Source organism: Chiloscyllium punctatum, chromosome 7, assembly GCF_047496795.1.
Source record: "Chiloscyllium punctatum isolate Juve2018m chromosome 7, sChiPun1.3, whole genome shotgun sequence".
NCBI classification, from domain to species: Eukaryota; Metazoa; Chordata; class Chondrichthyes; order Orectolobiformes; family Hemiscylliidae; genus Chiloscyllium; species Chiloscyllium punctatum.
Genome location: NC_092745.1, coordinates 44,063,987 through 44,609,818, shown reverse-complemented (window position 1 = coordinate 44,609,818; position 545,832 = coordinate 44,063,987). Strand labels below are relative to the sequence as shown.

The window sequence follows — 545,832 nt, the reverse complement described above, 5'->3', positions numbered from 1 at the left end:
ACAGCATTTCACATTGAGCAGTAAAAAAATCTGGAATTCTGCCCTCGTTGGCCTGTTGCTGCTGAAATAATTGGAGTTTTCAACACTAAGATCAGTCAGTTTTGTTTGGGCGAGGGTGTTGTGAAATTTGGAGTTAAGATTAATAAATGGAGCTGAGCCATCATCTAATTAAAAGGTGAAGAAATGATTTGCATGGCTTATCCTTGTTAATATTCAAGACTTTTAGTGCCTGAGGTGAAAGTGATATTTTGAATTCAGGTACAGATTGAATAATTGCCTGCTAATAAATAACATGAAAAGGGGCCGCTGTATTTGCTTTAGTATTTTATCAAGTTATCAACTCAGAAGTGCTACAAACAAGAAAATGCCTTTTGATTAAAGATTTCCTCCTGTTGGATTTATGTTTGCCTGCAGGTAATTGTATTTGCAATCATTTCTCTACATCACATTGTAATATTAAATTGGCAGACAGGGAGATCAATAACAGTCAGTCAGTTAACAGTGCTTGTGCAATCTTCTTGGGCAAGAGATTAAGACGGACATGACATTATGTTCAAAGCAACGTGGTTATATTATGTTTAGACCTGTAATCCAAAGGACTGGATTAATATTCTGGAGACATGGGCTCAAATCTGACAATAAGTAGTGGAATTTAAATTGTATTAAAATATTTGGATTTTAAAAAACTAGTATCTGTAATGGTTACCCTAGATTATTAAATTGTTGTAAAAATCCATTTGGACTCTTGAGGGAAGAAAATAATCTGGTCTTGCCTATTTGTGATTCCAGTCACACAGTAATCTGGTTGGCTCTGAGTAGTAAAACATTTTAGATTTACCACCACAAAACCACTGAAGAAAAGTGAAATTATACAGAACATTTGGTATCAACTTGGATTACTGGAAAGAACCATTGCACATCCAACACGGTTGACCCTGCAAAGTCCCCCTCACTATCATTGTGCCAAAATTACAAGAGTTGCCCCAGTCTAGTCAAGAAACATGCCAAAATAGCCATGTTCTCTAAACCATACCTACAGTCCCAGACTCCTCCATCACTATTCCTGGATATGCCCTGTTTCACAAGCAGGAGTCATATTTAGATGTTTACAGAGGAAATAGCTTTAACATTAATTCTAGACCCCATGAATTCCCATTACATCAGGTTATACATGAACAAGGAGATGTCTTGCTGGCTACCATATACTGCCCTCCCTCAACTCATGAACCTACACATTGAACACTCTTCCAAGGGAGCACTGAGGGTAGTAAGGAAGCACAATGTATTTGTGATGTGGCGTGAAGTGCAAAAGGTCATAGAGTCATAGAGATGTACAGCATGGAAACAGACCCTTCGGTCCAATCCATCCATGCCGACCAGATATCCCAACCCAATCTAGTCCCACCTGCCAGCACCCGGCCCATATCCCTCCAAAGGAAATACTTGCCACAGTAAACCCATGGCAGGTAGTGAGAGAAACAATACTAGGTAAAGTCCGATTTGTTTTTGCCAATCTCAGATGCATATGGTTATGATAGTATTGGTAGTAGAGAGCTCCGTACAGTTCTTGTGGAGGCAATGTCCTGTCTTTACACCAAGGGCACACTTAGTTATAGGTGGCACAACCACTTCGCTAAGTGGGATAGATTCAGCAGCTCAAAATTGGGCTTCCATAAGGCACAATGGACCTTCACTATATACTATATTCTACCATAATCTTTAATCTCATTACTTGGCAATCTCACACATTGTCAACATCTTTAAAGCAAGGGACTGAAGCTGGTTCAATGAGGAATGTAGAATCGCATGTTAGGACTAGCACCAGGTAAGCTAAAAAATTGTTGTCAACCTAGTGAAACCACACCTCAGGTCCAAATATACACCAAACAGAGGAAACAGTCTACTATAGATTCCGCAAAGGACAAATCATATCAAAGCTCTGAAATCCTGTCATATCCAGTTGAAAATGTTGGTGGATAATTAAACAACTAACAGGAGGAAGACACTCCACAGATATCACCAATGATAGGGGAGTTCAGCACATCAGTGCAAAAAGCAAGACTGAAGGATTAGCAATCATTTTCAATTAGAAGTGTCAAGTTGACAATCCATCTCAATCTCTTCCTGAGGTCCCCAGCATTACAGATGACAGTCTGATTCACTGCAAGTGTTAGTCAAAGGAGCCAAGGGCCCTTACTAATCCCAGCAAGCAATGGTAGAAGACCTGTGCTCCAGAATCAGTCACACACCTAGACAAGCTGGTCCTGTACAGCTTCAATACTGACAATGACTTGACAAAGCTGTAAACAAAAAGCAGGACAAACTCGATCCAGCCAATTATCACCCCACTAGAATACACACGATTATCAGACAAGTGACGAAGGGTGTCATCAACAGTGTTATCAAGTCTCACCTAAAGCCAATAACCTACTGACAAGTACTCAATGTGGGTTTTGTGAGAACCAATCAGTTCCAGATTTCATTATAACCTTGAACCAAACATGGGAAAAGGAGCTGGATTACAAGGTGAACTGAGAGTGAAAACCCTTAACTTCAAGGTAGCATTTTACTGTGTAGCATTAAGGAGCCCAAGTAAAATTGAATTAACTGGAAAAAGAGGGAAAACTCCATTGTGATTGGAGTTGCACAAAAGAAGAAGGTTGTGGTTATTGGAGGCCAATCACCTCAGCCCAAAGATATTGCTTCAGGAGTTCCTCAGGATAGAATCTTAGGCCCAACTTAATTAATTTGCTTAATTAGCGGCCTTCCTTCTAACAAATCTGGGGATGCTTGCTGACGATTATATATAGTTTAATTCTACTTATGACTCTTCAGATCATGAAGCAGTTTATGTCTGCACGTAAAACAACCAGACTTAGGGTGATAAATGACAAGCAGCATTTGTGCCACAGAAGTGCCAGACAATAACCATTTTCAACAAAAGAGAATCTGAACACCTGTCCTTGACATATAACATCATCCTCTTTGCTGGAAATTAGAAAGTTCACTAGACCAGTAACATAAATATTGCGAGTGTAGGTATATAAGTAGATCAGAGGCTGGGAATCTTGCAGTGAGTAACTCATCTCCTTACTCCCCTGTCCACAAGTCACAAGTCACGAATCTATCGCATTGAATTGAATTAGCTTTGTTGTCACATGTATTCCAGAGAGTTCAGTGAAACGTTGGTAAGTCGCCATTTACAGCATCATCTTAAGTATAAAGGTATCTAGGTACAGATTCTTCAGTTACAAGATTAGTTACAGTGTAACAATGTCACCAATACATGGTACCACCTTAGGTACAGAGTACCTAGGTAAAATCCTTTATTATAGAATAGAGAAATGAATAAAAAAAGTTACATTACAGCTATACACTGTATACCCATAGGTCACAAAAAACAAGAAGCAAACTTAAAAAGACAAACATCTCTGAGGGCCCTCCACAGCAGACCAGCGCAGAGGCCTCCGTTATGGTCTGACTGCTGGCTGCCGCCACACTCCGCACTGGACCACTGCCCACACTTCCACTCCCACTCCTGCTCCGGCAACACTGGTCACTGGGTCCCTGCTTCAGGCCATTGGAATATTCCCCACTTGCCTGGGAGAACCCTGATATAGGAAAGATGTTGTGAAACTTGAAAGGATTCAGAAAAGATTTACAAGGATGTTGTCAGGGTTGGAGGGTTTGAGCCATAGGGAGAGGCTGAATAGGCTGGGGCTGTTTTCCCTGGAGCGTCAGAGAGTGAGTGGTGACCTTATAAAGGTTTATAAAATCACAAGGTGCATGGATACGATAAATAGACAAGGTCTTTTCCCAGGGTTGGGGGAGTCCAAAACTAGACATACGTTTCAGGTGAGGGGGGAAAGATTTTAAAGGGCTCTTAGGGGCAACCTTTTCACACAGACAGTGGTGCATGTATCGAAAGAGCTGCAAAGGAAATGGTGGAGACTGGTAATATTACAACATTTAAAAGACATCTGGATGGTATATGAATAGAAAGAGTTTAGATGGATATGGACAAAAGGGAATAGCGTTATTTAGGATATCTGATTGGCATGGACCTAAGGGTCTGTCTCCGTACTGTATATCTCTATGACTCTAATAAGCAACTTGCTTTGTTGGCTCCCCAACTAGCATCTTAAGAAGTCATGTCCTCCATGACTAGCACATGGTTGCAGCAGTGTGTACTGTCAACACATCTAGAAGATGCACAGCAGCAATGTACCCCAAATTTCCTTCAATAGCACCTTCCAAGCACAAAACCTTTAGCACCTAAAAGAATAACTGCATTGGTGCCACAATCTGCAAGTTATTCTCCAAATTTCACAATACCCTCCTCTGGAAATTTCATCAGTCCTTCACCAATATTGAATTAGATTCTTAACACTTCCTTTCTAACAGCACTGTAGATGTACTAGCATCCCTCTGAATTAAGTAGAAAATCAGTAGAGGGTTAAATTCTAAGAGGTAGAGAAGCTGGTTGGAATCTGGCATAGATCAATATGAAGGTGCAGGAGCCTTTTTGTGTCCCATTGCAGAATAGAAGTGTTTAATACTAGATGATGATCAAGTTTCTAGTCAAACGGACTAGTTTCTCAACTTTACTTCTGTAAGGCCCAGATTCTTTACCACAGTGTGGAAGTAAAAATCCAGATGCACACTTATTGTACTCATCATAGTGGGCAGTTCTAGAGTTGTTCCTCTGGAACAATTTGCTCACTCACAGATGTTTTATTTAATTAAGAAGCAGAGGTGAATATTTAAATTCAAAAGAAGACATAAATCAGAAATGATTATTGACTTACAATGTCACTCAAATAGAAAGAGACAACAAAACTGCTGTTGCTCAGAGAAAGAGTGTAGCAGCTGAGATAAATCCACTGCTTTCCAACCTGCTGAGATCCCAGCAACAACTGCTAAAAGCTAAACATAAAATCCTTGGTTCTGTGGGTGGGAGCTTGACTACACCCATTCAGGCTGCTTCTATTTTTTTAACTTCTCAAAATAAAACACCCAACGCTTCGTAAGTTGTTTAACTTCTCACAGACTGCTTGTCACCTAATCTCTTTCTAAAAGAAACCAGGACAAAACGCACGTCATAAAGCCGCAGCATCATCACAGATGCTATGCTAGCTAGCATGTAGTTGCTTTCTACCTCCTTCCCTTTTTGAACAAAGGAGTTACATTAGCTATTTTCCAATCTAAAGGAACTGTCCCTGAATCTAATGAGTCTTGGAAAATTTAAACCAATGCAACAATTATTTCACTAGCTGCTTCTTTTTATGTTGTCGGATGAAATCCACAGGACCTTGGGACTTGTCAACTCAAAATTCCAACAACTTACACCATTGACTAAATGAACCCCAACAGTTTGGTTAAAGGATATATTTCAGAAATATTAACTGTTTCCATCCTGGGTAAATTCTTTACAAGTTCAATTGATTTGATACATACTTTATCCTCGTGTGAATGTCATTGTTTATATCCAATGATATAATGAATGTTATTGTTTATATCCAATGCACTTCATACGTGGGGCTTCTATTTATAATGTTATAGCATTACATGTGAACTCACACAGGCAATAACTGATTTTAAAATGTTTAAAAATGTATAAAAGTTCAATCATTGTATACTTTAACCATAAAGTGCATCAGAAAATCACAATAAATCCATAAAATATTAATGACAATATAAGGACAAATATCCGCATTTACAATCCTATATTCAGGTCGTTCATGGTGCACAGTGCAGCAGTTGAAGCACTGTAATTTACCTCAGCACACCAAGGTTGGGAGTGGAAATATAACCAGGTTCCTATTGCTGGCTGCCATACAATGTGACATGACCATTTTCTTGTCTATTTGGACTGTAACTTTATTTTATTGAGAAGACACATGGGCAATAATACAGAACACAACAAAGGTTGAAAAGACAAAGTAAATCCAGAATCTCAAACCATGTTTGGATATTGGGTAAAGACAAAATCAGATTGGGTTGCCATGCCAACCAAACCTGAATTGATTACAGGCCCTTGCTACCCAAACTGACATATGGACATAGAAGAGTTATTAGTACAATTCAACTAAATAATTGAAACACTTTCTGAAATATGTTTTGGAATGTTACAGTTCTGGTTTTTTTCTCTCTAAATGTAACTTCCATAATTTCAAAGTATGTATCAAAATGCAAGAATTTGTCATTTAAAAACTTTGGACAGTCTCCCAGCTTCCTAACAAAGTGATCATCCTTGGTGAGAGAAGTGTTGCCATGGTTTTTTGTATAAATTTTGGTGACAACAGGAAATGTTTGGATATTGTTACAAGAATCTCCAGTCAGCAGGAAAACAGCAAAAAAAGTTACAATTCAGCACTTCGATTAAGCTGATGCTGGATGGTGCATTACAAAGAAACGACTCCAAGGATGTGGGTTGGAACACTAATTATGATAATAAAACTGAAAGTTTCATTGTAGTTCAGCTTTCAGACTTTAACGCCTGAATATTTGTAAACCCAGCAGTTTTATCAGTTTGAGGACTTGGTGGATACAGGAGGTAATGGCCTTTAAACCTATTTATTGGAGCTAGTCCCCTCCAAATCGGCAATACACGAACATCCTTTTCTTCAGGTGGCCATTCCTACCATGAGGTTTCCAACTGCCTCTTCCATGCACTCATCAATAGGCCCCTGGTCCTACCCCCCCACCCACCACTATGCTACTGGTACCCAACCTCTCTCCTCTGAATCCCAACTACCTCTTACTACCCCCATCACAGGATCACCTGATCAACCTAAACCCTCAGAAAGAAAGAATCCAAAGCCAATAAAGCAAAAAAAATTCTGAAAGTTCCTCCTCAACTCCCTTCAGCAAAAAAAATCAGTCCAGATGATCAAATAGACCAAGTGTGCTCCAGTCAAGAACTGATCCCATGAAACAAAAACACTGTTTAGCACATCTACCAATATTCAACAAACTTTGGGTCAAATCAATGAAAGGATTTTGTCAGCATCAAATAAAATATTTCTTGTTTAAAAGTGACAACAGCGCTGAATTGAATTGATATGGATTGCTGGTTACATGCTCAGTGGTTTGTCCCCTTTATAATGTCCCTCTATTTGTGTGATTATATGTTATGATATGATTTATCTCTCCTGGACTAGTGTTAAGGAGAGCAGGTGGAATGCTGATCTGGGCTAAGAGAGAAAGCAGCTGTTTGCTTCCCAATGGACTATGACGACGGAGATGCAGAACACTGAAAATCATGTTTTGGGAGAGGTTGATAGGATTTAACCAAAGAACAGATTTCTTCATAATCTTAACTGTTACACGTACATAATCTATTACTGGTTCCCCTTTAGCATCCCCTCTTACAGTTACAGTGCTCAAATAAGATTACAGTCAATCTGTGAGCCAACAGTCAGTGCAGAGTTCACTGCCAAATCACATCTTTAGTTGGAAGAGTGAATTGAAGCCATCACTCTCCAAGTATCAGGTGACTGGAACAGAACTTCGTACTGTTACATATTTGAGAATTCTATGCTAAATATTTGTCCCCAGATACAGATTGTTTATAAGCAGCTGTGCAATATAATGAGAGATCCCAAGTGTCTTACTATCTCTAAAATATGGAGAGATTATTGGTAGCATTCAGTTTAATCCAGATAGAATAGTCAACCTGGATTTTGCAATTATTAATTGATATTTTCTTGATCACTCTTTAAATGTGGGCATTTTGGTTGACATGGTTGGCCCGATGCCCATAAGAGGTTTGCAGTAGATCTTATAGAACTGCTGCAATCTATCTGATGGAGATATCTATACATTGCTGTTAGAAAGAGAGTTCTAGAATTTTTACCCAGTGAAATTGAAAGAATAACAATATATTTGCAAGTCATATGGTGTGCACCTGAAAGAGATGGTAGTGTTCTGTACCCACTACCTCTGTTCTATGAGGATGTGGAAGTCACGGTTTTTGATGTACTGCTCTGAAAACCTTGGTGATTTGATGCCATGCATCTTGTAGATGATGCATATTGCAGTCCTGGTACACCAAATGGAAAAATAGAAGGACTTTTCAGCTGCTAAATAAAATAATATTTAACATGTACTTTCTCCAGGATCTTGACACTTGTGCATCCCATCTCTCATTCTCTTACGCTTTAATACTTCACTCCTTAAGATATTGAGGTTCATAATCACATTTTAAATTGCTCTTGTTTGAGCTACCAGAGATGCACCATTCCATCCAGTTTATATTACACATTATTTTGGCAGAAACAGCAACCAAACTACCCACTTTTGCAAATTGCAGCTTTCATTCCCAATCGCTTAGATCTCAGGACATGATATGTTAGAAGATTCAACTGAGGTTATCAAGTGATCAGAGTGGAGCTTTCTCTCAGCATAGGGAAGATACCTACAAATTGCCCATCCAAAGACACAGGCGAGCCATAATTAGCATTGCAGTCTGGTAATTAGAAATATCCGGCAGACCCCAGCAAACAGTGACATATTTTTCTTTAAGATCTGTTGGAATTATTGTGAAGTTAATAACTGATGCTTGGGATGGATGTTGAGGCAGGGATATACTGGGATATGTACAGCTGCCGCTCTAACCTGCATGAACAAAGTCACTGCTAAGTCCAGCACCAGCCAGAAATGATGGCACTGATATCAGGGCAGGCAACCTCAGTGCTGCTGCCCTGTTCGTATTCTATCCAGAGAAGTTTGATAAACCACTTCTTATGATTATTCTGTCCTTCTTCAGGAGCATCCTGCTACACTGTGGTCATAGGAGTCAACCTGAGCTCTCGTATAAAAGCATTTATCTGTGCCAAGCCTCAGTTTTGCCTCAGTTAACAGCCTCCAAATGTATATTCAAGTTCTACTCAAGAGACTTACGCACAAAATTCAGACTGAAAACTATTGCAGTACTGAGAGAGACCTGCAATGTTAGATGTGCGGGTTTTTTGCAACAAAAATACTAAACTGAGGCCTGATTCACCCTCCCAGGTGGATTTAAAGATCACGTGGCATTATTACAGTGAATAATGGGAGAGGTTTCCCTAGTGTCCTGACTGATATTTATCTCTCAACTTATATCTCCAAAAAGTGAATGGGATTAGATAATTATCATTACTTGAATGATAATTCAATGTAGGAGGCCCTTCCTCCTACATTGGAACAATTTTGTAAAATGTTAATTAATTGACAGCTAAATCATTTTAGGATGTTCTGTAGGCATGAATAGTGCAGAATAAAGACAAAAATCTGCCTTTCTGTCAAAATGTTCCCGTCTGCAGCATGTGACCTTTGAGCCTTGTTGTCATCTTTACATCATCAGTGTCACATGTTAGTCATTGGGATTGCTGGGTAACTCTGACATCTTCAATACAAACTCAGCCTAAGGCAGGATCCTCTGGGTTTGCTCAAACACAAACATCTGCCTTCAATCTGACAACAGATTCTCATCTCAGAGCTTCCTGGGTCCAAGCTGCCTAGTACTTGATCACTGAACCAGTTTACATTAAGGAATGCAGGCAGTGAAGGAGGAAGCATGCCTCTGTTATGATTAGTTCTCCTAGAATATAAAGGTTTCTGTCTGTGTCTATCATCACTATTAAATTCAAGTTAAATATGATTGTTTAATATGAGGGGAATGGTTAAAGTCCCAACTCCAACTATCAGCAGTTACTAGCAGGTACCTGTGCCAGCATTGTTCAGTGCCAGCATGGACCTCCATACCTCGTTATTGGAGATATTTCTGTTTTTCTTTTCTCATCATGAGATATTTTTACATGGCTCAGTGTTAAAAGCTCTAGTGAGAACTGCCAGGAGCAATTGCTGAGGGTGCCAATTAAAATGGAACTTAATTAACATCAATGCAGAATCATTGACCCAGAGACATTGTTAATTGTTAAATATGTGTGTTGAATTTGGCCCCTTTGTATACATGATCTCTGTAGGTTTTCCAGTAATTATTTCATTTGTGAACAAAATTTGACAAAAATAGACAGATACTCCAACTATAATTTTTTCCAGCCACTAAACTTCAAATACTCTCTCAAACTTTGTGCTGACTAATGGTGAACTATAAAATTGAACAGTCACAGGATCCCAACAGTGTAGAAAGAGGCTATTCAGCCCTCCACGTCTATACCAGCCCATCAAAGAGCAGCCCACCCATCCACACCACATAGCCCTGCATTTACCATGCCTAATCCATGTAACCTGCATATCCCTGGACATTACTGGACAATTTAGCATGGCCAATCCACCTAACCTGCACATCCTTGGGTCACGGGAGGAAACCAGAGCCCCCAGAGGAAACCCGGCAATGAGCAAACATCACATAGTCACCCAAGGCAGGAATCAAATCAGGGTCCCTGGCTCTGTGAAGCCATTGTGCTAACTCCTGCACCACCTTGCCACCCAAAACCTCAGTTTTAAAAATTCAATCACTGGATTAGGGCATCCTGGCTAGACAAGCATTATTGCCCATCCCTAATTGCTCAGAGGACAATTAGTCAACTGCATTGCTGTGTGTCTGGTGTCACATATAAGCCAGACCAGGTAAAGATGGCAGATTTCTTTCCCCTAAAGACCATTCGGGAACCACATGAGATTTTCTGACAATTGGTAATAGTTTCATGGTCATCATTCAACCCTTAAAGTCATAGAATCATAATGATGAACAGTACAGATACAGACCCTTCAGTCCAACTTGTCCATGCTGACCAGAAATCTTAAATTAATCTCGTCCCATTTGTCAGCACTTAGCCCAGATCCCTCTAAACCCTCCTATTCATATACCCATCCAGATGTTTTTTAAAAGTTGCAATTGTACCAGCCTCCACCTCTGGCAGCTCATTCCATACAATGGAAGTAGTAAGAGCTTGACATACTGCTGCATGATGGGATACTTGACCAAGATAAAAGGTGACCTGGCGAGGAGGTTCAAGATGAGCGGCGACCCAGTAGATCTGAGTCTGCTGAGTTCTGCCCAGGACCCAGAAAAAGTGGGGCATCCACCTCACCTCACTTTCTAAACTATTTAAAATAGCCTTTTCCCAGCAGCTTTGGTCATTCTGCATCAAACTTTAGCAGTTTGATGCATTTTAAAATGACCAAAGGCAAAGGCTCATGAAGTTCACAACAGGGAGGGCTGGGGGTCTTACCTGCAGAGGCAAGTCCGCTCTCAGAGTTTGTTAAGCTCTGAGAGAAGATCAACGCGTCCATTGAAGAGACCCAGTCCAGGTAGAAGTCAATCTCGGTCATGCTTCTGCAGCATGACCGAGAGATCAAAAAACTCGGGCAGCGTTTTGGAGGGGTGGAGCAACGAAAATCGAGGTCGTCGGAAAAGTATTTGTATGCTGCGCCTTCCCAAATGGAAGGAGGAAGGCCAGCTTGTTGATTTTTTTGGAGCAATGGCTCCCTTGGCTGTTGAAATTGGTGTCGGATCTGGGCTGGGTGTGGGTTGAGTGGGCCCACCGGGTTGCCATGCGCAGGCCCAGGCCAGACCAGCACCCCCGCCTGGTCTTGGTTCGGCTTCAGCACTACAGGGAAAAACAAATGCTACTGGAGGCCTCCAGAGTTTTGGGGAAGGATCACCATACCATGGTATACAAGGGTTCCAAAATAATGTTGTTCCAGGACTTTTCTCCGGTTGTGGTTCACAAGAGGAAGGCATTTGATGAGGTAAAGAAATGTCTGAGGGATTTAAATATTCAATATTCCATGTGATACCCGGCAACGCTGCACTTCAGTCATGGAGGATCTATGTATAACTTTGGATCGCCGGAAAAAGTAAAAGAATTCTTGGATGCTCTCAAATAGACTGCGGGACTTGAACTATATGGGTAATGACTTTATTTTACCCCCCTTCTGTTTTTTCTCATCCTCTTTCCCTCTTTCTCTTTTCCATCCTTCCTCCTGTCGGGGGGTGGGGCGGTGTAATTTCATATATTTTATCTTCTGATGCTGTTTTGTTGAGAGTGCCTCGGTAATAGTATGGAGGGGTGGGTTCGTTGCCCACTTTTGACTCCTGTATTATAAGATGTTGGCATTTGTTTATTCTACTTTGTAATGTGTGGGCCGAGGGCATGGCTCCAGCTGGGAGGAGTTATGGTGGGATTACTGGAAGTAGGAGTGCCTCCTGTGGACAAGAAGTAAGGTCTTTTTTTAGGAGTAGTTCTTAGCTGTTTTGATTTAGTTGTTTTAAAGGGTGTTTTTATATATGAATTGTTTACGGTTTCTAGTAAATGACTTTTGAGTGGGGGTTTTCCTCCTGGGGGGTCTCGGAATTGCTTGAACGATCATGGCTATTCACTCGTTTAAATGGTGCACCTGGAATTTCAAGGGGAACCACTCGCCAATTAAAAGGAAAAAAAAATCAAATCTTAAAAAAAGAGAGGGTTGATGTAGCCCCTCTTCAGGAGACACAGCTACTTGATAAGGAGCATTCAAAGCTGCAACAGAGTGGATTTGGCCAGGTGTTCTTTTCATCTTTTAGCTCAAAAAGTAGGGGAATGGCCATTCTTATCCAGAAGAACCTCCCCTTCCAAATACTAAGCCAGATAAAAGATGAGTCTGGATGGTATATAGTACTTAAAGCCCTAATATATGAAGAGGAATACAGGATTTTCAATGTTTACTGTCCACCGGCACATTCTTTTAAATTTGTAACTGCGAGGTTTTCGTTATTTAGGAATTTTTATTACTCTGGTATTTGGTCAGCTATATAAAGCCAATCATGCACACTTATTAGAGAAAATAAGGCAGGACCTTCAACGCTGGGAAGATCTCCCAATATCCTGGCTAGGAAGAACAGCTTTGGTCAAGATGAATATTCTACCTCGCCTATTATACCCTATGAGAATGCTCCCCTTGATGTTGCCGAGACAGGCGCTGCGTAAGCTCTATGGTTGGCTCAGCTCCTTTGTTTGGAGTCATGGATGACCCCTTATTAAATTAGATAAGTTGCAGCTCCCACAAGTAAGGGGAGGGCTGAATTTTCTGGATTTCAGGAGGTACCAATTGAGTTCTGTCATCATATGTAACTGATTGGGTCTCCTGTGACCCACAATCAATCTGGTTGGATATTGAGGCCTCCCAAGCAAAATGTCCTCTCGGAAATGTACTATTCATGGATAAGATGAGAGTTATTACGGATCATTGTAAAAATCCAATTGTATTAAATGCAAGTTTGGAGGATGATGCGACAGGATGAGGGTAATTCACAAAAAAACTCCCCTTATACTCCTACATTGGGAATGTTGGGATTTCAACAAGGGTTGACTGATGCTGGATTTAAAATCTGGAAGTCCAGAGGTATCCCCTGTTTGAGAGAGCTGTTCGATGGAGAGGTCATGTTCTCCTTTGAACGGTTACGTCAGAAGTTCGGGTTGTCTAGCAAGGTCCTTTTTTGATATTTTTAAGTATGAGGCTTCGTACAAAACAAGACCACATTGATGACTAATCCTTATAAATCGGATGTTGAAAGGAGACTGCTTCGGCTGATGGGTGCACCCTCGGTCAGTCCATGCCATAAGGTTCATAGAAATTGGGACAGTGTCAAAGATTTTGGGAATGGAGATTCTTTTGGAGTGTCTCTTCTTTTGGGTTCTCCAAATTTCCCTTCTCTAGATGCATATGGGAAAAAAATTATTCGCTATCCTTTCCTTTTGTGTGAGGAAAAACATCTTAGTAAATTGGGTATCCAAGAGTCCCCCAGGAATTTTGAATTGGCATAGGGTACTTATGGAATACATCCACCTGAATATTCCTTATGAATATGGTGCACCCAAAAACAGAATTATTTTAGAGGACATGACAGCCTTTTTTGAACTACATTGATGCAGATACATCGGCCATATTGTTTAGGGCCTTTGCTTAGCCGTGAGGATGGTGTTGGCTGGTACAGGGGCTCCTGGGAGGAAAACTCCCGCATAAATATGGATTTTGTTATGACTTGATATAACTTTATTTTGAATGCGTATCTAGTTATTTATTTATTTATTTTCTCTTTTTTTGGTTATTGTTAGTAATGTACGATATTTTACTTTGTGTCTTGGTAGTCTGTAGAATAGATTAGCAGTTAGTTTTTTAAATTTTATATTTGTGTTATTATATTGTAAAGTGAAATACACTATTTTGTATTAATTTTGTAATTTTGTGAAAAAAATCGCAGCTGTAGTGGAAAAATACTGCTGGAGATAAAGACTGAGGTTGTATAATTATAATTTGATGAAATATAGTGAGTGTATCTTAAGCTCGTTAGTCTCTCTATCCTTGAGCAACATTGGGAACAAAAGGAATAGCTGCACTATGCTCGGACAATGACAACCTCCCATCTATAGAATCCATCTACAAGGCCCATTGTCAAGGAAAGCTACCAACATTCTCAAAGATCCATCCCACCCTGGCAATATTTTTCTACAACCTCTACCATCGGAGAGAAGGTACAGAAGCCCAAACACACACACCAGTTTGTATCCTACTGTTGTTAGAAAACTGAATGGACTCACAAACTCTTAACATTCGCCTGTACCTGTGCTTTTGTTTTTGCTGCTGTTTACCTATTATTTACTTATCTAAGCTACTTGCCTATGTGAATTGCCCGTATTGCTCGCAAAACAAAGCTTTTCACTGTGCCTCGATACACGTGACAATAAATTCAATTCAATTCAATTCAATTCTCTATCTTGGTTTATTGTATTCAACATTACGTGAGTATTGTTGCATGCAATCTAAGTAAAACAAGCAATTTGTGTTTGCATCATTGTATAAATATAGGTGGACTGTTCGGCTCGAGCGAGAGAGAGATTGCTGTGAGACAGTGAAGATTGTGGCAATCTCTCTGTGAATTCATGAAAAATAAAGCTTCTTGAAATAATCTCAAAGCCTCAGACAAAGTAATTTCCCCGACACATACACTTACCACCCTCTGCGTGAAAAAGTTGCCCCTTAGGTCCCTTTTAAATATTTCTCCTCTCACCCTAAACTTACACCCTCTAGTTCTCTTACACCCTCTAGTTCTCTTACACCCTCTAGTTCTGGACTCCCCAAACCAGGGAAAAGACCTTGTCTATTTATCCTATCCATGCCCCTCATGATTTTATACACCTCTATACGGTCACCCCTCAGCCTCCGACGCTCCAGGGAAAACAGCCCAAGCCTTTTCAGCCTCTCCATGTAGCTCATACCCTCCAACTCTGGCAACATCCTTGTAAATCTTTTCTGAATACTTTTAAGTTTCATAACATCTTTCCTATAGGAGGATGACCAAAACTGCACACAATATTCCAAAAGTGACCTAACCAATGTCCTGTACAGCTGCAAGATGACCTCCCAACTTCTATACTCAATACTCAATATACACCAATAAAGGAAAGCACATCAAACACCTTCTTCACTATCCTATCTATCTGCAACTCTACTTTCAAAGAGCTATGAACCTGCACTCCAAGGTCTCTTTGTTCAGCAACACTCCCCAGGACCTTACCATTAAGTGTCTAAGTCCTGTCCTGATTTGCCTTTCCAAAATGCAGCACCTCACATTTATCTAAATTAAACTCCATCTGCCAGATCTCAGCCCATTGGCCCATCTGGTCAAGATCCTGTTATACTCTGGAGTAACCTTCACTATACCTCCAAATGTGGTGTCATCTGCAAACTTACTAACTACATTTCCCATGCTCATATCCAAATCATTTATATAAGTGACAAAAGCAGTGGACCCAGCACCGATGCTTGTGGCACACCACTGTTCACATTCTGAAAAACAACCCTCCACCTCCACCTCTTTCTTCTACCTTTGAGCCAGTTCTGCATCCAAATGGCTAGTTCTCCCTGTATTCCATGAGATTTAACCTTGCTAATCAGTCTCCCATGGGGAACCTTGTTGAACGCCTTACTGAAGTCCATATAGATCATGTCCACCGCTCTGCCCTCAAAAATCCTCATCATTACTTCTTCAAAAAAACTCAATCAAGTTTGTGAGACATGATTTCCCATGCACAAAACCATATCCTTAATCAGTCCTTGCCTTTACAAATATATGTAAATCCTGTCCCTCAAGATTCCCTCCAACTACTTGCCCACCACCGACGTCAGGCTCACCGGTCTATAGTTCCCTGGCTTGTCCTTACCACCCTTCTTAAACAGTGGCGCCATGTCAGCCAACCTCCAATCTTTCAGCACCTCATCTGTGACTATCAATTATACAAATAACTTAGCAAAGGGCCCAGCAATCACTTCCCTAGCTTCCCACAGAGTTCTAGGGGACACCTGATCAGGTCCTGGGGATTTATCCATCTTTATGCATTTCAAGACATCCAGCACCTCCTCCTCTGTAATATGGACAGTTTTCATTTTTTTTTCCTTTTTTTTCTTTTTTTTTCTTTTTTCACACTACCACCTAACTGCGGTAGTGCTTATTTTTCCCCAGCACCCATGGTGTGTGTGTGTGTGTACAGCTGTGAGACACAGTGAAAGACACAAAGTGCACGAATCTTTATTCAATTTCCACCACCAGGAAGAAAGGAAAACACCCAAGTGGCCAGTGACAAGCACTGCCCTTCAAACCACAGGGTAATGCTATGGACAGTTTTCAAGATGTCACCATCTATTTCCCCACATTCTATATCTTCCATGTCCTTCTGCACAGAAAACACTGATGCAAAATACTTGTTTAGTATCTCCCCTATCTCCTATGGCTCCACACATAGGCTGCCTTGAGAGGTCCTATTCTCTCCTTAGTTACCCTTTTGTCCTTCACGTATTTATAAAATCCCTTTGGATTCTCCTTAATTCTATTTGCCAAAGCTATCTCATGCCCCCTTTTTGCCCTCCTGATTTCCCTCTTAAGTATACTCCTACTGCCTTTATACACTTCTGAGGATTCACTCAACCTCTGCTGTCTATACCTGACCTCTGCTTCCTTCTTTTTCTGAACCAAAACCTCAGTTTCTCAAGTCATCCAGCATGCCCTCCACCTACCAGCCTTGCCTTTAACCCTAACAGGAGCACACTGTATCTGGACTCTCTTTATTCCAGAGTTTTTTTTATTACATTCAAATTCTGCCATGATGGGATTCAGACCCAGGTCCCCAATACATTACCTGGGCTCTGGATTAACAGTCCAGTGATAATACAATTAGGCCATTGCCTTCCCCGATTAAGAGATACTGCTTAGGGGCCAGATGCATTGTAATAATGGAGGAAGAGAAGCTTGGCTGACAAGGAATGCCAGATCACCCCTCAGCTGAAGAAAAGTGTCATTGTGAGGTGATGTTAAACATCCCAAAGACTGGAAGGATGAATTGATTATTGCTCCATCAGCATTTAAACAAATATATACAGATAATAGTTTCTTTTTCTTCCATGCTTATTCCTGTTTCCATAGCTGTATTTTCCCAAAGCCTAATGGCTGCCAGAGGCTATAGGTTGAGGGATATCACATCAGGACATGATGCAACCTACAGCCTGCCCTAGACAAACCAAAAGAATTTAGTTTGATGACCACCTTATTTGGCCATGCTACAAGTGCCACTTTCTGAGTCATCAAGCCTTGAAGGGGGAGCTTCTGAGATCACAGACAGGGACACTACCATTGTAGTGTAAGGCCTTCTAGAGATAACAATACTATAATTAATCGCAGAAAGAATTTGCACTTTCATATCATTCTACAACATTTTTAGGGCTCTCCAAAGGAATTCACAGACATGAAATGCACTCATTGTTATTTGGGTAAATGCAGCAGGAAATTTGAACTCACAAGAGAAAGTGAGGACTGCAGACACTGGAGAGTCAGAGTCGAAACATGTGGCTCTGGAAAAGCACAGCAGGTCAGGCAGCATCTGAGGAGCAGCAGAGTCCATGTTTCAGGCATAAACCCTTCGTCAGGAATGTGGAGGGGGAAGGAGGTTGACAGATAAATAGGGGGGGGTGGGGGGTCAGGCAAGTGGGGAGATAGCTGAGAAAGCGATAGGTGGATACATGTGGGGGGTGATGGTGATGGTGATAGGTTGGAAGATAGGGTGGTGCAAATAGGTGGGAAGGAAGATGGACCATTAGGACAATTCAAGAGGGTGGTGCCAAGTTGGAGGGTTGGATCTGGGATGAAGTGGGTGGAGGGGAGATTTGTAAACTAGTGAAGTTGATGTTGATGCCATCCAGTTGGCAGGTGGCTATCATTTGGCAGTGGGGGTGGCCCAGGACTTGCATATCCTCGGGGGAATAGGAGGGGAATTGAAGTGTTCAGGCACTGGACAGTGGGGTTGTTTGGTGCATGTGTACCAGAAATGTTCCCTGAACTCCTTCATGAGTTGGCATTCTGTCTCCTCAATGTAGAAGGGACCACATCGAGAGTATCGGACCCAGTAGATGAAGTGGCTGGATGTGCAGGAAAATCTCTGCTGGATGTGAAGAGATCCTTTGGGGCCTTGGATGGAGGTGACGGGGAAGGTGTGGATGTAGGTTTCACACCTCGTGCGGTGACAAGGGAAGGCGTGGGTGTGGAAAGTGGGTTGGTTGTGGGCGTGGGCCTAACAAGGGAATCATGGAGGGAATGGTCTCTGCAGAATGCAGATAGGAGTGGGGAGGGAATATATATCTTTGGTGGTGGGTCTGCTTGTAGGTGGCAGAAATGGCAGAGGATAATGCACTGTATCCTGAAACTAATGGGGTCAAAGGTGAGGACTGGGGGGTGAGGGTTCTATCCTTGTTGTGTTTGGAGGGGTAGGGTGCACGGCGGAGGTGCGGGAAGTGGAGTATTCCTCCACTGACATATTCATTCGATTGGTGGAACTAGTCCTCACCCTCAACAATTTCTCCTTCAAATCCTCCCACTTCCTTCAGATCAAATTGGTAGCCCTGGGCACACGCAAGGGCTGCAACTATGCCTGCCTCTTTGTAGGATACATTGGACAGTCCACCTTCCGCAGTTACACCGGCATCATCCACCAACGTTTCCTCCGGTACATTGATGACTGTATTGGCACCACCTCGTCCTCCCACGAGGAGGTTGAACAGTTCAACTTCACTAATACTTTCCACTCTAAATTTAAGTTCACATAGAACATCTTGGACACCTCCCTCCACTTCCTGGACCTCTCCGTGTCTATCTCCGGTGACTGACTCAACACGGACATCTATTTCAAACCCACAGACTCCCACAGCTAATTTGATTACACTTCCTCCCATCCTCCCTTCTACAAAAATGCTATCCCATATTCCCAATTCCTCCACCTCTGCCATATCTGCTCCCAGGAGAAGCAATTCCACTCCAGGGCATCCCAGAGGGTCTCCTACTTCAAGGACTGCAATTTCCCCTCACATGTGATCAACAAGGCCCTCCAGCACATTTGTTCCACTTGCTGCACCTCCACCCTTGAACCCCACCCATAAGACCATAAGACATAGGAGTGGAAGTAAGGCCATTCGGCCCATCGATTCCACTCCGCCATTCCATCATGGCTGATGGGCACTTCAACTCCACTTACCCGCATTCTCCCCGTAGCCCTTAATTCCCCGAGACAACAAGAATCTATGAATCTCTGCCTTGAAGACATTTAGCGTCCCGGCCTCTACTGCATTCTGCCGCAATGAATTCCACAGGCCCACCACTCTCTGGCTGAAGAAATGTCTCCGCATTTCTGTTCTGAATTTACCCCGTCTAATTCTAAGGCTGTGTCCACGGATCCTAGTCTCCTCACCTAACGGAAACAATTTCCTAGCGTCCACCCTTTCCAAGCCATGTATTATCTTGTACGTCTCTATTAGATCTCCCCTTAATCTTCTAAACTCCAATGAATACTATCCCAGGATCCTCAGCCTTTCCTCATATGTTAGACCTACCATTCCAGGGATCATCCGTGTGAATCTCCGCTGGACACGTTGCAGTGCCAGTATGTCCTTCCTGAGGTGTGGGGACCAAAACTGGACACAGTACTCCAAATGGGGCCTAACCAGAGCTTTATAAAGTCTCAGTAGCACAATGGTGCTTTTATATTCCAACCCTCTTGAGATAAGCGACAACATTGCATTCACTTTCTTAATCACAGACTCAACCTGCATGTTGACTTTTAGAGAATCCTCGACTAGCACTCCCAGATCCCTTTGTACTTTGGCTTTACAAATTTTCTCACCGTTTAGAAAGTAGTCTGTGCTTTTATTCTTTTTTCCAAAGTGCAAGACCTCGCATTTGTTCACGTTGAATTCCATCAGCCATTTCCTGGACCACTCTCCCAAACTGTCTAGATCCTTCTGCAGCCTCCCCACTTCCTCAGTACTACCTGCCTGTCCACCTAACTTCGTATCATCTGCAAACTTCGCTAGAATGCCCCCAGTCCCTTCATCCAGATCATTAATATAGAATGCGAACAGCTGTGGCCCCAACACTGAACCCTGCGGGACATCGCTCGTTACCGGCTGCCATTCTGAAAAAGAACCTTTTATCCCAACTCTCTGCCTTCTGTCAGACAGCCAATCCTCAATCCATCCCAGTAGCTCACCTCAAACACCATGGGCCCTCACCTTGCTCAGCAGCCTCCTGTGTGGCATCTTATCAAAGGCCTTTTGGAAGTCTAGATAGACCACATCCACTGGGTTTCCCTGGTCTAACCTACTTGTCACCTCTTTAAAGAATACCAACAGGTTTGTCAGGCATGACCTCCCCTTACTAAATCCATGTTGACTTGTTCTAATCAGACTCTGCTCTTCTAAGAATTTAGAAACCTCATCCTTAATGATGGATTCTAGAATTTTACTAACAACCGAGGTTAGGCTAATTAGCCTATAATTTTCCATCTTTTGTCTTGATCCTTTCTTGAACAATGGGGTTACAACAGCGATCTTCCAATCATCTGGGACTTTCCCTGACTCCAGTGACTCTTGAAAGATCTCAACCAATGCCTCCGCTATTTCCTCAGCTACCTCTCTCAGAACTCTAGGATGTATCCCATCGGGGCCAGGAGATTTATCAATTTTAAGACCTTTTAGCTTTTCTAGCACTATCTCTTTTGTAATGACAACCATACTCAATTCAGCCCCCTGACTCCCTTTAATTGTTGGGATATTACTCATGTCTTCCACTGTGAAAACTGACGCAAAGTACTTGTTAAGTTCTCCTGCTATTTCCTTACCTCCCATCACTAGGCTTCCAGCATCAGTTGGAAGTGGCCCAATGTCTACTTTTGTCTGTCGTTTGTTTCTTATGTATTGAAAGAAACTTTTACCATCATTTCTAATATTACTGGCTAGCCTACCTTCATATTTGATCCTCTCCTTTCTTATTACTCTCTTTGTTATCCTCTGTTTGTTTTTGTAGCCTTCCCAATCTTCTGATTTCTCACTGCTCTTGGCCACTTTATAGGATCTCTCTTTTTCTTTAATACATTTCCTGACTTCCTTTGTCAGCCATGGCTGTCTAATCCCTCCCTGGATAATCTTTCTTTTCTTGGGGATGAACCTCTGTACAGTGTCCTTAATTATACCCACAAACTCCTGCCATTTTTGCTCTACTGTCTTCCCCGCAAGCCTCTGCTTCCAGTCTATTTTTGTCAGTTCCTCTCTCATGCCCTCATAATTACCTTTATTTAACTGTAACACCATTACATCCGATTTTGCCTTCTCTCTTTCAAACTCCAGACTGAACTCTACCATATTATGATCACTGCTTCCTAAGGGTTCCCTTACTTTAAGATCTTTTATAAAGTCTGGTTCATTGCAAAGCACTAGGTCCAGAATAGCCTGCTCCCTTGTGGGCTCCATGACAAGCTGTTCCAAAAAGCCATCCTGTAAGCATTCCATGAATTCCCTTTCTTTAGATCCACTGGCAACATTATTTACCCAGTCCACCTGCATATTGAAGTCTCCCATGATCACTGTGACCTTGCCTTTCTGACATGCCTTCTCTATTTCCCGGTACATGTTGCGTCCCTGGTCCTGACCACTGTTAGGAGGTCTGTACACAACTCCAATTATGGTTTTTTTGCCTTTGTGGTTCCTCAATTCCACCCACACAGACTTCACATCATCTGACGCTATGTCATTCAGTGCCATAGATTTAATATTATTCTTAACTAACAAGGCAACCCCACCCCCTCTGCCAACCTCCCTGTCTTTTCGATAAGTTGAAAATCCTTGGAGGTTTAACTGCCAGTCCTGACCCCCCTGTAACCAAGTCTCTGTGTGCCTACCATATCATAATCATTCACTATGATCTGTGCCATTAGTTCATCTGCTTTGTTATGAATGCTACGAGCATTCAGGTAAAGCGCCTTAAAGCTAACTTTCTTATCATTAGAGATATTGGAAGTCATATGATGTCCTAAGTTATCATTGCTTTTTTCTGCATTCCCAGTCTGCCTCAATTTTAAATCCGCCTGGACACATGCTATCCTGCTGCTTATCTTTCCATTTAACGCCATACTCCCTGTCGCTTTCACTTTCCCTTCCCCCCAACTCAGAAGTTTAAAGTCCTACTGACCACCCTATTTATCCTCTTCGCTAGAACATTGGTACCTGATCGGTTCAGGTGGAGACCGTCCCAACAGTACAGATCCCCCCTGTTCCAAAACTGATGCCAATGCCCCATGAAGTGGAATCCCTCTTTCCCACACCAATCCCTTAGCCACGTGTTTACTTGCCTAATTTTCTTGTCCCTATGCCAATTGGCACGTGGCTCGGGCAGTAATCCGGAGATTATGACCCTTGAGGACCTGTGCTTCAATTTCCTGCCTAGTGCTTCGTAATCCCCAAACAGGTCCTCCTAGTTTTGCCTATGTTGTTAGTACCAACGTGGACCACAACAACTGGATCCTCCCCCTCCCGCTCCAATATCCTTTCAAGCCGGTCGGAGATGTCCCGCACCCTGGCACCGGGCAGGCAACACACCATGTGGGACTCCCGATCCGGCTTGCAAAGGATACTATCTGTCCCCCTAATTATAGAATCCCCTATAACTACTACTTGTCTATTAACTCCCCCCTCTTGAATAGCCTTCTGCACCATGGTGCCTTGGTCAGTTGGCTCATCCTGTCCAGAGCCCATTTCCTCATCCAAACTGCAGCAAGAATACAATCGCCCTTGTCCTCACCTTCACCTGACTGATCTCAGGATACAGCACATTATCCCTCCGCCATTTCCATCACCTACAGTGAGACTCCACCACCAAAGATATATTTCCCTTCCTAGCCTTAGCTGCACTCAACAGAGACCATTCCCTCCGTGACTCCCTTGTTAGGTCCACACCCCCCACTAACCCACTTTCCATACCTGACACCTTTCCTTGCTGCTGCACGAGATGAAAACTTATGCACACATCTTCCCCCTCACCTCCATCCAAGGTCCCAAAGGAACTTTTCACATCCAGCAGAGATTTTTCTGCATATCCAAACACCTCATCTATTGTGTCCAATGCTCTTGGTGTGATCTCCTCTACATCAAGGAGACAGGATGCTAACTCGCAGAACATTTCAGAGAACATCTCTGGGAGACATGCACCAAACAATCCCACCGACCACTTCAACTCCTCCTCCCACTCGCCCAAGAACATGCCACTGCCAAATGAAAGCTCTTCCACACCCACCAACAAGAGAAAGAACGCCTTATTTTTCACTTTGTGACCCTTCAATCATACGGCATCAACTTCAACTTCACTAGTTTCAAAATTTCCTCTCCCTATCTCATCTCAGATTCAACCCTCCAACTCAGCATCACCCTCTTGAACTGTTCTACCTGTCCATCTTCCTTCCCACCTATTCTCATCACTGACCTATCACCATTACCCCCCACCTGCGTCCACCTGTCGCCTTCCCAGCCACCTTTCCTCCAGCCCCACCCACTCCCCTATTTATCCCTAGCCTCCTTCCCCCTCCACATTCCTGATGAAGGGTTTATGCCCAAAATGTCGACTCTCCTGCTCCTGGATACTGCCTGACCTGCTGTGGTTTTCCAGTGTCACACTTTTCAAACTTCAACTCAGCAAATTACATAAATGTCAATATGACTGAATCACTGAATCATCTGGTTTATTGGGCTGTGGGATATGTTTTGGTCAGGACACTGGGAAGAACTTTACTGCTGACCTTCAAAACAGCACTGTGGAATCTTTTATGACCAGCTGAGAGAGCAGGCGGGACTTCAGTTTAATATCTCATCTGAAAGATAGCATACCAAATAATATATCACTGCTTCTGCATTTCATTGGAACGTCAACCTAGATTTTTGTGCTCAGGTCTCTGGAGCAGTACTTGAACATTTACCTCTCTGACTTAAAGTTTAGAGTGTAACAGCTGAATAAAACAAAATGTCATACAGACCAGCCATCATATTTATATGTGACCCTGTTTGACTGTAGTAGGTACATTTCCCAGCAGAGTTGTTTAGTGATGAAGAGCTGATAGCCAGGTGACATAAATGGTACAGCCTACTGTCAAATATGGAACTTAGAGGGCAATGAAAGTTATTGGGGTGAGGAGGAATGAGCAAGGTGAACATAAACTGTGATCAGGGTCAGTTTTCAGTGCTGAACTCAGTTTAATATCTGGAACCTGTCTAGTCAAAACAATAAGTCCAGAAAAAGAAATGACCATTCAACTCAGTGCTCCAATTTTCTGTCACAAAAGCCTTTTTGCATTTTGAAAAATATTACCTCTGCCTCTATGTGACTGAGGCATCAATGAAAGAATATCTTTTTGGATGAAGCTGAGGAATTGCTACACAGATGCTGAAGCTAACAAAACTAATATTGAATTAAAAGAACCTTTTTTGAATGACGATCTTACTCACGTGTTGCTGAAAAAGACTCATTTTGTTCATGCTTTTCGCTTTGCATTCAACAGAACAATTCACAAGAAATATCAAAGGAAAAGGAAAACAAAATTTGTCCTATATGAGAGGGGAATCCACTCACCAATCAATCAGTGATTTCCTCTCATAGACTATAAATGTTGTTTTCCCTTCACTTTGGTATTTCCTGCAAATTGTTCTGATGAATGCAAAATGAAATGCTTCAACAACATGCGTCAGCAGGCTTTCTCAGCAATATTGAAGTTCCCTATTATCAAATAATAATCTTCGTTAAAGAACATTGGAAAATTGTTGGATTCCTTTATTATTTATAGATTGAATTACTCAGCAATTATGATAGTGATATTGCATATAGAGAATCAAGACAATATACCCACTTCAGGCACAGGAGGGAATTAAATGGCAGCATATGTTTGACCAGGTTGAACAGGTGTAATTTAGTACCATTTTAAAGACATATAGTCTTTATTTTTATGTTTCCATTCTAAAATATTTTGTTGACCTTTTACCTGGAGGACCCTGTGTAAACCTTTTGGACTGCATTGACCAAATTATAACAGTAAAGGTTTGCAGAGGCTGCTTCCATTACAAAAGTGGACAAAGAAATTTATAGTTGAAAAAGTTGGCATGAAGTGCAAGTCTTATAAAATGATTGATGTAAACAGATCAAGTGATGATATTGTAATGCTCTATTCCTGCTGTGGCATCTGATGAGGCAAACACACAATCACAGAATTCTTGCTTGGGTGTTACCGCCCCATCTCTGACTTATACAGTTACACCCAAGGAGTGGAAAATGATCATTTTTTAAATTGGCTTGTCTAATACCATCTATTTCAAAATGACAGATATATTTGGAAAATCACCAAGATGAAATAACTCCACAGAGGCTGGTATCCCATCACTAAATCATTCTTTATTTACACATGTATAGTACTTGGCACTGGTCCGGTTTCCTCAGACCCACCTCTCAGAGTGAACAGACCTCTGATGCTCCTGTTTATATCTGTCAGCCAGGCTCCCTTGATTGGACTGGATTAACAGTCCCATATTCTATGAGAACTACCTGGCTGACCTCATTACAATCACAACTTCCCTCCCCTCTAAATTCAGGGATGTAGGCCTGTTCTTTATTTTATAGCATCTGCTCAAGCATTTTTGCACCGGGTCTAGCTCCTCTGACTCGCCTTGGATACAGGTGGCGTGTACTGGACCATAGACCACCTCTTGCGCCAGGACCATGTTGGAAGAAAATTTTCCTCTTCTTCTGGTGGTAAAGGCATAAAAGCTGCAAAATCCGTCATGTCTATCCGAGGTTTCTTCGATGCTAGATGAGGGTGGGAATGCCTATGTGTTCCAACAGCCAACAACTGGCCAAGTATATTTTGCTTCTGCCCCACTAGCGAGTGTACAGCTTTCATGTGGTCCACATGCTTGTTCAGGATTGCCTCACCTATCCAAACTTTGTACTTCATGGGACCTGACCTCACATCAAACATGGCTCTTCCACATGCAAGGCCATTTCTGTGGTTTCAGCATCAAACTTTGTCCCCTGAAGTTAACGCCCTCTCTCTCACTTAGCAGGAGTCTTGTGTCCAGCATTGGTGTGCCTGATACCTTTTCACCCTTCTCACCCCATTCGGGAAGATCAGATTTAACCTGGTGTGGAGTCTTCTCTGCATTAGCAAGTCCACTGGAGCTATCCTTGTGTGAGGGATGATATGAAAATAAAATAGGAATGGGACAGCTTGGTTTTGAGTGACACTGTAGGCTGTTTCTTTACACCTGCCTTCAATGTTTGGACTGTTGTTTCCTCCAGAACGTTAGATAATGGATGCTAATATGCTAAATGCCATTCGATTTTAAGAAATATTCAAATTCCCTGCTGGTAAACGATGGCCCATTGCCTGGGACCAACAATACAGGGAGTCCATGAATTGTAAAAGATGCTCGCAGCTTTTCAATTCCTCTCACTTGTTCCCATGTTTGACAAATGAGCTTTATGCACATCCAACCACTTTGAGTGGGCATCCACAGTTAATAAGAATGATGAGCCCAAAAAGAGGCTGGCATTGTCAATGTGTAACCAAGCCTAGGGTTTAACAAGCCATTCCCACAAATGTGGAGGAATTGCTGGCAGCAATTTTTGTACTTGTTGTCATTCTGGGTGTTGCTCCACCAACACAGATATGTCTGCACCCAATCCTGGCCACCAGACATAACTTCTCACCAACATCTTCATTTTGGAAATGCCTGAATGACCCTGATGGATTTCAGTCATTATCTTGCAGCGAATTTGCTTGGGACAATCACACTTGTATCCCATAATAAAATGCCATCCTGTACAGAGGTCTATGTCCAGAAAGATTTCAATTCTGGCAGTTTTGTTTCCCCCATCACCACCTGCTGTTTTGGTTTTGCCAGAACTGGATATTTTTGCATCCACAGTCTGATATTGTAGGTGGTGACTGGAAGGGTGTCCAGAAAGCCTAAAACCAGAACAGACTCTTCCAGTCGTGGCACTACTGGTGATGCATCTGCTAGTGGGAGATGGCTCAAGATATCTGCATTTGCTATTTGGCCGCATGGACAGTGTTCCTCCTTGTAGTTGTACACACTTAGAATGAGAGCCCACTGCTGAATTTGACCTAAAGCTATGGGTGGCATGGCCTTGTCCTCTATGAGTGGCCTGAGGAGGGGTTTGTGGTCTGTTATTATTACAAATTTTATGTCTGTAAAGGTATTGGTTAAACTTTCTCACACCAAAGGTGACCGCCAAACCTTTCTTCTTTATCTGGGCATATTTGCGTTCAACATCAGCCAAAGTCCAGGAAGCATTTGCTATTGGGCCTCTCCATCGAGCCTTCGGTGAGCCAACACCACGCTAATACCATACAGGGAGGCATCACATATCAGCACCAGATCTCGCTTGGGATCAGACTTTACCAACATCTTAGACAATAACAGCTGCTTCGTCACTTCCCTAAAGGCTACATCTTGGCTATGAAACCATTTCCAAGGCTGACCCTTTTACAATAACAGATGTAAAGGTGTCAAGATGGAGGCCAGGTTACATATGAACTTTCCATAACAATTCACCAATCCAAAAAAAGACTTAAGCTCCAATACAGATGCAGGAACCAAGCATCTTTGATCGCCCTTGCTATCTTCCCATGGGGATAACCCAGTCTTGTTGACTCTGTAGCCCAAGTAGGTCAGTTGAGGTGCCTGGAACAGTCATTTTTCCCTTCTAAGGCATACATCTGTCTTGGAGAAACGTCTAAGGGCTATATCAAGTTCTCTAAGTGTTCTTTTTTGATCTTACCTGTTATTAAGATGTCATTCAGATAAGTGGCAACCTGGGATAGATCTTGTAAAATCTTCTCCATCGTCCACTGAAAAATGGTACAGACTGATGATATGCCAAGTGACAATCTTGTACATTGGTTCAAACCCTTATTGGTATTAATTGTAGCATTTATCTGTGAATCCTCATCTAACTGCAATTGCAAGTATACATGGCTCATGTCCAGCTTCATGAAGTACAGTCCACCCAGCCAGCTTTGCATCTCACTCATTTATGCAAGAGATTGGGTATTTATCCAGCTGCAAGAAGTAGTTTACTGTTTGTTTAAAATCCACAAAGGTGAACCGACCCATCGCGTTTCACAATGGTATAACCAGTCGTGCCCATTTCACAAACTTTACTGGTTTGATGATTCCTACGCTTTCCAGCCTCCTGATTTTTGCCTCTACTTTTGCACGTAAGGCAAGTGGTACTGGGTGGACCTTGCAGAATCGTGCAATTGCTTCCTGGTCAACATGCAAGGTGACCTTGTCTCCTTTGATCGTCCCTAGACCTTTCTGAAAGATTCCCAGGAATTTAATTAGGATTACACTCAGGTCGTCATTTTCTAACCAAAAAATGTTGAGCCAATCAAGGTGTATCTTGCTCAACCAATTTCCCCCCATCAGACTTGGGCCCAAGCCTTTTACTACAATCAGTGGTAACTCAACCAGTTGCTTATCATAAGAGACCAGAACCAAAGTTGTACCCTTAATCGGTAAACGTTCCCTGGTATTTCACGGCTTGGTATGGCAACTGCTCTGCCCAGGACTGTAAGAAAATAGAGGGTTGTGAACATTGCCATTCCATTGTGCATGCTAACTTTCCATCCATTGACTCCATTTACACTTTTTGCTGTCTCAGAAAGGCAGCCAATATGATCAAAGACCCCACCCACCTCCCCGTTATAATTATATCCTGAATACATGAACCAACAGGTTCAAGAGCAGCTTCTTCCCTGCTGTATTAGACTTCTGAATGGACCTCTCAAGTCTCAAATCTAATACTGATCTTGCTTTTTGTGCAACTGCTTTGCAACTGTAACTTTGTATTCCTCACTCTGTTCTATCACCCTATGATCTTTGTATGGTACGACCTGCCTGTAGTGCATGCAAAATCTTTCGCTGTACCTATGTACATGTGACAATAATAAATCAAATCAAATCAAAATCTAGCCAAGGTCTTATGCAAGCATAAGGGTTGGAGTCCACAGCAAATTTTGTTAAAAACTGATTCTGCTATCACTGATATAGCCATGCTGGTAGCAAAATCCCATGAGAACCTGGTACCATTAAACCAGATGTTTATTTTGATTGGTTCTGATTTGGATCTTGCTGAGCAATTTAATTAGTTCAAGCCAGATGTAGGTTGGCTTTCCAGGGTGTGCAGTCTCCTAGATTCTAGCCTATGAGCTCTCTTACTCCAATAACGCATAGTGGGATTCTTTTGCTGTCTCGAATCCACATACCGGCAGCAACTACAATGGCTTGCCGGCCCAGATCCAGAAGAAAGGTTAACCGTTTGGCCAAGGCTTGACTTTGTTTTGGGGATTTGCTGTAGGCTGACCTAGAGTTACTCTGTTCATGATAAATCCTGAGTGAGGCTATGCAATTGCCTTCATTTAAGTGGTGACTTCCAAGCTCAGTTGGCCTCGTGAGCGTTTCCACTTCCATCGGCATAACCTGTAACTCATATACTCCACGTGCTGCATTTTCTAATGACAAAGTCAGTTGTAGTGTCTGTTTGAAGTCCAATTGGACTTCAGTTAGTAGGCACTTTTGCATGGTTACACCATTAATTCCACATACCAAACGATCTCTCAGCATCTCATTAAGGGTTAAACCAAAATCACATGCCTCTGCCAGTCTTAATTTCGTCAAATTCCCGACAGATTAGGCTAGCTCTTCAACCAATAGTGTCTCAAAATTAGAGGAGGCTTGGAGTCATAATATTCTTGAATTAAATCTGTTAACTCTTGAAAGATTTTAATATCTGGTGCCTCAGGAAACGTTAAGTTCCTAATAATCGAAAAAGCCGCAGGTCCACAAATTGTCAGGTGGATTACTCATTGCTTTTCATCTGCCCCAGTGTAAATTGCCCATAATAAATTAATGCATTCTTTCCACATACTGGGCCCAATTTTCGATGGCAGGATCAAACGAATCAGGCTTCCCAAATAATGGCATGATGCCAGAAATGCTTACCTCAACTCAGAGATAACAGCTGCAAGCAAATTTCTTCAGGAGTATATTAGTATATTTTTCTCTCTCTGTGAAATAACTCCACAGAGGCCAATATCCCATCACCAAGTCACCATTTATTTACATGCACAGTGCATGACACTGACCTAGCTAACTCAGAGCTGACTCCTAGAGTGAACAGAACCCCGACACTCCTATTTTCTTTCTTATCCCCCACACTACAGCTCAAGGATATTGGTGGACCTCGCGTGCTCCTTCTCCAGGGACACCCGGATTCAAAGGAGGGGCAGGCAATCGGCCCTAACGACCAGCTCCATGGCCCACCCCCTGGACCTGTTTATGGCCAGTTTGGCCAGGCCGAGGACCAGACCCACGAGGAGGTCTTCTGACCTATCCTCCCCCCTCAGGAGTGTGGGGCTGAAGTGCAACCAAAAACCGAGAAGGTTTTTAAGAAAATCGAAAAGGGAATGCAAGCACCAACACCTAATGTATACCTGGTCCACAGACTCCACAGCACCACAGAACAAGCAGTTGGGCTGGGGGTCCATGAACCACCATAATCTGTGGTTGCACTCTCTACCCCAGATCCTGAGAGAAAGGGGAGGACTCCCATGTGGAGAGTCCTCCACTGGCGATCCCCACCACCCGGTGGCAAATGGGCATGCCAAGGCGTGTCCGGATGGTGGCTGAGGGGAAAGAGGTGGATGGTGTGCAGCAGCACTTGGTACAAGGCCCGCCGTTTTATGTCCCTAAAAGGGGCAAAATTAAAACTCTGGACGTGGCTCAGGTTCTGGGGCACAGGCTCCCGCGGGACCTACAGGAGCTTGGGGGATGCTTCTTTTTTTTCAGAGGCAGCTCTCAGACTGTTAGAATGTCTAACATTCTTCTTTTCTTTTTTTCTTTATTTTTATTTCTTTATTTTTCTTTTTCCCCACACTTCCGTCCAACTGCTGTAGAGCTTATTTTATCCCAGCACCCATGTCATGTGTGTGCAGCTGTCAGACACATAGAACATAGAACATAGAAAAATACAGCGCAGTACAGGCCCTTTGGCCCTCGATGTTGCACCGATCCAAGCCCACCTAACCTACACTAGCCCAATAACCTCCATATGCCTATCCAATGCCCATTTAAATGCCCATAAAGAGGGAGAGTCCACCACTGCTACTGGCAGGGCATTCCATGAACTCACGACTCGCTGAGTAAAGAATCTACCCCTAACATCTGTCCTATATCTACCACCCCTTAATTTAAAGCTATGCCCGTTCGTAATAGCTGACTCCATACGTGGAAAAAGGTTCTCATGGTCAACCTTATCTAAACCCCTAATCATCTTGTACACCTCTATCAAGTCACCCCAAACCTTCTTTTCTCCAATGAAAACAGCCCCAAGTGCCTCAGCCTTTCCTCATACGATCTTCCTACCATACCAGGCAACATCCTGGTAAACCTCTTCTGCACCCGTTCCAGTGCCTCCACAGCCTTCCTATAGTATGGCGACCAAAACTGCACACAATACTCCAGATGCGGCCTCACCAGAGTCTTATACAACTGCAACATGACCTCAGGACTCCGGAACTCAATTCCTCTACCAATAAAAGCCAGTACGCCATATGCCTTCTTCACCGCACTATTTACCTGGGTGGCAACTTTCAGAGATCTGTGTACATGGACACCAAGATCCCTCTGCTCATCCACATTACCAAGTATCCGACCATTAGCCCAGTACCCCATCTTTTTGTTACTCATACCAAAGTGAATCACCTCACACTTACCCACATTGAACTCCATTTGCCACCTTTCTGCCCAACCCTGCAGCTGACTGTGTGGAGTTTGCACGTTCTCCCCGTGTCTGCGTGGGTTTCCTCTGGGTGCTCCGGTTTCCTCCCACAGTCCAAAGATGTGCAGGCCAGGTGAATTGGCCATGCTAAATTGCCCATAGTGTTTGGTAAGGGGTAAATGTAGATGTAGGGGTATGGGTGGGTTACGCTTCGGCGGGGCGGTGTGGACTTGTTGGGCCGAAGGGCCTGTTTCCACACTGTAAGTAATCTAATCTAATCTAATCTAATTTTATCTATATCCCGCTGTAACGTGACACATCCTTCCTCACTGTCAACAACTCCATGACTTTCGTATCAACCACAAACTTGCTCACTCAGCCTTCAAGCCCCTCCTCCAGGTCATTTATAAAAATGACAAACAGCAATGGTCCCAAAACAGATCCTTGCGGAACACCGCTAGTAACTGCATTCCAAGATGAACCTTTACCATCAACTAATACCCTCTGTCTTCTTCCAGCCAGCCAATTCCTAATCCAAACCTCCATTCTATTTTTTACCTTTTTTAATATAAATTTGATAATGCAGCATCCCTGGAGCACATTAAAGATTTGAGATCAAAATTAATTAACTTTACGCCTAAATTTACAGCAGCACTTTAGTTTCTTTCCAGTGAAGTGAATACAGTAAAAGATTTCATACCCAGCGGTCTCCATCAGAATTCCAAGATTGCTTGCTGCTTTGTTGGAGAATAACAAGTGTAGAACAACAAGTATGCACCACCAGAAAGAAAGTAAACACCCAAGTGGCCAGTGACAAGAGTGCCCTTCTCATCAAAGGGCAATGCTGCATAAAGTGGGGGGGGGTTGCAAGGACTAAATCAAATTAGATTTGGAGTGGGAAATAAAACTCTCCACTCCCTGTGGTGCCCACCTTTCGCTGAACAACTCCAGGGTGTTGGTGGACACCACGTGCTCCCTCTCCAGGGACATCCGGGCTCTAACATAACCACGGAAGAGGGGCAGGCATTCGGCCCTAATGACCCCCTCCATGGCTCGCTGCCTGGACCTGTTTGTGGCCAGTTTGGCCAGGCCCAGGAGCAAACCCGAGGAGGTCCTCTGACCTACCATCCCACCTCCGCACCAGGTGTCCAAAGATCAGGAGCGTGGGACTGAAGTGCAACCAGAACCAGAGATGGAGGTTTTTAAGAAAATCAGACAGGGAGTGCAAGTGACCACACGCAATATGTACATGGTCCACGGACTCCACAGCACCACAGAACAAGCAGTTGGGCTGGGAGTTGGTGAACCACAGCAATCTGCGTTTGCAGGGGACTGACGCGTACTGCACCTTCCACCCCAAAACCCCAGGAGAAAGGGGTAGGACTCCTGCGTAGAGAGTCCTCCACTGGGGATCCTCACCGCCCGGGCATGTCCGGATGGTGGATGAGAGAAAAGAGGTGGATGGTGTGCAGCAGCACTCGGTATAGGGCCTGCCATTTTATGTCCCTAAAAGGGGCAAAATTAAACTCTGGAGGAGGCTCAGGTTGTGGGGCACAGGCTCCCGCGGGAAATACAGGACTTTGGGGGACACTCCTATTTATCTTTTCTTTTTTTCTACTGATCCAGCTCCCTCAGAGTGAACAGGATGTTTGACATTTCTTTTTTTTTTGTAGTGTGTGTGCAGGTGTCAGGCACAGTGAAAAACAACAACTGTGCAAATCTTTATTTATGTTCCACTACCAGGAAGACAGGAAACACCCGAGTGTCCAGTGACAAGCAGTGCCCTTCATATCAAAGGGCATTGCTGCGTGATCAAACAGTGAAGGGGAGGGTAGGGATTGAATCAAAATAGAGTTGGAGGGGGAAATAATACACTCCACTCCCTGTGGTGCCCACCTTTCCCTGAAAATTTCGAAGGTGTTGGTGAATACCGCGTGCTCCTTCTGCAGGGACACCCGGGCTCTGACATAATTGCGGAAGAGGAGCAGGCCATTGGACAGCCCTATTTATTTCTTTTTTTTCCTTTTTTTAACAGGAGGTCTGATACTCCTGTTCTTTTTTTTAAATACCCCCAACAGTGGTAGTGCTTATATTTTCCCCAGCACCCACGTTGTGTGTGTGCAGGTGTGAGACACAGTGAAAGACAACAGGTATATAAATCTTTATTTATAATTCACCACTAGGAAGAAAGGAAACACCCAAGTTGCCAGTGATAAGCAGTGCCCTTCTCATCAAAGGGCGATCAAACAATGAATGGGAGGGCAGGGATTAAATCAAAATATAGAGTTGGAGGAAGAATTAATACACTCCATTTCCTGTGGTGCCCATCTTTCCCTGATCAGCTCAAGGATGTTGGTGGACAACGCGTGCTCCTACTCCAGAGACACCTGGGCTCGAACGTAACCTCGGAAGGGAGGCAGGCAATTGGCCCTAACGACCCCCTTCACGGCCCGCTGCCTAGACCTGTTTATGGCCAGTTTGGCCAGGCCCAGGAGCAGACCCACAAGGAGGCCCTCTGACCTGCCGTTCCCCCTTCCACACCAGGTGCCCAAAGACCAGGAGTGTGGGACTAAAGTGCAACCAAAAACAGAGAAGAAGGTTTTTAAGAAAATCAAAAAGGGAGTGCAAGTGCCCACACCCAATATACACATGGTCCACGGACTCCACAGCACCACAGAACAAGCAGTTGAGCTGGGAGTCGGTGAACCACGGCAATCTGCAGTTGCAGGGGACCGCCGCATGCAGCACCCTCCACCCCAGAACCCCGAGAGAAAGGTGGAAGACTGCTGCGTAGAGAGCCCTCCATTGGTGATCACCATCACCTGGTGGCAAACGGGTACGCCAAGGCCTGTCTGCGTGGTGGTTGAGGGAAAAGAAGTGGACGGTGTACAGCAGCACTCGGTATAGGGCCCAACGTTTTATGTCCCTAAAAGGGGCAAAATTTAAATTCTGGAGGAGGCCCAGGTTGTGGGGCACAGGCTCCCACGGGAAGTAGGGGAGCTTGGGGGACACTCCTATTTATTTTTTTCTCTCTACTGATCCAGCTCCCTCAGAGTGAATAGGATGTTTGACATTTCTATTTTTTTTTGTAGTGTGTGTGCAGGTGTCAGACACAGCGAAAAACAACAAGTGTGTAAATCTTTATCTTTATTTCGAGGGCCAAAGGGCTTGTACTGCGCTGTAATGTTCTATACTGATGCAGAGGCAGCTGTCAGAGAGAACAGGATGTCTGTTCATGTCCACAATGACTCCTACCGATTTTTATAGATGCACCATAGAAAGCATCCTATCCAGATGCATCATAGCTTGGTATGGCAACGGTTCTGCCTAAGACCACAGGAAATTACAGAGAGTTGTGAACGCAGCCTAGTTCATCAGGAAAACTAGCCTTCCTTCCATTGACTCCATCTACATTTTCTACTGACTCGGGAAAGCACCCAACATAATCAAAAACCCCTCCCACCTCAGTTATACTCTCTTTCACCCTCTTCCATCGGGCAGAGGATAGAAAAGTTTGAAACATGTTTAAGAACAACTTCTTCCCCGCTGTTATCAGCCTTATGAAGGCACCTCTCATATTTTAGGGTTGATCTTTCTCTGCACCTTCTCTGTAGCTATAACACTTGCATTTTGCATTCTGTTCTATTACCCTAATGTACTTATGTAAGCTATGGTTTGTATGGTTAGCACACAATACAATACTATTCACTGTATCTTGGTACATGTGACAATAATAAATAAATCAAATCAGATTTGCTTTAAGGACTTAAGTTTGTTTGGAACCCATGTGAGCCCAACAATAGTGCATTGATGTGTGCAACTCTCTTGTAAAGCTTTGTAGAAGGTTTGCAGAAAAGAGAGATGAGGCAATGGAAGAGATTGATAACAGGTGTGAGAATTTTAAAATTGAAATAAAGAAGAAAACATTTTAAGAACACATGGGCTCAACCAAATTGACTGAGCTCAGGCTATCTAGCACATGGGGACCTTCTAACTGAGCTTGACCTCTCAGAGTTATACAGTACAATTAGTCAGGGTTTTACTTCTACTTACTCATCAGTAATCTCAGATGATCCATATACAATGCACCTTGATCTAATACATCTGCTGTGAGGCTGCAAACAGTCACCTTTAAAAATATTGTGTCTTGGAAAATCTTATCAGTGAATAATCTCAACTACAGGATATGGCAGCCAATCACACGGCAGCCAGAGCAAGCTCTCTCCATTTATTTCCATGTAAAATATACAAATATTTCTTGACCTTATTTTAAATCTGATATCTGTATACCTTTCCTTTCTGCATCCTATGATTTCCTTGAGTCATATTTTCATATCAACATTTTGCCACTAAAATTCCAATGTCCACAGTTATAAGGGGCTTTGTGCTCTGTTTGTGCAAATCACTCTGTGCTTGTACATTCCTGGCACTTACGTTCAAATAAAGTGTTTCGGGATCTTATTATACACTTCTGGAGGAGGTGAGAAACTGAAACCTGGGTCTCCTGCTTCAGTGTGGACACTATCACTGCAACACAAGAGCCTACCCATTAGGTATTTATAATGCTACTGTTTGTTGTTCTTCAGGCAGGAGTAGAGTAGTGCTGGAAAAGCACAGATGTTCAGGCAGCATCCGAGGAGCAGGAAAATCCGACGTTTCGGGCAAAAGCCCTTCTTCAGGCATCATTGGAAAGGATTTTTAATTAAAATTTTAAATCATTTTACGTGTGATGACTTTATTCTCTTAAAATATTTTATTCCTTTGTCTCAATTGTTTTGATGCAATACAATTACCTTTCAGTATGGAATCTGGAGTATGCTCTATTTCTGATGGATTCAATGCTTGCTGACAATTCTGACTCAAATTTGCAATCAAACTACTATACAATTTTTGGTGTGTTTGGAATAAAGCAAGACGTTAGGAAGCAGGGTTTGTCCTTAATCGTCAGGATCTTCAGACTTTCCTAAACTTTATGCACTGCTGGTCAGTTATCGTTATTTCTAAGATGTGGAAAAAGCAAAGCTGCGTCAGCTGTCACCATGCTGCAGCTCTTGAGTATCAACATCAATCAAACAATCAAATGAATGTATGGGACAAAAGAACAACCAAAGTTTTTAAAGACACTGACAAACTTTTGAAGGGCTCAGTTTTAATTCTATGCAAATGAATGAATTTTCAGTGAATTGATATCTCACCTTGATCTTTATTCTTCAAGTACCATTCTTATTTCATGAACTATACCTCATAGTTTGCTGGATAGCAAATCTGGATAACTGTAACCCTTTTCATCCATGTGTCTTAAGGTTTGCCTGTTAAATTTTCAACCTGCGATCAGGCAGCTCATAATCTGGGAAGATGACTATTCATAAAGTTAACAATTAACTGGCTACATCCACAAACAAATTGTGAAGGGATGTTATAGTTGATGCTAAAGTTATAGTTGATGCTAAAGTTATAGTTGATGGCACTGGAAACTTAGTCACTGACCCCAGAAAGTTTTTATTTATACGTTCACATGATTCGGTATTAATGGCTAGTCTAGCATTATTGCGCATCCCTAATTGCCCAGAGGGCAGTTAAGAATCAATCACATTATCGTGGGTCTAGAGTCACATGTAGGCCGGAACTGGTAAGGACGGCAGTTTCCTTCCCTAAAAGATATTAGTGAACCAAAATAATTTTTCCAGATGGCAACTGTTGGTCATCATTAAACTTTGAAATCCAAATATTTTTATTGATCTCAAAATCCATAATCTGCCATGGCAGAATTTGAATCCAAATGGAAATGGCCAGCAGACAGGGTGGTGTGATATTTCTTTGGTTTGCTAGGTTACACATTCATGCCGCTGACCCTCCTATGTGGAGCTTTAGCAATAATAGCCTCACTGCTTTTAGATTTCAGAGGTACCAAATAGTCTGAAGGAAATTATTACTCTGAAAGTGGGTTACCCGAATCAGCAACCTTCCACTTCAATCAACAGTGATCCAAGAGTCAGAAAATAATCTTTCGGAGGAAGTGAGGACTGCAGATGCTGGAGGTCAGAGTCAAGAGTATGGTGCTGGAAAAGCACAACAGGTCAGGAAGCATTCGAGGAGCAGGAGAATTGACACTTCGGGCAAAAGCCTTTCATCAGGAATCTTCTGGTGAAGAAAATAATCTTCTGACAAGCACTCTTTATGCAATGAATTAACCAGTCTGTTTTCTCTCTATTGATGGAGTTTTTTTTGTATATGTTTTCTGAATTTACCATATGTTTTCAGATTTCCTGCATCTGTCATTTCTTTTAAGTATTGTTCATATAACAGCACCACCTTGTGTTCCTTACAGTTATTTTCAGTTGTGATGCGTATTTATTGATGTTATAAATGCAGTTGGGGGTCCATCTTAGGTCCAAAGGTACCTAGTTACAGTGCAACAATATCACTAACATCTTAGGTACAGAGTGTCTAGATATCGTCCTTAGTTACAGAATAGAGAAATGAAGAAAACCCAGAGTTACATTACAGTTACACACAGGAAAAACAAGAAGCAAACTTAATAAGACAAACATCACAGTATCTCTCCAAGGGCTGTCTGTAGCAGACCAGTGCAGGGGGCCTCGACATCATGGTCTGACTGCTAGCGGCCATCACACTCCACACTGGGCTGCTGCCCTTCTCTGCACTGGGCCACTGGTCACTGGCGTCTGTACTCCAGACTGTTGGTCTCTGGCATCTTCGCTTTGGCCACTGGAAGGAGGAGATCAAATGTCGCCTGGACTTTAAAAACTGTGCAGGATTGAGGAGATAGCATAGTGTACTTGCTGGGAGTCAGAACAAAACATCGAGGGAAGTGGTCGTGAGGGAACTTGGGCTGCAGTTGATGCCAGGGAAGAAGCATACTCATGGGGAGTGGGCTAAGAGCAGCAGTTGATAAGGGACTCAGGCTGCTGCCAACAGGTGAAAAAGGGAATATTCATCCAGGAGCTCACCGAAAACATCGTGGAGAGTATTCCCTGAGGGGACATGGATTGCAAACAGCTATCGACTACGTAAACTCAAGTGGTGGGAAAACAAAATGGCAGACCAACGTGGAGGCATGGGACTGTTTAACAAAGAAACAACGGGGAGTTTACACATTCTCCCCGTGTCTGCGTGGGTTTTCTCCGGGTGCTCCGGTTTCCTCCTACAGTCCAAAGATGTGCACGTCAGGTGAATTGGCCATGCTAAATTGCCCGTAGTGTTAGGTAAAGGGGTAAATGTACGGGAATGGGTGGGTTACGGGTCGGTGTGGACTTGTTGGGCCGAAGGGCCTGTTTCCTCACTGTAAGTAATCTAATCTAAAAAGTTGGGATCTGTACACTGACCATTTTGATTCATACTTGCAGGCAAACAGAATAGCTGAAGACTTAATAGTGAAGGTTTTCTTGAGCACCACTGAGAGCAAAACCTTAGCAATTCTAAAGTTAGTACAACCAGGGAAACCAGCAGAGAAGACCAATAAAGAACTGTGTGAAGTGTTGAAAAGTCATTTTGCACCAAAGCCACTGATGATTGTGAAACATTTCTGTTTTCATAAATAGGTACAATATGAAGGAGAATCCATTGCCCATTTCGTGGTTACCTCAAAGAGATTGAGAAACTCCAAACAAGTTGTGAGTGACAAAGGCCCACAGTTTGCGGTGCAAGAGTTTGAGGGGTACCAGGAAACCCAAGGAGCGGAAAATAATGAGATTGCATTACCCTACGACAAATGACCAGGCAGAAAAATCCATACAACCCCTGAATCAGGCCTTAGAGGCCTCAGAGGGAGAGGGTTTGCTTGGATAATGACTCAACAGGTTCCTCAGTGTGTCCAGGAACATGAACTACACACAACAACCAGATGCTTACCGGTGCCTTTAATGTTCAGCTGCCAGCTGAGAAACGTGTAAACATGAGAGAAATGGTAAAGCAAAATCAGGAAGGAATCGTGGTTGGAAGGTGAGAACCTCTAGGTCGAGAGTATTACAAAGAAAAGAGATTGTGTTTGTCCGGAATTATACGTTTGGGGAAAAATGGATCCCAACAGTGATGGTGGTGACTCAAAACAGGACCGTTGTCATATACAGTGCAGACTCGGGATGAACTGGTCTAGAGAAAGACACGTGGATCAGCTGATCGCTGCACGTCACCAATTGGGGGATTTCCCTCAGAGTGCTCAACCAGTCTAGATGCGACCAGGGTGTCAACCGAATCCTAAGATATTTTATAAATACATTAAAGGGAAGAGGCTAGCCAGGGGAAGAGCAGGACTCATTAAGGACCAAGAGGGCAGCCTGTGCTTGAAGCCACAGGGTATTGGAAGGGTGTCGAATGAATACTTCTCTTCAGACTTCACTTTGGAAAAGGAGAACATGTGCATAAATTCAGGAAAAGGGACTGTGAAGAACTTGCACAGTTTGACAGAGGAAATGGGGAGTACTGGAGACTCTATTAAGCTTAGAAACGGACAATTTCCCAGGCTCAGATGAATTGTACCCTAGGCTGTTTTTCTAAATGGGGAGAAAATTCAGAAGTCTGAAGTGCAAAGAACTCGATTACTAGGAGTTCAAGATGAGAGGGGAAAAGTTTAAGGGAGATACGCGTGGAAGGTTCTTCACGCAGAGGGTGGTGGGTGTCTGGAATGCATTGTCAGTGGAGGTGGAAGAGGCAAGCACGATAGCATCATTTAAGATGTATCTAGACAGATCCATGAATAGGCAGGGAGCAGAGGGGTACAGATCCTTAGCAAATAGGCAACAGGTTTAAATAGAGGACCTGGATTGGTGCAGGTTTGGAGGGCCGAAGTGCCTGTTCCTGTGCTGTAACTTGCTTTGTACTTTGTTCTTTTATGATATGAGATGAATACATCAGTTGGAGAGAATTGATGGTCAGAGTGATTGATGATAAAGAAAGTTAAAATTCAGGGTGATGGAGCAAGAGTTCAGGGTACCTGATGTGGGGCAGAATGTGGGGAAGATCAGGTGCCAGATCAAGAGACATCAAGAAGATACAGCTTCAGTAGAACCTCAAAATTCATGACAGAATAAATACTGTTTGGGAACTGAGACATAGGCACAGAAATGCTCGGCAGAACTTTCTTTATTAGAGATTAAGTCTGGAAGTGGGTACAAAATTGATGGGATCTTTGCTTAGATATCTGACATAAGACTCCTCATTCATGGCATGCAAGGGGAACGTGCCTATTGAAATAACTTCACAAAGGCTGGTATCCCATCACCAAGGCACCTTTTATTTCCACATGCATAGTACACGACACTGACCCAGCTAACTCAGGGCTGGCTCCTAGATTGAGCAGAACTCCTAACACTCCTGTTTATATCTGTGAGCCAGGGCTCCCTGAATGGACCAGATTAACAGCCCAATCATATTCTATGAGGTCTGCCTGGCTGACCTTGTTGAAGAGTGCGGTGCTGGCAAAGCACAGTCGGTCAGGCAGCATCCGAGGAGCAAGAGAATCAATGTTTTGAGATTAAGCCCTTCATCAGGAAGGAAATTCCTAATGAAAGACATATGCTGGAAATGTCCATTCTCCTGGTTGTTGGATGTTGTTTTACCACCAAAGCTTTTCCAGCACCACACTCTTCAACTCTGATCTCTAGCATCTGCAGTCTTCACTTTCTCTTGGTTTACCTGGTCCCAATCACTGCACCTGTGCTGAAGGAGAGTTGGATATCGATAACCAATGAATGAGAAAGTCTCCAAACAACTTGTCCAGCTGCATACCAAACAACCACCTTCTCAATAAAACCTTGGACAAGGGAGGCAGTTTGCCACACGAATAAACCTTTATGTTTTCATCTCCAGATCCCACTCCCAAGCCAGGGCAAAGAGATTATGAAGAGCACCAATTCCCAGATCCATCTCCAACAGCCTCTCACAGCTGACACCCTTAGAGGAAACACTGACAAGGCCTTCCCCCTCACCATCGATTTGCACAGAGACATTCATGTTGGTGGATACTGTATCTAGAATCAGTTTAGAGTTACATTCTGGTGAGCCCAACACTGATACACATCCAAATCTAGAGGAGGAAGAAATGGCTGAGGACTCTGACACTTGGAGGACTGCTGCAGAACAGGACCTTGCTGAACTCACTTCAGTTGAGCCTTTGGATTTAGCCATTAATGAGCTGATGGAGATGCAGCAGCAAACTGCGGAACATCTGGCAGAATTGCCAGAGATCATTCAGAGACTGAAACAAAGGGCAGAGAGGTCTGCCCAAGTTCTGTCTGATATTGTGGTCTGATGTGCAAATACATCACTGCCTCCATGGACTAGTTAGTTGAGAGAGCCATGTCCTGTAGAATATTAAATATCTGCCATATGTGCACTTGGACCTTCACCCCATCTCTTGAATCAAGGATACCTTCATTTACTGGCTTGATGAGGGCGGCAGAGGGATCTTGGCCTCCTTCTAGGTGCCCTATGCCCTCAAGGATTGAGGAAGGTGCCATTGTGTGCTCACATGGGGGACAGGAACAGACTAGCATTCAGGAATTGTCATCTTAGGACACTCCAGAAGTGCTCGGTTGCACCATCTCCCCGCTGCCGGCAACAATATAAAGAATTTGAATGAGAATATAGGAGGTATGGTTAGTAAGTTTGTGGATGACACAAAAGTTGGTGGTACAGTGGACGGTGAAGAAAGTTATCAATGAGTACGATGGGATCTTGACCAATATGGCCAATGGGCGAGGAATGGCAGATGGAGTTGCATTTTGATAAGGCAAACCAGGGCAGGACTTGAACAGTCAATGGTAGGGTCCTGGCGGGGTGTTGTCAAACAGAGAGACCTAGGTGTGCAGCTACACAGTTCCTTCAAACTGGTGTCACAGGTAGATAAAGTGGTGAAGAAGACGTTCGGCATGCTTGTCTTCATTGGATGGAGCATTGAACACAGGAGTTAGGATATCATGTTAGTGTTGTACAAGACATCGTTAAGGCCACTTTTGGAGTACTGCATACAATTCTGGTTGCTCCGTTATCGGAAGGATGTTATTAAACTGGAAGGGTATAAAAAGGATTTATAAGGATATTACTGAGACTGGAAAGTTGAGTTATAAGGAGAGACTGAACAAGCTAGGGTCTTTTCCCCTGAGTGTCAGAGGGGAGATGAAACAGAGGTTTATAAAATCATGAGGGACACAATGTCTTTTCCCTAGGGTGGGAATGTCCAAAACTAGATGCATAGGTTTAAAGTGAGAGGGGAACTTTTTAAGAGGGGCCCCAAGGCGCAACTTTTCCACAGAAAAGGTGGTGCAAATATGAAACAAGCTGCCAGAGGAAATGGTAGACTCAGGTACAATTACAACAGTTAAAAGACATTTGGACAGGCACATGCATAATAAAGGTTCAGAGGGATATGGGCCCAATGTGGGCAAATGGGACTCGTTCAGTTCAGGAAATCTAGTCGGCGTGAACGAGTTGGGCTGAAGGCTCTGCGTCCGTGCTATATAACTCCACGACCCAAAGGCCTCCATCAGGTCAGGCCAACAAGGTTGCACCTATAGCTGCGCAGGAAGTCTCTGAAGTCTCTGAAGCAGGAAGGCTGAAGTCCTTTAGGTCCAGGTCAGTAGAGTCATTTGAAGCAAGGCAGCAAAGCAGTTAGCAGGCTTTCTCAAACTCAATGTGTAGCTGTAAGAAGAGAAAGATTCAACAACAATGAAATCATTTGGGTGCAGAGATGTCAACCTCCTGTACAACTTTACACTTGAAGCAAGCACAATCTGTGAAGACTCCTGGACTGTTCACATTTTCTTTGAGAAGCAATGATCACCTTCCGTGTTCACATTGCAAAAAATTCAGTGAAAAAAGTGCTGGGGGTCTCATTCAGTGTTGTGGCAAGTGGATAAACTGTATCATTTTCTTTGCTGAATTCCCAAGTGCACTTGTGGGTGCCATTTGGGAGGCGGCACTCATGCCCAGTTCAGGTTTGGAAGAGGCTGATAGTGAGGAGGTTTATCACGACTGGCACAGCACTTCCTCCAAAGCTGAGCAGCCACAGAACTGCCTGTTGGATGTGGCAGGTGTAGATGGCAGCTTCCCTTGTCTTGAGAATATGCCTCCAGCATTGACTTCCACTCATCTATAGACAGGTTGAATGCCTTCTGTACACCCTTCTCGGCACTGATGAATGTGGTTCTCCTCTTTATGCACTGCTTGTTCATCCATTGTTGCAGCCTCCTGACCATTGAGTCTCTGATCCTGTTGTTCTTCCTCTTCCCTTCTTCTCTTCCTCCTTCTCCTCAGTCTTAGCAAATCTAAAAAAGATGCTGGATTAAGTTGATCAAATATGCGGCATGAAAGAACTGATCTGTGAAGAAATATCAGGAATGAGATTTATGAGTTCAATCTGAGATATTGACACAGTCAATGTAACCTTTGGGCTCTTACCAGGCTGCTCATGTTTGAATTAAAACCTGCCTTAAATCACCTCTATATGGTGAGGGGCATCCTTCATGACTCATGACTGGTGTTCCCCTTTCTGATGCAGCCATGTGCAAAACATTTGAGTTGTGCAATTAATGATGGCCGCCTTCTTTCAATTGGCAATCCCTCTTTCCTTCAATCTCCCATTGTGACAATTAGCCCTATTACTATTTTCTGGGATTTTCCTGCTTTTCTCCCACTCTCATTTGGATTCCCCTGCCCAGCCTCATCCTTAAATGCTACTCCTTTTTTCAGCCCCACTGCTTTTTCATCCTCCACAGGATGTCTAATTACCCCATTGTTATCCCTACTTTTAATTTGCAACTCCCACTCTTCCTACTCCCTGTTGCCCCTATCATTGTTACTCTGCTGTCTGCATCCCAGTTTGTTTTCCCTATTTCCCAGGATCGTTCCAATGCCCCAACAATCTCATCCTTTAGATTACAGTCCCAGTTCTTTCCAACTCACCAACTTTTACAACTGCCTTTGCTGTTAAATCCGCCATTTAAATTAATGGTCCGTTTTTAGTTGAGCTCCAGTTTCCTTCTCTGATCTTTCTAATAATGGAAGCATAACAACAATAATAATAACAAGAAGGCAGACTACATATGGCTGAGACTTCTAGTAAGCTGTTGAAAATGGAAAGACTTCACCCCTTACACTATAGGTGTTTAGCTACAAGAAGGCACACTGCTTGTATGACTGAAACTTCTCTTGAGCTGGTTGATCATATAAGGGGTGAACCTCTTACACTGTAAACCTTCGTACAAAGAAACACTTTGTTTATGAAGGAGTTCTTCCAAAGATGTTTGCACTCACCGGAACTTGGTCTGCCAGAGTTGGGTTTGTGAATGCATCATTTCCCATTTGTGGCTAAGAAGATGGTGCCCATGAATATTACTCCAGCAGGCTGGGATTTTGATGAGTATTTAAAACATGCTAAAATGAAGACAGCTCTTGACCATGAAGATCGGAAAAGCCTGCCTGCCTGCCTGAAAGATTCCAAAAAGCTTAATAACAAAACTTTGGTTGCCATCAGGAAACTGAATTGTTGCCTCCCATTTAAGCAAGATCCCTCCTTGGCCTTCTAAAAGGCACGGAACATTCTTCCAGCTGCAGCAATACAATAAAGAAAACATGAAAATCAGGTGAGAAGGGGACTCACTGTGAGTCATAACATAGGAGGTAATATAACTTATTGAAGACAATTTTATTGCTGGATGTATCATGTGCAAATATTTTCTAAAATCCCTTTTAGGAAGAAAGAAAAATAATGAATCACAAACAGATGAAAAGGGAACACAGATAAAGATAATCCGGTTTATTGAGCTTGTCCAATTCATTCAACAAAGTGACACAACATCTCAGTGCTTCTTACTTACCAGCAGCCAAATGCTCTCCCGGGAGAGATAATGAAAACAGATTTGAAATATCCTCAGGGACAAAAGAGTTCTGGAAAAATCCTCTCCAACCACCTCAGCTCAAAGATGTTCTGGGAGATATTAAAAATGATAAATGCATCAATGAACTTCCTTTCACTCAGAGTGTCTTAAACATCCTTTAGGTATAGAGCTGGCTTGAGCATGTAGGTAAGCTGTGTGGTTGCCTAGGATTAGAATTAGGCTATTAATTCGCCATTTTGATTACTAACCTAAATAAAGGGAATATTTCATTCTAGACTTTTAATTTTTTGCTATTTGAATGTGAGGAAAGAGGAGTAAATGGAGATAAAGTCACTGTTTGCCTAGAGCACCAAAAATCCTTGGGCCTGCCCTATCTAGGAACTCTCCTTTTGAATGTTTGTGGAAGGTTTAGACCACTACATGGATCAGTAATCTATTTTGAAGTCACTGACCACCCCAGAGAAGGAACCGCCATCCCCCCACTCCCCACCCTCCCAATAACACACACACACCCTACTCCCCTGACACTGCCCAATTCTTTGTCTATATAACTTTGTATTCTTGTACTCCAGGGCTTACCTAAATTCAAACGATCTCTCCACAGGGACACATCCTAATCTCTTCATTATTATAACTACTACCATCAAGTCTCCTAAAAGTCTATGTGCTCAAGCCTAGTGAAATAATCAAGGGATTTTAAACTAAATTTAACCTTCCTGGAACCTTTTCTAGGTCTTTAGAACTCTTACATGTGAGGGGGCAGAAATGGACACACTGTTTTTACTGGGGCCTAATTGAAGTCATGTGCAAGGGCATTGTGATGCTCTTTGCTCTACTTTGAATCATCCTCCCAATATGTTCTAATATTCTTTTTGCTTCTTTCGTTGCCTCTCAGGTCTGGTGTGGACCTTCAGAGCTACGTACCACTAGAAAACATCCTGAGGACTATAAAACTATAAGGTGGAGGAACAGAAGTAGGCCAAATGACCTATTGAGTTGGCTCTGCCAATTAATGAGATCATGGCTAATCTGATTATCCTAAACTACACTTTCCTGGAAAGGAAAGACTTCACCCCTTACACTATAGGTGTTTAGCTACAAGAAGGCACACTGCTTGTATGACTGAAACTTCTCTTGAGCTGGTTGATCATATAAGGGGTGAACCTCTTACACTGTAAACCTTCGTACAAAGAAACACTTTGTTTATGAAGGAGTTCTTCCAAAGATGTTTGCACTCACCGGAACTTGGTCTGCCAGAGTTGGGTTTGTGAATGCATCATTTCCCATTTGTGGCTAAGAAGATGATGCCCATGAATATTACTCCAGCAGGCTGGGATTTTGATGAGTATTTAAAACATGCTAAAATGAAGACAGCTCTTGACCATGAAGATCAGAAAAGCCTGCCTGCCTACCTGAAAGATTCCAAAAAGCTGAATAACAAAACTTTGGTTGCCATCAGGAAACTGAATTGTTGCCTCCCATTTAAGCAAGATCCCTCCTTTTTCATGTTTTCTTTATTGTATTGCTGCAGCTGGAAGAATGTTCTGTGCCTTTTAGAAGACTTTTCCCCATAATCCTTGATTCCCTTATGATCAAGGTCTATCGCAACCTTGAGTATACTTAACAATCCAACATCTACAGCCTCAGTTGTAAAGAATTCTACAGTCTCAGCACACTCTGAGAGGAAAGATTATACGCCACATCTCTGCCTAACAGGGTGATCCCTTACTGTGAGATTATACCCTCTGGCCCTCGACTCTCCCACAAGGGGTAACAACCTCCATATCTACTCTATCAAACCTTCTAAGAATTTTATATGTTTCAATGAGGTTGCCTCTCATTCTTCTAAATTCCAATGAGCACAGGTTCAAACTATTCAACCTCTCTTCAAAAGACAGTCTCTCCATACCCAGAATCAACCTAGTGAATCTTTTCTGGAATATCTCCAATGACAGTATATCCTTCCTTAGATAAGGGGACGGAGTCACAGTATTCCAGGTGCGGTCTGACTAGTGTCTTGCATAGTCTTAGCAAGACCTCCCTATTTTTGAATTCCTTTCCCTTTGAAATAAAGGCCAACATCCAGTTTGCCTTCCCTATTACTTGCTGAACTTGGATGCTACGGGTTTGGTGATTTTTGCACAAGAACTCCCAAATCCCCTTGTGATACAGCTTTCTGCAATCTGTCTCCATTTAAGTGATATTCAGCTTCTCTATTCTTCCTGCCAAAATACATAACTTGAGATGAAACAAGGGTCATAGTGATTGTCAAATGATCTTCCTTTAACATCAAAATTTATAACAGCCAAACGCCTACTTGCACTGCCCTCCACCAGGAGGTGCAGTGAACAGTGACTTGGTATGGGATAGTGACTTGGTATGACAGCCTTGGCACATGGCACATCCATCATGATTGAAACATAATGAATTTAAAGTAATGAATGATTTTTGACTTTTGTTTTGGAACAATACATGAGCAGTGCAACTAATGTATGATTAAACTAACAGGATGAAAATCGGGCTCTGTCAACTGTGTAAAATCCTCACATTATGATATCTATCACTGTGGGTGATGGATTATACTTTCTAGCTTGTGTTAGACAATGACTAGAATTCATTGAGTTATCACACTATTCAATATGGGTGGGGAAATTAAACGTGGGATTTTCTAAGGGTGAGGTTCCGAGGTTGTTTTTGCACTGTCTACATGCAGACTTTATGGTAAATGGGTTTATCAGGAAAAATGGATTAAGGTGGGATCAATTATTCAGAAGGAGATGAAAAATATAGTAAATAAAAACTGAAAGAACTGCAAATGCTGTAAATCAGAAACAGAACTAGAAATTGTTGGATAAGATCAGCAGGTCTAGGAGCATCTGTGGAGAGAAATCAGAGTTAACGTTTCAGGAGTTCTGAGGAAGGGTCACTTGACCTGAAAAGCGAACTCTGATTTCTCTCCACAGATGCTGCCAACCGACTGAGCTTTTCCAGCAATTTCTGTTTTGGTTTATGAAAAATATAGTGTTGCCCATTGTATGCTACAGTTGCACCTCCACACAGTGGTGCTGTAGTACCAACAAGGAGATGCTTGTATCAAGGAACTGCAGATGCTGGAGAGCTGAAATAAAGATAGAAAATCAGAAAATTGTCCTTGGCTTAGGATAACCTCTAACATTGTGAGAAGATATAATGTATGTAAAGAGCTTGTAGTAAATAAAGAACGCTGGCTTTAAAAGATCATGAACTGAAGCCTCAAACTTTTGAGATAGAAAATTCCCAAACTCAAGCACGCAACAAAACATGCTCTACCATTCCTCAACATCCCAGTCTTTAAGGTTAGATTACATGAAAAATATCTGAATGTAAACCAAGACACAATTGGTGCATTTTTTGTTAATTAGATAAATCAGCACATTTGAAGGAAAAAAAAGCAAAATTGGAATACTACAAATATATACCAGAAAGTCACCAACCACTATTGGTGGAGAGATTAAGCACTTAAAAGTATCAAGCAAAGAGTGTTCTTCCAAAGATTATTTTCCTCCAAATCAGTGTTGATTTGTCAACAAGCCAAAACAAGGTCAGCGTGACTGATCTGTGGATTAACATTATTTTCAAACCAAAATATTTTGCTCATCAAGATACTCAAAGAGTGAGCTGATATTGCTGCATTAAAGGGAAACAGAGCACCTGCAACCTGAATGAATAGGACAAGCAACTTTATAGTTCCTTAACAAATCAGATTAGAAGATTATGAAATTAACTGTATAAAGACTGAGAAGAAGGTGTAAATTAAAATTGTTTAATTCAATTTTAAATCCGGTATGTAAAATTAAAGAGAAGCAATGAACTATTGGAATAAGAGAAAGGAGATTTTAAAAATAAATTTTTAAAACACCAACCATGAAATTACAATCTGAAAGAATAAGATTTCACACTTTTAATCATCAACTTTCAGTGATGCTGTTGGGCAGTAAATAATAGATCAATTGTTAATGAGGTATGTAAACTTAAATTGACAATACCTATGTACCTATGAACACATATTACAACTTCATGCCATTTAATACATTTAAGTGATGATTCAGACAATAAAAATTTATTTTCACAAGGCTAAGGATGGAGTTGTACAAATCAGGCAGCAACTTTTGGATTCTTGACTTTAATGATGTATCTCTCTGTCACCTGAATTTGCTGAATTTACACATACTTATTTCTCAGCAGCTTCAGCCTTTGCCAGCAATCCTGGCTGAGTTTGAAACATCCTCCAGTGCTGAATCCACAAAAAGCAATGAGTGGGAGCATCAAAAACCGATTCCAGTCTTTTGCAGTCTTTCCAGTATATGTAACTAGATTGGTAATAACGAGTATGGAAAAAAATGTTTGTACCGTTTCAGCCTTCTTTCTTAGAAGATGTGGGCAGACCTTGGAAGATCTAATCATGAGGCAGGTGTTGAAGATGCAAAGTGTGTCACACATTGAACAGAATCAGAAGAACAGTCTGAACTGGAAATCTGGAATAAAAACATAAATCTTTGCAAGTATTCACTGGTTGGAGAGCATTTGTTGCAGAGAGAATAAATAGAGTTAGTGACTCTGGTCAATGACCTTTTGTTGGAACTGAAATTCAGCAAAGGCAAATGTTTTATAAAATATCAATGATGCAGCCCTCCTTACCTAGCACACATCACACTTATCAGATTGGATCTAATGGTTATGACATATGGCTATCTGGGGGCTCTTGGGAAATCTAGTAATAGCTAGAGCTTACAGTGACTTTTCAGTCAAGTCCTGTATCACTATTTTATTTTTGTTTTTCTTGACCAATTAATGCCTGTTTATGTGGTGATGACAATTTTAACTCCAGGATTTAAAGGGATGCTCCAAACATGCAATTTGATGGATTTTGGGCAGGGAGCAGCAACAGAAGGAAAGGGCAGAGTGAAATTCAGATATCCAAAAGCTGTCCCTCATTTTGGTGATGCCTTCTTTGATCAGATGTCAGGAGCTGTCAGAGCCCACAGGAAGGCATATTTCCCTAATGACAAGAGGAAGCAGCCTACTCCGAAACAAAGAAAGTGAGGACGAAGGTTGCCCATGTGGCCATCAGCATGAGTGTGGTGTCACTCTCACTGTTTCATGCCAGAAGAATGGATCAAATACATCAGGGAGGGTGCGAATAATGGCATAGTCACCTAAGTCCTGATGCAAGTATTACCCCAACTCCCTCATACCTGCCATCTAATGTCTATTTGAGCACATACTCAGAGGGAAACAAAACTGTAAAAACAACAGTAGTACTGGGCTTCTATTTTGAAATAGACAAGATGTGTCAGACTAAAATGTGTCATTTCTAAGTTTTGCTCATTCTTCCTTCTGTCACTTCTCACTCTAAAAGCTCCCTGATTTCCTAACATTCCCAACTGTTTAACTGGGGTGGAGAATTAGATGTGGTCCTTTAGCTGACCTGCAACTGAAAGCTGCAGAGATGGAGATAATGAAAATTAGTGGATTGTCAATGTGCTTGGGTGTCAGTAATGAGGCTTACCAGATAGTCGACAGCTTGGTCTATCAGGCAGCTGCACGGCAAACAATCTTAACTAACCTTGATTTGATGTCCATATAAGGACAAATATAATCATATCTGTAATGATTCACTGTTCATATTCATAGGATAGATACTCAAAGTCTTTTCCCTGGGGTCGGGGGGTCCAGAACTAAAGGGCATAGGTTTAGCGTGAGAGAGGAAAAATATAAAAGAGACCTATGGGGCAACTTTTTCACGCAGAGGGTGGTATGTGTATGGAATGAGCTGCCAGAGGAAGTGGTGGAGGCTGGTACAATTGCAACATTTAAGAGGCATTTGGATGGGCATATGAATAGGAAGGGTTTGGAGGGATATGGGCCGGGTCCTGGTAAGTGGGACTAGATTGGGTTGGGATATCTGGTCGGCATGGACGGGTTGGACCGAAGGGTCTGTTTCCATGCTGTACATCTCTATGACTCTATGTCTTTAATGTCATCCAGGATCATCATGCATCCGACAGGAGGATGATATCAGTTTCTCAGATAAGGTCACACACTGAATGCACCACCAAGTGCAGATACTCACACTCAAAGGTACATAGTACAGCAAGTTCAGCTTTCATCTGGGGACCCAAACATTGCAAATGAACATGAGCAGATGGTGAAGATAGGTACAGCAAAGAGTCTTTGTTGGAGATTTTAGGATCCTCCAAGCTCTCCCCTGGTATTTGGAGAATGTGCAATGTACTGGAGATGTTGTAGCTGTACTGAACTTATTTGCAGTCGGATTGTCTCAAGTATGAGTGGCATCATGCAATGAAGTTTTGTAATTATGTCTTCTGTTAATGGAAAGAGTGGACACCTACAATGTACATCAAATGTGGCAATATTTATGACCAGACTTGCATGTGCAATTTGCAGTTGACACAAAACTTAGAAGTTCTGTGAAGAGGTTAGTGATAGACCTCGAAGGGATTTAGGTAGGCTGGAGAATGGCAAACATATTGCAAATGGAATTCAATGCAAGAAGTGTGAAAGGATATATTTTTGAGGGAGAATGAAGAGAGGGTACATCAAATAAAGGCTGGCAACATAAAATAAATGATACAGCTTTATTGTGGGACTCAATAGGTAAATGCGTATAAATCTTTGAAGGTGGCAGTGCTGGTTAATAAAGCAAACAGGATCCTGGACTTTATCAATAAAGGTATGTACAGTACAAAAGAGAGGGTATCATGGTGAATATTTACAAAATTCTGGATAACTGTGTCTGATTTTGGGCACCACACTTTCAGAAGGATACAGATATATTGGAGAAGGTGCAAAAAGGTTTAAAGAATAGTTCTGAGAATAGGCAGCCTTCACTATGTGAGTAGATTTGTGAAGTTAGGGCTGTTTTCCTTAGAGGAGAGAAGGTTGAGAGGAGATTTGATGTTTGTTCAAAATCATTGACAGAGTTGATAAGAGGAAACTGGAGGATGGGTCAAAAACATTTAAGGTGGTTGGCAAACTACCAGAGGTGGCATAAGGAAATACTTTTTATACAGTGAGTGGTTAGGATCTGTATAACACTGAGAACGTAATAGAGACAGATTCAAAATTACACTTTTAAAAGGGGAATTAGATGATAATCTGAAATGCATTGCAAGATTTTTGATAAAAGATAGGGAAGACGGACAAGTTGAGTTGCACAAGCAGAGATCTAGTGAGGACATCACAGGCTGAATGACATCCTTAGTGCTGTAGAGCTGAAAATGTGTTGCTGGAAAAGCGCAGCAGGTCAGGCAGCATCCAAGGAACTGGAGAATCGACGTTTTGGGCATAAGCCCTTCTTCAGGAATCCTGAAGAAGGGCTTATGCCCGAAACGTTGATTCTCCTGTTCCTTGGATGCTGCCTGACCTGCTATGCTTTTCCAGCAACACATTTTCAGCTCTGATCTCCAGCATCTGCAGTCCTCACTTTCTCCTTAGTGCTGTAGCCATTCAATGATTCTGTGAAACAAATGCATGAAAATGTTCACTAATGTCTTGTACTCTATGACTGTCACTATAAGCAAGATGCATGATATCCCAGTATTGTTCGTTAATCACACCATGAATCTGCAGCAAAATGTTCTTCAGGTCAATGCTAGCTCAGAAGTGTGGGTGAGCCACAAGAGGGACAATTGTGAAAGGGAAGTGGAATTGAGGACTTTGTTCAAGATGCTTCCAGTTTTCATCTGTTGACCACTTTCTATCTTCCTCACACTTTCAGTCATTACCTATCTAGAGTGCCTCATGGCACAGTGGTGGAATCTGTCCCTGATCACTTGCAGGTAGAGTCTATCTTTGCCAAGAGTCTTTACAAGCTCCAAAAGCCAAAGACATCAGCTAAAAGCATCTCAGATTTTGGAGGAGGGATTTGAGCAGCCTGTCTCCACTCTATTGAAATCATAACAGTTCTACCACAGAAAAGTATGAGGAGGAAGAGTAAAGATTTGTAGTTACTCAATGGTGTGCACATGAATGTGTTACATATTGTTAAGCTAGTAGATTTGTTTTATTTTTGACACTTATTTTGATGATGATCTTGTGTTGTCCATTTTTGGATGCTGACTGGCATGTAGCCTTTTCACTTGCAATGAATAGTAAGTGCTAAGTTCGTACCAAGCATTGAGGACCTGTTAAAGGGATGGTTAGTTGTTTGCATCAGGGTTTTATGCTTGTGACAGGAATCAGGATCAGTGAATCAGGAGAAAAGTGGCTATTACATGTGACTGTCCAATGGATGGCCTGGTAGAAATTCAGTGAACTTCCCAATAATAAGGATATCTCAGAGAGCCAGAGAGTAATAAACCTCACTGCTGGTGCGTTAATTACACCATGTTTGCCTCTTCCTCCTCCTTGGGATTGTTTACAAAGTTTCTGTGCCCTGTAACTTATTTTACCTCTAGGTCTAAATTTGTAGTTGCAAAACTTTGCGTGCAACACTGCACATCACAGACATTCTGGAGACCTTGGCTCCTCCAGATCGATGCTAGCACCTGAAGACATCATCAGATTGCCAATGAGTTGTTAAATTACACACCTGAGGGGGATTCAAGATGGCAGTGTTGTGGGGAAAATCACCAGCCTCAGAGTCAGAGTAAGGGTTCAACGATAGAGTTTATTGTACAAGGAAATACCAGAGCTCCAGGGAGAGTAGGGCGGCACGGTGGTTAGCACTGTTGCCTCACAGCGCCAGAGACCCAGGTTCAATTCCCACCTCAAGTGACTCTCTGTGTGGAGTTTGCACATTCTCCCCGTGTCTGCGTGAGTTTCCTCTGGGTGCTCTCACAATTAAAAAAAAATGTGCAGGTTAGGTGAATTGGCCACGCTAAATTGTCCGTAGTGTTAGGTGAAGGGGTAAATATAGGGGAATGGGTCTGGGTGGGTTGCGCTTCGGAGGGTCGGTGTGGACTTGTTGGACCAAAGGGCCTGTTTCCACGCTGTAAGCAATCTAAACAGAAAGACACCAACAGCACAGTGGTCAGTTGCAAGTCTTCTCTCAACCGGAGCACATGTCAAGATAGCTTTATACATTTTGTAATATAATAGGTCAGTGATGAGGTTATTGTCTCTGTAACATGGTTTGTTTATTGTAAACATTACAGAATCATTAATAGTTTCGGTGCAGTCATTGTCAGTTCTGGCAGAGCTTTTGTTAATTTCAGTGTGGTTGTTGTCAGTTTCAATGTCTGCACAGAAGTTCATTGCTATAGTAATAGGAGCTAATCGCTTTTCCTGAGAAGGATGATTACTGCAGCCCTGGCTATTATCACTCTGTATTCAGTCCTTATCAGACTGCTAGCATTTCTATCAAAAGTGTTGGCTGGACCCAGACACTTCGGCTGGCAGTATATGCTACCTATGTGTATTCTCTCCCCCACCCACCTAAAATTAATCATTTAGGCTGTGAGTGCATTGTGCAGATCTGATGGCTTTGATTCACAAGGGCTCTGGGATTATGTTCTTTCAGGACTTCTTAGTGGCGGTGTTTTGGAAAAGGAAGTCGTTTGATGATATCAAGAGAAGAAGGGAATTCAGAATTCATATTCTTTAAAGTACCCAGCAGTGCTCCATATTGCTTTCAGTGTCTGTGTTTGCTCTGCTGTCTTTTACCATATTGTGGTCCGGCAACCATCTTGTGTGTCAAGTGGCCAACTTATAGCTCCGCAGCCATCTTGTGTGTCCGTGTGGCTAGTGTCACCCTGCCCTGTGCCATCTCCCACTTCAGCGGTGATCTGAAAGGTCTGCTTTGCTGGGCTCAGCATCACAGCGCAAGCAAAGTCGTGCTCTAACCCATCCCACCTAAGCCATTTACTTAAAATTCAACACTAAAGTAATTATCGAATCTTTACTAATCCCATCTTGTTGAGTGGACATGACAAAGCATGGGCAAAGATTGAGTAAATCCCAAGGGATACCTGCCAGAAGCATCGAGCCTGCCCGTGGCCGTGGCTGTGACCCCATGTACTAGTTTGTTGGACCCAATCACTCACCAAACCCTGGTAGCAGAATTGACAAAGTTGTGTGAAATGATTGAAGCCACGATTGAAGAAAAGTTCAACCATGATTGGGCCCACTCTCAGCTGTGTTCCAAAAACACGAGCAGCAAATTGAAAGTCTTCGGAAGAGAACAGATTATATCGAGCACCGAACCACAATGGCAGAGACCATGATTGATTTTTCTAAGGAGCAGATCCAAGCCCTTGAAAGACAGGTCCGTACCTTAAATGAACAAATTGACGACGTCAAGAATAGGGGCAGGAGGAAGATTATTTGTATAGTCTCTGTGAGTGAGTTGTTTTGAGAACTGGCTCCCGCGGTTCCTTTGCTTAGAGGCTGAGGCGAGGCAGGTGAAGATTGAGCAAGCTCAGTGGATTATAGCACGCAGGTCAGATTCGAACCAGTGCCCTCACCCTGTCCTTGTGCAATTTCAAAGCTACGGGAACAAGCAAAGAGTTATGGAAGCCTCCAGAACCCATGTGAAAGATCAAAGATGGCTTTGATTCACAAGGGCTCTAGGATTATGTCCTTTCAGGACTTCTCAGTGGCGGTGTTTTGGAAAAGGAAGTCATTTGATGATATCAAGAGAAGATGAAGGAAACTCAGAATTCATATTCTTTAAGGTACCCAGCAGTGCTCTGTATTGCTTTCAATGGATCCACACACTCATTTGCCCCTCCAAAGAAAGCAAAAGCAAAAAACTTTATGGATATATTAAAGTAGGCTGGATAGTTGATGGATATAGATATCATAATTTTTTTTCTTAAAGAAAATTTGTTGGATTTTTCTGGTATGAGCCAGTGTTAAATTACAGTTGGGGATGGGTAGAGTATTCACTTTTAACGTCTTCACTAACATTACTATTTTCTCTCTTGTTTGCTTGTATCTGGGGTGAGGGTCAAGCTGGAGGGCGTTATGAAAGTGGTTGTGATGGCTAAATGCCTATCTAAGGGAAGTTCAAGTCCGGTTTTTGTGTTTAATTGCCCTGGTTGCCATATTGATAGCGGGGCAGAAGATAAGATTTTGGGATATGTAAGTGCCCCAGTGGGCGGGGGGTGGGGGGGTAAACACCCCTATTGAGTGCCATCTGTGCTTTGTATTTTGTTTCATTTTTTGGTTCTTTATGTACATAGTTTTCGAAATTTTTAAGTGTTTGTTAGTTGCAACAGTTTTTGTTTGTGTAGTTTTTAGACTCTATGAGTCTTTTTTCATTGATGCTCAGTGATTTGTAATTCGAGTTCTTTCTCTCTTGAGTTCAAATTTTGTTACAGAGTGCTATGGCTAATGCTATGCTTAAATAGTATACCTGGAACATTCAGGAGAGCCATTTGCCAGTCAAGAGGAAAAAAGTTCTTTCTAGTCTTAAAAAGGAGAGGGTGGATATTGCCCTATTGCAGGAGACTCACCTTGACGACATGGATCATTTGAAATTATAGCAGGGTGGGTTTGATCGGATTTATTTCTTGTCTTTTAATACTAGGAGTAGGGAAGTGGCCATACTTATTAAGAAGAATCTCCCATTTAAATTACTTGATTGTAGTAAAGACATTCACGGAAGGCTCATAATCCTCAAAATCTTGATATATGGGGAAGAACATGGTATTTTGAATGTTTATTGCCCCCTTAACACCCCCTTAAATTCCTGGTAGATGCATTTTCCAAATTGAGTAATCTTGCAGCGTGGCACATTATCACAGGAGAAGATTTCAACTGTCTAATGGATCGCATGGTAGACAGAGTGCCCAAAGGACCCCCAATACCTTCTTTGCAATTTAAGCAACTAGTGGATTTGTGTGCAGAACTAGGGTTGCTGGATGTCTAGAGGCGACTCCACCCCACAGATAGGATTTACTTTCTTCTCTAACGCTCACAAATGACACACTAGGATTGATCTCTTCCTTACCCTTGCAGCACTCTTAGATTTGGTGGCATCCTGCACAACTGGGAATATTACCATCTCTGATCATGCAGCAGTATACTTATTGGTTAAGATTAAGGGCAATATAACAAGTTCGAGACACTGGCGAATGAATCCTTTTATTCTTAAGGATAGTAAATTCATTGAGTATTTCTTTAATGAATTCACATCTTTCTTAGCCATTAATTCAGATTCAGCCAGTAACGTACCCATTCTTTGAGAAACTGCTAAGACTTATGCAAGGGAGATAATTATTTCTTACTCTGCCAGTAGGAGGTGGCAGAAGGGAGAGCAGCAATGCTTGCTCGAGACATGGCTGCAGGCAGTTGAGAGAGCACCCTTTGAGAGACCCTCGGTGGCTAAGCTACAGAGGATCACAGCACTTCGGTCTACATTGAATTCCATGCTCACGCAGACAGCCAAGAAGGAACTTGCTTTTGCAAAATAAAGTTTCTTTGAGCATGGCGTTAGGCCGAGTAAGTATTTAGAATATCTTGCCAGGAAAAAGAGCGCCCCCTAAGCCATTACCTCAATTGAGGAAGGGACTGGGAACCTTACCTGCAATTCTAAAAAGACTAATGCAACATTTCAGAGATTTTATTCCGAAATATATCAGGCTGAGCATTGTGAAGATAGATGGGTTAAAATTGAGTCATTTTTTCAAGAACTTGGATCTTCTGGTAACCCCTGAACAAGCATCTTGCCTTAAACGCACCTTTGTCAGTGCAGGAAGCGCAAGAGGCTGTGGAGCAGCTTCAGAGTGGAAAGGTGCCCTTCCTAGTGAATTTTATAAAGAATTTACAAACACATTGTCGGGGCCAATGATCAATCACTCGTACAGTCACAATCACCTCCCACCATCCTTAAGAGAGGCTAATATTTCTCTTATTCTTCAGAAAGGGAATACCCCGGAGGATTGTACTGCTTATCAGCCCTTGTCACTTTTAAATATTGATTTCAAACTCCTGTCTAAGATCCTTGCATTAAGGTTGGAAATTGTGCTGCCTTCCATTGTCAAAGAGGACCAGATGGGCTTTATAAAGGGCAGCAGATCTTCCAACAATGTAAGATTACACAATATGATTCAAGTGTCTCAATAACAATCTGTATAGGGATTAGTGATCTCTCTAGATTCTGAGCAGGCATTTGATTGGGTTGAGTGGCCATATCTCTACTATACTTTAGAACGGTTTGGTCTAGGTGAAGTTTATATTAAGTGGGTGAGGGCCCTTTATAGCAACCCTCGGGCCATGGTTCTCACCAATGGTGTGCAATCCAGGAATTTTAATAGTTTTCAGGGCAGCCGACATGGTTACCTCCTTTCGCCGTTGCTGTTTACATTGATGATTGAACCACTGGCGGAGGCCATCCATGGGGACCCCAAAATATCTGCTCCAGAAGTGGGAACAAAGTCACATAAGATTACATTTGTATGAAGATTATGTTCTCATCTTTTTGTCAAACTCAGCAGTTTTGGGTACCTCATGTGATACAATGTATCAAATCATTTGGAACTTTTTTTTGGGCTATAAGATTAATTTTACAATATTAGGGAGGTCTTAGGGAAATACCTGACGCTGAGGGCAAATCCCGATTTCCTTTTAAATAGTCACAGCGGGGTTTTCTTTATTTAGGTATATTCATTACTCCTGTCTTTGATCAGTTATTAAGGTGCACTTTGTCCACTTGTTTGACAAAATTAAACAAGACCTTCGAAGCTCGGAGGCACTTCCAATATCCTGGCTAGGCCAGATAGCTCTTATTAAAATGAATAATAAGCTTGCTATACCCCATGCAAATGCTTCCTTTGATCTTTCCTAGACAGACATTCAGGAGACTTAATGACTGGTTCAGATCTTTTATTTGGCACCATAAGCAGCCCCCTATCAAACTAACCAAATTACAACTGCCCCACAGATGGGGGTTTAGATCTCCCAGATATTAAAAACTACCAATTAAGCTTTCTTTTATCTTACGTGAGTGACTGGGCCTGCGGGGACTCAGCGTGAATATGGTTAGATATTGAAGCTTCTCAGGCAAGGTGCCCCCTTATTAGTCTGCTGTCTTAGACAAAATGAGGGCAGTTACTGAGTATTGTCATCACCCAAGAATTATCAATACTGTTAAAACATGACGGGCATTGTGACACAATGAGGGCAATATAACCAAAACCTCATTTCTCACTCCTGTAATTAGTATACTGGGTTTCCAACCGTGGATAATGGACAGCTAGGGGTATGTCTTGCTTGGGTGACTTATTTGAGGGAGAAACAATGATCAAATAACTTGCAAGTATGGACTATCTAGTGGAGACCTTTTCCGCTTTTTTCAGATTAGGGAATTTATTCAAAAAGAACTGCACTTTTAGATTAGATTACCTACAGTATGGAAACAGGCCATTTGGCCCAACAAGTCCATACCAACCCTCTGAAGAGAAACCCACCCAGACCCATTTCCCTACCCTATGTTTACCCCTTACTAATGCACCTAACACTTCGGGCAATTTAGCATGACCAATTCACCTGACCTGCACATCTTTGGATTGTGGGAAGAAATCGGAGCACCCAAAGGAAACCCATAGACACAGGGAGAATGCGCAAACTCCACACAGACAGTTGCCCAAGTTGGGAATTTAACTCAGGTCGCTGGCGCGGTGAGACAGCAGTGTTAACCACTGGGCCACTGTGCCACCCTAACTTTAAATCAACTTTTACAGATCTGACACAGAGAAGAAGGAGCATACTCTCTGTCAGCACTCTTTATCATCTGTTGGAAAGTGGCCCCTTGGACAAGACTGAGCAGCTTTGTGAGGTGTGGGAGAGAGAGTTGGGGTTGAGATCTCCTCTGAGACATGGGAGGATATTTGGGGAAATGCAAGAACGATTTTGATCTGTGATAGACCTATGCCATGCAGTTGAAGATTATTCATTGGGTCCACCTGCCCCCAGGTCACCTCTCAAAATTTAAAGTGGAAATATCCTCATGTCCCAAAGGAGAATGGCTTCGGGCACTCTTACTCATTGCTTGTGGTCCTGCCACAGGCTTCGTACATACTGGAGTGCTGTGGTAGGAGTGATAGAGAGGACTTTTGGTATCAAATTGGAGGTGGACTCAGTCTGTCTTCCTCTGGGCCTGCCCAGGGTACCTTACTAAGATGTGCATAGGAAAAAAAACTTTTCAATATCCATACCTTTTGTGCATGGAAATGTATTCTGTTATGTTGGGTGTCTGAAAACACCCTGGGTCAGTCGTGTTGGTGCAAGCTGGTCATGGAGCATAGCTCTTTGGACTTTCTCACAAGTATGATGCACTAAAATACTAAGGATTTCTATAAGACATGGCAGCCCTTTTTGGATTACCTAGATACAGACCTATCTGCCACTCTAATAAGGGTGTTTATATAGCCATGACAATCTTGTCAAATGAATCTAATATCCTGAAAGGAAGAACTATGAACGTATGAATGTGTATTAGTTAATGCTCTCGAAGATCAAGAGTTATTGTTTTGTTGTGGTAAGCAATATTTATTTTTCTTTTTCTTCTATCCGTTTACTTATCTTGTTGTTTTGTATGTATATGGACATGACTGTAGTTTTGCTTAGTTTGTATTGTTTTTGAGTTTTGTTGTTGGTTTATTGTAATTTTTTAAAAAATCTCTTTTTCAATAAAACATTTTTTAAGAAGAAAACACACCTAGTTAGCATAGCATTCATTGTGTAATTCTAGGTCTCGTTGCTTATGTTGTTTATGCATACTCTAATTGGGATTTTGTGGTCTCCAAATAGCCAGCCAGTCGGTCTGCTTTGATGTTAGAATAAATTAAGGAAAGTGGATTGTCAAACATTGTGGCAGATGCCTGAACATTTTTTATATTCCCATATAAAGTTCTTGTTGCAATTATGCACTGTTGAAGTGGAAGTCTTGCAATTGATAAATATCCTTGGGTGATTTATGGGTTGAAAATTGTGATGCTGGAAAAACACAGCAGGCCAGGCAGCATCCGAGGAGCAGGAGAATCGACGTTTCGGGCATAAGCCCTTTTTCAGGAATGATTTATGGGTGTCTTAATTATAACATTATTGCATTCAATGATATCTGCAGGGAGGTTCGCTAATGCTACTCAGGAGGATTTAAACTAGAGTGGCAAGGGACTGGGAACCAGAACAGCAGGTCAGCAAGTTGAGAGATTGAGGGGAAGGTAGATACAGGGTTAAGACCAGTAAGCCAGAAAGGAAAGATAAACAGAAACAGGTTATGAACATGATGATACTAATGGGCTTAAGTGTGTTTATTTCGAAGCAAGGAGTATTATGGGTTAGGCAGTAGAGCTTAGAGCCTGGATCAATACAAGGCTCTATGATGTTGTCGCCATTACAGAGACTTGGTTGAGAGAGGGACAGGACTGGCTGCTCAACTTTCCAGGGTTTTGTTGTTCTAGCTGAGATAGAGAGGAAGGTAAAAGAAGTGGAGGAGTTGCATTACTAATCAGGGACAGTGTCACATCTGCACTCACAGAGGACATACTGTAGTGCGCAACCAGTGAGGCAACATGGGTAGAGCTCAAACATAATATGCATGCAGTCACACTGATAGGATTACACTATAGCGCTCCCCCCCACCCCTGACAGCCTCCAAGATGTTGAGGAACAAACATGTAGGCAAATATTATGGAAAGGTGCAATAACAACAGGGTTGTCATAGTGGGTGACTTTAACTTACCCAGTATTGACTGGGACTCCCTTAGAGCAAGAGGCTTAGTTGGACAGAATTTGTTAAGTGCATCCAAGAGAATTTCTTGAAGCAGTATATGAATAGTCCATCTAAAGGAGGGGCCATACTGGGCCTTCTTTTGGCTAATTGAACTTTAGGTGGGAGACCACTTTGGAAACAGTGATCACAACTCCTTAAAGTTTTAAGATAACTATGCATAAGGATAAGTCAGGACCTTGCGGGAAGGTGCTAAATTGGTTAAGGGCACATTGCGTCAGTATTAGACAAGAGATAGGGAGTGTTAATTGGCAGGAGTTGTTATTAGGCAAGTCCACATTCGATATGTGGGAGTTATTTAATGAACTACTGATCAGAGTTCAGGACCGACATGTTCAGGTAAAGTAGAAAGGACAAGGGTTGCAAGGTAAGGGACCTTTGGATAACAAGTCAAAAGGGACAAAGAAGCATATATAAGATTTAGAAAGGTAATATTGGACAGGGTAAGGAATGTAAAGAAAGCAGGAAAGAATTCATGCAGGGAATTAGGAGAGCAAGAAGGGGTCATGAAATGACCTTGGCAAATAGTGTTAAAGAGAATGTCAAGGCATTCTATACATATATTAAAAACAAGAGGATTACCAAGGAGAAGGTAGGATTACTCAAGTATAAAAGAGGGAAATTGTGCTTGGAGGCAGAGGACGTGGGGGAGATCCTAAGTGTGTACTTCGTATCAGTATTCACCTCGGTGAAGGATACAGAGGATACTGTGATTAGTATAGAGCATCCTAATATGCTAGTGCATTTTGAAATCAAGAAAGATGTGGTGTTGGGTCTCTTGAAGAGCATTAAGATGGATAAATTACCAGGGCTCAATACTATTTACACTAGGTTATTGAGAGAGGCAAGAGAGGAGATTGCTGGAGCTTTGACCAATATCCTTGTATCTGGATTAGTGGTGCTGGAAGAGCACAGCAGTTCAGGCAGCATCCGAGGAACAGTGCTCCTTGGATGCTGCCTGAACTGCTATGCTCTTCCAGCACCACTAATCCAGAATCTGGTTTCCAGCGTCTGCAGTCATTGTTTTTACCAACATCCTTGTATCCTCGCTTGCCACTGGAGAGGTCCCAGCGAACTAGCAAGTAGCTAACATTGTTCCTCTGTTGAAGAAGGGAAATGAGGATGATCCAGGAAACTATAGTCTCATATTAGTGGTTGGAAAGTTATTGGAGGGAATTCTTAGATTAGGATTTACACACATTTGGAAAAGCATGCCCTAATTAGGGACAGTTAGCATGGCTTTGTGCAGGGCAGGTCATGTCTTACTAACTTGATTAAATTTTTTGAGGTGGTGATGAAGGTGGTCGATGATGGTAGAGCAGTGGATCTGGTTTACATGGATTTTAGTAAGGCTGTTGACAAGGTCCCGCATGGTAGGGTCATCCAGAAGATTAAGATGCATGGGATCCATGGTGACTTAGCCACATAGATTCAGAATTGGCTTTCCCATAGAAGACAGAGGGTAGTACAGTAGGGGGTGGCACAGTGGCTTAGTGGTTAGCACTGCTGCCTCACAGCACCAGGGACCTGAGTTCGATTCCAGCCTCTGTTTGTGTGGAGTTTGCACATTCTCCCTGTGTCTGTGTGGGTTTCCTCTGGGTGCTCCTGTTTCCTCCCACAGTTCAAAGATGTGCAGGTTAGGTGAACTGGCTATGCTAAATTGCCCATAGTGTTCAGCGATGTATTAGTTAGAGGTAAAATGTACAGTAATAGGGTAGGGTAATGGGTTTAGGTGGGATACTCTTCAGAAGGTCGGTGTGGACTTGTTGGGCTGAAGGGCCTGTTTCCACACTGTAGGGATTCTATAGCATGGTAGGGTGTTTTTCTGGCTGGAGGACCATGACCAGTATGTTCTGCAGGGATCCACATGGGGACCTCTGTTGTTTGTGATATACATAAATGACTTGGATGTAAATGTAGATGGGCGGGTTAGTAAGTTTGCAGATGACACAAGGATTTGTGGAGTTGTGGATAGTGTAGAAGGTTATCAAAGGATATAACAGGATATAGATCAGTTACAGATAAGGATGGAAAAATGGCAGATGGAGTTTAATCCAGGTTAGGGGGAGCTACTGCACTTTGGGAGATCAAATGCCAGGACCCTGAACAGCATTAGTGTCCCGAGAGATCTTGGGATTCAAGTCCATAGCTCCCATAAAGTCAGTACACAAGTAGATAGGATGGTAAAAAAAGGCATAATAAAGGCTTTGGTTGGGAAATTGAGTATGAGAGTCAGATGTCATGTTGCAGCTTTTGGTTAAGCCACTCTTAAAGCACTGCATTCAAGAGATTGGGGAGACATTTATCAGGATTAGATGGTATGAGTTATCAGGAGAGGCTAGAAAAACTCGGGCTGTTTTCTTTGGAGCGACAGAGGCTGAAGGGAGACTTGATAGAAGTCTATAAAATTATGAGATGCATAGATACAGTTGATGGTCAGAAACTTTTTCCCAGAGTTGTAATGTCTAATATTAGGCATCATGCATTTAAGGTGAGAGGGGGAAAGTTCAAAGGAGATGTGAGGGGCAAGTTCTTTTATACATAGAATGTTAGAAGTCTGGAATGTACTGCCAGGGGTGGTGGTGGAGGCAGATACCATGGGGCGTTTAAGGCACTTTTAGATAAGCACATGAATATGCAAGAAATGGAGGGATATGAAGCAAAGATACTCAGAAGGGATTTGTTTAATTTGGTGTCATGTTTGGCACAACATCGTGGGCCATTTCCTGTGTTATACTGTTCGATGTTCTTTGCACCTGTCGGAAGCCAGCATATCCACAAACATGCAAACCCATTCGTTTTGACTAGCATAATCACATCAAACATTAGTTTTCATGGCCAACAATTACAAAGAACAAAAAAACAAAGAAAATTTACAATCCAGGAACAGGTCCTTTGGCCCTCCAAGCCTGTGCCAATCCAAATCCACTGTCTACACCTATCGCCCAATTCCTAAGGATCTGTATCCCTCTGCTCCCCACATACTCATGCATCTGTCCAGATGCATCTTAAATGAATCAACCGTGCCTGCCTCTACTACCTCTGCTGGCAATACATTCTAGGCACCTAGCTCCCTCTGTGTAAAGTACTTTCCGCATGTATCCCCCTTAAACTTTTCTCCTCTCACTTTGAATGCGTGACCTCTCGTTATTGAATCCCTGACCCTGAGAAAAAGCTTATCTCTATCCACCTTGTCTATACCCTTCATGATTTTGTAGACCTCAAACAGATCCCCCCTCAACCTCCTTTTTTGTAATGAAAACAATCCTAATCGACTTTTTTCATAGCTAGCACCTTCCATACCAGGCAACATCCTCGTAAAATTTTCAATCATCTGTCCTTTTGTGAGCTGCTGGCTAGAAGATCCTTGGAAGGATCAAAATGGAAAGATGATGAGGACAATAGTGACTTTGACAATCACAAGTATAAATGATCACCAAATCTATTTAGCAGCAAGTCCTGCTCCAGCAGACTACATATGTCTGTCAGCATTTTCAATCCCAAATACAATTATAATAAAACAATCTTTTATGTTTATCTGATACAATAGCATCTGGAAAACAGCTCAGTTTACTGTCCCATTCAACAGATGTGAAGGTGCTGGTGTTGGACTGGGGCGGACAAAGTCAAAAATCACACTGGCTTATAGTCCAATAGGTTTATTTGAAGCCGCAAGTCTTTGAAGCCTCGTTCCTTCTTCAGGCAGCTAGTGACAGAGAATACATTGGACACAGAATTTATAAGTAGAAGACCAAACCATATAGGATGAGAATGTATTGAACAACCTAGATGGCTGTTAATTCTTTCATCAGATAGAATGGAGATGCAGGATTTCATTGATTAATATGTAAATCCAGAAATTTATTTCAAGTCACTGCTCCGAGATAATTTAAGGTTTGATCAGTGTAAAAGAGGTGACATCTCAGGTCAAACAATGCATTTTAGGTGTGAGGCCTTGATTAGAGTTTGTCTGTATCTTAACCCGGAGTCAGACTGGTTCTATTTCCAAGCTTGTGGTTTCAAATAAACCCATTCAAAAGACAACATCTCCAACACTGCAGCACTTCCTCGTGCCAGCTAAGATTTCACATTCAGTCGCTAGCATGAGGTTTTGACAAAGTGGACAGGAAAGAAGCTATTCCCATTGGAGGAAGGGTCAAAAACAATTTAAGATGCTTGGCAAACAACCAAAGGTGGCATAAAGAAATTCTTTTTATGCAGTTAGTCATCATGATCTGGAATGCACTACCTGAGAGTCTAGTAGGGGCAGATTCAATTATGCTGACATGAGGCTTAAATTCACAATTGTTTTGTCTTCTTAGAAGGTCCAACATGGTTAAGGATGATTTGCATACTAAAAATGAGTTCTCAGGTGACTGATAAGTCTCATGCACAACCTATTGTAATGTAAACTGTGGGATTTATACCTCTAATTTTTAATGTTAATTGCCACAAATGTGAATTTCTAGGGCTGAGCTAGTAACTGGTGAGTTTTTTTTCTTTCTGAAGTTAATAATTAACTTGCAGGTATTTCTAAAATCTTTTAAAAACAGTTTTTGAAGCCTGGTTATAGAGTGAATAGTATTTTGGTGCACTAATGGACTTTTGTTTGCAACACGTTATGGTAAATAATGGGGCCTCAAAGGTTTGTTAGAGTGTTCTGGAATCTATATTTCTTTAATCCGGGGGAGATGACTTGAATGAGAGAGAGAGAAAAACTGTAAGTTTCACTTTCAACTTTGGATAGTTTTTTAGTCCTGTGAAGATCTTGGAACAGAATTGCTGTATATAGACGTATGTATGCAGTGAGAAAGATATGGTGAGTTAGGTCCTTAAAGTGGAGAGTTAGTGTTGGTTCTAGACCAGGTAATTTAAGTTAGGTGCGGTGAAATTTAAGTCTATGACAGCTCTAGAAAGTAGCTGTCATAGTTCCAGTTAAAAGTTGAATTCCCGTGACTTAAACCTACCAAGGTGTTAGGTACAGGGATATTGTTGTATTATATGAGTGATGTTTCAAACAATATACCACAGGTGTTTTGGGAACCATACAAATTCTGTTTGGTTTCTTTTCAATTTATAAAGGAGTGGTTTAAGATTAATATGATTATATTTTTGTTACCATATTTTTAAAATTTTTGCATTTGTATCATATTTAGATTGTTTGGAATATTCTACTTTATTTACATTCTTATTGCAAAATAAAACTTTTGTTTTGTTGTAAAAACAACACCTGCAGTATCGCATGCTTATTTTTCAATGAGTGACCACTTTATTAAAACCAAAACAAAATATTATCTATCACACTAATTACTGGGGTCTGACTTGTCTGGTAATACTACCTGCTGGGATTATAACACTACAGTCTCTCTCTCTCTCACACACACACATACAGTGGAGGTTACTGTCTCGGGTTGCTGTCGACAATGAGATTCAAGGCATTTGGATTTGCCTGGATGCTTTCCTCCACTTCAGGAGGTCCCAGGTCTCCATTGGGTTGTTGCATCTTTTCAAGGAAGCTTCAAGGTTGTCCTTGAAGTGTTTACCTCCTGGGGCATGTTTGTCTTGTTGAAGTTCCAAGTGGAGCACTTGTTTACAGATTCTCATGCCAGGCTTTTGGACAATGTAGTCCACCTGGCAGAGCCAATTGAGGGGTGATTAAGACTTCAATGTTGGGAATGTTAGCCTAAGCAAGAACACTGACATTAGAGTGTCTATCCTACCAATGAATTTGCAAGATTTTGCAGGGGTTGTACTGGTGTTATTTCACCAGGGCTTTGAGATATCTGCTGTGCACAGTCCACATCTAAACCATTTGGAAGGTTTGACTTGGATATGACAGTACAACCCACTGAGCCACAGCTAACACCTCAATAGCGGCAGCAATTAACAAATAACTTTTCTGAAAATGGTAAAGGCAGTTATTTCTTTCTATAAATAAAAATAACCTGCTGAGTTAAATAATAAGGTCAGTTAGTCTTCTCTAAAGAATTATGCAATGTGACGTAAATTGAGGATGAAGGCACTTAGCATTTCTGGATATCAAAACAGATGTCAACATTGGAATAGCAATAATAAATAAATTAATCCCAGATATGCTGTACAAATCTTAACAGATGCTTTAAATGTGGCTCTAAATATCAACATGGGATGAATTGTGTGGAAAGTGGGTTTATAAAGCAACACATGAGTCAAAATCCAGAAGTAATATTGGTAAAACTGAGGAAATTTGTACTACCAAATGCCTTAGTCTGGTAGTAGATATAATAATTGTAGATTAGCGAGTTTTGAGAAGATTTGTAGTTCAGGTTGAGGTTCTGGATTTAGGTTTGCTCGCTGAGCTGGAAGGTTTGTTTTCAGACATTTCAGCACCATACAAGGTAACATCTTCAGTGAGCCTCTGGCTTCATCTGGAGGCTCACTGAAGATGTTACCTAGTATGGTGATGAAATGTCTGAAAACTAACCTCCCAGCTCAGTGAGCAAACTTACATCCATAATTTTAGATTAATTTATTTGTAATGTGTTAGGCAGTGGTTGCACCTTGATAGTGTGTGCAACAAATTGGTTAAAATATTATTTAAATTCACTTAGTAGTAAGAATTGCAGTATTATCTGAGCGTATGAAGAGTCCACTTGCTCAATATTAAGGATGACAAAATATTGAAATCCCTAAAAGGAGGATGATTCCATGCAAAGTAACAGAAGTAAACAATTTTATTAATATTGATGTAGTCTGTCACAAGATAGCCTTGCTGATGAACATACTTTCCATGAAAAAGACTCAAATGACACGTGAGGCATGGAACATGATGAAACAATTGTTTTTGCAAAATGAATGGATCTGCAGTATACCCAATTGGGGAATTATTGCACCTCTTAACAAAACCTGAAATTTCTAATCATGGAATGTTAAAGTAGTTTTGGTGGCATTATTTCATAGAAAAGAATTCATAGAATCCATACAATGTGAAAACAGGCCATTTGGCACAATAAGTCCATACCAATGCTCCAAAGAGTATCCCACCCAGAGTATCATTGCTCTCTTACTCCACATTTCCCCTGACTAATGCACCGAGCCTATACATCCCTGAACACTACGGGCAATTTAGAATGTCCAATTCACCTAACATGCACATCTTCGGATTGTGGGAGGAAACCGGAGCACCTTGATAAGAATCTGAGGAATAATAAAGAAATTGTACTAAAGTTAAATGAACATTTACCTCATCCTTCTTGACGCAGATTAAAATTCTCACTGAAGGGTGTCGCTGTGGTTGATGATGAGTACATGAGGTTCATTGAAGAAATTAGTGCAAAATGTGATGATATATGTAACAAGTATCAGATAACATTGTCACATCCCATTGCAAGTCTCCAATGGCTTCAGACTTTAAAGGAGTAGAGACCATGGATTTAAACATATTCATTTTCATTTTATAACCTACAGACACACCACTAAGATTCAGTCTTTCCAAAGTACTACATGGCAAGGACAAATGATTATAGATAAAGTCATTTAAAAATGTATAGGACTGACTAAACTTCTGACTGACAATAGGCAAAAATTTATCAATAATGCATTTAGAGACATATGTGAACATTGTGGTCATGGACACTGCAGCTAAAAAATCACAGCTAGAGAAATTACATGATAACTGATTAGATGCTCCATAAGTCTTAGCTGGTCAATCAAATTGCAGGTTAATAAGTGCCGCGACATGAGCAATCTGTGCAAAGAATTCACTTTACACGTTTGTGGCTGTAATACTTATTGATTCGTCTGTGTGAGCAATCACAAATCAAGTTCTATGCCGTGCAATAGTTCCCTGCCCTAAATGGTACTACAATCAAGTAATTTTGTTTCTGTCCACTTGAGTGCTTTGGTGAGAGCAGCATTTATCAAGTTTGAAATCTCAGAAACAAAATTGAAGACCTCAAAGGTATCACAGTCTTCGATAAATACTAATTTTGTGAATTTAGTACACTATGAAAGAGAGTTATGAAGATATGTTAAGATGATGATTTTCAAACATGGTAGTGAAACTATTGAGGTTCTTCACCGTTAATTGGGAATAGATGACAAACTAAGTTTATGAAGAAAGGCTGAAAAAACATGAATTGTCAGCGTGATAGTTGGTCTGATAAAGGTATAAAATACATAGAAACTTATAAATTAAAAGCATAAATGGGCCATGCAGCCTGCTCTGCCATTCAATAAGATCATGGCTGATCAATTTATGTTTATGTTTGTTTTGAATTCCATGTTGTATGTGCTCCTGATAACCTTTAATTCCTTTGCCTAAAAAGAATCTATCTACCATCACCATAAAAATATTCAATGACTCTACCTCCAAAGTCTTTTGAGGTAGATTTTTAACATTGCAAAATCTTCTAGGGTTAAAAAAGAACTTACACCAGTACTTAAAGGGTGATTGCAAATTTTTAAATAATGTCCCCCCCCATGAAAACTACGAGTCAAAACATCCTTTCCATGTCAAGACTATTCAAGATCTTATATACGCCATCAAGTCACTCCTTACCCCTTGTAGACTCTATTGGAAACAAACCCAGTCTGTCCAATCTTTCCTCTTAAGACAATTCATTCATTAAAGGTATGCATTTAGTGAAACTTTGAATGGTCTCCAGTGCATTTGCATCCTTCTTTAAATAAGGATATTGAAACCAAACACAGTACTTTAAATATGACCTCGTCAAAGCCCTCTATAACTGAAGCATAACATCCTTACTTTCATGTCCACTGCCACTAAAGGGTAGTGTTCTATTAGCTAATAACTAATACCTTGCTGTACTTGCATACTGACCTTTTGACAGTCATACGCTAGAACACTTACATCCCTCCAGACCTCAGAATTCTGTTGTTGTTCTCCATTTAAGTATAACTCCTTATCTTTAACGGTAATCTGCTCTTGTGAAAAAAACCCTTCAAATATTCCAATTTTTTCAGTGTATCATATCACATTACAGTAATTGAGGTTTGCTGAGTTCAAATTAGCTGTTATTTCCCAGATACAATGTTGACATTTTTCCAAAAGTACTTATTTGGCTATAAAGTGCTTTGAGATGCCTAGTAGTCATAAACATTCTGATATAAATGCAAGTATTTTTCTTTTCATTATGTACTTTTATGGAAAAAGAAGTTGATCTACCTGTTGTACTGTTCTTCCCAGCTTGGCATAACACTCTTTTATGGCGGCTTGCCGGTGTGTCGTGGAGAATTCCCCGACCCGAGGTGGTGGTCTTTTGGTGGTACGTGGCAGTCTCTCGGCCTGGCATAGCCTCATGTGGTCTCCAAGTCTCAAGGTGGTACCATAGTGATCGCCCAGCCTCATGAACCGCAAGATGAAGTCCAGCGCAGTCTGGAGCAAAGGCCCGGTGTGGACTGGAGGCTAGGTGCCAGTGTGGTCTGCCTTGGAAGACGGTTGTTCCAAACATTTTATTTCTGCAATGTTGCACTTTTAACTTCGTGATTTTCTAAAATCTTGTAACTGAAGAAGCTGTACCTGATGAAGGGCTTTTGTCTGAAATGTCAATTTTTCTGCTCCTTGGATGCTGCCTGACCTGCAGTGTTTTTCCAGCACCACACTCTCGATTCTGTACCGAGATACTTTTGTACCTAAAATGGCACTGTAATTGGTGACATATAAACTTTTCACTATACTAATTTGAAGACATGTAACAATAAAGCTAATTCAAATCAATTCATCTTACTTCGAATTATATGGCTCTGAAAACACAACATCTTCCAACATTCACTTTCCAGTTTTTCTTTTCTTATTTTAGATCTAAAAAACCAATACCTACAAATCTGAAAATTAAACTATTTTGGATCAAAACTCAATTATGTTTCACTGTAGATGCAAAAGTAATGCATTGTGAAATTACTTGATAATTTGTGCTAAAGAATGTTTACTTAAGTTATGCCATATAGTAACTTATAAAAACACCCTAACCTGCTTACTGTGGTATACACTATGCTGTGCAGCTGCTGTGGGTGACTGTGCACATTCCCATTTCCTATTGTAAAGTCAACAAAGATTAAACCATTACCTTCCACGATTTATTTGATAAGTTTTAACTACTTATCATCGCTTAAAAAAAATCACATTGATAAGATTCCTTGTAACTCTAATACTTGTCAAGTGAGTCAATCCTCTAAGCTTATTTACTTATTAACTCATAAATCTTTTGATAAATAATGCCTCCTGCATTCATCTATGACTCCAAGGTTTGAAAGCTGGCCAACATTTTCTGATCCCACAATTCCACTTAACAGCCACATGCCCTCTAGGGATTCTAGGCTGCAAGGTTATCATTGTTCCACTTAATTAAGATATTAGCATAGAAAAGAAAATCACATTTCCGCATCAGCAAGGGATTCTGGAGTCTTTGTATACAATTATAGTGCAGCTATTCAGACTGGCAGCTGTAGACTGATGTGGTGAACAACAAAAGGTAATATCACATGCATATCTGGAAACAGATGTGGAACTATATCCTTCCATACCCAGGAATCAACCTCATGAACTTTCTCTGGACTGCCTCCAATGCCCGAATATTTTTCTTTGGAAAAACTGTTCAAAGTATTCTGAACTGGTCTAACCCTGTATAGCTTTAGCAAGACTTCCTTATTTTTATATTCAATTCCCAACTGTCCAATTGTTTTCCCTATAATGTGTTTTGTTTGCTAGTATTTTGTGATTTATATATGAGGACACCCAACGCCTTCTATCCAGCAGCTTTCTGTGATATTTCGCTATTGAAATAATATTCAGCTTCTCTATTCTCCCTGCCAAAGTGCATAACCTCACATTTTCCCACATCATAAATGCTGGCCAACCAGAGATTCCCATGTTTTACATGAGAATAAAAACAAATTCCATTTTCCAAGCTTTTGCCCTCTCACTTGATTTGTCTATATTCCTGCTGTGTAATCCTCACCATTTGCCTTCCCACCTATTTTTGTGTCATCTGCAAACTTAGCAATAGTACATTCCCTTCTCTCATCCATGTCAATAATATATGTTGTAAATAATTGTAGCCCAAACACTGATCATGGTGGCACTCCATTAGTTACAAGAACACAATTACAAAAACACAAGTTAAAAAAATCAAGGAAAAAAGAAATTTGAGAGAAACAGATAGGACTGATTAAGGATAGTCAACATGGCATTGTTCGTGGGAAATCATGTCTCACAAACTTGATTTAAAGAAATAACAAAGAGGATTAATGAGGGCAGAGCAGTAGTTGAAATCTATATGGACTTCAGTAAAGGTTTGACAAGGCTTCCCATGGGACACTGGTTAGCAAGGTTAGATCTCATAGAATACATGGAGAACTAGCCAGTTGGATACACAACTGCCTCAAAGTTAAAAGATGGTAGCAGGGAGTTGTTTTTCAGACTGGAGACCTGTGACCAATGGGGTGTCACAAGGATCGGTGCTGGGTCCACTACTTTTCGTCATTTATATAAATGATTTGGATGTGAGCATAAGAAGTATAGTTAGTAAGTTTGCAGATGACACCAACATTGGAGGTGTAGTGGACAGCGAAGAAGATTACCTCAGATTACAACAGGATCTTGATCAGATGGGCCAGTGGACTGAGGAGTGGTAGGTGGAGTTTAATTTAGATAAATGCAAGGTACTGTATTTTGGAAAGGCAAATCAGGGCAGGACTTATACACTGAATGGTAAGGTCCCAGGGAGTGTTGCTGAACAGAGATCTTGGACTGCAGGTTCACAGCTCCTTGAAAGTAGAGTCGCAAGTGGATATAATAGTGAAGAAGGCTTTTGGTATGCTTTTCTTTATTGGTCAGAGTATTGAGTACAGGAGTTGGGAAGTCATGTTGAGGGTGTACAGGACAATGGTTCGGCCACTTTTGGAGTATTGTGTGGCAATTTTGGTCTCCTTTCTATTGGAAGGAGGTCGTGAAACTTGAAAGGGTTCTGAAAAGATTTACAAGGATGTTGCCAGGTTGGATGATTTGATCTATAGGGAGAGGTTGAATAGGTTGGGGGTGTTTTCCCAGGAGCATCGGTGGCTGAGGAGTGACCTTACGGAGGTTTATAAAATCAGGAGGGGCATGGATAGGGTAAATAGACAAAGTATTTTCCTGGGGTAGGGGAGTTCAGAATTAGAGGGCATAGGTTTAGGGTGAGAGGGGAAAGATATAAAAGAAATCTAAGGGACAACTTTTTCACACAGAGGATGGCGAGTATGCGGAATGGGCTGCCAGAGGAAGTGGTGGAGGGTGGTACAATTGTAATATTTAAAAGGCATCTGGATGGGTTTATGAATAGGAAGGGTTTGGAGGGGTTAGGCCAGGTGCTGGCAGGTGGGACTAGATTGGTTGGGATATCTGATTGGCATGGATGAGTTGGACTGAAGGGTCTGTTTCCGTGCTGTACATCTCTACAACTGTATGACTAAATAAAAGAGTATTAGGTGGGATCAAAGTACAAGGGAATGTAATATGATTAGGTTAACCATACTCTGCATATAAATGAATACAAAGAGTATTGTAAATAAGGTCCTGAGCTGCAGGCACAGATATCCAGGTAGAAATATGAAGTTGTGGCAATAACCAAACTTCCTTGTAACCATCCTTGTGGCAATGACCGCAAATAAAGAAAAAAAAATAAGATTCCAGGTTTTATACTTTTTTACTTAACACAGCCAGAATTAACATAAATTTCACATGAATTAACAAGCAAATTATACTTAAAATAAAATCAAGAATTGTTGATACAACAAGTTCACCGCACAAATGTGAGTCTGGAACTACACTGTTCCGCAATATGCTTTATTCACACAGGGCAGATCAAGGGTTCTATCTGACAACAGCTTTTACTCTCGAGTTTCATGGGTATGATCATCACTCTGGGCACATTTCTGTTAACCCACTCTGGAAAGGTGCTTTCCAGAGTGGGTTAACAGAAATGTGCCCAGAGTTTCCTTTCAACTCATAATACCCTGGTTTTCAGTTTGGTCACTTCTGGGAAAAATCCCAGCTCATTAGCATCTCTGAGTTATTATTGACTAAAGGGAGCTTTGTAATACTGGAGAGGGGGTGGTGGGTGGAGCTGGATATTCTGATAACCACAGAGTTATTGGAGCAGCACTTTGGACCCTTGTGGAATTCTAGATGCAGCAAACTCAATGGAAATTGCCCAGGAAATTGAAGATTCCAATGACTAATCCCCCTGCATTTGGAACCTCTGAAAGAACCTATTAACATTGATTCAGAGTATTAAGTTTCAGTTGTTATTCATGAAAAATTTCTATTTAAATTCCTAAATAACAATTAGGATGAAGCCCACAACCACCCCTCACCTCCCCTCCCCCCACCAAATTACACCATCCCAACCGCTTACACACTCACAGACCCCGACAATCATCCCTCTGACTAGAACTCCAATCTAACATGATCCCATTTTCCTCAAAACCCTACACCTCCTGCTGCTGGCCCGGACCTTGAACTTCCCATCTCAACCATTCCTGACAAACCTTTCTGATCAGATCAGACACCTCCTCTTGTAATGAGTGACATAGAGCGTAGATAATGCCAATTATGGTTCCATGATGAGATATTACAAAACAGAATGGCAGCACAGTGGCACGGTGGTTAGCACTGCTGCCTTATAGCGCCAGAGACCTGGGTTCAATTCCTGCCTCGGGCAACTGTCTGTGTGGAGTTTGCACATTCTCCCTGTGTCTGCGTGGGTTTCCTCCGGTTTCCTCCCACAGTCCAAAAACGTGCAGGTTAGGTAAATTGGCCATGGCAAATTGCCCGTAGTGTCAGGTGAAGGGATAAATGTAGGGGAATGGATCTGGGTGGGTTGTTCTTCTGAGGGTTGGTGTGGACTTGTTGGGCTGAAGGGCCTGTTTCCACACTGTAGGGAATCTAAATCAAAACAGAATGTAGGAGCAAATTACTGTTAATGCTGAAATCTGTACTGAAAACAAAAACTGTTGGAAATCACATCAGATCAAGTAGCATCCGTGGAGAGACAGCAAGCTAACGTTTCGAGTCTAGACGACTCTCCTTAAGACCTGACATGGTGTGTAGTGTGGAGGTGGAATGCTGAAGAGAAACGGTGTTGTTAGTACAGATTAAGCGATCGAAATGTGAGAATGGCAGAACAATAGTGATTCTAACTGCTAAACTGGAAAGAACAGATGGTGCAACTGGAGTTGAGGGAAGGGGGGGAAAGACACGTGATGACTGAGAATGTGACAAATTAAGCTAAAAGAAAGGGAAGAAATGGGAGTGAACTCACAAGTTTAAAGTATTGAACTCAATATTAAATCCAGAAGAATGTAAAGTGCTTAGTCTGACAATAAGATGCTATTCCTCCAGTTTGTGCTGTGATTCGCTGGAGCATTGCAGTGTGCTAAGGACAGACGAGTGGGTTTGAGAGCAGGAAGCTGTGTTAAAATTACCGGCTACGGGAAGGTCAAGGCCATGCCTGCACATGAACCTGGAAGTGTTCTGCAAGGCAGCCACCTAGTCTGTGTTTGATTTCTCCAATGTACAGCAGGCCATACTGGCTGCAGCGAATGCAATAGACCAAATTGGAGAAGGTACAGGTGAAAGCTTTTGGAATACCGCATGCAGTTCTGGTCTCTCTGTTATAGGAAGGATGTTGTGTAACTTGAAAAGGTTCAGAAAAGATTTACAAGAATGTTGTCAGGGTAGGAGGGTATGAGCTAGGAGAGGCTGAATGGGCTGAGGCTATTTTCCCTGGAGCATTGGATGCTGACATTATATAGAGGTTTATAAAATAATGAGGGGCATGGATAGAGTGAATATCCAAGGTTTTTTCCCTAGGATGGGGGAGTCAATAACTAGAGCACATAGGTTGAAGGTGAGAGGGGAAAGATTTAAAAGGGACCTAAGGGGCAACTTTTTCACACAAAGGGTGGTACATGTATGGAATGTGGTGCCAGAGGAAGCAGTGGAGGCTGTACAGTTATAACATTTAAAAGGCATCAGTATTGGAAAATGAATAGGAAGTGTTTCGACGGATATGGGCCAAATTTTGGCAAATAGGACTAGATTAATTTAGGATATCTGGTCAGCATGGATGAGTTGAACTGAAGGGTCTGTTTCCATTCTGTACAGCTCTATGACTTTTCCTCCGGGTACTCCAGTTTCCTCCCACAGTCCAAAGATGTGACGTTAGGTGAACTGGCTATGCTAAATTGCCCGTAGTGTTAGGTGAAGGGGTAAAGGTAGGGGAATGGGTCTGGGTGGGTTGCTCTTCGGAGGGTCAGTGTGGACTTGTTGGGCCGAAGGGCCTGTTTCCACACTACAAGTAATCTAAATCTAATCTAAATGCTGCTTCACCTGTAAAGACTATTTAGGCCCTTGAATGGTGAGCAGACAAGAGTTGAAGGGGCAGTTCTTGCACTTTCTGCAGTTACATGGCAAGATGCTGTGGGAAGGAGGGGTAGTGTTGGTAGTCATTGACGAATGGACTAGAGTCTCCCGGAGGGAACAAGGTGCAAGCATTATCCTGACCTTGGTCGTTTTAACACAGCATCATGCTCTCATACCCACTTGTCTGTCCTCGGTATGCTGTAATGCTCAAGCATGTCACAGTGTAAAGTAGAGGTACAACATCTCATCTTCACACTAGGCACTTTACAATCTTAGTACAGAGGAACCTTGAATATCCAAAGATACAGGCAGGGAGTATTGTGTACGGTTAATCAAATTCACATAATTGAATGCCTGATAATGTGGTTTAGCCAAGCATCGGGACTCTGTGATCTTGCTGGATAATCCAATAATCAAATGCTGGATAATTGAGGTTCCTCTGTATTGAATTCAACAACTTCAGATTGTGAACTCATTCCCATTTCTTCCCTTTCCTTTAGTTTTACTGGTTGCATTTTCTGTCACCGTGTCCTCTCTCCCCTTCCCCAACTCCAGTTGCACCATCTGTTCTTTTCCAGTTTGGCAGTTGGACACACCATTGTTCTGCCTTTCTCACATTCTGATCACTTAATCTGAACTATCAATACCCTTTCTCCAACAGCACTCCAGCTCAACACTTATTGCATGAATACTGCCAACTCCACACTTCACGGCAGCTCTGAAAATGTCATCTATACTCAAAATGTTAACCTCCTCTCTGTCCGCGGATGCTGCCTGACCCGCTGGGATTTCCAGCGCTTTTTGGGACAGTACCAACATGGAAATGAAATTGACTGATTAACAGAAAAACAGAGACAAGTGGTGAAAGAATAATGTAAAAGCAAAACCTAGCCCCAGCAACTGTAATGTATGCAATGCAAGCACCTTCCAGAGGCTCAGTTCTGGGGAGTCCAAAACCCTAGAAATGTGTGTGGGGAAGGGAGATAAAGCCCAGAGAGAGGACTGAAGTGTATGTGAAGATGCTCCTGGGGGAAGATACGTCCACAGCGAACAGAAATTGTTGGGAGTAGGGAACACCTAATGTTGAAAGGAGGTGTTCCATTATCTGGATTAGTGGTGCTGGAAAAGCACAGCAGTTCAGGCAGCATCGAGGAGCAGTAAAATCGACGTTTCGGGCAAAAGCCATTCATCAGGAACTCAAGACCTCAGCAGGGACACTTAAGATCAACTTTTACTACCAAACAATCCTTAAAGTTGTCATTAATTATCCTCAACAGGGCAAAGTTGAAAAGTGTGGTGCTGGAAAAGCACAACAGGTCAGACAGCATCCGACAAGCATGAGAGTCAACGTTTTAAGCATAAGCCCTTCACCAGGAATGGACGGAGAATGGGGGCTTATGCCCTAAACAAGTCTCCTGCTCCTCGGATGCTGCCTGAGCTGCTAGCTTTTCCAATGCCACACTTTCAACTCTCATCTCCAGCATCTGCAGTCCTCATTTGCTCTCAACTGACCAAACTGAGGCCCGGTCCTAAGGATGTGTAGGTTAGGCGCATGAGGGGAATGGGTCTGGGTGGGTTACTCTTCGGAGGGTCGGTGTGGACTTGGGCCAAATGGCCTGTTTCCACCGTAGGGATTCTACGAAAACTCCACGTGGCGGCCTAATGGATCGCATCTTTCATACTTTCATTTTTTTGTCGTCACCTGTGGCTCGGGGGTAGAAGATTGCGGATTCCAGTCCCTGGCATTTCGCGGTCTTTCCTGAACACAGCATATCGGCTGGAGGTAGTATTGGGCAGACCCTGCAATGAGACTGCAGTTGGGAGTGTGGAAATTGCCCATCAGTCCGTCCTGCGAGGTTGCCGCGGAATCACGGATGGAACTGGGTAAAGTTACGTGCACAGTTTCACACCGACCGACTGCAGTTTGCAGCGGGAGGGGACGACCGGGATCCCTCAGTCCCCGACCCCACAGTCCCACTCCCTCTGCGCTGCACTTGAAACTCAAGAAAGAGGGCAAGAGATTTGCCTTCCGCATCGTGTTGCGGCTGCGGGAAAAAAAAACCGCCGCGGTGACCGTTGCTTTTTTTTTCCCGCTGGAACAAAGGAAAGGTCAATGACTCCCGCCCCCCGGGGACCAATATCCCGAAATTGTGCGTGTGTCAATGACTGCGACAAAAGGGACGGCCGAAGGAAGGAGGGAGGGAAAATGGAGGGGGAGGGGCACGGCTGCGGGACGAGAGGCTGCGCGCGAGAGTTTTGTAACGTACCCCAGGGCGGCGCGCGAGTTACTGGCGGTGGTTGGGCGCACGCAGGCGCTCGTGCACGCTCGAGCCGCCTCTGAGCGCGGTTTGTACATGTGTGAGCGAGCGAGCGCGAGCGTGATCGTGTTTTCTCATCGGCCGCCCCTCCTCTCAGCGGGGAGCTCGCGACCCCCGCCAACAACAACAACAACAACAACGACGACGACAACGACAGACTTCGGGAATGAGACCTTGGGATGTACGCGACGGTCAGTGTCAGCAGCGACTGGTTTCTCGGCGCAGCATCAGTGTGGACGCGGCATAGGTCAGTCAGCCTCTGTTCCAGTCACATCTCTCTCTCTCTGTCTTTCTGTCCCTCTCACTCGCGCAACACACACACACCGGCGTCACGCAGCCGCCCCGCGGGCCCCAGGCTTTCCGCGGTGTTTCGTCAAGCTGCCGGTTTAAAAACCTGTCTGTCGGGGTGGGGGGAGGGGTTAGCCAGGACTTCAGAAGATGCATGCGGGAGGAGCTATGGAAGGAGGTAACAACAGCTCTCACTCCCATGTTTTGGTGACTGTCGAGCCGGTTTGTGACGGCTGTCCGGACTTTGATACCACCAGTCGGTCAAATGTTGTCTTTATAATCAAGGGCCGCCGCTCCGTCCTCACCTCCGGCTTTGCCACTCGGTGATTGTTAGGACCTTTGTGTCAATTCCCTATCATTTAAATCCTGCTTCAACAAATCCCCCGGTCTGGGCTGAGGATCAAAATGATTTATTGCATAGTTGAAAAAAAATCAGTTTTGTGCAAACTTGCATACCAACACAGCCACACCATAGATACATTTCAAAATGCGAAGATTTGTGCCATTGACATTATAGCTGTCGGCGTACCCAACGATCGACTCACATCCATTCAGTTCTGCACACCTAAATTATTGTGTTTTTTTTGTCGAGATATGAAGTTCATGAAGTCTCGTGGCAGTAAATTGTCACCTTCGTTATAAGTTCAGTTTCTGGCTTCAGTTTTGAAATCTGAACAACATTTTCACGTATAACAAATTAAGCTAGATATTTTCTAATCAACCTGTTCAGAGATGTTGTGACACACTTCTGGATCAGATGGCACTTGAACCTAGATCCCCTGGCTCAGAAGTCTGAACACCAGCATTGACCTGCAAGTGTCTTTCCCCATTAAATAAATTTACAGGATGTGGGTGAAGTTGGCTAGGCCAACATTTATTGCACATCCCTAACTGCCCAGAGGACAGTTAAGAGTCAATTACATTGCTGAGTGTCTGGAGTCATATGTGGGCCGGACCACTCGATCTAAAGGATATTAGTGTACCTCTGATCCATTCCACTTGAACTAACTAGTTGACCTTTTTTGATAGATAAAATACATTAGATTTTGGTTGCAGTCAATCCTTAAAATGTTAATGATAGGGATATGCTTGACTTATACCTGAAGTAAGAGAAATCACAACAGAAGTTGATTATAAATATTATTGATTCTTACGACTGAAAGTTGATGTGTGATAAAGTTGATGTTTGGTATATTTGCATTATTGAAAAGTGCTGACTTCAGTAATTACTGTAATCTATGATTTGGAGATGCTGGTGTTGGACTGAATCACACAACACCAGGAAGCTAGTGTGCTTCCAATTAAACCTGTTGGGCTATAACCTGGTGTTGTGTGATTTTCAATACTGTAATCTATGGTAACAACTCTGTAATGCTATACAGCTGCTCCTTTGAAGCACCATTGTTTTTCTTGTCCATTTGTCTGTGTTGTTGGTAGTTGGGTCCCAGGTGGGGATGGAGTTAAAAGCTGGTTGACCAGTTCGACTGGAAGCAGTAAAAATTGTTTTTGTCAGAAAGGAAGTTTTTTCCATTGATAGATTAAGGATATTGATTGAAGGCCAAGACTGCACTATGGTTTTCTCAAAACGTTACGAAAATTGAAAAATTTATAAAAAGTGAAATAACCTAAGAAAGGTATAGTTGCATTTTGGATATTTCTAACATCTCTTGTCCCTGAGTGCAAGATACCCAGAGGTTTTATGTGTATTAGATTAGATTAGATTACATTACAGTGTGGAAACAGGCCCTTCAGCCCAACAAGTCCAAACCAACCTGCCAAAGCGCAACCCACCCATACCCCTAACCTAACACTACGGGCAATTTAGCATGGCCAATTCACCTGACCTGCACATCTTTGGACTGTGGGAGGAAACTAGAGCACCTGGAGGAAACCCACGCAGACACGGGGAGAACGTGCAAACTCCACACAGTCGCCTGAGGCGGGAATTGAACCTGGGTCTCTGGCACTGTGAGGCAGAAGTGCTAACCACTGTGCCACCATGACATATTGTTGATGGGTTGCCTATTCTAAACTTAAAACTTGAAGAAAGACAGAATCGAACGAATTATGGATGTTGGAAATCAGAAATAAAAACAGAAATTACTGAGAAAAACCCAGCAAGCCTGGCAGTATCTATGGAGAGAAATCAAGCCTGATGTTTTGGGTCCAGTGACCCTTCCTCAGAACTGTTCTCAGACCTGTTTTACAGAAATTTTTGTTTTGTTTCTTAAAACTTGACTGTTTTCTATGAATAAATAAACTTTATAGTCATCTCAAAACATTTAACATTCTTAAATGCCTTGCTGTTTTGAAGAAGGTAATAAGAAAACATTCCTTCTGACTCCTTTTTTTGTTGATAAAGCACTTTAGATCATGTCATTACTTGGATATAAATTTAATTGATGGACAATCAAATGTTTCTTGCTTTTGAATTTTTCACTTTGAAGCACCAATTTAATGTGTGGATGATACTTGCATTGAAGTCAGAAGGTGTCTGTTCAAAATACACATGAACACATAGTTATATTACCAATCTAATATATAGTAGTTGCTGAATTGCCAGAAGTGCTTTCTTTCATAATCTGAGATCCCATATACATAATCAGATCAAGAAGTCATCTAGTTGAACTTGCCACTTCCATCCCTCAACTAATGTGTCATTGGATGAATTGGTCACTAATTTAACAATTTTTGAGACCTTGCTGAATACAAATTGGCTTCAGCGTTTCTTCCAAGATAGGATGGAATGTTGCATGGAGGGGGAACTTACACTTGGTGGTGTTTCCACCCCCAATCGACTGCCCGTGTCCTTCCAGATGTTAAAGGTTGCAGGTTTGGAAGATGTGGTTGATGGAGCCATATTTAGGTGCTGTAGTGTATCTTGTTGATGGCACAAGTGCGCTGCTGCTACTATGCCTCATTGGTAGAGGAAGAGAATTTTTGAAGTGGGAGATAGGTAGCCACTTAAATAGGTTGCTTTGTCCCGGATGATGTAAAGCTTTTTGCGAATTGTATTCTCCTGCACTGATGTTTTGAGCCTTGTAAGTGGACATGCTTTGGGGAATTGGGAAGTGAGTTATGTGCTGTAGAATTCCCTGATTTGTTCTTGTATTTTTATGGCTTGAACAGTTCGGTTTGTGGTCGATGATAATCATCAGATGTTGATCAAGGATTCTGTAATGGTAATGCCATTGAATGTCAAGGGCTGATTCTCTCTTGTTAGTAATGGTCCTGTGTGGAATGAATATTACTTGCTGCTTATCAGCCCTGGATGAATGTTGAATGCAATCATTCGTGATCAATTAAGAGTCATTCATGAATTAGCATACTAGGAGCAGCACCAGAGTGTCAACCTGGTGAAGGTACCAAATAGGACTAATTGAGCTCTAAAAGCATAAGCATGGAGCTGTTTTTTTGTTTTTGTTTATTCATTCACAGGATGATTCACAGGTGTCACTGCCCATCCCTAATTGTCCAAAGGACAATTAAGAGTCACTTGCATTGCTGTGGTTCTGGAGTTACATGTAGACCAGACTGGGAAGAATGATAGTCAAAAAGTGTGGTGCTGGAAAAGCACAGCAGGTCAGGCAACATCCATGGATCATGAGAATTGACATTTTGGCATAAGCCCTTCATCAGGAATGATAGTTTCCTTCCCTGGATGACATTAGTGAACCAGGTGGGTTTTTTCCTGACAATCAACAATGGTTTCACACTCATCCTTCGACTCTTAATTTCAGACATTTTGTTGAATTCAAATTCCACCATGCCATGGCAGATTTGAACCCACGTCCACAGAACAATACCCGGGTCTCTGGATTAATAGTCTTGTGATAATACCATCACCTCTTTTGATCTAAGCCCTGGAGGTCTGCCATGTACATTTGTGAATAATGATTGACAAAAACAACTTGCTTGAGGATGTTCCACAAATATCCCATTCTGTCTCCCTCCTGTCATGACAGCCCTGCAGGTGCAGCTTTCCAAGGTTCCCATCATGTAAGTGCAAATGGTAAGGCTGTAGTATTTGCAGCAATGTTCAGTGAGAAGTGCCGAGTGGATGATCTATCTTGGCCTTCTTCAGTGGTTCTCAGCATCACAAATACAAGGTCTTCAACCAGTTCAGTTGACTTCATGTTTGAACAAGAAATGCCAGGAGGCACTGTAAACTGAAAAGTTTATGGGGCCTGACAACTTTCCAGCAATAGTCTTAAAGAATTGTACTCTGGAACTTGCAGCACCCCTAGCCATGCTGTTCAAGTACAACTACAATATTGACATTTAACCGACAATGTGGAAAATTGCCCAGGTATCTTCTGTACACAAAAACCAGGACAAATATAAACCAGCCAATTATTGTCTCATTTGTCTGTTCTTGAACATTAGTAATATGATGGCAGGTGTTGTCAACAGCACTTGCTTAGCTCACTGACACTCGATTTGGGTTCTGACAGGACCACTCAGCATCTCACCTCATTACAGCCTTAGTCCAAACATGGACAGGAGAGTTGAATTCCAGAAGTGAAGTGAGAGTGACTACCTTTGACATCGAGGCTGCATTTGAGTGAGTGTGGCATCAAGGGACCCTAGCAAAATTAGAGTCAACAGGATTGGGGAAAACTGTACGCTGGTTAAAGTCATACCTGATACATATAGAGATGATTGTGGTAGTTGGAGGTTAGTCATCTTGCTTCCAGCACATCACAGCAGGAGTTCCTTGGAGTGTGTTCTAAGTACAATGCTGGATAGATGGCCTTGGTAATGATCTTCCCTCTGTCATAAAGTCAGAAAAGGGGATTTTGCTGATTTTTGCACATTGATCAGTACCATTCATGACTCCTCAATTACTGAAACAATCCATGTCTAAATGCAGCAAGGCCTGGACAACATCCAGTTTTGGCCTGACAAGTGACATTTGTGCAATGCAAGAGCTAGATAATGACTATATTCTACAAGAGAGAATCTAATGATTGCACCTTGAAATTGTATAACATTGCCATCACTCGATCCCCCACTGTCACATCCGGAGTTACCACTGACCAGAAACTGAACTGGATTAGCCATATAAATACTGTCATTATAAGAGCAGGTCATAGCACACTGGCCTGAGGAACATCTGCAGATATGTCCCGAAACGAAGGTGATTGACATCCTAAAACATTGATCACCATCCTTTGTGCTCACCATGACTCCAAGCAGTGGAGTTTCCCCCAATTCCCATTGACTTCTGTTTTGCTGGATTTCTTGTTGCCACACTTGGTCAGATGCTGCCTTGACATTAAGGGCAGTCCCTGTCATCTTCTTCCATGTGGAATTCAGCTGTTTTATCAGGGTGTCATGAGGTCAAGTTTTAAGTAGCCCTGGTAGGACCTGAAGTGAACATCAGTGTCACACACTTGTTATGTAACTGTCCTTTGATTGCATTGTTGGCTATCCTTTTTGTGACTGTTGTCAGTTGAGAGTAGTTTAGTCAGTATTTGGTTGGTTGAATTTGTTCCTTTTTTTAGTGGACAGGACGGATGTTGGTAAATTTCCACATTGCTCACTGGATACCAGTGTTATGTTATTTATACTGGAGCAGCTTGGCCAAAGGGCAGCTATTTTTGGAGTAGAAGTCTTTAGCTCACCTTTCTAAGATGTTGACAGTGCTCATAGCCTTTGCAGTATTCAGTGCCTTCCTAATATGTGGAGTGTGTTGAATTTGCTGTAGGTTAGTTTCTTTGATCTGGCAATCTTGTGAGGAGCCTGAGATGGATCATAATATTTGACACTTCCATCTGATAATTGCAAATGATTCAGCCTTGTCTTTTGCACATTATTTGAGAATGGGGATGTTTGGAGTTGCTGGTACCAGTCAATTATTTAATTGTCCACCACCATTCAAGACTGGATGTGGCAGGTTTGCAGCATTTGGATTTGATCTGTTTGTTGTAAAATTGCTTAATTCAGCCTATTGCATTCTAATTCTACTGTCTGGCATGCAGGTAGACCTGTATGGTAGTCTCATAAGGTTGACATCTTATTTCTAGGTCATCTTGAGGCTGCTGTGGGCACGGCCAGCTGCAGTCTTCATTAAACCAGGTTTGATCTCAGATGGCTCAGTGGTAATATCGTGACACTAGCAATCCAGAGACCGGGCTGATGCTGTTGAGACACAGATGTGGCTCCCATCACAGCAGCTGGGGGCATTTAAATTCTATTATAGTAAAATTTAGAATATAAAGTTAGTCACTATAAAGGTGATCGTGAAACAATCATTGTTGTAAACACCTGTTTAAAGTCAATTGTCATCGTGATTCAGTAATGCCCTTTCGCGATGGAAATATAATATCCTTCTGGCCTATATGTGACTCCAGACCTGCAACAGTGTGGATGACTCTGAAATGTGTTGCCACCTCTGGTGGGTCTGTCCCCCTGCTGGGATAGGACATACTGGAATGGTACAGGCTATATTGGATGTGATGGTCATATTTGGGACATTATAAAGTATGAGTCAGTGAGTATTACTATATCAGGATATTGCTTAACAAATCTGTGGAACACCTTTCCCAATTTTGGTACAAGCCCCCAGATATTTATAAGCAGGATATTGTGGGATTTACAGTGCTTGCTTTGTGTTGTTTCAGCGCTGTGAGGTCGATCTGGTTTCATTTTCTTTTAAGCTGCAGAATGATTTGGTGCAACATAGCGCCTTTCTCGCCACCACAGTAGGCATTTAAGTGGTAATCACATTGCTGTAAGTGTGGTATAACTCTACGCAAGAGCAGTTAAGTGTGGCAGATTTCTTTTCCTGAAGGATGTTAGTGAGCTAGATGGGATTTTATGACAATCGAAGGTAGTTTAATGAGACTGGCTTTTAATTCCAGATTTAGGAAATGAATTTAAAGTCTGTCAGCTAGAAGTTAATTCACTAAGAGAATGTTTTTAATTCAGTGAGGTGGAGAATTGTTGAGTTAATCTTGTGCATAGGAATAGATTATATGCCACATATAAACCATTTTCAATACCAATTTTAGTTTTAGGTTGCAGAGCCAAGCAGGTGCAAAAAGAATTCACGCATAAACTAAATTCATATATTGTAAACAGTGCAGAAAATTGTACAAGGTGTATTTGATATTGTTTCAATTTTAGATTGTTGCAGAATCTTAGTGTTATCATGTTTCCCCCTTTAGTCGAAGCAAAACTGAGAGAGACAGTATAAGTTTTGCCTCCGTCATCTTTATTCCGGGCCCTGGAGAGAGAGAACATGATCGCTCATGTGCACAGGGACATGAGTTCATTGTCCTCTGTGGTTATTTTACAGGAAGGAGCATCCAGATAAGGCAGCATACATATTAATTGGGTGACCATTACAATCAACAACTATCAATAACAGAGACCAAGCCCTCTGGTGTTATACAATGAATGTTCTTAACTTTAACTGGCTTCACATAATGAATACTTCTCACCTTGTTAAACAGACCTTATATACTGAATGTTTCCAATATTGTTAAATGGCTCTACATAATGAATGCTTTTCCACCTTGTTAACCCATTACCCTTGTCTCCAGCACTCCATTGTTAACTGTAAGTTCTTATCTGATCCGAGTTATGCTCAGTTGAACCTCTTGTTTCACAAAACTCAAAACTTAACTCCTTCCCTCCTTGCTTATACCATATACACATTCACTATTAGTGGTTTCTTCACTTAAACATTTTACACAAGTTTTGAAGCTTACTTAGTCAACTCAAATGTGTCCATATTTTGCCTGCTATTAAACATGGAATTTCACAGTTGCTTCTCATGGAGAATCAAACTCAAACACAAGAGTCAGTTTTAAATTGTTTGTACTTCTGGAACCCATTGATTCACCCTCCATCAAACATTGTCAAGCCTTCTGAATCAGACATAACAGAAGTAACCACCTCGAAACTGGTGCTATTGAAAAATGTGTGTGAAAATTTACTGAAGTGTTCCAGGCAGAAAAGGCAAGCTCCTGTTCGTTGCACATCATGTGTTTTGGATGCGGATTTGGAACCTGACCTGGTGCAAAGTTTCCAGGAGACTTTCAAAATCTGAGGACTTGGGGATGTAGTGATTGTAACAAAGTCAGCCAGCTGGACCTCATTGAATATCAGTTCCCTGATTTGGGTTATTAATCTTCAATCAGGAAAATCTGGCTAACATAAAATATTGAATGTCAGGGATACTGGCACTCTGGTGACTGACTGAGTGAGAGTCAGTACGGTCATCAACAACTGGGCAACTTTAAATAAAGGGTACTGATCTCTGAAGAATTATTTCAGCTCCAAAGTCTCAAAAAAGAAATTAAATTGGATGGACCACCTGGTCACAGAACAGGGACTGTGGCAGTTAAAGAGGACAGCTCAGTACTACCTTCTCAAGGGTGACTAGGAATAGCCAATAGATGTTGGCCAGCAAGTGATGCCATTTCTCACGAGTAACTTAAAAAGCACACAACTCTTACCTGTGGTCAAACACAAATCTATGTTAAAAAGTGTGGTACTGGAAAAGCACAGCAGGTCAGGAAGAATCCGAGGAACAGAGTCGCTACTTTGGGCGTAAGCCTGGACATTCCTGATGAAGGGCTTATGCCCAAAATGCTGACTCTCCTACTCCTCGGATGCTGTCTGACTTCTGTGCTTTTCCAGCGCCACACTTTTTGACTGATTCTCCAGCATCTGTAGTCCTCACTTTCTCTCAAACACAAGTCTATTGCAATCACTTTACTCTATATCCTTGTATATAATGCCTATGGTTATCTTGAACTTATTTGAACATATTCACTTCTAGTTATTATATCCCTGTGTCTTTCTTTCTCCATAGATTTTCGTAGTCTTGTTTTATCTAGATTGTCGTAAAATGCAACACTTGACATGTCTCCAGGTTAGCTTGCAATATTTTTGGTAGTCCTTGCTTTCTTTAATCCACTTTTTTTTGTTCTTATGCATTTATATAAAAGTCCAAAAGTGACATTGTGCTTTGGGTTAAAGCATTTACAACCTTTCTTTACACCCATGAGTCATATTTACCTGTTAGTCATAGCCGTACCCTTCTGCCCTTTTCCCTGTTAATCAACCAGCTGGCATATACACTTTAAGCATACACCTAAATTTTTATAATGACACTTCGTTGAATATAATTTGAACATGCTATACCTACATTCTCATTATTTAATTATTCACTTAAAGGTATAAAATGTGTTGATCCCAAGACACCTTTGAAACATCAGTGTTTTGTTCTCTAGCTTATCTTTTATGTATATAAGTACCTGCAAACGTAGTTTTAGGGGTGGGAGGGAAGGAGACAGCCAAAAGAAGATAGAAAAACAATCAAGTGTGTCAAGTTCCAAAAGTTAAAACACGAGAACTATGATACTGCAGTTTGCTATTTGGAGGAGTGAGTGGCCCTGAAATCTTGGACTGAGCTGGAGGTCAGTTTAGTCCTGTAGTCTTTGCCTCTGAAAGAAATCAGCTGCCATTACATAGATAGAAAATGAACTTAGAAACCTATGGTTTACTTATGGTACTCAACTATCAGAAAACCTACTTGTTGATTATTAGAGTTGAATGTGAGACAAATCATCACCCATTGCTCCACCAGTGCATCATTCATTTGAATGTGATGATTGAGGTGGAGTCGATGGTATTGCCGCAGTGCTTTTAATCGAGAGGTCCAGGTAATATTTTTGGGATCTGGATTCAAAACATACCATAGCAAATGATGGAGTATGAATTCAATAATTATATGGAATTAAAAGTCAAATGATGACCATGAGATCATTATCCTAAAAATCCATGTGGCTTACGACTGGAGTTTGGGGAAGGAACCTGCTGTCCTTTCTTGGTCTGGCCAATGTGTGACTGCATACTCATGACCAAGTGTTTTACTGTTAAATGGCCTAGCAAGCCACTCAGTTATAACAACTACTAGAAAGTCTCAAAGAAGGAATGAACCTTGATGGACCACCTAGCATCAACGAAAGCACTGGCAAACATAGGCCTACAAAGTCCTTCTTATTTCTGCCTGGGGGTTAGTGAAAAAGTTGGGAGAGCAGATGCGCAGATTACTGGATTAGTGGTGCTGGAAGAGCACAGCAGTTCAGGCAGCATCCAACGAGCAGTGAAATCAACGTTTCGGGCAAAAGCCCTTCTTCAGGAATAAAGGCAGTGAGCCTGAAGCATGGAGAGATAAGCTAGAGGAGGGTGGGGGTGGGGAGAGAGTAGCATAGAGTACAATGGGTGAGTGGGGGAGGGGATGAAGGTGATAGGTCAAGGAGGAGAGGGTGGAGTGGATAGGTGAAAAAGAAGATAGGCAGGTCGGACAAGTCAAGGAGGCAGTAACTGAGCTGGAAGTTTGAAACTAGGATGAGGTGGGGGAAGGGGAAATGAGGAAGCTGTTGAAGTCCACATTGATGCCCTGGGGTTGAAGTGTTCCGAGGCGGAAGATGAGGCGTTCTTCCTCCAGGCGTCTGGTGGTGAGGGAGCGGCGGTGAAGTAGGCCCAGGACCTCCATGTCCTCGGCAGAGTGGGAGGGGGAGTTGAAATGTTGGGCCACGGGGCGGTTTGGTTGATTGGTGCGGGTGTCTTGGAGATGTTCCCTAAAGCGCTCTGCTAGGAGGCGCCCAGTCTCCCCAATGTAGAGGAGACCGCATCGGGCCCTAAAGCGCTCTGCTAGGAGGCGCCCAGTCTCCCCCAGGGCATCAATGTGGACTTCAACAGCTTCCTCATTTCCCCTTCCCCCACCTCATCCTAGTTTCAAACTTCCAGCTCAGTTACTGCCTCCTTGACTTGTCCGACCTACCTATCTTCTTTTCCACCTATCCACTCCACCCTCTCCTCCTTGACCTATCACCTTCATCTCCTCCCCCACTCACCCATTGTACTCTATGATACTCTCTCTTCACCCCCACCCTCCTCTAGCTTATCTCTCCATGCTTCAGGCTCACTGCCTTTATTCCTGATGAAGGGCTTTTGCCCGAAACGTTGATTTCACTGCTCGTTGGATGCTGCCTGAACTGCTGTGCTCTTCCAGCACCACTAATCCAGTATTTGATTTTCAGCATCTGCAGTCATTGTTTTTACCTAGATGCGCAGATTAGTCAAGCAACAGCCTTGCAGTCATGTCTTCACATTGAGAGTACTCAACATAATGTTGCATGACGCTATCACCATGCAAACTGGGATAAACATTGAACAGCTCTAGCAACTCAGATTGGATGTCCATGAAGTGCTATGAACCATCAGCAGAAGCAGAATTGTACCTCCATTGCTTAGTGTATCTCCCACTCTACCATTGTGAATGGTTGTGGGCAATTAAGCAGCTCATTGAAGGAGGTGTCTCCACATGTATTACCATTCTCAATTCGGGGAGCCCAGCACACCAGTGTAAAAGTTGAGGCCAAAATATTTGTAACAATCTTTAACCTGAAGTGCTAACTGGATGATTCATCTTGGTCTTCCATTGACCAGAAACAGACAATAAATGCTGGCGCAGCAAGTGAATCCTGCATCCTATGAATGAACAAAAAACATTTGGTTATCAAAACAGCCAGTTGCTTCTCTAGTATTATTCAAAATAAAAGTAGTCACTAGGCTTATTAAATAAGTTCAAAATAATTAATTTACTATAACTTTATTCTTAAAGCAGGTAGCAATTAATATTTAACATTTAAACTGTGATCTGGAAGTAAAAGTTCATTCATTTAATCTCACTGAGGCACGCACAAGACAAAGAAAGACCAGCCTCTGCAGCTGTGAATTAAAAAATCAAAAGGAAAAATACACACTCTGTATGAGCCAAAGATTTGGAAACAAAGGATGGGGTGTGATGATTTCTTAAAGCAAAATTGCTGACAAATGTCAATTGGGCAGATATCCAGTTCTGATTCCAACCATCTTGGATGGTCACAATCCAGCCTTTTAGGTTTTACCAGTAAAACAGAAATACTGGTAGTTGGCGACCCTGTAAGTTTGCAGAAACTTCTAAGAAAAAGAGAGCCACTTGCTGCTTCTGGGGCTTGTAGAACAGAAGTGAGGTTCAGAGAGGACTGCTTAACAGCTTATTAATATAGGGGCTTCTAGTCCTCTCAAAGCTAGCAGTAAAAACTGAGTGCTACAGAATCTCACCCAGTCTGGCAGCATCTGGGGAGAGAGGAACAGAATTGCTGCGTTCAGTCCAATCACTTCTCTTCAAATCTCTCAAAGCAAGATTTTCCCTAAATTTAGTAAATAAACTGTATCTAATCTCTATGATAGCTTTGATTAGCTGCTCCTTGAAAGTGAGCAGATTTCCAGTGAAAACAGGTACTTACAGCACATGTTAAATTGATTACTTACAAGAAATCACATGGTCAAAAAATTTTTTATTTCAAAGAATATCTAAATGTCCCAAAATCTTCCTTTTTTTCTCTCCCCAGGTAATTCTTCAATATTTGCAAGTATTCCAAAATATGTTTGTTCTTGCACTCAAAAGTCGAAGATGGTTGACCTGTAAAGAAAAATTTCTTCTCTTTTCCAAGATGTTTTTCACCATAGGTTGTGGCATAAATCTTTGTCTTTGAACACAGATCAAACATCACTTGAGCAATAAAAACAGTAAAACGAACATGTAATGATTGTAATGAGGTCAGCCAGGTGGACCTCATTAAATATGAGTTCCGATTGGGTTGTTAACCTGGTCCAGTGAGTGAGATATAAACAGGAGTGTCACAGATTCTGTTCGCTCTGGGTGCTGACTCTGACGAAGCCAGAGTAGTGTTGAGTACTATACATGTGTAGACAATGGGTGACTTGGAGTCAGGATATCGGCCTCTGTGGAATTATTTCATAGCATATCCACCAAATTTTATCCATATGCTGTGTGGCCTCGTGGATGGCGATGACTCCATACAATAGGACAGTTGGATCGTAGATTACCCAAATCTATGAAATATGTTCTAAAGAAGGGTCTCAAAAAGTTAATTCTGCTTTCTCTCCATGGATTCTGCCAGATCTGCTGAGTCTCGCCAGTCATAGGTTATGTTGACTGAAAGACAAACATTGTGTCACCTACATTTTGCAAGATTTGCAAGTAGATTTTTCTTGGGCAGGAACACAAAAAATTGGAATCCAGTGAGGCCTATTTGAGAAAAGGCAAGACTTTTATTTTAAGGACAAGTATCTTGGGAGCAAGTTGGTTGGGCATATTTTTGAAATCATTCAAAGGATGTGGAATTTCACTGGCTAGGCAAGCATTTGTAGTTGCCTTTGAGAAGGTGTTATGGTGACCTTCCTTCTTGAAGCACTGCAGGCCATTTGGTGCAAGTACAGCCACATTGATGTTAGGGAGAGGGGTCAGAACTTTGACCTAGTGACAGTGAAGGAATGGCTATTTATTTCTAAATCAACATGGTGAATGACTTGAAGAGGAACTTACAGTTGGGGTACTCATGCAATGTTTTGCTGTCCTTGTACTTTTAGATAGTGGAAATCATGGGTTTGTAAGATACTATCTAAGGAACATCTGTGAATTTCTACAGTGCATTTTGCAAATGTACACACACCTGCCTCTGTGCATCTTTGATGGAGGAAATAAATGTTTGAGATCATGGTGCATGCAAACTGGCTGCTTTGCCCTGAATAATGTCAAGTTTCTTGAATGTTTTTGGAACTACACTCATCGAGGCAAGAACAGAGTATTCTATCACATTCTTAACTTACATCTTGCCAATGGTGTACAGGTTTTTGAAAATCAGGAGGTGAGTTATGATTTTGTGATGGAGGGAAGGGTGTTGATGAAGTAGCTGAAGAGAGTTGTATTTGGGACACAACCCTGAGCAAATCCTGCTGTGATGTTCTGGAGCAATGATGATTGATGTCTGACAATCAAACTATCTTTCTTAATGTGATTTCTAGCAGCAGAAAGTTTTCTCATCAATTCCCATTGAATTCCAGTTTTGCTGGGCTCCTTGATGTCACATTTGATCTTAAGCACAGTCACTCTCACCTTACCTTTGGAATGCAACTATTTTGTCCATGTTTGAACTAAGATTATAATGCATTCAGGAGCTGAGTGGCTCATGTGGAATACAAACTGTGCATTCATGAGCTGGTGATTGCTATTTAAGTACAGCTTGATTGCACTATCAATAGTCCTGTGCATCACATTACTGATGATCGAGAGTTGACTGATTGGATTTGGTAAAAACAATGACTGCAGATGCTGAAAATCAAATACTGGATTAGTGGTGCTGGAAGGGCACAGCAGTTCAGGCAGCATCCAACGAGCAGCGAAATCAACGTTTCGGGCAAAAGCCCTTCATCAGAAATAAAGGCAGTGAGCCTGAAGCATGGAGAGATAAGCTAGAGGAGGGTGGGGGTGGGGAGAGAGGAGCATAGAGTACAATGGGTGAGTGGGGGAGGAGATGAAGGTGATAGGTCAAGGAGGAGAGGGTGGAGTGGATAGGTGGAAAAGAAGGTAGGCAGGTCGGACAAGTCAAGGAGACAGTAACTGAGCTGGAAGTTTGAAACTAGGATGAGGTGGGGGAAGGGGAAATGAGGAAGCTGTTGAAGTCCACATTGATGCCCTGGGGTTGAAGTGTTCCGAGGCGGAAGATGAGGCGTTCTTCCTCCAGGCGTCTGGTGGTGAGGGAGCGGCGGTGAAGTAGGCCCAGGACCTCCATGTCCTCGGCAGAGTGGGAGGGGGAGTTGAAATGTTGGGCCACGGGGCGGTTTGGTTGATTGGTGCGGGTGTCTTGGAGATGTTCCCTAAAGCGCTCTGCTAGGAGGCGCCCAGTCTCCCCAATGTAGAGGAGACCACATCGGGAGCAACGGATACAATAAATGATATTGGTGGATGTGCAGGTGAAACTTTGGATGTGGAAGGCTCCTTTAGGGCCTTGGATAGAGGTGAGGGAGGAGGTGTGGGCACAGGTTTTACAGTTCCTGCGGTGGCAGGGGAAAGTGCCAGAATGGGAGGGTGGGTCGTAGGGGGGTGTGGACCTGACCAGGTAGTCACGGAGGGAACGGTCTTTGCGGAAGTCGGAAAGGGGTGGAGAGGGAAATATATCCCTGGTGGTGGGGTCTTTTTGGAGGTGGCGGAAATGTCGGTGGATGATTTGGTTGATGCGAAGGTTTGTAGGGTGGAAGGTGAGCACCAGGGGCGTTCTGTCCTTGTTACGGTTGGAGAGGTGGGGTCTGAGGGCGGAGGTGCGGGATGTGGACGAGATGCGTTGGAGGGCATCTTTAACCACGTGGGAAGGGAAATTGCGGTCTCTAAAGAAGGAGGCCATCTGGTGTGTCCTATGGTGGAACTGGTCCTCCTGGAAGCAGATACGGCGGAGGCGGAGAAATTGGGAATACGGGATGGCATTTTTGCAAGAGATAGGGTGGGAAGAGGTGTAATCCAGGTAGCTATGGGAGTCAGTGGGTTTGTAAAAAATGTCAGTGTCAAGTCGGTCGTCACTAATGGAGATGGAGAGGTCCAGGAAGGGGAGCGAGGTGTCAGAGATAGTCCAGGTAAATTTAAGGTCAGGGTGGAATGTGTTGGTGAAGTTGATGAATTGCTCAACCTCCTCGCGGGAGCACGAGGTGGCGCCGATGTAGCGGAGGAAGAGGTGGGGAGTGGTGCCGGTGTAATTACGGAAGATCAACTGTTCTACATAGCCAACAAAGTGACAGGCATAGCTGGGGCCCATACGTGTGCCCATGGCTACGCCTTTGGTCTGGAGGAAGTGGGAGGATTCAAAGGAGAAATTGTTAAGGGTGAGGACCAGTTTGGCCAAACGAATGAGTGTGTCAGTGGAAGGGTACTGTTGGGGACGTCTGGAGAGGAAAAAACGGAGGGCTTGGAGGCCCTGGTCATGGCGAATGGAGGTGTAGAGGGATTGGATATCCATGGTGAAGATAAGGCGCTGGGGGCCAGGGAAACGGAAGTCTTGGAGGAGGTGGAGGGCGTGGGTGGTGTCTCCAACGTATGTGGGGAGTTCCTGGACTAGGGGGAATAGGACAGTGTCAAGGTAGGTAGAGATGAGTTCAGTGGGGCAGGAGCATGCTGAGACAATGGGTCGGCCAGGGTGGTCAGGCTTGTGGAACTTGGGAAGGAGGTAGAACTGGGCACTGCGGGGTTCCCGGACTATGAGGTTGGAAGCTGTGGGTGGGAGAACTCCTGAGGTGATGAGGTTATGTATGGTCTGGGAGATGATGGTTTGGTGATGGGGGGTGGGGTCATGGTCGAGGGAGCAGTAGGAAGAGGTGTCCTCGAGTTGGTGTTTGGCTTCAGTGGTGTAGAGGTCCGTGCGCCAGACTACCACTGCGCCCCCTTTATCCGCTGGCTTGATGGTGAGGTTGGGATTGCAGCAGAGGGATTGGAGGGCTGCGCGTTGAGAGTGAGAGGTTGGAGTGAGGGAGGGGGGACGACAGGTTGAGGCGGTTAATGTCCCGGCGGCAGTTGGAAATGAAGAGGTCGAGGGCAGGTAATAGGCCAGCGCGGGGTGTCCAGGTGGATGCAGTGTGTTGGAGGTGGGCGAAGGGATTTGGTCAGGTTGGATTGATCCTGCTGTTTATGTACAGGACAAACCTGGGCATGTTGCTAGGTCAATGCCAATGTTGTAGCTGTATAGAACCGCTTAGCTAGGTGTGAGAGAAGTTTTGGAGCATATGTCTTCAGTACTCTTGGTACAATTGCAACATTTAAAAGGCATTTGGATGGGTATATGAATAGGAAGGGTTTGGAGGGATATGGGCCGGGTGCTGGCAGGTGGGACTAGATTGGGTTCGGATATCTGGTCGGCATGGACGGGTTGGACCGAAGGGTCTGTTTCCATACTGTACATCTCTATGACTCTATGACTAAGTGTTGGCAGGGTCCAAGCCTTTGCAGTACTGAATGCCTCCACATGTTTCTTGATAGGCTATGGAGTGAATTAAATGGGTTGGAAACTGGCATCTGTGATGCTGGGGACTGAGGTGGATCTTCTGGCTAAAAATTGCTACAAATGCTTCAGCCTTTTATTTGGTACTGATATGTGTGGCTTTCCCCATCAATCAGAAAAGGAAAACTTATGAAGCCTTCTCCAGTGAGTTGTTTAATTGTACATCACCATTCACATCTGGATGTTGCAGGACTTGATCTTGGATTTTATTTGTGGAATGCTTTGCCCTGTCTATCACTTGCTGTTTAGCTATTTGGCATGCCAAATAACATGTATTGTATCCTTACCAAATTGGTACCTCAATGTTTTCCAAACCATTATATTTTCCTCAAATTACATTAATTGTTGATCATATTTGAAATTTTATGATTTTGTCAGTTTTCTTTGCATGTATGCGTGACGTTTTACTGATGTCAACAATCTGGGCAGTTGGTCCAATATTGAAGTATGTTAAAATTGGATCCTTTGCCATAACGTGCAAGCAACAGTGTGATCTTGTCAATTACCAGAAGTCAGTTTTATAGTTACCTACTTACGCATGCAGCAAACAAAGACAATTTTTTATGCTGTAATAACCATCACTTTTTTTGGAACTTCCACATAGCAATGTATATCCGAAAAGTTGAAATTTACGTAATTATATATGACTTATGAAAAGCATATCTGAAGAAAATTAAAATTGCATTTTGTTCAAATTTGACATGTGACTGACTGGAAAACAATTTTAAAACTGTTTTCCTCTGGTGTATTAATTTTCAGACCTATGCTTCTAAGCTGTAATATGGTTCTTTGTTTTGAGAAAGTTGGTAGCCTTACATTTGACACATCTACTACACACATTAGAACTAAACAGGATATGTAGGAAAGCACTTGACCACGGTGGGAGGTATTGTTCAGAAGAATTAAGGATATCTGTTCTTAGTGTCAGTAGATGGGCGTAAATAAGATAACATCTGTTCACTTGTGGAATGTGTGGCAGTACTTCCTTTTGAACCCGACAGCTGGAACCTGCGCATATTTTACAGTTGGATGTTTGATAACTAAATTTCTGGTTTATATTAAAGACTCTTAACAAAACTCATACTCAATAGGAAAACAACTTGTAATTTTGTAAGCTGAGTGGAATATGCAAATAATAGAACAATCCTGATACATTATCATGTGTATCATACTGAGCAGATTTGAATTTGTGAAGCTCAGCTCCCTAATCTTGACTATTCCGGAATGTGAAAGTTTCATGACTCTTACAAGCTAGGAAAACACACAGGCTAAAACTGAGATAGTAAGAAAGTTGGAAGATGTTCATATGTGTGTGAGAGAGAGAGAAAACACATTCTTCTGTAAATTACATTCAATGACATTAGGGTTCAAGGGACACCCCTAGCTGAGAGAGAGGTGGGTGGGTGGGGAGGAGGGAGACAGGACAGAAGCTGGTGGAAAGGTTAACCCTTTGTGGTCTGATTTGAGTGTGTACTTGCTTGTCATGGATTGAATGTTTGTGTGTTGAGATCCAGGAATGTTATGAATTCAGTTTGCATTTTGGGAATCTAAGATGACTTTTAAAAAAGCCATTTAGTCTCTAAACTATGATGTACTGTTAAAAGGGAGCTTATCTAGCTAAGGCATTTGACCTGGCTTGATCAGGGCTTCCCATTTGATGTGCATGTATCTTAATTAGTCAAGTGTACTGGGACCTTTCAATTAGTTTTTCTTCCTGTACAAACTTTTACCATTTTATTGCTGCTTATCTGATTAAGGACATGTGGGTTTTTTTTGTAATCTCAGTACCAATTTCTGTATAAAGACAGCTTGGTTGCAACAACAAGAGGAGTAGCCTGAAGAGAGTTCTTAGAGGTAACAGCTGGCGCCACACCTCTGCTAATGGTTTTAAAACCTGAGCTCAAGCCTGGCTTATAGTTATCTATGTTATATTGTAACATTGATGCCATTGGTAAATAAAGGTCATAATTTAAACTAAATTGTCTGTAAGAGTTTTATATTCCAGACTGCCGCATGATCTCCGGGATGAACCAAGGGAGGCTTACAGGTCAAGTCTAATTAGGGATTTCTGAGCTGTCTCAAATAGGTACTTTAACAATTTAGCAGCTGCACTTTGATTTGCTATGTTTGAGGATCAATAGGATCCGTGTGTGTAACTATATTTTGCTGAGTTCTTTTTTTGATGTTTCAAGAGGGCAATCAAATCGAAAATTTAATTTATGCAGGTAAATTGTTTGATCAGCATAACATGTTAATCTTTTGATAGCCATAAAGATGCATTTGTGACTTGTCTACATTGTCCCAGAGAAAGTTACTAAATGCATGCAAAATAGATACAAAATAAATGTAATATATGTTGCTTAGTGAAATCCTGTTGTTACGCTGCTGAGGAGTGAAGAGATTGAAAATGTCGAAGGCCTTTTCCATTGAAACTTTTTTGTGCTGGCACATGTACTACACTCTCGAGATACGAAGTCAGTTATCAAGCTCCTAGCTCATAGATACGGGTGTCATTTGTGCTATGTCATAAGGTTTCTTATTTACATAATGTAAATGTATCTTATGGCTAGATTGATGGGCAGTTCTGCCCCGGATAGATGGTAAGAATTAGATAATTCCCTATACCTGTACTTTGATTTTTTAGTTCACACTAATCTTGATCCTTTTTTTAGAAGAAAGCCAAGCGCTTTGATGGAGAGATAATGAAAAATAAAATGGTTTTGCTCATCAATGATGATAGTTGCATTTAGTTTGAAAGTAGTGTTGACAGGCTTGGGAGTAGGGAATTCTTAGGAAGGATTCTGGATTAGTGGTGCTGGAAGAGCACAGCAGTTCAGGCAACATCCAAGGAGCTTTCCCTCGTCAATTCTGAGGAAGGGTCACCTTCACTGATATTCCCATACCTGCGGAGCTTTTCCAGCAACTTTGTTTCTGTTGGGAAGTAGGTTGCTTGCCTGCTCTTTTGACTGCAAGTGTTGTATGGTTCTTAAAGAACCAAAGGAGTACAGAAAGTGGACAAGCCATTGTGGAATGTTGATGAAATGAAAGCTTTGCCTCTGAGCTTGCTGAAAGTTACCCAGAAAGATTTAGTGATCTCTGTCATGTGGATTTCATTTTTCGGGATGTTAATTTTGGGGGAAGGTGTTGATATCGTGGTAATGTTTTTGGACTAGTAATGCAGAACCTTGGGCTAATGTTCTGGGGTCATGGATTTGAACTCCCACCATGGCAGATGGTGAAATTTGAATTCATTCAAAGCCAATATAATGTTGACCATGTAATTATTATTGTAAGAACCCATTTGGTTCACTGAGATCTGGCCTGTATGCAACTCCAGACCCACAGCAGTACTCTACAGCAATGTGATTGACACTTGACTGCCCTCTGAAATGACCAAGAGAAGCAATCAATTTAAGGATAATTAGAGATAGGAACAAATGTCAGCCTTGTTAGTGGCAGCCACATCCTGTACAAGAACAGTATTTTGTTAATTTAGGCGCTAAGGGGGATCTCCTGGCATCTTGCAACATTTTATCATCAAGCACCCAACCTCATTGAAGAATTCTCATTTAGTAAACATTGATGAACCTTCATTGCTGTAATTTCACTTCAGAAGTGGAATTACCAGAAACCAGCTTCAAATGAAATTATTCAGAGCGTGGATATTTTTCATAAAGCAAAATTTTGACTTTACTGAAATATAAAATTCATTGAGATTTGGACCTCATGCAAAGAAGAGATTAACTTATTAAATAGCTGTGGGTGTAATGGAGAGTGAAAGGATCATTGGGCAGAAGAGATACCAAATTTTAAATGCTGTAAAGAGTGAGCAAGTAAATTTATAGGATACAATTATGAATAGAATGCCTCTGGGTAGGGTGTGTTTTAAGACTTTTAAATAATATCATGGAGGGAAGATTTAAAAGAATAAGGAGGAAGAGAACATCAAATCTGGATGGCTTGAAAATCAAAGGTCGTTACTTCCAAAAGAAAAACTGTAACAAGATAGTGACATGGATTATTATGAGCTAAGGACCTACCTTTTAGGCAGAGTAAAGATGATGGAACTTTATTTGCTCAGGTCAAAAGTTTTTTGGCAGTAGTTATGATCCAGTTATACTTCCTGAACAAAGCGTGGAGTTTTATTCGACAAGGTTCTTCATGTTTGACTTTTAGCAGGATTTAATTTTTCCCACTAGTTTTGTCCTGTGTTCTAGTGAAGCCAGTACATAGGCAGAAAATGAATGTGTATTTGATGTTCAGTTTCTCAGACTTTGAGCCAGACTTTGAATGTTTCAGTCTTGACCTCTTTGCATAAATAGATCTGGTTACCCTATGATATTTTATTTCTTCCTTGCAAACTTATTAGAAACCATTCTCTTGTATGTTGGCCTTGAATTGTCATGTGATGTAGTATACGTAATCGCTACAAAAATGGATTGAAAAGTGCTTCATATAGATGTTGACTTGAAGCCAATGAACTGATTTATTTTACATGCACACATTAATGAAAAAATACAGTTTTAACTGTGGCACAATCAATATCCAAATTGTTCTGTTTGTGCAAACTGATGAAAATATTATATTAGTTGTAGGTTTACTTTGAGTACAAACCTTTCAGCTGGAGTACCATGACTAGATGTGGAAATTGAATGGGGATAACAGCCAAAAATGCTCAGGAAATGAACAGTTATGATAGATTTTATTGCTAATGAATACTCATCTTCATTCTAATAATTTTGTCTAAACAATGTTGGATGACATAGAATATCAAAGGGGAGGCAACGGTGTTGTGGTATTGTCATTGGACAATAATCCAGAGACCCAGGTAATGCTCTAGGGACCTGCGTTTGAATCCCCCTCCCCATTGGCAGATGGTGGAATTTAACTTAGGAGTCTAATATTGACTCCTAAACCATCTGGTGCACTAATGCTCTTTTTGGGAAGGAAACTGCTGTCCTTACCTGGTCTGGCTTACATGTAACTCCAGACCCACAGCAATATGGTTGATTCTCAACTGCCCATTGGCAATAAGTGGTGGCCTAGATAGTGACACTCTTGTCCAGTGAATGAATAAAAAAGATGCAAAAAATCAAACATAACATTCTTTTACTCCCTCTTGGCTTGAAGTGAGAGATGCATTTGGTTGCCTCCCTTTTTATCCATCGTGGGATGTTGGCATTGCTGGCTAGGCCAGCATTTGTCACCTAATCCCAGTTGGCCATGAGAAAGTGTTGGTGAGCTTCCTACTTAAAATGCAGCAGTCCTTGATATGTAGGGAGATCCACAGTACTGTTAGGAAGGGTGTTCCAGAAATCTTGACCTAGCCACAGGGAACGAAATATAATATGTTTCTATGTCAGGATGCTCAGTGACTTGGAGGGGAACTTGCAAATAGTGGTATTTCCATGTATCTTTTTGCCTTCTCCTTTGAGATGGTGGAAGTTCTGGCTTAGGAAATTGCTTTAAAATCAGCCTTGTTGAGTGACTGCAGATGGTACACAATGCAGCCACAATGCACCATTGGAGGAGGGAGTGATTTGTGAATGTGGTACCAATCAAGCTGGTGAAGGAAATGAATATTTATTGTGATGGATTGGGTGCCAGTCAAGTAGGCTGATTTGTCCTGGATGATGGCATGCTTCTTGAGTGCTGTTGGAACTCATCTCTTCCTGGCAGGTGGCATGTACTCCATCATACACACGAAAAGTGCCCTGTGGACAAGCATTGAGGAGATGGAAGGTAAAGTCCTCCAGTTCCCAACCATTCTGGCATGAAACAATTTCTCCTTATTTACCTAATCAATATCCTCTATGATTGTGAATATCTCTATTAAATCTACCTCGAACATTCTCTGTTCAAAACAGGAAAAATCCAGGTTTTCTCTGGTACAGACTGTATGAGTCTAATGGCCTTCTTACGTATTGTAAAATTCTAAGCTCCTATGATTCTTGTATTCATACTTAACTGAAGTTCAGCATCCATGATACTGCATGATTATGGGAATTTGTAATGTGTAAATATGCTGTCAACCTTTTGGCTATATATCCTATTCAAGTGGGTGAAATAAAAACCAGATGTGCTTGAAATACCCAGTAGTTCCAGCAGCTTCTGTTGAAAGGAACACAGTTAATATTTTAGGTCAGTGAGCTTACATCTGGTGATATCAAGCTGAAAATGCAAAAGAATGGCAATGGATATAGCAAAGAAACAGCATTTGTGCTGAGATGAGGCATATATCGATTATAGCCATCTGATTGCAACATGTGAATATAAAATGAAACACCAAAAACACAGAACAAGATATATCTGAAGTTATTGAACTATGTATTGAATCCAGAACGCTGTAGGCTACTAAGATCAAAGATGCAGTGCTGTTCCTTGAGCCTACATGGAGCTTTATTGGAAAACTTCAGGCCATGGCTAGAAGGTCAGTTAAAGAATTAAGATAACAATGATAGGGGCTCAAGGTCATGCCTGTGCACTGAACAGAAGTGTTCTGCAAATTGGTCCTAGAGCATGGAAATAGACCTTTTGGTCCAACTCTGACCAATTCACGCTGACCAGACATCCCAATCTGACCTAGTCCCATTTGCCAGGATTTGGCCATATCCCTCTAAACCCTGCCTATCTGTTTATTTGTCCAGATGCCTTTAAAATGTTGTAGTTGTACCAGACTCAACCATTTATTCTGGCAGCTTGTTCCATACAAACATCACCCTCTGTGTGAAAGGTTGCCCCTTGGGTACTTTCTAACTCCCTCCCTCTCATCTTAAACCTATGCTGTCCACATTTGGCCTCCCCCACCCTAGGCAAAAGACCTTGGCCATTTACCCTTGCCATACCCCTCATGATTTTAGAAGCCTCTATAAGGTCACCCCTCAGACTCTGCTGCAGGGAGAAAAGCCCCATCCTATTCAGCCTCTCCCTAAAACTCAAGCCCTGCAGTCCCAGCAAATTCTATGTAAATCATGCCAAGCTTGTTCTTGATCTCCTGATATAAAAGGGTTGTTCAAATTGTGAACATGAACTAACTTGAATGAAAGACGAGATAATCGCTTTTTTTACTTGGAAGGAATGTTTACAGGTTTTGGATGGTCACAAGGAAAGTGAAAAACTAGTTATACCTCTTGCTTTTGCACAGAAAGTTGCCATGGAGTATTGAGTCGTGTTTAGTCTGACTGAAGAATGGCAAGGGCATCAGAAGGAAGAGTCTCTTCAGAATACTGGAATAGGAGAGGAAGACATCTATGCTGGTGACATCACTCTGCAACTGGTGTAATTGGTGGAGGATGATCTCTTGAATTCAAAAGCTGATAGGTTCACTACATTGTCACATTTTACTCTGAGAGTTCTGTCAGGAAGGGGAAGGGATGAGAGCAGCTGTGCATGAAATGATTTGAAAACTTCAGGGTGCTGTCAATCTCACTAGTTGTGAATCCTTGATTTAGGAGGAAAAGTGAGAGATCCTGCTGGCTTGGAAGCTTGCATCATCAGAACATGTAAGATGGAGCATTGTGGAGAATGGAGTGGAGTTCCTACATGGAGCAAGGTGTGAGAAAATGTAGTCAGGGTTGTGTTAGGAGTCTGGATTTGTCTTGTATATTCGTTGTTTGTCTATCTCCAGAAATGGAGACAGAGAAAGGAAGAGTCAGAGATGGTCCTTGTGTACTTTTCCTGCTGAAGGCAGGGGCTGGATTAAAGCTTGCTTGGGTTGTAATTTGCCCAGGTCTTGATTACTTGTCTAACTGGAAGCCAGGGAAACTTGCAAGTTACTGAAGTAATCCATTCCTTTTGAATGAGGTTGCATTGCTTCAAGAGCTACTGTATGGCACATAATATGATTTGGAGGAGCTGGTGTTGGGACTGGGACGGACAAAGTTAAAAATCATACAACACCAGGTTATAATTTAACAGGTTTATTAGAAGTCACTAGCTTTGGAAGCGCTGCTTTTTCATCAGGTGGTTGTGAAGCAGGATCATAAGACACAGAATTTATAGCAAAGATTACAGTGTCATGCAACTAAAATGGTATATTTAACAAACCTAGATTAAGTCTTTCATCTTTTAAAATGGGTTTGCTATTTTCAGTTCTTTACTATGTAAATCCCAGAACTTCTTTTAAGTCACATTCTCAAGATAACCTCCGGGTTTATAAAAAAAAGGTGCTACCTTTGCTCAGGCAATGCTTTAAAGGTGTTAAAGTCTGTCTTTATCCCAATCTTGAGTCAGACTGGTTCTATGTCTGAAGTGGAATTTACAAGATATTACATGGGTTGACTGCCTGTAGATTATAGAGGTGCTGGAAAGCACAGCAAGTCAGGCAGCATCAGGGTTGCAGGAGAATTGACGTTTCGGGCATTAGCCCTTCATCAGGTCAACAGTGTCTGCAGTCCTCGCTTTCTCCTGCCTGTAGGTTATGCATTTTTTAAAGTAAAATAGAATTTATATGCAAATATAATTCTGCAAATATAAATTCACCCCATAAAATTATATGTGTCTGTGCATGCGGGAGAGAGAGAGAGACAGTGTGTGTGCTTGCGTGTCTACAAACTTGGTAAAGTATGTGCATCAGTGTGATGGGGTATAAGCCTGTGAGATGGTGCATGTGTTGGTGTGACTGTGGGGGGGGTGTACGTGTGTGCGTATGAGAGAAGGTCTCTGAGTGTGAGAGTATGAAAGAGTGGGTCCAACATTTTCATGCACAGGTTCGAATAAGACTTCTTTTCTGCATAGGCATAGACAGAGAACACAGGAAGCCAGCACCTTCAACATATTGTCTAGCTAAAACCATTGTTAACAGCTAACCTGAGAATGCAACTTTTTAAAAAAAAAAGTTTTGTGATTTACACATGAAAGAAGTGAAACTATCACTGTATTCGAACAGATGAAAAGCTTAACAATCAGTTTTTCAATGTATAATTTCAGTTACATCACACTGTATATTTTTGCTATAAATTCTGTGTTAGGATTGAGCCCTCCACTATCACCTGATGAAGGAGCATCACTCCGAAAGCTAGTGTGCTTACAGTTAAACCTGTTGGACTATGTGATTTTTAACTTTGTACACCCCTGTCCAACACCGTCATCTCCAAATCATAAACATATTGAAACAGTCATGCCCTACGCATACACAGGATCTGTGCAGATGAGGAGGAATGTGACAGATGCCTGAAGGTGCTCAAGGATGCCCTCATAAGAACAGGGTATGATGCTCAACTCATGGATTGCCAGTTCTGAAATGCAACAGCGAGAAACCGTAATGACGTCTTCAGGAGACAGACACTGATTGCAACTGATAGGATACCCATCGTTGTCCAGTACTTCCCAGGAGCTGAAAAACTGTACCATGTTCTTCGCAGCCTGCAACACATTATTGGTGAGGATGAATACCTTGCTAAGACCTTCCCAACGCCTCCACTTCTCGCCTATGAACAACCATCAAACCTTAAACAGATCATTGTTCGCAGAAAACTGCCAAGCCTTCAGGACATCATCAACCACAACACTGTACAATCCTCTCACGGCAACCGCTGCAAGACTTGTCAGAATGTTAACACCAACACCACCATTACACGTGGGGACAATATCCACCATGTATGTGGGAGAGGGGGGGCTACGCATGTGACTTGGCCAACATTGTATATCTCGTATGCTGCAGGCAAGGATGCATAGTACATTGGCGCGACCAAGCAGACGCTGCGACAACGGATGAATGAACACCACCCAACAATCACCAGGCAGGCGTGTTCCCTTCCAGTTGGGGAACACTTCAGCGGTCAGGGACATTCGGCCTCGGACCTTTGGGTGGCCATCCTCTAAGGCGGACTTCAAGACAGGCAATAATGCAAAGTGGCCGAGCTGATAACCAAGTTTGATATCCATTAGGATGGTCTCAACTGGACCTTGGGTTCATGTCACACTACAGGTGGCCCAACTACACTATACAGTCTCTCACACGCATACACAATCACACAAACCCTCTCTCATACACAAGTGCTCTCTCATACGCACACACATACACCACCCCCCCCCCCCCCACCCCCCCCCCCCCCCCCGCCACATTCACAACCATTGCACGCAACCTCTCACAAGCTTATATCACATCACAACACACATACGCACACACACACATACTTTACTAAGCTGGCACACATGCAAGTACACACACTCTCACATGCACTCCACCCTCATGCACACACTTACATGCACACAGTCTGTCTCTGTCTGCTTTATAGTCAATTAAATAGTTTGCAGGTATAGTCACTGTTGTAATGAAGTAAATGATTAGCTAATTTAGGGGAATGTAGGACTAGGGAGCAAAATACAAAGCTTAGAACAAATCATTTAGGATTTTTCTGACTCACTGGGGTAACTTGCAAGAAATCAAGTCTCCTGTTCCCAATGGTAGTCCTAAAAGTTGAACCTTTGCAAAAGAAACACAAAGTCCCCAATTTACCTGTCTAGTAGTCTTGGAGTCAGGTTTACTGAAACTGTGGGCCAGGCTCTGTGTTTACCAAAAACCACAAGCTATTGTGAATAAATCAATTCTAACCACATTTAAACAACTATGATCTATCAACATATAACTCTACCAGTTAAAAATTGAAACCTCCTTCTAAATCCCCTACATTCACGTACAGGCAAGGACAGACAAAAAGGTGTTCTGGATGGAGGAAAAAAACACCAGGGTAACCGTTGAAGGGCATCATTCCTTAGGATTTGATGGAGAGGTTCCTTTGGTTTCTTCAGCCCTTTAGTCCTCTGAGCTTTTTCTTTGGGATATTTCACTTCATCCCAGCAGGATCGGTGATTTGGCTCACAAGTTATAAAGTCTTTGTTGCTTTTAACTAAAAAATCAGTTTATTGCAACTGGTGGGAGCAAATAGTTAGCCTTCTTTCGCTTCAGGTATTTTCACCTGAGAGAGGGAGAAGACATATCACCTACCCTTTCAGAGGTCTGAAGGCTCCTCAGTATTGTTCGCATGCATAAGCTGTTCAGTTACCCAGGAACAAATCAGATGGTTTTTGTCAGGCTAATAATTTGGCCTCCATAACTGGTTACAATTTGATGAACTGTTCAGCCTGTTGCCAGCTGAATCTCACTTTGTATATAACCCTGGTGCAGTGCTGTCTCCTCTTGTCCCTTTCTCCATGGCTTGCAAAGCAATTGTATAGAAGCTGAACTGTAATGAATTTCATTAACTTGCTGGTTTAAAAGTACAGCAATTCATCCTTTGCAACTTTGTTGTAAAATAGCCCTTTTCCCAATTCACTCTGTTGTCAAAAATATAAACTTAAATGATATTATTTATGTTTAATGCTGCAATTTTCAGATCTGAGCTGAGAACTATCTCAACAATCATATTAACCTTCAACTTTTTAATACTTCTGTTTTCATATTCTTCAGTCTGAAATTTGACAACTTACTGAAAATGAAATTAGTAATAGCTTTTAATTTTAATTTTTTTTTGAACTTGCCCTTCCTAAATAAAATTAATCAGTATTTGTTGACTTTGAAGGGTTTGGAATTGTTCAGTTTGACGTTTACTTGGTAATTGTTTTGAAGAGATTGCTACTTTTTTTATGTATAATGGAACAATAAGTGGACTTCAAATAATATTGAAACTTATTTCATAACACCCAGCATTGAAAATTATTCACAAATATGTATTTTTGAATAGAGATGAAATTTTTTTAATTGACCTTCTCATGATCAGTGGGTTGGAGTCCTAGCAAAGGTGCAGTTATGTCTTTGTGTTGTCCCCTATCTGTAGTGAATGAGTTGACCTCAATCAGAAATGTTTTAGATGTACTGAAATTAAAATCCACAGCCCAGAGATCGAGAAGGACAATGTCTACTTTGCTGTGGCTGTTGAACCAATAATGTTTAATGCTTTATAGTAAGGCTAGATTTGGATTTGACTTGTGCACACTGGAGCTAAGCAAATTGTTAATCCTCAGTCTAGTCTCAATAGAACTACTGGTATCCATATAATCTGTCTCATTGAGTCCTTTTTTATCTCCAGATCAAGTTATGATCAAAAGAGAAAATCATTCTACTGATTTTGTTCTTCTGATGAAAGGAACACTAAAGCAAATGATTTTGTCTCCAAAATGTAATTCAGGCTTTGTTTTTAAACTAATTAACGTAGATTACTGAAAAGCAAATTATTATGGGTGGTCAGCTGGTATTGCTGAAAACTTGTGTTCCAGAATTTATTTCCTGAGCAAAGATTTTGCAGTGCAGCTATAATCCTAGTATCTGCCTGGCAATGCGGAAAGTTGCCAAGGTATGTCCTCTACACATATACAGGATGTTGGTCCTTATTTTTATTTCCCAGTGACAAACTCAATATACCTCTCTGAGAAATAAAAACAAAATATTCTGGAAACATTCCAAGTCAGGCAGCTGCTGCACAGAGGACAAATAAGGTCATGCCTTGGGTGGGGATTCTTTGGCTCCACAGCCATTTTCAATGATATCTTCGATTTCCAGCATCTGCACAATTTTATATTGGAAGCTAATTTTTATCATCAAGAAAAGAAATGTGGAAAGAGACTATTCAGCCTATTGAATTTGCACCAACCTTCTGAAGAGCATCCATGCAGACCCAATCCTCCAACCTATTTGTGACCCTGGTTTATCTAATCCACTTAGCCTGCAAATCCCTAGATGCTAGGGGATAATTTAGCATTGCCAGTCCACCCTCCCTGCACATCTTTGGATTGTGAAAGGAAACCAGAGCACCCGGAGGAATCCCACACAGATGCAGGGAGAACGGGTAAACTGCACGCACACAAACAATCACCCAAGGCCGAAATTGAACCTCAGCCCATGCGCTTTGAGGCAGCAGTGCTAACCTCTGAGCCACCATCCGCCCTTATACCACTGGACTGACTATCTAAGTTTGAATGTAATTTGGTAGTTAATAGTTGGATGCAAAGCCAGGTAATTAGATTCTGTTGCGAAGAATCCACAAGATTTAATTATTAAGAAACAGTCATTTTCTCTAAAAAGAAAAGGAATCTCTTTGATGACTTAAAAGAACTAATATTCCATTCCCAAACATCATATTTCATATTTGGCAGCATTTCCTGATTGTCAACTGTATATATAGAAATGGTGCTCAATCCTGTAAACTTGTCAGTGACATACGAAAGTTTGCATAATCTGATATGCTTGTGTAATGCCATTAACAGAAAGTTGAATGGGAAAATATCTTGCACCTAAAGACAGTAGGGTGGGGTAGTGGACAGTCAGTGTGTGCATATTTTCTTTGAAACGAAACTGACTCAACACAGTTATTTGAGTTCTGTACAAACATGTTTTCCCTTTTTAACTGAAAGCCTATATCTGAGCACTGTTTAATGAAGGAAATTTGTGGTTTGGGCCTGATTACTGTTTAAGTTTTTGTTAGATTTGTTATCATTATTTTGATGTTATTACACAATGATATAGATCAAAATCATGCTCAAAGCTATCACTGGATTTTAAGTGCTGTTCTGGACAATGTGTAAAATAGGACCCATTGATCACTGCAACCCAATATACTTCACTGACTGTAACCTTTTATTAACATGGTGCCAATGCTAAACATTTTCGCCTTGAGCTGTAGTCATTCTTACAAGTCTCAGAATTCCTCCTTAAAATTACTAGGTGCTAAAACAACAAGACTTATTATCAAGGAAGTGTTTTAAACAATTGGAATTTGAAGAAGAAATCTAATTTAAATTAATTTTCCATTTATTCCTGTATCCAGTTACTATCGTTGGGACATGCACTATGTACAGTTCAAAATTCCTTTTAGTCTCTGTCTAAGTGGTTACTCTTGGTTGCTCTCATTCTTCTATTCTGTCTTCCCTCCTCTCACTGATGTACTTGTGCATTTCCCAACCCCACCCTCATCTATTTGTTGATCCCTTATTGGCTACTTTTCTTGGCTTGCTTTATAATTGAAAGGGCTGAGAAAAATTGTCATACATCTCTTGTCATCCAGGTTGTGAATAACTAGCTCAGTAAAGGCTAGCAGCTTGCAGAAATGCAGTTTTTCAAGGATAGAAAGATCTAAAGGCCCTTTACACAAAATAAATTGGAAGAAGGATACAGAGTTAAGGAGGAAAAAAAAAATTGGAGGTCATAAAGTCATCGGGTCCTTGCCAACCAAAATGCCCATCCACACTAACCCCAATTCCCTACACTTGGAGCATCTCTTTCTAAACCTTTCTTATCCATGTATTTATCCAAACGCCTTTTAAATGTTGCTTATGTACCTGTCTTAATAATTTCTGCTGGTACACAATTTAAAAAAAGGTTGCCCATCAGGTTCCATTTATTTTTTCCCGTTTTACCTAACACTGATACCCACTAGTCCTCGATTCCCCAACCATGGGAAAAAGACATGAGTGCATTCACCATATCCATACCTCTCATGATCTTATACACTTCTATAAGATTCCCCCCTCAGTCTCCTGTGCTCTAAAGAAAAAAGTCCTAGCTTGTCCAACCTGTGCCTGTAACTCAGACTGTTGATTCCTGACAACATCCCTGTAAATTTCTTCTGCATTCTTTCCAGTTTAATAACATCCTTCCTATAGCAAGGTGACTAAAACTGAACACAACACTCCAAGTGTGGCCTCACCAAGGTCCTGTATAAGTGCAACATAACTTCCCAACTTTTATACTCAATGCCCTGACTGATGATGGCCAGTTTGGCAAAAGCTGTCTTCACTGCCCTGTCTACTTGTGATTCCAGATTCAGAGAACCATGCACCTGAATTCCAAGGTCCCTCTCTTCCACCATTTAACATGAAACTCCTACCTTGTCTTGTATTTTGGCAAGTCAAATCCTCACACTTATCCATATTAAACTCCATTTGCCATTTTTTTCAGCTCATTTCCCCAGCTGATCAAGATCAGCAATTTCTGATAACCTTCTCACTGTCCACGATACTGCCTATTTTAGGTGTGGCAGCATAATGCTGCATTGGGTGCAGTTATTATGTATGGTTGTTTTAACCAGTGAGTCATCTTATCTACTGTGAAGAAGTGTTCTTAATGCTTAAACTACAATAATTTCATATTGGCACAAGTCAGGGGAAAGAGACAAAGCAAATTTTGTTCATGTGCAATAACATTCTGATTTGGTAGCTAATAATTATTAGTTAGCATTCAAAATACTTATTTTAGAAAATCACGAATTTATATTTATTGTTGCCTTTCTCTTGTGGTTTTTGAAAATGAGTTTCCACAATAAAATAATTAACAATTTTGTCAGCTGAGTTGAATGGTATGTGGCAGAATGAGTACAAGTTTAATTTATAATTTTATGTGCAACACTAATTTTTCACACTGCATATTCTGCTCATGTTTAGATGTTGAGAGAATCACAGGTCTTACAGAACATAATATTGATATATAGCCAATCATGTCAGCACCGGCTCTTCAAATGAGCATCATTACCTAGCGCCAATCTCCTGCCTTTTTCTGATACCTTTCCAGGTTATTTTTATCCAAATTATCATCCATAGCTCTGTTGAATGCCTCAATTGAACCTACCACACTTCCAGGCATTGCTTTCCAAGCTGTACCTACTTGAAAAGATTTTATTTCATTTCACCCTAGCTTGTTTTGCAAATCACTGAAGTAGAGCCCCCTTGTTCTTGGAACTTTTAAGAGTGGGAACACCTTTTCCCTATCTCTTCTATCTAGTCAGCTCATGATTTTCCCACCTTTGCTTGTAAACCTGGACTCATTCTGAAAAGTGCATGCCGAGGAGCAGTATCATGTTGTCCCTGTTTAAAATTAAGTGCTACAGAGCCTCAAATTTGAGTTTTAGGTCACTTGGAGAAGATTGGGACTGATACAAAATCTGAAATGTTAGTGTTTGCAAATTCACACCTCTTCTCTTGGCTAGGACTAATTGAACTGCCAAGTGCAAGGGAATTAGTAATTGATAAAAGTATGTTTTAAACCTATTCAGACATGTTATTCCACACCTCTGGAGTAGATGAGCCTTGAACCCGGAAGTCTGTACTTAGAAATAGGGATGCTACTGTGGCAATACCTAAAAATCGAACCAATCAACACATCACTTTCTGAGGCTGGATGTTTGGTGGGACGAGAAACATATTCCCAGGACACCAACTAGTCTCCCAGTAATACGACTAGTAATTGCCTCCTAGTTAGTAAATGTTTGGACAAAAGTAAACAGCTGTAACTTGGTGCAGAAAGAGAAGCAGATGACAGCACTAAATTATTCTATACAGTATTGTCTGCTTTGTCGGCCAACCCTTCACTTTCAGAAGTTACCTAACTAAATATGAATGGCCAAAAGGCCAAGCCAAACATGATGAGAAGAAACAACGATGTAACTTGGGCCCTGATCAGCTGAGACTGGTAGATGTTGGAACCAGTTTTTTTAATTCAGTTTGAGAGTTGAGGCGTAAATAGCAGGATTATAGCAAATTTGTAGGGAGATGTTAAAATTATATCAGGCTGGGCTGAAGGCTCAAACCAGCAAGTGTATGTATAGAGATTGAAACTGGGAAACAAGTTCTATACCAACATTTTTGGGGAGACTAAAACTGCATCGTGACAGTTAAATATGGTGCAGTAATTTAAGGGAAGATGATCACAAAGTAAAGGCTTGCATTTTTATAGAGCCTTTCATGACCTACAGCATTCCAGTTGTGTTTTATAGCCAGTGTGATACTTTTGAATTTTTGTCATCATGGTTACCTAAAATATGTGGCAGCTAAATTGCACAAACTCTCTCAAAAAGCAGTAAAATAAATGATCACGTCACATTTTTGATGTTGGTTATAAAATAAATCTTGACTATGATACTGCTTTTCCTGGAATACTGCTATGGGGTCTTTTCTGCAACTGCTGTGAGCAGATATAACTGCTTAAGTCTCATTCAAAATTAGACAGCATCCATGACAATGCTGTTAATCATCTAGTTATTGTACTGCCATCTCTGTAATGAAATATGGATCCTCAAACTTGGGATTTGGAAATAAAAGTTGTGCCATGACTGATATGGTACAGTCTCGTATAATGAAAGATACATGGAAGGTAGATTTCATAGAATTTCATAGAATCCCTACTGCGTGGAAACAGGCCTTTGGCCTTTCAAGTTTACACCGACCCTCCGAAGAGTATTCCACCCAAACCCATTCCCCATTACTCTATTTACCCCTAACCTACACATTCCTGAACACTATGGACAATTTAGCTTGGCAATCCACCTAACCTGCTCGTCTTTGGATTGTGGGAGGAAACCTGAGCACCTGGAGGAAACCCCCACAGATGCAGGGAGAATGTGCAAACTGCACAGGTGGAAATGATCAGACATGAGATTATTCTTGACCCTTGGGGATTTTAATTGTGAACTTTTTATTTAGTCCTCTTCAAGCTTATTATATGATCACCACAATAGTTCAACATTTGCTCAATTAATTCATCCTTGGTCTAGCATATTAATAATATATAATTATTGCACTGAATTTACTTGGAGAGGCAGATAGCTGTGGAGAATTAGTAAGGTTCCTTGTGCATGAGGGATTCATGACATCAGTTAGCATTAGGATTTAAAATCTTTACTTAATGCACAAAGTTTATTCTTAATTATTCCACATAGCTATTGTATAGCGTTTCTTGTCTTCTTGCTGTACCTCAAATGTTTGAAATATTTATAGCAGGTTTTGTTGACATCAGTTAGCATTAGGATTTAAAATCTTTACTTAATGCACAAAGTTTATTCTTAATTATTCCACATAGCTATTGTATAGCGTTTCTTGTCTTCTTGCTGTACCTCAAATGTTTGAAATATTTATAGCAGGTTTTGTTGACATCAGTTAGCATTAGGATTTAAAATCTTTACTTAATGCACAAAGTTTATTCTTAATTATTCCACATAGCTATTGTATAGTGTTTCTTGTCTTCTTGCTGTACCTCAAATGTTTGAAATATTTATAACAGGTTTTGTTGACATTTGTGGCTTGCAGACAAGAAAATGCATATTGAGGCACTAGGACAATTATTTTGAAATGTCTGAAATAAATTAATTTTCATCAGTTAGATATGTGAAAGAATATACGTTTGCAAAGTTGTATCAGTTAGCTTCATCAGTTTTGGGGTGTGTTATAAAATATCATTAGTAAAGATTAGATTACTTACAGTGTGGAAACAGGCCCTTCGGCCCAACAAGTCCACACCGCCCCGCCGAAGCGCAACCCACCCAGACCCCTACATCTACACCTTACCTAACACTACGGGCAATTTAGCATGGCCAATTCACCTGATCTGCACATCTTTGGACTGTGGGAGGAAACCGGAGCACCCGGAGGAAACCCACGCAGACACGGGGAGAATGTGCAAACTCCACACAGAGAGTTGCCTGAGGTGGGAATTGAACCTGGGTCTCTGGCGCTGTGAGGCAGCAGTGCTAACCACTGTGCCACCGTGCCGCCCAAAAATATCATGCGCAAATAAAAAGAAACATTACAAGTAAAATGGTAGAAATAAATTAATTTGTCTTTTAATTCAAATAAATTTTACAGAAGCACACTACATTTAAAATGAAACTTGATTGGGTTATTATTAATGCAAATAGATCTTCAGAGCTTGGCAGCACAATTATGTGCTAATCAAAGTTATGTTGTTTATCATGATTTTCAATCAGAGGATACATATAAGCTGTGCACATCAGTTAGACTCATTGTACTAGTTTTGTGCTTACTGACTTCCTTAATGGAACCTTATTCCAATTTAATTGAAAAATTAACTTTGTCTTAGAATACTTTTGACTAGTTTTTCTGAAAAATATAGCTTTGCAATTTATGTTTCTTGACTACAGTTCAAGGTTATTGACTTCAGGTTTTCTGCCAAATGTGCATCGTCAGTTATCCTATTTAATACTGAATGAGCCATTCAGGAAATTGTTACGTGGGATCAAATTTCTGTATATATTCATGACATGGCAGATGCCATCTATACTATGGCTTGTAAATAAGACAGACCTGATGGAAGGACGATATCTTGCCAGATGTTCAGTGAATGATGTCAAACACACAAGCCGAACAATTTTGTTTTAAATATTTAGCCACCTTTTACTGTCTGCAAAATTTTGAAGTTGCTGCCTCTGCATTTTTGTGTGTAACTTCACTGCATTGGCAACACACACCTTTGGTTGAGATGCTGTGGGTTTTATTCTCTTGGCAGAAGCATATGCTAATATCCCCTGGAATTTCATTGTGTTACTGAGGGGAAGACAATTCTGGAAGAATTTTATATAATAATATTGATAATTAAGAAAAGTAATGTAAAAAGCAGGAAATATCTAATTAGAAAGATAAACAGACATATGCACAACTAATAGGAACAATGAAATTGAGTGATTTGATGGCATGACAAACACTTTTGGATTGAGATGTTACAAATGTTCTTTCTTGTACGTATTGTTAACAGTAGGCTGAGATGGTATTGTACGAACGCCTGAACACTCGATCTCTTTGAAACAGTCCCTCCATTGATTCTGTCAATTTATTTTGTCTTGCTCTGTTTGTCTTGTGCACAATTCCTAGCAGATTATTACTGGGATGTTTTGTTTCCAGGTGTTTTGTTTGGCAAATGTGTATACTTTTGCTTTTGTATATGTTTCATAATTGAAAAGAAAATTTGTATTTATATAAAGTCTTCATGACCACCAGACAACTGAAAGTGTTTTGCAGTCAATTAAATTACTTTGAAATGTAATCAATGTAATGTAGGAAATGTGGCAATCAACTTTCACAAACAGCAATGTGATAATGACCAGATAATCCTTTTTTGTCGATTTGGGGATACGTATTGTTCAGATCAGTTGAGAAACCTCTTGCCTTTCTTGGAAGTAATGCAGTGGGTTCCTCTTTATATCTACTTGAAAGGGCAGATGGGGCCTCAGTTTAAATCACATCTGAAAATTGCTGCTGCTGTGTCCTTTTGGATTTGGTCAGCAGATGATCCAGTAAACAGAGAATTATGACCCGTGTTTATATAATTGTATTGGAATGGATTACATACTTAATTTTGCATTCTCGGGCACTCTCTTATCTGCTCACCAATTCATTTGCACCATCTTCCCAACTTGCCCCTTAATTGCTATAATAGATATTAGCATAATTGTTGCTTCTAAACTTGACATTTAACATTTTTCAGTAGTTTTATTCGTATAGCATGTACAATGAATGTCTTCTTCAGGAACTCTGTTCAGTTATGTGTTGATACTATTTGCAATCTTGATAGGTCTGTTAGCAAAAACCATTTAATAGTGTTAAATTCATTTACTTAACTGTTGAATTTCTGTATTTATTTTCTGTAAGCCTATTTATTATTGCTTGAAAATATTTCACAACGTCTTAATAATAAAACCTCCAAAGTTTGGTGTAAAGCAACTGCTACAATGTTTTGGTAGATTCGTAAGCAATGCTGGCTTCCAGTACAAACTGCATGCAATAAAACACGTAAAGACCACATCATTTTACTCTCTTCAATTTTGCACTGTGTGCCTTGGTTTTAAACCAAGGAGACAGTGCAAAGCGATGGTGACAGTTTTAAAAATCATGTTTGTTGTATCACATTGAGTTTTCCTGGAACAGTGAGAGCAGAAGTAGACACCAAGGAGCTGATGGATTTTGAACTAAGAGAAAACTGCTTGACAACCGTGTTCTAATTTGCTCCTGACAAAGTGTTCACCACTTCTATAAAACCAGTGTGGCAGAGAGCCTTCTCACCTGCAAAATGAGAGACCTGCGAGATCAGCTGAATTGACGACTTTGGTAGTTTGACTAAATCTTTTTTCCATTTGAGGACCCTAGGAACAGTGAGGGGCTGATTTCAAGCAGACTATCCTAGTTCATCAACTCATTCCTTTGGAAGAATGCAAGTTTACAATGGTGAAGGTTTCTTTACAATAGTTTTGAAAATACCAGACTTTCTTATTGTAAAGTTTTAATAAAGTACATTATCATCCAGAACTAAGTATATGGAATTGTTGGGTAATAAAGTCTACATTTTATTTTGTACTAATTTTGGCATTAAACTGGAATATATAGATTAAATTCTGCAGTTGCAACCTAATGCAGGGATTTCTCATGGGTTCCAGTGGGGGGGAAAGAAACCTATGCAGGCGTATTAGAACACATTTCTTATATAAGTGGGACTTGAATGAGCCCTTCTGGCTCAGACACACAAATTATCATTGTGCCTCAAGAAGCTTAAGGGTTCCATTGAACAAATGGCTTAATTAAGAACGAGCGACAACTGGATCCTGAAGTGAATCAGATATGTCTTTTATGCTAAACTAGCCAGTTTGCTGTGACCTTGCAATTGGAGTGCGACTTACAATAGAGTTCTAAAATTAAGTGTTAGACTAAATGAAGCTGAGGCAAGGAAACTTTTTTTTTGTTGCTTTTGATTTGTCTAATTTCTTTTCAGCTTACAAAATTGGTTCCTGCTCTGCTGCAGGAGAAAAGGTTGGTTAATCTTGAGTTAATCTGGTATGTGATTTGCGTTTATTCTATCCCTAAGGTTGAAAATCATTTGGTAGCTGTTGGCAAGGATAATAGAATAAATCAAACATGACTAAACATACAGTTGAATGCAATAATTATGTAGTTCCTTAGAACACAGTGAGAATGGCAAAACAGGTGATGTGTCACAATTACAGGATGTGGGAGTTCCTGGATCCCTATGTGATTCAGAGTAAATATATCTGAGGTAAGTGTTTGAAATTTGAGCAGCTACCAAATACGTCTGTGGCAAGTGTTGAAGTACAAGCAGCTTCAGCTCAACATTATGAGTTGGAGGTTGAACTGCAGACACTGCAACACATCAGGGAGGGCAAAGGTTTCCTGGATTTTTAGGTACCAGCTGGAAGGCATATCTCTTAAGGGTTGGATTGTCTGATTTAGGTCAAGATGTGATTCATGGGAGTGGGTATTCTGGCCCCCTAACGCTGAGACATAGCAGGATGGGGCATAAAGGAAGAAACAAATGAGAGCTTGCCAAAAAAGCATGGCAGAAAATCTGGGAAATATTAGTTTATGTACAGGTCATTCTGCTTTTACACAACAGTTGCATTCCTCTGCAACCTCACGCTATAGAAAATCACGTTATGGAAAATTGCTATCGAAAATTGTGCTGTAGAAAGTCACTATACTGTTCAGCAGTAAGTTCAAGTTTTCCAAAGTGTGTCCACAATTCGTCAGTTGCATTCTAGCTAATTCATGTTGACAAAATGTGCGTTATACCAGAATGACCTGTACTAAATGGAAAAATTATCTGGGAAAAAGTCACCTGGCTGAGTAGATGGAATATTTTCAGGATCGTTTCTGAGAATAGCACTTCTGGAGCTGACCATAGGGCAACCTATACTAGACCTTATATTGTTCAAACAAGTAGGATTAATTTATGATTTCATAATGAAGGCATGCTGAGTTGCAGTCAACTTAATATGACTGATACTTTGGTTTTCAGTTTGAGGGAGGGAGGACTAGATTTGAGATTATTTTCTGTAATTTAAATTAATGCATTTATGAGGGATGGGATGGCACAGTGGCTCAGTGGTTAGCATTGCTGCCTCACAGCACCAGGGACCCCCGGGTTTGATTCAAGCCTAGGGCAATTGTGTGGCATTTGCATGTTCTCCCCATGTCTGGATGGGTTTCTGCTGGGTGATCAGTAGGGCCTTGGGTAGTGTTGTAGAACAGAGGGACCAAAGGGATTCTGGGTAATCCAAGATGGAGGACAGGAAAATTTCTGGCTATAAGAGCTGCTCCTTTTTTTGAGGTTCTTTAGGTGTTAGAAGTGATTTCCTCGAATTCCAGGAGTAGCAATTACTGTTTTATATGCTGTTGCATTGTTTTGGAACTTTGGGGAAAAAAAATTAAAACAACATCAGTTTAAAAGGGAGAAGGGCAGACAAAGGAAGCACATGGTGAGGACAGTGTAGGAGAGAAAGAGAAAGAACCTGCACAGTTACTGCCTTTGCTGTTTGAATTCGTGTATCGCTGGACATCGGAGTGCATCTGGGAAAATTAACAAACAGTGAAATTCACAACTAATCTTGGAGGAACTATTGGACGAAGTTCGCAGCACAGAATCAGATAAGTTAATTGTTGTTTTAAGTCTGTCTAAGAGAGAGGCTGTAGTAGTGCGTATAGTGGGTTCTTTCTTGATTATATGTTTTTGGAGATAAGTCTATTATTTAACCTGGGGCAGTATTTGTAGAGGAATAAGACAGTGTTATTTTCTGGGTCTGTAGATTGTGAAAGAGCAAAAATGGCCTTTGCAGTGATATGTACTACTTGTCAGTTGTAGGAGTTTAAAGAGAGTTTAAGGGTTACTGTGGGTTATATCTGCCATAAATGCTGTTGGATGCGAATCTTATCAGATCGAGTGGATTGGTTGGAGAGACAGATAGAAGCGATGAGGAATTTGCAACAGCAACAGTATGTGATGGATGGCAGTTATAGGAAGGGGGGAAAAGTCACATAGATGGGTTAACTCCAGGAAGGGTGAGAGAGGTCGGCACCTAAGGCATGAGTCTTTTGTGGATATACCCATTTCAAACAGGTATGCTGTTTTGGAAAATGTAGGGGGTGATGGATTCTCAGGGGAACGTAGCACGAGCAGCCAAGTTTCTGGTATTGAGACAGGCTCTAATGCAACGAGGGGTACGTTGGCTTCTAATAGATCAGTTGTGTTAGGGGATTCTATAGTCTGAGGTACAGACAGACCTTTCTGTGGCCAGCAGAGAAAAAGCAGAATGGTGTGTTGTTTCCTGGTGCCAGGATCAAGGATGTCTCAGAGAGGGTGCAGAATGTTCTCACAGGGGAGGGGGGCCAGCAGGAGGTCATTGTCCACATTGGAACCAACGACATAGGAAGGGAAAAGGTTGAGATTCTGAAGGTAGATTACAAAGAGTTAGGCTGAAATTTAAAAAGGAGGTCCTCAAGGGTAGAAATATCTGGATTACTCCCAGTGCTATGAGCTAGTGAGGGCAGGAATAGGAGGATAGAGCAGATAAATGTATGGCTGAGGAGCTGGTGTATTTTTAAAATTAGATTAGATTAGATTACTTACAGTGTGGAAACAGGCCCTTCGTCCCAACAAGTCCACACTGACCCACCGACGCACAACTCGCCCAGACCCATTCTCCTACATTTTACCCCTTCACCTAACACTACGGGCAATTTAGCATGGCCAATTCACCTAACCTGCACATTTTGTTTTGGATTGTGGGAGGAAACTGGAGTACCCAGTGGAAACCTACGCAGACACGGGGAGAATGTGCAAACTCCACACAGAAAGTTGCCTGAGGCGGGAGTTGAACCTGAGTCTCTGGTGCTGAGTCAGCATTGCTAACCACTGTGCCACCGTGCCGCCCACAGTGTATGGGAGAAGGATTCATATTTTTGGATCATTCGAATCTCTTTTGGGGTAGAAGTGACCTGTACAAGAAGGACAGATTGCACCTAAGTTGGAAGGGGACTAATATACTGGCAGGGAAATTTGCTAGGACTGCTTGGGAGGATTAAAACTAGTAAGGTAGTGGGGTGGGACCCAGGGTGATAGTGAGGAAAGAGATTGATCTGAGACGGGTACAGCTGAGAACGGAAGTGAGTTAAATAGTCTGGGCAGGCAGGGACAAGGTAGGACTAATAAATTAAACTGCATTTATTTTAATGCAAGGGGCCTAACAGGAAGACAGATGAACTCCGGGCATGGTTAGGAACATGGGACTGGGATATCATAGCAATTACAGAAACATGGCTCAGGGATGGGCAGGACTGGCAGCTTAATGTTCCGGGATACAAATGCTACAGGAAGGATAGAAAGGGAGGCAAGAGAGGAGGGGGAGTGGCAGTTTTGATAAGGGATAGCATTACAGCTGTGCGGAGGGAGGATATTCGCGGAAATGCAACCAGGGAAGTTATTTGGGTGGAACTGAGAAATAAGAAAGGGATGATCACCTTATTGGGATTGTATTATAGACCTCCAAATAGTCAGAGGGAAATTGAAAAACAAACTTGTAAGGAGATCTCATCTATCTGTAAGAATAATAGGGTAGTTATGGTAGGGGATTTTAACTTTCCAAACATCGACTGGGACTGCCATAGTGTTCAAGGTTTAGATGGAGAGGAATTTCTTAAGTGTGTACAAGACAATTTTCTGATTCAGTATGTGGATGTACCTACTAGAGAAGATGCAAAACTTTACCTACTCTTGGGAAATAAGGCAGGGCGGGTGACTGAGGTGTCATTGGGGGAGCACTTTGGGGCCAGCGACCATAATTCTATTTGTTTTAAAGTAGTGATGGAAAAGGATAGACCAGATCTAAAAGTTGAATTTCTAAATTGGAGAAAGGCCAATTTTGACGGTATTAGGCGAGAACTTTCGAAAGCTGATTGGAGGCAGATGTTCGCAGCTAAAGGGACGGCTGGAAAATGGGAAGCCTTCAGAAATGAGATAACAAGAATCCAGAGAAAGTATATTCCTGTCAGGGTGAAAGGGAATGCTGGATGACTAAAGAACTTGAGGGTTTGGTTAAGAAAAAGAAGGAAGCATATGTAAGGTATAGACAGGATAGATCGAGTGAATCCTTAGAGTATAAAGAAAGTAGGAGTATACTTAAGAGGGAAATCGGGAGGCCAAAATGTGGACATGAGATAGCTTTGGCAAATAGAATTAAGGAGAATCCAAAGGGGTTTTACACATATATTAAGGACAAAAGGGTAACTAGGGAGAGAATAGGGCCCCTCAGCAAGGTGGCCTTTGTGTGGAGCCCCAGAAAATGGGGGAGATACTAAATGAATATTTTGCATCAGTATTTACTGTGGAAAAGGATATGGAAGATATAGACTGTAGGGAAATTAGATTAGATTAGATTAGATTAGATTACTTAGTGTGGAAACAGGCCCTTCGGCCCAACAAGTCCACACCGCCCCGCCGAAGCGTAACCCACCCATACCCCTACATCTACATCTACATCTACCCCTTACCTAACACTATGGGCAATTTAGCATGGCCAATTCACCTGACCTGCACATTTTTGGACTGTGGGAGGAAACCGGAGCACCCGGAGGAAACCCACGCAGACACGGGGAGAACGTGCAAACTCCACACAGTCAGTCGCCTGAGGCGGGAATTGAACCCGGGTCTCCGGCGCTGTGAGGCAGCAGTGCTAACCACTGTGCCACCGTGCCGCCCATAGATGGTGACATCTTGCAAAATGTCCAGATTACAGAGGAGGAAGTGCTGGATGTCTTGAAACGGTTAAAAGTGGATAAATCCCCAGGACCTGATCAGGTGTACTCGAGAACACTGTGGGAAGTTAGAGAAGTGATTGCTGGGCCTCTTGCTGAGATATTTTTATCATCATTAGTCACGGGTGAGGCGTCGGAAAATTGGATGTTGGCAAACATGGTGCCACTATTTAAGAACGGCGGTAAAGACAAGCCAGGGAACTATAGACCAGTGAGCCTGACCTCGGTTGTTTAAGGAAATCCTGAGGGAGAGGATGTACATGTATTTGGAAAGGCAAGGACTGACTTGGGATAGTCAACATGGCTTTGTCCATGGGAAATCATGTCTCAGAAATTTGATTAAGTTTTTTGAAGAAGTAACAAAGAAGATTGATGAGGGAAGATCAGTAGATGTGATCTGTATGGACTTCAGTAAGGCGTTCAACAAGGTTCCCCATGGGACATTGATTAGCAAGGTTAGATCTCACAGAATACAGGGAGAACAAGCCATTTGGATACAGAACTGGCTCAAAGGTAGAAGACAGAGGATGGCGGTGGAGGGTTGTTTTTCAGATTGGAGGCCTGTGACCAGTGGAGTGCCACAAGGATTGGTGCTGGTGCCCTCTACTTTTTGTCATTTACAAAAATGATTTGCATGCAAGCATAAGAGGTGCAGTTAGTAAGTTTGCAGATGACACCAAAATTGGAGGTGTAGTGGACAGCGAAGAGGGTTACCTCAGATTACAACAGGATGTGGACCAGATGGGCCAATGGGCTGGGAAGTGGCAGATGGAATTTAATTCAGATAAATGCGAGGTGTTGCACTTTGGGAAAGCAAATCTTAACAGGACTTATACACTTAATGGCAAGGTCCTAGGGAGTGTTGCTGAACAAAGAGACCTTGGAGTGCAGATTCATAGCTCCTTGAAAGTGGAGTCGCAGGTAGATAAGGATAGTGAAGGCGGCGTTTGGTATGCTTTCCTTTATTGGTCAGAGTATTGATTAGAGGAGTTTGGAGGTCATGTTGCGGCTGTACAGTACATGGGTTAGGCCACTGTTGGAATATTGCGTGCAGTTCTGGTCTCCTTCCTATCGGAAAGATGTTGTGAAACTTGAAAGGGTTCAGAATAGATTTACAAGGATGTTGCCAGGGTTGGAGGATCTGAGCTACATGGAGAGGCTGAACAGGGTGGGGCTGTTTTCCCTGGAGCATCGGAGGCTGAGGGGTGCCCTCATAGAGGTTTACAAAATTATGAGGGGCATGGATAGGATAAATAGACCAAGTCTTTTCCCTGGGGTTGGGGAGTCCAGAACTAGAGGGCATAGGTTTAGGGTGAGAGGGGAAAGATATGAGAGACCTAAGGGGCACCTTTTTCACGCAGAGCGTGGTACGTGTATGGAATGAGCTGCCAGAGGAAGTGGTGGAAGCTGGTACAATTGCAACATTTAAGAGGCATTTGGATGGGTATATGAATAGGAAGGGTTTGGAGGAATATGGGCCGGGTGCTGGCAGGTGGGACTGGATTTGGGTTGGGATATCTGGTCGGCATGGACGGGTTGGACTGAAGGGTCTGTTTCCATGCTGTACATCTCTATGACTCTATGACTCTTTGGTTCAGGTATGTAATTCTTTGAAGTTTGCGTTATGTATAGACAAAAAGGCTTTCAGAACATTTGCCTTCATTGCTCAGTCCTTTTGAGTGTCGGAGTTGGGAAGTCATGTTGACTTTGTACAGGACTTTGGTGAGTCCTCTTCTGCAATATTGTGTGCCCTGTTATAGGAAGGACATTGTTAAGCTGGAGAGCGTTCAGAAGAGATTTACCAGAATGCTGGGTATAGAAGGTTTGAGTTATAAAGAAAGGCTGGATAGGCTGGGATTCTGTCACTGAGGATAGGAGTTGAGAGGTGACCGTATAAAGATTTAAAATCATGAGGGCATGAATAGGGTCAGTTGTAGGTGCCTTTTTCCGAGGATGGGGATTTCAAGACTCGAGGGCATATTTTAAGGTGAGAGGAGAGAGATTTAAAAAAGACCTGAGGGCCTAAGTTTTTCCACAGATGGCAGTTTGCCTGTGAAATGAACTTCCTGAGGAAGTGGTGGATGCGGGTACAGTTACAACGATTAAAGACACTTAGATAAGTACATGGATAAGCAAAGTATGGAAGGATATGTGTCAGAAGCAGGCAAGTAGGAATAGTTTAGTGTGGGATTATGTTTGGTTTGGACTGAAGGGTCTGTGTCCATGCTGTATGACTCTATGACTCGATATTTAGGTTAGTTGGATTGGCCTTGCTAAATTGCCCAAAGATGTTGTGAAACTTGAAAGGGTTCAGAAAAGATTTATAAGGTTGTTGCTAAGGTTGGAGGATTTGAGCTATAGGGAGAGGCTGAACAGGCTGGGGCTGTTTTCCCTGGAGAATCGGAGGCTGAGGGGTGACCTTTATGGAGGTTTACAAAATTATGAGGGGCATGGATATGGTAAATAGACAAAGTCTTTTCCCTGGGGTCGGGGAGTCCAGAACTAGAGGGCATATGTTTAGGGTGAGAGGGGAAAGATATAAAAGGGACCTAAGGCGCAACTTTTCATGCAGAGGGTGGTACGGGTATGGAATGAGCTGCCAGAGGAAGTGGTGGAGGCTGGTACAATTGCAACATTTATGAGGTGTTTGGAAGGGTATATGAATAGGAAAGGTTTGGAGGGATATGGGCCAGGTGCTGGCAGGTGAGACTAGATTGGGTTGGGATATCTGGTCGGCATGGACGAGTTGGTCCGAAGGGTCTGTTTCCATGCTGTACATCCATGTCTCTATGACTCTATGTACAGGATAAGTAGTTTAGCCATGATAAATATGGGGTTACTGAGATGGGGTGAGAGCTGGGTCTGCGTGGGATGATTTTCAAAGAATCAGTACAGACTTCATGGGCTGAATGGCCTCTTTCTGCACTGTCGGGATTCTCTGATTAAGTGTTTTTAAACTGAACTGGCAAATCAAGCTAAAGGACGTTAGGGAATAGATGCAGAATAGGTGCATTGCAAGAAGTAGTGAAATTTCCAAGGATGGACCCATCAACTGTGGTTTATGTGAAAATGGCAGATGAATAGGCATTTTTCAACATTGTAGAGAATACAAATAACATCCCAGAAGCAGCTGTAAATTAGGAAATGGAAAGGAGGGAGGAATCTAGGGGAAATGATACCTGCCAGAGAAATGGTACCGAGTACATTATTGGAGCTGTAGGCTGAACAGTGGCCAGGTCCTGATGAACTTAATCCTAGGTCTTGATAGAAGTGGCTAATGCAGTAGTTGATGCATTGGTTTTTATTTTCCAAAACTTTCTTGATTCAAAAGTGGTCCCAATAATTATTATTTATTCACCTGTGGGATGTAAATGTTCTTGGCCCTCATTTATTGCTGTTCCTAGTTGCCCTTGGGAAGGTGGTGGTGAGCTGCTTTCTTGAACTGCTGCAGTCCATGTCCTGTAGGTTGACCCACAAGGCCGTTGAGGGGTGGAATTCAGGATTTTGACACAGTGACAATGGAGCAGTGGTGATGTATTTTCAAGTTAATTACGAGGGTGAAGAGCAACTTGGAGGGGAACTTGTAGGTGGTGGTATTCGCTTGTATCTGCTGTCCTTATCCTTCTAAATAGAAGTGGTCGTCGGTTTGGAAGATGCTGTCCAAGAACTTTTGTGTATTTTTGTGGTGCATCTTTTAGTGCACACAGCTGCCATTGAATGTTGATTATGGTGGATGCCCGTGGATGTGGTAATCAAGCACGCCACTTCGTTGAATGGTGTTCAGCTTCTTGAATGTTGTTAGAGCTGCATCCATCCAGGCAAGTATGGAGTATTCCATCACACTCCTGACTTGTGTCTTGTAGATGATGGACAGGCTTTGGGGAGTCAGGAGGTGAGTTACTTGCTGCAGTGTTCCTAATCTGTTACCACGTCTTGTAACCACCTCTTGTAACCACTATGCTAATGAGGGATGAGTCCAGTTGTATAATTTTGGTCAATGGTATCTCCAAGGATGTTGATTGTTGGGGATTTAGTAATGGTAACAGCAATGACTATCAAAGGACTGTAGTCAGATTTTCTCTTATTGGATAGGGGTATACATTTAATGGTAAGGTCCTGGGGTGTGTTGCTGAACAAAGAAATCTTGGAGTGCAAGTTCACTGTTCCTTGAAAGTGGAGTCACATTCACAGTTGCAAATTTGGTAACCATACCTTACATCTCTTTGTCCAAGTCATTTATATCAATTGTGACAGGATGAAGGCAGCATGTAGTACACTTCTCTTTAGCGGCAGTGCAGAGTATAGAAGTTGGGAGGTCATGTGGCTGTACGAGACATTGGTTAGGCCGCTTTTGGAATACTGCATTCAATTCTAGTCTCCTTCCTATCAAAAGGATGTTGTGAAACATGAAACGGTTCAGAAAAGATTTACAAGGATTTGTCAAGTTTGGAGGGTTTGAACTATGAGGGGAGGCTGAATAAGCTAGGGCTATTTTCCCTGGTGTGTCAGATGCTGGCAGGTGACCTTATAAAAGTTTATAAAATCTTAAGGAGCATGAACTGGGTGAATAGTCATGGTCTTTTTCCCAGGGTAGGGGAGTCCAAAACTAGAGGGCATAGGTTTAAGATCAGAGAGGAAAGATTTAAAAGCGACAGAGGTGGAACTTTTCATGCCTGTATGGAATGAACTGCCAGAGGAAGTGGTTGAGGCTGGTCCGATTGCAACATTTAAATTGCATCTGCGTGGGTATATAAATAGGAACCTGTTTAGAGGGATATGAGCCAAATGTTGGCAAATGGGAATAGATTAATTTAGGATACCAGCTTGGAATAGATGAGTTGGACCGAAAGGTCTGTTTCTGTGCTGTGCATCTGTATAAGACAACCTATTCATTCCAGATAATGGGCCAGTAAACCTTCTCAGAATTACCTCCAAAGCATTTACATTTTTTCTTAAATATGGGAATCAGTACTGTAAACAGTACATCAGATGCGAGCTCACCAGTATTCAGTATGACTGAAGTGTAACCGCCCTTCTTTTGTATTCAATTCCTTCACATGCAATAAATGATAACATTGTATTAGTTTTCCTTATTACCTGCTGTACCTATTTATCAGCCTTTTGCAAATTCATGCATGAAGGTACCCATTCCTTCTGCATCTCAGAGCTTTGCAATCTCTGGTCATCTAAATAATATGTTTAGTTACTTTCATGCCAAAAATAATTTCACATTTACAAATATTATATTCCATTTGCCACACATTTGCTCCACTCACTTAATTAACATCATTTTTAAACTTTTGTCTGAACAACTTACCTTCTTACCTATCTTTGTGTCATTATCAACTTTGGTAACCATTCCTTTAATCCCTTTGTCCAAGTCATTTATATCAATTGTGAACAGTTAAGATCCAACTCAAATTTCTGTGGCACATCACTCATTACAGCTTGCCAGCTTGAAAAAGTTCAGTTTACAACTGACCTTTGCTTCTCTTGGTAGGCCAATCTTCTATTTATGCCAATATGTTATCCCTTCCCAGTGAGCTGTTCTTAAAATTACAATAACCGTTGGTCTGGCACCTCCTGGAAATCTAAGTGGAGTACATCCACCAGGTACCCTTTATCCACAGATTGTGCCACCTCAAGGAATTCCAAAATGGAGCACCTCACATTTATCTAGATTAAACTCCAGCTTAATTGTATAAATATGAGTTGACAGCAACAAAACCCACCTCTGCATGTGTCCTTGTTGCTTGAGAAGGGATCCCTGTGTGAGGTCAGTGGTCTCTTAGTATGGTAAATTCCCAGCCATACAGATATTGATGGAATCGTCTAATGACAAAAATGTTTTCTAGAGCCTCTGTCTCTATCTGTGCACAGTTTGTTTCTGTTTTGTGTAATGAGCTTGATTCAAAAGCTATTGAATTCTGTTCATCATTGGGTAACATGAGAAATGACTGCTCCTGTGCAATATAGTAATGTAGCACATGCTAGTTGCAATGGGAACTTTAGGTCAAATGGGTCTGGACTTCTGACTTTAATAAAACCTCTTTGGCTTGTTGTAAATGATCTTTCTAACTTTGCAATATTTACATGATTCTCATCCTTGATTTTGAATTTGACAGAAATCATTTCCAGGCTTCTCCGATTCCCATTGAAACCAAGGGCATGTTTCTTTTGATCAGTCACTCTCAGAATCTGACTAGCAATTTACTTCAGCCCGTTTGAGTATGATTTTCTCCAAGCACGTTCTTCTCAATAAAGCTGGAAGATTTCCTTTGCTAATATGTAAGGACAAGTCTTCAGACTGATCGTATAACGGAACATTCCCATTAATACAAGCTTGAAAGGCCCTACTACTTTGTGCAATCTTTGGGTATTGCAGTGCAGTGTGACTCAGCTGCTTCTAATACAGGTAGGTGGTCCTTTATCCGAAATCGATGGGACCAGCTGTTTTTCGGAATTTGGAATTTTTTGAATTTCAGAATAAGTAACAGTTTGATGGTGAAATTTTAAAAAAATCTTACTGGAGGAGCAGACTTACGAAGTAAAACAGGCCTTGAGAGAGAAAAGAGGCCAGCCGATGCTGGGCCACGCCCGTCCATCAACACATGCTCAGGGTGGGTATTGGCTTGGGTTAACTGTTTGCACACCAAACAACCTTGTTAATGAGAAAAAAAACTTCACAAAAAAAACCTTGGGACTTCAGAGATTTCGGATGAAGGATTATCTACCTGTACACACTTACAGGTATCAATGAAACCACCCTCACAGGGTGTCCATCTCCATTCTTATCGGTGGGTCATTGAGCTGTACAGCATGGAAACAGACCCTTCCGTTCACCTCATCTATGTCTAAATTTAGTCTAGTCTTATTTTCCAGCATTTGGCCTATATTAGTCTAAATCCTTTCTGTTCGTATACACATCCAGAGGCTTTTTAAATGTTGTAATTGTGCCAGCCTCCACCACTTCCTCTGGCAGCTCATTCCATACGCACACTACCCTCTGCATGAAAACATTGCCCTTTAGGTCCTTTTAAATATTTCTCCTCTCACTTTAAACCTAGTTCTCTAGTTTTGGACTGTGCTATCCAGGGACGGGGGGTGGGACACAAAAATCAGAAGTCACATGACACCAGATTATAGTGCAACAAGTTTATTTGAAATCACAAGCTTTCGAAGCATAACCCCTTCGTCAGGTCCAGTGAGAGAAGCACACAGAACTTAAGGGCAGAGAGATCAAAAGATCATACAAATGGTGTGAGCGGAGTGTCAAATAATAAACGTCTGCAGGTGATCAAGTGTTAGACAGTGTAAATAAAGTGTCAACAGCTGAATAACAAATAAAGGGATGAACTATAATCCGATTAAATGAGGCAGAAAGATAATTACAAAAAGTTAAAAGTAAGGTGGTGCAGGAGACAAACCAAATGACTAGAATAACGTGATAGGTATAAGAGTCTCATGCAGAGAGACTAACCAAAGTAATAAATAATCCAAATTGTACAAACTGATTAAGGTAGAGAAGTCATAACAATTTATCAAGGTGATGGTGTCAAAACAGGACAGTAAGGAAGATTTTACAGATGCAGAACAGTGTGGTCGGGTCACATGGAGCATGACATGAACCCAAGATTGCATTTGAGGCCACCTGCATTTGTACAGAACTTGGCTATCAGTTTCTGCTTGGGGGAGAAAGTGAGGACTGCAGATGCTGGAGATCAGAGCTGAAAATGCATTGCTGGAAAAGCGCAGCAGGTCAGGCAGCATCCAAGGAGCAGGAGAATCGACATTTCTGGCATGAGCCCTTCTTCAGGAATGAGGAAAGTGTGCCAAGCAGGCTAAGATAAAAGGTAGGGAGGAGGGACTTGGGGGAGGGGCATTGGAAATGCGATAGGTGGAAGGAGGTTAAGGTGAGGGTGATAGGCCGGAGTGGGGGTGGGCGCGGAGAGGTCAGGAAGAAGATTGCAGGTTAGGAAGGTGGTGCTGAGTTTGAGGGTTGGGACTGAGACAAGGTGTTGGGAGGGGAAATGAGGAAACTGGAGAAATCGGAGTTCATCCCTCGTGGTTGGAGGGTTCATGGGAACGATTCAGAGAACATCTCTGGGACACCCGGACCAACCAACCCAACCACCCCGTGGCTCAATACTTCAACTCCCCCTCCCACTCCACCAAGGACACGCAGGTCCTTGGACTCCTCCATCGCCAGACCATAGCAACACGATGGCTGGAGGAAGAGCGCCTCATCATCCGCCTAGGAACCCTCCAACCATAAGAGATGAACTCCGATTTCTCCAGTTTCCTCATTCCCCCCCCCCCCCCCACCTTGTCTCAGTCCCAACCCTCGAACTCAGCACCACCTTCCTAACCTGCAATCTTCTTCCTAACCTCTCCGTGCCCACCCCCACTCCGGCCTATCACTTTCACCTTATCACCCTCACCTTAACCTCCTTCCACCTATCGCATTTCCAACGCCCCTCCCCCAAGTCCCTCTTCCCTACCTTTTATCTTAGCCTGCTTGGCACATTTTCCTCATTCCTGAAGAAGGGCTCATGCCCGAAACGTTGATTCTCCTGCTCCTTGGATGCTGCCTGACCTGCGCTTTTCCAGCAACACCTTTACAGCAGTATCAGTTTGTGCTTGGCAATTCTGCGTTGTATGTCTGGAAGACTGCCTTGGAGGGCCCATTGGAGGCTGAATGTCCTTGACTGCTGAAGAGTTCCCCAGATGGCGAATACAAGAATGCAGAATCACCAAGCAGAAACGCCCTGAAAGCTTGTGATTTCAAATAACCCTGCTGGACTATAACCTGTGTCATGTGATTTCTGACTTTGTCCATCCCAGTCAAACACTGGCACCTCCACATCATGGTACTGGGTAAAAGACCTCAGGAAGACCTCAGTTGGACTGGATAGCCTTATACCTACTGGAGTTTAGAAGAATAAGGGATGGCATGATTGAATCGTTTAAAATCCTGAGCATAGATGTGGCAAGGATGTTTTCTTTTTCTTGAAGAATCTTGAACTAGTGGTCGCTGGTAGAGTAGTTGCCAAATTGAAATGTAGGAGAGTATTCGGAACTCGGTTTCTGCCAACTTTAGAGGAACAGTCTTTGAACAGTTTGAAAGCAGAGATGGATATGTTCTTCTTGAGCAAGGAAGTTGAATGGTTATTGGGGTAGGCGGGATCATTTGTGTGAGGTTCAAATTCAATCAGCCATGATTTTAGTGAATGGCAGAGGAGGCTCTATGGGCTTTTGCCTACTCCAGTTCCTAACTTTCATGTTTGTAGTACAGACTCTACAGTTAATTGTTTCATTTTTGCATTTGCATATATTGTATAAACAAAACTATGAAAGCTCAACTTGAACAAAAAGAATATTTGTCTTAAACAGGTTAATGCATCGATGTTTAAACTAATTTGCTTCTTACTCTCCTTACTTTAATTCTGCAAGTGTTTAAGTTACTTTCAGAAGTGTGATAATGCAAGTTCAGAGGTATTATGTACTTGTTAGAGTGAAGGGTAAGGCTGATAAGTGTAGGAAACAATGGATGAATAAAGATATTGAGATTTTAGTCAAGAATAAGAAAGAATCATATATTAGGTATAGACAACTGGGATTAAGTGATTCTCAAAGTATAAAGAATGTAGGGGTGTTCTTAAGTGAGAAATCAGGAGGGTAAAGAGGGGATATGTGATAACCTTATCTGCCAAGGCTAAGGATAATCCGAAAAGATTCTGCAAGTACATTAAGAGCAAGAGATCAAATAGAGAGAAAATAGAGCCCTTAAAAATCAGCAAAGTCTTCTGTGTGTTGAACCTCAGGAGATGGGAGAGATACTAAATGAATATTTGGCGTCAGTTATTACTGTGGAGAAAGAAGAGGAGGCTAAAGAACTTGGGGAAATAAATATTGATGTTTTGAAAACAGTTTACATTTCAGGAGAGGAGGTGTTGGGGGCCTTAAAATGTGAAGGTGGATAAATGTCCAGACCTGATCAAGTGTATCCCAGGACTTTATTGGAAGTTAGGGAAGAAATTATGGGGCCCCTAACAGAAATATTTGTATCATCTATAACCACAGTTAAGGTGCGGAGGATTGGAGGTAGCCTAATGTTGTGCCTTTATTTAAGAAAGACAATGCCTGTGAGCTATACATATGTGAGCCTGACATTGGTGCTGGGTAAGTTGTTGGTGATTCTGAAACAGAGGATTTACGTGCATTTGGAGAGGCAAGGATTGATTAGGGATAGTTGACATGGTTTTGTGCGAGGGAAATAGTGTCTTTTAAACTTTGTTGAATTTTTTTGAGGTAGTAACCAAAATGATTGAGGGCAGAGTGGTACACTTTGTTTACATGGACTTTGGTAAAGCCTTTGACAAGGTTCCACATGGTAGACTAATTAGTAAAGTTAGATCACCTGGGATTCAGGGTGAACTTGCCAATTAGATATAAAATTGGCTTGATGGTATGAGACAGAGGGTGGTGGTGAGATGTTTTTGGGACTGGAGGCCTGTGACCAATCGTGTCGGGGATCGGTACTGGGTCTACTTTTATCATGGGTTTGGATGAGAATATAGGAGGCGTGTTTTGTTAATTTGCGGATGACACCAAAATTGATGGTACAGTGGTCTGTGACTAAGGTTATCTAAGATTACAAAGAGATCTTGATCAGTTGGATCAATGGGCTAAAGAGTGTCAGATGGACTTTAATTTGGATAAATTTGAGGTATTGCATTTTAGTAAAACAAACCAGGGTAGGTCTTATACAGTTAATGTAGGGCCCTGGGTAGTGTTGTAGAATAAGAGACCTAAGGGTTCAGGTACATAATTGTTCGAAATTAGCATCATAGGTAGACAGGGTGGTTAAGGTGGCAGTAAGCACATTTGTCCTTATCGCTCAGACCTTTCAGTATAGAAAATAAAAGTCAAAAGAACTGTAACTATGGATGTTGTAAATCAGAAACAAAAGCAGAAGTTTCTGGAAAAGCTTAGCAGATCTGGCAGTATCTGTGGAGAGAAATCAGAATTAAAGTTTCAGGTCGAGCGACCCTTCCTCAGTTCTGAGATGCAGCCAGACCTGCGGAACTTTTCCAGCAACTGTAGTTTTTGTCGTTGAGTATAGAAGTTGGGACATAATGTTTAGGTTGTACTGGTTGTTGGTGAGGCCTCTTCTGGAGTACTGTGCGCAGTTCTGATCACCCTGCTTAAGGAAGGATATTATTAAATTAGTGAGGTTTCAGAAAAGATTTACCAGGATGTTGCCAGGAATAGAGGGTTTGAGTTATAAGGAGAGGCTGAATAGGCTGGGACATTTTTCACTGGAATGTAGGACATTGAGGTGTGATGTTACAGAGCTTGAGGTGAGAGGAGAAAGTTTTAAAAAGGACATGAGCCAACTTTTTTTACACAGAGTAGTTTGAATGTAGAAGGAATTTCCTGAGAAAGTGATAGACAGTTACAAAATTTAAAAGACACTTCTATAAGTACGTGAATGGGAATGGTTGGAGGATGTGGGCCAAACCCAGGCAAATGGGACTGTTGTAGTTTGGGAATATGGTCAGTGTGAACAGATTGGATCGATAACTCCTTGGGGTTGAGAGTGTGGTGCTGGAAAAGCACAGCAGGTCAAGCAGCATCCGAGGAGCAGGAAAATAGCTGTTGAAGGCCTGATGAAGGGCTTTTGCCCGAAATGTCGACTTTCCTGCTCCTCGGATGTTGCTTAACCTACTGTGCTTTTCCAGCACCACACGTTCGACTCTAATCTCCAGCATCTGCAGGCCTCACTTTCGCCTAGTTGATTTTAACTTCACTGCGAATCCTCTTCCAAGATGCCTACCTTGAAGAAGTTCTCCTCTCTCTACAGTCCTGATGAAGGGCTTTTACCCGAAACGTTGATTTTCCTGCTTCTCGGGTGTTGCCTGATCTGCTGTGGTTTTCCATCACCACAGTTTCATCTCTAATCTCCAGCATCTGCAGATCTTACTTTCACCTCGATAACTCCTTTGACCAGGTGTTGTTCTTTATGCCAGGTGGAGGTATAATTCCATCTTTAAATCCATTTTCTGAACTTAACCGGGTAATGTCTAATTTTGAGATAACAGGGTCAAAGTAACTTGTTTTCTATGATAACAAATGGTCTCTTGCTGGTCAAAGTTGAGAATTTATTGAGATACTTTATTTATCTTGTCTGGTTTCATCTCTGTATATGTTGAGATTTTTGCTTTTTACTATTCCCATTCCAAACATGTCTTATTTAGTTCTTTCTGAGTAATGCCCATTGCTGCTTCACTCTGGACTTCAATTTTTTATTTCCAGCACTTTTAGTCTCAAACATAATTCACAATTCACACCTTCCAATCCTTTTGGGGTGTGAAGCTGTCTTTTGGAAATTTGACTTTCTTGAATTCCTGCTGTTGTATCTTGTGTTTCAAAGTAGAAAGCATTTCTGGTTTCGTGTCAAGTGTCATTGACCCTCAAGTTCACTTTGTGGCCTAAGTCCTTTCCATTCAAAGTCTTTATTTGGCGATTCTGCAGGCCCCTTTTTTGGCCTTTGTACTGTGGATTACTGACATGGATGCATCAGTACTTCTGCCTGGAACCAGTTCTTTGCTCAACTGGATCACAAATAGGTATGGCATTTATACTGAAGAAACAACTTACAAATTGGGATACAACTTCCTAGATGGTAGTATAAACATTATTTATTCATATAAAATCTATACTTTTAATAGCTAATTCAGGAACAATTATAACCACACGTGACTCCTTTACCAGAGCACAATTTAAATTTACTTAATGCAGTGGGTAAAATACACACTCTCCCTCAACATTGACTCAAAGTGTATTGATACAATGAATTTTCTGAAGAAAGGTCTGAATCCTTATTACAGGCCCTGAATCAAATGAGTGTCTCTCAGGATAACAATCTTTTTATACTCTTTCTTGAACAGAAATGGAATGATTTCACCTAATACATAAAACCCCCATCATTCTTGGCATTTCAATTTATTCCCATTGTAAACACATTAGCTGTAAAGTGTTACTTTTGAGCTTCACTTTCTGATGCAACTTGCCTTGCGGAAATTCCTGTCACATGCACCAGTGCCACTGGTTTAACATCCATTTCATTTACTGCTGCTGTCTTTTGAAAAGACTCTGAAAGTGTTCTTAATATGGCCACTGTTTTTACTGTTCCACATGAAACAATTTACTTTTACATGCTCTGCATTATGGCAATGAAGTCTTACTGTTTTTCTGAGATCATTTTTATTCTTCATACTAGCCTGTGTTGAATAGACCAATTTCCCTTAAACAACTAAGCATTTATTCTGTAACTTCATGTTGTCTGATTTTTTTTACTCTTTTTTTGAAGTTCTTCCCTTCCTTATGTCTTTCCTTCTTTGCTAACCTCTCTCCCTGGAGTTCAAGTTCAAACATTTGCATTTTCTATTCAAGTTCAACTTTCCTCCCTTATTCTCCCTTGTTCTGTCTAAAACTTCTTCATCTGTAACTGAATTCTGCCAAATTCAAGCGTGTTTCTCTCTAAGTTAGATTCTTTTCTTTCAATCTAAGATGCTGTGTAGTTCTCATAACTTAAAATTAATAGCGAGGGCTACAAAATCAAACTTGGCAACTTTTTTGTTCACTCTCTAAACATGCATAGCCATGGTTAATTTCTCCAAATTACTTGGGGTTGTAATCTTCCCTTTCCAGAAAAGCATTGATGACTGCCATACTGTATTATGTCAGCTTTATATCAGTTTCAGAATTACCAGTTCACAGACACCAGCCATCTCCTTTTCACCGTGAGCATGCAATCTTTTAAATTTTCATCCCTCAGCAGGAAGTGGAAGCATTATGGGAAGCAATGGCCTAGTGATATTATTGCTAGACTAATAATCCAGAAATTTAACTAACCTTCTGGGGAGTCAAGTTCAAATCCTGCTATGGCAGATGGTGGAATTTGAATTCAATAAACTATCTGGAATTAAGGCTCTAATGATGACCGTGAAACCATTGTTGATTGTCGGGATCAACTTATCTGGTCCGTAAATGCCCTTTTACAGAAGGAAATCTGCCATCCTTCTCTGGTCTAGCCTTCATATGACTCCAGAATCACAGCAGTTGTTGATTCTTAACTGCCCTCTGGGTAATTAGGGATAAGCATTAAATGCTGGCCTAGCCAGAGACACCTACATCCTGTGAGTGAACCAAAAAAGGAGGAAGGTCTTAGGTCTGTTCAATTCCTGGAAAGAAGACCTGAACTGTTCCATTCATTAACAATCTCCTCTGCTTGGCTGAGCCCCCCGTCATATTGAAAACTTCTCTTTTAATTCCTCTCCCTTTCTTCAGATCAAAGATGGGTACCTGAATGCGTCTCAATTATGCCTGTCTCTTTGTGAGATATGTGGAATATTGCTTGTTCCAATCCTGCTCTGGCTTCTAGCCCCAAAATGTTTGTCCAGTATATCAATGACCTGTTTCACTCTCTTGTTTGGAATTGAGAAAATTTAACAATCTTGTTTCCAATTTCCACCCTGTCCTCTCCTTTATCTGGTCCATCTCTGACTCTTCCCTTCGCTTCCTGACATTTATTTCCATTTTTGAGATAGGATGGCTACTACAGGGAAACCTTGATTATCTGAATGAGATGGGCGGGCACTATTTCGTTCGGATAATTGATTATTCAGTTAATCGATTCAATGCCTTTTCTCTGGGGCTCAGGGTTTTGTATTAAGTCTGCTCCCTGTTCAGACTAGGCAGCAGCACTGTGTGCGTGAGGCCCCACCCCCTCAAACCCTATCCAACACCGCCACGCCCACACCCCAAACCCCATTCCAACACCACCTTCCCACCCCGATCCCGTCCAACACTGCCCTCTGACCCCCAACACTGCCCCCGCCTGCCCCCACTCCCATTCCCACCCTCACACCCCGTCCGCTGCCACCCGCATGTGCCTCCACCCCCGTGTCCTCTCTGGGGCAGCCGGACTGGACACCAACTAACACTAATACAAATAACACTAACTAATATACACACACACACACACACACACACACACACACACACACACCTTTTTACTGCAACGTTTTGACAGGTTCCACCTCTGCCCTGTAAAGGACAGTGCTGGAGAGATTATCTGGAGAAGGGGGGGTTTAGGGTACATGCCTGTGTAGAACCCCAGGGAAAGTGAAGGGTGGGAGAGAGAGTGGTGGAAGGTGAGTCATTTAGAGACGGTGCCTGTACTCCCATCAGTCCAGGACTGTTCTCAGCAGCACTTTTAATCACTAAATAAAAGATGCAGTCAGTGTTGGACACACGTCTTTGATGTCATGTTTGTGTCGGGACCTCGAGATCTCCTTCGGATAATCCGATTTTCGGATAATTAGTATACGGCTAATCGAGGTTCCCTTGTACTACAAAACCACCAACTCCTGCAGTTACCTGGGCTATTCAACCTCACTGCTCGCTTCCTGCAAAGACTCTTCCATTCTCCCAGTTTCCCTGTCTGTGTTGCATCTGTTCCCATGTTGCCACTTTCTGCAGGGGAGCCTTAGAATTATCCACCTTTTTCCTCAACCGAGGATTCCCCACCACCACAGTTGATTGGCCTTCAGCTGTGTCTGACCCACTCCCCGCACTTCTGCCCTCACCCCCTCTCTTATCTTCCACAACACCGTTTGGATCTCTGTGGTCCTCACTTTGCACCCCACCAGCATTAAAGGGTTGTTAGTACCATTTCTGCCACCACCAGACACACATTCCCCTTTCCTCCCCTCCCTTGTCAGCATTTCGTAAGGGCCATTCCCTCCAGGACACCCTGGTCCATTCCTCATTCATTTCCAACACCTCCCTGCTCCACCATGGCAACTTCTCTGGCACTTGCAAAAAGTGTAACACTTGCTTATTTACTTCCTCCCTCCCTCCCTCCCTCCCTCACAATCCAAAGTTCCAGATATGTCTTCCAGGTAAAGTAAAGTAGTGATTTACCTGCACTTCGCTCAATCCAGTTGACTGTACTTAGAGTCATGGAGATGATCAGCATGGAAACAGACCCTTCGGTCCAACCCGTCCATGCCGACCAGATATCCCAGCCCAATCTAGTCCCACCTGCAAGCACCCGGCCCATATCCCTCCAAACCTTTCCTATTCGTATACCCACCCAAATGCCTCTTAAATGTTGCAATTGTACCAGCCTCCACCACTTCCGTTGGCAGCTCATTCCATACCTGTACCACCCTCTGTGCGAAAATGTTGCCCCTTAGGTCTCTTTTATATCTTTCCCTTCTCACCCTAAACCTCTGCCTTCTAGTTCTGGACTCCTCAACCCCAGGGAAAAGACTTTGTCTATTTACCCTATCCATGCCCCTCATAATTTTGTAAACCTCTATAAGGTCACCCCTCAGCCTCCGACGCTCCAGGGAAAAGGACCCTAGCCTATTCAACCTCTCCTTATAGCTCAAGTTGTCCAACCCTGGCAACATCCTTGTAAATCGTTTCTGAACCCTTTCAAGTTTCACAACATCTTTCCGATAGGAAGGAGACCAGAATTGCACGCAATATTCCGACAGTTGCCTAACCAATGTCCTGTACAGCCACAACACGACCTCCCAACTCCTCTAATCAATACTCTGACCAATAAGGAAAAGCATACCAAACGCCTTCTTCACTATCTTACCTACCTGCGACTCCACTTTCAAGGAGCTATGAACTTGAACTCCAAGGTCTTTGTTCAGCAACACTCCCTAGGACCTTAATAGTAAGTGTATAAGTCCTGCTAAGACTTGCTTTCCCAAAATGCAGCACCTCGCATTTATTTGAATTAAACTCCCATCTGCCACTTCTCTGCCCATTGGCCCATCTGGTCAAGAGCCTGTTGTAATCTGGGGTAATCCTCTTCACTGTCCACTACACCTCCAATTTTGGTATCATCTGCATTGTTCTCTCCTCTCTCTCTGGACTTATCAGCTTACTCATTTTTGCTCGCCTATCCCTACCTCCTGTCTTCAGCATAATACCTGTATGCCACTTCTTCCAAGTTATTATCACTTCTGGGTTTTTCTTTGAATTTTAATTTTGTTCAGTTAAATGGCATAAGTATTGCTTGTGAACTTTTTGCTATCCCCTTGTAGAACTGCACTGAAACTGTAATGCTCACAGCCTTTGCCAGAACTCTTTACTGTTTTCGTCCAACACAGCCAGTGACTTTCCCAATTATTTTTCCCACCAGGAGTAACTTCTGAGACCTGACTCCAATATTTAGCTGCCCTCTAATTCCTAGATCATCTTACTGAGCTCTCAGTGCAGAGCCATCAGCTGCTCTTAACCCTTCACAGAATTTGTGTAGGACAGTTGCCCTCCCAGCTGTGCAGCTATCTGTAGCACGCCTAATGTGGAGTCTGTTTTGCTCTTTCACACCCTCACTCACTGACAGTCTCAAATGCCTGTGCTTTTTAACTCATTCAGTGACCTTGAAATGTCATGAGTGATCTACTGAAAACCTTGCAATAAACCTTCTTCTTATTGCTGAATTCCATGCAATACTTTGGAACTGTCAAATGTAGCTTCCTTGGAACAAAGCTTGCCAGAATGTTAAATGTGATTTTCTGATTATCAGACTGTTGTTCCAGAGTATATAGGGTTTAAGCCTGGGGACCTTGCAGAATCCCCATCAAACCAACTCAAAAGAAATGGCCAGCAGAATTGAAGATTCTGCTGGGCAATTCTCATAAGCCTGGAATTCTCCATTTAAATTGGAGACTTCAGAGTGGTATGATGAAATTAACTAACTACTTGGTTTAATTCCTGAGTATCTATTTAATGGACCCCATACATAGCTCTCACACCCTCAACTTAATCCACATCTTGATCCAGAATCCCCTGCCCCCACTCCGCACCTGACCGTCATCCTACCCTAGATACGGCATCACCTACATCTTTTTTGCTACCTTGCACTGTGGCTCCCTTGCCACCTAAAATGGTACTGTACTCCTTGCCCTTTTGGCATCCTGCGCATCTGGAAGCCTATCCAGCTGACATCCAATCCTCGTTCATCGGGTGTCATGCATTCTGGCACCCTATTTACCCTACTCCATACACTCATATCAACCTATCCCAAACCCACCCTACTTACCCGGCAGTCTACTCACCTCGTACTATTACATTACACTTATATTTAGCCACATTGACAGCTGTCTGTGATTCTGGACCTTTAAATTTCAGAATATGGCAACTGACTGCTGTGAGAAGGGGGCATTGTTTTTCTTCCTTTGATAGTTCTGTACTATGAAAAAGCTATTAGAATGAGAGTACGTCTTCATTTTTCTAAAGAGGTCCTGATGAGAGTCTCCGCAGAAATATGGAGTCCACTCATTTCGTAAAAAAAAAGGGGCATGAGATTGCTGCTACTTGAAAAATTCAGTCCAATCAACAACAGATTCCATCACAAATTATATTGAATTTCTTCTGTGTTGTTTTATAATTGAGGTGCAATTTTCAGAAAAATAGACATAATTCAATATTTCATGAAAGATACATTTGAAAGTAGTTGCTGATTTGTTTCCAATATACATTCTTCATGCATTCTTATTGCTGCTTTGCGTTTAGAAATCAGTGCTGATTTTATATATGAGTGTAATCTCTAGGACTAGAAAGCACAAGTGTAAAATGCATATGAAAAGCGATAAATCATTAAATGTCTTCAGTGTATTTATACAGCAACAACTGATGATATAAAAGGAAGAAGCAAAGACTTTGATTTTATATTATGCTTTTCACAACCTCAATGTTTCAAAATTGTTCAGAATAAATTATAGGCAGTCCCCAGGTTGCAAGCGCATACTGTTTTTGAGTCTATTTGCAAGTCAATTTGTGCACAAATTGGAATACAATGCAAGACAATAAAAATGAATTAAATAATGTGTTTATTATCATATGTATTTAACAATAAGAGCAGTAAAATACAGTGAAAAGCTTTTCCAATGTCGTCATGATCCAGCGCCATTTTGAATAGTTTTCAGATAAGAAAAAAAAGTAAGAAAACATAACTTTGGGACTCCCATCAGTCCTGAGCCAGCTCATCATCATCAATGCCTGCACCGCCATCCCTCCTCCATTGCCTTGCCACCATCTACACCTGATCCAACCAATGTTGAAATGGCTACTCTTTAGGTGCCATCTTTCGCTACTGGGCGGATTTTTCTTTGCCCCCTATGTCAGACACACCAAGGTCAGAGTAATATCTCTCGCCGCCAGTCTCTCATCCTCAATGTTACTGTGATGCCCCCCTGCCACCACTTTGCTACCACAGCTTTGCCGTTACGAGTGCTGGGCCCAACCAAGTTGCTGATCCTCAGGTGCCATCTTTAGCCACTGGGTCTACCTTGCTTTCGTTGCTTCTGCTGATTTAGCAGCATCGATTCCAATGCCAGGTCCAGTGCTCACCTGGGATTATTAAGTACTCACTGTTGCCACAAGCTTCACGTTGGGGCCCACTCGAATCTGTGTTAAAATAATTGCTTGTAGGCAAAGAAAATGTTTGTATATCCGATTATACCCTGTGTGGGATTGCAGTCGCAAGTGCGAGTGTCCATAAATGGATGTTTGTAAGTCAGGGACCCCTTGTAATTTTTTTGAAATATTGTTGCAATATAGGGAATATGACAGCAAGTACAGAAATATATACATGGCAAACTCTGACGGCAATAATGAAGTAACTAATTGATTGTAGGTCATTGATTTAGTCATCTGATTAAGGATAATTTTTAGCCAGGATACTGGAAAAATTTATTTTGAATAGTGCTCTGGTATATTTTATAACCTTCTGAGAATGTATGCAGGACCTCTGTTTAATGTCTCATCTGAAAGACTGCACCTCCAATAATGCAGCTGTCATTAGAACTACAGATTTGTGACTCAAATGAGAGTGCTGTTGAGACAAATTATTCTTCATTAACCCTGAAAAGTGGTGGAGGGAAAGGCAACCTGCCATTAATATTATTTCTTGATGTATAATTAGATCATTCTGAACTGTGCTTTGAAAAACCACTTCCTTCTCTGATGCCAGTGAATAAAATTATCACTGAAAACTCTGTGTATCTCAAATTTTATGTAAAAACCATCTTTGACTTTGTTTTCTACTGCTGATCTACCATCTTTAAATCATTAAACTCCAGGATAATCCTAACTACAGTCACTTGTTTTGTGGAATGTCCTCTACTATGCAAGTGAGTGGATTGCAAAGCTCCAAAAATCAAGATAAATAGAGGCTTCTGTGCTTAAGTGGTTATTTGAACAATGTTTGGTGATGTGTTCTGTTGATGGACTTAAGGCTCAAGAAGGACTGCTCGGTTGATAGGTTTTAGCAAATAATATTAATAAAAAACTATTTTTTCTCTTACACCCATCATCTTCTGGTGTGGCTTTTCAAAACTTGATGTTATGACTGCCACTTTAGTTGCCCTGCCATAGGCCATTTGAGGCAGTTTGAATTCCACTAGTTTCCATTGAATTCCACTAGTTCTTTATGTCTTACGCAGAAATTACAGAACTTGCAGAGGAATCTGTGTTCTGGTACATGAATCACGTAGTTACTTTGCAGGTGCAAAAACTAATTCAGAAGGCAAATGGAATATTAACATTTGTATTTCAAGGGAAATGAAATATAGAAGCTTCATTGCAGCTGCACAGGGCCTGGGTGGGATCATATTTGGAGTACTATATACATCTTTGATCCTCCTTATTTGATAAATACCTTAGAAGCAGTTTGGAGAGGGTTCATTTAACTTGTTCCTGAAAGGGTCTATCTTATTAAGAAACATTGAACAGTAAGCACATACCCATTGGAGTTTAGAAGAATAAGAGATGATCTTAATGAAATTTGTATGATCATGAGGGGACTTGATTGGTAAGATAGTGGAAGACCAGAGGTAAGGAGCCACAGTTTAAAACTGAGGTATCCTCATCTCAATCTTGGGAAAATGTTTTCTTCTTTCGAGAGACATTTGTCTAAGGAATTCTCTTTCCCAGAAAGTGGTGGAGGCTGGGTCATTAAATTTATTCATTTGTTCATGGGATGTTGGTGTTCCTGACTATACCCATGTTTATTATCTATCTCCAATTGTCTGGGAATTGATCCACAGGAGATGGGGGAAATACTAAACAAGTATTTTGCATCAGTATTTACTGTGGAAAAGGACATGGAAGGTATAGAATGTAGGGAAATAGATGGTGATCTCTTGAAAAATGTCCATAGTGCAGAGGAGGAAGTGCTGGATGTCTAGAAATGCATAAAAATGGATAAATCCCCAGGACCTGATCAGGTGTACTTTTGAAGCTAGGGAAGTGATTGCTGGGCCTCTTACTGAGTTATTTGTATCATCAATAGTCATAGGTGAGGTGCCTGAAGACTGGAGGTTGGCTAACGGTGGCACAGTGGTTAGCACTGCTGCCTCACAGCGCCGGAGACCCGGGTTCAATTCCCGCCTCAGGCGACTGACTGTGTGGAGTTTGCATGTTCTCCCCGTGTCTGCGTGGGTTTCCTCCGGGTGCTCCGGTTTCCTCCCACAGTCCAAAGATGTGCAGGTCAGGTGAATTGGCTATGCTAAATTGCCCGTAGTGTCAGGTAAGGGGTAGATGTAGGGGTATGGGTGGGTACGCTTCGGCGGGGCGGTGTGGACTTGTTGGGCTGAAGGGCCTGTTTCCACACTGTAAGTAATCTAATCTAAAAAAAAAGAATAGTGATAAGGACAAGCCAGGGAACTATAGACCAGTGAGCCTGACGTCGATGGTGGGCAAGTTGTTGGAGGGAATCCTGAGGGACAGGATGTACATGTATTTGGAAAGGCAAGGACTGATTAGGTATAGTCAACATGGCTTTATGCGTGGGAAATCATGTCTCACAAACTTGATTGAGTTTTTTGAAGAAGTAACAAAGAGGATTGATGAGGGCAGAGCGGTGGATGTGATCTATATGGACTTCAATAAGGCATTCGACAAGGTTCCCCAGGGGAGACTGGTTAGTAAGGTTAGATCTCATGGAATACAGGGAGAACTAGTCATTTGAATACAGAACTGGCTCAATGGAAGAAGACAGGGTGATGGTGGAGGGTTTTTTTCAGACTGGAGGCCTCTGACCAGTGGAGTGTCACAAGACAATGGACAATAGCTGCAGGAGTAGGCCATTCTGCCCTTCGAGCCTGCACTACCAACAAGGATCGGTGCTGGGTCTACTACTTTTCATAATTTATATAAATGATTTGGATGTGAGCATAAGTGTTATAGTTAGTAAGTTTGCAGATGATACCAAAATTGGAAGTGTAGTGGATGGCAGAGAAGGTTACCTCAGATTGCAACAGGATCTTGATCAGATGGGCCAATGGGCTGAAAAGTGGCAGATGGGGTTTAATTTAGATAAATGCGAGGTGCTGCGTTTTGGGAAAGCAAATCTTAGCAGGACTTATACACTTAATGGTAAGGTCCTAGGGAATGTAGCTGAACAAAGAGACCTTGGAGTGCAGGTTCATAGTCGCTTGAAAGTGGAATCGCAGGTAGATAGGATAGTGTAGAAAGAGTTTGGCATGCTTTCCTTTATTGGTCAGAGTATTGAGTACAGGAGTTGGGAGGTCATGCTGTAGCTGTACAGGACATTGGTTAGGCCACTGTTGGAATATTGCATGCATTTCTGGTCTCCCTCCTATTGGAAAGATGTGAAACTTGAAAGCATTCAGAAAGGATTTACAAGGATGTTGCCAGGTTTGGAGGATTTGAGCTATAGGGAGAGGTTGAGCAGTGAGTTTTGTGAAGATTTGTATCTTAGGTTGAGGTTTTGCATGTAGGTTTGCTTGCTGAGCTGCAAGGTTCATTTCCAGACATTACGTTACCCTACTAGATAACACCTTCAGTGGGCCTCAGGCGAAGCAATGTTGAAAGTTCCTGCTTTCTATTTATGTGTTTGGGTTTCTTTGGGTTGGTGATGTTATTTCCTGTGGTGAAGTCATTTCCTGTTCCTTTTCTCAGTGGGTGGCAAATGGGGTGTAACTCAATGTGTTTGTTGATAGAGTTCCGTTTGGAATGCCATGCTTCTAGGAATTCTCATGCGTGCCTTTGTTTGGCTTGTTCTAGGATGGATGTGATTCCCAGTCGAAGTAGTGTCCTTCCTCATCTGTATGTGAGGATACTAGTGAGAGAGGATCATGTCTTTTTGTGGATAGACATGACCCTCTGTCACTAGTATCCTCACATATAGATGAGGAAGGCAACCACTTCGATTGGAATAACCCATCCATCCTAGGACAAGCCAAACAAAGACACGCACAAGAATTCCTAGAAGCATGGCATTCCAACCGGAACTCTATCCACAAACACATCGAGTTACACCCCATCTACCACCCACTGAGAAAAGGAACAGGAAGTAACTTCACCACAGGAAATGACATCACCAACCCAAAGAAACCCAAACACAAATAGAAAGCAGGATCTTTCAGCATTGCTTTGCCTGAGGCCCACTGAAGGCATTACCTAGTAGGGTAATGTAACGTCAGGAAATGAACCTTGCAGCTTAGCGAGCATACCTACATCCAAAAGAGGTTGAATAGGCTAGGAGGCTGAGGGGTGACCTTTTTAGAGGTTATAAAATCATGAGGGGCATGGATAGGATAAATAGACAAGGGCTTTTCCCTGTGGTGGGGGAGTCCAGAACTAGAGGGCATAGGTTTAGGGTGAGCGGGGAAAGATATAAAAATAAACCCAAGGGGCAGCTTTTTCATGCAGAGGGTGGTACCTGTATGGAATGAGCTGCCAGAGGAAGTGGTGGTGGCTGGTACAATTGCAACATCTGGATGGGTATATGAATAGGAAGGGTTTGGAGGGATGTGGGCCCAGGTGCTGGCAAATGGGACTAGATTGGTTTGGGATATCTGGTCAGCATGGACGAGTTGGACTGAAGGGTCTGTTTCCATGCTGTACATCTCTATGACTCTCTGACACTATGATTGGCTTGAAAGGCTATTTCAGAGAGCAGTTACGAAACACCATATTGGTGTGGGCTCTGCAGTCATGTGGAGGCCAAACCAGGTAAGGATGGCAGATTTTGTTCCCTGGAGGACATCAATGAACTAGATGGGCTTTTACAACACTTGACAGTTGCTACACATCACCACTAGGATAGCTTTTTAAAATTGCAGATTTTACTATATTCAAATTTCATCTGCTAGACAAGCAAACTAGGAAAATGAAATTGAGACCATAACTAGATCAGTGAATATCAGGGCACTCCAGAAGGGCTGAATAGCCTGTTGCTGTACTTTTATCCTCTGCTTGGTGTTCCTCACATTTGTGTAGTATACTGGACTAGCTGTATACAGTTGGACTCCTGCTATATCATTTGAGTTTCACACTGACTGTTTAATTCTTCTGTCCAGACTCTAGAATTGGTTCTAGTGTTTTGCTTCTGCTCATCATGTTTGCGCTGACCACGATGCCATTCTAAACTAATTTCATCTTCCTAAATGTGGTTTGTATCCCTCTATTCCTGACTGTTCATGTTTCTGTCTTTGAAACATTGCATATATACCTACCTACTTAGCTGGCAGCATGCTTCATGCAGCTATTGCCCTCTATGCAAAAACATGTCTCATACATCTCCTTTTAAACTTTCCCCCTCTCACCATAAACTATACTCCCTGGTAACCCTGGAAACAAGACTCCAGCTATCTATCCTATCCATCTCTCTCATCGTTATGTATTCTTCTATCAGGTGGCTTCTGGGTCTCTGATTCTATAGTGAAAATATGTGGAGATCTCAGTGTTGGACTGGAGTGGGCAAAGTCAGAAGCCACACAACACTAGGATAAAGTCCAACAGGTTTATTTGAAGTCTCAAAGCTTTTGGAGTGCTGCTCCTTCCGTCAGATGAAATAGAAGAAAGTACACAGGCGCAGACTTTATATGCAGAGAGATAATGGTAAGATAATTAGGTAATTAGGAGTATCAAAAAATAAATACACATAGTATGAGTGGAGTGTCAACAGGCTGAGTATCAAATCTTTGCAGGTGATCAAAAATGTCAATAGCTGAACAGCAAGTGAAGGGACCTATGATCCGATTAATTACAAAAAAAAAATCAAAAATAGGAAGGTGCTAGAGGCAAGCCAAATGGCTGGAATAACATGACAGATGTAACAGTCGTGTGACGAGGGTTTAACCAAAGTAACAGATAATCCAGAACTGTACTAACTAATGAAGGTAGAGAGGTAATATCAAGTTATCGAGGTGGTGGTGTCAAAACAAAACGGTAAGGAGATTTTACATACAACGGTATGGTGTGGTTATATGTAGAGTGACTTGAACCTAAGATCACAGTTGAGGCTGCCCTCATAGGTACGGAACTTGACTGTCATTTTCTGCTCAGCGATTCTGCGTTGTTGTGTATCTTGAAGGCTTCCTTGTTGGACACTTACCTGAAGGTCAAAGACTGAATGTTCTTAGTGTTCCCCAACTGCCTATCAGTTGTTCGACGATGTTCGGTCGTCTGTTGTTGTAACATCTGCACAATCTCGCTGATGTTCCATGCCTCCGAGCATCCTTTCCTGCAGCATATGAGGTAAACAATGTGGGCTGAGTCATATGAGCACATACCATTCATGTGGTGGATGGTGTTCCCACATGTGATGGTAGTATCCGTGTTGATGATCTGATGTCTTGCGGAGGTTGCTGTGGCAGGATCGTGTGGTGTTGTGGTCGCTGTTCTCCTTAAATATTTTTCGTCTCACCTTAAAAATATACCCCCTAATTTTGAAATTCCCCATATAGGGAAAAGACATCTGCCATTCACCTTATCTATACCAGTCATGATTTTATAAACCTCTAAGGTCACTTCTCAACCTACTATGCTCCAGTGGAAAGACTTCCAGCCTATCCAGCCTCTCCTTATAACTCAAAACTCTCCATTCCCAGCAACATCCTGGTAAATGTCTTCTGAACCCTCATGTTTATCAACATCTATCCGATGACAGGGTGACCAGAACTGGACACAGTACTCCAGAAGATTGGCTAGCTAACAGGAAACACAGTTGGTATTGAATTTTTTTTCCCCCAGTTGTCAAGATGTCATGAGTTGTTTGTCACAGGGATCAATGTTAGAATGACATATTTTTGTAATTTATATAAATGTCAGATGAAGGAATGGAAGGTATCATTATTAAATTTGCTGATGACTCTAACTAGAAAAGTAAATTGTAAGAGCTAAGAAGTTACAAAAGGATAGAAAATGGTTAAGTGAGTGGACTAAGATCTTACAAATGGAGTATGATATGGGGAAAGTGTAAAACTATACTTTTGGCAAGAGGAATATAGAAGTATATTATCCAAAGAGTGAGTGATTGCAGAGCTCTCAGTTGCAGAGGGACATTGATGTTCTTGTGCACGAATTGTAAAAGGCTGCAGGTACAGCAAAGAATTAAGATCAATAGAATGTTCTTGTTTATTGTGAGGGAAATGGAGTACAAAAATATGGAGGTTATGCTTCATTATGTAATGTACTGGTGAGACCACATTTAGAGTATTGTTTACAGTTTTGCTGTCCTTTTTAGAAATGTAAAAACAGTTCAGAGAATGTTTTTGACTAGAATGGGTGGGTTGTCTTATAACAAAAGAATCTAGGGTAATTTTGGCTAGAATTTACAAGACTGAAGGGTGACCAGCTTGAATTGTCTTTTGGGGTCTTGACAGGGTGAGAATGGAAAAGACGCTTCCTCTTGCAGGAGAATCTAGAACAAGGGGGCACCGTGAGAAAGTAACCCATTTAACAGAGGAGGTTAATTTTTTTTCCCAGAGTTGAGTCTTTGGAATTCTGTTCTTCATAATGTGATTGAAGCAGATTCCTTGAATATTTTTACACAGGAACAGATGTAATCTTGGTAAGCAAGGGGTAGGTGGAAATGTGGAGTTATCAGAGCAGTCTTAATTATTGAATCGCAGGGCAAGCTCAAGGGGCAATTAACTTACAAACTAAGAAACAAATTAGGTTAAGTTTGATATCTGAATTTGAGGGTCTCTGTTTCATGGCTCTTCTATTGACAATTATCATACATCTTTTCTGTGATTAATGGGTATAGCCATTGTGTTGTAGTATTGGAATATTGACTGCATAATCTGTTCTTAAGTTTGACATTTTGGTGCCACCCAGACCTGACTCCACCTCTATGGATGTTTCTGAAATTGGTTTGGATTCTCACAGCAGAAAATTAATTGTTTGTTTGAATTTTACTGCCTTGAGATCATCAACCTCTTTTATCAACTAAGGGATTGGCCGACACCTGCCAAGCAATACCAAGCCATGTAATTGAAAGTCAAAAGATATTCAAGACTTATGCCTGTCTGCAAAGTGTATGGATGGGACACTCTGAATTTGGCTGTAAGTTATTTATCAGTAACCTGTGGACACAAGGAACAACAGTCTGAGAAATTCTCACATTCAAAGAAATGCACCTTTCTGTCATATCTGATTTGATTGATTTATTTTCATGTGTATCTTGTGACAAAATACAGCGATAAGTCACTCTCTGGCGCCATCTTGAACCACAGACAAATAAACCAAAACATTGAGTATAAGGGCAGAGAAATTAAGAAATAAACAAAGTGTTCAATTTTCCAGTTCTTTCTGTGAAGTGCTCCATCATGAGCCATGGGCCTGGTGGCTAGGCAGGAGTCCCCTTTGCTGCACCACCACTGGGGAATGAAAATCATCACTCTTTGTCATCATCTCACCTCCAGTGATGTAACCAGTGCCATCTGGGTTATGTGATCAGAAAACCAGAATTAAAAAAAAACAGAAGTAAAGGAAACAAAGCCAAAATCATTGAGAGAAACGTCCAGGTATTGAAGTCTTATTTGAGTCATATTTCCATGCAGATACCTGGGCCAAGCCACAGCCTGGAATCTTGGGAGGAGTTGAATGCTTGCTGTTGCTGACGCTACTGCCTTTAATCTTCTGCTGCCACCAATAACAGCTATTCACCCTTCTATCCAGATCGTGAAGCACTCCTTTGTCTTTCTAACCATCTTCTTTCTCTCTTTGGACTCTCTCCCCACCTTTCATTTACTTCTTACCCCCTTCCTCCATCCAATCTTTTGCATATAAACTGACTAGCTCCCATCAGTTCTGAGGAAGGGTCACCAGATTTCTCTTCTCTTCTACCAGCTACCAGACCTGCTGATCTTTCCCAGCAACTTCTGCTTTTGTTTCTGTTTTACAGCATCCGCAGTTCTTTCGGTTTTTATTTAGGTGTGTCAAAAGTCTTTGTGGCCTTATCGACCTGCTAGTATTGATGTTTGTCCTTAACATGAAATGAATAGCAAATAATGTGGTTTATTTTTCTCATCTGAAATGATTTATTGATAAAGGATTGGTTCATTGTTTTTTCCTGGAAATGACTGATACCATGTCATGAATTAAAGACTTGGGTTTCAGGAAGTGAAATATTATCACCAAATTTACAGATGACAATAAAATAGATGGGAAAGTAAGTTGCAATGAAGAAATAAAAAAATTACAAATGGATATGAAATATATGGGTCAAAATTTGGTAGATGAAGTTAATGTGGTAGATGTGAGATTATCCATTTTGATCAGAGGAATAGAAAGGCAATTTATTATCTAAATGCAGAGAAACTTGAGTGCTTTGGTGCAGAGGGGTCTGGATGTCCTCATAGATGAATTGTAGGTGACTAGTACACATACTACAGATAGTAAGAAAGGCAAATAGACATTTGACATTTATTGCAAAAGAAATAGAGTATAAAAGCAGGCAAGTGTTGCTGCAACTATACAAGGCATTTGTTAGACTGCACTTGGAGGATTATGTAATCTTTGGTTCCCTTACTTGAGAAGTGATATAGTTGTTTTGGAAGCAGTTCAGAGCAGGTTCACTAGATTGATCCCAAAGATGAATGGTTTATCTTATGAGGAGAAATTGAGCACTTTAGCCCTATATTGTCTGAAGTTTAGAAGAATGAAAGGAGATCTAATGGTTATATAAGACAGTCAAGGGGTTTAACAAAGTAGATGTAGAAACAATGTTTCCTAACGTGGGGCAAACAAAAGTGGGAGGTCAGCTTTTGGAGAAGGAATTGCAGATTTAAAACAGAGACGAGGCTAAATACTTAAAGGGTCTTGAACTTTGGAATTCACTATCCCAAAGTATGGTGAATGCTGAGACACTGAATAAATTTAAGGAGGTAGATGGTCAGATTTTTAATTAGAAATGGTTGAAGTTGAGTTGAGGCTGAGATGAGATCAATTGTGATCGTACAAAATGGTCGAGCAGGCTTGAGAGTAAATTGCCTACTCCTGCTCCTAGTTCTTATGAAACATTGTGAAAATGCTGTATAAGGGTGTGAAAAATTGAAAAAAGGAAAGTTAGGATGGGAATGTGACCATGAAAGACTGATGATTGACAGTCATAATGAAATCTGTCAAGCAAGACTTGTCATTAGATTACTCTGTATATCATTACCTGAGCAACATAACACCTTGCATCAAAAAGTTCCTTTCCATTTCCTTTGTAGTTCTCGATGTCTATTTCTTGAATTCATAGGCCACTTATTCAAAGTGGTTTGATGTGCTGCCGAGCACTTCACTCATGTGCTTATTGCAGTTAGCATAGCAAGTTTAAATGGAGATAATACATCTGAGTTCAGCATTTGCTATGTTTAACCAGCAGGTGGAGTGTTTAAACGTTTCAACATTTGTACAATAAGTAGAGTCATAGCGATGTACAGCATGGAAACAGACCCTCGGTCCAACGAGTCCATGTCAACCAGTTATCCCAACCCAACCTAGTCCCACCTGCCAGCACCCGGCCCATATCCCTCCAAACCCTTCCTATTCATATACCCATTCAAATGCCTTTTAAATGTTGCAATTGTTCCAACCTCCACCACTTCCTCTGGCAGCTCATTCCACACATGTACCACCCTCTGCATGGAAAAGTTACCCCTTAGGTCCCTTTTGTATCCTTCCCCCTCACCTTAACCTCTGCCGTCTAGTTCTGGACTCTCCCAACCCAGGGAAAAGCCTTTGTCTATTTATCCTATCCATGCCCCTCATAATTTTGTAAACCTCTAAAAGGTCATCCCTTAGCCTCCGACGCTCCAGGGAAAACAGCCCCAGCCTGTTTAGCCTCTTCCCTATAGCTCAAATCCTCCAACCGTGGCAACATCCTTGTAAATCTTTTCTGAATCCTTTCAAGTTTCACAATATCCTTCCGATAGGAAGGAGACCAGAATTGCATGCAATATTCCGACAGTGGCATACCAATGTCCTGTACAGCAGCAACATGACCTCCCAACTCCTGTACTCAATACTCTGACTGATAAAGGAAAACATACCAAACTCCTCCACTATCCTATCTACCTGCGACTCCACTTTCAAGGAGCTATGAACCAGCACTCCAAGGTCTCTTTGTTCAGCAACACTCACTAGGACCTTACCATTAAGTGTATAAGTCCTGCTAAGATTTGCTTCCCCAAAATGCAGCATCTCCCATTTATCTGAATTAAATTCCATCTGCCACCTCTCAGCCCATTGGTTCATCTGGTCCAGATCCTGTTGTAATCTGAGGTAGCCTTCTTTGCTGTCCACTAAACTTCCAATTTTGGTGTCATCTGCAAACTTACTAACTGTACCTCTTATGCTCGCATCCAAATCATTTATGTAAATGACAAAAAGTAGAGGACCCAGCACCGATCCTTGTGGCACTCCACCTTTAAACTCAGTTTGTATCTTGAGTTCTATGTTCTATGGGTCTTGTGTAAAAAAAAATGACAGCAGAGCTTATGTATGACTAAAATGAAAGTAATTTGCCTTTTCCTAATGCACTGATGTTATTCTGAAGGTAGATGCCTAACATCTAAATTTTGACATATAAATTTTAGAGGATTACTTGAATTGGTTTGTACTTTCTAGATGCATTCCATTGTCATTTGTTCCATTAGTAGATTCACATTAAGCAGACAGCATTATGAAAGGTTAATAATTTGAATCAAGACTTTTTCTTAATCCATCTTTGCTAAAAAGAACACTAAATTATTGAAACATTTGTGGTTTCCTGTTCTATTGTACCCAACTTCTCACTTATTTTAGGTGAATTCATGTTTATGTTAAAACCCATCAATGTTTTCTCATTATAGACTATTTAATTATTTCAGATTGTTATGAATGCTGTTCTTTTTGGAACTGATCACATGAATGGATCTTGATGTCATCTGCCATTTTTTTGTAAGTATCTTTCTACCTGTTAGTGTAGACAGCGATATTCCAAAAGAGAATGCAGCGCAAGTCAATTGACTTCCTCCCTATTGTGAATTTTAATGATCATTTTCATGTAACAAGTATCAAGTGGGTTTAATCATGTCAGCTAATTTGGCATGTATGGTATACATCAAACATCTTGTTAAGGTTTTCTTGTGTACCTTTGTCAAATGCCTTCAGAAAACCCAAACTAATTACAATCAGTGCCTTTGTAATTTAATTACTTTTAAAAAAGATTCAAGAGGATTTGTTGAATGAAATGTGTTAAAAATTCCATATTGACTATCATGATTAGAGGACTAGAGTAATATTTTGACAGGGACTTTTGACTAATCTTCCAACTTCTGATAGTTTGACTTGTAATTTCTAAATTCATGAATGTTTTTTGATTTTTGAGATTATTGCTGCGAATATTTGGAGTTGTGTGAAAGTCCTAAACCCAATTCACCAAGTGTAGCTGAGAATAACAGCAATTGTTGGCTGATTTAGCCTGTAATTCAGGAGGTTCATATGCCAGATTGGTTGCACTGTACAGTGACCATTCCAAGTGACAGGCTCAGAAACAAAAATTGCTGGAAAAACTCAGCACGTCTGGTAACATCTGTTGAGGGAAATCAGTTAACATTTTGGGATGAGTGACCCTTCCTCAGACTAGTTGGCCAATGAACCCCGGGTCCCGAGGGATGGGTTTCTGCTGATTGGCACTGGCTACACCCCCTGTTTCAATATCCTACAAATAACTATTTCCTACTTATGTATGTACTCTTACAGCAAATGTAAACCGGCTCAGTTACAAGCTGAACTGGTTTCAGTAAATTAGCTGTTGATATAGCTATTGGCACGCATATGATTGTACAGCAAGTGCTACCCCATTGCAGAATCGCATCAAGCAGTGGACCTTTGTTTTAGATTTCAAAGTGTGGACTGATTGAATGTTGTCTGTACTCGTGCCTTTGGTTATTCATAATAGGCAATGATGTTGCCAATTGCTGAGATATATGGTCCTCCATACCTGGCATTGTTTTGGCACTGAAATTCATGTATAACATTGCTTGTTGTGTGTTGGGTGAAATGTTGTTTGGACTGGTTTCATTATTTTTATTAGTGAAAATTACCACTTGTATAGCCATTGGGCAGTAGCAATGCAAAATGACTTCCTTAATTTTTTGTTTCTTGATTCTTGAAACACTGTCCTTCCGGGATAAGATTTGTTTGGATGACTGGTTGACAAGTTGACTTTGATTGGCTGCAATGTTGTCTATTGAATAACTTGTTGTGATTGTTTGAAAATTGGCATTCAGTGTTTGTCTTTTGAGTGCAGGACAAAAGGCTCTGACAACGGACTTCAACAGTATTTAAGTTGTTTACTATCAAGTGACAGTTAAATGATTTTGACATTTCCTGATTCTTTAATACTTTTACATGATCTAACTAAGCTTTAGTTAAGCTATTTCTGTGTTGATGTTTAAGATCGGTGAAAGCTCTAATGATAGTCATCGATCTACTGTAACTTGTTTCACTTAGATAAGATTACTTGCAGTGTGGAAACAGGCCCTTCGGCCCAACAAGTCCACACCGACCCACCGAAGCACAACCCACCAATACCCCTACCTAACCTAACACCTTTACCTAACACTATGGGCAATTTAGCATGACCAATTCACCTGACCTGACATCTTTGGACTGTGGGAGGAAACCAGAGCACCCGGAGGAGACCCACGCAGACACTGGGAGAATGTGCAAACTCCACACAGTCAGTTGCCTGAGTCGGGAATTGAACCCAGGTCTCTGGCACTGTGAGGCAGCAGTGCTAACCACTGTGCCACCGTGCCGCCCACTATCTCTGTATAGATGCTCTCTGACGAGCATTTTCAGTTTTCAGTTCACATTTCCAGAATCTGAGGGTTTTGCTTTGATAGTTAATTTTGAATATTGTATCTGCTATACATGCAGTTTTTTTTGAGAAAAGCAGGTTAGACTGTCTTGCTACAACATTTGATTCTCACTACGTTGCATTGACAAAACTCTGCTTGCACATATTTTTTAACATTGATCATTGTTTCTCATATTTATTGGGATACACTTCTATATCATCTAGAAAACTCTTAAAAATACTGTATTGTTAGAATTCTTTGTTCTGAATTTTATTTTCGTGGAAACTTTTCTGTGATCTATAAAGATGGACTCAACATTTCTTTGTTATTTTTGACTTTGCCTGAATTACAGTATGAAAATGATCATCATGGTTATCACCAAAACCCTGTTGAGTTTTGAAATATTTTCTAAGCAATCTGCTCAGTGATGTTATAAACCCCCACCCCCCCCCCCCCCCCCCCCAAAACCCCCAGAATAGGTGGGACTTGACCCTAGGTATCTGGCTCCTAGAGGTATGGACACTGCCACTGTACCACAAAATTCCTGTTGTTAATCTCCTCTAGAATACAAGGACTAAATGATTAGTGAAGCTACCTGATTCAGTAATGCAACTTTCCCAACCCACTTGTTTGATTTTTGGTACATAGAAAACAGGAGCAGGAGTAGGCCATTTTATCCTTAAATCTGTTCCACTATGCATTGTTGCAGCGATAATCCATTTGGCCCTTCAAGTCTGCTCCACTATTCATTATGAACATGGCTGATCATACAACTCAATAGTTTACCTGCTTCACCCCCATTTACTTTGATCCCTTTGGCCCCAAATACTATATCCCATTCCTCCTTGAAATAATGCAATATTTTTGCTCTGACTGCTGTCTATGGTAGCAAATTCAAAAGGCTCACCACTCTCTAGGTGAAGAAATTTCTTCTCACCTCAGTCTTAAATGGTATACCTCTTATCCTTCGACTATGACCTTTGGTTCTAGGCTCCTCCGCCAATGGGAACACACGCACACGCACATGCGCGCGCACGAACACCTTCCTCAGACATGGAGACAAATCCAGATATGGTCTCACCAAGGCAGCAAGACATCCCTGTGTCTTTATTTGGATCCTCTTGTTTTGAAGACTATTATATCATTTGCCGTCTTTGGCTACTGAAGTTATGTCATGTTTGTATAATTTTACTTTGAAACTGGCAAAGTAGCACCAACAACAGAATGTATTGCAGATTTTAATTGCTAAATTAGTTTACTAAATAATTCACACACCTAATTAATACTAATCTACTTGCTATCTTCAATTTGATGTGTGTGGGGGCTGGGTCTTTCCTTGAAACCCCTATATTATTATACCTTTTCTATTTTTAGGTGACTGAAAAATTTTCCTTGCTTAATGTGGTCATGCTTCTTTGAACTTGCTTGCAAAATATTTATAATACCCACTATTTTATATTTTATAATCTGTACGCATTATCCTCTACAGTCTTGACCCATTGTCAGTTAGTAGTAATATTGCAGCCCATCAGAATGGTACAATTGCTTGTTGATTCAGAGTCCTAGAGTCATAGAGATGTACAGCATGGAAACAGACCCTTCGGTCCAACCCGTCCATGCCGACCAGATATCCCAACCCAATCTAGTCCCACCTGCCAGCACCTGGCCCATATCCCTCCAAACCCTTCCTATTCATATATCCATCCAAATGCCTCTTAAATGTTGCAATTGTATCAGCCTCCACCACATCCTCTGGCAGCTCGTTCCATACACGTACCACCCTCTGTTTGAAAAAGGTGCCCCTCAGGTCTCTTTTATATTTTTCCCCTCTCAACCTAAACCTATGCCGTCTAGTTCTGGACACCCTGACCCCAGGGAAAAGACTTTGCTATTTATCCTATCAATGCCCCTCATAATTTTGTAAACCTCTACAAGGTCTCCCCTCAGCCTCCGACACTCCAGGGAAAACAGCCCCAGCATGTTCAGCCTCTCCGTGTAGCTCAGATCCTCCAACCCTTGCAACATCCTTGTAAATCTTTTCTGAACCCTTTCAAGTTTCACAACATCTTTCCGATAGGAAGGAGACCAGAATTGCACGCAATATTCCAGCAGTGGCCTAACCAATGTCCTGTACAACCACAACATGACCCTCCAACTCCTCTAATCAATACTCTGACCAATAAAGGAAAGCATACCAAACGCCGCCTTCACTACCCTATCTACCTGCGACTCCACTTTCAAGGAGCTATGAACCTGCACTCCAAGGTCTCTTTGTTCAGCAACACTCCCTAGGACCATACTATTAAGTGTATAAGTCCTGCTAAGATTTGCTTTCCCAAAGTGCAACACCTCGCATTTATCTGAATTAAATTCCATCTGCCACTTCTTAGCCTATTGGTTCATCTGGTCCAGATCCTGTTGTAATCTGAGGTAACCCTCTTCACTGTCCACTACACCTCCAACTTTGGTGTCATCTGCAAACTTACTAACTGTACCTCTTATGCTCGCATCCAAATCATTTATGTAAATGACAAAAAGTAGAGAGCCCAGCACCGATCCTTGTGGCACTCCACTGGTCACAGGCCTCCAGTCTGAAAAACAACTCTCCACCACCACCCTCCGTCTTCTACCTTTGAGCCAGTTCTGTATCCAAATGGCTAGTTCTCCCTCTATTGCGTGAGATCTAACCTTGCTAATCAGTCTCCCATGGGGAACTTTGTCGAACGCCTTACTGAAGTCCATATAGATCACATCTACTGCTCTGCCCTCATCAATCTTCTTTGTTACTTCTTCAAAAACTCAAATCACGTTTGTGAGACATGATTTCCCACGCACAAAGCCATGTTGACTATCCCGAATCAGTCCTCGCCTTTCCAAATACACGTACATCCTGTCCCTCAGGATTCCCTCCAACAACTTGCCCACCACCGAGGTCAGGCTCACTGGTCTGTAGTTCCCCGGCTTGTCTTTACCTGCCTTCTTAAACAGTGGCACCATACTTGCCAACTTGCAATCTTCCGACACCTCACCCGTGACTATCGATGACACAAATATCTCAGCAAGAGGCCCAGCAATCACTTCTCCAGCTTCCCACAGTGTTCTCGGGTACACCTGACCAGGTCCTGGGGATTTATCCACCTTTAACCATTTCAAGACGTCCAGCATTTCCTCCTCTGTAATCTGGACATTTTGCAAGGTGTCACCATCTATTTCCCTACAGTCTACATCTTCCATATCCTTTTCCACAGTAAATACTGATGCAAAATATTCATTTAGTATCTCCCCCATTTTCTGTGGCTCCACACAAAGACCGTCTTGCTGATCTTTGAGGGGCCCTATTCTCTCCCTAGTTACCCTTTTGTCCTTAATATATTTGTAAAAACCCTTTGGATTCTCCTTAATTCTATTTGCCAAGGCTATCTCATATCCCCGTTTTGGCTTCCTGATTTCTCTTTTAAGTATACTCCTACTTTCTTTATTCTCTTCTAAGGATTCACTCGATCTATTCTGTCTATAGTTGACATATGCTTCCTTCTTTTTCTTAACCAAACCCTCAAGTTCTTTAGTCATCCAGCATTCCTACCAGCCTTCCCTTTCACCCTGACAGGAATATACTTTCTCTGGATTCTTATCTCATTTCTGAAGGCTTCCCATTTTCCAGCCATCCCTTTACCTGTGAATGTCTGCCTCCAATCAGCTTTTGAAAGTTCTTGCCTAATTGGCCTTTCTCCAATTTAGAACTTCAACTTTTAGATCTGGTCTATCCTTTTCCATCACTATTTTAAAACAAATAGAATTATGGTCGCTGGCCCCAAAGTGCTCCCCCAATGACACCTCAGTCACCCGCCCTGCCTTATTTCCCAAGAGTAGGTCAAGTTTTGCACCTTCTCTAGTAGGTACATCCACATACTGAATCAGAAAATTGTCTTGTACACACTTAAGAAATTCCTCTTCATCTAAACCTTTAACACTATGGCAGTCCCAGTCGATGTTTGGAAAGTTAAAATCCCCTACCATAACTACCCTATTATTCTTAGAGATAGATGAGATCTCCTTACAAGTTTGTTTTTCAATTTCCCTCTGACTATTGGGGGGTCTATAATACAATCCCAATAAGGTGATCATCCCTTTCTTATTTCTCAGTTCCACCCAAATAACTTCCCTGGTTGCATTTCCGCGAATATCCTCCCTCCGCACAGCTGTAATGCTATCCCTTATCAAAACTGCCACTCCCCCTCCTCTCTTGCCTCCCTTTCTATCCTTCCTGTAGCATTTGTATCCTGGATCGTTAAGCTGCTAGTTCTGCCCATCCCTGAGCCATGTTTCTGTAATTGCTATGATATCCCAGTCCCATGTTCCTAACCATGCCCTGAGTTCATCTGCCTTCCCTGTTAGGCCCTTTGCATTGAAATAAATGCAGTTTATTTGTCCTACCTTGTCCGTGCCTGCCCTGTCTGTTTAACTCACTTCTGTTCTCAGCTGTATCCGTCTCTTTCCTCACTATCTCCCTGGCCCCCCACCTTACTAGTCTAAATCCTCCCAAGCAGTTCTAGCAAGTTTCTCTGCCAGTATATTAGTCCCCTTCCAATTTAGGTGCAATCTGTCCTTCTTGTACAGGTCACTTCTATCCCAAAAGAGATTCCCATGATCCAAAAATGTGAGTTCTTCTCCCATACACCAACTCCTCAGCTATGCATCCATCTGCTCTATCCTCCTATTCCTGCCCTCACTAGCTTGTGGCACTGAGAGTAATCCAGATATTACTACCCTTGAGGATCTCCTTTTTAAATTTCTGCCTAACTCTTTGTAGTCTCCCTTCAGATTCTCAACCTTTTCCCTTCCAATGTTGTTGGTTCCAATGTGGACAATGACCTCCTGCTGGCCCCTCTCCCCCGTGAGAACATTCTGCACCCTCTCTGACTCATCCTTGATTCTGGCACCAGGGAAACAACACACCATTCTGCTTTTTCTCTGCTGGCCACAGAAACGTCTGTTGTGCCTCTGACTACAGAATCCCCTAACACAATTGATGTCTTGGAAGCCGATGTACCTCTCGTTGCATTAGAGGACATGGTGAGGACAGTGCAGGAGAGAGAGAGAGAGGACCTCTGCACAGTTACTGCCTTTGCTGTTTGAATTTATGTATTGCTGGTCATTGGAGTGCATCTGGGAAAATTAACAAACAGTGAAATTCACAACTAATCTCGAGGAACTGTTGGACGAAGTTCGCAGCACAGAATCAGATAAGTTAATTGTTGTTTTAAGTCTGTCCAAGAGAAAGGCTGCAGTAGTGAGTATAGTAGCATAGTGGATTCTTTCTTGATTGTGTTTTTGGAGATAAGTCTCTTGATTAAACTTAAAATATAAGTCATAGCTATTAATTTAACCTGGGGCAGTGTTTGTAGAGGAATAAGACGGTGTTATTTTCTGGGTCTGTAGATTGTGAAGGAGCAACAATGGCCTTTGCAGTGATATGTACTTCTTGTCAGATGTGGGAGTTTAAAAAGAGTAAGGGTTACTGTGGATTATATCTGCCATAAATGCTGTTGGATGCGAATCTTATCAGTTCGAGTCGATCGGAAAATGCTGTTTTGGAAAATGTAGGGGGTGATGGATTCTCAGGGGAATGTAGCACGAAAAGCGAAGTTTCTGAGGAGTTTTTGTTCAGATTGAAATGGGAAGATAAAATCTCCTGTATTTAATTCATTTCTATGACAGTTTATTTTCAACTAGTTGTCAACACCATTTTTAATTTGCTTCTTTCCTCATTGCTCCACTTATGTTAATACCTGTGATTTTGACCACTGTTGTATACTCATTCCTTAACTGTAATAATGATTCTGCAGCTAATTTAACAAGGATAGATTTACAAAACAAAACTGTTTGCTCATTTGTTGCGCAAATAGAAGCAAAGGAATTGGCATTGTGTCCAATAGAATTTTGAGATTTTCTAGTCAACCTGATCAGAATCTTGGAACAGTTTCACAGGGCTGAACTTAGATTGAGGGACCGGAGCAAAGGTAAGCCATAGTGCATTGCATTGTCATATCACCTCTGTCAGAATATTTTTATTGTAAAACTAATCTCTGTGCAGTATCCAGTTGTATAGCAGTAACTAAATTATTTCAACATATTTAAGTTAGTTGCATACATCAATAAAGTTAGGCACTTTTTAAAAATATTCTTGTAGGATTCTATTATTACTTTTGTACAGCCATACCATGTCAGAATCTATAATCACCTGTTCAAGTGAATTGGCTGACATCTGAGCGTAATGTTCAATTGATTAAAATCTCTCATGAAGAGTATCAACTTATCACATGTGCAAAACAAAATGAAGAACTTTTGGATGCTGGATATCTGAAACAAAAACAGAAATTGTTGGAGAAACTCAGGAGGTCTGGCAGCATCTCTGGAGAGAAAGCAGAGTTAACACTTTAGGTCTAATGACCCTTATTCAGAACAGTTTCTCCAGTAATTTTTTGTTTTTATTTGAAATTAGTACATGTTTTTAATCAATTGACCATGTACTAATACGCAAGTCAGATAACGCTGTCTTAGGAAACATAGGAACAGAGCAGATTATTTAGCCACTTTCCTGTGCTTCACATTTTTTAGTTAACAACTATTACCACTTATAAATTAAAATAATAGCTGACTTGGCTTTAAATGTGGAACAGATTTTCATTTTTGAGTGAGTTTGTTGGCAAATTAGGTTACTTATAAAAGGAAATGGAACAGGAAATATATCATGGTCAATAGAAAATCTTGTGATTAGAGATTTCTTTATTCAATGTGTGTCAACACAGGGTCGAGCAAAAGCACTGTTGTAGGCTGGATGGAGTTCTTTAAGGCAGCTGTCAGGTTCCTTGAAAGTGGAGTCGCAGATAGATAGGATAGTGAAGAAAGCGTTTGGTATGCTTTCCTTTATAAGTAAGAGCATTGAGTGTAGATGTTGAGAAGTCATGTTGCGGCTGTACAGGCCATTAGTTAGGCCACTTCTGGAATATTGTGTGCAATTCTGGTTTCCTCCCTATCGGAAGGATGTTGTGAAACTTGAAAGGGTTCATAAAATATTGACAAGAATGTTGCCAGAATTGGAGGATTTGAGCTATAGGGAGAGGCTAAAAAGGTTGGGCTGTTTTCCCCAGAGTTCAAGGGCTGAGGGGTGACCTGACAGAGGTTTATAAAATCATGACGGGCGTGGCTAGGATAAATAGACAAAGTCTTTTCATTGGGGTGGGGGAGTGCAGAATTGGAGGGCACAGGCTTAGGGTGAGAGGGACAAGATATAAAAGGGACCTAAGGGGCAACTTTTTCACGCAGAGGGTGGTTCCAGCATGGAATGAGCTGCCAGAGGAAGTGGAGGCTGGAATAATTGCAACATTTAAAAGGCATCTGGATAGGTATATGACTCTGAAGGGTTTAGAGGGATATGGGCCAGGTGGCAAATGGGACTAGATTAGGTTAGGATGTCTAGTTGGCATGGACGAGTTGGACCAAAGGGTCTGTTTCCATGCTGTACATCTCTGACTCTAACAATCCTCAAAAATGTGAGTCATTGTTTGGACTGCACCATGGCTGTGACCTAGACAGTGTTTGGCGGCTGTACAGAGACCTTGACCACACTGATATAGTTTAAAGGGTGCATTATCACCATGTGAGATCAAAGCTATTGGATGGGAATTGGGGTCTAAAATGAGGGCATGATTTCAATTGGATGTTTTCTCTTACTGATTCTTCTGCCATTGGTCCTCAGCTGTTATTCCTCAGTGGATGATTTAACAAAATGGGATGGCATGACAGAATGCCTCGTGCTAGTGGGATAAGGTAGTTTCTGCAAAATGACAGATTTGGATTGGATAGACCTTGTCTAGCAGTTTGCCTTTTGAGATTGCACTCAAGTTGTTTGGTGGGTGGTGCAATGTTGCTCAGGATAGAGAGACATTTAGTCATAGTGGACTTAGGATGAAACATATTACTGAACAGTACAGTTCGGGAACAAACAATTGATGTGGCGTGTGCCACTTGAAACAGTGGCTTGGTAATAATTCTGATCAGTTAGTGTGCTGGCCTCTGTGAATTTCTCAAAACATCATATGTAGTTTATTAAAATATTGTACCGTGATCAGAGGCATGGAAGATTTTGTTTGTTTTTTTTAAGCAATGGTTTCTAGTAGCCAAGAAAACAAAAAGCCGAGTGACAATTTGCAATTTTCTAAATTCGCTGTGAACAATGGTTCATCCCATAAATGACTGAGCAGAGTTAGATCATTTGGTCTTCCCACCTGCTGTACAACATGGTTGATCTGACTAAGTGAGGAGCTGTACTGTCCTCCTTTATAACCTTGGACTCCTTTGTCCAATTCAACGACACAGCCTTCACTACCTGTTGGGAAGCAGAATTCCAAATATTAATGACTGTGTCTGAGAGAAGAAATTGCTTCTAATCTCTGTCATAAATTGGTGATCTATTATTTCAAAATAGTGTCTTCCAACTTGTAGGTTCTTCCACAAGAGGGAAAACCTTTCAGCATCTACTATGTCAAGCCCACTCAGAATCTTTTATATTTCAGCAAGATAATCTTTCACTCTAAACTGCAAAGAGTGATGGCCAAGCCTGCTCAATGAGACTAGGCCTTTATTGCAAGAATCAATTCACTGCTTCCATTGCAATTATGATCTTCCTTCAGATTCTTATTAAAAATACCATTTGGCTATTTGAAGTTTATACCACAGTTGCTGGATTTTAAGCAAGAAACATTTAAACTACTTTTGTAGCTCATGATACTTTGTTTTATTATGACAGCAACTGTTTCTGAAAGTTCAAATAAGGTGCATAAGAATAACTGCACTTTAAGGTGTAAAAAGGTGAAGACAGTGAAATCCAAGAATTGGATGACACTTGAATTCCTTGTCTAGATTAAAATAGTGCTCACGTCTTACTGATTCAAAGATCAAATGATTAAGTAGTTCAGCTGACATTTAGAAGATATTGTGGTTAAACAAAAGCTACTAAGTTGTGTTCTTGGGCTAATAATAGTCAAAGCCTGTCAAGTTGAGCAAATAAACGTCCACAATTCATTGTGGGCTGAAGGACCCGTTCCTGTACTGTTCTCTTCATAAGTATTGAGAAGATAGTTGTTGGTGATGTCAATGATATTTTGTTTTGATTACATCGGCAATCACTCACTAATGAGTGTGATTGTCCATCCACGAAATTCCGTGTCACTGTTCATAGGTTTTACAGGTCCTTGTTTGGCTGATGAGCCCAATCCTAGATCTATGTTTCTAATCAGACGTTAGGCATGTGTTTCCAGGAGGTGGAATTGGTCTTTGGCTTCTAGGTTGCTGGCATTCCTTTCTCATGTACCATTTCTGTACTTTGTGATGGGGTCCTTGAAGGAGTATCCCTTCATACAGGTGGCCCCTCCAATCGATTACTTCTAAGCAAGGATCTCCCAAGCATTGACATCTGTATTGTATTTCATCGGCTCACCACAAAGAAATTTCTCCTCATTTCAGTTCCTTATTGCCTGACTTGTATCCATAGAATGTCCCCCTTGGTTCTAGACTCCCTCGTCATCAGGGACATCTTTTCTGCATTCACCCTATCTAGTCCTAAGAGTTACTCCTTCATTCTTATCAACTACACAGCTGATTCAGCCTCCCTTCATAAATCTGTCCTGCCAACCCAGTGATCGGGTGAGTTTTCTCCATTGTCAGAACGTCCTTCCCTCAGGTAAGGAGACAAAAAGTGTACACAGTCCTCCAGGTATGGTCTCACCACGGCTCTGCACAATTGCAGGAAGACATTCCTGCTCTTATACTTGAATCTTCTTGCTTTGAAGGCCAATATACTATTTGTGATCACTGTTTGCTGAACATGCAAGCTTACTTTCAACAACTACTGTTCAAAGACACCCAGGACACATTTAACCTCCCACTTTCTAAACCCTATGACTATTCAAATAATTTGCTTTTCTGTTTTTTGCCACCAAAGTGGATAACCTCACATTGACCTACATTATACTTCATCTACTATGTATTTGCCCACTTCTTCAATTTGCTGAAATCATACTGAAGCATCTTTGCATCCTCCTCACAGTTCATCCTCCCAATTAGCTTTGTGTCACCTGCAAGCTTAGAGATATTACTTTTCGTTACCTCATCTGAAGCATTACTATAAATTGTTAAAAGCTGGGATCCGTGCTTTGATCCCTGTGGTACCCCACTTGTCACTGCCTGCCGCTTGGACAAAGACCTGTTACTTTCTGCTCTTTGTTTCCTATGTGCCAACTAGTTCTTTATCCATGTCAGTTTAACTGCCCCCAGTCTCATGTACTTCAGTTTTAAATGCTAATCTTTTTTGTGGGGTCTTATTGAAGTCTTCTGAAAATCCAAGTAAAAGTGGCTCCCCCTCATCAACACTCTGAATTACAAACTCAAAATTCCAGTAATTTGTCCAGACATGATTTCCCCTTCTTAAATCCACACTGACTGTCTTATTATGTTGCTGTATTCCGAACGGTCTGTTGTTAAATCTTTTATAATGGATTCCAGAATTTCCCCCCATCAATGTCCAGTTAGTGGTATATAATTGTTTTCTTTCCACCTTTTTTAACTTGTGATGACGTGAGCTACCTTCTAGGAACTGTCCCAGAATCTCAATACCTTAAAGGTCTCCCCGTAAAGTATTTTTGAAGTGTAATCATTATTGTAATGCATTAATCAGCGTTTTAGCACTTTCAATTTGTGTGTCCGTAGTTTTCTGGCTGCACAGCAGCATCCCGTAATCAGCTTTTGCTTCCTAAATTCCCTAAATTTGTCTGTCCAACCATAAACTCGCAGTTAATAGCTAAGATTTAGCAAATTATCATCGGAATTAATGTTCAAAATTGTCCCTGAATTAATCCTCTTTGGCTTGCCCTGCCATTTTCTTCTTGGTAGAAGCAAATTACTGCAGGTCCTGAGTCTTGGTTAGTTTGGAGCATGTACTGCTACTTGTCTCCTTGCATGTATGGTTGCGAGAAATTGACTGACAGTCTTTTTAATTTCCCTATTTTTATGCAGCAAGTGCTTTTGAGAAGTACTTCTGAACTATGATTTGGAATTTCTTAATTTGATAATGTTCTGTGTAAAGTGTTTTTTCCTAATTTTGCTGTCAATTAAAACTCATGATCTGGAAAGATTACATCTCCACATTTTCAGAGATGTTAGGGAAGAGATATCATATTGACCAGTTTAGAGGTATAAAAAATTCATTTGAAAAGGGAATAGTACTACTCAAGAGGTGATAGACTAATTCAAGTGAACCATATACCTGTATATCAACTAATAAATGTTCTGGTATCTCATCTGCTTATCTATGACCTGACTATCACCATACTTTTTTTCACCACTCTGCCATACTGTCTACTTTGCTTCCAGCTTGTGTTAGCATTTCAATTTAGCTTCATACATTTGTTGAATATTAACTCTAGATTTATGATTTCGAGTTCTGACAAATTTATGATTGTCAGATATCACTTCTGTAATTTAAGCTTAATGTAAAGAACCTCATTATCTGTGAATGTTTTAAATGGAACAGAAGAAACAAAAATATGCAGGTATTATTCTCCCTTTGCCTTTATGCATGAAACATGAATGTGATTGCAAACCAAGATTGATCTGATTCATCAGCAAATAAGTAGAGAATCTCATAATCATGTTATTTTGTTTGGAAATTTGGTCATTTCCTTTTTGGTTGAGTTAAATCCATTGGATGCCTGTTTCTTCAGAGGGTCCAAACTTGACTGTAAATTGACTAAGAATTTTTGGTCTGGAGCAGAAGACATTTGCAGTGCTTTATGCTTATAGTTATCCACATATTTTGCAAATATGTGTAAGCAGCATTTAATATTATTCAAAGTTTGATGGAGCAATCTCAGTTCTATCTGGGGCATACTTGTTCGGCACGTTGTAAATATTCTCTCCCTCCATACTCCAGTGACAATGAGTAGTATCTGCAGATGCATTGCTTGATTCCTCACTTCAATTTGCCGATTGTTTCATAAGCAATGTCTACACTTGAAAAATCCAGTGTAATTAGTATATGATGTTTCCTTTATCTATTTTCTCATCACATCAAATAATTCTTTGACTTGCTCTTTAGACATCTATGCTGTCTGGACCTGGTTAACTTCTGTTCCTCTGAGTGCTCCATAAATTCCCTCCAAATTACAAAGTTAAAAATCCTATAACACCAGGTTATAGTCCAACAGGTTTAATTGGAAGCACACTTTGGGAGTATCGCACCTTCATTAGGTGGTTGTGGAGAGCACAATTATCAGACACAGAATTTACAGCAAAAGTTTACAGTGTGATGTAACTGAAATTATACATTGAATAACACCTTAATTGTTTTGTTGAGGCTTTCATCTGTTAGAATACTATGATAGTTTCACTTCTTTCATGTGTAAATCACAATTTTAAAAAAAATTGCATTCTCCGGTTAACTGTAACAATGGGTGTTAGCTAGACAATATATTGAAGGTGTTAGCCCCCTGTGTTCTCTGTCTGAACATAGGAGGCTAACACCTTCAACATATTGTTTAGCTAACACTCATTGTTACAGTTAACCGGAGAATGCAAATTAAAAAAAAAGGTTTTGTGATTTACACATGAAATAAGTGAAACTATCATAGTATTCTAACAGATGAACGCCTTAACAAACAATTAAGGTATTATTCAATGTATAATTTCAGTTGCATCACACTGTAAACTTTTGCTTTAAATTTTGTGTCTGACAATTGTGTCCTCAACAACCACCTGATGAAGGAGCGGCGCTCCGAAAGCTAGTGTGCTTCCAATTAAATCTGTTGGACTATAACCTGGTGTTGTGCGATTTTTAACTTTGTGCACCCCAGTCCAACACCAGCATCTCCAAATCATGACTTCAAATTACTTAATGAAACAAACTGAACTATAATTTAATAGTTTATCACTTGGGAGGGATGTAGGAGGTATTTGTTTATCCATGGTTTTGTTATTAATGCGACAAACTAAGTAGTATCTCAGGGGATGACCGATATTGTCTGACAAGATTGCCTTCCTCACACATTAGTTGTTGTACAGCTACTTCAGTTATTTCCTTAGTGTTAGCATGTCTGTAGAGTATGTCAAAGGAATGCTGCTATATACTAATGTCAGGTACAGTATATGGTATTGGCTTTGCAAATTATCCAAATCAAGTGTTCAGCATTATTAGTCACTCTAGTAGTCAGACTTTATTTCCCTCCATGTTTGGGTATGTACCTTCATCTGCTAATATCATCTAGACCGGAGATTGAATCAAAATTACTTCAGTTCTGTATGTGCTTTTATTGGAATACACCTGGTGCCACCAGGTTTTGCTTCAGTATGTAGTGTTGCAGCCTCATTGGGAGGAGTGCACTGATAATCAAGCCCCAGTACCCAAAAGGTGCCACAAGTATGTAATGCCCAAATGGAACCATCAAAATAATAAATTTTTCAGACTGCTTTTCAGGCTGACAGCCATTCATACCAGGATTTGCTATTCAATGTAAAATAACACCAGAAATCACTTCCTTTTTCCACCACAATGCAACTTAAACCCCTTCCTCTCTATCTGTCCCTCTCCCTCCCTCTTTGCCCCTGCAATTTTCTCTCTTGCTCTCTCTTTGCTCCTCCATTTCTCTTTCTCTCCCTCTCTCTTTGCCCCCATCTCTCTTTTTCTCCCACTCTCTTTCTCTCCCTCTCTTTGTCACATTTCCTAACTGGTCTCTGTTTTCTTTTATTTGTGACCCTCCAGTAATCTATTGCTAATTTACTTTCACGAATGCATTCAGTGTGAGTGTCTAAACCTTCTCATTCTTCTTTAGCTTCCCTCGATATTCTTCTACATAAACAGTTAGGTTGGGATTATTTGTTTATTTCAGATTGTATAAACCCAATTGAAAGTTATTCAATCTCAAATTTAATCTTTGGAAACAGGCTAGCGTACTTAGTGTGTGAATTATTTCACTGCAGGCCTGAGTTTTTCACTTTTTTGGCCTATTTTGATTAGAGAAGGCTCTTATTATCACTTGCTTTTTACAAGCTTGCTTTCCTACTCCCTCCTACATTTTTTTAAAAGCTTTCCATTCTTTGTTTGACTTGTCTTTTTCATTATCTTCTGTATGGAAACTGTTTCCTTTGGATTGATCTAATTTCTTAATTTACTGTTGGTTTATTACTATTTTATGATCCATCAAACACCATTTTTACACACTTAGATTCGGCGACTGCAGTGTATGTCAATAATAATGTAACCTTCTGTTACCAGTCCAGTCTATGTAGTTTCAGACTTTCAAAATAGATATTTGAGTGACAGATAATACTAACATTAACAAAACAAATGTCCTTTGCAAAATACTTCGCAAGAACTGTGACAAACAGGCAGAAAACTAGCCACTAGGATACATGAACATCCCACTAGTCACCAAAAGACTTGACGCACTCTCACTAGTATCCTAACATGCAGATGAGTAAGGACACCACTGTCTGGGACAACACATCCGTCCTAGGTCAAGCCAAACATAGAGAGAGACAAGAATTCCTAGAAGCATGGCATTTCAACTGGAACTCTATCAACAAACACATTGATTTGGATCCCGCCTACCACCCTCTAAGAAAAAGAACAGGAAATGACATCACAACAAGAAATGACATTGCCAACCCAAGGAAACCCTAACATTCAAATAGAAAGTTGTCACTAACACCAGTGCTTCACCGGAGGCTCACTGATTATATTACCTAGAATGGTGACGAAACGTCTGAAAATGAACCTTCCAGCTCAGTGAGCAAATGTACATTTAGAAACGCAACCTGAGCTACAAGTCTTCTCAAAACTTGCTAAAACCTAACATTACTTAGCTACAGGTCCCAAACCTTTAACTTCTCTTGAAAATGTAAAATTATTAAAATTACTTTATTTTGTTGTGGTGATAGTTGTATGAGAATATAACCCAGCATGTTCAGGATTATGCAGGTTTCTCTTCCAAAGTATTCAATTCACAGGATGCTGTGGGCATCTGTTATATGTGTAAAACACTGTCCTGGGATTTAGTCTTCTGGGGAGAAATTGGCAGATTTACAACTTTAACATTGTCAGTATATTTCTACTTTGACACTAACTCCAGTTGTCCTTGGTTTCCTGGATTGTCACCTATACTTGAAATTACCAGTATTTGTTAGAACTATTGATAGCTCACCATGATGCTTATCATTGCTTTGGCTGCAATAACTCAGGATCTTGAGGAGCTCTGGTACTTAGGCAGGATGTTTAAACTTGGATTGCTAGTTTTATTTTGCCCATATTGCTCCCTGATTGGCCAGAAATGTAGCTGCCAGTACATGCATGTGCTCTAAACTGTGAACTCACTAACAATCTTAAACTGGTTGTCCACATATTTCTTTGCCCACTGTCTTTATTTAGCAATTGTTCAGTCACAGAACCGCATCAAGTGTTGAACATTATTGCGAAGTTTGCAAATGAGCGTTGGTTGGGTTTGTTGCAGACAGCTGAAGGAACATGATTGAGAATGTGGTGCTGGAATAGCACAGCCACTCAGGCAGCATCAGAGGAGCAGGGGAATTGACGTTTCACGTGTGAACCTCATTCCTGATGAAGGAACCATGCTGTTTGACATATGAAATGCACCTGCAGTTTACATACGCAGCATTATATTGGCACTGAAATTCGTACACCACAATACTCACTTGTGTTAGAGGCAGTATGTCTTTTTTAGCTTGAAGGCAGGATCTTTTTATTTGAAAACATTACTAATGTTGCTACCACTTAGTTGAAGAGTGAAACTGCTTAAGATACAGTACACTAGCCTCAGGTCAAGTGGATATTTTTCGCGATTGAAAGTGGTGGCTTTGGACCTAATCATGGGATTGTGCAATATATAGCAAAAATTGATCTGGATCAGTGGACTCATTATTTTGCAGGATGGTCTTGATGTGCCCTATTTCAGCGACAAGCTTATACAAAACTGGTTGTGGCTAATAGCTCAACCATTGTACTAATTAATGTTTTGTGGAACTGGTTAAAGTTAAGGTTGTGTATAAAGGCATGCTTTTGTACGTATTCAGGCTCCATGAGCCATGAGATCAACCCCTATAATTTATATCATCCAGCAGTTTGTTGTTTTTACATATGTCCAATCAGAATTTTTAACTGATTTCAAGTAAGAGGATGGGAATTTCGTCATAAATAACATGCGTTTTGCTAAGACACCTTTTAGTTTGACTATTTACATCCCTTTGGTGGTTTTACACGTATGTTTCGGTTCGCTCTGACCTCTTGCATTCAGATGTTTGCAGTGTTTGTGAAAGTTAAATAGGTTGTTTGGAATCCTCCCAATATATATGCTAGATTGGCTAGCCATGTTTTCAAAATTCAGTATCTCTGCTGGATTCTGGCTTGTGGCAGGATAGCTGGGAGTATAGTGTTTGGGACTCAGTAGTTGCCACCTACCACTGGATGTGGGATGCAAACAAATAAAATCATGCACAAAAATAAACTCCTCACCTTTGGAGAGTTCATTTTCAGAGAAAATGATTGTGTTCAGTGGTGTCATTGATTATGTTGCTAAACTGTTTCCACTTAAATGAGTTTATGGAGCGGGTGAGTTAGAGATGAGTGCTGTGCATGATGCTGTCATCTATTAAAACAATAAAGCCGCAAAAGTGGCTCAAATTGAAAAGTGAAATAAATATCTCAAAAAAGGAATTGAACTAGATGGACCGCCTGGCATCGACCTGGGCACAGTACAGGAACTGCAGCAGTTTTAGAAGACAGGTCACTAATACTTTGTCAAGGACAACTAGGCATAGACAATAAATGCTGGCCAGCCAGTGCTCATGTCTGCGAGTGAATAAAAGAAATCTCTGCATGCCAGACTAAGCACAAAGTATGTAGGGTATATGTCCCAAAGATTGGCAGATTGTATCAAACAGTTTGTCCCTGTATCTGTTTAAAACAGATAAGGTGTTGATCGTACACAATGGCGTGTTTGCACACAACCCATGACTCTGACTTGTATTTTTTTTAAAGAACGAATTGTGTATTCAGTTTGCTGTTTGGCTCAGGAGGTCTCAGTTTTGACATTTGGAATAGAGTCATACAGCATGGAAACAGACTGTTCGGTCAAACCAGTCCATGCTGACCATAATCCCAAAGTAAACTAGTCCTATCTGCTTGCACTTGGCCCATACCACTCCAAACGTTTCTTATTTATGTACTTGTGTAAATGCCTTTTAAACATTGTGACTATGCCCACATCCACCACTTACTTTGGAAGTTCATTTCACTCGCTTTGTGTAAAATCACTCTTTGTATTAAAAAAATTTCCCTTCATCTTTTTAAAATCTTTCCCCTCTCCCCTTAAAATATGTCTCTTTGTCTTGAAATCCCCTACTAGGTAAAAGACACCTGCCATTCACCTTATCTACACCCCTCATGATTTTGTAAACCTCAATAAGGTCACCCCTCAACCTCCTACGATCCACTGAAAGATCCCAGCTTATCCAACTTTTACTTATAACTCAAACCCTCCAATCCTAGCAACGTCCTGGTAAATCTCTTCTGAAACCTCTCCAGCTTAATAGTATCCTTCCTAAAACAAGGTGACCAGAACTGGGCGCAGTTGGGGGAAGCCTCACCAACTACTTGTATGATCTCAACATAATGTTCCAACTCCTACACTGAAAGCTCAGAGCAATGAAGGCAAGTCTGCTAAACACCTTCTTAACTACCCTATCAATATGTGATGCAAACTTCAAAGAATGATGTACCTGAACCACTAAGTAACTCTGTTCTACAATACTACCAAGACTGTACCTTTAGTTGTATAAATCCTGCCCTTGTGTGTTTTAACAAAATGCAATACTTTGAATTTATCTAAATTAAGCTCCGTCTGCCACTCTTCAACCCATTGACCTAATTGATCAAGATTTCTTTGTAATCTAGTTAAAAATCATACAGCACCAGGTTATAGTCCAACAGGTTTAATTGGAAGCACACTAGCTTTTGGAGCCTGATGAGGGAGCATCGCTCTGAAAGCTAGTGTGCTTCCAATTAAACCTGTTGGACTATAACCTGGGTTGTGTGATTTCTAACTTTGTACACCCCAGTCCAACACCGGCATCTCCAAATCATTTGTAATCTTAGGTAGAATTCTTCACTGTCCACCATACCAACAATCTTAGTGTCATTCACAAACTTACTAACCATTCCCCCTATATTCTTATCCAAATCATTTATGTAAGTGACATTTCTGGATCAGGCCTCTAGTCTGAAAAATAACTCAATCACTTTGTCTCCTGTCATTAAGCCAATTTTGTATCCAATTAGCAAGCACACCCTGAATCCGGTGTGATCTAACTTTACTAATTAGTTTATCATGTGAAACCTTGTCAAAGGTTTTACTAAGTCCATGTAAACTATGTCCCTATCGCTCTACCCTCGTCAATCTTCTTGGTTACTTCCTCAAAACACACAATCAAATTTGAGTCACAACTTGCCTTTCATAAAACTGTGCTGACCATATGTAATCATTCCTTGCCTCTCCAAATGCATATAACTCTTACCTTTCAGAATCATTTCCAACAACTTACCCACCATTGAAGTCAGACTCACAGGTTTATAGTTCCCAGGCTTCTCCTTACGTCCCTTCTTAAACAAAGGCAGAAGATTAGCCACTCCCCAGTCATCTGACACCTCACCTGTGGTTACAGATGATACAAATATTTCTGCAAGAGGACCCGTGATTTCTTTCCTAACTTCCCACAAAATCCTTGGAAACAGTTGATCAGGTCCTGGAAATTTATTTATCTTTATATTTTCGTGGCCTCTGGCACTTTCTCTTCTGTAATGTGAACTGTTTTCAAACCATCAGCATTCATTTCTGAGTTCTCTAGCTTCCATTTCTTTCTCCACAGTAAAAACGGACACACAATAATCATTTAATTTCACTCCCACCTCCTTCGGTTCAACACAAAGATGGTCTCATTTATCTTTAAGGGGTTTTGATCTCTCTGTAGTTGTTCTCTTGCTCTTAATGTACTTGTAAAATCTCTTTGAAATATCCTTAACCTTATTTACCAAGGTTATCTTATATCCTCTCTTTGCCTTCTTGATCTCCCTCTTAAGAATGACCCAACACAGTTTACACTGTTCAAGAAATTAATTTGAACCCAGTTGTCTATACCTTTTATTCTTGACTAGAACCTCATTATCTTTTTTTGTCTATTATTCTCTAATCCTACTGGCCTTACCTTTCACTCTAACAGAACTTAATGACTCTGAATTTGTGTTATCGCACTTTTGGAAGCCTTCCACTTAACAGGCATCCCTTTATTTGCGAACAGCCTACTCAAATCAATTTTTGAAAATTCTTGTCTCATTCTTGCCTCACAGTACCAGGGTACCAGGTTCGATTCCAGCCTCTGGTGACTGTCTGTGTGGGTTTCCTCCGGGTGCACCAGTTTCCTCCCACAGTCCAAAGATGTGCAGGTCAGATGAATTGGCCATGCTAAATTGCCCCATTTAGAATATAGGAGGAATGGTTAGGTCAATTAGACAGAGGGAAATGGGTCTGGGTGGGTTACTCTTCGAAGGGTCGGTGTGGACTGGTTGGGCCGAAGGGCCTGTTTCCACACTGTAGGGAATCTAATCATACCATTGAAATTTGCCTTACACCAATTTAAAATTAAATGAAATTTTTTGAAGGCTTCTCCTTTTCCAAAACTATTTTAAAACAAATAGAAATATGATCAACAGACCCACATGTTCCCCGACTATCACTTCAGTCAGTTGCCCTAACTTATTACCCAAGCAGAGATCAAGTTTTGCTCTTTCTGTAGTAGGTGCATTTGCATATTGATAAAGAGAATTTTCTTGAATACATTTAAAAAATTCTTCATCGAAACCGTTAACACTGTGGTAGTCCCATTCAATGTTGGGAAATTAAAATCACCTACTATTACAACCTTATTATTCTTGCATATGTTTGTGATCTCTTTACATATGTTTTCCTTAATTTTCCTGTTCTAATTGGGGTGTCTCTAACGCAATCCTGTCAAACTGTTAATTCCTTTTTTATTTCTAATTTCAACCCATATATTTTCACTGGGTGATTTTTCAGAAACATCTTTTAATTACAGTACTAATATTTTCCTTAATCAAAAACACCACTCCCCTTTCTTTTGCATCTTTCTATCCTCCTTCTTGCATCTGAAACTTGGAACATTGAGCTGCCAGTGCATGTTTCCAAACATGCATTGTTATAGTCCTACCTAAAAGACCCCTTGCATTGAAATTGAATTGAATTAAGTTGAATTTATTGTCATGTGTACTAAGGCACAGTGAAAAGCTTTAGGCAAAAGTGAGGACTTCAGGTGCTGGAAATCAGAGTCTAGATTAGAGTGGTGCTGGAAAAGCACAGCAGGTCAGGCAGCATCTGAGGAGCAGGAAAATTGACTTTTCAGGCCATAGCCCTTCATCAAGCTTTGTCTTGCGAGCAATACAGGCAGATCACATAGTTAACTAGCATAGATAAGTAAATCCAATTTAATTCTTCAGAGTTACTTAATTCTCTGACTTGCTCTTGTTTGTCTTTTCTAACTAACTTGTTCTTTGCAAATTCAAAACGATCCTCACCTATCTTTCTAATTACTGTGCTACTTAGTATCTACATGTGCTCATTCATGTGCGCATGCACACACGCACAAACACCCCTCTTATATTCACTCTGTAAAGCCTTTGTCTTTTCCTTAACTATGTCATTCCTACCAACGTGTACAGTAACTTAGTTTTTCACACTCCCCTTTAACAATATGCTTTAAATGTTTTGAGATGTCCTTAATCGTGGCACCAGGAAAGTAACATACAATCCTGCTGCAGAATCTCCTGTCCAAGCCCTTTACAGGATCAAGTTGAAAATCGCACAGGACCAGGTTATAGTCCAGCAGGTTTGTTTGGAATACTCGTTTAGCATCTCCCCCATTTTCTATGGCACCACACAAAGGCAGCCTTGCTAATCTTTGAGGGGCCCTATTCCCACCCTATTTACCCTTTTGTCCTTAATGTATCTGTAAAAACCCTTTGGATTCTCCTTTAATTCTGTTTGCTAAAGCTATCTCATGTCCCCTTTTTGCCCTCCTGATTTCCCTTATAAGTATACTTCCACTGCCTTTATACACTTCTAAGGATTCACTCGATCTATACTGTCTATACCTTACATATCCTTCCTTCTTTTTCTTAACCAAACATTCAATTTCTTTAGTCATCAGGCATTCCCTATGCGTACCAGCCTTTCCTTTCACCCTAACAGGAATATGCTTACTCCTTACTCTGGATTCTCATTTGAAGGCTTCCCATTTTCCAGCCGTCCCTTTACCTGTGAACATCTGCCTCCAATCAGCTTTTGAAAGTTCTTGCCTAATACCGTCAAAATTGGCCTTCCTTCAATTTAGAACTTCAACGTTTAGATCTGGTCTATCCTTTTCCATCACTATTTTAAATCTAATAGAATTATGGTTGCTGGCCCCAAAGTGCTCCCCCACTGACACCTCAGTCACCTGCCGTTCCTTATCCCCCAAGAGTAAGTCAAGTTTTGCACCTTCTCGAGTAGGTACATCCACACACTGGAGCCTTAACACTATGGCAGTCCCAGTCTATGTTTGGAAAGTTAAAATCGCCTATCATAACCACCCTATTATTCTTACAGATAGATGAGATCTCCTTACAAGTTTGTTTCTCAATTTCCCTCTGACTATTTGGAGGTCTATAATACAATCCCAATAAGGTGATCATCCCTTTCTCAGTTCCACCCAAATAACTTTCCTGGTTGCATTTCCGCGAATATCCTCCCTCAGCACAGCTGTAATGCTATCCCTTATCAAAACTGCCACTCCCCCTCCTCTCTTGCCTCCCTTTCTATCCTTCCTGTAGCATTTGTATCCTGGATCGTTAAGCTGCCAGTTCTGCCCATCCCTGAGCCATGTTTCTGTAATTGCTATGATATCCCAGTCCCATGTTCCTAACCATGCCCTGAGTTCATCTGCCTTCCCTGTTAGGCCCCTTGCATTGAAATAAATGCAGTTTAATTTATTAGTCCTACCTTGTCCCTGTCTACCCTGACAGTTTGACTCGTTCCTGTTCTCGACTGTACCAGTCTCAGATTGACCTCTTTCCTCACTATCTTCCTGGGCCCACCCCCCAACTTATTAGTTTAAATCCTCCAGGGCAGCTCTAGCAAATTTCCCTGCCAGTATATTAGTCCCCTTCCATATTTAGGTGCAATCCATCCTCCTTGTACACGTCACTTCAACCCCAAAAGAGATTCTAATGATCCAAAAATGTGAATCCTTGCCCCATACATCAACTCCTCAGCCATGCATTCATCTGCTCTAACTTCCTATTCCTGCCCTCACTAGCTCATAGCACCGGGAGCAATCCAGATATTACCACTCTTGGGAACCTCCTTTTCAAATTCCTGCCTAACTCTTTGTAATCTACTTTCAGAATCTCAACCATTTCCCTTCCTATGTCGTTGGTTCCAATGTGGACAATGACCTCTTGCTGGCCTCTCTCCCCCATGAGAACATCCTGTGCCCTCTCTGAGACAGCCCTGATTCCGGCACCAGGGAAGCAACACACCATTCTGATTTTTCGTTGCTGGCCACAGAAACGTCTGTCCGTACCTCGGACTAGAGAATCCCTGAACACAATTGATCTCTTGGAAGCCTATGTACCCCTCGTTGCATTAGAGCCAGTCTCAATACCAGAAACTTGGCTGTTCGTGCTACATTCCCCTGAGAATCCACCACCCCCTACATTTTCCAAAACAGTATACTTGTTTGAAATCGGTATAGCTGCAAAAGACTCCTGCACTCACTGTCTATCTCTCTTACCTTCCTGGAGTTAACCCATCTATGTGACTGTATCTGAGACTTTCCCCCCTTCCTACAACTGCCATCCATCACATACAAATTCCTCATTGCTTCTAAAAGTCTCTCCATCCAATCCATTCGATCTGATTAGATTCACAGCCAGCAGCATTTATGGCAGATTTAATCCACAGTAACCCTTAAACTCTCTTTAAACTCCCACATCTGACAAGAAGCACATATCACAAAGGCAAAGGTAATTTTTGCTCCTTCACAATCTACAGACTCAGAAAATAACACTGTCTTATTCCCCTACAGAACACTGCACCAGGTTAAATTAATAGTTGTGGCTTATATTTTAAGTTTAATCAAGAGACATATCTCCAAAAACATACAATCAAGAAAGAACCCACACTCAGCCATTACAAAAAAGAATGTAATTGCCCCGGCCAATACAGAGGTTTGTAAAGATGATGTAGTGACTGGAAAATTGCAGCTATGAGGAAAGATTGGATAGATTGACATCACTCTCCTGTAAACAAAGAATGCTAAAAGGAGATCTGATTTGGGGTGTACAAAATTATGAGGGTTCTGCGCAGAGACAATGAGAAGCACTAAAAACTCTTAGCAGGATGCCAGTGAGCTAGAGCATAGAGTTGAAATGGAAAGTAGAAAGATTTGCGGGGAGATAAACGTTTTTTTCCCCACTCAGGGTGGTTGGAGGTCTGGAACACTGCATAAAAAGGTAGTAGAGATAGAGATTAAAATCATTGAATCAGAATAAATCCCTCACGTATCGTAACCTTTATGGCAATGGACAAAATGCTGGAAAATAGAATTTGACTGAGCATATGTTTTCTTTGCCTGACACTATGGGTAAAATGCCATTAGCTTTCTATGACTTTGGCTGGTTTAAACAATCTGAATGGGCTACCATCTCCTCTTTTCTGCTAAAACTGTTCACAATTCCATGATTAGTCTGGAATGTAAGGATAATTCCCTTCTGTAAGGGATAGTCGAGAGAGCTTGCCTGCAATCTGAGGCAGGAGAGGAGTTTCTTAATGAATACTTTGCTTCAGTATTCACTAGTGAGAGGGACCTTGTTGTTTGTGAGGACAGCGTGAAACAGGCTGATATGCTCGAACAGGTTGATGTTAAGAAGCAGGATATGCTGTAAACTTTAAAAAACAAAAGGATAAATAAGTCCTCTGGGCCAGAGGGGATATATCCAAGGTTACTATAGGAAGCGAGGGAAGAGATGTGCGCCTTAGCAATGATCTTTGCTTCTTCACTGTCCACTGGAGTAATGCCAGATGATTGGAGGGTGGCAAATGTTATTCCCTTGTTTAAGAAAAGGAATAGGGATAACCCTGTGAATTACAGATTTATGTTGCTGCTGGGCAAATTATTGGAGAGGATTCTGAGAGACAGGATTAGAGATAGTCTACATGCCTCACAAGCCTTATTGAATTCTTTGAGGATCTCACAAAACACATTGAAGGTAGAGTAGTGGATGTGGTGTACGTGGATTTTAGCAAGGCATTTGATAAGGTTCCCCATGGTAGGCTCATTCAGAAAGTAAGGAGGCATGGGATATTGGGAAAGTTGGCTGTCTGGATACAGAATTGGCTGACCCATAGAAGACAGAGAGTGGTCCTAGATAGAAAGTATTCAGCCTGGAGCTCAATGACCAGTGGTGTTCTGCTGGGATTTGTTCTGGGACCTCTACACTTTGTGATTTTTATAAATGACTTGGATGAGGAAGTGGTAGGGTGGGTTGTTAAGTTTGTTGAAGACCTAAAGGTTGGTGGAGTTGTGGATAGTGTGGAGGGCTGTTGTAGGTTGCAGTGGGACATTTGACAGGATGCAGAACTGGGCTGATATGTGGCAGATAGAGCTCAACCTGGAAAAGTGTGAAGTGATTCATTTTGAATTTGAATGCACAATACAGGGTTAAAGGCATGACTCTTGGCAATGTGGAGGAACAGAGGGATCCTGGGGTCCATGTCCATAGATCCCTCAAAGTTGCCAAACAAGTTGATAGGATTGTTAACAAGGCAATATGGTGTGTTGGCTTTCATTAGCAAGGGGTTTGAGTTTAAGAGCTACGAGGTTATGCTGCAGCTCTATACAGCCCTGTTTAGACCACTCTTGGAATATTGTGTTCAGTTCTGTTTGCCTCATTGTAGAAAGGATGTGGAAGCTCTAGACAGGGTGCAGAGACTTACCAAGATGTTGCCTAGGCTGGAGGGCATACATTATGAAGAAAGGTTGAGGGAGCTAAGGCTTTTCTCATTGGAACGAAGAAGGATAGGCGTGACTTGATAGAGTCGTACAAGATGATGAGAGGCATACATAGAGTGAATAGCCAGACACTTTTTCCCAGGGCAGAAATGGCTATCACAAGGGGGCATAATTTGAAGGTGATTGGAGGAAGGTTTAGGGGAGATGCTTTACCCTGAGTGGTGGGTGGAATGCACTGCCAGCAGAGGTAGTAGAGTCAATTACATTAGGGACATTTAAGCAACTCTTGGATAAGCACATGGATGATAGTAAAATTTACGTTAGTTTAATCTTCAGAGTAGGATAAAAGGTTGCACAACATCAAGGGCTGAAGGGCCTGTGCTATACTGTTCTATGTTCTAAACACCTCTCCCGCGTCCACTCCACTTTGAAGTCTTCATATATTATCACTCCTAATTTCCACCCATTGTGCCCAAAAGTCCATATTTATATCCCTTTAATTGGATTTCTATTCCTGTTGCATCATCTAGACCATTCTAATCCAATTTGGAAATGATATTTCATGTGATTGTGACAAAGATTTACGTCCTCACCCTGCCATTCTTTTCAAACAGTGTATAACGTCTTGCACAGTGAATGACATAATGCTCCCCTAACAACTGTTTGTTGTTGTCCAGCTCGGAAAGACTGCTGTTAGGTAGTTCCATTTTTCACTTTTATCACCGTCAGAGAACTACTTTCAGTGGTGGTTCTTCCTGCTTCTGCACTTTTCCCTCTGGTGTTCCCAAGGATCTATCCTTGAATTCTCCTCATAATTCTCATCTACGTTCTGTTCCTTTCCAATAACCAAAAATATCGCATTCATTTTCATTGGGATGCTGACCGCTACTAGTTCTACCTCCCCACCTCCTCTCTTGATTTCCGTGCTCTTGCTCTATTACAGATTGTGTATCCAATGTTCAGAGATGGATAAACTCAAATTTTCTTCAAGGAAATACTGGGAGGACTGTAGCTGTTATTTTAGGTCTCAATTGTTGGTTCTATTCTACTTCCTGGCAAGAGCTCGAGATCAATCCAACCTATTTGCAATCTTGGTGTCACATTTGATCCTGAGATGAACTTTATAACTAATGTTAGTGCCATCATCATGGCACATATTCCCTCTTCCATCAAATCATCTATTTGAACATATTTGCTGTTGTAATCCTTGGCCATTTCTTTGTTACCTCTGGACCTGACAACCCCAGTGCACTGGCTGCTCCCCAAAATTCTAAACTCTGTGAATGTACACTCCATTCAAAACTTTGCTGACTGTGTCTTAAGTTGCACCCAATTCTGTTTCTCTGTCACCCTTTGTCCTCACTGATCTACATTGGCTCTTGGTCAAACAATGCCCTGAATATTATCCTCTTTTCCCAAATCTCTCCTTGGCCTCGCTGCTTCTTATCCTTGTAATCTTCTGCAGTCCTGCAATCCTCCAAGATACCTGTGCTTCTCCATTTGTGATTTCTTGTACATCGTTAATTTTAAGTGTTCCGAAGGTGGCTCCTTCAGTTACCTTGGCCCTAAATGCTTGAGTCATCCCTGTACGCCTTTCTGCTCCTCTACCATGCTTTCCTCCTTTAAGACAATTATGAAAATCTACTTCTTTCACAAAGATTTCAGTAAGCTTGTCTAATATTTCTTCATGTGTATTAAATTTTGTTTTATAATGCACTGTGAAGACGCTTGGGATCTTCCATTGTGCTAAAGGTACTATGTAAATGTAAGTTGTTGTGCAGGAGAAGAAAGGGTCCTGATGAAAGGATATGACCTGAAACATTGACTTCCCTGCTCCTCTGCTCTGCTTTTTCCTGCTCCATCCTATATCGGCTCAGACTTTGCACCATCTGCAGTCCTCACTATCTCCAAAGTGTGGGAGAAGAATGCTTGGAAAGATGGAAAACTCGCTGCTCCTCTTCAAGTGGTGCTGTGGGATCTTTAGAGTCCATGGGTGGTCATAGATGGTACAGGGAGCTTTAGTTTAAAATCCTGTCCAAAACACATTAAAATATGTATTGTGTTTCTGGAGAAGGACTGGTGAGTTTCATTAACTGAAACCTAGCCAACTTTGAAGGTAATCATGATTAATCTGGATTGTTACCATCGGAGCACCTCTTGGATGGTTCTATATGAACTAGCTCAGTGACAAGGGAGGAAAGACAACTCTGTTGGGGTGGAATGAAAGCCTAGAATTTAGTGAGCATGGAGAGATGCTTTGAGATGTGTGTTTTTAGCAACATAATTAGTTTATCATTTGGACACAAATCGCCCAGTTTTGATAAATTCAGACAAAGGAGTTCATTTTGAGAATAAGAGCATCTTATGTTACAATTTTATTTTAATTCTTACTGAATCTTGGTTGGATCACACTTGGGCCAGAACTACAAATAATATTACATATTATGGCAAGAGTAGAGAAGCCTTGGAAAATGTTGCAGAAAATGTTCACAATGTTGATACCTATTGAGAAGATGTGCTTTGTAGGAAGGGCTCCTCAGGCTCAATTTCCTTGAGGTGATTTGTGAAAGAACTATAGGATAATTAAAGGTTTAGATTAGATTACTTGCAGTGTGGAAACAGGCCCTTCGGCCCAACAAGTCCACACCCACCCACCGAAGCGCAACCCACCCATTCCCCTACATTTACCCCTTTACCTAACACTACGGGCAATTTAGCATGGCCAATTCACCTGACCTGCACATCTTTGAACTGTGGGAGGAAACCAGAGCACCCGGAGGAAACCCACGTTTAATAGAGTAGATGGAGAGGAAATGTTTCTGCTTGTGGAAGAAATCAAAACTTAAGGTCATAAACATAAGATAGTAAATAATAAATCCAATAGGGAATTCAACTGAAACATTTTCACCCGCTGTGCATTAAAATGATGAAATTCATCACCACATGTAACTGTTGGGATAAATAATGCAGGTTTACATAACTAGATATGCATCTGGAGGAAAAAGGAATGAAAAGGTTTAGGTGAATTAGGTTGGAGGAGGCATGCTTGGAGTATAAACTGGCTGACATCACTTGGGCCAAAAGGCCTGATACTGTACTGTAAACTGAAAAACAAAAGAAATCAAGAACCAGTGGTGAGCCAAGAAAGCTATAGAGCAGCAACTCTGCTGAAAAGCACAACACCCAGGACTTCTTCTCCAAGACAGTATATCCATCCAGTAGACTTGGCCTCAAGCCAGTGCAAAGTAAGGATGGCAGCCTTTTGAGAGACAGAGAAAACAACCTCTTATGGAGGGAACACTTTAAAGAACTCTTAAATCATGATCGAACAGTCGATGAGGATGTGTTTGAGGAAATTCTCCAGCTCCCCATCAAAGGTGGTCTTGGATCCCCATTGAGTGTGGCAGAGGTTGAAACCTTCATTAGACACATGAAGTGTGGAAAACTGCAGGAATAGAAAGGATTTCAGAGGAGATTTTCAAACTTGGAGCAGCAGAGCTTAGCCTCATCTTCTTCAACTGGACCTGAACTGGCAACAAACCAGAAATCTCTGTCGATCTCAGAATGCTGCCATCACCACTGTCCTCAAGAAAGGGGACAAAGTGGACTGTGGGACCTACTGAGGAAACTCCCTTTTCTCTATTGCTGGAAAGATCATCGCCTGACTCCCTGTTAGACACCACTTCCCAGTCTCTAAAGAAGTCCTTCCTGAAAGTTGGGGTGGAACTACACACATGATTTTCACTGTTTGGTAGCTGCACTAAAATTACCAGAAATAACACCAATCACATAACATGGATTTCATTGACCAGACCAAGGCTTTTGACTCATCAGTCATAAAGTGCTTTGGAGCACCCTGTCAGAGGCTGGCTATCCATGAAATTCATGAACATCCTCCATCTCATCTATGATAAAATGTTGTTGATGGTCCTCACCAACGGTGATATGACAGAATCCCTTGAGGTCAAAGTAGGAGTCAAGGAGGGATGTGTCCCATAACCCTTTCTCCATCTTCACTGCACCATTATTCACCTTGTCAAGAACAAGCTACCTAGCAAGTGGGCATTTTCTACAGATGGAACAATGTCGTATCTGCTGTCTTGAAAGTGTATCTTAAACCTTAATGTCTTCACAGAAGCATACTGAAGCAGTGGTCTCAGCCCTAATCTCAATATGATTCAAATTCTTTACCAACTGGTCCCAGGTCAAATTCTGGCCCATCCCTTCATTAAGATCAACAGAGAAATCCTCCCATCGTGGCACATTTTCTCTGACCTGGGAAGCTACGTTTTACCTAAAGTTGATATCGATGCAGGGATTCAGCATTGCATCCAATCTGTGAGTGTCACCCGTGGCCACCTAAGGAGTAAAATCTTTGAAGACTGTAACATTGTGCTGATACCAAGATTCTCATGCTTCAGGCAGTCGTCCTTCTATGGCTCTGAAACTTGGAATCTGTGGATCAGCTGGGAGGACAGTGTACTCCTATCAGTGTTCTTGAAGCAGCTAACAGCATCAGCATTGAGGCCATGATCATCTAAAACCAACGGGGCTGGCCACATGCTTAAGGTACCTCTGTCCTGATTAGCAAAACAAATCATCTTTGCCCAGCTTAAGGAAGGCACTTGAAATGAGAGGAGGACAAAGAAGCATTCTAAAACTCTCTTTAGGCTTCCTTTGCATGCAGTGTAGTTGTCAATGCATAGGAGACGAAAATGTGTTGCTGGAAAAGTGCAGCAGGTCAGGCAGCATCCAAGGAACAGGAGAATCGACGTTTCGGGCATGAGCCCTTCTTCAGGAATCCAGCATCTGCAGTCCTCACTTTCTCCAATGCATAGGAGACCTCCATTTAGGAAGAACCACTTGGAGGAACCTCCTGTATGAAAGGCTACAGTTCCTTGAGAATACCTGATAGCAAGCAGAATCGGAAAAAGAAATGACAGCAGTTTCAATGTCAAGGACCAATTCCATCTCCTGCAGACAACTGCCAATCTGTGGCTGGAGATGCAGCTGTAGAATTGGGTTCACTAGTTTTGCAAGGACTCGCGCAACCCATGGCCAGTGACACGTAATTTCCGAGGTGAACAATTGTACACATTAGAGTGTGATTGCCAGCAAGGACTCAAAATAAATAAAAGGCCCATGCAGAGAAGTTATTAAAATAGTTATTAATGGGCATTTTTTGGTGTTTGCATGTTCTGAGCAATCTGCAAGAAATTTCTATTGTTTTGCAAGCTATATGATGAGTAGAACTGCTGAATTGAAAGGAGTAGATAACTTAAAAAAAAATAAAGCTATTCTTTTCAGGTAGAAAACCCATCGTGAAAAGTGACAGCTATGGCTAGCGAGGGAAGCTGAAGATAGGATTTGATCAAAGGAGGAAATTGATTAACTTGCCCAAAATATGTTGTAAGTCTGAGATTGGGAGGTTTGTAGAATTTAGTAAAGGAGGACCAACAAATTGATAAAGAAAGATAAAATAGAATATGAATATAAAACAACAAAAAGATATAAATGATTATGAAAGCATCTTCAGGTATGTAAGAAGCAAAAAAATTAGTGAAGGCTAATATATAGCTCTTTTACAAGCAGAGACAGGACAGTTTTATAATAGGAAGTAGAACAGTGGCAAAATAAATAAGTACTATATGACTGTCTCTATAGAGAGGAAATAATTCAAATTGAAGTGTCTGGTGAGTGTGTGGAACTGAAATAAATTAGTATTAGTAAAAAAGTAGTTTTGGAAAAATTAATGTTACTGACAAATCCCTGGGACTTGATGTCTTCACCTTGGAATGTTGAAAGGCTACAGACATAGATGCATTGTTGGTATCTTTCAAAACTTCATCTGCAGATTGGAAGTTTGCAAATGTAACCCACAATTTGTTTAAGAAAGATGGACAGAGAAAATGGAGAACTACAAACTCCTTTATAATCTATTATAATGGATTGGTTACTGGGTATTTAGAAACTAATTGCCTGACCAGGCAAAGCCAAATTTATGAAGGGGGAAATCATGTTTGACCTGATGGAAATTTTTGAGGATGTAATGAACAGAGTTGATAAGTGGGAAATAGTGGATGTGATGCTTTTGGATTTTTAGAAAACTTTGGATAAAGTCCCACATACAAGGTTAGTAAACAAAAATTGAAGCTCATAGAATTGGGGGAATGGTGTCTAGGCAGAAAACAGAGAATAGGAGTAAATGGGTCAGTCTAAGGTCGGCAGGCTTGACCAGTGGTGTTGCACAAGATCCGGGGCTCAGAGCCCCAGTTGTCCACACGTTTGTCAATGATTCGAATGTGAGGGCCAATATTTCCAAGTTTGCAGATGATACAAAACTTAATAGAAGTGTGCAAAGGATGTTAAGAGGCTACAAGGGGATTTGGACAGGCTGAATGAGTGGCAAAAGCTTGGCAGATGGAATTCAAACTCAATCAGTGTGAATTCATCACTTGGATAGGTGGAATGAAAGTGCAGTGTATTTCTGAAGTGGTGAGAGATCGGAAAGTGTTGATGTCCAAAGTTGTCCTTGTTTTTAAGTCACTGAAAGCTAGCATGCATGTGCAGTAAAGAATTCAGAAGGCACATGGTGTGTTTGCCTTTACTGAAAGAGAATTTGAATGCAGAAGGTAAGAATTCTTGTTTCAGTTGTACAGAACACTAGTGAGACTGCACCTGGAGTGCTGTGTGCAGTTCTGGTACTCTTACCTAAGGAAGGGTAAAGTTGACACAGGGGGAGGTTCACCATGCCGATTCCTGGGGTGGTGGTGTCCAATGAGGAGAGATTGAGGACTCTGAGATTTCATTCTGTAGAATTTAGAAGAAGAGGTAATCTCGTTGAAACTTACAAATGTTTAAAAGGCTAGACTTTAGTGCAGAAAAGATGTGCCTTTTGTGGTGTTTAGAACCAGGAGATTGGCTCGCCTTTTACTGAGACTATGACAACTGAGATGAGGAGGAACTTCACTAAGATGGTGGTGAATCATGGGGTGTATTATCTACTCCCAAGGTCTGTGAAGTTCACTCATTCAGTGAGTTCAAGACTGAGATTAATAGATTTCCACTTACAAATGATGCCAAGGGTTATGGAGATGGAATTGAGGTAGATAGTCAGCTATGATTTAGGATGGCAGAACAGGTACAACAGGGCTGAGTGGTCTACTCTTTCTCCTATTTGCTTGGATACTGCCTCATTGAAATTTTATGCATTTGTGCATTTTAGTTTTATTGGTCTAAAGCCTAAAGACAGAGTTCTCAAATTCATATTGAGACAAGAATGTACCTAAAACTCCATGTAAAGAAAGCATTGGGCTTTTTTAGGTGCTAATATCTGATCCTCTGAAGTCCAACCTTATGGTACATATTGTTGATATTTACACCGCAAATAATGATATTTCATCTGAAGTTGCGGAAAGAAACCAAAGAAGATATGGACTTCTATGTGTGCACCATTCATTTTTCAATACCAAGTAAAACTAAGTTACCATTTGCTGAGATGTAACATCAAACATGATTTGCCGTTCCTGTATTAATTTGGAGAAACTTGAAAAGCCATAATTGTATTGCATCTGAACACAAAAGGTGATGAATTGTTATGAAAATACTTAATTATTATGGCAACAGCCATTAAAATGTAGGTTAATTTTATTCACTGGAAGGCAGCATCATTGTTTTGATGGAAATCTGACATAAGTTGAGTATTGTGAATGCCTAACAATATAAAATTTAATTGATCAACATAGTTACTGCAATTTTACTGTCATACATCATCTATTATTCACTGGGTACTAACATAAATACCTTGATACTGCCCAGGTTTGTCATAATTATAATTTAATGTACTAAGTAATGTATATTACTTGTGAAAGGTAACAAGACTGTTACTAATTTAAAGCACAAAAATTAATGCTAGAAGTGACTTGCAGTTGCCATTCGGTCCCATGTGATCAATATAGTTTGTGTGATGTTTTCTGTAGCATGAGATAAGCAAACATTTTTAAACAATCATCTCATAGTTTGTGAGCCAGTATAATGCTTTTTTTGCATTTTGTAAAGTGTCTGTAGCATGTAACCTTACCATTGTGTACTTGTGTTCCTTTAAAGTAGCAATTGCTCGTTAGCGGGGACAGCATTTGTGTTGAACCTGATTATATTTCTGATTTATTTCAAAGTGCTTCACAGACAATGAAATACTGTTAGCTGTTAACATGCTCTGGGGTGTATCTTTGCTGACCTGTTTTTGCAGCAGTAATCTTCATAAAATGCATAACCAGCTGGGTACTTGAGGTACTAAAGTAGGACAACAGAATGTAGGTTGTGCTTGCTGCAGTTAGCATTGAGTGGATTGAAGCTGCTTAAAATGAATTTCGGAGCAACTTTCTTTGAATGAATGCTGCAGGGAAGAAAATATATGAAGCATGAGTTTGCAGTAACTTGGACTAAAACACATTAAATAAGATGGAAGCATTTTAAAATGACATGGTGATTTGCTAATTGTACTTCAAAATGTATTTTATGTAATTTTGTAATTCAATAAATGGTTAAACTTGATGGTCAAGTAAATCTAAACTGAACTGATCCCCAGGGTTAAAATCAGCTTGTGATGGCAACTTGACTTCTACAATGTATGAGAAACCTTCTAATATTATGTCATTGAATATGATAATCTGATGTAACTGTGCTAGTACGTCTTTGAATTTAATGAAACTGCTTCAAGAGTTTGCAGTACTAATACGATTAATTACTGATTGTACATTGTAAGAAGTTTTGTCGTGTTCAACTATGAATATCTCCATTGATATCGAGTAGTGAAAGACTGAATCATGTGTACCTTCATATGTTAATGATCATAATACACAATTCATGTGATCAGTGCGTTTTGTATTATGTTGTCTTCAAACAGGACTGAATACAATTTTTGAAAGGTGCTAAATGAATGGAGTTTTAAAAGATTATGATGAAACTACACATGCATAGGTTATTGCCAAATGCTTAATCAAAAATGTTGATTCAAAACTTTTCTGCTAGACCTTGTACTTGGGAATGAGATTTGCCAAGTGAATCAAGTGTCAGTGAGAACACTTAGGGAACAGTGGTATTGTACATAAGGTTTAAGTTGGCCATGAACAAGGACAAAGAACAATCCAAAATAAGAATAATTAACTGGATGAAAGCCAACTTAACTGGGTGTAAGAATGGATATGGGCCAGATAAATTGGAATCAAAGGTAAAATAGTAACTGAAGAACGGGCTGCCTTTAAAGAGGAGATCATAGGAATATAGCTTGACTGTGTCCATGCTAAGAGGAAAGGTACAGCAAACAATGCCAGAAATCCATAAGTGATAACAAAGTTGAGATTAAGATGAAGTAGAAAAAGTGTGCTTATGGGAAATTTACGTGTTATATCCACGCTGAATATGGAAAGTTTAGAGTGGGAGTGAAAAAAACAAATAAGAAAAGCAAAGAGAATGTGAAAAGACAACAGCAATCAAAATAAAAGGGATATTAAAAGTGTCCCATAGATGTAAAAATAGTAAAAGATTGGTACAAGGAGGAATGGGGTCGATTAGGCATTTTAAAATTAAAGGAATCTACTGACAGAGAGAGACTAATGTTAAATAAATACTTTGTATCTATTGTCCAGCACAGGATGACATCATTTGGCCTATCTACTTTGTGATGACTTTTCTGATCAATTGAGTCAGTACCACGCCATCAATCTTTCAACATATCCCTACAATTAGATATCTTTCAAATACTTATCCCCTTTTCATTTTTAAAGTTATGATAGGATGATACTGATTCAATCAGATGGTGTATTCTGCAGCCTGCTTATTGCTTAAAAGGGTTTTGCTCATGCTGTTTCTAGTTCTTAATTACCTTAATCTGTGTCAGTTGGTTATCAAAGCTTCAGCTATTATAAGTTTTTATGATTATAAACATCTCCATCAAAGCTTTTATTGCCCGAAAAAGATCCCTAACTTCTCCAGCCTAGCAATGCAACTGAAGTTATTGGGGGGGGGAAGATCTCGAGAGGAGATTTAAGACAAATGCTGTGGCATGGTCAAATATTAGATTAGATTACATTCCCTGCAGTGTGGAAACAGGCCATTTGGATCAACAAGTGTACACGGACCCTCCATTTTACCCCCGACTAACGCATCTAACACTATGGGCAATTTAGCATGGCCACTTCACCTGACCTGCATATCTTTGGACTGTGGGAGGAAACTGGAGCACCCGGAGGAAACCCATACAGACACTGGGAGAATGTGCAAACTCCACACAGACAATCGCCCAAGGCAAGAATCAAACCTGAGTCTCTGGTGCTACGAGGCAGCAGTGCTAACCACTGAACCATCGTGCTGCGGAGAAGATTGTTCAAACATTTACAGGTTTAAACTTTGATGAGGACATGTTGGATAATTAGTCTCTACTGAAAGCCGATTAGACACGAGAACCTGGATGATGTTTTCAAGAATACTGAGTGAAAAGTGTGCAGGCCCAAAACATGATTTTCCAGTCTTCCATGGACTCAGGTGGTGCCAGAGGACTGGACAATTGCATTTACGAATGTATGAATACTCGCGTTAGAAGCAGGAGGCTATTTGGTCCTTGAAGACTGTGGTACTATTCAGTAAGATCTTGGCTGATCAACTCCACCTTATTTTCTGCTGCTATACCCCTAGATTTTCTTGTCTTGTTAAAAATATATCGAATTCAACCTTGAATAAATTCAGTGACCCAACCTGCATTGTTTTTTTGAGCAAGAGGTTTCCATAGGTGAAAGCTTTGAAAGAGAGAATTTCTCCTCCTGTATTTCATAATGCATAATTTCTCATCCCTAACAAATACTTGGACTCAATGCACAACATGCATTGTACTTAGTATTAGGAGACCAGTAGGTCATTTGGGCCAGTGACTTCTTTCCCCTGTTATTCCTCATTTTCACCCAAATCAATTCTACACCCTTTTCTGCTGAATGAAGATCATCTCCAACAATTGCACCAATGCCATCCTTGATTACCAGTGTTACCCCTCCACCTTTACCTAGCTTCCTATTCTTCTTGTCTGTCACATCCCCCTCAATATCCAGAACCCAATTCTTATTTTAATGTAGCTATGTAATGGGTGTCAGATTATATCTATTTACTTCAATGTAGGCAATCAATTTGTTTGCTTTTAAGACTGTTTCATGAATTCAGATACTGAGCATTTAATGTCTTTTTTATCTTTATTACATTTTAACTTGACTGCTGATATGTTCTTAAGTTTATTCTCCCTGTCCCTTCCTGCCATTCTCATTCATTTCACATGTTACTGTTTTGCTCTGTTGCCTTGACTCTCTCCTTGACTTGCTGCAACCACCCAAGGCTAATCTCTAACTCAGTGTTGAGCCAAGAGAAACTTGGGGTAGCCTGTAGACTGAACACAAGCGTTCTGCAAAGCATTCACCCAGCTTACATTTGAAGTCCCAATGAAGAGGAGACTACATCGCAATTAGTGAATAAAGTATACTAAATTGAAAGAAGTACAAACAAATCACTGTGTAACTTGGACAGAGCGTTTAGGGCTATGGGCCGAAGAAACATGGAGATAAAGGGCAAGTGTTTGAAAGATGCTGGTGTTGACTGAGTTTATCAGGATGCTACAAAGAGAGCGTCTTTTTCCACAACTGATTAACCTGCTGACTATTTTGAGCAATTTTTGTTCTATTTCATGTGTACTGCTGTGTGAAACTTTCAACTTACGCTGCATAGATATAAACTGGGAGGTGAGGATTACAGATGCTGGAAAGTCAGAGTCGATAAAATGTAGAGCTGACAGCAGGTCAGGCAGCATTACAGGAGAAGGAGAATCGATGTTTTGGGCAGAACCCTTTATTAGGACATAATGTTATACTCGCACAGCCGAAGGTCCTGAGGTTAAGAACCTAAATCCAAAGGCACGCTTTTCTTTCAGGTTCCAAGCATTTGTATCTTTCCATCGAAGTTTTGTATTACTGACTCCCTTGAGCAGAGGCTTCTTAAATCCATCATTAAGGATGAGGTTTCTAAATTCTTAGAAGAGCAGAGTCAGATTAGAACAAGTCAACATGGATTTAGTAAGGGGAGGTCATGCCTGACAAACATGTTGGTATTCTTTGAAGAGGTGACAGGTAGGTTAGACCAGGGAAACCCAGTGGATATGGTCTATCTAGACTTCCAAAAGGCCTTTGATAAGGTGCCACACGGGAGGCTGCTGAGCAAGGTGAGGGCCCATGGTGTTTGAGGTGAGCTACTGGTATGGATTGAGGATTGGCTGTCTGACAGAAGGCAGAGAGTTGGGATAAAAGGTTCTTTTTCAGAATGGCAGCCGGTAACGAGAGGTGTCCCACAGGGTTCAATGTTGGAGCCATAGCTGTTCGCATTATATATTAATGATCTGGATGAAGGGACTGGGGAAATTCTAGCAAAGTTTGCAGATGATACAAAATTAGGTGGACAGTCAAGTAGTACTGAGGAAGTGGGGATGCTGCAGAAGGATCTAGACAGTTTGGGAGAGTGGTCCAGGAAATGGCTGATGGAATTCAATGTGAACAAATGCGAGGTCTTGCACTTTGGCAAAAAGAATAAAAGCACAGACTACTTTCTAAACGGTGAGAAAATTCGTAAAGCCAAAGTACAAAGGGATCTGGGAGTGCTAATCGAAGATTCTCTAAAGGTCAACATGCAGGTTGAGTCGGTGATTAAGAAAGCGAATGCAATGTTGTCTCTTATCTCAAGAGGGTTGGAATATAAAAGCACCATTGTGCTACTGAGACTTTATAAAGCTCTGGTTAGGCCCCATTTGGAGTACTGTGTCCAGTTTTGGTCCCCACACCTCAGGAAGGACATACTGACACTGGAACGTGTCCAGCGGAGATTCACATGGATGATCCCTGGAATGGTAGGTCTAACATATGAGGAAAGGCTGAGGATCCTGGGATTGTATTCATTGGAGTTTAGAAGATTAAGGGGAGACTTAATAGAGACGTACAAGACATGGCTTGGAAAGGGTGGATGCTAGGAAATTGTTTCCGTTAGGTGAGGAGACTAGGACCCGTGGACACAGCCTTAGAATTAGAGGGGGTAAATTCAGAACAGAAATGCAAAGACATTTCTTCAGCCAGAGAGTGGTGGGCCCAAGGAGATAGTGAGGTAGGAGATCAATCTGAGACTGGTACAGCTGAGAACAGGAACAAGTCAAACAGTCAGGGTAGACAGGGACAAGGTAGGACTAATAAATTAAACTGCATTTATTTCAATGCAAGGGGCCTAACAGGGAAGGCAGATGAACTCAGGGCATGGTTAGGAACATGGGACTGGGATATCATAGCAATTACAGAAACATGGCTCAGGGATGGGCAGAACTGGCAGCTTAACGATCCAGGATACAAATGTTACAGGAAGGATAGAAAGGGAGGCAAGAGAGGAGGGGGAGTGGCAGTTTTGATAAGGGATAGCATTACAGCTGTGCTGAGGGAGGATATTCCCGGAAATGCATCCAGGGAAGTTATTTGGGTGGAACTGAGAAATAAGAAAGGGATGATCACCTTATTGGGATTGTATTATAGACCCCCCAATAGTCAGAGGGAAATTGAGAAACAAACTTGTAAGGAGATCTCATCTATCTGTAAGAATAATAGGGTAGTTATGGTAGGGGATTTTAACTTTTCAAACATCGACTGGGACTGCCATAGTGTTCAAGGTTTAGATGGAGAGGAATTTCGTAAGTGTGTACAAGACCATTTTCTGATTCAGTATGTGGATGTTACCTACTAGAGAAGGTGCAAAACTTGACCTACTCTTGGGAAATAAGTCAGGGCGGGTGACTGAGGTGTCAGTGGGGGAGCACTTTGGGGCCAGCGACCATAATTCTATTTGTTTTAAAGTAGTGATGGAAAAGGATAGACCAGATCTAAAAGTTGAATTTCTAAATTGGAGAAAGGCCAATTTTGACGGTATTAGGCGAGAACTTTCGAAAGCTGATTGGAGGCAGATGTTCACAGGTAAAGGGATGGCTGGAAAATGGGAAGCCTTCAGAAATGAGATAACAAGAATCCAGAGAAAGTATATTCCTGTCAGGGTGAAAGGGAAGGCTGGTAGGAATAGGGAATGCTGGATGACTAAAGAAATTGAGCATTTGGTTAAGAAAAAGAAGGAAGCATATGTTCGGTATAGACAGGATAGATCGAGTGAATCCTTAGAAGAGTATAAAGAAAGTAGGAGTATACTTATGAGGGAAATCAGGAGGGCAAAAAGGGACATGAGATAACTTTGGCAAATAGAATTAAGGAGAATCCAAAGGGTTTTTACAAATATATTAAGGACAGATGGATAACGAGGGAGAGAATAGGGCCCCTCAAAGATCAGCAAGGCGGCCTTTGTGTGGAGCCACAGAAAATGGGGGAGATACTAAATGAATATTTTGCATCAGTATTTACTGTGGAAAAAGATCTGGAAGATCTAGACTGTAGGGAAATAGATTGTGACATCTTGCAAAATGTCCAGATTACAGAGGAGGAAGTGCTGGATGTCTTGAAATGCATAAAGGTGGATAAGTCCCCAGGGACCTGATCAGGTGTACCCGAGAACATTGTGGGAAGCTAGAGAGGTGATTGCTGGGCCTCTTGCTGAGATATTTGTATCATCGATAGTCACGGGTACGGTGTCGGAAGATTGGAGGTTGCAAGCGTGGTGCCACTGTTTAAGAAGGGCGGTAAAGACAAGCCAGGGAACTATAGACCGGTGAGCCTGACCTCAGTGGTGGGCAAGTTGTTGAAGGGAATCCTGAGGGACAGGATGTACATGTATTTAGAAAGGCAAGGACCGATTAGGGATAGTCAACATGGCTTTGTGCGTGGGAAATCATGTCTCAGAAACGTGATTGAGTTTTTTGAAAAAGTAACAAAAAGGATTGATGAGGGCAGAGCAGTAGATGTGATCTGTATGGACTTCAGTAAGGCGTTCGACAAGGTTCCCCATGGGAGACTGATTAGCAAGGTTAGATCTCATGGAATACAGGGAGAACTAGCCATTTGGACACAGAACTGGCTCAAAGGTAGAAGACAGAGGGTGGTGGTGGAGGGTTGTTTGTGGAGGCCTCTGACCAGTGGAGTGCCACAAGGATTGGTGCTGGGTCCTCTACTTTTTGTCATTTATACAAATGATTTGGATGCGAGCATAAGAGGTACAGTTAGTAGGTTTGCAGATGACACAAAAATTGGAGGTTTAGTCGACAGCAAAGAGAGTTACCTCAGATTACAACAAGATCTGGACCAGATGGGCCAATGGGCTGAGAAGTGGCATATGGAGTTTAATTCAGATAAATGCGAGGTGCTGCATTTTGGGAAAGCAAATCTTAGCAGGACTTATACACTTAATGGTAAGGTCCTCAGGAATGTTGCTGAACAAAGAGACCTTGGAGTGCAGGTTCATAGCTCCTTGAAATTGGAGTTGCAGGTAGATAGGATAGTGAAGAAGGAGTTTGGTATGCTTTCCTTTATTGGTCAGAGTATTGAGTACAGGAGTTGGGAGGTCATGTTGTGGCTGTACAGGACATTGGTTAGGCCACTGTTGGAATATTGCGTACAATTCTGATCTCCTTCCTATTGGAAAGATGTTGTGAAACTTGAAAGGGTTCAGAAAAGATTTCCAAGGATGTTGCCAGAGTTGGATGATTTGAGCCATAGGGAGAGGCTGAACAGGCTGAGGCTGTTTTCCCTGGAGCGTCGGAGGCTGAGGTGTGCCCTTATGGAGGTTTACAAAATTGAAGGGCATGGATAGGATAACTAGACAAAGTCTTTTCCCTGGGGTGAGGGAGTCCAGAACTAGAGGGCATAGGTTTAGGGTGAGGGGAAAGATGTAAAAGAGTCCTAAGGGGCAACTTTTTCACGCAGAGGGTGGTACGTGTATGGAATGAGCTACCAGAGGATGTATTGGAGACTGGTACAATTGCAACATTTAAGAGGCATTTGGATGGGTATATGAATAGGAAAGGTTTGGAGGGATATGAGCCGGGTGCTGGCAGGTGGGACTAGATTGGGTTGGGATATCTGGTTGGCATGGACAGGTTGGATTGAAGTGTCTGTTTCCATGCTGTATATCTCTATGACTCTAACTCCAGGAACTCTAATGCTTCACCTTCATCAAGATTCAACTCAGAGAGATTCTTCTTTGTTTCAATACTTTAATGGGCTTGCTTAAAATATCAACCCATCTGCTGAAACTGTACTACTAGAATTGTGGATAACTCTTTTTGTATCATGCTCCTGATTAGGTATAGTTTCAGTGCTGAAATATCTCTGCTGCAGTTTAATTTCACCAGTTGTATGTTCACACTTTGGGACTAATAATGTTTATAATTTTGTTAGCTTAAATTCCTTAGCTGAGCAGTATTCCTATCAAAAGGTTTCTCATCACTTTCGAACTTACATTGCTCCTTCTCCAACAAGTTAGGTGAATTGGCTATGCTAAACTGCCCGTAGTGTTCACGGAAGTGTAGGTTAGGTGCATTAGTGAGGGGAAATGTGGAGTAATAGGGTCAGGAAATGAATCTGGGTTGGTCACTCTTCGGACGGCCGGTGTGGACTTGTTGGGTCAAATGGCTTGTTTCCACACTGCATGGATTGAGTCTATGGGCTCCCAGCACAAAATGAATTAATAAATCTGGAAAGTTCTCTCCCTAAGTTCCCTGGGTAGTTGTCTAAGAATTCTGGGTAACTTCCTTTTGCTGTGAATTATGGGTCTTGAAGTTTTCCCTTCAAAGTCAATTGTCAACAGTAAACTTGGGCATGCTCACACACCCAGTCCAGAATTCCAAGAACTCAAGCACACAGCGCACACCTCCAGAATTTGTATGCATGTAAATCTTAGTGTTATCATGCACATTAAGTCTGTTATCCTTTAAGATATATTGGCTGAGAATTTTGCCATCTGTGAGCAATTCTGTGGTGATTTCTCTTTTTTTCTTTTTCTAGCACTAATATTGAAAGAGAACAGCTTGTATTTATTGTCAACCATTATACAGAGAGAAATATCAATTGTGTTTTGTAGAATAGTAACGTCTAGTGGCAACTGAAGTATTTTTGCCTGACTGCCAAAGATGCATCAGGCTGGTGGGAAATCATCATCTGTGTCAGTTCTAATTCATTGACATTTTAAAATCCATTTATGTGTAATAATTCTGATTTGGCCCAGTTTAATTTATTTCTACTTCAGGTATACTGGTCATTTATGTGGATTTACTTGGAGGATTTGATCAGACAAAATATTTGGTGTTACACAATTTGATGTCTGCCACACAGATACTATTTCCCCTTTCTAATCTTTATCTCCTTGATGTTGTTTGTTACCTTGTTTGCCGTTACTGCTGAAGGTTAGAAGAGTATTTTGGGTTCAAGTGAAGGCAAACCTTAGTTGCACTACCAACCAAGACTGAAATTACTTCCAGTTACTTGCCTAATGGTTTATTCTTATCTTAAATCATCTTCCTTTAGAATCAAACTGATTTTTTTGATAGCAGGAATCTGTTGTACTGCTGTTAGAAGTCACTGAAGACATTTTGTATAGATTAAGACCTTTTTTATTTCTATTTTCGTAATTTTTGGTTTGAAACTGTGAACTCTGAGCTGAGAATTAAAGGTGACCTTTGGACTGTCAGCAACAGTTGCTTTTTAAAAAAAGAAGCAACAGGTATTTGTTTGAGGCCAAGCGTGGAAGTTCACTGCAGGTTGATTCTTGTTGAAAGTGTTCTATAGACCCTCTGGCTCTAGAGAGATATTATCCCCAATAGATGACAGATGTTTGAATGATAACAGGTACCTCATAGGAAGTCAGCAAATCTAACAAAGAAAAAACAGAGTTTGAACTAATTTTTGAACTGTTGATGTTGGAAGAATTTTGGTGACCGCAGCTATTGTGGTCCCTGGTTGTCCCCTCTATCAACTTCTTGAAAGTTCAGAGAATAGTACTTCAGTTACAAGAATCCTTGGGCTGCTGGAAGCTATCTGCATGCATTGGTATCCATAGAAACTAGGCAAGATACAATCCCATATGCCTGTGATGTTATGGATCATGGAGTCTATTGAAATAAACTGGCCAGTTATATCTCTTTTTTTTTAAACACCTTTTGACTAATCCCTTAACTGGGTCTGTCTGTTTTGTGAAAGTGGACTGCACCTTTGAGGTATCTTTTAATTGTCAGCATCAAAAACCAAGGGAAAATCTGAACAAGGTAATGTGAGTGTATTAAAAAGTATTAAGTTCTGGGAAATTTAATCAGACAGTAACTAAGCAAGGGATGATCAAAAGATGCTTTAAAATAGCAAACACTTGACAATTAGCTATATGTATTACTTTTACAGCAACCCAAATCAGTCGGGACGCAATTTTTTGCTAGAGACATCTCACTTTTCTATTTAGTTGTTAACATTGTCCATAAGACCATAAGACATAGGAGTGGAAGTAAGGCCATTCGGCCCATCGAGTCCACTCCGCCATTCAATCATGGCTGATGCGCATTTCAGCTCCACTTACCAGCGTTCTCCCCGTAGCCCTTAATTCCTCTAGACAACAAGAATCTATCAGTCTCGGCCTTGAAGACATTTAGCATCCCGGCTTCCACTGCACTCCGTGGCAATGAATTCCACAGGCCCACCACTCTCTGGCTGAAGAAATGTCTCCGCATTTCTGTTCTGAAATGACCCCCTCTAATTCTAAGGCTGTGTCCACGGGTCCTAGTCTCCTCGTCTAATGGAAACAATTTCCTAGTATTCACCTTTTCCAAGCCATGTATTATTTTGTACGTCTCTATTAAGTCTCCCCTTAATCTTCTAAACTCCAACGAATACAATCCCAGTATCCTCAGCCGTTCCTCATATGCTAGACCTGTCATTCCAGGGATCATCCATGTGAATCTCCGCTGGACACGTTCCAGTGCCAGTATGTCCTTCCTGAGGTGTGGGGACCAAAACTGGACACAGTACTCCTCCAAATGGGGCCTAACCAGAGCTTTATAAAGTCTTAGTAGTACATCTCTGCTTTTATATTCCAACCCTCTTGAGATAAGAGACAACATTGCATTCGCTTTCTTAATCACAGACTCAACCTGCATGTTGACCTTTAGAGAATCCTCGACTAGCACTCCCAGATCCCTTTGTGCTTTGGCTTTATTAATTTTCTCACCATTTAGAAAGTAGTCCATGCTTTTATTCTTTTTGCCAAAGTGCAAGACCTCGCACTTGCTCACGTTAAATTCCATCAGCCATTTCCTGGACCACTCTCCCAACCTGTCTAGATCCTTCTGTAGCCTCCCCACTTCCTCAGTACTACCTGACTGTCCACCTAATTTTGTATCATCGGCAAACTTCGCTAGAATGCCCCCGGTTCCCTCATCCAAATCATTAATATATAATGCGAACAGCTGTGGCCCCAGCACCGAACCCTGCGAGACACCGCTCGTCACCGGCTGCCATTCTGAAAAAGAACCTTTTATCCCAACTCTCTGCCTTCTGTTAGACAGCCAATCCTCAATCCATCCCAGCAGCTCACCTCGAACACCATGGGCCCTCACCTTGCTCAGCAGCCTCCCGTGTCAAAATTAACACTGACCTACTTTTTCCCCAATGTATTGTTCAGTTAATTTCACATAGCAGAAACCCTGTTCTGCACAGTGGTTAGCACTGCTGCCTCACAGCTGCAGAGACCCGGGTTCAGTTCCCGCCTCAGGCGACTCTGTGGAGTTTGCATATTCTCCCCGTGTCTGGGTGCTCCGGTTTCCTCCCACAATCCAAAAATGTGTAGGTTAGGTGAATTGGCCATGCTAAATTGCCCGTAGTGTTAGGTGAAGGGGTAAGTGTAGGGGAATGGGTCTGGGTGGGTTGCGCTTCGGCGGGTCGGTGTGGACTTGTTGGGCCGAAGGGCTTGTTTCTACACTGTAAATAATCTAAAAACAATGAAATACATTCATGTCCCGGGTTATGAATGGATTCCATTCTTGAGTGTGTTTGTGAGTTGATTTATATGCAAGTTGGACCACAGTACATTTTGATATAAAATAATCATTCATAAGTATGAGCAAATGTTAACAAGTCGGATCTTTAAAATGAATATTAATACACCCCTGTATGGGACCTTGTTCATAAGTACAAGCAATTACAAGGCGTACATTCCTAAATCGGGGGCCACTTATAGAAACCTCCTTTAATTGAATTTTCAGGAAGTCCCCAACTTCATCTGAGCAAGAATTTGTTTATGAAATATATAATTGCTATCACAGTGTAGAAAAACTGAAACCTGAGATATTTCAGCTTCCTGTTTCTGTACTTTTAAAAAAAGTTTCACTCCCAATGATTCAGTAGACCAATACATAGTCTCGTGTGTTTACCATAAAGATTGGAGATTATGAAGATAATACTTGCTGCTGGATAACTGAATGAAAATTGAAAGTGATTGAAATAAAAACTGAAGAAAATGTGGGTTATCATGCTTTAGATATTTAATCAATTTGTCTTATAAAACAGGTTCTACTTGTATTTCAAATCAATAAAAGAAAAATTAAATTTAGTGAGTTCCAAAAGGAATGGAGAGGCCTAAACAGCTTGAAGGATCTGGCCCAAAAAAAATGTTGGACTGAATTATAGAGGAGTCCCATTGAAAGGAAGAATATTCAACTTGTAATCCAGGCCAGTGCAGCATGGTTTGCTTTTATTTGTTGTTTGGGATGGAGTAATTGAAGTTGGGTTGGGCTAAGCACTAATTTGTTCCACCAAATATATATTCACTTACTGTATAAGCAAAAACGATTTAACCTGCTCATGTCATCTCCAAATAAACTACTTTGCTCTCTGATGGGTTAGCAACTTATAAAAGCAAGTTTTGAGGCAATATCTAGTTCATAAACATCTTTGATCCACTGCTGGCTGTGTAATGTTGTTGTCTTTACTATTAGAAAGTTTGGGCAAACTCTGAACACAAACTCTGGATTCTTCTAATTGCTAAGTCCAATGCCCCTGAATCTGGAAGAATATCTAAGGCAGGGCCAGGAGTTGTAACTAGGTTTTCCATTGTCATTTCTCATTGTATTGAAGTATTTGCTTCTTTCAAGTACCCTTTCTCAGGCAAGCACATATATGCAAACTGTGAAATTCTTCAGTTGCATCTGTCATCCTCACAATTTGTAAGATTTTAAAGCTAGTTGGTGTCATCTAATCAGTAATTTTCTTCTCTTTCAAATTCTCATTTATCCTTGCTGATTTTCTGATCCGACAATTGTTTCTTTTTAGATTAGATTACTTTTAGATTAGATTACTTAGTGTGGAAACAGGCCCTTCGGCCTAACAAGTCCACACCGACCCTCTGAAGAGCAACCCACCCAGACCCATTCCCCTACATTTATCCCTTCACCCAACACTACGGGCAAGTTAGCATGGCCAATTCATCTAACATGCATATTTTTGGGAAACCGGAGCACCTGGAGGAAACCCATGCAGACACTGGGAGAATGTACAAACTCCAAGTTGCCTAAGGTGGGAATTGAACCCAGGTCTCTGGTGCTGTGAGGCAGCAGTGCTAACTGCTGTGCCACCATGCCTCTTGATAAACATTCAAGAGTTTTTCTTGAGATAGTCCAGATTGAATGAAAATTGGGTAGTTACTGAGATGATTGACATATTTTACTTACTTTTGATATGATGGCCTAATTGCTTTACAAACTGTTATTGTGAAAATTGGAACATTATTCAGTGCACATCTCAAAGATGAATTGATTTGTTTGTCTGCACGCAGTGTTATTTCAGTCTTTGGAAGCTGAAGATGAGGGCTGGCACTTTAAGAACAAGTAAATAGGGTGTTTTGGTATTCCGTCACTTAAAGGTATGACTGCTGTCTTGAAAAATTGCATCTTGAAGTAAAACATTACTTCCCATAGAAAGTAAAGTTAAAATTGTTGGTTGAGTTCTGTAGGACCTACCTTATCAGCAAAAGACAAATATTTACATATTTTACCCTCTTAAGTTGAAATATTTTGCATTGCTAAGTTCTTGTATTGGTAAGTGAAAAAACATATAATAAAAATGTAACTTGCCTACTGTACGCGTACCTTCTTACCAGTGATCCTGCTTCCCAAACACCATGCTCCTCGATCTTACCAATCACTGTCAGTCCTCCGATTTGTGACCCCAACTTACTCTCTTGCCACTTCCTTCTCCAGGGCCAGAACTCGAGGGCATAAGTTTAGGGTGAAAGGGGGAAAAATTTAAAATGGACAAAAGGGGCAACTTTTTCACGCAGATGGAGGTGCATATATGGAATGAGCTGCCAGAGGAAGTGGTGGCGGCTGGTACAATTACAACATTTTAAAAGGCATCTGGATGGGTATATGAATAGGAAGGGTTTAAGAGGGATATGGGCCAAGTACTGACAAATGGGACTAGATTAATGTAGGATATCTGGTTGGCATGGATGAGTTGGACCGAAGGGTCTGTTTCCATGTACGTTTCTATGACTGTATGACTTGTATTCTGTTTATGCATCAAAACTGCCTCCCTTTCAGCATTGCAGCTGAACTACAGCCTACCACCATCTTCTCAAGGGCTATCAGGGATTAGCAATTTAGTTTGGCCGAGCTGGTGACTCCCCTCAAGAAAGAATACATTTTTAAAAAATGCTGCCTTCTGTAAAATGGTCTAGTTTCTAATCTTGTTGTTTGTGGGCATAAAGCAAGTACAATGATATGCAACTGTTGCCATCTAGTGGACTTATACAATATTCATTATACATGTTTGATGCTTATTTGTTTTCAGACATGGGAAAATTGAAAGCAAATATTAAAATTGTTTGATGACATGAAAATTAATTGACACCTTAAGCTCTAAAAAGAATCAATAGCTTCTAGTAGTTAATGATTCAAACGTTTACGGTTAGGATTAACTCAAGCTTTTGCACCTCAGAACTATAAGAGAGTGAGACTGCAGATGCTGGAGATCAGAGTCGAAAAGAGTGGCACTGGAAAAGCACAGCAGATTAGGCAGCATCCGAGGAGCAGGAGAATCGACGTTTTGGGCATAAGCCCTTCATCAGGAATGTAGGGGGTTGGTAGTGGGGAGAAAGGGGCTGGGAGATAAATAAGAGGGTGGGGATGAGGTAGCTGGGAAGGCAATAGGTAGATACAGGTGGGGTATGATGGTGATAGGTGTAGAGTGGGGAGGGTGGAGCAGATAGATGGAAATGAAAATGGACAATAGGACAGTTCAAGAAGGTGGTGCTGAGTTAGAGGGCTAGATTTGGGATGAGGTGGGGAGAGTGGAAATGAGGAAACTGGTGAAATTGATGTCGATGCCGTGTGGTTGGAGGGTCCCAAGGTGGAAGATGAGGCATTCTTCCTCCAGGCATCTGGTTGCTTGGATTTGCTGGTGCAGGCAGCCCAGAACTTGCATGTCTTCGGGGAAGTTGAAATTGTTGGCCACAGGGCAGTGCAGTTGTTTGGTGCGTGTGTCCCAGAGATGTTCCCTGAAATATTCTGTGAGTTGGCATCCTGCCTCCCCAATGTAGAGGAGACCACATAGATGGGAATGAAGATGGACAGGTCATACAATTATGAGGGTGGTATCGAGTTGGAGGGTTGTGTCCCAGAGATGCTTTGTGAGTTGGTGTCCTGTCCCTCCCCAATGTAGAGGAGACCACATCAAGAGCAACAGTCACAGTAGGTGAGGTTTCTGGATGTGCAAGAAAATCTCTGCCAGATATGGAAGGATCCTTTGGGGACTTGGATGGAAATGGGGGAAGAGGTTTGGTGCAGGATTTGCCACCGCAAGAGCCAACCTACCATCTACTCCTGGCACTTTCCCTTGCTGCCACAAGAGGTGTAAAACCTGCACCGACAACTCCCTCCTCACCTCCATCCAAGGCCCCAAAGGATCCTTCCACATCTGGCAGAGATTTTCCTGCACATGCAAACACCTCATCTACTCTGTCCATTGCTCTCGATGTGGTCTCCTCTACATTGGGGAGACAGGACACCAACTCTCAAAGCATCTCTGGGGCACAACCCTCCAACTCTGCACTGCCCTCTTGAACTGTATGACCTGTCCATCTTCATTCCCATCTATTTGCTCCACCCTCCTCTCTGACCTATCACCACCACCCCCCATCTACATCTACCTATTGCCTTTCCTGCTACCTTACCCACACCCTCCTTTTTATCTCTCAGCCTCCTTCTGACCCCCGACCTTCTGCTTTCCTGATGAAGGGCTTATGTCCGAAACGTTGGCTCTCCTGCTCCTTGGTTGCTGCCTGACTTACTGTGCTTTTCCAGCGCCATGCCGCAGCCATATGAGCACTACACCTTACTTCTAGAAGTGTTATTTTTATTTTTCAGTTTTTCAGACCGCTGGTTTCTGTTATAACTACTTTGATTAATTTATCAATTTATACCACACACAGGCTCAGACGCACATGCGCATGCATACGCACCTACCCAAAATGGGCCTTGCAAGAGAGTTTTTTTTCTAAAAGGTTCCAAAAAGCCCTGAAAGATTTAGGCTATCTGCAATTTTGAATTAAATGAATTAGAAATCATGGAAAGAGACTGCATAACAACTGAATAAGTCTTAAGATATGTTTGTCTGGCAGTTTTGTTTGTGAGACCATGTTAACTGTCTGAAGCTGAGCATGTATGCTGTATTTAAGGTGATTGAGGTTTTAGCAATTGACAAGTATGCATGTTACTGAAGTATGGAAACCAGAGTGTTGCTATGTTTGTATTTCTTCTAGCCATCATACAGATTAAATCACTTGAACCTATTATCCTTTTACAAAGGTAGTAGTTCTACCAGTAAAAAAGAACATACACTTGCCAAAAGAATGTATACCAACCTATGACTTAGTGGCACATGCTCACCTTCTATACTGGCAGTCAGAATGCCACTTTTGACCCAGGTGACACGACATGGAAAAATGTCCACTTTGTCAGTCAAATAGAAGGAGTACAGAAATGAGTAGATAACTGAAAATGTGGTTCAAGCAACAGATTTTAAGGACACATTTCAAGTTGTTGGTGGATGTTGAAACATAGAATATTTGGTGTGGAGTTCCATTAATCAAGAAAAATTCAAGAAAGAGCACTTTCAAGCAAATAATATTCTTCTTGGATCCAGTTCATTAAATATCCAATGAACATTATGTCTGGATGGCCTCAAATTGTCTCCATTGCTGGGTCCTGTTTAATCAACTCTTAAATGAATAACTTTCAAGGACAATACCAAAAAATTGTTTTTGAGAAAGTCTGAAGATCTTGTTGAAACCTGGCAGCGTTGACATTGATGACTGTGTAAAACTTGCTGCTAATGTTGCAAAATGTCAACAACTTGTCTATCAGCATTGTGACGATCAGGCATAGCAGCAGCAGAAAGGTAAGTAAAGTAAGCCTATCTTTCACACGGCATGCATCGTGCCGTGGGGTGTCCCGCCATATGTGCCCAAAGATCACATGATGACCCATGGTTAAAATCGTGAATAGATGTCACTGTTAAGACGAGGGACTACCAACAATGCAAGAAAGTATAAGCTGGCTGATGCCTGAGCCACAGTTGTGGTGTAGCCAGGGAGATAACACTGCTGACTAGAAATTACAAAAGTGAGGCTGTGGGAGGACTCAAAAAATTGAGACATAAAGGGCTGGTGCTGGACTCAATGGGCTGTATTGAGATCTCCAATTTCAAATAACCTCTTTTCCCATCCCCCAACTCTTTTCCAGCAGCGTCCCCCCCCGCCCACCCCTCACTGCTAATTCTCTGATTGACCCATCCTTCCAGCTACCAACCTGATTCATTCCTCCCATCGAACGTTCTGTCTGTGGCAGTACCCTCTATCTGCGTTCACCTATCACTACCTCACAATTCAGCCCTTCTCACCACCTAGGACCCTCCCTCATTCCCTCTTTTATCTGCAACTCCCATTGCACCTACCCGCCCCCCCCCCCCCCCCGTCTCCGCTGCCGCCGCCGAGTCCTGAAGAAGGGTCATGCCCAAAACGTTGACTTCTCCACCTCATGCTGGCTGGGGGTTTGCTGTATTCTTCCAGCCTTCTGCTTGTTTACCTTGAGTTTAACTGTCAAACTAAAATGATTTGGCTGTTCTTGTTTTGTTATAGTTATATAAATTTGTGTTGCTGAAATTGTATTGCTATTAATATGTTTAGTGACACTTTGCGGTCCATTATTTTTCCAGTGGATCTTCAATGTTTTGTTTTAAAAGATTCATTCTTGAAATGAAGTCTGTCATTCATTACCCATTCCTAATTGTCTTTGAGAAGTTGGTGGTGAGCCATTGCCTTTGATCACTGTAGAATTTGTGTAGGTACACACACTATTAGAAGATTAGAATCCCTACAGCATGGAAACAGACCATTTGGCCCAACAAGTCTACCTGATCCTCCGAAGAGTATCCCACCCAGACCCATTCCCCTACACCTATTAGTCTACATTTCCCCTAACTAATGCACCTAGCCTTCATATCCCTGAGCACTATGGGCAATTTAGCATGGCCAGTTCGCCAACTCTGCACATCTTTGGATTGTGGGAGGAAACTGGAGCACCTGGAGGAAACCCACGCAGACATGGGGATAATGTGCAAACTCCACATAGACAGTTGCCCAAGGCTGGAATTGAACCCAAGTCCCTGGCACTGTGAGGCAGCAGTGCTAATCACTGAGCCACCGTGGCCCCCCCCATTGTAAGGGAATTCATAAATTTTTGAGCAAGAGTAAAGGAGCAGTGATCTAGTTCCAAGTGAAGGTGCCATGAATAGAAGGTGCAAGTTATGGTATTCTCATTTATCAGTAACACATGTCCTTTTACATGGCACAGTAACCAGTTTGGACGATACTGTCAAATGATCATGTGCGATTGCTGGAGTCACCATATCAATGATATACACTCCTACCACTGAGTATCAATAGTGTAGGGAGTGAACTTTTAAGATGGAAGATGGTGTACTATTCAGATAGGCTATTTTATCTTGGATGGAGTCAAGCCCTTTCACTCATGCAGGAAATATGAGTATATTCCATTGCACTCCTGACTTGCGCCTTGTGTGCGGTGGACAGGCAGGTAGATAGATATGGGGAGGCAGGAGGTGAATTACTTGATGCAGAATTCCTAGTGCATGCCCTGCTCTTGTAGCCTGATCCTGTGCATATTCTTGGTTAGTCAGAAAATTTGTTGATCAATTTGAACGTCAAGATACTGTCACTGCTCATCCTGCCTATGAAGCTTTTCAGACTGTCAGCCTGTCTCTGTTAGGAAATATGAGAGAGAGTGAAAAAAGAGGAACTTTCAAATATTGTCACTGAGATAAATAAGACTTGCAAATGAATTTAATCACATTTTTCTTGAACACTAACTAATACTAACACTAACTTTTTTTCATTTCATTTACTGTTGTCATGTGTACAAAAATATAGTGTAATGTATTGTTTTGTGTGTGACCAGGCAAACCATACCTTATGTAAGTACATCAGGGTAATAGAACAGAATGCAGAATATAGTGTTATAGCTGTAGAGAAGATGCAGAAAAAAGTCAACTCTACAGGGAGAGGCTGAACAGGCTGGGGTTGTTTTCCCTGGAGCATTGGAGGCTGAGGGGTGACCTTCTAGAGGATTACAAAATTGTGAGGGGCATGGATAGGATAAATAGACAAAGTCTTTTCCCTGGGGTCGGGGAGTCCAGAACTAGAGGTCATAGGTTTAGGGTGAGAGGGTAAAGATATAAAAGAGACCTGAGGGGCAACTTTTTCACGCAGAGGGTGGTACGTGTATGGAATGAACTGCCAGAGGAAGTGGTGGAGGCTGGTACAATTGCAACATTTAAGAGGCATTTGGATGGGTATATGAATAGGAAGGGTTTGGAGGGATATGGACCAGGTGCTGGCAGGTGGGACTAGATTGGGTTGGGATATCTGGTCGGCGTGGACAGGTTGGATTGATGCGTCTGTTTCCATGCTGTACATCTCTATGACTCTGTATGAGATCTGTTCATAATCCTGTTAATAGCGAGAAAGAAGCTGTTTTTGAATGTGTTAGTGCGTGTTTTCAAACTTTTGTATCTTCTGCCCAACAGAAGAGGGTGGAAGAGTACAACTGCAGTGGGAGGGGTCTTTGATTATGTTGGCTAGCTTTCCTGAGGCAGCAGGAAGTATAGATGAAGTCAATGGAAGGATGGCTGGTTTTCGTGATGGGCTGGGCTGTGTTCACAACTCTCTGCAATTTCTTGCGGTCGTGGGCAGAGCAGATGCCATACCAAGCTGTGGTGTATCTGGAGAGGTTGCTTTCTATGGTGCATCTATAATCATTGGTAATAGTCATTGTGGACATTCTGAATTTCCTTAGCCTTCTGAGGAAGTAGACATGTTGGTGTGCTTTCTTGACTGCAACATCGACAAGGATGGATAGACAGATTGTTGGTGATATTTACTCCTAGGAATTTGAAGCTGTTGACCACCTCTACCTCGACACCATTAATGCAGACAAGGGCATGTCCTCCATGCTACTTACTGAAGCTCCTTCATTTTGCTGATGTTGAGGGAGTGATTGCGGTTTTTATGCCATGCCACTAAGCTTTCCATCTCCTTCCTGTACTCTGTCTTGTCCTTGAGATCCAACCCACTACAGTGGTGTCATCTGCAAATGGAGGTAGAGCTGAATTTGCCCACATAGTCATGAGTGTATAAGGAGTATAGTAAGGGGCTGAGTACAGAGCTTTGCAGGACATTGGTATTGAAGGTTATTGTGGAGGAGGTGCTGCCACTATCCTTATTGATTGCAGTCTGTAGGTAAGGGGATGAAGTATCTAGTCAGAGAGGGGGAATGCAGAGTTCAAGGCCTCAGCGTATAGAAATGAGTTTTATTGGATTTATGGTGTTGAAGGTGGAGCTAAAGTTAATAAATAGGAGTCTGACATAGGATCCTTGTCATCCAGATGGACCTAGGATGAATGTAGTGCTAGGGAGATTGTGTCTGCCATAGACCTATTACAGCGGTAAGAGAAAGTGATTGAAAGTGGTAGGTAAATTGTGGTGGATCGAGAAAATTTGTGTGCCATTACTAACCTCTCAAAGCACTTCATGATGATGAATGTCAGAGCCACTGGGGCGTAGTCATTAAGGCATGTTGCCTGATTTTTCTTTGGCATGATAGTGCTCCTCTTGAAGCAGCTGGGAACCTTAACCTCCCCTTATTCCACAGTTAAAGACGTCTGCAAATACTCCTACCAGCTGGTCCATACAGGATCTGAATGCAAAGTTGGGGACTCCATCTGGGTCAGTTGCTTTCTGTGGGTTCGCTCTTGAGAAAGCAGATCAGATGTCTACAGTGGTTACCGTGGGTTCAAGTGCACCCAAGGCTGTCATTTTACTGACCTTCTATTCAAAATGAGCCAAAAATGCATGAGCTCATTGGGGGATGGATGCATTGCTGCCAGAGATTCTACTCCGTTTCACTTTGTGGCCTGTTACATTGTGTAAGCCTTTCCAAAGTTGATGTGTGGTTAGTATGGTGCTCGAGTTTAGTATGGTGCTCGAGTTTAAACTGATATTGTCTCTTGGCGTCCCTAAAGGCTTTGCAAAGATATTACCCAGATTTCCATACAGGTCAGGGTTTTCCAGCTTGAACACCTCAGACCAGGTTCAGCCACGGATTATTATTGGGAAATTCACAGATTAACTTCTTTTGATGCGCATTCCTCTGTACACTTGTGGTGATAATTACATAGTCATTTAGGTTGGCTTCTGAGTTTTTCCAAGTAAGACTTCATAAGGAACTTTGCAGAAATTAATATTAAACAAAGCTTGACACTGGGCAACATGAGTTATTATAACAGGGGACGTTAATTTAAGAATTACCTTACTCGAGAACTTTGGAAAGAAGTCCAGTCCTTAAAGCCTAGATAACTGAAGGCATCTTGGTGGAGTGAAAAAATTAAGGATTTGCAAATAGACCAAATTTAAAGTCTGCTGAGATTTCATGTAGTTGTTGGAGGAGATTTCAGAGTTAGGAAGGTACAGGGTCTTGAAGGGATTTGAAAATGAAGACAAAAATTTTAAAATGGGGAGTTTCTGAATTTGTCGCACATGTCAATCAATTAGCACAGGAGTGGTGAGTGGATAGGGTTCTGGTTGAGCAGCAGAATTTTGGATGAGCTCATGTTGTTTATAAAGGGTGAAAGGCCATATGGCCAATGAAGTAGTTGAGTCTGGAATTGATAGCTTGGTTGGATGATTTTAGGGTGGATGAGCTAAAGCAAGCATAGAGATGAATGATGGTATGCAGGCTGAAATAGGCTGTCATGATTATCATCTTCGAGGAGAAAGTGAGGACTGCAGATGCTGGAGATCAGAGCTGAAAATGTGTTGCTGGAAAAGCGCAGCTGGTCAGGCAGGATCCAAGGAACAGATTCCTGAAGAAGGGCTGATGCCCGAAACGTCGATTCTCCTGTTCCTTGGATGCTGCCTGACCTGCTGCACTTTTCCAGCAACACATTTTCGGTTCTGTCATGGTTATCAGGTGTAATGGTGACTCAGTGATTAGTACTGCTGCTTCACAGTGCCAGGGACCCAGGCTTGATTCCAGTCTCAGGGAAGCTGCCAGTGTAGAGTTTGCACATTCTCCCCATTTTAGCGTGGGTTTCCTCCGGATGCTCCGGTTTCCTCCCACAGTCCAAAGATATGCAGGTTAAATGAATTGGCCACACTAAATGTCCCATAGTGTCCAGGGATGCAGGATATGTGGAGTGGCCATGGGAAATGCAGGAATAAGGGGGTGGGGTCTGAGTGGCGTGCTCTTCTGATGGCCAGTGTGGACTTGATGGGCGAAATGGCATGCTCCCACACTGCAGGGCTTCTATGAAAAGGATATTGGTCGAAAGGTCATCTTATAATAGGATACAAATTGCATACAGTGATGAGGTGGAGGGAAGGAATTCATGTTGGTAATCATGTGGGCAGCACGGTGGCCCAGTGGTTAGCACTGCTGCCTCACAGCGCCAGAGACCCGGGTTCAATTCCCACCTCAGGCGACTGACTGTGTGGAGTTTGCACGTTCTCCCCGTGTCTGCGTGGGTTTCCTCTGGGTGCTCCGGTTTCCTCCCATAGTCCAATGATGTGCAGGTCAGGTGAATTGGCCATGCTAAATTGCCCGTAGTGTTAGGTGAAGGGGTAAATGTAGGGGTATGGGTGGGTTGTGCTTCGGCAGGTCGGTGTGGACTTGTTGGGCCGAAGGGACTGTTTCTACACTGTAAGTAATCTAATCTAAAAATTGGTCAACTTAATAATGAGCAAATCTTTTTCACCACCTAATGTTTCAGAGAAGCTGTGAGACAATCAGACAATTTTGTTTGAAAGATGAAAGACTAAATATAAATAAGTAACTTGGAAATGTTATCATAGCCCTGTATGGTGAACCGTGTGCCTTTTGGGAATTCAAACCAATTTTTTTTGTGTTGGTCCTTTCAAGAAGTACGTTTCTCTGAGAAAAGATTTCTGGTGAAGCACCTAGCACCCGTAACCAATTTGCCTGGGAAAGTAGCAACAGATAGCAAAATGATCAACAAGATATTAGTTGGTAGATTATGAGCATGGTTCTGATTGATGCTCCTTGTTATGTTTCAGAACAATCTGATTGATGGACAAAGACCATCGCTTTCCAGCAGAGTTCATTTAACATACAGGATGAAAAAGTTTAAAGCTCTTGATTAGCTGAAAGATTTTGAACAGAGAGTTAGATTTCTGTGATAGCCGAGATTAGTATGGAGAGGTGAAAAGGTTTTAAACAGAAGACTACAGAGCTAAAGAATACGAACAACCGGAGAGTTCTGATCTGAGGTGGAAAAGCCCAAATGCCTTGGTTAAGACCATAAAATGTCAGGGCATAAGTTCATCACTCTGCATATTGAGTCTGCTCCACCGTTCAAAGAGCTCGTGACTGATCTGATAAATGTCAACTCCACTTTCATGTCTTTAACCCATAACCCATGATTCCCTTGCTGATTACACATTTGTCTATCTCAGCCTTGAATACACTTAACATCGCAGTCTTGACCTCTCTGGTAGAAAATTTCACAGATTTACTACCCTCTAGGAGAATGAAAATTGCTGCTCATCTCTGTATTAACTGGGCAAACCATCACTGAGATTATACCCTCTGGTCCTAGAGATGAGAGACATCTTTTCTGCATTACCCTGTAAAGTCCTGTAAGAATTTTATATGTTTCAATAAGGTTACCTTTCATTCTTCTAAATCCCCAATAAGTGCAAGCCCAATTTACTCAACCTCTCTTCATTAGAAAATCCCTCTAGTGTTGGAAACAGGCTACTGAACCTCTTCTGGATTACCTCTAATGCCAGTGTATCATTCCTTAGCTCAGGGGACCAAAAATTTCACATTATTCTAGATGTGGTCTGACGATTGCTTTGTATAGTTTCAGCAAGGTTTCCCTATTTTTATACTCCATTCCCTTTTGAAATAAAGGGCAACAGAGCATTTGCCTTCCCTGTTGAATTTATATGCCTTCTTCATTATCCTATCTACCTGCGACTCCACTTTCAAGGAACTATGCACCTGCATTCCATGGTCTCTTTGTTCCACAACACTCCGTAGGACCTTACCATTAAGTGTATGTTGATAGTATATTCACTTATATCCTGATTTGGAGATGCCGGTGTTGGACGGGGGTGTACAAAGTTAAAAATCACACCACCACCAAGTTATAGGTCATCACCTGATGAAGGAGCATCGCTCCAAAAGCTAGTGTGCTTCCAATTAAACCTGTTGGACTATAACCTGGTGTTGTGTGATTTTTTAAAACTTATATTCCCCAAGTCATTTATAAATTTGGACCTAGCGCTCATGCCTATGGCACTGTATTAGTTGCAGATTGCCATCCTGAAAATCCTCCCTTGATCCCAAATCTCTATCTTCTCTTAGTTAACCAATCCTCTACCCATGCTAACATACAGTCCTCAACATTATGGGCTCTTATTAAGTAGTTGAACTGGTTGTTGAATTAGCCGTCCACACCTCCAGGTTGGTTGGAGCAGAATTGAAGGGAAAGCTTGACCAGAAGTAAGCACAAGGCCCAAGAAACCCCAAAATATAGAAAAAAATGTCTTCATAGTGGTAGTCCGACCAAGTAGTTAATCTTCCAAATTTTGAAAGTATTTGACTTGACTTTTGAGCTGTAAGTCACATTGGTGTTCAAAAGAAACTTGAATCGAGAGGTTTTGTCTAGAGGTTTTGATGTGTAAAGTATTAGTACTGAAGGAAATCAGTGTGGAGAAACTTGATGGGTTTAAAGGCTAACAAATCCCTGACACCCATTACTCTACATCCCAGAGTACTTGAGGAAGTAGTTCTAGAAATAATGGATGGATCAGCAGTTATATTTAAAGACTCTATTAATTCTGGAACAGTTCCTATATATTTCGAGGGTAACTTATGTTCACCCAATATTTTAAAAAGGGAGTAGAAAGAAAATAGGCAATTATAGATGGGTTACACTGATATCTGTAATGGGGCAAATGTTGGGATCCATTATAAAAGACTTAATAGCAGAGCATTTGAAAAACAGTAATAGAACTGGAAAGAGTCACCATGGATTTGTGAAAAGAAAATCAGGAAAAAGGAAATAAATCTGCTGGAATGTTTGGATGTAAACAGTAGAGTTGGTCATGGGAAGCCAGTGAGAGATTAGTATAGGATTATGGGTAGTGTGCAGACATGCATAGAGAACTCCACAGATGCTGTCAGACCTGCTGGGTTTTTTCAGCAAATTTTTTTTTAGATTAGATTAGATTACTTACAGTGTGGAAACAGGCCCTTTGGCCCAACAAGTCCACACCACCCCGCCGAAGCGCAACCCACCCATACCCCTACATTTACCCCTTACCTAACACTACGGGCAATTTAGCATGGCCAATTCACCTGACCTGCACATCTTTGGACTGTGGGAGGAAACCGGAGCACCCAGAGGAAACCCTTGCAGACACGGGGAGGACGTGCAAACTCCACACAGTTAGTCGCCTGAGGCGGGAATTGAACCCGGGTCTCTGGTGCTGTGAGGCAGCAGTGCTGACCACTGTGCCACCGTGCCACCCAAACCACTGTGCCACCATGCTGAAACAGAATTTCTGTTTCTGTTTCAGATTTTCAACATCTGCATGTTTGATTATTATGGATAGGGTCCAGGTTGGCAGACGGAAACAAAGAAGGGAAGAACGGGTCTTTGTTCAAGTGGTAGGCAGTGGCTAGTGGGGTACAGCATGAAGCAGTGCTTTGGCTCCAGCAATTTACAGTATGTATTAATGATTTGGATAAGTGTAATATCTCCCAAGTTTGCAGTCATATCAAGGCTGTATGAGAGGAGGATGCAGTGATGTTTCAATATGATTTGGGCAAATGCATGGCAGATAGAATATCATGTGAATAGATGTGAGGTTATCCAATTTGGTAGTGAAAATAGGAAGGCATGTGATAGGTTGGGAAGGGGAGGTACGATAAGACCTTTGATGTCCTTGTACCCCAGTTGCTGAAAGTAAGCATGCTTTTGTGATGAAAACAAATGGATTGGTCTTCAAAGTGAAGGGATACGAGTACAGGGGCAGAGATGTCATGTTGCAATTGTCTAGGGCCTTGGTGAGACCACTTCTGGAATATTGTGTGCCGTTTTAGTCTCATTATCTGAGGGACTATATTCTGGCTATGGAGGCAGTGCAACAATGGTTTGCCAGATTGATTCCCGAGATGGCAGGACTGATGTATGAAGAGAGACTGGATTGGTTAGATCTATATTCAGTGGAGTTTAGAGGAATAAGGGGGATCGCATAGGAGCTGAAAAAAATTCTAACAGGACTTTTCAGGGTAAATGCAGGAAGAGTATTTCCCAATGACTGGGGAATCCAGAGCCAGAGTTCTCAGTTTAATAATATGGGGTAGGCCATTCAAGACTAAGATGAGGGGAAGTTTCTCAATCCAGAATGTTAAAAAATACACAACACCTGATTATAGTCCAACAGGTTTATTTGGAATCACTAGCTTTTGAAGCGCCGCTGCTTCATCAGGTGATAGTGGAGCAGAATCCTAAGATACAGACTTCGTGGCAAAAGGATTGCAGTGTCTTGGAATAATAAGTGTCTTATCAGCTCAGTTAATGCATTGAAGGTGTGAAGTTCAAGTCTGTTTATGACCCAGTGTTAGGTCAGATTGATTCTATTTCTAAAATGGGAGTAACAGAATCTTGCATGGATTTATGCAGTTTTTGAGCAAAATAAAACCTATTGTTAAAAGCTATCTTAAGAATATAACTTAAAAAAAGTTCTGGGATTTACATATGAAGGAACCAAAACTAACAAGATCATTCTAAAAGATGAAAGACTTAAGCTAAATTTGTTTAATATTGCATTCCATGATATTGCAATCCTATTGGTATAAAGTCTGTGTCTTATGATTATGCTCCACAACCACCTGATGAAGAAGCAGTACTTTGAAAGCTAGTGATTCCAAATAAACCTGTTGGACCATAACCCGGTGTTGTGATTTTTAGCTTTGTCCACCCCAATCCAACACCGGCACCTCCAAATCATTACCCAGAATGGTGAGCCTGTTGAATTTTCTGTCACACGTTGGTTGAGGTAAAAAAAATGGAATGTTTTCAAGAAAGTATTACGTGTGGTTCATATAGCTAAAGGGATCAAAAGGTTATGGCAAGAATGTGGGAATGGGGTGCTGAGTTAAATGATCAACCATGATCCTATTTAATGGCAGCAGACCTTAAGGGCTGAATGGCTCCAGTTTTTAAAAATATTTCTGTTATGCTTTTAATTGTTAATGTAACTGACCATTTAAGATAGACCATTACAGTCAGTCTGACCATTGTGGCATAGATAGCCCGACAGGGAGTTACTACCTTCAGTACCTTATCTAGGCCGACATGACACCAATTGTTAAAGGGCACTTGAGAATGTAACTTTTTAAAAAAAGTTTTATGAGTTACATATGAAAGAACTGAAACCGACATGGTCATTCTAAAAGATGAGAGACATAACAAACAATCTGGGTCTTTTTCAATATATAATTTCAGTTACATCACACTGTAAACTTTTGCTATAAATTCTGTGTCTGACAATCTTATTCTCCACAATCACCTGATGAAGGAACAGTGCTCTGAAAGCCAGTGCTCCAAATAAAACTGTTGGACTATAACCTGGTGTTGTGATTTTTAACATTTAAGATAGTGTAGGTCTTAATATTCATGTGCTTTGGTTTTTGTGTAGCAAAATTCGTTTTATTTAAACCATAATCCATGAGCCTGTGGCTTCATTTCTTTCATAAGTATTGGAATTTTTAGATTTTTAACAAACAAAATACATGTAGTGATTTTATCTGGGATCATAACACCTGAGATACAGTGCAGACTTGTGAAACCTACATAGCATAATGTAGAGGTAAATGATGGACTTTAAAACTTGCTGCTTTAAAGTAGAGTTTTGTGATTAGCTCCATGGCAAAATAGGATGTAATGGTGTTACATTTAAATAAAGGTAATTATGAGGGCATGAGAGAGGAACTGACGAAGAAAATAGACTGGAAGCAGAGCCTAGTGGGGAAGACAGTAGAACAAAAATGGCAGGAGTTTGTGGGTATAATTGAGGACACTGTACAGAGGTTCATCCCCAAGAAAAGAAAGATTATCCAGGGAGGGGTTAGACAGCCACGGCTGACAAAGGAAGTCAGGAAATGTATTAAAGAAAAAGAGAGATCCTATAAAGTGGCCAAGAGCACTGGGAAATCAGAAGATTGGGAAGGCTACAAAAACAAACAGAGGATAACAAAGAGAGAAATAAGGAAGGAGAGGATCAAATATGAAGGTAAGCTAGCCAGTAATATTAGAAATGATAGGAAAAGTTTATTTCAATACATAAGAAACAAACGACAGGCAAAAGTAGACATTGGGCCCCTTCAAACTGATGCTGGAAGCCTAGTGATGGGAGATAAGGAAGTAGCTGGAGAACTTAATAAGTACTTTGCGTCAGTCGTCACAGTGGAAGACATGAGTAATATCCCAACAATTAAAGGGAGTCGGGGGCTGAGTTGTGTATGGTTGCCATTACAAAAGAGCATGTCCTAGAAAAGCTAAAAGGGCTTAAAATTGATAAATCTCCTGGCCCCGATGGGCTACATCCCAGAGTTCTAAGGGAGGTGGCTGAGGAAATAGCGGAGGTATTGGTTGAGATCTTTCAAGAGTCACTGGAGTCAGGGAAAGTCCCGGATGATTGGAAGATTGCTATTGTAACCCCCTTGTTCAAGAAAGGATCAAGACAGAAGATGGAAAATTATAGGCCAATTAGCCTAACCTCGATTGTTGGTAAAATTCTAGAATCCATCATTAAGGATGAGGTTTCTAAATTCTTGGAAGAGCAGGGTTGGATTAGAACAAGTCAACATGGATTTAGTAAGGGGAGATCGAGCCTGACAAACCTGTTGGAATTCTTTGAAGAGGTGACAAGTAGGTTAGACCAGGGAAACCCAGTGGATGTGGTTTATCTAGACTTCCAAAAGGCCTTTAATAAGGTGCCACATGGGAGGCTGCTGAGTAAGGTGAGGGCCCATGGTGTTTGAGGTGAGCTACTGGTATGGATTGAGGATTGGCTGTCTGACAGAAGGCAAAGAGTTGGGATAAAAGGTGTCTTTTCGGAATGGCAGCTGGTGACAAGCGGTGTCCTGCAGGGTTCAGTTTTGGGGCCGCAGCTGTTCACGTTATTTATTAATGATCTGGATGAAGGGACTGGGGGCATTCTGGCGAAGTTTGCCGATGATACAAAGTTAGGGGGACAGGCAGGTAGTACTGAGGAAGTGGGGATGCTGCAGAAGGATCTAGACAGTTTGGGAGAGTGGTCCAGGAAATGGCTGATGGAATTCAATGTGAGCAAATGTTAGGTCTTGCACTTTGGTAAAAAGAATACAAGCATGGACTACTTTCTAAGCGGTGACAAAATTCATAAAGCCAAAGTACAAAGGGATCTGGGAGTGCTAATCGAAGATTCTCTAAAGGTCAACATGCAGGTTGAGTCAGTGATTAAGAAAGCGAATGCAATGTTGTCATTTATCTCGAGGGTTGGAATATAAAAGCACCGTTGTGCTGCTGAGACTTTATAAAGCTCTGGTTAGGCCCCATTTGGAGTACTGTGTCCAGTTTTGGTCCCCACACCTCAGGAAGGACATACTGGCACTGAAGCGTGTCCAGCAGAGATTCACACGGATGATCCCTGGAATGGTAGGTCTAACATACGAGGAACGGCTGAGGATCCTGGGATTGTATTCATTGGAGTTCAGAAGATTAAGGGGAGATCTAATAGAAGCTTACAAGATAATACATGGCTTGGAAAGGGTCGACGCTAGGAAATTGTTTCCGTTAGGTGAGGAGACTAGGACCCGTGGACACAGCCTTAGAATTAGAGGGGGTAAATTCAGAACAGAAATGCAAAGACATTTCTTCAGCCAGAGAGTGGTGGGCCTGTGGAATTCATTGCCGCGGAATGCAGTGGAGGCCGGGGCGCTAAATGTCTTCAAGGCAGAGATTGATAAATTCTTGATGTCACAAGGAATTAAGGGTTACGGGGAGAATGTGGGTAAGTGGAGTTGAAATGCCCATCAGCCATGATTGAATGGCAGAGTGGACTCGATGGGCCGAATGGCCTTACTTCCACTCCGATGTCTTATGGTTTGTTACATGGCTTTATAAGTACTGACATTGTGATATTAAAGTGTTAACTTGCTCGCAGACCTGCAGGAAATTAGATGTCCCGAGACTAGGGTGGGATGCCTCTGATTTACAGATAAATTGTAAGAAATTATCTTATCCAGAGAAAATTTAAAAATAAACTTACCATAGATTAATAGTGCCACTAGGGCATACATTTAATATGAATTTATTGTGACAAAGATGTAGGCTGGACAGCATATACAGACTCTTTGCAGCTTCTAATCCTATTATCCAGAGCCATTTACATGGCCATTTCGTTGCCATTCAAAAGCCTATTTACATTTTCATCCCCTATTCTGAAATCAATAAGAACATTATAGTTGGAATTCTGACTACTCTCTGTAGTTTAAAAAAAATACAATTCACACCAGATCTGGCCCTTAAGGGATGATTTGCATTACATTGTTTCTGGAGGTGTGGTGGTCACTGCATTGTGGGCAAAAGTGAGGATTGCAGATGTTGGAAACCAGAATTTAGATCAGAGTGGTGCTGGAAAAGCACAGCAGATCAGGCAGCATCTGAGGAGCAGGAAAATCAACATTTCGGGCAAAAGCCCTTCACCTGGAATTGCAGGATCAGTAGGTTACGGAAGCAGGCACTGAGAAAGCAATTGTGGCTGCGGTAGCTAGTCTGTTTCAGTACATGTTTGAAGAGCTTCAGGGCAGAGGAGATGACTTGCGGGTTGCAGTGATAGATTCTTGTGGAGAGAGGAGGAGAACCTCTTCAAGTAGGCATCCTTGCAAGAGGATTTGCAGTAATCCATTGTGCTAACCTCCCAAGCAGAAGAGGTAGTAAGTTTGCAGATGACACCAAAATTGGTGTAGTCGACAGCGAAAAGGTTAGCCCAAAGGGATCATGCTGTAAGGTTGAGTGAAATAGGAGTTGATGGGAAGGGTGAGGGCAGTAACAAATTAAAAATACTATACATGAATGCACGAAGCATTAGAAATAAGATGGATGAGCTTGAGGCTCTTTTGGAAATTGTGGGGATAACTGAGATGTGGCTTCAAGTGGACAGAGCCTGGGAAATGAATATTCAAGGCTACACGTGCTATCGTAAGGACAGACTGAGGGGCAGAGGGGGTGGGGTGGCCATGTTGGTAAGGGATGATATTCAGTCCCTTGCGCGGGGGAACCTAGAATTAGGGGATGTAGAGTCAGTGTAGATAGAGCTGAGAAGTACTAAGGGTAAAAAGACCCTCTTGAGAGTTATCAACAGGCCCCCAGACAGTAGTCTGGATGTCGGATGTAAGCTAAATCAGGAGTTGAAATCCCCCATAACAACTGTAGTAACATGTTTGCAACAGGCCAATTTCAACATGCAGGTAGACTGGGAGAATCAGGATGGTATTGGACCTCAAGAAAGAGACTTTGTGGAGTGCCTCAGAGATGGATTCTTAGAACAGCTGGTGCTGTAGCCGACCAGGGAGAAGGCAATTCTGGATCTGGTATTGTGCAACGAGCCAGAATTGGTCAGGGACCTCGAAGTGAAGGAGCCATTAGGAAGTAGTGACCATAATACAATAAGCTTCAATCTGCAATTTGAGAGGGAGAGGGTACAATCGGAAGTGACAATATTTCTGTTGAATAAAGGGAACTATGGAGCTATGAGGGAGGAGCTGGCCAAAGTTCAATGGTGCAATACCTTAGCAGGGATGACAGTGGAGGAACAATGGCAGATATTTCTGTGTATAATGCAGAAGTTGCAGAATTGGTTCATTCCAAAAAGAAAGAAAGATCCTTGGAGGAGGCATGGGTGACCGTGGCTGACGAGGGAAGTTAAGAAACATATAAAGTTAAAAGAGAAAAAATATAACATAACAAAGATAAGTGGGAAAACGGAGGATTACTAAGAAGGAAATACGCAGAGAAAAAATGAGGTACGAAGGTAAACTGGCCAATAATATAAAGGAGGATAGTAAAAGTTTTTTTAGGTATGTGAAAGGCAAAAAAATGGTTAAGACTAAAATTGGGTCCTTGAAGACAGAAACAGGGGAAGATATTACAAGGAACAAAGAAATGGCAGAAGAATTGAATTGGTACTTCAGATCAGTGTTCACTGGGGAAGACACAAGCAATCTCCCTGAGGTAACAGTGGCTGAAGGACCTGAACTTAAGCGAATTTATATTTGCCAGGAATTGGTGTTGGAGAGACTGTTAGGTCTGAAGGTCGATAAGTCTCCATGGCCTGATGGTCTACATCCCAGCGTACTGAAGGAAGTGGCTCGAGAAATCGTGGATGCATTGGTGATTATTTTCCAGGGTTCGATAGATTCGGGATCAGTTCCTGCGGTTTGGAGGGTGGCTAATGCTGTACGACTTTTTTAAAAAAGTGGGAGAGAGAAAACAGGAAATTATAGACCAGTTAGTCTGACCTCAGTGGTGGGAAAGATGCTGGAGTCTATTATAAAGGATGAAATTATGACACATCTGGATAGTAGTAACAGGATAGGTCAGAGTCAGCATGGATTTATGAAGGGGAAATCATGCTTGACTAATCTTCTGGAATTTTTTGAGGATGTAACTCTGAAGGTGGACGAGGGAGATCCAGTAGATATAGTGTACCTGGACTTTCAGAAAGCTTTTGATAAAGTCCCACATAGGAGGTTAGTGAGCAAAATTAGGGCGCATGGTATTGGGGGCAAAGTACTAACTTGGATTGAAAATTGGTTGGCCGACAGGAAACAAAGAGTAGTGATAAACGGCTCCATTTCGGAATGGCAGGCAGTGACCAGTGGGGTACCGCAGGGATCAGTGCTGGGACCGCAGCTTTTTACAATATAGGTTAATGATATAGAAGATGGTATTAGCAATAACATTAGCAAATTTGCTGATGATACTAAGCTGGGTGGCAGGGTGAAATATGATGATGTTAGGAGATTACAGGGTGACCTGGACAAGTCAGGTGAGTGGTCAGATGCATTGCAGATGTAGTTTAATGTGGATAAATGTATGGTTATCCACTTTGGTGGCAAGAACAGGAATGCAGATTACTACCTAAATGGAATCAATTTAGGCAAAGGGGCAGTACAGAGAGATCTGGGTGTTCTTGTACACCAGTCAATGAAGGTAAGCATGCAGGTACAGCAGGTAGTGAAGAAGGCTAATAGCATGCTGGCCTTCATGACAAGAGGGATTGGGTATAAAAGCAAAGAGGTTCTTCTGCAGCTGTACAGGGCCCTGGAGAGACCACACCTGGAGTACTGTGTGCAGTTCTGGTCTCCAAATTTGAGGAAAGACATTCTGGCTATTGAGGGAGTGCAGCATAGGTTCATGAGGTCAATTCCTGGAATGGCGGGATTACTTTACACTGAAAGACTGGAGCGACTGGGCTTGTATACCCTTGAGTTTAGAAGACTGAGAGGGGATCTGATTGAGACATATAAGATTATTAAAGGATTGAACACTCTGGAGGCAGGAAACCTGTTTCCACTGATGGGTGAGTGCCGAACCAGAAGACACAGCTTAAAAATACGGGGTAGACCATTTAGGACAGAGATGAGGAGAAACTTCTTCACCCAGAGAGTGGTGGCTGTGTGGAATGCTCTGCCCCAGAGGGCAGTGGAGGCCCAGTCTCTGGATTTATTTAAGAAAGAGTTGGATAGAGCTCTCAAGGATTGTGGAATCAAGGGTTATGGAGATAAGGCAGGAACAGGATACTGATTAAGGATGATCAGCCATGACATATTGAATGGTGGTGCAGGCTCAAAGGGCAGAATGGTCTACTCCTGCACCTATTGTCTATTGTAAGGTTAAAATCAACTAGCAAAAGTGAGGACTGCAGATGCTGGAAACCAGAGTTTAGATCAGAGTGGTGCTGGAAAAGCACAGCAGGTCAGGCAACAGGAATGATGAAGGGCTTTTGCCCGAGACATCGATTTTCCTGCTCCTCGGTCAGTGCATTGTGCCTTGAGTGGCATGTAACTGCGAGAGAGTGGCTGGGTGTTGTCTTGAATAGCATCTGACTGTGGGGCAATGGCTGGAGATTGTCTTGTGGGCATTACCAAGTATGATATAAAGATTATGCGTAAAGGAAGGACTGTTTCCTTTGTTCGGGGAGAGCTTTTGCCACGACCTCGTAAGCCCTGCCAGGTGTGTTAAAGGTTCCTCCAGAAAGTTGCACTGTGCTTAATAAAATTTTGATTTTTTACAGAAGTTGGTGTGTTGCAGTTGCATCAAGTGAGTAAAGATTTCAGGATAAAAACTTTACAACATTAAATATTATTTGACCTTCAAGAATTCTGCATATTCAGTATGGTTGATTGAAATTTTAAAAATAAACTTACCATCGATTCAAAGCTCCATGAGGGCATACATATGGGCGGCTCTGTGGCACAGTGGTTAGCACTGCTGCCTCACAGCGCCAGAGACCTGGATTCAATTCCCACCTCAGGCGACTCTCTCTGTGGAGTTTGCACATTCTCCCCATGTCTGCGTGGGTTTCCTCCCACAGACCAAATATATGCAGGTTAGGTGAATTGGCCATGCTAAATTGCCCATAGTGTTAGGTGAAGGGGTAAATGTAGAGGAATGGATCTGGGTGGGTTGTGCTTTGGTGGGTCGGTGTGGATTTGTTGGGCCGAAGGGCCTGTTTCCACATTGTAAGTAATCTAATCTAACATTTAATATGAATTTATTGTGACAAAGATATAGGCTGGGCCGTATATACAGGTTCTTTGCAGTTTCTAAACATCACAAGACTTTATACATGCTTTAAAATATTGCTATGCATAAAGTTACAATGAATTTTAAAAAAATAAACAAAATAGCACACCATCAGGCAAGTATGTGCTTTTATATTTAAGTTGTTCTTTGATTCTTTTCATTAGCAGGTACAAATTTTCTTTCATGTTTGATATACCTTTCCACTTTGTTATTGCTAATATAGTGAATTCATGCACCTGTTTCCACAAGGTGGCAGTGATTTCTTAATTATGGATGGGTTAATCTCTTGATGCCTTATGATAAAGGAGTGCCATTAAACATGCAGATAGAATATAAAAAAATCATGTTGGTTTAGTCTGTAAACTATGACAGCAGAAATCTCCTTGTTATGTATGGTGGGATCAAGAGCACATATGATTCTATCATTGTCAAAGTTGGTGAATCTTCCCAACAGAAGTAAGCAGATGTCCTGATGAGTTGAGCATTATTGTGAATCATGCTTATTCGATACTGACATTTCTCCATTGGTGTTAATGATTTCTTGCAACTTCCTGACATGGTTCAGCTGGACTTAGCACCCAGTAGTTAAATTTATAAATAGCATTCAATGCTGAGCAAACAGAAGTATAGAAGGCCAACCTGTTGAGACTATCATTATTATTTTTCTTTCATTTCTCTCAGTTTGGATTGAACTGTAACTTGCATTGAGAATTGAACTTTGAACAGTAGTTTTTTTTTGAAAAGTGAGAACACAAAAGTCTGATGTTTGCTGTTGGGAACTAGCCTGGGAGGGTAATGCTTGTTAAATACTGTTTCCAGAACACCACAGACAAACTGACACTGAGATGTCATTTTGCTCAGGGATTGGCAGCTAGTCAGATGTTGAATCAGTCAAACAAAGGAGGATGGATTCTGGCCAGCCAACTATGGAGAATGTTGAGAAAGAAAGAGAAACCAACTGGGTTTTTGGGTAGGAGGCAGTGTTGCTATGGAAGATGGAGTTTTTTTTTGGTTTTGCTTGATATAGTTATCCTTTTACTTATTGAATTGCTGGAAGTTCTGAGAAAAGAACCCCAGGCTATAGGAAATACTGAAAAGTCTCCAGAGGTCTGCAGAAGCTACTTGCATTAGCAGGTGATTTTGGAATTGCAGTGAGATGCAATCCTATGTGCCTGTAATTCAACCCATCGCGTAGATTTAATATTCATTATTGAAGCAGTTTTTGAACCGGCAACATATGATTTAAAAAAAATAAATTTATCCCATAGCTCTCTGTTGGAATGTAAATAGGATTGGTGTTCAAATGGGCTTAGGTCATAAATATTAATTAGATTGCCATGTAGTTCATCTGCATTCTGTTAAAATTATGTTATAAATTGTTAATTTCTGTTTAAATTATAAACTTGGTGTCCAAGATTGATTATTTGTAAGGTATAGTTAGAAATAATTGAGCAATTTTGAGGGCCATCAAGTGATTTAAAGTCACTGTATTTCAAACCCATTGTTTGAGAGTCTGATTTGGTGCAGCTTGCTATCTTGATGTAACAAAAAGCCAAAATGCTGATGCTTGGCAAGTTCAATCTAAGACAACAACTTTGTGATTATTTTCCCCATCTCTGCTGGCAGACAGCTCTGTTTCACAAGATGTGTGTGATTCAAAATGATTGCATTATACAAAAACAAATATGAAACAGGAGATTGCAGTAACTCCAGCAGTGTCTCACTCTTTATTATGACTGGGAACGCCTTTGGGAGATGTCATGCTCAAACTTCTCCAGACCCAGTGTACCCAGAAACATATAGTGGTTTCTATGCTCCTGGAATAAAGTAGACATGATTTTCTAAATACACCATGACAAGAGAAGTTTAAAGAACAGGATGTATTTCTTCACTTTCCATTTGTCGATCTCCATAAAGTATTCAAGACCATTAACAGGGCAGGATTTTACAAGATTTTAGGGGAATTGGCTATTGACCAAAGTTCCTCAGTTTGATGCTCTTAGATCATAGAATCCCAATATTGTGGAAACAGGCCCTTCGGCCCAACAAATCCACACTGACCCTCCGAAGAGTATCCCACCCAGACCCATTCCCCAACCCTATTACTCTACAATTACCCCTGACTAATGCACCTCACCTACACATCCCTAAACACTAATGGCAATTTAGCATGGCTAATTCACCTAACCTGCAAACTGAAGCACCTGGAGGCAAACTCCACACAAACGGTTGGCTAAGGCTGGAATCAAACCTGGGTCCCTGGTGCTGTGAGGCAGCAGTGCTGACCACTAAACCACTGTACTCTTCTTCCATAACAGCATGCGCTGTACTGTCCATTTGATTGCACCACTTCTAACAGTTTCAGGGTAAGATTAAAGTGAAACAGGGTTGTGTCCTAGCTAAAAGAAAAAATGCTGGAAAATCTCAGCAGGTCTGGCAGCATCTGTAAGAAGAGAAAAGAGCTGACGTTTCGAGTATAACTGACCCTTTGTCAAAGCTTCCACTTCGTTATTTTGTTCCTCGTGCTCCTGACTGTTGTCTTCCCTGTGGAAATTTAAGGTGTTTACTTGCAAACTAAGTCAGATAGTAACCCAGACAGAAAACAAAGATAAAAATACAGCCTGCTTGTGCTACCAGTGCCATGCTAGTTGTTCTTATGAAAACTCTGCTACAATGAGTAATGAGAATTGTCTCTCCCACAACTATAGGTTCTTCCTGACTTTAATGTCAAGAGAGCCGTGGTAATGGAAAAAGGTGTCACATTTCCATTCTTAATAATGCACTGCTAGAAATGACTGTAAATTCTTGTACATTGGGTCCATGGCAATAGACAGTCATTAGTTGATGCAGAAATCATATATGCAGAGGGAAAGCAGTTTAACTAAATTATGTTGATGCTTAGCACTAAGATGCAAGGTGGAGGCCTGTATTCTTAGCATCGTTTTGTATGATTGTGGAAAAACAGGATAATTTACAGGAAAGAGTTCAAAAACAATCATCTCCATTGTTTCTGGCGTATTTTTGGCATTTCCTAGAAGGACAGAGTCATGATTGCAGCAATCTTCGTAAACATAAAGCTTTATCAAAAGGTGACTACACTGGTTCAGGTATACTTCTAAGATAGAAGACAGTTGAATCCTAAGGATATTCTATATGTCAAGATGACCAGATGTCCAAAGGACCATTTCAAGGAGATCTGCAAGTATGATGTGAAGGTCCTTAGCACCAATTCTCATATCTGAGGGACAGTAGCTGATGATGCAGGAAAATGGCAACATAACCTGAAGATCAATCTGTTCACTGTGGTGTTCAATGGATGCAGCAGCTGCCAACACTGAACAGCCACAATTGCACTTAATAACTGTTTCTTATTTGTCGTAGAACCTACTTCATGGATTAGACTTTTCAGCAATTAGCAAAAGTACACTGAATGAAGTTATCTCATCTCTACCAGATTTCATTTGCTGCATGTTTATGCAGGTGGAACGATGCTGACAATTCTAGCTATTTAAATTTCCTGACCACTTAAGGTCAACCAGTGCTATAAAAATACCATTAGACTAGTGGATGGCATATGAACATTCATGTTGTTTTGCCTTGTGTTCTTAGCATTTCAAGTTGTAGTTTCATAACGTCTAGCTCATAAGATTTTCGTTGAATGTTATTGTTTACTGCAAAGTATCTTTCTGGGTAGCTAGTAGTGATGACGGATGTACATGGCAATGCTACACAGATTAAGCATATCTATGTAAATTTTGGCACATTTTGGGTCTCACCACTTTTTGTGAAAATTGTGACAATGTAAATCATGTATCTTTAAACTCAGTTGTGCCATCAATTTTGCATCTGGTCATTTTCAGCATGACATGTACTGAAAACATCCAAATTCTGAGACACAGTTGCACTACATATTCTGTTCATTGAATTTAAGACTGTACAATATCTGAATTAAAACAGAATATTCTGCAGAAACTCCACACTCCAGAATTGGCACATACTTGGTGGAAAAAGGAAACCACTGAAGGAATTACACCAGGATGAGAAGCTATTCAGTCATAAATTCTTCTTGTTGTCCATTAAGTTTTATGTTTTATCTCATTACTCAGCTTACCTACACCCACAAACACACAAATAGACATATACATTCACACTCTCACTCTCTTTGTATACATTCATTCTCCCTTTATTGCCTCTTGGTTTGACTACTTCAGTACTCTCCTGGCTAACCTAGCATTCTCCTTGATCTTCAGCTCATCCAAAATTATGCTGATCCATCCTATCCCATAGCAAGTCCAACTCATTCTTCCTCATTCATTCTGTATTGACTTCTGGTTCTTCAGTTCCTAAAATTTAAATTTTTCATACTCCTACTCAAACACCCTCATAACATTATCCTGTCTTATCTCTGAAATCTCCGTCAGTCCAAAAAGTGGTCTGCTCAGATCTTTCTATCCTTCTGTCTGTGGCCTGTTGTGCTTCCCACTTCTTTCACCCCAGCGTAGCCTGCTCAACTTTCAGAAATATCAATAATTTTGAAATGCCCAACCTAAACTCTGCAGTTCTTGACTCCCTCTCTTTCTTGGTGATCTTACTTAAATTTCCGCTTTACCTAAGCTTTCATTCAGCCCTCCTAATATTTTCTTTGTTGGTTTAAATTACTTTTATGACTTTATGGAGCAACTGAGCACGTTCTTCTGTGTTGAAAGCTCTAACTAAATGCATATTGTTTGAATTGTGTTAAGTGCTGAAAAAGTTGCTTTGCATTATAGGTTCAGTAGTTTTTGAGTTTCTCCAGCATTGTCTGCTTTTATTTTAGATTTCCAGCATGTGCAGCATTTTGCTTTTATTAGTTTTGTTTTTCAAATTTATTAATGGAACATGGATGCCTCTGGCCAGTATTTATTATCCATCCTTAATTACCCAGAGGACAGTTAAGAGTTAACCACATTGCTGTGGGTCTGGAGTCACATGTAGGCTAGACCAGGATAAGGATGGCAGTCTCCTTCCTTGAAAGCCATCAGTGAGCCAGATGGGTTTTTCCCAACAATTCCTGGTCATCATTAGACTCTTATTCCTATTTTCAAAAATTGAATTTTACCTCCTATGGCAGGATTTGAGCCTGGGTTCCCAGAGTATTACCTGGACGAACAGTCCAGCGATAATACCACTATGCCATCACCTCCCTACTACTTCTCCTGACTTTTGCTCCACTGGAAAATCTGAAGAAGTGGCTTTGGACTTGAAGCATTAACCCTTTCTCTCTCTGTAAATGCTGCCAGATCTGTTGAGTTTCTCAGATTTTTGTTTCTATTTTAGATAATGTATAAATTGAACTCTGTGATCAGAATTTGCATTGCAACTGTATGTTTCAGCTTTGGGATAGTTTCAGTGCACAATATGCTGAGAGTGATCAGATGAAAAATTGTTGATTTTTTTTGCAGCTCGCATCTTGGGGTTAAAGATGCATTCTTGGACTTGCACAATTCAAATTTTCCCTTGTGAACTTAGAAATCAAGATAAGTTTGGCAGATGATGTAGTTCAACAAAAATAAAGTTCAGTAAGACACGAGTTCACTGATTGTTTACCTACAACTATGAAGTTGTGTTAAATGAGACTAGAAATTTAGAAGATTTAGCATTTCATTCCAAGCTTGTGTTGGATTAACTGATACTATTCAGTGCAGTGTTTAGGTTAGTGTGATCGGCCTTCTTACCATCTCCAAAAAAGGGCAAGAAACCATTGTGTAGACATCAAGGGTGAACACAATTATGCCTGGCTGTAGAATAAACTTGTAAAAATGTGAATGAGATATGATGCAGAGCTGGGCTGAGGAGTGGCAGATGGAGTTCAACCCTGTCAAGTGTGAGATTGTCCATTTTGGAAGGACAAATAAGAATTCGGAATACAGACTTAACGGTAGGGTTCTTAGTAAGATGGAGGAGCAGAGGGATCTTGGCGTCTATGTTCATAGCTCTTTGAAAGTTGCCACTCAGGTGGATAGAGCTTGTAAGAAGGCCTATGGTGTATTAGCGTTCATTAGCAGAGGGATTGAATTCATGAGTCGTGAGGTGATGTTGCAGCTGTACAGGACCTTGGTAAGGCCACATTTGAAGTACTGTGTGCAGTTCTGGTCGCCTCACTTTAGCAAAGATGTGGAAGCTTTGGAGAGGGTGCAGAGGAGATTTACCAGGATGTTGCCTGGAATGGAGAATAGGTCGTACGAGGATAGGTTGAGTGTGCTAGGCCTTTTCTCATTGGAACGGCGAAGGATGAGGGGTGACTTGATAGAGGTTTATAAGATGATTAGGGAAATACATAGAGTAGACAGTCAGAGACATTTTCCCCGGGTACAACAGAGTGTTACAAGGGGGCATAAATTTAAGGTGAAGGGTGGAAGGTATAGGGGGGGATGTCAGGGATAGGTTCTTTACCCAGAGAGTGGTGGGAGCATGGAATGCGCTGCCTGTGGGAGTGGCAGGGTCAGAATCATTGGTGACCTTTAAGCGGCAATTGGATAGGTACATGGATAGATGTTTAAGCTAGGACAAATGTTCGGCACAACATCGTGGGCCGAAGGGCCTGTTCTGTGCTGTATTGTTCTATGTACTAGATCAAATGTAGTTTGCCGTCTGAGGAGCGTATCCCAGCTGTATGAAGGAAAATAAGGAAAATATTAATGTAAAAAACAGTAAATTAAATTTCATTTGTTAAAGTAGTTGTGATGAAAATACTCTGAATAACCTGACATCAGGACATACACTAAAACTGGAATGATACAGAGAGAATTAGCATGACCAATTTGTAAGGGTGACACATAAATTCATGAAGCATTCCATACTTAGTGGATCCTCTTGTGGCGCTGTAGTAGCTTCCCTACCCTTGCATCAGTAGGCCAGTGTTCACGTCCCACCTGCTCCAGAGGTATGTAATAACATCTCTGAATAGATTGATGAGAAAAACAGGTTAAGTAATTGTTAGATTGGATTTAGTAAGCAGGGTGGAAGTGAGGACTGCAGATGCTGGAGATTAGAGTCAAGATTAGAGTGATGCTGGAAAAGCACAGCAAGTCAGGCAGCATCCAAGGAGCAGGAAGATAATGTTGGGAATTAAATTGCATAGATATTGTGCTGTGTCATTTTACAACTTAAATGTAAAACTCTTTGTTGTTGAAGTACATGCAATAATTGGTTTGCTGCTTTTCAGAAATGTGTTCCTATTGGGAATCTTTGTGTACAGTATTTGGGAGTCAACTTTTGTGTCATTTTAATGATTGCTTTGTCAGCTGCTTCGTCAGTTTATGGCAGTTGTTTTGAAGGCATTAATTTGAGGTGCTAATTAGCTTTTTAGTATATCAGCGTGTCACAGAAGAGAAAATTAAACATTTTGAAATAGCCTGACAACTTTTATGTGCCTCTTGTGCTTTACAAATAGAAACTGAAATTCTTTTGTCAAAGTCTTGCAACTGACTGGTGCTGTGTCTTTGTATAGGAATGATGAAGCTTGCACCATGACTATGAGCTTTCCATAATGCTATTGTGGTGGGTGGCATAGTAAGTATGGACCTGACTAACGGGCAGTCGAGTGCGATATATTTTACAGCCACAGCTTCTGAGGTAAGGCTTCTGCATTCATCTTTTTGTTTCTCCTATTTGTTAATTCTTTTGTGCTTGGAGGCAAGGAATTCACTTTACCTAATTAGTACTTATCGAGATGGGGAGAGATTTGGGCAGATTTAATGAAAGAAGTAGATTTAAAAAATATAAATTTTAAAATCCGTTCAAATGAAATTGTTCGGCTCAGGTTCAAAGTGGCAGTTAAATGGTGCTTGTAAATGGACACGGGCAATTTTAGTTTAGGAGGCCTGCTTACATAGCAATTATTAGAGTCCATGTATCCTTGTAAATGGGAAGAGAGGAGATAATAGGTGCTAATTCAGAGGTAAAATCAGAGGTGCCACTATGCAACAAGATTCCAAGTTTGAAGTCATTTTCTGTCATAAACAAAACAAAATCAATGTTGAATAAACATTACTTAGTAGATAGCTAATGCTGTCGTGTACAGAAGAAGTCTTCCTTCTAAGATTCTTAAAATAACCCTTGCCCCAGTTACATTACACCATGCTGTTCTCTCAGCAGAATTGTAGTCTTGTTTGGAAGATCACAAATCCCTCTGGTATTTCAACACACTTTTTGCTCCTTGCTTCACCAGGGCAGAACTGCTAGATTCCATTTAAAAGCTACTTATCATTGTTTAAATCTAGCGCTAGAATTTTAAGACGACTGATGCTGGGCCCCTGTTCCCCATGGCAATGATATCACATTGACTTATTGCTGGGTAGAACTTGTGGAAGCTAAAGTGCTCTATTTACACCTCAAAGCACCTGTTTTAATTTAAAACACAGGCCTTTTTAAAAATTTACAGACGTCACTGGCTAGGCCAGGATTGTTTGACCATACCCAATTGTCCAGAGGGCAGCAAAGAGTCAGGCACATTGTTATGGGTCTCTGGTCACATGTAGGCCAAACCAGGAAGGATAGCAGAAGCAAATTACTGCACATGCTGGAATCTGTATTGAGATTGGGCAGAATGTATTAGGGCATCCAAGGAGATTTATTGATACGAATATGTTACTCTCAACTTGATGAGTTTCTATTTTCCATAATAACCTATTCCACACCTTATCAAATGCCTTCTGGAAGTCTAAGCACAACATATCCACTGGTTCCCCTTTGCCTGCAGTACAAGTTACGTCTTCAAACAAGTCCTCTAAATTAGTTCAATGTGATAGTTTTGTAAAAATGACAATGTTGGCTCTGCCTGATTGTCTGGAACTTCTCCTAGTGCCCTGGTAAAAAGCTTCTAGCATTTTTCCAATAGGTAGAGTCGGATGTCAAGCTAAGTGGCCTGTAGTTTCTGAATTTCTGCCCCCTCTTCCCCATTTGTTTTGAATAAAGGAGTTTCATGAGCTGTTTTCCAATGTGAAGGAATCTTTGCAGAATTTAATGACTTTTTGAAAATTGAAACCAATGCCAACTAACTATCTCACCGACTAATTTTAAGACACTAGGATGAAATCCATCAGGACCTGGGGATGTGGAAACACGCAGATCCAACAATTTACTCAGGATTGTTTGTAATTTCTCCTTCTGTATGAATTTCTGAATTACAGCTATGTCCAGAACGCAGCTATCATGCTGTCCCTTGTGATACAAAATATCTGTTCAATTCATCTGCCATCTTTTTGTCTTCCATTTCTAATTCCCTACACTCTCTGTAGGATCAGCACTTAGTTTAAGTCTTTTCTTTATTAAAATCAGATTAAAAAAAAAACATTCCTACCTGTCTTTATACTTTTGACTAACTTTCTCTAATACTCTAATTTTTTCCTCATCCTTTTACAATTTTTTTGTTTTATATTCTGTCCAATCTTCTGACTAGATACCTATTGTTTCACAATTAAAATCTTTTCTTTGAGTTCGATACTGTCTTTGACATTTTTAGTTAACCATGGATAGTGGTTCTGTCCCTTAGAATTTTTCATACATACTGGAATTCTATGCACTTTCTCAAATATCCCCTTAAATGTTTGCCACAGCATCTCTCTTGACTTATCCTGAAACAAAATTGTTGTTCCACCTTCGCAAGTTCTTCTTTCGTGCCCTAACTGCCCTTGTTTAAATTCAAAATGGTCTGGACCCACAATTCTGCCCCTTAAACAGGACGTCAGATTCAATCATATTATGATTTGGAGATGCCGGTGTTGGATGGTGTACAAAGTTAAAAATCACACAACACCAGGTTATAGTCCAACAGGTTTAATTGGAAGCACTAGCTTTTGGAGTGTTGCTCCTTCATCAGGTGGTTGTGGACCTAGTTTCTGGAACTTAGGTCATCCCTCTCTGTTATACTAATATCATGTTTAATTAACAAAGTCAATCCTCCATTCTTTCCCTCGCTTCCTGTCCTTCTGAAATGTCATGTATCCTTCAATATTCAGGTCCCAATCTAAGAACATAAGACATTGGAACAGAAATTAGGCCATTTAGCCCATTGAGTCTGCTCTGCTATTCAGTCATAGCTGATAAGTTTCTCAACCCCATTCTCCAGCTTTCTCCCAGTAACCCTTGATCCCCAAAAACCTATCTACCTCAGTATTAAATATACTCAATGACCTGGCCTCCACAGCCTTCTGTGGCAGTGAATGTGTAGATTCATACACACTCTAGCTGAAGAAGTTTCTTCTGATCTCCGTTTTAAAAGGTCTTCTCTTTGCTCTAAGGCTATGCCCTCTGGTCCAGGCCTCTTCTACGAATGGAAGCATCTTCCCAACATCTACTCTGTCCAGACCATTCAGTATTCTGTATGTTTCAATTAGTGACCCCTGCCCCATCCTTCTAAATTCCATGTAGTACAAATACAGAGTTCTCAAACATCCCTCCTATGTTAAGCTTTCATTCCTGGGACTATTCTTGTGAACTCCTCTGAACGCACTCTAGGGCCAGTACATCTTTCCTGAGCTACGGGGCCCAAAACCCCACACAATACTCCAAATGTGGTCTGACTAGTGCCTTATAGAACCTCAGAAGTACATCCCTGCTTTTACATTCAAGTCCTTTCAAATAATTGCATTTGCCTTCCTAACTACTGACTCAACCTGCAAGTTTACCTTGAGAGGATCCTGCGCTAGAACTCCCAAGTCTCTTTTCATTTCAGATTTCTGAATTTTCTCCCCATTTAGAAAATAGTTCATACTACTTCTTCCTACCATAGTGCATGACCTCACACTTTCCCATGTTGTACTCCATCTGCCACTTCTTTGCCCAATCTCCTAACCTGTCCAAGTCCTTCTGCTGCCTCTCTTCTCCCTCAGTACTACCTGCCCCTTTGACTATCTTTGTACCGTCTGCAAACCTAGCCAGAATGCCCTTAGTTCCTTCATCTCGATCATTAATGTTTAAAGTGAAAAGTTGTCTCAGTCATCCTACAGCCATGTCTCAATTATATCCACAAGATTGTACTTACTTATCTGAATGTGACTACTAGTTCGTATGCTTTATTTCAAATCCTACTGTCCATTCAAATACAGCATCTTAAATATTGTCCTTTTGTTATTTTCTTAATCTCTAAATTTATGTGCTGATTTCCTCTTAGATCTGTATTCTCTGTCCTTTTCCTGTTATTGTCTATTTATTATTTCCCATATTAATTCTCGCCTGTGTTGAATTTCCCCCAGTCTATGATTCATCACTATTTCCCAAATTTGGGTCCTTTCCCCTGCTACTTCCTTAGTTATACGTTCGCAACAATACTGTCCAGTGTAGTTCAGGTGTGGACCATACCAACATTACCGATCCCACTTACCCCAGTATTGGTGGCAGTGTCCCATGACGTAGAACTAGTTGCTCCCACACCAGTCTTTCAGCCACTCTGACCTTGTTTACAGGATGCTAATTTGCAGAGATTATTACCATAGAAGTTCTGTTTCTTAATTCGGTGGCCATCTCTTCATACTGGCTCAACACCAATTTCCTAATTCTTTCTATGTCATTGGTGCCGACATGGATCACGACAACTGTTCCTTCCCCCTCCAACTTTCTCATCCTGCCCACAGCAGATACCCTGAATCATGTGGCTGGGCAGACAGTAAAACTGCCTGGACTTGTGCACTTTGCTTCAGAGAACAGTGTCATCCCCTGACTATGCTATCCCATATTACCACTATTTTCCTTTTGCTTCACCTTGCTTGAAATGGCTTCCTGTACCACAGTGCTGTGGTCATTTAGCTCATCCATGCCACAACTCCAGCTGTCATCCATACAAGTTGAGAGAAACTCAAACCTTTTGGATAATTGCAGAGGTTGACACTGCTGGCACTCTTGTCCTCTGGATTCCCTTGTCTGCCTCACTTGCAGTCACATTATCTTGTCCCTGACCACTGACCATATCAGAGCATCCTATCCTAAGAGGTGTGACTGCTTCCTGGTACAAAGAATCCACGTAACTTTACATTGCCCTAATGCCTCGCAGTGTCTGTAGTTCAGCCTCCTATTTGTAAACTCAGAGCAAAGCTGCTCAAACTTTAAATGCTTAGTGCAGCTATGTTTGCCTAGGTATAACATTTGATATATCTTGTTATTTCTACACTCGCTGGCGTGTGGCATTGGTAGTAATCCTGAGAGTAATCCTGTTATCCTAAAAGTCCTTCTTTCTTAATTTGCATCATAACTCCATATACTCAGCTTGTAGTATGCTATCATTCTTTTACTTCTATCAATACCAACGATATGTAACACGGTCAGTAGCTGTTCACCTCCCTTTCAGAGCAGCCTGTAGGGTCTTTGAGATATTGTTGTCCCTGGCACTGTGAAGATAACAAACTATCCAGGAGTCCCTTTTGTGACTGCAGAAACACCTGCCAATTCCCCTTATTCATGAATCCCTCATCACCATAGCTGTCCATTTTTCTTTCTCCATTCTTGAGCAGGAGAACCACCGTCCTTTTATGGATCTGGCTCTCCACTGCTGTTCACTGAGTATTTGTCTCTTCCAACAGTATCCAAATACTCAGCGAACGACAGTTACAGAAATCTCCTGCCTCTATTGCTACCTTTACTCTGCCCGGTGATCACCCATTACCCTTCTGCCTGTTCAGTCTTTGCTTGCGTTGTGGCTGCCTCTCTGAGTGTGCTGTCCACGATAATTCAGCGTCACCAGTGCCCCACAGCAAGAGCACCCACAGCTCCAGCTCTGAAATCCATATAGTCAGTTGATGCAGCTTGGCATACTTTCCAAACACCAGGATACATGAGACATTTGCATCGGCCATCAAATGCCGAAAGTAGAGCATGTCACCGGTGCAAGATCTGTGCCATGACTTCCCGTTAGGCTATGCTGGTTAGTTACTCCCTTTAAAAGAATGCTAGTTACACTGGGAACCTTTCTCCAACCCCAACACTCTCACTACATTACAAAGTTCCACTCTATTTCAACTCCCTACTAGCACTATTGCTTCCCTTATGTACTGATTAATGCCAGTTCCTCTCAATCAACTTTGCAGCGATGCTCACTCTCTGCACATTCCACTTATTCTACTTTTATATCAATACTAACTGCTGCATGCACCTCCCAAACAACAGGCCTAAGCAGTTCTTTGTTTATCAGCCTGGCAGACTGTTATGGAAGCTTTCTTCAGAAAAGAACGAACTAGTTCTGTAATATTTAATACATTTCCTAAATTTTTATGGAGTTATTAGAGAATGAAACCAGTATAAACTTGCAACACCATTGAGGGAGCTCAATCTACAGTCTTTCTCAATGTAGGTTTTGTTTGATTTGATTTGCTATTATTATGTGTATCGAGGTACAATGACAAATGTTGTCTTACATGATTTACAGGCGGATTGTACATTATAAGTGCATATGGGTAACAGAGCAGAGTGCAGGGTACAATGTTATACAGCTGCTCAGAAAGTGCAGAGAGAGAGATCAACATTAACATTAACATTTCAGAGGTTCATTTAAAGGTGTGATAACAGCAGGGAAGAAGCTGTTTTTGAATACTTGTACGTGCATGCAAACATTTATATCTTCTGCCCGAAAGAAGTGGGTGGAAGAGAGTACAACCTTGATTATGTTGTTTGCTTTCCCAATGCAGTGGGAAGTATAGGTAGAGTCAGTGGATGGAAGGCTGGTTTACGTGATTGGCTAGGCTATGTTCACAACTGTGTGTAGTTTCTTTTGATCTAGGGAAAAGTTATTGTGTCACACTGATGCATCTAGATAAGATGCTTTCTATCGTGCATCTATGAAAATTTATCAGAGTCTTTATGGAATTGCTGCATTTCCTTAGCCTCCTGAGGAAGCAGAGGCAGTGCTGTGCTTTTTTGATTGTAATGCCAAAGTGTGTGGACGAGGACAGATTGTTGGTGACCATCCCTCACAGGAGCTTGATGCTCTCAACTATTTCCACCTCAGCACCATTGATGCAGATGGGGTATGCCCTCCACTCAGCTCCCTGATGTTAGTGACCAGCTCCTTCAATTTGCTGACATTGCTGGAGAGATTGTTGCCTCTACACCATGCCATTAAGTATTCTGTCTCTTTCATGTACTTTATCTCATCGTTGTTTGTGATCTGACCAACAGTAGTGGTGTTGTCAGCAAACTTGCAAATTGAGTTGGTGTGGAATTTGACCACATGGTCATGTGTGTGCAAGAGGTGCAGTAGGGGGCTGAGTACGCAGCTTGGTGGGGCACCTGTTGTTCAAGATTATCATGGAGGAGATGTCACCTATGCTTAATGACTGTGATGTGTTGGTCAGGAAGTTGAGACTCTAGTCACAGAGAGGGGAGCAGGGACGCAGGTCCTGGAGTTTGGAGATGAGTTTCTTTGGAATTATGGTGTTGAAGGTGAAGCTGTAGTCAATAACGTACAGACATTTCCCTCAGTACCCAAGACATCCAACACCAGTACTTTGTGGAGGGATTATGAGTTATATAAAGAGCATTGCAGCAAATGACCAAATTCTATTTGGTGGCACTTTCCTGCCCCATGCCTTATACCATCAAGAAAAAACAGCAGGGTAATGAGAATATTGTTACCTGTAAGTTACTCTCTGCGGTAGCAAATGATTTGGGTTTGAGGATAAATATTTGGTTACAACTTGAAATTTTTGACCTATCATTCTTCTCTGAGCATCAACACCAGAAGGATCACCGTTGTTTAATTGAAATCTTAGAATGAAGACAATCAGAAAGAGCTATGCTAGTGTTGGCCACGTCCTGAGAAACGCATACAGAATCATATATTTCAATATTTATTCTAGGGAGGAAGAGAAAAATTGCCAGAATAGCCATACTTCTGCTGGTCTCATAACCTCTGCCATCTATAAACTCTAAACTTACAAACCTTTCTTATCTGAATCTATTCAGCAGTAAATCCTGCTGACACTTAACCTCCCCAACAATATCTTTGGTTCGTTATATTGTAATCTGCTTCTCATTACTTTGTATTTCAAATTCTCACTCTGTCTACAGATTCCTTTGATTTTACTTTAAGTCCAACTTTTGGAATCATTTCCAAACTTAATATTTCCTGTCTGTAGCCTCTTTTCTGGTTTTGCTTGTTAGGCTTTTCTCTAAATGAGTCCTGACTATGTTATTAGATGAAGGTCTGATGTTCTCAACTCATGAATATGTCTCATTCCTGCAGCGGAGTAGCAGCTCTGAGTCTCTGAGTGAGAAAGCTTCTAATGACCCTAAGAAAAGTTTTGATGCAGTGGTCTTTGATGTCCTGAAGGTGACGCCAGAAGAGTTTGCTGTGAGTACAGTTGGTGATTAAAGTCTTTGCAGTATGTCTGTGGATTATGCATGAAATAGTGAATTGAACAAGAGAAATGCAACAAATGTAATATCATTGATCATTGTCAATGTTATTTTGGAGTTTGGTTATGCACATTAGGGTAATTGTTACATACTAGGAAGGAAAATGCATGAGAAGCTTTTCATGATTTTACTTTAAAATATATTCTGTTTTTCTGAAAATTAAATTCTTGATATCATCCTGTTTTGAGTATTCTTCTTGGTGATGTCATTAAATTAAAAGAGGTGCCTACATCCTCTGTTAATTTTGACAACTTAATTTATTTTTATATGATGTGGAGGTGCTGGTGTTTGACTGGGGTGGACAAAGTTAAAAATCACAGAATGCTTGGTATAGTCCAGCAGGTTTATATGGAAGTACAAGCTTTCAGAGCACTGTTCCCTCATCAGGAAGCTGGTGGGGGGAGGATCATAGGACACAGAACTCTATGATCTTTTGCTATAAATTCTGTGTCCTATGATCCTGCCCTGATTGTCTTAACACTCTAACTTGTAACCCTTCAGACTGAACAGAGCACCTTCAAGCATTATACAGATTGCAGATACATATTACAATTCCCACACTTCAGTATCAATGTGTCCCGCGTTATTTTTATTTTCCCTCAGCCTTTACCTAAGGCCTGATTGTTTGGCTTCTATGTTACTAATCTTGACAATTTGAATGTCTAGGTTGCTATTTATTTCTGTGTACATCTACAGTTCCCCCATCTTTTGATAGCTTTGCTTATTACTGGCTCTATGTCTGAAGCTTTAATCCTTAAATAATTCAACTTCTTCAGTGACAAAATTGGAATACTCTGGAAGCAAAGACAACCTAAGTGGCAGTCTTTTTATTAAAATAAATTGGAATATTTTTGAGTCTTGAGGCATACTTTATGCGCATGAATCCATGTGCACTAGAGAAACATTGATTTTCTGTTGTATTCACAGCACAGGTATTCTATTCTCAATTCCTGTCTTTCTTGTTCAAGAGAGAACATGCAATGTATCCTTGTTTGTTTTGAACAATAATTGTTTTCAAACATAGAATTACAGTAGTTGATTAGAGAAATAATGAACTATAGTTAAACAGAACTTTTCTGTTACTGAGTCATAGAGATGTACAGCACGGAAACAGACCCTTCAGTCCATCTCGTTCATACCGACCAGATATCCAAATTAATCTAGTCCCATTTGTCAGCATTTGACCTATATCCCTCTAAACCCTTCCTATTCATATACCTATGCAGATGCATTTTAAATGTAGTTGTACTGGTCTTCTCCACTTCCTCTGACAGTTCATTCCATGCATGCATCATCTTTTGTGTGAAAATGTTGCCTCTTCAATCCCTTTTAAATCTTGTTCCTCTCACCTTAAACGTATGCCCTCTAGCTTTGGACTCCCCTACCCTGGGAAAAGACCTTGACTATTCACCTTATACATGCCCCTCATGATTTTATGAACTTGTATAAGATCACCCCTCAGCTTACTTCCTGATTGCATTTAATGAGGCATATTGAACAACATGAGATCATTGTCTTCAATTTTGTATTTGTTTTTAAACAGGAAGATAATTTCATCTTAATTTAACATTTATTAACAAAATGTATTTTTGATTTTTGTGATACTGTCATTCAAGATCCTTAGTGAGCAACTTGCAACTGAAATTCTTCTACAAGCATAAGAGGCATTTCAGTGACACTATTACAAGAGACATTTCTTTGTTTTCTCATTATTTTAGAATCTCTGTAGATCTAAATTGTGGTGTCTTTTTTTCATTCTTTCATGAAATGTACCTAGCATTTATTACCCGTTCCTTGAGAAATTGATTGAGAAGGACTGAGGTCCGATGTAGTGTTATGTTCTCTTTGGAGGTGAAACTTTCGTAATTTACTCATGCAAAAGTTGGTTTCCTGCCTTTCCAGTGTTTTTTCCATCATCTCATTTAAGTCTTGAAGAAAGCCTGATCATTGGCATTTTTTCATTCTAGAGTGCAAACTAAGATTGCTTTGGTTTTGTACAGGATAATGGCCTCCATGGAGTTATTTCAGTGGCCATGAGGGAAAATAGTATGCTTCTGAGGAAATTTTGCTCAATGCAGTTGATTTTGAGTTGGGGTAAGCATTTCTGGCATCGTGCCTTTATTTGGGAAGCTTGACTCATTTGATTCTGCAGTCAAAGACTGAACTCGGTATGTGGAAAGAAGGTTTTTTTTTCCTGAGCAAAAGACATTAGGGCGGATGAAAAGCTATGAGTAATTCTTTCACTGTTTGCAGATCTGCAGCATTTTTGGTTATTCAGAACCTAACACTCCTTGAGGTACTACATACAAAAACCTTTCAAGAGTTGTTGGATTTAGTTAAGGAATATTACGACCCCAAGCCTCCTCTAATTCTGAGACGCTATCTATTTGGCAATTCAAGAGGGGAACCTCCAGGAGAATCTGAATCGGGATTTTGGACTAGGTTAAGATAACTGGCAGAGGCATGTGATTTTGGGTTTACCCTGAATGAAATGCTGAGAGACCATTTGGGATCCTGACGTAACCATGCAAAAGCACCTATTAGCTGAAGCCCAACTAGATTTCAAACTGGCGCTGTGACTGGCTGTCATGCCTGTTCATTAGAGAATGCGGAAATGGAGCACGTGAGCTACAGGGTGTCCTGATGGAATTGGACACCCTCACCTCTCCGACTGAGCTTGAAGTACACCACTTGGGTGAATGCAATTGCGTAGCCTTACGCAGGACATATCCTGAGCAGAGGGGCACCATGTCAGCCCATGGAAAAACCCCAAAGCCAAGCCTTGGCTAAGTGATTAAAATGTTCTTCAGGATCTGGGCCAGCAAGCCATTGTAATTCCTGCTGGCATGCAGACTTGAAACAGCAAAACAATCCTATCAGGCCTGATTCGAGTAAGAGAACTCAGGCCAGTATCCAGGACAGTGCTCATTCTGGGAAGTTCACCAACATGTAGTTTGGAACAGCTAATTTATTTAGTAATATCCAAATCAGAACTAATCAAAATAAATGTCTGGTTGAATGGTCATCAGATTGTATTGGATACCAGGCTTTAACAAGGTTCATTCTGGACGAATTTAAGTTTGCGTAAGACCTTGACTAAACTGAGAAACTATGCTGAGGAAACCATTACAGATTAATAGTATGACTTCGGTTTCAGTCTCCTATGAAAAGCAGTTGCTGCAATTACCACTGGTTGTAGTAAAAGACTCGGGCCCGAGCTTGATGCAATGGAATTGATTGAGAAAGATTCATCTTGATTGGCTCATAGTCTTTTGATTAGAAAATTGCTGCCTGTGTGAAGTTGTGACAAAATACCCAGAAGCTTTTCAGGAAGATCGAGAGATTATCAAAAGAGGCAAGATCACCTTACATGTTGACGAGGAAGCAATTCAGCGGTTCTGCAAGGCCTGCCATTTGCCTTGCATGGAAAAAGTAGAGGCAGAAATCAGGTGGCTGGAAAGCGAAGGAATCATCAAACTGGTATAGTTTGTGGAATGGGCAGCACCGATCATATTGATGGTGAAACCTGATGGGTTGGTTTGCCTTTGTGAGGATTTCAAGCAAATGGTAAACTGCTTCTCCTATCTGGATAAATATGCAATCCCTCATGTTGAGGACTTGACATGAACCATGTGTACCTGCTGGATATGAGCCATGTGTACCTGCAATTGCAACTAGATGAGAAGTCACAGAAATATGCCATATTTAATACCTATAAGTGTTTGTACCAATATACAAGAAGGGAAAAATATGTGTTCAAGGCACCCAAGTAACCTACTTGGGCTACAGAGTCGACAAGATCAGGTTACACCCATTGGAAAACAAAGTGAGGGTGATCAAAGGTGCTCTGGCTCCTAGGTCTACACCAGAGCTTAGATCTTTCCCTGAGTTGGTGATATGTAACCTGGCCTCCATCTTGGCACTCTTACACCTGCTGTTGATAAAGGGTCAGCCTTGGAAATGGTCGCATAGCCAAGAAATAACCTTTTAGGGAAATGAAGAAGCAGCTGTCATCATCTGTGATCTTGGCCCATTACAATCTGAAGTGAGAGGTGGTGCTGACATGTGATGCCTCCCTGTATGGTATAAGGGTAGTTTTGACAGAATGGAGAGGAACGCACGATAGTGTATGCTTCCTGGACTTTGGCATATGCCAAATGCAAATAGGCCCAGAAAGAAAAGGAAGGTTTGACAATCATTTTTGGTGTGAGAAAATTCCACTAATACCTTTATGGATCTAATTTTGTAATAGTGGCTGACCATAAACCCTTCTGAGGGCTATTTGAAAAAGGCAAGGCTGTTCTGCCCATAGCCTCTGGTTGAATTCAGAGGTGGGCCCTTATTCTTAGTGTGTACAGTTACAAGTTGGAGCACCTTCTGGGAGGCCAAGTGGCAAATGCCTTGAGCTGCCTCACACTGGCAGATACATCACCGGCGGTATCCCCCTCTGGAAGAATCCAATTTGGTTTTAAACTTTCTGGACACCCTTCTGGTCACTGCTAACAATATCCAACTGTGGACGTAAAAAGATCCTGTCATGGCAAAACTAAAACAGCTGGTGGTGATGGAGGAAATAAAAGGGCCATCACAGCCAGAAGTGAAACCTTTCTGGACCCGGTGAGACTAGATCACCATAGAGGATGACATATTAATATGGGGAGCAAGAATGATCGTCCCAAGTAAAGGTTGCCACCAGATACTGACTGAACTCTACCAGTGTCATGCATGAGTTTCCAAAATGAAGATGTTGGCAAGAAGTTATGCCTGGTGGAGAGGATTGAATGTTAACATAGCTGGGTTGGTGGAGGCAGTGCCCAGAGTGCAAACAAGAACAAAGTTTGCTGCCAGCGGCTCCCCCACATTTATGGGAAATGCAGGGTAAACCCTGGACTGACTCGCGCGTTGACTATGTAGGTCCTTTCATTGGCTCAGTGTTCTTGGTCTTTGTAAGTGCCCATTCAAAGTGATTAGATGTGCATAGAGGTCATTTGTCAAACTTGGGTTGGATGATTGTAAAGCTGCATGTATTGTTTGCACTACACTAATTCATCAAGTCATAAAGGTTGACATGAGGTTGGTGAAGTGGTCCTCAACAAAAGCGTGGATCACTTGAAAGCTGCTATCTTGCAAGCAGGACCAGAGCAAAACATACCTAGCCCTGCCTGAGGAAGAGGAGTAATTTCTTCTGAGAAGCTTTGGGTGCATGAGGTTGGCTATGGTCTGGTACATGCTGCCTGTGTCCAAGTGGAGTCAGAGGAAGGAGACCTGGTGCGAAAATGTCCCAGGTGAAGCTAGAAGAAAAAGAATGGGAGGTTTGGGGTGGGGGGGAAGAGGAATGTATTGTTTGTAATGAAGGCAGTGTGGATCTTGTTGAATATGATATGCCTGAGTGGGACTCTGAACCAGGGCCAATCGGGGAGCTTTGGCTGACAGATATAAACAGGAGTGACAAGACTCACTCTGACCAGCTAGCTCAGAATTAGTTTACTGTGCATGTGTAAATAAATGGTGACTTGATGATGGGATACTGGCCTCTGTGGAGTTACGTACCCTTAATTATTAAAGGACAATTTAAAAATACGTTAATTTGGATTGAGTCAGTCCCTCTCATGTATGTTGGCATACAGAGAGCCTACAGTTAGCATTTGATTCAGCCCCATGTTTCTACTCACACAGTATGTGATCAAAATAAGCCCAAATATCTTTCCTAAGCTATAATTTCTGAGAAAACATGTAATTTGGGGAATACCTTCAGTCAAAAGGTACCAATGTGTTGTTGAGTTGGTTAAATTTTTTTCTGCTTTTGTGAATCTGATGCAATATACAGCATTAGTTGTTCAATTTGGTATCCTGATGGAATTTCTCTTAAACCTTTACTTTAAAAAATGTCTCAGTGGAAAACAATATGAGTTTTACATTGTAGGTTGAAATGCAACACAGACTGTTTTCCTGATTTAAGCTGCAGTTATCTTGTGCATAAAAAATTCTAATGCAGTTATATTCGTTATGCCTTTTATGCCCTTTATGTACATTTTATGTAACTCAGCCAATGCTAATAATGTTTTCTAATTACTTTCCCTGCTTCCATTCTGTGTATATATTATGAAAACATTCTGTGGGCGGCATGGTGGCACAGTGGTTAGCACTGCTGCCTCACAGCACTAGAGACCCAGGTTCAATTCCCACCTCAGGCGACTCTCTGTGTGGAGTTTGCACATTCTCCCCGTGTCTGCTTGGGTTTCCTCCGGGTGCTCCGGTTTCCTCCCACAATCCAAAAAATGTGCAGGTTAGGTGAATTGACCATGCTAAATTGCCCGTAGTGTTAGGTAAGGGGTAAATATAAGAGATTGGGTCTGGGTGGGTTACGCTTCGGTGGGTCGGTGTGGACTTGTTGGGCCGAAGGGCCTGTTTCCACACTGTAAGTAATCTAATCTAATCTAATTCTATTTTGGCTACTTTGGCTATTCCTCCAGCAGCTGTTTTCTTTAGAGACCATACCTATTAGATCACAAAAATATTTTCCACTTCAGTCACCTCATGCATTAACTTTTGCTCAAAACCTTCTTTATAATGTGTTTGCCTGTGTATGTGGTTTTAAGTTTGTGCATCAAATATACTGATGCTTCAGTTGACAATCTAGAAGTAATTATTTTCAATTTATCTCTAGTTGAATTGTATAACTACTGTATTCTTTAGAAATTGTCTCTTTATCAAATTGATGGGGTTTTCTAAAGCTCATCCGGTTGAGGACAGAAAAATTATTTAGTAATTTAGGGTGATTAATGAATTTTGTTTGTGAAAATTTAGTCCTTAAGGAGCATCTCAGGAAGTGATAGCCAATGATATTAAATACTTGAACTTCTATTGTCTAACATCTTCAAGTTTGAGTTTAGATATTAATTAGCTAGCACGTTTTTAAACTGCAGTAGTTCCATTGATTCTGAAAATATGTCTAGACAATTATTCAGCCTTTCTTTAAGGCTTCATATTTTCGCAGAATAGCACACAATTAGGACATTTATTTTCAGTTTTAAATATTCATAAAATGTGAAGGTTGGCTAATTGAAAATTCTGATCTGTTTGGTTTCTTTCAGAGTCAGATAACACTAATGGATGCACCTGTTTTTAAAGCTATTCAGCCTGAAGTAAGTTCCTTCAGATTGCTATTGCTACAAACGATGAAGCAGTGTGATAATTTTGGACATAATATTTTTACTGATGATATGTTTTAGCTGCTTATACGGATTATGATTGATTACTTACCTCTAGCACAACTCTTTCATTCTCTTCTTCTCTATCTTAGTTCCATTCTAAGTTGTCTTTACATATGCATGCCACAGATGCTTAATGTTATGTTTGAGCCATGACTCTGAAGCTGGTGAGGCAGAGAGATTTTTAAAATTAAGCATAGGTCAGATGAAAAATCTTTTGACTCCTACCCGAAACCCGATGTCTCAGGTAACTGATTCCATTGCTTTCGTGAGTTCATCATTAAGATAAACCGGATAGTACACAAAATTTCTCGAGTCTTATTTGAGCTTCAAGTTTAGGATTCCTATGCTTATCTGTTTTCATTTATATAAATGTCATTGTTAATCCCAGTCTTAATTTTAGGCACTTTACATAGGCTCATATAAATTTTGGATGCTAAAAAAATCAAGGTCGAGGTGTTTCACTTTCTACCATCCTAATAGTCAAGTGATACAAAAATAATGGAGTTGTTTACTAATGTGATCATTGCTATCATAAGTTTGACAACAGGCCAAAATATGAGGCTAAGCAAATGCACAGTAAAGGAAATCTTTGAAAATCATTATTTCACTATCACTTTCTTCTCTTCAAACATGGTATATTTTGCATCATTTTCTCTTCTTGTCTGAGTATGTCTTTGTGAAGATATTTTCTTTCTAAAATGCACGATATAAAGCTATTCATTACCATATGGCTTGAGTTTTTCTAAATAAATGCAGAATAATAAAATCTGTTACGTCCATTGCCATCACCCACATAGTGTCCCTTCTTCTGTTGCTTCTCTAATAGTCTAATGTGTTGTACGCATCTACAACTTCACTGTGCTATCAGTGACACATTCTTCAGTCAACAAATATCTCAAAATTCTTCAATCTCTGCTAAAAGCGTTCTTTGGTAATTTTTACCAGTTTGTATCTTTGATTATTAATTCTCCCAACTTTCCAGTTCATCTGAATCATGACACTGTCAGGGCATGTTGGTCAATTTTTGTTTTTGTTTTACATTGTCTTCCTTAAACCATGCGTGCTGAAATTCATCACCAGTCTAAATTGCAGGTTTTGAATAATTAATGCTATATGTCAGTGGGATTAAATGCCTTACTATTTAAAATTTAATATATGGTGCAGCTTATCCAAGATATATATTTAAGTGCTCTGTACAACATAAATGTTTTTAATTTATTAGAGAAATTAGCAACTTTAAAATTTCAAACAAAATGAATGTATTTTAAGGAGTCCGTTGGCCAGTAATTTTTAGCCAATTATTTCCTAATGGCTAATTTTTCAGTTGTGCAAGACATGCATTTTTAATTTTGCTAGAGGAGATAAAGTATTAGTATTATATTGGTAGTAGTGAGCCTTTAAAAGCAAGATTTAGTGGCCCATATCAAATCAAAAGGATGTTGAGTGAGGTGAATTATTTGATAAGAGCATCAGTTAGAAGGAAAACTCTATCATATGAATATGCTTAAGCAGCACATTGATAGGGAAGGAAAGCAAAAGGAAAATGTGGTACTTGCTGGAACTTGAAATGAACACAATCCAAATATATTTGAACTTGATATTCCTGAAATTAAATTGGATAATGAGGAAGTTCTCAAAATTGGGATAAATTATTGAGTTACCATCCAGAGGAACATTGAAGTGACCTGAAATAATTATTATAATCGTGTGGAGAGATGTGTGTCATATGCTGGCAAATACTGAGATGATTGCACATGACGTAGATATTTGAAATGCTGTTCCAATTAAGCAACTTCCTTATAGACTTAACTGTCTAATGTTGGCACATGTTCAAAAAGAGATTGAAAGCATGTTCAAAGCTGATTTGATCAAAGCGAGTTGCAGCAAATGGCGATGGTGCCAAAATCCAAGTTACCCAATGAGTGTTGATTACTGCAAAGTTAAAGCAATTGTGAACTCTGATTCGTATCCTATTCCACAGCTGGAAGGCTGTATTGAGAAGGTGGGACAAGCAATTTATATCTTGAAGATAGACTTACTCAAAGAATACTTGTGGGTACCTTTATCTGAGAGCGTGAAGGAAATTTTGGCTTTTGTGACAATGAATGGACTTTACCAATTTAAAATGATGTCATTTGGTATGAAAGATGCACCTACATTTCAAAGACTAATCAATAAAGTCATTTCAGAATTATCCAATTGTGTGGTGTACACAAATGATCTGGTGACTTTAAGTCACACATGGAAGAAGCATTTGGAGCATCCATCAGAATTGTTTGATCAACTTCAGAAGGCGGGCTTGGTGATAAACCTGGTTAAGAGTGAGTTTTGCAAAAGTCCAAGTCATGTTCCTGGGCCACATCATTTGATATTTGACACAGATGACCCCATGGATGGGAAAACAAAGGTTATTGGGGAATTTTCAATACCATTGATGAAGAGGGAAGTGCTACAATTCCTGGGACTGAGTGGTTTTTATTGAAAGCTTGTACCAAATTTTAGCAACATTACTAGTAATGCATCTGCGGCAATTGATCATAACCCCTTAACATTTTTGGAGATGAAATTTAAAGATAAAAATACCGGACTGTTTTTAGATGGAGTTTATTGTTGCAGCCATTTACAGAGGAACCTCGATTATCTGAAGGACATGAGTGGGGACTATTTCGTTTGGTTAATCGAATGCCGAATAAAGTGGTTAGCCACGCATTAGGATCTTGTGATCTTGTGCGGATAATCCAAAATTCGGTTAATTGAATGCCGGATAATTGAGGTTTCTCTGTAATTGGAAAGTTGTACATCTGGCAGGATGAGAGAATCTAATTGCCACCACATTGTCTTCCTTCATTAAAGTCATGACAAAGGTGTTCGGTGGCAGAAGAAACAGACTGAAATGAACTGAGTATTAAATGATTGCATGCTTATCGTCAGTGTAATGATATGTATTGTAGTGTACTGATTGTGTAAGACTAAACTTTTTAAAAATGAAGCCATCTTTGTATGTTTGATGGTTCATGTTTTTTTAAGGGGAAGATGTGATGTTACAGGCTTTGAGCTGTATTTTGTCCTGTTCTTTTGAAGAGAAGTTTTGAGCCAAAAGTGGCAAGCTACCTCTTCCAAGTCAATAAAATAGACAGCTTATGAAGCTTTGGGATTTTTTTTTTGTTTTTAAGTTGGAACAATAGAAGCACCATGAATAGGTGGAGTCAGGCGCTCTCAGAATCAGGGTTTTAGTTTAGCTTTCACTAGTTATTGGGGATAGTGAAGCTTGGGTTCTCTGTCTCACATGCGATCTGGCAGCAAACAATCAGTTTTACTGACTTTGCCTTTGTCAAGGATGTATTGATGGGATGTTACTATGTTGGAACAGTTGCTCTTTAGTGGTTAAATAATTCTGTTAAGTTTTGCAATAGTTATAACTTTTTTTTTGTTTTGTATTTTAATTGTAGGGTAAGAATGAAATGTGTTTTCCTTTGTAACGTTTGGTGGCTAGTGCAATATTGGGAGGGCCATATCACACACAAGTCAAGCAATCGCCTGACAATGTCAGTAAGGTACAGTTCCATGAGTATGACTATGTCCCAGATAGTACCAGCACCCTCCTATCAACCAATACTGACTGAACTGGTCAAGACCCAAAGGACATAGGGTTTGTGACAGGTGGTGAGGCAACTGACAAGAGGAAAAATCATTATTGCCCCATCCCCACCTGTCTGTTTCCCTTAGATGCTTCTGTCAATGAAAGTATTAGTAGGAATGACCATTGCACAGTCCTTGTGGAAATAAAGTCCCAAGTTGCCATTGAGCAAATCCTCCACCATATTTGTGGTACTACAGCTATGCTAAATTGGATAGATTGGTAACACATCTGGCAACTTAAGACTAGTTATACCAAACATAAGTGATAAGTTAAAGACTAAAGGCTAAGCAGTTCCATAGCCTTGAGAAGATTTGTAGCTCAGGTTGAGGTTTCAGGCTGAGCTGGAAGTACGTTTTCAGATGTTTCGTCAACATACTAGGTAACATCATCAGTGAGCCTCCAGTGAAGCACTGACGGTATGACCCACTTTTTATTTGTGTTTAGGTTTCCTTGGGTTGGTGGTATTTCCTGCGGTGATGTCATTTCCTGTACCTTTTCTCAGTGGGTAGTAATTGGGATCCAAGGCAATGTGTTTGTTGATAGAATTCTGTTTGGAGTGCCATGCTTCTAGGAATTCTCGTGCGTGTCTCATTTTGGCCTTTCCTGGGATGGAAGTTCCAGTGAAGTGGTGTCCTTCCACATCTGTATGTAAAGATACTAGTGAGTATCCAATACTGAACTACAGGCACAGTTGTCCCAACACTCTCAAACGGAAATGCATTAGAACATTATTTCAACAAGCCACCGTACACTGCAGCATAGAGGAACTATGAAGAGCAGAGGAAAATCACCTGTACAGTATGTTAAAAAAGAATGGGGACCCAATGAATACAGTTCACCGATTTCTCAGCAACAAACCCAAACAAGCAGACAAAAAGCATTCAGAAACCCTAGCCACTCTCCCCTACATCAAATACATCTCTGAAAGGGCTGCCAGACTACTTAGATCCCTTGGCATCATAGCCCATAAACCCACCAACACACTAAAACTACACCTAATGAACTTGAAAGACCCTATACAGACAACAAGCAAAACTAATGTCATTTACAAAATACCTTGCAAGAACTGTTACAAACACTACATTGGACAAACGAGCAGAAAACTAGCCACCAGGATGCATGGACATCAACTAGTCACAAAAAGACATGACCCACTCTCATTAGTATCCTTACATACAGATGAGGAAGGGCACCACTTCGACTGGGACAATACATCCATCCTAGGACAAGCCAAACAGACACGAGCACAAGAATTCCTAGAAGCATGGCACTCCAGCCGGAACTCTTTATCAACAAACACGTTGACTTGGATCCCATTTACCACCCTCTGAGAAAAAGAACAGGAAATTATATCACCACTGAAAAATGACATCACCACCCCAAGGAAATCTAAATACATAAATAAAAAGCAGGCCATACCACCAATGCTTTACCGGATGTTAATTCCGGTGACGAAACATCTGCGAGCCAACTTACATCCAGGTCCACAGGCAGCTGATCAGATCTAAGCTCAGCAGTCCTGCCTCGTCCAGTTGTGGATGGACAATTAAACTATTCACTGGAAGAGGAAGCTCCAGAAATATTCCAATCCTCTACATCAGTGCAAAAGATAAGGCTGCAATATTTGTGACAATCTCATTTCAGAAGTGGAGAGCAGAGGATCTTTTCGGCCTCCTTTGGAGATCATCAGCATGAAAGATGCCCATTTCAGCTCATTTGATTACCTCCATTTCATATCAAGAAATATCTGAAGGTGTTGGATATTGTAAATGCTGTGGGCTCTGACAACATTTTGGCAATTGTGTTGAAAACATTTGCACCAGAACTTGTAATAACAATGACCACGCTGTACCATATATTTAAAATACTGGCATTTGCCTGATGATGTGGAATTATGCCCTGTCCACAAAACCCAGACAGATATCCCATCTGTCTACTTTCAATCATCAGTAAAGGTTTGGAAAGTGTCATGAATAGGAATATTTAGCAGAACTTGTTAGCAATAATCTTCACACAGATGTTCAGTTTGGGGTCCACCAAGGCTGTTCAGCTCCTGATATCATTACTGCCTTGGTTTGAACATGGACAAAAGAGATGAATTTCAAAGGTGAGAGCCATTGCCCTTGGACATCAAAGCTGGTTCGACTGAGTGTAGCATCAAGGCACCCTCGGAAAACTAGGGTCATCATGGGGAAAGTTCTCTAATGGAATAGAAAGGAAGACAGTTGTGTCATTGGAGAGCAGCCATTAGACATCATTGCAGACATTTCTTAAGGTTGTGTCCTAGGCTCAACCATCTCTAGAAGGTTTATCAGTGACCTTTTAATAATTGTAAGGTCAGATTGAGTATGATCGCTGATGAATATATAATGTTCAGCATTATTCATGACCCCTCAGGTACTGAAGAAGTCATGCACAAGAACAGTTCAGAGACTATGAATCTTGCAGCATGTAACTCACCTTCTGACTCTCCAAAGTCTGTGCACAATCCATGACAGACAACTCAGGAGTGTGATGAAATATTCCCTGCTTGCCCGATGAGTGCAGCTCTATCAACACTGAAGAAGCTTGACACCATCCAAGACAAAACAGCCTGCTTCATAGGCACCACATTCACCAACATTGACTCCATCCACCATTGATACACAGTGGTAGTGTGGAGAATTGTACTGGTGAAATTCCCTAACTCTTCTTAGAAAGGGGAAACAGATACATGGGATAAGGCAAAAGTGAGGACTGCAGATGTTTGAAGTCAAAGTTTAGATTAGAGTGGTGCTGGAAAAGCACAGCCGGTCAGGCAGCATCCGAGGAGCAGGAAAATCGACGTTTTGGGCAAAAGCCCTTCATCAGGACATGGGATACCCCATTTGCAAATTCGCACCCAAGCCACTCACTTTGTTAACTTGGAGGTCTAGTCAAAATCCTCGAACTCTGTCCTAAATAACATTGTGACTATATCTACAGCAAATGGACTGTGGCAGTTCATGAATAAAATTCACCACCACATGCTCCAGGGCAAATAGGGATGTGTAATAAATGCTGGCCCAGTCAATGAAGTTCACATCCCATGAATTAACTTTTTCAAAAAACAAGCCATTGGATCTATGAACCTTCCTTTAAATGTACAAGTTAATTTTTTTTCAGTCCAGTTAAGGTTATTGGTCTACAGTGCTAAATTATTGACACACAGTTTTGGAATTTGGCATGGCACATTTGGATGTTTAATTTCATCTTTTACATTTCTGAGCATTTGTTTCAATTTAAGACTGAAACCTAAGAAGGTCCATTAAAATTTCATTGCTGATGATTGTTTTCTTTTGTGAAACATATATTTCAAGGAAATAAAAATCCTGTTAACTATGAAATTTTGAGGATTAGCACTTGCAGCTTTTTGTTCACTTAACAAATGTATGGTCTTACATTGATTTGGAAAATTAATCTTTCGGATTGCAAGTATTTTTGTGCTTCACTGATTAGGCTGAATTTCTAATATCCTGAACAATATATGTATATATCTTGAGTTTTATTGTCAAATTTAATTAGAGCTCTTGACAACGCACTTAATGTCTAATATTAGCATGATTAACTCAAAAGTTTGTATTTGTATTTTTTCAATTGAAATACAAAAGATGAAGTTGGTTTTGTCTTAGAATGGGACAACTTTTTTGAAGCAAACTCCTAAGCAATAACTTCCAAAGGTTTTGCAAATTCTCTGGAAAGTTTGTTGACTGAAAGAGTTGGTAAGTAATAAATTTCAAATTTATATAGACACTTCTTTTAGTTAGCTGATAACAGCTAAATTCTTCTCAGAATATATTTCATTTGATGAAAGATACATGTAATCTATAGGCTTAAAAGTATAACCTTTTCAATTGGATAATACAGTTAGGCTATGTCAAATATCTTCTATCAATTAATTTTTCCTAAATGTATTTAATAAATTTTCACAAAAAACAGGTGCTGTTAGTTTTCTTGAAGGCATTGGTAGGGAACTTGGAAAATGTTTGCTCTTGCTAGATGTGTTTTGAAGTCTTCATACCTCTAATTATATAAAATAGTCTAGTTTTTAAAAAAAATGGCCCAGGCATAATTCCAATTTATATATGTTTTTCCGCCCTGGTCCCCTCTAATTTTGCAAATCATTTTTTCGGCTTTAGGCAACAGATTAAAAGAAATATAGAAAGGAGTTCTTCAAAGTTTCTGTAGTGAGAAAACAGATTGTGAAGAAACTCACATCTGATCTTATTTTCTTATTTGTGTGTTCATTGACATTTTAAACTTAGTGTACGATACAGTCATTTTACTTTGGGGCCAGGCATTCTGGATTTGTGTTAAGAACTTGTAAACACTGAAGATTAGGGTTATTGGTCACAATGAAACTAATGACTGTGTACCATTCTGAGCCAATTTAATGATCACTAATTGGCATGTTCATGATGCTAATTTTGCTATTCCAGTGTTAAATCCAACTGTATGTAACTTTTGCATAAAATAAAATATTTGCTGTGCTATCATTCACCATCTTTCAAATTTAACCAAAAGCTGACTGTTCTTAACATTCCTTTAATTGGGAAGATATAAAGCAATAAAATCAAAATTGTCGATGGAACTCTATTTTGAACGTGAGCATTAGATTTACAGAGTAGGATATGTGCTTGTGTCTCAGCTTTCTGAACAGGCTGTATGATCGAAAGGAAAATCTGCAAGTAAATGATTGTGTGTGGAATAGACTCTGAAATGTTGACTTGGAAAGACATTTGGTTGCTTCTTTAGTGTTTTGACTGATATGGAGTCGCTGCTTGTTTCCAAACAGATCAATTGTGAGTATGCTACTGCTAGGTGTCTGTGATGGATGGAATGATTATTTGTCATTATGGTACCAATCAAGTAGGCTTTCCTTTTGGTCTTAGCTGAACATATGTTGTTATGATAATAGACTTATCATATTGAACATTTTTTGCAAAGTACTTGTTCATTTAGAAACTGAAATGTACTTTTATACTTTAGTGTTGATGATATCTGATCCCAAATTATTTTCTTGCCCTCATCGAAGTTGATTAGTTGAGGATAGATTTCCCAGTTATTCCGTCTACTTCAATTCAGTTGTCTTCATCTCCTATTTGTGTACTTCTTCAAACTCATTTGAACCTAAGGAAAACTTTTAATGACCTGCCCTGCAACTTCTGGAATTGTATAGTGTGTCCCAGCACAGTTGCAGAATTCATCCGAAACTCTGCTGATGTGAAAAAAAAAATCTTTCAAAACCATATGACTACTTTCAGTACTCAAGTTTTTGATTAGATTAGATTCTCTACAGTATGGCAACGGACCCTTCAACCCAACAAGTCCACAACGATCCTCTGAAGAGTAACCCACCCAGACCCATTCCCCTACCCTATGTTTACCCCTGACTAATGCACCTAATGCTATGGGCAATTTAGCTTGGCCAGTTCACCTAACCTGCACATCTTTGGATTATGGGTGGAAACCGGAACACCTGGAGGAAACCCATGTAGACACGGGGAAGATGTGCAACTCTACACATACAGTCGCCTGAGGCAGGAATTGAACCCAGGTTCTGCTGCTGTGAGGCTGCAGTGCTAACCACTGAGCCACCATGCCACCCCTTTTTTCTTAGTTTGTTGCTTAGTAGAGAGTAGCATAAGGAATGCATGGGCAAAACGCATTCAGGAGGAAAGAAAAGCAAACCCATTTAGCTTTTCAAAACACGGATGTGGCTCCAAATAAACTTCTGAAGTACCCACTGAGATGTGCCATAACGACTTGCCAAATATTTAAGCACTGGTCCAATTCTAGACTATTTAAAGAAAGAAGGTTGAGAAAAAGATATTTGAGATTTACATTTGAGTTAACACAATCTTTTTCAGCTTCAAAGTCATGATTATTAATCTCGTGCTTCTAAGCACGGTTGGATGAACAGCGGTTTCGCAGGTACTGGTTTGTGAATTGTGCTTAAACATGACAACCAGTTGTGATTTGATTATTGCAATGTACTTTAGAATTTTCTAGTGACTGTACTAGCATAGTAGCTACTGATGATGGTATTTACAGTTGATATGTAGCAGGATATCTTCATTTCTGAAGATGGTATTTGTTGGTTATTGGATGTATTAGATTGATTCTAGTCAGTAACTTTGTTTAGTTCCAATCCAGCAATGCTGGGGTAAGTTGTTGACTTTTAAATGCAATTTGCTGATTTCTGCAGAATTTCTGATCTTATTGTTGATTTGAATTGCTTAATTCTGATTGAAAGTACTATTTTATTTTCTCTTGATTCTAGGAAAGTAACTCTGGTCAGTGACTCAGCTATGAATTAAAACAAAACACCTTTTATTTGTTACGGCTGGAACTGTTTTGGTTCATTTCTGAGATTTATATCAGAAGTCTTAGTTTGATTTGCTGGATTTTCTCTTTTACATGGTGCAATTTGTACATTGTTGCCATGAAATCAAAAAATTGAATACCAATTTTCCAATTTTGAATTGAAATGTGCAAAGGTATATTCTGCCATTTAATCACAAGATGTACTTCAAAAAGATTCATATTATGCCACCGTTTATTTTGATCTAACCATCTTGGTCAGGGACTGTTTGTTAGCTTTTGGTAACTTTCACATTTTGTCTCAAGCACACATTATATCTCAGACCCAGTGTGATAACTACGCCTGTTGGCCTGTTGTTTCACCAATTGTCTGACGTTTCATTGTTAAGTTTAATGCTACTTGCCATGTTGCAATATTTTTAAGGAGATCCTCCCCACATTAGAACATAGACCAGGTTGGACACATACTGCACATTTGGCTGAAAGTCTAGATTCATAAAAACATTCTCTCAACCAGTTATCTGTTTTGATAACTGGGTTGGACTGTTGCCTTTGCTTGACTGACATCTTTTAAATGATTACAGTTCTGTCTATGATCTCATAACTATCTTAATGTTTATTTATATAATATAAAGAGGTGAGAAGCATTTGAAATCTATTATTGATATTTTTAATGATATGCCTGACATTTTTACAAGGTTGGATGAACAGCGGTTTCACAGGTACTGGTTTGTGAATTATTTTTTTCTCTGAGTAGTTCCATGCATGCCATTGTTAAAATGCGGCTTATTGTATCTTTATGTAGTATATGAAATGAAGGGCAGGGAAAGGTCATGAATTGACATTGAGAATATGATGGTGATGGGCTGGATTGAGGGCATGTTTGGGCAGGAGAATGTGTGGAGCACAGTGAAGACAGTGGGGATTAGAGGATTTAACCACCTTAAATATATCTCTCAAAGTCCTAAAGAATTGAGATGGGACTTCTTTACCACCTTCCCTGCTGCTTATGCTGTGCTTCTGGTATTGGTGGGTTTCACTCTGTCACACCCCCTTGGAACATTATATCAGTTTGGGTTCTTTCTTCTAAGGCGGGTCAGTGACTGCAGAAATTTCGCAACTTAAGCTACTTGCCTCACCAGCAAATATTCAGCGTCCTGCGTTCAAGTTCTACAATAGCACTTGAATAAAATATTCCCTGATTTAAAGATGAGCATCCTACTCTGAGCCCATTTGATGCTATTAGGAACCTGACCAGCAACCAAATTCTGAAGAGAACCACTGATGGGATGCTACCTACTGTGAAAATAAATAGCTGTTAGTGAGTATCAGTTTTCTATTATTGTTACGTCAGGCTGGCTAAGTTGTCAGTACAGTAGTGGAGGGTTGGCTAGCTCAGTTAGCTGGTCGACTGATTTGTGATGCAGTGATGCCAGTAGCATCGGTTCAATTCCCACAGCAGCTGAGGTGACCATGAAAGACTCTTTTTCTTCTCAAATTCTCTCCTTACCAGCGGCGTGCTGGTCCTAAGGTTAAAACACCACCAGTCATGTCTTTCGCAATGAGAAAGGAGCCCTATGGTCAGGAAAGACTATGGCAACTTTTCCCTTTACCAGTACAGGCCAGTTATGCAATTTTTATGAGAAACAGATGCCTGCAGTTGCTGAACTTCCGAAATAAAAATAGATCAACCTGAAATGTTAATTCTATTTGTCTTTCCATGTATAGAGTCATTGAGGTATACAGCACAGAAACAGACCCTTTGGTCCAACTTGTTCATGCGGACCAGATATCCTAAACTGATTTAGTCCCATTTGCCAACAGTTGACCCATTTCTTTGTAAATCCTTCCTATTCATGTATCAATCCAGATGAATTAAATTGTTGTAATTGTACCAGCCTCACCAATTCCTGTTGCAGCTCATTCCATACATGCACCACCCTCTGCATGAAAACATTGCTCCTCACCACCACCGCTTCAGCCATTCAGAACCCTACTATAAACCGTACAAGTCCGCCCCGATTTGCCTTACCAAAATGCAGAACCTACATTTATCGAAATTAAACTTCATCTGCCACTCCTCGGCATATTGGCCTATCTGATCAAGCTCTTGTTGTACTCTGAGGTAACTTTCTTCATTGTCCATTACACTACTAACTTTGGTGTCATTTGCAAACTTAGTAACCATGCCTCCTTTATCACATCCAAATCATTTATATAAATGATGAAAAGCAGTGGACCCAGCTAATCCTTGTAGCACTTCACTGGTCACAGGCCTCTAGTTTAAAAATAACCCTCCACCATCACCCTCTGTCTTCTACCTTCAAGCCAATTTTGTATCTATTTGGCTAGCACACCCTGAATTTTATATGATTTAACCTTGCTAACCAGTCTACATTGTGGAAACTTGTTGAATGCCTCACTGAAGTCCATACCGATAATGTCTACTGCTCTGCCTTCATCAACCTTCTTTGTCACTTCTTCAAAAAACTCAATCAAGTTAGTGAGACACGATTTCCCATGCACAAAGCCACATTCACTCTTCATAATCAGTCCTTGCCTTTCCAAATCTTATCTCTTGGAATTTCCTCCAACAACTGACCTCCGTCTCACTGGTCTATAATTCCCTGGCTTTTCCTTACAACTTTCTTAAATAATAGCACCACATTATCTAACCTCCAGTCTTCCAGCACCTTACCTGTGGCTGTCACTGATACAAATATCTCAACAAGTGGCCCAGCAATCTCTTCTCTTGCTTCCCACAAAATTCTGGGGGACACTGATCAGGTCCCAGGAATTTATCCACTTTTATACATTTTAAGACCAGCACCACCTCTACTTAATATGGACATTTCTCAAGATAGCACTATTTATTTCCCCACGTTGTCTAGCTTGTATATCCTTTTCTGCAGTAAATACTAACACAAAATACTTGTTTAGTGTCTCACCCATTTCCTGTGGTTCCACATAGAGACAGTGAGATGATGGAGTGAGAGTGAGGCAAAATAGGAAAACAAAAAATAGGAAAGAGTGGCATGGTGGCTCAGTGGTTAGCACTGCAACCTCATATCGCCAGGGACCTGGATTCGATTCCAACCTCTGGCGACTGCCAGTGTGGAGTTTGCATGTTCTCCCCGTGTCTGTGTGGATTTGTGCCTGGTGCTCCGGTTTCTTCCCATAGCCCAAAGATGTGCAAGTTAGGTGGATTGGCCTCGCTAAAATGTCCGTAGTGTTCAGGGATGTATAGGTTAGGTGTATTAATGATAGGAAATGCAGTGTTACAGAGATAGGGTAGAGAAGTGAGATGCTCTTTGGCAGGTCGGTGTGGACTTGGGCCGAATGGATTGTTTCCACAGTGTGGGGATACTATGGTACGATGACTGATATGTCTCATCATGTGTCAAAGTGTCTGAAGCTTTATCACTATTATACATTTTGTTAATTGCCAAACAAATGGTAAAAATGCAGCTAAATACAAGCAGGTATTCATGTTGAAAATTGAGAAATTTAATCTTATTTGCTACTGAACATTGAGGAATTTTAATTTTTAAATAACTAATTTATATAACTATCATAGTTCAATTACCCAAAACTTCATAGAGTAAATACACCTGAGAGCACTGTTATGACCGAGACTGGAGGAGTACAGTATTTGCTTTTCTAGTCCCACTCTTCCAATGGTCATAATAATTATTGAATTTAACAAAGATAGTCATACAGTAGAAGACATATAATTGGCTATATCAGGTTTAATATTGAGATCAGGTTAGCTTGGTTTCGTTAGTAAATACATAAACGTTAAGTAGAGGATGATTGATAGTTTATTACAAAATTGTTTGGTCAGGGCATTGCCCTTAAAAATGAAAATAATGGCTATTATTCATTTTTTGAATTGAAACTGGCGCAGCGTGTGTACATGTTATTTCTGGCTACAAAGGCCTGTGTTTTAGTGTAGCCTCCAGTACACACAAGTGTGGCACACTGCAGCTAAATTGGTTGTACAGGCAATTCTTTATGCATTCAGGGTTATCCAGCAATTAAAAATTAGGTCTAATGTTGGCAGTGTGATGTGAATTTTGCAAGCATGGGTTAATTGGGTACGGTCAATACCTTGCTTGTTTGGAATAAATAATGGGATATGCTTATGATAAAATCTGTCGGTCTTTGGGATGATTGGCATATATACCGGACACTGCACCAGTACTGGAAATTACACACCTCTAACTAAATTATAATCACTATCATATAAAGTGCCCTTAAATTTGTATCCATTTCACCTATCCTGCTTAATTTGGTAAAAGTAAATCTAGTCACACATTTGCCTCAATATGTGAAATGAAATAGAGATTAATGGGTATGGTCTGTTCACATTTAAAGAGACATGGTTACAAGGCAATCAAAGCTATGAGCTAAGTATTCAGGATTACATACATCTCTATGACTCTAAGTCCTGCCCTGGTTTGTCTTACTAAAAAGCAACACACTGTACTTATCTAAATGAAACTCTGGCTGCCATTTCTCAGTCCACTGGCCCAGTTGATGAAGATCACGGTGCACTCTTAAATGACCACCTTCACTGTCCATTATACCACCAATTCTGGTATTATTCACGAACTTACTAACTATGCCACCTCATCCAAATCATTTATATAAATGATGACCAACAGTGGACCCAGTACCGATCCTTGTGACAAACCATTTGCCACAGGCCTCCAGACAAATGTCTATCACCATCCTCTGTCTCCTATTGTCAAGACAATTTTTTATCCACTTGGCTAGCTCTCCCTGAATCCATACGTGAAGTTTATACATTAGTTGCTTACCAATTGCTTTACATGTTGACAATTCTTCATTTGGTCCTTGCTTAGCATGAGGATTGCAAATGGATGTAGTCAGTTAGATCCTGAATTTATTCAACTGCCGAATATTATTATTAAACCAAAAAATGATCTGAAGTACCTATATGATAAATTTCTGTTCATAAAGCAAATTTTTAGTAAGATTTTAAGGTACAGGGGCAGAAGGAGGAAGTGCTGGATATCTTGAAACGCATAAAGGTGGATAAATCCCCACAATCTGATCAGGTGTACCCTAGAACTCTGTGAGAAGCGAGGGAAGTGATTGCTGGGCCTTTTGCTGAGATATTTGTACCATCAATAGTCACAGGTCAGGTGCCAGAAGACTGGAGGTTGGCTAACGTGGTGCCACTGTTTAAGAAGGGTGGTAAGGACGAGCCAGGAAACTATAGACCAGTGAGCCTGACGTCAGTGGTGGGCAAGCTGTTGGAGAGATGTACATGTATTTGGAAAGGCAATGACTGATTAGGGATAGTCAACATGGCTTTGTGCATGGGAAATCATGCCTCACAAACTTGAGTTTTTTGAAGAAGTAACAAAGAGGATTGATGAGGGCAGAGCAGTAGATGTGATCTATATGGACTTCAGTAAGGCGTTCGACAAGGTTTCCCATGGGAGACTGATTAGCAAGGTTAGGTCTCATGGAATACAGGGAGAACTAGCCACTTGGATACAGAACTGGCTCAAAGGTAGAAGACAGAAGGTGGTGGTGGAGGGTGTTTTTCAGACTGGAGGCCTGTGACCAGTGGAGTGCCACAAGGATCGGCGCTGGGTCCGCTACTTTTTGTCATTTACATAAATGATTTGGATGCGAGCATAAGAGGTACAATTAGTAAGTTTGCAGATGACACCAAAATCGGAGGTGTAGTGGACAGTGAAGAAGGCTACCTCAGATTGCAACAGGATCTTGATCAGATGGGCCAATGGGCTGAGAAGTGGCAGATGGAGTTTAATTCAGATAAGTGTGAGGTGCTGCATTTTGAGAAAGTAAATCTTAGCAGGACTTATACACTTAATGGTAAGGTCCTCAGGAATGTTGCTGAACAAAGAGACCTTGGAGTGCAGGTTCATAGCTCCTTGAAAGTAGAGTCGCAGGTAGATGGTATGCTCTCCATTATCGGTCAGAGCATTGATTCCAGGAGTTGGGCATCATGTTGCGGCTATACAGGACATTGGTTAGGCCACTGTTGAAAAATTGCGTGCAATTCTGATCTCCTTCCTGTCGGAAAGATATTGTGAAACTTGAAAGAGTTCAGAAAAGATTTACAAGGATTTTGCCAGGGTTGGAGGATTTGAGCTATTTGGAGCAGCTGAACAGGCTGGGGCTGTTTTCCCTGGAGCGTCAGAGGCTGAGGTGTGACTAATAGACTTTTACAAAATTGAAGGGCATGGACAAAGTCTTTTCCCTGGGGTGAGGGAGTCCAGAACTAGAGGGCATAGGTTTAGGGTGAGAGGGTAAAAATATAAAAGGGACTTCTAAGAGGCAACTTTTTCACACAGAGGATGGTATGTGTATGGAATGAGCTGCCAGAGGAAGTGGTGCTTATACAATTGCAACGTTTAAAAGGCATTTGGATGGGTATATGAATAGGAAGGTTTTGGAGGGATATGGGCCAGGTGCTGGCAGGTGGAACTAGATTAGGTTGGGAAATCAGGTCGGCATGGATGGGTTGGATCATGTGACTTTTGATATGGTAAACGGGAAAGGTAGGGTGGTGGATGTATCTTTGTTGATATGGAATAGAAAGAGTGCAACAGCAAGAAATAGTCTTGAACAGAAAAAAGTAGGGCCCTTATGAATAGAGTTAAGAAATAACAATGGAGAGGAGACTGGTGGGGGTAGTTTGCCAACCTCGAACAAGTAGCTATATTGTGAGACAGATTAAATCAGGAGATAATGAGGGCTAGTGAAAAAACAGTAGTTTAATCATGGGTGACTTTAATCTTTTTGTAGATTGGGAAAATTGAATTGGTAGAGAAAGCCACGAGGAAGACTTCACAAGATCATATTCGGGACAGTTTCCTAGAACAATATATTGTGGATCCAAACAGGGCTTATGGGATTTTGGACCTGGTAATTTCAATGAGGCAGGTTTAATAGATGATCTCAGAGTAAATTGTTCAAAAAAGAATGGAAGGATGATCCTGGCAGTTACAGAACAGTCTGTTTAACTTCAGTGGTGGGCAAGCTTCTGGAAACAATTATTTGGGATAGAACCAGTAGCCACTTTGAAAGATGTAGGTTGATTAAGAAGAGTCAGCACAGATTTCTAAAGTTAATAATTTTTAATTAACTTGCTGGAATTATTTAAATAAATAACAGGCTCAGTGAGAGCGAAGTTGTTGTTGTATAAGATGGATTTCATGAATGCATTTCATACAGTGCTACACAACATACTTGGAAGGAATATTACACATTGTATAAAAGGGACTGCAGCAATGTGGATATAAAGTTGACTAAGTGATAGAAGACAGAGTGATGATAAATGGCTATTTTTTTTGGACTGGCATAAATTTTGTAATGCAGTTCCTTAGCAGTCCTTATTGGGACCCAGGCCTTTCCTGATAATATGTTAGTGATCTGGATTATGGTGTACAACTTCATAGTTTGTTGATGACACAAAACTTGGAAGAATTGTAAATTGTGAGGAGGACAGTGGAATCTATAAAGAAGTGGACTGATGGGTGGCAGATGAGGTTCAATGTAAAGAAGTGTAAAGTGATGCACTTTGGTAAGAAGACTGTTGAAAGACAATCCAAAGTAGGGTCTACAGTTCTAAAGAGGGTTCAGGAGCAGAGGGACCTGGGAGTATATGTGTACAGACCATATGTGTACAGATCATTGAAGGTGGCAGGACGGTTCAAAAGAGCAGTTAATAAAAAGCATCAACTGTTCTTGGCTTTATTAATAGGGACAGACAGTACAAGAGCATGGAGGCAATGTTGAACTTCTTCAGACACCTGTCAAACCTCAATTTGAGTATCCTGAGCAGTTGTGGGCACCATTGGTCTTGTTGGAGAGTAAAAGGTGAGGGGAAATTTGCTAAAGGTTTTTTAAAATTGTGAACTGGCTGAAGGGCACCTAGGGACGGGCAATAAATGCTGGCCAGCCAGGGATGCCTACATCCGGCAAAATGAATAAATAAAAAAAAGAAAAGCTTGGGAAAAGCTATTCCTGCTCATACAAGCAGCAAGAATGAGAAGGCAGAACTATATACAAGAAGCGAAGGTAATATGAGTAATAATGTTTTCTCACAGCAAGTAGCTATGAAATGCATTGCCTAGAAATGGAGGCAGGTTGACTTGAGACTTTCAAGAAGGCACTGGATGATTATATGGTTAGAAATAACATGGAAAGATGTGGGGAGAAAACAGGAGATTGGCACTTGGTAATGATAGCTGAAAATGTGTTGCTGGAAAAGCGCAGCAGGTCAGGCAGCATCCAAGGAGCAGGAGAATCGACATTTCGGGCATGAGCCCTTCTTCAGAATTCCTGAAGAAGAGCTCATGCCCGAAACGTCGATTCCCCTGCTCCTTGGATGCTGCCTGACCTGCTGCTCTTTTCCAGCTCTGATCTCCAGCATCTGCAGTCCTCACTTTCTCCTCACTTGGTAATGATACTTCTTTGAAGAATCGGTGCAGACATAATGACCAAATGGTTTCCCACTGTGATTAAATTATCTCTTCGGAATCCATGACCACAACATGGTAGAACTTAGCATTCACTTTGAGAATGAAGTGTCTGGGTCACAAACAACTGTGTTGAACTGTGCTGTGTAAGAAGGGTAATTATAAAGGAATGAGACTCAGTTGGTTGGAACGGACAGGGAAGCACCAATTGAAGAAAAGATAGTTGATGAACAACCGCAGATGTTTAAGAAAATAGTTCATGACTCACAGTAAAAATGTATCCCAGTGAGGAAGAAGGGAGTAAATAGCTATAGTTAACCAAGGAAGTTAAGAGTTCCTTTTAACTTGAAAGAAAAAATGTAGAATGGTGAAAAGGTTAATGGTAAGTCAGAGAATTGGAAACATTTTAAAGGACAACAGAAGATGACTTTAAAAAAGTGAGGTGGGAGGAAACAAACTGTGGTTAAGCCAACAAACTGTACAAAAGCAAGTATAAGAGTTCCTTCAAATATATAAAAAGGAAGAGAGAGGCTAAAGTCAACATCGATCCCTTAGCTGATGAGGCGAGGGAAATAATAGTGGGGAGCCAGGAAATGGCAGAGTTAAACAAGTACTTTCTATCAGTTTTCATGATAGAAGACATAATCTAAAGGGCAAAGACGGAATATACCAAGTACAATAACTATCATTTGAGCAATAATTTGGCTAAAGGCTCTTGGACTCCATTATACTTTGCACAACTTCCGAGGATTATCTTGTACTTTATTTATCCTGCATCTCTCTCTTTCTCTCTCACTTTGTCTCTTTGTTCTAACTCCCCCTACTGACTGTGCCTTATATAAATTATATTTCTCCTATTCAAACCTTCATTTACATCACCTTTTATATCTCTACTTCTCTTTAACACTGTCTTTGTCTTCTGCTGCAGATAACCTCAAAACCTGTTCCAGTTTCTTCTCCTCCCCTTCAGTCAACTGCATAAAAAAATACAAGTTTTGCATTCCTTTCGGTTCTGAAGTAGTCATATCTGACTTGAAATGTTGCCTCTGTTTCTCTCTCCACTGATGCCGCCAGACTTGTGGAGTTTCTCCAGCACTCCCTCGTTTTATTATATATTTTCAGTGTCTGCAGTATTTTGCTTTCTTGTAATAGCAAAGCATTTAGAAATGCATAATATTACCAATGGAGTCATCATGGCTTCAGGCAGAGGAAATCATACCTGAGAGATTTATTAGAATTCTTAGAGCTGGTAATAAGCAAGATAGATAAAGAAAGACCAGTAAATATAGCATTAGTGGATTTCCAAAAGACATTTGATAAGCTGCCACATATAAAGTTATTTAACATGATAATAGCCCGTAGCATTGAGGGCAATATATTAGCATGGATAGAGAATCAACCAATTATCCCAACCGTCCATGTTTTATGAAAGGGGACATTTTCATATCAGCAGTCTCTAACTAATGGAGCACCACAGTAATCAGAGCTGCAGCCACAATTATTTGCAGTGTAAATGACTGGCTTAGAGGAGGGAAATGAATGAAATATTGCCAAGTTTGTGGATGATGCAAAAAGGAATGGGAGAGGAAGTGATTTGGATGACAAGTCTGCAGGTACAGTTTGTGGAAAGATTTGTGAATTGGAGTAGAATGTGAGGGAAAATGTGAAGTTATGCACTTTGGCAGCAAGAAGAGATGAGCTGAATATTATTTGAATAGGAAAAGCTACAGAGGGATTTGAAACCACTCGTACATAAATCATGGCCTACATCTTCCAGTATGGGAGCGGTGAATTTCTCAGGCTAAGTCACTGATGCATGTTGGGATATGGTGAAGGTTCCAACAAGCGCACGTGATAAGGCAGTTTTAATTTCTGACTGCGGGTTTGATCCTGCCTGTATTGCTGTTGAATATACCATAGTGGTATCAGATGGCCAGAACCAGAGAGATTTGGGCTATTTGGCTTTTACTATTTTTTGCACAGAGCTTTTCGTAAATGGGGCAAAAGTTGCTGTTTTCAGATATGTACGAAGTCTGATGAGTAATATAAATTATCAAGTAAATGAGCTGGAGTATCAAAGCATAGCATTGACTAGACAAAGTTAACACTGCCTTGATGTCTGAAGCATGCACATGGCACATTGCCAATGTTCTCTACAACCTGGCAAATTTTATCTCACATTCCTGCACCAGCGTGGTTGAGGGTGAGAAGAGTGGGAGGGGTCATGAGAGAGGGAGATTGAGAGTAGGAGTTTGAGCATTTCAGGGCAGATAGAGGGGGGGTAGGGTGTGTTTTGGGCAGAAAGAGGGGGGAAGCTAGTGTTTTTGGGGAAGAGGGTGTTTGCATGTTTTGAAGGGAGAAGGGGTGGGGGAAATGTGAATATTTTGTTGGAGAGAGTATGTGCTGCCACTGAGGGAAGCCACCCATTGTCTGAGAGTGACAACTTCATGTCAAACAATGCAAGGTAATGAACCGAAGTCACATCTTAAACGGCATGTCTTCAGTTCAAACCTCCTGTTTGTTACTGCAACCCTGTTGGAGCCAACACTGGACATTGCAAGAACTTCCAGTATAAAATGGTAAGTGGTAGATTCAAGTGCGATCAGTGGTGAGCACATTCTCTTTGTCATTGACTGGAAGATGAGGCCATTGTCTTTTTTTAAATTTGCACTGCATGTTAATTGGGTGCAGTCTATTGCTCACACCTGCCCTGCATTTTTTCTTGTCAGCATGAGGTAGTCTTGTGCTAATAATGATCAGTTTTTCCCAAGGCTAAAATTGGCTCCTTACTGTTTCACAGGATCGTTAAATGGTGCATCATACAATGATGCCATTTTGTTCACATCTTCTGCCCTGGTGCTTTCTCAGGGCAATTTCACTGTTCTTCTTTCCCCTTATCCCTGTAATATATTTTTATTTAAATCTTTAACAAATTCCCTATTAATGAATCTGGGTGTAAATTTGCCCATTGAGCTGGAAGTTTCATTTTCAGATGTTTCATCACCATACTGAGTAACATAATCAGTGAGCCTCCAGTGAAGCACGTGGTCATGATCCGCTTTCTATTTGCATTTAGATTTTCTTGGGTTGGTGATGCCATTTCCTGTTTTTTTTTCTCAGAGGGTGGTAAATGGGGTCCAAGTCGATGTGTTTGTTGGAATGTTGTTGAGGAGTTCCTGTTGAAATGCCATGCTTCATGGAATTCTTGTGCGTGTCTGTGCTTGGCTCGTCCTAGGATGGATGTGTTGACTCAGTCGACTACACATCCATCCCAGGGGAAGCCAAACAAACCCATCGACTTGGATTCCATTTAACACCCTCTGAGAAAAAGAACAGGAAATGGCATCACCACAGGAACTGACATTGCCACAGGAAATGATATCACCAACCCAAGGAAACCTAAGCACATAAATAGAAAGCGGGTCACTAACACCATTGCTTCATTGGAGGCTCACTGATGATATTATCTAGGATGGTGACGAAACATCTGAAAATGAACCTTCCAGCTCAGTGAACAAACTTACACCCAGAACCTCAACCTGAGCTGCAAAACTTCCAAAAACGCACTAACTCCGATGGGTGCAATACGATAAAACTGGCCTTAAAATGGGAAACCAACGCTATCCAACAGAGCACCATCCATGATCAGCTATATTTTCTGCACGAATGCCGAGAGAAACAGGTACCATCAAATGTCTGAAATACAAACCTCCCCATAACATCCCACTAGCCAAAAGAATAGCAGAGCAAAATGGCTGCACAATACTTAGCGAATTAGTTAATGATGCCCACAACAGACTATAAATACAACCGGGAAGTGTCTTGCCAAAAAAACCTTACTCAGTAACGCAACAGACCATGAATGACAGACATAGTACAATGCACCTTAGGCGTTAGACAGTGAAGAACACAGAAGATGCAAAAACTAAACAACCCACAAAATAATAACACAGACAACACAGAAGCATGAATAAAAAACTTATCTGACTGACCTTTAACAGGCACTGAAGAAGCTGTCTTAGTAAGAGGATTAAATTATAACTTCCAGGATGTGAACAGGAAATATTCCTTAGCATTAAAAACAACACTGAAAGACAATGAACTCACAGAAGAAAACCAAACAGACAGTCATACCAACATTAAGCAGAGAAAAGAAAGGAAACATACTCAGTACACAAGAAAGAAAAGGACTAGAAGGGCTCCAAAAGATAAAAACATCGTTATCCTACCTGCAGACAAAGGATGCTTGACAGTCATTGTAAACCGAAGAGACAATATTGAGAAAGTGAATGCACTACTTACAGATACTGATACTTACCAGCAGGTGGCGATAGACACGACCCCACAACTAGAGAACTGAATCACACCTGACTCAAAACTTCAGAAACCTGGACATGAAATAAGACAGACTTCCCAAAAATGAAATCAAACAGATCTAACACACCATGCTTCTAAAGATTACCCAAAATTCACAAGCCAGGCGCCCCCTCAGACCCATTGTCTCGCTACCTGGAACACCTACATACAGATTAGCCAAGGAGCTACACCAAAGACTAAAACACTTAGTAGAAGACTCACACCCCTCCATCCACTCCACCAAAGAATTCCTGAACACCATCAAAGACACCAAGATAGAAGAGGATGAAGCAATGGTCTCCTTTGATGTAACAGCCCTGTTCATGTCCACCAACATCAACCTGGCCAAGGAAACACTGACTACACTATTAGAAGAACCAAAGACACATGCACCAAACACTACCAACTTCATCAGCAAGGATAACATCGTTAAGGTAGTGGACCTTTGCCTTACCAACCACTCACTTTCAATAACAAAACCTACAGACAAATCAACGGAACACCCATTGGATCTCCAATATCAGGATTCTTAGCAGAGATGGTAATGCAGAGACTTGAACAAACAACTCTATCAACTATCCAACCCAAACTTTGAGTCCACTACATGGATGAAATATTTGAGGAAATTAGAGGAAACTTTCAAGACCATCAATAACATCCTTATTGGCATAAAATTCACAAAAGAGGAGGAAGACAACAATAAACTGCCATTCTTAGATGTGACAGTAGAGTGAACAGCCAATGGAGAACTTCAAACCAGCATCTACAGGCAAACAACACATACAGACCAAATACTGAACTACAGAAGCAATCATCCTAACACCCACAAAGCTGCAATAGAACATTATTTCAATGAGCCACCACACAAGATGTAGCACAGAGAAACTACGCAGAGCACAGGATAATCACCTATGCAGTGTATTCAAAAAGAATGGGTACCCAATGAACACAGTTTGCTGATATCTGAGCAACAAACTTAAACAAGCAGACAAAACGTGCCCAGAAACCTTAGCCACTTTCCCCTATATCAAAGACGTCTCAAAAATGACTGCCAGACTACTCAGACCTCTTGGCATCATGGTAGCCCACAAACCCACCAACACACTAAAACAGCAGCTAATGAATGTGAAAGACCCCAAACGGACAACAAGCAAAACTAACTTAATTTATAAAATACTTTGCAAGAACTGTAACAAACACTACATTGGACAAACAGGCAGAAAGCTAGCCACCAGGTTACATGAACATCAACTAGCCACAAAAAGACATGACCTACTCTCATTAGTATCCTTACATACAGATGAGAAAGGACATCACTTTGACTGGGACGACACATCTATCTTAGGACAAGCCAATCAGAGACATGCACAAGAATTCATAGAAGCCTGGCATTCCAACTGGGACTCAACCAACAAACACATTGACTTGGAGGAGAAAGTGAGGACTGCAGATGCTGGAGATCAGAGTTGAAAATGTGTTGCTGGAAAATCGCAGCAGGTCAGGCAGCATCCAAGGAACAGGAGAATCGACGTTTCGGGCATCAGCCCTTCTTCAGCCCTCATTCTGAAGAAGGGCTGATGCCCGAAACGTCGATTTTCCTGTTCCTTGGATGCTGCCTGACCTGCTGTGCTTTTCCAGCAACACATTTTCAACATTGACTTGGACCCCATTTAACACCCTCCGAGGAAAAGAACAGGAAATGACATCACCAACCTAAGGAAATCTAAACACACAAATAGAAAGCGGGTCACAAACACCGGTGCTTTACTGGAGGCTCACTGACTATATTGCCTAGTATGGTGACGAAATATCTGAAAACGAACCTTCCAGCTCAGCGAGCAAACTTACATCCAGAACCTCAACCTTAGCTACAAAACATCTCAAATCTCACTCCGTATTAATGGTTCTATTTCATGGTATCTAGTACCTTATTAGACAGTGCTTTTCCAAATCTTTACTAATTGTTGCACAAAAACAATTTTCATCAGTATGCCTCTAATTTGCCAATCATAAATATGTCCCCCTTCTTAACCACCCTTCAGCCTGTTCCCCTTCAGTTATTTTTAATCAACTTGTTCAGATATATGATGCGCATCCAGATTAGGTAGAACTTGAAGCGAGGCCTCCTGGCCCAGAAGCAAGGACACTAGCACTCTGCCACGAGCCCTTCAATTTTCCTTTTATTTTATATCCAGAAGTACTCTTACACATAATTGAACTTTTGTTTTCCATCCCAAATCACCTGATGTATTTTTTTCATCTATTAACCATGAACAGTAGCAGTTTTTGTCTCGTGTAAATTTTTAAAAATTTAACCTATTTTTCTATTCTATTCAGAGATTGATTTACACATCTCTGTAGCAAGTGGAATTTGAATATGAGACTTTCAATCCAGGGATAGGGACATATCACATATATATGTTTACCCTAACTGTTTCTTTCAATTGACTGTTGAGAATTCTCAATTCAATGTTGAGAATTAACCTCTTCCTTGATCTAATCACATAACTGCCCTTAGACTTTCTCAGCTTCAAATAACCCCATTAAGGTCTAACCAAATACTTGTGGTCTGGATCTTTCAACCTAAAATCCTTACACTGAGGTACCCCTATTTCATAACACTTCTAAGCTATTGTCTGCCTTCAGGAGAAATTGTTTTACATATCTAGCTTCCGCTGGACCTCTGAATTGAAAACAAATGCTTTCCAAGCTATTAGTTTTTCCCCAAAAGAAAATTCCAGATCCTGCATTAAAGTAAGTTATTGCTCCTTAATGTTTATTGTGGATGGTGTCGAGCTTTGTGCTTAGTTGTGGCATCACATATCTCCAACATTTGAGAACTGTTCCGTGACACTCCGGATTTATGCTTTGTAGACAACGGAAAGGTTTTGGGGAGTTGGGCTAAGTAACAACACCAATATGTATTTATAAAATGCCTTTAAAGTAAAAAACATGTCCTCACTGGAGTGTTAGGAAGCAAGATTTAACACCAAGCTACATCATGAAGCAAGCCAAATGTTTGCTTCAAGAGCCTACTTTTGATGAATGTCTTGAGAATGAGACTGTTTAGGCCTGAGACAACTAAGGGCAGTCAACAATGGTGATGCAATTGAAAGTTGTGATGCTCAAAATACAGTATTATGTGACTGCATATTCTTCTGAGGGATTGTGGGACAAGAGGAGGTTATAGACATAGAATAGAGCAAGGCAAAGGAGGGACTTGAAAACAGATTTTTGTTGAAGCCTCAGGTATTGCTTGATTTAATGTTGACATAGGTCAGCAATGCAAATAGTGATGTGTAAACTGGGCTTGATGCTTAGATCAACATGAGTTACAGACTTTTGAATGAAGTCAGATTTATGAAACATAGAATTTTGGAGGCCTCTCTACGAAAGCAGTCATGAGTGTATGAATGTGGAAAGAAACAACCATATTTGGCATTGGAAAGCCTGGTTTACACTGATTAATCTTGTAATAAGTTCAACAATTTGTTTTCTAGGAGCTGTCAAGTTGTGGCTGGAATAAAAAGGAAAAGCACAGTTCATCACCAAATGTCGTAGCCTTCACTAGGAGGTTTAATCACGTGAGTATTAGTTGAGACTTGAGTCATGGAATTGAAAGATAAAGTGTTTATAAAATAGATTGCATTTGATAATCTCATAAAAACAAATTAATTTGAGGCTTAAAAATTTGCATGGGGTCTCGTGATTGATTAAAAATTTATGGCCCATGTTGGCAGTTCTCTGAGACTTCCCCAATATGCTAGTCAATGGATGTACCTTTGCTTGCTGAGCTGGAAGGTTTGTTTTCAGACGTTTCATTACCATACTAGGTAACATCATCATTGAGCCTCCGGTGAAGCACTGGTATTAGAGACTCACTTTCTATTTATGTGTTTAAGTTTCCTTGGGTTGGTGATGTAATTTTATGTTATTTTTCTCAGACGGTGGTAAATGGGGTCCAAGTCGATGTGTTTGTTGATAGAGTTCTGGTTGGAATGCCATTCTTCCAGGAATTGTTGTACATGTCTCTGTTTGGCTTGCCCTAGGATGGATGTATTGTCCCAGTTGAAGTAGTGTCCTTACTCATCTGTATGTAAGGATACTGCTGAGAAAAAGAACAGGAAATGACATCACCACAGGACATGACATCACCAACCCAAGGAAACCTAAACACATAAATAGAATGCGGGTCACTAACACGTGTGCTTCACCAGAGGCTTACTGATGATGTTACCTAGTATGATAACAAGATGTCTGAAAATGAACCTTCCAGCTCAGCAAGCAAGCATACATCCAGCATCTCAACCTGAGCTGCAAATCCTCTCAAAACTCACTAATGCTAGTCAGTTACACATTTTGCTAAGTATAACGATGCTGTGTCTGTGAAGTATACTTCACTGATTCTTTGACAGATTATTATAAATCATTAGACCATATCAGCTATTTGTTCAGAAAAGTCAAAAAGAAAAATAGCGTGCAAATATGTCGAAGAATGATATTAAAATGTTCTTTTAAATTTTTCTGATGTGTCCTTGATTAAAAAAAAATTTATCGCAGCAGAAGTTTCTCATAAATTTTAACCCGTTGCATGTGATAGCTGTTCAGGTTTCACAATTAATTTCCAATTATGTGATATTCATAATTGGACCACATTTTGGAATGCACAACACAATTCATCCATTATGAAAATGAAATATTCAGCCAACTTATATGTGCTAAACCTAACGGATCACTTTTATTTGGAAATTAAATATTGCATTGAATTAGAAAGATCCTGAATGTTTCAATTCTTGGAGGGGAGAAGAAAACCCGAGACAAAAGAATAAGTACACTTGTTACTCTATTTTTTTTTTAAAAAATTGTTTCTTAGACAATGTGTGAGCAATTGGGCTTTTATATCAAACTATTCAGCTAGCATTTTGGCTAATGTGCTAACAAAACAAGGACACTTGTATTGCTCAGAATACAAACATTGGACTAGTCCCTCACCTTTTAAAAGAAATCTGCTTTTTCATTCTGTTTTCAGAATGATTTCACGTCTCACCACAATATAGTACGTAATAGTCATGGGGAGCTGGTGGCTTGGTGGTATTAGCATGAGATGACTAGTCCTAAAACCTAGGTAATATTCTAGGTATCCAGGTTTGAATGCTGCTATATGGTAGGTGGTGGAATTTGAATACAGTACCAAATAATCTGGAATTAAGAGTCCAATGATTACCCGAACACCATTGGCAATTGTTTGAAAAAAAAATCCGGTTTGCTAATGTCCTTTAAGGAAAGAAATGTGCCAGCCTTACCTGGCAAGGCCTACATGTGACTTCAGACCCACAGCAATGTGGTTGACTCTTAGCTCTCCTCTGGGCATTTAGGATGGGCAATAAATGCTGGCCTAGGCAGCAACAGCCACATTCTGTAATTAAGAAAAAAAGTCACTTTCTTGCCCAATCACTGAATCATCTATATATCTTTGTGGACTCTTCACATTCTCCTTACAGCTTACTTTCCCACAAAGTTTGTATCATTGTACTTAGATATTGTTGTGTACTTGTATTGCTTAAATTTGTCAGGCTGTCACAATCGTGGCCCTTACTGCAGATTTCTGAGGTACTTTGAAAAAGAAGAGGAGAATAGCACTGTTAGCATAGATTTAAAACAAAATTCACCTCAGGGAAGTGGTGAATACTGTACAAGAAGCTTGTTACCTGTTCACCCTCTAGGAATACTCACAGTAACATGGAAGGCTATGTTTTGACTTGGGTTGTAGACTTTTTCAGGGGGTGAAGGTAGGTGGGGTGAAGGCAGCTTCAGGGTTATCTTGCTTTAAAGGGGGATAAAAGCAAGGTATTGCTAAAATTTTTTGTACATTGTGCTACATAGGCCCTTTCCCAATTTAAAAAAACAAGTATAAAATGGCAGGAAATTTTGGTGCTGTAAGGCTCTGTGTGAAAGTACAGAGAACTGTATTAATTTAATTCAGTTTATCAGAGACAGATTGATCTGTGATTTAAGATGTGAAGCAATCCAGAAAAGAGTATCCAGATAGAGAGTAACCTAGACTCAAATCACTGGATGTAAGTGACCAAGGAAGCTCAACAGTTAAACTCGAGCATGAGCGTTCACAAAATGGTGGTTGAGAGATGAGCATCAATGCAGACTCAAAAACTGCCATCGGTGTGGAAAATCAGATCACTCAGCCAGTATAAACAATCTGTAATTAGGAAGTGGCACAAAAGGGCACATTTACTGAGACCGACAGTATAGATTGGTGAGCACAGGGTTGATATCTTAATAAGGTTTACTTTGATTTAAAACATAGATGACAGATTTAAGCTGGCTTCAGGATTTTGGAGGGTAGAATGTGGGAGATCAGCCAGGAGTGCACTGGAATAGTAAAATCTACAGAGATCAAGAGCTTAGTTGAGTTTTAGTAACGATGAATTGAGATGAGGTGGCTATAGAGGAGGAAATAAACGATCTCAATAATCATGTATATTTGAAGTTGAAACTCACCTATGAGATAAGTATGAAATGAAATTTGTGAGTAGATGAGTTTGATCTCAGACTATTGTTCGGGAACAGAATTTAGGTGGTGACCAAAATAAAGAACTTAAGTCTTCCCAATATTTAATTGGAGGAATTTTCTGCTCATTCAGTTCTTCATGTCAGGTAAGCAATCTAATAAATCTGGTAATTTTGCAACAGTGGAAGAAACAAAGGAGATTGTCGTGAGGTAGAGCTGGGTGGATCAGAATCCAGATGAAGAATAACACTGCTTTTGGTGTGGTCAACTATAGACAGGTCAAGAAGGTCATTTCCTTTTGATTCAGTAATGTCAGATGAAAGTTTTGACTTTGAACTGTTGCCAAACACTGTTGTGATTTCCAACGTACTATGTTACCACATCCTTAAAAGTAGATTGTAGTGTTATACTCTGAAATAACTGCACATAGCCCCCCCTCCCCCCCACCAAAATATCAGATTTAACCTGGTGTGGAATCTTCTCCCCATCAACCACTCTACTGGAGCTATCCCTGTAGTTGTGTGAGCAGTGGTCCTATAATCGAACAGGAGCTGGGACAATTTGGTTGCAAGCAAGGCTGTAGGCTGTTTTTTTAAGTTTGCCTTCTATGTTTGGACTATTCTTTTTGCCACACTATTGGATGATGGATGGTATGGAGCTGTCTGAATATGTTGAAAGCCATTTGACTTTAGGAAATACCCAAATTTACTGTTGGTAAATGACATTCATTGTCCATAACCAATACTTCCGGGAGTGTATGTATTGCAAATGATGCTTGCAGCTTTTCAATCACCAACCCCAAGTTTCACGAATGGACTCTATGCACGTCCAACTGCTTTGAATGGGCATCCATGATGACCAGGAACATTGAGCCAAGAAAAGACTGGCATAGTTAACATGTAGGAGAAAGCGAGGACTGCAGATGCTGGAGACCAGAGTTAAAAAATATGGTGCTGGAAAAACACAGCAGGCCAGGCAGCATCCGAGGAGCAGGAGAATCGACGTTTCGGGCATAAGCCCTTCTTCAGGAGGGCCTATACTCTGGGAAATCACTTTTGCTCCCCACAATAATATGCCATCCTTTATGATGATCAGATCTCGCCAGGCCCAGAAAGATTTCAACCCTGGTTGTGATGTCCCTTCTGTTGCCCCCATTACCACCAGCTGTTTTAGTTCTACCAAGATGGGATCTTTTAGTGCTCACTATCAGATATTGTCAGCAATGACCGGAAGGGTGTCCAGAATGTTTAAAACCAGAATGGACTCTTCCAGGTGAGGCACCACCGGTTGAATATCTGCCTTTGGCAGGTAGCTCATCCACATTAGCCATGATTTCCTGGACAGTGTTCCAACTTGTACTTTATTCTCACTAAGAATAAGGGCCTACCATTGCATTCGACCAGAGCCTATGGGTGGCATCACGTTGTCGTCTTTAAGTGGCCGTGGTAGGGATTTGTGGTCTAATACTATGACAAATTCATGTCTGTAAAGGTATTTGTGAAACTTTCTCATACCAAAGATGACAGCAAAATCTTCCTTCTCTACCTGGGTGTATTTATGTTTGATATCAACCAATGTCTGGGAAGCACACACTGTCTGATGTTCCTCTCCTTTGGGCCACCGGTGAGCCAATACTACCCCTATACTGTACGGCGAGGCATTGCATGTCAGTATTGCCTCATCAACAGAGACAACATCTTCAAGCTAGTGGACCTGTGCCTCACCATCCACTTCACATTCAGTAACAAAACCTACAAATAGGTCAATGGAACACCTATGAGATCACCAATATCAGGTCTCATAGCAGAAGCAGTAATGCAGAGACTTGAACAAGTTGCCCTCCCATCTATCCAACCCAAACTTTGGGTTGGCGACGGGGATGATACTTTTGACATCACAAAACGGAACAAATGAGAGGAATCCTACAACACCATCAACAATATCCTGACAGGCATAAAATTCACAAAAGAGGAGGAGAACGACAACAGACTCTCATTCCTAGATGTGACAGTTGAATGTACAGTTAATGGAGAGCTTCAAACCAGCGTCTACAGAAAAACAACAAACATAGACCAAATACTTAACTTCAGAAGCAATCATCCCAACACCCACAAACCGAGCTGCATCAAGAAATTATTTCAACAAGCTACATCTCGCTGCAGCACCCAAGAACTGCAAACAGCAGAAAAAAAATGTTGTATAAATGTTTTCAAGAAAAATGGGTACCCAATAAACACAATCCACCGATTCCTCAGAAACCAGCACAAACACACCGGCACATTGCAACCAAAAACCATAGCCATATTACCTTACATCAAAGAGATATCAGAAATGATTTCCAGACTACTCAGATTTCTTGGCAACATGATAGCCCACAAACCTATCAACACACTTAAATAGTGATTGATGAACCTAAAGGATCTGTTAGATACTACTAGCAAAACTAACATCATTTACAAAATACCATGCAAGAACTGTTTAAAAAAAACACTACATTGGACAAACAAGCAGAAAACTTGCCACCAGGATACATGAACACTAACTCGCCACCAAAAGACACGACCCACTATTACTAGTTTCCATACATACAGACAAAGAACGATACCACTTTGATTGGGGCAACACACACATCCTAGGACAAAGACACGCATGAGAATTCTTAGAGGCATGGTATTCTAACCAGAACTCCATCAAGATATCGACTTAGATCCCATCTACCTACCCTTGAAAAAAGGAACCGGAAATGACATCACCCACCTTATGAAGCCAAGACCTATAAGTAGAGAGGCGGGACATACCACCAGTTCTTCATTGGAGACTCTCACTAATGATGTTCCCTCATCATGAAACATCTGAAAACAAACTTTCCAGCTCAGCGAGCTAACTTACATACTTATCATCAACCTGAGCTACAAATCTTCTCAAAGATTGCTACCACCACCTTGTTTTGGATTGTAATGGGCCAACATCATAGATAACGATAGCTGCTTTTTCATTTCCCCAAAAGCTACTTCTTGGCTTTGTGACCATTTCCAAGGCTGGCTCTTTTTCAATAGCAGGTGTAAGAGTGCTAAGACGGAGGGCAGGTTACATATGAATTGCTGTAATAATTCACCAACCCAAGAAAAGATCTAAACTCTGATACAGACGTCGGAGCCAGGGCACCTTTGATCACCCTCACTTTAGTTTACAATGGGTATAACCTGGTTTTGTCGACTCTCGCACTTAGGATACATGGCACACACATTTTTCCTTTCTAAGGCATATGACTGCCTGGGAGAAACATTTAAGCATTATGTCCAAGTTCTTTAAGTTCTCTTTGTTGGTCTTCCCTATTAGTTTAACCTCCAGACAAATGGCGAGCTGGAGTAGGCTTTTAATGTGTTGTCCATGGTCTGCTTGAAAAGGGCGCAGGCTGATGATATTTCATATGGCAGTCTTATATATTGGTACAAACCCTTATGGATATTAATTGTGGCATACTTCTGGGACTCTTTATCTAGTTGCAATTGCAAGAAAACATGGCTCATGTCTAGCTTTGTGAAGGATGACCACCCCTCCCTCCACCCCCCCAGTCTTGCATACAAGCCCTCTCTGCAAGGGATTAGTATTTATCCAGCTGCAAGGAACTATGTACCATTTTCTTAAATTCCCCACAGAGGTGAACCGAGCTATCAGGCTTCACCACTGGTATGACCGGTGCTGCCCATTTAGCAAACTGTACTGGTTTGATGATTCTTCTGTTTTCCAGCCTCCTGATTTATGCCTCCACTTTTTCCCCTAAGGCAACTTGGAAGTAGGTGGGCCTTGCAAAATTGCAGAGTTGCTTCCTGGTCAATGTATAAAGTGACCTTGGCTTCTTTGATAGTCTCCAGCCCTTCCTGAAAGACTTGGTGAAATCCTAATGAAATTCCTAGAGGCAGCCATTTTCTAATAAAAAAAAATTGAACCAATCAAGGTGAATCTTTTTCAACAAATTCTGTCACGTCAGTCTTGGCCCTGAACCTTTTACTCCAATTAGTGAGAACTGCATCATTAGCTTCTCATCGGAAATCCTTCATCTGTGATGATTGTGCAATGTATATTCTCAGTCAGGCTAAGGTCTTGCGCAAACTTAAGAGTTGGAGACCTGAGTGAATATTTTTAAAAACAGGTGCTGCAACCACTGATGGAGCTGCGCCAGTATCGACCTCCATGAGAACCAGGTGACCATTTAAACAGACATTAATTTTTCATTCGTCCTGATTTGGATGCAGCTAACCAGTTTAACTGTTGTACCCTGCATGTAGGTGGACTTTTCAAGTTGTGCACTGTCCTGGAGTCCTGCCTATGAATTCTCTTACTCAAGTCAGGCCTTGTAGGACTCCTTTGCTATCTTGAGTCCGCACAATGGCAGCAACTACAATGGCTTGCCAGCCCAGATCCTGAAGAACGTTTTAGCCATTTGCCCGAGGCTTAGCTTTGCTGTGGGATTTTGCTATAGTCTGGCCTAGGGTTCCCCTGCTCAGGATATGTCCTGCGTGAGACTCTATAACATGCTTCCCCTCATGTAGTGTTCCCCAAGCTCAGTCGGACAGGTGAGGGTTTCCACTTCCATTGGATGTCCTCTAGCTCCCATGCTCCACGAGCTACATTTTCTAATGACAATGCTAACTGTAATGCCTGTTTGAAATCCAGTTGTGCTTCAGCCAGTAGGTGCTTTTGCGTGGTAACGTTATTAATCCCACTCTCGTTGTCACTGAAATAACTGCAGAGAGGCCGGTAGCCTATCACCACGTCATCATTTATTTACAAGTGCATAGTATACTGGCTCTAACCAGCTAGTTCAGAAACAGTCCATGAAGTCAGGAGATTCTCTGAATCCCCCCCCATTTAAAAAATTTTTTCTCTTTTTTTTTACACTAATCCAGCTCCCTCAGAGCCAGTTCTCAGAGTGACAGGGTTTCTGACACTCCTGTTTTTTTTTAACTCACACTGATCCAGCTCCCTCAGAGGCAGCTCTGGAGGGTGAACAGGATCACTAACTGCGATAGTGCGTATATTTTCCCCAGCACCCATGTGCGTATGCAGGTGTGGGACACCATGAAAGACACAAGGTGTACAGATGTTTATTCAGTTTCTACCACCGGGAAGAAAAGAAAACACCTCAGTTGGCCAGCAACAAGCAGTGCCCTTCTTCGAGAGTAAATCCCCTTTTTATTTTTTATTTTTAAAAATGTTTTTCTTTTTTTTTTCCCCCTAGCACCCATGTTGTATGTGCAGGTGTGAGAGACAGTGAAAGACACAAGGTGTACAGATGTTTATTCAGTTTCCACCACCAGGAAGAAAGGAAACACCCAAGTGGCCAGTGACAAGCAGTGCCCTGCTTTGAGGGTAAATCCCCTTTTTATATCTGTCAACCAGGGCTCCCTGATTAGCCCAGATTAACAACCCCAATTAAGGATATCATAGTCAATAATATCCACCTGATACCAATTGCTACACCTTTTAGCGATATAAAAGTAAAATACTGTTGATGTTGGATATGTGAAATAAAAACAAAATGCTAGAGACATTCATCAAATCTGGCAGCATCTGTGGAGGCAAAAGCAAAGTTAACCTTTCAGGAACATGACTTTTCATCAGAACTTCTTAGAGTTTCTTTCAAAATTTCTTTCACATTTCCTTTCAAATACTATTTTTTCCCTTCTTACTAATTTCTCAATCATCCATTGCTGGTTGATAAAGCTCTCCCAGTCTGAAGACTTGCTGATTTTTTTGGATGACGATGACAAATAACCATAAAATATTTGGAATAACATTCTCGCCCTAAAGTCTTTTTAATCAGAGTGCCTAAAAGTCCATGTTCTGATTAATAACTCCATCACATCAACCCTTTACCTGCTAGAATGAACAAGGTCACATGCTCCCTTTTTACTCCCTTTTACCTTTATAACATAAATATCTTTTAGAACCTTTCGAGTCAAATTCAGTGAATACAGAAATAACTGATTTTTATTCAAGTTGTTTGGGCTGCACCCTACCTCCAGTCCATAAATTGTGATTTATTTAGAGAGCTTTTTAAAAAAAATTATACCTTTGTTGTCGCAAGTATGTTAAACATGAAGTTCTACAAAAAAACTCAATGCTTTTTGTAGTTTACAGTGTAATGACATAGGAGCAGAAGGACGTCATTAAACCCTTTGAACCTATTAACCATTCTAGTTGATGCCTCATAGTTCAATGCCAGTTCCCTATGTTATTTACATACTTTGCGATTTTGGAGAAGATTTCTAGCTCAGGTTGTGGATCAGCTTGTAAGTTGCTCGCTGAGCTGGTAGATTTGTTCTCAGATGTTTCGTCACCATGCCAGGTATCATCATTAGTGAGCCTCCAATGAAGCATTGCTATTTGTGTGTCTCGGTCTGTTGTGGTGGGTGATATCGCTTTTCGTTCTGTTTCTGAGAGGTTTGTAAATGGGGTCCAGATCGATATGTTTGAATGCCAGGCCACCAGGAATTCCCGTGCATGTCTTTTTTTTTAGCCTGTCCTATGATGGATGTATTGTCCCAGTCGAACTGGCGTTCCTCTCGAGTCCCTCTGAAGATAAATGTTCCTTAGAGGAAAGCCTTTTGGAAATCTAGATACACCACATCTAGGTCCCTGTTATCCACCTTGCTTGTGATGTCTTCATGGAGTTTCAGTGGATTCGTTAAGCATGCCCAATGGGACAGTTTCTATCCACATGCCTTGCTATTTCTTCCTTGATAATAGTCTCGAGCATTTTTCCCACTACAGAAGTTAAGCTAACCGGTCTATAATTCCCCATCTTTTGTCTACCTCCTTTTTTAAGCAGTGGTGTCACATTTGTTATGTGGTTATGGTGGGCAGAAGGTCCTGGCTACACTGTTTTTCCAAATGAACACTTCCCTTAGTGCCATTCGCTGCTGTTACCCCATAAAATGAAAGCGAGAAGGTGCCCAAACAGTTGTATGAGGGTAAAGTGGTTGATGTGGTGTATATGGATTTCAGTAAGGTGTTTGATAAGGTTCCCCACAGTAGGCTATTGCACAAAATATGGGGGCATAGGATTGAGGATGATTTAACGGTTTGGAACAGTAATTGGCTAGCAGAAAGAAGACAGAGGATGGTGATGGGAAATGTTCATTCTGAGTTTAGTTACTAATGGTGTACCACAAGGATCTGTTTTGGGGCCACTGCTGTTTGTCATTTTTATAAACGACTTAGATGAGGGCATAGAAGGATGGGTTAGTAAAGTTGCGGATGACACTAAGATTGGTAGAGTTGTGGATAGTGCTGAAAGATGTTGCAGGTTACAGAGTGACATAGATAAGCTGCAGAGCTGGGCTGAGAAGTGGCAAATAGAGTTTAATGCGTTAGCGTGTGAGGTGATTCACTTTGGAAGGGGCAACAGGAATAAAGAGTACTGGGCTAATGGTAAGATTCTTGGTAGTATAGATAAGCAGAGAGATCTCGGTGTCCATGTACATAGATCCCTGAAAGTTGCCACCCAGGTTGATAGTATTGTTAAGAAGGCATACCATGTGTTAGATTTTATTAGTAGTGAGATTGACTTTCAGAATCATGAGGTCTTGCTGCAGCTGAACAAAACTCTGGTGCGGCCACTCTTAGAGTATTGTGTACAGTTCTGGTCATTACATTATAGGAAGATTATGGAAGCTTTGGAAAGGATTCAGAGGATATTTACTAGGATGTTACTTGGTATGGAGGGAAGGTCTTATGAGGAAAGGCTGATGGACTTGAGGCTGTTGTCGTTAGAAAGAAGGAGGTTGAGAGATATAAGATAATCAGAGGGTTAGATCGGGTGGACAGTGAGAGCCTTTTCCTTTGGATGGTGGTGGCTAGCATGAGGGAGCATAGCTTTAAATTGAAAGATATTAGACACATGTCAAAGGTAGTTTCTTTACTCAGAGTAGTAAGGGCGTGTAACACACTGCCTGCAACAGTAGTAGACTGGCCAACTTTAAGGGCATTTAAATGGTCATCGGATAGTCATATGGATGAAAATGCAAGTGTGTAGGTTAGATGGGCTTCAGATTGGTTTCACAGGTCGGTGCAACATCGAGGGCCATAGGGCCTGTACTGTGCTGTAATGTTCTATGTTCTATAATGCTGAACATGTTTCCTTTTCAGAGAACTGTCTGAGTCCCTTCTAGGTGTTCAGATGAACCTATCTCCACCAAACTTTCAGGCAGTGCATTCCAAGCATTAATCACTCATTTGCACAGACAGATTTTATCTTGTATCACTTGTGCTTCTTTTGTTAATTACCTAAAACCTGTGCCTTGCTTTTGACACCGTTACACCTGGGAATAACATCTGTACATATCCTCCTGATTTTGAATACCTCTGTCAAATCTTTCTTTAAGGAAAATACCCCAAACGTTTTATCTTCATAATTGATGCATCTCACCCCTGAAACTATTTTTGTGAATTACTTCTTATTCTAACCTCTCGAGAATATAGGTTCTTTCTTTTCAGAAGACAGCTGTACTATCTGAGGAAATAATCTGGTGAACCTGCATGCTTCATGGATCATATACCCTTCCTCAGAAAGGGGACCAAAACTACACAAAGTTCTTCTGTGTAATTCAGTACACCAAACCAAGACATCCTTATTTAAGTACTTTAATCCCCTTACAATAAAGGCCAAAATACTATTTACTTTCCTAATCACTTGCTGAACCTTGTTCAGTGATTTATGAACAAGGATGCCCATGTTCCTTTGGGCATCACCATTTCCCAATTTCTCACTAGCTTAGAACTACTCTGCACCTCCTGCTGCAAAGTTGACAACCTCACAATTATCCTCAATATATTGCCCCAGCATGTTGTGACAATGTGCTAGAATTTGAGCCTGCTATTCCTGGCGTTGTTGCAAAAATGAAAGATTTTTAAAAATACATAGTTCCTCAAATTACATGATTTTTCAGACCAGGTTGGTAAGAAGCAGGGCAAGGTTTCAGTGCTGAACAAGAATTATTATTTATTGCAAGTACGGCAAACCTTTTATTAACCGCATCTGTGGGACTAGGAGTGTGTCAGTTGATCAAATATTCCAGATAGCCAAGAGGTATGCATAGCCACATTAAACCCTGATCAATTGAAACTTCAAGACATCAACATCCCTCAAAAAATCTATGTAAAAGCATCAAACACATCTTCTAAAATCAATGTAAAAATACAAAGTAAGTAATGGAAACGCAATGTGGGGGTATACACATCACTATTATACCTTATTTACAGCATAATTACTTGGACATTGTGCTAGATCACAGTATTTGAGGTGTATAATTTTTGCTGGTTTGTCAAGAGTACCAGTTGATGAGTTGCCGGTTAAAGCAAAGTTTTCTGTAAATCATTTCTAGCTACAGGAAAGCCGACCTTAACCATGAGCATACAACACTAATTAAAACTCTAATTTCCTTTTAATCTATTCCTCACACACAGATAAACAGACAGGATAAAATAGGTTACAGGCAGAGGTGAAGAAATATGGAAAGATGGTTCAGTGTTTGTTCCCAGGTTTGTTGTTGAGATGGTCCTTATAAATCTTCTGTCAGCCAGCGCAATGTTTCACTGTATTTCTCTGGATGCTTGCACTGGTTGGTAAGAGACCTAAGGTGGTCGGTTTACTTCTTAAAAAGTCTTCTGATTTATCAGGTAAAATTCACAGTTTACAACAACTATTGCAGGAAAGATAAATTTGTTTTCTTCAGGTTTAAAGCTGGTTTTTGCGCAGAGGACAGAGAGACCTTTCATGAGTTGAGGAAAAACTGAGCACTTTTCTCTCTCTGTCTCCCTAACTTGTTTCCAGCTCCAAACTGTTAAGTTACCTGAGAACTAGTCACACAATTGTAGGCAACAGGGTCATTGATAACTGGTCACTAATCCAGAAACCAGAAACTTCTTATTACCAGCAAAAGCTGCATTTGTACACCCTCTCAGTTCCAAATTGCCTGTAACTCAAACTTCAATTACTGCTTGTTCAAACAGTTGTTCACATGTCTGCAGTGCGTGTCAAGTTAATTGTTTTCAAAACATATAGCCATCCTTTCCAATTCTTTTTTTGAAAACAGTTCTTTGTCATTTCAGTCCAAATTAAAAAAAAACTCCTCATTCCGTTCAAATCTCCTTGAAGCTTCTTTGCATCATCCTTACAATGTGCATTTTCACCTCATTTTGTGTCATCTGTAAATTCGGACATATTCCATTTGGTCCCATGTCCACATCATTGGTATAGATTGTTTACATCTGGACGTTTGCATTGATTCTTTTGGAAATCGGTGAGTTACAATCTGCCATCCTGAAAATGATTCATTTATTCCTATTTTGTTTTATGTCTGTTAAACAGTTGTCAGTCCATGTCAGTACATTATCCCTCCTTACCCCATGTGCTGTAATTTTGTTTCGTATCTTCTTATGTGGGATGGTATGAATATACAAATCCATTAAAACCAATGGTTCTGCTTATCTACCCTGCAAGTAACAACTGCAAAAAAAATCAATAGGGTTTTCGAAAATGATTTCCCTTGAATAAATCCATGTTGACTTTGTATAATCCTACCATTTCTTTTTAAGTAGCCTGTTATCACATCCTTGCGTTTTGGTTCCAGTATTTCGCTTGACTGATGTTAAACTGACATGTTTCCAATTCCCCATTTAGTTAGTCCCTTCTTTCTGAAATAGTGGGGGTACCCATTTGCAAACTTTCAATGTGTATGACTAAATTACTTACTGACAGTTCCTGGCAAAGATCATGCAGATTAAGGAATCTTGATGAAGGTGATGAAGAGATTTTCCCAGTAGAACAGATTTCTGATATTTTAAAATAAAATGAATAACACCAGATCATTTCCTGTTCTCTTGGTTGAAGAACACTGTAGGTAGGGAATCTTAAAAAACAGTTAAAATTAAAGAAAAAGAAGATTGCAAACTCTCAATCAGGTGTTTACAAGCTTTAGTTTAACATATCTCACATGCGTCGTGTTAGACCTGGAAAAGTTATAAAATGGCTTGACAAAGGTAAATGACAGAATATGGAGACCATATTGATTAGATTCCCGACAGTATGAAAAGAGGCCCTTTGGCCCAACCGGTCCACACCAACCCTCTGAAGAGCAACCCACCCCGACCCATTCCCTTACCCTATATTTACCCCTGACTAATGCACCTGACACTATGGGCAATTGAGCATGGTCAATTCACCTGACCTGCACATCTTTGGATTGTGGGAGGAAACCCATGCAGACACGGGGAGAATATGCAAAATCCATACAGACAGTCGCCCGAGGTGGGAATCGAACCCTGGTGTTGTGAGGCAGCAGTGCTAACCACTGAGCCACCGGACTACCCTGTGTTGGAACATTATCTGGAACATTAAGATCTTTGTTATATCTTGCAGGTTCTGCCGACTGTGACGTAACCATTATATGTAAATCATATGTACTTCTGGGGCAGTTTACTCCAAAATCCCAATTAAGCACCAAGTTTCCTTTGGTGTTAAGAGAGCAGAAATGTTTTCTGCTGCTTAACGTGTACGAATAATCTATAACACTACAGTGTTTAATATCAAGGAAGTTGTCTGGGTAATCCAAGTTCATATTGATGATCTGAGTTGCTGTCCCTTGAATTCAGGTTTCTGACTTCAGTTTCTCTTGAAGGAAAGATTTTGGAAATTTTATCCATTGAACATGACTTTGAGAAGTTTACTTGAGGTCGGTAATATAATGCTATCATGTAATTGGCAATCTTCCTATTTTAAACACAAGAGTACAGCATGAAATCCAGAGCAAGGAAGAGGAAATGAAAAATTTAAAGTTCAAATTATAGTAGAAGTTAATTAAGTTTGTGAACAATTTTCTCTTTGAGATTCGAAGAAGATAACTTCAGTTTTGTCATTAATTGGTACAGAGTTAGTTTGTCTGTACTTTAATATCAAATATGCAATTGGAAATAGTCACAGTACTGTGAAAGTAGCGTAGAAGTATGAAGCACAGAAGGAGGCTATTCAACCGGACGTCTTTGCGCCAGCTGTTTAGTAGTTATCCATTTGGTTGAGCAGATGGTGAGTGAGAATGCTAACAGTGCAAGAAGTTGCCATTTAGCCTGCTGTCTCTGCCAGAGCATTTTATTTCGTGCCATTCCCCTGCTTTTTCTCTGTAGCCTTGCAAAATTATCCTTGTCACTGAACAAGTCTCTCCAAGTCTCTCTTGAAAGCAATGATTGAATCTCTCCTCTACATTTTCAGCTGTTGCATTTCCAATCCTAATGTCTCACTGCATCCTCTTTTTGATCCTTCCAGCCATGGCATCAGTTTCTCCTGTCTTCTACATACAGAACCATCGTAATTCTGAATATCTCTATCACATTTCCTTTTAGCCTTTTCCTCAGAGTGTCTGTCTATGTAACTGAGGTTCCCTATCCTTGGAACCATTCATGCACACCTTTTCTGAACTGTTTCTCATAACTTTCACCTTTTTCTTAAAGAGTAGTGCCCAGCACTGGACATAGTAGAGTCATAGAGTCATACAGCACAGAAACAGACCCTTCGGTCCAACCAGTCCATGCTGACCAGAATCCCCAACTAAACTAGTCCCATCTGTCTGCGCTTGGCACATATCCTTCCAAAGATTTCTTATTCATGTACTTATCCATTATAAATGTATTTTAAACACTGTAACTGTACCTGCATCCACCACTTCCTCTGCAACCATACACAAACCACTCTGTTTTTAAAAAAAAATGCCCCCACGTGTTCTTTAAATCTTTCTCCTTTTACCTTAAAAATATGCCCCTGGTCTTGAAGTCCTGCAGCCTAAGGAAAAGATACCTGCTATTATCTATACCCCTCATGATTTTGTAAACCTCTAAGGTCATTCCTCAACTCCAGTGAAAAAGTCCCAACCTCTCCTTATAACTCAAATCCTCATTTCCGACAAATCTCTTCTGAACCTTCTCTAACTTATTAATATCAGGCTGACTAGAACTGGATACAGTGTTCCAAAGGAGACCTCACCAATGACCTGTACAATTCAACATGACGCCCCAACTCCTATACTCAGAGGTCTGAGCAATAAAGGCAAGCATGCTAACCACTCTACCTATGTGTTGCAAACTTCAAAGTATTATGTATTTGAGCCCCTAGGTGTCTCTGTTCTACAACACAGCCCAAAACCCTACTTCTAATTTTATAAGACCTGCTCTTGTGGTTTTTACCAAAATGCAATACCACTGATTTATGTAAACTAAACCCCATCTGCCACTCTTCAGCCCATTGACTCAATTGATCAAGATCTCCATGTAATCTTAGATAACTTCCCTCACTGTCCACTATACCACCAATTTTCTTGTCATCTGCAAACTTGCTAAACATGCCTTTTATATTCTCATCTAATCATTTATACAAATGTCAAATAAAAGTGGACCCAGCACTGTGGAACACCATTGGTCACAGGAGTCCAGTCCGAGAAACAACCCTCCATCATCCCTCTGTCTCTTGCAGTTAAGCCAATTTTGTGTCCAGTTGGCAAGCTCACCCTGAAACCCATATGACCTATCTTTACTAATTAGTGTACCATGCGGAACCTTGTCAAAGGCTTTACTGAAGTCCAAGTAAACAATGTCTACCGCTCTGCCCTGAACAATCCTCTTGGTTACTTCCTCAAAAAACTCAATCAAATTTGTGAGAAACAATTTCCCTTGCACAAATCCATGCTGACTATCCCTAATCATTTCTTGCCTCTCCAAATGCATGTAAATCTTCTGTTTCAGAATCATCTCCAACAATGTACCCACCATCAAAGCCAGACTCTCAGGTCCGTAGTTCCCAGGTTCCTCCTTGCATTCCTTCTTAAACAAAGTGAAATGATTTGAATAAGCTTCAGGTGGATCTCATTTCCAATGAGGTCCTTGACTGGGGTTGTTAACCTGGGCCTTAATCAGGAAGTCATGGCTAATACAAACAGGAGATTCTAGGGACTAGCTCTGAGTTGGCTGGTCTGAGCCCATGTATTCTGCACATGTGAATAAAGGGTGACTCGGTGAGGGGAAACCAGCTTTTGTGCAGTTATTTCAAAAAGGCATAACATTAGCCACTCTCTAGTCATCCAACATCTCACCTGTAGTTATAGATAAAATAAATATTTTTTCAAGGGGGCCCCTGCAATTTCCTCCCTAACTTTCCACAATGTTCTGGGATACACTAGATCAGGTCCTGGAGATTTTTCCACCTTTATGTTCTTTTAAGACCTTGAGCACTTCCACTTCTGCAATGTGAGTTCTTTTCAAAATATTAATATTATTTTGCTGAGTTCTCTAGTCTTCATTTCTTTCTCCACAGTAAAAACAGGTACAAAATATTCATTTAATATCTTTCCCATTTCCTGAGGCTCAATACATAGATGACCTCTTTGATCTTTATGGGGTCCTACTCTCTCTGTAGTTACTCTCTTGCTCTTAATGTACTTGCAGAATCTCTTTGCATTATCCTTAACCTTATTTGCCAAGGCTCACTGACAGCCTCCGTTTCCTTCCCGAATTCCCATTTAAGAATGCCCCTACACTGTTTATACTGTTCAAGAGATTCATTTGAACTCAATTGTCCATATCTAATATACAATTCATTTTTATTCTTGACTAAACCTCATTATCTTTATTCACCTATTGTTTTCTAATCCTACTAGCCTTACCTTTCACTCTAACAGGAACACAATGACTCTGAACTCATGTTATCACACTTTTGAAAGCCACCCACTTTTCAGATGTCCCTTTACCTGCAAACCTTCTACTTCAATCAACTTTTGAAAATTCTTGTCTGAGTTCAGAGAGGCATCTCATACAGGTGTAGCATAATTTAGTTTTATACACTATCTGATTTATAAAAGCCAGGTTTGCTTGTGCTTTTTGAATTACTCTCCTTGTCCTGCTGCCTTCAATGACTTACGGACATGATACTCTTGTGTCATGTTAGTTCGTTATTAATGCACACAGAAAAAATACTATAAAGTTGCACTCTCAACCTTGAAGACAAGTGAAACAATGTTACCAACTACTGGAGATTGAAAGGAGTGAGAAAAAGAAGCACCAAATGATCATGTGAGTGGAAATACCATTTTACGCTCAGTCTGTGTCAAACTTGGGTATTAATACAGTTTGCAAATCTGTCCTGCTTCTATAGAAAATTCATAATTCACTCCAAAGTTCCAGTGCTGCCTGAACTTTGTGCTAGAAATAATTAACACCTAATCAAGGCAAGCTGCTCACAGTTCACAATCCCTCCAAGTTTTATCTAATGTGCAAATTTTGTAATTGTGCTGTACACATCAAAAAGAATTGCGGTTGATACACCAAGATTGTTGGAAACCAGCTACAAGCCTTTTAATCCAAAAGGCAATAGTTCACTACTACTGACTCAGCTCATTTCATATCTATATTGCCATAGTCCCTTTTATTCTGTGAGTCTTAACTTTACTAATGATGCTGTTGTGAAGCACTTTATCAAATGTCTTTTGAAAATCCTTTACATCATATAAACCATATTTATTCTGCTACCCTCTGAATTACCTCATCACTTAACTGAGGAAGTTAAATATGATCTTAGTAAATCCTTAAGAGACAAAAGTTGGCTTTTTTTATCTAAGATACATTTGGTCATGAGTATTCATTTTGTCCTGAATTATTGTTTCATGAAATGTTTCCACACGTTGAGGTTAAATTAATTGGCCCATAGTTGCTGAGCTTCTCATTTTCTTGCAAAATGAGGTTATGCACAATTCTGAGTTATCTGGCAGTGTCCCGAATGTGTTCAGAATTGTGAAATCATGCTGAGTGCCTCTCCAGTTTCTACTCATTTCCTTCAGTATACTTGGGTGTCTCTCTCCTGGTTTTGGTGGCTTATGAATTTTAAGTAGAGAAAGTCTATCTCATATCTTCTAAACCCATGAACTGTTGCAACTATCTCCTTTTCCACAATGACTTGAACAGCATCATCTTCCCTGGTAAAGACAAAAGCAAAGTACTCATTTTGAACATCAGCCATGTCTTCACCTGCATTGGTAAATTTTGTTTTACATCAACATCGGCAGAAAAGGACTGATTTATTCATTCTGTTTGCCTAAGTATCATGACTAAACATATTTCTGTCAACACCCCCAACAACCATGTGACCAATACTGTACATGGTACTTTCCAAATGGATCCTTTATAACCGAAACATAGTCTCTGTAAATTTGTATTCAATCTGTCTTATAATAAATGATCAGCTCAGTCATAGACTGAGATCCACAGCATAGAAAAAGTCTTCAGTTTGTTGAATGCTCACTGGTCAGAAACAAACACCTTAGTATTCTCATGCCAATTTCCGACACTTGACCCATAGCCTTGAGCGCCTTGGCATCACAAGTACACATCTAAATACTGCTTTTAATGTCAAGAGGGTTTCTGCCTCTAACACCCTTATAGGCAGTAATTTCCAGATTCCCACAACCCTCTGGGTGAAAAGGTTTTTCCTCAAATAGTCAATGTCCCTTTGATCCTGTGTACTTCCCAGGGTCTTAACATTCATCATGTATTCCCTTGGCTTTTTTCTCCCGCCCAAGTGCATCACCTCACATTTATCCAGATTGTATTTAATTTTTCACCATTAGTTCATTTGACCAGTCTGTCTATGTCCTCCTGTATCCTCAGATTCCTCTCCTCACTATTTACTGCCCCAACTTTGTTTGTATCATCTGTGAACTGATTTGATCGACCCTCGTACATTTGAGTCTAAATAATTTATATAAACCAGAAACTGCAAGAGACCCTAACACTGACCCCTGTTTTTCCAGTCAGAAAAACACCTTTCATCCATTACCCTCTACTTCCTGCCATTCAACCAATTGCGAATCCAATTTGCCAAATTTCCTTGCATCCCAGGGTCTCTTAACTTTGCTTTCAGTCTCCCATGCTGGATTTTAGCAAAAACATTGCTGAAGTCTAAGTAGACTTCACTTGTCTACACACTTGGTCATGTCTTTGAAAGATTCAGTAAAATCTGTTGATCTCCCCTTAGCAAAACTGTGCTGACTGTTCTTGATTAATCCCTGCCTCTCTTAATACAGATTGATTCTGTCCCTTAGAATTGCTCTCAATAGTTTTCCCACCATTGAGATTAGACTAACTGGCCTATAGACCTTTTGTTTCTTCCTTGTCTTCTTCCTGAATAAAGGTACTACACTGGCTATCCTTCAGTCATCTGGCACCTTTCCTGTGACCAGAGAAGAATTGAAGGTTTCTGCAAGTGCCACTGTTATTTCTTCCCTTGCTTCACTCAATAGCCTGTGAAGTATTTCATCTGACCCTAGCAATTTTCCCACATTGACCAGACCAGGCCCTCCAAAGTAAATTATGGAGATAGTCTAGACCCAAACTTTTATATTTATTTAGAAAACAAATATAACAGTGCTGTGAACCAGATATAATTTGATTGATCCACCACTAAGCTTTAAGCAAAACACATTTTAGTCTTATAACATAGCTAAAATACAACAACAAGAATTGGCATAACTTACTCTCTTGAAATACTTCACAAGATAATGTATTATTTAACCATTAATTATCAATTGATACAGTGGCTATGGTAATTCAGCAACACAATTACTATTCTCACATGCTGTCTGTCTCCAGTCCAGAAGAAAGAGTGCTGTATATTCCTCAATAACCAGTGTTCTGAAGATTTGATGGTCCCTCCTTGTTCTTTTTTGGAACATGTTAGTCCTATATTCTCTATATATCCTCCTTCAGTGTATCCCATTATTTTGAGACAGATTTACCTGTATTCTCTCACCATCCAGATAATATACTTCTATTTTGTTCTTCTTTCTAAAATGGGCAGTTGTACATTTTGAATGTGATACTCCATTTGCCAGATTTCAGTCCACAGTTTCAGTCCTGATCCTGTGGCTCACCATTCCTTGCATCTTGCCAACCTGAAAGGAAATTATTTATGCCTGATCAAAGCTCCCTATTATTTGGCTAATCTTCTTTCTTTGTCTCTGTGTCCTATCATCTACACCAAAAGCTTCATTTGTCATTAATATCCTTTGTTGTGGTGCTTTATCAAACATCTTTTGGATATCTAAAGTATGATACAGCTACCATTTCCTCTTTATGCATGGCACATCTTACTTCCTGAAAGATTTCCAGCTGAGACTGGGAGTAATGTGATCAAGTGAGCCTCACTGTGAGGTATACAGGGAGGACATCTCTTTTGGGCTGGAGTGGAATGTAGTTTGAGAGAGAAAGGATCTAGTTGTTGTAGGTACCGTCAACATTGGTAGAACTAGGAAAATGTTCTGCAGAGGAATTACTAGCAGCTCAGGCTTAAATTAAAGACTGTAAAGATGTGATCATCTCAGGCTTGCTACCTGAACCATGTGCAAATGATAGTCTAAATAAAATTAGAAAGCTAAACCCGTAATTCAAAGATTTCTGCAGGAGAAATGGTTTGTGATTTGTGGGACAGTAGCACCAGCATTAGGGAAAGACAACTGTTCTCTTATGGCAGGTTTCATTTAAACCAAAAAACCCTGAAGAACTGCAGATGCTGGAAATCAGAATCAAAAACAGAAATTTTTGAAGAAACTCAGTAGGTCTGGCAGCATCTGTGGAGAGAAAGCAGAGTTAATGCTTCAGGTCCAGTGACCCTTCTTCAGAATGCTGGACCCCAAATGTTAATTCTGCTATCTCTGAATAGATGCTGCCAGACCTGCTAGTATTTCTAGCAATTTCTATTTTTGGTTCATTTGAACTATGCTGGAACTAGTTTCCTGGCAAATTCTAAAACTAACATTTTAAATCGTACTGTAAACTAATTAGTTTGTGGGAGAGTGGAGATTCAATTTAAGAGAAATTTTAAAAATCAAAAATAAATGAGTAGAGTGCAGAGTAGTGAAGAGGTAAATGGTAAATGAAGTGTAAAGGAAAAGACAGAAAACTTAAGCAGAAGACTGCAACAGAAATTAAAATCAGAATGTATAACATTGTAAAAATTCAAAGTGTGAGGCTCATTTTCATGAATGCATGAAACCCGTGGAACAAAATAGTTGAATTGGCTTATGATATGTTTAAAGTATTGAGGAAAATGCATTAACATGGTTTGAGGATAGGTTAACACACAGAAATTGGAGAGCTGGGATTATTAGATCTTTCTTCAGACTGCAACGACTTAACTAGTGGAGACCGCAAGGATCAGTTCTCAGGCTCAATTATTTACAAACTAATCTGCAAAAGACATGGAGTAAGTGGGTACAAACTTGGCAGATGGACCTTTAATGTTGGAATGTGGAATGTCATGCACTTTGGTTGGGAGATTCAAAAGGAAGATTATTGTTTAAGTAGAGAAAGATTCCAAAAAAGTGCAGCTATATGGATCTGGGTATTCTAGTGTATGAAGTGCACAGGTTAGCAGTTAGGTATAGCAAGTAATTAAGATGCCAAATAGAATTTGGTCTTCATTGATAGGGTATTAAAGTTTAAAAATATCGATGTTGTTACACCTTTATAAGGTGTTAGGTCACACTTTGAGAACTGTGCACAGTTTGTTATAGTTTTTGTTCAGAAAGGGTATATTGGCACTGGGGGCAGTTCAAAGGAGATTCACCGTTCTAATATTTCTATTCATTGGCAGTCCCTCGCAAACCAGGATGACACTCTTCCACACTAAGGGTGAGTCCGTAAGTGACTGTGCAGATTGATGCGGTAGCTTGGTCATGGGAAAGAATGGATGGGGCATTGGTTTGGCAGCATGCACCTTTCGCTGTTTTCTCCTAGCTTCTGCTTTTTCCTGACAGCAAATCTCGTGGTACTTGACATCTTCCTGGATGTTCATCCTCCAGTTTGGATGGTCTTGGGCCAGTGATTCCCAGTGTCGGTATGATTGCTGCACTTTTGCCAGTGAGGCCTTGAAGGTATTCCTGAAATATTTCCTTTGTCCACCTGGGGCTTGCCTGCTGTTTCGGAGCTGAAAGTAGCTGTTTGAGGAGTTTTATCCCGGTCATGTGGAGAATGTGCTTAGCCCATCCTAACTAATCAAGGGTGGTCAGTGCCTCAACCTGGTCGAAGCCTGGAATATTGGCCTGGTTGAGAACGCTGGTTTTGGTGCATCTTTCCTCCCAGCAGATTCACAGAATCTTGTGCAGGTAGCATTGGTGGTACTGCTGCAGTGCCTTGAGGTGTCTATTGTAGACGATTCACATCTCAGACCCATATAGGAGAGTGGGAACCATCACAGTTTGGTAAACCATGATCTTGGTGTTGGATCTGATGTTGTTGTGCTCAAACACCCTTTTCCTCAGATGATGAAAAGCTGTGCTAGCACGTAGGAAGTGATGTTGTATATCTTCCTCAAAGCTGCTGAGGCCAACAGTACACTCCCAGGGTATTGGAAGTGGTCAGTGTTCTCTAAGGCCTCCCTGTGGATCTTAATGATCAGGTGCCAGGCCAAGTTTGTGGAGGACTTTCATCTGGTGGATGTTCAGGGTGATACCCATGCGCTCATATGCCTCCATAAAGGTGCTGATGATGATCTGGAGTACATCCTCTGAGATTGCATATGCACATGCATCATCTGTATACCGCACCTCGAAAACACTAATACTAATGGTCTAATACTAAAACTGAAGAAGTTAACTTACTAAGAACAACTTACAGGTTAGGTCTTTATTCTTTGGAGTATACAATAATCAGGAATGATTGCAGTTATAATATAAGGGGACAATCATTTAAAACTGAGATGCAAAAGGGTTTTTTCCTTTGAGTAGTAAATGTCTGGAATTCTCTTCCCCAAAGAGATGTGGAGGTTAGATTACTGAAAGTATTTAAAGAGCATCTACATAGATTTTTGAAGTATCGAGGAGGTGAGAGTAATGAGTGGCTAGGAAAAATGAGGTTGAAGTCTGGGACAGATCAATCATGATTTTTGAATAGCATGGCAGGCTTGAGGGCCTGAATGCTCTACTTCTAGTCCTATTTATGTTCTTATGATTGGTTAAACATGATTATGTCTGCTCAAGTTTAAAAAAAACATTTGTTCTGCCTGATTGTTTTGTAAATATTGAAGTACCCTGGTATAACTCCTTTAATAATAAGCCTCTCTAATGTTTTTCCTGTGAAAGATGTTAAGCTAACATGTAGTCTCCCATTTTCTGCCACCCTCCCTTCTTAAAAAGAGAGGTTAAATTTGTTACTTGCTGATGGAACCTTTCTGAATTGAGGGAATTTTTAATAATTGACACCAATGCATCTCCTAGTTCATTAGACACAGGATGAAGTTATCTGGACTCAGAGACTTCATACAGCACTGTCAGTTTGTTTTCTACCACTTCTATGAAATTTTCCCTCTCCCTTTCACTACCTGAGTTTACAGCTATTACTGGAATGATTGTTTTTCCTCTGTAGTGAAGACAAGTAAAATATTTTTTCATTTCCTTTACCATTTCTTTATTATCTACTTTACACTTCCCATTCCGACTTTCTAGAAGGCCAACACTCATTTTATTATTTTTTTACTTAGATCATTCTCTAATCCTGTCGTGCATCACACAAAGTCTAATATAATTTTCTCTCTGGTCAGTTCTAGAATGTGCTCCTGAGCCAGACTATGCAGTATTTACACAAATCTCGGTGTGAGTTATAGTCTTACTTGACATAAGGCTGCTTCTACCACTTAGTTGTCTGAAGCTCAGCTGCCTATGTTTAACTTGCATCAAATCCTGGTGCCCCATCACTCCTACGCTTGTTGACTACCAGCAAACAATGTCTTGATGTCAAATTTTTGTTTTCATTTTCAAATCTCACCATGACTTTGTCTGTCTCTACCTCTGTAATCTCCAGCCATTCGTCTTTCTTGAGATATCTGTGCTGTTCTGATTTTGGAATTGAGTGAAACTCCAATTGTTATCATTTTACTGTTGGTGGTTCCACCTTCAGTTGCCTCGGCACCAAGCTTTGTACACCGCTTCACCTCAGATTTTCCTTATTAACATTTCTTTAAACCTTTAATAAAAGCAGAGGTTCTGGATTAACTCAGCAAGTCTGACAGCACCTTTGGATTCTTTTCAGGGATGCCGCCAGACCTGCTGAGTACCTACAGTACTTTTCCTTTAGTTCAGATTTCAAGCATCTGCTTTTATTTGAGTATAATTCTTAATAATTTCCTCCTTTTTCCTAAGCTTGTGGTCACCACCTTACATGGTTAGTTTTAATTTTTAAATTTTTTTTTATTCTTGGTATGTTTTAATTCATTAAAAATGCTATATAAATGTGCGTAAGTCTTGTTGTAACTGGATATTCTACTAGTCTTGCATGTGTTTTTGTTCATGAAGGAAATGCTGAATCACAATTGTAGGTAATTTAAAGCAAAAACTAGACCTGTTTATATTGCTGAACCGTTTAACAGCTCTTTCTGTTACTTGCACTTGGAGAAGTTTGAAGTGGTTGATGTCTTTGCAATGCTCCTTCACCAATCTTTGATTCTAGGGCAAGGAGTTCCTATTTGTCAGTGCAGATGATGTATCTAGGGAGGTTTACAAGATGTCTTTGTAGCATTTTCTCTGCCTTCCTCCTGATTGCTTACCATGGTGGAGCTTGGAGTAAAACACTTGTTTCGGGAGACTTCTGTTAAGCATACGGCCAATTTGTCTGCTGATTTTGATTGCTTGTGCCTTTACACTAGGGAAATTGGCTTGGGAGAGGATGCATACATTTGTATGTCTATCCGGCCATGGATTTGAAGGATTTTGCAACACAGCGCTGGTGATAACTTACCAGGGATTCGAGGTGTCTGCTGTACGTGGTCTATGTTTCTGATAAAAACAGGTGGATGAGGTCCACGGCTGCTGTGTAAACCATGAGCTTGGTCCTGGGTTTGAGGTCTTGAACTTCAAGTGTTGTGTTCCTCAGGCGTCTGAAGGCTGAACGGCTCATTCGAGTTGATGTTGGGGTTCATCGTTAAAATTCTGCTCACACAGAGAAGGTATGGGGAAATGAACACATTGTCAAGGGGCTTGCCATGAATTTTGATGTTTGGGGGTGCAGTGTTGTATGGCAGGAATGGGCTGGTAGAGAAACTTTGTTTTCCACATATATGGTCTGAGGCCCATTCTTTTATTTGCATCAATGAATGCATTGACAATGTTTTGTAGCTCGGCCTCTGAGTGCTCACATGTGCAGGAATCATCTGTGTACTGCTGTCTGATGACAAAAAGTAGGGTGGTCTTGCTTCTGACCTGGAGATGTTGCAAGTTGAACAGTTTCCTGCTCATCCTGTAGGTTAGTTTCACTCTATTAGGTGAAGGTTTAACTCTATAGCATCATCAGGAGTAGTATATATTTCAAATGAAGCAAACAATATGAGCAATTTTCTGTTGGCAGACCTATAAATGTAAGACTATTGCTATCAACTTGAAGTCTTTGCAGTCAAGTTCACTGAAATTGAGCACAAGATCTATCAAGGATTGAGAAAAGACCCTATATTTTGTAATCTGTGGCAGAGTTACATGTGCCGTTAGATATCCCCTTGAGGCTTTGTTACTAAGAATATCTTTTTAATGTATTAGAATGTCTTGCTTTCTCTTGCAATATGAGCCCTTTTAAATACTTTTCAGTAAGGCAGCTGAATATCATGTAATGACATTATAGTGTACTGTGTATTATTCTACTCATATATCTTTATTTCCCAAATGGCTAGTTAATTTGAGAGTTACCGAATTAAGGGAAATTAACTTGTTGAAGCCAGAAGATACATTTTAAAAATAATTTTGATTAGTCAGTGCCTTTATATCAGTTAGCATATAAAAGCTAAACTTTGGGAGCAGGTTGTACATTTCTTGATCTCCTAAGGTTGTTAACAATGTATAGGGAAACATTAATACTCAAATCCATGCCATGTTTTCCCAACATACTCTCATTCACTTAAAATCTGAGAAAGTTCTGATATTATACATGTTTATGAAAGGTTAAGACCAACTGCAGGAAATACTTGAGAAGAGGAGAGAAAACAACCATTTTTGTTTATTTATTTTAATTAATCTATGTCAAGACCACGTTAGGAGTGTTGGGCTGGTTCTTTTGCTTGTCTGACTTCTCCACTGGCTGTAACATAATTTGGATTTAAAGGAAGATGATGTTGCTAATTCTATGTATGAGGCTATATATTACTCAGTATCTGAAACAAGTCAGCCAGAACTCTTAAGTTAATAAATAAAGTATTGGTTTTATTACAAAAATTGTATTCTAGCAAAGATGCAAAAATTAATATTTATGAAATGTGCAAATGTATCACCTTTCTTGAAAAATATCACTAGCACGCAAACACAAAACACTCTCAGAATCAGAATAATATATTAAAATATGCAGTGTTATCTTAAAAGGACTTCAGCAAAGTGACTGCTAAAGTTAGAAAATGCAACTATTCATGGATTGTTCCAAAGCTGATCAGCAGCCCAAGTCACTTTCCATGCAATGCATTGGTATGGGGGTTTCTCCCTGAATCCATTTTGCCTGGTTGAGTTCTCTCTTTTTGGATTCTGTGATGTGCTTTCAGACGATTTCTTCAGGAACTCTTCATGAGTGGCAAAGAGATCTTTCATTGATTTCATGATAGGGGTTTCAGGGAAAGAGCCTTGCTTCTCTTTGGCAATTTTTCTCTGACTGTATGTGTTCAAAACAAATATATTTTACATCTGCAACTTGGATCATGTGACCTCTCAAAGCTTTACAGTTTGATTGCATTCAAGCAACTTGTGTTCTTTGCAGATAAACATTGTCACTGCTTTAACCAATGTTCTTTGCTAAAAATGTTCTTTTCAAAATATTGAAGCTATATATTATATGTACAACTGATATAAGTTAATGTTTTTGTCACGTTGACAACTGTAAAGCGTGATAAAACTGTACAATACTTGTACTAAATGATTCTGGGAACTTATGCAAACATTTCAGTTGTCTGTTAATTAATTCTCCACATTGACTCAACATTGAAAGCGTTAAGCTTACCTTAATTACCGGTCTCTTAATCTATTTGCAATTGAATTCCACTCACTATGCATATATTTGAAAAATATGCAAATATTATTGCTCTTTGGTTGTATAATTGGTACTAATTCGTTCTCTAACCTTGCTGCATGTTAAGGTTACACAGCTGTCTCCATTTTAATAAAGCCAGAAAATATGCACATTTTTATTTATTTTCAGTCTCTCAGGCCAATAATGCAGAATTAAATTGGGGCAAAGAACTGAATCCTGGGGAGCTCCAGTCAACACCACCTAAATCTGATGTTAAATTTTTGAAGTTCGGCTGTCACAGAATTAGAATCACAGAACTTTCACAGCATAGATGAAGGCCATTTGATTTGTTCTATTTTGTTTTCCAAATGAGCAGTATGCCCAATGTCATTCTTCAGTCTTTTCTCTACTCTTGCACATGTTTTCCTTTTTGCATGTGACATCAAATTCACAAGCAGCTTCATTGAAAGAAAAATAAATTTGAAGAAGCAACTGTGGAAAGTAGTGATTTGATAGAATGACCCCAACCTTCCAGTTGCTTATGATGCCAAATACACCATCTTGCTGTCATGCTCAGATTTCTGACCATAGGCAGCTGAAGTGTTCAGTGAAGCTCAACACAATCTGGAGCAATAGCACCTCATTTTCCATTTCTGCACTTCATAGCTGTAGTGATTGTAACAAGGTCAACCGGCTGGACCTCATAGAATATGAATTCCCTGATTGGGACTGCTAATCTAGTCTAATTAGGGAGACCTGGCTGACATAAAAGGGTGAATGCCAAAAATATTGAGGGCTGAATGCCTGACGCAGTGAGAGGCAGTGATATTGTTGGAGATTATAGATTTGTAAATAAAGAGTGTTTAGTGATGGTACGCTGGCCTCTGAAGAGTTATTTCAGTGCCAATGAGAATAAAGCATAATGCTGAGGAAACTTGCTTGCTGCAGTCATTTTGAAGTTGGGAGTTAGCAATTTCTAACATCATGGGATCTCCGCTATCAGGATTCATAGCAGAAGCAGTCATGCAAAGGCTAGAACAAACAGCCCTACCAATCATCAAACCAAAAATCTGGGTTCGCTACGTAGATGACACCTTTGTCATCACAAAATGAAACAAGATAGAAGAGACATTTAACATCATCAACAACACCCTCACAGGCATAATGTTCACCAAGGAGGAAGAAACTGACCACAAACTCGCATTTTTGGACGTCACAGTAGAAAGAAAGGACAAGGGAGAATTACAAACATGCATATACAGAAAGCCGACAAACACAGACCAAATACTCAACTACACCAGCAACCATCCCAACACACACACAAACAAAGCTGTATCAGAACACTATTCCAACAAGCCACCACACACTGCAGCACAGACGAACTTCGAAAAACAGAGGAGAACCACCTATACGACGTATTCAAGAAGAACGGATACTCAAAAAACACAGTGCGCAGAACAAACCACAACAAGCAGACAAAACACAGCCAGAAACCTTAACCACCTTACCATATATCAAAGAAGTTTCAGAAATGACAGCCAGACTACTGAGACCCCTTGGAATCCTAGTAGCACACAAACCCACCAACGCTCTCAAACAAAAACTAACAAACTTAAAAGACCCAGTGCAACACATGGACAAAACCAACGTCATCTATAAAATTCCATGCAAGGACTGCCACAAACACTACGTAGGACAAACAGGAAGAAAATTAGCCACCAGGATACATGAACACCAGCTAGCCACAAAAAGACACGACCCCCTCTCCCTCATAGCCCTACACACAGATTAAAAAAACACCATTTCGACTGGGACAACACATCTATCCTGAGACAGGCTAAGCAAAGACATGCCAGAGAATTCCTAGAGGCCTGGCACTCTAACCACAACGCCATAAGCAAACACATAGATCTAGATGCCATCTATCAACCCCTCAGAAAATGAACAGGAAATGACATCACCACAAATCCCAGGAACCCCATCCAGGAGAAAGATATAAATAGAAAGCAGAAGACAACAGCTTCACTTCACTCTGAGGTCGCCACTGATGATGTTACCTAGCCAGGTAATGAAACGTCTGAATATCAAACCTACTGCTCAGCGAGCAAACCGACACCCTAAATCATGCCTTTGTGTGGGAAGCTTGACTCCTTCTACCCTGTTGCGAGGATTGGGCCGAATATGTTGGAAAAAATGCATTCTTTTTTTCTGGGCAAACAATATTGTGGCAGATGAGAAACAGGAGTAATTCTCCTGACACTTGTAGTACTGTCATTAGGAGCCTAAATTTCCTTGATACAGCAGATACTAAAACCTTTCAAGACTTGACCGACATACTCAAATAACATTACGACCCTAGCCTCCTTCAATTCTGAGACATTATCGCTTTTACTCAGTAATTCAGGAACCAGGAAAATCCATATTGGTATTTTTGACTAGGTTAAGATGACTGGCAAAAGCCTGTGAATTTGGTTTAACCCTTAATGTGATGCTTAGAGATTGTCTCCTATAGGAGTTAATGATGTGACTATATAAAAAAACACCTACTGACTGAAGCTCATCTAGACCTCAATCATGCAGTGCAATTGGCTTTATCATTGGAAAATGTGGCATGTGCAGCGTGTAACTTGCGAGGTATACTGATATAAGTGGACATCCTCGCCAGTCCAACTGAGCTTGAGGAACACCACTTTAGTGCAAGCAACTGTATAGCCTCTCTCAAGAAATATACTATAGAGTAACTCTAGGTTGGTCTCAGTAAAATCCCAAAACAAAGCCAAGTCTTGGCCAAGCAGTTACAGTTTTCTTCAAGATCCTGCCCATTAAGAGACTGATATAGTTCTTGGGACTGCAACAGAATCTTACAAGAATTAAATGGAGTAAGATAACTCAGGCCAGTATCAAGGAGGATGTCCAGGAGTGTTCAAAGCCTGAATTCTCCACCTACACCTGGTTTGAAACAATTAAATTGCTTAGTAACATCCAAATCCGAACCAATCAAGATAAGCATCTGATTAAATGACCATCCAGTTCAAATGAAGGTCGATACCGGCACAGCCATATCAGTCATCACAGAACCAGCTTTTTAATAAAGTTTGCTCTGCATCCAGCCCTTAAATTTTTGCAAGACTTCAGCTTGGCTGAGTACCAAAACTGTTCACAGTGCTCTCCCTGTAGCCCGGCTTACATCCTGTACAGTTGCAATGAGACATCTCTATTTTATAATCCCTCGTAGTAGAGGACAAAGTTCCATCTGGCACCTTAATTGCTTGCTCTGCCTTAATCACTCCTTAATCACTCATCCTGTAAAATATATGTTCCCTGATCTGAATGCATCTATAATGGTAATCCCCATTTTGGGATTATCCCTCCTGTTATTATTCAGGCAACACTTAGGGCTGAACGTCATTGTACGGAATAAACTTCCACCACCCAGTAAATTGGTTGATAAGGACCAAATAATATGTCTTTCCACAACTCAATCAAAGTGGTTCTGTGAAATCTATTTGTAAGTGCTCCCATGGCCCCTCTGGTTGCGGCTGGTGTGACAATGGGAATCTCGTCTGGTCTTTCAGGTTATTGTGGGCACATACCAGGCATCCCTGACTGTTTTGCTATGTCTCTTACCATTCCTTGTTACCACCAACGTCTGTCCTTTCTCCCCAGCCTGGCTTCCATTTCATATTGTTTTCTTCTGTGGTGTGTTTTCATGAGGTTTTGCTAAGTGCATAGTGGAGCTGCCATCCTCTCCTCTTTTCACCAGATGCCATCAGCACCTTTTACCACTACTTGTTATTTCCAATGCCCTTTCTTCCTCCTCCAGATTCTTGTATAACTGTACCATGTTTACTTCCTCCACCCAAATGCTGCTGTGATCTGATGTCCAGAACATTCTCTAACTGAAATTGTACCTGATTCTCAGTTATGGCATTTCAGCATAACTTGTTTAACTACCAAATCAAATGTACTTAAAACAATCCCAACGTTTTCTTTTCCTTGAGCATTATTTCTATTGTAGTTTCTAAACTTTCAATTTCCAGTCCAAACTTTATCCTGTGTATACTAGTCTCATCTGCACTTTCTTTCAATGTTATTCTGGATTTAAATAAATAACAGGTTCCCTTTAATTCTAACTTACCTTTTTTTTTGTAATCAAGCATGTTTCAAGGGAAATTGCTTGAGTGTGTCATTGAGTACAACATCCCTTGTTCCTCCATTGGCTACCTTTTTGAGGAATTGACTAATCTAACGTCGACATTCTTGTTCATATTCTGCATGCCTAATTAATAATTCAGAAATCTAATTGATTAAGGCAAAACAGTGGTTTCCCAGATGTGGATGCAGCCACATATTTTTAGATTTCTAATCACTTTGTGTTCCAGTGAAGAAAGCTATCAACATCTCTCTGGGTCAATTATTGTACCTAGAATTCACTTCCTGCTTCCTCTGAAATTCCATTGCTGTGCCTGTTTGTGATCTATCTGCTGTTTTTCAAGTTGTTTTCAGTTCTGCTGTGATTGGCACTTTGGAAGTGACAGTATTGCAGCAACTATTGCTACATCTGTTTAAAAGCAAGCTTATGCTAGTGAGCAGAGTGCTTACTGAATGTAACACCAACTAATACAATAACAATGATCAATTGGTAGAATGTTCTGCAGTTGCCTCATTGACACTGGAGTTAGTTCTGTCAAGTCAGTCTCTATGCTCCTTATATCCATTGGTTCTGGAACACTCAATATTGTGCATTCCCTTGAATGAGTTAGCACACAATTCAAATCTGAATTTTGAATATTTGTGCTATCTGATTTATAGGCTGCAATTTCTTAGGTTTTCCTCTTGTTCGTTCTACTTATTAGGTCTGTATTAAGAACTATTTTAAAAAATAAACTTCTACCATATTCAGTAACTCTGGGTTTTTTAAAATTCAGTTGTGAGATGTGGGCATCACTGGCTGGCCAGCATTTATTGCCTATCCCTTGTGCTCTTGAGAAGGTAGTGGTGAGCTGCCTTTTTGAACTTTTGCAGTCCACCTGCTGTGGGTTGACCCACAATGCCATTCAGGAGGGAATTCTAGGATTTTGACTCAGTGACAGTGAAGGATCGGCAATATATTTCCAAGTCAGAATAGTGAGTGTTCCAAGTAAGGCTGCCCTTGTCCTTCTAGATGGAAGTGTTCGTGGGTTTGGAAGGTGCTGTTTGAAGATCTTTGGTGAATTTCTGCAGTGCATCTTGTAGTTAGTACACACTGCTGCTACTGAGCATTGGTGGTCGAGGGAGTGAATGCTTGAGTATTTACGCCAATCAAGGGGGCTGCATTGTCGTGGATTATGTCAAGCTTCTTGATTATTGTTGGAGCTGCACTCATCTAGGCAAGTGGGGAGTAGTCCATCACACTGCTGACTTGTGCCTTATAGATGGTGGACAGGCTTTGAGGAGTCAGGAGGTGATTACTCGCTGTTGAATTCCTAGCTTCTGACCTGCTCTTATCGCTAGTGTTTATGTGGTGAGTTCAGTTGGGTTTCTGATTAATGACAACCAAGATGTTGATAGTGGTGGATTCAGTGATGGTAACACTTTGGTGCCTTTGGTGGTGGTGGTGATGGTGGTGGGGATTTGGGCGGTGGGGGAGGAGTGTTGGTTAGTTAGATTGATGCCCAGTTTGGGCTCATTCAGATCCTTACCTTATTTCAGACTTGGTTCAAACATGGACAAAAGAGTTGAATTCTGTGGCTGAGGTGGCAGAGACTGTCTTTGATATCAAGACCGTACTTGACTGGTGAGCCTTGCGTTAGTATTGGGTAAGTTGGAGGGGTTTCTGAGTGACAGGGTTTACATGCATTTGAAAAGGCAAAGACTGATGAGGGATAGTCAACATGGCTTTGTGCTTGATTGAGTGTTTTGAAGAGGTGACAACGAAGGTAGATGAAGGCAGAATGATAGACGTTGTCTATATGGACTTCAGCAAAGCGTTTGGCAAGGTTCTGCATGGTCGACTGACTAGGAAGGTTAGATCACATGGCATCATTGGGAACTACCAATTGGGGAAAAGTTGGCTTGAAGATAAGAGACAGAGGGTGATCGTAGAGGGTTGATTTTTGGATTGGAGGCCTGTGACCAGTGGTGTACCGCAAGGATCAGTGCTGGGTCCACTGCTTTTTGTCATTTATATAAATGATTTTGATGTATAGGTGGGAGCTATGGTTAGTAAGTTTATAAATTACTCCAAAATAGGTGGTGTAGTGGATAGTGAAGAATATTGTCTGAGTACAACAGGACCTTGATGAGATGGGCCACTGGGCTAAAGAATGGCAGATGGAGTTTAATTTAGATAAATGTGAGGTGTCCATTTTGGTAAGACAGATCAGGGCAGGGTTTGCAAAGGTAATAATAGGGCCTTGGGGAGTGTTGTTGAGCAAAGAGACCTTGGGGTGCAGGTGCATAATTCCTTAGATAACTTCTTCACGCAGAGGGTGGTACATGTATGGGACGAGCTGCCAGATGAAAAGGTGGAAGAAGGTATAATTACAACTTTTACAAGGCATCTGGCTGGGTATATGAATAGGCAGGGTTCAGAGAGATGTGGGCCAAGTGATGGTAAATTGCATTCGGTCAAATTGGAATGTCTGGTTGACACTGATGCATTGGACCGAAGGGTCTGTTTCTGTATTGCAAGACTATGACTTAATTGTTTCTAATTGGGCATTTTCAGTTCTCATTTGGTGGTATGAGTTTATTTTTAAGTTTATATGTCATTAACTTTAGTCTTTAAGATGTAATATTTGTTTTCACTTCCTGATTTGTAGTCTGTTTCTGAACATGGCCGCCCTACTCCCTCCTTGCCCAGTTTCCGCTGCATTCTTAGTCCAGTTGGTGACTATTGAAGTTTTGCATTTTATGTGAAAAGTTTGTTGTGACCTATAACTTTCAGGCATAAGGGTAGGACAAAGGCAGGCTCTCATGCCAAATTTCAGTTGATTTAAAACTGCATTGAGAGTGAAAGAACAAGTGGCCTGGTGCAGGGCTGATTCTTGAGATTTTGCATAAATATTCAGTCAAGTATAAATCTGTATAACTCCATGTACAGAACAATTCAAATTATTGATAAAGCAACAAATCAATATCATGTAGGAATATGCAAAATACAGGGTTCAATATTCAAAACATGGGACTCAACAAATTTCTCTCCAAAGCGTGCGAAAGATGAGATCACACTACTTCAGAAAAAGACTGTGTCAAACTGCCATGAGAATGTAATCAGTGTAAATAAATTCACAGCATCCTTATTCATGTCTGGTGATGCTGTGTAATTTTGTTAAATGTTCATGAAAGTCACAGAATCTCAAAATTATTATGGTGCAGGAGGAAGCCATTTGGCCCACTGTTCCTACAACCTGCCTCTTTCACATTTCCAGATAGTGCATACCATACCTTAACAACTCTGTGTGAAAACAAATTCTCATATCCCTTGCTTCACTTGCACACCAATTTAAATCTAGTTAATTTTGTACCAGCATTGCTTCCGTCTCTTTTATATCATGTCCTAGAAAATTCTCAAGTCTGTTGTTTGGCACTGTATCAAACAGCTTCTTGAAATCCATCTATACTGCATAAACTGCAGTGATTCTTTCATTGATTCTTTCTCTTGTCTTTTCAAAACTCAAGAAAGTTAGTTGATCATGGTTTCCCGTTTAGAAAGCGGTGCTGACTCTTTCTAATCAACCCAGCTTTTTCCATGTGATAACCAATTCTATTCCAAATAATTATTCCACTGCCGAAATCAAACTAACTGATCTGTAATTATTGAGATTATCCCTATACCCTTTCTTGAATAAGGTCACAATGCTTGTAATTCTCCAGTCTTGTAGCACCTCCCCTGAGTTCAGTGCCCCTGAAATTTCTCCCCTCACTTCCTTGATTTGTATCTCATCTGGTCCTTGTGCCTTGTCAATTTTAAGTGCCAACCATAATTCAGGACTACTTTTGTATTAATTTTGAGTCCATCTTGTGTCAGCTTCCTCCCCTGTCACTATTGTCTGTGCAGCATCCTCCTTATTTGTAAGACAAATACAAAGTATTCTTTAACACTTCAGCTATGCCTCTGTCTTCAAATGTAAATTCCCTTTTTGCTCTGATACTGATCCTACACCCTCTAACCACTTTCTTACTGTTTACAGGGGATCCTCGATTATCCGAACGTGACGGGTGGGCACTATTTCGTTCAGATAGTCGAATATTGGGTTAATCGATTAGATGCCTTTCCACTGGGGCTCGGAGTTTTTAAAGTCTGCTCCCTGTTCAGGAGACTGCAGCGGCAGCACAGCATGCAAGACCCCGCCCCCCCCAAGACACCACCCCCTGCCCCCAACCCCGTGCTACACTGCCCACCCAACACCGTGCAACACCAACCCCCGCCCCCAACATCGTGTAACACCGTACCCCTGCCCCCAACACTGTGCATCACCGCACCCCCCCCCCCCCCCCCGCCAAGCTACCAACACCACCCCCTCTCCAGGGCAGCCAGACTGTACACCAACAACAAGACTGCTGCTGCTGATGCCTTTGGAGGGTGAGTCTCCAAATAGTGCACATGCACAGACAACTTTTTACTGCAACTTTTTGACAGATTCCACGTTTGCCCTGTACAGGACAATGTTGGAGAGATTATCTGGGGAAGGGGGGTCGAGGGTACACGCCTGTGTAGAACTCCAGGGAACGTGTGGGGAGAGAGTGGGTGAGCATTTGGCGACGGTGCCTGTTTGATCACTGTTCGAAACACGTCTTTGATATAATGTTTCCATCGGGACCTCGAGATCTCCTTCGGATAATCTGATGTTCGGATAATCGAGGTTCCTCTGTATATGTCTGTAGAAGACTTTGGACTTCACTTTATGTTGGACGCTAGTCTTTTCACATAGTTCCTCTTTGCTTCTCTTATTTGTTTTTCACCTCCTCCCTAAACCTTCAGTGTACCTGTTGATTTTAAGTTGTATTTTCTGCCTTACATCTGTCATAAATACACTTTTTCTTCTTTAACTTAACTTCTGCCATCCAGGGAACTCTTGATTTGTTTGTCCCTACTTTTACTATTATAGAGAATGTACCTCAAACTGTACCTAAACTATCTGCTCTTTGAAGATGGCCCATTGTTCAGTTACTGTTTTTCCCATCAATGTCTTATTCTCATCAGTCCTGCTTGGTTCTGTTCTTGTCCCATTTAATTCAGCTCTCCACCAATTGATATTTTTTACTCTGGATTATTGTTTGCCATTCTCCAACATCGACCTGAACTTATGATACAATAATCACTATCTCCTATATGTTTCCCCCTCATCAACAGACATTCGATCCACTTGACCAATTTCATTTCCAAGGACCAATTTCATTTCCAAGGACCAAGTCCAAGAATGCATTTGTACTTGATGGGGCATAATCCAGCAACACGTATTTGGGTTATTGAAGGCCCAATCTAGCTAATCTATAATGTTGGCCCCTCTCTGTAATTTCTTTACAGATTATGTTTCCCTCTACATCCTTTCTGCAAGTTGATGGCCTACAGAGAGCAATGTAATTGCACCTTGTTTTTTTTACAGCAGTTCTAGCCAAATTGACTTTGTCCTTGAACCTTTTGAGTTATTGTGATTTTTTTTTTGTCTCATTATGTAAACTGTTCAGTGAAGAACTTTTTTATAGTTGGGAAAGCTAGAGAACATAGTAACGAACAGACCTTTCATCACTGACTTGTATTAATGCTTCTTATATTTTTTTCTTCTGAAAGACATGAGAAGGTGGTTAATGTGTTAACATAAATGAGCTAAATGCACTTTTTCTGTTTATAGCAAAGACCAGATAGACTTTGCATTTTAGTAGTTAAACCTGGGTCTTTACTTCGCTATCAAAGGATCTTGTGTTTTGTTTTTTCTCAAAACTGTCTCCCATATCTAGTCCTGGCACTTGGTCCTATATTATCTGTTTCATTCCCAACTGCGTCTCTGGGTACCTATGTATGCAATTTTTGTCACTTCTCGGAAAAGTTTAGACTTGGTTTTCCTTGGAGCTCTTCTTGTTCTGCCCTTATTCCATTACTGATAAAGGACTACTTCATAAGCCCCCTTTGTTTCAATAGACTTCAACATATCCAATCTACCTGACACAGATCCATTTGTCCAATAAAGTATTCGTAGGGATAAGTACCGTACAATTTTTGTAGAGTCAAAGACCCATCTACTCTCTCAGGATGTATTCCAGCATGTTTTGCAGCACCATCAACATGATAAATGGGCTACATTCAGAACTGATCTAAAATTAACTGAATTTCATTGAGATGCTGTTGATTGTTATCAGCAGCAGAATTGTATTCAACTGCATTGCCTAGTGTATCCCGCACCAATAGGAAAGCATGCCAAGAGCACCACCAGGCATGTCTATAAATGATGTACAAACCTGGTGAAGCTACAACATACGACTGTATGGATGCTCAATGGAAAAAGCAGCAAATGATATAACTAAACTATCTTAAAACTAATGGATCAGATCAAAGCTTTTCAGTCTTCCATATGTAATGGTTAATCAGTGAAGGAAGGTCCAAAAACATCCCCATTCGTAATGATGGGGAGCATCCAAATTATCAATGCTCAAGACAAAGCCTGAACCATTTGAAGCAGTTTTCAGCTAGAAGCTTTTGATGCATGATCTATTGCATCTATTTCTGAGATTCTCATCATCATAGGCTCCAGATCTCTGGCAATTCAATTCATTCTTAATGATATTAAGAAAAATCTGAAGGCAATGAATAGAACAAAACCTATCACCCTGAAAACATTCCAGTTCCACTACTTTAGATTTGTACTTTAGATCTAAGAAGGTCTTGAATCTAGCTACAGTTCAGGCATCAACTCTGAACTGTAGAAAATTGCTCAGCCATGAGCACAAAAAGCTCCTACCACAAAAAGCAGGATAAATCCACACTGGCCTTATACTCTAGAGCGATTTGGCTTGGGCAAAGCCTTTATAAGACGGGTAAATGTTCTCTACAGTGACCCTCTCACTGCGGTCATCACCAATGGGGTACGATCAAGCAATTTTAGCATTTTAGATTTTTAGGGGCAGCCAACAGGGCACTCCTCTTTTGCCATTGCTTTTTGCATTGATGATTGAACTGTTGGCGGAGGCCATTCGTATGGATCCAGTATATCAGCTCCAGAAGTGGGGTCAAAATTACATAAGTTTTCGTTGTATGTGGAAAATATCCTCATTTTCTTTGTCAAATCCTGCAGTTTTGGTGCCTCACCTGATACAATGCATCAGCTCGTTTGGCACCTTTTTGGTGTACAAGATTAATTTTGCAACATCAGAGGCTATGCCTATGGGTGGTTTTATGAAGGTGCTAAGTCTTGAGGGCGAATTTCAATTCCCATGTAAATGGTCACAGGGAGGTTTTATGTATTTGGGCATATATATCACTCCAATTCTTGATTGGTTGTTTAACGCTAATTTTGTTCAATTATTTGAGAAAATAAAACAAGACCTTCAAAGATGGGAGGCGCTTCCGGTCTCATGTTTAGGTCGGATAGCTCTTATTAAGATGAATATTCTCCCCTTTTTGTTGTACCCTATACGGATGCTTCCCCTGATTTTCGATAAGCAAATGTTCAGGAGACTGAACGGCTGGTTCAGCTCTTTTATTTGGCATCGTAAGCAGCCCCTTGTTAAGTTAGCTAAACTGCAGTTGCCTCACAGATTGGGGGGGAGTGAACATTAAAAACTATCAACTAAGCTCTCTGTTATCTTACGTGAGTGGGTTTGTGGGGACCCTTTTTCAATATGGTTAGATATCAGAACCTCTCAGGCAAAGTACCCCCTTAGTAGTTTGCTATTTTTGGACAAGTTGATGACAGGAATATTGCCATAACCCAATAGTTATCAATACTGTTAAAGTATGGAGGGCAATTCGGCAGAGGGAAATTAATACTGGCAAAACATTTTTTCTAACACCTATCGTGGGTATGCCGTGTTTTCAACAGGGGGTGATGATTCTGGATTCAAACATTGGGTGGCTAGGAGTATGTCTTGTACGGGAGATTTATTTGAGGGAGATACAATGATGTATTTGAATCAGTTAGCGCCGAAATGCGAGCTATGTAGCAGGGACCTCTTTCGTTTTTTTCCAAGTTAGGGATTTTATTCAAATAAATACTATACTTGACTGATCCATAAAAATCCAACATCGAGGAGTCCTAAGTACTAACAGTACACTTTTGTCAGCACTTTATATCATCAATTGGGAGGGGGGGGGGCAGCCCCTCAGATGAGTTTGATCGACTTTGTAGGGTGTGGGAGAGAGCTAGGTATTGAGGTCTCCTCTGAGGCATGGGATGATATTTGGGAAAAGGCAAAAGATATCAATTTGCAATAGGACCCATGCTTTACAGTTGAAGATTCTCCACAAGGTCCAGTTGGCTCCGAATTGTTTGTCAAAATTTAAACTCGGGGTCTCGTCAACATGCCCCAAGTGTAATGTTAGTATGGGCACTCTTACCCATTGTCTCTGGTCCTGTGGTAGGCTTCAAACATATTGGCAGGTGTAGTGGAGGAGATTTTGGGTGTAACAGTGGAGAAGGACCCGATCTCTCCTCTTCTTGGCCTGCCCGTTGTATTCCTTGTAGATGCACAGAAGAAAAATCTTTTCAACATCCTTACTTTCTGTGCGAGAAAGAATATGTTGTTAGGTTGGGTGTCGAAATCCCGCGGGCCTGTCAAGTTCACCTAAAATTGTTATGGAGCATATCCCCTTACAGGTATGGTACACAACAAAACTGAGAATTTCTGTAAGACATGGCGGTCCTTTTTGGACTACCTGTACACAGATTTGTCTGCTACACTAATGAGGGTTTTTATAAAGCTGTAACGATTGTGCTTTTCGAGTCCAGTTTCCAGAGAGGGGGATCTGCGAATGTATGAATATGTGAAAAGTAATGCTCTCGATATTTGAGTTAATGTTTTGGTTTGCTGAGCTGTATTATTGTTTATTAGTTTGTTGTTAGTTATTATTTATTTAGTTAAGTAGTTAGTTGGCGTTTTTAAAATATATTTTAATATATTTATACATTTTTACATAGTTTAGGTTAAAAATTTTTTTTGTTCTTTCTTTGTATTGTTTTGAATTGTATTGTTTTGTATTTGTTGTAATATTAAATAATCTATTTTTCAATAAAAATATAGTTCTAAAAAAATCCACACTGACTAATTACTGTCCACCGGCTTAGTGTCAATTGTCAGCAAAGTGATGAAGATGTTTTCAGCAGTGCTGTCAACCGGCACTTGCTCATGAGCGATCAGTTTGGGTTCCACCATGACCACATTACAATCTTAGTCCAAATATCGATCATATAACTGAACTTCAGACATGAGTTCAGTGATTACCCTTGTCAGCAAGGTAGCAGTTGATAAAGTGCGACAACACGGATTAATGGGAGTTGGGGTGAGTGGGAGGAAGCTGTGTATGTGTTGGAGTCATACCTAGCGCAAGGGAGCGTTGTTCTAGTTGTTGGAAGCCAACCATTTCAGGACTAACACTCAATGACAGGAGTTCTTCCATGTAGTTTCAGGGATGACTTGCTTGCCGGTTGTAATCATACTGAACATAGAGTAGAATGGCTGTGGTTATTGGCCATCAATCTCAGCAATTAACAATCAATCTGTTTAGATATGTTATTACACACCGCTGGAGCAGGTGGGACTTGAGCCTTGGTCTCCTGGCTTTGAGCTAGGTGCAATATTATTGCACTAAAAGAACTGTTTGTCAGGCAGTATCCTGGTCTAAAGCATCTTCAGCAGTGTCAGCAATTATCTTCCCTCTACTATAAAGTCAGAAGTGGGCTGTTGCCTGCACAAGTTTAGCGTCATTCACAATGGCTCTCATATTGGTGGAGTCCATGTCCACATACTCTCCGGACAATATTCAGATTTGGCTGGCAAGTGACAATTAATGCTTACACTTAAGTATCAATAAGCATCTCCAACAAGAGTGGATCTAACCAACACCCCCTGCATTCACTTAAGTTACCGTAGCTGGACTTCTTATCACCAACATCTTGGGATGGGCCATCAGTATTGACCAGAAACTCAGCTACACCCTCTAGGAAACTGCTGTGGCTACAAGACCAGCCCAAAAGTTGCAAATTCTGCGATGAATAACTTACTATATTACTCCCCAAAGTTTGTTGACCACACAAGGCAAAGATCAGGAGTGTCCACTTGCCTGGTTGAATACAGCTCAACGAATTTTCAAATTGTCAACATTATTCCAAGAAAAGGCAACCCATTTGATCACAATTCAATTCTCCTATTAAATATTTACTCCATCACAGTTGAATAGTGGCAGCACTATGTATCATATCCAAGATGCTCCTTCAGCAGCACGTTATGGATCTGTGACCTCTGCTACCATGGAGAACACAGCCATCTGCAAGCTCTCCTTAAATCATGAACTACATTGACTTGAACTCTTTGCCTGACAGAATTGTGGGTGTGATGATGACATACAAATTGCAGTTGTTCATGAAGGTGCTCTCCAATACCTTTTCTAAGGCTATTAGAGATGAATGATAAATGCTAGCAGAGTTCAGATTTCAAAAATTAGTGAAAAGCAAAACAATCTTCAAGACTGGGGTGAATTGTGGTTCTTCCCAGGTTTTCAAAACTATTTCTCCTAACTTCCACAGTAGTAGAATCCAGATGACCATTTAAGTTATAAAAGAAATAATCTCATGAGTTTTAGGAAGACTGAAATGTTGTTTTGCTGATTGGATTCTGCCATGATCCCAATGGATAGTATTGCTGGATAAATGCAATCTGAGAGTGAAATATGGTTAGATGGATTTTTTTTTAGTTTCACTGACATGGTCTGTCACTGAGATGTAAGCAGTAAATGCTGCAGATTTGGGTTTTACAATAAAAAGGAGGATTATGGTGCATAAAAAATGAAGAAGAAAACAGATTAAACCAAACTTATTTACATATAACTCAAATTTAAAAACTTCAAAACAGGTGGAAAAAATATAATCTCATTAATCCCAAAAGCACCCCCTTTATAGTACTAACGCCAGAGAGAGTTCCGTCCTGTTCAGCTTTATTTAACTCTAGCTTTGACTCCTAAATCTTAAGGATCTGATAACCTCTTGAGCTTAAAACTGAGCTTATAACTCAGCTTAAACTTTCTCAGTTTTGGGTTTTATTCAAACACTTATGGTCTGGAACTTATTGTAAATTGCTTCTTAAAAATTCAAAACTATCTACTCCATTTCTCAGGAGTGCTGCTTTACACAGTCAGCTTCAGCTAAGAATCCTGCCGAAACTGAAATGTTTCCCCAAATCAAAAGAAAAAAAAATCAAACTCTCACCTTTTAAATTGGAGCCGAATGCACGATTGTTTACCATGTTCACTCGTAAAATTCTCCCAGTGCAAGCAAAGAACACATTACTCTCCAGGAAGTCTTTCTCTTGCAATGTTTAAAAGACATCACCACAGCTACCAAAATACTTACAAGTCAATCATTAAACTTCTTCAGATACACACAGTTTATTTTTAATTGTTCAATTTAAAAGCATCCAAATTCAATAATAAATTATCGTAAAATTTATATAAATTGCACCTTACAGTGCAGCACTGCAAACTAGGTCTAAGGAAGCAACTGATACCCAAGAAAGGCAATGAATTCATGTCCTGAAAAGGGCGGGAGAAAAAGATTGGGAGACTACAACTTAGCAGATAGAAAGTTAGAGTTGATAAGGATTTATAGTTGTGAAGGGTGGAAATCGGACTTTCATTTTCACAAATGTGAATTCAATTGATTCATGTGGGGAACTGGGTGAAAATTATGTAGCATTGTTTTACCTGAGAATCTTAATTTACCAGCCTGTACAGGATTCAAGTGTGTTTCATGGTTTAAGATGCTCCCCTTAAGTATATTTTACATTACAGCAACTTGCCGATACAGAGGTCAAATCAAATCTTGCCACTGTCTTTTCAGGATTTCTTTTAGTTGGGAAAATGTTTATTTTGAATATATAATAATGAGACATGCACTGAGTACTACTTATATTTTTTTTCTTGATTGCAGGTTAGCTTTTGGGTTGTCCGAGAGATTCTTACTGCACAAACACTAAAAATAAGGGCTGAAGTGTTGAGCCACTATGTTAAAACTGCAAAGGTAAGTAATTGGTTGGTTGGGTCATTCTACATTTGATATTTCAATTGAATCAGTGTGAATTTTTATTTATAACTACTATACTTAATTGCAGAAATTGTATGAGTTGAATAACCTACATGCCCTAATGGCTGTTGTGTCGGGGTTGCAGAGTGCACCTATCTTCAGGCTTACCAAAACATGGGCGGTAAGTGATTTGGTTCTTATTTATGACAAGCAGAGGCTATATTTAATTTTTTTTAACAAATGGGTACCTTTTATTTTGCAATTTACTTCAATAAACTAACCATTTCCTTTTAGTTATAAATGAAAAATCATGTTTTAGATGACTTTTTAAAATCATAATTCTGCTCAAACATTTTTGCGCCAGTTTCCTAATATGAACGCAAGTAGAACATTTAGTCTCTCGTCTGCTCTGCTATTCAATAAGGTCGTGGTTGATTTGATGGTGTTGTAAATTCCACATTCCCATCCAACCCAATAATTTGGGGTTCTTGTAAGACAAGGGAATCAAACTACTGTTGCATTTAATTTTAATGACTCCACCTCCACCGCTTTCTGAGTCAGAGAGTTCCAAAGTTATACATCCTGCTAAGAGAAAAAAAATTCTTTTCATCCCTGCTCTAAAAGGGTGACCTCTCATTTCAAAACAGTGCCCCCTAGTTCTGCACTGACCCACAAGAAGTAACTTTGTTTCCACATTCATCTTATCAAGATCATTCAGAATCTTGTACACTTCAATCAAATCATTTCTGAACTCCAGTAGAAACAAGATCAGCCTGTCCAGCCTGCCCTCATAAGACATTACTTCCAGGTATTAGTCTAGTAAACCACCTGCGAACCATCCCTAATGCATTTAGAGCGTAAAACATAGAACAGTACAGACCCTTTGGCTCTTGATGTTGTGCTGATCTTTTATCCAACCCCAAGATCAAACTAACCTACATACCCTTCATTTTACTATCATCCATGTGCCTATCCAAGTGTCGGTTAAATGCCTAATGACAAGGCTCTAACGGGTGACAAGGTAGCCATGAAGGAACTGAAGAATTTACCTAGGAGAACTAGAAGGCGGCATGAAAAGGTTTTCATGAGTAGGTTTCAGGAAAACCCTAAGGCATACTACACTTGCATGAGGAACAAGAGATTGGCTAGAGTGAGGGTAGGGCCGATCAGGGGTAGTGGAGGGAACTTGCACCTGGAGTTGGAGGAGGTGTGGGGGAGGTCCTTAATAAATACTTTCCTTCAGTATTCACTACTGACAGTGATCTTCTTGCTTGTGAGGACAACGTGAAACAGGTTGATATGAAGAAGGAGAATGTGCTAAACATTTTGAAAAACTTAAGGATAGAAAAGTCCGCTGGGATATACCCAAGGTTACTACAGGAAGTTAGGGAAGAGATTGCTGTGCCTTTGGTGATGATTTTTGTGAACTCACTGTCCACTGGAGTAATATCAGATGACTGGAGAGTGGCAAATGTTCCTAACATATCTGACTCTGCTACCACCACTGGCAGAGCATTCCTCACACCCATCACCCTGTCATTAGGGACATTTAACCGACACTTGGATAGACACATGGATGATAGTAACATGAAGGGTACCCAAAGTTGGAGGAGGTATTGACAGTGATCTTGTTGTTTGTGAGGACAACGTGAAACAGGTGGAAGGGTGGGTGAATAAGTTAGCCGATGACACAAAGCTTGGTGGAGTTATGGTTAGTGTAGAGGGCTGTTGTAAATTGCAGCAGGACATTGACAGGATGCAGAACTGGACTGATAAGTGGCAGATGGAGTTCAACCTGGAAAAGTGTGAAGTGATTCATTTTGAATTTGAATGCAGAATACAGAGTTAAAGGCATGACTCTTGGCAATGTGGAGGAACAGAGGGATCCTGGGGTCCAGGTCCATAGATCCCTCAAAGTTGCCAAACAAGTTGATTGGATTGTTAAGAAGGCATATGGTGTGTTGGCTTTCATTAGCAGGGAGATTGAGTTTAAGAGCCGTGAGGTTATGCTGCAGCTCTAAAGAGCCATGATTAGACCTTACTTGGAATATTGTGTTCAGTTCTGTTTGCCTCATTATAGAAAGGATGTGGAAGCTTTAGAGAAGGTGCAGAGGAGATTTGCCAGGATGTTGCCTGGACTGGAGGGCATAGGCAGAAGTGGGTACTGCAGTTGCTGGAGATTCGAGTCAAGATTAGAGTGGTGCTGGAAAAGCACAGCAGGTCAGGCAGCATCCGAGGTTGGACTGGAGGGCATGTCTTATGAAGAAAGGTTGAGGGAGCTAAGGCTTTTCTCATTGAAGCGAAGAAGAATGAGGGGTGACTTGTTAGAGGTGAACAAGATGATGAGAGGCATAGATAGATTTGGTAGCCAGAGAGTTTTTCCCAGGTCAGAAATGGTTACCAAATGGGAGCATAATTTGAAGGCGATTGGAGGAAGGTTTTAGGGAGATGTCAGAGGTACATTCTTTGCACAGAGTGGTGGGTGTGAGGAATGCTCTGCCAGTGGTGGTAGTAGAGTCAGATACATTAGGGACATTTAAGCGACTCTTGAATAGGCGCATGGATGATAGTAAAATGAAGGGTATGTAGGTTAGTTTAATCTTAAGAGTAGGATAAAAAGACAGCACAACATCAAGGGCTGAAGGGCCTGTACTGTGCTGTATTGTTCTATGTTCTATATATCTGGCTCTACTACCACTTCTGGCAGTGCATTCCACGCACCCACTACCCTCTTGTAAAGAGCCCACCTCTGACATTTCCCCTAAACCTTCCCCCACTTACCTTAAAATGATGTCCCCTTGTGATAGCCATTTCTGCCCTGGGAAAAATTCTCTGGCTATCCACTCTATCTATGCCTCTCATCATCTTGTACACCTATATCAAGTCACGTCTCTTTCTTCTTGGCTCCAGTAAGAAAAGCACTTAGTTTTCTCGTTTGCATAAAAATTGCACACAGTACTCAAAGTAAGGTCTCACCAATGCCTTGCATAATTATATAACATCTCTACTTTTATGTTCAATTCTTCTTTTAATGGACGATAGCAACTCATTAGCTTCCCAATTTATGTGCTGTATTTGCATACTAATGTTTTGTGACTCTTGTACTAAAATACCTAAAGTCCTCTGAATGCTGGAATTCTGCAGTCATTCCCCATTTAAGTAATACTCTGCTTTTCATTCTTTTGCCAAAATAACTTAATAAGTTAGCTAGTTTCAGCAGATTCTCTGTTTTAGTGAAACTGGCACATTGTTTTTTTTTAAAGAGCACAAATGCAAAGGTGGTAGGACAGTTGATATGTTACAGCTGTAGCATGTGGGAACTCTTGGATGGCACACGACAAATGTGTAAGTGTTTGCAGTTGAGTTTCAGGTCAGATGTTTTGATTTAGTAGTGAGGCTGTTGTGACACAGTGGTAACGTCTCTAACTCTAAGCCAGAAGGCAGGGATTCAAGTCCCATCTACCCCTGGAGAGGTTGATTCAAATATTTGAGTTGGTTGTTTCACTGCGGTCATTGTGAAGCATCATAGAGGTGGAAAGTAACTTTTTTTATCGGACACATAATGTTCCATCTGCCATTTCTTTGTTGACTCATTTAACCTGCCTATATCTCTCTACAGACTTTGTGTCATCCCACTTGCCTTCTGATCTATTTTGTGTCATCAGCAAATATGACCACAGTATTTCACTTTCTTCATCATAGACTGTAATATACATTGTAAGTAATTTGGACTCCATGACTGATCCCTGTGGCACACTGTTAGTTAAAAGTTGCTATCCTGAAAATAAGTGTTGATCTCAACTCTCTGGCTTCTATCAGTTAGCCAATCTTCTATCCATGTTAATATACGACTTGCAACACCATGAGCTCTTCACAAAATAATGGGCTGTTATCTTATTATATGGACAGATGTGTGGTATCTTACCAAATGCCTTCTGAAAATCCGAATATATTAATCCACTGCTCCCCCTTTACCTAGCCTGCTTGCTACCTTCTCAAATTTGTCAGTATAATTTCTCCTTCATGAAGCCATGCTGACTGTGCTTATTCATATTATGTATTTCTAAATACTCTGCTATTGCATTTTTTATAACAGTATAACTGTTTACATCTTCCCAATAACAAACACAAAACTAACTGGCCAACAATAATCTGTTTTTTGTCTCCTTTCCTTTTTTAAACAAAGGTGTTGTATTGCCAGTTTTCCAGTCTTGTACTTTTTCAGAATGTAAGGAATCTTGGAAGGTTGCTTCCCAAATCCAGTATCTCTATGGCTACTTGCTTTAATATACCAGGATGCATTCCATCAGGTCCAGAAGACACATTGGCCTTTACCCATTAGCTATCACAGTACTTTTTTTCTAGTGTTAGTTATTGTGTTTATCTTGTCTCATCCTTTTTCCCCTCTTGGTTACTTATTATTTTAGAATGCTAAAAATGTTTTTGTACTGTGAAATTTGATGCAAAGTATTTTTTCAACTCTACTGCCACTTCATCATTCCCCATTATTATTTCCCAGCCTCCATCTCGAAGGTGTACATGTTCTCTTTGGCATTTCCCTTTCATTTTATGTACTAAAAGACTCTCTTGCTGTCTGCCTTGATATGACATGCAAGTTTCCCCACAAAGTATATTTTGTCCATGATGTGAAGATGCCAGAGTTGGACTGGGGTGGACAAAGTCAAAAATCAAATGACACCAGGTTCTCGTCCAACAGGGTTTATTTGAAATTGCAAGCTTTCGGAGCTCAGCTCCTTCCTCAGGCATGGGAGAATAGAGAGGTATAAGACATAGTACATATAAGCAAAAGAATTAACAACAACAAAACTAGCTGCCATTGATGAAACCTTGAATCGATTAGGAAGTAGGCTGCTGATTAAAATGCAAAATCCAAGTTCTTTCATCAATGTACAAGAGGTGACAGGTTAGACAAATCACTCTAGGTTTGAGGTCCTGCTTTGGGTCTGTCTGTGGTTTAAGGTAAGATCAGGTTGATCAGAAAGGAATCTTGAATGAACTAGTCCCCCCCACGTTTGTGCATCAGCGAGAGATTATGTGTGGGTGTGAGAGAGTGAGTCTGTACAAGTGTGTGAGTCTGTGTGTGTGACAGTTTGTGTGATGGGGGTTACCTGTAGTTACCCAAGATCACAGTTGTGGCTGTCCTAATGTATATGGAACTTAGTTATCAGCCTCTCACAGCGATTTTGCATTGTTGCATGTCTTGAAGTCTCCCTTGGAGGATGCTCAACTGAAGATTGCAGTCTGAAGATCCTGCATTGCCGAAGTATTCCCCGACTGGGAGGGAACCTTCCTGTATGTTGATTGTTGTGCAGTGTCCATTCATCCATTGTTATCGTATCTGCATGGTCTCCCCAATGTACCATGCCTGCGGGTATCCTTGCCTGCATCATATAAGATCGACGATATTGGCTGAGTCACATGAGTACCTGCCGTGTATGTGGTGGATGGTGTTCCCAAGTGTGATGGTAGTATCCATGTTGATGATCTGACATGTTCTGCAGAGGCTGCCATGGTCAGGTTGTGTGATATTGTGGTTGATTTTGTTCTGATTGTAACGAGGTATTCATCAAGGTATTCATCGTCATTGATCATGTGTTGAAGGCTACGCTGAACATGGTGTATTGTGTTTTCTCCGTCTATTATTTTAGTCACAATGTCATAGAGGATGAATTTCTAGTATATAGGATGGTTTTCTGGACCAATATGTTGAGGAGCCAGCTGGAGAACAGGCTATCTTAGAGTGGGTATCACCCAATAGAAAAAGTTGAGAGACACCCCTTGGGGATGAGTGACCATAATATGATAAAATTTTTCATCAAGCTGGGTACTAAGGTAGGTGATTCTGAGACTGGGGTCCTGAATCTTAATAAGAGATACTATAATGGTATGAGGTGTGAATTGTCTGTGACAGATTGGGAAATGTTACTGAAAGGAATGATAGTAGTTAGGCAATGGCAAATATTCAAAGAGTGAGTGCAAAGATAACTGTGGCCAAATTAGAGTATCTGTGTGAAATGAGATAGTTTTAGATGCAAAAAAAAGCGTACAAATTGGCTAGAAAAAACAACAAGCCTGAGGATTAGACACTGTCTAGAAGTCAGCAAAGGTGGACCAAGGGATCAATTAAATAGGAGAAAGATAGATTGTGAGAATAAGCTTGAAGGGAACACAAAAACTGACACTTAAGGTTTCTATAAGAATGTAAAGAGAGGCAGATTGGTGAAAACTAATGTAGGTCCCTTACAGCCAGCAACGGGGGAAATTTATAATGGGGAAGAAAAAAATGGCTGACGATTTGAATTTATATCTTGCTTTTGTCTTCACGAAGGAGGACACAAATAACATACCAGGAATGATGGGGAAAACAGGATTTAGTGAGAGGGAGAAATTGAAGAAAATCTGTATTATTTGAGAAATAATGTTAGAGAAATTGATGAGACTGAAGGCTGATAAATCCCCAGGCCCTGATAATCTATATGGGCGGCATGGTGGCACAGTAGTTAGCACTGCTGCGTCACAGCGCCATTGACCCGGGTTCAATTCCTGCCTCAGACGATTGACTGTGTGGTGTTTGCACACTCTCCCTGTGTCTGCGTGGGTTTCCTCCGGGTGTTCCGGTTTCCTCCCACAATCCAATGATGTGCAGGTCAGGTGAATTGGCCATGCTAAATTGCCCGTAGTGTTAGGTGTAGGGGAATGGGTCTGGGTGGGTGCGCTTTGGCGGGTCGGTGTGGACTTGTTGAGCTGAAGGGCCTGTTTCCACACTGTAAGTAATCTAATCTAATCCTAGAGGATTTAAGGAAGTGGCTGTAGAAATTGTGGCTGCTTTGGTGGGCAATCTTCCAAGAATTTGAAACAGTTCCTATAGATTGGAGGGTAGCTAATAAAGCTTCACTGTTTTAAAAAGGGAGGTAGAGAGAAGTCAAAGAATTATAGACCAGAGAGCCTAATGTTAGGGAAGATGCCATACTAAGTTATCAAGGATTTTTTAGTAGACCACTTAGAAAACAGTGGCATAGTCAGACACAGCAAGCATGGATTTTCAAAAGCAATTTGCAAATTTACTGGAATTCTTTGAGCGAGTAGAGTTGATTTTGGGAGCGAGTGGATATGGTTTATTGAACTTTCAGAATGCTTTCAGCAAAGTCCCCATAAGAGATTAATGTGTAAAATTAAAGCAAATGGTATTGGGAGTAGTGAATTGAGATGGATAGAGAGTTGGTTAGTAGATGGTGTTGTGGTCTAGGCCAGGCCCCTCAAAATATGTTAAGAAGGTAGCCTAGACCCTAACTTTTTTTTATTTTAAAGGCAGATGTGTAGTGGCTATTCTATGTGTGATACAACTGGTCAAACCACTCTGCTTTAAGCAAAACAGAATGTATTTAAATAATACAGTTAAAGCATAAACAAAATAAAGTGTAATTTAGAATAATTTAACTATTGGAAAATGTAACTGACCCGATGCAGTAACTATTACTAATTAACTGTTCCAATAAAGTAACATCCCTCAAACACACCCCTTGGCAAAAAAGTAAACTCAAACACAGATCCTTACAGGCAGGAGGGAGCAACATCCAAAGAGATTTCAGAAGAAGTCAGAGGAGTTCTTTACTGAAACTTGCATCTCTCCTGGACACTCATATCTTGTGACTGCTACAACTAAAACAAACTCAAAACAACCTGAATTAGGAGAACTGGCCACTCTGCTTCCATTCTTAAACTAGACCCTTCGGTACCTCTGCCTTTACAACCTTTTCTTCAAAAAAAACCAAGGACAAATAACCTTTTTAAAGTGACAACATCATCATAACAGTAAACAAAGAGTAGGAATAAATGAGTCTTTTTCTGAATGGCAAGCAATGATTAGTGGGGTACTGCAGGGATCAGTAGGATCACACAGCAACTCACAATATATGTTGATGATTTAGATGAGGGAACTAAATGTAATATCTCAAAATTTGTCAGATGACACAAAGCTGGGTGGAAGGTTGAGCTGTCAGGATGATGCAGAGATGTTGTACTGTGATTTGAGCAGGCTGAGTGAATCGGCAAATGCAATATCATATAATATGTATAAATGTGAGGTTGTGCGCTTGGTAGCAAAAAAGGAAGGGAGAATATTATTTGAATGGCTGTAAATTGAAATAGTTGAATGTTGAAGAAGACCTGGGTTTCCTTGTGTACCTGTCATGCAAAGTAAGTGTGGAGATGCAGCAAGCAGTAAAGAAGGCAAAGTGTATTTTGGCCCTCAGAGTGAGATAGATTGGCCTTCATAATGAGTGGATTCAAATACAGCAACAAGAATGTCTTGCTACAATTATACAGGACATTGGTGAGGCCATATCTGGAATATTGTATGCAGTTTAGGTCTCCTTTTATGAAGATGGATGTTCTTGCTTTAGAAGGAATGAAGTGAAAGTTTACTGAACTGATTCCTGGGATGGCAATACTGATGTCTTGAGGAGGGATTGAGTCAGTTAGGATTATATTCAGTGGAGTTTATAAGAATGAGGGGGAATCTCGTACAAACATATAAAATTCGAACAGGACTATACAGGTTAGATGTATGGGGAGGCAGTGGCCTAGTGGTATTATCACTAGACTATTAATCCAGAAACTCACCCATGTTCTGGGAACCTGGATTTGAATCTAAGTGGAATTTGAATTGAACTTTTAAAAATCTGGAGCTAAGAACCTACTGATGACCATGAAATCGTTGTCAATTGTCAGAAAAGTCCATCTGGTTTGCTAATGTCCTTCAGGGAAGGAAATCCACCATCCTCACCTGGTCTGGGTTTACTCTCAATTGCCATCCGAAATGGGCTAGCAAGCCATTCAGTTGTGCAATTGCTACAGAGTCTCAAAGAAATGGAACTGGACGGATCACCTGACATTGACCTCAACACCAACAAGAACAATGGCAGAAACAGCCCTGTCAACCCTGCAAAGTCCTCCTTACTAACATCTGGTGGATAGTGCCAAAATTGGGGTAGCTGTCTTACAGACTAGTGGAGCAACAGCCCAATATGTTCATACTCAGGGAATCATACCTTACAGACAATGTCCCAGACACCTTCCATAGATGTGTCATGTCCCACTGGCAGGACAGACCCAGCAGAGTGGTATATAGTTGTGAGGGCATTGCCCTGAGAGTCCTCAACATTGACTCTGGACCCCATGAAGTCTCGTGCTTTCAAGTTAAACAAGGACAAAGAAGCCTCCTGCTGATAACCACGTACTGTCCTCCCTTCACTGATGAACCGGTACTCCTTCATGTTGAATAACACTTAGAGGGAGCACTGAGGATGACAAGGGCTCAAAGTGTACTCTGTGTGGGGGATTTCAACGCCCACCACCAAGAGTAGCTTGGCAGCAGTACTACTGGTCCAGCTGGTTGAGTCCTAAAGGACACTGCTTCTAGACTGGGTTTGCAGTATTTGGTGAAGGAATTAACAAGAGGGAAAACATACTTGACCGTATCTTTATCAATCTGCCAGCTGCAGATGCATCTGTCCATGATGGTGTCAGTAAGAGCGACCACTGTACAGTCCTTCTCAAGCTAAAATCCTGCCTTCACATTGAGAATAACCTCAATGTGTGGTACTATCACCATGCTAAATGGGATGGACTTCAAACAGATCTAACAACTCCAGACTGGGCGTCCATGTGGTGCTATGGGCCATTATCATCAGCAGAATTATACTCTAGCACAATCTGCATACCTCACTCGATCATTACCATCAAGCTAATGTATCAACTGTGGTTCAGTGGGGAGTGCAGGAGGGCATGCCAGGAGCTTCACCAGACATACCTGAAAATAAGGTGTCAACTTGGTGAAGCAACCAAACAGGACTAATGTTCTAACATGTCAAACAGCTTAATTAACAAGTTTAATGCATCATCTGCACTATTGCATCAATTCAGGACTGCACTAACGCGATGCTTAGAACATATGTTGAAGCCCTGAGATTAACCAGAAATTAAGGTTCCATACTCTGTATAAACATGTTTCCTTTAGGCATCAAATTTTAATTGAGGAACAGGCAATTCAATATGATAACAAATTGTTATGTCTGCTAGAGGCATTTCCATTGTGTGCATTCACCAAAAGTCCTTGAAGATCTATTCCTAATATTTCCACTATTTATGTTATTATATACTATTTATCATTGAATGTTATTATACGGTGTCTTATTTTTCCTAATTTTGTTTTCACAGCTTTTGAGCAGGAAAGATAAAACAACATTTGAAAAATTAGAATATCTGGTGTCGAAAGAGGACAATTACAAGAGGCTCAGGGATTATGTTAATAGTTTGAAGATGACTCCATGTATTCCATATTTAGGTAAGGATTGCAGTTTTGAATTTTTAAAGAAGCAGTGGTGCATCCAAGTACTTGTTAGAGGCTTGAACTAGATGATGAGTAGCTAAAGTAGAAGGTAACTGCTAATGATTGACTGTTTAAATGTGTTTACATTTTGAGAACTGTTCTGAAAATATATGTGGAGATTTTGCCAGTGGTAAATGCAGGTATGGTCATTGATCAATTAATTACTTGAGTGAATTGTCAGTCATTGAGTTAAATAATGGTACACAAGCAATCATATGACGATTTCTTATCGATATTTATTTCCAACATTTACTAATATGATTTTTGAATGTAAAAAATGAGAGAGGAACTATTTGTGTGATTTTATCTATTTAAAGGGAATATAAAGTTGCTATTTTCAATACTTGCCAACTTTAGTGGAATGATCCCAACACACATACTTTGTGTAGTGATAGAGCTAGAAAATAAGAGGACCCATCTACTCACTTGAGAGTTATGATACACAGATTGCTGGTTATACAAACCTATTCATCTTATTATGCAAATCTGTGATGAGATTCTCAAAGTTTGTGAGAAGATTTGTAGCTCGGGTGCTCGTTGTTGTGGTTGTGTTCGCCGAGCTGGGAATTTGTGTTGCAGACGTCTCATCCCATGTCTAGGTGACATCCTCAGTGCTTGGGAGCCTCCTGTGAAGCGCTTCTGTGATCTTTCCTCAGGCATTTGTAGTGGTTTGAATCTGCTGCTTCTGGTTGTCAGTTCCAGCTGTCCGCTGCAGTGGTTGGTATATTGGGTCTAGATCTATGTGCTTATTGATTGAATCTGTGGATGAGTGCCATGCCTCTAGGAATTCCCTGGCTGTTCTCTATTTGGCTTGTCCCATAATAGTAGTGTTGTCCCAGTCGAATTCATGTTGCTTGTCATCTGCGTGTGTGGCTACTAAGGATAGCTGGTCGTGTCGTTTCTTGGCTGGTTGGTGTGCCATGAACTAGCCACGAAACGACGTGACCAGCTATCCTTAGTAGCCATACACGCAGATGACAGGCAATATGAATTCGACTGGGACAACACTACTATTATAGGACAAGCCAAACAGAGAACAGCCAGGGAATTCCTAGAGGCATGGCACTCATCCACAGATTCAATCAATAAGCACATCGACCTGGACCCAATATACCGATCACTGCAGCGGACAGCTGGAACTGACAACCGGAAGCGGCAGATTCAAACCACTACAAATGCCAGAGGAACAATCACAGAAGCGCTTCATAGGAGGCTCCCAAGCACTGAGGATGTCACCTAGACAGAGGACGAAATGTCTGCAACACAAATTCCCAGCTCGGCGAACACAACCACAACAATGAGATTGTCAGCATAACCTTGCTAATAATTGAGGTGTGGATTTACAAAAAGTGTATGGGTAGAAGTGACATTTTAAATGGCATTTCAAATTTGGATAGGCCTCTCTATCAACTAGCAAACTGAAATATCTGTTTCTCACTGCTCAGTCACTGAAAGCCACTAAATAAATATACACAATGATGCATAGTATGTTGGGTGTTAATATGTCAGAACTCAGAACTGACTATATTTCACATATAATGTAGAAATGTATAGCAGAGTACAGGCCCTTTGGTCCATTATCTTGTGCCGAGGAGTAATCCTAACCTAAAATAAAATAACCTAACGCTCCCCTCAATTCGCTGCTGTCCATGTGCATGTCCAGCAGTGGCTTAAATGTTCCTAATGACTCTGCTTCCACCACTATCGATGACAATGCATTCCATGTGCTCACAACTCTCTGGGTAAAGAACCTATTTCTATACCTTCCTCCTAACACCTTAAAACTATGTCCTGGGGATAAGTCTCTGGCTATTGACTCTATTCATGCCTCTTACTACCTTGTACACCTCAATCAAATCACCTCTTTTCCTCCTCCTCTCCAGAAAGAAAAGTCTGAGCTCAGTCACCCTCTCCTCGTAAGACAAGCTCTCCAGTCCAGGCAGCATCCTGGTAAACCTTTTTGGCCCCCTCTCCAAAGATTTTCCCATAATAGGGCGACCAGAATTGGACACAATATTCCAAGTGTGATCTCACCAGGGTTTTGTAGAGCTACAGTAAAATCTTGTGGCTCTTAAACCCGATGCCCCTGTTAATGAAAGCCAAAACACCGTATGCTTTCTTAACAACCCTATCCATTTGGGTGGCAACTTTGAGGGGTCTATGCACTTGAACACACTGTTCCTTCACACTGCCAAGAATCCTGTCTTTAATCCTATATTCAGCATTCAAGTTTGACCTTTAACAATGCATCACTTTGCATTTATCCAGGTTGAACTCCATGTACCATTTCTCAGCCCAGCTCTGCATACTGTCTCTGCATACAGCTCTGCATGTCGCACTGCAGCTGACAATAGCCCTTGATACTATCAATGGTACCTCCAACCCTTGTGTCATCTGCAAATTTACTAACCCACCCCTCAATTTCCTCATCCAAGTCATTGATAAAAACTACAAAGAGCAGAGACCCAAGAACAGAGCCCTGCGGGACACCACTCACCACTGACCTCCAGGCTGAATATTTTCCATCTACCTTCTGTCTGCCAACCAATTCTGAATCCAAGCTAAATTTCTCTGTATTCCATACCTCCTGACTTTATGAATGAGTCTACTGTGGGGAACCTTATCAAATGCCTTGCTGAAGTCCACGTACACCACATGCACTGCTCGACCTTTGTTGACCTGTCTCGTCACCTCCTCAAAGAACTCAATAAGATTTGTGAGGCATGATCTTCCCCTCACAAAGCCATGCTGACTGCCTTTGATCACGCTATGCTTTTCCAAATAGCCATAAATCCTATCCCTCAGAACTGTTTCCAAAACCTTGCTGACCACAGATGTCAAACTGACTGGCCTGTAATTGCCAGGGATTTCCCTATTCTCCTATTCCCCTTTTCCCCTTGTTGAAAAAAGGAACAACATTTGCCTCTCTCCAATCCACCAGTACAACTCCCATGGAGAGTGAGGAAGTAAAGATCTTTGCCAGCAGCTTAGCATCCTCCTTTTTCGCTTCCCAGAGCAATCTCAGATAAATTTGGTCTGGCCCTGGGGACTAACCAACTTTAATGTTTGCCAAAATTTCCTGCACATCAACTTCCTCAATCTCAAGCCTGTTTCCCTGCTCCTCAAAGTTCTCGTTCCCAACAAGGTCCCTTCCCTTAGTGAAAACCAAAGCAAAAAACTGATTTAGGGTGCCCCTATCTGCTCAGACTCCACGCACAAGTCCCCTACACTATCCCTGATTGGCCCTACCTTCTCCCTGATCATTCTCTTATTTCTCACATATGAGTAAAATGCTTTTGGGTTCTCCCTAATCCTTCCTGCTAAGCCTTTTTTGTGTCCCCTCCTGGCGCTCCTCTTGAGCTTCTTCCTAGCAAGTCTGTAATCCTCTAAAGCTGTGCTAGACCTTTGCTTTCTCCACCTTACGTAAACTGTCTGCTTCCTTTTGACAAGAAGCGCCTCTGTTCTCGTCATCCAATCTTACCCCTTCTTGCCTGTCTTAGAGGAACAAATTTATGCATCACTCGCAACAACTGTTCCTTAAACAGTCTCTACATGTCTGTTCTGCCCTTTCTGTAGAACAATTGCTTCCAATCTATACTTCCCAACTCCTGTCTGATAGTGTCATACTTTCCTTTTCCCCAATTAAATATTTTCCAATGGAACTGCTCCTTTCCCTCTCCATGGCTATGGTAAATGTGAGGCATTTTAACATAAAATATTAAAAGATATATTTGGTATTATTTAATGCTGTAGCTACGAGCTTGTAATGGGTATCAATTTTTTTTCAGACCTTGAAAACATAAGGCATCTGCTTTGAGTGAAAGAGGACTAACTTCCTAATTTTTTGGGAGAATTTCTTTCTGGCCCTTATTAAGATAGCTTCAGTTACGCACTGAAACTGTATGCTGTTAGTCATTCTCTTAACTGTCTTTGTTTTATTATAATTTGGGAAAATGAAGGAGTAGTTGCTTAGCTTGCATGCAAAGTGACATTTCTAAGGTAAATGAGTTTTCTCTCTCTCTTTACGTACATTAATGTGTCAGCATTGATGTCAAGATTCTCTGGGAATAATTAATGTCCATTATTTCCCTGTCAGTGTCCTTTTTCAGTTTCCCCACCAGACATCCGTTTGGATTAAGTCTAAAAGTGTCAAATATGGTTTGAGAATTTCCTATTAGGCGACTTGAAGTTGTTGACCCTACTATTGTAAACTGTTTTCAGCAATATTTAAATTTGAAGGGTGAAGCAATTCACAGCACAAGTTAATAAAATAGATTATTCAATTATCTCCTTGGAGTTCTCCTCCATGATTGGAAACCTGTAGAAATTCACGAGTTTTGTTTTCGTATGTAAAAGTGTTTTGGCAAGTAGTAAAAGCATTTCATGTGTTGTAAAGAACTTGTGCTGTATAAAACTTTCAAAAGGTTTTAAAATTTTCAAGGGAACACATTACATTGCTTGCAATAAACAAGTGAAATCTGTGGAAGTTGCATTTGCTTCTATTTAATCTTGCTTAATGAGTATCATAGTTTGTAGCTTTATTTGTTAAATGTATTTGAGTGCGACTTCATTATCAATTGAGTTTGAGTGTTTCTATTGCATACCATTTGTGGTCTATACTTCAGCAAAATTGATGATTGCATGCGTTGCAGCATGCTATGTCGAATTATCATGTGTAAGAATATTCTTTGCCATCTCCACTCTCTTTAGGGAGTAATGATTGCATTAATTCAATTTCGACAGGTGAAACTAGGGCTTACTTATAACACTTTCTGTCCATTCACATTGCCTAAACATCTCAACTCTAAAGACAAATATTTATAAAATTCATGTTTTTTTTACACTGGTGTTTTCTCTTACTTATTGCTGTTGTATGTGAAACCTTGAGGATGCTGGATTGCATAGAATTATTTAGAATTTGTACTACAAAGAAAGCCATTTGACCTAATGCTGGTACTTATGTTTCACACATTTCCCCCTACCCTACCTCATCTCATCTATCATCATTTGTTTCGACTGATCATCATTTGTTTCTATTGCTTCTTCCCTCGTGCACTTATCTAACTTCTACCTGAATTAGATTGGGAACATCTCAATAGTTCGCTAAATAAAGAAATATGGATTTTCATTCCCATGATCCAACTTTTCTTTAAATTGTATAGGAGTGCAGTGGCCCAGATGTTCCCCAGAGAAAGTGCTCAGTTAGGCCCCCTTAATTCACTGCTTGTATATGGCTTTGCAAAACAATTCAAAGATCCCATATGGTTAAGCAGATTAACAAATTTACCATGTAAGAGCATACATTTCCTCAGAGATAGTCATGTGTATCTCCTCTGTCAACGGGTTGAAGGCAATGCATAGTGTATAAACATAATCTGCCATTTTCATGTAAATTTCCTGTATATGGAAACTGGACACATACATTGTAGCATGAAGGAAAGTTTGAGTTGAATATTTTTATTCTACTGCCCATTTCTCAATGACTAGTGTAAACATTTAGCCAGTTATCAAATAAACTTAAAAGTATATGTTTCGGACTTTGGACTGTTAGGCGTTTATTCAAATTCTGCTGTCCACAGGGTGACCAACATAACATACAAGTTGAGATTGAAAAATTGCTGCTTTTATTAGCGTAAGTTCATTGAAAAATTCTTACCAAGATTGAATTCAACGGCAAGAATGAGTGTCTATAAAAAGTCACTTGTCTTTCCACTTATGCTATTGTCAGATATAAATATAGTCCATATTCAGACTGAGGGCCTGACCAAGACAGCAGGGCAAAGAGGATTGAAGCTCTCCCAAGGAAACTTGCGCACTGTGCTTGGATTTGCAATCACTTGATCTTTGACACATGCTTAGACTTGTGAATGCAGGATGTGACCACACATTGGCTGTTGAATGCACAGTACACAGATGACTTACCTTTGTTCAATTCCTATGTTTTGTGCATAATAAGTCTATAATACAAAAAGTGTTGTGCTGATCTGATTTAGATGTTTTACAGGTGGATCTGCAAATAAAATTGCTTGCCTGTTTGTTTATTAATCTAAACATATTCTATTTCAGCCAGATTACTTATCTACTGCCTGAAATTTGAAACATTTGTTCGTTTACTGTTAATATTACCGAAAAATGCACATGCTGGAATTTAAACAAAGCACAACATACTAGAAGTATTCTGCTGATGAAGCAACATCTGTAGAATGAGAAACATTAAGGTTAGCCTAACCCTGACTTTACAGGTTGATGTTGCATCAAAAAGATTGAACTCTGATTGACCTCAATTTAGAACAAAGTTCAAAAGCAAAAAAAAAATGGTCCGGCAGTTTTCCAAGACAGGCAAAAGCTGCAAAGAAAATTTGTTTCAAATGTTTTTCTCTTTTTGTGCATTTGAGGTTTTTCTCCCCCTTGTATTCTTGGAAAAATGTACAAACACATGCTGACTTGGAAATTATGTTTCAACAGCTTTCTCAGGATTTTGAATTAAATTTCACTGTTGTCTCACTTTCTGGACATTTCAGTTTCCCGCAGATGGCTGATTATTATACCATGCAAAGGCAACTGAATAATGACTTCATGAAGAAGTAATTAGGGCTACTTGTATTCCAGGCTGTACCACCAATATTCAGACAAACACACAATCCCACTAGAGTATCAATAAAGAAAGCTATTAATCATCAGTTAGACTGAAAGCCTGGAGGTCTATATAAACTTGGATACTGGCCAAACTTATACACAGGCCAGCTCAGAGAAAAAGAAGCAGCCAGTGGTAAGAATGATAAGGAGATCCAAGAACTGATAAGCAAGAAAGAATGGCATTTCTGAGTGTAAAACCGCAAATGTGCTTAAAAAAGGCGGGTCTACAGGCAACTGAAGGCCCGCGGTCCAACAATGAGCCCGTGGTATAAAGAACAGGTGGTGGGTGGGAAAGGGTCTAGAGGAGGGCAACCATAATGTTCAGGGTTTCTTCTGTGCTATCAAGACCACTTACTGATCAAATACCCAAGGTGCCACCCCATTGCTGGCCAAGGACAGAGTGACTCTTATTAAAGACAAAGAAGCCATCAAACAACACTGGGGGGAGCACTTAAGAAGCCATCTCAACCAGGGCTCTGTTCTCGATTTGAGCGTCCTTAACCGCATCCCACAGTACATTATCTGCTATGAGCTCAACAACATCCCAGCCATGCATGAAGTAGAGAAGGTAGTCCACCAGCTTAAGAACAATAGAGCTGCTGGAGCAGATGACATTGAGACATTGAAGTCTGGGGGCACAGAGCTCTTGCTGCAGATACATGCCCTTATCTGCCTTATCTAGAAGAGGAGAGCAATCTGGTAGAGCTCAGAGATGCCGCATAAGGAAACGTATGGTAAATATTGAAGGCTGAAAACAGAGAGTGCCCGAGAAGGGTAAAGAAGTGGCATGGGGTTAGGAGAGGAAGAGGGTTCATGAAAAAACATTGATTGGTAACATGAAGGAATATCCAAAAGTGTTTCGTAAGTTTATTAGGAGCAAGAACCAGGTAAAGAATAAGACCTGTTTGGCACCAAATTGGCAATCTGCAGAACCACAAGACAAGGTTAACTGAGTACTTTGTCTTTCTCTCGTGAATACAGATGCAATGTACATATAGTAATTGGGGAGGAAGATTGTGATATACTTGACTGAATTAGTATTGTGACAGAGAAGGTAATATCAGTTTCAGCAGGCTTGAAAGTGGACAAATCCACAGGCCCACTTCATAAAATCATTAGAATCATGAAAGTGTGGAAACAGGTCATTTGGCCCAACAAGTCCATACCAACCTCTGAGTATCCCACCCAGACCCATTCCCCTACCCTATTACTTTACACTTTCCCCTGACTAATGCATCTGACCTACACATCCCTGAACACTATGGGCAATTTAGCATGGCTAATTCACCTAATCTGCGCATCTTTGGACTGAGAGGAGAAAACCGGAGCACCTGTCGGAAAATCGCGCAGACACAGGCAGAATGCGCGAACTCCACACAGAAAATCGCCCCGAGGCTGGAATCTAATCCAGATCTCTGGTGCTATGAGGCAGCAGTGCTAACCACTGAGTCACTGTGCTGCACTTGAGATGTATCTTCAGGCTGCTGTAGGAGGCAAGGGTGGAGAATGCAGAGGCTCTGACATTAATTTTCAAATCCTTTTTGGCCACAAGAGATGTGCCAGAGGACTAGAAGACAGCTAATGTGGTACCATTATTCAAGAAGGGTGGTTAGGATAAACCAGGAAATTTTAAGCTATTGAGTCTGACATCCATGGTAGGGAAACGTAGAAAATGTTCTGATGGATATAATTAATCTCTACTTGGAGAGAGAATGATTTTGAAGGTTAGTAAGCAAGTCTTTGAAAATGGGGGATCACGTCTGATTAATTTGATTGAGCTTTTTTTGAGGAAGTGACTAGGTGTATAGTTGAGGGTAGTGCAGTCAATGTAGTTTGCATGGACTTCAGTAAGGCGCCTGACTATTATAGAAGACTGTTAACAGCATTGGGTTCCAGGTAAAAATTGAGTGCAGAATTTACTTAATGATAGGAAATAGAAAGCAATGGCCAAAGATTGTTTTTCTGACTGGAAGCCTGTGTCTAGTGGCATACCTCCGGGTTCGGTGTTTAGTCCCTTGTTGCCTATGTATTTTTAAAAATTCTTTCTTTGTTCACTCATGGGACATGTGCTTCACTGGCTGGAACTGCATTTATTGCTCATCCCTAATTGCACTTGAGAAGGTGGCATCAAGTTACTAATTTGAACCACTGCAACCCATGTGATGTATGTAGACTCACAATACTATTAAGGGAAGGAATTCCAGGACTTTTACTCAGTAACACTGAAGAAACTGATATATTTCCAAGTCAGGATAGTGAGTGGCTTGGAGGAGAACTTGCAGGCAGTGGTGTTCCCATGTATTTGCTGCCGTTGATCTTTTGTATGGTAGTGGTCATGGATTTGGAAAGTGTTGTCTGAAGTGCTAAATGTCTCCATTGCATTTTGTAAATGGTGCACACTGCAGCAGAAGAGGATGAAGTAGATGTTAATGGAGGATTTAGTGTTAATTAAGTGGGCTGCTTTGTCCTGATGGTTTCAAGCTGCACTCATCCAAGCAAGTGGGGAATGTTCCATCACATTCCTGACTTGTGCCTTGTTGATAGTGGAAAGGCTTTGGAGAGTCTGGACATTAGTTACTCACTGCAAGATTCTTAGCCTCTAATTTGCTCTGTAGTCGAAGTACTTATATAACTCGGAGAAAGTGAGGACTGCAGTTGCTGGAGATAAGAGTGAAAAGTATGGCATTGGAAAAGCACAGCAGGTCAGGCAGCATCCGAGGAGTTAGAAGAGTTGATGTTTCGAGCATAAGTCCTTCTTCAGGAATGTCAGTGATTCGTGATGAAGGCTTATGCCCAAAATGTCAACTCTCCTACTCCTCGGATGCTGCCTGACCTGCTGTGCTTTTCCAATGCCACCTTTTTGTTGTCACTGGAGCTGTGAACAATTGATCCAGTCACAGCAGGGGCTATGAGGAGGAACAAATTTAAGAGGAACAAATTGATCAGCAAACCCATAGCCAGCTGTAATGACTGTCAAACAGTGTCTACAATAATAGATAGCTGAAGGTCCCCTCGGCTTAGGGAGGAGGTATAGGAGGCCGAGAGTCTAACAACCTCAATGCAGTTTCCTCAAGATGAGTGAAGCCTATTGCCACTGAAGTGGTTGTCTTAAGATGCTATCACAGATCTGTCATCTTTCTGACCAGACTTGATACCTGAAGGAATGGGTGGCCATCTTATCTTGGTGGCTGTCAAAGTGATAGCTGTGGTAAAATTGTATGTAACTGGCTGCTTCTGAGAATCCTGGAGAGCTGTGTGAAATCTGTCAATCCTCAGATCACAAATATATAAAGGTGTTAGCAATGCAGTTTGTGACAGATCACACTGTATTCTCTTGTTTCCTGTGATGAGGCCAGCACTGCAGCCCAGGCTTTAGGCTTTCTACACCTAGTTGGTTTCCCTTCAGTGCTATAAACCATAATGATGAGAATGACATAAATGCGGCAAACTTTGTCAATAGAAAAGAATTCTGTTTCATCAATTTACAAATAATCTGTGATCATTTGTTACATGCCGTAGGAGACTGGGTCATGTATTCTGGAAGCTGGTATGATGCCTACGTCATTGAGAACTTTCATGTTCCTGCTTTGTTTTAAGGGCCTGATGTTTACCATTGCTGATGAGTCACTCATGCAACCTTCTGACTGAAGTTGAACCGAGGTACAATTCAACATCCGCCAAGACCATCATTGAGCAGACGATGTTCCTTAATATCAGCTTCTTGGCTGGTGACGGGGTCTTGCTATACAGTCCAGGCAAACTTTTCCTGTCTAGTTAAAAGTAAAGTTTTCAACTGTTTGAAGGCTTTCCAACATGTCACTCTCTTGCATTGAATAATAGCAAGATGTTAGGCTGCGTGGAAGTTCGGAAAAAGAATAGTATCCCTTAGACAGGGTTCGAACAGCCTGTGTAGCTTCATTCTTGTAGTTGCATTTAGATTGACAGTTGTTCAGACTGGTGATCATGTAATACAAACAATACATTTATGAATCTGAGTTTTATTTGAATGCCCTCAGAAGGTATTCTACTCTATTTCCTTCTCACTGTGTGTTCTGAATGGCATTGATTGACCTTGTACATGGCTGGACTTTGGCTAAGGTGTGGTTACAGAAATCCTGAAAGATCGTGGCAGTGTTATATCCTTCAGTTGCTTGTACTACGGTGCCTAGAGATACGTGCTTAAGTTCTCTAAGGAGACCAGCAGGGAATTATGTGAAAGATCTTGCCTGAGCTGACAGACGGAAATCCTCCGTAAAGCTCTTCAAAATTGAGAGCCAGTTTTTGTAAACTTCAGCTCATTGTGTTTGGCTTCAAAGTGAAAAGACTGTATGGTACCTGTGCATATAAGAACAGTCATCAGCAGAAAGCGAGGGAATTGCTTTTGATGCTATCCCCTGAGACAAACATGGCCCATTATAACACATGACCTTCTCCCATTCTGATCTGTCAGCCTGTCTGAAGGAATCCTACAGGTTTTTTTCCTTTTACTTATTACAGTATACCTGGTTCAGTTGTCTTCCACACCACAGCATGTACACTTAAGTATTAGTGATACCTATATCTTAAGAATGAATGTTTTTAAATATTTTGAATTATTACAGGCAATTTATACTTGGGATTTTGGATGACGATCATGGAAAGCAAGAGCAGAAAAGAACTATTTTGTCGAAATGGTCAGAATAAGTCTAAAGAATATTCTAGTATTTCTCAATTCATTCTCGGGACTTCGGTATTGTTAGCATTTATTGCCCATCATAATTGTTCCTGATTTGGTTCACTGCAGTTTCTGTGAAGTTGTACTGTTTGATTAGAAGTGCAAGAATTTTGAAACAACAATGGTGTAGGAAATGCTACATATTTCCAAGTTAAGATGATGTGTATCATGAAAGGGACTTGGAGATGTTGTACCCACAAGTGCTTGCTTCACAGTGGTAGAAACAAGAAGCTCAGGCAAGGTGCTGCTGTGCTTCTTATAGACAGTGCATGAATTTGCAGAAAATTACCTCCAGTTATATGAGACGTACTGCATGGCATGATTTGGAGATTGTGCAGAAGTAAAAAGACAGTGCAAGAATTTTAGAGTAGCAAGCAAAACCCATGGGGTGCCTAAGGATCAGCGCTTGAGCCTCAACTGTTAACCGCGAATGTCATGGAGGCACTGAAAGTAGAGTATCTAAGTGAGGTGATGATAAAAATCTGGATGGGAAATTACATTGCAAGATGTAGATAGAAAAGCTAGAGAGGGATTTTGATTGAATAGTTACATGTTATTTAATAATGTGGCAGAGTTTACTGTGGGTATTTAATGGACTGATCACCTTTTGTTGAATTAGACAACAAAAGACTTTAAGAGATTTTAAATATTTTTGTTGTAAATCTACAGTTTAGCGCAAATGACAATTTTCACCTTTACCTTCTAGACCTTTACCAGCACTCATTGAGGAAGAACATAGCTCTTGTTTCACATCAGCCTATTTGGATGTGTTATGACACATATCCATAACAGATGATACTTGAACCTTATGGCACAGAAGTAGGGACTACTAATTACCTAATTAACAATGAGCAGCCAACAAACATTACCCATAGCAGCTGTGCAGAACTCATCTTTATTTTAATCAATCTGTTCTGATGTATTATCAATTGCCTCTGGGGAGGTGGGGCTTGACCCAAGGTGTTCTGGCCCAAGAACTCCGTTCTATTGTAGCTTTTCTATTAACCTATGACACAGCTCTGGACAAGGTGGCTCTTGAGCATGGTCCGAGTAGCTCCAAGGTAAGGACATTCCTACTGTGATGATTATGACGAGGTCAGCCAGCTGGACGTCATAGGATTTGAGTTCCCTGATTGGGGATTAATCTAGTCCCATCAGGGTGCCTAGGCTGACAAAAAAAAAGGGACTGTCAGAGATACTGTTACTGAGATCTGACTCTGAATGGGCAGTACTAAAGCCAAGGACAGTTCATGTGTGAATAAAGAGTGACTTGTATTAACTCATTGGTGGCCCAATGGAGAGGAACACCCAATAGCATATGCATTCAGGACTTTGGCTAATGCAGAGCATAAATATGCTCCAATAGAGAAAGAAGGATTGGCAGTCATATTTGGAGTCAGGAAGTTCCACCAATCCCCTTTTGGATGAAAATTTGTGATAATCATGGACCACAAACTCCCACTTGGCCTACTTAAAGGGGACAAGGCAGTGCTTCCCATAGCTTTTGGCCTAATTCATTGGTGGGCTATTACTAAGTGCTTATGATTACAAGTTAGAACACCTTCCAATGGACTGAGTAGTGGAAGCAGATGCATAGAGCCACCTTCCATTCACAGTTTATAGCGATTTTGTTTCCCCTAATTGAAGAGTTTTAAATTTTCTGGACATGGTCCCAAACACAGCTGACAATATCAGACTTTGGCTGCAGAGAGATCCATTAATTTCTCTGTTGAAACAACTGGTTGTGATGAAAGCCAAAGGTCCATCACAAGTAGAATTGTAACCTTTTTGGATCTGGTGAGATAGATCAGTAGTGGACAGCATAGTAAACAATAGCACATTATCTGTGACCAACACTTCCAGACTCCATGTGTTGCAAAAGATGCATGCAGTTTTTCTATCATCGTCCTAGTGTTCGATGAATGGACCCTATGCACATCCAGCCACTTTGAGTGTGTGTCTACAATTGGGGTTGTTAATCTGGTCCAATCAGGGAGCCCTGGCTGACATAAAAAGAGGAGTGTCAGAAATGCTGACTCTGAATGAGACAGTACTAAAGTCAAAGACTATTCATGTGTAAATAAAGGGTGACATGGTGACGGGATACAGGCCTCTTTGGAATTATTTCAGCCACTGCACAAGAGCCATGAGCTCAACTCTTGAATGCAAAGTGCAATGGTCTGTTTTGGTTAGTCCTTAAGAGGGACCTGCATTTCTAACACTGTCATGGGGAAGTATTGAATTATCCACTTTGATAGGAATAGAAAAGTAGATTTTCATTCCAAGTAGGGGACCTAGTAAGTCTTGACATTGGGAGTGTATGAGTATCCTATGCACAAATCACAGAAATCTAAAGTGCACATGCCTGCATAAATGCAGCTGCAACAGCACTTTATGAAACTTAAATATTTACTACCTCCACCTGCACTGTTGCAGCAGTGTGTACCCTTTGCAGGATCCACTACAGCAATTAACCAAAGCTGTTTCAGCAGTAACTTCGAAACTGAGATGTCAGTCACATGGAAGAAAGAGGACAGTAGGCACAATGGAAATACTACCTCATGCAAGTTTCCCGTCACCAGCTCCTGCAAATTTCTCTCCAAGTTGTACAAAATGCTGACCTCGAAATATATTAAAGTTCTTGCACTGTAAGTAGGCCAAGATCCTGCTTCTCATTCCCAACCAGCACTATGGATGTACTGACAAGTTGAAGAAGGGAGCTCACCACCACCTTAAGTAATGAAGGTTGAGTAACAATGCTGACTGTGAATAATGATGCCACTCCCATGAAAGAATTAGGAAGGCAAGAGTACTTTGGCATTTATCACTAGGAATTTGCAGTATAAAAGTAAGAACATTATGCTGGAATTGTACAAATAGCATACTAGAGAGAAGAAACTTGCCTTATGCAGGTGCAACAAAGCTTTACTAGATGAATCCCTGGAATGAGGATTGCTTTGTGAGGAGTGATTGAGTTGAATGACTGAATATTCCATGGAGTTTCTGAACGTTTGACAGAGCAAATATTGGAAGGCAAATATTGAAATCCCTTCATTTAGAAGGCTGTGAACCTTTGGATTCCCTAGACAACTGTAGATGCATGGCCTATGAGTATATTCAGGTCTCAGCACCATGGATCTTTGGTCTAAAGAAATCGAATGTTATGGATTTGCGTGTGGGAAGTTGGTCTTGAAGTTGAACCATTGAATAGTGACGCAAACTAAAGGAACCACAATGACCTTCTCTTGTCTATTACTTTGCTCCTGTTTTTGTTTATTTACACTGAAATCATGTTGCACAGCTGGAAGGAATGAATGGTGGTTGATAAAGCAGGCTTCTTTGACTTGAATAGTCAAAGTTGTTAGAGCTGCACTGAACCTTGAAAATAAAGCATGTTCCATTATATACCTCACATGTAATAGGTGGGAAGTCAAGAGTTGAATTACTCACCACAGAATCCTCAGCCACTCCTCTGAGCCACAATCTCTGTTAAAAACCTCACTCAGACCTGTTGACCATGAAAGGTCCAGAATCTAGCACAATCCCACATATGGAATGGTGATGGCAGGTAGTTGGCAACTTGTATCTTTAGCAAGTATTGAGAAAACATTTGCACTCATTCAAACTCTTCGCCATCAGGGAAGCTGGCAATAATATTACCTGATGGCAGTGTAATCAGCCATCCATTTTACTACTTCAGATTTTTCTCTGCATTATAGCATGGATTTGGCTTGTAATGTGCATATTTCTTTTATTGTCTGCCATGAATTGGAGGTGACAATAATTTATTGAGGATAAAAATGCCTTTTACCAAGTGAAGATTAATAAAAAATACAATTATCACAAAGTGCATTTTGTTTTAAAAGCATTTGGTATATGAAGCCTGTTTAGAATATAATGTGCATGAATATATTGTTAGCTATTGGAAACCAAATTATTGTTAGGGAAAAGCATCGGAGGTGAGAGCAAAACAGGCCAATTTTCCCCCTCAATTTTGCACAGCTGTTCATCTAGAAAATGACTGATTTTCTACCTCAGTGTCACAAAGTATATTTTGTTTTCAATAGTTTTACAAAGTAAAGGAGTTATTTGAACACTGAATATAAAGGGAGTGTGATGATGTAATCTTCCATTTTAGCAGGAGTTAAGGCCCTTGTGCAAATTGAATCACTGACAAATCATAATTAGAAATAAATGTTTGTCAATTTAAAAAAAAATTCTGTTCTATGAACAACACTTTGTTAGAATTAAATAAGAGAAAATTCTAGACCTATTTCCATGTTTCAGCATAAAACCTGTTTGCTTGGCTTTGATTTTGAGTGCAGCACCTAAGCACTAAATTTTAAGTCTGTTGCTGTTGAAATTCTGTTGTCAAGTTCAAAATGTAATCCTGTTTCTGCCCTTACATGTACAGTTTATGTCTCTATTACATGAAGGTGAGACCACTTCCATTGTAATGCTTGAAAAAGACTAAACTTGTTTGGCTTCAAATGGTAACCAATAATATTATATAGAATTTACAACACAAAAGAGGCTATTCAGTACATACATACCTTTGTTTTGCACAAACCTCCTTCTGCTTAATATTATTAGCATATCCTTTTATTAACTCATTTGCATCCATAAACGTGTGATGTTCACTTCAACTCCTTCCAGTATCTAGTTCCACATGTCACCTAGTCTGTAGGTGAAGAGCCTTCTCCTGAGTTCCTAATGGATTTATCAATAATTATCTTACAGTTATGACACCTAGTTTTGGATTCCACTACAAGTATAAATATTACCTTTTCACTTTTGGACAATTTAGTCAGTTGCAGTCAGATAATCAGATATGGCTACACGTGCGTTAAATGGTCACTTAACATTGAATTGTATGCATCAACACAGATGGGTGTGACAAGGAGCTAATATGTAAGAAGGTTATTTTACTGAACTAATGTTATCAGAGCGCAAGTAAATCCTACAAACAATAACACGTTACTATTAGTCTATAGTTACTATAGTTGAAAATTAATGAGACATTAATTTAGACATCAATAATATATCGGGTATGTTCAACAGGTTATTTTGTATTTCATCTTCCTGTAAATGGAACAGGCAAATATCTGTGGCCTGCAATAATACATTGCTTTTGTAATGTTTAGAACATATTTACTCTAAGCTGATATGTGTACTGATATAGACAACAGTTGTTCGTTCATTGAATCGAATATGTGCTCTCCTTATGACTTCTCTTCAAATCAATAATTCTGACATCCTAGTTCAGTTGTATAGATAAAAACAGAAGCCCAATATCACCACTCACTCATTTGACAGTACTATTTTCGAATCTGCCGTCAGGTACATATAACCAGGCTATAAATACCATTTGAAAAGAGCATGCTAATCAAAAGACATACACAGAAAATATTCCCCCCTTAGTGGTATGCAATGATTACATTCACTGAACTCCTGTGTTGCAATATATGCATAACAAAATGATCATTTTAGAAAACAATTATTCATTTCTTAATTTCCTGCTACTTTCTACAGTGAAGTATATCATTAACCACATTTGATTAACTAATTTTCCTCCAAGATAATTATAAAGAGCACACTGTGCGTAAAATTCATGGTTAATTGAGACTGTGTTGAGAAAATTTGAACCAGATTTATTTTCAGACATTTTATTTGTATTATGAAACATTTAATAATGGGGAAGATTTTCCTCTGGCCAGACAGTTGTGAGTATAAACCCGAGTTGCGCATATGGACCCCACAGAAGCCCTCATTATAGCACATTCTGAAGGAATTCTGAAGCATATTCTGCTGGACGATCCTACTACACCTGAAACTGTCTGAAATTCTCCATAAAAATCAGAGACTTTGGATGGTTCCAATAAAATTAAACTAAATATTTACTTGGTAAAAGTTAGACTATAAAATACTTGTTTAACTCCTGAGTAACTATTAAAGAAACCCCATGCCTACCTCATCAACAGTCCCAGATCCTCCTCCAATCTGACCCTTTCGAAGGAGCCGACCCCCCCCCCCCCCTTGCCCATGCTGGACCTGGAGCTCACCACCCCACCACCCATTTTCTCTCTCTCTTTCTGAAAGAACTATCAGAATAGTTCTTGTCACATTTGTAGACTTATGAGGGATAGCTGAGTAATTCACACAAAAGACTACCATAAGCACCACATTTTCTCGATCTCTCTTGGACTTGTGTGGATGGAACAGCTTAGGATCTGTAAGAAGTGAGACCAAACAACTGGTCGTTTTGAAACAATATGTCATTTCAATATAAATTCTACCTATTTGATAACATGCAATAAACTATATCTTGTTAACTACAAGCGACTAGGAAGTAAGTTTCCTCTACCACATTAGGATCAGAAAGCCTCAGTTTCCTACACACAATGCAGATGCTGGTAGCAACCTCCATCATGAGCAGCGGTTCATATAATATCGTGAGCCAGCATAGCCTAGGAACAACAATAACTTGCATTCATGTAGCATTCTTCACATTGAAGCAAACATCCTAGATTGTTCAGATTCAGATATCAAAATTATCTAACCTTTTGTAAATATCAATTTTCATGGTGCGAAAAACAAGCATTCCTGCAATCGAACTTAGTTGAACAGTGTGGTGCTGGAAAAGCACAGCAGGTCAGGCAGCATCCAAGGAGCAGGAGAGTCGATGTTATGCCCGAAACATCGACCATCCTGTTCCTCAGATGCTGCCTGACTTGCTGTGCTTTTCCAACACCACACTTTGTGAGTCTTGACTCTCCAGTATCTCTCATTATGAAAAAGTAAACTTTATCAGCTGTACATAATTGGTCATTCTTTTCTGCATTAAAAACTCTGATGTAAAGAGATTTTAAATTTACAAAAGATTGTTTTCTACTCTATACTGATAAGAATTTAATTACTTTATGTTGAATAATTTAAATTATTTTGTGTAGTGTTGTGGGATGTAGAAATAGCTTATTTTCACAGTACACTTGATTTATGCTATGCATTTTGTACTGGTGCCAAGGCTGTCTTGATTAGCATCTCAAAATGAAAGCAATTCATCAGTCAATTAGTATAGCATTTCTAGACCTTTGGGGCGGGTGGGAGAAGGAATGTATTTGCTAATGAGCAAGCAAATCAATGAATCATGGCCCAACTAGATGTGCTTTCATTTAAAAAAAACTGAAGTAAGTCCACAGAGGCTGGTATCCCCTCACTAAGTCACTCTTTATTTTCATGTGCATAGTACTTGACACTTGTCCTGCTTCCTCAAAGTCAGCTCTGAGTGAACAGAACCTCTGATGTGACAGAACCTCTGATGTGACAGAACCTCTGTCAGTCAGGGCTCCCTGATTGGACCAGGTTAACAGCCCCAATCAGTGAATTCATATTCTGAGGTCCACCTGGCTGAACTTGTTATAATAACTACGTAAATGAACAAAAGATTTAGGTTATAGATATTAATTCCTTTAAGCTGTTGAAACTAAGCGATGAAATTGTACCAAAGTTCAATAAAAAGCTCAAGATTTATTCTGTTCAGTAGGTACTCCTTTTCTGACTAATTCTTTTGAGTACATGCCAACAATAATGAATATCCTTGAATATTACATGTTAGAGAGGTTCACTGCAATTAAATAAATTAGTTAATTTATACAAAACATCTTGATTACCTTTTCTTTCTGAAAGTATTAGAAGATGCATTCTTTCTAAATGAGCCTGGTGACATTTTTTAAAGCATCAAATATTACGACTGAAAGAATACAACTATTTATTATTTTCCTCTTAAAGGGGTCCAGAGGATGTTTGAACACATGGTTAGGTTGCAGAATATTTTCATGTTGGACTTAAAACTATAAGAAATAGAAGCAGGAGTAGATCATTCAACTCTTTAAATTTGCTCTGTCATAAATTATAATCATAATTGAATTTCTGCTTCAGCTATACTGTCCTGCACTATTACCATATCCCCTGATTCCCCTAGTATCTAAAGATCTGTCAATCTTCAACTTGAATTATTCAACAATGGAGGATCCATAGCTCTCTTGGGTAGAGGATTCTAAAATCCTTTTGAGTGAAGAAATTTCCCTGATTAGATCTAAAAAATACTGACTTAATTCTGTCTGTAACCATAGTTTGAAATTCTCTGGCAGGGAGAAACATCCTCCCAGGATTTACCATGTGAATTTTGTTTTTCAGAAAGACAACCTCTCAGTCTTATAATCAGAAAGGATTGCAGATCATGTAGGCCTTGTCCAAGCAGGCTGTCCTCTTATGATGATCTCCACATGCCATGAGTTAGTCTAATAGAACCTCATTGGCATCCCAACTGAGGAGATTGTTTCCTTTTCTCAGGAGACCAAAACTCTGTACAGTATTTCAACAAGGCTTCTTGTAGTGAGACTATGTTATTCTGGCACACTAAATCCTTTATAGTAAAGACTAACATGCCACTTGCTTATTTTACCTTCATTATCTTTCTTTTATTGTGTACAGGAAGTCTCAAATCACTTTGTATACCACTAGTCCCCAGTTTCTCTCTCAAAAAAAAATTCTGCTCACTAAATCTGTTTATGTCTTTCACAGCCACTTTACATCCTTCTGACAGTTATTTTCCCACCAAACCAAGAACAAAATATTACAAATGCTGGAGAAAAAAAAGTCAATGGAAGACTTGAAATGTTGAACCTTTTTTTTGCAAAAATAAATACACTACATTAAATGCTTTTCACTTTATTTCTACACTGTTAGTAATCATTTCATTTGAAGAGATCAAAGGTATCTAGTATTCCATATTGAGTGCATACAAATCTTTGGCTTGTGGCAAATGACATGTATCGCATTCAAATTAAAGGCCTAAAATCAAAACAGGAAATGGTGAAGAAACTCAGCAGGTCTGACATCATCTGTAGAGGGAGAAACAGATAATGTAGATAATGTTTTGAGTCAGATGTGACTTCTCTTCAGATTTAATGGTTTAGTTGATGACGTGATTCCTCGTATCAGGTTACAGAAAGCCACTTGGGTAAAGTGGTATAACTCAGAATATGATGCGATGTAATGGAAACCATGTGATGCAGTAAGATTTTAAGAGCAATCCAGCTTTCCCATACACCATTTTCTTTTTATCTCTGCACTTTCTATTTCAAGTGTTTGTCCAAATCATTTTTGTGTTTTCTCTATTAAAACCATGTACTGTCAGGCAGTGCATCCCAAATCTAGTTGCATAGATTTTTCTTTTCTTCACATCACCTTCAAACTATGCTCCCATTATTCGTTCTTTAATCATTGGAAAAGCATCTTGTTGCTGAATGCAGCTAAAGACTTGGGAATTTGGTAAGTGAACGAATTCAGTGTAGTGATGGAAGAGGTATTGTTCCACATAAGGAGTGGACTAAGAGAAGAAGACTGAGATCAATAGTGGGATGTGAGACCTGAAACATTTGGTGTCCTGATAGTTAAGAGTCTTTGTCTCTAAATAGGGCATTTGTCCAAACTTATAACTTCAATCATTAAATCATGAGAAATAAGTAGAGGTAACTGTTGAGTAATATTTCTAAACTAACTTAGTTAAATAAAACACAATAAGGATGCAAGCTGGGTGGTGTTTTTCAACTGTACACGCGGGAGCTGCTGAACACCAGTATGATCCAAGGCAGCCACATATGCTGTAAGCATCTGCAGTTTGAAGATTTTGGACTCAGAGTTGTTGAGCTGGAGTCTGAACTTTGGACAGTGATGAATTAGGAAGGATAAAGTTTGTTCTAAAAGGCAGTTTCATCCTTTTGACTAGGTACCTCTCATTTGGTTGTAGTTAGCAGCAGGAGTGTGCAGAATCAGGCTAGTATAGGGATCCTTGTGTTAGTACTGGAGGATTCTCAGCCTTTACAGTGATAAAACAGGTTTGAGGTTCTTGTATCCTGTCTGAAGAGAGGTTGAGCAGACTGACCTTCCCACTGTGGTGGAAGACACTACTGAAATGGTAAATTCAAATTCTGCAGTTGACAGCAAGTCCCAGAGACTGGATTGTCTGTCCTGTGCCAGGGTTAAGGAAATCTTTTTCAGCCTGAGAAATACAGTGGATGAAAGGGGACAGACCCCAGTATTTGTACTCCAAATACACACTAATAACATCGGTAGGATGCCAAAAGAGGTTTGAGTAGCAAGGGACTAAATTTAAAACACAGAACTGCAAGGCTAAGAATATGTTAATATTAGTACCTAAACTATGAGCAAATTGGCATAGGGTGAATAAGATCAAAGAGTTGAAAGTCTGGTAATAACGCTGGTAAAAGAAATTGGTTTCAATTCACAGACCCATAGGGTCACATAGCATGGAAATATACCCTTTGGTCAAACTCATCTATGCTAACCAGCTTTCCTAAACTGAATTAATCCCATCTGCCTTCGATTGGCCCAAATCCCTCTCAACCTTTCCTATTCATGTATTTGCTAAAATGTCTTTTAAAAGTTGCAATTTTCTGCTCACACTGTAGCCTCCTAAGCACCAGGGAAAAAAATCCCAGCCTATCCTTATAACTCAAACTTTCTATCTCTGTAACATCCTTGTAAATCTTTTTTTGCATTCATTCCAGTTTAGTAATATCTTTCCTATAGCAGGGTGACCAGAATTGTACTCAGTACTCCAAAATGTGATTTTATCAATGTCTCATGCAGCTGTAACATGACACCCCAACTCCTGTAGTCAGCTTCTGAGCGTTGGAGGCAAGCATGCCAATTGCCTTCAGCACTCTGTCTATCTGTGATGCCACTTTCAAGGGACAATGTACCTGCACCCCAAGGTCTCTCTGTTCAACAACACTCCTTGGTGTGCTACCATGAACTATGACCTACCTTCGTTTGTCTAACCAAAATGCAACATGGTTCATGGGACCCTGACACCAGGATTGAGAAAAGAGGTAGCTGCACCATTGTGGTTGCCTTCACCTGAACCAGGATGGGACCAGTGTCTTGGGAAATCCCATTACTAGGACTGGAGAGATGGCTTTCAAGTAAAAAGTGAGTGAGAGGGTCCACATAACAGGAGATTTGGAAAGATAAAAGATGAGACCATAGTGTAGGATGATGATAAAGATAATGATAACCAGAGTGTGGCAAGAAGGAGCAGAGTGTATAAACATAAGTGTACACCAGTGAATAAGGTCTTGGTAAGCTTAAAGAAAAAAAACAATAAGATGGAATTAAAGGCTATTTATCTGAATAATTGAAGCATTAATAAAAACCACATTGATGAATCGATAGCACAAATAGAAGTGAATCAGTGCAATATAGTAGTCATTATTGACATATGGTTTGTGAGACTGCCTGCATTATTGTGAAATTTGCTGATGCTGTGAATATATATAGGTAAACTAGTTGAGATGAACTATGTGTGAAGATATTGATAGTTTAAGTGAGCTGGAAAAACTTAACCAATGGATCATAATGTGGGACGTTATGAGGTTGTCCATTTTGGCAGGAAGAACAGAGAAGCAGGGTACTATTTAAATAGACACAAAGACTGCAAAATGTTGTGGTACAGAGTGACCCAGCTATCCTTGTACATGAATCACAAGATCACTATGCAAGATGATCAAATAATTAAGGCGGCAAATGATTTGTTGACCTTCATTAGAAGGGGAATGGAGTATAAAAGTAAGAAGGTCTTGCTGTAATTGTACAGGACTTTGGTGAAATTAAACTAAGCGTTTGGCTACATTATTCAAGGATGAATGTGTTTGCATATTGGAGACAGTTCAGCGTAGTTGCACTGAATGGATTTCTGTGACAAAGGGTTTGTCATGTAAGGAAAGCTTAAGCAGATTTGAAATCTTTGGACTTGAGGAAAATGAGAAATGATCTTGTTGAAACACAAGATTCTGAGCGAGATTAACAGGATGTATGCTGAGGCAATGTTTTCCTTCTTGGGGAATGTTGAAATAGGAGTCACAGTTTAAAACAAGATTGGATTTGATGAATGTTTGACAAGGGTCAAATATTTACATGGTCTGGCAGAAAAGGGGCAATAAGCGCACATCAAACCAGCCATCAACTATTGACTGGTACAATAGGCTTTAGGAGGTTGAGTGGGCATTTTCAGCTTCTATTTCTTAGTCCTACAGAACTGTGTACAGTTGATTCTACATCCCACACATACAATGTCTAAGTGGTTTAGCGTATAGGATGTGTAATACTAAATGTTCAATTCCTGTGATTTCTCACATTGTAAATTTTCGTCAAGCAGCATTCAGATAATTACCTCGCAGTGATTAAGTGACTTCCCTCATTGTTGACTTGTTCCTCGTACATTAATTAACTGCAATTTGAGCAGTAAATGGAGGGGATTGTTGATCACTTCTTTGGGTAGAGATATTGCTAATAATTCAAAGGACTTAAACACAGGGTCAGTAACAGTGATATGTATGTTTTATTTACTTAAAACTAAGTGCATGCTGTAAATCTGTTTCAAAGCAAATTTGTTTGTTTTTTTTCCCCCCATGATGATCTCAGATTAATTTTGGTAAACACTAGCAGAGAAATTGCTATTTTTTTGTAACAATCAACCAGCAGCTAAAGGATGGTACTTGTCAACTGGAAATAAGTATTTTTGGTGGATTTTAATGGTATTAAAATATTTTTAATATTTTGTTTGAATTATTTTATTTCACCCTTTAGTTTAGTAAATGAGATCTTCTTGATTGGTAAAACAGGCTTGAGTACCACCAGTATCAGCCTGCATCTTCTCAGACAATATATCCTTGCATTTTAATATTTGAATTTAGTGTAGTGTTGATTGCAGTTTCTAATCCCAAAAATTGTATAAAAATTAAATACTACGATGCATGTTGATCTAAATTTAATTTGCATGAATTTATATATATTTTTTAGGAATAATCAACACAAGATTAGCTCAGAAACAAAACAGATATTCCTGGAAAAGCTCATCAGGTCTGACAGCATCTGTGGAGTGAAATCAGAGTTAACGTTTCGGGTCAATTGACCCTTCCTCAGAATTGATAGTGCTAGGAAAATTTCAGTTTATATGCAGAAGATAGGGTAGGGGGGAGGGGGCAAGGTGGGGATAGAGTCCAAAGAGAGGCAAGAACAGTTGGACAGACAAAAGAGCGGATAATGATCTGGCTAGGAGGGTGAATAGCTATTAATGGAGACTGTTAGTGGCTAACAATGGGTTATGTGTAATAGCAGACTATATGATAACAAGGTTTAGTGTGTGGCAATTGGGGTAAGGACATGGGAGAGCTCAAGCCCTAAAGTTGTTGATATTGAGTCCGAAAGACTGAAGGGTTCCCAAGCGGAAAATGAGGTGCTCCGGCTTGTGCACACCTCATTCACTGGAGCACTGTAGCGAACCTGAGACAGAGATGTTGGCTATGTGTTGAAGTGACATGCAACTGGAAGCTCAGGGTCTTTTTTGCGAACAGAACATAGATGTTATGCGAAGCGGTCAACCAGTCTAAGCTTTTTTCCTTGTTGTAGAGTACTAGCTACCTGATGAAGGAGCAGCGCTCCAAAAGCTTGTGCTTCCAAATAAACCTGTTGGACTATATCCTGGTGTTGTGATTTTAACAATGTAGAGGTGACCACGTTGTGAGTAGTGAATGTAGTAGGCTAGATTGTGTGAAGTGTAGGTAAAGCACTGCTTCACATGGAATGTGTGTTGGGCTCTTGGATACTTAGGAATGAGAAATTAAACAAACAGATATTAAACCTTTTGTTGTTGCAAGGGAAGGTTTTGTGGGTGTGTTGGGAATGAAGGAAGAGTGGACCAGTGTGTCCTGGAGAGACCGGTCCCTGTGGATTAATTCAGTCTGTTTTTTGTAATGTCTCACACTGTGGTAGTATAGTGGAAGGGTGGTGTCAAAGGTGGTGATCTGTGAACAAATTTGTCATTAATAACTGGGAAAAAAAATCCCTCTTTTGAAGCTCTTAAATTACTTAATGCTTATCAGTTGTGTTTGTAATGATAATATACTTTTTTAATGCAGAATGGTTATGGCAATTGAAATCAATTCTAGCTTTAAGTTTGAAAGTATCAAAAAGTTCTGAATATATAACCATGGAAAATGCAGTGATGTGAAGTGGTGCTGAGTGGCAAGAATGTAAACTTGAACAATGGACTGAACTAAGATTAAAGAACTTTATGTAGGAATAGGTAATCTAATTGTGTTTTTGGCTCTTCTGTGTATGTGAAAATATGAGAAGAGCTCCATCAATGGGTGCTGTCAGGTTTGTCAGAATATTCTCTATATATTTGTTTAACAATCATAGTATTACCACCATTCTACCTCCAATGTCTATAATGCAGTTATGAAAAGCAACAGAAGAAAGGCATTTTTTTTTAACAAAAGGTGATAGTTCGCCAGATGTCTGTTATTCAGCAAGTAGGATAACGAGGACAAGAACAGACAATTTTGCTCTATTTCATCATTCATTAAGGTCATGGCTAATCTTGCCCCATTTTTTGCCCCATTTCCCTTTAAAAAAAATTTGGTTGACAAAAATCTCTACATCACAGTTCTATACTTAAGAATTGACATAGCATCAATTATCATTTTGGAAGAGTGTACTGAACTTCTCAAGTCATCTTCTGAAGTTCTTACATCATGCTCAAATATGAGGAATTGCCGAAGAGGAATAACCAATTCTGAATAGAAGGGCTGTAAATTTTAGACTCACTAGTGTGAAGCTTCCAAGCCTGCAAAATGAGTTGTGAATATACCCTTTGTAATAACTTGAAAATTTGAATGAAGAGGCCTTCTACATTCCAGGTAATACAGTCCAACGTTTATATATTCCCTTCTCCAAATGTAACACTTGGAAGTCCTGGTATCATCCCGTTAAATGTATGCTGCACTTCCTCCAATGCTAATATACCTTTTTCAAAGTAAATGCCCAGAACCATTTACAGTTCTTCAGGTATTGCTTAACTTGGGCTTAGTTTTTCTATACTTTTGTGCTTCAGTTCTTTTAGCTATAAAGTCTGACATTCCATTTGTCTTTTTGATTACTTTTCTGAGCCATTCTAAATATCAGCGTCTCTAATTCTCTTTTGATAGCTACAGATTTAGTTTGGAAAGTATGCTGTTAGATCCTTTTATTTCTTTGTCATTCTATACCTCCATCTATATTGCTTGCAAATGCCACTTGGTTTTGTTTCATCAGGAAATTAGTAAACGTTATTTCCTATCCCATCACCTAAGTGAGTAATAGGTATAGTAAACACTTAAGGCCCCAACACACATCCCTCCAGCACAACAACACTTACATCCTATAAAAGCAAATTACAGTGGATACTGGAATCTGAAACCAAAAGAGAAAATGCTGGAAAATCAAAGCAGGTCTGGCAGCATCTGTAAGGAGAGAAAAGAGCTGACGTTTCGAGACTAACTGACACTTACATCCTGCTAATTTGATTACTTGCTCATATGGGTTTTCTCTTCTGCTCAATCTATTTCCTAATCAGCTCAATTATTTGTCGTCCATTCCAAGAAATTCAATACAATACATTTTCTTGAAGCTTTCTGTCTGATATTCTTCTATAATGTCTTGATGAATACAAATGTAATTGGAAAACAATAGTTACAATGTATGAGAGGAGAGCGCTGATTAGTTGACAAGTAGCCTTAGAGAATACACCAATAACAGGAAGAGTGCCTGCTAATTACCAAACTTTTTTAAAATTCTAAACTCAGCAGGTTCACTCTGGTCAAGGTATTTCCCTGAGAAATGAACCAGAGAATATCTGTTGCCTATTTTGTTGAGTTGAAGCTATAAACCACAAATTCAGCTTCACTTTCTTATTATGGACTTTATTGGGTGCTTTGTGGGAATGCACACTACTTATATACTCATAAACATCACTGGGTCAATTATCCCTTTTAAAAAAAAATTAGCTCAGATTCACCAGGCATGACCTGCACTCACAAATCCTTGCCTGCTTTCTGTTTAAACTTCAAGATGCTCCATCACCTTACCTTTAATTATAGACTCCAGTGACTTCTTAACAATAAAAGTTAGGCTGGCAGGTCTATCATGTTCTGTTTTCAATGTCATTTCTTAAGTAACAGAATGACATGCACAGCTTTTGGGCAGGTTTCCTGAATTGAGAGAACTTTGGAAGGTTATAGTTAGGGCATCTTCAGTGTTCTCACTCACTTGTTTCAAATTCCTCACCGAGAAATTATCTGGTCCTAGTTATTTCAAGCTGGTTAATGTAATTATTTGCTTCTTTAATATTATTTTATTGATATTAATTATGGAGAATCGCTGTCCTAGATTCTGCATTCATCTCCTTGTGATATCTGGCAAGCTGACTTGTGCAAAATATTCAGCATTGTCCAGCGTTATACCATACTTTTCTTGGCATTATTACCATTACTAATTTTCAGTTGGCCCAGATTGCTTCTGATCACCTTTTTGCTAATGCCAGTGTGGAAAATAATGATGTATCTTGCAAGTTACTTTTTATATTGACATTTTGTAACTTTTTGCCTACATTCAGTTTACTTTGCATCTTTTTCACTGGCCAGGATCTATATTGTTCTTTTATTTTGCATTTTATATAGTTTCTCTGTTTGTAAGGGAATTTTGTATGAGTTATTTTATTTATACTGAGAATACCAATGTAATTTTTTAAGGAGGACATCTACTATCCCTGCAGTGATTTATTATGTGATTAATTGTACACATGGAGAAGCACTATCGCTATGGAGCAGTGACCAGATACCTTGTAAAGCTTGCTATGATTAATTGAAATTTTCACCTTAAATGGATAATTCTTCTGAATAACTGGCTAAGGAAGAATACAGTCACAAAAATACAGTAAAATACACTAATTTAGGTATTTTTAATATTCCCAGTAATTTCAATCTCATTACACCGAGCCACACTAAAGTCTTGAGTCAACCACCAATATGATAGCAACACTGCAGTTGTGTTGTCCCCTGACTTTATATTTCACTCTCTCCTTCCTTCAAATCTAGTTGCAGTTCTAACAGTTAATGGCTACACCTAACCATTCGCTCCATACTTAGAAAATTATTCATATATGTGGTACTTGCCTGAATTTTATTTGAAACTTAGGATTTAACTTCCCTTTAAGCTATAGACGAGTGATTTTCCACTGCACCCTTAATGAAGACTGCTGTCACCTCACATAGAGGGAGTTCAGCAGTTGAATCTTCAGACATTAATGCATCTTTAAACAAAGGATATTGTCAAAGCTTTTTTTTGGATATTTTTATCGGGGAAAAAAAATTCAAGAATGACATGTTAGCGTGTCCAGTTCCAGCTAGAAAATAAAGGTAAGAGCAGAATCATGGGAAAAGGATGAAGCCATTCAGCTCATTGGGCCTGCTCTACCATTCAGTTACAGTCATGGCTGATCAGCTATTTCAATGTAAATAGAGTCATACATAATTGAAACAGACCCTTCGGTCCAACCCATCCATGCCAACCAAGTTTCCCACTTGGCTGTGTTTGGCCCTTATCCCTCTAAATCTTTCCTATTCATGTACATTCCAAATGTCTTTTAAATGTAACTGTACCAGCACCTACTACTTCCTCTGGCACCACCCTCTGTGTGGAAAAAGTTGCCTGTTGGGTTCCCTTTAAATCTTTCTCCTCTCACTTTAAAAATATGCCCCCTAGTTTTGAACTCCCCCCATCCTAGGAAAAAGACCATTGCTATTCACCTTATCTATGTCCTTATGATATTATAACCTCTGTAAGGTCATCCCTCAACCTCCTGTGCTCCAGTGAAAAAAGTCTGTACATATAACTTAAATTCTCCAGTCCTGGCAACATCCTAGTAAATCTTTTCAGAACTCTCTTCAAATGCTATTTCCATATCCCTTTGTCATTCATATTCAGAAATTTATCTGTCTCTAGGATAAAGAATTTGAAAGTTTCAGCAACCTTTGTGTAAAGGAATGCCTCTGCATTCCAGTCTTAAATCTGTTATGAAGTTGAAGGCGTGTACTAAGAGAGAGTTAATTCTGTTCTGAACTGAGAGATTACAAGCACGTGTAGGTGACTAGATGCCAGTCCCAGAATGTACTGGAAAATTGAAAATATGTACATTTGGCTGTGAAATGGATACTTGAGTTTTGGTTGCTGTTTTGATGACAATTTGAATTTAACCAATCAGTTTAAACTATGCCCCAGGATACTAAAACCCAATCTAGTTTGAATTTATTGTTTTGCTAACATCGAACCAATGAGACAATCCAATGTTGAGGGGTGTATAAAATGCAGACATTTTGAAATCTGGTCACAGAGGAAATGTCATAGAGAGAGAAACTCATGGAGAGCTAATATCTTGCTCTCAAAGAATTGAGAAAACACTCTCTGTCAAAGGTGTTCTCTGTCAAAGAATATTTCATATGAAATATTCTCAAAGTAAAAGCAAAGAAGATGACCCAGGGAATTCAGCAGCTGGAAGAATGAAGACACAAGAAGGCAGCAGTTGTGTGGTTTTGAAATTAAGTTGATGTAATTTTAATGTGTCATATTAGAACAGCATATTGTTATAGCGTTGGAGGCAGATAGTAAGCAGTTAAGAGAAAGGGGAATTAGAGTTTTGAGTAGTTGTTGTTTAATGTTCATTTTTAGAGTTAAAAAATAAATTGATGTTATTTTCTTTAAATAGTGAAGTTTGGGAGTTTTCTGTCACTCATTTTAACAGATTGAGGTGAGGTGAGCTTTTCTGGGTGTTTGGTTTAATTAACAAAGGGGTTCACCTCCGTGTTGTAACAGATGGCCTACAACTCATTATGAGACTATGTCCCATGGTTCTAGATTGCATAATTTTGTATGTTTCAAAGAGTCAGTAACCTCCACCTCTCATAAGACAAATCCAATCACCCCAAAAATTAGTCTGGTCAATCTCTTTTGCAATTTCTCTATTCCAAGTATTTCCTTCTATGGACAAGGGGATCAAAACAGTGCACAGTAGACGGTGGCTCTGTAAATTGCAAAAAGACATATTTACTCTTGAACTCTAATTTCCTTGCAATGAAAGTTGACATAACATGTCAACATAACAATTTGTATGTACATTTTCACTCTCCATAAAGTGGATTGGAGCTTTGCAGTTCACAAATCAAATCAAAGTTTAGGTACATCTTCAATTCTAGGCATTCTGTTTGGAAAAAAAAGATGTGTAAGCAGTAGAAAGGGCATTATAAAAAAAGCCAAAATACTAGCTACAGTTTGATAGGGGATGAACTGTGAGTGATGGTGAGAACAGTTCAAAACTGACATGTATATGTGGCAGCAGACTGAAGATAAAACCAGAATGCAACTTTTAACTTTATACTCTTGAGCCGAGCTTCATTAAGCAATAGAAAATCAGTTTAACACATACAATGAGAAGAGAAACATCTCTCGAAAACAGTGGTACAATTTGTATTCATTTGCCACATTCATAAAATAAAAGGCATTAAGGTCATTCAAGACATTGAATGGTGCAGTGGGAGATTAAGTAAAGAGGAGATGAGTTTTGGTGGGTCAAATACTCAACTTTCATTCTTGATTTTCTTTTTATATTCTTATATTCATAAAGAAACCCACTGCTGTAGTCATCTTTTCAATGCATATGAAAGCTATATTTCTTTGAAACTTCTATGGTTTGCATAAATCAACATTACTTTATGCATGCATAATTCGGTAACCCTTTTAAGGAAAGGAGACTTAAGGATGATTTTTCTTAAATTGAAAGTTTTTTTGATCAGGATTTAAAGCATATGACAAGAATGTATTCGGAGTCATGTTTATTCCAGATTTACTCTTCATGAGAGTTACATCAGCATGTTTCTACCAGATGTTTCTGACCTGCATAGATGTGCTTTCATAGCAGAGGCACATATTCTTGGAACAGGTGGTTTTTGTAGTGTTTAACTATTTTAAATCAACACTTTTGTTGCTATCAGGTATTAACTTAAGTTAGTGCAGATTTGTTTCTGTTTTAAAGGCAATGTGGTTTTCATTGTAAAAACAGCTTCATGTTTTGGTGTCAGGAAGAAGTGTTCAAATAGAACAGTTAGAAGGTGGCTTCTGGTGAGGATTTTATATTTAAACTTGGGTCTTGCTTTATAACTTTAGTCTTAGGGAGAATATGAAGGTTCTCTTGATCCTGTGATTTATATCTTTCCGTCTAATTTGAGAACTTCTGGATTATTTTTCTGTTAAAGTTTAACTGTGATTCATGAAAGACTTAATTTAAATACTTATTTCAACTTATCCCCTTAATTTCAGTGTTAACATGAAGTATTGTGGATTCTCCAAATATCTTTAATAAAGCTGATGTGTCCGACAGCAGATTATTAAACAAAAAGTTGTCTGTTATAATAAAATACAACATTCGTATACATCCAAATATTAGTCATAACTGATTTTGTTGGGTTATAGTGTAATCTGGTAAAAATAGGATACACCTCATGCCTTCCTATATGAGAAAGGCAGTGTTTCCTTTCGGGTGCTTAGTTGTTCAACTTAGAGCCAGTGAGCATTGAGTACAAATGCACATAATAATGTCATGTGGATCCTTGCTTTCTCCTCTAGCATTTTAATAGGTAATGAAACCATATATGTAGGAGCAATATTAAGTGATTTTTCAATGTTTTTAAACAAATTGCTTGTTTGACAAAGCACATGTTCTGCTTTTGAAAGAACCCTACATTTTGAGTCTGTGTTTTCATAGCTGTATCAGTTCGGAACATGTCATTTCTTCTTGACTGTTATTCAGGCTTGATCATCATTACCGTACTTTTCAGAGAATAGGAGCCCCCTCGAAATTCAGCCCAGTAGACTCCATCTTGGTACTTGCTGCGATAATGACCTCCACGGTACCAAACTCCATTCAGATTAGAATGTGCACAAGCATTGTACCACCAGCCACCTTTGTGGAAGTGAGCACAGTTACCTAAGGAAGAAAAAAAAAGTTAATGTACATTATGTTCCTGCTTAACTTCAGTCCTAGCTATTTAATCTTTTGAAATTATTTTTAAGGATGCAGGGATTACACTCTTTCTGACACTAAGCCATTTATCTTGTGCAACAACACAGTTATTCTCTGACAAAAATGAAGCAATTCCATTTTATAAAATCCCACTGATTTTTCCAATGTAAATTTATAATAAATTTTAAAAGTCTTAAGTCTGCTCACTGTTATTGTTAACCTTCATCATTTTAAAGCCTGTGCACTCATAATGTTTGAAGTGTAATCACCGTTGGGGTAAATGCAGCCAATTTTCCTGCAGGATGGTCCCATCAATGTCAATATGAAAATAAACAGATAACCTGTTTGAGTGTCGATTGATGCAATAAGCAGAGCACCATAGAGGTCTCTTTGAATTCCATAAGAATTTATACAACCTTAACAGGGATAATATTCCTTGGTTTAAATTAACTTTTGGAATATACATTTCCATAATATATAAATAAAGAAATTCTGCATTATACAGAACTAAGAACTGAGTGTATAACTTAAAAACAGGAACCTGTCTGAGTGTATTGGTTCAATTGTCCATTATCCTCTAAGCCTCCTGCAACAATAATTAATCCAGACTCTCCATGTGAAATGAAATGGAAGCCCTATTAGGTCCAACTTTAACAAGGAATTGTGATTTGTTTTCAAAATCATAGAGGTTAAAGGTTCGAGACTTCTTCCTTCAAACATATACATGTTACATTGTTTATTTACAATATGATGGCCAGTTACTTCTGAATTTATGTAATAGTTGTTAAAATCCCACAAACCCTTGAGTTATTTTGTATTTGAATATGATCATTAAATAGAATAAGCAAAGCAGAATTGTACTGAATGAAATTCAGTCAAAAGCTAATTGGAATAGAACTGCAAAGTATGGTAGAGTACCTGGTTGCAGAAGTCAGAAGAATTGCAAAAGAACTTAGAGGTGTAAACAGATTTTAATTTTAATGAGACATGGATATTATTCACAGAAAGATAGTTATGTTCATTAGATTGGGTGTATTACAAAAGCTTAAGCCAGTATTCAGGCCAAAATGGACAAACTCAAAAGACATAAGAGATAGGATTCAGCATTAAACGAGAGCTAAAATTTTGAAAGCTTTATTTTTTAAAAATCTCATTAAAGTTACAGGATAGATAATTTGCTGAAGGATCCAAAATTTTCAGGAAAAGTTATTCTGAAAAATCAGCCATTGCAACTTTTCAACTCAGTGATGGAAAGTGTGCAAATATACCATAATCTCTCTGATACTAATCCTGAGCCAAACTTGTGGCCACAAATACACTGATTTTGGGATGCGCAGCATGCTGCATCAAAATATTGGCTATTCTGTTCTTTTAGTTAAAATTCATGATGTTGCTTTGAGAGATTAATTTTTCATTTACTTTTGATCTTGCTATTACTTAGGCTGTCATCATATTCCAGCTGAAAATGTGTTGCTAGAAAAGCGCAGCAGGTCAGGCAGCATCCAAGGAGCAGGATTTCGGGCATAGGCCCTTCTTCAGGAAGGGCTCATGTTCCAGGCCTTCAATCTCAATAAAAAAACACAGCTTGATGATCTGGGCTAATTTCCACATGTGCAAATATGAATATTGTCCTATTCAGCAATAAGAAATGCATCATAATTGTAACTTAGGTTAGCAAAGCAGATCTAACCAGTTTTCATAATCTATTTTCATGATTCACTCCAAATACACGCAAACATTTTAGAAAATTGTGAATGCTTATACAATGTCATAAGCACTTAAATAAAAATGCTTTTGATTTCATTTCCAGACTGATTTCTTCACAAAACATACTGAAGCCATAAATTCTCCTGATGGAACATGCTGTTTTTCCATATTCACTGAGCTCTAAATTGCACATTTGGCTTTCAAATGCATGTGTGTTGTCATAGACACTAGTGGTTTATCTGTTAACCCTTTTAGCAAAACATACTTGAGAGTATTAGCTGTGCTTGGTAGAAATTTGTTTGTTTCAGAACAATAGAACCAAAGGAATGATACAGCTCAGAAGGGGGCAATTTGGCCCATTTTGCCCATGTGGACCTAAAGATATACAGATGCCCTTTCTAATTCCAACTTCCTACACATGGCCCATAGCCCTGTACTTATGGTGTAGATTCAGGTAGTTTTTGAAAGAGTTTAGAGACTCTGCCATCACCACCACTAACTCAGGCAGCAACTTCCAAACACCTACCACTTCAGCATCTCAGTATGTTTCCTCATGTCCCCGTAATCCTTCTGCCATTTTGCTTGAATATGTGACCACTGGTTTTTGAACTGTTTGCCAAGGGAAGCAGATTCCTCATGTCTAATTTATGTCCACCCCTCACAATTTTGTATACCTCAATCATGTCACGCCCCAGCCATCTCTGTTCCAAGGAAAACTCTCCAGTCTGTTCTCATAGCTACAATTCTCCAGCCCTGGCAAGATTCTAGTAAACTTCTCTGCACTGTCTCCAGAGCAAGTGCGTCCTTCCTGCAATGTGGTGACCAGAACTGTACACAGTACTTTTGTTGTGGCCTCACCAGAGTCTTATGCAGTTTCATCATTCTATCCCTACTTTTGTATTCTATACCAATGAAGGACAGCATTCCATATGCCTTCTTTACAACTTTATCTACCTGACTGCTGCCTTTGGTACCTGTGCACCCGCACATCAAGACCTCTCACTTTGTCAATCCCTCTCAATATATTCTCATTTATTGTGTCTTCCCTTTTACAGTTTGACCTCCATATTCTCTTTTACAGTTTGACCTCCATAAATGTATTATCTTACTCTTATCAGAGTTGAACACCAACGCATTTATATCATTTTGGTGCTTAGAACTATCCTCTACATTGTCTACCACAAGGCCAATTTTTATGTTGTCTGTAAGTTTCCCAATAATGATCCCACATTCAAGTCCAAATTTTTAATGTTAAAAGCAAACAGCAGAGGTTCAGAATATTATTTGAAACAGCTATCCATTTGCAAGGGCGGTAATCAACAATTAACCTTTGTGAGGTCATAGATTCATTCGCTAAGCTGGTATGGTTTTCTGCAGACGTTTCATCGCCTCACTAGGTAACATCGTGAGTATATCTTCAGTATGGTGTTAGTGATCTGACCTGCCTGGTATTTGTCTCTGTTTTTTGGTACTTCCGGTTCTGTGTCTGAGTGGTATATATATAGGATCCAGTTCGAAGTGTTTATTAACTGAGTTCCGGTTGGAGAGCCAGGCTTCAAGGAATTTATTTTGCCTGTGTCTCTATTTTGCCTGTGGTTACATTGTCCCACTGAATTTGTGTCCTTTATGGTCTGTGTGGTTGAAAATGAGAGAGAATATTGGTTGTGTCTGCAGTGGCAAGTTGATCGTATATTTGTATGGACAGTTTCCTTCCTATTTGTCCTATGTAGTGTTTATCACAGTTCTTGCAGGGTGTCTTGTAAATAGTGTTTGTCCTGTTGGATGTGGGTGTCAAGTCTGTAACCTTTGTGAGGAGTTGGCGAAAGGTGTTTACTGGTTTGTGGGCCACTAAGATTCCCAGGGGTCTGAGTGGTCATGTAGTCAATTCTGATGTTTCATTGATGTACATTATGGTCACTGTTGTGTCTGGTTGTGTAGTGTTTTCTTCCTTGGGTTTGTTGCATAAGTATCAGAGGATAGTGCTTTTGAAATACCCATTTTATTTAAATCCCTTGAATAGATGTTCCTGTTCTGCCTTCTGGAGTTCTGGATTGCTGCAGTGTGTCCTCCATCGTCAAAATAGTGTTCTAATGCAGTTTTGTTTGTGGGTGCTGGGGGTGGTTGCTGTAATAGTTCAGCATCTGGGTTCCTATACACACTGTCTGGAGTTCACTGGGAAGTGTATGCTCCAATAATATCATGTGAAGGTACCGATGTTGGCCTGGGGTGGACAAAGTTAAAAATCACACAGCACCTGGTTATAGTCCAATAGATTGATTTGGAAATACAAGCTTTCGGAGGACTGCTCCTTCGTCAGGTAGCTAGTGGGGCAGGATGATAGGATACAGAATTTATAGTAACAGATCAAAGTGACATACAACTGATATGATGTCTTGAACAAACTAGATTGCTGTTAAGTCTTAGGGGGTTGCAGGTTTCGATTCTTAATATGTAAGTCCCATTCTAAGTGATTAAAGTCTTAATAGCAATACATTGCATCAGTTGTATGACAATTTGATCTTTTATTATAAACTCTGTGTCCTATGATCCCACCCCACTAGCTCCCTGAAAAAGGAGCAGCACTCCAAAAGCTTAAACTTCCAAATAAACCTTTTGGACGATAAGCTGGTGTGTGATTTTTAACTTTTTCCACTAATATGCCCAGGAATTGGAGTCTGCTATTGTTTTCCTCTTCTTTAGTGAACTTTATTCTAGTGATGCCTTTCACCAGCTCCTCACAAAGGTTAAAGACTTGACATCCACATCCAACTGGATGAACCTTACTTACAAGATAGCCTGCAAGAACTTTGAAAAACACTGCATAGGACAAATAGGAAGGAAACTGACCACAGAAGTGCACAAACATCAACTCGCCACTGCCAGACATGACCAGTACTCTCTCATTTCCAACCACACAGACCACAAAGGGGACAAATTCAACTGGGACAATGTAGCCATCCTAGCACAAGCAAATCAGAGACACGTAAGGGAATTCCTTGAAGCCTGGCACTCCACCCAGAACTTAGTCAATAAACACTTTAAACTGGATTTCATATACAAACCACTCAAACACAGAACTGAAAGTACAGAAAAACAGAGACACAAGCACCAAGTGGGATAGACCACCAACATTGTATCAAAGACGCACTGACGATGTCACCTAGAGAGGCAATGAAACATCTGCAGAAAACCACATCAGTTCGGCGAACGAATCAACAACCTCATCCACAACCCGAGGTACAAATCTTTTCAAAAATTCTAAATTAATCTTTGTTTCCTGTTACTAAGCCAAGTTTGGATCTAATTTTTTTTATGCAATGACTATATAATCCTGTTCATATAAATCATAGCTGATTGTATGTGTTTTGTAAAATTTTTAAGTGCAATTTTTATTTTATATGCATTTTTTTAAAGGCTGGTTCAATTATTCTTCAAACATAGGTACATCAATTGTTCGCTTCAGTCAGAAGTTTCACCATTGAAAGTTCTGGATTGACACAATTTGACAATTGAACTGCATTTGGGTCCAGAGCTTGCAATTGTTTTGTAATAATTATGTACTTTTTTGACCAGTAATTTTGTGCATAGACTTATTTCACATTATAATGTCTTCACTGTGTTAACCTTGACTCAGGGACCAGCAACGGAATTTAAACAAGGCAGTATGACTGCTGCTAAAGGAGCCAATAACCACCTCTAGGCAGTTTTTCAGCGTTGCCTTAATGTTAGCAGTCTACCCACTCTTTCCCTTTTATTTGCCAAAGCTTTGATATCAGTCTCCAATATAAATGTACCACATCCCACAGTACTTTATATACTGTGAAACCTGTTTCAAGTAAGGGAGGACTTGGGAGTCATGAAATTACTAATTTAGCTCTTTTGCATCGTGCCACAAGTAACTTTACCATCAATTTATACTTTGTATTTACATAGGTAAATGTGCACACCATATACAATTCTTCAAATAGTACCTGAGTATGAATCTCTGTCTCTGTCAAGTGTTGTAAACTGCTTGCCATTGTGCCATATTAAAGAGTCCCCTGCATTCCCTTGATAGCTGCCAACTCGTAGTCTGTAGTTATCATCCTCATCCTCTGTTCTAAAGGCATTATACTCAGCATAGACTTTCTTATCATTCCAGTCTTCCAATTTAATATATAGCTTGTAGTTTCCCTGTGCAGTTAGTCTGTAAATGTTCTCCAGTCCAAGCCAGTGTTCTCCATCAATATTGCCAAACCCTCTCTGAAATCAGACAGAAGTTTATTAGATTATAATCACAGTTATACACTGTATTCTCAAACAGGACTTTTCTTAGTGTTAATTTTTTCAGGATTGTTTTTGGCCCATTGTAAATCTAATGGCAGTAAATATATTGGGTGTTTTTGAGACAATAATAACATGATAAAAGTGGCCTATTGTCCTCTGTAAAATGGCTTTACAAAGCAAACGTGAACTGATTCCCTGTGAAATAATAGATATACAGGTACTTTCACTTCTTAGTCACTAGTTGCACAAACAGCAATATTTTCCTGCCTTAAAATAATGGTATAATAAGTGAGGAATTTAGTGTTTGTCTTTTTTTATTTTTTCCATACATCTTAACAGCGATTTGAAAATTACTGTTATAATAAATGTTTGCAATATTTGCCATTTAAGTATTTAAAAATATAAAGTTAAAAACATGCACGCAAATCTACGCAGCATATAATCAAAATGCATTGACTTGCAAGTATGATGATTTGAGAAGGTGAGATGCAATCAGCGATAAAACAAAATCATACGAATCACTGAATAATTTCTGGAACTCATGAAATGCTTGTTAAGAACTCAGTTATTCTTGCAGATTAATCATTGTCCTGGCACATTTGGGACCCACTGAAGTGTTACAAACCCACAGCCGGTATTACCTCTGGCTTCATAGGATTCAGCCGGACTTGCATTTTCTTTTCGTTCCTTTGTGCAAAACCGAGATAACTAAGGTTGAGGAATTATGACTAATTACCTACATAGCAGTACACAGCACGTAATTTTGCAGCTCTGTATGTCTACAATTGAGAAGAATCTCAATCACAACAGGTGGAACATTTGAAACCTGAGCAGCCTTTTAAACTGCAGCTTACATGTTTGCAGTTGCACTCTCAACTTTGCTGTGTGCCTTGAATCATAACTATCCCGTTAAGGGAAGGTAACAAACAAAGGTGTAACCCTGCTTTGAAGAAAATGTTGCAGGAGTAGTTGCCCAGGCTGCTGTTTTTGATACTTGGCAAAAATTGATAATGAAAGTACAGCGATAGAACAAAGAAGTGGGTCAGGACAGCGACCAGACGAGAGATGAGACAAAAGTGAATTAGTCAAAAAAATTGTCTTGTTACTGTTCAGCATTGCCTTTACTTCAGACTGTCTTCCTGCTTCTCTCTTCCATTTCTTAGCCATCTTACTCAATCATATACACTGGTATCTAAAACAAGGTGAACCAATAGACAATATTCAAACTCTTGATTCTGTTGGAATTTTGAAACTGTTGGAAGTTGTGACATTTTATCTTAGTCTCAGAATGAGAAAATACAATATTAGAGGTTTATACAATAGTTTTCACAAATGTTGAAGAATAACAAATGAAAACTGTGGTGGTCTTTCAAGGAATTTGAAGCAATTTGATTTAATCTCAAAGTTCGGCATTTAAAACAAATTATGTTTCTTTTTAAGCAAATTTAGCATTTCAGATGTACTGGTGTGGAATTATAAGAGGAGTGTTTGAAAAGGTCACTTTCAGTTCCTCTTGATTATCAATTTGATCACTAGCTCTGTCCAGCTGTGAGGCAAGCAAGGAAACACCTTCCTATCAGCAGATTGTATAAGGAATATGGGATGTAGATTTAAGATTTGGGGCAAAAATAAAGGGGAAAAATAAGGAAGAACTTTTTTTACACAGCAAATGGTATGGACTTGCAACAAGCTGCATACATGGGTGATAGAAGTAGAAACATTCAATGATTTCAAAAGGAAATTGGATAAGTGATGCCAAATGCCAAGGCCAGCTGTTTCAAATCACTGCCTCAGTATTCTGGGATTTCATCCTCATTATAATAAAATTATTCAGCCCCTCTAATCCTCACTCTTCGTGCACATAACTCTACAACAATTCATCCCAGCTCATAACCTTCTACCCAGTCCTGAGCTAAATGGGACACATTTCAAACAGATTTAGCAACAGCAGCAGACTTGTACTCCAGCACAATCTGGTACCTCATGGCTCGGCATATCCCCCCACACAACCATTACAATCAACCCAGAGGATTGACCCTGCTTCAGGCGAGTGTAGGAGGTCATCCAGATGCAGCACCAAGCATACCTAAAAATGAGGTGTAAGACCTCGTGAAGGTACCAAACAGGACTACTTGCATGCCAAACAGCATAAGCAGCAAGTGATGGACAGAGCTGAGCAATCCCACAACCAATGTATCAGTTCTAAGCTTTGAAGTACTTTCATATCCAATCATGAATGATGGTGAACAATTAAACAACTCACTGGAGGAGAAGACTCCATAAATATCCCCATCCTAACTGAAAGAAGAACCAGCCAGAAGTGCCAAATGGATAATCCATCTCTGCTTCCTCCAGTGGTCCCCAGCTTCACAGATACCAGTTTTCAGCCAAGTTGATTCAGGCTGTGTCTCAAGAAATGGTTGGAGGCATTGGTTATTGCAAAGGCTATGGGTTCTGACAATATTCCAGCAATAGTACTGAAGACTTGTGCCAAATTGTTCGAGTACAGCTATAACACTGGCACCTATCGAACAATATGGAAAATTGCCCAGATATGTCCTATACACAGAAATTATGACAAATCCAAACCAGTTATTTACTGCCCCCTTAGTCTACTCTCAATCATCAATAAAGTGATGGAGGGTTTCATCAACAGTGCTATCAAGCAGCACCTACTTACTAATGACCTGCTCACTGATGCCCAATTTGGGTTCTGCCAGGACCATTCAACTTCTGATCTCATTACAGCCTTGATCCAAACATGGACAAATGGGCTGAGTTCCAGAGATAAAAATGACAATGACAGACATTGACATCATTTGACTGTATGGCACTCAGGACCCCTTGTGAAATTGGAATCAGTGGATATCTGGGGCAAATTCTCTACTGGTTGGAATCATATCTGACACTTAGAAAGATGGTTGTGGTTGTTGGAGGTCAGTTATCTCAACTTCAGGGCATCATTTTAAGAGTTCCTCAAGGTAACCACCTTCAACTGATTCTCTCCATCATAAGGTCAGGAGTGGGACTGATCATGCAATGTTCAGCATAATTCACAACTCCTCAGATATTGAAACGGTCTATTTTCAAATGCTACAAGATCTGTAAAATATCCAGGATGGGGCTGACAAGTAGAAAGTGAGGAGACATTCTTGGCTGACAAGTGGAAAGAAACATTTGTGCCATACAAATGCCAGGCAATGACTATCTCCAGGAAGAGATGATCTAATATCTTGACATTCATTGGCATTGCAATCACTGAATTCCCCAAGATCAACATCCCAGTGATTATCATTGAACAGAAATTCAACTGGACTCACCATATAAATACAATGACTACAAAAGCAGGCCAGAAGCTTGAGAATATTGCAGCAAGTAATTCACCTACTGACTCTCCGAAACCTGTGCACCATCTGCAAGGCATAAGTCAGGAGTATGATGAAAAATTCACCAATTGCTTGGATAAGTGTAGTTCCAACAACACTCGAGGCTTGCCACTGGGAAAAAAGCAGCTTGCTTAATGGGAACCACATCCACAAACATCTACTCTCTCCACCACCAATGCTCAGTAGCATTAGTGTGTACTACCTACAAAATACACTGCAGAAATCATCCCAATATTCTTGGACTGCACTTTCCAAGCCACTGACTATTTCTATCTGTGAAGACAAAGTTATTAGAAACATAGGAACACCACTCCCTGAAAGTTCCCCTTCAAGCCACTCACTATCCTGACTTAGAAATATATCGCCATTTCTTCAGTGATGCTGGGTCAAAATCCTGGTATTCCAGCTCCTAAAGGCTTTATCTACAGTACATGGACATCAGCAGTTCAACAAGGTAACTCACTACCAACTTCACAAGGGCAACTGGGGCAGTCAATGAATGCTGGCCAACCAGCAATGCCCATGTACCACATGAGAACGAAAATAAATTTGGAAATATCCTTGCTTACAGGCTAAACATGCACTGAGTTTTACAATCTCTGCAGAGACCGATCTCTCTTAAAAAGAGATGCAAGCATCCAGCCTCTAGGTGAAATAATAGTGTAAGATTTCATGCATAATGGATATTCCAAAAGCAGGGGTATCCAGAACCAGGGATCACAGTCTAAGGATAAGAGGTAAGTCATTTTTGGACTGGGATGAGAAAGTTCTTCATCCAGAGAATGGTGAGCCTGTGGAATTTACTACCATAGAAAGAGTTGTATGATTTCAAAAAGGAGTTGGATATAGCACTCACAGCTAAAGGAATCAAAGAATCCGGGAGAAAAACGGGAATAGGCTATTGAGTTGGCTGATCATCCATGATCATAACGGTAGACCAGGCTCATAGTGCCAAATGGCCTAATCCTCCTCTTTTCTGTGTTTCTATATTTTAAAACTTTTTGTAACAGATTATAAATTTCTCCTCTCTCAACAGTGCTTTACTTAAAGAGCAACTTATACATTAAATTGTAGAAGGCTACGTTTCCCTTGCGTCATTATGACACATGATATTTGCATGACATTTTGCATTAGTCATTCAGTTTTCAGAGTTTCTCAAATCTACCACCAAGCAGTGAAGCTGGTTCCAGTAGTTCTTTCCTCTGTCCATGTCCTGACATCAGTGGTGGGTAGTTGAGTGTGTGTTGCTGGAAAAGCACAGCAGGTCAGGCAGCAGTTGAGCAGGAAAATTGACGTTTTGGGCTGGAGGCCTTCATCAGGAATATGAAGAGCTCCGGCCTGAAATGTCGATTTTCCTGTTCCTTGGATGCAGCCTGACCTGTTGTGCTTTTTCAGCAACACATTCTCACCTCTGATCTCCAGCATTTGCAGACCTCACTGTTTCCATCAGTGGTGGGTAAGTTGTTGGAGGGGATGCTGAAGGACTGGATTTACATGGTTTTGGAAAGGCAAGTACTGACCAGGTTGTGTGTGTGGAAAATCATGTCTCAGTAACTTGAGTTTTTTGAGAAGGTGAAAAAATTAATGAAGGAAGTATGGTAGACATTGTCTATATAGATTTCAGCAAGGCATTCATCCAGGTTCCACCTGATAGACTGGTTAGCAAGATTAGATAACATGGAATTTGGGAAGCTAGCCAACTGGATACAAAATTGGCTTGAAAGTAGGGGACAGAGGGTGTTGGTAGAGGGTTGTTTTTCAGACTGGAGGCCTATGACCAGTGGTGTGCCATGAGAATCTGTGCTGTGTCCACTGCCTTTTATCATTTATATAAATGATTTGAAATGATTGTAGGAGGTACGAACTATCTCCTGTGTTCACATCCAAATCACTTATATAAATGATAAAAATCAGTGGACCCTGCACCAATCCTTGAGACGTATCATGATGTCATCAAACATTTTGGGTGAGAATTAGTTTAACCTTGTCTGTAGAGTAAATAGCTTCATAAAAAAAACCTGTTGCTGTTTAATGCTTTGATCTCCTGGTACTACTTGGAACTTAACATGAGAGGAAGACCGACGAAGAGGAATAAAATGGCTTTGATTTGTTGAACAAGAAAAGGAATCATGGTCCTCGCTGCAGAAAAAAGTCAAAAGATGCCATCGCTGCACCAAAGCAGGGACAGTCTGCAAGAAAGAAAAATTCGCAGTAGGAAGTGGTGAACCATGCTGAAGAACTCACCATGTTCTCCACGCTGAAGGAACACTGAGTAACGAGTTTCCCACATGAAATAAAATGTTTTCAGCTAGAGTGTAGACTGAGAAAGAAATAGTCAGCCTCAGGAATACCTTACCTTAAGTGAGAATTAGTGATGGAGTGGTAAAACATTCATGTTACATTTTGCTAAGCAGGCTCTTTACATAAAAATGCCAGGAAATGTTGGCGTCGTTGTATTATGTGATGAAAATACAAAGAGCTGGAACTCCTATGCATACAAAAACTGAAAAGCAGGGTGTGAAAAGGACATGAAAAACACCCAGACTGTCAATCCAAAGAGGAGCTGTTATTAAACCTGCTGGCCACTAATGATGATAACAACAGATACTGGGCCATTCCCCAACTGAATGGAAACCGGTAAAAATGGAGATGGACACCGGAGCAACATTTGCATTGATACTTGAAAGTGTGCATCAGAAACAGCTGAGACACGTTGCACTGCAACCCTGAAAAATTGTACTAAGAATGTATACAGCTGATTTGGTGCTTTTAAGGGGCTGTATCAAAGTGAATGTTCAGTTATGCAGTCATTCTGAAGATTTCTCATTGCATTTGTCAAAGGAAATTTGTCAGCTTTATTGGGATGAACATGACTGGAGAAAATCAAACTTAATAGGACTGAAGTAAATTACTTGTCAGAATCTGAGATTGATCTAACATGAATTTTAAAGAAAAAAAACTGATGTTTTCAGTGGGGATCTGGGAAGCATGGAAAGGATCTCTGTCAAATTGAAAATCAAGGATGAGAAGCAAGCAAAATGTAGCAAGGCTAGATTATTGCCTTTTAAAATCAGACCAAAGGTCAAAACAGAATTGATCTGGTCAAGATGGGAATTCCTTAAACTTCTAAATGTGTGAGACTGGGCCACGCCAATCATATCAGTTATGAACTAAGGTGGATCACTACTTATTCGCAGTGATTTTCAGGTCCGTATTAATCCGGTACTGAATATTGAGCAGTATACTTTGCCTTTAGTCGATACCTATTTGTTGGACGATCTAGAGGTCAGCGTTTAAGTAAAATTGATCTTAGTCAAGCCTATCTCCAGAAGACACCTGTTTCACAAAAATATTTGATGATTGAAATACGCAGAGGACTATACAACTGCAAGAAATTCCGTTTGGAATCACATCTGCACCTACATTATTCTAACATGTCATGGATCAGATTTTAAATGGATTGGAAGGAGTCCAGTATTGTCTAGATAACATTTTAGTTATAGGAAGAAATGAAAAAGAGCATATTCATGATTTAAATGCAACTCTGCAGAGACTTGAAGATTAGGGTCTATGAGTGTGGAAAGGCAAATATGAATTTTTAAAAATCTTTCATTGAATATTTAGGCCAAGTCATTGATGCTAAGCAATAAAACAACTCACTTTCAGAAATAAAAACCAAAACTGAGGCACCAATAGCTACAATCATTTTTGGGGTTTCTAAATTACAATGGTAGTTTGTCCCAGATCTTGAAATCATTCTCCAGCCATTGCAACATATTATGTCAAAACAAGAATTAGAAATGGGAAGATAAATGTGAAAGAGCTTTTACACAAGCCAAAATATAGAGAACCTATAGGAATCCTTTGTAGCATTCGATTCTACCAATACTTGTATGTCTGGGAATTTATCTTACTGACAAACCACAGACCATTGACCACAATATTTAAGCCTCACACAGGGACACTTTCTGTGGCAGTGAGTCATATGCATAAAGTGGACATTGTTGCTATCAGCTCACACTTTTGCAAATAAATATTGGCAATCTAACTTGCATGGGAATGCTGATGAGCATTCTAGAATACTTTGCCAAATGAGTTGACTACAGACAGTCCTTATATAGACATTTTCTACATTGACCAAGTAAAGAACAGGTAACAGCAGGACAGGTTAAGAAGTACACTAGAAATGGTCCATTACTATCAAATTGATAGACATTATACTTCATGGCAAGATCACAGGAATAATCCCAGAAGTAAAGCCATATTCACACAAAAGTTGGAAGTATCAATACAAACAGAATGCCTGCTATAGGAAGCGAGAGTTATAATTCCACCACAACTGAGGAAATGTGTGTTAAATCAACTACACAAAGGTCACTGGCATTGTCGGAATGAAGGAGGTCGCCATGGATCAACTCTGAAGTTGAGGAGAAGGTGAGAATATGTGCTTGTGCAAGATTTCAAAACCTGCCTCCATTTATGCCATTACAACCATGGCAATGAGCAGAAAGGATCCATATTGATTACACCAGACTTTTTGAATAGTGCGTGTTTTTCACAACAGATGATGCACATATTAAATGGCTTGAAATTGCCACCATGAAGTTGACATCTTCAGAGGAAATAATTGAAAGACTAGGAATGATCTTTGTGAGGTTTGGTTATCCAGAATGGCTTATATGTGATTATTGTCTAAAGTTTATCTCAAGAATTTATGGACCGTCTAAAACAGAACTGAATTCAGCCTATCTGATCAGCTCCTTATCACCCAGCCACAAATGAATTCAGATGATGAATCTTCCTTAACGCTAACCCAAGAGCACAGATGATGTCCAAAGATCTGGGCCAATACCAGAGCATAACCCACCTGATGACTCAAAGTTCTCCGGCATTGCTCGTGATAAAGTGTCATTTGTACACGACATTTGCTTTGCTGAAACTACCCTTGACAAAAGAGATTGTTGACGGAAAACAACAGACTCATATTTTCCAAAAAAGAACAAGGCCAAATGCTGAGTTTACCAAAAATGTCAAGAAATTTTGTTGAGGAATTACACTATGGGTGAGAAATGGGTACCCACCACCATTGTAGTACAGACTGGAGCAGTCTCCTACCTTATACAGACAAGAGACAATGCAGTATAGAGAAGATATGCAGACCAACTTTTGACAACCAGAATGAATGTGCCAAAGACATTAATTGAAGATCTATAAATCACTGTGCCAAATAGAGATCTGGATATACTTGAAGACAGAACCACAACTGGAGTAACTGAGGGCAACAGTACCTTATTGGAGAGTACTTTGACATTGTACGAACCTCCAAACATTCAGTCATCTCAGGAATAAACAATGACAGATTTTCTTAGTATACTTAAAACCAATAAGGAAAATGAACAAACACCTACAATGCGCTGACATCCACACAGGAATCAATGTCTTCCAGAATATATTACCACCTAACTATATTATATATATGTTTGTAAATATTAAGAATGTTTTCATTTTAGGAACCTCTGATCTAAAGGTGGTGGAATTTTGTATATCCCAAGTAAAATGTGGACTGTCACTTCAAGAGTCCAATCACGTGACAATGGTAACACCATCAGCCATTTGGGCAGAAAACAGTTTAGTCTAACTTGTTGCCTGTAGTGTAAGTATCTCCACAATAAAGTTTCAGCATTTCAGCCTCCTGGCCCTTCTTAGAACTTAACATTATACAAAGCCAGGTGGAAATTCTAGTAGTAAGCAGAACACAAAGAGGCTGGAAGGAGATGTAGTCAGATTAAGTGAATGGGCTGCAAGGTTCATATGGAGCATAATGTTGGGAATTGAGAGATTATTTACTTTGGTTGTGAGAATAAAAAAGCAGAATATCCCTTAAAAGCATGAAACTCAGTTGATATTCTAAAAGACATGGGCGTATTTGAACAAGGAACACAAAATTAGCTTAAAAGTGTAAGAAGCAATTGGTATGAATGTATTTCCCCGTTCACAGTTCATATGCTGCTGTAATCTATTTTGATATTGAAGACACTGTAGTACTGCAGGGCAAGACCAGAACTAGCAGTGTTTTTTATGTCACAAATGATTCCTTTTGCAATAAGTATAATTTACTGTCTTGTACTGCATTATCAATTTCCAAGAATTTGGCATTCTTTGGAAAGTCTATGTTCGGTCATTTGACTTGAACTGCAATTTGGATTTGCTGTTTTATTTCCTCATCACCTGCACCGCCACCATCTCCTCAGTCAGTGTTTTATTAAAATTTTCATGAAATTCTCTTGCAGCTGTATGGTGATTAAGTGAACATCTGTAACAGGCACACAATACAGAATTTCACTGAACTGGCACAAAGTGGGAGAGTTTGTTCGAAAAGAAAAGTGTATGCAGCAGTGGTACTTAAACTGAAATCAGTAAATTGTTCCCAAGGGGCCCATGAGACTTCTCACAAAATCTGGATTTCTGTCTATGCATCTGTAATTAGGATAGATTAGCATTCAAGAACAACATTTCTCTTGCCAATATTAATAAAAGACTTAATCTGTGGCAATGGAGCCCTCTCTACCATTTGGTTCCTATAGGTGTCCTTTGGAAGTTTTAAGACCAGGCTTCAGTTGGAATGTTGCCAGTATTTGCAGGATGTGCACCACACGTGATTATTTGAAATCCGCTGCCTCCGAGATTTCTGAAGTTGTCTGTGACTAGCATTTTTTCAATGCGATAGGAGGGAGTTGTACATACTGTATTAATACAAGAATGTGTTGTCGCGCCTTCAGAATGCAGTGCTCGCTAAAGAAAATTAGTGAAGTTCTTGACAAGTTTACCTTGTAGTTCTCCCAGTTCCTGAAGAAGTTGACTGCCCCATCAACCCTACGCTGGATTACAGTCCAGCCTCCCTCATTGTGGCTGTGGTCGCACCAAACTTGCATTAGCTTATCGGTGCCTTCTGGTTTGATTAAATACATGCCACTGTTTGAATATCCAGCCTGCCGGACATGATAGCAATCCTTCCATGGACCTGTGTAAAGGGACAATGATCATCAACCCTACATATTTGAGCAAAAACATACTGTTTTAAAGCCAGTTATTTGTTATAAACAGTAAAAATGTCATCCTGTTCATTCTTAACTTTTGAACAAAACGATTATGCTAAAATGTTTTAAAATGTCAAGTCAGATTGTCAATATTTTAAAAAATAGTTGAATTGTAAGGTTCTTGGAAACATAATTTTTAGCTGCATCTACTGTATGTCAAAATCTCTCAGCTCATTTTATTGGAAAAATACACTATTTATTTTTGTTTGTTTTTAAAAGTTACTGAGTACATAGAGTTGGAGAGCATACACTCCAAGAATAATAACAGCAAAACATTAGAATCATACATTCATAACAGCAGTGTAACCAGTGTTAACAGTCAGAGCTTAGTTCATGTAGTATTAAATCTATATCAACCAGTGGTAGATTATGACGGGAAACATGGGGAAATACCAGAACCACCTACGGAATGAGGACGGAGTGTTCCCTCTGTGCTGGGAGCTAATTCAAAGGTATATCCAGGATTTTGGAGAGACTTGGACTATATTTTAGCAATTTAACTACTTGCTGACAGACAGCATGGACTCTGATGTATCCATAAGTGAGAACCTCCTCATAGGTTGGCCAAGCTTCTTCTTTCCTACATTCAGTATTGCATATTCTATTTATTTTGGTATTTAAGTAGATTATAACTGCATTTTAGCATCTTGAAGGTTCAATGGTAATTAAATTTATGCTAGGAAGCATTTGTAACTTCGAAACAGCTATACCCTTTGGAAAAGATTAATTCACAAGGTCGCGCAAACATGTTGCAACTGTATGCCTTTTGCAACAAAGTGTAAGAATACAAACTTGAAATTGCGAGCACACGTCACGTGTGTTTCCATTTCCCATAAAGCAAAACATGGATTATGTGACTTTTGCAGTTTCCTACGTAAGTTTGAAAGGGAGTAAGATAAAGAGTAAATAACACTTTTGTTTCCATTCTCAACTTGATTAAGGCCATTAGAATTAAGAAGAGGAGGCCATTCGGCCCCTCCAGTCTGCTCTGCTATTCAGTAGGATCATAGCTGATTTGATGCTCCTCACTTCCACTTTCCTCATAACTCTTGATTTCTCATGCTGATCAAGTATCTGTCTCAGGCTTTAATATACAGAAGGACTCTGCTCCCACAGTTCTCTGTGGCAAGGACACTCGCTTCTCTGAGAGAAGGAAATCCCCATCTAAGTATAGGAGAAAGTGAGGACTGCAGACTCTGGAGCTCAGAGTAGAAAAAGTGTGGTGCTGGAAAAGCACAGCCAGTCAGGCAGCATCCAAGGAACAGAAGAGTCGACATTTCGGGATTCCTGATGAAGGCCATCTTCCCAGAACGCCAACTCTCCTGCTCCTCGGATGCTGCCTGACCAGCTGTGCTTTTCCAGCACCACACTCTTCAATTATCATCTCAGTATAAATTAGCACCCTTTATTCTGAATCTATGCTGTCTGATCATATGCCCTCCCAGAGGGGAAGCATTCTTTTACTTTGTCAAACTCCTTAAGAATCCTATATGTCTCAATGTCATTCTTCTAAATTCCAATGAATGGAATCCCAACCTGTTTACTATTTGCTCAAAGATGATAACTCCATATCCAGGGATCATCTTGGCAAATCTTCCCTGAACTGCTTCCAATGAAATATTATATTTTCTTAAATAAGAGGACCAAAACTGCACATAGTACACAGGTGTGGTCTCACCAATACCTTGTACAATTGCAGTAAGATTTTTCTTCTCTTGTACGCCAACCCCTATGAAACGGGAGCTAACATTGCGTTAACTTTCCTGGTTACTTGCATCTGTGAGCTACATTCCTGTGTTTCGTGGATAAGTGTGTCCAAGTTCCTTTTGTGTTGCAGCTTTCTGCAGTTTTCTCCATTTAAATAATACTGTTCTCCCTTCCAAAATGAACAACTTCACATTTTCCTAAATTAAACTCCATTTACCAACTTTTTGCCCACTTACTTAACTTATTGTTATCTTTCTGTAAACTGTTTGTATCCCTCTCAGAACCTGCCTTTCCACACATAGTTGTGTTATCTGCAAATTTGGCTACATTGCATTAATGTATATTATAAACAATTACAGTCCCAGCACTGATATCTCTGGAGCTCCCACAAGTCACAGGTCACCAATCCCCACTTGCTGTTTCCTGTCCATTAACCAGTTCTGTGTCCATGCCAGTATACTGCCTCCAACTCCTTGGGCTCTTTTGATTAACTGTTTTGAGATAATTTCTCAAATACTTTCTGGAAGTCTAAGTATAACATCATCTGGTTCCCTTCTAGCCACGCTGAGGACTTCCTCAGAAAACTCTAATAAATTAGTCAGACACTATTTCCCTTTCATGAAGACTCTGTTTGATTAGATTGATTTTTCCAAATGTCTTGCTGTTATTTCTTTAATAATTGATTCCAGTACTTTTCGAACAATAGATATTTAGCTAATCGGACTATAGTTTACCTACTTTCTGCCCCTCCCTTTTTGAAAAGGAATGTCATACTAGCACTTTTCCAATCCTCTGGCACTTCTCTAGAATCCAACGATATTTGGAAAATTCATAGCATCTCTACATTGTGGAAGCAGGCCATTTTGCCCACCCAGTCACAACCATCTACCATTTCCCTGTAACCCTGCATTTCCCATGGCTAATCCACCTAGCATGCACATCCCTGGACACTACAGACAATTTAGCATGGAGAGTCAACCTAACCTGTACATCTTTGAACTGTGGGATGAAACCTGAACACAGAGACAAGGATAATGTGCAAACTGCACACACACAGTTGCCCAAGGCTAGAATCAAATCTGGGTCCCTGGAGCTATGAGACAACAGCGCTAACCAGTGAGCCACTCTGCTGCCCAAATTGCAACCAACGTATCCACTGTTCCTGTAGCTTCCTCTTTTAAGATGCTAGAATGCATGCAAGCTATTTTGGCATTCTGATATTTATTATCTGCCTTTATTCCCATTAGTCTGTCTAATACTACTCTCATGATGATCACGGTACTTAATTCCTCCCTGTGTTCTTTAGTATTAATGGAATGTTTGATGTACCTTCCACTGTAAAGACTGATACAAAATATCTGTTGAACTCCCCTGCCATTTCCTTGTTCCCCATAACATCTTCCCAGATACATTCTCTCAGGGGCCAATGTTCACTTTAATCTGTCTCTTCATTTATACATAATTAAAGAAGCCCTTACATCACTCTTATATTCCTCGCTTGTTCACCCTTGTATTTTTTTCTCTATTATCTTTTTAGTCCTCTTTCTGTGTTTTATTCGGTGCTATCACTAACTTTTGTCTCCTTGTGCTTATTCTTTCAACTCAATACTCTACTGAACTTCCTTGGTCAGCCCTGATATATCCCTCTCTTAGAACCTTCCCTTCTTACCTTGATATATTTTTGTTACAACTGGTGAATTACCTCTTTAAGTGTCTGCCACTGCTTGCTTAGTACCAACAGGGCCAGGGGACTTATCTAACTTTAGCCTCATTAGTTTGTCTAATACTACTCATCTAGTAATAGTGATGCTACTTAATTCAACCCAGTATTCTTTAATATTGATGAAACGTTTGAAGTATCTTTGGCTGTAAAGTCTGATGCAAGCTATCTGTTTGGCTCCTCTGCCATTTCCTTGTTCCCCATAACCGCCTTCCCAGCTTCATTTTCAAAAGGGCCTATGTTCACTTTGGCCTCTCTCTTCCTTTTTTATACATTTAAAGAAGCTCTTATTGTCAGTTTTTACATTCCTCTCTAATTCCATTTAGATTCCACATAGGTTACTTCTGCTTTCTTTATTATGTTTTCAGTCGGCTTTGCTGGATTCTGAATTTATCCCAGTCTTCGGAGCTATCACTGACTTTTGCCATCTTGCACGCTTTTTCTTTCAACTTAATACGCTCCTTAACTTCCTTGGTTAGTTATGGTTGGTTTATCCCTCTCTTAGAATCTCTCCTCCTCACTGCACTGTATTTTTGTTCATGAGTCATGAATTGTCTCTTTTAATGTCTGCCACTGCTTGCTTTGTGTCATTCCTGTTAATCTATCTGTCTAGTTCACTTTAGCAAGTTCTATCCTTATTTCATTGTAATTCCCTTCATTTAAGTTAAACAAAGTTGTTCCTGACCCACGTTTCTCATTCTTGGACTGAATATTAAATTCTGTCATGTCATGAGCACTACTTCCTAGAGGATCTTTTACAATGAAGTCATTTATCAGGCCTGCCTCATTTCCTGTTACCAAATCCAAGATAGCCTGCTCCCTCCTTGGCTCCACAATATATTGCTGTAGGAAACTATCCCAAATGACTTCATTGTCATAGCTATCCTGTCCAATTTGATTACCTCAATCATCATGAAGATTAAAATCACCCATAAATTATTGCTCAATTCTTTTTACAAGCTCCTATAATTTGTGGATTTATAGCCTTTACTGCAGAATAGCTACTGTTTGGGGATCTGTCAACTGCTCTTACAAATGTCTTCTTTCTCTTACTGTTTTTTTCATCTCTGCCCAAATGAACTCTGTCATTTGCGCCTGGATTGTCTCTCCAAACTGTCCTTATTTCATCTCTTACTGACAGTGCTTCTCCACCACTTTTCCCATTTCTCAGATCTTTCTGAAAGGTCAAATATCCCTAAATGGTAGGTTCCCAGTTTTGATCTCTGTGTAACCACGTTTCCATAATGGCCTTTAGATTACCTCAAATTGCCCCATCAGTTTGTCTACCTTATTCTGAATTATTTGTACGTTAAGATACAAAGCCTTTAAACTTGTTCTATTATCAAATTTCCCTACAGTCTTATGCTTCCTTGGTGCAATGTGATATTGACACATCTGACTCTTCTATTTTCTACTAACCTGCAATCCTACCTTTTCCCATACCTTTGATTTTCTAATTTTCCCTGCAGTGTTTAGTTTAAAACCCTATGCAAATCTTAGTCTGTTTGATCGCCTAAATAACTGGAAGTAGACCGTTCTAAGCCAAAGCTGACCCTGTATTCCATTTTTTGGGTTGTGGTATCATTACAGTGAAACAACAATTTATTCTGTAGCAGAGAGCTTCCCACTTCCATTTGAACCAAGACAACGTATTATCTATTGTTTTCTTTTTGGATTTCAAGAGTCAAAAGTATCATTTCATAGTTAGTGCAAGTCATTCTAAGTTATTTTATTTAATTTGCCAATGATTTGAAAGTAACATTAGGGTTTAGGTAATCATGAAATTAATTCATGGTATATTGTGCATTGAAGGTGCAGCTGTGGAGAAAAACGATATGTATGGTGAATAAATTCCATAGGTAAAACAGACTTGTTAATTCCATGTAGGAGCAAATTATTGCGGATGCTGGAATCTGAACTGAAAACAAAATAGGCTGGAGATCATAGTGGGTCAGGCAGCATCCATGGAGAGAGAGCGAGCTGATGTTTCGAGTCTAGCTGACTCTTCATCAGAGCTGAAATGAAGTATGGAGGGGGCAGCATTTATGCAGTCGTGGGGTGGGGGGAGAGGAAGGTGTGCTGGGGGAGAAAGGATGTTGACAGTTCAGATTAAGTGATTGGCATGTGAGAAAGGCAAAACAATGGTCTGTCTAAATGTCAGACTGGAAAGACCAGACATCCTGGTAAGGTGAGTGGCAGGGAGAGAGGGTGACAAAGAATGTAACAAACAAAGCTAAAAGAAAGGGAAGGAATGGGCTCACAATTTGAGGGTTTTGAACTCAATATTGAGCCCAGAAGATTGTAAGCTGCCTAGTTCGAACATAAGATGTTGCTCCTCCAATTTGCGCTGTAATTCGCTGGAGCATTGCAGCATGCAGAGGATAAACAAGTGTGCATGTGAGCAAGATGCTGTGTTCAAATGACAGGCTATGGGAAGTTCGGGGTCATGCTTGTGCTCAGACCGGAGATGTTCTGCAAAGTGGTCACCCAGCCTGCGTTTGGTTTCTCCATTGTAGAGTAGGCAACATTGGGTGCAATGAATACAGTACACAGGATTAGAGGAGGTACAGGTGAAATGCTGGAAAGACTAGTTAGGCCTTTGAATTCTTGCTGGTGTACATTGTGGGTTGGATTTACCTTTCAGGAATCTGAATCTAAATTTTATTTTTATTCATAATCAAATTGACACTGATTTCAGTTAGTGTGCAAAACATGATCTCCAGAATCTTGCTTTGAGACTTGTGCATTCTCTTTAGTGCTGATAGGTCAGCTTTACTTCTTCCTAAATTGACAGATTACCAGGTTGGTATTTTTGTTTTGTATGAGGAAAAGCCATAAAATAACCAAAACAATAAAATACAGGCAAGTATAATTTACTATTCTCTAATATTTACTTTTTGGAATATAGTGTAAAGTAGAAAAATTTGAACTCCACATGTTTGAGGATGTGGTCAGTATGTTTAGTCTGGGATGACAGAGTGTTCTCATTGACTGGAATTGGAGAGTTGTTTGATATTCCACACAGAGATTTAGAACGACATTATAATACAATAATGTAAATAAAATGTGTAATTAGGATGTAGGTTGGTACTGATATCAGCTTTAGTTATCAACCTGTGGATTGTTGTAAGATGCTTTGTACATCAATTCAATATCTCTTAATTCTCTGAATTTGCTAATTGATTTCTGTATGAATAATTATGTGCTTCATTAGCATTATTTTTCCCAAGTAAGATTTGGTGCAGTGTGTTTATCTGGAAAATTTCATTAGAAAGATTCCCTGAAGCGTCTTAGATAAGAAGATCAAATTGCAGTTGTTGAAAGGGAGGAGATTATATCTGTTTGTCTTTTGTCTATTTTCTTCCTGCCATATAATTGCTATTATCTTAAAGCTGTAACAATGTGACCCTAACATCCAAGTTCAATAAAGATGAATGAGTAAAGTATTTGTTTCCAACCATTAAACATGACCTGGAAATTCATGAAAAATGTAGATGTTAATTCTGCAATGAAGACTGTAGCCATTGCTATACAATCTATATACAAAGTAATTAAAATTTAATTAGACGAATTAGGAGCAGGAGTAGGCCATTCAGCCCTTGTAGACTACTTTTCCAGTCATTAATATCATTACTGACATGGGTGTAATCTCAAATCTACATTCCCACCTGACTCTTGATAACGTTCCACCACTTTCCTCCCTCCACACCCCAATTTGCTTATCAAGAATCTAGCTACCCCTGTCTTTAAAATATTGAAACCATTCTATTTCAGCCACCTTTTCAGGAAAAGTTCCAAACCTCTGAAAGAAACAAGTTGCTAACCTCTACTTTAACTGGGTAACTGCTAATTGTCCATTCTCCCATGCAATGAAGCATCCTGTTCTTCCATATGGTGCAAATCTAGCCTGTCAAGATGCCTCACACTCCAAGTCACTTCTTACTCTTCTAAACTTGAGCGTGTAGCAGCCTAGCCTGTCCAGCCTTTTATTCATAGGGTAGCCCTCTTATTCCAGATATTGGTCCAGTAAACTTTCTCCAAGTTTCATCCGCTGCACTGAGTCCTTCCTTAAATAAGGTTACCAACACTGTGAACACTGTGCACAGTATGCAGATGCTGTCTTACCAGTGCCCTGTATAACTAAAACATTTATATTCAGCTTCCTTTTGTGATAATGTATAAGCTGTATTTGCATAGTATTTTTTCATGATTCTTGCACCAGGGCATCCAGATGATCTGCATGTAATAGCTCCATAATCTCTCATCATTTAGATTTTTTTAGTATGCATGTTGCCAAAATGCACAATTCCACATTATACCTTATTTGTTATGTTTTTGTCCATTTATTTAACCTAGCTATATCTTTCTTGAAGCATTCTTTTGTCCTCTTCCCAACTTACTTTCCTACCTATCTTTGTATCATCAACAAATTTGACAGCTATACCTCTTCTGTCTTTGTCTATGTCATTTATAGAAATGGCAAATTTTTAATATCCCATCATTGATGTGCCACAATATTGACTGCATCTTGTCAAAAAGATATTTATGCCTGTTCTCTGTTCCTGTTAACTAGCAATCTTCTATCCATGCCAGTATACTGCCCATGACACCATGAGGTTTGATTTTCTGCAGTAACTTTTGATATGGTGCCTTATCAAATGCTTTCTGGAAATCAAAATACAGTACATCCACCAGCTACCCTTTATCTACACCTGATCAAAAAGCTCCCAATAAATTGATTAAACATGATTTCCCTTTCACAAAACTGTGTGGACGATTCCTAATTATCTTGAATGCTTTTAAGTCCCCTGCTATAAAAATAGCTTCTAATATTTTCCCCATTACAGATGATAAGCTAACTGACCTGTAGTTTTCTCCTCCTGTCTCTCTTTTTCAATAAAAATATTATATTTGCTATCTTTTAATCAAATGAAACCATCAGAGGAACTTTGGAAAATTAAAACGAATGCATTAACAACCTCACTAACCACTTCTTTTGCGACCTTAGAATGAAGACCATCAGAACCCAGGCACCTGTCAGCCCATTGCTCCAACAGTTCACTCAGTGTTACTTCTGTGTTAGTTATGATATTCTGAATTTCTCCCTTCCTTCCTTTTCCTGATTTATCACTGCTTATGAGAGGTTATGTCCATTCACTAACATGAAAACTGATGCAAAATATCTATACAATTCACAGGTATTTCATTATTTTCCATTATTAATTCTCCAGTCTAATTTTCTGAAATGGCAATTGTGTTACCTCTTCTATTAAATTCTTACTATCTGCTTTTATGTTTCAGGTTAGTTTTCCTTTGTTCTCTAATTTTCCCTCTTTATTGATTGATGATGAAGTGTGAATGATCATGTGACTTTGCTAAACTTAAAATCTCAAAAATTTCACAATTAACATTTGGTTTCAGGTCATAAAATAGTGTAAGAATTATAACATTTAGACCTGTTGCGAGGTTAGACTCTTAATACAGTTATTTACTTAGCTTCATCTATATCTAAGTGGTATTAGTCCCAAAGCAGCACAGATGTGTTTACAATGCTGGTCTGCTTCAGAAGGCATTTATAAACCAACTGCGGATTTTGGATTGTAGAAACTACTTGTTTATATTTCAGGATGATTTCGTTTGCATCAGATCAGCAAATTTGAGCACATTTTTTGTGTTAATTTTTGAGAATATTCTCATTTCTCAGTGGCTGGGTAAGGAATTCCACAGACCAAAATAATACAAAATAATAATAGTAATAATACAGAATAAAGCAACACTTTATTGGGCTTTTAGAGAGAGCATGAACAGTAACAGCACAGCAAGTACCAGCTCCAATGAATGTTATGCCAGCTTAACTACTTTTTCTGGTTTACAATGAAGTAAAGGGCAGGAAATATTATTTAAAATGATCAGAAGAAAAGGGATATATAATTGTTACAAATTGAAGAAATAAAGCAAACTGCTAATCTGTCCACTTTGGCAACAATGATACAATGCAAATTAAAGGCAATATAGTTCAGGCTAACGTTGCAAATCTGATTTATTACCATATGTTCTGGATTAGGTTTGAATGCCAGGTTCTTGAGTATATAAAATGACACTTTGCCATCAAATTGATTACTAACCTAAGTGATGGTTGAGGATAGCACAATACAAACTGGCTCAAAAGTAGAAGACAGAGGGTGGTGGTGGAGGATGGTTGTTTTTCAGACTGGAGGCCTGTGACCAGCAGTGTGCTACAAGGATTGACGCTGGGTCCACTATTTTTTTGTTATTTATATTAATGATCTGGATGTGCACATAGGTTTGCAGATGACACCAAAATTGGAAGTGTACTGGACAGTGAAGAAGGTTACCTCAGAGTATAACGGGATCTTGATCAGATGGGCAGATAGGCCAAGAAGTGACAGATGGAGTTTAATTTAGAGGTGCTGTACTTTGGAAAGTCAAATCAGGGCAGGCCTTATACTCTTAATGGTAAGGTCCTGTGAAGTGTTGCTGAACAAAAAGACTTTGGAGTGCAGGTTCATAGTTCCTTAAAAGTGGAGCCACAAGTAGATAGGATAGTGAAGAAGGTGTTTGGTATGCTTCCCTTTATTGTTCAGAGCATTGAGTATAGGAGTTGGGAGGTTATGTTGTGGCTGTACAGGACATTGGTTGGGCCACTATTCAAGTACTGCGTGCAATTCTGGTTTCCCTGCCATAGGAAGGATGTTGTGAAACTTGAAAGGGTTCAGAAAAGATTTACAAGGATGTTGCCAGGGTTGGAGGATTTGAGCTATAAGAAGAGGCTGAATAGGCTGGGGCTGTTTTCCCTTGAACGTTGAAGGCTGAGGGATGACCTCATAGAGGTTTATAAAATCATGAGGGAGCATGGATAGGGTAAATAGTCAAAGTCTTTTCCCTGGAGTGGGGGGAGTCCAGAACTAGAGAGCATAGGTTCAGGATGAGAGGGGAAAGATATTAAAGGGACCTAAGGAGCAATTTTTTCATGCAGAGGGTGGTGCGTGTATGGAATGAGCTGCCAGAGGGTGGAGGCTATTACAATTGCAACATTTAAAAGGCATCTGGATGGGAATATGGATAGGAAGGGTTTGGAGGGATATGGGCGAAGTGCTGGCAAATGGAACTAGATTGGGTTGGGCTATTTGGTCAGCATCGACAAGTTGGACCAAAGGGTCTGTTTCCATGCTGTACCTCTCTATGACTATAATTGCGTTATAATTGCATGTCAGTTAGGATGAGATGCATTAAGTACTCATGCTGATCTAGTGAAACTACAGACTGTTTGATGCCTTAACATGAGGAAATATAGATGTAAGCTACGAGCTGAAGTTGCTTTATGTATGTAAATCTTGTGTACTTCCACATTAAGTCAAGTACGTGACTGAAATAAAGAATAACTGTGTTGTTCTATTTAAGATATCATTATTTCCTTCCCCAGCTTGCTGTGTTCTAATGAGCTGAAAAATGTGTTGCTGGAAAAGCACAGCAGGTCAGGCAGCATCCAAGGAGCAGGAGAATCGACGTTTCAGGAATAAGCCCTTCTTCAGGAATCCTGAAGATCCCTGAAGAAGGGCTTATGCACGAAACGTTGATTCTCCTGCTCCTTGGATGCTGCCTGACCTGCTGCATTTTTCCAGCAACACATTTTTCAACTCTGATCTCCAGCATCTGCAGTCCTCACTTTCTCTCTGTGTTCTAATGATACAGTGAAGTTTGTTTTCCATTGAGCAACAACCAAAATTATTGGTTATCCCATTCCCTGGTGGAATTTATAAATGTACAGAAAGTGAATGCAAAGAAAAATAAACTACTGTATGTGTGGTAGAATGCGGAATAAGTTTGGTGTTTTGAAATCTGGGATCAAAATGTTATGGAGAAGTACAGTTTAAGTGGATTTTACTTTACACAGGAAGTAACTGTTGTAAATATACACCTGAATATTTTATTTCTATAAAAGGTTTCATGATATTCAAGCATTGGGCTAAACATGTCCTTTGGATACAGTGACAGCTTTGATTAAAATTAAACCTGACAATCTGATCCTTTGGTTGAATTAATATCCTTTTGTCAAAATATATGTTAAGTGGATAGTCTAATTCAAATGATGTATATATCTCACTGCTAGCTTGTTGTAGTGCCAAGACTATAAATTCTGCTTTTTCTTATAAATACGTCAGCTGAAAGTACATTTTACAAACCATTAATAAACCTATCAAGTAATTGAGTCCTAATACCAATCCATGTTGAATACCAATAATCATAACATACCAATTAAACTAGGTGCTATTTATCCATAATGTATGTCTTCTACTTTGCAGCCAATCTCAATGGGCTCAATAATTTACCTCCATTTTTTGAATAACTTCAGCAAGCAGTCTCTTATATGGGCACTCAAAGACCTTATAAGCAGCATTCATGAACATTCCCTTGACCAAAGTGTACATTCCTTCAGGGGTGACATACTCTTTACAAATAAAGGCTTGGTTTCTCTCATTAGTTGAGCATTTTCAAAAGTTCAGTCGCTCCATCATTCTGACAGTCAAAATTTCCTGCTAACAGATGTTTAATTAACTGGTTTATAATGCCCTGGTTTACTGTTTACCTTTCTGGACAAGTGGAGTGACCTGCTATTTTCCCAACTAAAGCTGAATGTTCCTGAATGAAGAGAACTTTTGAAGACATCTGTAATATTCAAATTTAACTCAATCGTAAAAACCTGGGATGAAAATAACTTGATCTGAGGATTTGTTCTGTTTTATGCCATTACTACTACTTTTCACTTTTAATTTGCAAAGATAATGAGAAACTTTTTTTAGCCAGAGTGTGGTGAATCTGAGAAGACCATGGAAGCCAGGTTATTGAGTAAATTTAAAACTGAGGTTGATAAGTTCTTGATTGCCAAGCGGATCAAAGGCTTATAAGGAGAAAGCAGGAAAATGGGGTTGAAAAACCTATCTGCCGTGATTGAATGGCAGAGCAGACTCGATGGGCTTAATGGCCTAATTTCTGCTCCTGTGTCTTATAGTGTGTGGTCTAACATGAATTATGCTAAGGCTCCATCCCTTATTCAGTATTAATTTCTTTGAGATGTCCTGCATGCTGTCCTCTTTCACTTCTATAACTACTCATGTGAAGTAAATGTTTAACATGTCCATCCTATCCTTATTTTCATTCTATCACTGCTGTCGGTACTATATATCTCTGAACTATCTTCTTTTCTAGAAGTTGATTGTAGTAATCTTTGCCAATGATGAGTCTAATGTTAAGGCATGCTAAAATGCTTTCAAGAATTTTTTGTGCAGAGATAACTAAATAACCTGACTGAGAACATGGCTATATGTTGATTAATACATTAAGAATGAAAAATGTTCAACAATACTTATCATTTTGAAGAACTATATGTGCTGACTTGGATGTGTAATCTATTTCAAATTCTGCTGAATTATGATAGGGTCCTGTTAGAGATGATGATCAGAATGTGACAGAAAGAGACAGAATGTATAAACAAGAGAATGTACCAGCCTATAAAGTCAGACAGGGAAAACCAGCAAACAGATAAACAAAAGCACAAAGCATTCATAATTTAATAGATGAATTAACGTAGAAATAAATAAATTAATGTGACATGATGGCTGAAATAACGCTACAGAGTCTAGTATCTCATCACCAAGTCACCTTTTAGCTACAGGTGGAAAGTCCTTTATTGACCTAGCTCCCTCAGAGCCAGCTCTCAGCGTGATCAGGATGTCTGATATTCCTGTTTTTATCTGTCAGCAACGGCTCCCTGATTGGACCAGATTAACTCATTTTGTGCTTAACCTCATTGCAAGCACTACAGTGGCCATTACAGGGGCATGTTATTTAGTAACTTTCATTCCATAATTTCATAAGTGTCGAGAATAATTTATTCTGTTGAGAAAGAAAGACTGTACAAGATGCATGTACCATCCAGGGCCAACCACAGATGGAAATGCATGGAAAGAAAAGACACATAAGTTCTGTGAATTTGTGGTAGCCTGGAGGATTCAAAAATTTTAGAAATGATCTCATTGAATAATGGAACAGGCTTCATGATCTGAATGGCCTATTTAGATTTTTGTTTCTTATGATATGGCACATTGTGTCGTCAATAATGAAACTGAGAGAAGATGGTCCTTTTGTTTAAGTTTTATTTTAAACTATATAACTGGACAGCCAAATTACTGCTGAATTTACTGTACCATGAAAATACCTCAATTAAGATGGGAGGAAAGAAGGAAAATATTTACCTATTTGGGATAATGCACAGGGAGAGAGTTAAATTTGGAGAAAAGGCAATCTTTGCCTATCCCAGTCATTTGTTTAAGTATATTTGACATTTGTTTCTGTGTTTGCCTGAGTAGTTTTTTAAAATTTCTTGGCTATATTCACAATTCAGAGATGAACAGTTTTTGGGCTGGAATTTTCCCAAAAATTGACTGTCAGTTTAAGGAATTTCATGGAAGGTTCCCCTTCATAAGCCCCAGCAACCTTTTTCATGTGCTTTTATATTGCTCACCTGTTTAAGTTCATTTCATGTTGCTCCTCTCTCCCCTCTCCCAATCTTGTGCAGGGTAGCAGTATAAATGATTGCTGGTGCTGTGCCCTTAGAGTGTTCATGCTGTGTGTGCAACATGTTTAAACTCCATCTGCACACCATTTCAAATGCTTCCAGTTTGTTTTGAAGTAGTAAAGTTAACAATCTTCTGCATTCTGCCAGAGTAACTGTCACCAACTTCTCTTTGCTGCCTCATAATAATTCTGACTCTATCTTTGCACACACCTCCCACCAGGGTTCATGGCCCACCATGCTCAAAATTGCACGCAGCATCTTCCCTCTGTGTCTAACCCTCCCTATTTTCCACAAAGTTTTAACCTTTCCTCCCCTCTGCTTCTGACTCACTCACTTGGGACAGCTCACCAACTTTCCTGACTGAGCATAGACCAGCCCCCTTATTCACCAGTAGTCTCACTGAACTAAGTACTGTTACTTTTAGTCTTTCACACAAGGTTATTTGGTTGAAGCACATGCAGTGTGTTTGCTGTGTAAGTTGCTGTCATATGCTGTAACTGTGACATTGATATAGCATCTTGCCCTACACCAATTTGTCCATTGTCTTGAAAATTCATTGCTGGCAAACATGCAAACCTGGCTTTATGTTTCCGGTAAAAGACAAGGTGAGGCAGAGATGTCATGAGCATCTAAGTAAGTGCAAACTGGGTGAGCACTAAGATTGCAAGCTAAGTCTTAAAGTGCACCCTGTTCCAGTGCATGAGCTGGGTGTATTTGTCCCCGTGTACAAAGTGTCCTGGCAGCAGTATTGCAAGGGGTTATGGGCTCCAAATTGCAGTGAAGATGCATTGGTCTGTATTACATATAAATCAGTCTGAAGTATGCCATAGTGATGTGGTGAAGCTGGTGCTTGTACTATGACGACATAAAGGATGTCAGCGAGCTGCAGCTGCCAGATCATCACTCTAACTTTAAAATCAGGTATTAATGGTGTCTGCTTTACAACATAGAACAGCACAGCACAGCACAGTACAAGCCTTTTGGCCCATGATGTAGTGCTGAGCATTTATCTTAATTTAAGATCAACCTAACCTACACATCCCTCAATTTACTGCAATCAGTGTGCTTGTCCAGCAGTCACTTAAATGTCCCTAATGTCTTTGACACTACTACCACCGCTGGCAGTGCATTCCACGCATCCACCACTCTCTGCGTAAAGAACCTACTTCTGACATCTCCCCTATAACTGCCTCCAATCATCTTAAAATTATGACCCCTCGTAACGGCCATTTATGCTCTGGGCTAAAGTCTCTGGCTATCTATCTATGTCTCTCGTTACCCTGTACATCTATATCAAGTCACCTTTCTTCCTTCAGTCCAGTGTGAAAAACCCGAGCTCACTCAACTTCTCTTCAGAAGACAAGCCCTTCAAGCCAGGCTGGATCCTGGTAAATCTCCTCTGCACCCCCTCTAAAGCATCTACATCCTTCCTATAATGAAGCGACCAGAACAGGACACAATATTCCAAGTGTGGTCTAACCAGGGTTTTATAGAGTTACAGCAAAATCTCCTGGCTCTTAAACTCAATCCTCCTGTTAATGAAAGCCAAAACACCATACGCTTTCTTAACAACCCTATCAATTTGGGCGGCAATTTTGAGGGATCTATGTATGTGGACCTCCAAGATCATGCTGTTCCTCCAAACTGCCAAGAATTCTGTCTTTAACCCTATATGCAGCACTCAAATTCGACCTTCCAAAATGAATCACTCACATTTATCCAGATTGAACTCCATCTGCCACTTGTCAGACCAGCTCTGCATCCTGTCACTGTCTTGTTGTAGCCTGCAACAGCCCTGAACATTATCTCCAACACCACTAACCTTTGTGTCATTGGTAAACTTACTAACCCATCCTTTCACTTCTTCAACCAAGTCTTTTATAAAAAAGCTACAAAGAGCAGAGGCCCAAGAACACTTCCCTGCGGGACACCACTGCTCACTGATTTCCAGGTGGAATACTTTCAATCTGCTACCAGTCGCTGTCTTTTTTTCAGTCAGCCAATTCTGTATCCAGGCAGCCAAATTTTCTGTATCCCATGCTTCCTAACTTTCTGAATGAGGCTAATCTTGGGGAACCTTATCAAATGCCTTACTGAAATCCATATATATCACATCCACTGCTCAACCTTCATCTACATGTCTTGTCAAATCCTTAAAGAACTCAATAAGGCTTGTGAGGCATGACCTGCCCCTCACAAAGCCATGCTCCCTATCCTGAATCAAACTGTGTTTTTCCAGATAGTCATAAATCCTATCTCTCAGAATCCTTTCTGATACCTTGCTTACCACAGACTGGTCTGTAATTCCCAGGGATTTCCCAATTCCCTTTCTTGAATCAAGGAGCAACATTTGCCTCCTTCCAATCAACCAGTACTACTCCCGAGGAGAGTGAGGATGTAAAGGTCATCACCAGAGGCATAGCCATCTCATTCCCCTCTTCCCATAGTACCTTGGATATATCTGGTCCAGCCCTGGCTTCTCTTCAGTATCAGAAAATTGCAGTTTATATTATAATTTAGTGAGATGAAGTAACAATGAGATGTTAATGTGTGGGCACCTCACTGTTAACCAGCAAAATGCTCATCTAATGTTTGAACCTTCCATAGAAAAGCAAACTTTTTGCTCTTGATGTCAATGTTCTTATTTTTTTGTTTTCCCCTGTTTTACCACTGACTTGCCATTGTTCATGTCATTTAGAGACTGGGAATATTCAGCCCCTCATACTACAATTTAATATTGTAATGAGAAGTATCATTCTGATTAAAACAGCTCATCTATGTCATTTATTATAAATGATTCCACCAAAAGGATTCTTGAAGTAAACTTAGAGATGTGTTCAAGTTTTTCTTGTGCTAAATTCTTTCTTGAAATGTTATGATTTCATAATTACTGGATTATCTTTCAGCTTTTAGGTGGTCTAAATGAGCATTCTATATCATTTTATGATATGCAAAAACATTTTCATTTTTGCTTATTCAAAAAGAGTTGAACATGCAAAATTATAAATCTTGATATCACTTAAAGGCTTTGAGATGTGAGGTTTTATCCATTGGAGAATGAAATATTCCTTAACATGCATTGCATGCTGTTTCTTCATAGGACTGTTTGAATCATCTTGTTTTGGGAATTGGGTATCTGAGAGGATGAAAGTATGCATGATTACTGTAAGGATTTAAAATGAGATGAATTTAGTCAGTCTTGATGTAATTTATTATGAAAGCATAAATTTGTAGAATTTGTCTCAAGTTAAATGAAGACCATCTTGTTCATTCATTGTGTAAAGTACAATACTTATTATGGTATTGGATCAGGTGAAGTAAGGTTGGAGGGAAGGTACATTGGCCATTTATTAGAAATTCCTTAACGTCATACCTGATAGAATGATTGAAGCTGGAATCGGGTGTTAATAAACGGAAAGATAATGCATTTTGCATTGTTAGTACATTTTACCTTTCTAAACAGGACATTTCAGGAAAAGAAAGAGGAAAATAATAAGTGAACAGAATGCTTAAAGAAGTTAAAATACAGACTGTAGATTTCAGGTCTGCTTTAGATATTCTTAGTTGCCATTACCATTAGAAGTCTGGATACTTATACCTGGAGTGATGTCTCTTCCTGAACATTGTAAGTTGATATTTATAGCATTGTGTCTTATTTTGTGCAGATAGTGGGCATGAACTGAAGAATGCCTACAAATTGACAGAATCAAACTGTGGTTGTGAAATTAAGAGGTCTGTGCTTGTAACACTTAACTTTGAGAATAAATAAAGATTTATTCCAGTTCTTCCCATCAGCAACTATATTTCTAGAGGCATAACTGATGTGTTTAACAATTATACTTCCTTGCATTCTGAAGGGGATATCATGTCTTTCACATGTGCTTTTCACATGTTCAGGAAGTTCTCTAAAGAATAGTGCTATAAGATGACTTTGAAATGTATATGTAGGAAGTTTTATTGCACAGGTAGGAATTAATTTTAACAATCAAGCCTCACGTATTGCACTCTGTTCCACGAGTCCTTTAAAAAAGTTAAGAAAAAATAAAGCACAAATTCTGTCCTTTTTAGTGGGCTGACTGATCGTTGGTCTTGCCTTTCTTCTTGAGAACTGCTAACTACAAAGAATTTCCACTTGTGCCTTCATTCTTGACTCTAGGCACAGCCGTCTGGTCAAAACCTGAATGAATGCCATCACCTTTTCCTTTTTTATTGTTAGGAAAGTATGGTTGCTTAAATTCCTTCCACATTCAGGCATTCACCAATAGTCTTGTGAACAAAATTGACTACCGTATGACCCAAGCATATATTGTCAGCAGGAATGCCATGCTGATCTCATATGAGTGAAAATATTTCATCATTATTGATATAATCCTGTTGTTAAGAATGATAGGAGAAAACTGTAATTATTTTCAGTGATAATGTTGACCAAATTAACATACTTTACAAATGAACAAAAAAGATTAAACTTCTTTACCGAAATCACAATGAAAATGTGAAACTCTGCTGTGGTTGAACCAAAACAATGATTGTTTAAGGAGAGGCTAGGCAACCATATGAGAAAGAAGCTAATGGAGATTTACACTGGATTTTCATGAGGATAGACAGGACGAGATCTGAATGAAGCATTTAAATACATGCATAAGACTTTTGTTGTGCGGTGGTAATGTACTTCCCTCTGAGCTAGGAGTTTGAGGTTCAAGTCCTACCTTCTGCAAAGGTCTGTAATAATATCTCTGAACCCCTTTGCATTCAATGGTGTTCCCATTACTAAATCTCCCAGTATCAACATCCTGTGGATTACCATTGACTAGAAGCTTGACATCATCCAGGACAAAGCAGCCTGCTTGATTGGCACTACATTCACAAGCACCCACTCTCTCCACCAGCAATGTTCAATATTGGTAATCTACACTGTCCACACAATGCACTGCAGAAATTCACTAAAGATGCTTAAACAGCACTTTCCAAATTCGTGACTACTTCCATTTAAAAGGACAAAGGGAGCAGATACATGAGAGCACCACCATCTGCAAATTACACTCCAACCCACTCATCATCCTGACTTGGAAACACAGAGGGACCTCGATTATCTGAATGAGATGGGTGGACACTATTTCGTTCAGATAATTGATTATTCGGTTAATTGATTTCCTCTGGGGCTCAGAGTTTTCTGTGAAGTCTGCTCCCCGTTCAGGAGACTAGGCAGCAGCACACTGTGCGCGAGACCCCACCTCCACCTGTCCGCTACCCACCCTGATCCCCCACCTGCCCCTAACTGCATCCATTACCACCCACCCACCGTCCAACCCCCATCTGCGCCCCCGCCCCCTTCCGGTCAGCTGGACTATACAAGAGTAAGACTGCTGCTGCCTTTGTGGGGTAAGTCTCCAAATAGCGCGTGCACACGCGCACACACACACACACACACACACAACTTTGTGACAGGTTCCACCTCTGCACTATACAGGACAATGTTGGAGAAATTATCTAGGGAAGGGGGAGGGTTGGGTTTCACTCCTGTGTAGAACTCCAGGGAAAGTGTGGGGGTGAAAAACAGGGTGGGAGGTCAGTCATTTAGAGACGGTGCCTGGACTGTCCAAGACTGTTCTCGGCAGCATTTCAGTGAGCCGAGTTCATTTTTAATCATTGTACCTGTAAACAAAAGATGTAATCAGGATTGAAACAGCTCTTTGACGTAATGTTTCTATCAGGACCTTTAGATCCTGATAATCCTGACTTCGGATAATCCAATATTCGGATAATTGATATACAAGTTCCTCTGTATTTTGCTGTTTCTTCACTGTCGTTGGGTCGAAATCTTGGAATTCTCTTCCTAAGGGCAATGTGGAACAATCTACTGCATGTAATCTGCAGTGTTCAAGAGAGTAGCTTACCACCACTTTCTCAAGGGTATGGAAGGATGGGCAGTGAATGCAGGCCGGCCAGTGATGGACATCTCCCATAAGTGAATATCAAAAAGAAAACAAGTTAATTAGAAACTATCTGTGAGAGCGAAGCTAATGGAGAATTAGACTAGATTATCCTGAAGTAAGATAGGACAAGACTTGAGTGAAGCGTTTTAACATAGGTATAGGGCGCTTATAATGTAAGAGTGCTCTAGGCCAGAAGGTCTGGGTTCAAGTCTCAGCTGCTCCAGGCATGTGTTGTCATATATCTGAACACGTGGGATGGCGCAGTACTTAACACTGTTGCCTCACAGCATCAGGGACCCGGGTTCAGTTCCAACCTTGGGCGACTGTCTGTGTGGAGTTTGGATTAGAGTGGTGCTGGAAAAGCACAGCAGTTCAGGCAGCATCCGAGGAGCAGGGAAATCGATGTTTTGGGCAAAAGCCCTTCATTGTGCAAACTCCACACAGGGTAAAAACATTCTCCCCGTGACTGCGTGGGTTTCCTCTGAGTGCTCTGATTTCCTCCCACAATCCAAAGATGTGCAGGTTAGGTGAATTGGCCAAGCTAAATTGCCCATAATATTCAGAGATGTGTAGGTTAGGTGCATTAGTCAGGGATAAAATAGGATAACAGGGCAGGGGAATGGGTCTGGGTGGGTGCTCTTTGGAAAGTCAGTGTGGACTTGTTGGGCCGAAGGGCCTGCTTTCATACTGTAGGGATTCTAAGTTCTAAGTTGTTTAAAATACCTCTAAATGTAGTCATGGCCTGATTGGGTGAAGTGATTTGTGTATGTGCCCTGTATCTTGTGTAAATAAGATTAAAGTGTTTTTCTTACTCTGAGTCTCAATGCCTGCAAGCTTGTTATTTTTTAAACCAGTCGAAGCTTCTTAAAATGCAACAGTCAAACACAACTGGTTCACAATTAGTTCCTTGCAGGAATAATCTGATGAAAATCCAAAAATGTGACTCAGCTTCCTAAAGAGAGAGTTTATCCATTTAAGAAATCCTTTCAAACAAAATTTGAAGCTATCCCTAATTTTCTTGCCTTTGCAAATATTAACGGTTTAGCCTTCTCTCTTGGTAAGGTAATTTAAGTAAGATCATTAAGAATGTTGATGGGAATTTCTGGGATATATCCATGACCCAAAATACTAGTGACAGTGGAATATTGTTTTGTACTTGCTTGCTGGTTCCAATTTTGTTATCCTTTAGAATGAAAAAGAATATCTAATTCATACTTTTTTTCCCTGGAGAATTTTTTTTTCTTACATGTGGGAGTCATGGACCAGGCCACATTTATAACACATCCCTAATTGCCCTTGAGAAAGTGTAAGTGCTCTATCTCCTTGCTAAGTTTAAGTGATGATATTTACATTGAAGATAGTACAATGGTACGGACAGAAAATTGGCTTATGGGCAGGAAACAGCAAGTGGGGATAAGGGGTTCTTTTCAGGTTGGTGACTTATAAGTAGTGAGGTTCCACAGGCATCGGTGCAAGATTGCAACTGTTTACAATATATATTCATGACTTGGAAAAGGGAAGAGAATGTACTGTAGCCAACTTTGTAGAAGACTCAAAAATATGTGGAAAGACATATGATCTGTATGCTTATAGTTTACACAGATATATTAATAGGTTAAGAAAGTGGGTTTGACATGTTGGTAAATGGAATGGAATGTGCTAAAATATGGAGATGTTCATTTTGAAAGGGATATTAAAGGAACTGTTTTATTTAAATGGAGAAAAACTGCAGAAAGCTGCAAGATAAAGGGGCATGTGAATACATGTGCACAAAGCATAGGAAACTAGCACACAGGTGCAGCAGGTAACCAAGGCTAAGGAATGTTATCTCTTATTTCAAGGGGTGCCGAGTCTGTGTAGGAAAGTCTTACTGCAACTGTACAAGGTGCTGACAAGACCACATTTGGAGTACAGTCTGCAGTTTTGGTCCCCTTATTTAAGAAAAAAAATATTTCATTTGGAGGCAGTTCAGAAAAGGCTCAATAGCATGATCTCTGGTATGGAGGAATTGATTTCCGAGTAAAGATTAAGTAGGTTGTGACTGAACTTATTGGAGTTTAGAAGAATGACAGATAATCTCTTTGAAACACATATGATTCTTAGATTCAAACTTTTCTCACAGAGGGTGGTACGTATATGGAATGAGCTGCTGGAGGAAGCGGTGGAGGCTGGTATGATTAGAACATTTGAAAGGCATCTGGATGGATATATTAAAAGGAAGGGTTTAGAGGGATATGGTGCAAGTGCTGGCAAATAGGACTAGGTTTATTTAGGATGTCTGGTCGACATGGACGAGTTAGATGAAAGGGTCTGTTTCTGTACTGTGTATATCTATGACTCTATAACTCTATGGCTTGACAGAGTAAATGCTGAAAGGATGTTTCTCCTCATGGGAGAGTCTGAGGGCCAGAGGGCATAGTTTTGAATGAAGGGGTACAATTTTCAGACTGAGAGGACAAGGGATTTCTCTGAGGGTTGAGAGTCTTCGGAGGGGCAGAGTCCTTGTCTATATCGAAGGCTGAGATAAATTTTTGATCAGCAGAGGAATCAGTAGTGGAGGAATGTGGATGTGAGGAGTGTTGGATCAGCAATAATCGTATTAAATGGTAGAGCAAGCTTGAGGGGCTGAAAGGCCTGCTCCTGTTTCTATTTTGTATGATGTTATTGTCTTATCTGCTTACCTTGTCCTTCTGGGTGGCAGAGGTCATGGTTTAGAAGGTGCTATCGAAGGCGAATGTGTTCCAACAGTGCACATTATAGCTCATACACATTGGTGTGCCACTGCATCAGTGATGGAGTGGGTGACTTTTGAAGATGTGGATAGGGTGCCAATAAAGCAGGTTGTTTTGTCCAGGATGATGTCAAAGCTTTTTGAGTGTTGTAGGAACTGCACTCATCCAGGCAAATAATTAGTATTCTACCAACCTCCTACATATGTCTTATAGATAATGGACAGGCTTTGGGGACTTAAGAGTGTGAGTTACTTGTCACAAACTTTACAACTTCTGACATGTTCTTGTCGCCATAGTATTTATGTGGTTGTTCTAGTCAGTTTCTAGTTAATCTTAAACTGTCAGGATGTTGATAGTGGAAGATTTTGTGATGGTAATGTAATTGTTTATTAAGCAATAACAGTTAGTATCTATTATTGGAAATAGACATTGATACAGTTATTGCCAGGCATTTGTGTGGCTGAAATATACATCAGTGACCTCCATTGAAATCATTGTAAGGACCTGAAGATACCATACTAATAAGAAAGGCAGAAAACGTTAAGCTGGCACAATCATTTATAATCCCATTTTTAATGGTATGATGAATAATAATTACTGGCAAAAGACCTCACAAATAGTGCATATTGAATTTTTCAAATGTTGAGTTTAATTTCCTTCTGAAATATTTTTTGAAATGTAATTTTTTTTAAAACTCATTTTGTCTCTTTTTATCTGTTTCTTAATCACAGCTTTGAATCATTTTCTCTGTTTTGATTCTGTACACCATTTAAATTGATTTGTATTTCCTGTAGTCCTTGGTCTGCATGTCTCATGTCTGGTTGAAGAGCCTCAATGTTCCTTTAACTGTTCATTCACCAAAAGTTCTCTGTAGAGATCACTGCATTGGATCAAATGTCCTATGACAGCGAGCCTGCACTCAAAAACTCAGCAAAGTCTCTATGGGTGGCCATGAGTGAAATGAACAGCAGGCATTATTCCTTCATTGCTGACTGAAAAGCCGGTTAAATACGTTATTCGTGACAGTATCAATGATTTCTTGCTGCTTCCACGATAAAATCGCATGCAAGATAACCAGAAGTGACAATAAGGAAACTTGTTTACTTTTTAGTTCTTCAAAAAATTCTCTTCAACATATTATTTAATAGCAAAAAGCACATAGCTAGCAGTGAATTATGTAAACATTAATGCTCAAACTTTGTACTTAAGTCCATTTCTGTATGATAACACATAGTTAAAGCCTGATGGTGAACTGTTGATATCTTTGTGCTTATAATTTGTCTGTCATACAGCACATAAATTATTATTCTTTGTTTGAAAGTTTGACTGAAAGCATTCTGATTTGTAATCGCGTTATTATCAGGGATAACATCTGTTTTTTCTGTTCTTCAAAATTTCGTTTGTTTAAATTCTACTATTTGTGCCCATCAAAAATAAAATTGAATGCAATTTTTAAGTTCACCAATGATCAAAGCTATAATGGCAAACATTTCAGCTTCAACAAAATTGTCCTATCTCACAGTTGATCACCATTGAAAAATATGATTAATTTGTGTCAAGAGGAATGAAAGTTAGTATGATTTGAATTAACTGAAATGCTATTTCGAAAGATATTTAGGAAATCAACTATGACCTCTAAGTTGAATAAGTAGTGTGACAAAAGAACTTGTGGCAGCAGTTTTGAAAGCTGGAAATATTGCATCACTTGACAATCTTGCATTAATAACATCACATTATTTTAATTTTGCAAACATACCATCTAGCTCCTCAGTAACTGGTGATTCTGTAATGGTAGCAGTTGTAGGAGAAGGTTCATGTGAAGGAGCTCTTGAGCGAAGCCCTCGTTCCCGTGCAATTGCGGGATTTTGATCCCTCTGTATTTCATTACTGCCAAATAAATTGGTCTGGTATTGCCTGCTGCGAGGAATGGATTGTGGTACAACTTGCACAAGAGGTGGTGGTTCGTAGTCCTTGGGAGTAAGACTACGTATGCACTCTTGTTCTAATTTAGTTATGATCACAGATTGATTATTAACAAGAGCAGACAATACTGCATACTTCTGTTCCAGTTGTCTGTATCTGGTAGCCATTCGCAGAATCTCAGCTGTAGAATTCAAAATTTTGTTTTCTAGCTGAGAGAATTCCAGCGAATTGTCCCTTTTGCGAATAATTTCATGCAAGAGCTGCATGTAAAGCTGTGTTACACGTGAGTTCATATTCCGACTTTCCTTCCGTAGCAGTTTCACCTCATTCACTATTCCTCCGTCCACTTCCACTAACAGCTGAAGGTTTTCAATTTGCCTCTTCTGTTTGGACATAATCTCCTTCAGCTCTTCCATATCCATTTTACTTAGCCCATTGTTGTCTGTATCTGGATTCTTTGAACTTACACAGATAGGACCTGTTATCCTTTGATGTGGGACCAAGAAAGTGTAAGAACATTTGCTGATATCAGGTGAACGCCTGTATCGATTATGAGCAACAGTATGCATTTCAGTGTTGCTTTCGACATGGAGTTGTTGTCTCTTTCCTCCTGCAGGCATGCGACTAATTAGTAGCAGGCACAAAGTCCAGATGAGTGAGTTCATGTTGGCTTGGAGAAAGCCGAGAGGAAATCTCTGGTCTCCAAGAAAGTTATTCTGTAAAACAAGAGTTGGTATTAGGTGCATAGTGCATGGCGCCATGCAAATAAAAGAGAGCCGTTGAATTACTTGAATTAATCATAATCAACTATTTTCCAAACTCGTTGGTATATAATTGCGTGCAATCTCACAACATTTTGAAATGTTCTTTTAAATTTGCTTTAAATAGTATCTCTTGATATTATTAATGTGGTAACTTTGCAAAGTTTGGTTAATACAACTGAAAATAGGTGTTAATAAGCATTTTAAATCATCTTCCGTCTGCACACTTCTGCCTGACCTAATGTTAAATGACTGAAAATTACTTTTAAATGTAAACAGTATTTTGAGTGATATTAGAATCTTTTACAATGTACTTTATTTGTGGCTTTGTTTATAAAAGATGTAGCTTTATTTTTAGAGTCTTTTTATAAGCCTAGAAAGGAATGCTTAATTTGGATAAATGAATGTTAATGATTTTTAATAATAAATTCCTGGGAAAGGTATAGTCTGAACGTTTCAGTTGCCGCCTGTGTGCTACGACAAATGTTCTTTCAAATACCAGTTCAGAAAGCAACTCATAATGTTCAGTATGTGTATTTGTTCTTTCCAGTAAATAGGAGTTGCTTGTGGCTGATTTATAGTTTGCTAATAACAGTCCAAATAAATGTTTTTGTTACAGGCCTCATATTTAATCAATGGGCTTAAACATGCCCAGTTCAGAGACACTTATTGTGAACTGCAGACATGATTAGTTCTTTTCCATGCTTCAACTTTGTTTCAAATTTGAGGGATTCATTTTTAAAATAGGATTTATTTCCCTCATTTAGCGTTATGATTGGATACTACAGTCATTAACCTGTGCAATCACTTGTTATTATTTTGAAAATATTTTCTAAATAAGGTTTTACTGTAATACCATTTGTAAGAAATGCAAAAGCTTAAATTGGGGGAAACATGTATGATTTGTGTTTAAAACTGCAATACTTTGGTTTTGTATAACACTATCAGGACATTCACATAGGATGACCAATAGGATGAAGCTGACCAAATCTTTAAGAGTTATAGGTAACCTTGTAGAGCTTACTTTCTTATTATGTTGGAAAGATTATATAATTTGAGGTGAATAGCCTTTAAACCCTAAGTTGTCGTTTTGTTTAGGTAGATAACAGCTGAGATTTTCTGATTGCCATTATTTTAAAATAAATGGATCGACGGGCAGCACAGTGGCTCAGTGGTTAGCACTGATGGCTCACAGTAGTTCCAGCATTGGGCAACTGTTTGTGTGGAGTTTGCACATTCTCGCCGTGTCTGCATGGGTTTCCTCCCACTGTCCAAAGATGTGCAGGTTAGGTGAATTGTCCATGCTAAATTGCCCACAGTTTTCAGGGATGTGTAGGTTAGGTGCATTAAGTCAGGGATGAATATAGGGTAGGGGAAATGGGTCTGAGTGGATTACTCTTCAGAGGGTCGGTGTGGACTTGTTGGGCTAAAGGGCCTGTTTCCACACTGTAGGGATTCTGTGATTCTATGAATGCTGACATTAAGTTGATATCAAAAGATAAATCCGTGAATATTATTCTATTAGAAATAAAGATAGTCAGTGGATGTAATCAGGAATACAAGTAATAGTGATCAGTACTTGTTTATTTGCTTCAATAGAAGATTGAATATCGAAGGATGGACCTGCATCATGTAATGATTTTGAAATGATCAGACAAAGCAATTGTAGCAGATAGGATAAAAATGAGTTGGACTGTTGGTCAGAACTGCATTGGAATTATGTAGGTCTGTGAGTTTGATAATTGCATGAAAATCCAGGACACTTTGTGTTAATCTGCATTTAGGATTAGGATATTCTTAACCTGTCTTGAGTAACAGTTCATATTCCTAATTTCAGTTGATTATATACAATTAGATGGTATATAGTTGGATAAATTCAGTTTCATATCCAGTAATTTTCATTTGGTAAAGTATCAGCAGTAGAGGAGGATTGAATTTTCCCAAATATTTGCTGGCTGCTGTGAAGGATAAACATTTCCTTTTTTGTAAAATCATAATGTTTACATATTTCTTCCTTTAAACTATTGAGGCCAAATTTATTCCTGTAAGTACCATCAGTAACAGAAAAGTAGTAGCACTCAACTGAATGCAATGTGACAAATCAAGCCAGAACCCCAAATTCCTCATAGCTTGAACAAATAAGTTTACTTAAATCTCAAAAATGACTGGCTGGCATTATCTACTGGCAATCAGTTCAGTGCGCCACATTAGTCTTCTAATCTTGTTTTTGGCAAAATGACAGCAGCATGATGCCATGATGTGCATCATGCTCTGTTTCTTTCATTTCAGCGTTGAGCATAAGGTGAAGGCATAATTAATACTATTCATTTAAAAAGGAAGTGTAAAAGGAATTAAAATCAAGATAGTTTCAAAAGTCCTTCCAAAGAGTAATCTTCTTGCAGAATAAATGCCTTTTCCTCCAACATACAATCACTGATAAAGTTTTAAAAATGATTTAAATGCATCAGTTGACTCTTGCAATCATTTATGAATTGGTATTTAAAACAGTTAATTTCAAACTGAATGCATTTCTAAATGTTCTGTTGTGATGGTGAGTAATGGATTTCCTATAGTAGTGGCTTTATTCTTTGCATCTTTTCCAATGTACTCAAAATATCTGTAGGGTAAATTAATTTGTTCTTAAGCTTTCTATTTTCAATATAGGATCAGGTTTTGCTTAAAAACTAAAATATGGATAAAACATGCCATTATTAAAATGCTGATTGACCAAATAAAAGTTATAAGTTGAATTGTCAGGTTCTAACATCATCATTGTGAAAATGATCTCAAATATTGACCTTCTGTCAAATTTTCATGTTGCTTCATTTGCATATTTATTTCCCTTTAATTACTGTATTTAGTGTTAAGTAATTAAATTGCATTAATATTCTTTGAACCATGGGATTCATGACACCCGATCAGTCTGTCTGGCTCAGAATGTAAACGAGTATGTTCAGAATCTAACTTCAGATCGAGAGTTCTTTTAGGAGATTCTAAAAAAAGTAATGCAGGTAGTTCTGGGATACCATAGGTTTCGGCAGCGCAATTTGGCTATAACATCACTGAAGAATTAAGGAACGGTATTTTCGACAATGCTTGTCTGCTTTGGCAGTAGCACAATTCAAGTGTGGATTGGTTCACGTGCTGCATTCTGTGTATGCGCTGATTTCCAAGCTGTTGTGTGCATGCAGTGTCCGCGCCCTTCTGTGCACGTGTCAGTGTTTGCACATTCCTTCCATATGCAATGTCAGTGCTTGTCTTTCTACTGTTCTACAACTGCGCTGATAGCTGCACCAAAGTCTCCACCCATTTCTGCATATGCATGGTGTCAGCCCTAGTCTTGGTGCCATACCCCGCATGTGCCAACGTCAGCTGCTGACAGAGCAACTTTCTGTCAGAAATACTATACAGAGAGCAGCTTTCTTACATTTTTTAAATACACAGTTTAAATTTAGTTTTGTTTCGTTAATAAATATGATTTCAACCTTCATTCAGGCTATGCTATACTTTGCATTAAGCTTTTGGGTGATTTTTGAGTAATCATGAGTGACCATTTTTGCTGGTCTATCCCCTAACCTCACTTCTCCCATTTGGCTTTTTGGCTTGTTACCTCCATACAATGACAGAGTTAGGATCAGGAGTTCTAAGTAACCTACAACATGAGAATCTTTCATTCCCCAAGACTGTTCCCTTCTGGCTAGTTATTTCTATTAAGCAATTTTCTATTAACCAAGGTTTCGCTGGAATGCAAACATGGCGTTATAGGAGAACTACCTGTATTTCTGTATTTTCATTATTCCTTTCTCTCTGAATGTAACATTACTTTCTCTTTGCCTCTCATCTCTTATTGAATTGGACTGAGAGTTTTGATCTCTCTAATTCACTCTTCTCACTCACTCCTCCTTCTAGTTTATTGGGGCAGCACAGTGGCTCAGTGGTTAGCACTGCTGCCTCACAGCACCAGGGACCCGGGTTCGATTCCGGCTTTGGGTGACTGTCTGTGTGGAGTTTGCACATTCTCCCCGTGTCTGCGTGGGTTTTCTCCAGGTGCTCCAGTTTCCTCCCACAATCACAAAGGTGTGCAGGTTAGCACATTATGTGCTAAATTGCCCATTGTGTTCAGGGATGTGTAGGCTAGGTGCATTGGTCGGGGGTAAATATAAAGTAGGGGAATAGGTCAGGGTGAGTTACTCTTCGGAGGATTGGTGTGGACTTGTTGGGTCGAAGGGCCTGTTTCCACGCTGTTGGGATTCTAATTCTTTAGGAATTCTAATTCTAATTTCTCAATCCTGAAATCTCATAGGTAAGGGCAGTGCACTATTTCTGTTAATCACCAAGATCCTATATCACCTGTTGGCTTTGTTGCATTGTTATTAATCCACACTTGCAGCAACTTAGAAAAGAGAGAAAAAACTTTTGAGTGCACAGAGAAATCGAATTAACATAGAACACCAAGAGAAGCAATACCTGACCCATAATGTATTTTGAATGGCTACTGATAACTTGCCATGAGCAACTACTTGACTTTAAATTATCCTGATGGCTTCAAAATATCTTTTATTTGTTAACCTAAAAGTATTCAAAATTGCTGCATTAGAGAATGATTACAACTGTTTCACAAAAATAGAAACTAGCCAGAAGGGAACAGTCTTAGGGAATGAAAGATTCTCATGTTGTAGGAATTGCATCTTATTTAGAACTCCTGATCCTAACTCTGTCAATGTATGGAAGTAACAAGCCAAAATTGGCTGTTTCCATTCAAGGAGAGAAGGACAATCAGAGGAAAAGGGTGAGAAGTCCTGCTTTATGTGACTTCTTGCAAGGAGTTGCAATGAAGCATGGGTGGGAGTTAAGAACAGAGTTGCAAGACATGTTTTCAGTGTTGGCACAAAAAAACCTCTTGAAAGGAAAGAAGGGAAAGAGAAGGAGAATTGGATTATGAAAAAATGTGTTTTGTGGGTTTGTTTTATAACATTCTATGTGTCCCTTGGCTCATTATATATTTTTAATAGAAAATATTTTAAAATGAAATCCCAGTATTTTAATAAACTTGGATAATATGTGCTCAGTATTATTTTAAGATCAGGAGATCTTTTCTCTAGTAAAAAGAGTGCATCTCTAAATTACGTTGAGTATGTCCCTTTACACTGAACTAGGAAATGCCTGCAACTATTAGTAGTTTATTTATGCTTAAAGTAACTACACTTGTAAATCATGCAGTGTTCAGGGATTTGTAACTATCTTATTTTAACATAGTATGTTAGATTCTTTCAAAGACAACCTCTGTGTATTCAGTAAATTAAAGACTAACGCTACGGTCACAACAGTAAACGGATCGCTTTGGAGACTACCTGCTGTACAATGGTGGAATGAACCTTCTTAAAGAACACAACATAGACAGTATTTCCTTTTGTGGTGATGTTTGCCACAACCATTCCAATGTTCATTGATTAGCGTAGAGGGAAAATAAACTGGATAACAGTATGTGTTGTTCAGATCTATTACAAATTTGCACCAGAATGTGCTTGCATTTATATTGGGTCTTTGACCACATCGGACATCCCAAAGTGCTTTACAGCCATTGAACCTTTGAATTATAGTCACCATTTAGAAACCATGGAAGCCATTTTACATGCAGCAGGACTGCACAAACTGCAGTGTGATAGGCAGCCAGTTAATGTGCTTTTTTAGTGATGTTGTTTGAAGGAAAAATATTGAACTGTATGTTGGAGACGATGGGGAGCTTCATTTATCTTCCTTGAATACTGCCATGAAATGTTTTACATCCAACCAAGTGGACAGATTGGCTCCTGTAGCAGTGCAGTGCTGCTTTTCCCCTTGGAATGCTCTACAACCATTCAGTGACATTCTTGACCAGGGAGGCAACACACCACCCTGGAGTCACATCTGCAGCCACAGAAATGCCTGTGGGTAATTTTCATGCTGTACATGACAACAGGAGCCATTTCTAATTCAGTGAATTCTGAGCAGTTCAAACCAACACTTGCTCTATAACTCCAAGAAGAAACTGAAATGAGTTTTCTGGCATTGTTATAAACATTTTGAACAAGGCACCAATATGAGCCACGGAGCTTAGAACTGCAGAGTAAGAAGATTCATCTTGAATTGAGTTAGACGTCACATCCTGGAGATGGGTCTGAGTGCTCAAGGATATTTAGGGAGCAGAAGGAGCTTTCATGCTCTAAGTCAACCTTACAAAGGTCTTATGGTTATGTGATGATGCTGCTCCTTTGACAAGGTTATTCTGTCCTTGGTTTTCTTTTTGAGACGGGTCATTAATGCAGAAGCTCCGGTGTGCCTAGTTTGGAAGGGTTTTAGGGCTAGTTTGATAGCTTACAGATACTGCCTAAGGCAAAAGACTTTCAAGTTTTAAAAAAAACTTGTACAATTTAAGGGAAGTGGCCAGTTCTCCCAGCTCAACATTTCTCTGATTTAGTTTGGTTTTAGCAAGCAAGTTCAATTTTTTGAGGCTGCTGGTCAAAGAAACCGTTCCATGCTGATCCTCTCTCTCTCTCTGACATCTCACCTGTAAAGACCTGTGTTTGATTTTATCTTTTTTGCCAAGAGGGTGTTTTTGGGGATGTTGCAAGTATTTGGAACGGATTCTTTAAATCTGGGTGGAGCAGATAGATGGGAACGAAGATTGACAGGTCATGAGGATGGTGCTGAACTGGAAGTTTGGAACTGTGGTAAGGTGGGGGAAGGGAAATGAAGGAACTGGTGAAGTCCACATTGATGCCTTGGCGTTGAAGGGTTCCGAGGCGGAAGATGAGGCGTTCTTCCTCCAGGCATTAGGTGGTGAGGCAGTGGCAGTGGAGGAGGCTCAGGACCTGCATTGCCTCGGCAGAGTGGGAGGGGGAGTTGAAATGTTCGGCCATGGGGCTGTGGGGTTGATTGGTGCGGGTGTCACGGAGATGTTCCCTGAAGCTCTCTGCGAGAAGGCGTCCAGTTGCCCCCATGTAAAGGAGACTGCATCTGGTGCAACAGATGCAATAAATGACATTTGTGGAATTTCAGGTGAAACTTTGGATGTGGAGGGCTCCTTTGGGGCCTTGGATGGAGGTGCGGGGGGAGGTGTGAGTGCAGGTTTCGCAATTCCTGCGGTGGCAGAAGAAGGTGGGTTGTTGGGGAGCATGGACCTGACCAGGTAGTGACGGAGGGAACGGTCTTTGCGGAAAGCGGATAGGGATGGGGAGGGAAAGATATCCCTAGTGGTGGGGTTCGTTTGTAGGTGGCGGAAATGTCAGCAGATGATGATACGGTTTATGCGGAGGTTGGTGGAGTGGAAGGTGAGGACTGGGGGGTTTGGTCCTTGTTGCGGTTGGAGGTTGGGGTTTGAGGGCAGAGGTGCGGGACGTGGATGAGATGTGTTGGAGGGCATCTTCAACCACGTGGGAGGGGAACTTATATGGCCTTTAAAGAAGGAGGCCATCTGGTGTGTTCTGTGGTGGAACTGGTCCCCCTTGCAGCAGATATGGCAGAGGCGGAGGAATTAGGAATACGGGATAGCATTTTTGCATGAGGTAGGTTGGGAAGAGGTGTAATCCAGGTAGCTGTGGGAGTCGGTGGGTTTGTAAAAAACGTTGGTGTTGAGTCGGTCATCGTTGTTGGAGATGGAGAGGTCCAGGAAGGGGAGGAAGGTGTCAGAGATGGTCCAGGTGAATTTAAGGTTGGGGTGGAATGTGTGCGTGAAATTGATGAACTGCTCAACCGCCTCGTGGGAGCACTAAATGGCGCCGATGCAGTGGAGGAGAAGGTGGGGAGTGGTGCCGGTGTAAGTACAGAAGATGGACTGTTCTACGTAGCTGACTAAGAGACAGGCATAGCTGGGGCCCATGCGAGTGCCCGTGCCTACCCCTTTCATCTGGAGGAAGTGGGAGTTTTCGAAAGAGAAATTGTTGAGGGGGAGGACCAGTTCAACCAAACGAATGACAGTGTCAGTGGAAGGGTACTGGTGGGGACATCGGGAGAGGAAGAAACCGAAGGCTTGGAGGCCCTGGTCATGGTGGAGGGAGGTGTAGAGGGTGGATGTCCATGATCGCGATAATACGTTGGGGGCTGGGGAAATGGAAGTCTTGGAGGAGGTGGAGGGCGTGGGTGGTGTCCTGAGTATATGTGGGAAATTCTTGGATTGGGGAGGATAGGACAGTATTGAGGTAGGTGAAGATGAGTTCGGCAAGGCAGGAGCAGGCTAAGACAGTGGGTTGGCCAGGGTAGTTAGGCTTGTGGATCTTGGGAAGGAGGTAGATCGGGCAGTGCAGGGTTCCCAAACTAAGAGATTTGGAAGCTGTGGATGGGAAATCGCCTGAGGTGATGGAGTTATGTATGGTTAGGGAGATGATGGTTTGGTGAAGGGGGGTGAGGTCATTATTGAGGGGGTGGTAGAAGGAGGTGTCTTCGAGTTGGCGCCTGGCTTCAGCAGTGTAGAGGTCGGTGTGCCAAACTACACTGCACCCACTTTGTTCATTGGTTTGATGGTGAGGTTGGGATTGGAGCAGAGGGAGTGGAGGGCTGCGCATTGTGAGGGTAAGAGGTTGGAGTGGGGGACGGGGAATAGATGGGTTGAGGCAGTTAATGTCCCAGTGGCAATTGGAAATGAAGAGATCGAGGGCAGTTAATAGACCGGCATGGGGTGTCCAGATGGATGGAGTGTGTTGGAGGCGGGTAATGGGGTCCTTGGAGGGTGGGCAAGAGTTTTGATTGAAAAAGTAAGCTCAGAGGCGGAGGCGGTGGAAGAAGTGTTTGACGTCACAACACGTATTGAATTTGTTGATGCGTGGACGGAGGGGGATGAACATGTAAGGCCTTTGCTGAGGATTAATCATTTGTCCTCAGTAAGGGGGAGGTTTGTGGGGATAGTGAAAACATGGCAGGGCTGGGAGCTAGAACCTGGTATAGGTGTGGAGCTGGGAGTCGGGCAGAGACTGTGACTGGAGTGGGCGTAGTGGTAGGGGGAATGGGGAGTGGAATCATTTGCAGAGGTGATGCCCCCCTCAGGGTTCTGGGGGGGAGCGGGATTGTGACAGTGGGATCGTGGCGGGGGGGGAGAGAGAGAGAAGAGGGCATGTTGGCAGTGTGCAGGTAAGTGGCGTTGGTGGAGGCGGATGTCGCGGAACACGTGACTTCAGTGATGACGTAGGGGATGGAAGTGATGAAAGGCGTGGTGGAGGTGAAGTCCTTACGGGCGGAAGTGGCTGCAAAAGCAGCCGTGATGGGGATGGAAGTTGCGTGGCATCGGGGGTGATGTGGGGCTGGAAGTGATGTCAGAGGGAGCGGAAGTGGCTGCGGCGAAGTCAATGGGGGTGGGGTGCGCAGAAGTATATTCTCAGTCGGGCCTTATGTTGGTCCCGGCAGTGGCAGGTCTTGTGGCGGCGATTGGTAGTCCGGCAGTTTTGGCGACTGTTGTCTGGCTGGTGGTCGCGAAGGTGGCATGAGTGGCCGTGGCTGCAAGCTGCTGGTCAGTGAGAGCGGAAGTGATGTCATTGATCACCGCGGTGATGGTGCTGTCCCGCCTTGTGACTGATGGCAGCAGAGCAGTTCCGGAGGTCAGGGGAAGCTTCTGGAATGTTCGAGGAGTGTTGGTTATTGTAATGGGTATAGCACTGGAGTTTAGCACAGTGAGGTGTGATTTCATTGAAGTGTAGAAGATCCTGAACGCTCTTGACAAGGTGGACATGGAAAGGATGCTTCATGTTGTAAGTTCGTCTAGAACATTGTTTTAAGATTAAAGGTCACCCTTTTAGGAAGAAATGTGGGAAAATTCTTTTTCTTAGGGTTGTGTGATTTCTGTACTCTGCCTCAGAAGGATCATAGACTCATACGTGTTTACAATATACACGGAGTCCATTCAGTTCATTGTGCCTCTGCCAGTCAACAAAGATCTGCTTATACTAATATCATTTAGCTCTTGGCCCTTAGACCTAAAGGTGATGTCAATACAAGTTAATGTCATAAACACTGCTTAACTGCTATAATAATTTTTGGGGAGAAAGTGAGCACTGCAGATGCTGGAGATCAGAGCTGAAAATGTGTTGCTGGAAAAGCGCAGCAGGTCAGGCAGCATCCAAGGAACAGGAGAATCGACGTTTCGGGCTTAAGCCCTTCTTCAGGAATGAGGAAAGTGTGTCCAGCAGGCTAAGATACGAGGAAACTGGAGAAATCTGAGTTCATTCCTTGTGGTTGGAGGATTCCTAGGCGGAAGATGAGGCGTTCTTCCTCCAACTGTCGTGTTGCTATGGTCTGGCGATGGAGGAGTCCAAGGACCTGCATGTCCTTGGGGGGGGGGGGAGTTGAAGTGTTGAGCTACGGGATGGTTGGGTTGGTTGGTCCGGGTGTCCCAGAGGTGTTCTCTGAAACGTTCCGCAATTAGGCGGCCTGTCTCCCCAATATAGAAGCGGCCACATTGGGTGCAGCGGATGCAGTAGATGATGTGTGTGGAGGTGCAGGTGAATTTGTGGCGGATATGGAAGTATCCCTTGGGGCTTGGAGGGAAGTAAGGGGGGAGGTGTGGGCGCAAGTTTTGCATTTCTTGCGGTTGCAGGGGAAGGTACCGGGAGTGGAGGTTGGGTTGGTGGGGGGGGTGTGGACCTGACAAGGGAGTCACGGAGGGAGTGGTCTTTTCGGAACGCTGATAGGGGAGGGAAGGGAAATATATCCCTGGTGGTGGGGTCCATTTGGAGGTGGCGGAAATGACGGCGGATGATATGCTGTACATGGAGGTTGGTAGGGTGGTAGGTGAGGACCAGTGGGGTTCTGCCCTGGTGGCGGTTGGAGGGGCGAGGCTCAAGGGCGGAGGAGCGGGGAGTGGAAGAGATGCGGTGGAGGGCATCGTCGACCAAGTCTGGGGGGAAATTGCGGTCCTTGAAGAAGGAGGCCATCTGGGTTGTACGGTTTTGGAACTGGTCCTCCTGGGAACAGATGCGGTGGAGACGAGGGAATTGGGAATATTTTTGGCTCAACTACCTTTTCAGGAAGTAAGTTCCAATCTCCCACCACATCTGAGGGAAAGAAAAGCTCTCTCCTCAACTCTCCTTTTAGCCTTCCATCTCTTAGCTTATTATTGCCTCTTGTTATTGACCCCTCTACTAATGAAAATAATGGCTTCCAATGCACTCTATCTATGCCTCTCATTAACATAGAAATATAGAAATAAGCAAGAGTAAGCCATTCGACCCCTTGAACCCTTGAAACCAGCTCCACCATTCATTATGATCAGAACTCAATAGCCTAATCCTGCTCTCTCCTTATATCTTTTGATTCTTTTAGCCACAGGAGTTGTATCTACCTCCTCCTTGAAAACACACAATGTTTTCCTTCAGTCACTTTCTGTGGCAGTAAATTCAACAAACTCACCACTCTCTGGTGAAGAAATGTATTTTCATCTCAGTCCTAAAAGGTTTACACCTTGTCCTTAAACTACGTATAGGAGTTGAGACATTATGTTCAGGTTGTACAGGACATTGGTGAGACCTCTTCTGGAGTACTGTGTCCAGTTCTGGTCTCCCTGCTATAGGAAGGATATTATTAAGCCGGGGACGGTCAGAAGAGATTTACCAGCATCTTGCCAGGAATGGAGAGTTTGACTTATAAGGAGAGTTTGGAGGCTCAGACTTTTTTCACTGTCGCATAGGAGATGGATCGGGACGGTCAGGTCAGGTTAGGAGTGAATATGGGTTTAGTGGAGAAGTTGAGTTGAGAGAGTGTGAAGTGAGAGACGTGACCTTATAGAGGTTTAAGAAATATAGATAAGGTGATGTCAGATGTCTTTTTCCTAGGGTCTAGGATTTCAAGACTCGGGGACATATTTTTAAGGTGAGAGAAGAAAGATTTAAAAAAGATGAGGGGCAACCTTTTTTTTAAACATAGTGCTTTGTGTGTCGAATGAACTTTCAGAAGCAATGGTGGGTGTGGGTACAGTTACAATGTTTAAAATTCATTTAAGATAAGTATATGAAAAAGAAATGGTTGGAGGGGTATGGGTCAAGTGCAAGCAGGTGGGACTTGTTTAGTTTGGGATTATGGTCAACATGTCAAAATGTGGCACTAGAAAAAGTACAGCAGGTCAGACGGCATCCGAGGTGCAAGAAAGTCAATGTTTTGGGCACAAGCCCTGATAAAGGATGCTACCTGACCTGCTGCGCTTTATCCAGGGCCACACTTTTCGATTTTGACTTTCCAGCATCTGCAATCCTCACTTTCTCCTATTATGGTCAATGTGGACTTGTTAGACCGAAGGGTCTGCTTCCATGCTGTATGACTCAAGCAATCTTGACTTGAAAGATGCTACCAAACCTCTGCTACTCACTTAACAATTACAAAATGATACCATCAGACCAGCATACATTCAATGTCCAGCAAGCTGGAAGCATTAACAGTTTCTGAAATAATTATTTTAAAATTATTACTTTTCCATCCCACACCTTTGCTTGGCCAAAGGGATGGATTGGAAAAGTGAATAGTTTTTGCTTGGCCAATGTTAATACCTGGGGTGACACTGAAATTATGATCCCTTATTTTAATCCCTGTCCACGTCAAATTTCAAATGTTACTCGCTATATATTATGTATTTAAAAATATTCAAGTTCTACAGTTTTAAATTTTAGTTTAAGCCTGAACTGCTTAAGGCAATGAAAAGGATCTCCTAAAGAAACAGGATCAGATTGCATACAATGGAACTGCTTTTCTAATTTGCTGTTACATTGTTCTTTTGAGGCCTGTATTGTACTTTTGGTGCTGTAAATGTTGCTATTCTGTTCATTGTCAATACTGCAAGTTAATGTCCTTTTGTTTTGCAACTTGGACGGTCTTCAATTATAACATTTCTGATTTTGCATGGGTATTGCAGAGACAAACACAAGGTGAGAAGCAGTACAACTTTACTTACCTAAGTGTCTGCTATGGATGTTGCAAAAAGTAAATTGATCATGATGCATGAGTCCACACCAACCCTCCGAAGAGCAACCCACCCAGACCCATACCCCTTCACCTAATACTACGGGCAATTTAGCATGGCCAATTCACCTAACCTGCACATCTTTGGATTGTGAGAGGAAACCGGAGCACCCGGAGGAAACCCACGCAGACATGGGGAGAATGTGCAAACTCCACACAGACAGTTGCCCGAGGCAGCAATTGAACCCGGGTCTCTGGTGCTGTGAGGCAGCAGTACTAACCATTGTGCCACCGTGCCGCCGCTTATCTCTGACTTTAGCAAAGGAATATGCACTTGCCTTCCTGCAATTTTTCTGTGAGAGCTTCTGATGTCAGATCTTTTATAACTGATTGAATGGAGCAGAGCTCGAAGGAAGCGGCATTCAGAATACAAGCAGAAGCCGCACCCTCTTTTTCATAGAAATGTTGCAGTGCAAAAGGAGGTCATTCAGCCCATCATGTCTGTAAAGGCTTTTTAGAATTGAAATTTTCCAAAGCTGTTTTGAAAAGAAAGAAAAGATAAGTGTGTAATATAAATGTAGAAAGTAGTTGGGTGAGTTAAGCAGCAGGGTGGATGGATAAGGTGGCTGATTGATTAGATGGGAAAGTAGGACGAAGGCAGGGGATAAAGTAGCTCATTGAGATGGGTAGGGTAGCAGATGGATGAAGTGGTTTGGTACATGAGAGGGGTAAAGTGACAGCTGGGTGAGGTGGATTGGGACAGTCAGGTCAGGTCAGGAGTGAGTAAGGGTTTAGTGGAGAAGTTGAGTTGAGGAGGTGTCAAATGAGAGACCAGTCAGTTGAGTAAGGGAGGGGTAGGGGGAAATCAAGGAGTAAGGTCAGTGTGAGTGATTGCAGGAGTGGTGTATTCAGACCTGTAATTACCCAGGAGTTAGACTCTGATTTTTCTGTCTATCCAAGTAATTATATAAGAACAGTCCAAAGCCTCTGTAACTTAGATTTGAAAAACAATTCTCCGGCTTCCTAGGATCCTTTAAAAAAAACAGAGTGTTCAAAATTCCAAGGAATTCTTAGGGTTTTTTTGCATTGAGATTTAAAAAGATTCCAAAGCACATTTTGGGAGTGTTACATCAGCACCTGACTGTCTGGAAGCACAGAAGATCTGGATTAATCCACCTATATATTCTGTGCGTGTGCGCTTCCCTCCACTTCACCTGACAAAGGAGCAGCGTTAGCAGCTGCCAGTTTCCCGATCAACAGCAGTTAACCTTTAACTACTATCATGGAATTGACCTTAAAAGGGTCAGAACTAATTAAGTACAGGTGTACTTTTACAAATAAACTGCCATGCTGAAGGCTATATATTGTCTATGAACAGTGCTGTGGGAGATCAGCCAGTATTGCAAAGTTTTTTTTTACACTTAATGCAATTTCTGTTAAATAATTTTAAGTTCACTAAACACTCGGGCAATGTCACGTCAAAAGGATGAAATACTGTGTTGCTTTGAGAATATAAACCACAGGCTCTTAAAGAAAATCTGTCACAGTGACAGAATAACTTTTGTATGCCTGAGATTTGAGCATGCTATGTTGCAAGCAGTCAGTGTTACTTGGTTATTTGTGAATTGCTAAACTCCAATATTTGTTAACTAGAATAGATTTTTTTAATGTCATTTATATTTTTCCATTGCTTTGGTTGCCTTTATCACGAGAACAATTTATGGAATTGTAATTTGTAAATCCACATGTTTATGGGTTTGCACCAGTAAAATGAGCATGAAAAGTCATAAAGATTTACAGCAGATAAAAAGACCCTTCAACCCCTCTCATCCACTCTGTTCAGAAACAACCACCTAACTACTTAAGTCCCATTTTCCAGCACTTGGCCTTATATGCCTTGGCATCGCAAGTGCACATATAAATACTTCTAAAATGTTATGAGGGTTTCTGCCTCTACCACCCTTACAAACAGTGAGTTCCAGATTCCCACCACACTCTAGGTGAAAAAAGATTTTCCTTAAGTCTCTTCTAAATCTTGTCCCCCATGCCTTAAATCTATGCCCCGGCCATTAATCACTCCTTCAATGGACAATGTTCCTTCCTGTCTGCCCTATCTCTACCCCCTCATAATTTGATGCACCTCAATCTCAACTCTCAAATTCCTTCTCTCTAAGGAAGACAATTCCAGTCTATCTGATTTATTTTCATAATTGAAACTCTCCAGCCCTGGTAACATCCTGGCAAATCTCCTCTGTACCCTCTCCAGTACTATCACATCCTCCTATAATGTGAATTCCAGAACAGATGTGTCCTAACCAATGTTTAATACAGTTCCAGCATAACCTCCCTGCTCTTAAATTTTATGCCTCAACTAATAAAGACAACTATACCATATGCCGCCTGAATCACTTTATCCACCTGTTCTGATACTTTGAGGGATTGGCTTACGTGCACACCAAGCTTCCTCTGATCCTCAGTACTTCCCAGGTTCCTACTGTTCATCATGCAATCCCTTGCCAGATTGGCACAATTCCACAATGGATGCATTAACGTTCTTGAGATGAAAGAACCTCCAATCTCTGCTTTAGTTAATCTAGGTTAAAAATCATGCAACAGGTTATAGCCCAACATGTTTATTTGGAAGTACAAGCTTTCAGAGTGCTACTCCTTCATCAGGTGGCTAGTGGGGCAGGATAATAGGATACAAAATTTAAAGTAAAAGATCTGCAAACCCATTCTAAGTAATTAAAAACTTAACGGCAGTCTAGGTTTGTTCAGTACACCGCATTAGTTGTATGACATTTTGATCTTTTACTATAAATTCTCTGTCCTATGATCCTGCCCCACTAGCTACCTGATAAAGGAGCAGCGCTCCGAAAGCTTGTACTTCCAAATGAACCTGTTGGACTATAACCTGGTGTTGTGTGATTTTTAACTTTGTCCACCCTAGTCCAACACCGGCACCTCCATGTCTCAGTTGATCTATATAGGTATCCATTCTCAGTATATGATTGATCTTTGATGTCTATGCAATATGAGAAGTTCTAAGTCTATTCCTTATGTACAGAACTTAAGAAAAAAAGTGTTGATACATTGCATTCTTTGTGAAGAGACACCTAAAATACTCTAGCTAAGTTGAGAGAAACTTGGTGAGACTTGATCATCTTTCTAAAAAGAAAATATATATGCCTACTGCTGTTTTTCTGTACATGTAAACTTTATTTGAATTTGATTACTGGTGGTGCCACAGCCCAAGCTTCTTCCACACACCATAAATCCTTCATACCATACGTGTGAAATAGGTTGCTTTGGTTATTCACTTGCAGTGGGAGAGGGAGTCTGCCCCTTACTATATTTCATGGTTTCATTTTTGTCAAGTGTTCAGTCTAGGATTTTGTTGACTTGGCAGTTCAGACTTATTAACTAGAGAATGTAATTTGAAGATGCAGCAGTTCTGTCAGTATGATGTCACCGCACAAATTAGTAAAACATTTACTAGGAAGTTGTGTCATTTTGATCTGTCCACATTGTTGTTTAGCAGGCAGAAAATTGATATTGCTAAATAATTCAATTTCTGCAATAAGTTGTGCATAGCCTAAAAATATGCTATCCCCTTCTTATTAGTTCCCTCTTGTTCATTATCTACAGGCTGCTCCTTGGAAACAGCATTTAAAAGTAATAGAGTCAGACTCCCAAGTATACAGGAGTATGAAAGCAGAAAGTGACTTAACATTTCATACAGTGTTCATTACGATAACAACTACAAGTGGCAACTGTATTTATGCAACCTTAAGCCAGTCTGGCAGCATTGTGCAGGAAAGATGTTTCGAATCTAAAATGACACTTTTTCAGAACCCTTCCATCAAGTTGTCAGACTATTTGTCTGACATCCAGTCCTGGATGAATATTAGTGTCTACAGGCAAACAATGGAAAGATAGAAGCAATTGTCTTTAGCCCCACCATAAGCTGTTACTTGGCTACAGTCTCATTCCCCTTGTCATTTACTGACTCACATTAAACCAAGACTCTTCATCATCTCAACTCCTGGTTGACTATGTATTAAGTTCACTTCTCCAAATATTTTCCTTCATAAACACTAGCTACATTCACATCCATTAGTTTGCCTGCATCTGTTTTGCTTAAGTGTATCTTAAGCTGAAACATTATTCATCTCCCACCTTGACTATTCCACTGCTCTTATGTCTAGCTTCCATTCTCCATCATCAAGAAACTTCAGCATACCCAAAACTCTCTTGTATACATCCTATCCCTTTTTCAAGGGCCATTTACCAATTGCTTTTTGTTGGCTGTTTCAGTTTTAGTTCAAATTAATTGGTGGTGCCTCAGCCAAAGCTTCTCACATCTTACATGTGAAATTGATTGTTTTGGTCTTTTGGTTGTCATAGGAGAGGGAACCTTTGTTATAATTTATGTATATTTAATCATATCTCCAGGGTCTAGGATTTGCTGAATAGGCAATTCAAATGGCTGAACATGGTTGAATTCAGACCACCAGCCTGAGGTACTCGTGCACTGATGTCCTCAGGCTGGGACGATTGACCTCCAACAACCACAATTCGGTTTGACTCATCCCCGATTCACATTGATTCCAGTTTTGCAAGGGCACCTTGATGCTATATTTGGTAATACAGTATACTGCCTTAAGTTCAGGTCTTCTGTCCATGTTTGGACCAAGGCTGTAATGAGAAAACCCTTGTGTCGCTCCAACTTTTGCCTCTAGTTATTATCCACTTCCTTTACCCCACCATTGACATCTGTACTTTCAGCCATTTGAGCTGTTACACTCTAGAATTTCCTCCTTGAACCACATCATTTCCTTTCTTCTTACAACAGCCTTGTTAAACCACATTTCTTTGACCGGACTTTGTCACTTTTCCTCAAATTTTCTTTGGGCTGGTGATAATTTTTTGTTTGAATGTACCTCTGTGAAATGTCATCAGACCAGTAATTAAAACATCCATTTTCTGTCAAGGGTGGCTACTTGTTTCAGGGGCTTCTCATTCAGTATTCTTCTTTATTCTCACTGGCTCATTTATTAGATGGTGCATTTTAATAATAACAATACTACTGCATGTAAGTTTACATTACTTATGGTCGGAGCCAGGTTTGAAAGAGTTCAGTAATATCTTCAAGAACTATCAAAATTACATTGACTTTAAAGATACAACACAAAATGAAAGTGCAAATTTCCTATAATCCATGGTATTTAATTGGCACAATACAACAGTTATAAATTAAGCATTTTTTTGTCCAAAATAACTACACACAAGCTATCACCCTAAGCACATCACCTATTGGTAAGGTCACAGCTAATGTATTTCCATCACAAATGCAAAAAGAAGATAAACAAAATTTAATCAGGCTTTTTATAATGTCAAGGATCTCAATCTCAGATTTGAACTTAACATTTCATACAGTGCTCATCACAGTAACAACTACTAGTAGTTCCTGTATTTGTGCAACTTTTTAAGCCAGCAATTCTACTTTCATTTCAAAGGAATTTAATAAATGTTAAAATTAAAATAATATGTGAAAGCCATCCACTCCCCTCTCCTGTTGCTACCTCCACATTAAAACTTCTTGTCCCAGAATCTTCCTTCCTGTATCCTTCTTCATCAGCCCCCTTTGCAGCCTCCTCTTCCACCCCTCTGCAGTCTCCTCCCACCCCACGCACCCGACAACTTCCTTCCCCATTCTCCCTTTTAGACCCTTTCTCTTCCTTGGAGCCTCCCTCTCTTCCCCCTTCTCACAGCTTCCCTTTTCCTTTCCTTACAACCTCATTTTACCACGCCTTTGCAGCCTCCAACTCTCTCCACCATATAGCTTCTGTCTCCCACCAACCTCTCCTTGCAACCTCCTTCCTCTTCCACCACCCCATCCTCCACTGATCCAAGAGCTGGATTTCTCTGCTCATTTGACCCCGACAAAAGGCACCCTGGCAACAGTCTCTTTACTACTGCTTATACTGAACTGTTGTTTTTTCTTCAATCATGGTGTGTTTTTATTCTGTGTTTTCAGCTACTAGGCTCACTAGTGAACCTTTCAGCAGCAAGTGCAGAAGAGAAGCAGTCTCTTATGGCAGAAGCAGCTCTTCCCTAAACTTGTCAGTGCTTCTTGTGAGGGTGTTATTGTTTTAATTGATTGACCCCATGACTTAATCTTCAAAGGTATCTTGCTAGTTTTCAGGAATGAAATAACCCATTGCCTCCATGCATTTTGAGTGACACACGGGTTGCCTTATCACATTAAAATTACAAATACATGTTGATGAATCTATAATTTCCACAATTTGGTAAAAAATCTTGGACAACTCAGCAAATGGTCGTATAACACTGACTTTGAGGCCTGTTATTGGTTACTAATGAGGTCAGTCTATTTAAGTAAGGTATTTGGTATAAGAAGTAACATGAGGCAACATTTGGGATGGTATGGTTGTGAATTCTAGTTCATAACTGATATTCATTGCAAGCTGTTAGTTCATGCAATAAAGTTTAGCTGTAGATTAATGGGGACATCTAATTGAGAAACTGATACTCCAATCTGAAGTGTATAGAGTTCAGACAAATTTGGAGCTGATTACAGTTAAAAACTTACCTGGTTATCATACAAGGTCAGAGGAGGGTTGTTACTTAGACATGAAAGACCCACCTCTGGGCTTGTCATGGAGCCAGAAGGTCTACACTTGCTTTTATAAAAGCTTTATGTTACATCTGTGGTTTACAAATCAAATTAAGAAAAATCTAGGTTATGAACAAGATGGTTCCTTATCAGAACCAGCAGTTCTGGGAGACAGGAGTTCTTAAACTCTTATTAAGAATAAAGGTTGATCATATAATTACAAAAGCAAGGAGGTGTGTTGAAGGTAAGCTGTTTTATTTCCTCACCATGTTGTCATGGAGACAGAATTTTGGGGTATAAAGTTCCTTTGTTTAGCTTTTCTGTATGGGTTTGCTAACAGATGCAAGCAGATCAGTTTGGGAGTGGACAGAAGCATTACAGCTTTGGTCTTATGTAGACCGCAACTAACTGAGCGAGCGATAAGAAACTTAACATTAGTCAGACCTGCACTCGAGCAGGATAAATACCAACTTTATCATCCATCTCAAAGAATGCAGCTGGACGATTGTAAGCTTTATTAAGTTTGAAGCTTGAGGAAGAAATCTATAGTGATTCTCACAGAGCCTTATGGCAGAAAGTAACTGGTCAACTTGGAATAAGCAGGAGAAAGCATCTAACAAAATGCTGTAAGATCAGCAGCTATACAGAGGTTGTGGGAGTTTAGCGAGTTATTAGCAAATGGGGATGTTCCTGATGCTAATGAAATAGGACGATAGAGCTCTTCAATATATGGTTGTAGAGATTGTGCAGGAAGAAGGACTTCAGATATTTTAGCCATTAGCGCCACTTCTGGGGATGTTGAAACATGTGCAAGTCAGATTGGATACACTTGAATAGTGCTGGAACAGATATCTTCCCAAAGGATTTTGCTGGTGCTGTTGGAGAAGGGTTAAACTAACTTCACAGGCAAATTGAAACTAGAGTGCAGATTCAGAAAGGGGAGAAAAATGAAAAGTAAGATAGACAATTTGTTAGCATGCTTAGAAGGCAGTGGAAATAAAGTCAGATAAAGCCAGAAATGGCTGCTCAATATTCCAGTTTACTTGATCTTTTGATGAGATAGGGAATACAAGGGAAGGGAGTCACTGTATTGACAGCTGTGTGAAGGAATGACATAGAAGAATAATCGTCAAATGCTTAGATGGATTGAACTGAAGAATCAAAAATAACTGTTACTATTGGAAATATACTTTAGACCTTCAAGAGAAAGAAAGAGTTAATATGTAAGTGAATCTTTGATAAGAGCAAAAGCCACAGAGCAGTAATAATGAGGGATTTCAACAACCCTAATGTTAACTGGGATCAAATAGTGTGAAAGATTCAATAAGAACACATATCTTAAAATACTTTATGGAAAATGTTTTTATCCAAAATATGGCAAGTCTAACAAAAGGGATGTTCTGGATTTAGTGTTAATGACAGGTGAAAGGGATATCTGTTAAGCATTTTGTGGAAATAGACAAAATTCAGTTAAGTTTAGGGGAGTTAAGAAAAAGAGAAAAGATAAACTGGAAATCAAGGTTCTCAACTGGAGAAATATAAAATTACATAAGATTTTCAGGGGTCTAGATGGCCTGGATAGGAAGATATTAGTTCACTTGGTTGGGGGATCCATAACTAGGCAGCGCACATTTAGTTAAAGAGGGAGAAGATTTAAAGGGTATTTGAGGAGAAGGCTTTTCGGATTATTCTTTATAGTCCATGCAGCTGTAAGCTCCTTCCATTCTGTAAATTCCGAGAATTCTTTCCATGTAATTCTTGGAAATAAAACCATGACTAGTGTAACTTAATCACTTTTGTCTTTTTAAAGTAATAAATTCAACTTTGGAATACATTTTTGCCATTTACTTTATTCTAGGTTGAGCATGCAATGTATTTTCACAGACAAAGTTGTGAAATGAAATATTAATGATTCTGGAAATGATCAATACATTCACTGCTAGTATGACTAGTCGTTGCTTGCAAAGATGACTGTTACTCCTGCCATGTTAACACAGATGAATTACTCATATCGTATGATTTAGTGTTTTTAAGCTGATGTTCCAAACCTCAATCCAGTTTAATTGTAACTTGGGTGACAATTGTACATTCTTCCTATTCCCACCTGCCCTCTTAGCATACTTTTTTTTATAGTTCTTCCTTTACCTGCTCCAAAAAAACACTCTGGAAGATTAGAACCACTTTTAAAGAGTGTACTTCCGATAAACAAATCTGGCAAGGACATTACTTGCAGTATTGAGAACTAATGCCAGCAGGGCAAGTCATTATGACTCCGTTTGACCTGTTTTGAAATGCAACCCATTGTCAAAATACTGTTACACAGGTATCTCAACTGAATGTGTATAGTTGTCAACTTATTATTCATATATGCTGAAATTGATCTTACTCAAAATATATGTAACAAAACCTACAAGATTGTTTTGGACTCTTTACATGAAACTGCCTATGTTCTGTAATTTGACATGAAATGAAAATTGAACTATCAGCAGGAATATATGCCATATTCCACAAACATAATTTGGATAAAAAGAGTCAATTGAACTCATGCTCTGACCTTTAATGTTGCTGAAATGAATTTTCAGTGCCCTTTATATTCTCTTAGTATTCTACAATGATATGCAAAACTGGCTGCAAATTGAAGTGTAATTTGGTTTAACATTCAAAACCTTGGCTTCAAACCATTAAGCCGATCATGATGTGAGCTCAGGAAACACATTTTACTGTTCAAGCAGGGGGAAGGTTTATTATTCTGTTAACTAAGTCTGTTCTGTCTGTCAATTTTTATCTGTCTAAGAAATATGATATGTAAAATTTGCAACAGCATACAATATGGAGTTCCTTTTTTTGACACAAGTATGTTGGACATTAGAAGAATGAAAGATGTCTGAAGACTTAACACATACATTAACAGATTAAGTATTATTAAACAAAAATGTAACATTGTTATAAGAGCATTGACTTGGACAATTTTTAAAAGGCATATACTTTTTAGAAACAACTACTACTATTAAGTACTACCAATGATTCTTGTAGATTATTTAGAAGTGGAAAGCAATAGCCTTCTGTCTAATTTAAACCAATTAAATTTAAAAACACATTTCAGAAGGTGTAATGATATAATCCCTTTATTGTCACTTTTATTAAAATCTGAAAGTTTTCCTAAATATTTTCTTTATAACCCAGATTAATTAGGATTGCTAACTGAGTGGTAAGATTGTTGTTATACTTTACTTCCAATGCAGTGAAAAAAAACTCGAACTGAAGGAACAAAATAAGACCTATTTTAGTTCACAAAGAAAGCTGACTTAATTTTCATGCATAATACAAACCTGATTCCTTTCCTGTGTATGCGTTGCAGTAAAGCTCCAAAGTCAGATGAAAAGTTTCCAAATGTTTGCTGTTCTGGTTGTGGTGGTGTCACATGGATTTCTGAAGCAATAAGTAGACTCATGAATGTCCCACAATATTAAAGATCCATAAGCATTGTTTCCGGATAAAAGTTTGACTACATATGGTAATCTGCACGAATAAATTTGAAGGAAATGTAGCAGAATTGTTCTGTGCTAGAGTCAAATCCAGGTTCTGTTTTCAGTTAATAGAGAGATCGTGCGACTTTTAACTGTTGCTGATGCCACTGTCTGTGTTGTTTTTATTGCTTCAAGGCCAGGCTCTGTTAGATGGTGGGTGTGTAGTTGGTATACACAGAATCTCAACATAAGGCAGACTAACAGGCTCCTTAAAAACACAAGCATGAAGTTTGTAGGATCAGCCCACCTATGATGTCATGGCAGTTAGAACTAATCGAGCAAGAGGTTTTCCTTATTCCTCCTAGGATATACTTCTAGATTCCTGGCATAGGCAGATGAAATACGGATTAAATTCTTTGTTGTTTAGACATCTGCAATAGATGTGAACCAAAGGGACATGTCACTGTTCAAAAGACATATTTTCTCCCACAAGGTATCTATTCACTTCATCCTGTTAAAAATAAATCTGAAATGCAGGAAATCAAAAGACCCTGTTCACTTTAACTCAGAGGATATTTAATGCCCTGTAATTCTGGCTCAGCATATGAATTACTCACATGAACCAATCATAGTATGTGTAAAGAAGCCACATGGTCAAGGTTCTTGTGTATGATTTACGTTAACTTTGGTAGTTCCTGGTAATGTGTTTTGGACTTTGTTAAGAAAGTTGCAAGTATTTGTGTTAGGTTCCTTTTAAGTATCATTAGGTGTTAACTGTTAACAGTGTTGGGATTATTGATCTCTGCAGTTATTCAGAAATCTGTTTTGTGTGTACAAAAGTATCTAATCCTCTCAGTGTCATATTTATTCCTGACAATTAAATGTTTTCTCTTATAATCTTCACTATACACGCACACCAACAAATATTTTAGGGCTAAATTTCTCTCTTCTGATAGGAGTCAAGACCTAGAATTGCCTTTCCAAATCTGTTCCAAACAATATCCCTCAATCAGAAATTAGTAACAGTGAAGAGCAATTTTTTTACCAAAGTTCCTGATGTCAGGAGGCGTTCCATTTCTGTAAACACAAGAATGTTAATAGTTCAGCAAAACTGCCACTGCACCAGAAGAGACAGGACCGCCATTTTATGTGGCTGAAGGACCCTAACGCTTGAACTGGGCCTCTCGCTGAAGGCCTTGTTTGAGATCAGTGTTAATGAATCAGACGGAGCTGGTTCATGATGCTGTTTCCTAGTGTATGCATCAGTTGGTCATCACAGGAAGCAGTGGAAAGTGGGGCGGTTAAAACCTCCTGGGAATAGTACCCAGGTCTTGCCCTCTGCCTGGCCACAACTTGCATTGGTTGGGGTGGATAAGGAAGGAACAGCCCAAGAATTGAATCACCTGCTGATCTTACCACCAGGATTATTCTTCATTTCCCCTTGTATTCTATTCAACTTTGATCATGGTTGTGAAAGAGAATGTAGCTCTTAATATTGCATAAATTCAGGAAAAAGATTAATATTGTGGATATTCAGTAGAACTGTGCAGCAAGTTTACTATAATGATTCTGTTGCAAGTTTGCCTCCAGTTTCTCATGGGGTAAAGAATTATTAGTATGAAAATTTACCAGTAAGATGTGCCGACTATAAACCATAAATTCTGTTATGTTATTGTAGCCAGTGTCTTTTGTTTAAACTGCACGGTATCAATGCCATTCCTGTTCTATTCCAATGTTTTGATTGTGCAAACATGATGTGAAAGTGACATGCCTCTCTAATGTCTATGTAAAGGATAATGAATTCACTATTTTCTGCATTTGGTTTTGAAAGCAGTTAATGTTTTTGACTTTGCAGTACATTTTATCTGCATCTATTCCTGAACAAGAACATGACCTCATGCATTTGTTAAAATTAAGTTTTCAGATTTTACAGCAATTTTTTTCAATTTCATACCTGTATCAAACAGTGGGCTCCTTTCAAAAATGCTCTCAGGAAATGGCGACACTTCACTAGGTTTTAACCAAACTTCCTCTCATCATATTCTGGATTTCTTTGCAAATCAATGTGTGAGAAATTGCCTGTGTATTCAATCTCTAAGGTACAATTGCAAACTGATGTCAACCAACATATGGAATGCATTTTTTAAAATGTAGTTATGCTATTAGCAACTTGTTACACAGCTCAGCAAATGCACTGTAACAGTGTTATCCTCAGACAAATGTTATGAGCAACTTCTTGCAACCTAGAGAGTAAGCTGTCGAATGAAGTGCCTGGCTGTAATAGCTGAGAGAAATGTGGGCAAAATATGTTTTTATTCAGCATAACGTACTCTAACTTGTGTTAACTTCTTTTTATATGGTTCGTCTGCCTTTCTTCCAGTTTATTCTCAATATGTGTTGTGGACTCTGAAGGTATCATTGGTGCATTTATTTTTGTAGTAGCAGGTTTGCAATTTCTTCGGCTACTCATCATTGGATTCCGCCATAAGAAATTTCAATGACCTGTACTGGGACACGTTTTTGAAAATAAACACAAAGTAGTAAACACAAATTGTGCTGCTAATCACAGTACTGAAGAGAAGAGTTTTCAAAATTACATTAGAATTGTTGCTGCTCTTCTTCCACCACCGTCATCCAAACGCACCCCCCACCCCAGTATACAGGAGACCCAAATGTTGTGTTTTGGAAGACTTAACAATGACTCATTTCTTTAAATAGCGAAGAAGTCTTACTGGTCTCACACTTCACTCTTTCTTCAAACAAGATAATTATACTATTTGATATCCTCCTCCTTTGCCTCAGATATTCAGACCTTTTTATTAATGTTTGTTAGTCCATTATATAGAATACAAATCAAACTGTTTATACATTTTAAAATAATAATTCTGTGAAGATTGTGAAAAGGAAATAACTATTTCAGTTGTATTGATCATGAAACAAAGACTATCTTACAGCATTCTTGAATAGGATCGTGGATTACTTCAAATTGGCTTGTTACACGTGCTTCGTAGTTTGGAAATGTAGTGTCAAATTATGCCAGTAGTAAAATGTGGTTTCAGAACTGTCAAGTGATGCCTGTGGCTGTGTTAATATGTGGTCTGTTTGGTTAGCTTTCCACAGCATGACTCAAGCACCTCTACTTTAATTGGTTACACGTAAGAATTGCAGTACATCAGTAATAAGGTTAACCTTTCATATTATTATAGGAGTGAAGTTTAAGAATATGTTTATTGTCTTCTGTTGCCTTGAATTTTTTTTTGACAACTGAAAGAATTGATCTGGCACTGAGTATTCAGTTCACTCCATAAATTTGGCTTGCAATGAATTTCTCATTAACATTTTTGCTATAAATTTTGCTGCATTTGGTGTGAAGGCTGACTTTTGACTCGAGCTTGCATTAAATTGAGTCAAGTCATAAACTTGGTACCAGGTATTTCCTTTAATCATTATTAATGGTGATTCCTTGCATCCTACCATTGGTGATTAATAAGTGCTGATTAATGGTTGCAATTTCCCCTCATTTCTGACTTTTTTTTTTCCAAATAAGATGTGGAATTCAGTTTCTTCAAAAGCCAAAATTCCTTAAGGCTCAATCAGTTTTGTAGCATTTCCAATTTGATGTTTTTGAATTCCTTGCAATTCCTTCCTTGTATTTTTCTCCCAAGCAATCAAATTGATTTTATTTTTCTAATTTGTAGCATGGTATAAAATAGCTTCAACTTTACATCCTTGTAAAGTGGAACTTTGTTTCTGGCTATTCATGTGACGCATTTGGAGAGTTCTATTTATTTGATATAGGCAGTAATTTGGAGTTAAACTGAGCTCACTTTATATTCTGGCAGACAGGGAAGCCATTTTGGAGAAATTTTAAAAAGGAAGAGGTAGAGCTTCTCAACTGTATATCTGTGATATTCATAACACTTCAGAAACCAACAGAACTGGCAATTTTCCCAGTGCCTGGAATGATTTGCCTGAAGAGACCACTGCATATATGCTTATTGTTAAAAGTGACGGTTAACTCGACCTTTAATAATACCGCATGTTCAGTACTAAGGAGATGAAAATGTTGGAACCATAGACATTTTTGATTTTGTATGTGTTGACTTTATTAATTTCACTGTAATTTATTTCATTTTATGTTTTCCCTTTTGTACTGTACAACACATGCTCTAAATTTTTGGCTTTTTTAAAAACAGAAGGAAATCTTGAATTCACTAGTGTCACTGATTCATTGATCATCAGCATGTATTCACAAGGATTTGCGGGCATAGAAACTATCCACTCTCCATCTCGTCTTCCAGCTTAGTTATTTTGTAAAGAACAGTGGTTAGTTTTAGTATTGCATTGCTGTGCTTTGTGTAAAGCATGCTGCTTTATGTTTTGTTGAAATTGAATATTTGTGGATGTTATATAGATACCTTTGCTGCCCATATGATGATAGTCTGTTATGATCAATCTGAGCTACAAATCTTCTCAAAAATTGCTGTCAGAATCTGTTGGCTTGAAAAATTTGAGAAGCTTGGGGAAGCTCTCTTATCCTATTTAAGAGGCAAATTGTAACTTTAAAGCATTATCACATTATTTGGTGCTATTTATTATTGATATTGCATTATATACCCATCACTTATAACACTGGCACAAAAACATTTATGGAACTAGGGAATACTGGATGAACAGCAAAATTGTGGCTCTGGTCAAGAAAAAGGAGTCATAGAAGGTATAGACAGCTGGGATCAAGTGAATCCCTCAAGTATAAGGGCAGTCGGAGTATTTAGATTTAGATTAGATTTGATTCCCTACAGTGGAAACAGGCCCTTTAGCCCAACAAGTCCACACGGACTCTCCGAAGAGTGACCCACTTACCCCTGACTAATGCACCTAACACTATGGGCAATTTAGCATGGCCAATTCACCTAATGTGCACAGCTTTGGACTGTGGGAGGAAACAGGAGCAACCCGGAGGAAACCCACATAGACAACCACCCGAGCTGGAATCGAACCCGGGTTCCAGGCGCTGTGAGGCAGCAGTGCTAACCAAAGAGCCACCATGCTGATCTTGAGACAAATCAAGAGGGCAACAGGGAACATGAAATAGCTTTGGCAAATAAGGTTGAGGAGGATCCAAACGACATTCTATAAATACTTCAAGGGTACAGAAGTAACTAAGGAGAGATTAGGGCCCTTTAAAGATCAACAAGGCTACCTATATATGAAACCACAAAAGATGGGTGAGATAATAAACAGGTATTTTGCAAAATCTTTTACTGTGGAGAAGGATATGGAAGCTAGAGAACTTTGAGAAATAAATAGAGACTTCTTGAAAAGTGTCTATATTATAGTAAAGAAGACACTGTACATCTCAAAATGCTTACAAGTGGATAAATCCTCAGCATTTGATCAGGTGTTTCCTAGAACTTTATGGGAAGTTAGGAAAGCGATTGCTGGGCTCCTTGCTGAGATATCTGTATCATTGGTAGTCACGGGTGAGCTGCTGGAAGACTAAAGGATGGCTAAAATGTATTCATTATTGAAGAAAGGCGGTAAGGAAAAGTCAGGGAATTATAGACTGGTGAGCCTGAGGTAAGTGGTGGGTTGATGGGGATTTTGAGAGACAGAATTTACATTTATTTGGAAAGGCAAGGACTGATTAAGGATACTGAACACTGCTTTGTGCATGAAAAATTATGTCCCACTAATTTGATTGAGCTTTTTGAAGAAATGACAAAGAAGATTGATGAAGGCAGTGCAGTGGACGTTGTCTAAACGAACTTCAATAAGGCATTCAACAATATTCTGCATGGAAACCGGTTAGCAAGGTTAAATTACATGGAATCCAGGGAGAGCCAGCCATTTGGATACAAAATTGGCTTGAAGTAGGAGTCCGAAGGTGGTGGTGGAGGGTTGTTTTCTTGGGCTGGAGACCTGTGACCAGTGGTGTGTTACAAGGATGCTGGGTCCACTGCTTTTGGGCATTTATATTAGATTAGATTACTTACAGTGTGGAAACAGGCCCTTCGGCCCAACAAGTCCACACCGCCCCGCCGAAGCGCAACCCACCCATACCCCTACATCTAACCCTTACCTACACTACAGGCAAATTTAGGATGGTCAATTCACCTGACCTGCACATCTTTGGACTGTAGGAGGAAACCGGAGCACCCGGAGGAAACCCACGCAGACACGGGGAGAACGTGCAAACTCCACACAGTCAGTTGCCTGAGGCGGGAACTGAACCCGGGTCTCTGGCGCTGTGAGGCAGCAGTGCTAACCACTGTGCCACCGTTCTTTTCCCAAGGTTTTGCATACGAGATGCAATTCGCGCACACCAACTTCTGCAAACAGTTAAAGTTTATTAAAGCTTGTACAACGTAGGTGACCCCTTTTGACCCTCTTTGCAGGCATGCAAAGTTAAATCTAAGTGAGGCACTGAACAAAGAAAACACAGCCCCTTTATAGAGGTCAATTGGTCATGCTCCTAGGTACTCCCCCACAGTCACATGCCACTCAGGACAACCCCCAATTACTCCCTCACAGTCACATGTTACCCCAGGTACAATGGTAGGATGACATCATCCTAGAGATAATGCAACAGCTAATGCCCTAATCCTGGGGAATCATTATGCAGACGATTTCTTGACTCAGTGATTTCACCAAGACAATGCAGGTGTGACATACCTAGTTTCAGGAAATGGCTTATAGTTTAATTGAATGATAGCTTAATTTTATAATAGTAAGGGAGTAGTAGCAAATGACTGTCTAAATAAAGTGTGCATTACAATGGATAATCATCCACATTCCTATATACTGTCTGTGAGACACAATATCGCCTCCACCCACTTCCAGAATGTTCAGCTTTGCAGTTTAACTCTTTAATATTACATTAATGTCCAGAGAGATATTCCCATTTAATCTTTTAACATTACATTCCTCTCTTTTATCATTTCATGATAACTACTTAGATGACACTATCAGCTTTCATAAGACTTGTAAGTTATTGATACACAACATGCAAGGATAATAACAAAAATTACTAGTCCATACAGTAAGTGGAATTTGCAGAATCCTCCCATGTGGAAAAAAAGTTCACTAGTAAAGTTCTTAAATCCACAGTCCTTAGTGACCCTCCACCCCGTCCAAGTTGAGTGGAAATGAGCCAGTCATCCAAAATCTCCTTCAATAAATCCCAACCTGAAAACAACATCCAATCTGTCCTTCTACATCACTCCAGAGAAATCTGAATTCTTGGATAAGAGCAGTTAAATGTTTAACAAAACTGCCGAGACTTCCATTCTTGTGGAGATGCTTCAGAAGGAGGATGCCAGCACATCTGAGCGTGCAGTGCCGCAGCTGGAGCAGCAGCAGCAGGGTATGTGAACGCAGCATTCTTTGCTGTTTCTGCTCCCTCTCTGCTGTTAAATGTAACAAAGCCAACTGACTATTGTGATGTTAGCTTGATCAGTGAACCATCATATCCCTTAAATGATGAAAAGTCATGGTAACGCTCACGTGGTTTAATGTCTGTAGGAAGGCCACTGACATAAAGCATACTGACCTTCTCTTCACTGTTGTTAACTTCTTCACATTCCGTGTTCATGACTGGGGAATTGATTGAATCCATTAGAAAAAGCTGTGGAGGGGTGAGCGATGGTCTGAAGGAGTGCTTTACCTGTGAATGGGGAAACTCTAGAGACAAATGTTAGCTGATGAAAGTACCTCTGCATTTCCTCTCTCATTCCTTCCTTGCCAAGGTAGGTATCAGTATGAAGGTAGTCACACATTTCATTGCAGTAAATTGTGTCTGTCTATTTCAACATTCTCAGTAGTCTTGAAGTCTATTACTCTGTTCACTATTTATGACATTATCAGGTTTTATACAATCCATAAACTTCTAAATTGTATTGCCTAAACAGTTCAGTCAAGTATAAACAACAATCAGTGGTCTTAAAATCAAACCCTAAGGTACCCCATTCAGATTATTCAAAAATTATTTTCCTTTGACAAAATTATTTGCTTGGCTCATGTGAAAGCTGTCAGGAAAAGTATTTCAAAAATCTAGAACAACAAGAAAACAATGCTTCCTGTGCTTTAGCCATTGAAGAGGCAGTTTTAGTTCAGATTTAAATCTCCAATATTCATTGGAAACAAATGCAAAATATTTTAAAATATGTTCTTCACATGAAACTTCTCAATAAAACAATCAGAACTTTGGTAAAGATCAACATTCTTTGAATTTGCAATATAAAGGGGGCCAATGAAGTCTTAACAATAATTGGCAGAACTTAAACAGCTCAGCCTCAAATTCTAATATTCTCGAAAATCATAACAAAACAAACTTAACATGTACTCTTCTTTTTGTGAACACTCTGCATTAAAAACACAGCAAAGATATTTTAATATAATATTCTCATCTGGCTAAAGCATGACCACTGACACAATAAATTTGTTTTAAATAGATATTGTAGAATTTCAAACAAATCAGGGACTCAGGCCCTCAATCAATTTGTTTTAAGGTTACAAATTTGATTATTTTAAAAAAGACCTGATGTTGTCCAACATTAATGTAAAAACAAAATCTTCCCTATTACAAAGCCCACAAAACACATTGACTTGAGATCCTAATTCAAATCAGGCAAAACAGATACTTAACAGGATTTTCTGATCCAGAATTTTAAGCAAATCAAAATAATTAAATGTCAAGCATTGACAACGTGGCACAATTTACATTGAAACTTCTCCCCTCAACCAAAGTATTAGTACAACCTTAATTTCCATGTTTCTCTTTTATTCGCATCCTCTCAATGAAATCACTCTTATAAAAAGAGAAAGCCCTCATAGCAGATCACATGGTGCTGCAGTCCATGCCACTCCCTCCCCCAGAACAAAGACTCAACAAGTTGAGTCCACAGTCCACAAACTGAGATTCCCATAACAAAAACCTGGACAAAGCTTCCCTGGCAGTCAATGCACTTTAGTGTTGGGATTCAAGCGGACCAACTCCATTTTCACCTCCTTTTCCCAGTGACACCATACCAACCTAAAAGTACTTCTATGCGGAGGTGTGGGGGATAAAGGCAATAATTCCAAGAAGTACCAAATTCTTTTTGTTCCCACAGAACCTCAAACCTCTTGTCTATAGAGGACTTTAAACTCCTTTTTCCCCAGAGGTCTTTAGCCCCTTTGCTTCTCACATCCCTTTTATTTTACTCTATATGTCTGGGAACTCTCACCCCGATTCAACACTGCTGCGCTGAGCAACTCATGGTGTGCAAGTGTGCGAGATACCGCAAAGATTCTGTCACCAGTGAGTCCCCGAGATGAGGGATCAACTGAGTGGTAGATTTAGAGAGAGATCAAGGTGAAGCTTACCTTGTAGGTAAACTTGCTTTTATTAGTCAGTGCATTGAATATAGCAGTTGGGAAGTCACTTGCAGCTGTACAGGACATTGGTTAGGTGAGTTATGGAATCCAGCGTTCATTTATGGTCTCTGTGCTATAGGAAAGAAGTTGTGAAACTTGAAAGAATTCAGAAAAGATTTACAAGGATGTTGCTGGCATTGGAACGTTTGAGATATATAGAGGGGCTGAAAAGGCTGGGGCTATTTTCCCTGGAGTGTCGGAGGCTGAGATTTATAAAATCCTGACTGACTGAGATAGGGTGAATAGCCAAGCTCTTTTCCTGAATATAAAGGGAGTCCAAAACTGGAGGGCATAGGTTTAGTGTGAAAGGAGAAAGATTTAAAAGGTACCTATGGGCAACTTTTTCATGCAGAGGATGAGACGTGTCTAGAATGAGGTGCCAGGGGAAGTGGTGGAGGCTGGTGCAATTACAACAATAAAAAGGTATCTGTTTGAGTTAGAACAGAGAAAAGTACAGCACAGAACAGACCCTTTGGTCCACGATGTTGTGCCAAGGATTATTCTTAATCTAAAATAAAATAACCTAACCTATGCACCCCTCAGTCCACTGTTCTCCATGTGCATGTCCAACAGTCGCTTAAAAGTCCCTAATGACTCTACTTCTACCACCACTAAGGCAACACATTCCATGCATTCACAACTCTCTGCGTAAAGAACCTACCTCTGACGTCTCCTCTATACCTTCCTCCTAATGCCTTAAAACTATGCCCCCTCGTGGCAGGCAATCCTGCCCTGAGGAAAACTCTCTGGCTATCGACTCTATCCATGCCTCTCATTACCTTGTATATCTCGATCAGGTCACCTCTCTTCCTCCTGTCCAGAGAGAAAAGTCTGAGCTTAGTTAACCTCTCTTCATAAGACAAGCCTTTCAGTTCAGGCAACATCCTGGTAAACCTTTGCACCCTCTCCAAAGCCTTCATATCTTTCCTGTAACAGGGTAACCAGAACTGGGCACAATATTCCAAGTGTGGTCTCACCAGGGTTTTGTAGAGCTGCAGCAAACCTTGCGGCTCTTAAACTCGATCCCCCTGTTAATTAAAGTCAAAACACCATATGCTTTCTTAACAACCCTATCCACTTGGTTCCTCCACACTGCCAAGAATCCTGTCTTTAATCCTATATTCAGCATTTCAGTTCAATCAATGCATCACTTTGCATTTATCCAGGTTGAACTCCATCTGCCATTTCTCAGCCCAATTCTGTATCCTTTCTATATCATGCTGCACCCTGCGGTAGCCCTCGATACTGTCAACGGTACCTCCAACCTTTATATCATCAGCAAATTTATTAACCCACCCCTCAATTTCCTCATCCAAGTCATTTATAAAAACTACAAAGAGCACAGGCTCGAGAACAGAGCCCTGCGGGACACCAGTCACCACTGACCTCCAGGCTGAATACTTTCCATCTACAACCACTCTCTGCCTTCTGTCAACCAACTAATTTTGAATCCAGTCAGCCAAATCTCCCTGTATCTCATACCTCCTGACTTTATGCACGAGCCTACCATTGGGAACCTTATCAAATGCCTTGCTGAAATCTATAGACACCACAAACACTGCTCGACCTTCGTCAACCTGTCTCATTACCTCCTGAAAGAACTCAATAAGATTTGTGAGGCATGACCTGCCCCTCACAAAGCCATGCTGACTACCTTTAATCACGCTATGCTTTTCCAAATAGTCATAAATCCTATCCCTCGGAAAACTTTCCAAAACCTTGCTGACACAGGCGTAAGACTGTCTGTAATTGCCAGGGATTTCCCTATTCCCCTTGTTGAAAAGAAGAACAACATTCACCTCCCTCCAATTCTCCGGTACAACTCCCGTGGAGAATGAGGAATCAAAAGTCTTCGCACGTGGCTTAGCAACCTCCTTTCTCACTTCCCGGAGCAACCTAGGATTAATCTGGTCTGGCCCTGGGGACTTGCCAATCTTGATGTTTGCCAACATTTCCAGCACATCAACTTCATCAATCATAATCTATTTAAGCCTATTTCCCAGCTCCTCAAAGTTCTCGTTCATAACAAGGTCCCTTTCCTTAGTGAAAACCACAGCAAAAAACTCATTTGCAGCTTCCCCTATCTGTTCAGACTCCTCGCACAAATTCCCTACGCTATCCCTGACCCCTCTGCGTTTGTCTGACAACTCCCAAGGTGTCTTAAGACCTCAGCCAAAAAATTACCTTTTCTCTGGCATAGCTTAGAAGAGAAGGGAGTTATGTTGGAATTATACAAAACTGTGGTTATGCCACAGTTGCAGTACTGTCTGCAGCTCTAGTCACCACAATATAGTTAGGATGTGATTGCACTGGAGGGAGTCCAGAAGTGATTCAATACGATATTGCCTGAGATGGAGCATTTTAGTTATAAAGAGCAGCTGGGTAAGCTTCTGTTGTTTTCTTGTATAAGTTCGAGCAAGACATCTTGCTGCACAGGCTCTCCAGCCTATGCTATACACCAGATATGTTGACATTTTCTTCCTTTGAACTCATGGCGAGAAATTGCTGAAATGACTACACAACAGTATCAACAAGTTTCAGCCCACCATCAGACTCAGTTTTTGCTTTCAAACAACTGCTAAACCTTAAACAGAATCATTTGCAACAAATTACCCAGCTTTCAGGACAACATTGACCACAACACCATACAACCCTGTCACGGCAACCTCCTCAAGACATGCCAGATCATCAACTTGGATACAATTGTCACATGTGGAAACACCACTCACCAGTTCAGTTGAAGGCTCAATAATAAGGAAGCATAATTTTAAAATGAAAGGCAGGGGTTTAGAGGGAACTTGAAGAAAATACATGTTCACCCAGACAATGGTAGGAATCTGGAATGCACTGTCTGGGAGTATAGTTGAGGCAGTCAACCCTGCAATCTTTAAAAAAGTACTTGATGAATACTTTTAATGTCATAATATTCAAGGCTGTGGACCAGTGCTGGAAAATGGGAGTAGTGTAGATTTAGAGTAGTTTATTTTGTTTGTGTAAACTCAAAAGGACCTTTCCTGTGCTGTATAAAACTATGAACACTTACTATAAGTAATTAATTAATCTTCCATCTGAATTCCATTACTGCCTATGTTTTGAGTGATTTGTTTACCTGACAGCTTCTAATAAAGAATTCCACCTATGGCTGTAGCACGGTTGGTGGGAGCCTGTAGATTTTCAGTGGCGATGATCATAAATGGCTTTCAAAAATCCACTTTGAGAATTGCTGGCTTTCAGACTGTACCATTTCAGCACAGGCAGCAGCAATAGGCGCTGTCTAGCTGACTGCTGGGCCTGATCAAAATGACCTCCCATGGTCCAAAGATGTGCAGGTTAGATGGATAGACCATGCTGAATTCCCCTAAAGGTTTTAGGGATGTGTAGATTAGGTGGATTTGGTGGATATGGTTGGTTTGGGTTGGATGCTCTTTGGAGGGTCAGTGAAGATTAGATGGGCCAAATGGCATCTGTCTGCACTGTAGGGATTCTATTATTATATTGTGAGCATTTGTATGTTTCAAAATAGATAGTAAAGAATTCTTGCAATTCTTAAATAGTGCAGTTTCTCAATAGTGACCTTCATAAGTCTGCTTTGAAATGTAACATTTTAACTGGTGTGTGAATCAATTCTTTGATTTTTCAATATTTAACTTCTTCAGGCTTTCAGAATTTTTAGTCCATCACACTTTTCTTTTACCTTTTATGTTTTTAGGCATTTACCTGTCTGACTTGACGTACATTGATTCAGCGTACCCATCCACACACAGTATCATTGAGAGTGAGCAAAGATCAAACCTAATGAACAATATTTTGAGAATCATTTCAGATCTTCAGCAGAGCTGTGATTATGGTAAGTTACTTGGGCATATTTTTTGATTTTAATTCCCTGAACTAGATACAGCTTGATTATTCCCTTCATGGTACACCATGACCCTGGTGGAAATCATATGGTGGAAAATAAGCCACACTCTTCCACAAGTTGTCACAAGTGTGAAATAGGAGTAATTTTAATCTCTAGGATGGCTAATGTCTTACTTTGACCCCAATTTAAGATAAAGGAATTTATTAAACTTATTTATTAAAATGAATTTATCCTCTAGCATGTGGCAAAATCAAATTATTAATTACTAATATTCAAATTTGAACTATACTCCACTTAAATGTAAACATATATTCACATAAAGAACAGACAGACATGAAACAAATAGGCTTTTTAGAGATGGAAAATATAGACAGAAAGGCACAAAATCTATGGATCCTGTTTCCAACCAAAAGTGGAAATGAAGTGACTTTCTCACAATTTATTTTTTGTTTTGGTGATGACATCACATTATTGTCAATTGCAGCAATCTTAAATGTGGTATTCAGTCAGCTGGACTTCAGTTTTGGCATGAATTCAAAGTTTTTATTCTTTTTGCGAAGTCTTTTGAGTTGTATCCCTTTTCCAATTAATGTGGGAGAGAGAGAAGGATCTGGCTTGCATATAGGTCCTTTTTGAAATCTGTGTCTCAACTATTCTCTCTCCTCTGTCGGTGACAACCAATCTCAACTCTGTTAGGTAATATTTTGTTTCCAAAGACACCTGGTGCTGGAATGTCTCACAAAAAAAATCGAAATCCTGATATTAAGAAATCTGTCTTTGTATAACCAATAAATTACTATACTGTTCCACTTTTTTCAAGCTGTAACAAATAAAGTTTCATTCTATGCAACAAAACAGTTCAAATTTGCATTTATTTCCAGTTTATACTTCCAAGTAAAAATATACGCAGTCTTACAGGTGCATTTATTTTCTTTAGATATTCCTCTGCTGCCTCATGTTCAGAAGTATTTGAACTCGGTGAGATACATTGAAGAACTTCAGAAATTTGTTGAAGATGACAATTACAAGTAGGTTTCTTTGCATCTGAGCTTTTTCTATAAATTTGTAATACAATTCCATGGTGCTTTTTGTGTTAAATATGATTAAATAGTTATTTTAAAACAAAGTTCTTCCATTTAAAATAAACCTTCCTGAGCCCACTCTAAAATTTCATAATGATCTTGAATATTCAAATTCCTGTTAAGCTCAAAACTGAACAATGAAGTGTTAAATCCAACTAAAGAAGCCAGCATTATCTAGTATACATATATCCTGTTAATGTACGTAAGTCCATTTATCCTGTCCCCGTTGTCAAGCTTCACAGCTTTCTAAAGCACATTAATTTTCCGAATTAGTAAATATGTCCATCCTGCAGAGAAAAGACACCTAGACTACAGTAGCTTTGAAAACTGTGTTTTTGTGTTTGCTTAACACAAATTTAGTAATCTCACACAGTACTGATAAACAAATCATAGGTTCTGTTTATTTGAAGATATATGACAGAAGATGGATCCATTATAAAGATTCAGCATACAGAATTGCAGGAAAACACAGCTGCAACTCCTCTGCAATATAAGCTGCCAACTAGACTTTGCAATGGCTCATGGTCGCATGTTCGACATCCTGGTTACTTAATCATTAGCATGTTTGACGTTAAAATTATATTAGAAGATTTCTGCTAGATAATATTGCATGAGTAAAAATGCATGTACACAGAGGATTTACACAAACTGTTTTTACCAAAAGTAGAACTCTGTTTAAGAGCTTAGGAAATACAGAGTCTAAATATCTATATGATAGAATGACCTTTCTAAGATTCTGACTTTTCACTTGGACTTTCTTGACTTGTAAGTGTTTTTGGTATCTTATGCATTTTTTTTTAGTCAACTGCAGCATTGCTGATTTTGCATGATTACCTCCTCCAATTTTATTCTCCAAGGTCACCTTTGAATGTAATATATTTCAGGCAAATTTGGAGTGCTGTGTGTTATATAGCTGTACAGTTCCCTTCATTGTCTTTTATTTTCTCTCCTTTACGGAGTTCCATTGTGTGTTGTGTCCTCATATTGCACATTATGGATGCTTTTGTGGTTGGCAAGGTTTCTAGGTAGAATGTATAGTCTGAATCTTTCGTCCTACACTGAAATTAGGTTGTTACTATCAATCTGGATCCAAGTCAATCAATGATAGAGAAACCAAGCTACCTTTCCTTATGGAAAAGATTTATCAATTACTCATGCCAGGCATGTAATGACACATCTCTAGAGCAGGTGGGACTTGAGGTGGGTCTCATCTTTCAGAGGTAGGGGTACTGTCACTGCACCAATAGATTTTATTTGTGAATTGAATTTGAACTTCACCATTTGCCATGGTGGGATTTGAACCCATGTCCCCAGAGCTTTAATTTGTTTTTTTAGGATTACTAGTCTAGTGACATTGCCACTGCACAACAAGAATTCCCTACTCAGTCATAGAGCGTATTATTGTAATTAAACGGAATCACTTGCTTTACCACTAGCTATATTAATAGATTCTTCTCTTTTCATTTCCACTAAAAGTTTTATTTAATCAATCTTGCAACAAAACAAATGAATGCTTATAAAATATCTTTCCACATCTTACCTTTATGATGCAACCAGTCAGTAACAACATTAGTTTTTCATTTTGAATATAATAAAAATCAATATTCCATATTTCCCCGTTTAACAAAATAAATTGCAGCTGGTTTAATCATAAAGCTTCCTAAGTGATGTGTTGATTATATATTAATTTTTCATTCCTTTGTAACTCCTCATACTAGTAGTTTCCTTCTTTGAGGGTCTCCCATAACATTTTGGAGCAAACAACTGTTTTGTGAAATATCTGACAACTGGCGCACCTTGTTTCGACCCACTTTGTTTGGAAGTCCCTTTTCTTTCCAACATTGTCTGTATGCTAGCAAGGTCAATCCTTAGTCTTTGCTGAGCAGCACTCTTGTTGCTCAGTGTACAATGTCTCAAAGAGAACAATTATCCACACAACATTCTCCTTACAAACTTTTCTCAGACTGCCTTTATTGTCAGACTTCCTTCAGAATATTGGAGGAATACGCCGCTGAATCTATAGCTTTTAGTAGCGCCAATACCTCAGCAGCTAAGGTACTTTTAACTACTCTTTTTATTTTCCTGGCCTCCCTGGCAAGTGGACTACAATTATTCTTTCACACTAAGAATGTGATAAACTCTGACATTCTCAAAAAGCTATTCAGAATATTGGTATGTGAAGCATTGCTAAAAAGACAACCTTTATGTTTTGTGCATCACCAAAGGCTTGATATTTGAGTGTGCATTTTCCTGATTGTAATTTATTCAATGTTTTATTTTTACCCAAGACTTCCTGACCTGGAAGATATTTAATCATAGTAGCCCACTCCAGTGCATCATAGCAAACAGGGTGCCGGCTCGAAGGGCAGAATGGCCTACTCCTGCACCTATTGTCTATATAGTCTGTATAGTCTGAGTGCACAATCAGATTAACTATCCAATTAAATTGCTTCCCTGGTCTGTTTCTTCCCTGGATGCAAAATCATCTTTCTGTGAGAATCAGGCTGATAAATGTTGTTACCAGTGTACAAATAAAGCTATTTATCCAAAATCACATCATACTTATTCTTAGTATCTAATTCTACATATAGAAAGGCCCTAGAAACCTGACTTCCATTGTAAATTCAGTTTCATTTTATCTATCTCACACAATTCAAATGCCATGGAATCTTCCCGCAAAATTATCATGCATAGTAACATAGAAAATAGGACTAGCCATATGAAATCTGAAACAAAAAGCCATATAAATGCAGTGGCTGCAAGAGCAGGTCAGGGGCTAGGCATACTACAACAAATGAATCACTCCTGACTCCCTAAAGTCTATCCACCATCTACACAAATCAGGAGTGTGATGGAATAATCCCCACATGCCTTGATGAGTGGATCAAGTATTACTCAAGATGCTCGACACCATCCAGTCAAAGCAGATTGCTTGATTCGCATCACATCCATCCTCTCTGCTACTGATGGTCAGTGACAACAATGTGTACCATCAACAAGTTGAACTGCAGAAATTCAGCAAAGATTCTAAGGCAACACTTTCCAAACCCACAACTGCCACCATCCAGAAGAACAAGGAAGCAGATGAGGGGAGCAAAGGCATGGTGTTAAGTTTACATGATAGCTAAATTTAGATGAGAACATATAGGAAAGTATACTATGAAGAGGAAGTGCGGTAGTTACTGTCCAATGTCGGTAGGTTGTGCGAGTGGGCAGAAATCTTGCAGATGAAGTTTTCTGTAGGAAATTGTGAATTGTTCACTTTGACCATAAAAATACCAAAGCAGCATATTACTTACCTAAGTGGAGAATGACTGTAAAATTCAAGGTGCAGAGATCTAGTTGTTCTGTTGCATGAGTCATACAAAGTTAATATGCAGGCACAGCAAGTAATTCAGAGGGAAAACAGAATATTATCCTTTATTATGAGACGATGTTATGCCTCAAATATAGTGGTGAGATCACATTTCAAATAGTGTGTGCAGTTTTGATCTCATTTGAGGGAGGATGTAAATGCATTAGAGGTAGTCCTGAGGAGGTTTACTACATTGATACCAGGAATGAGCATTTTGTCTTATGAGGAGGGAGTTTAAAAGTGAATTGTAACTTAATTTATGTATATGAGATCCTCAGCAGTTTTGACGTGGACGTGGGCGTGGAAAGGGTATTCACTCTTGAGCACAGATCCAGAGCTAGGAGACTGTGTTTAAAAATTATATCAGAGATGAGAATTTGTTTTTCTCTGACAGTTGCAAACTTTGGATCTTCCCAGCTCAACATAGTGGAGGTAGGGCAGAGGTAGATAGATTCTAGTTAGGCAAAAAAATCAAAGGTTATTGGAAGTTAGATAGAAATGTGGAATTCAAAACACAAGAAGATCAAACATTTTTATTGAATGCTAGAGCAGCTTGGGCGGGCTGTGTAATGTATTTTTGCTGTTAATTCCAATGTTTAGATTTTCCTCAGTGTTCAGTTATTGAGCCTCTAGCTCTAAGAATAGCTTGCACTTGATTACTCTTGCTTCTAGTTGGAAGCTTAGTGAAGAGGCATACCTTGCTTCTTGGTTAAAAAAAAGCCTGTGCCCACAAGTGAAAAACAGAAAATGCTGGACAAACTTGGTAGCATCTGTGGAGAGAGAAACAAAGTTAACATTCTGAATTTGATATGACTCTTCTTGGGAACTGAAATCTAAAAAAGTAAATTTCATGTTCCAATGACCGTAAGATTGAACTTCAGAAAATATTGATGGTAAGTCATGCCCCGATATTTCATACTTGATGTCAGCCATAATTCTCCTTGCTAACTTCAATTTCCATCTTCTGTCTGAGCAATGAAATGTCTCAGTGATATGATAATTGAGGCTTCCGTTAATCACAGCTTTGTATTGTGCTAATCCAAATGCACACTATACACCAATATGATCGCATTACAACCACAGTAAGTTGAAATTCCATTCATTTTATATTTATAATGCTTCACACTTAATGATATTTTAAAGAGTAAACTGTTGACAAGTACTGAGGAATGATTGACTGACTTCCAGGTAGTGGCAGTATTGCATGTAGTTGTGAAGTCAGTGGGAGCCTTCTGTTCCCTAACTGGAATGGTCAGCTCTCTTGTATCACTGAAAGATTGCAGGTTATTCATTTGTCAAAACTTGTGGCTGTGCCTGCATCCATTCATTGTCTGAAAACCTGCTATGAGTGGAGAGTTTTTTTTTATTTCAAAAATATACTTTATTCATAAAATACTTTGATGATCTGTACAATTGGACATGCCATACATATGTAAACATTCCATTTCTTTGCATCCCGAAACAGAGTAATCATTCCTATTTACAGGTGTACGATTACATTTTTAGCTGAGGCATCAGCAGAGCCCAAATGACTGCGTGGGTCTTCTGTTCTTTTTTAGGCAGGCAGGCGCGGTCTTTCCCCATTGTGCCTTGGCGGCAGCTTCCCCAAGCTTCAGTGTGTCCCTCAACACGTAGTCCTGGACCTTGGAATGTGCCAGTCTGCAACACTCAGTCAGGGTCAACTCCTTCATCTGGAAGATCAACAGGTTTTGGACCGCCCAGAGAGCATCCTTCACCGAGTTGATGATCCTCCAGGCACAGTTGATGTTCGTCTCAGTGTGCATCCCGGCGAACAGGCCGTAGAGCATGGAGTCCCGCTTCACGGTGCTGCTCGGGATGAATCTCGACAAACACCACTGCATTCCTCTCCAGACTTCTTCAGCGTAGGCACATTTCCAAAGGAGGTGTGTGACACTCTCGTTCCCCCTGCAGCCACTTCGAGGGCAGCGTGCAGTGCAGCTGAGAGTCCGAGCGTGCATAAAGGATCTCACAGGCAGAGCCCTTCTCACCACCAGCCAAGCCAAGTCTTGGTGCTTGTTAGAAAGTTCTGGCGATGAGGCATTCTGCCAAATGGCTTTGACAGTCTGCTCAGGCAACCGCTCAATAGGATCCGCCCTCTCCTTTTCCCAAAGGGTCTCAAGGACACTATGTGCTGACCACTTCCTGATGGACTTGTGGTCAAAGGTGTTATTCTTCATAAACTTCTCCACGAAGGACAGGTGATACGGAACGATCCAACTACTCGGAGCGTTCCGCGGCAGCGAGGCCAGGCCATCCTTCACAACACCGGGAACAGGTAGAACCTCAGTACGTAGTGACACTTGGTGTTTGCATACCGGGGATCCATGCACAGCTTGATGCAGTCACACACAAAGGTGGCCATCAGGGTGAGGGTGGCATTTGGTGTATTTTTTCCCCTGTTGCCCAGATCTTTGTACAGTGAGTCCCTTTGGACCTGGTCCATCTTTGACCTCCATATAAATTGGAAGATGGCCTGGGTGACTGGTACAGGTTCTGGGAACAGGCTAGACCCGTGCCACGTATAACAGCAATGACAGTGCCTCACACCTGATGACCAGGTTTTTTCCCGCGATGGAGAGCGACTGTAGCTTCCATCTGCCCAGTTTCTGCCTCACTTTGCTGATACGCCCCCCCCCAAGACTTGGCGCACGCCCCAGCCCCGTGCCCCCCCCCCCCCCCCCCCCCCCAACCAAATACCCAGCACCTTCAGGTGGTCGGTCCTGACAGTGAAGGGGATCGAGGATTGGTCGGCCCAGTTCCCAAAGAGCATGGCCTCGCTCTTGCCTCGGTTTACCTTGGCCCCCGAGGCCCATTCGAACTGGTCACATATGCACACGAGTCTGCGATCGGACAGCGAATCTGAGCAGAAAACGGCAACGTCATCCATGTACAGGGAGGCCTTAACCTGCAGGCCCCCGCTGCCAGGAATAGTCACCCCTCTCAGGCTCGCATCCTTCCTGATGGATTCGGCGAATGGCTCTATGCATACACACAAACAAGGCAGAAGAGAGAGGGCAGCCCTGCCTTACTCCAGATCTGACTGGGAAGCTATCTGATTCCCACCCATTGATTGAGACTGCACTGACAATGTTGATGTAGAGCAGTCTGATCCAAAAGCCCATTTTGGAGAGAACATCTCTCATATACCTGTATGATATCCTGTCAAAGGCTTTCTCCTGGTCCAGGCTGATCAGGCAGGTGTCCAACCCTCTGTCCTGCACGTGGGCGATCATATCCCTGAGGAGTGCGAGCCTCTCGGTGATTTTCCTGCCTGGTACAGCACAGGTTTGGTCAGGGTGAATCACCGACCCCAGAGCAGACCTGATACAGTTGGCGATAACCTTTGACAGAATTTTGTAATCCGCATTCAACAGTGAGATTGGTCTCCAATTTTTGAGTTCCTCCCTCTCCCCCTTCCGTGTGTAGATGAGGGTAATGATGCCTTTCCTCATGGATTCACTCATGGTACCTGCCCGAAGCATACTGACATACACCTCCAGCAGGTCCTGGCCAATCAAGTCCCACAGAGCGAAATTGAGCTCGACCGGTAAGCTATCGCTTCCGGGCGTTTTTTTTCTTTTCGAAGGACTCGAGGGCCTTAGTCAGCCTGTCCAGAGATAGCGGCTGGTCCAGCCTCTCTCGTGTTCTGTCATCTAAGACCTCCGTGATAGGACAGGAACAACTGGGAGGCCGTGCTGTTGGTTGGCTTCGCATCATACAGGCTGGCATAGAAAGATTTACTGATCCTCATGACATCAGCCTGAGATGACGTTATTGAGCCATCTTCTTCCTTCAGGCTGCTGAGCACGCAGCTCTCTTTGTGCACTTCCTGGAAGAAGAAACATGAGCATGTCTTGTCCTGCTCCACCGAGCGGACCCTGGACCGGAAGATTATCTTGGAGGCCTCCGAGGCAAAGACCGAGGCTTGCTGGCCCTTCACCTCCTTGAGGTCCTCCGTGACATCCACCCCCATCGTCTGCAGCTGGAGCTGGGACAGTTTTCCCCCCTCTCTCTCGCCTCCTGAACACCTTTGAGGATAAAGAACCTCTTGATGTTCCCTTTTACTGTTTCCCACCAGTCCGCTGGGGACTCAAAGAGGGGCTTCACTGTTCGCCAACCTGCGTAGTCCCTCTTGAGCTCCTCAATGTTTTCCAGAGTCAACAGCTTTGTGTTCAGCTTCCACGTTCTCTTACCAGCCCGCTGCTCGTCCTGTAGGTGACAGTCGGCCAGCAGGAGGCAGTGGTCAGAGAAGAACACCGGCTTGACGTCGGTGGATCTGACCGAGAGCGCTCGGGACGCAAACAGGTAATCTATCCTTGAGCGGATAGACCCGTCTGCCCGTGACCAGGTGTATCTACGCTGCGCTCCATCTGCAGGGGTGCTGAAGACATTTTGTAGCTTGGCATCTTTTACCGTGTCCATCAGGGCTCTGGACGTAGCGTCCAGTTTACTGTCCCTCCCACCGGATCGTCCATCTGCATCAATGATACAGTTGAGTCTCCGGCCAGAATGACCGGCCTGGACGTAGCCAGCAACAGTGGAAGCTGCTGCAGGACGGCCAACCGTTCACTCTTACCAACTGGGGCGTACACATTAATCAGTCTCGGGGAGCATTCCTGTACATGACGTCGGTGACGAGGAGGCGCCCGCCCGCCACCTCCTTAGCCTCGGAGATGGTGAAGTTGCCTCCTCGCAACAGGATACCCAGGCCAGAGGCGCGGCTATCGTTGCCCCCCGACCAAACTGACAGTCCATGGGCCCACAAGCTCGACCATCTCCTGTAGCTGCTGAGGTGCGGTATCCCACACTCCTGCAGAAACAGGACGTCAGCTTTAACATTGGCCAGGAAGGCCATGGTAGAAACACATCGCGTAGCCGATTTGATGCTACGCACATTGATGCTGGCAATTCTTATCCCCCTTTTTAACAGTTTACGAAGTTACCAGTGTCCATTTGCTGCTGGTCTTGCCTCTCTGGGGTAGCTGTGTGCATCCCCGTGGTGATGGCAAACTGCTGGACCCTCCCAGGGCTGAGATAGCTGTCCGGCTCCACGCTGGGGCAATTTCCCCGCTCTGGTGTCTTCGGGTCGGGCTCAGGGTCCGCACAGTCCAGTCCTCCATCTGACGGCGGGGTTGTCACAGGACCGCTGCTCCCAGTTACCTGGAGCTGTGGGCCGGTGGGTACGTCTTGGTTCTCACCAGGTGGGGGGAGGCCTTTACCCATCCCCTCAGAGGGATCGTCTTTTCCTGCTTGGGCGGTGCTGCCCTCTTTTTTTTCCTCGCGGCGCTGTGTCTCTTCCTCTGGTGATGACCCTCCTTGCGCCCGTCTTCCCCATATGAAGAGCTGCCTGTATTCTCATCATGTAGGTGTCGCTTCTCTCTGCAAGGTAGCTTTGGGGGCCTGGTGAGGTTTCCTCTTCCTGCTTTTGACAGTAATCCAATCCTCTGCCTCCTTTGTTCCCTCCTCTTCCATTTCCTCCATCTGTCTTGAAGGAGCTTGGATCGGCTGCTGCATCTCCCCGCTGTTTGTAGTCTGCTCCGCCACAGCCTGCCCTTCCTTCTGGGTGCCTCCAGACACCGTTCCCGTGCTGTTTTGTGGTACCTTGCTGGTCTTAAGTGGTCCATGACTCGTGTTACCACCTCCGGCCATCTGTGCGTAGGTGGCAGCCCCTCGTCTTGGGCAGGCCTTGTACATGTGGCCTGCCTCTCCGCACAGATTACATTTCTTGGCCTCCTTACATTCCTTGGTCGGGTGGCCTTCCTACTTGCAGTTTCAGCAGACGGCCACCTTACAATCCGCCGCCATATGGCCTGACCTCCCACAGGTTCGGCACACTTTCGGCTGCCCTGCGTACATCAGGTAACCTCTGCTTCCTCCGATGGCAAAGCTGGAGGGTGGGTGGAGGATGTTCCCATTGGCATCGACCCTCAGGGTTATCCTGACTTGTCGTTTGCTGGTCCAGATCCCGAAAGGATCGACCACATCGGTACTCTCTCCCTCGACCCAGACGTGTCTTGTCAGGAAGGTCACGACATCTACTGGAAATCCTGCAGGCAGTACACGTCCGCTTTTTTTTAAATTTCAAAAATATACTTTATTCGTAAAATGATTTGATCGTCTGTGCATTTGATCATGCCATACATATGTCCATATTTACAAACACAGATTCGAATTTATCCTTGTCCTTTACAATCCTGTGCATTTTTCAATCTTGTACATATACATCTATTTGGCTGAGGCATCAGCAGAGCCCAAAAAAACGTCCGCATGGGCCCCCTGTTCTTCTTTTAGGCAGGCCGATCTTACACGGTGGTCTTTCCCCACCGCGCCTTGGCGGCAGCTGCCCCAAGCTTCAGCGCGTCCCTCAGCACGTAGTCTTGGACCTTGGAATGTGCCAGTCTGCAACACTCGGTCGGGGTCAACTCCTTCAGCTGGAAGATCAACAGGTTTCGGACCGCCCAGAGAGCGTCCTTCACCGAGTTGATGATCCTCCAGGCGCAGTTAATGTTCGTCTCGGTGTGAGTCCCGGGGAACAGGCCGTAGAGCACGGAGTCCCGCGTCACGGCGCTGCTCGGGACGAACCTCGACAAGCACCACTGCATTCCTCTCCAGACTTCCTCTGCATAGGCACATTCCAGAAGGAGGTGTGTGACAGTCTCGTCCCCCCCGCAGCCACTTCGAGGGCAGCGTGCGGTGCGGCAGAGAGTTCGGGCGTGCATAAAGGATCTCACGGGCAGAGCGCTTCTCACCACCAGCCAAGCCACGTCTTGGTGCTTGTTGGAAAGTTCTGGCGATGAGGCATTCTGCCAAATGGCTTTGACAGTCTGCTCAGGGAACCGCTCGACAGGATCCGCCCTCTCCTTTTCCCGAAGGGTCTCAAGGACGCTACGTGCTGACCACTTCCTGATGGACTTGTGGTCAAAGGTGTTTTTCCTCATAAATTTCTCCACGAAGGACAGGTGATACGGAACGGTCCAACTACTCGGAGCGTTCCGCGGCAGCGAGGCCAGGCCCATCCTTCGCAACACCGGGGACAGGTAGAACCTCAGTACATAGTGACACTTGGTGTTTGCGTACCGGGGATCCACGCACAGCTTGATGCAGCCACACACAAAGGTGGCCATCAGGGTGAGGGTGGCATTGGGCGTGTTTTTTCCCCCATTGCACCGGTCTTTGTACATAGAGTCTCTTCGGACCCGGTCCATCTTTGATCTCCAAATGAATTGGAAGATGGCCCGGGTGACTGCGGCGGCACAGGTCCTGGGGATAGGCCAGACCTGTGCCACATATAGCAATACTGAGAGTACCTCACACCTGATGACCAGGCTTTTTCCCGCGATGGAGAGCGACCGTTGCCCCCATCTGCCTAGTTTCTGTCTCATCTTCCTGATCCGCTCCTCCCAGGTCTTGGCGCACGCCCCAGCCCCCCCGAACCAAATACCCAGCACCTTCAGGTGGTCAGTCCTGACGGTGACGGGGATAGAGGATTGGTCGGCCCAGTTCCCGAAGAGCATGGCCTCGCTCTTGCCTCGGTTTACCTTGGCCCCCGAGGCCCGTTCGAACTGGTCGCAGATGCACACGAGTCTGTGCACGGACAGCGGATCCGAGCAGAAAACAGCGACGTCATCCATGTACAGGGAGGCCTTAACCTGCAGGCCCCCGCTGCCAGGAATAGTCACCCCTCTCAGGCTCGCATCCTTCCTGATGGATTCGGCGAATGGCTCTATGCAACACACAAACAAGGCGGGTGAGAGGGGGCATCCCTGCCTGACTCCAGATCTTACAGGGAAGCTATCTGATTCCCACCCATTGATTGAGACTGCACTGACAATGTTGGTATAGAGCAGTCTGATCCAATTTCCGATTCCCTCCCCAAAGCCCATTTTGGAGAGGACATCCCTCATATATGTATGCGATATCCTGTCAAAGGCTTTCTCCTGGTCCAGGCTGATGAGGCAGGTGTCCACCCCCCTGTCCTGCACGTAGGCGATCGTATCCCTGAGGAGTGCGACACTCTCAGAGATCTTCCTGCCCGGTACAGCACAGGTTTGGTCCGGGTGGATCACCGATCCCAGAGCAGACCTGACCCGGTTGGCGATGACCTTTGACAAGATTTTGTAGTCTGCATTTAACAGTGAGATCGGTCTCCAATTTCTAATTTCCTCCCTCTCCCCCTTCCGCTTGTAGACGAGGGTGATGATGCCTTTCCTCATGGATTCACTCATGGTACCTGCCCGAAGCATACTGACATACACCTCCAGTAGGTCCTGGCCGATCAAGTCCCAAAGAGCGGAATAAACCTCGACCGGTAAGCTGTCGCTTCCGGGAGTTTTATTCTTTTCGAAGGACTCGAGGGCCTTGGTCAGTTCATCCAGAGATAGCGGCTGGTCCAGTCTCTCTCGTGTACCGTCATCTAGGACCTCCGTGATAGAGGACAGGAACAACTGGGAGGCCGCGCTGTCGGTTGGCATCGAGTCATACAGGCTGGCGTAGAAGGATTTGCTGATCCTCATGACGTCAGCCTGAGATGACATTACCGAGCCATCTTCTTTCTTCAGGCTGCTGAGCACGGAGCTCTCTTTGTGCACCTTCTGGAAGAAGAAACGTGAGCATGTCTCATCCTGCTCCACCGAGCGGACCCTGGACCGGAAGATTATCCTGGAGGCCTCCGAGGCAAAGAACGAGGCTTGCTGGCCCTTCACCTCCTTGAGGTCCTCCGTGACATCGACCCCCATCGTCTGCAGCAGGAGCAGGTTCTGCATACTTTCCTGGAGCTGGGACAGTTTTCCCCGCCTCTCTCTCGCCTCCTGGACACCTTTGAGGATAAAGAACCTCTTGATGTTCCCTTTTACCGTTTCCCACCAGTCCGCTGGAGACTCAAAGAGGGGCTTCACGGTTCTCCAACCTGCGTAATCCCTCTTGAGCTCTTCGATGTTTCCCGGGGTCAACAGCTTAGTGTTCAGTTTCCACGTTCCCTTGCCCGCCCGCTGTTCGTCCTGTAGGTGACAGTCGGCCAGCAGGAGGCAGTGGTCAGAGAAGAACACCGGCTTGACGTCGGTGGATCTGACCGAGAGCGTTCGGGACACAAACAGGTAATCTATCCTTGAGCGGATAGACCCGTCTGCCCGTGACCAGGTGTATCTACGCTGCGCTCCATCTGCAGGGGCGCTGAAGACGTCGTGCAGCTTGGCGTCTTTGACCGTTTCCATCAGGGCCCTGGACGTAGCGTCCGGTTTACTGTCCCCCCCGCCGGATCGTCCATCTGCATCAATGATGCAGTTGAAGTCTCCGGCCAGAATGACCGGCCTGGACGTAGCCAGCAGCAGTGGAAGCTGTTGCAGGACGGCCAACCGTTCACTCTTACCCACTGGGGCGTACACGTTGATTAGTCTCACGGGAGCGTTTCTGTATTTGACGTCCACGACGAGGAGGCGCCCGCCCACCACCTCCTTAACCTCGGAGATGGTGAAGTTGCCTCCCCTCAACAGGATACCCAGGCCGGAGGCGCGGCTATCGTTGCCCCCCGACCACACTGACGGCCCGTGGGCCCACAAGCTCGACCATCTCCTGTAACTGCTGAGGTGCGGTATCCCACACTCCTGCAGAAACAGGATATCGGCTTTGACGTTGGCCAGGAAGGCCAGCGTTGAAACACATCGCGTAGCTGCTTTAATGCTACGCACATTTATGCTGGCAATTTTAAACCCCATTTTAACAGTTTACGGGGTTACCAGTGTTCATTTTCTTCTGGTCTTGCTCCAGTGGGGTAGCTGCGTGCATCCCCGTGGTGACAGCAAACTGCTGGACCTTCCCAGGGCTGAGGTAGTTGTCCGGCTCCACGCTGGAGTCATTTCCCCGCTCTGGTGTCATCGTGTCAGACCCAGGGTCCTCATCGCCCCGTTCTCCATCTGACAGCAGGGCTGTCACTGGGACGCTGCTCCCAGTTACCTGGAGCTGTGGGCCGGTGGGTACCCCTTGGTTCTCACCGGGTAGGGGGAGGCCTTCACCCACCCCCTCAGAGGGATCGTCTTTTCCTTCTTGGGCGGTGTTGCCCTCCTTTCTCCCCACGGCGCTCTGCCTCTTCCTCCGGAGGTGACTCTTCTTGCGCCGGTCCTCACCCTCGGAGGAGCTGCCTGTATCCTCCTCTTGGAGGTGTCTCTTCCCCCTTCGCTTGGTGGCTTTGGGGCCCTCGAGAGGTTTCCTTTTTCTGTTTTTAACGATAATCCACTGCTCTGCCTCCTTTGATCCCTCCTCTTCCATTTCCTCCGTCTGTCTTGCAGGAGCTTGGGTCGGCTGCTGCATCTCCCCGCTGTCTGCCGCCTGCTCCTCTACACCTTTCCCTTCCTTCTGGGTGCCTCCAGGCACCGTTCCTTTGCTGATTCGCGGTACCTCGCTGGACTTTGTCGGTCCGCGGCTCGTGTTGCCACCTCCGGCCATCTGTGCGTAGGTGGCGGCTCCTCGTCTTGGGCAGGCCTTGTACATGTGGCCCGCCTCCCCGCACAGGTTGCAGCTCTTTTCCTCCCGACAGTCCTTACTCAAGTGACCCTCCTGTTTGCAGTTCCTGCAGATGGTCACTTTGCAATCCACCGCCACGTGTCCCGACTTCCCGCAGGTTCGGCACACTTTCGGCTGCCCTGCATATGTCAGGTAGCCTCTGCTCCCTCCGATTGCAAAGCTCGAGGGTGGGTGGAGGATGTTCCCACTGTCATCGGCCCTCAGAGTTACCTTGACCTGCCTCTTACTGGTCCAGATCCCAAAGGGGTCGATCACATCAGTGGCTTCTCCCTCAACTTGGACGTACCTTCCCAGGAAGGTCAGGACATCAGCCGCTGGAACGTAGGGGTTGTACATATGGATTGTAACAACCCGATTCCTCTGTGCAGGAAGCACACACAATGGGGTCGCCGACAAGATGGAAAACAGCGGCTCCCCTTCCTTCTCCTTGAAGACCTTCAGGAGCTGTTCGCACTGCTTCACGCTTCTGAAGGTCACATCGAAGTAGCCTACCCCAGGGAAATCCTGCAGGCAGTACACGTCTGCGGCTGCAAAGCCGCAACACTCCAGCAGAACTTTCTTCACAAACACTGTCCGATCCACCGGTGTGTGCTCCTCCACCTTCTTCACAGTCACCCTGACTGTGTTCCGAATGCCCTGGCCCGGGCGGCGAGTGGCTGCTGAGGCCATAGCTCAGAGGTTGGCTGGTCCCTGAATTGGCGTTAGGCCGAAGCCAGCATGAAGATCCACCAAGAGCAGGTCAGCACAACCAAACGATCCTCCAACGTCCAATCACGATCCAGCGATGGTCTCCAGCAGCTCTGACGACTCACAACACGACCCCCGCAGTACTTCCCCCGCCAGCACGCTTCTGCTGCGTTGAACCTCCAACACTCGAGCAGAATCTCTTCCTCTGGTCCTCAGGAACGACACATATTCCGAGCCAAAAGGCCAGTACACGTCCGCTGCTTCAAACCCGCAGCACTCCAGCAAAATCTTCTTCACGAACACCGTCTGATCGACTGGTGTGTGCTCCTCTACCTTCTTCACAGTCACCCTGACTGTGTTGCGAATGCCCTGGCCTGGGCTGCGAGCGGCTGCTGAGGCCATAGCTCTGAGGTTGGCTGGTACCTGAATTGGCGTTAGGCGGAAGCCAGCATAAAGATACACCAAGAGCAGGTCAGCACAACCAAACGATCCTCCAACGTCCAATCACGATTCAGCGATGGTCTCTAGCAGCTCCGACAATTCGCAACACGATCCCCGTGGTTTCTCCCCCGCCAGCACACACCCGCAGCGTTGAACCTGCAGCACTCGAGCAAAAAAAACTCTTCCTTTGGAACTACACACCTGGGAGCGGCACTGCAATGATGATGTTTTCTCCCCTGCCAGGTGTGAGTGGAGAGGTAAGGAAGCAGTGAGGACTTAATCTCATTTCTTTCATTTGTCCTCTCCAGCTGAGGAATATTTGAGGTAAACAGTATCCTGAACCATTTCTACATGATGTTAACCAATAACTTGAACTTGGAAACTTGAAGAACTGTGTTTTCTGAAGGTAAGCATTTGAAGGGTTTTGATTAATAGTGATGGGATAGGCTGGTGGGAGGGCAGAGGTACTGACATGCATTAACAGTTGATGAACAAGGGATAGAATGTAAATGAGAAATAAGGGGCTGAAAATCATCAGGTTACGGCGCAGAAAGAAGTCAGTTGGCCCATCATGCCTGCATCAGCCCGGTAAATGGACATCATTATCTAGTGCCAGTTTTCTGCTTTTTCTATATACTGCTGCACAGTATTTTTGTCCAACCAATCATCCAATGCCCTCTTGAATGCCTCAAAATTCTAGAGAAACTCGAGTCTGACAGCATCTATTGAAAAAGAAACAATTCATGTTTCAATTCCAATATGACTCTTCTCATAGTTTGTACTGGGAGCCTTTTTGAATTTTAATGAGTGAATTTCATTCATGCTCCCATCCACTTGAAGATCTCTGAAAATTCAGCTGCGGTAATCTGTATCGAGGTGCTCTAAACTGTTAGGCAGGATAACACCCTACAACTGGAAAATATGTGATCTGCATCAGACAGGGAATGCTTCGAAGGGATGAATACTCATATAGCTTGTCTCAGACTCTTAGGCTTTGATTTTACATGCATAATAAAAAAAACTAAAGAACTGTGGATGCTGGCAATCAGGAACACAAACAGAAATTGCTGGAAATCAAGAACACAAATCAAAATTGCTGGAAAATGTCAGCAGGTCTGGCAGCATCCTTGGAGAAAAATCAGAGTTAATGTTTTGGGTCCAGTGACGCTTCAGAACTGATGGTAGCTAGGAAAATGTTTTTTAATGCAGAAGGTAGGGTAGGTAGAGGGTGCAAGGAGGAAGAGCAGGTAGAACTCAGAGAGAGAAGAACAATTGCACAGACAAATTGCACGGTCAGCCTAGGAAAATGGAGATGATTTTTGGCTAACAATGGTAGTGTATAATAGCAGATCATGTGATTACAAGACCTGGAGTGTGGGGCTTGGCGTAAGGACATGGGATAAGGTACCTCACACCCTAAAATAGTTGAACTCGATATTGAAGGCTGTAGAGCTTCCAAGTGGAAAATTAGTTGCTGTTCTTCCAGCTTGTGCTGTGTTTTGCTGGAGAACTACAGCAGCCTGAGACAGAGATGTTGTCCATGGAACCAGGTGGTGTGTTGAAGTGGCAAGTAAGTGACAGATGCTTTAAGCATGTCAAGCTAATGCCAAAAAAAGCATTAATTTAGAATTTACATTGTATGATCTGTTTGCTAATCTGATTTTGGGATTTATTTAAATTGACATGGGAAAGTCCAGTCATAAATGTAAGTAAAGTTCAGTCAGTAAAATGGCCTTCATCTCCTCAATCCTATTTAAGTTTTTTGACGATGTTATAAAGGGGAACAAGTGGATTTTGAGCATTTGGATTTTCAACAGGCTTTTGATAATGCACCACACAGAAGAGTTCTAAACTGATTATAGGGCTTGGAATTGAAGGTAATGTCTGACATAGATTCAGTATCGTAGAAAACAGAGACGATGGAAAGGATAATTCTCAGGATGGCAGATTGTGACTAGTGAGTTACTGCAAGGATTAGTGCTTGAGCCACAATTATTTGTAATCTGTATAAATCTTTTCGATGTGGAGACCTAATGTAACTTTTACAAGTCTGCTAATAACACAAAATTGGCTGCAATATACATTGTGAGGAGCTTGAAAGGAATTTGGACAAGCTAAGTGAAGACCTAAACTGGAGACCTGGGTTCGAATCTCGCCATGACGAGATTGTGGAATTTGAATTCAATATAAGAACTTACTTATGACCATGAATCCATTATTGATTGTCGGAAAAACCATCTCGTTCACTAATGTCCTGTCAGGTAGGAAACTGCCATCCTTACCTGGTCTGGTCTGTGTGTGACTCCAGACCCACAGCAATGTGATTCACTCTTAACTGTCCTTTGGGCAATTAGAGTTAGGCAACAAATGCTAGCCTAGCCAGTGATGCCCTCATCCCATTAATGATTAAGGAAAAAATTAGAGACACGCATGAAGTTGCAGCAAGCAATTAGATAGGCAGTGGTATGTTAGAATGGTTTGTTGGCCTTCATTGCAAAGGATTTTGAGTACAGGGGTAAAATGTCTTGCTGCAGTTATATAGAGACTTAGTTTTACTGAACCTGGAATGTTGTGCATATTTCTGGTCTCCCTATCTAAGGATTAATAAATTTGCCATAGAGAGAGTCAGTAAAGATTCACCAGGCTTATCTTGTGATCACAGCTTTGTTATGTGAGGAGAAATTAGTCAATTTGGCCTTATTCACAGATGTTTAGAAGAATCAGAGGGGATTTTATTTAAACATATAAAACTCTGACAAAGCTGGATAGACTGGATGAAGGATTATGTTCCCTCTGTCTTGGGATCTAGAACAAGGGGTTGCAGTCTCAATACAGGTTAGACCATTTGTCTCTGAGATGAGGAGAAATTTCTGATCTGTGAACCTGTGGAATTTTTTACCACAGAAGGCGGTGGAGGCCAAATCACTGTATATATTTGAAAAACATTATTGATTTCTAGACATTAAAGGTACTAAAGTATGACATGTGAGTATGTGCCGTAATAAAGGTTATCCAATTCGTGATACAGGATAGCTGATTCTTGTTGTCTGTGATTCTGAGAGACATTGCAGGAAAGTGGTATTGTGGAAGCTAATCAGCCATAATCTCAATGGGCTAAATAGCCTATTCCTACTTCTATGTATCCTCCCTTTTCGATGAAGAATATTTATAAAATATTTTTGTAAAAGCTTTCAAATGACAAGCCAAGGACACTTCCTCACATTGTAACCATTCTTTATTGGTGGATGCTTTGGAATTTTGACATCGTCAGATTTTTTGAATGACTGACCCTTTGCATTTTTTTTGACTTGACCAAGTCTGAGCATACTATTCCAAAGTTTATGAGAAGTAAAATGCCAGTTGGCAATGTAAAAGTATTTCTGTTGAGAACTTGATTAAAGCCAGAAGAGCGATGAGCTGCAAGTCTTCCTTTCATCTCTGCTATAAAAGAAGTGGGCTTGGCAAGACTCGTGTTGGAATCTGTTCATTACAGTAGTATGTTCAAATCTTGTTTTGCCTTTCTTGGTTATAATCACTTTCTTTGCTCTTAGCTAAATTTATTGCATGCTAAAGTTTTGTAGTGTAACAGAAATAAGTGTCTTTAAGTAATGTGAATCATTTGACACGCTTGACAATAAAAAAAAGTTCAAAATCAATATATCGATTTTCATCTGTATGTTTATGCTATTGTTCATTGTAATTGCAAAGATATAATACAAGTACCACAAATCTGTTGAATTATGAGTTTGTCCACTGGCAACCAAGAGTACAGCATCAGATCCTAGTTGGTAAAAGGTAGAAGCTGCACCTGTGAAACCTTGCCTCCATTTTCTTTCTCAAATAACTTAGCCATCATTTTTCTTACAGACTGTCACTAAGAATTGAGCCTGGCACCAGCACACCACAGTCCACTGCCTCAAGGGAAGATCTCGCAGGTAAAAGAGCACCAAATAATTTATGCTTGTATCTAGTCTGAAAAGGACTGTAAGAGTAGATAGTTAATATCAGTGTTCAAGGCTGCTTACAGCATTGTACCTGCATAAGACCAAATGTCATCTGCTTTATAAAATGTGTAAATACAGTATAATTATTACTGAAAACACCCTATGTGGTGTAAGGCCCCAATTTGGATTTGCAATTATCTTAAGTTTTTCTAAGGTAGTTTCATGAAATGTTAACATTTGTGATTCCCAACATTTTGAGTCAGTATCTAAACCTGGGAAGCAAACCTAAGTTACCAGCCCCTGAGAAACAGGAAGCTTCTTGGTGCCGGAATTTAACTTTGACTTTTCCCTTGGGTCATTAGGCACATAGGTGCAGGCACAATGGACAAAATATCCACTTTCTGCATCATAACAGTACAGAGATTCTAGAATGTATTTTACATTTAAAGACTTGAGAGGGAAATTTTGCAGGCCTAATACTGAGTGAGTTCTTCAATGTCTCTTAGTTATAAGAAAAAGATTTCCAAGGTAAGAATCTTTGATACTGTGAATCAACAAATTTTGCAATAATGGCCATTAATGGTAATTTGCTTAAAGTAGGTATTTCTTCAAGCCATTTCTAAATTGCTTTAGCAATAGATGCTAACTTTTTTCTTGTTTGTTTTGTCATTCATTCGATTGTACTTATGACAGGATGATCATACCATGCATACTGACTAATCTTCATATCTTTTCTGTCGTGTTTCATTCTAGAATCATAATGTTGACTTATTGTATTTGAAAAGCATTTGAGAGTTGTAGTAATTCAGTCAGGGAGCTGCACAGATTACAAGGATCTATTCATTCGCTTGGGTTTGAGCCATGATCAGTCCTAGAGGTCTGTCCACTGAAAGTCAAGGGGCTATCAAGGGCTAGTTGTGTGGTAGGGAAGGTGGGAACTCACTTGCAGGAATTCTAAGGTGATCACTGGATTTTTTTTGACATTAAAGAACAACATATGGATTCGGCAGGAAAGTGAAGTTCAGATAGAAGAAAAACCATGAGAACAGGAGATTGAGCTTGAAAGGTTGTCTTGTGAGCTGCTTTTTTTCTATTTATATGCTGCTATTTCCTGTGGCAAGTTTAGTTAACATCGATCTGGAAATTAAGTAATTCATCCCATTCAGTGTATTTCAGTGGTGATGTGAATGGCATGAGTCTCACCCTTTGCTTTGGCATCAGATTCTGGTGAATTGATGTTTATTGAACCTAAATATTTTACTTAGGTTAAATCAAGTGGGATTGTAATGTAGTTAACTGGTGATTGTGTAATAACATAGTAAAAGGGAAGCCATGAAGAAAAAACCTGGCGCAAATAATTGCATAAAATATTTTAGTAAATTATTAAATTGGATCAAGAACCATCAGGAACTAGTTTCCATACCAGAGATGTAGCACTGTCCTCACCAAGGGGTAAATGGATTCCCTAGCACAATTTGAAAGGTAATCGCATGGATTACTTCTGTTTCTCATAATGAAATAAAAATCATGATTGAATATCCAAAATATGTTCCTTGTTGCTGTAGACTCCTATTTTAATGATGGCCATATTGTAGTAAAACAGAAAAAGACAGTATTTCTTTTATGCTAATGATATCAGTATAACAAAAATATAGGTATGGCTGTCTATATGATTGATATTCTGCATTCTTCGGTGTTTTGACTTCTGAATTATTGTACTACTGAAAATGACAAGTAATATTTCCATATCAAATGCTCTCAAAGCAGATTTGTCTTTCATCTCGTGGTTTTAATCACTGAATGACACATCCAAAGTTGACACAAAGTTAACAGTTTCCTCTTCCACACCAGTACCTCAGTAATGCAGAAATTACAGCATGGAGAAAATCATTTGCCCACTATGCTTGTGCTGGTTCCTAAAACAAGCATGGTTGGTTTTAATCCTATTTTCAGTCTTTTCCCATACCTTATTTGTACTTCCACTTTAAAATGTCTTGTAGTGTCTGCCTTAATTGCCACTTATGGTAAAACACTCGGATATTTACATGCACTTAAGTTTGCCCTTCATTCCTCTGTATCTGAATCTATTCCCTCTTGCTACTATTCATATGAGTCTTTCTTAATCTTGGTTTTCCCCCTTTAACCTTAGAACAAGTACTTTTTCTTATATGTGTTCCTATAAATTTTCATTTTTGTGAATCTTCACCATACTCCTTACATTGCCTTAATATCCCTCCCATAATTGAGTGCGCAGAATTAGACATAGTACAGTGTGCCAGCCAATGTTGTAAAATAGTTTTACAGTCATTAACTCTTTTTAATTCCAGATTTATTAATTTAATTCAAATTTCATCAGCTGCCATAGTGGGAATTAAACCCCTGTCCCCACAGCGTTAGCACGCCATTTATTATACTAATTTAATGACATGACCACTAAGCCATAATCTTCCCTTCGAGTTTAATATTATTTCTTGCATCCATTGTGAAAACTTGCACCAAGCCATGTTTATCCTGGTTCTAAAATGTTAAATTATATCTTTGTTTTATTTACACCATTATTTGTAGATCACTTCATTTTTGGTATCAATTCCTTCTTGAACAATTATATCTGTTAATGTTCTTTGTGAGGAATATCTGTTGGTTATTGTTTTCAGCTCTAATTATTAAAAATGAAGGTCACTTAATGCCATTGCATGATTTATATGTGTTTTTAAAACCTCAGGATCTGATGCAGCACCATCCCCACAGAGTAGCCGACGATACATGGCAGCAGAGGCAGCCCTAACAAATGTACCACCAACTCCACCTTCTTCCAGGCATCTACTAACTCATGGACATAGGAAGTCCCACAGTCTAGGATACAAGTCAGTAATCTATTTCTCTGTTATTACTTCATTGTCACATGTTAAATTAAATGACATCAGTTCTGCAGAACATATAACATTCTGGTAACTACGTATAATTTACTGGGAGAGGACATATCTTTGTCTAGGTTATTTCTTCTTACTTATTTCACTTGGCTTCTGGTTTTATTTTCCAAGATCTGAGATATCTTTGTTTTTTTTAAGGCACAGTTTTTAAAAACACAGTTTTCAAAATCAAACCATATTTAGTCCTTTAGAATTAGATGTTAATTATTCGGCTTCCTTGTCTTGAGAGAAATTGTGCATTGGGTTTACGGCAATGCCCTGAAGCTTTCTTTTTATTAGTTTGCTGAATGTTCCAGAATGCCAATGAGAACATATGCAAGACTGATTACTGAGTCAGATCAAGTTTACCTAGCATCTTTGATATTAAATTTGTGTCACTGGCTCACAGTCAGCCAGTCAACTTTGCATTAGCGTGGCAATCTGCTTTACGAGCATGCACATCAGGAACCAGTAACCTGAAACTTTGTTAGATAGTTAGGAATGCAAATGTAATATTGTCATTCATCTCGAGAGGGCTAGAATATAAAAGCAAGGAAGTACTTTTCAGGCTTTTTTAGGCTCTGGTCAGACCACATTTAGAGCAATGTGAGCAATTTTGGGCCCCATATTGCAGGAAGGATATATTGACTTTGGAGCTGGTCGAGAACAGAGTTGAGAGTGTGGTGCTGGAAAAGCACAGCCGGTCAGGCAGCATTCTAGGAGCAGGAGAATCAACATTTCAGGCATAAGCCCTTCATCAGGAATGAGGCTTGTTGGTCGAGGCTGAGAGATAAATGGGAGGGGATGGGGTTTGGGGAAAGGTAGCTCATAGGTGGATGAAGGTGACAGGTCGGGGGGGAGTGATGGACAGGTTTGGAGGTTAGTGCCAGGTTGGAAGCTTGAGACTGGGATAATGTGGGAGGAGGGGAAATGAGGAAGCTGTTGAAATCCACATTTATCCTGTGTGGTTGCAGGGTCCCAAGGCAGAATGTGAGGTGCTCCTCCTCCAGGTGTCGGGTGGTAACACTTTGGCAGTGGAAGAGGCCCAGGACCGCATGTCCTTGACTGAGTGGGAGTGGGTGTTGAAGTGTTCAGCCACAGGGAGGAGGGGTTGGTGGGTGCGGGTGTTCCAGAGATGTTCTCTGAAACGATCCGCAAGAAGGCATCCTGTCTCCCCGAATGTAGAGGAAACCATACTGGGTACAACAGATGCTGTAGATGACATTGGTAGAGGTACAGATAAATTTCTGACTGCTGTGGAAGGACCTAAAAACCTGAACTCCGAAGAATAGGCGTCCCTCTAACCAAGCTATTCTAGTACTGCTACAACACCGACATGAATCAACTGTGTGGAAAACTGCCCAGGTATGTCCTGTGCTCAAAAATCTAACCAGGTCAGTTGCCACCTCATCAGTCATTAGCAGTATGTTGTCAAAGGGCTATCAAGAGGCACTTCAGTATTAATATTCTGCTCTTTGAAGCTAGGTTTGAATTCCACAAAGGTAATTTGTCTTGATCCAAACATGAACTAAATAGGTGAACTTCAGAGGTGTGATAAGCATGGCTCTAATCATCAAGCCAACATTTGATCAAGGGTGCCACAAGGAGTCTTAGTAAATTGAAGTCAGCCGGAATTGGGATATACCCAGCACTTGTTGGAGTTATGTTTGGCATGAAAGGAAGATGGTTCTAGATTTTGGAGGCCAATCAGCTCAACCCCAGGACATCACTACAGGAATTCTTCAGGACCTTGTTCTAAGTCTTACCATGTTTGCCCATTTCATCAATGACATTGCTTCCATTGTAAGCTCACAACTAGAGATATTCACTGATGACTGAATAGTGTTCAGTGCCATTCGCAACTCCTCACATACAGAGTCCCCATACAAAAAAAGCAAATTGTTGTTGAAACTCAGTAGGTCTGGCAGCATCTGTGGAGAGAAAACCGAGTTAACTTTTCAAATCCAATGAATCCTCTTCAGAACTGCAGACCTGCTGAGTTTTTCCAGAATTTTCTACTTTTGTTTCACTTTCAACAAAGCTTATATTAGCTTTGCCTGAGCATTCTAAATAGATTAAAATCAGCCCTGTCACATTATCTACTTAAAGTTCTTGTCCAGGTTAATACTATACTCATTGGACCACAGTTTCTTTATCCATTCCTCTATCTCTCTATCAAAGCAAAGACATTTTCCCTATTTCTGTTTCATTCTCATCATTACTGCCCTTGAAGCACTCACACACATCACCTGCAGTTTCAGTTTCTCCATTGTTCCTTGGTCAGCTTCATGAATTTCATGATTCACAAACTCCAACTCACTGATTATGCAGCTGCAAGGATCCCTTCCAAAATCTGTGCTTAAAGGAATAAATTGTGTGGAGAGATTTTCCAATGTGAAGAATTATTTTCGGTAAAATAACAACTTTCATTTTGTACTAATTATTCTAGTATTCACCAGGTTCAGATTACAATGAGTTTTTCACTATCATTTGTTCCAAGTAAACTTCGATTTTTTTTGGATTTATTCATCTAACTGCCAAAAGTGCTGCCTAATCTCTCCATGGAAATTGGTCTGATTTTTCTCCTAATATCTTGAAGACTAAATATCCCTCAGGAGAAAAGGAATTTTATCTCTAGAATATGATATTTTATGCTGTACAGTACTTCCTCATGCATTTCATTGTTTTTGCAAAGACACCGGATTAGAGCCATGAATTTAGTTCATATATTTCCAGTCAAAGCAGAAATAAATGGCCATATAAAAGTGCTGTAAACTCTTTACAAAGGAAATTCCACGATTATGAGGTTATCCTAACCTGAAAAATGGGAAGTTTACTGTGCCGTTTTTAAGCATAAATGTTACTTTCAGAACTTTTGGTAGAATTTTTTGCAATGGGTAAAAATCACCTCCTGCCTACAGTTTTGATGAATAGGGTTACAGCATAAAATATTACGCATGTGCTCTTAAATTACATTGCCCAATTGAGAAAGGTGTAATTAAATGTCTTTCTCCACAGCTTTATACACAAGATGAATACGGTAGAGTTTAAGAGTGCTACATTTCCCAATGGAAGACCTCGGCACTTGCTAGATGATAGTGTAATGGAAAACTACACCCCTTCAAGAGTTCAAGCAGAAAGTTCCACCATTTCCAGTGGAATATCAATAGGTGTGTGGATAACTCTGATCTTTCGCATCAATGTCAGTTTAGAAATTATATTCAAGAGTCAAGGGTAAGCTTCTCATGATCTTATAAATTTTTTTTTCTAATTGGTTAAGGCTGAAATCTGCTCATAACTGAGTGAGAAATGAACTGAGACCAGAGAAGACTTGAGCTAAATACTTTCTCAGAATTGGAGGATGTTTATTCTTGGGGAAGTACAGGTCGTTCTGCTATATGGCGCGTTTTGTTAATGTAAATTCACTATAACGCGATTGATGAATTGGTGACATTGTCTCTAAAGTATGAACTTTTAGAATGTATATTGGTTATACCATGTTTCCGGTCCCATTAGCTTAAACGGTGGTGTTATTATACGATTTTTTTATAACACAGGGTTATGTACCACGTTATAGCAGAACCAACTTGAGATTAAACTTAATTTGTATTCAGTGCATACTGCAGACCAGATGGCACAGGATATGACAGAAACTTGGAATATGAAAATGCCAAGTTTCCTTTGGGAAATAGTGGGGGTGCAAGTATATTTATATTACAATGGGGTAATGATCTGGAGCTGGATTTTTGATCAGAGGGGTTTGCTATCTATGCTCCATGGACAGGGGCTGGGTTAGAATTCTTAGAACACTAGTTTTTTTTTCACTGATGTGAGTTGTGTGGCAACTCGGATTTCATCTCACTATAAGATTGGCTGTTACCAAAGTGATGTGTTGTTATGCATGCTTCTGCTCAAAGGGAAAATATGATGGTGTGTAGCAGCTAATTTTGCGAGGGGATTTGTGAACTTTATAGACTATGGAGGAAAGAGATGATTTCCGCTTGGGCATGTACCATGAGGGGAGTGCTGTAAATTTTGACCAGTGGGAAACATGTTAAGTTTTCTGTTCAATTCTTTTTAGCTGATCAAAGTTTTCCAGTTTCTCTCAACTTGATTTGTGGTACAAGGTAATGTTTAGGTTAGATTCTTTCAGAAAAATTATCAATTCAGTGTATTTTTAAAAATTGTTTCATCAGTAGATTCTTTAGTTATCTGTTTACAATTGAACTATTATTTTTGCACTTTATTGCCTCACTGATATTGTCAGACTTGCTACATAAGAGCTTTATGCTCTGTCTTGCTTCATTCTGGAAAAATGTGCTCCCTTCTATACTTGTTGTGCAAAGATACTATCTTTCTTGTGAAGGAAGCAATATGGTATTTATAGAATCATAGAATCATTTTAAACAGGTTTATCTTCAGTTAGATGATAAACAATTGTAATTCATCATATATTTAGTTCTATCAATAGGCATTGAACCTTTGAAGTCTTGAGACCAATCACTGTTTTTAATAGATATACTCACAACTAGTAGAGATTGTTTGAAACCTCCAATACTAATTTAGTTTTGCTTGGGTTTTAGTTTTCTGTGTCTGCATGGGTTTTTTCCAGGTGCTCTGGTTTCCTCCCACAATCCAAAGATGTGCTGGTTAGGTGAATGCTAAATTACCCATAATGTTCAGGGATGTGTGGGTTAGGTTCATTAGTCAGGGGTAAGTGTAGGGGGAAGTTCCTGTTCGAAGGGTCATTGTGGACTTGGTGAGCCAAAATGGTCTGTTTCCACACTGTAGCGATTCTAAGTTCAAATTCTAAGTCTTTACAACTAATAGAGAGTTGAGATATTAATTCTATGTTGTTTTGAAGCCCAGGTCTCAAAGGTAAACGTGCAGTGTACTAAAATTCACTGTCTGTCCACCAATCTAAAAATTAAGAGATAGCATTGTGAGTTTGTGCTAATTTCTTTCTTTGTATAATTCTGACTTGCCTGGTGAATGAACCTGCTGGAGAATTTTTTTTTAAAAAACAATATTACTTGATTAATACAAATTTAGACAAGAAATTTTACTTTACATTTTTGGAAGGACTATTTGTAATGATATAATTCTTGATGTTTACTGTTCCAGGGAGCAGTGAGGGTTCAGAACTCAGTGAAGATGTGTCTTGGCCAGCATTTGAAAGGTAAGGCCCTTTGAAGAGGCAGATAGAGATGCAGAATGCCTTCTGTTCTGTAGAAAAAAAAACAGTTTGACCTGATTGCAACTTGCCTTGTGGCTCTAAAGACTCATCATTTTTAGGTGTTTATTTCAACAGATACTAGGTGGATCACTATCTCTACTGTAAACCACCTGATGAAGGAGCAGTGCTCTGAAAGCTAGTGCTTCCAATTAAACCTGTTGGACTATAACCTGGTGTTGTGTGATTTTTAACTTGCTACTGGAAAAGATAGATTATGATCTGAATCACGTCAGATTTGCCGATGGTGATAAAACTGATTTAAAATGCCATCTTTTTTTCAACCTTAGGCTTTTTAAAAATTTTGTGTTTCTTTAACTAGGCATTCGTGTTGCAAAAATTCTTGAGAAAAATGTTCAAATTACCTTTCTAATTCATGGGTCACTACAACTACCAAGCCTGGTCTATGTTTACAGCAGAATTTTGCAATTGAATGGCAATAATTTGGAAATATGCTGATGCTAGAAAGTAAATATTCAGTGATATGAACATTTAAATATGTAGGTAATGTCTTTTCTTGCTTTAAATATAAATCCGTGTCTAGCATTATTAACCATCTCCATTTTCGGAGATTTGACAAGTTTGAAACATCAGTTTCCATCAGCTTAAGCATGTTTCTGTAGTAACATATATCTTTTATTTAACCTGAAAAAGTGTCCAGTTGTGGGATAGAGACATTACTTTTCTGTCCAAATTATATTCCTATTTTAATATGGAAAACTTTAATTCCCAAACATTGTATGTTTGTAAGATGTTGATTTCTTTACCCATGTTAAGACTCTAAAGTCAAATTTCATGCTGCAGTCTGGTAACTTAATTAAATTGCGTGATGTGCAATTTAAAATGATCCTGTAGGAAATGGCGGAAGCTATAGCTTTAGCATAACCCAAGAACTGATCTTGATTCTCAGATCTTGAGTAAATCATTTTGAGAGCTGGATGATAGTTTTTGTTTCAGCATAAAGTCAATTCTGATCACACCATTGCCTTACTCTAATTCAGCCCTCTTCAAGATCCTCAATTTTAATTGCTCCATCATTCAGTTGCCAAGGCCTGAAGCTTGGAAGTACCTCCCAACATCTTTCTATATCTCAACTGCATATTGCTCATTTTAAATGCTCCATCAGACTATCCTTGCAGCCAAGCTTTTGGATCACCTGACCTGACACCTTTAGTTTGAAAGAAGAGTCATATCAAACTTGAAATGGTAACTCTGTTTCTCTGTCCACAAATTCTTCCAGACCTGCTAGGTTCCTCTAGCACTTTCATTTTTTTCTCTCTATGTAAATTGGTGTCATGCTTTATCATGCTTCTCTGAAGCACGTCATGACATTATATTACACTAAAGACGTAAATAGAAATTCTTTATAAAACCAGTGTTTTCAAATAAAACTACAGTTTCCCATAACTGACTTTTAATTAATGCAGAAGTAACTTTCCTAATATGAATTAGTTCCATTGAAATCATGTTGCATTTTGATAAGACAAAACAGGGCAGGACTTACACAGTTAGTGGTAACATCCCGGGGAGTATTGTTGAACAGATTGGCCTAAGGGTACAGATACATAGCTTCTTGAATGTGGTGTCACAGACAGACAGGGTGGTAAAGAAGGCATTTGGCACACTTGCCTTTATCGGTCAGGAGTTGGGATGTCATGTTACGGCCGTGCAAGACAATGGTAAGGCCACATTTGAAGTACTGCATACAATTCTGGTCACTCTGCTATAAGAAGGATATTATTAAACTGAAAAGGATGCAAAAAAGATTTACAAGAATGTTACTGAACCTGGATTGGCTGGGACTTTTTTTCCCTGGAGCTTAAGAGCTTGAGGAGTAACCTTATAGAGGTTTATAAAATCATGATGAATAGTCAAGATCTTTTTCCCAGGGTAGGGGAGCCCAGAACTAGAGGGCAGAGGTGTAAGGCGAAAGGGGAAAGATTTAAAAGGAACCTGAGATCAACTTTTTCACACAGAGAAATCCAGGAATCTACAACTAAAATGCATGCTAACAGTGGAAACAACACATGATAGAGCAAATAGTATAGTCCAATAGTGCACAAGACCAGATTGAAGCAATATTCAGCCAGAAATTCTGTGTGGCTAATCCATCAGGTCTTTTGAAGTCCCTAGATGCCAAATTTTAGCCATCAAGAAATAGCTGAAGATACTAGATATAACAAAGGAAGTAGCACTGAAGATGTGCTGTAGGCTAGCTGACTCCCAGCAAGTTGTAACAGTGAAGTTACATCATTGGCTGGCATCTAGTTAGCAATGTGGAAAATTAGCCTGGTGTCAATGTCTCTTACTCACCAATAACTCACTTACCACTGTCCTGCTTGAGTTCTGCCAAGGGTCTCCAGACCTCCTTAAGTCTTGGTCCAAACATGAATTGAACTCCAGAGATGAGATGAAAGTCTTTGAAATCATTGAGGCATTTGACTAAGTGTGGCATCAAGGAGCCTGAGCAAAACTGAAATCATTTGGAATTGGGAGGAAGTTCTTGAGTTGTTGGATGCATACCAATTGAAACAAATATGGTTGTGATTGTTGGAGTTCAATCATGTCAATGTCAGAATGCCATTGCAGAATTTCCTCACTAGGCACAACCATCTTCAGTTATCTTCATTAGTGACCTCCCCTCAATGGCGTCAAAAGTAGAGATGTTTAGTTATGATATTACTGCATTTGCTACCATTTGCAACTCCTTAGATACTGAAATAATTTGTTCCTGTGCGCAGCAATACTTGGACTGAGATGTAGTAATAACATTTGGCACACTAACGCCAAGCAATGACCATTGCCAATAAGAGAGAATCACACCATCCCCCTTTGACATCCATCAATGATATTCTGCGAGGTTATGATGGTTAAAAACTTAACTAGACTAGTCAAACATGTATTTAAGTGACATGAGCAGGTCAGTGGTTCGAAATTCTATAGTAAGTAACTCACCACCTGACTCCCCAAATTCTATTCACCATCTACAAGACACAAGACAGGAGTCTGATGAAATTCTGCCCACTTGTCTGAATGAGCATAGCTTCAATGGACAAAGCTATCTATCTATCTATCACTTTAAATGTTCATTCCATCCCAACATCTCACAGCAGCTCAAATTTCTACTATCTACAAGATGCACTGTTACCCCTTTCCAAAGCTCCTTTAACATCACGTTCCAATCCCATGACCTCTAGAAGGACAAAAGCAGCAAACAAATAGGACAACCACCACACACCATTTAGACTTGAATCAATAATACTGCTTCACAAATAAAATCAGAAATTGCAAGAGAAGCTCAATGGGACAAGTAGCCACTGTGGAGAGAAAATAGAATTAGCACATTTTGAGTCCAGTGACCCTACATCTGAAATGCTAGCAGCTAGGAAACTGTGATATTTATGCTGATGATGGGAGTCGGGGGCGGGGGGGGGGGGGAATGAGTGAGCAGATAGATGGAGATAGAGCAAGAGAGAGAGGGGAATAAAAATGAATTGTAGTGAGCCAGAAAAGAAGAAAACTTCATAAGTGATAATGGGCTATGAGTAATTGAAAATGTCATACTATGTCATGACGAGGTCTGGAGTGGGGGAGTGGATAATAGATTGGAAGGAGATTTTCAATGCTCTTAAATTGTTAAACTTGATGTTAGTCCTAAAGCTTGTGAGGTCCCCAAGCAGAAGATGAGGTATTGTTCTTAATGCTCGCATTGAGTTTCACTGGAGCATTGCAGCAGACCTGAGTTGGCATGGGAACGAAGTAGCATGGAATTGGAAGTTCACAGTGATTTTAAGGTTTAGAACGTAGGTTTCCACAAAGTGGTCACCCAGGCTGCATTTCATCTCCCCACTGTAGAGGAGATTGCGTTATGAGGAGTGAATATTGTAGACTGGATTGAGTGAAATGCAGGTAAATCGCTGCTTCTTCTAGAGAATGTGTGTCTGAGGCCTTGGATAGTGAGGAGGGAGGAGGTAAACTGACAAATGTTGTCCTTTCGGTGATTCTTCACTGTTACTGAATCAAAATCCTGGAACATGTTCCTTAACAGCACTATGGGAGTACCTATACCACATGGATTGCACTGGATTAAGAAATTAATTCACCACCACCTTAGCAAGGGCAGTTGAGGATAGACAACGAATGCTGGTTTTCCCTTTGATACTCATGAACAATAGAAAAATTGTTTTTAACTTTGACAGTTTTTTTCTGTTTATTACTCTTCTCCAAAGAGAAGCAAAGAGAATCCTTATAGTGTGTAAACAGGCCATTTGGCCCAACAAGTCCATACCGACCCTCGAAAGAGTAACCTACACAGACCCATTTCATATTCCTCTACATCTCCTTTAACTAGTGTACCTAATCCACACATCCTTTAGCATTGCCAGTTTACCTGATCTGTACATCTTTGGACTGTGGGCAGAAACCGGAGCACCTGGAGGAACCCCAAGCAGACACAAGGAGAACGTGCAAACTCCACACAGACAGTTGCCTGAGGCTGGGATCAAACCCAGGTCCTTGGCACTGTAGGGCAGCAGTACTAATCACTGAGTCACTATGTTACATTTGTTACAAAGTTGTGTAGAGTACTTGTGAAGTGGAAGGCAAGAAGCCAAAATTGGTTTTTGAAAAAAGTGGGGGGGGGGGGGGGGGTCAAGGAAGGGGGGAAGAAGAGTGTGGGTTCCCTTTAAGAGGTGATGTGCATTTAAAAGCTTGGAGTTTTTTTTAAATTGTGTCTGCAAGCAGCTGTAGATGCCCTGACAGTTACAAAATTGGAACATATGTATCAATTGGCTGTGTGATTGCCAACCTAGGTTTGTTTTGATGTTAAAGCAACTAGCTTGAATATTAGGAGAAAGTGGAGATGCTGGAGATCAAAACCTGTGCTTCTCCAGTACCACACACTAGCTTAAATATTTGCCAATTAATTTAAACCAGGCCCTAGATACCAAAACCCAATTAAATTTAAATCTGATGGTTTTGACTATCTCAAACCAAGAAATTAAAATGTCATCATGGGTGTAAAAAAGGGGGCAATTGAACAAAGAGGGGGGAGCAAATGGCTGTCTGAGAAAAACGTGTTGCTCTCACAGAAATATCCACGCTGTCTAAAAAAGCACCATCTATTCATAAAGGTACACGACACTCTTAGATAATATTCCTGACACCAGAATTTGACAGAGAGGCTTTCAGAACAGAAGAATTCCCAGACAAAACAAGTCTGAAAGAATCAGTGAAAGAAAGGCACTTATGACTGGAGAGACGGCAGAATATTTCAGAATCCATCCTGTGTGGACTTTAAGATTATAATTTTTAATTTAGTTTTCTTAATACTTGGGTTTTATTGGGACATCATAGCAATAGAATTTAGCTCAGTGAGGGAATAGTTAATCATTGGGGGGGAATTGTTCAGTTTGTTAGTAATTCTGTTAGTTTGTTGAATGTTAGGATGAAATAAATAAACTGTTACTTAAAAATTGGAGATCAGGGATTCCTTCTATTTACCATTCTTTTGATAGATTACAGGCCGTGTGCTCCTTTTGGATGTTTAGGTCATTAGCTCTTGGCGGGGGAGGGTCAACCTCCGCTCCATAACACATTTTATTAGAAATCCAGATGACACTTTTAAATTTACTTTGAAAAAGGAGTTTTGTAGCATCAGTGTGCCAGAACCGTATTTGATCATTGGTACCGAAAGTAAATGGATAATGCTAAGGCTGTCCATTGGACCATCCATCCTCTTTAACTTGGTATTTATTAATAAATTGAGGCAATGGTACCTGTTGTAAGTTAGTTGTAAAATAAAAGTTTCTCTCTGATTACCCCACAAAACAATGTATGTTATTCTATTTTCTCAACACTAACTAGATTATTTTCCATAATATTTTGCTAATGCCCATTCATTTTACACTTTTAGAATGGTTTTAAGAGAGGCTTCAATGGCTGTGTGTCACCACATTAATGGGCAGTCTATGGTGATGTTAATTCCTGGAAGATTGCATGTGTATATTGTGCCAGTATTTAATCTAGAAGAATATTAATTCAGTATGCAAAAGATATCTAATCACAATTAGCAAAAAAATGCTTAATTAATATTGCATCCTTATCTTGAGAAAACTGGAGCCCACTGAGACACTGAGTTGATTCAGAATGCTAGTTACTGAAACTTGGAAGCTCAGAACCTCTGCCCTTCACCTCTACCCCAAGTATTAGAGGCAGAACTGGAGAAGAGCCTCACCACAAGAATCTGTAAATTACTTCAAATGTTTAATTTACTTGACTTTGGAGTGGCTCCATGCAACTTAAAAGTCAAAATTATGACAACCAAGAGAATATTTTGAACATTGCTTTACTTTCAAAGTGATAATAAATTTCTGCAGGAACCGGTTCTATTATTCTCTCTGCCCAGTGGCACGGGCTGGAAGGAATGGCTGTCGAAGCCACATGAAGGCCCACAGGTAATGATCTCTTTTCTAAAGGGGGCAGGTGGCATACTTCTATCCAAGGTGTATAATCTGGTGAAGGGAACACTAACACACATGATTAACTCTGTTTTCTCTCTCTTAAATCAGTTTACTAATGTAGTGATATTTTTCAAAATTTGCAGTACCTTTCATTTTAGCTGTTTAAATCATGCCTACATCTGTCTATAAGTGTTTTAGTATATGATGTGTCACCATCTAATTATTTCTTGTCCTGAAGAGAATGGAATGTTACTGCAACTGTTGACTCAGCAGTTTAATAATAGAGATATTTAATACGAGAAACCTATTATTGTACATTGTTTGACAATAAATTTCCACCTCCAAATTTTGCTTCAGGATTTTATTCACAAAGATTGTTGTTGTAGACAGATAACCTTCTTGTTAACCCAATTCCATACACACTCCTTTTGTAGTAGAGATCACTTGAGAAGGAACAAGCTGATTCAATGGAAGTTGATATTTAGTTTCTCAATTCCCTCAGCTAATGATGATAGAAGTGCTGCATGAAGTCACTTTACACCAAGACCCATTGGTCATAGTTAACTTTATAAAGTGAAATGTTGGAACAGGAAAAAGTGAAGGCAAATGTAAAAGTGTGTGTGTGTGTGTATGTATATATATATATATATTATATAATAATGATTACAGGTGTTTACTGCGTAGGAGGTTTAACAGCTTCCCAAATTGTGACAACTTAAATCATAGTCAGCCCTATTGTCTTTCAGAGAAAAATGTTTTATGCTGCAGTACTGTCCAAAGTCTTGTTGAAGCATACAATGTAAAGTGAAAGTTTAAAACATGTTTCAAAATTAGTATGTAATCTTGAACAAACTATAATACTTCTTCTAATTTCCTGAGACAGGTGATATAAAATGTCAATAGTTCAATTCAAATGAAACTACTTTTGTATGGCTTATATTGTGAGCTTTCTCAAAAAGCAGCACAGTAAACTTGGACTTTGTTCTTATATACTTTAATTAAGACATGCAAACATGGTATGTTGTAGATTGAAACTTATGTAGAATATTCTTCTGATTCTCAGGTTTGCTGTATTGTGCCAGTATTTAATCGCCATGCTTTTGATTTTATTTTTAGTTCTGTGGAATCTGAGGAACTGGCAGTAAACCTCTTCCCAGGCACTGTTACAATTCAAGGAGTTTTGAGAAGAAAGACTCTACTGAAAGAAGGCAAAAAGCCTACGGTAAGGAATGATTTTAATAATGTTGTTTGTTGGCAGCAGAAGCGCTGATGCCTGATTTTTTTCAACAAAGTGAGTGATATAATACAAGAGTTTCATCGTATCTGACTTCAGCCATTCAATATTTCCTCCCTACATAATTTTGTTTTGTAGCCAAAGGTGTAAGTACATAATTGATTAGCTATTCCATTCTGGATTACATTTATTCCCAGGAAAAGCCATATCGAGTACATGACAGAATAAATGTTTGACACAGATGAATTTGAGTGATAAAGGAAATCATTATTAGACTATCCAATTGGATGAGGTTGATTTATGATGTGGCTATTAGTGGTCTTCTGATTTAAATGTTGAATTTGTTCTTGTTCGGCCTTCATTTTATGTTCAATAAACATAGTATACATATTTCATGTTGAATTGGTAGGTAACTTTTAACAAGCTATAATGCTTCTGAACATGAATTCTGAAGCGAAATATCCAACATCTATTTCTGTTTTGAGATAAATAGGCTGAAAGCTGTAAGAATACTTACATTTTGTTCAGTAATGGAACAGTACAAATCAGCCAGAAACTCGAGAAGAATCTGAACCTGTAGCAACTGTTTTGTTCCAAAAGTGCTGGATTTTTTGACAAATGAATAATAGTGAAGAATGTTAGCGCGTTATGATGTTACGGGCAAGACCAACCCCCTCAAAATATGTCAAGGAAATAGCCTACACCCTAAATTTTTCTTATTTTAAAGGCAAGTGCCAGATGTTACATTCCAGATGCAATTCGATTAGTCAAACTACCAATCTTCAAGCAAAACACACTTTATTCATACACTATAGATAAAAAAAACAACAAAAGGAAGAATTAGAATAACTTAACTCTAATGGAAAACTTAACAGAATAATAGATTATATAACTATTAAACAGTAACTGTTCCAGTATTGTAACATCCCATAAACATATCCTGGCAAAGGCAAATTCAGTAAAATAGATTGTCTCACGTACAATTCTCTAGTCTAGGAGGAAACACATAAAGAAAAAACTCTGTTAGAGAGAGAAGCAGCAGGGAATGATGTACTGCAGCTTCAAGATCCACTGTTTAAAAATGCAACAGATCAGCAGCAACAATTACCACAGCAGCAGCACTACCCATGGCAACAATTCTCCAGAGAAGTAATTTCACCTCAGAATCATGCAGACCCCAGGTGAAAAGCCAAGAATAACTCGTGTATACACCATTAGAAGACCTGAATATTTTAAAAATTGTATCTGAAGCGTTTGTTGTGACAAACTTGGAATAAACTAGAAAGAATGAACTTCTTTTTGCCCACCTGTGGTAATCTTCTGAATGAACTTGTATGCTTGTTTTTGCTTAATGAAAGGGAGAAACAGTAGGCATCTTGGTGATAATGATGCAAATCTATGTAGATACTCTCAAGTTCAGAATAACAATGGTGGGGGATCAGCTGTGGGATTTGAGATTTAATTCTGCTTTACATGGTACGAAAATTTTGAGAATTGAGAAGGGAGTCATTGGCAGGGAAGTAGATACAAAGTATTTACGAACAACGGGAGAAAATTTTATTTATCCAAAACTTGAAAGGTAGCTGATTGGAGCTTAGAGGAATGACAGAGGTGGGGAAGCTCTGTCTTTAGCATATATATGGAAACTCACCCTTTTCCTACACAATCATTGAAGAGTATTGTGAACGTATATTACAGCATTGGTTTGGTTTTTCTGGATGGATGAGCTAACATAATCTGTATCATGACATTTGTAAAAAGTAGTGATTAAAGTATTCAGTATTGCATCAGACTTGTACTTATTCTGGAATATTTATTCTTAGACTTTTCTTTCAAAAGACTTTGAGGGAACCTCCAAATTTACAGCTGAAAGTGGAAAAAATGCTTTATTGTTGACTTCTGTGAAGTTGTTCAATCATAGGTGTTGAAGTTGTCATCAGTTTCCTGGTTGATTAGCAGCCATTGCCAACGGAAATATATTCTCAGTTTTTCCTGGAACATATGACTTTTAACGAAAAATGACTTAAAGTGAAAGCAAAGTACATAGAAAAAAGCGTTCCTTCATTTGCTTATAATGCCTATGATGTTTCTAATGTTTGTTAGTACCTGAGTTTGGAGTTTTGTTTGTATTGTACAAAACCATTTGAAATTCTTATTGCAAGTACTTGTTTAGATGACCGCTGCACTGAAGAACAGAAGAAAATAAAGCAAATTTTGTGCAAAAGGAAATCGAGTTTGAGATTCAGGATATGGGCTCACTAATGTATACTGAATGATATGTGAATATCTGCAAAGAAGTGTTCTTACAAAAGGAATCTGCATATGGGACATGCTGAACAACAGATTGATAAAGCAGGTTAAGTTAAACGGCAGTTCCAGTTATTCAATAATTGAATGCCTGCTGAGCAGATAATAGATGATTGCAAGAGGCAAAAAGCTGGGGAGACGATAGTTCACAAAAGAAATTGCAAACAGAGAAGCCCTGGCTTTGCATTTCTAATTTAGGAGCAGTATCATTTAGTATTATTTATTCATTCTTGATAAAAATTTGTTCAAATTCCTACCTAATGGAAAACATGTCACATTTGAAAAGCAAAATACTATAGGTATTGGAAATCTGAAATAAAACAGAGAATGCTCGAAATACTCAGCAGATTAGGCAGCATCTGTAGAGAGGGAACAGCCTTGATGTTTCAGGTTCATGATCTTTCATCAGAACTGGTAAGTGTTAGAGATATAACAGGTGTTTTAGTACACAGGGATAGAAAGAGATCAGTTGGAGTGTGTTAGATAAAGAACAAAAGGCCTGGGATAGGATGGAACAGTGGGGATGTTATATTGTAACAAGGTGATAGGATATTAGCCTTTCTGGAGTTATTTCAGTAGTGACAACAGTGAAGCAAGATCCTGCAGCAGTTATCTGAGAGTTGGGTTTCTTGCATCATGCTGTTTTTTGGGAAGGTTGACTCATTCGACTTTGCCATCAAGGGCTGGTCCCAGTATGTGGAAAAATTGTGCTATTTTTTTCTGGGCAAAAAGCACTTTTAGTAGACAAAAAGCAAGTAATTTTTTCTGACAGCCTTCGGAGCTGCAGCTTTTTCTATCATTGGACCCTAACTTTCCCTGAGGCACCAGATGCTAAAACCTTTCAAGAATTGATTGACATAGTTAAGGAATATTACGATGCCAAGCCACCTCTAATTCTGAGACACAATCACTTGACTCAGCAATTTAAGAACTGGGGAATTGTATCTGGATTTTTGATTAGGTTAAGACGACTGGCAGAAACATATGAATTTGGTTTAACCCTTAGTGAGATGCTGAGACAGTCTTGTATGTGAGATTAATTATGTAACTGTGCAAAAATCAAGCTAGCTGAAGTCCAACTGAACTTGAAATAGGCACGACAACTTCTTTATCATTGGAAAATGTGGCAAGTGGAGTTGCAGGGTATTCTGCTGGACGTGGACACTTGTGGCAGTCTGAATGAGCTTGGAGAACACCACTTGAGTGCAGTCAATTGCATAGACTCATCAGAGGGACTTGAGGACAGCTCACAGCAAAACCCTAAAACAAAGCCATTCCTCAGCCAAATGGTTCAAATTTCCTTCAGGATCCTAGCCAGCAAGCTATTGTAGTTGCTGCAGATATGCAGATTCAAGACAGCATAAGAGTCCTATTTGACCTAAACTGAGTAATAGCCCAGTGTCCAGGAGAGTTAATATCTGGATTGGAACATTAAATGGTTTAGCACCGTCAAAGTCAGAACCAATCAAGATAAACTTCAGTACCATCATCAAGCAAACCCAATATATCGGCCACTACAACGAACAGCCATAACCGGCAACCTGAAGCAGCAGAAACAGAACCAAATAAATTTCAGAAGAGACAGTACTGCAGCACTTCACAGGAAGCTCCAAAGCACTGAAGATGTCACCTAAAATTTCTCTTTACTGTTAGGTTTACTTGCTTGACCAATATCTCAGGCTTACTTTGTTGCTGAGGCTTGACATGAATCAAGAGTCTAGAGAAGGTAATAGCAGAATTATTACCAACTGCTGTGTACAAAAATAGAGGTAAAGATAGTGTTGTGGAATTGTTGAACTTATTACGAAATCTGAAAGGGAGACTGAAGAGTCTGATTGAAAGATGAGATGCTGTTCCTTGAGTTTACATTGAGCTTAATTTGAACAATGTTAGAGGCCATGGTCAGTAAAAAGACAATTAAAATGACTTTTAATTGTCATTGTGACAATGACAATTGTCACAATTCACAATTGTGAATTTTTTTATGCCTCCTGAGTGGGGAAATGATGAGATGAGAAATCTGACTGGCCTCAGTACAGATCTAGATTTTCCAGACCTTATAAGACCTTATATAGTGCCCATTATTTTAGTTCAAAATCCCAACAAGTTTGTTATATAATGAATTACCCCATGTGCTGCCAACTGCACCTGCTGCTGTTTTTGTCTCAGACCTAAGTGTCAATCAAAGTTGCCACAGATCTCCAAGGCTAAAATTCAGAATCCTAATTTGTCTCCCAAACCTTTAGAAAATATTTGCAGATAATTGACAATGTTGATAATGGTGATTCAGCTGCAGAAGCTGAAACCATTTAATATTTCCTCTTGTTAACCACCATTCCCTCCTTCCATTCGCCTCATCTTAGATATTGGATTTTTTTTCCCTATTTTTAAAAGTTTCTATATCGTCCATTCATACACTCCGATGTTTGAAAAATTTTGTGATTTCTTGGCTTGTTTTCATGCACAAAACTTGTGATACTAATTACAGATCAAGTTTCCATTACCCACCTGAGACTACATCCTGCTTAACAACAATTAATCAAGGCCTCATTATAGAGTCATAGAGATGTACAGCATGGAAACAGATCCTTCGGTCCAACACGTCCATACCAACCAGATATCCCAACCCAATCTAGTCCCACCTGCCAGCACCTGGCCCATATCCCTCCAAACCCTTCCTATTCATATACCCATCCAATTGCCTTTTAAGTGTTGCAATTGTACCAGCCTCCACCACATCGTCTGGCAGCTCATTCCATACACGTACCACCCTCTGCGTGAAAAAGTTGCCCCTTAGGACTCTTTTATATCTTTCCCCTCTCACCCTAAACCTATGCCCTCTAGTTCTGAACTCCCCGACCTCATGGAAAAGACTTTGTCTATTTATCCTATCCATGCCCCTCATAATTTTGTAAACCTCTTTAAGGTCACCCCTCAGCCTCCGACGCTCCAGGGAAAACAGCCCCAGCCTGTTCAGCCTCTCCCTGTAGCTCAGATCCTCCAACCCTGGCAACATCCTTGTAAATCTTTTCTGAACCCTTTTCAAGTTTCACATCTTTCCGATAGAAAGGAGACCAGAATTGCACGCAAAATTCCAACAGTAGCCTGACCAATGTCCTGTACAGCCGCAACATGACCTCCCAACTCCTATACTCAATACTCTGTCCAATAAAGGAAAGCATACGAAACTCCTCCTTCACTATCCTATCGACCTGCGACTCTACTTTCAAGGAGCTATGAACCTGCACTCCAAGGTCTCTTTGTTCAGCAACACTCCCTAGGACCTTACCATTAAGTGTATAAGTCCTGCTAAGATTTGCTTTCCCAAAATGCAGCACCTCACACTTATCTGAATTAAACTCCATCTGCCACTTCTCAGTCCATTGGCCCATCTGGTCCAGATCCTGTTGTCATCTGAGGTAACCCTCTTTGCTGTCCACTACACCTCCAATTTTGGTGTCATCTGCAAACTTACTAACTGTATCTCTTATGCTCGCATCCAAATCATTTATGTAAATGACAAAAAGGAGTGGGCCCAGCACCGATCCTTGTGGCACTCCACTGGTCACAGGCCTCCAGTCTGAAAAACAACCCTCCACCACCACCCTCTGTTTTCTACCTTTGAGCCAGTTCTGTATCCAAATGGCTAGTTCTTCCTATATTCCATGAGATCAACCTTGCTAATCAGTCTCCCATGGGGAACCTTGTCAAACGCCATGTAGATCACATCTACTGCTCTGCCCTCATCAATCTTCTTTGCTACTTCTTCAAAAAACTCAATCAAGTTTGTGAGTCATGATTTCCCACACACAAAGCCAGGTTAACTATCCCGAATCAGTCCTCGCCTTTCCAAATACATGTACATCTTGTCCCTCAGGATTCCCTCCAACAACTTGCCCATCACCGAGGTCAGGCTCACCGGTCTATAGTTTCCTGGCTTGGCTTTACCACCCTTCTTAAATAGTGGCACCACATTTTCTAACCTCCAGTCTTCCGACACCTCACCTGTGACTATCGTTGATACAAATATCTCAGCAAGAGGCCCAGCAATCACTTCTCTAGCTTCCCACAGAGTTCTCGGGTACACCTGATCAGGTCCTGGGGATTTATCCACTTTTAACCGTTTCAAGACATCCAGCACTTCCTCCCTGTAATCTGGATATCTTGCAAGATGTCACTATCTATTTCCCTACAGTCTATATCTTCCATTTTTTGTGGCTCCACACAAAGGCCGCCTTGCTGATCTTTGAGGGGCCCTATTCTCTCCCGAGTTACCCTTTTGTCCTTAACATATTTGTAAAAACTCTTTGGATTCTCCTTAATTCTATATGCCAAAGCTATCTCATGTCCCAGTTTTGCCCTCCTGATTTCTCTCTTAAGTATACTCCTACTTTCTTTATACTCTTCTAAGGATTCAATTGATCTAGCCTGTTTATACCTGACATGTGCGCCCTTCTTTTTCTTAACCAAACGCTCAATTTCTTTAGTCATCCAGCATTCCCTATACCTACCAGCCTTCCCTTTCTCCCTGACAGGAATATACTTTCTCTGGATTCTTGTTATCTCATTTCTGAAGGCTTCCCATTTTCCAGCCATCCCTTTACCTGTGAACATCTGCCTCCAATCAGTTTTCGAAAGTTCTTGCCTAATACCGTCAAAATTGGCCTTTCTCCAATTTAGAACTTCAACTTTTAGATCTGGTCTATCCTTTTCCATCACTATTTTAAAACGAATAGAATTATGGTCGCTGGCCCCAAAGTGCTCCCCCACTGACACCTCAGTCACCTGCCCTGCCTTATTTCCCAAGAGTAGGTCAAGTTTTGCATCTTCTCTAGTAGGTACATCCACATACTGAATCAGAAAATTGTCTTGTACACACTTAAGAAATTCCTCTCCATCTAAACCTTTAACACTATGGCAGTCCCAGTCGATGTTTGGAAAGTTAAAATCCCCTACCATAACTACCCTATTATTCTTACAGATAGATGAGATCTCCTTACAAGTTTGTTGCATAACAGCGAGTCCCAATACCAGAAACTTGGCTTTTCATGCTATGTTTCACTGAGAATCCATCACCCCCTACATTTTCCAAAACAGCATACCTGTTTGAAATGGGTATATCCACAAAAGACTCCTGCACTAGCTGCCTACCTTTCTTACCCTTCCTGGAGTTAACCCATCTATGTGACTGTATCTGAGACTTTCCCCCCTTTCTATAACTGCCATCCATCACATACTGTTGCTGTTGCAAATTCCTCATTGCTTCTATCTGTCTCTCCAACCAATCCACTCGATCTGATAAGATTCGCATCCAACAGCATTTATGGCAGATATAATCCACAGTAACCCTGAAACTCTCTTTAAACTCCCACATCTGACAAGAAGTACATATCACTGCAAAGGCCATTTTTGCTCCTTCACAATCTACAGACCCAGAAAATAACACCATCTTATTCCTCTACAAACACTGCCCCAGGTTAAATTAATAGCTATGGCTTATATTTTAAGTTTAATCAAGAGACTTATCTCCAAAAACACATAATCAAGAAAGAATCCACTGTACCCACTATTGCAGCCTTTCTATTGGACAGATTTAAAACAACAATTAACTTACCTGATTCTGTGCTGTGAACTTCGCCCAACAGTTCCTCCAAGATTAGTTGTGAATTTCACTGTTTGTTAATTTTCCCAGATGCACTCCAATGTCCAGCGATACACGAAATCAAACAGCAAAGGCGGAAACTGTGCAGGTTTTCTCTCTCTCTCTCCTGCGCTGTCCTCACCATGTGCTTCCTTTGTCTGCTCTTCTCCCTTTTAAAACTGCTGTTATTTTGACTTTTTTTTTCCAAAGTTCCAAAACAATGCAACAGTATATAAAACAGTAATTGCTGTTCCTGGGATTTGAGGAAATCACCCCGAACACCTAAAAAACCTCAAAAAAAGGAGCAGCTCTTATAGCCAGAAGTTTTTCCCGTCCTCTATCTTGGATTACCCAAAATCCTCTCCTATTATGTTTTAGTATATTTTATCTGTTAATTCAGACAGTGAAAATCTCACATAAAAATGGCACACAAACACATCTTTTCATATGCACTCCGAAATCAACTGAAAATTTCCGTGTAATGTTACTTTAAAAACATTCCTTATGGCAAAGTATTTCTATTCAAACTTAATTTTTCCTACTAGTTGGAGAATAAACTGTTTATCAGCCAATGTTGTTAGGTATTTAAGTACTTGTATTATGGTGATCACAAAATAGTCACTTTGTTTAACACACTACCATTTTTAAAACTTGAGTTCCTATATTCAGGTAGCATCGATGCAAATTGTTTCTCAATCGTGTTGATCTTTATATTAGAAGTTTCCTTCTCCACCTTTGCATTCTGCCTCCTTGTTACATTTTGTAGGCTAAACATTACACAAGATAGAATCATAGAATCCCTACAGTGCAGAAAGAGGCCATTCGACCCAACGAGTCCACACTGACCTTGCAAAGAGCATCCCACCCAAACCCAGTACCCTACCCTATCCATGTAACCCCACATTTACCATGGCCAGTCTACCTTACCTGCACATCTTTGGACTGTGGGAGGAAACTAGAGCACCCAAAGGAAGCCCACACATACACAGGAAGAACTGTGCAGACTCCTCACAGACAGTCCCCTAAGGATGGAATTGAACTCAGGTCCCTGGCAGCAGTTCTGAATGCAGAGCCAATGTGCAGCCCATACATTTTTTCCAATTATCACACAAGTATTCGTCTTCAGGAAAAATGAAAAAATAAGTCTCCTTTTTATTTATTTATCAATCCACACAACAAAAGAAAATATATATCATTTCACTGATCAGAGTGGGGCTTTTGATGACTGCTTAAGAGTGGCAGGATTTATATCAATCATTCCACCCCTAAACCGCACCCCCCTCCACTTCTCAAAACCATCAACCATATCGACTTCCTCAGATAATGCTACCAACTAAAATTAATTCAACGATCAACAATGTTTTATAAATTTCTTGAGCAGAGATCTGAATTCTCGGGCTACTTTGACTTGTTAATCTTTTTTAAACATCTTTTGCAATATAGTTTAGTGTAACCATTCCAGTTCAGTGTTTTTTTTATTCCACTGTAGTGTCCAACACACAGCTTAATCAAGATCTTCAAATTCTGCCAATAGCAAGGGAATGAAAACAGTCCAGATAGTTGATTATAATCATTAACAACAAAGCTACTCCTTGTGGTCCAAGTTGAAACCATTTGGCAACTCGTGTTAAACATCATAAAATAAACTTGGGAGACTGGAGGAATTCAGTCTACATCCTCTCTAAGGAATCATCAGATGGCTGTTTAGTGGTTTAAGCCTTTCTTAACAGGCAAAGATTAATGAAATTGTACCAAAGGGGTTGACAGTAAGAAAATTTTCAGCCCTTGCAACTACGAATTGTCAGAAAGCAGGTCTTATGCAGTCCAGGTAGCCAACATATTAATCAACCATGACATACGTTAGAAACTTATCTCTGAATCAAACTGGTTGATATTCAGGCTCCAAATGACAAGACAGTATATGGGAAAATTAGAATACTGAAATAAAAGAAAAACTTATCTGTTCTTCTGATCAATCAAAATGTAAGTGCAGATAATCACAGGTTATCATCCAAATTGCTACCTGTATTAGCATAAAACTAATTTATTTTTTAAAAATTTTACTATTTGGAGTATTTTGCTCACTGATAATAACGATATCATTAAATTCCACTGAGTTCTTATATTAGTATTAGCACTTCAGTCCAAAATACCTCTGAACAGGGGAAAAGAGTTCAGAGAGATATGGTTGTTCGTGCAAAATTTAAATCAACTGCTTTAGCAGCCTTCATCTCTGAAGTAACGTTATAAAAACTAAGGTTATACAGTACCACCATTTAGCTTGTTTCTTTTCATTGAAATTTTATCACTGCATTCTCACTACTTTCTGGGGCAATTTAAAACTCATATTGCTCCATCTTGCTTCAGTTGTAAAATCATTTACAGCTTAGTGATCAATTCATAGAGCTCCTAAAAGCAGTCCTGAAATTCCTTCAGATGTAGCATGAGATTGCAAAACCTGTTGCACCAAACTGGAAAGTTGTGTTATTGGCAACAACCATTTATTTTGTAGAAATATCTTACTGAGCAGCTCACCTGTTCAGCTAAGAATTTGTATCTGCAACCTACACTTAGGCCAATGCAAATTTCACTGTTCTGACAGTAAGTTCAGATTTTCACTTCTTGCTCTTTGTGGGCAAGTGTTTAACTGCAATTTTTATACATCTCTGCATAAAGCAAGTTGAGAACTAATAGAGTTTAATCATATTTGGAGCACCAGTATGATATGGTGCTAGATAGACTGTCCATTCCATTCAACAAGATTTGACTAAGCTTTTGAATACCTGACCTAATATCTACTCCTTTGGCTCAGGTGTCAAATTTAATTTGACAACGCTCCAGTGTTGTGTTAAGGGTTATGTTAAGGGTATTCTATATATGCAAGTTTTGATGTTGTGTGAGTGAAAAAGTTTAAAGATTGCAAAAGTTGAAATGAATCCATTTTTTAATGCACTGCTCAAACCACAGTAGGCCTAATGAGATACATTGCCAAGTGATACTTCAGTGATTTATAAAACACAAATAATGGTCGTAGTTTGAATTCTATGACAGAAATTCAGGAAGGATCATATGGAAATAATAATGAGAACTTTGATTACACTTTAACTAATATATATTCATTTTATATGAAACTGTACAATTTTTGAAGTTGAGGAAAAGTACACAAAGTGATACTGGCTGTTGTCCTTTGTTCTCAATTTTTTCTAACTGCAATGGAAAAAGGAGTAAATTTCCTTGTCCGCAGAGAACAAAGAAAACAGATGTTCTATAGATCAGAACTGTATTCTTTCGAATGATCTTTGTAAGCTGATTTTGATGGCTTTTTGCAAACTTCAAATTCTCCTGCATATTTATTCAACATTTCATAATTTGTTTAACAAACTGAGCTTGTCCTTTTTTTGTTCAATTTTCTTCCCGTTCTCCTTGTCTAAAGCATTGCTCCTGCAATACTAAGGCCAATTGGTCAATTGTCACTTACTGAGTCAAAATCACCTCCAAAACTCACTGCATTGTGTATCACATTTCAACCCAGTTCTGTTTTCATCCAATATCACACACAAACCCGAAAAAGCAAAAATTCAGGGGCAGTTTAAAAAAATCAAGTGCAGAAGTAGTACATGATCCTTCTTCTTTCTCATCCCAACAGATATTGCAAATCCTTTCTAATATCACCCCAACTACAAAATCGTATTATTTTCTTTTTGAAATAAAGTTTGAATAATATTTTTAATGTGCTATTTCTTCATCAGTTGCAACACTGTGAGCTTTGTGTTTCAAATATTCTTCCAGAATATCTCCATGAATTTCATTGTCATGATCACATCAGAGTTGTGCTCACAGAGTGGTCCATCAACTGCAAATGTTTCTTTTCAGCTTCCTTTCAGTTTTTTGAATATTTATAAATAACCAATGGCAAAGTTTTAGTTTGAACAAGGTTGAAGATTAGTATATTACAAGATTTGTGAAAATTATGAATTTGAAGGATGCTGGGATTAGATAAAGTTAAAAATCACACAACACCAGGTTATAGTCCAACAGGTTTAATTGGAAGCACACTAGCTTTCGGAACGACGCTCCTTCATCAGGTCAATCACCTGAAAGCTGGTGTGCTTCCAATTAAACCTGTTGGACTATAACCTGGTGTTGTGTGATTTTTAACTTTGTACACCCCAGTCCAACACCGGCATCTCCGAATCGGGATTAGAGAAAATATGGATATAAATTCAAAATAGACAAAAGATAGTTACAGAGGTGAAAGCAAGAAGAGGAATAGCTGTGTGAAACTTAAATAAGGGCAATTACAAAGGAAATGATGACAGAGCTAGTTGGACTGGAGGACAAATCGGCAAAGACAGTTGACAAACAATGGCAGATATTTAAGAAAATAGTTCATGGCTTACAGCAAAGCCATGTCATAGCAAGGAAAAAGGATTTTAGGAAAGGGATCAGCCAAGCGTGGTTAAGAATAGCATCAACTTGAAAGGAAAAAATACTATTTGGCAAAGGTTAGTGTTGACCTAAAGAATTGGGAAGGCTTTAACAACCAACAAAAGACTATGAAAAAGTAATAGTAGGACAGAATAGGTTTTGCAGATAAACTTGCCAGTATTATCAAAACTGTGAGCAAGAGCTTATTTGAACATAAATAAAGGTAAAGCGAAGTTAATGTGAACATAGGCCTAGTTGAGAACAAAGTTGGGGAAATAATAATGGAGAACCAGGAAAGTGCAAATGAGTTGAATAAATACTTTGCACCAACTTTATAGTAGAAGTCACTAATAGCATTCCAAAAATACTAAATAATCAAGGGTCAGAAGAAAGAGAGAAAATAAAAAAAACTATCATGAGAGAAAAATGTGCCAGAGAAACTAATGAGGCTAAAAACAACTAGTCCCCTGGAACTGATGGGATGCATCCTCAGATATTAAAGGTCGTAGCTACAGAGTTTGTGGGTACACTGGTGGTAATCTTTCGAGAGTCCTGAGATTCTGGAAAAGCCCCAGAGGATTGGAAACTGCCAATTACACCTCAATTACATTAAAAACACCTTTACTTAAAAAGGAAGAAAACAGAAACAGGTAACATAGGTAAGTTAACTTACCATCTGCTGTTGGGAAAATGTTGGAGTCTATTATAAATGGAGCAATAGCAGAGCATTTAGAAATAAATAATATCTTCAAGCAATGTCAGTATGGTTTTGTGAAGAGGAAATCATACCCGACAAATTTATTAGAATTCTTTGAGGAGGTAGCAAGCAGGATAGATTAAGGGAATCGGTGTGTAATGATATATTTGGATTTTCAGAAAGTGTTTGATAAGGTACCACACAATAAGAGCGCATGGTGTTGGCGATAAGATATTAGACCTGGTAAACAATTCCTAACTAACAGAAGACAGAGAGTTGAGATAAAGAAGACATTGTCAGATGGCAACCTATTACTAATGGAGTGCCACAAGGATCAGTGCTGGGGCCACAATTACTTACAATATGTACTAATGACTTGGATGAGGAAAGTGAATGTACTATCACCAAGATTGTGAACGATAGAAAAATAGTTGGGGAGGCATGTAGTGAGGAAGACACAGAGTCTGCAGAAGGATATAGACAGGTTATTGAGTGGGCAAAAACTTGGCAGCTGGAATATAATGTGGGGAAATGTGAGGTTATGCATTCAGGAAAAATTGTGGGGCTGAATGTTCTTTAAGTGGCGAAAGACGTGAGAAAGAGAGAGAGCTACAGAACAGAGGGATTTGGGAGTTCTCATGCAATTAATACAAAAAGCTAACATGCAGCTCAGCAGGTAATAGGAAAAGCAAACGGAATGTTGCCCTTCATTTGAAAGGTAATGGAGTATAAATGTAGAGATTTTTTGCTAAAATTACAAGGTTCTAGTCAGACCACAGCTGAAATACAGTGAACTGTTCTGAGTCTCTTATTTAAGGAAGATTATACTGGCATTAGAGGTAGCCTAAAGCAGGTTCAGTCAATTGATACTGAGTATGAAGGGTCTGTCTTATGATAGGAGGTTGAGTCGGCTAGGTCTGTACCTATTGGAATTTAGAAGGATAAGAAACTGCCTTATTAAAACATATAAGATTCTTAAGATACTTGACAAGGTAGTTGCAAAAAGATTATTTCCCCTTGTTAGAGAATCTAGGACCAGAGGACAGAACTTCAGAGTAAGGGATAACGCATTTAAGACAGAGATGAGGGGGAGTTTCTTCTCTCAGAAGGTAGTCAATCTGGTATTTTTTTACTGCAAAGGACGGTAGGCTGTCCACTGATTGGATTCCTCCAAGAACAAAGGAAAATGGTATGGTTGTTGAATACCAATCATCTCAGCCCCAGGACATCACTGGAAGAATTTCTCAGAATAGTTTCCTAAGCTTAACCATCTTCAGTTGATTCACCTGTGAATCCTTCCATGATAAAATCAGAAATGAGAATGTTTGCTGATGATTGAGGTGTTCAGTACCATTTTCAACTCTTTGAATAAAAGACTAGGAAGACAGTCAAACTTGGCCTCATAAGTGTGAAGTAATATTCAGGTCATGCATGTCCCAAGCAATGACCATTTCCAAAAAGAAAGGGTTTAATTATTTCCATTGCTAATTCCCCATTATCAACATCCTAGCAGTTTACCATTGACCAGAAACTGAATTCAATCAGCCACATTAATGCTGTGGCTCTAAGGACAAGTCAGATACTGCGAATTCAGTGGCAGTAAGTGACTTCCTGATTCTCCAAAACCGGGAGGGCAAAAGTCTTGAATGACCTGATGCCTCCACTAAGTGCGGCTCCAACAGCACTTGAAGCTCAAACACAATGCAGGAGAAACCAGCCCGCTTGATCGACACTCCACTCACTGCCTTAAACATTCAGTCCCTCCACAACTGATGTATGATGATTGTGGTGTATGTCCTCATAAGTGCTACTATCTAAAAAGACAAAGAATTTAAAACAAATCAATTTTCCAGTGAGCAAAGGAAAAGACTGAACAGCAAGTTTTGAGATTTTTACTGCCAAAAGTGAACATAAATCAAATATAGCAACATGCCACTAATGCATAGAACTAAAGAGAAAGTAGTTTTGCATTAACACAGTCAAAATGTGTTTTATAAAATCTTTTCACTGTGTGCCACACTTCTGGCAGACATGTAATATTACAGCAACTGTTCCATAATCATTCCCAGTGCTCCAGCAGAGTCAATTTTTTTCCCATTGTGCCAAGCTGAAAACAACCTTCCAGCATCCTTTGACAATCATTCCAGTCCCCATCTACATTTTCCAGATTGAATTATCATCAGCAAGGAACATTTGGTGACTCTCAGTTCCTTAGATCACCTAGTGCTACACTGTCTGTTTACTTTATTTTTAACAGAAGCCACACCTTTACTGATTTCCAGCTTGGCTATTCACATAAAACAGTTCACCTGCTTTCATGCAACAATAACGTCTTTGTCACTGCATCTCAAAGCAAAGGTCCTTTTTTCCTTTGAAATACTGTAAAAAGAGATCCAAACTAGCAACACTTGTTTGCATAGATTTCTGTTTGACTTACTGTCCTCATGGTGATCAGATCACGTAAGACCATAAAACATGGGAGCAGAAATAGGCCACTCAGTCCATTGAGTTTAGTGATACAATGGCTGATCAGATAATTCTAAATTCCACTTTCCTTTTTCTTAAAGCCCTTGATTCTCTTCCTGTTTAAAAATCTTATCAATCTCAGCCTTGAATATACTTAATGACCCAGGCTCAACAGCTCTCTGTGACAAAGAATTCCACAGATTCATTGTCCTCTGAGAGAATAAATTTCTTCTCGTATGTGTTTTAAATTTGTTATCCCTTATTCTGAGATTATGCCCACTGGTCCAAAACTCTGCCACAAAAATTCCCCTCCTCACCCCTCCCTGCCTTCCACAAGGATGTTCCTTTCACCAATCCTTGGTTGACACTAATCTCCCCACCTACCCTCCGAACCCCCAGATTCTTTCCCCTGCAGCTGTGAAAGATGCAAAACCTGCCAGCACACCATACCGCCCCCCCCCGCCCCCCTCAACTCCATCCAGGGCCCCGAATACTCCTTCCAGGTGAGAGCGGTTCACCTGTCTCTCCTCCAGCCTAGTTTACTGTATCTGGTGCTCCTAATGTGGTCTTCTCTACATCAGGGAGACCAAACATAAACTCGGCACATTTCAACGAGCTTCTCAGCTCGGCCTTCAGGGTCCGACCTGACCTCCCAGTCACTGCCCATTTTAATTCCCCTCCCCACTCCTTTTCCGACATGACCATCTTTGGCCACCTCCATTGGCACAGCAAATCAGACCGCAAATTGGAGGAACATCTCATCTTCCACCTGAGCAACCTAAAGCCCAGAGGACTCAACATTGAGTTCTCGAATTTCAAATAATCACCTTCCTATCCCATGACTCCCTTTCCAGCCCCTCCCCCTCCCTTCCATTCCTCTGATCAACCAACCATTATCCAACCAGGTCATATCCTCTACCTGTGTTCACCTATCCCTACCTCACCACCTCTCCCCCACATACCCCCTCTTTATCTGCAGCTCCCCTTACACCAACCCCCAGTCCTGAAGAAGGGTTACACCCGAAACGTTGACTTCTCCACCTCCTGGTGCTGCCTGGATTGCTGTGTTCTTCCAGCCTCCAGCTTGTCTACCTTAGATTCCAGCATCTGGGTTTTTTTTGACTCTAACAAAATGAGGAAAGACAACTTTTCCACATGAATGTGTCTCTGCGTGAAAGGGTTTATCCAGAATTCTATGTTTGTCACTATGTTAGAATCCTAGAACACCTTTAACCATGTTGTCAGTACATCTATACCAGATGGCTTTGCCAGCAATGCTGAAATCCCATGAACGAAATTTTAAATATGAAGTTGTTTTAGTGAATGTGCTGACTAATTCATGAGGGATTGATTAAACTGTAGGTTACAGTCAGCCACTATAATGGATCTCGAAAATTGTAAGTAAAGGTTTTATGGAACACTTTGCTAAAGTTTGAATTAATATGATGTGTGGAGCTATTTTGGTCACAATCTGTTGTCAGCTGATAACAGGTTGAACTTTTCAGTATTTTCTTTGAGCTTGTATGAGAGATATAATTTTGTATCTATCTGTCACAAAGGCAAAACTATCTACTTATAAAAGGACAAAAACCAATCATGTGCCACTGTTCTTCTGACTTTAGCAACTTGATCTTTAAAGTACTCAAGATATTCCAGTTCGAACCCTTAAAGAGACAACCTGGGAGTAGAATAACAGAACATTTTGTTTAATGCCAGGTTCTGTTGCTTCTTTTTATCATGAGCCTCACATATTGACATTTTAAAAATAATCTCCTTTCTTTTTGGATAAAAACAATAAATTCTGCATTTTGTCTTATTTTTTTAAAATTGGTTTCAGATTTTGTCTCTCGTAAATTAATTATCTGAATTAGATGGCAAGTAGCTACCCTGACACCAAGAACCTGCATTTTTGATGGTATTGCTGTGCATAATATTTAAAACTCATTTCATGTGATACCATGGGAATTTGGTTTAACTTTAGTGTGCTAAGTTTCCTATTTAACATGATATTTCCATGTGAGGTCAGATCCAAGGCAGTGTCCTCAGAACGAAATCACTTCTAAAACATAAGAGGGATAATGTTAGTAAAACTATACACCAAGGATTTTATTTCTTCTGGAGAATTTTTAAGAAATGTTGAGCTTATTTTTTTTATCTGTATATGCTTTTAACCTCGATATACATATTATTTTCATGGTATATTCACACACAAATACTAACCTATTTTTATTTTTGCAAATGTTAATAAACTTTATTCAAGTTATTTCAAATAATTTATGCAATGAAAGGTACATTGTATGATCTCAGATGCGACAATTATGAATTTTAAAAACTTGCCCAAGTGCCAAATAAGAGTGAAAAATAATAGCCCAAACACACAATTTTGCTGGAAATTGCATATACATAATTTAACTGAAAATGAGTTCTCTCCAGACTTCAAACATGTAAATCTCTGACTTCTATTGTTTATATTCACCACTGTATGTCATCTTTTTAATACGTATGGTGTTCATTACTGAAATCAAAGTGGTAGACCCACTAAAACAGCACCACCCCCCAACTCTCCAACCCCCACAATGAAAATTGTGGGATCATATCAGATCAGTTACTAGCTATGGTCTTTTCGTGTAGGTTGCATCATGGACCAAGTACTGGGTGGCACTGTGTGGAACAAAACTCTATTACTACTCAGCCAAATCCTTAAAGCCAACAGAAAGAAAGCATGTAAGTACAACTGTTCCCAAAAACTATTTGTTCTCAAGACTAGTTAGAATCCAATGAGAGCAATCTACAGCGTTAAACATAATCAGTCTTAGTCAATGACGGTACATATTCAATTGGAAAGTTTTATGTAATGGATTTTAAGCGAGATCTCCTACATTTCACATTACATTGGCACAGTGTAACAGAACTAATATTTCTCATCAAAAAACTGAATACTGTGAATTCTGGAAATTGGAAATAAAAACAGAAAATGCTGAAAAATGCTCAGTGAGTCAGACGGCATTTGAAGAGTGAGACAGTTACCATTTCAGATGTGACTATTCATCAGAACTGGGAAAAGTTCAACATTAAAATTGGTTAAGAGCAAGGGGTGTTTGGGACAAGGACAAAAGAAAGATCTGTGATAGGATGAAAGACAGAAGCGAATGCATGACAGAAGAGTTAGTCTTCCAGGGCCGAAGGAAACAAATGCAGACTTTTCAATCATTTTATTCAAAGAACTAATAGACTTTTATCACCAGTATGTTGCACATCTTCATGATTCTTGTGGTGCAGCGGTCATGTTCCTAACTCTGAGCAAGGAGGCCCAAGTTCAAGTTCTGCCTCCTCCAGAGGTATGTAATAACATCTCTGAACAGGTTCACTAAAAATTTCTGTAGCACATCTTGGTCTCAAATATAACCTGTTCTGCTATAGAATTGTCACTTCTATGTGTAAAATTTCAAAAAATTGGATTTATATTGAGATTTCCAAGAACAAATTTGATTTTAAGGAATTTTTCCAGTGTATCATAGAATCCCTACAGTGTGGAAGCATGCCATTCAGCCCATTGAGTCCACACTGACCCTGCGAAGAGCATCCCACCCAGACCCATCCCCTACATCTGTAACTCTGCATTTGCCATTGCTAACTCACCTCACCTGCACATCCCTGAACAACAATGTCCAATCCACCTAATCTGCACATCTTTGGAGTGTGAGAGGAAACTGGAGCACACAGGGAGAACATGCAAATTCCACACAGACAGTTGCTGTGGCTGCAATTGAACCTGGGTTCCTGGCGCTGTGAGGCAGTAGCACTAACCACTGAGCCACCATATCGGCCAAGTGGTATATCATTTCAAATCAGTAAATTTCTCAAGTTTAGGTAAATTATCTGATTATGTCAGTTAACAGGCCAGTTGTTCTAAAATTTGGAAATTAATTCAGAATTTTACTCTACTTTCATGTACTGAAAAAGTACTAACAATCATAAAGACGTTCTATCACTGGAACTTTGTGATTGTCAAAGCTAGGCAATTTTGTTTTAAATCTGTGTGAGGATTGCCACTTGATCTTTCACTGCAGCTATTCACATTTTGTCAGGAAAGAACTTGTTCACTTCATTGACCAAATTGAGACTCCTTATTTCCAAATAGCATTCCTAGCACAATCTTGCAGCGTATTTCTGCATGAACTGTTGACACAATGTCTTTCTTTATAGCATCTCTTGTTACGGAGGCATACTTACAAGTGTCTTCATGCAAGCATTTATGTAAATAAGGATACGCATGCAAGATATTTAGTCTTTAGTTTCTTTTGAGTGTTCATTAGAAGGACCATAAGCAGAATACCATAAAAAATTAAAGAAATATAGGCCATTTGGCCTTGCTGTCTATATTCTGCCATTCACTCATATCTTGGTTGAGCTGAGTGTGATCATAACTCTACTTTTCTGGCTTGACTCCCTTGTAGATCAAACATCTATCTAATTCAGCCTTGAACATATAGTGAAACAGCCTCCACAGCTCTTTGGGAGGAGAATGCCAAAGATCCAACAATACATCTCCCTTTAAATAAGGAGACCAAAACAGTTCACAATACTCTATGTGATTGCACCAATTATCTGTCCAGTTTTCACAAGATTTTTATATTCTCCTCCCTTGCAATAAATTTGCCTTATTAATTACCTCTGCACATGCACAATAACTTTTACAAGGACATCTAGATTCCTTTGTACCACAGCATTCTGCAGATTGTTTCCATTCAGAATATTATTCTGCTTTTCTGTTCTTTCTGCCTAAGTGGGCAACCTCACATTTTTCTGCATTAGATTCCATCTGCCAAATCTTTGCCCATCACTTAACCCATTTATGTCACTGAAGGGCAATTAAGGATGACCAGTAAATGCTGACCCAGCCAGTGACATCAAAATGTTGTGAATGCAACCCCATTTCTACCAGGTGGGCAGAGTTAAAATTAGCCCTTAAGTATCAGTATTACCATAACTGCTTGCTTAATTTATTTTGTTACTATTTGTTTGAACAAACTTCTTTCAGCAAACTTCTGCAACACTTGAAGTTTGTATTCTTTCCTGGAATTTGGCAGATCTGCTAAGTTTACCGGTATCTCATTTGAAATAAGGAGGCACCTATTTCTCTTTATCTGGCAGTGACTTTGTGTGAACAAGACTTAAATGAGTTTTAAAGCACCTAACTTGTGACAACTTTGCTTTTAAAGTAATTTTGCAGTCCATATAACCATATGCCTCCCGTATAACTTCTCCTTTTGCATGCACTTTTTTGTGTGTGGCTGTCTTGTTATGATTACTCAGTTCTTTACCAAGCCTGTGAAAACAGATTTATAAACCCAGAGGAAATAACTTTACAATACGAGAAGGAGCTATCTCAGAAGAGTTATGATAATTAAGTACTTTTGAAAGGTTATTTCCTCAGGGCTTCTTCCTCTTTGATGACCTGGGCTGATGTACATAATGCGTGAAGAAAAATAGAGCAAGGTAGTCTTAATTTTCACCTGTATGAGATGTGCTTTTCTATGTGAATTACTGATGATATCATATAACTATTTATATGCACTTCTAAAGAATTCCATGTACAAATATTGGCACTATTGTTTCCTTGCGCCGCCACCATACCTGTTAGGATCCCTACTCTTAAAAAATTCCCAGAAATCCTTCCTGTCTTAATGTACAAAACAACAATATCAAATATGAAAAAGAAATGTTAAAACATTATTGTTCTTACTCAGCACTAGGAATAATAATAAACAAATGGAAGAAATCTGACAGATTGATGAAACTTGAGTCATCTCATAGAGCTCCTAGAAACAGGGGACCTCAGCTTTAACAATCTGTGCTTGAAATGTATTACTTTTTAACCTAAGTTCCTGATTAGGACCAGTGTTAATAGTGTGTAATTTCATGCAATTTACACTTTGCTAACCTGATTTTTTTTTACAGTTTCTAATGTGTACTTTACAAAGCCTCATTAGCACTCTCTTGAATGAAAACATCAGTCAATTCTTCCCATATTACTCACCATCTACTTCACTTTTATAAATGTCTTAGGATATTCTTCTACATTTAAAACATTACATCAAAGCAAATTGTTATTGTGTTGTACACTAAACATGCAGCAAGAAATCATTAATCCAGCCCAATGGGTTCATAAGTTACAATCTGTTTTATTGTTGCTTTTGAATTTTAATAGCACGCTGTTTATACAGCCCCTTTACTTAATCAAATCTGAAAAGGTGTTCAAGTCCAGAATCCTACTGATGTGTCTAACTTTTCTGATATGCAGTTCAAATCAAGTTTGAGTAAGAGTGTGTCGGTTGTGGGTTGGATGGTGATGATGGCTGATGATCCAGAGCATCCAGATGTTTTCCAGCTTACAGACTCTGAAAGGGGTGAGTAATGAATGGAAAAAGGTCTAATTTCCTCTCCTTTTGTATTTGTTTCAATCTGTTCACAAGACTGAGTGAGCCAAAGATTGGCAAATACATTGGGTCTTTTAAGTTTCTAATTATGCAACCTTTTTCTGATTCTTAGTGGTAGAATCTATTTTCTTAAAAAAAAGCTTCCAATGTCAAATTAACACTGTGACAGTTGAATATAATATTGCCTTTTGTTTTGCACTCATTTTCAGGAAACTCTTACAAATTCCAGGCTGGTAATCGAGGGAATGCAATGCTCTGGTTTAAGCATTTGAGTTCTGCCTGCCAAAGCAACAGACAACAGGTACCAATTACTACAATGTTACACTCTGCATCTGCAGCAGTGCATAAGCATCAAAATAAGATTTTAATGTTGATATGTAGCAGAATGTTTTGAAGAACATTTTTAAAATGAAGTATACAAATTGAATCTCTTAATTTTAGTATCTTAAAATAAATCACTATTCTTCACACTTTATGATGATACTTTGAGATTCTTTGCCTCCTAAGTACAGTAATCATTGGGAGAACACAAGCCCTGAAAGATGCAATGGAAATATTCTTGATTTTTAAACTTTTACTGCCTTAGAAGATCCCAACACAGCAAGAGGAAAGCTTTTATGTTTTTAAATGGTGAGATATAATTGCATATTTGATTGAGTGATTTGGGCGTCCTTGTACTAGAAACGCAGAATGTTCGCAATAAAGATAAAGTGCCGGAGAAGCACAGCAGATATGGTAGCATCAATGGAGAAACTGATTGTTAACTCCAATATGACTCTTCTGAAAAGAGTACTGTTGGGTATGCATGGGTGTGTGCGATTTTAGTTGTCTTATTTAAGAAAAAATTCCTTGCCTGACAGAAGTACATCAAAAGTTCATTAGATTGAAAGGAAACAAAAATGTTAAAACATATTCAGCACACCAAGCAATAATAATGGAAAGAGAACCAAATTTAATGTAATCTCAATCACCAGATTGAGTCCTGAGATGAGAGGGTTGCCCTATGAATAAAATGAGCTTAGACTATCTGGAATTTTGAAAAATATAAGCTGATCTCACTGTAAATATGAAGCTGTGAGGCTTGACAAGGTGGTTACTCAGACTGTTTCCCCTGATGCACGAGTCGACAACTAGACACATAGTTTCAGGTTAAGAAATTGGCTATTTTGTATTGAAATGCAGAGAACTATTTTAACTCAGAAGTATGTAACTCATAAGAATCCTGAACCCAGAAGGCCATAAGTTGCACAAAGATGGAATAAATTCAAGGCCACGATTGGGCATTGAACTAATCAAGGGTTATGTAAATGGGTAAGATCAAATGGAGTCAAGATCAAGAATCAGCTATAATCTTAAATGTCTGGCGCAGATTTGAGGGGCCATGTAGTCTACTCTTGGTTCTGTTTAATGTATTATGTTCAGACATTCACAGTTTCTAATGACCCATTCACAGCTTAAGGTTATCCGTCCTCGTGAATTAACAAGGCATTTATGTACACAGTTATGAATCTCCTCCAGCCTATGATCTGTACGTAAACAATTCTGGCCTGTTGACCTACCCCAACTTTAATCGTGCTATCTTCAGTGGCTGAGGTTCAGCTGCTAAAGCCGTTAACCTTAGAATTCCCTCCTTTAAACTTGTCCCTCTCTCTTCCCTCCTTTTAAGGTGTTTCTTAAAATCTATCTCTTTGACCAAATCATCAATCATCCTCCCGAATTTCTCTTCTGCGATAAGATTATCGTGAAGCATCTTGAATCATTTTACTGCTTTAAAGCTGCTGTATGGATACCGATGTTGTTGAATGAGCCAGGATCATCTTGTGTTTCACTTCTGTTTTAGGTAGACATTGGTAGGCATACTTTGCTGTCTGATCTCCATTTGATATCAATCTTTTTGCTGTACACTCAAAATATTTGTGTGTTTCCCATGGCTAGAATTTCATGGGAATTTACAACTCTTAAAAAATAGTCAGTCTATGGCCTATCTTTTGTAAGAACTAAAAAAAATTAAGCCTTTATTTCAAAGAACATCAAAAGACTAAAGTGAAAAACTACCAGCGAGGAGATTGATTGGATCTTTTCTTGGGGGTTGCAGGAACTGCTACTCAGTTGAATTACTTAACCATAATTTACATTTTGCTTTTTTATTCTAATACTTATGGGAACAGAGCATATATATAATGAAATCAAACTTGTCTCTTTCATTTCACATGTGCACATCTTTTGAATGTTTTAATATTTCATAATTCTCTGCCTCCTATTTCTTGATTTTGCACAATTTAGATGTAACTTTCCACTTTATGTGTTGAAACTGTAGGACTTGCAGAAAACTTTGTACTTCCTGAAGTTGCCAGACACTCAGGATTTTATAAATGTGATCTCATGAATAATGTATCATGAGTGCTCTCTGGATTGCATTTGTTGACAAAAGCTTGTCCAACAGCATAAGATGAGAAAAAGTTGTATCTGCTAATTAAAATTATTCCTGTGTAGCTTGCTGAGTGCTAACAACCAAATGACTCAAGGGTTGTGTAGATTTGTAGCTCGGGTGCCGGTTGCAGTTGTTGTGGGTATGTTCACTGAGCTGGGAATTTCTCAGCCCAGCAAACATACCCACAACAACTGCAACCAAATGACTGGTCAACAATGCAGGATATCTCTATTTTGCAACACGAGTGTAAGCGTTCGGACAAGTAGTGCTGGAAAGACATTTCCCACATTACTCCACATAAGTTCCCACTCATTTGCCTCATATTAGGTGTAAAGGCAGTGTCGTAGTTATTTGTGACAGCCAAAAACTGTGGGTGAAAGTGAAGACAATTTGATTGTCTGTGGAGAAAAGGATATATATGCATTTGTACAGAGGCATCATAGTTACCAGATTCCTCAAAGCATTTGGCAGCCAATTCAGTACTTCTGACGTTGAGTTACTGTTATAAAATATAAAACACGACAGTCAGTTTTTGCACAGCAAGCCCCTAAAATCCATAATGGGGTAATGACACAATGATTTATTTTTGTGACAATGATGATTAAGGAATAAATATTAGCCGAGTGTTAGAAAGGAAGGTGCAATGGCAGTGAAAATATCCTACTTTTCTTCAAAATAGTACTATCAGGCATTCACCTGATGGGGCTAACAAAGCCTCAGTTTAAGTTCTCATCCAGCTCCATTTGTGCAACACTTCCTCAGGACAGCGCTGGAGTGTCAACCTGGAGTGGGACTTGATCCCAAAGGCTTTCTGACTTGGCAGCTGTGCTCTCTGATGTCCTCCATTTTATGTCCAGCTGGTATTCCATTTCATCAAGTAGACAAACAAATGATCAATAACTAAGGATTCATAATCAACTTTGACACCTCTTAACAAATTTTGCATGATTTCCCACACTTAGCACAGCAAATTTTATTGTTGCTAATGCAAACACTAATTTTCATATTTGGAAAAATAGATTCTAGCTGTATGCTTTACAAGAGAAAACAGTATATAACAGGAAGGAATTTGCAAAGGGAGACTCCTTCAGTTTGTGTGAATAGCTTATGCTCAACATTTAGGAGCATAAAACTTTGAGGAAGTAGACCTGTATGAAATTGGAAGCCTTCCTGAAGCATATACTTATGGCATATGTTCCTGTTCTTCCTCCACATGTTCACATACTCACTTGCTGAGGGGAAGAGAGTGAGCTAGAAGTTGTGGGACATGTTGGTACTGATAACATAAGGCAAGTATTGAGGTGCAAAGGTTAAGTTTCAGGATCCAGGAAGGAAATAAGCAAGGAAGACCTCGTAGGCAGTAACTTCAGGATAACTCTGGATTAAGTCACATGCAGTAGCAACAGTAGAACTAGGAAGAGTGGAAGGAACAATGCGTGGCTTAAAGCAAGGTACAGAAGGGAGAGCTGCAAATTCTTAAAGCATGAGGACCAGATCTGGGACAGAAGACACTATTCAAAAGACACGGATTGCACTTCGGATGAGCACCGGTGTCCTCACAAAGACATTTTTTAGTGGGGAGGCTTTTAATCTAAATTGGCAGAGGGATGGGCACCAACATATCAAAGAAAGATGAATAAAGTGAGATTGTTGGCCACCACTACAGATGAAAGTTGTAACTTTTTAATTGAGAGTGCATTAAAAGATGTTATCTGGGCTGGAGAGTTTCAGTTATAAAGAAAGATTGGACAGACTGGGGTTTTAACCTTAGAGCAGAGAAGATTGAGAGGAGACCTGATTGAGATGTATAACATTATGAGTGGCAAATTTAGGGTAGACAGGAAGAAACTTCTCTTCTTGATAGGATTAATGACCGGGGGAATAGATTTGAGGTAACATGCAGAAGGCTTAAAAGAGATGTGAGAAAAAAAAAACATTTTCATGCAGAGGGTGGTAAGAATCTGGAATTCACTACCTATAAATATGCTGGAGGCAGAAACCTCAACATTTTAGAAGTTTCGAGATGTATCTTGCAATGGCAAGGGCGAAATGCTCTAAATGGATTAAGAATACATGACAAGAGAAATAGAGATTAAGATTGAACATAAAAAGGAGGGTGAATTCTTCAAGTGAGAGCCAAGTCACCTCTAATAGGTTAGAAAAGAAAGTGAAAATAAAATAAAGACTGGCAAAAAGCATGTATGATCAGATGAAGGCAGTCAACATAAAAATGAATCCAGATATTTTCTACCAATATATGAATATCAAGTGAGTAGTAAGAGGTGTAGTGAGTCCCATTGCTGCATTCGCACCAATCTTCAACAGAAGTGCCAACTCAATGATCAATCTCAGCCTCTTCCAGTGGTCCCCAGCATACAGTCTTCAGCCAATTCTATTCACTCCCTGTGATGTCAAGAAAAAGTTGGAGACACTGGATACTGCAAAGGCCGTGGGCCCTGACAACACTCCTGATAACAGTAAGAAGATTTGTGCTCCAGGACTTGCAGCTCCCCTAGTCAAGGTGTTCAAGTACATTTACAGCACTGGCATCTACCAAACACTGTGGAAAATTGTCCAGGTATGAGCTGTATGCAAAATGCTGGACAAATCCAATCCAGCTATTTACCGTCCTATCAGTCTACTCTTGATCATCAATAAAGTGATGCAATGTGTCATCAACATTGCTATCAAGCAGCACCTGCTGCTAAGTGATGCCCAATTTTGATTCCACCAGGGTCTGTCAGCTTTTGACCTCATTAAACCTTGGTTGAAGCATGGACAAAAGAACTGAATTCCAGAAGTGAGGTAACAGTGACACCCCTGACATCCAGGATGCATTCGAACACATGTGGCATCAAAAAGCCCTAGCAATACTGGAATCAATGGATATCAGGGATAAGCTCTCCACTGGTTGGAGTCATACCTGGCTCACAGGAAAATTATTGTGGTTGTTGGAGATCAGTCATCTCCGCTGCAGGACATCTCTTCAGGAGTTCCTCATGTTGATGCCTTAGGCCCTCCCATCTTCAGCTGCTTCATGAATGACCTCCCCTCTGTCATAAGTCTGAAGTGGGGATGTTCACTGATGATTACACAATGTTCAGCACCATTCATAACTCCTCAATTACTGAAGCAGTCCATGTTCAAATGCAACAAGATGTGGATAATATCCAGGTTTGAGCTGACAGTCAGAGTATCGAGTACAGGAGTTGGGAGGTCATGTTGTAGCTGTACAGGAGATTGGTTAGGCCACTTTTGGAATATTGCATGCAATTCTGGTCTCCTTCCTGTTGGAAAGATGTTGTGAAACTTGCAAGGATTCAGAAAAGATTTAGAAGGATGTTGCCAGGGTTGGAGGATTTGAGCTATAAGGAGAGGTTGAATAGGCTAGGGTTGTTTTCCCTGGAATGTTGGAGGCTGAGGGGTGACCTTATAAAGGTTTATAAAATCATGAGGGGCATGGATAGGATAAATAGACAAAGTATTTTCCCTGGGGTTGGGGAGTCCAGAACTAAAGGGCATAGGTTTATGGTGAGAGGGGAAAGGTATAAAAGAGACCTAAAGGGCAACTTTTTCACGCAGAGGGTGATATGTGTATGGAATGAGCTGCCAGAGGAAGTGGTGGAGGCTAATACAATTGCAACATTTAAAAGGCATCTAGATGGGTATATGAACAGGAAGGGTTTGGAGGGATATGGGCTGGATGCTGGCAGGTGGGACTAGATTGGGTTGGGATATCTGGTCGGCATGGACAAATTGGACCAAAGGATCTGTTTCCGTGCTGTACATCTCTATGACTCAAAGTGGCAAGTAAAGTTTGTGCCACCTAAATGCCAGGCAATGACTATCTCTAATAGAGACAGTCTAATCACTGCCATTTCACATTTTACCATCATTGAATCCTCCACTATCAACATATTTGGGTTGTCATTGACCAGACTGGACTTGCCACATGAACACACTAGCCAGGTGATTGGCTAACAATACTGTGGTGAGTAATTCACCTCCTGAATCCCAAAAGTCTGTCCACCATGGACGAGCCCCAAGTCAGGAGTGTGATGGAATCCTCCTCAGTTGCCTGGATGGGTGCAGCTCCAACAATGCTCAAGATGCTTGACATCATCCAGGATAAAGCAGCCTGTTTGATTGGCAGTACATCCTCAAGCATTCATTCCCTTCTGCCACCAATGCTGAGTAGCAATGGTGTAATGTCTGCAAGATGCACTGCAGGAATTCATCAAAGATCCTTAGATATGACCTTCCAACCCATGACCACTAGTTTGTGGGTCTTTGCTGTGAGTAAAGTGGCTGTTGCATTTCCTTCATTCAGCAGTTACTCTGTGAAGCACTTTGTTATCCTGAAATCATAAGATGTTCGAAGTAAGTTTGTTTCTCCATAAATCTGAAAGCATGGAAGGAGAAATCCTTTAGAACTTTAATGTTGACAAGTACAATCAATTGCAAAATTGACGTGGACCCGGATTTGTTTAATCTTGTTAACAGTTCTTCTATATGTAGAATACTGTCAAGATAATGTTGCGCAGTGCCTTAAGAATATTTTGTTTTTACAAGTGGGCTGTATAACCCTAGCAAAACTGAAATCAATAGGTATTGGGGGCAACCTCTCCACTGGTTGAAGCACTAAAATTCTTAGACTATATCTGTTGTAAGAATATGGAAAAACTTTTGAGAGACTAAGTATCATTAACAATTTATTGGATCAGTAGTTTCAGTTTTGCAAAGGTTCATTTCAGTGAAGCAGCTCTGATCTGCAGGCTAGAGAAAAAAATGTAGATTTGTGAACTTATTAGTGGGACAAATAGTGGTGCCTTATTCACTTTATGAAGGAGGCTTTTTTTACATGACAATACATGCTCTCCAGCATCAGAGATGTAGCTGGGCTTTTCATTCTTTATGAAAGATTAGATTAGAAATGCAGCACGCCATAATAACTCTTCAGACTTGGAAGAGGCCTTGATGCTTTTAACTAGAATATAAAACTGTAAAGGCACCATCAGCATAAGGAAGACAATAACACATATTTCCATTTCGGAAACTGCTAGAGAATCTCATCACATGGAATCCGTTAGGACACAGCTTTTTCAATGTATATGGAGTCATTTTTACCATCACAGTCTGAGTGGAATTCTGAACACCCACCATTTTCCTGATTTTCCTTCCCCTTAACATTGGGTGATCCGCAATTGATCTGGAGTTTTGGAGATTGTCTTTGAATTTTTGTTTTTCCTTTTGGTATCCTGTTCCAAAAAAATTTCTGAGATTTCATAAAACTAAACTAATACCTGGATTGTTATTGGAAGTTATTAGTTCTTGTCTTTGTCTTTATGTTATCATTATTGTTCTAATAAAAAAGACTCTTCTCCTTAAATGTGTATTTAGGATTTGGCTTTTCATCGGGAGGTGGCAAAAGCAGAGCTTCAAAAAATGGGATATCCAAAAGTTGTTTTGCAATAGATAAGAACACCTAAAAGAAAACTATGAAGTCTTGAGATTCAAATGTCCGATTTTCTTCTCCTTGCCCCAGGGTACTGACAAAAATAAGGGAACTGAAAGCTGCATGCTTGACCAAGAAAAACAAGGATTTGTCTGCCTTTTGAAGCCTTCTGTGGCTTTTATATACTTGGCATCCGTTCAAATAAAAGGTAGCATTTCTTCAGTGGTTGTAATAGACAGCAGCGTTTGCTGCTACAGTTTATTTAACATTACGGTTTCCAGAACTCCCACTCAGAACCTTTCACACATTAAAGGGGTAGTATTTGTCATTTAATTGTGATTCATTTTGGCCGTACATGGAGTGCCAAAGTTTATGATGAGACATATGAAAGAAAAGACTAATAATTAAATGCATAAATTTATCTCGATCATATTGCAGCATCTCACAAACCAAGCATCTTTTCTATGATTCTTTAATTTCATGGGATCTGTTCCTTAAGTGGAAAACTGCCATTCCCATCAGATGCTGGACATTCCAGATTGATATGTGACTGACTCAGTGCTCAAACACCATCTGTCTTCTGATTTGAGGTTGAAGCAGTGCTCTACGCTCTTGGATATATTAAGTTCAAGAAGTCATAATATTGTCTTTTCTGATCCAATGAAATTTGAAATAAGTGAAGGATCTGATATCTGGATACAATAGCTTTCCAATTAACACAGAAAAAGCAAAACAGATTGAGTAATCCACTAAATTTGTAAATTACAAATTCAATTACAGTAAACTTCCCCAATCCACCGGGTGGTTTCTCATGGTAGGCGTTAATGTTTAATGGACACCAAGAAATTCACTAGTACAAGCCAAGCGTGTTCTTCAAAAACAAGAGGTCCTTTTATAAACAAATTTCTGCCAAACAATATTTGCAAACCCACCACACAGAATGAGCCTCTCTTTGTTTAAACAACTTTCTTAAATTTAATTTCAAGTAAATGTTAGTTGGCATGTATTAGTTTTCATGTGGATTTCAAAACCTTTTTGTACTATTAGAGGCAAAATGGTTAAGCAAGGTAATAACTCACTGGCAAAGGCTGGTACAATTAAACATTTAAAAGGCATCTAGATGGGTATATGAATAGGAAGGGTTCAGAAGGATATGGGCCAAGCGCTGGCAAATGGGACTAGATGAATTTAGGATATCTGGTAGGCATGGTCGAATTGGATTGAAGGGTCATTTTTTTATGCTGTACATCTCTATGACTGCAAATGTATTCTTCATTGAATTGTTATCCAAAAGCTTCACATCTATTTATTAATAGATTTGAAACAGGTTGGTTGAACAGAAATTGAGACATAAATTTTCTTTGTCCAGACAGTTTATTCACTATACCAGTCCCAATTATTCCCCTTTTTTTTCTGTTGTTGTGGGTAAATCACTATTGATTAAGAAATCTCACAGGCATTCAATTACTGAGGTTTAAGCTTTATTACATGTAGCAATCAAAATAAGACCCCACAAGTAAGCAAGTTAAGCCTGAACTGAACTTGAATATTACCCAGTCAATGATGGAATTTAGCTATAATTCCAACCAACAGTGTCTGTGTCTGATATCCAGGGTTTGATACTAGTGAAGTATTATTCTTCAAAGTTCTGCTGAAGAATAGTTCTGATGTTGGATTCTAATACAATGTTTCATCCTTCAGAGCTATGAGGTGACATTATTATTGACTTTTTAGATTCTTTCACCTAAAACATTGATTACTCCTCCGGAGTCCATGAGACTGCAGATTGGCTTCTTATCAGAAATAGCTTCTTTGTTCCTTCTTACATTTGGCATTGGCTTATCTGTTTGAAGACACAGCTTTCCTATGATTAACTCCTTAATATTTTTTCTGCAGCACAATCATTTGTCCTTGTGGCATAAGCAGCCAGTTATTAAGCAAATGTCAAAACAGTTTTGTTTATATAGCCTTGACTATTTTTTCCAGGCATATCTGATTGCTTTCAATTCTCATATAAGTTTGCCTTTGATTTTTAATAGTTTATTCCAGACAGAGTTATTGCTTCTTTCAATCTATGAACAGTTAAAGTTCTGAAGTGTATCATTTCGCACTATCCAAATGAGATGTCAGTTAATAGCCATCATTTATTTTTCTTCTAACCTTAAATTACATGCTATATTAGTACCTCTTCTTAATGTATATATTTTGTGCCATGAGTTAAATAATGTACATGTTATATTACAATTAAACCTTACAAACAAGGATCTAGTGGTCTCCTTTCCTCTGTGCCAGAAGGTCCAATTGTTTTAGAAATCTTTTTTCCAACATTTCCTTGACACTAGCAAGGTCAATTCTTAATCTTGTCTGTGCAACATCCTTTGCCAAATGAACATTGTCCTAAAAAGAATCATAATCAATGCAGCATTCTATGAGCAGTATTTTCTAAGTTTGGCAATTGTGTAAGATATCCTTCAGAATATTACATGAGTTCAACCCCCATATCTATTGTTTTGACTCACACCAATGTTTCATCAGCTAAGATCCTCTAAGTTACCCTTATAATTTTGTTCGCTGCTTAGGCTGATGAATAACATTTATTACTCTTTTCCACCAAAAATATGATAAACACTGCCAAACCAGGAGATTAATCTGGAAGTTTGCCAAGTGACGCATAATCCAAGATGAGAAACTTCTTATCTTGTGGATCATCGAAGGCTAGAAATCTGCATGCACATTTCTCTGAATTTAATCTTTTCAGTGCTTTATTTATTCTCAAATCCTTTTCTACCATTGCATATTTTGCCATATCATTCAGTTCCAATGGTCATAACCGGCATCAGGCCAAGTCTGAGTATGCAATCAGTCAGACTGAATAATCAAACTGCTGAACTAGTCTATGTCAACCTTAGCTGCAGGATCCTCTTTCTGTGATGTCCTGGTTATATTTACTTGGAGGCAGTTGACATCTTCTCAGTGAGATTATTGATCCAAGTTTACTCACAGCTTCACTCTGCCTGATATCTGACCCTGTACATTTGAACATTTTGGAAGAGCCAAATACAGTTTAAATAGATAGTTTAAATGGTGGAAAAGCTGAGCAAGACTCTAGGAAACACAGAATATGTGATCGGCACATGTATATGCGATTGCCAATTATTTGTAATATAATTGGCACTTAACCGAGAATACATTTGCTGAAATGTCTTGTTATTTGATGAAGTTGTTCAATAAGACAGATAGGTAAGCTAATTACTCAGAATATTGATTGATTTTTTTTAAAAGCCTGTATAAATGTTAACAACAAAAGATTAGTTTAATACAGATTGTGTTATTTTAGTTTAGGCTGGTAAGTGTTACTTAGTAAGGATTTTTTTAAAAAAGAGAAACAAGGTACTGGTGTCTCTCTGGAACACCTTGAAATGATTAAAGGTGGATGTCATAATGTTTACTTTCAGTTCAGAAGAATCTAGCATGCACATTTTTTTTAAAAGTCTGTTTGAAAAACAGCAGGGTTCAGTTTCGAAGCCAGTTTAATTTCTCAGATAGAAAGATTTAGGACAGTACAAGGAATCAGTCACTAGTTTGTGAAAGCAGGCGAGTTTGATTAGAAATCTGCAGGTTATGAACGCTGAGAAAAAAGAAATTCTCAGATTTGTGAGAAATTCATGTTAGCAGATTTGGAAATTATCCTATGAATTGTCCACTATCTATGGCAAAGAAACTGCCAGGAATCAGAGCACTAAAGAGTTGAAATGGGGTGTAATCTCTTTGGCCTTAGCTCTCTGTCAAGAAGCAGGTCAAAAATTTACTTCACTGTGTTATGAGATCATCTAATTGTCTTCTATATTTAGTTTTTTACTTTTTTATTTTGTGTAATAAACTCTCTTCTAATAAAGACAATCTGAACCCTCTTGAGAATATGCATCAGTGTATAACTAACTAAATAAAAATAAAATAAACATAGGATCTCTCAAGCCAGGTTTCTTTCTGAAATTTGACTGGTCCAGTAGTGCCATCAGCTGGGATCAAAATAGATCAATATCCTTGACATCCTTGATAAAGCTTTAACAGGCAACACCACCAAAGGACAGTATGCAGTGTCAAATGAAAGGATCTGCATGTCAACACCAGAAGTGTTCACCCATTTTGTATTGGAAAACAGATGAAAGGAGTACTGACTTTAAGGCTCTTTATATCAAAGTGGAAACATGACAAGAGGAAAGCCCACATTGTGTGGAGCCACAGAAAATGGGGGAGATACTGAATGAAAATTTTGCATCATTATTTACTGTGGAAAAGGATATGGAAGATATAGACTGTAGGGAAATAGATGGTGACATCCTGCAAAATGTTCAGATTACAGAGGAGGAAGTGCTGGATATCTTGAAACGATTAAAGGTGGATAAATCCCCAGGACCTGATCAGGTGTACCCGAGAACTCTGTGGGAAGCTAGAGAAGTGATTGCTGGGCCTCTTGCTGAGATATTTGTATCATCGATAGTCACAGGTGAGGTGCCGGAAGACTGGAGGTTAGCTAATATGGTGCCACTGTTTAAGAAGGGTGGTAAAGACAAGCCAGGGAACTATAGACCGGTGAGCCTGACCTCAGTGGTGGGCAAGTTGTTGGAGGGAATCCTGAGGGACAGGATGTACATGTGTTTGGAAAGGCAAGGACTGATTCGGGATAGTCAACATGGCTTTGTGCATGGGAAATCATGTCTCACAAACTTGATTGAGTTTTTTGAAGAAGTAACAAAGAAGATTGATGAGGGCAGAGCAGTAGATGTGATCTATATGGACTTCAGTAAGGCGTTCGACAAGGTTCCCCATGGGAGACTGATTAGCAAGGTTAGATCTCATGGAATAAAGGGAGAACTAGCCATTTGAATACAAAACTGGCTGAAAGGTAGAAAACAGAGGGTGGTAGTGGAGGGTTGTTTTTCAGACTGGAGGCCTGTGACCAGTGGAGTGCTGCAAAGTTCACTGCTGGGTCCTCTACTTTTTGTCATTTACAGAAATGATTTGGATGCGAGCATAAGATGTCCAGTTAGTAAGTTTGCAGATGACACCAAAATTGGAGATGTAGTGGACAGCGAAGAGGGTTACCTCCGATTACAACAGGATCTGGACCAGATGGGCCAATGGTCTGAGAAGTGGCAGATGGAGTTTAATTCAGATAAATGTGAGGTGCTGCATTTTGGGAAAGCAAATCTTAGCAGGACTTTTACACTGAATGGTAAGGTCCGAGGGAGTGTTGCTGAACAAAGAGACCTTGAAGTGCAGGTTCATAGCTCCTTGAAAGTAGAGTTGCAGGTAGATATGATAGTGAAAAAGGTGTTTGGTATGCTTTCCTTTATTGGTCAGTGTTTTGAGTACCGGAGTTGGGAGATCATGTTGCGGCTGTACAGGACATTGGTTAGGCTACTGTTGGAATATTGCGTGCAATTCTGGTCTCCTTCCTATCGGAAAGGTGTTGTGAAACTTGAAAGGGTTCAGAAAAGATGTTGCTTGGTTTGGATGGTTTGCACTATAAGGAGAGGCTGCACAGGCTAGGGCTGTTTCCCCTGGAGCGTCGGAGGCTGAGGGGTGACCTTAGAAGTTTACAAAATTATGAGGGGCATGGATAGGATAAATAGACTAAGTCTTTTCCATGGGGTCGGGGAGTTCAGAACTAGAGGGCATAGGTTTAGGGTGAGAGGGGAAAGATATAAAAGAGTCCTAAGGGGCAACTTTTTCACGCAGAGGGTGGTACGTGTATGGAATGAGCTGCCAGAGGATGTGATGGAGGCTGGTACAATTGCAACATTTAAGAGGCATTTGGATGGGTATATGAATAGGAAGGGTTTGGAGGGATATGGGCCAGGTGCTGGCAGGTGGGACTAGATTGGGTTGGGATATCTGGTTGGCATGGACAGGTTGGACCGAAGGGTCTGTTTCCATGCTCTGCATCTCTATGACTCTTTGAGCTACAAGAAAACAAGCGACAGATGCTCTCAAAACAGGAGCTGAGCTGGAAGGTTCGATTTCAGATGTTTCATCACCATACTAGGTAACATCATCAGTGACCCTCTGGTGAAGCACTGGTGTTAGTGACCCACTTTCTATTTATGTGTTTAGGTTTCTTTGGGTTGGTGATGTCATTTCCTGTGATGATGTCATTTTCTGTTCTTTTTCTCAGAGGGTGGTAAATGGGGTCCAAGTCAATGTGTTTGTTGACAGATTTCCACTTGGAATGCTATGCGTCTAGGAATTCTCGTGCATGTCTCTGTTTGGCTTGTCCTAGGACGGATGTTTTGTCCCACTTGAAGTGGTGTCCTTCCTCATCTATGTGTAAGGATAGCAGTGAGAATGGTTTATGTCTTTTTGTGGCTAGTTGATGTTCATGTATCCTGGTGGCTAGTTTTCTACCTGTTTGTCTAATGTAGTGTTTGTTTCAGTTCTTGCAAGGTATTTTGTAAATGACGTTAGTTTTGCTTGTTGTCTGTATAGGGTCTTTCAAGTTTATTAACTGCTATTTTAGTGTGTTGTTTGGATTCTGGGCTACCATGATGCCAAGAGGTCTGAGTAGTCTGGCAGTCATTTCCTAGATGCCTTTAATGTAGGGGAAAGTGGCTAGGGTTTCTGGACGTGTTTTGTCTGCTTGTTTGGGTGTGTTGCTGAGAAATTGGTGGACTGTGTTCATTGGGTACCTGTTCTTTTTGAATACGCTGTATAGGTGATTTTCCTCTCTCTTCGTAGTTCCTCTGCGCTGCAGCATGTCATGTCTTGTTGAAATAATGTTCTAATGCAGCTTCATTTGTGGGTGTTGGGATGATTGCTTCTGTATTTGGTTCGTATGTGTTGTTTTCCTGTAGATGCTGGTTTGACATTCCCCATTGGCTCTTGCTCTACTGTGACATCATTGAAACAAATTAGAGGAAACCTTCAAGGCCATCAATGATACCCTTCCTGGCATAAAAATCAGTAAAGAGGAGGGAAACAACAAACTGCCATTCCTAGATGTCACAGTAGAGCGAACAGCCAATGGGGTACTTCAAGCCAGCATCGACAGGAAAACAACACATACAGACCAAATGCTAAACTACAGAAGCAATCATCCCAACATTCACAAACGAAGCTGTATTAGAACATTATTTCAACAAGCCACCACACACTGCAGCGCAGAGGAAAATCACCTATACAGTGTTTTCAAAAGGAACGGGTACCCAATGAGCACAGTCCATCGATTTCTCAGCAACAAACCCAAACAAGCAGACAAAACACACCCAGAAACCCTAGCCACTTTCCCCTACATTAAAGGCATCTAGGAAATGACTGCCAGACTACTCAGACCTCTTGGCATCATGGTAGCCCACAAACCCACCAAAACACTAAAATAGCTAATGAACTTGAAAGACCCTACACAGACAACAAGCAAAACTAATATCATTTAAAATATACCTTGCAAGAACTGTAACAAACACTCGCCATCAGGATACATTAACATCAACTAGCCACAATAACCCATTCTCACTAGTATCCTTACTTAGAGATGAAGAAGGACACTACTTCTACTGGGACAAAACATCCATCCGAGGACAAGCCAAACAGAGAGACGCACGAGAATTCCTAGAAGCATGGCATTCCAACCAGAACTCTATCAACAAGCACATTGACTTGGACTCCATTTACCACCCTCTGAGAAAAAGAACAAGAAATGACATCACCAACCAAAAGAAACCTAAACACATAAATAGAAAGTGGATCTCTGATGATGTTACCTAATATGGTGACAAAATGTCTGAAAACTAACCTTCCAGCTCAGCGAGCAAACTTACATCTAGAACCTCAATCTGAGCTACAAATTTTCTCAAAATTCGCTCTCAGAACAAGTTTAGGCCAAAGCTGTCATCTGCCATCTGCAAAGGAAACTGTCACACATGACAGCCTATGCTGCTGTAACAGTGTTCAATCTGGGAGTGACTTACAGTCTGGGTTCAATCCATTGTCTCCAATGTAAATGGTTGCCTTATTTGAAAGCACATATAGTCTTCTGTTCAGTGATCATTAAAATCAAAATCAATCTTTTGGAGTGTAATGCCCTGCTACTTTATGAAGATAAAATAAAATTCCTGTGATCATATGAAATAGACACACTAGCAGACACAATTCATGGAAAGTTGTATTTCTGTTGTCCTGAGTACAATCTCAAGTGAAACCTCCATTTTTTATGTTTTTCACCAGTGAAACATCAATATAGAATTCACAATGGCAAAGCGTAGGTCTCTCCAAGTGTCTACTTTAAACTCTGATCTTTTTCGATCAATATTTATTGGTGTAAGAAGTAGCACAGTAGCATGGATAATGGATTGGTTGGCTACAGAGAGGAGAGACAATGGGATTATTTTCAGGATTGGCAAGCTGTATTCAGTAGAGTATCACTATGCTAGGGCCTCTTGTATTTTACATTCTATGTCATTGGCATGGGCAAAGGGACCAAATGTATGATAGATTTAGTAATGACATCAAGTAGGTAGGAAAGTAAGGTTTCAAGAGGTGACAAACAGTCTGTAAAGAGATATAAGTCAGTGAAGTGAGTGGACAAAAAAATTAGTAGATGGGATATTATTAGGGAAAATGTTGGGTAGTCCATTTTGGCAGAATAGAAAAGCAGCTTACTACTTAAAAGGAGAGAGCTTGGTGTGGAAGGATCTGAGAGTCCTGGTGCATGAACCAAAATAATCAGTATGCTGATTATTGGCATTAGCATGTAAAATGTAAATGTAAAAGTACATTGGTGGAATGTAAAAGTAGGGAAGCTTTACTGCAGCTGCCAGGGCTTTTCTGAAACCATATCTTGAGTGCAATGTACTGTTCTGGTCTCCTTAGTTGACAGAAGATAGAATTGCATTAAAAGCAGTTGGAGAAAATTCATTTGACTTATTCCTGCAATGAAGTTATTACCAATAAAGAAATGTTGCACAGAACAAGCCTTTACCCATTAGAGTTTAGAAGAAAGAGAGGTATCTAGTTGAAACATGCAGGTTCCTAGAGGACTTGATAGGGTATTACCTGGAGGTTGTTTCCTCTTGTGAGATGACAAGAACTTGGCCCCACAGTTCAAGATTAAGTAGTGGCTCCCTGTCAAGAATTAGATTAGGAGTTTCTTTTTGGTTATCTGAAGGTGGTGGATTTCTCTTCACCAGAAAGCAATGGGACTGGATCATTGAAGTTATTCAAGGCTGAGTTAGATTTTTGATAAACAAAGCAGTCAAGAGTAATTGGGGGAAAGTAGAGTTAAGGCAGCCAGATCAACCATGATTTTACTGAATGGTGGATCGGGTTAGAAGGCTGATTACTCTTATTCCTATCTATCCTGTTCCTAATAACATATAGTAGAATTCAAAGTTGAAGCAGAGCTATCATATTTTAATTATAATTATTAAAGTTGGAGTCATTTACCAATGCATAGTATTTCACAGCAATCTGACTAGATGCCTTACTGTTAATTGTGAAAATATCAGTATATTTGAAATCAAAATGAGATTTCTACAACCATACAAATCGTTCTGTTATAACTCACATTTTGTCAATGCGAATTCGTTGTAATGTGATTGACGAATTGGCAGTGCTGTTTCTAAATCACAAATTTTTAAGCATGTATTGGCTTTAAAGAGACTACAGTGCCAACACCTTAGGTGCTGTTTCTAAAGTGTGATTTTTCTATAATGCGGATTGCTTAAGAACATAATCATCATATATTGAAGAACTGACTAATATGTTTTTCTAAGTGCACATTAAGAACAAATATAGGAAAGTGCGCCCATATTCCTTTACATCTCTATTTGTTTGTTAAATAGCAGAAAGCAGTGTAATCTATATATAAATGTTCAGATTTTAAATATTTTTGATCTACATTGTTAAAGCATTCTCAATGGAAGTTTAAAACATTGGACAGCTTGTTATAGAATGGAATATGTCTTTGAGCTATAACAAAATTGCAAATTTACAGTCCTGATGAGAAATAATGATTTTAAATATTTAGGTGAGGTAATTATTTTATTAATAATTTGCAATGTTACCTCCACAGGTCCCTGCGAACTTAATGTCTTTTGAATGACTGAAACACTGACATAGTTCAGAAATTGACTTGGATACAGGCTTAATAAATATGTGCAGTTCGTGAAAGGACCTTATGGAAACGTTCCAGCATTTTGTTCTTTCTGTGCCAGAACTGAATCCAGGGATGTGCTTAATGTCTTCGTATTCAAGCACTGACCACACAGCACTAATCGCTAGGACTGAATGGGAATACTGCGGTAGGCCTGGAATAGCTGAGAAGCATTTGATAATTGATCTGAATTTCCGTGGACTGTGCACTCCAATTGCACTGAATTCCCTGTGGAACCACTGCCTTAAGCAAGAGATATGTTACACCAAATAGTGTACACAATATATCCAGTAAAGCTGGACTTTTGATACAGAAAATCCAGCTAGATTACAGTTATTGTAGTTAACAGTTTTGGGAGAGCTTTCTTAGCTTATTTTTTGTTTCTTTTTCCTTCAGCATTCGTTTGCTAAATGCTCTAGTCTAGTTAACCCATGTTGGGTGTGAAAACAGAATGAACTATCTGTGTAGACATCAGTATTACCGTGTAGAATAATTGCACATCCATAGGTTTTTAATACCTAAAAATATTTTATTTTGTTTGAAGAAGTGTTTTTTAACTGAACTGTTTTGTACCCAGCGTAATTTCCTTTTTTTTAATTTTTACAATGTGAACATTTTTCCTGTGGATTTTATCTGCTGCAATCTTGAATGAAGAAACCTACCTGTGGTAACTTTGTACTATGAACATTTAGACATGCCATTTGACTATTGTATATTTTTCTCAATCTCTGACACTAATGTATACAGCTTGCTTTGAATCTCTCACATCCTGCTAACACACAGCCTGTATTCTATCAAGTAACCCTTGAAGTACTACTGAAGCTGATAACTTTCTAAAGCTTTTTGTGTGACTGATGTGTTTTCCACAACTCTGGGTGTACTGTATGTATGTGTGTTTGCACAAGCAAGTTTAAAAATTCTTTAGGTATATATTAAAAAAAGTTTTCCTACTCAAACCATGTCTTAGAAATGCAAACAGCTGGTGCAAACATTATATATTGTTCCAACAAATTCATTTTATTGGGAGAGTAGTTTAAACTATTTTCATGGCAGTATCACAAATGTTCATCTAAGAAATGTCACATCTGTGGTCTTCAAATGTCTGATGATCTGCAAGTAAACAGCTAATTATTTTATTTCCGTTCTATTTATTTCCTCATCACTTTCCCATGCATCCAAAACAAAATAATGTTATCATTTCCAATAGGTCGTGAAAAACAACAAGTGTAACAGTAGAGCCCCAACCTTCTGTCTATATGAGTAGTTCCTACCAGAAGTCCAGTTGAAAGTTGTGCTAATGCAAGTTATTTTAAATCATATTTGAGTGCAGATTAAAATGATTAATTGAAGTCATATTTATAGCGCTGAATCAACTGATTTACCATTGGTCATTTTGGTATTCCTAACTCTGAGAACTTACACACCGAAAACATATTTAACAGTGTAGCACTGCTAGCTGAGTTATCATTTTGGCAATTATTAAGGGGTACAATAAATATATGACCTTAAAATTATGCTGGATATTTATGGAGTGAAGTGGAAAAAAATTGTTATGGAATGCCAGGTTGATCTTTAAATCTAATTGTTTACTAAGTTCTTAAGTTTAGCCTTTTTGTTGGAGAATTTCAATGAACATTGTCTTCTACGTGGGTGATAAAAAAAATCCACCTAGGTTTTTCCGAAGAATGCTAGAAAGCAAATTGACACTTTTCCTTATTGGAATGTGCTAGGAAAAGATGGACACTAAGAAATACATTCAAGTAAGTACTACAAAAAGAAATCAACTTTGATTTTATTGTTTATTGTATTGGTTTTGTTTTTGTACATTAAGGGATTGCTGCACCAAAGCTTGATTGTTATAAAATGTTCTGACCATTCTAATATTAGCCATTAATTTAAAGCTTTAACTTTTAAGTTACTTTTGGTTTACTTTGATTCATCCTTCATTTTGGCTGCCTAGATACTAAGGCTAAATAAATTTCATTTAGGATGTGGAAAACAAAGGATAGACTTTGGTTGAAAATGTTTCACTGCATCTACTGAAGAAGAACGTTAAGTTTAGACCCTAGTGTAAGAGGATGCTGGATATAAAATAAAATATTTCCAATATTCTTGATTGAACCTTAAATATTGTTGTCCTAAAACAATGGATGGCATGACACAGGGTAAGAAGAAATAAATTAATCATTCTGGATATTAAGGTGAAGTTATTGAATAAGTTCAGGAAAACTTTTAAGATCCTGATTTACTTTCTATCACTACAGCCAACACAGTTGAAAGTGTGACCTTAAGAGATGATTCCGCTATCATAGTACATGCCATGTTAATTGTGGTAAGTTGCAAGACTTATTTCCTTTGTTGAAGTGCTTGAAAATTGCTTTAACATTGTGTCAATAAAAATCCCAAATAACTGAACAGCTACATAAGCATTGCCAGTGGAGAATTCTGATGTGAATTTACCTATACTTAACCTGCAATACATGTAGGTGATGTTGCAACAGGATCTGCATCTCTATCCTCATCACTGATCTGGAATAGCTCCCTCTAAAATTATCACAGAGAAACATATTTTCTCTTTCATCACTCAGCATGCTTTTGAACAACAAATAAAGTTTCTTTAATAATTAAAATAGAAAATCCTCTGTTTGGTTATTATTTTTTCAAGCTTGCCTCCAGCATCTCACCTCAACACCACAACACTGCTATCTTCTTCCTTTCATCATTGTATCTTCTTCTGGACTCAGAAATTAAGCCAAGTTTCCACTAAAAAGCAACTTCTAGCTTTCTCATAACGTGTATTTATAGAATTTATACATGGGTTAATCAGAAATGTCTGTTGTTTCAGATTATTTTTGATCTGCCTATCAAACTATATTGACTATTTGCTTCACTTTGCCCTCACCTCTCTCCAATTGTAACACCCTATCGGTGAATGATACTACGAGTTTGTATTTATTGTTAAACATGTAGACAAATATGCTGCATTTTCGATTTAAATTTATAATTTTTATTTCCACTATCTCATGGATGTTAAGTCTTAAAAGTACATAATTAACTGTAAAAGTACTTTGGGGCATCCAATATATGGATGTGATGTAAAATGCTTGCTACTGCTTTGCTTATTTCATGCCAGTAAAGGTTTGTCATAAGTCTACTACTTCCAAATTGATAATGCTACCATTCAAACTTTTCTTCCCTACCACCTTTTGCTTTCCTGCCATCGAACTAACTGCAGTAGCCTACCTTGCCCCTGCCTAGTGTTGTTCCCTTGGTTTCTGTGCCCACGTTAACACCATTATTTCTTCTTCATTCCGGTTCTTTATTATCTACTTGCTGCAACTCTAAAGGAGGCAGCCAAGTGAAGAGCTTTGAGCAAGTCCAGAGATAATGGTATAATCCTTTGCTGAAGGTGCTCTGATCAAAGTTAGGTAGGCAAGAGTAGAATCACAAACAGCAGGGCAACTAAGCTGAGCAATTGAGGGAGTAGTCATTTGTTGGGGATTGTATTTCAATATTGTTGAAGGCATCAAAAAAGTTGAGAAGTGAATTTAACGGTTCATTTTGAGTCTGAGAATGGAAATATGATTGGAGAAATTCCATGGCAATTGTCAGGTGGATGGAATGAATTTGTGCTATGATGGCATATTCAAGGATTTGTTGAAAATACAGGTGCTGGAGATGGAGTGGTTATTGCTATTATGTGGGACCTTTAAGAGCAAAATGATGATGGAAGTCAGCTTCAATACTGAGCTGAAGTTTCTCAAGTTTGAAATCAGAACCTATTGATCCAGAGTGTTGGCACTGACCGAAGGTAGCCTTGTCTTTGTCTGCTTTGTGCGAGTACATTTTGTCTGCCTTTTCATGTTTTGGTTGCATTTTGTAATTATTTTCCTTGGGAAACCAAATCTGTTCCAACAGTTCTCCAAAAAGACTGTATTTTACCACAAGGACTAGGGATTGTCTGATCAATGCAAATAAAATGCAATATGTAATATGACCTGAATCTTCAATCCCCCACAACAGCAGCAACAATGACCTCATTCCTGGGTTCCAATTTACACTGGAAGCAGGGACTGGTGATACCCGAAAGATGAGTCCTTGTGAATCCTCGTTGATTGTTATTTTTGGTCTTTAGATTTGCCTACTAAGACCATTTTCTACAGGTCTGAATCCTGTCCAGCTTTAACCAAATCAAGGAAAAACATACTTGATCTCGCCCTCACCAATCTGCCTGCCACAGATGCATCTAACTTATAGTGAGGTCAGAGTGACAGCCTTGACATCAAAACAGCATTCAACCAAATGTATCGTCAAGGAGCCTTAGCAAAACTGGAATCAATTGGAATCGGTGGTAAACTCTCTGCTGGTTGGAGTCATACCTTACATGTTGGAAGATAATTGTGGTTGTTGGAGGTTCGTCATCTCAGCTCCAGCACATCTTTGCAGGAGTTCCTCAAGATAGTGTCTTCATCTGTTCCATCAATGACATTCCCTTCATCACAAGGTCAGAGGTAGGACTATTTGCCAATGATTGCACAATGTTCAGCAGCATTCAGCACCAATTCCTCAGATGTTGAAAGCAGTCCATGTTCAAGTACAACATGACCTGAATAATATCCAGGCTTGGGCTGCCAGTTGGCAAATAAAATTTGTGGCACAAAATTGCCATAACCATCTCTAATAAGAGACAATCTGATCACTGTCCCTTGACGTTCAATGATGTTACCACTCACTGAATACCCCGTAATCAACATCCTTGGGGTTACCATTGACCAGAGACTGAACTGGACTAGCCATCTAAATAAGAGAAAGTGAAGATTGCAGATGCCTGGTGAAGAGCTTATGTTCGAAACATCGACTCTCCTGCTCCTCAGACACTGCCTGACTGGCTGTGCTTTCCCAGCACCACACTTTTCAACTCTAGCCATCTAAATACACTATCCACAAGAACAAGTCAGAGGTTATGGTAGTAACTCACCTCCTGACTCCCCAAACCCTATCCACCATCTACAAGACAGAAGTCAGGAGTATGATGATATACCTTCCATCTTGTCTGGAGTGTAAGCAGCTTACTTGATTGGCACCATATCTATAAACATCCACTCCCTCCACCACCGATATTCAATAGCAGCAGTGTATACTATCTATAAGATGCGTTGCAGAAATTCACCACAATCCTTAGACAGTACCTCTCCAACCCATGACTACTTCCATCTAGAAGGACAAGGGCAGCAGATACATAGGAGCAGCACCATCTGCAGGTTTTCCTCCCATCTCACCATTTTGGCTTGGAAAACTATCACTGTTCTTTCAGTGGTATTGCATCAAAATTGTTTCTAACAGCATTGTGGGTTTACTTACAGCACATGGACTGAAGGGGTTCAAGGTAGCAGCTCACCACCACTATCTCAAGGGCCACTAGGGATGGCAAGTAAATACTGGCTCAGTCTGTGACACCCATATCATGTAAGTGTCTTTTTTTAAAAAAGAGTAGCATTAAAACATGCCTCCTCATTGATGCGACCCTTCAGCCATATAATAATTCTTCTCAGAGTTCATCATAGAATCCTGCAGTGCAGGAAGCGATTATTTGATTCATCATGCATGTACTGGCTCCCAAAAAAAACAACTCGGCTCACCCCATTCTCCAGCCCTATTTCCATAGCCCTCTAAATTTGTCACTTTCAAATATATATCCAGCTCTCTTTTGAAACCTTATGGAATCTTCCTCCACTGCTGTCCAAGGCAGTGCATTCCAAATCCTAACAACTCTGAATAAAAAGATTTCTCCTTATCTCATTACTACCTCACTTTTGCTGACAGCCATGAAATTATGATCCCTAGTTACTACCATATCAACGAGTGGGAACAGAATATCCTTTACCCTGTCAAAATTGTACATAATTTCGAATGCCTCAGTAAGGTCACCTCTTACTTTTCTCTGCTCCATAGAGAATAAGTCCAATTTCTCTAATCTTTCTTGCTGACTAAAATCCCTTATTTCTAGAATCATTCTAGTAAATCTCCTTTGCACTTTCTCCAGAACTTTAACAGACTTTTTAAAAATAAGGTGCTCTGACTAAACGCAATCCTCCAAATGTTATCTGACCAATGATTTGTAGAGGTGTGGAATCACTTCCTTGCTTTTATACTTTATGCCTCTATTTATAAACTGAAAAAATCTGATAAGCCTTCTTAACAATTGTTTTACTTGCTTGGCCACCTTCAGAGAATGAGGTAAAAACAATGACTGCAGATGCTGGAAAGCAAATACTGGATTAGTGGTGCTGGAAGAGCACAGCAGTTCAGGCAGCATCCAACGAGCAGCGAAATCGACGTTTCGGGCAAAAGCCCTTCATCAGGAATAAAGGCAGTGAGCCTGAAGCATGGAGAGATAAGCTAGAGCACCACTAATCCACCTTCAGAGAATGATCCACTTGAAACCTGAAGATTCTTTGCTCTTGTACTCATCATTGAGCCTTTATTGTCTCTCCAAATTGGACTGGGCAGCTATGGCTACAAATTCATAGAGTGCAATTGGGGTGTCTGCCTAGAATAATATGTCATGGAGCCAATGAAGGGGCAGACTATCTTCAATCTGGTAATGGGTAATGAGGCAGGCTTGATAAATAACCTCCGAATAAAAGATCCCTGGGAAGTAATGCATATAATATGACAGAATTTAATATTCAATTCAAGAGTGACGACCCTTGGGTCAGAAACAACTTTGTTTAACTTAAAAGGAATTACAGTGATATGAGGATAGAGCTGGCTGAAGTGAACTATATTAATGATACTAAGCAAACAGTGGCTGACATTTAAGAAGGTAGTTCATGATTCTGAGCAAAAATACATTGCAGTAAGGACGAAAGATTCTAAGAGATGGATAAACCATGGCTGACCAAGGAAACTAAGGAGAGTATCTCAACCAGACCCATGCCTCTCACCCTATCCTCATAACCCCACATTTACCACAGCTAATCCACTTAATCTGCACATCCCTGAATACGACAGGGCAATTTAGCGTGTCCAACCCACCTAACCTGCACATCTTTGGACTGTGGAAGAAGCCCTGAGCACCTGGTAGATACCACACAGACAGGGGAAAAATGTGTAAACTCCACACAGTCATCCAAAGCTGGAGTTGAATCAGAGCCAGGCTGTGAGGCTGAAGTGCCAACCAGTAGCCTCATTTCCTTAGACCAGATCCAGCACAGCTTCCTCCCTGGTAGGACTGGAAATGTACATTTCCAAAACGTTTACCTACACACATTGCTGGAATTTCTCAGCTTCCATGCCCCACACTCAATCTTTATCCCAGGGTGACATAGGGAACTGAAATCACCAACTATTGCAACCGTACTTGTCTTGCAGATTTACATAATGTGCTGAAAAATGCTCTCTTCTACTTCCTACTATTTGGAATTCTATAATAAATATCCAACAAGGTAACTGCTCCTTCCTGTACTCACCACCTATTCAACAAGGCAGCTCACCACCACCTTCTCAAGAGACAGATAATAAATGCTAGCCAGCAATAGATGCCCATGTCTTATGAGTGATTTGAAAAAAAACATGGAATTCAAAGTCAGGACTGCATCTCATTCAAGGATTATGAAACTTATTTTTGACCACTACACTTGCTATACCTCCCTTTTCACCCATCCTGTTACTACTAAAAATCTTATAACCTGGGATATTAAGTATCCAGGCCTATTCTGATTTGAGCCATGTTTCTGTCAATGCCACCATGTCATATCTCCCTTGAGTAATTTCTGCTTCCACTTTCCCAGTTTTGTTTGTTATAGTCCATGCATTTATACACATACAATTTAATCTTGCCCTTATCTCTTCCTTGCCCATTATCTGCCCATTTCTTTATGTCCAAGCCCTTCCACACAGGAGGCAACAGACCAAATGGGATTCATGATCTCAGTTACAAACTAGATTATTTATCCCTCGAATTGTTGAGACATCCACTACTACCAGCTTTGTAATCAAACTCTTTCACTGAATAACCTTGAGCACCATAGTATTGTGGTCTTTTCTTAAGTCATCCATTCCCAACTCCGTTGTATTGCTCGTTAAATAGAGACCTAAAATTTTATACCTGTTAGACAGCTCCAAGGAGTCCTGATTTTCCTGAACCTGCTATCTCTTTCTTTACACTCTACACTCCTCCTTTCTTGCCTATCATGATGTGGACTAACCACCCTCTGTTCCGGAAATCTCTTTCCTTCTTTTCTGGTGCATAGTGAAGAGACTTGCTGCTCCAAATCAGCTAGATGTTATTCAAGGCTGCTACCCTCTGGCACTTTATGCAGATCTGACAGTCGTGGATACCTTGTAGATGTAAATCTCCTGCATTTTACATAAGACACTTATCACAAGGTTTCCCAGGGTCCCTGCTACCTTTACTAGTCAAGATGATGCATGCTGTTGAGAGAAACCCCCTGACCCTGTCTCTTGCTCTTTTTTTTTTGGTTCATCAGAAGGAAATGCTAATGCAATGCTTGGGGCTTCACCATTTTTTGATATTGGGTCTTCCACAATCCCCTTCTCAGTTGTGGTGAATGAACCAACTTTTCCCAGATTCCTCCTCAGACACTTCTCACCACTCTGCTATGGGAGTGGCATATTCACAATACCCATCCAAGACCACTTGCCTGGCTCTTATGTTACTTACACACCAATACATGTATTGTCCATATTTGACACACACCAACAGATTGTTGTGACCTTTGGGTTTGTACCTTGGGCAGAACTGAGAAACGGCACAAATTTGCATAAAAGTGTGCTGATTAGATTATACTTCAAGTTTCTGCTAAAGTTACTTTGCAAAATGGATGTAAACTCTTGCAGCATAATGGAATTTATATTGTTCTTTTAAAGCATATTCATATGAAAGTGGAAAGTTTTAAGCATACAGCTCTCTGAAGTGTCCTAGCAAGTTCAGTTATATAAAATCACTTTGGGAAAGTCAGTAAGAATAAAATTGATAGGCTGTTTCGTACAGACCTAGAAACAACTGGAAACAACAAAGGCAGTCCTTGTCCAGTCAACTCTAAAAAAGCCAACCTCACTAATATTGGGTAAAATTATTCCAAAGTTGGGAGAGCTGCCCCTTAGCCAGACAAATGAAATCTGACGTAGTCATACTTACTGAACATGTCTACAACCAATACCACAGACTCTGCCTTGACTATCCCTGGGCATGTCCTGTCCCAACAGCAGATATATAGATGAGGGAAAGGGAGTGGCCCTAAAATTTTTTTTCAAGTTTGCTTATGGAACCTAGGTCTCACCAGCTGGAACAACATTTTGTTGTGCATCTGTAATGGCCCTTGTGAAGATGATCATGCGCTACCTTCTTGAAGTACTGTGGCCCATGTGCTATAGGGAGACCCACAGTACAACTAGGAAGGGTGTTCCAGAATTTTTACCCAAGGAAGTTTCCAGTGTTGACTTCAGACCACATCAGGTCTTATATAGGGTTGGAAGATTCCTTCCAGTCACCACAATCCATCCACCCTCAACTGATGAATGAGTGCTCCTCCATGTTGAGCACTGTTTGGAATAAATACAAAGTGGATAGAAAACAAGACAATAGACAGATTTTGGTTAGGGACTTCAACGCCCATCAGTAAGTGTGACTGGGAAGAACCACTGGTGACCTAGTTGGCCAAGTCCTGAATGGCATATCTTTTCGACTAGGCCTACAATAGCTGGTAGAAGGAATTAACAAGAGAAGACAACTGTTTGTTCTCCTCATCAGTCTACCGATCCACTGGTCAGTGATGTAGTGAAGGTGACCAGTGCATGTTCCTTATGGAGACACAATAACACCATCACCAGCTTTCATTGTGTTGTTTGACATCACCACAGTGCTAAATGAGATCAATTCAGAACATCAGCCATCAGCAGGAGCTGCAGAATTGTATTTAACCACAATTTGTGATTAAGTTTCTGATATAATTCCCACTCAACCATTACCTTAAAGCTCGAGAGTCAATACCTTGGTCAATGAGGAGTGTAGATGAACAGGCTAGGAGCAGTATTATGCATTTAAAACCATAAAATTCCACCCTGGCAAAACAACAACACAACATAGGACTAGCTGCAAGAACATTGCTAAACTATCTTACAGATCAAATCAAATCTCTATAGTTCTATCACATCCAGCCAGAATTGTGATAAACTGAACTAACTGGAAGAGAAGACTCTACAAATAACTCCACTGTCAATAGTGGGGTTATTTGCAAAAGATGAGCATATGCAACATCTTGAGTCAGCGATGTAGAATGCATGAACCATCTTGGTCTCCTGAGGTCTCTGCATTATACATGCTAATCTTCAGCCAATTCAATTAATTCCATGTGATTTCAAGAAGTAACTGAACACAATAATTATGGGCCCTAACAAAGGGCTTTCATGGTGCCATGGTAATGTATCTACCTTTGATCCAGGGGGCCTCGGTTCAAGTACTACCTGCTCCAGAAATGTGCATTAACATACTTGAAAAGGGGCATTAAAAATGCCTATGAGCCTTGACAGCATTCCAGCTGTAGTATTGAAGACCTGAGATCTAGAACTAGCCACACATTTACCAAGCTGTTACAGTGATGTTACAACATTGGTATCTAACCAATAATGTGAAAATTGCCTCAGTAAGTTGTATCCACAATAACAGAGAAATTCAGTCTGGACATTTATTGCCCCATCAGTCTACACTTAGTCATCAAGTGAGCAATGGTTCCATTGACAACACTATCAAACAGTCTTTTTCAGCATTAACCTGCACACAAGTGCTTAGTTTGATTTCCACCAGGCTACTCGGTTCCAAACCTGTTTGCAGCCTTCCAAGTATGAAATAAAGAGCTGAACTCTGAGGCAATGCAAGTGACTCACTTTGACATCAAGGGAACATTTGAGTGTGGGATTTAGAAACCCTAGCAACATTGAAGATAGCATGAATTGGGAAAACACTCCACCTGTTAGAGTCATACCCAATGTCTACCTATCTCTGAACCAAGAATCCAGGGTTCAAGTACAATCTGCTCTCGAGGTGAGCATTAACATATATGAAAAGAGAGATTAAAAATACCTATGGGCCCTGATAGCATTCGTGCTGTATTATGGAACAACTGAGCTTCCCTCAAAGCTGTGCATGTGTGCAGCTTCGCACAGACTTGTCGGTCCATACAGAAGAAGAAGAATTAGTGGGAAACTGGTAATATCTTGTCCATAGTATGCCAGTTTGGTGGTTGTTGGATGATATTCATCTTAAGCATAAGGCGTTGCTGCAGGAGTTCCTCAGAAAAGTTTCCAAGCCCCAACCACCTACAGATTCATCAATGACTTTCCCTCAAAAGCTCAGAAACTGAAATGTTTGTTGATCATTGCACAATGTTCAGTACCACTTTTCTCACAGTGAAGTAGGAAGACATGCACATATGTACAACATTTGTGCTTAATCTGATGAGTGGCAAGTGTCAGGCAGTGAGCATTTGCAGAAAGAGAGAATTTAATCCTCACACCTTGAGTTTTAATAACACTGTTTACTGAATCACTTAACAATATCCTGGAGGTTGCCATTGACCGGAAACTTACATAGGTAAGCCATGTGAATACTAACGGAACAGGTCAGAGGCCGGGAACTCTCCTTTTAACCACCCAATGCCTTTCCATCGTATATAATGAATGTGTCAACTATGTGATGGTACATCCTCCACTTTCATGGATGAGTGAAGATCTGGCAAATTCGAGCGCAGCACCGTCCAACCTGCTTGATTGGCACCCATCCATCACCTCTTAAGCCACTGAGGTACAGTGGCAGCAAAAGCTGATCAAGTCTCATGCCATTGAGGAGCCTGCCCAACATCCATTCTTGGAGGAACTTGCAATTTTCTCCAATACTTTGGTAAAACAAAATTATCATCTTTGTTCTCTGCATAAGCGCCGTACTTTTGGTTTCTGGTGCAACACTTTCCTACTTCTATATTCTATTCCCCCTTGTTCAAAAGACTAACACTGTTTGCCTTGTTAATTACTTGTTATATTTGTATGCTAACATACAAGGACATCCAGGTGCCTCAGTACAATGGCTTTCTACAGTCTCTCACTATTAAAATAATGCTTTGCTGGTCTGTCTTTCCTTCCAACCTCTCATTTACATTATACTCCACTTACTAAATCTTTACCCACTAACTTCAGCTATCTCTATGTACCAACTCTGTTATATTCTCAAAGAACTCCAGTAAATTTGTCAAACATGATTTCTTTAAAGTACAATCCATCAGCGTCAATATAATTTTACTTTGATTTTCTGAATGTCCTGCTGCTAACTCCAAGATGATGGATGGGTTTCTAGCATTTTCTCAATGAAAGATGTTAGGCTCACTGATCTATACAAAGATGTTAAATTGTAGTCTTCCAATCACCTGGAGCCTTTCCAGAATGAAGGGAATTCTGGAAGATTACATCCAATGCATCTGCCATCTGGGCACAACTTTAAAAAAACCTACGATGCTCACCATAAGATCCACGGCACTTATCAGCCCTAAGTCTTATTTTGCATTCCCATATATTTTTCTCTCATGAAAGTAATTGTTCTAAGTTCCTCCCTCCCTTTTACCTCTTGATTTTCAACAGTTCCTGACTTTTGTTTGGGTTCTCTACCATGAAGACTGATACAAAGTACTTGTCCAAAGCCCCCCTCATTTCCACTTTCCTCTTGCCTCATTAATAATTTCCCCATCTTCCACACTAAGGGACATTCTTGAGACATGTCTTTGACCAATGGAACATAGAACAGTACAGCACAGAACAGGCCCTTCAGCCCACGATGTTGTGCCAACCATTGATCTTCATGTATGCATCCTCAAATTTCTGTGACCATATGCATGTCCAGCAGTCTCTTAAATGTCCCCAATGACCTTGCTTCCACAACTGCTGTGGCAACGCATTCCATGCTCTCACAACTCTCTGTGTAAAGAACCCGCCTCTGACATCCTCTCTATACGTTCCTCCAACCAGCTTAAAACTATGACTCCTTGTGTTAGCCATTTCTGCCCTGGGAAATAGTCTCTGGCTATCGACTCTATCTATGCCTCTCATTATCTTGTATACCTCAATTAGGTCCCCTCTCCTCCTCCTTTTCTCCAATGAGAAAAGTCCGAGGTCCGTCAACCTCTCTTCATAAGATAAGCCCTCCAGTCTAGGCAGCATCCTGGTAAACCTCCTCTGAACCCTCTCCAAAGCATCCACATCTTTCCTATAATAGGGCAACCAGAACTGGATGCAGTATTCCAAGTGCGGTCTAACCAAAGTTTTATAGAGTTGCAACAAGATCTCACGGCTCTTAAACTCAACCCCCCCTGTTAATGAAAGCCAACACACCATATGCTTTCTTAACAACCCTGTCCACTTGGTTGGCCATTTTAAGGGATCTATGTACCTGCACACCAAGATCCCTCTGTTCCTCCACACTGCCAAGAATCCTATCTTTAATCCTGTACTCAGCTTTCAAATTCGACCTTCCAAAATGCATCACCTCGCATTTATCCAGGTTGAACTCCATCTGCCACCTCTCAGCCCATCTCTGCATCCTGTCAATGTCCCGCTACAGCCTACAACAGCCCTCTATACTGTCAACGACACCTCCAACCTTTGTGTCGTCTGCAAACTTGCTGACCCATCCTTCAATCCCCTCATCCAAGTCATTAATAAAAATTACAAGCAGTCGAGGCCCAAGAACAGACCCCTGTGGAACACCACTCACCACCTACTTCCAGGCAGAATATTTTCCTTCTACTACCACTCGCTGTCTTCTGTTGGCCAGCCAATTCTGTATCCAGACAGCTAAGTTCCCCTGTATCCCATTCCTCCTGACCTTCTGAATGAGCCTACCATGGGGAACCTTATCAAATGCCTTGCTGAAGTCCATATACACCACATCCACAGCTTGACCCTCATCAACTTTTCGAGTCACATCTTCAAAGAACTCGATAAGATTTTTGAGGCATGACCTGCCCCTCAAAAAGCCGTGTTGACTACATTTAATCAAATCATGCTCTTCCAGATGGTCATAAATCCTATCCCTCAGAATCCTTTCTAACACCTTGCAGACGACAGACGTGAGACTTACTGGTCTGTAATTGCTGGGGATTTCCCTATTTCTTGAAGAGAGAAATCACATTTGCCTCTCTCCAGTCCTCAGGTACGACTCCAGTGGAGAGCGAGGATGCAAAGATCTTCGTAAGTGGCGAAGCAATCACATTTCTTGTTTCCCAAAGCAGCCGAGGATAAATTTGGTCCAGGCCTGGCGACTTGTCAATCTTAATGTTTGACAAAATTTTCAGCACATCAGCTTCCTCAATCTCTATCCATTTCAGCATGCACACCTGCTCTTCAAAGGTTTCATTCACTACAAAGTTTGTTTCTTTCGTAAAGACAGAAGCAAAAAACTCAATTAGGGCTTCCCTTACCACCACAGACTCCACACACAAGTTCCCTATGCTATCCCTGATCGGCCCTACTCTTTCTTTGACCATTCCCTTATTACTCACATAAGTGTAAAATGCCTTTGTGTTCTCCCTAATCCGTTCTGCCAAGCCTTTCTCGTGCCCCCTCCTGGCTCTCCTCAGACCATTTTTGAGCTCCTTCCTCGCCTGCCTCTAATCCTCTAGAGCTGAGCTTGACCCTAGCTTCCTCCACCTTATGTAAGCTACCTTCTTCCTTTTGACGAGAAGCTCCACCGCTCTCGTCATCCAAGGTTCCTTTATGTTACCCCTTCTTGCCTGTCTCAGAGGGACATGTTTATTCATCACTCACAACAACTGTTTCTTAAACAGTCTCCACATGTCTATAGTGCCTTTACCATGGAACAATTGCTCCCAGTCCATGCTTCCTAACTCATGTCTAATCGCATCATAGTTTCCTCTTCCGCAATTAAATATCCTCCCATTTTGCCTAAACCTCTCCTTCTCCATAGCTATGTAAAATGTGAGGCAGTTGTGGTCACGATCATCAAAATGCTCTCCTGCCACAAGATCTGATACCTGCCCCGGCTTGTTTCCAAGCACCAAGTCTAGAATGGCCTCTCCCCATGTCAGCCTGTCAATGTACTGAGTTAGGAAACACACCTTACAAAAACACCTCCATTCAAATCTTCTGCTGGAAGGAGGTTCCAATCAATATTGGGAAAGTTAAAGTCACCCATCACAACAATCTTTAGTCACTCCTTCAAATGGATCCCCATCATAGGTAACTTATTTTTATCTGATGACTTTGTGAAACTCGTGGAATTTTTTATTGTTAAAGATGTGGAATATGTGTAAACAATCAGATATCCCAAGCCTATTCCATCATTCAGTTAGATTTTGGCTGATTTGCAATCTAACCCCATGTAACCTTCTTCTCCATTTCTCTTGCTGCAGTATTGCACCTTGCCTCCAGCATACTACTCCCAGGCATCAGGATAATTTACAGAGTTTATGTGAAACTGTAGTAATTGGAATGAGGGCCAGGTGGATCTTATTAACTGTGGGAATCTTGATTGGGGTTGTTAACCTGGGTCAGGCAGGGAGCCCTGGCTGACAGATGTGGGTGGCACAGTGGTTAGCACTGCTGCCTCACAGTGCCAGAGATCTGGGTTCAATTCCCGCCTCGGGCGACTGACTGTATGGAGTTTGCACGTTCTCCCCGTGTCTGCGTGGGTTTCCACCGGGTGCTCCGGTTTCCTCCCACAGTCCAAAGATGTGCAGGTCAGGTGAATTGGCCATGCTAAATTGCCCGTAGTGTTAGGTAAGGGGTAGATGTAGGGGTATGGGTGGGTTGCGCTTCAGCGGGGCAGTGTGGACTTGTTGGGCCGAAGGGCCTGTTTCCACACTGTACGTAATCTAATCTAATCTAAACCAGTGTTTAAAAAGATTCACTGTGGACTCCAACCCTTAAGTTGGCGCAAGACCTCTGTCAAACTGAGAATGTACACCAAGGAACCATTACAGATGAAGGGTATGACATCAGTTTCGGTCTCCCTATGAGAAGCGGTTACCACTGCACCAGGAAAAAGCTTGGGTCCGAGCCTGGTGGGGTGGAATTGTTTAAGAAAGGTTCATCTTGATTGCCTCAACATTTTTGATTAGAACATGGCTGTCTGAGTGAAGTCATAATTAAATACCTGGAAGATTTTCAGAAGGGTTTAGGGTCTACCAAAGGACCAAGGCCACCTTACATGTTGTCCAGGAAGTAATTCTGCGATACTTCAAGGCTCACCCAATGCCATTTGCCTTATGGACAAAAGTAGAGGCTGAAATCAGGAGGCTGGAAAGCTAAGGGTTCATTAAACCAGTGTAGTTTGCAGGGGGGAGGTGTTGGGGGTATATGGGGAGCTGCCCTTTATGAAGATGGATATAAGTCGTGCATATCTACAATTGCAACAAATTGAGGTGTCCCAGAAGTATGCCATAGTATGCATAAGGGTTTGTACCAATATATGAGACTGCTATTTGGGGTATCATCAGCCTATGCCGTTTTCCATTGGACCATTTTACAAGGTCTGCAATAGCTTGCTGACCTGAATCCTGAAGAACCTTTTAGCCGCCTGGCTGAGGTTTGGCTTTAATTTGGGCCTTGCTGTGGGCTGACCTAGGGTCCCTTTGCCCTGGATATGCTTGGCGTGAGACATTGCCATTTATCTGGATGGCATGCTAACAACTGGGAAGACCAATAAAAAGCACGGAGAACCATCATGCTTAAATGGTTCTCTGAGGTAAGTATATGCCTTCGAAGGAGATGTGTGTTCGAAGCAACCCAAGTGACCTACTTGGATGACAAAGTGGACAAGATCAGGTTACACCTGTTGAAAGATAAAACTGAGGGTGATCAAAGGTGTCATGTCTGTACCACAGATGAGGTCTTTCCTTGTGTTGGTGGATTACAGTGAACAGAAAATTGATGCATAACCTGGCCTCCATCTTAGCACCCTACACCTGCTATTGAAAAAGAGACAGCCTTGGAAATGGCCATATCACCAAGAAGTAGCCTTTAGAGAAGTGAAAAAAGCAGCCATCGTCGTCTAAGGTGTCGGTTCACTACGATCCTAAGTGAGAGGTGGTGCTGACATGTGATGCCTCCCCGTATGGTATCTGGATAGTGATGGTTCAGCAGTGCCCAACAAAGTGAAACATCTCATAGTGTATGCTTCGTAGACTTTGACTAATGCTGAACGCAAATATGCCCAAGTAGATAAGAAAGGTTTGGCAGTCATCTTTGGTTTGTGAAAGTTCCACCAATACCTTTATGGACATAAATTTATTATAGTCACAGATCGCAAATCTCTGCTCAGGCTACTTGAAGAAGATCAGGCCCTACAGCCCATAGTTTCTGGTTGAATTCAGCCTGCCCTTATTCTCAATGTGTATAATTACAAGTTGGAACACCATCGAGGAGGCCAAGTGGCAGATGCAGATTCCACTGGCAGGTACATCACAGAGGCTGCCTCCCCTGGAAGAGTCCATTTGGTTTTAAACTCTTTGGACACCCTTCCAGTCACCACTAATAACGTCTGACTGTGGACAGAAAAAGATCCCATCGTGGCAAAACTAAAATATTTGGTGGTGTTGGGGGAAACAATAGTACCATCACAAGCAGAATTGAAACCTTTCTTGGCCCAGTCAGACCAGTCATTGTAGAGGATAGCATATTATTGTGTGGAGCAAGAGTGATCGTCCAGAGTAAAGGTTGCTGCCAGTTACTGGCTGAACTCCACCAGGATCATCCATGGGATTGCCAAAGTGAAAATGTTGGCAAGGAGTTGTGTCTGATGGCCAGGATTGGATGCTAACATAGCTGCATTGATGGAGCAATGCCCAGGGTGCTAACAGGACAAAAATTACTGCCTTCCCTACATTCGTGGGAATGGCCGGGTAAACCCTGGACCTGCTTACATGTCGACTGTGCCAGTCCTTTCATGGGCTCATGTTCTTGGTTATTGTGGATGCATTTTCAAAGTGGTTGGAAGTATATAGCATTCATTTTGCAAACTCAGGGATGACGATTTGAAAGCTGCGAGCATCATTCGCGGTACGCGGATTCCCAGAAGAATTGGTCGCAGACAATGGGATGTCATTTACCAGCAGGTAATTTGAGTAGTCCCTAAAGTCGAATGGCAATTCGGCATGTTTGGACAGCTCCATACCAGGAACGTCAGTGTTGCCACATGTCTCCCCTAAACGAGAGAGGCAGTTTACTTCAGGGACAAAGTTTGGTGTTAACAACACAAAATTGGCCTGGATAGGTATGGGGTGAGGTCAACATGAGGTCAGGTCCTGTGACATACAAAGTTCAGGTAGGTGAGGTGGTCCTAAACAAACATGTAGGTCACCTGAAAGCTGCTACCTGGCCCCTCACAGCAGCCAAAAAGGCTGTCAGAAACCCCTCTGTCTAGCATCGCAAAAACCTCAGATCAATACCGTTACCATCTGAAGAAGACAAGGAAACTCTCCTGTGACATTCTGGGCGCAAGAAACTGACTACATGCTGCCCGTATCCGAGTCAGAGTTGGAGGAACCGGACCTGGGGCGAAAATCAAATTGCCTAACATCAAGGTACTAGTTATTCAAAATCTGCTCTGATTTTTGACAGAAATTGCTGTTCATATGCCTAACAACATAGAAGCAACTGATCTACTCAGAACATGGTCATGGCAGGAAGCTTGCAGGAGGAAAGATGAAATAGGAATATTGTCAAAGAGATAAATAGGTCAAACATCACTCCCAACATTTATGAGGACCTGGCCTGTGACTGACCAAAATAGAGAAGGGTTGTCACAAAAGACATTGAACACTTGGAGAAACTTTGTCAGGAACTCGCAGAGATGAAATCAAATCTGAAAGTGCACGCAAACCTGCAAATAAACCTTCCTACATCAGCTTCCTTGCATGTGGCAGAATTCACAGATTAATTGTAATTAGTTACCTTCTCAGAACTATGTCACCCTGAAGTGGAAGCAAGTTGGCCTCGAACCCAAGAGCTTGCCTAAAAAGAACTCTTGAACTGTCCTACCTGTCCATCTTACTTCCAACCTATCTGCTCCACCCTCCCCTCCAACCTATCACCATCACCCCTTACCTGCATCTATTGCCTTTCCAGCTACCTTCCCGTCACCCACTCTCCGATTTATCTCTCAGCCCGCTTACCCCCAACATTCCTGATGAAAGGCTTATGCCCGAAACGTCGACTCTCTTGCTTCTCAGTTGCTGCCTGACCTGTGCTTTTCTAGTGCCACACTTTTCAACTACATTAATTCTCAGTCCAGCAATGTTCACTCTTGTTTCAAATGGCCTAATTCTCTGAAGACTGCACTGGCATAGCACCAAGGTAGCTACACTTCTCCAATCTGACTTCTTGCTCATCCCTACTTTTGTTTGTATGCTTTCATTTGCTTAGATCCTAGGTACAGGATTCCGCCCATAAACTGCTGTGCTTCTCCCTCCATCTTTCTCTTTTCCTTTTAGATCACGCAATGCCATTCAATGATGTTTTGGCAACCTGATAGATGTTCAAGATAATATTATAAATTATGAATTGTTATTGCCTTGTACGCCTAGGGTTTCAACTACTGGTTTTGAGATATTTATCTAGAAGTCAAGTTTACATCATTGAAAACATCCAACTTGATGCTTGCAGAGAAGTGTGATCAACCCAAGCTAAGGTTGCAAAAACTGTCAATTGGTAAACATCAAAGGATCTGTCCATCTATTGAAAATCCTTTTTATTTGAGCAGAATGACAATGTGTCCTATTTTACCTCATCCTTTTCGGAAGAAGTGGATTGAGTCAGCAATCAAAAATTCTAAGAATATCAGATGAATCATAGTTGAAAAGACATGAGTGTTGTCGAGGACAATCCTAAGGGGAAAGCCAAACTTAGATAATGAGGAACACAGTGGTTTGTAGACTTGGCAACATTTTAATAAATACTTTTAAAATAGATGTTTTTCAAACTTGTATCAGTGCTTATGTCTTCTTAAGATTTCCAGTAATTAGAATAAAATAGCAAAGGTGAAAGTTATGCTGGTCGTTATCTAGATTGGAGATACTATGATTTGTTCACTGAAGCTATCAAACTGGCCCATTTTAAATTTCTTAGGATAACACAATATATGTAGCATATATGCACAATGAACAAACATACACAACCTATCTGTTTTGCATATTCCACCAAATATTTCATTTTGGCCATTGGCTTCTCATCATTTAATTTCTTTGGTTAAGAGACATTTCAGAATATTTTTTGATGCTGTTAAACATTTCTACAGAATGTGTGGTTTCATATTTGTTTTGGATGTGTTGTATTTTAAATCCCTATGCTGGTCTTGGTGAGTTAGTCATATCTATATTGCCTCACAGTTTAATCCGTGAGAGAAGAGCCTCAATGTTCACAGACGAATCAGGGACACTGCTTATTTGATCAATTTAGGCGGGCTGTAGATGGAATCAATGTGTCTGTGTTAAATTTTCAACAACATGCTGTTACCTAGTAGAGGTGATTAGTCTGTAATCTGGAAGCCCATGTTACAAGTAATAGAGTTCTTGCTTCAACCTACAAGGAATCAAAATTCATGGACATCAAGTCAGAATGCAACATGTAATTGAAATTTTCACTCTATTCCTCATTTACCAAAGGAAATACATAATAATGCTTATTATGGGAAAAGATGTTCTTATTTTTATTTAATGCATGCTGAAAGCATGCTATTGGATAAGTACTTGATTTCAAAATAGCACATTAGAACTAAGATGTAATACAACATGAGTATTCAGTCACTGAAATGGATTTCTTACGCAGAATATAACATGGATCATGCTTGATTTATTTTGTGATCCAAAATTAAAGGTTTCAAGAAGGCAAAATACTGTATGTTCAATGAAATGTATAAATGGAACAGTAACTTACAGTTCCATAGCATCAAAAATGACAACTACATTTAACAGAGTAGGCAAGAATGTGCATTAAATGGATGCTAATAGAATGGAATTTGAGGACAGACAAAAGCCAAAAGAGTAGGAGAAAGCAGAAGTTTTTAAAACATATTTGAGGATGAGAGAAAGTTAAGGCGTAGAGGCGTTGGAAAGCATTTCATGAATGTGAGGATAGATAGGCTGGATGAGTAGCCAACAAAAGTACAACAAAGTACTTGGAAGACAAGGAGCAGATGAGTGCTGAGAGCAAAATTCCAGAGAAACAGTTCAGCTTTGTAAAGTATATTATTCATTCCCTAATTATTGTATTTCACAGATTGTTTCTGTGGGCAGAACAGCAAGAGCACAAATATGCTCTGCAAGCTGTTCAATCATTTTCACCTGAACTTATGCCTTCCCACTGTACACCTATTCATTGTTGCATAAATGCTTGAGATTTGATTTAACCACAAAATATATATGCCGTTCCAACTTAGTTTTTGGATACTATATTAATGCACTTTATCACATGCTGGGGTTTGATTGTTTAGATGATGTCAATCATTTCCTTCCTTGTGTAAAGGAATTTCCATTTATGAAACAATGGTAAACGTCTAAATCAACAATTTTAGAAACAAAAAAGTGCAATAGAAAAGTGGTAAAACAGTGTCTGTGTTACATTTCATGATTATTTTCTTATGTATTATCAAACTTAATGTGCCGTGAACTGCTGAAAGTTATCACAGTTTTTAATTAGCACACAGAATCACAGAAACATATGGTACAGAAAGAGACTATTCAGGCTTATGTCCCAGCACCAGCTCTTCAAGTGAGCATCATTACCAGTGCAAATCTTCTGCCTTTCCCGATATCTTTGCATATTTTTCCTCTTCAAATAATTATCCAGTATCCTCTTGCATGTCTCAAGTGAAATTGCCTCTACCACACTTCCAAACAGTGCATTCCATATCTTAGCTAGTTGTTGAATGAAAATTTTCTTTCTCGCCTCACATTTGCTGCTTTTGCAAATCATTTTATATCTGTGCCCCATGGTTCTTTATCCTTTTACAGCCAGCTATTATTTCTCTCTATCTACTTTATCCAACCCCATCATGATTTTGAAAGCCTCCATCAGATCTCCTCTTAGCCTTCTTCTCTCCAAGGAGGCCCAACTTCTGTCTCCATAACTGAAGTTCCTGATCCTTGGAACCATTCTTGCAAATTGCATTCCTCTATCCTCCAATGTGTTCTAATTTTTCCTGAGACTCAGAACTGTACATGGTACTCCAGCTGACATCTAACAAGTGTCTTACAACATGTTCACCATCACCTCCTTGCTGTTGTAGTCAATGCCCCGATTAATAAAGTCAATGATATTGTATGCTTCATTAATGGTCATCTCTCAAACTATCTTGTCATCTGTGATCTATTCATAAAATCATCCACGTTCCTCTTATCCTGCATTCCCTTCAGAATTCTGTCCTTTTTTTTATTGTCTTTAATTGCTTTTCCAGCCAAAATAGATTACCTCACACTTCTCTACATTGGACCTCAACTACCATCTGTCCGTGCACTTCACCAATTTGTCTGTGTCCTTTTGGAGTTCATGAAAGCTTTGAACTTTTCTCCTACATACCAAGATCTGGATCATTAATATATATCAGGAAAAACAGGAGTCCTAATACTGACCTCTGGGAACTCCAGTACAAACCATCCTCCAACCTTAAAAATATCCATTGACGACTTTGTTAATTCACTCATGGGACCTGCACATTGTTGGCTATGCCAGTATTTATTGCCCATCCTTAGTTGCCATTGACAAAGTGGTAGTGAGCTGTTTTATTGCATGTGCTGTAGATAGATGCACATGTCATTAGGGAGTGAATTCCAGGATTTTTACCCAATGACATTGAAGGGATGGATATGTTTCCAAGTCAAGGTGATGAGTAGCTTAGAGAGGAACTTACAGGTGGAGATCTCTTGTATCTGCTACCATTGTGATTCTAGATGGAATCGGTCATGGGTTTGGAAGGTGCTGTCTGAGGATCTTTGGGGAATTTCTGCAATTCATCTTGTAGACAGCACACAAAGCAGCTATTGAGCAGCAGTGATGTAGTGACGGAATATTTGTGAATGTGGTGCCAGTCGTATGTGTAACTTTGTCCTGGATAGTGTCAAGTTACAGAAATTGAGTTGCAGTCATCTAGGCAAAAGGGGAGTATTCCATCACATTCCTGGTTTGTGCTTTGTAGATGGTGCACAGGCTTTAGGGAGTCAAGAGATGAGTTTTGGTTGCAGTGTTCTTAGCCTTTAAGCTTCTCTTGTGACAATATGGTGAGTCCAGTTCAGTTTCTGATCAATGTTAACCCCTAGGATGTTGATAGTGAGGGTTCAGTGATGGCAGTGCCATTGAATGCCAAGGGGCTATGGTTAGTTTGTTTGTTGTTGGTGATGGTCATTACCTGGCATTTATATTGCAAAGTGTTATTTGCCACTTTTTGGCCCAAGCCCAGAAATTCCCTTCTCCAGATCTGGTTGCATGTGGATGTAGACTGTCTCAGTACCTGAGGAGTTTCACATGGTGCCATGTGTACTTAAACCAGCAGAGTGTTTTCGCACTGAGTCCCATTGAAATTGTGACCATATCTGCCATAGCTTAGATTCCATTAAAATCCACAAGCCAGCTTGCTTAAATAATTCCTTTCCAATTGATAACCTTTTTTTTGTTATTTTATCCCATCGCAGTCCTACTACAACATCAACTTATTTCCACTATTCAAAAAAATTGGCTTGGATTCTGTAGTTATTTAGTGTTCTTGCAAAATGTCTTAAGGTTAATTTCTGAGTTCATGCCATCCCCAAAGTCACAAGAATTTTTAATTCAAGAATGTAATCTGCTACGATCTCACTAGATAACTGTTTCCTTAGTGATGACTTTTAGAATAATTTCATTTTTAGTTGTACTTTTAATAGAAATCCAGAATCTAATCTATTTCAGTGCATTTCATATACCACAGTACTAGGGGCAGTACAGGTTAGACAAATGCATCTGGCCTCATCATGTTGAGGAAATCATTATCTTTATCCTTATTGTCTACTTGGTTTCGTTGTAATGTTCAGTTTTTGTTCTTCATTATTCTGGTCATCTTTGTCAGGTTGAACTACCGAAGTATGCTTTTTGTGCCTATTTTTCACTCAGTGTCATTTAACACTTAGTCCAGATTCCTATCTGCTCATCGTTTATATAGCTGTGTTGTAAAAGTAGTATCCACACCATGTGCCATATGCTGACTTAGTGAGCTGATCTCTAAGGTGGCAAGAGCACACGGAGCAATCTTTCAAAATGCTCAAAACAATTTCAAATTTAACTCTTGAGTTCCAAAAGGTGTGCCACAATGCCCAGTCTTTGACTATTTGAATAAAATGCTAAAAAAAAGAGTTCTGTTGCATCCTCATTGACACTTTTCTGTGGAGTTTTAGACTGGAAGTAGCCTGCACTCAAATTCAAGTTTAATCATCAATCTTATTGCACACTTTATTTCACATGAAAATGTAGAGTACAGTATTACAATATGCAACAGGCATGGAAGAATTTGAATGCCACAGAAAAATTCTAACAACATCCAAAGCAGCAGCAAAGAATAGAGGGATAAAAAATAAATTGCTGAGTATATTCAATACTAGACAAAACAATTTTTAAAAAACTAACACCACACTTCTCTGGATGAAAATTATTGTTTTACCTAAACTTGACTATTCTCCCTTCCCATTATTATGATTTAATACTCAATGTTCAGAAAGTATAACATCAATATATTTGAAACAATGTTTTTTCTTGTTGTAGCATTAAGCACCTGCAACATCTCTGTTACTTTGCCTCCTAATTTCTGATATGCTTGGTACATATGATCTAAAACTTATCTATTTTTGCATCTTTATAATTGATAAACATTCCCAAGAGTTTAATGTGGATACAATTAAATTGCATAGTTCAGATTGAAACATGGGAACTATTTATCCACTTCAGTATGTCCTCTCATTTAGCCAGGACATAGTCGAACGCTTCCTCAAATACATTTTTCTTCTTTTTATTTTATCATTTGGTAACCTGAACAGGAAAAAAAAACTCTTATTGATCTCAATCATAACAAAAAAATCATCATCCCAAGTCTTTTCCAGTGATATTGGCCTGGACAGAATGGAAGTTGGGAAGATGTTTCCATTGATAGGATGTTTCCACTCTGTCAAATGCAGCCTTGTTGCAAAGATCTGTCACTCTCACCTCACATCTGAAATTCAACTCTTTTGTCCATATTTGAATCAAGGCTGTAATGAGGTTGGATACTGTGTGGCCCTGGCAGAAACCAAATTGGGCATCATTGAGTAGATTATTGCTAAGATGGTGCAACGTGATAGCACTGTTGATGCATGTTCTGTTACTGATGATCGAGAGTATACTGATGGAGCACTGATTAGCTGGGTGGGTTTTTCTTCATGTGCTGGACATACCAGGGCAATTTTCTACATTGTCAGGTAGATGTCAGTATTATAGCTGTGTTGGAACAGCTTAGGTAGAGGTGTGGCAGAGTTTGGAACACACTCTGCCACAACTCTTAAATACTGCTGGAATGTTGTCCGGTTCCATAGCCTTTACTGTATCCAGTGCCTCCGACCATTTACTGACATCACATGAAGGGAATTATTTGTCTGAAGACTGATAGCTATGCTAGGGACCTCCGGAGGACGCCGAGATGTATCATCCACTCAGCACTTGTGATGAAGATTGTTGTAAATGTTCCAGCCTTATCTTTTGCACTGGTCTCCCCTGTCATTGAGGATGGGGATACTTGTGGAGCCTTTTCTTTCCATTGAGTTGTATAATTGTCCACCACCATTCATGACTTGACTGGACAAGACAGCAGAGCGTAAATCTGATCTCTACCAATCATTTACTGCAATGCTTTTTGTCATGGAAATAGTTCTATTTTGTAGCTTCACCAGGTTGACGTCTCGTTTTTAGGTATGCCTGGTGCTGCTCTTGGCAAAAGTGAGGACTGCAGATACTGGATATCAGAGTCAAGACTAGAGTGGTGCTGGAAAAGCACAGCAGGTCAGGTAGCATCTGAGGAGTAGGAAAATCCATGTTTCAGGCAAAAGCCTTTCGTCAGGAATGAGGCAGGGAGCCTCTGGATTGGAGAGATAAATGGGAAGGGGCAGGGGTTGGGGAGTAGGTAGCCAAGAGTACAATAGGTGGATGGAGGTGGGGATGAAGGTGATAGGAGGGTGGAGCGGATAGGTGGGAAGGAAGATTAGCAGGTAGGACAGGTCATGAGGATGGTGCTGAGCTGGCAGGTTGGAACTGAGGTAAGGTGGAGGAGGGGAAATGAAATCGCTTCACCCTCTTCTCCAACATATCGCCTTCATTCTCACCTCCATCCATGTATTGTACTCTTATCTTCCTCCTCCCCAGCCTCACCCCTCTCCCATTTATCTCTCCACCCCGGAGGCTCCCTGCTTCATTCCTGACGAAAGACTATTGCCCAAAACATCGATTTTTTTTTTCTGTTCCTCAGATGCTTTTGCAGCACCACTCTAATCTTGACTCTGGTGCTACTCTTGGCATACCCTCCTGCACTCTTTATTGAACCAGGATTGGTCCCTTGGCTTGATGGTGATGGTAAAGTAAGGAAAAATCCAGACCTTAAGATACATATGGAATATGAATCCTGTTCCCATCACTCAGCCAATTTTATATCAGTGTTTTTACTGAGCAGTTTATTCAATGATGTAAAACTTTCCTCTCAAGTGTGTTGTGTGGCACTATATTAAATGCTTTCTGGGATTCCATGTACACCGCATCAACAGTGTTATCCTTACTGAGGTTTTGTGTTACCTCTTCAAAACGAAAATTCCACTGAGTTAGTTAAGCATGATTTCCCCTTCAGAAATTAACGATGACCTCTTTCTAATCAACCACCTTTTTTCCATGTGAATACTAAGCTATCTTAAATAATTGTTTAAGGCCATTAGATGTAGGAGCAGAATTAGGCCATTCAGCTCATCAAAACTCCATAACACCATATAGGCGCAGAGCTAAGCCATTTGGCCTTTCGAGTCTGCTCCATAGTTTCATCACGGTTGAGATGCATCTCAACCCCATTCTCCTGCCTTCTACCCAGAGCCTTTGATTCTCTTACTAATCAAGAATCTATCTATCACTGTCTTAAAGACATTCATCAATGACTTGGCCTCCACAGCCTTTTGCCAAAAGGTGATTTCCACAGATTATTGAACATCTGAATTAAGAATGTCCTCCTGTTCCAAATCTTGAAGAGACATCCTTTCATTCTGAGGCCATGCCTGCAAGCCCTAACCTATTTTCCTAGTGGAAACATCTTCATATCTGCTTTATCCAGACCTTTCAGTATTCTGCAAGTTGCAATTAGGTTCCCCCTCATGCATCTAAATTCCACCAAGTACAGATCCAAAGTCCTCATTTAATAAGCCCTTCATTCCTGGGACCATTCTTGTGAATCTTCTGTGGAACCCCACCAAGGCCAGGACATCCTTCCTTAGATTATGCACCAGAGCTGAAAATGTGTTGCTGGAAAAGCGCAGCAGGTCAGGCAGCATCCAAGGAACAGGAGAATCGACGTTTCTGGCATAAGCCCTTCTTCAGGAATGAGGAAAGTGTGTCCAGCAGGCTAAGATAAAAGGTAGGGAGGAGGGACTTGGGGGAGGTAGGTTGGAAATGCGATAAGTAGAAGGAGGTCAAGGTGAGGGTGATAGGCCGGAGTGGGGTGGGGGTGGAGAGGTCAGGAAGAAGATTGCAGGTTAGGAAGGCGGTGCTGAGTTCGAGGGCTTTGACTGAGACAAGGTGGGGGGAGGGGAAATGAGGAAACTGGAGAAATCTGAGTTCATCCCTTGTGGTTGGAGGGTTCCTAGGCGGAAGATGAGGCGCTCTTCCTCCAACCGTCGTGTTGCTATGGTCTGGCGACGGAGGAGTCCAAGGACCTGCATGTCCTTGGTGGAGTGGGAGGGGGAGTTGAAGTGTTGAGCTACGGGGTGGTTGGGTTAGTTGGTCCGGATGTCCCAGAGGTGTTAGCCTGCTGGACACACTTTCCTCATTCCTGAAGAAGGGCTTATGCCCGAAACGTCGATTCTCCTGTTCCTTGGATGCTGCCTCACCTGCGCTTTTCCAGCAACACATTTTCAGCTCTGATCTCCAGCATCTGCAGTCCTCACTTTCTCCTCTTAGATTATGCACCATTCAAGCTAGAAGCTTCTCCACCATTGAAATTAAACTGACTGGTTCGTAAATGCTTAACTTTTCCTTAAAACCTTTCTTGACATAATGTTTGCAATTTTACAGTCTTCTGGCTCCTCTGCCAAGTCTTGGGAAGACTGAAAGATGATGTCTAGTGCCCTTGCAATCTCCACTCTCACTTCCTTCAAAGTCATGGGATGTATCTCATCTGATCCTGCTATCTTGCTGACTTTAAGTATCAGCAATCTATCCAACACTTCTTCCTTATCAATTTTCAAATCTTCTAGTTGACAGAGTCCTCAGTCACCATGCCCCAGGTCACATCTCCCTCTTTAGTAAAGACAACTGCAAAGTATTCATGTAACATTTCAGTCACTCCCTCTGTCTAAATCCCAATTGCTGTCTCTAATTTACCCTACTCCTCTTTTTACAACTCTCTTACTATTTAAATGCTTATTAAAGAATTTTAAAAAGCCTTTTATGTTAGTTCTCCTACTCTTGTTCCTGTAAATAATCTGTTGGATTCTAAAACAGAAAATAAAATGCTGCATTCTAATTCACTCCATGATATCAAAGAGCAGCTAATGACACTGGTACCTACAAAGGCTATGGGCCTTGGCCACATTTTGGCAATAATAGTGAAAACTTGAGCTCCAGAAACAAGAGCAGAAATTGTTGGAGAAACTCAGCCAGTTTGACAGCATTTGTGGAGGGAAAGTAGAGTTAATGTTTTGAGTCTGGTGATGCATCTTCAGAACTGAACCTACCCCCTAACCAAGTTGTTCCAATACAGCCACAACACTGGCATCCTCCCATCAGTATGCCAAATCGCCCAGGTATGCACTGTCTGCAGAAAACTACACAATTTAATTCTGCCAGTTACCTCCGTTATCAGTCTACACTGTTCTCAGCCATTATCAATGTGATGGAAAGGGTTGTTAAAGTGTTAACAAGGAACTCGTGCAAAATAAAATCTTCTCACTGATGGTCACTTGAGATTTTGCCAGGACTACCCAGTTCCTAGTTTCATTACAGCCGTGACATAAACATGGACCAAAGAACTGATCTATCGGAGTGACATCAGACTGACTGCTCTTGCTATCAAGGCGCATACTACTGAGTATGCCAAGGAGCCCTAGCAAAACTGGAGTTAGTGGGAATCAGGGAAAACAGGGCTCCACAGGTTGGAGAAATGCATAGCACAAAGAAAGATGGTCGTAGTAATTAGAAGTCAATCATCTCAGCCCAAGAACATCATTTCAGGAGTTTTTCATGGTTGTATCTTCAGGCCAAAAATATTAAGCTGCTTTATCAATGACCTGCCTGTTGTGAATGACACCAAAATTGGTGGTATAGTTGACAGTGAAGAAGGTAATCTAAAGTTACATTGGAATGTTGATCAGTTGGGTCAATGGACTGAGGAGTGGCAGATCGAGTCTTATTTGGATAAATGCGAGATATTGCATTTTAGTAAAACTAACAAGGGCAGGACTTATACAGTTAATGGTAGAGCCCTGGGTAGTGGTCAAATAGAGACATACAGGTTCAGGTCCATACTTTTGTAGAAGTTGCATCACAGATGAACAGGTTGGTTAAGAAGGTGCTTAGCATGGTTGCCTTCATTGTTCAGACCATTGAGTATATGAGTTGGAACATGTTGTTCAGGTTGGACAGGTTGTTGGTGAGGCCACTTTTGAAGTACTGTGTACAGTTCTGTTTGCCCTGCTATAAGAATATTATTAAATTGGAGAGGGTTCAGAAAAGCTTTACCAGGATGTTGC

General features: G+C 40.5%; 2 protein-coding genes, 1 long non-coding RNA gene and 1 pseudogene across 6 annotated transcripts; 2 read left to right on the top strand and 2 right to left on the bottom strand.

The window, feature by feature from the left end:
• Positions 1-75,401: 75,401 nt before the first annotated feature.
• On the bottom strand, positions 75,402-80,380 carry LOC140479610 (uncharacterized). Its single transcript, XR_011961084.1, has 2 exons — positions 79,843-80,380; positions 75,402-76,661 (listed from the first exon to the last, which is right to left on the bottom strand). It is a non-coding gene; the product is annotated as an uncharacterized lncRNA (long non-coding RNA).
• A 66-nt stretch (positions 80,381-80,446) lies between these two features.
• ralgps2 (Ral GEF with PH domain and SH3 binding motif 2) lies at positions 80,447-516,957 on the top strand. Of its 4 annotated transcripts, XM_072573455.1 has the most exons (21): positions 80,447-80,705; positions 155,181-155,250; positions 233,328-233,452; positions 241,050-241,157; positions 248,317-248,367; positions 274,761-274,844; positions 318,970-319,059; positions 319,151-319,243; positions 329,302-329,428; positions 439,775-439,912; positions 440,862-440,952; positions 459,893-459,960; positions 462,692-462,833; positions 465,897-466,048; positions 468,003-468,057; positions 474,489-474,566; positions 475,689-475,794; positions 493,977-494,069; positions 497,650-497,755; positions 497,995-498,086; positions 515,741-516,957. In XM_072573455.1, exons 3-21 carry the CDS (start codon positions 233,396-233,398, stop codon positions 515,768-515,770), a joined length of 1,761 nt encoding a protein of 586 aa, XP_072429556.1. In that variant the 5' UTR covers positions 80,447-80,705; positions 155,181-155,250; positions 233,328-233,395; the 3' UTR covers positions 515,771-516,957. The 4 variants fall into 4 exon arrangements, with proteins under 4 accessions (XP_072429556.1, XP_072429557.1, XP_072429559.1 ...); XM_072573456.1 differs by lacking the exon at positions 155,181-155,250; XM_072573457.1 differs by lacking the exon at positions 474,489-474,566 and having other exon boundaries at positions 80,448-80,705.
• LOC140480177 (U6 spliceosomal RNA) lies at positions 232,583-232,681 on the top strand (annotated as a pseudogene).
• angptl1a (angiopoietin-like 1a) lies at positions 349,213-426,935 on the bottom strand. The gene is made up of 5 exons (XM_072573454.1): positions 426,511-426,935; positions 402,702-403,584; positions 377,987-378,180; positions 367,479-367,749; positions 349,213-361,764 (listed from the first exon to the last, which is right to left on the bottom strand). Exons 2-5 carry the CDS (start codon positions 403,531-403,533, stop codon positions 361,580-361,582), a joined length of 1,482 nt encoding a protein of 493 aa, XP_072429555.1. The 5' UTR covers positions 403,534-403,584; positions 426,511-426,935; the 3' UTR covers positions 349,213-361,579.
• Positions 516,958-545,832: the final 28,875 nt, after the last annotated feature.

Coding starts and splice junctions, on each gene's coding strand:
- ralgps2 (XM_072573456.1), top strand. CDS start 233,396: ATGGACCTGACTAACGGGCAGTCGAGTGCGATATATTTTACAGCCACA. Junction 462,834..465,896: donor TCCCACAGTCTAGGATACAA/GTCAGTAATCTA, acceptor CTTTCTCCACAG/CTTTATACACAAGATGAATA. Junction 494,070..497,649: donor AGCCAACAGAAAGAAAGCAT/GTAAGTACAACT, acceptor TCTGATATGCAG/TTCAAATCAAGTTTGAGTAA.
- angptl1a (XM_072573454.1), bottom strand. CDS start 403,533: ATGAACTCACTCATCTGGACTTTGTGCCTGCTACTAATTAGTCGCATG. Junction 378,181..402,701: donor AGTTACTGAGGAGCTAGATG/GTATGTTTGCAA, acceptor CCCTTTACACAG/GTCCATGGAAGGATTGCTAT. Junction 361,765..367,478: donor AGACAGAGATTCATACTCAG/GTACTATTTGAA, acceptor TTTCTTCCTTAG/GTAACTGTGCTCACTTCCAC.